Source organism: Hippocampus bargibanti, linkage group LG14 (assembly GCF_051943395.1).
Source record: "Hippocampus bargibanti isolate YZ-2025 linkage group LG14, ASM5194339v1, whole genome shotgun sequence".
In the NCBI taxonomy this organism is placed as follows: Eukaryota; Metazoa; Chordata; class Actinopteri; order Syngnathiformes; family Syngnathidae; genus Hippocampus; species Hippocampus bargibanti.
Window position 1 is genome coordinate 16,648,886 of NC_142747.1, and position 576,716 is coordinate 17,225,601.

The 576,716-nt window shown below is 39.8% G+C and overlaps 18 protein-coding genes and 3 long non-coding RNA genes across 33 annotated transcripts in view; 8 read left to right on the forward strand and 13 right to left on the reverse strand.

Moving 5' to 3' along the window:
- Window positions 1-7,916: 7,916 nt before the first annotated feature.
- sptssb (serine palmitoyltransferase, small subunit B) lies at window positions 7,917-11,488 on the reverse strand. 2 transcript variants are annotated; one of them, XM_089013618.1, is made up of 2 exons: window positions 9,193-11,116; window positions 7,917-9,087 (listed from the first exon to the last, which is right to left on the reverse strand). In XM_089013618.1, the coding sequence occupies exons 1-2, from the start codon at window positions 9,204-9,206 to the stop codon at window positions 8,844-8,846; spliced, it is 258 nt and encodes an 85-aa protein (XP_088869744.1). In that variant the 5' UTR covers window positions 9,207-11,116; the 3' UTR covers window positions 7,917-8,843. The 2 variants fall into 2 exon arrangements, with proteins under 2 accessions (XP_088869744.1, XP_088869745.1); XM_089013619.1 differs by lacking the exon at window positions 9,193-11,116 and adding an exon at window positions 11,201-11,488 and having other exon boundaries at window positions 7,919-9,087.
- Window positions 11,489-12,453: 965 nt separating this feature from the next.
- nmd3 (NMD3 ribosome export adaptor) lies at window positions 12,454-26,501 on the reverse strand. The gene is made up of 16 exons (XM_089013640.1): window positions 26,419-26,501; window positions 25,966-26,040; window positions 25,215-25,349; window positions 25,024-25,120; window positions 24,027-24,107; window positions 23,616-23,744; window positions 22,186-22,276; window positions 21,492-21,570; window positions 20,743-20,839; window positions 19,499-19,616; window positions 18,641-18,786; window positions 17,017-17,129; window positions 16,864-16,936; window positions 16,647-16,753; window positions 15,842-15,912; window positions 12,454-14,706 (listed from the first exon to the last, which is right to left on the reverse strand). The coding sequence occupies exons 2-16, from the start codon at window positions 26,007-26,009 to the stop codon at window positions 14,576-14,578; spliced, it is 1,512 nt and encodes a 503-aa protein (XP_088869766.1). The 5' UTR covers window positions 26,010-26,040; window positions 26,419-26,501; the 3' UTR covers window positions 12,454-14,575.
- Window positions 26,502-27,159: 658 nt separating this feature from the next.
- On the forward strand, window positions 27,160-65,694 carry ppm1lb (protein phosphatase, Mg2+/Mn2+ dependent, 1Lb). The gene is made up of 4 exons (XM_089014373.1): window positions 27,160-27,962; window positions 49,526-49,724; window positions 60,385-60,546; window positions 62,595-65,694. The coding sequence occupies exons 1-4, from the start codon at window positions 27,564-27,566 to the stop codon at window positions 62,933-62,935; spliced, it is 1,101 nt and encodes a 366-aa protein (XP_088870499.1). The 5' UTR covers window positions 27,160-27,563; the 3' UTR covers window positions 62,936-65,694.
- A 971-nt stretch (window positions 65,695-66,665) lies between these two features.
- On the forward strand, window positions 66,666-69,959 carry LOC148888596 (ADP-ribosylation factor 6-like). Its single transcript, XM_089013642.1, is given in 3 exon segments — window positions 66,666-67,382; window positions 69,560-69,791; window positions 69,794-69,959. Coding segments are annotated over 3 exon segments (609 nt in total). The 5' UTR covers window positions 66,666-67,067; the 3' UTR covers window positions 69,856-69,959.
- A 1,280-nt stretch (window positions 69,960-71,239) lies between these two features.
- On the forward strand, window positions 71,240-87,089 carry kpna4 (karyopherin alpha 4 (importin alpha 3)). The gene is made up of 17 exons (XM_089013566.1): window positions 71,240-71,394; window positions 76,096-76,140; window positions 76,241-76,330; window positions 77,601-77,630; window positions 77,718-77,770; window positions 78,116-78,211; window positions 78,451-78,536; window positions 79,752-79,838; window positions 79,916-80,085; window positions 81,058-81,102; window positions 81,191-81,322; window positions 81,787-81,915; window positions 82,548-82,652; window positions 82,726-82,797; window positions 83,418-83,580; window positions 83,662-83,753; window positions 84,953-87,089. The coding sequence occupies exons 1-17, from the start codon at window positions 71,326-71,328 to the stop codon at window positions 85,046-85,048; spliced, it is 1,560 nt and encodes a 519-aa protein (XP_088869692.1). The 5' UTR covers window positions 71,240-71,325; the 3' UTR covers window positions 85,049-87,089.
- A 645-nt stretch (window positions 87,090-87,734) lies between these two features.
- trim59 (tripartite motif containing 59) lies at window positions 87,735-93,846 on the forward strand. 2 transcript variants are annotated; one of them, XM_089013611.1, is made up of 5 exons: window positions 87,735-87,930; window positions 88,802-89,064; window positions 89,132-89,353; window positions 91,242-91,451; window positions 93,130-93,846. In XM_089013611.1, the coding sequence occupies exons 2-5, from the start codon at window positions 88,810-88,812 to the stop codon at window positions 93,676-93,678; spliced, it is 1,236 nt and encodes a 411-aa protein (XP_088869737.1). In that variant the 5' UTR covers window positions 87,735-87,930; window positions 88,802-88,809; the 3' UTR covers window positions 93,679-93,846. The 2 variants fall into 2 exon arrangements, with proteins under 2 accessions (XP_088869737.1, XP_088869736.1); XM_089013610.1 differs by having other exon boundaries at window positions 87,929-88,030.
- Window positions 93,847-95,916: 2,070 nt separating this feature from the next.
- Window positions 95,917-117,479, reverse strand: smc4 (structural maintenance of chromosomes 4). Its single transcript, XM_089014029.1, has 24 exons — window positions 117,312-117,479; window positions 116,092-116,317; window positions 115,261-115,451; window positions 114,632-114,823; window positions 113,358-113,534; window positions 111,518-111,682; window positions 110,559-110,686; window positions 110,280-110,420; window positions 109,830-109,980; window positions 107,452-107,616; window positions 106,270-106,503; window positions 106,001-106,186; window positions 103,551-103,712; window positions 103,266-103,491; window positions 103,099-103,175; window positions 101,870-102,022; window positions 101,665-101,791; window positions 100,280-100,469; window positions 100,038-100,182; window positions 98,792-98,965; window positions 98,535-98,717; window positions 97,209-97,441; window positions 96,288-96,471; window positions 95,917-96,188 (listed from the first exon to the last, which is right to left on the reverse strand). Exons 2-24 carry the CDS (start codon window positions 116,258-116,260, stop codon window positions 96,024-96,026), a joined length of 3,918 nt encoding a protein of 1,305 aa, XP_088870155.1. The 5' UTR covers window positions 116,261-116,317; window positions 117,312-117,479; the 3' UTR covers window positions 95,917-96,023.
- A 436-nt stretch (window positions 117,480-117,915) lies between these two features.
- Window positions 117,916-163,585, forward strand: ift80 (intraflagellar transport 80 homolog (Chlamydomonas)). Its single transcript, XM_089014455.1, has 20 exons — window positions 117,916-118,176; window positions 118,342-118,408; window positions 118,525-118,748; window positions 120,528-120,638; window positions 120,755-120,823; window positions 125,419-125,528; window positions 127,013-127,102; window positions 127,187-127,324; window positions 147,783-147,962; window positions 152,024-152,142; window positions 153,819-153,893; window positions 154,323-154,486; window positions 154,565-154,629; window positions 156,463-156,598; window positions 158,415-158,562; window positions 159,749-159,920; window positions 160,499-160,588; window positions 160,687-160,859; window positions 161,832-161,955; window positions 162,215-163,585. Exons 2-20 carry the CDS (start codon window positions 118,374-118,376, stop codon window positions 162,323-162,325), a joined length of 2,334 nt encoding a protein of 777 aa, XP_088870581.1. The 5' UTR covers window positions 117,916-118,176; window positions 118,342-118,373; the 3' UTR covers window positions 162,326-163,585.
- On the reverse strand, window positions 121,108-154,410 carry LOC148888601 (uncharacterized). The gene is made up of 3 exons (XR_016117233.1): window positions 154,290-154,410; window positions 135,319-135,373; window positions 121,108-121,628 (listed from the first exon to the last, which is right to left on the reverse strand). It is a non-coding gene; the product is annotated as an uncharacterized LOC148888601 (long non-coding RNA).
- A 137-nt stretch (window positions 163,586-163,722) lies between the features above and the next one.
- Window positions 163,723-167,872, reverse strand: c15h3orf80 (chromosome 15 C3orf80 homolog). Its single transcript, XM_089014461.1, has one exon. The coding sequence runs from the start codon at window positions 167,753-167,755 to the stop codon at window positions 167,069-167,071; it is 687 nt and encodes a 228-aa protein (XP_088870587.1). The 5' UTR covers window positions 167,756-167,872; the 3' UTR covers window positions 163,723-167,068.
- A 24,633-nt stretch (window positions 167,873-192,505) lies between these two features.
- On the reverse strand, window positions 192,506-196,991 carry il12a (interleukin 12a). The gene is made up of 8 exons (XM_089014323.1): window positions 196,976-196,991; window positions 195,661-195,750; window positions 195,378-195,529; window positions 195,183-195,275; window positions 194,031-194,072; window positions 193,753-193,893; window positions 193,612-193,653; window positions 192,506-192,741 (listed from the first exon to the last, which is right to left on the reverse strand). Exons 1-8 carry the CDS (start codon window positions 196,989-196,991, stop codon window positions 192,601-192,603), a joined length of 717 nt encoding a protein of 238 aa, XP_088870449.1. The 3' UTR covers window positions 192,506-192,600.
- Window positions 196,992-197,190: 199 nt separating this feature from the next.
- Window positions 197,191-412,071, reverse strand: schip1 (schwannomin interacting protein 1). Of its 4 annotated transcripts, XM_089014456.1 has the most exons (15): window positions 411,956-412,071; window positions 411,791-411,881; window positions 403,101-403,168; window positions 401,418-401,507; window positions 399,141-399,255; window positions 332,160-332,224; window positions 331,076-331,147; window positions 330,660-330,795; window positions 234,181-234,957; window positions 205,991-206,109; window positions 204,562-204,679; window positions 203,053-203,250; window positions 200,943-201,066; window positions 199,750-199,843; window positions 197,191-198,395 (listed from the first exon to the last, which is right to left on the reverse strand). In XM_089014456.1, the coding sequence occupies exons 1-15, from the start codon at window positions 411,976-411,978 to the stop codon at window positions 198,344-198,346; spliced, it is 2,142 nt and encodes a 713-aa protein (XP_088870582.1). In that variant the 5' UTR covers window positions 411,979-412,071; the 3' UTR covers window positions 197,191-198,343. The 4 variants fall into 4 exon arrangements, with proteins under 4 accessions (XP_088870582.1, XP_088870583.1, XP_088870585.1 ...); XM_089014457.1 differs by lacking the exons at window positions 330,660-330,795; window positions 331,076-331,147; window positions 332,160-332,224; ... (3 more) ...; window positions 411,791-411,881; window positions 411,956-412,071 and adding an exon at window positions 238,987-239,422; XM_089014459.1 differs by lacking the exons at window positions 234,181-234,957; window positions 330,660-330,795; window positions 331,076-331,147; ... (4 more) ...; window positions 411,791-411,881; window positions 411,956-412,071 and adding an exon at window positions 221,486-221,781.
- Window positions 412,072-412,941: 870 nt separating this feature from the next.
- mfsd1 (major facilitator superfamily domain containing 1) lies at window positions 412,942-425,479 on the reverse strand. Of its 2 annotated transcripts, none has more exons than XR_016117131.1 (17): window positions 425,265-425,477; window positions 425,080-425,132; window positions 423,555-423,667; window positions 423,440-423,482; window positions 423,282-423,349; window positions 422,341-422,449; window positions 422,170-422,272; window positions 421,083-421,181; window positions 420,757-420,868; window positions 419,398-419,454; window positions 418,110-418,266; window positions 417,472-417,569; window positions 417,277-417,389; window positions 417,130-417,177; window positions 416,182-416,248; window positions 414,811-415,773; window positions 412,942-414,002 (listed from the first exon to the last, which is right to left on the reverse strand). XR_016117131.1 is itself a non-coding variant. In XM_089013267.1 (17 exons), the coding sequence occupies exons 1-17, from the start codon at window positions 425,437-425,439 to the stop codon at window positions 413,943-413,945; spliced, it is 1,581 nt and encodes a 526-aa protein (XP_088869393.1). In that variant the 5' UTR covers window positions 425,440-425,479; the 3' UTR covers window positions 412,942-413,942. The 2 variants fall into 2 exon arrangements, 1 of the variants encoding a protein (XP_088869393.1); XM_089013267.1 differs by having other exon boundaries at window positions 414,811-414,916; window positions 425,265-425,479.
- LOC148888606 (uncharacterized) lies at window positions 425,437-436,597 on the forward strand. The gene is made up of 3 exons (XR_016117133.1): window positions 425,437-425,560; window positions 428,320-428,407; window positions 435,674-436,597. It is a non-coding gene; the product is annotated as an uncharacterized LOC148888606 (long non-coding RNA).
- On the reverse strand, window positions 425,596-434,689 carry p2ry13 (purinergic receptor P2Y13). Its single transcript, XM_089013272.1, has 4 exons — window positions 434,384-434,689; window positions 432,229-432,422; window positions 430,540-430,929; window positions 425,596-428,754 (listed from the first exon to the last, which is right to left on the reverse strand). Exons 1-4 carry the CDS (start codon window positions 434,415-434,417, stop codon window positions 428,293-428,295), a joined length of 1,080 nt encoding a protein of 359 aa, XP_088869398.1. The 5' UTR covers window positions 434,418-434,689; the 3' UTR covers window positions 425,596-428,292.
- Window positions 436,598-442,244: 5,647 nt separating the features above from the next.
- On the reverse strand, window positions 442,245-446,889 carry p2ry12 (purinergic receptor P2Y12). 3 transcript variants are annotated; one of them, XM_089014442.1, is made up of 3 exons: window positions 446,735-446,827; window positions 446,068-446,319; window positions 442,245-445,397 (listed from the first exon to the last, which is right to left on the reverse strand). In XM_089014442.1, exons 1-3 carry the CDS (start codon window positions 446,789-446,791, stop codon window positions 444,558-444,560), a joined length of 1,149 nt encoding a protein of 382 aa, XP_088870568.1. In that variant the 5' UTR covers window positions 446,792-446,827; the 3' UTR covers window positions 442,245-444,557. The 3 variants fall into 3 exon arrangements, with proteins under 3 accessions (XP_088870568.1, XP_088870569.1, XP_088870567.1); XM_089014443.1 differs by having other exon boundaries at window positions 446,068-446,315; window positions 446,732-446,794; XM_089014441.1 differs by having other exon boundaries at window positions 442,246-445,397; window positions 446,732-446,889.
- Window positions 446,890-455,058: 8,169 nt separating this feature from the next.
- Window positions 455,059-466,951, reverse strand: igsf10 (immunoglobulin superfamily, member 10). Of its 2 annotated transcripts, XM_089013265.1 has the most exons (10): window positions 466,848-466,951; window positions 465,136-465,382; window positions 463,801-463,930; window positions 463,340-463,730; window positions 462,282-463,043; window positions 460,502-462,199; window positions 459,197-460,405; window positions 458,080-458,986; window positions 457,472-457,838; window positions 455,059-457,266 (listed from the first exon to the last, which is right to left on the reverse strand). In XM_089013265.1, exons 2-10 carry the CDS (start codon window positions 465,366-465,368, stop codon window positions 455,722-455,724), a joined length of 7,242 nt encoding a protein of 2,413 aa, XP_088869391.1. In that variant the 5' UTR covers window positions 465,369-465,382; window positions 466,848-466,951; the 3' UTR covers window positions 455,059-455,721. The 2 variants fall into 2 exon arrangements, with proteins under 2 accessions (XP_088869391.1, XP_088869392.1); XM_089013266.1 differs by lacking the exon at window positions 466,848-466,951 and having other exon boundaries at window positions 465,136-465,462.
- Window positions 466,952-473,491: 6,540 nt separating this feature from the next.
- On the forward strand, window positions 473,492-482,792 carry aadac (arylacetamide deacetylase). Its single transcript, XM_089013268.1, has 5 exons — window positions 473,492-474,005; window positions 476,192-476,420; window positions 477,930-477,999; window positions 479,324-479,495; window positions 481,283-482,792. Exons 1-5 carry the CDS (start codon window positions 473,865-473,867, stop codon window positions 481,907-481,909), a joined length of 1,239 nt encoding a protein of 412 aa, XP_088869394.1. The 5' UTR covers window positions 473,492-473,864; the 3' UTR covers window positions 481,910-482,792.
- Window positions 482,793-487,090: 4,298 nt separating this feature from the next.
- On the reverse strand, window positions 487,091-491,528 carry LOC148888611 (succinate receptor 1-like). Of its 2 annotated transcripts, none has more exons than XM_089013764.1 (2): window positions 491,382-491,528; window positions 487,091-488,777 (listed from the first exon to the last, which is right to left on the reverse strand). In XM_089013764.1, the coding sequence occupies exons 1-2, from the start codon at window positions 491,463-491,465 to the stop codon at window positions 487,827-487,829; spliced, it is 1,035 nt and encodes a 344-aa protein (XP_088869890.1). In that variant the 5' UTR covers window positions 491,466-491,528; the 3' UTR covers window positions 487,091-487,826. The 2 variants fall into 2 exon arrangements, with proteins under 2 accessions (XP_088869890.1, XP_088869891.1); XM_089013765.1 differs by having other exon boundaries at window positions 491,250-491,509.
- Window positions 491,529-498,986: 7,458 nt separating this feature from the next.
- Window positions 498,987-568,606, forward strand: LOC148888612 (muscleblind-like protein 1). Of its 3 annotated transcripts, XR_016117132.1 has the most exons (15): window positions 498,987-499,888; window positions 499,962-500,045; window positions 500,190-500,344; window positions 500,732-500,914; window positions 502,486-502,671; window positions 531,776-532,550; window positions 549,022-549,183; window positions 553,629-553,835; window positions 559,158-559,397; window positions 560,899-561,049; window positions 561,953-561,988; window positions 562,955-563,046; window positions 563,545-563,618; window positions 564,099-567,347; window positions 568,515-568,606. XR_016117132.1 is itself a non-coding variant. In XM_089013269.1 (14 exons), exons 6-13 carry the CDS (start codon window positions 532,377-532,379, stop codon window positions 563,599-563,601), a joined length of 1,119 nt encoding a protein of 372 aa, XP_088869395.1. In that variant the 5' UTR covers window positions 498,987-499,888; window positions 499,962-500,045; window positions 500,190-500,344; window positions 500,732-500,914; window positions 502,486-502,671; window positions 531,776-532,376; the 3' UTR covers window positions 563,602-563,618; window positions 564,099-568,439. The 3 variants fall into 3 exon arrangements, 2 of the variants coding, with proteins under 2 accessions (XP_088869395.1, XP_088869396.1); XM_089013269.1 differs by lacking the exon at window positions 568,515-568,606 and having other exon boundaries at window positions 564,099-568,439; XM_089013270.1 differs by lacking the exons at window positions 498,987-499,888; window positions 499,962-500,045; window positions 500,190-500,344; ... (1 more) ...; window positions 502,486-502,671; window positions 568,515-568,606 and adding an exon at window positions 512,586-512,667 and having other exon boundaries at window positions 564,099-568,439.
- Window positions 568,488-576,716, reverse strand: part of LOC148888613 (uncharacterized) — a 34,026-nt gene continuing 25,797 nt past the window's right edge. Inside the window, exon 5 of the long non-coding RNA XR_016117134.1 lies at window positions 568,488-568,621. This is a non-coding gene — a long non-coding RNA (uncharacterized LOC148888613). The remainder of the gene's footprint in view (window positions 568,622-576,716) is intronic.

Sequence of the window (576,716 nt, forward strand, 5' to 3'; positions counted from 1 at the left end):
AACGCCTTACTATACATGGTCGTTTTTTTTTCGGTCAAAAACGCCTTACTGTACATGGTCGGTTTTTTTTCTGTCAAAAACGCCTTACAATACATGGTGGGTTTTTTTTGGGTTAAAAACGCCTTACTGTACATGGTCATTTTTTTCGGCTAAAAACGCCTTCCTACACATGGTCGTTTTTTCGGTCGCAAAATGCCTTACTATACATGGTCGGTTTTTTTTTCAACTAAAATGGCTTACTATACATGGTCGTTTTCTTCGGGCTAAAAACGCCGTACTATACATGGTCGTTTTTTTCGGTCAAAAACACCTTACTATACATGGTTGTTTTTTCGGCTAAAAACACCTTACTGTACATGGTTGTTTTTTTCGGCTAAAAATGCCTTACTATACATGGTCGTTTTTTTTTGGGTTAAAAACACCTTGGTTGTTTTTTTCGGGTCAAAAATGGCTTACTATACATGGTAGTTTTTGTTGGGCTAAAAATGCCTTGGACGTTTTTTTAGATGCCACATTGTTGACAGCAAATGACCTACCTCGTAGTCCTGTGGTAAGTGCGATTCCTTCCTGTCACAGATGTCCAGGGTTCGATCCTGATTTGGCCTTTCCTCTCTATTGTCGTAAATAAAAACGCCTTACTATACATCGTCGTTTTTTTTGGGCTAAAAATGCCTTACTCTCCATGGTTCTGTTTTTCGGGTCAAAAACGTCTTACTATACATGGTCGTTTTGTTCGGCTAAAAACGGCTTACTATACATGGTCGTTTTTTTCGGTCAAAAACGCCTTACTATACATGGTCGTTTTTTTCGGTTAGAAACACCTTACTATACATGGTCGTTTTTTCGGCTAAAAATGCCTTACCTACATGGTCGTTTTTTTCGGCTAAAAATGCCTACTATACATGGTCGTTTTTTTCGGCTAAAAATGCCTTACTATACATGGTCGTTTTTTTCGGCTAAAAATGCCTTACTATACATGCTCGTTTTTTTTCGGCTAAAAACGCCTTACTATACATGGTCGTTTTTTTCGGCTAAAAACGCCTTACTATACATGGTCGTTTTTTCGGCTAAAAATGCCTTACCTACATGGTCGTTTTTTTCGGCTAAAAATGCCTACTATACATGGTCGTTTTTTTCGGCTAAAAATGCCTTACTATACATGGTCGTTTTTTTCGGCTAAAAATGCCTTACTATACATGCTCGTTTTTTTTCGGCTAAAAACGCCTTACTATACATGGTCGTTTTTTTCGGCTAAAAACGCCTTACTATACATGGTCGTTTTTTTTCGGCTAAAAATGCCTTACTATACATGGTCGTTTTTTTCGGTGAAAAACACCTTACTATACATGGTCGCTTTTTCGGCTAAAAACGCCTTACTATACATGGTCGTTTTTTTCGGCTAAAAATGCCTTACTATACATGGTAGTTTTTTTCGGCTAAAAATGCCTTACTATACATGGTGTTTTTTTTCGGCTAAAAATGCCTTACTATACATGGTGTTTTTTTTTCGGCTAAAAATGCCTTACTATACATGGTCGTTTTTTTCGGCTAAAAACGCCTTACAATACATGGTCGTTTTTTTTCGTCAAAAACACCTTACTATACATGGTCGTTTTTTCGGCTAAAAATGCCTTACCGACATGGTCGTTTTTTTCGGCTAAAAATGCCTTTCTATACATGGTCGTTTTTTTTCGGCTAAAAACGCCTTACTATACATGGTAGTTTTTTTGGTCTAAAAACGCCATACTATACATAGTCGTTTTTTTTTTTTGGTTAAAAACGCCTTACTACATGGTCGTTTTTTTGGGCTAAAAACACCTTACTGTACATGGTTGTCACATTGTTGACAGAACACGACCTACCGCATAGTCGAGTGGTAAGTGCGTTTGCTTCCCATCTCAGATGTCCTAGGTTCGATCCTGATTTGGCCTTTCCTCTCTTGTCGTAAATAAAAACGCCTTACTATACATGGTCCTTTTTTTGGGCTAAAAATGCCTTACTATCCATGGTTGTTTTTTAGATGCCACATTGTTGACAGAACACGACCTACCTCGTAGTCCTGTGGTAAGTGCGATTCCTTCCTGTCACAGATGTCCAGGGTTCGATCCTGATTTGGCCTTTCCTCTCTATTGTCGTAAATAAAAACACCTTACTATACATCTTCGTTTTTTTTGGGCTAAAAATGCCTTACTCTCCATGGTTCTGTTTTTCGGTCAAAAACACCTTACTATACATGGTCGTTTTTTCGGCTAAAAATGCCTTACCTACATAGTCGTTTTTTTTCGGCTAAAAATGCCTTACTATACATGGTCCTTTTTTTCGGCTAAAAATGCCTTACTATACATGGTGTTTTTTTTCGGCTAAAAATGCCTTACTATACATGGTGTTTTTTTTCGGCTAAAAATGCCTTACTATACATGGTCGTTTTTTCGGCTAAAAATGCCTTACCTACATAGTCGTTTTTTTCGACTAAAAATGCCTTACTATACATGGTCTTTTTTTCGGCTAAAAATGCCTTACTATACATGGTCCTTTTTTTCGGCTAAAAATGCCTTACTATACATGGTGTGTTTTTTTCGGCTAAAAATGCCTTACTATACATGGTCGTTTTTTCGGCTAAAAACGCCTTACTATACATGGTCGTTTTTTCGGTCAAAAACACCTTACTATACGTGGTCATTTTTTCGGCTAAAAACGCCTTACTATACATGGTCGTTTTTTCGGTCAAAAACACCTTACTATACGTGGTCATTTTTTCGGCTAAAAACGCCTTACTATACATGGTTGTTTTTTTTCGGCTAAAAACGCCTTACTATACATGGTCGTTTTTTTCGTCTAAAAATGCCTTCCCATATATGGTCGTTTTTTCGGCTAAAAACGCCTTACTATACATGGTTGTTTTTTTCGGCTAAAAACGCCTTACTATACATGGTCGTTTTTTTTCGGCTAAAAATGCCTTACTATACATGGTCGTTTTTTCGGCTAAAAATGCCTTACTATACATGGTCTTTTTTTCGGCTAAAAATACCTTACTATACATGGTCGTTTTTTCGGTCAAAAACACCTTACTATACGTGGTCATTTTTTCGGCTAAAAACGCCTTACTATACATGGTTGTTTTTTTTCGGCTAAAAACGCCTTACTATACATGGTCGTTTTTTTCGTCTAAAAATGCCTTCCCATATATGGTCGTTTTTTCGGCTAAAAACGCCTTACTATACATGGTTGTTTTTTTCGGCTAAAAATGCCTTACTATACATGGTCGTTTTTTTCGGCTAAAAACGCCTTACTATACATGGTCGTTTTTTTGGCTAAAAACGCCTTACTATACATGGTCTTTTTTTTTCGGCTAAAAATGCCTTACTATACATGGTTGTTTTTTTCGTCTAAAAACGCCTTACTATACATGGTCGTTTTTTTCGGCTAAAAATGCCTTACCTACATAGTCGTTTTTTTCGGCTAAAAATGCCTTACTATACATGGTCTTTTTTTCGGCTAAAAATACCTTACTATACATGGTCGGTTTTTTCGGTCAAAAACACCTTACTATACATGGTCGCTTTTTCGGCTAAAAACGCCTTACTATACATGGTCGTTTTTTTCGGCTAAAAATGCCTTACTATACATGGTCGTTTTTTTCGGCTAAAAACGCCTTACTATACATGGTCGTTTTTTTTCGGCTAAAAACGCCTTACTATACATGGTCGTTTTTTTGGCTAAAAACGCCTTACTATACATGGTCTTTTTTTTCGGCTAAAAATGCCTTACTATACATGGTTGTTTTTTTCGGCTAAAAACGCCTTACTATACATGGTCGTTTTTTTTCGGCTAAAAATGCCTTACTATACATGGTCGTTTTTTTCGGCTAAAAACGCCTTACTATAATTGCTGTTTTTTTTTCGTCTAAAAACGCCTTACTATACATGGTCGTTTTTTCGGCTAAAAACACCTTACTATACATGGTCGTTTTTTTCGGCTAAAAATGCCTTACCTACATAGTCGTTTTTTTCGGCTAAAAATGCCTTACTATACATGGTCTTTTTTTCGGCTAAAAATACCTTACTATACATGGTCGTTTTTTTCGGTCAAAAACACCTTACTATACATGGTCGCTTTTTCGGCTAAAAACGCCTTACTATACATGGTCGTTTTTTTCGGCTAAAAATGCCTTACTATACATGGTCGTTTTTTTTCGGTCAAAAACACCTTACTATACATGGTCGCTTTTTCGGCTAAAAACGCCTTACTATACATGGTCGTTTTTTTCGGCTAAAAATGCCTTACTATACATGGTCGTTTTTTTCGGTCAAAAACACCTTACTATACATGGTCGCTTTTTCGGCTAAAAACGCCTTACTATACATGGTCGTTTTTTTTTCGGCTAAAAATGCCTTACTATACATGGTCGTTTTTTTCGGCTAAAAATGCCTTACTATACATGGTCGTTTTTTTCGGCTAAAAATGCCTTACTATACATGGTCGTTTTTTTCGGTCAAAAACACCTTACTATACATGGTCGCTTTTTCGGCTAAAAACGCCTTACTATACATGGTCGTTTTTTTTTCGGCTAAAAATGCCTTACTATACATGGTCGTTTTTTTCGGCTAAAAATGCCTTACTATACATGGTCGTTTTTTTTTCGGCTAAAAATGCCTAAAAACGCCTATACATGGTCGTTTTTTTCGGCTAAAAATGCCTTACTATACATGGTCGTTTTTTTTCGGTCAAAAACACCTTACTATACATGGTCGCTTTTTCGGCTAAAAACGCCTTACTATACATGGTCGTTTTTTTCGGCTAAAAATGCCTTACTATACATGGTCGTTTTTTTCGGTCAAAAACACCTTACTATACATGGTCGCTTTTTCGGCTAAAAACGCCTTACTATACATGGTCGTTTTTTTTTCGGCTAAAAATGCCTTACTATACATGGTCGTTTTTTTCGGCTAAAAATGCCTTACTATACATGGTCGTTTTTTTCGGCTAAAAATGCCTTACTATACATGGTCGTTTTTTCGGCTAAAAACGCCTTACTATACATGGTCGTTTTTTTCAGTCAAAAACACCTTACTATACGTGGTCGTTTTTTCGGTCAACAACACCTTACTATACGTGGTCGTTTTTTCGTCTAAAAATGCCTGACTATACATGGTCGTTTTTTTCGGCTAAAAATGCCTTACTATACATGGTTGTTTTTTTTCGTCTAAAAATGCCTTACTATACATGGTCTTTTTTTTCGGCTAAAAACGCCTTACTATACATGGTCGTTTTTTTGGGCTAAAAATGCCTTACCATACATGGTCATTTTTTTCGTCTAAAAATGCCTTCCTATACATGGTCGTTTTTTCGGCTAAAAACACCTTACTATACATGGTCTTTTTTTTCGGCTAAAAACGCCTTACTATACATGGTCGTTTTTTTGGGCTAAAAATGCCTTACTATACATGGTCATTTTTTTCGTCTAAAAATGCCTTCCTATACATGGTCGTTTTTTCGGCTAAAAACGCCTTACTATACATGGTCGTTTTTTTCAGTCAAAAACACCTTACTATACGTGGTCGTTTTTTCGGCTAAAACGCCTTACTATATATGGTCATTTTTTTCGGGCTGAAAAGGCCTCACGACACTGTCATTTTTTTCCAGCAAAAACAGATGCTTTTTTTCCAGATACAAACACCTTACAATACATAGTCGGATTTTATTTAGGGTTAAAATGCTTTCATATTTTTTTTTGGGAGAGTGTGCATGTGTCTCCATGCTCATGTGTGTCAAAGGTGTGACGAGCTATTCATATTTAAAGCTTTTTACAAGCTTTCCTGGTAAGGTGAGACTTGTAGCTATGAGTGTGGCCTATCCACATTGTTTTTGTTCTCGAATTTGGCAGAAGTTCCACTGGACACTCAGACACCCCCCCCCCCCTGGAACTCAACACCTTGCAACCTCCTACAGTTGTCGTTATTACAAACTGTCACTTCTAACAAGCGAACGCAACACAATGGTTTGTGCTGCTTTGTCAGCACAGCTAACCACTGACCCAAATGAGGTGTAAACACAGGAGGCTCCTTTCAAAAGTAAATGATGGTTCAAGACATGCTTGTGTACAGCAGGAACAATTGTGCAAGTCAAAAAAAATTAATAAAATAAAGCAAAAAAAGGGGTAAAGGAGAATAAAAAGCCTTTTTTTAACTCATTCACTGCCAGATGTGGAAAATGTGTCCACTCCAGTGCCAGGGTTTCTGTCATTGTCACTTGATATTCAGGACCCACAGAATATTGAGTTTTAGGACTACATAAACATTCAATACAGCGGTAGAAACCGTTCGTTCTCTTCTTTCATCAGAAAAAAAAGTTAATTCCTAAATGATATGGGGCTGGAGTTATATGAGCTTGAAATGCGGGTGGCTGTCGAAAATACAATGCAATACATACGTATTTGTTTATATAGCGCTTTAACAACAGCTGAAGCTGGAACAAAGCGCTAACATGGAAAAAGGGAAATGCTACCCCTTTATGGAAAAGAAAAAAAACATTGCCAGAGGCCACGGCTAGTGCTTTATCGGCGCCCAAGCATGGAAAAAAAAACAAACACTTTTAAGTCAATGGCAGTGAATGAGTTTGTAGTTATTTGTAGAGTTTTGAGATTAGCGTTGAAATTGGTTTTTGAATTCAGCGAACATAAAATCTGCTCGCTCTTTTCCCTTAAACAGATTTTCTTGAAATTGTCCTGTTGATCAAGAGAAGGCTGAATAAATGATTCAGCGCTAACATACGCTGCAGCATAGTGGAATAGAAAGTGGAGCCCTTGAGGCTTTTCTTTCGTCATCATCACCAGTTGAGAACAGGTTTGGTGACTTGCTCTGTTATTGTGCGAATCAACTCTATTGTGCCAGCAACGTGTTGGTTTTCTCAAGAAAGACCCATACAAGATCAATTTTGAATGTTTTTTTATTTATTTTTGATTTGGTAATTAAAATAAATGTATTCAAGATACATGAGTAACAAAGCCCCTGAAGTTGGAGCAAACTGTATGGTGTTGTTTAATGGCCACAAGAGAACATCATAAATATAATATAAAATTTAAAAAAAAACTGTGTGGTAATCGACATTGAAACCAGCCAAGCATTTACCAGTACAGTATATGTATACAAATATAGAATTTTGAATAAATAACATACACTCAACAAGCACACAAATCAAACAAGAGCGTGATTAAAAAACAGGGGAAAAAATGCCATGTTTGAAATATCATTTGGGTACAGCAAAGGTGCTCAAACTGACATCCACAAAATAATTGACGGTGTATTGATTTTTTTTCCGAAGTTCTCCATAATGACATTTTATTTTTTCACATAAAATACGTTTTTTTATCTTTTTCACCCCCCTCGCCACCACTTTCAATTTTGCTGCTGCAGATCGCAAATTTACCCATTTGTAATAATAATAATAATTATTATTATTATTATTACATAATAATTATTATTATTTTTAGTATTATTACATAATAATAAGAATTATTATTACATAATACTAATAAGAATTATCATTACATAATAATAATTGTTATTATTATTATTATTATTATTATTACATAATTATTATTATCATTATTATTATTACATAATAATAATAATTCGTCTTCTTCTTCTTATTATTATTATTATTATTATTTTATTATTGTTATTATGATTATATAAATAAAAAATAATTACATAATACTACTAATAATATACATTATTATTATTAATGATAATATTAATGCCAATTATATTTATTATAATTATTATTATATATATTCTACTAATAATATAAATACACAATAAAAATAATTTTATATGGTAATAATAATAATCATAATGATAATAATAATAATCATTATTATTATTTTTAGATTTTGTAATATTTATATAAATACATGATAAAAATAATTATCCATTATATATACTAATAATAAATATAATTACATATACTAATAAAATGAATAATAATTATAATTGTTTATATTTATAATTATTTTTTATTTATAATTATTTTTTTATTATTATTATTATTATTATTATTATTATGGGACTATGAACGGCTTTCTGATTCTCATAATTTTGGACAATCTTGGACAAGTGGCGATATATTGCTTGTATTTCTTTGCAGAGGATAAATAATATATTCAGATCTGTATTGTTATTTCATTCATTTGCATCTGTTGCGCTGCTGTTTGGTATTCATTTGCATGTCTGATATTTTGCGTTGTATTTATTTAACATTAATATAAAAAAAGCGTGTGAAGCAAATGCAAAACGTTTATTTTAAATGGATTTTTTTAAGATCAACAAATAACTTTATTTTAAAAGAAAAGTCGCATTGCTTTAATTCCAATGGCATTCAGCAAAACAAACGTAGTCATGCTTAATTTGCGTTGGGATTTTGCGAGGCAGGGCGAGGGGGCAACGGAACCAAATATTTTGAGAACCAACGATAAGGAAAGCGGCTCTTTACTTTTCATGCAGGCTTCTTAAAACTGTGACACGGGCCAACAAAATAGTTCTTTTTTTGGTAAAGCGCAGATTAAGTCAAGCCTTATCAAAGTGAAAGCCAAACCCAGCACCTACAGTACCAGGGGCGTGCTAAATCAATATTTGCCGGTGCTCAGTGGCAAGCATGCCTTCCTAGCATACCAGCAGTTAAATCACCAGAGGGTTACAGGTAGGGCTCACGCCACACGCCCGTATTTCCCACATTCAACTTTGAAAATGTATTTCAATCGATAATCATTTCCACACAATAAAAATCATTCTTAATCACTCGATGCTTGTCCTTAAAAAGTGCCCAAAGGTAATTGCGAGCCATCTTTAGTTCATGAGGGCCATGGTGCTCTCTGGCTGACGGCCACAGATGGCCGAGAAGAATTCCAACGCCAAGCGTACGTGGATAGGAACGAAGATGTAGGAGGTGTAGATTACCATTGCGACGACTGAAAACAGGACAGAGTTGAAGATGTACTTCTCCCAAGGTTCCAGGACGTAGATCCCGGTGACCAGAAGGTACTGGTAGTAAAGCCAACTAAGGTATTGCATCAGGTTCTTGAAGACCATTCTGCAAAATGGATTAAAGTAGATTACAGACAATCCATCCATCCAAACATTTTCGGATCCGCCAAAGCTAATGCCGACTTTCTTCGGGTACTCGCGGCAAACTCACTCTGATATCGTCATGCGGCAACCTGGAAGTTCGCCGTTTATTTACTCCTTCCAAACAGCAATTCCCTCCGACCTCACACTCCATTCCATCAAGCCATCAACGACCATCACAAAGGTAAATAAAATGACTTTATTATACAGTGCAGTGTATTTCTTTCATTAAAATCCAATATCACGTTTATTATTATAGAATAAGGTATATTGTGTGTAGTTTTAAGGCTTATTTAGTTGAAAATTATATTTTATGGAGACCTGGGAACGGATTATTCTCATTTTAATGGTTTCCTATGGTAAATTAATTTTTGGGATACACACCTTAAGCACTCTGTCTAGGAACCAATTAAGTGCGGAAGCCAAGGTTCCACTGTATGCATGTTTTGTGAAGATGGGAGGAAATTGGAATACTCGGAGAAAACCCACGCAAGCAGCTGCTTTGACTTTTAGTCACCATTTGCGCTACAAGTGCTAGCTAGTGGCCAATTTATCCACTAACCCGATTTGCTTGCACCACATGCAGTTTCATTATTTAGCTATTATCCCATAAAGTCTAAAACTTTAAGGGATCATCACAATCCATTTTACATAACCCAACCTTAAACGATAGCCACATTCACATTGGAGTGCATTATTCTTAGTTCACGTATAACATCATTGATGTGAAATGTCACGGCTTGGAATTGAAGCGGATTTACATGGGACAGGAGATGATTTACATGGGACAGGCTTCTGTGTTTTACATGGGACAGGCTTCTGTGTTTGCTTTCAAAACTTAGCTTGTAGCAGTCGTGCACATTTCACCATGACGTCCCTGATCCACTGGTTAAAAGGACGCTTTGATCCACTCCTCTTTTATCTAGAACTGCTTCATGCAACAAAGAGGGTGCAGAAAGTACTTAAGAATGAATGACTCTGTGTCTTTGTGGAAAGTAGAAAATATATTTTCATATCCAGTAATGTGAAAACGATTTCTGAACAAAATTGATTTAAAAAAATTGTGATTTCAGCCATAAAAGTTGAATCAACAAATCACGACTACTGCTAATGCGTCCTTTCAAAGCAAGGGCGAACGAGCTTTAGTGTGACGCTGTCAGGCATTTTCAGACTGCCAGGCAAATATAAAATAACAAATTATAATACAAAAATTACTGAACATGTATTACAAATTTATTAGCCACAAAGTTTGTTTTTCAGTCGTCTTAATGTCAAAATTCCCTGGATGATAGCTAGTGAACTGAATGTTTTGGTTACCTTACTATCTTATTATACAATACAAAACACATTGATTTATATAGCGCTTTAACAACACCTGAAACTGTAACAAAGCGCTTAACATGGATAGCTATCATATACAAGAAATAAACCAGTCACAAAGATAGTAAGAAGCACCAGTGAGTGAAACCAAAATCAAGTCGGAATCATGCTCAGTCGAATGCCAAAAAGTACACGTCAGTTTTGAGACGAGTTTTAAAGATGGGCATTATCTACGTGACAGCTAAAATATGTTATCTGCAACAACAAAATAAAAAACATTTCCATATCAGAAAAGGTGATCTTGGATAATCATTTTAAAGTGTCCTTGAGAGCTTTGAAAGGCGCTTATAAATAAAATATATTATGAATATTATCGTTGTTGTCGTATTGGTTGCTGCATGTTGAGTTGCGAGGGGGCGTGGCTATCCGGAGCGCGTATTCTAGAATCTACTACCAAACCAGCACACTTTTAAAAAAATGTTATAACTTGACCGTCATGTCAGATGTGTTTTCATGATTTTGAGCCGCAAAATGGGCAATATTTGTAACCTATATTAGCGGATACACTTAGCCGCATTTCAATGGGAATAATAATAACAATAATAATAATAGTAATACAAAAACATTTTTGTTCTTATCCTGTCAGACTATAGAGTGTTCTTGATAGGTTTGAAAGGCGCTTATATATTAAATGTATTATTATATTTTTAAAATAGATGTAACAACATCTCCCAAAATGTTGAAAATGACATATTCACCTTGAAAGCAGCAACGTGTCCTGTTTACGACGATATTCGCTGCCGGTTTGCTGCTCCGTTTTGCGCGGTGCACCAGTGAGGGGGAAAATATCTGCCGTACGAGTTAGTGTCAAATCTACATATGGTAAGAGTCTGTAGACGACACCACACCCACTGGCGATGTGGCTTTTATTCCACCACCACGGCAACACCTGCTCACCTAGCTGACAGATCCAGAATCATAAGCAAAACAAACGGTCATCGAATGATAGTAGGTGTGTTTTACAGAGGTATTTGAATGCACCTGGAAACTTTCGCCTGCAGCCTCATCGCCGTCAAGTTGTGGTGAAGCCCTTCGATGATGAAGTGGCGTGAGCTCTGCCGGTTGTTAGGAACTCTCAGTGGTGGGAAGTAATCAAGTACAAATACTTTGTTACTTAAGATCTTACAACGATCGGCAGTTCACCGAGACAGTGAGCGTCTTGAGATACGAGCATGGTTGCATTCAGTGGAAATCCGTTATTTTACAACTGAACTTTGTGTCAAAGCTTTATACAGTATATGGAAGTTGCGGGCCGTCAAGGACTGCAAGGCCTTCTCTGCTGGCCTAAAAATATCTATCACAGACTAATGTGAATTATACTTTGTCCACGAATTCTTTTTAAATGATTCCAATTTGTCTTTCAGTTTCCTTTTTATTGCTTTTCCGCTGTTGTGCTTCGAGATGTGTGTTGTCGTATTTAAGCATTTAACCAATCACATTTGAGTCATTATTTGTTACCAGAAATCTACCTGGACGCCTTCACCATCATTTCCGCAGGCCCTGAAGCATAAATAATCAAAGTCGATGAAACTGTTGCTTTAACCAATCAGAGTTCCAGTTGGTTTAACCACCACCACGGGTATTAGTGTTTATTTTTAGGATTTACGTGAAGATTTTTTTTGCCAACCATTCAGTTAAAAAAAAAAAAGAAAATAAAGAGGAAGAGACATAATCAATGATCCGATCATTAAATGGACCAATTTAATTAAATAATTGATTGATTGGGGTGGCTTCATGTCAACCTCATAGAGTGATTGGGACTAGCCTCACCCACGAAAAGCCAAAATATGTGGGTAATAAAAACCCACTGGAATACTTTAGGAAAAATAATAAATTTCAAAAACGACATTCAATGGGTGGAGAATGTGGTAGTCAAATAAGAGTGAACAAGAGTGCTCGGGCTCAGTTTACACACATGCAAAGTTAGCAGGGAGAAGGAGGTGAAGGAAAGTAAAAATAACAAAACACACACACACACACACACACACACACACACACACACACACACACACACACACACACACACACACACACACACACACACACACACACACACACACACACTGCACTTCAATTCTACATTGTTAGATGCCCACATCCCCTCTCAGACGCTCCTACGATTTGGTTCATTGACTTTCCCAAGATTAAATAACAGTTAAAGGACAACCGACACCATTTATGTTTCCTAACTGATATCAGAAAAATGTTTTATAGCATTTAAAATACCCAAAACATGCAGGTTGATATTTTTAGTCAAATGCAAAACACAAAAAAAGTTAAAGTGTCCCAAAACTACTTCAAAATGATCCCGGAAATGGCGACTCTCAGAAGGTCCCGCCCCCTTGTTCGTGACGTCACGGTAGGACGTCTTGCCTTGCTCGAGAATCAAAACAATGGCTTCATATTCAGAGCATAATAATAATAATAATACATGTGATTTATAAGCGCCTTTCAAAATTCTCAAGGACGCTTTCCAGTCACAGGATATTTTTTTCTGCGGGTGGGCAGCGGCAGCCACAAGATCTTTTCTTGTTCCTCATCCAGTTATGAATATGACTCAAAAAGTTCCGAAGAGGAAAGCATAAATATTTGCAATCGATTAAAGAAGTCCTTCCGTATCAATTCGATGGCGCCCAAGCTCCGTTGGAAATGGGCTGATTTGTCTGCCTGGAATTTGTGTCAACTAGTATCAAATAGTAGTCTTGGTGCAACACACAACCATTCACCATCGCGTTGTTTTTTCCTTCTAATTTCGCCATCAACACGGATCAACACGAAGTTTTCAGACCAAACAAAGTACCCAAAAATGCATCGTGTGTCGCTTTCTCGGTCAAGGGCGTTCCTTTAGTGACGTCACGTACGGACTCGTCACCAACTCAAAAACAAGACTTCCTGAATATTCAGCGCGAATCTTAAAACGTAAAATATAGCTATATGCGGTGGAATCTTTGTAAAATCCGCTCAGTAGAAGTCATTTGAAGTGATTTTACAAATTAAGGACACAACTTGTCCGCAGGCATTTCCTTCTTCCTCAATCCTAAAGGTAGAGCGTCAAACATATTTCACTAGTTCATTCCTCCAGCGTGAAATCACACAGTCACATTACCTCACCGCTAACATTCAACATGCGTCAGATATGAACTATTCTTTATCATGTCATTAATGCACCTCTGCCAACTCTCTGGCTTAATTAAACGTATTAAATTGAAACTTAACTCATTTTTTTGGAATGCCATCCATCCATGCCCAATGCAAGAAGCATACTAGCTTCAGCTTTTATTTTTTTTTAACCCCACAAATGTTGTCATTGACTTTCTTACCACATAGATACCATCAATGTTCTCAGATGACATACTACCAGGTGGAAAAAAAAAAGAAACAAAAAACATAAGAGCCGTTTAACTGTTACAAATCTTTAAGGTTGTTCCGGGTTCACCCTCAGGGTATACGCAAAGGTTTTGGCTGAGGGTCAGTTAGTGTGATCATGTTATTTGTAAGCAAGCTGCTTCTGGTCAAATAAAATACAGTGGTACTTAGGGAACTGATTTTGTCTTGTCTAAGAAGTCAGAATTCAACTGACAACTTCGGGGGGTGGCGGGGGGGGGCTGTAATTCACACGATATAATTGTACTTTATTATTGTATCTATGCTTGTCAGTGACTGTAAAGTGTCCTTGACAGCTTGTCCTGTAAAGTGACCTTGAGCGTTTTGAAAGGCGCTTATAAATGAAATATATTATTATTGTTCTAATACTGGGCCACTGACCACATGAAGACTTTTGCTCAATTGCAGTGAATATCGTTGCCTCTAACGCTACAGCACCCCCTGGCGGTTGTTTCAAACAAGGCATCCCAAAGCAGTTTGCATCTGGCTAAATATTTATTTTTGACACTTTGAATCGTGAAAGTCCCTACTTATTCCAAATATGACATGATTCTTGTTTAGTATTTCTTGATGGAAAGGCAGGAAACGTTCAGATTAGCCCTGCAACTGCATTACACAGAACTTGATGTGTTTGAAAGTGTGAATTTGCTGGTTCATAGAAATTAAAAGCTTGCATTTGTGGCTTTATCTTATGCTATCATATCAGCCCCCTCGCCTCCCGTGGCGTCCGAGAGGCTGAGCTCCTCCAGCATTTCTGTCAAGGAGATACGCGGTGCGCCATCGTCGTCGGTGTCGCTCTCCACTGGGATCTTGGAGGCGTCTGAAATGAATTTTAAAAAAATCAGTCGCAATAAAAATGTTGTCGCAATACATCATGAGCACAAATCACACAAAAGATACACAATAATAATAATAATAAAAATATTACATGTCATTTATAAGCGCCTTTCAAAACTCTCAAGGTCACTTTACAGCCACAGGATACATTTTACTGTGGGTGAGCAGCGGCAGACACACGCGCCAGCGTTCACACAACCCACTCATAGAAAGCTAACTAGCCAGCTAATAGATAGCCAGCTAGATAGCTAATAGGCAGCAAATAGATAGCTAGCTAGGTAGCCAGCGAGATAGCCATCTAGATAGCTAATAGACAGTAAATAGATAGCAAGCTAGGTAGCCAGCCAGATAGCTAATAGACAGCTAACAAACAGCAAATAGACAGTTAGATAGGTATCCTGCTAGATAGCGAGCCAGATAGAATAAATATGAATTACATCCAGGTTAATTTTGTTTAAATTAATACAACTATTAATTCATTGAAATGACTATGTTCCACTTTTCAGAATAAAACAGAAAAAAAACATGATTTCGAAAACGACTTTATGATACATTAGTTTATTTCTTTAATTGCAATACAATAGCATATTTATTATACTTAAAATATGGTATATTTTGTGTAGTTTTAAGGCTTATTTAGTCTAAAATTATTTTTAATGGGGACCTGGGAACGGATTATTCTCATTTTTAATGGTTTCTTATAGGAAATAAATGTTCAGCAGACCGACTTTTCGCCTTACACACACTTTCTGGGAACCAATTAAGATCGTATGCTGAGGTATCACTGTCAATACTTTTGCCCATTTTTGACCAAACACTCTAATTCCTATGTCAATTATTAAAGATCCTTTTGGAAACTTTTTTTAAAGTCGTACAAGGAGGAAAATTTGTAGAGGCACTGACAGGAAATGTCTTAAAAAGCTCCATGGAAATAGTCAGGTTGTTTTCCAATGTACCGTTAGCCAACCTGCTTTTATTGAATTAAAACACCACTGTATAAATAAACAAACTTAGTCACATACTGTAACTCTTTGCGGGTATATTTTCATTGAAATCCTCAGCCAACAGTACATGAGACAATTTTATCCAAAGTGGAAAGAAAGCTTGCGAATGCTCACCTCTATAGATGTTAACGTTCTTCCTCAGAGCCTCATCCTCCTCCAGGTCCTCCAGGAAGTCCTGGAATTGTCTGTGGACACAAATGCAGAGTTAAGATAGGGAATGCAGAAACCAAATACAGTGAGACCTCAACTTACGAACTTAATTGGTTCCAGACACAGTGTGTCAGGGGAAAAGTGTGTATCTCAAAAAAAGAATTCCCATAGGAAACCATTAAAATGGGAATAATCCGTTCCCGGGTTTCCATAAAATATACTTTTCAACTAGATAAGCCTTAAAACTACACACAACATACCTTATTCTATGTATAATAAATGTGCTATTGTATCATAAAGTCACTTTATTTTTTTGTGATAGTCATTTATGGCTTGATGGAATGGCGTTGGAGGTCGAAGGTCAAAGGGAATTGCTGTTTGGAAAGAGAGGCGCATTACATGAGGACTGTAATTAAAGAAATAAACTGTGCTGTAAAAGAAAGTTTTATTTACCTTTTTGATGGTCGTTGATGGCTTATGGAAGGAGAGTCACCTTCCATAAGGACTGTTGGTAACTTAACCTCTGGTGCTGTTCGGTCGTGTGCTTCTGCCGAAGATCACTCCGCCAGCCGTGGTGGGTGTGTATTATGAAAATAGTGCTTATTATAAGGTTTAATTTTCAGAAATTTGATGTTTGTAAGACGAAAAGTTTGTAAGTTAAGGTGTTTGTAAGTTGAGGTCTCACTGTATAATAGGGGTTCAATTTGAGATGACGCTAATCAGCAGCTATATTTTACTTTAAATAAGCTGAAAAAAGACAGTAAGGTACCTCTCATCATCTGTATTCATGCCCTCGCCATTTTTATCCATCTCCTGAAGTTTCCAGTTCCTGCGTCTCACTCTGCGGCTGCGGTCAAAGCTCTTTTTGATCAGCACCTTTTAAGAATCCAGTTGATATTTTATGACTGCGTTTCTCCAGAAGAGGGCAGTATCAAGTAAAAAAAGGAAAGTTTCAGTTGCACAGTTTTAATTAGGAGAAATCCTACCACGTCAGGTACATGATGAGGGTTCATCTTATTCAAGAACTCATCGTTGACATTGGAATTGGCAAAGTCGTACCTGTTGGAAACAAAATGGCAACTTGTAATCGTTCTTTTCCTCAGATGGAGAAAGAAACGACTTAAGTCATCAATACTCACCCCATGACCAGGTCTCCAATGTTGAGCAGGTGGCCCAGGAATGTGCGGCAGTGGTACTGCTGATTGGTGTCCATCTCTGAAGTTTTCTGGACCCACAGCTCAGCCAGGGTGTGCTGGAAAACATGCAGGGAGAAAAGAGTAAGAGTGTTTGACTCCCGTAACCAATTAGCGATGAGTTTTTTTTTCAAAACATACAAATAGTTTATCAAATATAAAATGGGACTTTTTCCCCCTTCAAAATAAGAGCATTAACTTTCTCCTTCGGTATGTCCTGTGCTTATTTTGTCATAGAACACAATGTTTTGTGAATTGTGAAAAATCTGACGATACACTTTGAGGCAGCTGGCAATACGCGAGAAACAATACAATACAATACAGGTAACATCCGACTTGCGACTGGCTCGACTTACGACCACGACCTCCAGACCCTATTTTAAAAATTGTAATTATACGCCTGGCACTGCAACGCGCTAGCAGGCCAGCAACGCGTACAGCAATTTTGGCCAGCCAGCATCTCACTCTCGTACAGCAATCGACTGTGTGATGGCACCAGAGGGGGGAGTTTGCGAGTCAGCCTCCGAGTCTCTATGCAACATTTTGAATGGATTTCGACTTAAGACCATTTTGACTTACGACCACTTGGTCGGAACGGAACTCGGTCGTAAGTCAGATGCTACCTGTACATCCTAATTTATATCGCGCTTTCACAACAGCTGCAGCTGTAACAAAGCGCTTCACATAATAGTCAACACAAAGCAAAATAATAAACAACAGTAACATTAAAAAAATGGACGGTTGTGCAATCCTAACGACTTTCGCCCATGTACTCGATGATGTTTGAGTACAAGACAAACACCTTATAACATGAAGCAGTTATAGCTGAAAGAGGAGAGGATGAAAGGGTCCTTTTCACCAGTGGATCTGGCACGTCATGGTGGAATGTGCCCAACCTCTACAAGCTAAGTTTTGAAAGCAAACACGAACATCCATTGACAAAGAGATTGTCTCACATCTCCTGTCCCAGATAAATCTGCAGCAATTCCAAGCCGCGATAGTTCCACATACGCATTTTTTTGTGCCGAGAGCGGCTCTGTTTGACAGAACTAATTACACAAAATAACAGGTGAGAGTCAAGAACAGGAACGCACTTGCACGTTGGGTAACTCAACATTATCCATATTGGGCCGATACGGCCTTATGTATAGGTAGTGGGTGCTCGAAAATGCTCTCAATACCAGTCATGATACTCAAAAAAAAAATAAAAAATAATGCGGCAGTATAATACATTGGCAAATCATCATTTGCATGGGAAAAACTGAAGCATAAACAGCCATTCAAATTCGTCTTTCTTTCACCAATTTACTGTGACAAAAACAATCAATAATGATAATGCATTCTGAGAACTGTGTCACAGTAAATATCTGTTCCCTGTGCAGTGAATACAAAAACACCTCTCTCGTGAATCCCACACGCAAATTCGGGAACAATGTAATTGCTCACTATTGATTTTGTTTCCAAGAGAATAGCGATGCGCCCTCTCCTCCACCCCGCCTCCCAGAACCCCTATTAATGCATTCCGTTGTGTAGCTATGCACAAACAACACCCCACCCCTGCTCCGCTCACCTTATTGGACCTCATGCCAGCTCCAACAGCAAGCTTCTGATCTCTGATGATGTCAATATCCATCACGATAAACTCCTCCAGTTGCCGTGGGTTACAGAGGCTGCTGAAGGGATGGCGCCAGTATGTGCCATTATCAACCTCGGCGACTGGGTGAAAAATGAATTATTATATAACAGGGATAATTGTGCGGCATGAGTGCAAATCTGACAAAGGAGCGAGGCTCCCAATTATGTGGTTTACGATGCTTTTGTTATAAAGATGACACAAATAATCGTGATGCTCTGGTTCATACCCTTTTCGCATAGCACTACTAGAAAAAAAATATCTAAGCAATTAGAACATGAATGAATGTCAGTATAACAAAACATAAACAGGGAAAATAAGGGAAAATATTGAGGTAGTTAATATTGAAAAGACATGAGCTACTACTGCTTTGTGTCACAAAAATGGCCTGGCCATTGTAAACGCGCATGTGGCTTTAAAGATGACAAAATTCCAAAAACAGTTTATTTCCCTTAATTACAATCCGATAGAACATTTATTATACATAAAATAAGTTATATTTTGTGTAGTTTTAATGCTCATTTGGGAGAACATTATGTTTTATGGGGACCTGGGAACAGATTATTCTCATTTTTAATGATTTCTTATGGGAAATTAATTTTTGGGATACACACTTTTCGCCTTACACACTGTGTCTGAGAACCAATAAAGTTCGTAAGCCAAGGTATCACTGTACTATCTTCACAAATTTTAAGTTGGTGAAGGGGGCAAACTACAATTTTACCCAGAAAATAACAGCGACGGGTGTCCAATACAAACAATGTCAGTTGGCCTAAGAGGGCCGCCTGGACTTACTCTGCAGGGTGTTTGGGTCGATGAGGTGGATGGTGCTGGTCACACGGATGCACACGCACACTTGACCCATGTTCCCCAGGCTCTGCGCCAGCCGCGGCGACAAACACACGACATTGTCCTGACAACACGAGACGAGTCAGCTTCCAAAGTGAGGACTGTCCCAATTGTTATACTGAAAAACGCTGCTTACTAAAATACTCCAAATATAAACGTGGTGACTATTTAGACGTCTAGCTAAAGCTATTGGAACAGTCGGACCGATGTTTATCCAATGGCTCTCATTCTTTTTTCACTTTCCTTCTCTCACTCTCTTTGCGATAGCTTACTTTTCCCGCGCGTAGTCCATTGTACTCTATTATGACCTATTCCGTGAAGAACTTTATGTTGTTCCCCTTTTCCCAAGTATGTAAGGCACAATGCAAATTAACTAATTCACTGCCAGACGTGCAAAAATGTGTCCACTCCAGTGCCAGGGTTTTTGTCATTGTTACTCGAATTCTAGGACCCACAGAATATTGAGTTTTAGGACTACATAAACATTCAATGCAGCGTTAGAAACCTTAGACTCTCTTCTTTCATCAGAAAAGAAAGAGTTAATTCCTAAATTATATGGGTCTGGAGTTATATGAGCTTGAAATGAGGGCGGCTGTCCAAAATACAATGCAATACATACATATTGGTTTATACAACGCTAGAAAAACTTATCCTGACTGTAAAGTGACCTTGACTTTTGAAAGGTGCTTAAAAATGAAATGTATTATTATTATTATTATTATTATTATTATTATTATTATTATTACTATTATTATTAACAACAGCTGAAGTTGGAAACAAGCACTAACATTGAAAAAAAAAAAAACACATTGCCCAAAGGTCTGGCCAGCGCTTAATCGGTCGGCACTGCAGCTAGAAAAACCAAAATCCAAAAAAATTTGGGAATGGCACTGTACGTCCAAATTTCAATTCCCGAATAAATTCAGGAATGGCAGTGAATGAGATAAGTGTTGATTTATAGGCTATTAATATCCTGATTTCGCGCCGTGAAACCCAAATTGTTTCAATTGACGGTTTCTACTGTTCCAATACTTTTATAGAAGAAGCGTGGTAGTTTTACATTATATGGTAAATTTCTACCTACTGGCTAAGATCATGTACTCCAAATAAATCAGTTTTAAAGTATGAAAGAATGTTTTTGTCCAAGTCCCTTATATTAAGAATAAGCTGGTGTGAGTGTAGGCGTATACCTTGCAAACAGGCACTATCTCCATGGAGTACGTGCTCTTGTAGTTGTAAGTGTTTGAGTGGATGTCATGAGAGATGAGGCGCTGGGACACTTTTGACCTTCAGATTGGAGCAAAGAACACATTTAGACACGCTCGGAAATGTTGCAAGGAAGATTGGACACAGTGAAAGAAAATGTATTGTTGACGTTTTGGTTACATAATAATAATACATCACATTTTAAGTGCCTTTTAAAGCTCTCAAGGACACTTTACAGTCACGGACAAGCATAGGTACTATAATAAATAAAATACAATCACAAATAGAATACAATAAATAAAATACAAATACACAGAAAATGCAATTTTAAATAGGTGGGTTTTGAGATGCATGCAAGTTTTGCATATAAATTCGGTATTCTTGACAAACTGATCAAAGTTTTCTCATGCTTTGTTGAACCAATGGGAGTTAGGTATTTTTCAAGACCCTTATTGATTTTACATGAGAATATGTGAGCCATGTGAGCCAGATTGACATCGTCTTTGTATTACTGTCCTATGTTAAATCAGTAGTCATGTTGCATTTTATGTGACAGCAAATCTTGCCCAGGTAAATCATCAACCACGAAGTTCCACCAGCTACTTCCACGTTTAAACGTCGAAACTCATTAAAAAGTCCTCATCACAGCTGCAAGCAATATCGAAGGTTCCCATGAATAAATGAAATGTTTACCCATCGCCGGGTTGGCTCTTTGTTTGTTTACTTGGCTCACCTGCAGGGCACCGTGCACTGGAGGAAGTCGACCATCTTCTGAGCATGCTGCTTGGAGCCATAGTAGAAATCAATGCCGTCTAAGAGAGGAAAAAAAACAACAACATGAACTGGTGCAAAGCCGATGAGCGACACAACAAAGTCGGAGGGGATAGATGAGGGAAAATATGGCGGCCATATGGCTGAACAAACGCTTTCAGATGTGGGGAACTTCTTTTCAAACATTCTTTTAATCTTGAATAGCACATTGGACTACTTTGTGTATGAAATGTGCTGTAAGAACAACACTGTCTTCCTTCATGCTACATTGTGCCCGAAATTTTACCCAAAATACAACCTTAAAAAAATGGTTCTCCATGTACCACCATTATGAGCAGCATTAACACTGTAAGCCACAATAACATTACACTGCACTTAGCTACACGGGGGGAAAAAAGTAGATAAATAACGATTCTATTTAAATGTATTGCACTTAAAAAGGAAAAATGATCAACAATAATGTTTGAAAAAAAAGAAAAAAAATGATCCAAAAGATTAAATGCAAATGTTTTGAAGCTAGAATTTAAATTAAAAAAAATGAAGCCACTGTAATATTAATTTTAATTCAGTGATTCTTTTACCAATGGAACAAACACAAGTACCACATTTGGAACCACCAAAAATGTAAAAAATCAATACAAATGTACAAAACATACCATGAATTTCTTTGATGTTGACTGTATTTTGGTGGAGCTTATGCTTGAGGATTAATTGCTCCAGATAGTAGAACGTCTTTTTGTGAAGAGTCTGTCGGAAATAAAAAAAGAATCCTTTTGACAAAAGCAGCACAGAGAAAATTGAATGGGCATCTGAAAGCATTTGAAGATGCTAAAAAGGCTATTTATTAAAATGCATTCCAGTGGAATTGTAAAACAAAAATTAACTTTGTTTTCCCCGGGGTCTGTCTCTCGTTTACAGCAACACATTAAAATTTGCCAAGTGTTAAGAAGGTTATTTTTCTTAACTGCCAATCTGGAGCAATTGCACATCCTGTTAAGCTACAGTAGATCCCTACAATAAATCACTTGATAAAAATATGACTTTCATATGACGATTGATAATTATGACTTAATACCACCCAATATTCGCTTCCAAGTGACTGAAAATAACCAGGAAAACCGTTTAGGCTGTACAGTGATACCTCGGTTTACGGACCCTTAGGCTTACGAACTTTTCGGTTTACGAACGTTACATTTATGAACATTTTACCTTGGCATACGACCTTTACCTTGGCATATGAACTTTTCGTACACGGAGCTGCCTCAATGAGTGATGTGTCGTTCGTGAACAAGCCCATTCTTCTAACAATAAAATGGCAGCAGACTGTTTTTGTCCTCTATTGCCCACCCCCAGTATTCGGTTAAAGCCATGTGATTGGTCAAGAACGCAGCAGTGAGGGGGGGGGGGCTGGTTTAAACATTAAAGAGACAGGCAGACAACAGTAAGAGTTTCAATTTTGATAGTCAAAGGCAGAGTGTAGACTGAGAGGTTGAAATATCCCATCAATCAGGCTCCAAACAAACAACCCGCACAAGCCATCTGTACACATGATGCAAAAAGCCATCAACCCAGCTAAACAGAACACAATTGATGAGGAACTAGATACAATTATCACAGAGAAAGCACCTACAAGCGATCATTCCTCAAGATGGTGAAAGAAGGTTAGGTTCCTCATCAAGTGTTTAATGCTGATGAAACGGGCCACTCCATTCCATCAAGCCATCAACGACCATCACAAAAGTAAATAAAACGACTCTATTATACAGTACAGTTTATTTCTTTAATTATAATACCTTAGCACATTTATTATTCATAAAATAAGGTATAGTGTAGTTTTAAGGCTTAGAAAATTAGAAAGTACAACATTGTTTTACGGGGACCTGGGAACGGATTATTCTCATTTTAATGGTTTTCTATGGGAAATTAATTTTTGGGAGACACACTTTTCACCTTATACACTCTGTCTGGGAACCAATAAAGTTCGTAAGCCAAGGTATCACTGTATATGAGTATTTTATTGTTTCAACATCGACAAAGTCAGCTTTTGACAGAGTAAAATTGACTTTAATGGCTCTCAATCACTTACCTTCTGTCTAACTTGAACCAATGCCTTCCAAAAGTCCTTGGCCTCTACGCGGTGGCAGTCGTCACACATTTGAAACTGGATTACAAACTCCACCACAAAGACTTGCTGTAGGATTGCACCATTCAACACCTGGGGAGGCCAAAGAGATAGGAGAAATGTTTGTGTCGAACCACGTGACATTTTGACGCTATGAATGGCACACAGTGAAATTGGTTGTGTCTACAGAGTAAGAACACTTTGTACAAGAAGACACACATAGTTAGCGCCATTAGCTGCCATTTTTCTGTAAAAATTGAACAGAGTTGCCTTGGTTGGTCAATCAGCACAAAGATCACATTTTGGGTATATTTCCACTTGCCCAAAGAATGACACCAGGCAATAATTGAGCCTCAAAATGCTATTTGTCATTACCTCCTTCTGTATGGTAAGTTTCAGCTTAATCCTTTTTGAATGAGGCTCTGTCCACAAGAAGCCAGCATCAATAAGCCGGACCTAAGAAGAGAATAGATGTTACGAATGCATGAAATAAGATGCTGTATTTTACTGCCAGCACTCTCAGTTAACGTGCATCTTTGGCATATTAAAAGGACAACCGACGTCTCCGGACAAGTTGTGTCCATAATTTGTAAAATGGCTTCAAACGACTTCTACTGAGCGTATTTTAATAAGATTCCACCGCAGAGAGCTATATTTTACGTTTTAAGACATGCGCTGAATTGGAAGTCTTGTTTTTGAGTTGGTGACGAGTCCGTACGTGATGTCACTAAAGGAACGCCCCTGACCGAAAAAAAGACACATTGTAGCAGTCCTTCCATCACGTCAATGTATTTTGCTGGACTTGTTTGGTCTGACAACCTCGTGTTGCACCCAAAAGCCGCCAGAAAAGGGTGTCCAAGCTCCATATAAGGAATTTATCAGCCTGTGGAAACGGAGGTGGCCACAGGAGGTCGCCATTTTGTGCATCTTTTTTTGGGTGAGACAGTTCCCCCCAATGTTGCCTCAAAATGGCACGAAATAAATTCTTTAATCGATTGCAAACATGTATGCTTTCCACTTCAGAACTATTTGAATCATATTCATAACTGGATGTGTAACAAGAAAGCATATTCTCCGAATCTGAAGCCATTGTTTTGATTCTCCAGGAATGCAAGACGTCTTGGTGTGACATCATGAAATGGGGACGGGATTTTCTGAAAATGCCCAATTCGCAGCTCAATTTTTTGCAGCTTTTGGACACTTTAAGTAATTTTTATTCGTGTTTAGCATCTGAATAAAAATATCATACTGCGTGTTTTGGGTATTTTTGATGCTATAAAACGTTTTTCTGATGTCAGTTAAAAAGCAAAAAAGTGACGTCGGTTGTCCTTTAAGAGTCAAGAGAAATGTCAGATGTAAGAGTAACATGTACTTTGGTCATTGAGCCTTTAATTTTTTTCAGACAAAGTGTGAGCAGCTCTCTGGACTCCAAAGCACACTGTAACCACGTGGCCGGGGGCTGCAAGTACCTGCGATGAGAAGGTCGATTCAGCAATGAATTGTCAGCAATGAATTGTTGATTCATTAGCTAAATTTAGGGTTTAAAAAAGGCACAGGACAAACCGTTCACATTGCTTGCAGAAATGCACTGTCACTTGTTTGGGAATTCCCTCAGAGATATCAACTTGAGTGCGCAGACAAGCCACACACATATTGGCCGGGTTAGGAGGAATTGGGACGCCACACGTGCAGCACAGGCTGGGATGAAGAGAAAATAAAATGCACTATACTTATTTTCAATGTCCACATTATTCAAAAAAGACAGATGGAAGGCAATTACAGAATGAGATGTTGGCCCTTTATATTGCAAGACCCAGCATTTATTGGCATGATGGAAACTTAACTCAGATATGAGTTTCTAATTTTAACCAAGTCACTTTGCCTCAACTGTGCAAATTTATGGGAGAAAAGACCTATAGAAAGATCAGGCAAATCCAAGCCATTTAATGTAAAAAAATATTTTAGGAATGAAAAATATACTCATAATTTATAGAAAGATTTAAAAATGCAATTTTCCCAACTGAAGAAAAACACATGACACTATTATTTCGGTTGTCATACACCAATTTTGATCGGAAATGAGACCCGATCACGTAGTTGTGAGTCAATCAGAAGCAAGCGGAAAATGATTGCGCAGGCTATTGTAGTTGACTGATTTCAAAAGTAATAATCCATTAATTTGTGGTACCTAAGTGATAACATGAGACGATTAAACATTTATTTGGTTTCACTGCAGCTACGGCTTTCCGAGGGAAGATGACGGTGACAAAAACAGGTTTAACACCTGGATTAAGAGGTTTACAGTACTACTTACATATTTCCCTGGGTGCTCGTGGCAGCTGACTGTATGTACTCCATTCTTGATAACTTGACAGTTTCAACAGGACTCCTACAGACACAATCAATAGATGATTTTGTTGGGAGTTCAGACTTGGCACATCGAGGGCCATAACAGCAAATCGTCAGGGTATAATTTAGTTGTCGCCGTTTTACGCCACATGCTACACAATCATGAATGTGTATTTACGGACGATTACAACTAATGACCAAATTATAAGACCAAGCATCGGCTCCTGCGTTAATGTCAAACACATAGCGTTAGCATTAGCAGCTTTACTACTATTTCAGGTTGGCAAAGCGAAAAGACACTGATGAAAAACTAACAAATAATGCCCACAAGACATTTAAAAAGTTGAAAATGTAGTACGCGCACAACTATCACGTTTACTAATGTTAGTAAATACTTAAAAAGAGATTCCGCACATACTTTCAGCTCCACGTTTTTTCCATCGAGGTCCGTGGAGAAAGCATGAGTGACGGCACTCCTGGCGTGAGGACCCAGAGCTGCCTTGCGTGCGCCTGTGTAAAATTAAGCAACATTGTTTTAATAAATAGAAGAATTGCCTGTATGGTTTTCCAGATAATAATAGTACCATCTTCTTCTTTTCCTTTCGGCGTTTCCCTTCAAGGTGTCGCCACCGCAAATCAGTGCCCTCCATCTTCAGAGGTTTGATTCGCATGTTTGTTTCGTCGGATGCACTTCCTGACACAGCTTTCTGTATTTATCCGGGCTTGGGACCGGCATAAGGAGACACTGGCTTGTGGCTACAGAACAAGCAACTCTATGAACTTAATAAAGATGCCATGACATCCCTGATCCACTGGTGAAAAGGAGGCTTTCGTCTTCTCTCCTTTCATCTAGACCCGCTTCATGTCATAAAGTCTTGTACTCAAAATATAGAGTACACGGGAAAGTCGTTATGATTGCACAACTGTCCATGTTTTTATGCTCCTGTTGTGTTAATTATTTTGCTTTGTATTTTTTTTTGCGTCCTATGATTACCCTGTATCATAGGAACAATTCGTGTTTCTTTAGTGTGCATTTGTCTTCATTTATTAGTTATTTTATTTTCTATATGACGGCAGCAGCCGGGGAGCACGTTGAGATAACTGAGTGTACGTGGAGGCATCACGGCACGCGAATTCACTCAGGAGCGTACAGTCTCAGCCAGCCAGTGTGGCAGCTGCGAATGCGAGGACGCACAACAAGCAGCTATTTTGAGGAACAGGAGGGGGACAGTCACTTGGCTTGCCCAAAAAAATCAGACGCCTACTTAGCCTGATCCTTGTCCGGTGCACAGTCTTCGTTGTAACCGCTGCGGTGGACTTACCGGACCCCCGAATGGTCAGCGGACTGCGCGTCTATCACTGCGGGGTTGAACGCTGAAGTGATCGGCTCGAACACATCGGTTGAACAAGTGTCGTTTCTTCACCAACTGTCCATTTTATAGATTAAATTCACTTGTTTTTCCACGACGGGTCCTTGCTGCACACGCCAGCAATGGAGTGAAACTGATCGGCGTAAACGCGCACAACCTGCTGCGATTCTCCCACGTTTGTAAACCATCATAAATGATAGAGGATACCATGACCCTGCTGTCCCTCTTAGGTCGCATCATGCGTTATTTTCTTCTCCGGCCGGAGACCCTGTTCCTCCTGTGCATCAGTTTGGCTTTATGGAGTTACTTCTTCCACACGGACGAAGTGAAGACCATCGTTAAATCGAGCCGCGATGCTGTCAAAATGGTCAAAGGGAAAGTCGCCGAGATGATGCAGAATGAGCGCTTCGGTGGCCTGGACGTCCTGGAAGCCGAGTTCGCCAAGACGTGGGAATTGAAGAGCCACAACGTCGCCGTGTACTCCATTCAAGGACGGCGAGATCACATGGAGGACCGCTACGATGTGCTCGCCGACATTGTCAACAAGAGCCATCCTTCCATTTTTGGGATTTTTGACGGCCACGGCGGGGAGGTGAGTTCCGTGGTTTTGCTCGAGGCAGCCAAAAATCACTCCAAACTACTTCCTTTCACACACCTCATTTGTTTGGGGTCTTACAATGACAAATAAGGTGCCAATGCATGGCAACATAATATTCTGCCAATGATAATGATCATTCATATAGCAACGATATACCTGCAGCAACACCTGTTATCATATTAACACCCGACCCACATATGAGGAATGTTGAGGAAGTTGATTGCTCTGAAAGGGAAAACTTTTAGTTCATAATTTGGATTATCATAATTTTGATTAGAAAATATATGAATAATATATATGTCACATCTTGCATTATTGTTAATCTCTGACAGTGGTTCATTGAACTACAAATACAAATTACAGTAGATTTACACTACATTCCAATAAAACATTAAGTGTGTTAATGATGTATACATTTGCCATCTTGTTTATTTTTGGTTAAAACAAAACATTCACCAATCATGTTCAAAATGATTTGTTTTGCAAGGATAAAAAAGTGCAAAAAAAGGCATGCAAAAATCCGATCGATACATTAAAATGAATTTAAATGATACAAAAAAAAAGAGTATTAAATAGAATGTCAACCCACAGGTAACATCTTTTAACCAAAGCATGACTTTAAACCAAGGTTGGTTTTGAACCGTGATTATTTTGGGTGTGAGGATAGCAAGTATAATTTCATCATTTTCCCCCCTTTGATCGATAACTGCTTCAAATGCGTGCAGAAAAGTGGTTACAATTGATGAGATTGACTGTCTGTGTCTGATGTGTTGTGTTGTATTATTTGTAATTTTATACTGACTGTTTTTGGATGGCACCCGCAGCGGATAATCCACAATAAACAAACTTTGAAAGAGCGAGAGAATGCTGCACACCCTATACAGTATATCTAAATTTATCAGTGACCCTCCATGGTCACTTTGGACTCGTATTTGGCTCGGTGAGGGGAGTTATCCATTAAACCGACAGTGGGTTTTCGCTGACACGGGATGACCTGCATGAAATATCAACATGAGCCATTTGTCATCTTCAGGGTCTTCTCTTTCTGCCAAATTGTTCCCTTAGGCCACAGGTGTCAAAGTCAAGGCCCGCGGGCCAAATCCGGCCGGCCACATCATTTTTTTTCGGCCCGCGAAAGCAAATCAAACTTGTTAAATTCCATGATGATTGCTAAAATCTGAGCCAAAATTTCATATTTTTGGATGTCAACCACAATAAAAGTCATTATTCTTGACTTCAGATTTGAAAACGAGTTATTCATTAATTTGCTGTGTGCTCTATATGTAATATTTAAAGGGATTTAAACATTCGAATGGGTTCCCCAAATTCATAACGGCCCTCGAGAGGAAACCATAACTACAATGTGGCCCGCGGCAAAAAATGACTTTGACACCCCTGCCTTAGGCACTGTGAGAGATGATGTACTGAGGACTTCTTAATCAAGTGAAATTTACTCCGTTTACTTTCAAAGTTCCCTATTGCTTATATGTACATGTACATAGCGTACTCATAGTTTGCCTCGGTGGCTTCACAATACAACACAAAATATTTGCTCTGAGCTCGATCGACTATGGAAAACTGAACCATACCACTTGGTGGAAACTTGACTTTAGAGGACTGGACACATTTGACGTGTATTGATTTTTTTTTTGCACACGGCCTCACATCAACTCATTTCCATATTTTTTATAGTAATTTTTTGGCATCTGTAAATTTATTTTTAGTGTATTTGTTTGTTCTTTACAGAAAAAAAAAATCTACACGGCTTTCAAGTACAGATAATATCTGACTTACGACCGAGTTCCGTTCCGACCAAACGGTCGTAAGTCGAAATTCATTCAAAATGTTGAATAGAAACTCTGAGGCTAAATGACATGCAAACTCACCCCATCGGGTGCCATCACACGGTCGATTGCTGTGCGAGTGTGAGATGCTCGCTGGCTGGCTGGCCAAAATTGTCCTACGCGTTGCCGGCCTGCTAGCATGTTGCGGCGCCAGGCGTAGGATTAAAATTTAACAAAAATAGGGCCTGGAGGTCATGGTCCTAAGTATGGGTGGTCGTAAATCGATCTAGTCGTAAGTCGGATGTTACCTGTATAACTAAGCAAGAATATGTCTTAATTTACGATTTACATACATTGGATTGGATTCTATGTACCTTTATTCGTCTCGCAGTGGAGACATTTACATTTAACAGCAGCAAAGTTATGAAAGGAAAAGGACAGGAAAGAAAGAAGTAGAAAAACAAAATACAGGAGCCATCTTTTTCCTCAACATTAACCCATTCACTGCCATTCACAAATTTATTCCGGAATTGAAAATATGACATAGAGCGGCATTCCCAAATTTGTTCGGGTTTTGTTTTTTCTTGTTTGGGTCCTGATAAAGCGCTGGCCATGGCCTCTGGCAATATTTTTTTCCCTTACACAAGGGGGCAGCATTTTCCTTTTTTCCATGTTCGCACTTTCTTCCAGCTTCAGCTGTTGTTAAAGCGCTATATAAAGCAATGTGATGTATTGCATTGCGTTTTGGACAGCCGCCTTCATTTCAAGCCCATATAACTCCATACTCATATAAATTAGGGATTAGTTCTTTATTTTCTGATGAAACAAGAGAATCTAAGGTTTCTTACGCCATATTGAATGTTTATGTAGTCCTAAACCTCAATATTTTGTGGGTCCTGGAATTCGAGTGACGATGACAAAAACCCTGGCACTGGATTGGACACATTTTTGGACATTGTTTGGCAGTGAATGAGTTAACCTGAATCTCGCTGGTGACTTGAACGTCAATTCAACCCAAAAAAATATGAAATAAGCAGGCATAAACAACCAACAAGTGCTGTCTGACTGCCCAGTTTGACTATCCTTAGTTTACCGTACTTTTACAGTCAGTCTGAAAGGTCATTTTATTTTCAACTGGATTATTCATTTATAAAATTGCCAAATGGGGCTTTGGGGAGCAATTGACGCAATCATCCGGTTCGCCTTCTTTGCAACTTCACCGTGGCCATTTTAACAAGTCAGTGAAGCCGGTGTTGTATATTAATACAGGTATCTGCATGCTTTTTACGTGCAGCTTCGAGCATTTTGGGGTTTTATAGTTCAAATGTTTGCATTCAACCAGCACTGGCCGGTATGTGGCCAAGTGCACTGTTGGTATTGCAGGATTAACTCGAGCAAACAAAGGGTGCTGTCTCAGGGGGACCAAAGATGACAATGTGTGTTTGAGTGTCTCTATGTGTGCATGCATGCGTGTTTGTGGCAAGCACAATGCTGAAAAAGTAATGCTTCTTTTGAAGGGCCATTAAAGGACAACCGACACCTCCGGACAAGTTGTGTCCATAATTTGCACAATCACTTCAAATGACTTCTACTGAGCGCATTTTATAAAGATTCCACCGCATATAGCTATATTTTATGTTTTAAAGGACAACCGACATCACTTTTTTGTTTCTTAACTGACATCAGAAAAACGTTTTATAGCATCTAAAAGAGCCAAAACACGCAGTATGATATTTTTATTCAAATGAAAAACACCAATAAAAATGATTTAAAGCGTCCAAAATCTGCAAAAAATTGAGCTGCGAATTGGGCATTTTCAGAAAGTCCCGCCCCCAGTTTGTGACGTCACGCCAAGACGTCTTGCATTGCTTGAGAAGCAAAACAATGGCTTCAGATTCAGAGAATATGCTTTCTTGTTACACCTCCAGTTATGAATATGATTCAAATAGTTCTGAAGAGGAAAGTATACATGTTTGCAATCGATTAAAACATTTATTCCATGCCATTTTGAGACAACATTGGGGAGAAACGATCACCAGAAAAGAGGCAGAAAATGGCAACCTCCTGTGGCCACCTCCGTTTCCACAGGCTGATAAATTCCTTATATGGAGCTTGGACACCCTCTTCTGGCGGCTTTTGGGTGCAACACAAGGTTTTCAGACCAAACAATACAGCAATATACATTGACGTGATTGAAGGACTGCCACAATGTGTCTTTTTTTTTCAGGCAGGGGGCGTTCCTTTAGTGACGTCACGTATAGACTCGTCACCAACTCAAAAACAAGACTTCCTGGATATTCAGCGCGAGTCTTAAAACGTACATTTTACAAATTATGGACACAACTTGTCCGGAGACGTCGGTTGTCCTTTAAGACTCGCGCGGAATATTCAGGAAGTCTTGTTTTCGAGTTGATGACGATGCCTGATGTGACGTCACATCAGGAACGCTTTAACAACAGCTAAAGCTGGAATAAAGCTCTGATTTGTGAGAGTCTTTCATTGACTAAATCATGCGCAGAGATTGGAGAGACAAGCATCAGTGAACATTGTCTTCAAGTTTGGACTTTATTCCTGGCAACTCCAGAGATAGGACGGAAATAAAGGATTCGTCTAATAAGAACAGGCACGTCGTCTTGTCACCGCTGTCATCCTCCTGTACTGACTTCACATCCCTCGTGGCAAAAGTTGACACTCGACAAGGTTTTTTTTATCTCTTCAGTGAGGTTAAATGAAGTGGAAAGTGGAACGCGCACAGGAGGTCATGCGCCGCTGGAAAATACTGCCAGAGATGACACCCGAGGGTGGGAAGACTTTTGGGGGGGGCTTCATGGCCGCCGTCAATTAATTTGTCCGTCATGTGGAACCGCAGCAGAAAAACGGCAAATAAAAGTGTGAATTGCTTGATATAATTTAGTTTCGCCGTAAACATTTTTAATATCTTGCTTTTCCGCCTGCTGCATTTTCCATAAAAAGTAGCCAATTGACATTCAGCAATCAAACGTCTCCTCAGAAGTTATCATGTGCACCGGAAGGTAAGAAAAGATTAACTATGCAAGACTACGGGTTTTGGGATTTTTTTCTTTGCAAAGCTTCCTTGGGTTCAATTTATTTTAGGATATGATTATGTGTAATCTCTCAGAATCAGAAAGCCTTTAATCGTCCCACAATGGGGAATTTTGACTAGTTTGGTTGACTGATTTGACTTTTCATCAAGAAGGGCATTTGATTGCAATTCTCATAGAACAGTGGTGGGCCGTCAGGGCCTGCAAAGCCTTCTCTACTGGCCTATAAATATCTGATTCACAGACTAATGTGAATTATATTTTGTCCATGAATTCTTATTCCAAATTGTCTTTTAGCTTCCTTTCATTGCTTTTCCTGTATTGGAGTGTGTGTTTTCGTATTTTAAGGACAACCGACGCCTCTGGACAAGTTGTGTCCATAATTTTAAAAATCACTTGTTTTCGAGTTGGTGACGATTCCTGACGTGACGTCATGTCAGGAACGCCCCTGACCGAGAAAGCGACACACAATGCATTTTGGGTACTTTGTTTGGTCTGAAAACATCGTGTTGATTCGTCTACCTGGACGCCATCACAATCAGTTCTTCAGGCCTTGGAGCATAAAAATCAATGTCGATGAAAGTGTTGCTTTAACCAATCAGAATTCGAGTTGGAAATACAAGGCCTGCTGGAAGGCGCTAGAAACAACAATTGATTGGCTCGTCACTAGCTTCCTAGAAAAAGACATCATGACTCATAATGCTTATTCTGCTGTGAATATGGTTCAAGAAATCTATTTATTGCAATGAGTCATTCCTGATTAACAGCCTCATATTTAATCAGGCTTGTAATCAACTGGAGTTCTAAGCCTAAGCGGTTTTAAAAGAGGATATTGACAGGAGCTCTGTCACTTTCTAAGTCAATGATTGCTTTCACGTTCAATCCGCGGGAGCCTAATTCTATGTGTGAGCGACCGCTTCCACAATTAGCTGCTTGTTTGGTGAGCGCCTTTGGGGAAACAGATGAGTCAGTTGTGCGCTCGCCATCTTGGCAGAGGTCGGCGTCAGGAGAAGAATGTTGACTGAAAAGAGCTAGCAAGTGGCAGCTGTTCAGTATTCGTCACATTGGTGCGATTGTGTAGTGAGAGAGAGTGAGAGAGAAGGACTTCCTGTTCTCTTAGCGGATGGCGGAATGGGTAGAGCAGGTGCATCTTGTGCAATAGCTTTTTGTGTGATTGTCTAACAAATAAACAAACAAACACATTTTTTAGCAATGTGATTTAAATTATGTCGGCAACATTTTCCATTTTCTCAACTGGTGAACTGGCATACCTGTCGACCTGCGAGACACTGTGACCTTACTAACGGCTCAATTTTTCCTTTCTTACTGAGAAAAAAAACATACGTGTGTGTAATATTTCGTTGCGCCAATTTATTCACACAATTTTACATGTAAACATTAATAATACTTTTAAGAAGTTACAACGCAGGTGTCAAAGTCAAGGCCCGCGGGCCAAATCCGGCCCGCCACATCATTTTTTTCGGCCCGCGAAAGCAAATCAAACTTGTTAAATTCCATGATGATTGCTATGATCTGAGCCAAAATTTCGTATTTTTGGATGTCAACCACAATAAAAGTCATTATTCTTGACTTCAGATTTGAAAATGAGTTATTCATGAATTTGCTGTGTGCTCTATATGTAATATTTGAAGGGATTTAAACATTCTAATGGGTTCCCCAAATTCATAACGGCCCTCGAGAGGAAACCATAACTGCAATGTGGCCCGCGGCAAAAAATGACTTTGACACCCCTGAGTTACAACATATTTCTAGCAATAATCAAGTACAGTCATACCTCAGCTTACAAACGCTTTAGTTCACGAACCTTTCGCCTTGCGAACATTAAATTCGCAAGAATATAATCTTGGCATACGAACTAGTTTTCGGCGGATGAACCAAATCACACGGCGCCACGGTGGCTGGCGGACTAGTTTTCCACACCCACTTTTTTTGAATGCAGATGTGGTTTGTTATCGAGTGGAGTACTTTTGCTATTATCGGACCGAAAAAAGACCCTACCACAGTCTAATGTTAAGCCGAGGGCGACACAAAAGAAAATTACGGTCAAGCAGAAGAAGCAGATAATCGAAAAACGTGAACGAGGTGTGCGTTTGTGTGACTTAGCTTCCCAGTACCAGTACGCTAAGTCGACCATTGCTGCGTGTGGCTAAGGGTGTTTCTGTGTTGTCTAAGCAACGGTCTCAGGCAATAAAAGAGGTTGAAAAACTTCAGTTGATTTGGATTAACGAAAAGCAGCTAGCAGGGGACCGTGTTAGTGAGGGTATTATCGCCGAGAAAGCACGGCAACCTCACTCAGATATCATCAAGAGGCAACTACATCAACGACCATCACAAAGGTAAATAAAACGATTTTATTATACAGTACAGTTTATTTCTTTAATTGCAACACAATAGCACGTTTATTATACATATAATTAGGTTTATTTTATGCAGTTTTAAGGCTTATTTAGTAGAAAATTATGTTTTATTGGGACCTGGGAACGAATTATTCTCATTTTTAATGGTTTCATATGGGAAACAAATGTTTGGCAGACAAACTTTTCGCCTTACACACAGTTTCTGGGAACCAATTAAGTTTGTAAGCTAAGGTATCACTGTATTTTATACTTTTTTTTAACAGTGGTCAATCGCAACACTTTTGATGAGGTGGTTTCAAAGGGGATTTATGTTTTTTTTATGATATATAATTTTTATAAAAATATGAATGATATTACAGCGGGGAAAAACACGGTAAAATGTTTGATTTAACTGATTTCAAAATAAAATTCCATTTGTCTATTTCTTCTACAGACTTTTCGCACAGACTTGTTTTCTCGGTGGTCGACTTTGCTTTTTTCGAGGAGCGATACTTATTTAACAATTTTGCCGTTTCCCGTACAAACTTTCTTGTACGCCGTACCCAAATAAAAACGTGCAAAAATCATACAGAATACGGCAAAATACAGCCGGTTGAAAGGTATGGGAACAGTCCACGGGCTACCGGTCAATCGCGATCAACTGGGTCGTGTTGTGCTATTGGCTGGCAACCGGTTCAGGGTGTGCCCTGAAATACAGCTGGGATATGCTCCAATACGCCCATAACCCTCGTGAGGATAAAACGGTTCGGGTAATGTATGTGGGTGTGGATAGATGGATAGTTTTCATGTATGGATAGATGGATGTATCTTTTGGATTAGTGCATTCTTCAATGCAAGATTTAAACACTTAATTCCGGTCTGGCGCCCACATGTGCCTCACTTGCTCACATGCATAGGCCAATCGAAATGGAAGGAATGTGGCCAATATGTGTTTGATATTTGCACATGGTTTCTATTCACTGTGTAACTTTTGAGTGTGAGGAGTAAAGCCTTTCAATAAAACCAGCAGCGAGCAGACTGCTCACGGGATAGAGGGAGAATAATGTTATTTTAACATGATTCATAATACCGTAATTCGCATTTGTAGAAGGGAAAATTTTATACATACCTATTACGGGACTTTTTCATCATGTCTTCAACTTTCAATATATACACGAATCAATTTCCTCATCCGCGTATCCTCACAAGGGCGTTTCCCATGTCGTAGGTTCGGTACTCCATTGGTCGCTAGCCAATCGCAGGGCACAGATCCAAACAACTGGACGAAGAATCACACCCAGGGATAATTTCAATAACCTAACCTGTTTTTGGACTTTGGAAGAAATCCAAAGTACAATATAATTACCGTATTTTCTGCACTATAAGGCGCACCTGAAAGATTTATTCAAAAGCTGATATTGCGCCTCATAATGCGGTGCACCTTTTGTATGGAAAACATTTAAAAATATGTCATTCATTGACGGTACCCCTTATCATGCGGTGCACCTTATGTATGGATCAGGTTTTTAAATGTCATTCGTTGAAGGCGCACCTTATACTGTATTCCAGAAAATACGGTAATTTGAGGCCTTTCACACATCTTAAAAAGGACTGCCATGTAATTACGGATGGCGCTCTAGGTGTATTTCTAATTCTGATTTCAATAACATTCATACGCTAATTGCAAATTCGTCACAGGAAAGTCATTATTTTGAAGAACGCAAATGCAACAACTATGCTATGGTCCAACATTGTTAATTTTGTTATGTCCTAATCTTGCGTGTTCTACATTTTCGTAAGTAGCTTTTGATGATTGCTTTCTTGGAAGTCTCTTTTGCAAGATTATTAGTACCTGTGGTGTAATTGAAGTGCATTATGATGTTTCACCTTGATTATGTACAGCTTCAAAAGCCTAAAAGGAAAAGCATTTGAATTGATGAGAGAATACTGTATGCCTCACCCTCGATTTGACAGCCATGTTTTAGGGTTGTTCCATCCAGAGTGCCTATTTGGAATGAAGGAGCATCAATGACAGTCTTAAGTGGATGAGAGACTGTGTGGCTACAAAAGCATACGGTTACAGTGAAACCTCAACTTACAAACTTAATTGGTTCCCAGACAGAGTGTGTAAGGCGAAAAGTGTGTATCTAAAAAAATTCCCATAGGAAACCATTAAAATGGGAATAATCCGTTCCCGGGTTTCCATAAAATATACTTTTCAACTAAATAAGCCTAAAATGTGCTATTGTATTGTAATGAAAGAAATACACTGCATTGTATCATAAAGTCACTTTATTTACATTTGTGATGGTCATTTATGGCTTGATGGAATGGCGTTGGAGGTCGAAGGTCAAACGGAATTGCGGTTTGGAAAGAGAGGCGCATTACATGAGGACTGTAATTAAAGAAATAAACTGTGTTGTTAAATAAAGTTTTATTTACCTTTTTGATGGTCATTGATGGCTTATGGCAGGAGAGTCACCTTCCATAAGGACTGTTGGTAACTTAACCTCTGGTGCTGTTCGGTCGTGTGCTTCCGCCGAAGATCACTCCGCCAGCCGTGGTGGGTGTGTATTATGAAAATAGTGCTTATTATAAGGTTTAATTTTCATAAATTTGACGTTTGTAAGATGAAAAGTTTGTAAGATAAGGTGTTTGTAAGTTGAGGTCTCACTGTAAATGGGTGAATACCGGCCCTCGGTGTGTTGTATCAATAAATAAAAATATTCTTACCAGATAGACTACCACAATTCCCACCAATTCCAGGACACAAACATTTTTCCATCCCATAAAAAAAGTCTTCAGGGCGTTCCACTGAAGCAATCTGTTGTTTACATGGAAAAAAAAACTGTTGTGAGCCTTTAAGCTGTAAAAAAATGAGGTGGAATGGAAAAAAAGGCAGATTTATAAAGAAGCAGACTGATGATTTACACGGTCATTATTAAAATACATAAACATCATATTCCAATGGGAATGTTTAGTCCAATCTGGGAAAATCCTGACCTTTTATTTTGTTAAGTTCGGAAAGCATGGCAACGGTGGCTCAAGACCATGACAAGCAAAGGGAGAGTTAGTTATAGAGAGACAGAGCAGCGTGTTTGGCCATTTTATTGTCCGAGGCCTGCACAAGGGTTATAGGCCTCACTCACGTAGGAAACACCGACACATTCCAACCCCGATGACATCGCTATTCCTTTCAATTCTTCTTGTGACCAGACACAATGATTCAACAATAGCTAAATTACAAAAGACATCAGAAATTTTGTGTGCGCAAAAAAATATATTTTGCTGAAGAGTCTCTTATTTTGTTCTTATATCTGTGAAGAAGCTTAGCCCCTCAGATCATAATAATAAACCTTTTTTTTTTTGTAATCAATTTTCAGTTTTTAAAATTAGGTATATCGTAGAGCCGATAACGGCTTTTCTCAAAGTGCCGATGAAAAAGCTCAACGTTATTTATTACCCAAGACAACTTCATATTTCGGTACAGATTTCAGCAAGGATCATGAAAGTTGACACCTGATTGGCCCATGGGCCACATCAAATGACATGGCGGGCCGAATCTGGCCCCTGGGCCTTGACTTTGAAACTGCACATCAATCAACCATGATTCAAATTTGACACCTTCAATTATGATGTGATGTACTTTCCACCCCTCGTACAGTACACTGTATTTTCTGGTGTATAAGGCGCACCTAAAAGCCTTGATTTTCTTCAAAAGATAGCCCTGTGACTTTTACGGCGGTGCGCCTTATATGTGAAGTCAAATTGACCCACAACAGGTCTCGCAACTAGTGTCAGCAGCCACCGATTCCTATAGAGGAAGTAGTGCGTAACCTCGTCCTCTACTATAGCGCCTTGTAATTGTCACGGTTTGCAGAGATGGTGATGGTTGTGGATCCCAAATAAGCAGGTAGGAGGGTCTCAAACATCAAAGTCATCCGAATAGAAAAGTACAAAGTATCAAAGAAAACCATGAGTAAAAATCTGCCAAGATGAAACAAACCTGACCAGGTGAAGCAAACACATACAATGACCCGACACTGAATGTTCGTGATGGGAGTTCTCATTTTAATAGTTTCCTATGGGAAATTAGTTTTTGGGATACACACTTTTCGCCTTACACACTCTGTCTGGGAACCGATTAAGTTTGTAAGCCAAGGTATCACTATATTATTGTCTATTTTAGTAAATGATGTCTTGCAGTTCATGGTAGCCATGAGCAGAGTTGCAAATTGATTAGTGTGGTGCAGAGGAAGCTTGTGCACTAATCCTAAGAGCTTCAGGCTCCAAGGAGCCCCGCTTCCTTCCTGAGCTCATCCTTAACACCAGGCTAAAAGGAGTTGAAGTGACAGCGGGATATATTAGATTTACGCTAATCCCACTTGGGAGGTTGGGACATAACATTAACTGCATCACTCCGGTTCTTTTTTTTCACTTTCCTGCCCATCTTGTTCATGTACAGTGAGACCTCAATTTACGAACTTAATTGGTTCCCAGACAGAGTGTGTAAGGCGAAAAGTATGTATCTCAAAAAAAGAATTCACATAGGAAACCATTAAAATTGGAATAATCCGTTCCCGGGTCCCCATAAAATATACTTTTCAACAAATAAGCCTTAAAACTACACACAACATACCTTATTCTATGTATAATAAATGTGCTATTGTATTGTAATGAAAGAAATACACTGCATTATATCATAAAGTCACTTTATTTACATTTGTGATGTCATTGATGGCTTGATGGAATGGCGTTGGAGGTCGAAGGTCAAAGGGAATTGCTGTTTGGAAAGAGAGGCATATTACATGAGGACTGTAATTAAAGAAATAAACTGCTGTAAAATAAAGTTTTATTTCCCTTTTTGATGGTCGTTGATGGCTTATGGAAGGAGTCACCTTCCATAAGGACTGTTGGTAACTTCTGGTGCTGTTCGGTCGTGTGCTTCCGCCTAAGATGGGTGTGTATTATGAAAATAGTGCTTATTATAAGGTTTAATTTCCAGAAATTTGACGTTTGTAAGACGAAAAGTTTGTAAGATAAGGTGTTTGTAAGTTGCGGTCTCACTGTACTGACTTTCCAAGACCATCTTTCTTTTCTCCACAATTCCACTTGACACTATTTTTAGTGTGTGTGTGAGAGAGAGAGAGAGAGAGAGAGAGAGAGAGAGAGAGAGAGAGAGAGAGAGAGAGAGAGAGAGAGAGAGAGAGAGAGAAATTATCCATGCAGAACCTATATGTGTTTGGAAACCAGAAAGGTACGCTGCCCTTTCCGGAGTTTATTTAATGAGTTTATCCGGTAGCGTAGCAAGACTGAGAGCTCAAGCTTTTTGCTACTAATCAGAAAAAAATGGCGAGGGAAGAAGAAAAAAGAGGAGGAGTAGACTTTCTTGATTCCATAGCGGAAAAATGCACTGTATATAGTAGCAAATGCGAACGTACAATTTTAGGAAAAAATGTAAATGCTCAAAATCGAAATCATTCCTTAGCAATTGTCAATTATCAAAATGAGATAACACAGACAAAAAGTTATTAACTCATTTACTGCCATTCACGTTTTTTCAGGAATTGAAAATATGACGTTGAGCGCCATTCCCGAATTTGTTCTGGTTTTGGTTTTTCATGCTTGGGTGCAGATAAAGCGCTCGTCATACTTCTGGCAATGTTTTTTTTTCTTTTCCATAAGGGGCAGGATTTCCCTTTTTTCCATGTTAACACTTTATTCCATTTTCAACTGTTGTTAAAGCGCTATATAAACCAATGTACAGTATTATTGCATTGTTTTGGACAGCCACCCTCGTTTCAAGCTCATATAACTCCAGATTCATATAATTTAGGAATTAACTTTTTTTGATGAAAGAAGATAGTCTAAGGTTTCTTATGCTGCATTGAATGTTTATGTAGTCCTAAAACTCAATATTCTGTGGGTCCTAGAATTCGAGTGAGAATGACAAAAAACCCTGGCACCGGAGTGGACCCATTTTTGCACGTCTGGCAGTGAATGAGTTAATCAATAGCACAACGTTTTAAAAAAAAGAAACATGGGGTATGACACATTGTGTTATTACATATAAAATATTGCACATATGAGACTTCAAGCTTTGCGTTTGTGCGTGTGTGTGTGTGTGTGTGTGTGTGTGTGTGTGTGTGTGTGTGTGTGTGTGTGTGTGTGTGTGTGTGTGTGTGTGTGTGTGTGTGTGTGTGTGTGTGTGTGTGTGCTTTGAAATGATTTCAGAGCAGTTGAAGACTTATTCCAGTTGGCATCAAAGGACAGTCTTTTTTTTCGTTTAATGACTCAATTCTTTTTTCTTCCTCTTTCTGTCTGTGATGCCTCATCCCTAGCACATGATGATATGAATGCAGAGCCCCCCCTGTACTAAATTCTTGGAATGGTATGATGTGCTGATGAAAATTTTATGTTCAAACTCTGAATTATGAGCAGGTTGAATGTTTTGGGGCTTTTCATAACAGTTGCATTGACGTTTTTTTTTGTAAGACTTGCATGATGAGTCATTTCCAACGACTTTGCAGGTTGTTGATGGCCTACGTGCTGTAGCTTCACCCACGCTTCTTTTAAGTAGAATGTTGCTATTTTCAACGCGTTGCAAAAGTATGCCCATTTTCTAAAGTGCAATGTCTCATCTTTCGCAATGGCGCCATTTTTTTTGTATATAGCTAAAAGATACAAAAATAAATCTCTTATTTAGTAGCACTGCCCACATAACGGAAATATCACATTGAATTGTCCATGAAGCCAGCTGACAGTGGCCTATGGAAGGATGGACAGACACAGGAAGGAGGGCAAAGAGTCCAGGAAGCTGAGTTAGAATAAGCAAGGCGCCACTTGGCAGCGTAGTGTGGCAGTGTGTCTTGTTGTGGCGAGTGGTTTTTCACAAGGTCGTGTCTGTTTGTATACACCAGATATTTTATTTCCCCCAAAATGGTTGTGTAGCAACTAATTATAGCGTGTAGGCAAGGTACCAGGAAAAAATACCACACACAAGCTTTTTCCAGTTTGTGTTTTGCAGGCACTCCTCATGTTATATTTTTAGCCGGCAGTTGCACAACACAATACAATACATCTTTATTTATGTCGTGCTTTGGCAACAGTTGCGTCTGTAACCGAGCCCTTTCCACACAACATTTACGATGAAAAAACACGAATACAACAGAACACATAACATAAAACGTTGTCGATTATACAATGAAGTCAATCAGTCAAGTAGTGTATCTTGTCGAGAATAAAATGTTCATCTTTAGTAGACAGAACAAGCACCACGGACATTTTGCTTTGTCTCATAGCAAAGTTATACATAATTTAAGATCGTCTACCTGACCCCTTCACTGCTGGCATCAACGGCAATAATAATAATAATACATTACATTTTAAGCGCCTTTCAAAGCTCTCAAGGACACTTTACAGTCACAGACAAGCATATGTACTATAATAAATAAAATACAATCACAAATAGAATGGAATAAATAAAATACAATTGTAAATAGAAACAAGAGAGAGAGCTACACAGAAAATGCAATTTTAATTAGGAGGGTTTTGAAGGTGCAATGCAAGCCTATGGGAGTTTGCCTACTGGAGCTCCCCCTCTGGCGGAAGCCGGCACTGCAGACCGTGGTAGCGCCTCCATTTTGTTATTTTGACGCTGCGAGAGTGGCTGTTTTTGCAGGAGCTCCTGCATTTTGTTTTTCTACTTCTTCCTTTCCTCTTCCTATCATCACTTTGCTGCTGTAAAATATCAATTTCTCCACTGTGAGACTAATAAAGGATAATCCAATACAATACAATATTTTCCTGGTACAAAAAAACATAGAAGGTCATCATGACATCAGACAAATTTGACATAGTACAAAGGCAAATATTTGCATTATTTTTAATATTTCATTCATTCATTTTCCAGATCGCTTTATCCTCACTAGGGTCACAGGGGTGCTGGAGCCTCTCCCAACCGTCTTCGGGCACTAGGCAGGGGACACCCTGAATTGGTTGCCAGCCAATCGCAAGGCACACAGAGAAAAACAACCATTCACACTCACACATCAGACACAATTTCAAGTGTTCAATCAGCCTGCCATCCATGTTTTTGGAATGTGGGATGAAACCGGAGAACCCAGAGAAAACCCAGTTATGTGACATATTTTGGCAAAGACTTGCAAGGCGGATTGTGTGAAATTCCTGACCAAGTAAATCTGTAAAACTGATGTTGAACTTTACAGATAAATGAAATGACCCATAAAAAAGGGATTGGTATCCACTCACAAGAACAAAATAGGTTCAAACTATTTCCTCCACCCTCTGCGATGGATGAAAATTGATTGATTAACCTCTTAAATTCTTATTCCACAAACACAATATTGCTCATGAATACAATGTCTAGATTACTGAGGCACTTGCACATGGCAGGAAAAGGTCATTGAGTTAAAATAAAACAAAACAAGTCTGTGTACATTTGCCTTCCTTCTCATCGTGCTTTTTTTCTCCCCCTCCACACCCACGCATGGCATTGTTGTGTCATAAAACATCGTGACAGTTAACACAGGAGCACGTATCCTTTTTCACACAATGCTAGTATTTTGTACTCCGTCTCAGTTTAACCAGTTCATCCTCTTGTCAAACCCACGTTTTGGTGTGAAGACTCGATTTATTTATCGAAATGAAAGTGATAAAAGAGCTTTGCTATTGTGACTTGCTATATGCGCAGTATTTGAGTGAAGCACCATCACAGCATGGGTGCGCATCATACTGGAGGACAAATGCAAATTGATATTTCACATCAAGGAACGTTACTCGTGTGAGCCAAGAGCACAAATGTGTGTACGTGGGAGCGAAAGCTGCAGCGTTGAGGCAAAGGGCCAGATTTATCACGCTGAAGATGTTTGAGAGCGCGTGCGAGGATGAACGCTCCACGATAGAGCCTTGATTTGTCTCATCAGCCGCACCTTGATAGCTTCCTGCCCACGCAACATACCGGCTGGTACTTACACTCTAATGTTGATAGCATATGTTTACTTATACTGAAGCCTATTGGCTCCTTCATGTTTTCATTGGATTGGATTGGATGTACCTTTATTCGTCTCGCAGTGGAGAAATTTACATTTCACAGCAGCAAAATAATGAAAAGAAGAGGATAGGGAAGAACGACGTAGAAAAACAAAATACAGGAGTTGCTGGAAAGGCAGCCACTCTCGCGGCGCCGTTTTGAAGTAAAAACAAAAAAATATCTATTTTTGCGGTGCAGTGGTTAGTGCATGGACCACACAGTGCAGAGGTACCGGGTTCAATTCTACCTCCGGCCTTCCTCTGTGGAGTTTGCATGATCGCCCCGGTATGGATTTTTTTTCGGGTACTGCGGTTTCAACCCACATTCCAAAAAGATGCATGACGGGTTGATTGAGCACTCCAAGTTGTCCCTTGGTGCGAGTGTGAGTGCAGATGGTTGTTTGTGTTTGTGTGCCCTGGAATTGGCGGGGAATCGGTTCAGGTTGCTTAGTGACCCTCCATCCATCCATTTTGCAGACCGCTTAATCTTAGGGTCGCGAGGGCTGCTGGAGCCTATCCCAGCCGTCTTTGTCCCCTGCACTAGGCAGGGGACACCCTGAATTGGTTGCCAGCCAATCACAGGGCACACAGACTAACAACCATCTGCGCTCACACTCACACTTAGGGACAATTTGGAGTGTTCAATCAGCCTGCCATTGATGTTTTTAGAATGGACACCAGAGGACCCCGAGAAAACCCACGTGGGCCTGGGTAAAACATGCAAACTCCACACAGGGAGGCCAGACCGGGTCTTGAACTCACCACCACTGCACTCTGAAGTCGGCGTGCTAACCACTCGACTATCGATACACTGCGACCCTTGTGAGGATAAAGGGGTTCAATAAATTGATCAATAGTGTTTTTTGGAAGGCACCAGAATTTGGTAGCATTTCTAGGCTAACATAATACTGATACACTAAACACTGGATCTGTGTCTGTGCAATTTTCCCCGATATTCTTGGGTTCATTTAGAGTTCCATTTGTCATGCAATCATTGGTCGCTGCTTGCAACTGCCGACTTTGTTCTGCCTGCGCAGCGCAATATGACAAAGTCAAAAGAGGCTACGCTATGTTTATATTACAGGCTTGTACAGGCTTGCATATCAGTGATTGTATGTTCAGTTATCATAATATTTCAATCTCATACAATCACAACTGTGGCTGAATGCTCTGTTAAGTGTTCCATTCTAAAGCGCATCTCACATTTGCTGTAGGTTTGTGTGAGCAAAATAAATTTCTGAATGCCAGGCGAAGATTTGTGCATGAGAACACATGGGGGTGTTTGCGAGGTTAAACAAACATTTCCAATTGAAGGTTTTATTTTTTTGGTTTGTTTTTCCAAGCCAAATTACTTTTCATTCCTGAGACAGGCAAAATGTTCCTATGTAGGTTTTTGTTGGCTGGCGTTGAAGGCTCTTGAAATGTGACCCGGTTCAAGAGGATTGGTCGGATTTATTCTTACACGCACGGTCATGTCTTTTTTTTTTCTGTCTGGGACCACGTTAGCTCAACACGCAGGATCTGCAAACATTGTAAAATAACAACATGCATACTTTCCACAACATCTACTGAGCCGAATACAAAGCTGCCAATCATCCATGTTGTATACCCTAACATCCATCCCTCCATCCATTTTCCAGACCGCTTAATCCTCATTAGGGTTGGGAGGAGTGCTGAAGCCTATCCCAGCCGTCTTCGGGCACTAGACAGGAGACACCCTGAATTGGGTGCCAGCCAATCGCAGGGCACCCAGAGACAAACAACCAGTCACTCTCACACTCACACCTAGGGACAATTTGGAGTGTTCAATCAGCCTGCCATGCATGTTTTTGGAATGTGGGAAGGCCCGGGAGGACATTCAAATTCTACACAGGGAGTTCGGATTGGGTCTTGAACTCACGACCTCTGTGTGAAGCCGGCGTGCTAACCACTCGACTACCAGGCCGCCTATACCCTAACAACATACTCATTTTTCCCAAAGTCAGCTGGGAGAGGCTGTGTTTTCCCCCACATAGGCTTTAACGCCTATTTCTACCTGAGTATGTCCATGAAAATAGCAAGAAAACTTCACCCATGCATACAGCGCAACCACACTACTCACGGAAATCATGTTCCTTCAGTCAGCAATGGTTCTTAAACTGGGTTCGGTGAGTCGATCTCAGGGGTTCGGTGGATCTTCCGCCGCAGAGGTCCACCCTTCAGTCAGGTCTGGAGTTAGTGGGCACAGTCATTGAAAGAAGGGTTTGGTGAATGAGCATATGAAACTGGTTCGGTGCCTTCAACAAGATTAAGAACCGTGGTGTTCAGTGTAAATCCAGCCAACGTCTCCATTTCTCATTTACCAGTCAGCCACTGCACTTTATGATTTGTCTGTGTGCTTTAATGGTTGCTTTCAAACCATCAGGCAAGTACCATCTCTTTCTTCTCTCTCATAACGATGCACTAGAGTTATACTAATGAGTGGTCCTCGCATTCCCTGTTGGTGTGTCCTCTTCTGTTCTGTCTTCTCTTCAGACTTTATCTGTCGAAGCACACTCAGGGGGAAAAAAAGATTCCTATGGTCCTTATATGAAAAATCCTTGAGGGAGATTCTGATTGAATATTTGTATGACTTTTAGATGTGCTAGATGAAAATGTTGAAGAGGTGCGGGTGTTTTTCTTGGACTGGCAATCTGGGGCAAGTGTCATGAGAGGATAGATGATAGTGTGGGGGAAGCAGTGTAGGTGACGTTTGTGTGCGGGTGGCTTGTTGGACGTTTATTAGGAAAACGTTATGACAGTATAATGATCATGAGCCTTGCATACTCACCCCAATCCAATTTTGGAGCTTTCACACCCAATATAAGTGTCATCTTCAGGCAAAATATAAAGTCAATTAGCCAGGAGGAATCTGCGTGCTATTCATGCAGATGCGTCACTATAATTGCTCACATAACAGAACAATTGTGGGACTGACTAGCATATTTGAGACTAAATAATGAGCAAACTGTCTTAGGGTTAACCATTCTCTCCACAGAAACCACAAACACTAAGCTCATTTTGAACTACAATGACTCTGGGTAAAACACAGACTGCTATCAAGATGAATTAATTCACAGAGAAAATATACATTATCTGAAATCTATCCCAAAGGGAAGCGCGGGGATGTTTGCTCGCTGTTATAACGAGGCGCACTGCATGAAGCTCGAGTCCACTAGCTGTCTGTCATGTAGAACCTTTTGGCCTCAATATTCATGACGAATTGTACTACTGTACCTAGTCTCAGATTGCAAGAAACCACCAATACTTAATCTGAGTCATGTGTCCAAATATTCATTTTCCGCTTTTTCAGAATCATCTTTACTGACCAAGTACAGTAAAGTCTCGTTATATCGATATCGGTTATATCGATAGTACTGCTTATTACGATACTATTTCTATGAACGCAAGGAGAAAATTTACATGCCGCAGGATCGGATATATCGATAGTCCGGTTATATATTTTTTCCGACTCCCGAGAATATCGATATAACGAGACTTTACTGTATGTAGAACACACAAGTAATTTGTCTCCGGTAGAACACGCTGCACTAGTATCTCCCTAAAAAAGGGATGACATGTTATATTCACAGTTATATTTAGGTTAATGTTTAGAGTAAATGGCTAGGGGGAAGAAGCCGTTTAAATGTCTGCTGGATTTGATGCGCATGAATCGGTAGCGCCTGCCTGAGGCGACTGGCTGGAAAAGGTGGTGAGCAGGATGTGAAAGGTCCAGTAGGATTTTCCATGCCCTTATCTTTGTTCTTGCAGTGTACAAATCCTGTGAGTGGGTAGGGCAGTGCCAATGAATTTTTACGCCGTCCTAACAGTCTGTTGAAGTCGGATTTTGTGCATTTTTGTGGCGGCCCCGAAACCGTGATGGAAGAACACAGGATCGATTCGTTGACTGCCGTGTAGAACAGTTGTAGCATCTCCTGTGGCAGGCTATGCTTCTTCAGCAGCCTCGGGAAGTACATCGTCTGTTGGGCCTTTCTTAGGATAGAGTTGGTGTTGACCTCCCACTTCTTGTCCTGGGAAATTTATTCGCTGTAATTTTAATTCAGTCAAGAACCAAGGGGGACTACCGTGGGACTATTAAAGGCTTTCTGATTCTGAATCTCACCTCTGGATCACGTCCAAAGGCTCACTTTGAGTATCTACTTTGGCAAAGGCTATCCATGTAGAACATACAGTGAAGTGTTATTTAGCCCTGGCTTGACGAACTTCGTGACCGGTACTTTATTCAAGTTGACAGGTCCGTCAATTCAACTGCTCAGTAATTTGGCTCTATATGGCGCACCATAACAATAGGCTTCCGGTTCTATTTAAGACCCCTGAACTCAGTTTATTTTCCTTGCTCTTTCTATGGTAACGCAGGACGAAGGCACTTGGCTTGGCTTTGGAGGGGGGGAATAACACACATGGGTTTTTGAGGTATGGAATGCTACGGCGGAGGCAGACAGGAAGGGAGGCTGAGAATTCAAATGGAGATACTGTACACTCAAAAGGGAGACTGCTTTCGACGAGAGTGCAGGAAAGATAGGCGGAGGGAGAGAGTCGACAAAGATAAGCTGCAGCAACTCTGACTTGAGATGCATCCAATGGAGATGGTTGAGTGAAGAAGAAAAAAAACAAGAATTATCCGAATCCTCCGAAGCAATTTCCTGCTTCATAATGAGATATAGATGGAGCAAGGGATGCAAGTTTTGGTTGAAATGAATGAGTAAGATACGAGCTCAGCATTTTGATCATGTCACGTGTGTGGGGGGGGGGGGGGGGGGGGGGGTATATTATGTCTCTGTAATATGACCTCAAATCATTCGAGAAGTTGAGATGCTGCTACGTGTCTTATTACAGACTCTCCTCACATTTTAAGAATAAATGAAATCTAATCTTATAGATGATGCATGTTTGCGGTGTATTATCTGATACATGTTCTCAGAATTACCTGAACCTCATGACCTTGGTTGGGTAGGCTTGTTTTCCAGATTCTGGGCTGAGTCGGCGGAAGAGAAAGACAGCATTTTTTCCCCCCTTCGAAACAAAGATTTATCTGCTTTGACTGCAGAATATGTTGAAATAGACCCGTCAGCTCTGTCAGACATTAACGCATTTTTTGACTAATTCTATTTCATTTTTAATCTGTGTTTATCGGGTTTATTTTGTGGACAACAAAAAAATACAATTGTATTTTTCAGCACTGAAAAAGAATATCATCATGTACAAATAATACCATTTATTTATCACGGACACAATTTTTTTCTCTCTCCACTGTCTGTTATCAGGCTGCTGCTGACTACGCAAAGGCTCACCTGCCAGAGGCGCTCCGCCAGCAGTTGCTGACCTATGAACGTGAACGAGAGCGGGATAGAGAAAAGGATAAGAAAAAAGACGGCATGTCCTACTCATCTATCCTGGAGCAGCAGATCCTGACGTTAGACCGCGAAATGCTGGAAAAGCTCTCCGCCACATACAATGAAGCAGGTGAGTTTGGTTGTACTTCAATGAAGTGTTTAACAATGGACTGTTATTATGTTTTTAATCAAACCTCATCCTCAAATCCTTTGAAGTTCTAATTTTCTGTTTTCGAAATACATAGCTTGGCAAGTTCGCAATGAAATACGCCAGGTTCCCTCGTGTCATTTTAAGAGTCAGTCACGTTTCTGTGCAGCGCCTCAGAAATAATGCTTTTGCGAAAGCTTGAACAACAATGCAAGCAGATACGTTAGCCCAAGCATCCACAATATATTCACAAATTGACTACAGACTTCTTTTTATCAACTGCATTTGAACAAATTAGCTTCTTGGCTAATTTCCTGTTAAATTTAGCACCTATTTTATTGGCTGCCAATAGGTTTTATCGCTGCAATACAGTGGTGGACCATCAGGGCCTGCAAGGCCTTCTCTGCTGGCCTAAAATATCTCAATCAGACAAATATTCAATATATTTTGTACATGAATTATTAAATAATTCTAAATTGTCTTTCAGCTTCATTTCATTGATTTTCCCATGATGCGCTGCTTCCAGGTGTGTCTTTTATATTTAATCATTTAACCAATCACATGTGTTAAAAATAAAGGTAGATGAAACTGTTGCATTAACCAATCAGATTTCGAGTTGGCAACCCAAGGCCTGCTCGAAGGAAGTGGGAAAATCAGGGTTTTCACTAACTGGTTGGCTAGTCACTAGCAAATCATTAGCCGCTAGTGATAAGAACATACTGGCCAGAGCTAGCAGACGAGCTGCATAGAAGAATATATTGTTTGTTGTGTCCATTTAATAGCGGTCTTGTCAACCCACAATGGCTGAAGGAGGTTAAAGCCATTTTCACGATGGACTTTTCAAGAATAGACGGACATCATTAAGAAAGGTTGGACAGCTCAGATGCTAGCAAAAATGGCAAATAATATTACAATCTTATGAGGTTATCGTGAATCCGAAAGAAGTTGGAATTAAGCGTTATACTGGACTAGTCCATGGTGATGTCTTCAAGCCTCTTCTGTAGTGCATTGTCTTCCTCTTGCAAAGTTCTATTGTTGAACAGTGACTGTCAGCAAACCCCTGGGCCTTGCTTATTCAGCTGTTTAAATACAAGTCAGTCTTCACAAGGTTTGTAGTAATTATCTACCGAGGCACCCGAGGGAGGAGTAAGAAAGAGTTGTGGGCGAGAGGTAAGAGAAAGGTCAGCGGAATGGACTTTATTTGGTGACGGCTGCGCGCTGAGGAATGTGTTGGAAAGGGAGGGTGTGTCTCGATGTTCATTTGGTGAGGAGACACAGACAGATAAAAAGAAAAGGAATTAACACATCATGTGTAAATGTAGGGAGAAGAATAATGGTAGTGGATAAGTGAAGGATGAAAGCGTACATTATGGTGTAAGGTGGTATTCATGAATGTGTCTGACAAACTTGTTTTGGTGTTAGTGAAAAATTGAGTTCTTTTACACTAACTGCTGTGTCTTTTATTAGCTCTGCTAAGGGCACAAGACGAGGGTATGTGGGATATGTTCTTCACTCAGTTTCCTATGGACAGTGATACCTCGGTTTACGAACCACTTGGCTTACGAACTTTTCGGTTTACGAACGTTACATTTATGAAAATTTTACCTTGGCATATGAACTTTATATGGCATACGAACATTTTTCATACACGGAGCTGTCTCAATGAGTGATGTGTCGTTCGCGAACGAGCCGTTCTAACAACTAAATGGCAGCCGACTGGTTTTGTCCTCTATTCCCTGCCCCCAGTCTTCGGTTAAAGCCACGTGATTGGTCAAGAACGCAGCAGTGAGGGGGGCGGGGGGGTTTAACATTAAAGAGACAGGCAGACAACAGTGAGAGTTTCAACGTTGATAGTTTAAAGGCAGAGTGTAGACTGCAAGGTTAAAATATCCCACAAACAACCCGCACAAGCCATCTGTACACTTGATGCAAAAAGCTATCAACTGAGCTAAACAGAACTCAATACAATTATCACAGAGAAAGCACCTACAATGGATCATTCCTCAAGATAGGGAAAGAAGGTTACGTTCCTCATCAAGTGTTTAATACTGATGAAACCGACCACTCCATTCCACCAAGCCATCAACGACCATCACAAAGGTAAATAAAATGACTTTATTATACAGTACAGTTTATTTATTTAATTATAATACCACAGCACATTTATTATACAGACAACAAGGTATATTTTGTGTAGTTTTAAGGCTTAGAAAATTAGAAAGTAGAAAATTATGTTTTATAGGGACCTGGGAACTGATTATTCTCATTTTAATGGTTTCCTATGGGAAATTAATTTTTGTGATACACACTTTTCGCCTTACGCACTTTCTGGGAGCCAAATACGCTCATAAGCCAAGGTATCACTGTATAATGTTGATGTACAAATACTTGGTCCAAATTGTGTGAAAAGGTTTTTGCTACTGCGTGAATCAGAATCAGAATTAGAAATAAGCCTTTAATAGTTCCAATGGGGAAATTTGCAAAAAAAAAAAAAGTAAATGCAAAGACCGGTCTAACCGGTCCTCTTAGATTCTTTTGTTGGTCCAAGAACTATCAGAAGATTCTCAAGCTCATCCAAAAAGTCTGTAAAAACGATTAGGTTAAGTTGAGCCAAATAGTCTAAAAAGAAACTACAGTTGATCCAAGATAGAAATAGTTCAGGTGTACTCAAAAATCAGAAAAACTCTGGAAGAATTCCAATAGGAAAAGTCTCTCACAACCGTTGATCCAAAGTCTTTAATTTTGTTTTGTAGTTCGTCCATGAAATCTATAACGTCTCTCCACTTGATAAGTTAGTGGCTAGTGTTGGTCTAAAAACACCCCACAAAGACTCAATGAAGACTTATAACATTCTTTGAATGGTCAATAAAGTTCATCATGATAAAGTTTATTTTTATTTGCTTGAAAACACAGTGCCATATCATGGACTAGAATACATATAAGGCCCCCCGTGTGCTGTGCAGGAATTTTCAGTATTGATTGCTCTATTGTTATTTGTTCTTCTCCTGCCGTGTTATTGTCTGTAGACTTGTAAAATCCAATTTTGTATTCAACGCCACAGCGGAGTATTTTGGTTGTCTTTTAAATGAATGATTCCTTGCATTTCAAGGAACATTTAATGAGATCCAATGTGAGAAAATGCAGTTTCTAAAAATGTGATGTTAACTATATGAGAGGGGAAAATAATGCAATATGTGATACATGTAGTATCAATGCATGCATGTTTTTGAATGAGATTTTGACACTAATAGTGTCACGAGCGAGTTGACAGCTGGGCGGGGCCACCGCTCCCGACGTCCGTTAGCTGCTGTCAATTCCCTCATCACAGACATTTGGACATTTAAACCAGACGCTGGCACTCACCCAGCGTCGGAAGATACTACGCCTCGCCCGTGGCTTGAACTGCTATCGGTACGCGAGTTGCTTCGCCCGAGGTAGTGGTCCATTGATGACCACTCCTGTACGACTGAGAGCTTACACAGACGTTCGCCCGAGGTATTTATTAGCCACGATCACGTCAGTTTGTACTCTCGAGATCGTATGCTGTTTTGCGCCCTCATGTGCCTTTTTATTTTTCCCCGAGCAAGTGAGGTTGGACGGATCGCCCCCGCTCACCCACTCGCTGTGCTCTGTTCTGTCACTTTTTGTTCAACCAATTTTTTCCGGGTCCGCGTTATCTCGGACCCGCGCCTTTTGTTAATAAATCATCTGCCAGCACCAACGTCTCTGTCACCTGCTTAGAGATCCTCCCCAACCATTAACGTTCCGACTCGTCAGCTGCCACTGTCGCCACCGGAACGTGGCAAATAGAACCACAATTCAGTTTCAGGGGCTTATGCTTCTTATTTGCAATTCATTCTATACTGGTGTCATGAAAAAATACCTCCCAAATGTTTTGATTAGATTTTTGAGGCACCTTTTTGAGAAAATGATAGTTGTGCACCTGCTTGTTCAACCGACTGGCATTTGACATTTCCGGTTCAGCTCGACGGGTTTGGTCTTATGGCAGTTTGGTAAGCAGTCATTTGAGAATTGCAATTTATTTCATAATTGACTTTTTTTTTAGCTTCCTCTACCCAAATATGCAATATATGACAGCAGTCATCCTAAAACTAATAAAAATCCAATGTTCGAGCAAAAGCAAAAAGGAAATTAACTCATTCACTGCCAGACGTGCAAAAATGTGACCACTCCAGTGCCAGGGTTTTTGTCAATGTCACTTGAATTCCAAGACCCACACAATATTGATTTTTAGGACTACATAATCATTCAATACTGCGTTAAAAAACCTTAGATTATCTTTTTTTTTCATCAGTTGTATGGGTCTGGAGTTATAAGGGCTTAAAATGAGGGCGGCTGTCCAAAATACAATGCAATACATACATATTGCTCTATCTAGCGCTGAAGTTGGAAGAAAGCACTAACATGGAAAAAAGACAAATGCTGCATCCTTGCGGAAGGGAAAAAAAAATACCAGAGGTCTGACCAGCGCTTTATCTGCACCCACGCATGAAAAAAAAAACACAAACCTGAACAAATTCGTGAATGGCGCTCATCGTCATATTTTCAATTCCTGAATAAATTTGTGAATACCAGTGAATGAGTTAAAAATACATTAGATGAAAAAGCAATAAGTATTACAACCCCTGTGTCAACTTTACAGGACATATTTTCACTTTCCAGGGACTTGAAGGTTTCAGGCATGAACACTCTATCTCAGCAAGACAAGACGAAAAAGAATTATACTAGGAGAGCTTAATTCACTTAAAGAAGGGCGAAAGGGTAAGGTTTAAAATTGGATTACAGGTCGAACAATGCATTGCGTGAATAATAACGACGTGACTCGCGTGTCAGCGGTTTATCCTCTAGCTCATTGAATCCAGAGAAACAGCTCCTATGACACACTCGTCGTAAAAGGAGAGAATTAAACTCTCTATAGGCGACAACCCCCTTTGCTCGCTCGTCGCCAACCTCTTTATCCCCTTCATCATTCTCTTCTTCTATTCTCGAGCCAGCATCCACTTACCGATCTCCCGCAAAGAAAAGCCATCTCCTGATCCCTCTGTCTTTTTGTGTTTTTGATGCTTTGTGACCTTTGAACTGCACAATGGGCTTCTATCCAGAGCTATTATTTTGCCCAGACGGTGGAACATACTGTCTGTGGCTCAACTAGGAGAAAGCTCCTGCTTGTTCAGGGTACCAATTTATGATAGACTTTGGAGGGGGTTGGAGCGCAACTGCTGATCAGGTAATTGTTGCTCATTCTTCCACTTGTGGCTGATTTTCAGCTCTCTCCTTTATTGCAATCAGGGCTTGAATTATAAGCAAGTGAGAGACATATGCTATCATCAAACACACCAAGCGGAAATAAGACTAATGTCGCTTGAATTGAATGCCCATAAGGACCAGGTCTCTTGCGGAAGCAGTCACCTTGGTGCAGTCTGTCTATTCTTAACCTTGATTTGACAGCGTGAACTCCTGTCACATAATGTAGGGTTTTGACACACAACATAAGTTGTTCAGTGATGCATGAATGCTGTCATGAGAAGTTAAAGGTGAAAGCAGCAATATTGAGAGCGGGTGGTTTGATTGGATTAACCTTTCTTAGTCTCGCAGTGGAGAAATTTACATTTCATAGAAGCAAAGTTATGTAAGGAGGAGGAAAGGAAAAGAAGTAGAAGAAAAACAAAATATAAATAGTACAGTAAAGTCTCGTTATATCGATATCGGATATATCGACAGTCCCGGTTATATCGATACTATTTCTATGCACGCACGGAGAAAATTACATGCAAACAGGGTTGGATATATCGATAGTCCCGGTTATATCGATATTTTTTCGGACTCCCTTGAATATCGATATAACGAGACTTTACTGTAGTATGTTGGAAAGGCAGACACTCTTGCCGCACCATTTTAAAGTCAAAAGAAAAAAAATGCATGTTGCAACATCTTTGGATAAAAAAAACAACACTGCTTTCAGTTGTACAAAATAGTGACATAAAGGTTGATTACTACAAAATTTAAGATTTGCTTTGATTTAAATAACAGGTCTGTAGAATGACTTTTGCAATAAAGTTCATTTTTATATACAGTAAAGTCTCGTTATATCGATATTCAAGGGAGTCCGAAAAAATATCGATATAACCGGGACTATCGATATATCCGACCCTGTTTGCATATAATTTTCTCCGTGCGTGCATAGAAATAGCATCGATATAACCGGGACTATCGATATATCCGATATCGATATAACGAGACTTTACTGTATTTAAGGATATATGTATGGTTTCATTGTTTTGGATTGGATTAGCGCAGTGGAGAAATTTACATTTTATATTTATAAGGATATACAGTAAAGTCTCGTTATATCGATATTCAAGGGAGTCCGAAAAAATATCGATATAACCGGGACTATCGATATATCCGACCCTGTTTGCATGTAATTTTCTCTGTGCGTGCATAGAAATAGTATCGATATAACCGGGACTATCGATATATCCGATATCGATATAACGAGACTTTACTGTATATGGTTTGATTGTTTTGGATTGGATTAGCGCAGTAGAAAAATGTACATTTCACAGCAACTAAGTTGTGGAAGGAAGAGGAAAGGAAGAAGTAGAAAAGCAAAATACAGGAGCTGCTGGAAAGGCAGCCCCTCTCGTGGCGCCATCTTGAAGTCAAAACAAAAAAATATATATATGACAACCCAAAGGCAGTCATTCAATCTTCAGCACTTTCTGCACCCTCTTTGTTGTATGAAGTAGTTCTAGATGAAACAGGAGAGGATCAAAGTGTCCTTTTCACCAGTGAATCAGGGACGTCATGGTGAAATGTGCATGTCTGCTACAAGCTAAATGTTGAAGGCAAACACGAAGCTGTAGCATCCATTGACGAATGCGTTAGGACATCTTACACTTTCTACTTTCATCAGAACAAAAGTTAATTCCTAAATTATATGGCTCTCGAGTTATATGAGCTTGAAATGAGGACGGCTGTCAAATACAATGCAATACATACGTATTGGTTGATATAGTGCTTTCACAACAGCTGAAGCTAGAACGAAGCACTCACATGGAAAATAAGGGAAATTCTGCTGCCTGGTGGAAGGGACAAAAATATTGCCAGAGGCCATGGCCAGCGCTTTATCGGCATCCAAACAAGAAAAAAAGAATTCGGTAATGCCGCTCGACGTCATATTTTAAATTCCTGAAGACATTCGGGAATGGCAGTGAATGAGTTAACCTGACAGTTTGGCACAGTGCAGTGGACACCATATGTGGGATGATGGTAGCATGCAATTATTTTTCCACTACTGTTAAAGAAAAAAATGTTTACTATTTATCTCACTCCTTGCTGTATTTCTCTATTTCCCTTTAAGACTTCACACCTATAGCCACAACAAGGGAAAGCTAAAATTGTGTTTTGCTGTTGAAAAGTAATCGCCCGTCTCCATCTTACGTCTCATCTTTCCTTTGAAATGAGATTTATGTCATTCCGTCTCACCCCGGAGCACCTCCGACATAAATTGCACGTCACTCAACATCATTCCAACATGTGGAACTTTTAGTAGAAGTCTCAAGGTCAGCAAGCAGCACATTGCTTTACTTGTAGAGATGTGGAGAAAGACTCGGTGGACTAAAATCAACAAGAAATCAATTGCTTGCCAGATTATCTCTCGGAATATTCCGAGCTACTGTTCGAACGCCTAGTGTTGTGATGCTGCAAAACTGAAGTGTGTCAATTGTCTGCACTTTGTTTCCTTTCAGAGACAAAATTTACAGTATATAAATAAACAGTACTACCTTGAACAGTGGCGAGCCGTGCGTGTCACCCTTAGGCCTTCATTAGTGCTATGTATAAATCAATCCACAGCTGTGAGTGTGGTGTGATTTATTACAAGTCCACCAGAGGCCGCTGTTGGCCAGGAAATAACTCGTGACTTGAAGAAAAATACTGTCATTAAACTCTTTTTTATTAAACCGATTTTTTTTACTATTCATGATAACGTCATAAAATTGCTATTTTTCCTAGCTTCGGAACCGTCCAACCTTTCTTAACGACGTCCATCTGTTCTTGAAAAGTCCGTCTTGAAAATGGCTTAAACAGTATATCTGCAACCAAATCTATTCGTTCCCCTCCTTCAGCCATTGTGGGTTGGCAATAACGCTCTTAAATCAACACAATATATTTGCTGTGCTAGCGCTGGCCAATATGTACTTGTCACTAGCGGCTAGTGATACTATGATTGGCTAGTGACTAGCCAATCACATGACTAGCCAATCATACTTTGGTTTGTCAAAACTGCCGTTTCCAGCCTGGTTTCCTGACCCTGGTAACAAATGATGGCTGAAATGTGATTGGCTAAATGCTTGAATACGAAAACACACATCTGGAAGCAGCACAACAGGGGATAAATAATGAAAGAAAGCTGATAGACAATTTGGAATTATTTAATAAGAATTCAGGAACAAAATATAATTCACATTAGTCTGTGATTCAGATATTTTTAGGCCAGCAGAGAAGGCCTTGCAGTTCCTGATGGCCGACCACTGACCTTGAACAGAATAAGTTTGTCGAACGCATGTAAATGAATTTGAATGCCATTCTATTAATTGATTTCATTTATGTTTAAAAAAATTATATTGACCCTACACAACTATATTTAAAAAAAAGCTTTTAGAAAGCCATATCATTAGTACATGGAAATTATTTTTTATAATCTAAATTCATTGAAACAGATATTTTTGTTCAGATTATCCATTTAGAACTATTGAATCCTGAATTTGACCCCGGGGCTATTATACCGTTACTGCCCGTTTTCACATTTATCTCCGCAATACATTGCATTGTAGTATTGGAAGGAGCTTGATGCCCACGAGCTCTCCAAAACAGAGCCCACCTCCCCCACCCTCCATTTTAGTCTATTGTGTGTGAGCAGATGGTCAAACAGGCAGTTTTGTGCACAACTTTGGATCGCGCACAAAAGGCTTCAGTCCACATTGTATCAGTCAAACTGAAGAGCCAACTCGCGAGGCGAGGCTTCTTCACTTTTATCTTTAAAGGTTACAGTAAGAGTTAGGGGTATTATATATGGCTGTTCACCAGCTGGTTGATTTCATCGGCCCATAATAGCTCCTTGACAGAAAAATAAGACACGCTTTTTACGCATTTACACTGTATAAGAAAAGAAACCCTTTATTTGTCTCACCGTGGATAAATTTACCATATTCTCCATATATAAGGCACACCTGATTATAGGGCGCACCTTCAATGAATGAAAAAAGTTTTCCGAATATAATACTTGTATGTATATAAGTTTTCCAAATATAAGGCACACCTCATTATAACAATAGAGGCTGTGGTTATGCACTGCTTCTTCTACAAGGGGGGGGAAATGGAGTCGTTGGCTGGTGACAGTAGTTGAGAGACCTATTGTGGCTCAATATTACTTCACATATATGACATAAGGCGCAAAATCAATCAGACAATCAGAACCACAAATGTCTGGCGAACATTCCGACTCGGGATACAAGAAGCTACTGTCCTATGCCGTGAGAAGTTGACCCGACCACGCTCGAAGCATCAAACCGCCTCAAAAAATGCTAGCTAGCTAGCTATCTATTAGTTAGCTAGCTAACTTGATCTATTTGAGTTATTCCCGGTTGAACGGGGTCACCGTTGCTGGCTATCTAGCTAGCTATTTATTTCCTATCTATTTGGTATCTATCAGCTGTCTAACTAGCTAGCTAGCTAGCTATTAGTTTTGTATTAGCTGGCTAGCTAACTTGATCTATTTAAGTTATTCCCGGTTGAACGGAGTCACCGTTGCTGGCTACCTAGCTAGCTATCTATTTGCTATCAATTAGCCAGTTAGCTAGCTAGCTATTAGGTATCTATTAGCTAGCTAGGTAACTTGAACTATTTGAGTTATTTCCGGTTGTTTAGTCATCTTTTGAAGAAAATCAAGGCTTTTGGGTGCGCCCTATACACCAGAAAATACGGTACAGCAGCAAGATGAAATTATGAAAGGGAGAAAAGAGAAGACAAAAAGTATAAAAATTAACATAAGTATAAATATAAGCATATTATATTAAAAAATGGGTAAGTCAATAGAATGACAGTAGATGGCTGGAAAGTGTTAGTTTTTTTATGTGTTGTAAAAAAAAAAATCAAATGTCAATTATGTACCGCGGCTCACTGGCCAAAGTAACACTATTGGTCCGACACTTGTCGTCATGGTAATGCAAAGCCATAGTTCCGTTGGCATGCCCCACAGTCGAATGGCGCGGGATCATTAGTAAGAACTAAGATTGCTCCCTGAGAATTGTCAAGACAGGGTAAAAAGTGTGTTGTTATTCTTATTTTGACTCATAGAAACGTTACAAAGACAAGTGGGGAATAAAATGCTCAATATGGCTGCTTTGATATTTTGTAAGTGATTCCCAAATTACCAAATTTTAGCTCAGGCATGAAGCGGGCGGGGATCTATGAATTTATATTCTTCATCTTGGGCCGGGGGTTCTTCTCTCTGCTGAGTACCGTTCTAGTTTATTTTCATTCTAGCTCGATAGACTGAATTTTATAGTCAATTATTTCCACATCACTCACACTCCTTCTTCTATTCCTCCTCCCTCAGGCACCACATGTCTGGTGGCCCTACTATCCGATAAGGAGCTGACGGTAGCCAACGTCGGCGACTCGCGCGGAGTCCTGTGCGATAAAGACGGCAAGGCCATTCCGCTATCTCATGACCACAAGCCGTACCAACTAAAAGAGCGCAAGAGGATCAAGAAAGCCGGTGAGAGTCGACTCATAGACTGTCTTGTGGGCTGCATACAAATGAATTTCTTTCGGTACTTTGGGAAACATTACCTCGACTGTCGTGACCGTTGCCCCTACTATTCCCTGTTATGTCTCGGCTGAACGAAGTGTGCTGGTTAATAAACACATCCAGCATTTCAGGTGCATTTGGAAGTCATAATTTTGCCTCCTATTTTTTTGGTGCGTGCACTATGGAGTGATGCTGGCAGGGGGCCAGAAGAGTGAGCCTGTGGGGCACACACTGCATAATAGTCCATCATCTCCATCTAATGGTCCATTTTGGGACTGGAGGAAAATATAAAATAAAGCATTGCTTAAAAACACATTTTACCCCAGAACTGAATGAATAAATAAATAAATAAATAAATGAATGAATAAATGACTGAATGAATGTATGAATGAATGAATGAATACATATACATAAATAAATACATAAATGCATAAATTCATAAATTCATCAATGCATAAATTCATAAATGCATAGATGCATAAATACAGTAAAGTCTCGTTATATCGATATCGGATATATCGATAGTCCCGGTTATATCGATACTATTTCTATGCACGCACAGAGAAAATTACATGCAAACAGGGTTGGATATATCAATAGTCCCGGTTATATCGATATTTTTTCGGACTCCCTTGAATATCGATATAACGAGACTTTACTGTACCTAAATACATAAATAAACAGTAATAAACAAATAAATACATACATAAATAAATACACACATAAATGGAGGATAAAATTACAATACGTAGTTTGATAAAAAGTGGAAATATCAGAACATTATCACAATACCGTATTACATGAGGAAAGTCATTGTTTTAAAAGTTTGGAATAATGTTATTTTTTTGTATTTTTTTTATTATTTATATTATTAGTTTTTATATAATATAGAATATATAATATTATAGCAATTATGTTATAGAATATTTTATGTGATATAGATGATATATTATACAGAGAGAGATACAGAGAGATACATACTGATAGTAAGACCTCAGATTTTTTTCAAATGCTTACTATGACCTTGTTTGCTCGGAGATGAGAAAACGGGAGACACACCATGGCCATGTAAGGAAGTCTGAAAGTAATCCAAGCATTTTCCGAGACAGTTCCCCAGTCGAGGATCTGTTGCAGCCACACAGGTCGTGTGGAAGGAAGCTATCACAGGAAATGATGTTATCTCACACTCAGTTGTTGGAAACTTTCCATTGGAATTGATGACATTTTCCTCTTCTTCTTCTTCCTCTTCATTATTATTATTATTATTATTATTATTATTATTATTATTATTATTATTATTATTATTATTATTATTATTATTATTATTATTATTATTATTACTATTATTGTTACTAGCTATCTCTTAGCTAGCTAGCTAGCTTTCTATCTATTTGAGTTATTTCCGGGTTGAGTGAACCTACAGAACTTATCCTGTGAGTATAAAGTGACCTTGAGAGTTTTGAAAGGCGCTTATAAATGAAATTTCTTCTTCTTCTCCTTCCTCTTCTTCCTATTATTATTATTACTATTATTGTTACTAGCTATCTCTTAGCTAGCTAGCTAGCTTTCTATCTATTTGAGTTATTTCCGGGTTGAGTGAACCCACAGAACTTATCCTGTGAGTATAAAGTGACCTTGAGAGTTTTGAAAGGCGCTTATAAATGAAATTTCTTCTTCTTCTTCTTCTTCTTCTTCTTCTTCTTCTTCTTCTTCTTCTTCTTCTTCTTCTTCTTCTTCTTCTTCTTCTCCTCCTTCCTCTCCTTCCTCTTCTTCCTATTATTATTATTACTATTATTGTTACTAGCTATCTCTTAGCTATCTAGCTAGCTTTCTATCTATTTGAGTTATTTCCGGGTTGAGTGAACCTACAGAACTTATCCTGTGAGTATAAAGTGACCTTGAGAGTTTTGAAAGGCGTTTATAAATGAAATGTATTCTTCTTCTTCTTCTTATTGTTATTGTTACTGTTACTGTTATTATCTGTCAGTCTCAATATGGATTTCTCTTGCTGTCAGGCGGCTTCATCAGTTTCAACGGCTCATGGCGCGTGCAGGGCATCCTGGCCATGTCCCGTTCGCTGGGCGACTACACCCTGAAGAACCTCAACGTGGTGATCCCCGACCCCGACATCCTTTCCTTCGACCTGAACAAGCTGCAGCCAGAGTTCATGATCCTGGCATCAGATGGCCTCTGGGACACCTTCAGCAACGAAGAGGCCGTACGCTTTGTCCGCGAACGCCTGGACGAACCGCACTTTGGCGCTAAGAGCATCGTCCTCCAGTCGTACTACCGCGGCTGCCAAGACAACATCACCGTCATGGTGGTCAAATTTAAAGGCAAAGCTGGACAGCGGTAGAAAAACCACATCTGTATTTTGTGTGAAACAATAAGAACCATCCCTGACTTGTGGAGAGAAAATCCATTTTAACTCATTCATTGCCATTCCCGAATTTATTCGGGAATTGAAAATATGACGTGAAGCGCCATTCTTCAATTTGTTCCTGTTTTGGTTTTTAAATGCAGGGGGTGCTGATAAAGCGCTGGTCAGACCTATGGCAATGTTTTTTCCCTTCCATGAGGGGGCAGCATTTGACTTTTGTACAGCTGCCCCCATTTCAAGCTCACATAACTCCAGACCGATATAATTTAGGGATTAATTCTTTTTTTTTGATGAAATAAGAGAATCTAAGGTATCTTACGCTGCATTGAATGTTTATGTCGTCCTAAAACCCAGTATTCTGTCAGTCCTGTAATTTGAGTGAAACTGACAAAAATCCTGGCACTGGACTGCACACATCTTTGCGCATGTCTGGCAGTGAATGAGTAAATGCAGATGTTTAAAAACTGCATCAAACCGTGCGCCCCCTTCATTTTAATACCATATTTTTGATTCATTTATCAACGATACTTCTTTGTGGGAATAATTGATTGTAGTAGAGCACTGGTGTTAAAGTCAAGGCCCGGGGGCCAAATCCGGCCCGCCACGTCATTTTTTTCGGCCCACGAAAGCAAATCAAACTTGTGAAATTCCATAATGCTTGCTAAAATCCTAACCAAAACTTCATCTTTTGGGATGTAAACCACAATAACAGTCATTATTCTTGACTTCAGATTTGAAAACGAGTTATTCATTAATTTGCTGTGTGCTCTATATGTAATATTTGAAGGGATTTAAACATTCTAATGGCTTCCCCAAATTCATAACGGCCCTCGAGAGGAAACCATAACGACAATGTGGCCCGCGGCAAAAAATGACTTTGACACCCCTGTAGTAGAGTAATGGAAGAAAAATGGAATGTACACCTACTTAACTGCAACCCCAAGACACCCTCACATTTGATTAGATTCTATCGGCAGTAAAATACTTTTAGAGTGCGGAGTGAGTTCCAGACCCACCTGTGGTCGGTAAAAATCCCTCAATATAGGGAACCGATTAAAAAAGAAAATGCTTCTACACCCAAATATATTAAAGCTGACTTTTTAAGGTACATTCTTGCTCTCTGTCTTAAACATTTCTTCTAATCGATAACTGTAAAACTGACAAATAAAACAAAGTCAAATTAAACATTGGATTAGCTGCATTTGATGAAAATCTATTTACTTATGCTAATGCTAAAAAATGATGTATAATCGGTATGTGTTACGGTACACTCATTCTAAATTTTCAAAGAACTACTTTTCCACTCGTGGAGCAGCCACATTTACAAACAGAATTGACAACACTGCACAAGGTAATACAAAATATTCACTCTACTATGTGAGAACCAGACCCGAATTATGAAGAGAGAATCCATGTTTACTCATTCACTGCCAATCACAAATTTATGACGTAGAGCGCCTTTCTCGAATTTGTTCGGGTTTTGTTTTTTTTCATGCTTGTGTGCCTATAAAGCGCTGGCCATGGCCTCTGGCAATATTTTTGTCCCTTCCACAAGGGGGAAGCATTTCCCTTTTTTTCCATGTTAGCGCTTTGTTCCAGCTTCAGCTGTTGTTAAAGCGCTATATAAACCAAAATTGATATATTGCATTACATTTTGGACACCCGCCCTCATTTCAAGCTCATATAACTCCAGACCCATATAATTTAGGAATTAACTTTTTTTTAGATTAAAGAAGAGAGTCTAAGATTTATAACACTGTATTAAACATTTATGTAGTCTTAAAACTCAATATTCTGTGGGTCCTGGAATTCAAGTGACAATGACAAAAATCCTGGTACTGGACTGTACACATTTTTGCACGTCTGGCAGTGAATAAGTAAAAATGACATATTTTACATAGGATTTCATCATCTGCAACATTTTTACTATGTGCTTGTCAGGTCAGATGTTTCAGCCTCTTGCGATTTGCCAATGTTAGTCAACGTTTGTACAGATATAGGAGCCACAGAAAGATGAGTGAGCCTGTAAGGCGTGGGACTGACGCACTTTATCCTTTTTGAACGTTTTAGTTCATAATATACAATTGGGGCATTTTTTTCTGTTTTCAATTTGTTTGATGGCTTTTTACTATTTGTTTTTGTAGTCTGACCTGATTTTTTTTTTCTTCAAATGTTTGCTCTGTTACTCGTGCAAACACAATAACACAAGATCACATTAAAAGGTTGTGCAAATGTAATAATGTTTCTTTTATAAAGCAACATGTCGCTAATGAAACTCAACTAATGGTTGCTGGATGACAGAAACACAGCTTCGTTGTGATCACCGCAGTTTTTCTGAACTGTAAATGAAAAAAAAAAACCTTTGAATGAAGCGCATTACTGTTGCTTTATTTTTAACCATTTCCTGTAATATCTGCTTCCTTTTTTTTCAAAATGCGCACCCCGCATGACTATCTCACTCTAAAAAGTAACCTGTAAAGTACAAATACTGAAGAAAAAAAATGTCTCAAGAAACATACAAAGTGAGATGAATGTACATAACAGTGAGATGCATCTGTTCGGATCTCCTGTTTGGGGTTTTCTCATTCAAGCCTTTGTCATTCATTACGAACATTGCGGGATGTTTGATTGGTATTCGTATATGTGCTTTCATAAAATATATGAATTTGAGGAAAAACATTATTCTAAGGTGTAATTCAGAAAAGGTTGACATTAAAAAAAGAAGGATTACATGATCTACTGTAGCTGTGTGTTCTGTATTCTATTCATTTCTGACATTGATGATTTTCACGATTGCTATGTCAAAAAAAAGGACAATTTTTGAATGAGCCTTAGATGCACAATAATCTTAAAAGGTGACCTTTATTTCACCTTTTATACACTTTGGAATACTGTACATACATTTAGATCGGAATGTCTTCAAGTTCACAACAGATGTTAGATGTATTTATGAACCAATGTATTTTCTAGTCCATTTTGTATTGGTATTAAAACAATCTGATTTCAATTTTTAACAGTACGGTACAAGATCAAGGCAACACTGAACAAGTGATAACTGCCTCACAACTGCAAGGTGTTAAAAATGATTTTTTTACTGAAATAGTTAAGCTTTCGAGCACTATCATAATGTTGCACAAAAAAAGACATAAAAGGCAGGAATGAGCAATGGAAAGGCATTGAAATGGACATCCTTAGATATTTTTGCAGATCACACACCTTTTGATTTGATGAATAGTCCAATTCGTCTCATTGTTAACTCATTCACCGCCACACGATGTGCAAAAATGTGTCCACTCCAGTGCCAAGGTTTTTGTCATTTTTCACTCAAATTGCAGGACCCAGAGAATATTGAGTTTTAGGACTACATAAACATTCAATGCAGTGTTAGAAAACTTAGACTCTCTTATTTCATCGGAAAAAAAAAGTTAATTCCTAAGTTATATGGATCTGGAGTTATCTGAGCTTGAAATGGGGGCAGCTGTACAAAAGGCAAATGCTGCTCTCTTGTGGAAGAGAAAAAAATATTACCAGAGTCAGCGCTTTATCAGCACCCCCGCGCAATAAAAAATAAAACCTGAACAAATTCGGGAATGCCGTCTCACGTCCTATTTTCATGTTAATGAGTTAAAGAGTAGCAAGTTGTGCAAAAAAAAAACCAACAATTATATTTAAATAATTTCAAATTAAATGAAGCGATAAAGCTTCTAATACACTTTAGCTTCATTCTGAAATGTTCCCTGAAAGCTAAATAGATGACCACTGCCAGCGTGGGAAACGATCTGGATGACCCAAATAAGCACTTCCGATTCTATTAGGGCTAGTTGAATAACAGCCAGGGACAGGTGTGATCCGACTCCAGTTACCAAAACACAAACTGCACGTCACACTTCCCAATTCCGCTGTCACTTTTGATATAAATAGATTTACTAAAAGCTGCGGAGGGCCGAGGAGAACCCCGTCACAACAGAGGGGTGGGATCACTTTAAACTGTGTGTACATAAAGCATAGTGGCTGCATACAGGGGGACCCACTGGACGCTCGAGAGCTTGGCTTACTCTCCGTTACGCAACAAGGCGAACCCATTCTACTTTTTGGATCCAACTCAAACATGGGGATGAACGGTTCAAAGTCTCAAGAGCAAGCGCACGTCCTGATGCTGGGCCTGGACCAATCGGGAAAGAGCACCTTGCTCTATAAACTCAAGTACAATAAGAACGTGATGACGGTGCCCACTGTGGGCTTTAACGTGGAGACACTGGAGACAGACAGGCGAAGCCCGGGTCTTACTATTTGGGACGTGGGTGGGCAGAGGAAGATGAGGCCTCAATGGAAGCATCATTATGCTGACACGGCTGGGCTGATGTTTGTGGTGGACAGCGCTGACCAAGGGAGACTGGATGAAGCCCGCAAGGAACTGCATCGGGTAATTATAGATGATGTTTTGATGAAGATCATTCATATACGACACCTGTCAGGACTGCATTGCAGTTTTTATTATGCACTTCCCTCAACAAGCATTGATTTCTCTTTAACCCTTTATGGCAGGGGTCGGGAACCTTTTTGAGTAAGAGAGCCATAAAAGTGAAATACGCACGCGGGCGCACACACACACACACGCAAACACGCGCGGCCACTTTTCAACAAAATATCAGAATGTATTATTTAAAATAACTTTGTGACAGTACTCACCGTTAACATGAATGGTTTTCCGTTCCTCGTGATTGGTAAAAATCCAGGCAAACGATCGGAATGAAATTCAACTTGCCGGTCCAGAGGCGAAGTTACTGCTAGCTAGCTTGCACACGGCTCATAGGCTTCCACGCTTGCTATCTGCAATATACTTAGTATATTGATGCTAACGTTAACATGGGGCTTCTTAAAATGTCACTGACATTCGACTGTTTCATCGATGGAATTGTTTCATTACTAATTATCAAAACATTTTCTCTCCTCAAAGGAGAGAAAATCTAGTTTGCACTCGTAGGGCTCATTTAAAGGGGCGTTTACCTGTTTCGACATGACGGCCAGTATCATCCAATCAAAATGGCCCTTTCGGCAAACTGCAGCCCCAACAGGAAATGAACGGCGAAAAAAAACCAGAATATGTATTTAGTTTTATCATCTTTTGATGATTGAGTTTTATGGCTATTTTGATGATTGCATATGGCTCGCGAGCCATAGGTTCCCGACCGCTGCTTTATGGTGACAAGATAAGATAATCTTTATTTGTCTCACAATGTAGAAATTCGTAATTTAGAGCAGGCTACACATAATTTAATATGGTTTTGTTCGATTACAAAAGTATTTAATTGATTACAATACAATACATATTGATTTATATAGCGCTTTAGTATTAGCTGAGGCTGTAACGAAGCGCTTAACTCAGTCAGTGTCATTCACAAAGTTATTCTGGAAATGAAAAAAAATGACATACAGCGCCATTTCTAAAATTGTTCGGGTTTTGTTTTTTCTTGTTTGGGTGCCGATAAACCGCTGGCCATTTCCTCTGGCAATGTTTTTTTTCCTTTCCACAAGGGGGAAGCATTTCCCTTTTTTCCATGTTGGCGCTTTGTTCCAGCTTCACCTGTTGTTAAAGCGCTATATAAACCAATATGTATGTATTGCATTGTATTTTGGACAGCCAACCTTATTTCAAGCTCATATAACTCCAGACCCAGATAATTTAGGAAATAACTCTTTTTTTCTGATTAAAGAAAAGAGTCTACGTCACAGTTGTCAAAGTAAAGGCCCGGGGGCCAAATCCGGCCCGCCACATAATTTTTTTCTGCCCGCGAGAGCAAATCAAACTTGTGAAATTCCATGATGCTTGCTATAATTCTTGGATGTAAACCACAATAACAGATTATTATTTTTATTAGATTATTTTTTATCAGATTATTATTCTTGACTTAATATTTGAAAATTAGTTATTAATTAATTTGTTCATCGTTCTATATGTAAAATGTGAAAATGATTAAACATTCTAATGGCTTCCCCAAATTCATAACGGCACTCGAGAGGAAACCATAACTACAATGTGGCCCGCGGCACAAAAATGACTTTGACACCCCTGGTCTACAGTTTCTTACACTGAATTGAATATTTATGTAGTCCTAAAACTCAATATTCTGTCGGTCCTGGAATTTGAGTGACAATCACAAAAACCCTGGCACTGGAGTGGACACATTTTTGCACATGTCTGGCAATGAATGAGTTAACAGGGACAACTATCATATACAGGAAATAAAGCAGTCACAAAAATGTATAGTAAAAAGCACCAGGGAGTATCATTAGTTGTCAAAAAAGTTGATCGCCTATATTTGGAACCAATATTCATTTACGGTTCATAGAAAAATATTGGAATTTAAAAAATAAATAAATGAGTGTAACACTTCATGTCATAGGTTTCATATCTTCTTTGTAAGCGATGACGCCTTCACTGGTTCACCTAAATTATAAATTTAAGGTTAACGTGAAATTAGACCAAACTCCTAATCCTAATTCTATCTCCGCAAATATTTACAAGCAGGCATTTTGTGTTCATTTATTGTGAATATAATGTGACAGAAGGTGACGCATCCCTCAATTGTGCTCTTACAGATGTTGAAGTTTGAGTGCCTAAGAGGAGTTCCTCTGGTCATTCTGTCCAACAAACAGGATTTGCGTGAGGCTCTGAGCCCCGAAGTGGTTTGCCAGATACTGGACCTCAACCGAGCATGCGACCGGAACAGACCATGGTTCATCCAGCCCTGCTCGGGCGTCACGGGCATGGGGCTGGAGGAAGGCTTCAGGAGAATGGTGTACCTAATAAAGACTCCGTTGGGACGGACACAAAAAACATGCAGGTCAAGATGAAGTTAAAAGGCTTCAGGATTACAGCCTTGTTGTGTAGCTAATGGATGATTTTATCTCACGATTAATCCAATCATATGTTGAGTTCACTCATATCTCCTTGCATCATCTATATGAGGAAATTAAAGTGGGTCATTTGATGATGGAATATCTGAACGAATCAGTTTGTTCTTGTTGTGACAGAAAAAAAACCTTTTGCCAGAAGCTCTTCTCAATTATTTATTTATTTGGGTTGTGACATTAGTGCACTAAGAGTCATGTCATTTGAGGGGTGCTGGGATACTTGAAAAAACAACCCGAACGTGTTTCATGAAAGCATTTGTGAATGTGTGCATTGTACTGTACAATAAGTCTATGCTTTACAATACTGTACAGACAACACCTGACTTACAACCGGCTCGACTTACGACCACCCGTACTTACGACCACGACCTCCAGACCCTATTTTTAAAATTTGAATTCTACGCCTGGCACCACAACGCGCTAGCAGGCCGGCAACGCGTACAACAGTTTTGGCCAGCCAGCCAGCATCTCACTCTCGCTCAGCAATCGACTGTGTGATGGCACCAGAGGGGGGAGTTTGCGAGTCATTTAGCCTCCAAGTCTCTATTCAACATTTTGAATGGATTTCGATTTACGACCATTTGGTCGGAACGGAACTCGGTCGTAAGTCGGATGTTACCTGTATATCTATTTGGAATGCTACTCTCAAAAAATGTCAGTGATTATACATAAAATATATGTTGATTAATTGAACAGGCTAGCAGTCAGTTCAGGGTGTCTCCGACCATAACATGTTAAATTTCAGAAATCTTAAATAGGTAGATTTTCACACTCGCGACTCTGTGGTGTGTGTTACAAAAGTAGAAGTAAATAAAACACAAACATACTTCTGTTGTTTATTTATATATTCAATTAGTGTAACATTTATTTTGTTTTTTATTTTTATTTTATTTCACCTAACAAATGAACTGCCTGTATTGTGTCAACAGTTGCTTGATAAAATGAGCATTGTGAGTATTGTGTTCAAAATCGGGAGTCTTCTGACCAAATCGTGAGATTTAACATTTATGCAGATTAGAAAATGTACGGATGGGGAATTTATTTTAACACTAACCTGACTGCTTTGTTGTAACACTTTCTGAAAGTAAAATTTGTATTTATTTATTGAAAAATAAAATGTACTGTATGTATATGAACACACACACACTGAATAAAATCAAGATAAATCAACAACGTTGTGTGAAAAATGATTATGTTGGACGTTGCACACAGCGTCAGTCCGAAATCCGTGATGGAGGGCAGGGAAAGACCAATGAGGAGCCGGGTGGAATCCCCCACCCACCCTTCCCGTCCACCACCGGCAATCCCATCATGCACCGCGGCCTTTCCAGCAGTAGCAAAAAATAGTCTGTTAACGAGCGAGCGAGAGAGGCCGAGAAAAGGAACACGGAGAAACGCTAGCTTAACCGGCTAATTCCACGAGTGAAATCAAGTGCGTCGTAACCGCAACCATGGCAGACAATGACAAAATAGACAACCAGCGACTGAAGAATTTCAAGAACAAGGGTCGGGATTTGGAGGTAATAACGTTTAAAAAAGACTTTAGTTGTGCTCTTTAAACAGAGGTCCCGCGGCTCCGTAGCTCGCCGCCAACTTCGCCCTCTTCCCTTCCCCTGTGACGTCGTTTCTAATTTTCATCATCGGGGAACTTTGTCCCCAGACTTCATCTAGGCCCTCCACCGAGGGCGGTTATTAAAACCCGATTTCTGCTCAATGATTTTACCGCTTGAGCTTTGTTTTTTTCACACTATATAGACCGTTTACTGAAAAAGTATCAGAGGATAAGCTAGCATGGTGCTAGCTAGAACTATTAGCTGGCTGCTAAACAGGCCCACGGGAGCTCTTGTGAAGCAAGTGAACCTTTTAACTCGATATGTTCTGCTGCCAAATTCTGTAGTATACAACCAAAAACGCAAATAGCTGAACGAAATGTTGAGGTGTATATATTTACTGCGGCGTGTTAGCTTCACGTCGAAGCTGCAGTTTAGCTAGCGCATTTTAAGCTTGGGAAGAGCCCCCCACCCCCTTGCACACACACACAGTCTTAGCATATAAACAATAGCGCGAGGTTTATAAATTATAGCTAAATATCTCGCCGATTGTTAACGTTTGCTATTGTAAAACGGGACTAAAAGCGTGGGTATTAGTAATCCATCGATCGGACATGCAAAGAGCGAAACCCAACGGGAGCTCCCGATTGACATGATGTATATGAATTTGCACTGCATTGATCATTGATTGCTTTGCACAGTCCTCGCCGACCATTGTTTTGTTTATATATGGTATTCTGTATTGAGTCTGCATATGCGTAGCATGGACGGATTCATTCTTGTTTGGTGTTTCCTTTCATGCTGCAGAGCAGTAGGTTGGTAGGCCGGTGGTGTATGACAGCTGTCCTGTCCATGGCACTTCATCATAGTCAGTGCTCCAGTCTAGGTACATAAATACAGTAAAGTCTCGTTATATCAATATACTCGGGAGTCAGAAAAAATATCGATATATCCGATCCTGCGGCATGTAAATTTTCTCCTTGCGTTCATAGAAATAGTATCGTAATAAGCAGTACTATCGATATAACCAATATCGCTATAACGAGACTTTACTGTATTTGCGTGTTGACACAAATATTTTTTTCTGTCTCAATTCCACTACAATGAAGGTGAAAATAAAAATACACATTTTGATTTAGCTGTACAATGTCAGCTTGTTTATGATTAAGTTGGCTTTTGTTGGGTATTAATTGACAGTGCCCCCGATGACAAAAGAAGCAGGATGATATCTTTCACTCTTGCCTTTTACTCTGCTTTTCATCAGCCAACGTTTCCGTAACTTATTTGACGGCACTTCACGGTGCAGATGGACAACGTTCCACCTGAAGCTTACCCGATCGAGCATGCGTTTCACTTGCTGAGACACACTGAAGCAAAAAAAAGTCCCCATAGAACAATCAGGAACTGCAGACAGGTGCATCCTGACTGAATATTAGCAGGCATGAAATGCAGCGTCTACTGATATGTTCTAGATGTCAAGCTTTAATTGACGGCAAAGATGTTGGTACCAAGTATTAAAAATTGAAGGTTTGATTCATTTTTTTCCATTTATGTCCTTTTACTTTTGGCTCTTTAAAACACGTGAGTCATATATACCAGCAGTTGTAATTCCTACATCATTCACCACATTTGGATGAAAACCTTTGTGAAGATAAGCAGATTGAATAATAGATGAAGAGATTCAGAAAATGAATGAGTAAAGCCTACAATGAAAGTATACCCTGTGCATTTCATTTAAAATCCATTTGTGGTGGTGTTTATAGCTGAATAGATGAGTGGTCTCACCGTGCTGATATACATACAGTTAACCGGCACACCACAAGTCATTATGAATGGTAATCATTTGGACTGGTGCACATTTCTCTTGTAATTGAGCATCCTGGAGATCTGAATGTATCTCAACAAAATTGCCCAGCACTACTCCTGTACTATGACTGTGATACCAACATGTATTACTCATTCCATATACTGTACGTACCGTCTTTTTTATCCTTTCGGCTTTTCCCTTCAGGGGTCGCCACAGCGTACTGTACAAGTGGAAAGTCAACTCTGGGTCTACTTTGTTTCACACCACAAAGAATGTATATGCCATGAGTTGGTGATAAGGACAAAATGCAATATCATCCATCCATTTTCTGATCTGATTATTCTCACAAGGGTTGTGTGGGTGCTGCAGCCTATCCTGGTTGTCTTTGGACACACACACACACACACACACACACACACACACACACACACACACACACACACACACACACACGGATGAACAACTATCCGCCCTCACACTTGCACCAAGGGAGAATTTAGAGTGTTCAATAAGCCTGCCATGAGTGTGTTTGTATTGTGGGAGGCAACCGTGGTACCTGGAGAAAAACCACTCATGCCCGGGGGCAACATGCAAACGCCGCATGGGGATGTGGACCTTATAGGTCCAAGAAGAAATAATGTCCGTGTAGGCTCTCAGTCGTACAAGAGTGGTCCATTGATGAAAAGGTTTCTTTAGCCGTCATCTGTACTTCTTTGAAGGTGTCGGGCGTTTCGCTCCTCATCCGAAGAGCTTCATCAGCGAACTTAAGTTGTGCTGGTAACTCTCGCCCTATATATCCCCTTAATGGACAGAGGTGGCGGTGCCAGGGCTCTGCTCTGATACCAGAGGTTATACCAGAGCTAATGGGGCAATCAGAGCCAGCAATAGACATTAGAGGTAATCAGACAGTGCAAAAGAAGTAATCAGATTAGCTTCAGGGAGTAGCCCACTGTTCCCCCCAACCTTAGAGCAGGGTGCTATCAAAGCAGAGGTCTGGCACCGCCGCCGCTGTCCATTAGGCATATATGTATTGGGCCAGAGTTACCAGCACAACTTTAGTTCACTGACGAAGCTCTTTGGATGAGGAGCGAAACATCCGACACCTTCAAAGAAGTACAGATGAGGACTGAAGAAACCTTTTCACCGAAAGAAGAAAAAAATAGTTTTTTTTTTTCTAATACATGCGAGCACATTACCACATAAGACAAAGATTCAATCAAACATGGGTTTATCGTTAAGTTCTGAAAAGAAGGGAAAAAAATGTGCTGCATTATGAATGTGCCGCGGGTCCTTTTTAGAGCATGTGGCCAGTAACACAAGCTGAGTCACTTCCTAGCTATTGGTAGTCTTGTGTTTGGGTGCTGTCACACTTCCATGTTTGGGTGACAAACTTGAGAGGGCTGACTAATGCTGTTGAAGAGGTCCATTTAGCTGTTCTAGCCTAAAGCTCCTTAGCTCGGTTGTCAAGGGTGATTGACATCACATATGCATTTAATTGTGAGTTGTTTAACATGCACTTGTGTTTAAAAAAAGTTAACTCTTCATAGTAGAGTACATGACAGCACGTCATATGTCTTTGTTAAAATACGTGTTTGAAAACAAGCCAAGCAAAGAGCAAACACACCCAGAATTTTTAACCTCAGGCTTCACACGAGGGCCCGATTGGTTAATCACCCGTCTGATTCAACCGTCACTAAAACAATGGCCTCTGTTGCATGACTGTTTTTACCGTTAACTACTTTTAACCATTTATGCAGTGGTTATGCATATATAACACTTTAAAAAAATATATTTACACATACATTTGGGACAGGAGATGTGAGACAATCTCGTTCGTCAATGGACGCTACAGCTTCATGTTTGCTTTCAACATTTAGCTTGTGCACATGTCACCATGACGTCCTTGGTCCACTGGTGAAAAGAACATTTTGATCTTCTCTTCATCTAGAACTGCTTCATACAATATATATACAATATATATATATATACAATATATATATATATATATATATATATATATATATATATATATATATATATATATATATATATATATATATATCCAATATCCAATATCCAATTATATATATATATATATATATATATATTTTTTTGTTTTGACTTCGAGATGGCACCGCGAGAGGGACTACCTTTCCAGCGGTTTCTCTATTTTGTTTTTCTACTTCTTCCTTTCCTCTTCCTTCCACAACTTGGTTGCTGTCAAATGTAAATTTCTCCACTCCGCTGATCCAATCCAAAACAATCAAACCATATATCCTTAAATATATAAAAATGAACTTTATTGCAAAAGTCATTCTATAGACCTGTTTTTTGAATCAAAGCAAGTCTTCAATTTTGTAATTAATTGACATTTATGTCACTATTTTGTACAGAACAGAAAGCAGTGGGTTTTTTTATCCAAAAATGTTGCAACATGAATCAAACAAATTTGGTGTGACACATTTAAATGCTGGTAACACATACACAGTTATGACTAGGATGAATATCATTGGAGCTTAATTAAATGCATTGGGTGACACTGTATTCTGGCGCCCAAAGAGTAGAGTTATTTTTTGAACATTTACACATGACCCTGACCATTCATGTGGAGGGAATGGGGCCAAATATTGAAAATCAGCATGTATTTGGCGGCCATTGAAATGCATTGGTCATGAAGAATTTTTTTTAATGAATCATATTATTGTGTAATTTTTTTCCCTGTCAAAAATCCATAACAGCCAGGCCTTACTTTCAATTGAGGTTGACCGCACATTCTTGAAAGTTTAAGCACTTCTTTGAAATCTTAGCTTGAGTGTTGGAGTTTTATCTCAGTGCTCATGCTGATAATACTTTTGTCTTCACAGTCTATGAGAAGACAGAGGACGGAGGTCGTAGTAGAACTGCGAAAGGTAATTGACATCTGCTGAATTGAATTGGATTGACTGCTGTACTAGCCATTGGAGTCAATTGACATGCACACGTTGGATATTTTCTTTTGCTTTTCAACAGAACAAAAGAGACGAGCACCTCCTGAAAAGAAGAAATGTGCCCCACGAGGACATTTGCGAGGATTCCGATGTGGATGGAGATTTCAGATCGGTAGGAATTTGAATGTATTACATTGATGATGCCATTAACTGTCAAAGAAATGCCACTAAAATTGTATAATTGTATTTTATTTATTATAGTACCTATGCTTGTCTGTGACTGTAAAGTGTCCTTGAGAGCTTTGAAAGACGCTTAAAATGTAAAGTATTATTATTATTATTATTATTATTAATAGAAGTCACCTTTATGTCGCGCTTTCATAACAGCTAAGGCTGGAACAAAACGTTTCGAGGCACAGTAAAGCAAATAACATTAACTCATTCACTGCCAGACGATGTACAAAAATGTGTCCACTCCAGTTCCAGGGTTTTTGTCGTTTTCACTCAAATTACAGGCCCCACAGAATATTGAGTTTTAGGACTACATAAACATTCAATGTAGCGTAAAAAAACCCATGACTCTCTTCTTTCATCAGGAAAAAAAGAGTTAGCTAAATTATGTAGGTCTGAAGTTATCTGAGCTTGAAATGGCGTACTTTATTTTGTGACACAATTCAAACATTTGACCCAAATAGCGGCTTGTAAAAACGCTAAAAAAAATATATGCTAGCATGTTTTGGTAATTGATAACCAGGCTTCTCCCGTTGAACAATAGTTCAAGATTTGGCGGGCAGGCATCAAAGAGGCCACTCAGCACTTCCGAGATTTAATCTGGCTAACTGCTCGGCGCTATCGAGTGGGCTGAATACAAATGGCCTACTTAATCGTATATCAACAATGACACGCCGCTCTGAGTCAACCGGCGCATAGCCGCGAGGGTCTTTTTGTGGGAAAAGGCAGCTCGCTGCTGTATTTAAAATACTTAACATACCGGCGACCGCTTGGCATTTCAATAAGTGTGCTGCTGTTGCTTTTGTGGCATACTCACGTCGAGTGTTTTATTTTATTTTATTTTTTTGATGCTTCTGATTTTTACTTTCAACTCCACCACGACACCATTTTAATTTCCCCGAGACTGTTTTAGCCCTTCAGCACTGTGGTTCTTTTTTTTCTGTAGCTGTTTATGTATTCGTCATTTGTACACATTAATTGTCTTTTGGACTTGGGTATCATCGTGTGGCCTTGTATTTTGGTATCAGAGAAAGCGAGTTAGTCTTATTTGGTGAATGATCATTTGTGGCGGAACGCTGGCTAGCGTCAGATGTCGTTCCTCATCCCAGCCTTCCCTCACCAAAACTTCCTTCCCACTTGTCATCGCAAGCAAAATCAATTTGAGGAACAATACTCTTGACTAATGGCTTTTCTAAAATGTCCCTTTTCAGCAAAACACCTCTCTCGAAGCAATAGTACAAGTAAGTTTTCAAGTTATTTTTTTTTGCTTCGATTCTATCCTTCTCAATTAATAATGAGTATTTAAACGTTCTTATTTTGCATCGTAGAATGCCACCAGTGATAACCAAGGCATCCAGCTGAGTGCCGTTCAGGCTGCCAGGTACGAACACACGCTCACATCTCTGCAGCTGAATGTTTTTTTGTTTTTCTGAGCAGTTGAAATCAATAGATTTTTTTTCTTTTCAATATATCAGTATCTGCAAAGAGTGTAAGAGTCCGAAATGCTCCTAATTGCATCAATAAATTTCTTAGAAGGGACCCTGCATTTGAAGTATGCACGTTTGCACCTTCCTGTTCTTCCGTGACATCTGCACGTGACGCATCTAGCGCTTCTGTGCTGACATTATTTAAATTCTCCAAATGCTTTGATTGCACAGTTCTTTCAGCACACACCACATTGAATGTGTACATAAATAATGGCATGATGTCTGCTTCTCTCCATTAGGAAATTGTTGTCCAGTGACCGCAACCCTCCCATAGACGACTTAATCAAGTCTGGGATTCTTCCTATTCTTGTCCACTGTCTGGACAGAGATGACAAGTAAGTCCTGCATTTGTTTGGCTATGTAGCGCGTTAGTGCTGTTCGTTTCAAATAATAAGCAAACGCCAGCGGCGCTCATCTCACCGGAGATATGGAGGGCGATGCAAGTATGCAAATGTGCTCCAGCTTTCACCTACCAGGAATGTCATCGCGCACAAATGAGTCATCAGCACACGCTTAATGTCTGATGTTATTAAAACGTTGCCTTTCACTATGCCCCCGCCGCCCCCTTCCGCAGCCCTTCTCTGCAGTTTGAGGCAGCCTGGGCTCTGACCAACATAGCGTCTGGAACCTCCGAGCAGACCCAAGCTGTGGTGGAGTCCCGTAAGTTGAATTTATTGTTGGGGTTCCTTGCTTTACGGTGTACGGTGAACGGCTCCCAACCTCAGAATATGACACCACATGACACAAAAAAAGGCACCCTTCGTTAGCGCCATACTTAATTTAGATGTGTTTATCTTACAAATGTTGACTATAATTATGGAATTGCGGAATTTCCCCATGGGGCTCCTGATAGAATCTCTTGTGTTAATTCAGGCTTTACTGATAACTGAAATAATTTACATAATGCAGCATATTGCTTGAATTATTCTGAGACAGTTTGTTTCTTTTTGCTGGGCAACAGTTTGAGAAATGTTGACTTCAACCTTTTTCAACATGGGTTTATTTTTAGAGCGTTTAAAAATGGCCACTGCTTGCATACAAAGTGCCCTATGTGGATTTAAAACCGCCAACAGTCGTGTCTCTTTTTCATATAAATATTTAGTGTGATTATGACTTTCCTACTGCATTGGCCAAGGTTAGTTATTAAATAACACATTGCTATGCATTATGTTGGCATATTAGCAACTCATTGTAAACTCAGGACCCCCCTGTACTTTTCCTGTTTTTAGTTGTCTCAAGTGTCCATTGAGAAATATTTTTATTCCTATAATGCATTTTCATCATCTTTTACTTTTGTTTCTGGAATAAACAATGCCACTTCCATACATGTTAAGTCTCACAATTTGTTTGGGAGACTCCCGATTTGGACCACAATACTTAGAATAATTTGTAAGGTGAAACAAAAGAAAATGTAAAAAAAACTAAATACATTTTTATACTGCCGGTAATAGAATGTATAAATAAACAATGAAAGCATTTTTGTGTTTTATTTACTTCTAATTTGAACCTGAGAGTAGGGACCTATCATAGCTGTGTCAGGCGCCACCATGTCTGGACATTAGGGATATATAAATGGGGCCGATACGACCAGTCAGACTTTAGTTCGCTGACGAAGCCTCCTGGAAACCTTCACTTTTGTACAGATGACGGCTGAAGAAACCTTCTCATCGATGGACCACTCCTGTACGACTGAGAGCTTACACAGACGCCTTACTTCTAATTTACACTTTTGTAACGCTCGCATTATTTTAACACACGCACCACAGAGTCGCAAGTACAAAAGTATTCCCATTTCTGAAACTTAACATGTATGCACTTCCAAACAACAATGTTATGTGGTGGTCAAAACTCTCACTAAGCTACTTGTGTATGCAGATGCTGTGCCACGCTTCCTGAGGCTGCTTCACTCCCTGCATCAAAACGTGTGCGAACAGGCGGTGTGGGCTTTGGGCAACATCATCGGTGCGCTGCCGCCGACGGGAGTAACTTTGCCTAGAAATATAAAGTCAATCTGACATGTGTACACATCTCCTCGTCAGGTGACGGCCCACAATGCAGAGACTATGTGATCGGCCTCGGCGTTGTCAAGCCGCTGCTGTCTTTCATCAGTCCTTCCATCCCGATCACTTTCCTCCGCAATGTCACCTGGGTGATGGTTAATCTCTGTCGGCATAAAGACCCTCCACCTCCCATGGAGACTATCCAAGAGGTATGCGGGATTTTTCAACAAATTTGATGTACCGCATTTTCCGGTGTATAAGGCGCGTCCAAAAGCCTTGATTTTCTTCAAAAGATGACCCTGCACCTTATACGCAGGTGTGCCATATATGTGAAGTAATATTGAGCCACAACAAGTCTCACAACTACTGTCAGCAGCAACCGACTCTCTTTCCCCCTGTGGAAGTAGTCTTGCGTAACCCCAGCCTCTACTGTAGCACCTTATAATGTGGTGTGCCATATATTTGGAAAACTTTGATCTATTTATATATTATATTTGGGAAACTTTTGTTATTCATTAATGGTGCGCCTTATACAGTAAAGTCTCGTTATATCGATATCGGATATATCGATAGTCCCGGTTATATCGATATTTTTTCGGACTCCCTTGAATATCGATATAACGAGACTTTACTGTATATGCAAAACGTTTGAAAATACACCATTCAAAGGGGGTGCAGTTTATACTCCGGTGCGCCTTATGCACTGGAAAATACGGTAATCTGCAATTATCTAATTAATTAATTTTGGAACTCTGCTGTTGCCTGTCCCTTTTGGTCATGGAAAACAAAATTCTCAATTCTACATAACTGTAAATATTTTGTTTTTCACAAACTTATCCTACTGAATTTTAATGACACTCCAAAACATTACATTTTTGTACCTCGCTAGTTCCAACTGTGTCATAGCAACGGGTAACGAAAATGGTTTGTCTGTATTTCGGTATTTGTGGATAATATGCGAGAAGTTTTGCTGAGCTCATAGTCCAGTTCCTATTTATTGAAAATGAGTTCTTAATCATTATTCACGTAGCTTTTAAAGTATTACATTAAGCATCCCTAGACTCAAAAATATAATGTCTGAAAATGCAGATGAGGAAGTTCTCGGCATTTGAGTTAGGGCAAATCTGGCAGAAATTTTTTCCCTTTTGAGCACCTCCATAATTTATCTCTTTAATCCATAGATCCTGCCGGCTCTGCGTGTGCTGATCCACCACACTGACGTTAGTGTGAGTAAACTCGTGTGTTTGGCCGTTCGTGGAAGTCTTGTGTCCTGGCAATGATGTTAAACTTTTGACACACACGATCTACTTCCAGATCTTGGTAGATACGGTGTGGGCACTGTCCTATCTGACGGACGCCGGGAACGAGCAGATACAAATGGTGATTGACTCTGGGATTGTCCCTCACCTGGTCCCGCTGCTCAGCCAGCAGGAGGTCAAAGTTCAGGTAAGGGAACTGTCAGAGATATTGTTTCGGACACTGTGAACAAAAGCTCGAACACAGGAAGATTGTCTTTTACTGCCGGTGATGATACAGTGTGACAACCAAAAGGGGATTGCACTTAAATCACTCAATTTACCATATAAACCGATCAATAAAACTTACCGGTATGAATGTAATGGCAATAAAGTATTAAACGTTTGAACCGCAGCCTCTGCGAAAACGCAAATATATCACAAATGCAATTACAGTAAAGTCTCGTTATATCGTTATTCAAGGGAGTCCGAAAAAATATCGATATAACCGGGACTATCGATATATCCGACCCTGTTTGCATGTAATTTTCGCCGAGCGTGCATAGAAATAGTATCGATATAACCGGGACTATCGATATATCCGATATCGATATAACGAGACTTTACTGTAATTGTTTATCCATAGTATGAATGACATTTTCCCCTTTGGTGCAGACGGCTGCCTTGAGGGCCGTGGGCAACATTGTGACTGGAACAGATGAGCAGACGCAGGTGGTGCTGAACTGCGAAGCCCTCAACCACTTTCCCGCCCTCCTGTCGCACCCAAAAGAGAAAATTAACAAGGTAACACACACACACACACACACACACACACACGTCTATATGTGTTCTACAGCATGATGTCGCTGGAAGTGATGACATCTGAGACATGTGCTAGCGTGAATGGTTTGTGTGGGTGAAATGAGATTATTATAGTCAGATTCTGCATCACACGGAAACCTGCAAGAACGACGACGAGGACCACAGCCTGCTGTAGTTATAATTGGTTAAAGTACGGGGAGAAGGGGGGTTCATAGTTGGTATGTGTGTGCACGCGTGTGTGTTGGTGAATGATTGTGTAACTCAGTGAAAAGGGTCGGTGGCAAGAGAGTGCTGAGAATCAGCCCCTGCTGATATCGGAGTGCATCTGAGACCAGTCACTTTGCAAACGAGAGGCCCCATCTTATGCGATTTGTGACACGGACGATGATTAGAGCCTCAACCACCACTCTCACCCCACCCACAGCACTCAAAGTCTCTGCCAGACATCCACTCTTTACGCGGATGTCTGGATTCTGATCCAGCTCAGACACACTGTTGATGCTATTGACGCTGCCACGTGAAAAGTCTGCGATAAACTGAGTTTTGAAGAAAAAAAAATACATATTTTTCTGTGGGCGGACATAACACCTGTTTTAATTCCTTTTGTCCTGTAGGAGGCAGTGTGGTTCCTTTCAAACATCACGGCAGGAAATCAGCAGCAGGTGCAGGCTGTCATTGATGCAAAGCTAGTCCCCATGATCATTCACCTTTTAGACAAGGTAAACAGCTCTCATTGTTTAAGGTATAAAATAATAAAAACGGCACAAATGATACCGTGGTTTGTCGTTTTAGGGTGACTTTGGAACCCAAAAAGAAGCAGCCTGGGCCATCAGCAACCTTACAATAAGTGGAAGGAAAGATCAGGTGCAAACCATTTTTGGCCTTAATACAAGCTTCTTCTTCTCTCCATGCTAAAGGACATTGCAAATTTCCCTATTGTGGGACTATTAACTTATCCACTACCAGACACATGCAAAAAAAAATTGTCCACTCCTGTGCCAGGGTTTTTGTCATTGTCAAATTCCAGGACCCACAAATATTGGGCTTTAGGACTACATAAACATTCAATACAGTGTTATAAACCTTCGACTCTCTTCTGTCATCAGGAAAAAAACGAATTAAATCCTAAATTATATGGATCTGGAGTTATATGAGCTTGAAATGAGCATAGCTGTCCAAAATACAATGCAATATGTACATATTGGTTTATATAGCACTTTAACAACAGCTGAAGTTGGAAAAAGGGAAATGATGCCCCTTGTGGAAAAGAAAAAAACATTTCCAGAGGCAATGGCCAGCGCGTAATCGGCACCCAAGCATGGAAAAAAAACTAAACCCGAACAAATTCGGGAATGGCGCTCGACGTCATATTTTTCAATTCCCGAATAAATTTGTGAATGGCAATGAATGAGTTAAAAGCTTTCTGATTGTGACAGTGACGCAAAACAATCGAGAGTGACTCTTTTGACTTGTGATGCATTTAGGTGGCACATCTGATCGATAAGCAGGTCATCCCTCCATTCTGCAACCTGCTGACAGTGAAGGATGCCCAAGTGGTGCAGGTTGTCCTGGACGGCCTCAGCAATATTCTGAAAATGGCTGACGACAAGGCTGAAACCATTGCTAATCTCATTGAAGAGTGTGGAGGTAGGCACCACTTGCATCGAGACATCAAGCAATCCTTATTTTATTTTATGACTCTGGTTCATATCCAACGTTTCTGGACAGGTTTGGAGAAAGTGGAACAGCTGCAGAACCATGAAAATGGCGATATCTACAAGCTAGCGTATCAAATTATTGATCAGTTCTTCTCATCTGATGTAAGTTGAACCTTCTGTGACCACACTTGTTTGGTTTTAAACATCATTGTGGAATATTCTTACACACAGGCTGCTCGTCAACTCTACTTCCTCTTATAAATGAAATGTATTATTTTTATTTTTTTCTTCTCATTATGGCGAATGGTGCCCGTCACGTTAGCATCACGCTAGTCCAGTTCTTCATGTTAGCTGTGCATTTGTGTGCTTTTGGCATCATCCACCGATGGGATAGGGGACTTCAACTTGATGTTTAGGTGGGGCTAGTCAAGCTAATGGCTAACGCTATTGTGATTGCTCCGATGTTAGCTGTTTCCTTGCCGCTAAAGCCCGCCTCATTCAGCTAAGAACATCTTGCGAGACCCCCTTCAAAGGAGAGATAAGACGTGTTTTTGCCTGTGTTCAAAACAGTTGGCCGGTGTCGCAAGATCGTGTCTGTCACGTTTTGCTCTCATCGTTTGCAAAAACGCTGACCTGCATTTATGCAGCGTCCAGGCGTGTTGCCCCATCAGTTGCCATATTTGGCAACCACATTGTTTTTTGGCACATATTTTGTCCATATTTAAACTTTTTTGGCACAATGTCAATCTGGTTCAGAAGTAGAATATCAATTTTTCTCGAACGAGCTACAGGCAAGTTTGAAAGTTGTGGCTACGAATGCGGGCTGCATAATGACCGTGTCTGAAATAACATACGTCCGGACGCCCGGGGCGTGCAACTTTTACGTTAGGCGTATAACTTACAGCACGTCTCCGCCCGGGTGGCCGACAACTTTTTCCTTTAGTGACGTCACGTACAGACTCGTCATCAACTCAAAAACAAGACTTCCGGAATATTCAGCGCCAGTCTTAAAACGTAAAATATAGCTATATGCGGTGGAATCTTTTTAAAATATGCTCAGTAGAAGTCATTTGAAGCCATTTTACAAATTAGGGACACAACTTGTCCGGAGACGTCGGTTGTCCTTCAATGCTTTGCAACAATTGTTTTTTTTTTTTTTTTTTGCGATTAGTCGTCTTATTGTGTTTCAAGTTGTGAAAAATGGGGCAGGCAACTTTTCAGAGTTGTCTTGCCCCGGTGTCCGCTAACTTTTTGTCATTAGTTTCAGACACTGGTAATGATGATTATAATATTGATCAGCTCGGGCTAATTGTTTCCAATTGTTGACCACTTGATGTTCAATCATTCTGTGTTTGACTCAGATTGACGAAGACAACAGCCTGGTCCCCGAAGCCATCCAGGGCGGAACTTACGGCTTCAACTCCGCCAACGTGCCAGCTGAAGGATTCCAGTTCTAGACGGCATCCGGGGTATTCTGGAGTTTTGTTTCACGATGCAGCACTCTGTTCAACATAAACAAAATTAGGGCGAGAGAGAGAGAGAGCGAGAGTGTGAGAAATTTTGATCCATTGTGCTTGGCTCGTGGGATCCATGGCTGTATCTGATCTGAGAGAAAAATGTGTGGATTTCATTTGGCATTCCCGAGGGGGAAAGCAGCTCAAATGAAGTTTGAGTTGGCGAGTGGGTGCAAGTGAGAATGAGTGGCTACATGTTGCAACGAAAAACAAATCGAAGAAAAAAAAAAAAAACATGACAAAACCAATCAAAACCACCTACATCGTAACGGGTTTCGACCTGGTGATATGACGACTTCGATGTCCACCCGCGGAAAAACCAACAATACAACGACAAACTCTTAATTAAGACTGGAGCAATCATCACAATTGGAGAGGTCGCCAGCGTCCCCCAGATCGGCCACGCTATCAGACATGTGTGTGAATGGAGCCATTGCGTATGAATGTCTGGACTCAGCGCTGAGGAGCCAGGTTCATCTTCCTCCCTAACAGGACATCGAGACGGGACACCCTCTTCCTCTCCTCCCACAGGGGGGGCGGGGGGGCGACGGGGCCAAGAGTCCGGCTGCGTGTCACGTGTGTGAGCGAGCGAGCGAATGTTCGGATGGGTTGTGTGTGCGCGTGACTGGAGGTGTGCGAGGACGCATGCGGGAGACGGCAGTGAGATTACAAATGCGACATCTTGAGCGAAAGAAACGCTGCGAGGTTTAGAAAAGGAGAAGAAGAAGAAAAACAAATCAGCCTTTTGGGGTTGATCCTGAAATTCCTAAAACGAAGAACTTTGGATACAGGAAGAAGAAACAAACAAAAAAAAAATCAGTGCAAGGATGTTTTTTTTTCCTTTCAATTACTATTAATTTGCTATTGATTGACACTGGACATTGCAAATGGCAGACGCACGAAGGCCATGCATTCTATTATGAAGGTGGCTTTTGCCCCCCTGAAACCCCCTCCCTGGCTTATGTAAAGATGATCACAAAGCACCCTTCCCATCACAACCCCAAAGCTAACAAGCTTGATGCTGTGAAAATGTTAATGTTGAAATAATTGGTTACATTTTAATTGAAATTCAGCCAAAAAAAAAAAACACCGCTTTGCAGGTTTGCCGCCATCGCTTTGATTTATCATGAAAAGTGAACACTGGCCATTTTCACATCGGATTGTGAATCTCATAACCCTTGCATGTATCCACTCTGATGGCACCGTTCTTTTTTTTTTAGGACATTTTAGTTTCCTTAGACTGTGGAAACTGTCTTTTTTTTTTTTTTTTTTTCAGTAAACTGCTTAAATGTTTTACGTTACCCACCCGATCACCTTCCACACCCTGCGCAGTTCACTTGTTAAATAATTTGTATGGTTTTGCACATGTACTGCAAAGTGAGACCTCTTTGTGACTATTAATTGGTCTGACCTGCCAGTAGCCTCGACAATATACATCACGTTGACCACAATCTTTGTATTTCAAGAGTCATCCTAGGATGTTTTTTTTTTTTTTTTGAAACGTGGTCATTGAAGAAAATAATTAATTTCTTTCTGGAGAATTACCCGCATTGCAGACTAAAGGAGTCTGACCTTTTTTTCCTCCCCCTTGCAGGTCCAAAGGGTGTCCGACTGTAATTCAGTGGAACCATTATTTAACAAATCCGGAATACTATTTGCAGTACTTTTAGTATATTTGGGAGTCATTTAGCCCCATCATATTTCCTTCTCGCTAAATGTACAAACTAATCCAATGTTTGTGTTCAAATCGAGCCACTGTAATAAGAAAAACTATTTTTTTTTTGGTGATCGTAAAATTCTGTTGGACATAGGGGATTCCCCCCCCCCCTTCAGCATTCCTCAATAGCTGAGGCTTGATTTCAAATTTAAACATTAAAAACTATGACACTGAAGGTAAGGTGGTTTAACAAATGTTTTGGGGAAGGGGGGATAGGCTACAGCTTAGGTTGTCTGGGGGAAAAAATAAAATAAATAGTGAACCCCATTGTTAGCCTATTTGTGTGTTCTTTCAAGCTTCTTGAATATACATGTATATGAATATGCATATATGCGTTTGTGTGACTTAGCGTCCCAGTACCAGTATGCTAAGTCGACCATTGCTAAGTGTGGCTAAGCGTGTTTGTGTGTTGTCTAAGCGACGGTCTCGTTATAGAAGAGGTTGGAAAACTAGCAGGGGACAGTGCGTGTGAGTATTTTCGTGGAGAAAGCGTTCACTCAGATATCAAGAGGCAACTACATCAACAACCATCACAAAGGTAAATAAAACGCCTTTTTTATACAGTACAGTTTGTTTCTTTAATTACAATACAATAGCACATTATAAATAAGGTATATTTTGTGTAGTTTTAAGGCTTATTTCGTAGAAAATGTTTTATGGGGACCTGGGAATTGATTACTCTATTTTTTAATGCTTTCTTATGGGAAATAGTAGATGAAGTTTTCGCCTTAAACACATTTTCTGGAAACCAATTAAGTTCGTAAACTGAGGTATCACCTTACAGTATATACCGACTCGCTCGAGCCGTTGATGTCTCAGCCGATTTTCGAATTTGGCCTGCCAAGACCTGATTGGTTGAAACCCGCGCGTGCGCACTGAGGAAATGGCGCTGCGTTTTCAGATGTAGCATTCACTTCATCAATGCGGTCTGCAGTTTCTGCTATGCAACTTATCAACACCTTACCGCACGTAAAAACACGTACGCCTCTTGAATTGTGCAAGAAGAAATTGTGATTTTCCTATAAACTTGAATGCAACGCAAAGAACCGGAAACGGTAAAAAAAAAAAAAAGTTTCTATCCAAACCTAACTTGGAGCAGGAGTCGAAGGTACGTTTGGTTTTTAATGCGAATTAAATTATCCGAGGCAAGTTGAGGGTGAATTTCACGCGTGAGAAACAAGTGATGGCTCCACACACAAAACAAGAAGGTACTTGCTAACATTTTGTGGACCATGCTAAAACAAACGTAAAACCAAACCTCACAGCTGTAAAACGACTGTCGCTAATGAAGCGCTTTTCTACGTTGTGTATTCAAAACCGCTACACGTTCTTTCGTTAAAAAATCATTAAAAAATATAACATACTGCTTTGCAGCTATTCGTCTATGCTAATGTTACACAGAGAAAATGCAACGTCGTATCAATATAACCTGAATTATTAAAAAAATGCAGCAAATTATGCTTTCGCCTATTCTTCGTTGGTCGTCTATTTTATTCATTGATTCAGAGAACCCATTGTTGGTACACAAACTATTAAAAACATATCATAAAATGTGAACTATTTCCACGACGAAAAAATGGCATGGAGTTTTGACAAGCTTCAGTAGTGGTATGAAACTTGCCTCCTTTTAAAGTATGAATTTTGCCGATTATCGTCATCGATATACAAGGCAATGAAAAAAATCCAAAGTAAGTAAAACCTGATATAAAAAGGTCACCATTGTCACTAGTGGTGACTATGCTGCGGCAACTTTCCTGGCAGTTATCAGTTTTTTTTAAAAAAAAAATCGAAATTGGTGTAACAGTGATACGGGTGAAATTTCCATTTATTGCCGTTGTACTACTGTAGCTCTAAAAAAAAAGCACAGTCCCTCGAATTTAATAAATGACAGATGGTGTCAAACATTTTGAGTCTGTGCACTTGAATTGAATGTGACTAAGAAGGCTTATCTGATGTCTTACCATCGCGTCCCCCTTCAGGTTCCACCATGGACAAACTAGAGGAGGACCTGACGTGCTCTGTATGCTACTCAATATTCTCCGACCCACGGGTTCTACCATGCTCCCACACATTTTGCCGGGACTGCCTGGATAACTTGCTCCACGCCTCGCACGACCACTCCATCTGGCGCCCGCTGCGCCAGCCGCTGAAGTGCCCCAACTGCCGCAACTTGGTGGAGCTTCCCATGTCGGGCGTGGACTCGCTGCCTACCAACGTGTGCCTGTGCGCCATCATCGAGAAGGTAACGTTTGAACCTCTGAATGTTTCTTCTTCTAATTTCTCATGTACATGTCGTGTGTTTGTTTTAGTACCAGCGGGACGGCCAGCCGAGACCGTCTTTGTGTCCGGAGCACCCGAGGCAACCCCTCAACATGTACTGTATACAAGACTGCAAGCTAATTTGCGGCCTGTGTCTGACTATGGGCCAGCACCAGGGCCATGCTATCGATGACCTGCAAGCGGCGTTTGATCGAGAGAAGCGGACCCCTTCGCTTTTGCTGGCACGACTTTCTGACCACAGATGGGCACAGGTGAAGCTCCTGTCACACTAGCCGGCTTCTTCCCGGTTCTCTAGCTAGTGTGTAAACTCGTGTGGAATGCGAACCTATGCAAGATTAATTGAAAATGGGAATAATAATAACGTGAAGGCTAAATCTATCCCATGGTGCATAGTTGATGTTTTGATGATTCGACAATGAAGATGGCGAAGACATACAGTGATACCTTGGGCTTATGAACTTAATTGGTTCCCAGATAGAGTGTGTAAGGCGAAAAGTGTGTATCCCCAAAAATAATTTCCCATAGGAAACCATTATAATGAGAATAATCCGTTCCCAGGTCCCCATAAAACAGAATTTTCTACTTTCTAATTCTCTAAGCCACAGGTGTCAAAGTCAAGGCCCGCGGGCCAAATCCGGCCCACCACATCATTTTTTTTCGGCCCGCGAAAGCAAATCAAACTTGTTAAATTCCATGAAAATCTGAGCCAAAATTTCATATTTTTGGATGTCAACCACAATAAAAGTCATTATTCTTGACTTCTGATTTGAAAACGGGTTATTCATTAATTTGCTGTGTGCTTTATATGTAATATTTGAAGGGATTTAAACATTCTAATGGGTTCCCCAAATTCATAACGGCCCTTGAGAGGAAACCATAACTACAATGTGGCCCGCGGCAAAAAATGACTTTGACACCCCTGCGCTAAGCCTTAAAACTACACACAATATACCTTATTTTATGTATAATAAATGTGCTATGGTATTATAATTAAAAAATAAACTGTACTGTATAATAGTCGTTTTATTTACCTTTGTGATGGTCGTTGATGGCTTGATGGAATGGAGTGACCAGTTTCATCAACATTAAACACTTTCGGAATGATCCCTTGGAGGTGCTTTCTCTGTGATAATTTTACCTAGTTCATCATCAATTGTGTTCTGTTTAGCTGGGTTGATAGCGTTTTGCATTCAGTGTCCAGATGGCTTGTGCAGGCTATTTGTGGAGCCTGATTGATGGGAATTTTAACCTTGCAGTCTACACTCTGCCTTTATCAAAGTTGAAACAAGTCCAAATTTCACTGTTTTGTATCCGTTTTCTCACTCTCTCTCTGTCGTCTGCCTGTCTTTTTAATGTTTAACCCCCTCTCACTTCTGTGTTCTTGACCAATCACATGGCTTTAACTGAAGACTGGGGGCGGGGAATAGAGGACCAAAACAGTCAGCCACCATTTTCTCGTTAGAAGAACAAGTGATGTGTTAGTGAACGACACATCACTCATTCTGGCAGCTCCGTTTGTATCCCGAAAAATAGTTCGTATGGGAAGGTAAAATTTTCATAAATTTAACGTTCGTAAACCGAAAAGCTCGTAAGTCAAGGGGTTCGTAAACCGAGGTATCACTGTAATGTGAAATTTTGTAAGAACTGCAAGAAAGGGCGTGTACCGTTTTACTGTGACAATTCACAACATTTGAGGCATGAAAGAAGAACTTCACCTCCATTTTGTGCAACTAAAGCTAGCTAGCTAGCATTTAGAAATGAACAAAAAAGGATGGCCATTTCATGGTAAGATCATCAAATGGTGAGTAGTTTTACTTTATTTGAATGTTATTGTGCCAATCACGATTTTATATTTGAGATAGTGGTGTACACTTCCGGGTTGAGTGAACGCTGGCGCGTCTGGCTGCCGCTGCTCACCTGCAGAAAAATGTTCTTATCCTATGCCTGTAAAGTGTCCTTGATATTTTTGAAAGGCGTTTATCAATGCAATTTATTATTATTACTATTATTAAAATATAGCACGGAAGCAACTTACAACCATATTCACCTTACAAACAACCGCTCGGAACGTATCTCGTTCGTAAGGTGGGGAACGTCTATCGCCCTCTCCCACCATTTTTTTGTGTGTGTTTGTGTTAGGTGTGTGAACTGAGCGAGCAGCTGGAACACGACAAGGCCCACTGCGAGGCTGCGGTGAGGCAGGACCGACAAGACGTAACTCAGTTTTTCCACATGCTGGAGATGTCGCTGGCCAAGAAGCGACAAGCCTCCCTGGAAGTTCTGGACAAGGCCTTCAATGAGGTGTCACGGGCCTATGACCCACTCATCAACAGAGTCAAGGAGTTGCAGGTATGTAAATGAAAGCCGTTTTCCAATGCGCCTTTTGCAGTCATGGGACGACAATGAATGGATTATCAATTAATCGATCATTAAAAATAAATTAACTCCTGTTTTGATATGGATTAATCACTTTGAGGCATAAACTCAGAATTGTCCAAATGATCCGAATTTCAGACTCTTGATAGTCTTGTCATATTTCTCAAGTCCCACATAAAAGCAGGCTGATATCTAGCTATCGAGTTCGCTAGCTCGCTAGATAGATAGCTAAATAGATAGCTATTTTATTTTAGCTAGCTAGCTAGCTATTTTTAATTTTTAATTAGATATCAATCCACTTTATTCTTAGCTAGATAGCTATGTATCTATCTAGCAAGATAGCTAGCTAGATAGCTATTTTATTTTCGCTAGCTAGATAGCTATCTACCTAGTTCGATTTCTAGCTAGATAGCTATATAACAATTTTATTTTAGCTAGGTAGCTAGCTATTATATTTTTTGCTATCTATTTATTTTGCGTTTAATCCTGATAGTCTTCTCAAATTTCTCAAATAAAAGCAGGCTGATATTAATTGTAGCTATTTTATTTTAGCTAGCTAGCTATCTTTTACTTTTAATTAGATATCGATCCATTTTATTTTTAGCTAGATAGCTATGTATCTATCTAGCAAGATAGCTAGCTAGATAGCTATTTTATTTTAGCTAGCTAGATAGCCATTTTATTTTTTTCTTGATAGCTATCTACCTGGTTAGATAGCTAGGTCGGTAGCTAGATAACAATTGTATTTTAGCTAGGTAGCTATCTATTTTATTTTTAGCTATCTATTCATTTTGTATTAATCCTGATAGTCTTCTCAAATTTCTCAAAGCATGCTGATATCTAGCTATTGAGCTAGCCAGCTCGATAGCTAGCTAGCTAGCTAGACAGCTATTTCATTTGAGCTATCTATTTTATTTTAGCTAGCTATCTCTTTTACTTTTAATTAGATATCTATCCATTTTATTTTTTAGCTAGATAGCTATCTTTTACTTTTAATTAGATATCGATCCATTTTATTTTTAGCTAGATAGCTATGTATCTATCTAGCAAGATAGCTAGCTAGATAGCTATTTTATTTTAGCTAGCTAGATAGCCATTTAGCCATAAGAGATAGCTAGATAGCAACATAGCTAGCCATAAAGCTATTTTATTTTACCTAGCTAGCTCGTTATTTTATTTTTCGCTCGATAGCTATCTATCCAGCTAAATAGCTAGGTAGCTAGATAATGATTTTATTTTAGCTAGGTAGCTCGCTATTTTATTTGAGTTATCTATTTATTATGCGTTTAATCCTGATAGTCTTCTCAAATTTCTGAAGTCCCACATAAAAGCCGGCTGATATCTAGCTATCGAGCTACCTAGCTAGCTCGATAAATAGTTAGCTAGCTAGATATTTTATTTTAGCTATCTATTTTATTTTAACTAGCTATCTATCTATTTTATTTTTAGCTAGAGATCTATCCATTGCATTTTTAGCTAGATAGCTATGTATCTATCTAGCAAGATGGCTAGCTAGATAGCTATTTTAGATAGCTATTTATCTAACTAGCTAGATAGCGATTTTTATTTTAGCTAGGTTTTAATTTGCCGAACGCCTAAAAGGACAAATAAAGGAGAAAAAAAAGGGACTGTGACTGTTGGTGTGGTTCAGGAGGAGCACTTGGACCTTCTGTCTTTGGCGTCATCCGTTGAAGAGGAGGATTCTCCGCTAGCTTTCCTGGAGAAGGTTCACGTTTTCAGACAGCGAGTGGACAACTTCACCGGCACCGCTCTGCCATCTGCCTTCCAACTCTCGGTCACCCCAAGAGCGGGCGACTTCCTGCGTCAACATTGGGCCGCCGTCACTCTCGGCGATCTGGATGAGGCACCGGTTCCCAAGGTCCACTGCTGCCGACGCCGGTGCGCAGAGAAACCTCACGAGGGAACCGCACGCAGCATCTGCTCCATCCGAGGACTACTTTTGCCATTGTTGTCCATTTTGCTGGTGGCGACGTTGTGTTGGCTCGGAGATTTCAACCCAGATCTGATAGATTTCTTCATGCCCATCTGGGACTGGGCACAACTGGCGTACGCTCTGACACAGGAAGTGCTACTAAAATGGTGCCGTCACATTTTGTCCATTGGAGAAATGTCCTTGCAACAAATGACTGCTTTCTTCACAAGTCTAATGGCGGCGCTCAATATCAATTTGTTTTTTTAAAAGCTTTATTTTATGTCACATTGGAACAATATTCGTTTTTTTTAACAACCGCTCATTACACTCTTTAATGCTATTTTTAATGTCATCCTTACACACAACTGTTTATAAAATCTGTTTATTTGGCAAAATGTTACCTTTTTAGTGTTTTACAATAAACATGTTATATTATGTCTGTGTAGGCTCTCAATCGTACAGGAATGGTCCATGCTGGTTACCAGCGTAACTTTAGTTCGCTGACGAAGCTCTTCGGATGAGGAGCGAAACGTCAGACACCAAAAAAGTACAGATGACGGCTGAAGAAACCTTTTTCTTGCTTTTTATGCTCTTCGTCACTTGGTTTGCATGTGATCTGGATCAGATCCAGGATTGCTATAAAACCAATCCGATTTGAGATTAACAGACTTCACAATGTTGCCAATGTTGCTGTGGGACATACGTGAGTGTTGTTCGTGAAGGAGCCGGTTCTTAGAGCCGGATCTTTGAAGTGAACGAAGAGAGCCGTTTCCTAACAAGGAGCCGGAAATGGGAGCCGACTTTTTTTTGTCCTCTATTGCCCGCCCCCGGTCTTCGGTTAAAGCCGCACGTGATTGGTTGATATCCGTGTAAGAGGAGCGAGGGGAGAATTACAAACACACGCAGCAGTGAAAAGGGGGGACGTTAGGGTAGACAGGTGGACAAATGTTATAACATGCTGTTATTATTCAATTATATGTTTTACTAGTTGGTATGATAGCATTATTAATATGAAAAGCAAATTAGTGACAGCTGATCATCAGACCAGAGTAACCACAGGGAAAGTGAAAGTTAGTGGGATGCTCTCTGTGAACATATAAATAAAAATATTTGATATAGTGTATTTTTTACATGAGTAATTCGTTTGTCACCTAATTTTACATGATTTTTGGTCGTTAATTTAAGCAACAAAAAAAAAAAAAAACTGAGGAGCCATAAGAGCCAAATCTTTTTAGTGAGCTGAGCCAAAAGAACCGGCTCTCTGAAAAGAAACTGAATTCCCATCAGTAGTGACAAGCATGGTACGAATTCCAACTGATACCAAATTACCGTTTTGGTGATATTATGATTTCAAAGTCATTTGTCAACTATTTAGCTCTCTTAAAACCTTAAAAATCTGGCATAAATTGTTCAAATGCAGTAGGTATTCATATTAATTTGGAATGAAAAAATAATCCGTTTCAAACACCGTTTTGCAACAATGTGCAAAAATATGTCCACTCCAGTGCCAGGGTTTTTGTCGTTTTCACTTTAATTGCAGGTCCCACAAATATTTACTTTTAGGACTACATAAACGTTTAAACAGTGTTAGAAATCTTAGACTCTTATTTAATCATGAAAAAAACAGGCAATTCCTAACTTATATGGGTCTGGAGTTATATGAGCTTGAAATGAGGGTGGTTGTACAATAATACAATACGTAAAAATTGATTCATATGGTACTTTAACAACAACTGAAGCTGTAACGGAGTGGTAACATGGACGAAAGCCAAATGCTGCCCCCTCGTGGAAGGGGACAGCAAACAAAAACCCGAACAAATTTGGAGATGATACATTTCATTTATAAGCGCCTTTCAAAACTCACAAGGTCACTTTAGTCACCGTTTTTCTGTGGGTGAGCAGCAGCAGCCACACGTGCCAGCGTTCACTAAACCCGGAAGTAACTCAAATGGATAGAAAGTTAGCTAGCTAATAGATAACTCATCGTTAGCTACATAGTTGAATAACTCAAATAGGTAGAACGTGAGCCAACTAATAGATAGCGAGCTAGCTAGATAGCTAGCTATAAATAGTTAGCTAGCCAGCTCGGTAGAAAGTTAGCTAGCTAATAGATAGCCAGCTAGATAATAGATAAATAGTTAGCTAGATAGTTGAATAACTCAAATAGGTAGAAAGTTAGCTAGCTAACATAACAAATAGATAGCTAGCTCGTTTGCTATCTCTAGTGAGCAACATGATGTCAACAAACCGGTAACCTAACTCCACACCAAATGTGATTCGTATGACCATCTTGAGCGTTTCCGGTAAATGTGTGGGTGTGTCTTACGGTAGAATGACTTATCAATTCCCGAATAAATTCGCAAATGGCAGTGAATGAGTTAACGTCAATTTTTTGGATGTATTTTGAAGGAAATGACAAGTGGTGCGTTAGCAAACAATCGGAGAGATTCAAACTCAGAACCTCAAAACGGAGGATGGCGCACCGCCAAGTTGCCCCACACAGTGTCATGTGAATTACAATTTCTTTATTGAATCTTGATAAATATAAAATACCAGCACATCATCAAACAGGACACATAATTTAGACGTGAGCAGGCAGGAAAGTGAGATTTTTAGGCGGTTGCGGCGTCGATCTCTTTCAACACGATAGTCTTGGGGTTGGTGGTGACACTTTTGGTGGTGTTGTATGTCTTGTAGATACCGATGAGCCGGTCTGCAATCTCAAACATGTTGTTCCTCAGCGAGATGACGATGAACTGAGCGTTCTTGGTTTGCTCCTGCGGGTGAACGCAAAAAAAAAAAAAACCCAGCTGTGAGCTGTAGTCAACGTGGTGCTTTCAAGGTCAGTTTAGAAAAATGTCTATCTTGGTACTCACGTAGATGTAACATGCCACGATGGAAACGTTTTTGAAATCCAAGGCGGCGTCAATCTCATCCATGAAGTAGAGCGGCGTGGGTTTATAGTGGTGCAGGGCGAACACCAATGCCAGAGAGCTGAGGGTCTTCTCTCCTCCTGACAGGTTGAAGATCTTTTTCCAGCTTTTCCTTGGAGGTCGCACACTATCACACACACACACATTTTATTTTGTTATGCTTAGAATATCTTGTTTTCTATCCTTTCACTCCCACCCCAATCCCTCTTCAATTGCTGCTGTGGACTGCAAATTTCCCCATTGCGGGACGAATAAAGGTATTCTGATTCTGATTCTGATTCCCGTTTCAATGGTTTTGTGAGGTCCGCATAACTCCAGCTAAGAAGTAAGGACCACCGTTGCTGATAAGTTAAGGGAAGAACTAGTGTTACATTTGAACACTAAACGCCACCCCATTTCCTACTTCAACTTCTTTCAAAACAAAGAAATAAAAAAGTGGACTTGAAACTGAAATTACAGCAGGAGTGAGGTTTCTGAATGGGTCCATTCAAAGTCCTCACCCCTGTTGTGAATTTGGTTGAAATATTGTTTTACTTTTTGTGGTATGAACCTTTTCCTCTCATTAACCACACACACACACAGTGAGTAAAAAGTGTGTGTATCCAAGTAAAATGAAAATACACGCCAAAAATCATTTTGGGTGAATTTGTGAGGACCTTTCTGAAACTTTAACAGATGCATATATAGACCTTCTAGAAGCCTATAGAATGAAAAACTTGTGAGGACCGTCCAAAAGGTCAAAAATGTCCTCACTACGTATGGTATAAAATATTCGTGGTCCTCACAAGGCTAGTCATACAAACACACACACACACAAAGTCAAACAAGGAAAAAAGGCGATTCAATACCACCAATGACACCCACCTGAACATGATGCCCTCAGAGAAAGGGTCCAGACTATCCACCAGCTCCAGCTCGGCATCGCCCCCAAGTGTTAGCATTTGGTAGTTCTCCTTTAGCTTGTTGGTAATCACGTTGAAGCCGCTCATGAACTCGCTGAGGCGTTGTTTGCACAGGTTCTCGTAGCCGAGTTTGAAATTGGCCCGCTGGTTGGTGATCTCATCCAATTGGGCCACGCGCTGGAGGTACTGCTCTTCCTGTGTGAAAAAAAAAAAAAACAAACAAAACCATCGGATCATGCTAACGTTCCGTTTTTCCGGACAGTTTTGCTTTACAGGGTCACGCGCAGCTGATTTTGGACGACCATTTGTATATCGAGTAACGTACTCCCTGCCTTGAAGTGACGGATTTCACAACAGGGGTTCCCCAGGTCATGAAGGCGTCGACATCAAGATTTAGAGGTAATGTACGGCTCATGATGAAATACAGTGATACCTCGGTTTACAAACCCCTTGGCTTACAAACTTTTCGGTTTACAAACGTTACATTTATGCAATTTTATTTCCTTAAGATACGAACTTTACCTTGGCATACGAACTTTTTTCGTACACGGAGCTGCCTCGATGAGTGATCAGAATCAGAATACCTTTATTCGAGTGATGAGTCGTTCTTCTAACAACAAAATGGCAGGTGACTGTTTTTGTCCACTATTCCCCGTCCCCAGTCTTCGGTTAAAGCCACGTGATTGGTCAAGAATCCAGAGTCAAGAGACAGGCAGACGACAGTGATCTATTAGCTGGCTATTAACTATCTACCTGACTAGCTATTAGCTAGCTTTCTACCTATTTGAGTTACTTTCCGTGTTGAGTGAACGCTGGCGCGTGCGGCTGCCGCTGCTCACCCACAGAAAAAAAAACGTATCATGTGACTGTAAAGTGACCTTGAGTTTTGAAAGGCGCTTAGAAATTAAATGTATTATTCTATTATTATAAACCAATAGCGATGTATTGCATTGTATTTTGGACAGCCACCCTCATTTCAAGCTCATATAACTCCAGGCCCATATAATTTAGGAATTACCATTTTTTTTCTGATGAAAGAACAGAGTCTAAGGTTTCTTATGCTGCATTGAATGTTTATATAGTGCCAAAACTCAATATTCTGTGGCTCCTGGAACTTGAGTGACAATGACAAAAACCCTGGCACTGGAGTGGACACATTTTTGTGCACGCCTGGCAGTGAATGAGTTAATTATTGATGAGATACACGCAAACATTTGAGAAATGAAGAAAATGGCAACAGATGCAATTGCGAGACAAATGACACCCGTAATCTTTCGCTCGTTCGTACCTTCTTCTGATACTCTGCGATGGCGCCCAAGTTGGGCTTCATTTGGGCACACTTTGTCTCCAAGGTGACCATCTTGCTGCTGATGATGTTGGGGTCTGCGATGTTGTCGAGCTCCTCGGGCGTGAGGACGGGTAACTCCTCATTGGGCGTACCCTCCACGGCGTGGAGTGAGAGCTTTGAGGCCTAATGGCACAATCGGCAGCCGATAGCGCGTTACCGCCAGCGTTGATTCCGGCGCGCTGAGGCGGGCGCCTAACCTCCTTCTGCCAATGTTTCATCTTGTTCTTGTGTTCGCTGACGGCCGCCTCGATCTGCTCCACGCGTAGCCGCACGCTCAGGGACTCTTCTTGTAAGGCGTGATCCTGCTTTTGTAAGACATTTATCTCCTGCATCACGGTCTGGTGCTGTTGCTTCACCTCAGGGAGCGCCGCCTGGAAAACAAGGAGGGTCATTTAGTCGTAAATGCCGCTAGTTCCATGTGATGGACCAACTAAATAGGCAGGGGGTTTCCCCAACGTACAAAAAATAAATAAATAGTGCAAGGCGGTAATGGCAATCGGGGGTGATTTCAGGGAAAAGATATCACATTCAAGATGAAGTATTGACTAATTCATTGCCAGACGTGTGAAAATGTGTCCACTCCAGTGCCAGGGTTTTTGTCATTTTCACTCAAATTCCAGGACCCACAGAATATTCCGTTTTAGGACTACATAAATATTCAATAAAGTGTAAGAAACCTTAGACTCTCTTCTTTCGTTTGAAAAAAAAAAAATAGTTCATTCCTAAATGATATGGGTCTGGAGTTATATGAGCTTGAAATGAGAGCGGCTGCCCAAAATACAATGCAATACATATACAGTAAAGTCTCGTTATATCGATAGTACTGCTTATTACGATACTATTTCGATGAACGCAAGGAGAAAATTTACATGCCGCAGGATCGGATATATCGATAGTCCGGTTATATCGATATTTTTTTCCGACTCCGAGAATATCGATATAACGAGACTTTACTGTATATTGATTTATATAGCAATTTAATAACAGCTAAAGATGGAAAAAAAAGCGCTAAAATGGAAAAAGGGGATGTTCTGCCCCCTTGTGGAAAAGAAAAAAACATTGCCAGAGACCATGGCCAGTGCTTTATCGGCACCCAAGCATGAAAAAAGAAAACCCAAATAAATTTGGGTATGGTGCTCGTCATATGTTTAATTCCCGAATAAATTTGTGAAAGGCAGTGAATGAGTTAAAGGCTTTTTGATTCTGACAGTGACGTAAAACAATCTAGTTGATTCCTAAATTATATGGATCTGGAGTTATCTGAGCTTGAAATGGGAGCCGCTGTACAAAAGGCAAATGCTGCCCCCTCGTGAAAGGGAAATAAGAGGTCTGACCAGTGGTTTGTCGACACCATCGTTCATTAGCGTTTCATTTAGCATAAACCTAATTTTTACATCTTAAAAATACATAAAGACTACATCAATAAATAGGACACGCTCTGACCTCAGCTTCTTGACAAGCTTTCATGACCTCTCCCGCCTCGTTCTCCAGTTTCTTCAGTTGCTCCGCGAATGCCGCCAAAGACTTGCCGTTGTCCTCCAGCTCGCTCTGCAAGCGAGTCACGCCGTCCTCACACTTCTTCAGGTTGCTGCACAGACACGACAAGTGCTCCAACATGAAGTCGAGAACGGACGGACGGGCGGGCGGGCGGTCCGCGGTCTTCGGCGCAGAGGAGCCTCGCTCACCGGTCTGCCGTCTTGATGGCGACTTTCGCTTTGGTGATGGTGGAGGAACATTCGTCGAGGGCTTTGTTGATCTTGTCCAGCTTGTCCTGCTGAGCCTTCAGCTTGTGACTGGTGATTTCCACAATCAGGTTATGAAGCCTCTTCACCTCGTTTTCAACCTTTCCGGCTTTACTGGATGCTGCGTCGAAAGCTGCGGAGGAACATCCAGGCTTACTCAACATCCAGGCTTTCTTGCCCAACAGGTGGCCAAGACTGGACAACATCATATCTGCAACCGGTATGTTGTCAAACATCTATCATAATTATCTGCCATCGATTTCTGTTCATTTTTCAAAACCCATTTGCACTTTCAATGCACGTTTTTTTTTTTTTAAAAATATGTACCGAATATATCTAATATATAATAAGACTTCCATGACATTTGCTTTCGACGTTACGGGGGGCCGACGCACGAGCGTAAAATGTCACACTAATCCGTGCTTAAGAGAATTCCCGCCTCTTTTGGCAAAATAATAAAGTTTGTTTTATTTACCTTTGTGTTGGTCGTTGATGGCTTTTTTGCATAACGTGTCTCAAGGAGCTCTGGGTTGTACTTCTTGGAAGTTGTGATATTGCAACAGCAACAGATGCAGGCAGACACACTAGAAACTTCATTAATAGCTGGTTCTCTTGCTTATATGTTCTTTTCAAATTGTGCGGATGGCTTGTGCGGGTTATTTGTGGAGCCTGATTGATGGGATATTTTAACCTTGCAGTGTACACTTTGGCTTTGAACTATCAAAGTTTAAACGAATCCAAATTTCACTGTTTTCTATCCATTTTGTCACTCTCTGTCGTCTGCCTGTTTCTTTAGTGTTTAAACCACCTCCCGTCACTGCTGCGTTCTTGACCAATCACGTGGCTTTAACCGAAGCCTGGGGGCGGGGAATAGAGGACAAAAAAAAATGTTGGCAGCCATTTTCTTTTTGGGAGAAGGGCTTCACTCTCTGTCTGTAACCCCCACCCCTCACTGCTGTGTTCTTGCCCAATCACGTGGCTTTAACCGACGACTGGGGGCAGGGAATAGAGGACCAAAACAAGCCGGCTGCCATTTTCTTTTAGGAGAACGGGCTCGTTCGTGAACGACACATCACTCATTGTGGCAGCTTATAAATTTAACGCTCGTAAACCGAAAAAGTTCATAAGGCAAGGGGTTCATAAACCGAGGTATCACCGTAGTTGAAAGGTGGCAGCTCGGCGCAGGAGTTGTTCGCAACAATGCCTCACTGTTCAAATCCCAGCCTTCTTGTAAGTCGTTGAGATCGGAGTCTAGATCATCCGTGATCGCCGTGAGTATTAGCGGCACGGTAGGCAAAAATGGAAGTTTGAAAGGAATTTGCACACACCTTTTTTGAAGTCCTCCAGAGACTTCTCCATCTGCTTCTGTTTGGTCTTGTCCGGGGCAGCAGCCAGCACATTGGCTTCCAGTTCCTTCATCTGCACCTTGAGGTGATTCTTCTGGTCAGCCAGACTCTGTCGGATATCAAGAGAGACTCTCGTTGGAGGAGACGGCGCCCGTTACGTTTGGGGCAAGAGTTTTGTGCTGCCCACGGTCATGCTGTTGACGTATTTTTCCAGAGTGTTTTTCATGTCACGGAGCTGAGAGTGGAAACGTTGGACTTTCTCTTCCAGCTGCAGCTTTCTCTCCTGGCAGCCCTGTAGCTTAGTCACGTTTTCATTCAGCTTGATCTCCATGCTGTCAAGCTGCGGACATGCGCATGTCGTTAGGTTCTACAACGGAACTTGGCCTGCAGATCACATTATATCATCCATTTTTTGAGGGGCGAAAATTTCTCAACAAAAACATACAGTAAATTGTTTTCCAAAGAAAAGCACTGCATAATATATTTTGACAGAGGTGTCAAAATACGGCTGAAGTACCTCAAAGGACAACCGACACAATTTTTTTGTTTCCTAACTGACATCAGGAGAACGTTTTATAGCATCTAAAATACCCAAAACACGCGGGCTGATATTTTTAGTCAAATGCAAAAAACCAATAAAAATGAGTTAGTGTCCCAAAACTACTGCTCTACAATCAAAACAATGGCTTCAGATTCGGAGAAGATGCTTTCTTGTTACTCATCCAGTTATGAATATGATTCAATTCTGAAGAGGAAAGCATAAATGTTTGCAATCGATTAAAGAAGTCGTTCCGTAGCATTTTGAGGCGTATGGACTCCAAAGTAGCGCCCAGAAAATGCGCAAGATGGCGCCCTAGCGCCGTTGGAAATGGGCTGATTTGTCTGTTGGGAATTTGTGTCAACTTACACCTTCATGCGTGTTACCGCAATTGGCTGTGACACACAACGATTCACCATCGCGTTATTTATGTAGTTTTCCTTCTAATTTCGCGATCGACACGGTGTCTTCAGATGAAAAAAAGTACCCAAAATGCATTGTGTGTCGCTTTCTCGGTCATGGGTGTTCCCTCCGTGACGTCACGTAGGGCATCATCATCATCAACTCGAAAACAAGACTTCCTGAATATTCATCTTTGTAAAATGCGCTCAGTAGAAGTCATTTGAAGTGATTGGATTGGATTGGATTTGCCTTTATTAGTCTCGCAGTGGAGAAATTTACATTTCACAGCAGCAAAGTGATAAAAGGAAGGAAAGTAGAAAAACAAAATACATGAGCTGCTGGAAAGGCAGCCACTCTCGCGCCGCGATTTTACAAATTATGGACGCAACTTGTCCGGAGGTGTCGGTTGTCCTTTCAGCATTTATTTAAATAGTATTGGATGATTTGATGAACACATTCAAATAATTTGTACACACCTCCTTCTGAGAGACCTCAGTGTTGAGAGAGGAGCCCATCCTGCCCTTCATTACTCTTCCTCCGCCAGTCATTGTTCCTGCGGGGAGGACACAGTTGTGCACACAGGAAGATTAGTGTCATCAGGAACATAAGTTGAGGTTTGGGAATGAAAGAGTAGGCCACACACCAGCCATCTCGATGATCTGGCCCTTGAGGGTGACCACCCTCCACCGTTTCTCCCTCTGGAAGGCAATCCTCGTAGCCTGCTCCATGTCCTGGGCTACCAGGGTGTCTCTCAAGGCAAAATAGAAGGCCGGGCGAACGCTGGCATCCTTCACTCTCACCATGTCAAAGAGACGGGGGCTGTCCTCAGGGGTGCGGATCGAGCCCATGTTTTTTTCCCAAATCTTCATCTGATGGGAGAAAAGGAGGTCAGTGCGAGAAGCAGTAGTTCCAGATAAAGCATATTTACCTTGTCAAGACCAATGAAGGTGGCCACGCCGATGTTCTGCTCTTTGAGAAATGTGACACATTTCTGAGCTGTGTCGATGGTGTCCACCAGAATGTGATCCAAAGCGCCACAACTGGAGGAAATTGCCACGTCGTATTTTTCATCAATGGCTCCCAGATCTCCCTACAAAACAATCAATATCAACATATGGACATCAGGGCCACTGCAAATATAAGTACAGCGATACCCTGGCTTACGAACGCTTTAGCTAACAAACTTTTCGCCTTACGAACATTAAATTTGCGAGAATATAATCTTGGCATATGAACTAGTTTTCGGGAAACACACGGAGCGCCACGATGGCTGGCGGACTACTTTACCACATCCCCTTTCTCTGAGTGCAGACGTAGTTTGTTATCGAGTGGATACTTTTGCTCTTTTGAGAAAGAAAAAGACCCCACCACAGGCTAGTGTTCAGCCAAAGAGGACAAAAAACTAAATTACGGTCGAGCAGAAGGAGATAATTGAGAAACACGAACGAGGTGTGCGTTTGTGTGACTTAGCGTCCCAGTACCAGTACGCTAAGTCGACCATTGCTACGTGTGGCTAAGGGTGTTTTTCTGTGTTGTCCAAGCAACGATCTCAGGCAATAGAAGAGGGTGGAAAACTTCTGTTGATTTGGATTAACGAAAAGCAGCTGGTGGGGGACAGTGTGAGTGAGAGTATTATTGCCGAGAAAGCACGGCAACTTCACTCTGATATCATCAAGAGGCAACTACATCAACGAACATCACAATGGTAAATAAAACGACTTTATTATACAGTACAGTTTATTTATTTAATTACAATACAATAGCACATTTATTATACGTAAAATAAGGTATATTGTGTGTAGTTTTAAGGCTTATTTAGTAGAAATTTGTGTTTTGTGGGTACCTGGAAACGGATTATTCTCATTTTTAATGGTTTCCTATGGGAAATTAATGTTTGGAAGACACACTTTTCACATTACACACACTTTCTGGGAACCAATTAAGTTCGTAAGCTGAGGTATCACTGTAAAATGTTTTGGGCTAAATCAGGGAATACACAAGTTGAAACCAACCAAATGTAAAACTTTTGGTACAGTTAATCAAATTTAAGAGCACAGCCAGTCCCAGTCATGTGGGTTCTTAAAACCTGCCCCGAAGAGGCGAGCAGTGATGAGAACAGCCACTTTTAAGAAAAACATGAGGTGGAGTATTTTTTTTTTTTGGAGGGGGTGAGCACAGAAGCACCCGGACTTGTCTTGAATGTACCAAGAAAATTGAGTTATTCATGAAATAAGATGCAGAGCTCAAAACTGCCACCAGTATGCTCGCAAATGCCCTCCCTCCCAATATGCACTCGTAAAAATTTAATGTGGTCGCACAGCGTGGGTGCATGTTTTAAGGCTCCTCCAGGTACACACAAGCCGATTTGCTCTAACTTTTGTGTCCGTTTGATAGACTGCACACAGAAAGCGGAATGTGCGTCGGGTTAAATCTTTCCTCTATACATTTAATGAATTTTCAAGTCGAGATGTGTTCTTTGCCACTTGAATGTCCATCTAAGTTAACTACCACTATTTGCTTATTGGCTTCCTACTTCAAACAAAAGTGTACATAAAATTCTCAACATTTCGTCAACGCAGACTGCGAGCTTTGACTATTTTCAGTTGTAGAATGAAAAACTATAATTGATGTTGGTCCTACTATTTAAAGGACAACCGACGTCTCCGGACAAGTTGTGTCCACAATTTGTAAAATGGCTTCAAATGACTTCTACTGAGCGTATTTTACAAAGATTCCACCGCATATAGCTATATTTTACGTTTTAAGACTCGCGCTGAATATGCCGGAAGTTGTGTTTTTGAAATGGCGACGAGTCCTCACCCTACGCCACTGAAGGAACGCCCCTGACCAAAAAAAGGACACATTGTAGCAGTCCTTCCATCACGTCAATGAATTTTGCTGTACTTGTTTGGTCTGAAAACTTCATGTTGCAACAAAAAGGGGCAGAAGAGGGCGACAAAGCTCCGTGTAAGGGGCTGATTAATTCCAGACACGGAGCTTTGTCGCTATTTTCTGCCTCTTTTTTAGTGCTACATCCCCCACTGCCTCAAAATGTCACGGAATAAATTCTTTAATCGATTGCAAAATGTATGCTTTCCTCTTCAGAACTATTTGAATCATATTCATAACTGGATGAGTAACAAGAAAGCATATTCTCCAAATCTGAAGCCATTGGTTTGATTCTCCAGCAAGGCAAGACGTCTTGGGGCGGGACCTTCTGAAACTGGCCACTTCCGGGTTCATTTTTTATTTGCAGGTTTTGGACACTTTAAGTCGTTTTTATTGGTGTTCCAATAAACCATCGTCTCCATGGAGGTCATCGCCAGTCAGACAAAAAACCCTTACAGGAATTAAAGTTGCACAACATTTTTTCCTTACTAGTCTTCCAAGAATACCAGGAATTCTGCCACTCTTCTTCTGCTGCATGAGAGCATCCAGGACCTTGCCCCGACTTCGGTTGGAGGACATGGAGGTCTTGGCCTCATCCACCTTCTGTCTCATTTCTCTCACGATGTGACGGGTTTCGTTATCCATCTTTGTCAGCTGCCCCAGCTCTGCCTCGTCCTGAAAAGAAAAAATGGACACTCTGGTATGTCTTTTTTTGCCCCTACATACCGTAAAGGAAAGCCTTACAACGGTTTATTCACCTTCCCGAGTTCTTTCTCGGTTTTCGGTATGTTGACTTCCAGTTCTTTAATAGCGGCATGGCGCTCCTGCAGCTTGTCCGACGTGGTCTGAAGGGCTTGTTTGGCAGAATTCAGCTGTGTTACGGCCGTGTTGTGGCGACTCAGGTAGATGTCAATCTCAGACTGCGCCAGGTCCATACGAGAGCGCGTCTCGTTTACGTCTTTACTCAACTCCATCAGATTTTTCTCTTTGGCCTGACAACAGGAAGCATAGAGACGAGGGGTAATTTTTTTGCTTTTTTTTCGTCTGTATCATAAAATCTAAACCATAAACCATAAAGGACAATCGACAAGCTGTGTCCATAATTTGTAAAATCACTTCAAATGACTGTTACTGAGCGTATTTTACAAAGATTCCACCGCATATAGCTTAGCTATATTTTACGTTTTAAGACTCTCGCTGAATATTCCGGAAGTCCTGTTTTCGAGTTGATGACGATGCCTGACGTGACGTCTGAACGCCGCTGACCGAGAAAGCGACACACAATTCATTTTGGGTACTTTGTTTGGTCTGAAAACTTTGTGTTAATGACGAAATTAGAAGGAAAACGCAATAATAACACAATGGTGAATCGTTGTGTGTTGCACCAAGACTACTATTTGATACGAGTTGACACAAATTCCTAGTAGACAAATCAGCCCATTTCCAACGGAGCTCGGGCGCTATCTTGTGCATTTTCTGGGACGCTACATTGTAGTCCTGACGGTTCGAATTGATACGAGAGGACTTCTGTAATCGATTGCAAACATTTATGCTTTCCTCTTCAGAACTATTTGAATCATATTCATAACTGGATGAGTAACAAGAAAGCCTCTTCTCCGAATCTGAAGCCACCGTTTTGATTCTAGAGCAAGGCAAGACGTCCTGGCGTGACGTCACGAACAAGGTTGCGCGACCTTCTGAAACCCGGCATCTCCAAAGTCATTTTGAAGTAGTTTTGGGACACTTTAACTCATTTTTATTGGTGTTTTGCATTTGACTAAAAATATCAACCTGCATATTTTGGGTATTTTAGATGCTATAAAACGTTTTTCTGATGTCAGTTAGGAAACAAAAAATGGTGTCGGTTGTCCTTTAAGTGTGTGAATCTGGAATGCATCTCCCGCAATAAACGGGTAAAAGGAAATGCTGCTTATCCATACCTCTTTGTCTTGTTGCAAGCCACTCGTCTCTTCTTTTAGGCTCTCCATCACCTCCTTGAGTTTCTCCTCTTCCTTCCCTTTCTGCTTCTCCAGTTCTCCCGTGCGAGCTGTGGCCTCTGAGATGGCCTTTTCACTGTTGGTCGGTACATTGCGCACCTCTTCCAGCTAAAAGGAGGCCAAACTAAAAGTCAGCTTTTAATGACAGGAGGACAGAACAAAATAACAGTAATAATGTATATTTTCATATTATTAAAAATTTTAAAAAAAAGAGCGAGAAAGAGGGAGAGATAGATGAAGTGCAAGGCACAAGCCCAGATCACAGGGATGCATCTGGGAAATTTAAAACGGGGTTCAGTTGGCCCCCTTGTGTCTGAAAAAGGGGGCAAATTCTAAAATGAATGGGCCCCATTTAACTAGATTGCCGAAGCATACAAAACTGATTGAAATAAACCAAAATACATTCACTCGAGCATAATATTTCTGCAAATAAACAATAATTTGACTCAAATGTATTTTTCTAATATAGTATATCAAACATTTTAATTGAAGTCAAATATTTTATTAATACATAAAATAAACATGTTCTATTTTCTTTAGTTACTACGCAATCAATACTGTGCTATTTTCATATTCTACGATATTAGACAAAGACAAGAACAGACTTTGCGCAATATTTCTTACTAGTGTGTATTTAAAAATTTTTTTTTGATTTGAAGATTTCAAAGGTGCCTCAACAGCTCTGAAGTAATTCCCATTAGCCACTAAATTAAAATCATTAACACCAATCTGCAGCAACAATTTGCCACTATGCTCCGCAGACATTAGATTGTTTCTTAAAAACCAGAATACGTTTGTTTGCTGCCTGTTTTAAATGTCTTTTAGAGTTTTACTCCTGTTCTCACGCTCCATATTGCACCCATAGATGATGTCGTTGAATGTAAATACTGCAATGCACCATCGGTAAATGACTATTCGATTATCTCTTTCGGCGGATCACGGAAAAACCCGAAATAATCCTCTATCACGCCTTTGGAACGCACTCAAACAAATGTAAGGTGATTATGGCTCGATATCGGTAAGGCAAGTTGGCAGATGACCAGTTAAAACCTCTGAAGGAAAACGAACAGTTTTCAATTGCTGTTTAACTAAATTTGTTTCTTCAGCTATTTTAACAGAAGTATGTCATATGTAGTGCGGATCATGTCGCAATATGCGCTATTCGTAATAGACTTGCCCGCCGGTGCTGGCGCAGTGGAGTACCAAAGTTGCATCAGCGGCTGTCAAAATGCGCAAATGGCGCAAGGGTGTGGCCCAGATGCATCCCTAAGATCATGCGTGGCACTTCGAGTGGGGTATTATGAGCATGGGGTTAGTTAACACAGGGTGAAAATGTGAACGTGGCTGTGGGGAGTGAAACGCAAGCCAGGACGTAGTTGACTTGTGTGCACCAAAACACCACTCAAGGAGTTTTCCAGCCCTTTGTCCCTCAAATCAACACATCTCCATAGCACCGCCACAGTACATGTGCATACAATGTGACACTTTTTTGTGTTCGAGTGTGTGTTTCTGTGCGTCTTTTCCATGACGTTGGGGACAGGAGTCCACTTGTCTGGCACTTCACAGCCCCCTAGTGGATACTTATGATGAGCTTTTTCTTACTGGCTTGACAATATGATTTACAGCATTGAACGGTTTTTACGTTGTTTTTACAAGAACTCTGCGGTTTTCCAACTCAGAAAAAAAATATGGCAATTTAAAGCACAGTCTCAGCATATAAATGTTGCATTTTTATGGACTGGAGCTTGAACAGGAGCCATGAAGCAATTAGTTTACACCAAGGAGCCTTATTTGTTTTTAAGTCACTGTAAAGTGGATAAACCATGACTCTGCATTTTTAGAGAATTAACCTTTTTTCTTTTTAATAACAGGGGAATATGTTCTGCTCTACTAAAGAAATTGTGCATTGATCAAATAATTAAATTGATGGGGAATAAAATGATTATTTCAACAGAAAATAGCAAAACATAAGATGATAGTTCCAGTGTGTATTTTTCTGAGTGATGTGTATTTAATTTAAAAACATTACAAAAATTAGAATGATTTGTGTTCCCACAAACAGGAAATTGTCTGAGTGCTTTTTGTGCCTGCTGGCCAGAGGGCAAAAAAATAAAAAATAAATAAATAAAAATGAACACAATACCACTGCTTGACTCATCGTGCAAATCTGCATCTTTTGTCGGTTTCTAGAATAAACACAAAAATTACTCACTTGCAGTGGACCTGAATACTCACAGTAAAATAAACCAATAATACACCAGCACCGGTGAATCAATCGAGAACCGAATTAAAACTATTTTTTAAAAAAAAGGTGTACGCACCTTTTCTTGATCTTTCTCCAGCTGCTTCTGCAACTTCTTGCTCTTGCTTCTCGAGTGTTTGATCTTCTCGCGCAATTCAACATCTTGCAAATCTAGCTGGGTGAACATCTCCTTCTGAGTCTCAATGTACTTGTTGATCTTGTTCTGTTCCCTGGTGGAGCAAACTTGGTTTTGAACTTGGCATTCACGCCAGTACCCCTCCTCTCAATACAATTTTAGAGGAAATGGTAAAAAAAAGCACTCTAATGGATAGTGGTAATGCCACAAATATTTACAGCTTTTATTACGTTTTACATTTTATGAAGTACCGTGAGATTTTACAGAAATGGAACTATGATTTTGAGTTTTCCTTCCTCAAGAACAAGCATGAACGACAAGCTTAAAATTAGAGACACAGATAGGCGGGGCGGGACACAAAAGTTCAACAAATATGCCAAAAAAAAGTCTTACTTCTCCACATTTTTGAGCTCCTGATTCTTTTTCTCCATCTCTTCTGATATCTTAGCGGTTTTCTCTGTGAGTTCTTTGGTGTCCTCTAATATCTTGTTCTTTTTCTGCTCTTTTTCCGCCACATGCTTTTGCAGATCATGACTAAGAAAATGGATCAGATATGAAAGGGAAAAAGTAGCATTGAGAAGTTACACCTGATGATTCAATATTTTTATTTTGCAATTACCGCCTTGCGCTGAATTGTTTGAAGCGGAAGACAAAAAGTGCTGGTGTACTTACACATAATATTGGCAGAGGCGACTCTTGTGTTTGAAGATGTCATTTTCTAAAGTGAGAAACTCCACAGCTTTGTTCTTTTCTTTCTCAAGAGCATTTTTTTCCTTCTCCACAAGCTTGACTCGGTTGAGCTAAGGGTGTGTGAACACGAACCACTTTAAGATCAAGCCCAAGATCATGTGCATTCGCTGCATATTTACAAAATAATACAGCGGAAAAAGACGGAGTTCCACACAATCTGTTATGTGTGTGAGACAGCGTTCTAGATCAAACATTTAATCCCACAGGATTTACTGTAACATGAACGAATTCGTACTTAAAGTGTCACCGTTTGATGGCATTTTGAAGGGTTTTTCTTTTAACTGGCACTGTTCTATAAAAAGCTAACCACTCTGAAATAAAGTAAGACTACCGTTACTCACTGTTTGAAGACACTTGACATATCCTGAATGTTTTTAGCAGGGTGATCATGTCACCTTGTAGCATTACTGGAATTAATGTTTTGTCTTTAATTAAATAAAAATATTTAATTTGTTTATGCTACTGAAATGTAAATAATTGTATTGCTTATGTACTGGCCAGTGAGACCCATTCTTGTCTAACAAAGTTTCTATAGTTATCATTACACTTGTAGTCTTTTCACTAGTACCTCATTAATGTGATTATTTTTGCTCAACTCCAAACTTAACATTTTGGGGCTGTTAACTTTGAAGGCTCTACTGTAGTTTACATCATGTCATAGAAAAGCAAGTGACAAAAATAAATAAAACATTAAAAAATACATGTAGTGTATTTAAAAAAAATAAAAATAAATCACAGCTTGTCCTATCTAAACACACACACACACACACACACACACACACACACACACACACACACACACACACACACACACACACACACACACACATCTCGATATTAAACAAGAAACACACTGAGAGAACAAATGTGGATAAAATCACCTTCTCCCCTCTCTGTTCATTCAGGAGTTCAATTCTGTGGGCCAAAGTTTGGATGGGCTCCTTGAGACGACATGAGCCGATAATGTCCTCCAGGTACTCCAGCATTCCCTCGCTATGCTCCGTCTGACCTTTGGGCTTCATCATGGCAATTTGCTCCACCTCACCCTGAGCCCCAGCAATGAAAACACATCTGAGAAGATGACTCCAGTTGCAATAATCATTAATACAATTTAGCAAAATAGAAATAGAATTATTCTCTGAACTAATTTGTTACTTAGTCACACACAAAATGCTGATGTATACACTTCCGCATCAGAGAAAAACAACCCCCCCCCCCTATTTAGTGACAATGAGAACAATTCATAATGATACACATTAATCATTGAATCACTATTATTATTAATCACAAGTAACAAACACAAATATTTTGACATGTTTGATGGGAAACAAAGGTCTTATCTAACCATGTGTAAATTAATTCTAGCCTCTTTTCAAGGTCCCAGAACTGTGTCATGGACATTTTTGCAGTATAAGACGATGTCTGATTACAAGTTAAATTGTATCCATTTGAAGAAGGACAGCCTTGGGTAAGATCATTTTCAAGCTAAACACACATTCAATCTTGATGTAAAAAAAAAAACACACAAAAAAAAAAACAATGGCTCTTTGTATGTAAAAGAAAAGGCAGCGGGGGGAGGGCGGTTCACATCTTACTTTTATGTGTAAAAATAAAAAGACGATCCAGCAAAAGACAAAAAAAAACAAAAAAAAAACATGTCACCCTGGTCTAACCAGTGCACTAAATAGAGAGCTGTTCCTGAGCAACAGGCCTGGAAAAGTGACCTTGGAGAACAATTCTAATCCTCTTCCCATAGACATGCAGCCATGTCAAAAAAAAAAGAGCTGAAAATCTAACACCCAAGTACAGCAGAAGGGATCTCACACACACACACACACACACACACACACACACACACACACACACACACACACACACACACACACACACACACACACGATCAAGACACTTGTGTAAGTAACCAGCAGCAAACCACAAAAAGCACAACCAAGGGCAAAAAAAAAAGTGAGTGTTCACCGTAAACTTATGCAGCAAGTAAAACAATTACAATTACAGTGACAAAATATTGAAATCAACCATTTGGTGTTACTCTTGACATTAGGCATCACCCCATGAGCCTCAGGTTAATCAGTAACAATGCTCGGGACACACGTGTAACACAATCACAGCAACAAGTGTGACAGCCAAACTGCTTCAAACTCAGTTTAACTATGCAAGAATCGTATTCTTATTATTTTAAATAAAATATCGAAAAATGACAAGGCCATAAATTACATTGACAAAAAATTCAAGTGATTTTTTTTTTTAAATAATGATCGAGTGTGTTTGATCCAGCCACACTGAAGCAGCACTGCTAATACTGGGGTTCATCTATCGCGCCAATATTTACGTGCTGCTAAAGCGTGACGGATACAGGATGAGAAAGCTGACCGCCACCTTGTAATTAATTCATTCAGATTCCTCCCACGGGGGAAAAAAAGGGGTTATAAAAATCCTCGTCTAGCTTAAAAAAAATGCATTTCCTCAAAATTCTAAAGCAGCAAATAATGGTTTGCACTTTATGGATATTGTATCAAACCATGATGCGCTGCTATAGCACTCTAAGGGCATCTTCTTTGTAATAGCAACAGGTCCATCCCAATGACAAAAACAGCAAGGAAAAAAAAAACGAATACGAGTAAGAAACAAAACAAAATGTCATGTCACAAGCCAGTTAGAAAAAAAAAGTCAGGGTTACTACAAGAAAATAAAATGTTTTACCTGGAGGATGAGAAATCTATTATGGTCCAAGTCGATACCGTGGCTTCGAAGCAAAATGCCCACTTCTTTGAATGTGGCTTTTTTGCCATTGATATAGTAAGCCGAAGTATTGTCTTTGTGGGCGCTCCTGGAAACATAGAACTTGCTGTTGGGGATGACTTCGTAGTCATCTCCTTCCTGACTCAGAGAGAGAAGGGGGGGGGGAGGGGCAGAAGACGCGCAGTAGTTTAGGGCACAACAGCTCAGGAGAAATCCAGACAGCTTCCACACGTCATAACTCTTGAAAGTGCTAAATTCAGAAAAATGTTTCAATCGATTCACTCACCCTGGGGACAATTGACAAATGGGGTTTGCATAATGCTGACGTCAGAGCTTAAAGCAGCTAAAGTGTAATTAATTTAAACCCTCAAATAAAAAAAATATATATATATATTTTACGTGCTGGAATTGTGATCATTTCTTTTATTTTACTTTAAACTTTCACTTTAGAGCCAAGGGAGTTGTTTCAAGAAAGAGCAACATCAAACAGGAAGTGATCAGATGAGAAGTTTAAAGCATTACAGTATAAAACACCATATTACATTGTAATTTAATGTTATTTTACTTTATGTTGAGAAAACAGAAATGTGTTCATAGACAAAAAACACTGCAGAAGACAAAATATTAACTAGAAGCTAATTTTAAAAATAACTTTCCATTTTCAAGTCTTTTGAAATATAATTATTTTTGAATTGAAACGGCTACCCTGGTGATATTTGGCAATGCTTACAATTAAACAGCCTAAATAAAACCAACGTGGGAAAATATTGCGTGGGATTATTTTTTTTAATAGGAAGGCTACAGCACCGTATGAATAGTGTGCTACTGTGTGTGGGTGTTAAATGTCACTTGCCTGATTGATATGTGTCCATGTTCAGTCATTTGTGTACAGAGACTTTGGCAATCTGAATTTAAAGAAACTGACTCTATGAAATTGCTTCGGGTGGAAAGTACAGTAAAGTCTCGTTATATCGATATTCAAGGGAGTCCGAAAAAATATCGATATAACCAGGACTATCGATATATCCGACCCTGTTTGCATGTAATTTTCTCCGTGCGTGCATAGAAATAGTATCGATATAACCGGGACTATCGATATATCCGATATCGATATAACGAGACTTTACTGTATTTAAAACTAATGTATCCCCCTGATGCTCCATATGATAGAATTTTGGAAATAATAGAGTATATGTGTGCACTGTGAAAGCAGCATTCTGTATATATTTATATACCTTATCAATAATTTTTTGAAAATGCACCTCCACGGTACAGCTTTGGATGTCTTTGTGCTTATCAGAACTGTGGATAAGCACCGACAGCTTTTTCGATCGGATTTTTTGAGCTCTGTATCCAAACACAAAGAGCATGGAGTCGATCACATTGGACTTGCCACTTCCATTTGGACCAATGATGCAGGAAAAACGCTGCGGGACAGGAAAGGGTTAAAAATAAACTTAGATGTATTAATCACATAAAACATAAAGCACAGTAATTGTAAATACAAATTATTGTTTGACATTTGCTTAAACATTATAGGGTGACCAGGAGAGTATATTTTGTGTGCATGTGTGTGTGTGAGTGGTCAAATTAGATGAAAACATGGAAAAAACAACATGCGAAAATTCAGACAAGTGAGAAGTACTTTAGAGATGCGCAAACCAAATTAAAAATGCACATTTTCGGTTTAAACGCATTTTAAGAAAATTGCAGAGTAAAATGATTCTCTAGTTTTCTCAGTCGAGCATTACAAATAAGAACATTTGCATTACAAAAGACACTAACCTTGACTCCAAATGTCAACACACACACACACACACACAAGGGGGCTCGGTTAGAGAAGTGTGCTTTTTCTGTGTCATACCTTGTGAAAAGGCCCCAGAATCTGCTCTCCTTCATATGATTTGAAGTTGCGATTGACTAAATGCGTTATCATGAGGCGGGGAGCGCCAGGCTCATTGGCCATGGCTGGGGGCGGGGGTGGAGGGATGCTACCGAGAATCTCCTCCAAAGAGCAGCTATCAACTGCCTCGGCAGCCTCCCTGACACGCGGATCTGTGGCACAGGCAAAAAAAAACTACGTTTATTCCCCCTACTCTGCAACTCTGAGCGCGAAGGAGCGCTTTCAGGTGGGGGAGGGGTAACGCAGTACCCCCCCCCCCCCAAAAAAAAAAAACAACAACATACAAATAAGTTATAGAAACTACAACACTCTTAGATCTGTTTATCTTTTAACGTGTTCGTGACATGAGTGGCTAAAATTGTTGGAGGCGTGGGGCGGTTTGGGAAGGGGGGCAAACTTGTTTTGTTTCCAACACTGAAGCCCCCCACCCCTACACAACGACCCCCCCCACAAAAAAAATCTACGAGTGTCGCATCGACATAAACTACAATCACACATTATTCATATAATAACAAATATACGCCTCTCACGTTATCGACTACCAAGTCAGAAGAACGTGAACAAACTTATCAGTCAACCTGGAACACTCGACGCCTCAAATTAACATTAATTGATTAACAACGCATAACAACGTACAAAAGCAGACATTCCAATAACGAACGACCAGGAATAGACAAAAAACAACATTGACGCCCCACAACTGGGCCACAAACGCCACCGGGTGAACACAACTTGTTTTGGGATTGAGACACGCATACACATAAGGAGAAAAAGCAAGCCTTTGTTACTTGCCAATTGTCGGCGGCGGTGCTGCCTCCTCTCCCTGGCCATTGGAGCGGCTTTCTCGGGGGGTTTCGTCCAGTTCGTCCTCGGAGGAGGTATCCCGAGGCTGCGACCCCTTTTCGCCTGCTGACTTGGAGGCGGCGGCTGCAGTCGAGCTCTTTGCACTTTTAGATGGCATGATTTGAAGTCTGAAGGACTGGGTGTAGTGGTGGAATGAGGAGGAGGAGGGGGGTCACTGGTTTAAAAAAAGCGACATATCGGTGAGTGGGGTCGGAGCCTGTCAATCTCCCTCATTTTTTTCATCCAAGTCCCTTGATGGCCAAGTATCACCTGAGATAAATTTCTTTAATTCCAACCTTTTCGTAAAAGTAGACGAACGAGATAAACTATTTAATATATTCGCCATGCACATACATTTAATTCCCTGCTCTTATGGTGGAACAGTAAAAACTCGAGCGAACACTCGACCCACATTTTCTGAAGAAAATAGCAGTATATGTCTTTGCTGACGATTACTTTAAGAAACGGTTCTTTTTTTCAACACATAAAAAGCGGCAAAACTCCCCAATCTTTATTCAAGTGGAGACGACTCACTCGCAGTCTGTACAGTCCAAACTTTAACAAACAACTTCACAGTTCTCTTAAATTACACACTACGTGTTAGATAAGCTACCCCAGTAACAGAGATTTGAGTCCCTCTGGAAAATACTAACTAGTGTGGAATCTGTGGATGCGTTTTTTTTGCCACGTAAGTACTTTATTTTAAGGTCGCTACAGTTACCGTTTAGTCACTCGGCGAATGTAAAGTTAGCTATGCGGCTATGTGAGCAAACAAACGACGTGGAAAGATCGGTGGTGAAGTAGTGTTATTTTAAAATTGTTTACTTTGTGCACATTACAATACGAATGAAAAGTTAAATTTCGACTACAATTTTTATTCTCACGAACCGAGGCAAAGTGGTTTGTTTTAAGAGAACACGGGCATTCGCTAAACTGGAAACCACCGTGTTGCTTTTAAGATGAGTTTGTACGCGTAAAATTACATTCGGCGTAGTCACGAAATCGTCTGGCACAAAAAATAGTCTAGGTCAATATTAAGCATTAGCGGTTCCGATTATAGTATGTAAACCTGTTGTCGGATAAACAAAAATCTGATCTTGAATTGACGCATTTCAGTAAATAGACATAACCCGGCCACCAAGTTATTTTTCGCGGGCTTCTTCGTATACCTTTCTCAAAATCTTGATTAAAAGTCGCTCCCCCAGTATAAAAGTCGCTTGGGAAAAATAGCGGCGAATGAAAAAAAGGTGACAAATAATCCAGAAAATTCAGATCGGTGACATGTCGAGCGTCTTCTCGATTTGGAGAAGTGCAAGTTGTAAATGGCGCCTAAACTGAGCTGTCGAACCACATTCGTTATATACTGACGCAAGGCACCACGGACCGTGGTGCCTTGCGCAAAGGGAAAAAAATTCAAAAAAGGGGACGAAGCCAACTCATCCTTGCGCTCCCTCCGCAAACCAAATTCATTGGTTCAGAAAACTCGAAACGCCGCCGCACTTTAAACCTACAAATTGAGATTGAAATTCATTTTTTACACGTCTTGTCTGATTAAAAACTTTGATCTTGCTTCGTTTACTGTGAAAGGTTCGCTTGGTTATGTGAGCTAAAATTTAACACCCGAGACCTTCTTACACCTCATATACTCATGTTTTATTGTTTTATGTGTGTTTTTATATTCAACTCTTATTTAGATACATATAGTTTAGATACAGTACATGTGTCACTTTTTCGAAATGTACGTTGTCAGGGAAGTACTTTTGAAGTCTCGCGAGATTTCAGACGGTGAGACTGAGCCAGATGAATGGCTGCCTCCCAAGATGTGTGGAAATTGAGTCAGGAAACTTGACCGCTGGACTGTACAACTTTTTTTTTCCTGGACTAGTTGTGACTCTGGGATCGGCTGCTATCTTCGGTTAAGTTATTTAATGATGGAACGATGGCCATTTTAAACGGAAGACCACGCCAACGTTAGCATCACGTCACACCCGAGGCTTCAATAACATAAGAGGATTTGGTATTCGCAACAGTCAGGTAACGTAGCAACTACGCCGGTGTCGTCCACTGTCAACACCGTAATTCCGCGGCAGCAACTTCACTCCTTTTCTTTCTAACATGTTCTTTTAAATGGATATCGTGTGATATGTGTGATCGTGCTGTGAAAGTTAGCATGCTGTCTTTACGTGTTTTCTTAACTAGTATCACTGGGAATAACGACACAGACGTCTACAATGCGATTGAAAACATCGCTACTGAAGGAGCCAAAACATATCCTTTCTCTGATTATAATTAAACAACGCTCAAATAGGTCCCAATGCAAGCGTGGTTAATGAATGTTATGCTCTACTAATGTGATTTTACCATTTTCCTTAATAGTACCTTACATAAAGAATTAGTAAGCTGCGTTGGCTGGACAACAGCCGATGAGTTGTACTCTTGCAGTGAAGACCACCAGATCCTCAGGTGGAACCTTCTGACCAACGAGACCAGTCTGGTGGTCAAATTACCAGAGGACTTCTACCCCATTGACCTGCACTGGTTTCCCAAGACAGTTGGGGGCAAAAAGCAGACGTCAGCTGATATTTTTGTGCTGACCAGCACTGATGGCAAGTCATTTTTTAAAAAACTTTCCAGTCATTCATCTTTTGTGACAGACTGCAGTATCCGGAGAACAGCCGTACAAACACTGTGAGAATTTGCAAATCTTGCAACTGAAATTTGGATCAGAGATTTGGACCCTGAACTTCAGAACTGGAAGGGAGAGGGAGACATGTTAAGCAAGAAGCTGCCTATTCATATTTTGCCTCATTTACACGGGTTAACTGGTAAACATTTTGAGAAAGTGTTTTCCGATTTGCCTTCAGTGTTTTTGCATTCTTTATTTTGAAATTGTTGCCATCGCTCATCAAAATTCAAAAATTTCCAGTGCATCCATCCATCCATCCATCCATCCATCCATCCATCCATCCATCCATCCATCCATCCATCCATCCATCCATCCATCCATCCATCCGGTTTCTGATCCGCTTCTCCTCACAAAGATCGTAGGAGCAAATAATGTAATGTTAACAATTCTCAACAGCACGGCAGGTATAAATTACACCCCAAAAGAGACAAAAAGTGTGCTTTCTTGATGATTAATAATGAGATGGCTCCTAATATTCAGTCCATTTAATAAAATGTACTCTGATGTAATTAGGCAAACATTTTGACCACCCATCCATTTTGTGTTGAGCCAATACTCATTTGTGAGCTTGAGCCCATTCCAGGACACTTTGGGACAAAGGGAACATTTCGAATCTTGAATTAACTCTGATGCATATGAAAAGAAGCCACACAAGGATGAGGAAATGTGCAACTCCATCAAGGGGTCTGAGTCAAAATTCAAATCCAAAACCCTTTGACTTTGAGGAAAGCATGCTAACATGGTCAATGTTTTTATTTCGCTTGCAGTGCTACTTCTGTGTTGAGCCGTCTTGTAAAATGACAGAACAAGCACTGCCTCTCGTCAGGCTGCATTAGAAACAAACAGAATGTGGATGTACTATTATGTCAGGCAACATGTGGTCACAATACTAATAACAGTGTCGGGTTGCATAAGCACACCCCCAAACTGAGGCAGCAATTTTCTCTGGCAGACCAGTGAGCCACGAAAACTCATCTCATACTTTGTATTTTACTGTTACAGTTTTCAGTTTTATTTCTGTCCTCGTTTCAGCATCACTTTAATTTATTTTTGAATTTGGATAAAATATCCAATAAGTTATCATTACACTTTGCAGTTATTCTCAACATTACACATTTATTATGATTTCTTTGGTAAATGTCCATTTTTGTCCACAAAGTCTTTGGGGCAATAATTGAAAAGCAAAGTGTTTGTGTTTTGTATAAAGCAGTGAAACTTTCAGAAAAGATGCATCATGAGATAAGTAGAATCAAAACTACGTGGACTGCTTTTCAATGCACATTTGTTATAAAAAAAAATAGTTGATTCCAAATTTAGAAATGAGTGTTGTGATATATTATTTTTAAATTAAGGCCATTGGAAATTATATAGAACTCCAAATTTATGAGCGTGCAATGCCACAAAGTACATTTTTGGTTCACGGGTTTCATCATGATTTCCATGCACCCACCCAAAAAAATCCCTTGTTCAACCAGCTCTAATTCCACTCATTTATGTTTTGAGTGTCACTTAGCCTTGAGAAAATTAAATCTTCCATGCTGCTGTTTTTGTTTGAAATATAAAAGCACTCTTACTTATGAAAGAGGAAAGAAAAACTGAAGTCATTCATTTGCTGGAGTCCCATTTAATTTCTTCATGCATCCCAATCTTGAGTCGGAATTGTGCACACCCAACTTTTAACATCCCGCTGTCTCTGCAGGGAAGTTCCACCTTGTGTCCAAGACTGGGCGCATTGAGAAAAGTGTTGAGGCTCACAAAGGAGCTGTTTTGGCAGGCAGGTGGAACCACGATGGGACTGCCCTCATCACAGGTAACAGATAAACAAGATTAACAACTGATTTTTATCCAATAATTCGTAGGTATAACCTTACATTGAGATGTTAAAATATGCCATTCCTTTTTTTCCAAATCTTAATATCAATTTAGCTGGAGAAGATGGGCAGATCAAGAACTGGTCCAAAAGTGGCATGCTGCGTTCTACACTAGCTACCCAAGGTAAAGATGGTGAATGCTGATTTCTTGAAAAAAAAAAAAAAAAAAAAATCTGCACTTTTCCGGGCACCTAAAATCATTCCAATTTTCTCAAAAGCTGAGAGTGCTTATATATGGATCAACAATTTGATTTCATGGATGCAGTACTTAATATTCCATTACACTTCCATAGAGCTTTCAAAAGAAGTGCAGTTCTTTGGAAAGCGCTACATAAATAAAGCTGTATTGTATTGTATTCTCTTTAGCATAGCTTCATCTATTGGATTAGCCTTTATTCGTCTCGCAGTGGAGATAGTTGCATTTCACAGCAGCAAATTTATGAAAGGGAAAGGAAAGGAAGAATTAGAAAAACAAAATACAGGACCTGCTGTAAAGGCAGCCGCACTCGCGGAGCCATCTTGAAGTTAAAACAACAACAAAAATCAAAATAACAAATAATGTGACAACACAAAAGACACACAGTCATTCAATCTTAAGAACTTTCTGCACCCTATTTGTATGAAGCAGTTGTAGATGAAAAAGGGGAGGATCTAAGCGTCCTTTTCACCAGTGGATCAGGGACGTCATGGTGGAATGTGCACGTCTGCTACAAGCTAAATGTTGAAAACGAACGCGAAGGTGTAGCATCCATTGACGAAAAGAGATTTTTTTTCACATCTCTCGTCCCACTTAAATCCGCTTCAATTCCAAGCCTCGACAGTTCCACATAGGCATCGGCGCACTGCGCGGACGCTCCTTTCTTCTCATCCCGGTCTCTTCAGGCCATCCATCCATCTGGATACAGACTGTCCAACAGCACCGACCTTTGCTGAACAAAGCGGGGTGGTGAAAAATGCCCAATCAAAAACAGTGCTGGCATAGTCGTGCTGCCGAAAAGGCTCAACCGCTCAGCACAGTCTCCTCTTTGATGAATGTTGTGGCAAAAAATGCCGAAAAACAATCCGTATCCGTTCCACATGACGTACAACAACACAAAGTGACAAAATAAAACCCAAAAACAACAAAAAAAAGCAAGGCTAGTGAGAGCACTTACTGATGGCCGCCATTTTCTCTGGATTGTATGCATAATGTAACCATGGCACCACCACCTCTATTATTTGTGCCTTATAATACTGTGTGCCCTCTGTATGAAGAGTTTTAAAATAGGCCATTCATTGAAGATGCACCTTATACTCCAAAGTGCATTATATTGCGGAAAATCTGGTAATAATTTATTTCAAATCATTGGATGAGTGATCATTTTAAACATAATAATTATGTAATAATGCTAGGCTGTTTTTTTGCACATTCTCGCATAGCTGCTTGCTGTTTGACTTGCCTCTCCATCGTTTCCAAATTTTTTTTTTTGCCATCCGGTTTTTAACACAAACATATTATTCTAAAAGGCAATCAGAAAAGAAATGATTAGCCATTGACTGACATTGCTTGACTCTGCTCACGGTAGGCACGTGCTCACGTACATTCGGCCTTTTGCCTTTTACTGTCAAACTTTAAAGGATGAACTTGATTTATTTTCGGTATGCTCGTCGACAGATTATTTTTCGACGCTGTATTTCAAAATAATTATTCCCTATAGGTATCTACGTGAATCAAAGTGATTTAAGTTCCAAAGTCAATCTTTTGGCATCATAAAACCTTGATTTATTATACAGGAAGCTTCTTAAGTATGGGCGCACCAATACGCTAGCAGTATTGGTGCTAATATGATGCGTCTTTATTTGTACTTGTGAATATCTTATGATACTAGAACAGCTGATATAATTTTTAGAGCTTTTTGAACCCCAAAGTTATATGTCCTCTGGGCTTTTTTTGTTTACTATTTGACAAATTGCAAACAATCCTTCAAAAAGGATCATCGGGCGCTTGCTTCGAGCCATTTATTGACACTTTTCAATTGACAGTAGAACATATACAAAATTGATTATTGTTCCACGTGTATTGAAGCGAATGCATAAGTCTGCTCGCGCTAGCTTAATGCTAACACATTTAGGCAAATGCATCCACTTTGCAGTAAAAACGGTTTAAATACTGACTACTTGAAAGCAAACAACACGTCACCATAATAAGTAAAATCATCTTAAGGTATAAAATGTGGGATGTCATTGTCTCACATAAATGGACAACTTTTGAGTCTAGCATTGCCGAAATGTTCTTTTTTTTTCATCAAATCTCCATGTGTTGTCCACGTGAGTGCACCACATTGCCAATGTACATTCCATTCTTCTTATTATTGATGTAACGTTAGCCATATTGTTCTGAGTGGCCAAGGTCGAGACAAGTGAACCCATTTCCTGTGTTAAGATAGCTTCTATTTCCTCTTTTGGAGTCACTCAAACACCTGTAGTTAATGCTCACTGATCTTAAGTCTCATAGGATTTCTTTTTGTGCGTCTTTTGAGACAAAAGTGAAAACGAAAAATCAACTCAAGGTCACATGTTTCATTCAACCCTCCACTCCTGTATTCAGCAATGCTTCAAAATGTTTCAAACCTTTGCTCAGATTTAATTAAAGGCCTCCACTAGAGAGTACAGTTGAGTGACATCCATCTATCTGGTTTTCATTACACTTGGCTCACTTGTGAACTGATCAGGCTTTTGGGCTTATTAACCCATTCACTGCCATTCAAAAATGTATTCGGGCATTGATAATATGATGTAGAGCGCCATTCCCGAATTAGTTCGGGTTTAGTTTTTGAGTGCCGATAAAGCGCTGGCCATGGCCTCTGACAATGTTTTTTTTTTCTTTCCACAAAGGGCAGTATTTCCCTTTCTTCCATGTTAGCGCTTTGTTCCAGCTTCAGCTATTGTTAAAGCGCTATATAAACCAATATGTATGTATTGCATTGTATTTTGGACAGCTGTCCTCATTTCACACTCGTATCACTCCAGACCCATATATTTAGGAATTAACTCTTTTTTTCTGATGAAAGAACAGTGTCTAAGGCAGGGGTCGGGAACCTTTTTGACTAAGAGAGCCATAAAAGTACGCACGCGTGCCCACTTTTCAACAAAATGTCAGAATGTATTATTTAAAATAACTTTGTGATCGTACTTACCATTAACATGAATGGTTTTCCGTTCCTCATGATTGATAAAAATCCAGCCAAACGATAGAAATGAAAGTCAACTTGCTGGGTCCATACGCGAAGGTACTGCTAGCTAGTCTGCACACGGCTCATTAGCCTCCACACTTGCTTTCTGCTGTCTCTCGCAGAAGTACATTGATGTTAACGTTAGCATGGGGCTTGTCAAAGTGCCACTGACATTCAACTGTTTCTTTGATGGTATTGTTTCATTGCAAATTAGAATGAGAACCTTTTCTCTACACAAAGGCGAATCCTTCGGTTTATTCAAACTGAAGTGTACGATATTACTCGTCATTTTTTTACTTTTAAAAGGGGCGTTTACCTGTTTCAACAACGGCCAGTATCATCCAATCAACAGTGCGCTTTCCGCCAACCTAGGTCAGTATCATCCAATCAAATGTGCACTTTCCACCCAAACAGGAAATGAACAGCGAAAAAAACGAGTATGTATTTAGTATTATCGCCGAGCCAGATGAAATCATCAAAAGAGCCATATATGGCTCGCAAGCCATAGGTTCCCGACCCCTGGTCTAGGGTTTCTTACGCTGCATTGAATGTTTATGTAGTCCTAAAACTCAATATTCTGTGGGTCCTGGAATTCAAGTGACAATGACAAAAAACCCTGGAAGTGGAGTGGACACATATTTGCACACGTCTGTCAGTGAATGAATTATGAAAAGTAGGGGGCATTTTTGGGGGGAAAATGGATGGCACACTCCTATTGAATTGGTGGCATCGTGGAACAACCTTGGCCAGGGGAAATGGCCAATTCAGATCTAGAATGTATATAGGAACACATCCCACCAATCCCCTTTTAAGGAGCTGTTTGAAGCATGAGCTGGTTCCTAGTAAGATGCTGAACAGAGCCACAGATGTGTTAAACACCTGGCTAGAGACGCACCGCTGCAAAGATGTGCCTTCGTCCACATGGCTCTTAGATCACTGCAGGTGTTGCTGCACTTCTGAGCCCCAAAAGTATGTGTGTGCGCACACGCACACAAACACACACCTACACTCGCGCCAGGAGCGTTTGTATTAACCTTTTTTTCCGCTCGCTGACACTATGTTTAAAACAAGCAGGAGTTAGTAGCTTGTTTCAACCCCCTCTTGTTCATTTTGTCAGGTTTAGATCATGTGATCAGTTTGCATTTGTGAGAAACCACATGCACCTGGAGCAAGGTTAAATGTCAGCCCGCACTGCACACGTGCGTATCCCACAAGCCCAACTCGTAAACGCACACGCACTCTTGTGCCTATGTTGCACAGTTTTTAGGCAGCTTTGCACAGCTGTTGTGCCTTCTATATGCTGAATGATGGAGAAAAGCCTGACGGGAAGTGATGAATGGCTTCGGAGAAGTGTGTTCATCATTGTTGTGGCCCTAAGAGAATTTTTCTTTTGTCAAATACAAGAGGAGAAATATATGCATGCATATTGTAAGTGCATGTCAATTGGCTCAATCACGTGTGTTTCCAGGGTTGCAAAAAAAAAGGTAATTTTCTGTGTTTCTTACAGGGTCTCCCGTGTATTCTGTTGTATGGGGCCCCGATTCTGAGAGGATCCTCTATACATCGGGTCGACACCTGGTCATAAAACCCCTGCAACCCAGCGCTAAAGTCATACAGGTACACAATCTTTCAATATCTATTTGATCAACAGTGAAAAGGACTACAGGAACTTTTTAGAGATGTTTTACTTTTGAAAATGAATGTTGGAATTCAATAAACGTATATACAAAAATGTGTCCACTCCAGTGCCAGGGTTTTTGTCATTGCCACTTGAATTCCATGACGCACAGAGTATTGAGTTTTAGGACTACATAAGCATTCAGTATAGTGTTCGAAATTTTAGACTTCTTTCATCAGGAAAAAAAGAGTTCATTCCTAAATTATATGGGCCTGGAGTTATATGAGCTTGAAATGAGGGCAGCTGTCCAAAATAAAATGCAATACATACATACTGGTTTATATAGCGCTTTAACAACAGCTGAAGCTGGAACAAAGCACTAACATGGAAAAAAGGGAAATGTTGCACCCTTGTGGAAAAGAAAAAAAAACATTGCCAGAGGCCATAGCCAGTGCTTTATCTGCACCCTAGCATGAAAAAACAACAGCCGAACAAATTCGGGAATGGCGCTCTTTTGTCATATTTTCAATTCCTGAATAAATTTGTGAATGGCAGTGAATGAGTTAACATCAGTCGGTGATTCAGATATTTTTAGGCCAGCAGAGAATGCTTTGCAGGCCTTGACGGTTCACCACTGAGTAATGGTACGGAGCGTTTTATGGTACAATGTAGTGTTGGCGCAATGGGAAATCAGCAAAGCATCCCGAATACAAAACACGAACACATTCGGGAATGATGCTCTATGTCATATTTGCAATTCCCAAATAAATTCGTGAATGGCGGTGAATGAGTTAAACATCTGGTTTGATTAGTGAAATCGACTTCTTCTTTTCATTTCGGTTTTCCCTTCAGGGGTCGCCACAGCAAATCAGTGTCCTCCATCTTCAGAGGTTTGATTTGCATGTTTGTTTTGGCCAAGCGTTTACGTCGGATGCCTCTCCTAAATAATGTTAATAAGATGAATCAAATAAACCTTTAAATAAATTGCCACATTTTAGGGCTAAATATTTATGCATCATTTAGCTCACCGTCATTTTAGTGCCGGGGCTCTGGTTTCACAGTTGTAGGAGTTCTAGAGTGAGTGTTGTAGTGAGGCGGGTAAAATTGGGGTAGATTTGAACCCAACAGCAGTAAAGCCTTTCATATAACTAATGAAAGGGTGTAACCCATAGTCCAGTGAAAAAGGACCACCATCACATTCAGTATGATTTCCACAACCTCATACAGTCACTAATAACATAGACAACCATGAATATTTATGTCGCTTCCTTCTTTAGGGCCGTTTAAACACATATGAAAGACGTAGAGTTTATAGCAAGAGAAAAAATAGAACATCAAAATACCAAAATCCTTTTAATACTCACTGTTGCACATTATAAAAAGAGAAAATCGTCATACATATGGTATATAAAACATCCTCGTTTACTCTTTACAAGCAGTGTGATGACAGTATTGCTGAGTAGTGATCTCTGTCTCTCTCTAGTGGAAGGCGCACGATGGGGTCATTCTGAAGGTGGACTGGAACTCAGTCAATGACCTCATACTGTCTGGAGGAGAGGACTGTAAATATAAGGTGTGTGGGGGTTTACTCTGTGTTTTTTTTTTTTTTTTGCTTTGCTTTTTTACATCATCCAAATTCCTCTCGTCTCTTCAACAGGTGTGGGACAGCTTTGGCCGTTTGCTTTACTTCTCGCTGTCGTATGACTACCCAGTCACCTCACTGTCCTGGGCTCCAGATGGAGAAGTGTTTGCTGTGGGCTCTTTCAATACTCTGCGACTCTGTGACAAAACTGGGGTAAGACCACTTATTTTATACTCTCTATCATTCAGAAAATAGTTTAATTACCACCCTTGGTGACCGTTAACCTCGCAGTGGTGCAGTCATAAACACACAAAGGCATTTTTTTTTCCCACTGGACAATTATGCTGAGGAAAGAAACGTGACATTTTTTCTAGAGTCTGTAAGAGTTTCTAAAGAATCATGACAGACTTCGATGTTGTGTCACAAATATCATGCAGCTATTAAAATTTAATTTAGCGATCACTTCTAAATATACTATAAATGTCTGCTTTAATTATTATGTATTATGTGACTGGAAGATAAAGCATCTTAAAGGACTTTGAAGTTCTGTTTGTAATGTAATGTAGGGAAAGAGATGATAATTTAGATATATATACTGTGACTGGAAGATAAAGCATCTTAAAGGACTTTGAAGTTCTGTTTAATAATGATACATTTAATTTCAAGCGCCTTTCGGAACACCCAAGGACACTTCACAATCAACAAAACAATACAGAAAATAATAAAAACATAAATAAATAAAAAGATAAATAAGAAAATAACAGATTGAACTCGAGCATGAATGCAATTTACACAGATGGGTTTTGAGGTGGGATTTGATAGTAGGGAGGGAGTCAATATTACGGATGTTGGGTGGAAGTGAATTCCAGAGTTTGGGAGCAGAGCGACTGAAAGCTCTGAACCCCATCGTGGTGAGATGGGCAGAAGGCACATAAAGGTGAAGGGAGGATGAGGATCTGAAGGATCGAGAGGGAACGGATATTTGAAGCAGGTCAGACAAATAGGGGGGGCAAGGTTATGGTTTGTATGCTTTGAATGTAAACAGAAGTAATTTGAATTCGATTCGATGTTTAACAGGGAGCCAGTGGAGCTGGAGGACAGGGGTGATGTGGTGAAAGGAGGGGGTTCGAGTGATGATCTGGGCTGAAGAATTTTGGACTAGTTGGAGTTTATGGAGAAAATTTTGATTGACACCGAAGAGAAGTGAGTTACAATAATCGATGCGGGAGGTGACGAGACTGTGGCTAAGGAAGGATAGCAGCGGTGTGAGGGGTGAGAGAGGGACGGAGACGATTGATATTACGGAGGTGGAAATATGCAGACCGAGTTATGTTATTTATATAGGATTGAAAAGATAGTGAGCTATCAAGGACGACGACACTGTTTGTGGTGTAATGTAGGGAAGGAGATGCCCATTTCACTGTAAGATCAGAGCATTGTCATCAAATGGTGAATATAGTTTTTGCTTTTTTGAATGTTGCTGTGTCGATGACCATTTTGTGTTTGGGAGTCTTTTACTGAACGAGTTGCTTGTTCTGTAGCCACAAAGGGACATAAGTCTTCTTGTGCCGGTCCCAAGCCCGGATAAATACAGAGGGTTGTGTCAGGAAGGGCATCCGACGTAAAAGCTTGGCCAAAAAAAAACATGCGGATCAAACCTCTAAAGATGGAGGACACTGATTTGCTGTGGCGACCCTTTGAAGGGAAAAGCCGAAAGGAAAAGATGTTTGAAAATAATTGCTGAAAACAGGTGCCAGAAGTGTGAACTACAAGTTATACGTTGGAGTAGTGGTCTTTGATTAAAAATTGACAGCTGAGTGGGGCATAGTTCTACAGATTCAGTCAGGAAAGCATTTCAAAGCAGAGACGTTTGGTTTTTTACCAAGTGTAAAACTTTTATTTTATACATCTGAATGTATTTTTTATTTATTTTACCCAACTTTAGCAGGGTTGCCAAAAATGCTCCAATTGATAGTGTGTGAAATTTAGAAGACATTTTCACTTGCAGGAGCTAACAAAAGCATCTAACGGGGATGAAAATCAAATCTATTTTCTTTCATATGGCATTTTCTCTCTTGAAATGACTTGTTTTTCCATTTAATCTATCGATCAATTCATCCATTTTCAAAACCCTCAGTTCAGCGTCACAGCCCAGACTGGAAGCTGATTCCACTGTGGAAGAGGCAGAGTGTCCATTCTGGACAATGGCTGTAAATGTTGAATAAAATTCCAAATTCTCATGAGAAAAAGGCTCATTCTTTTGGACTGGAGTCCATGCATAAACATTGACAATGTAATAGAGGTCTTTTTTGTATACCCCCCATCCCCCACCGCCCAATACATTCTCTTCTCATGTTCCAAAAAAAAGCATTCCTGTTTGTCGCCAGCATAAGTAATTTGCCCCAAAGTACGCACAATGTTTACCACATTGCCTGTCACTGCAGTGTGCTGTGGTTTGCATTGTGTTGCATTGAGGGCTTGTTTGCTCGCATGTGCAATGTTCCACTCGACAGAGGCTGTATGCCCTGTGCTCTCATTACCTGCCACTCATGTAACTGGAAATAAATGCGATCTGTGAAAAATGAAAAGCATAATGAATGATAATCGTTTTATTTTTGTTGAGCATTTTGGCCAGTAACTACATCGCACGTGCCGCCCTCGCAGCGCATGTTAATCTTCTTTGAGCGTACATGTACTAGTTTATCAAGACAGTGTGCTGCATTGGACGTTCTGTCATGAAAACAAACGGAACGGCCTGTGTTCTGGTGCGGAGGCCGCTTGGCATTTCATTCTCCTCTTCTTCTTTTCCTTTCGGCTTTTCCCTTGAAGGGGTCGCCACAGCAAATCAGTGTCCTCCATCTTTAGAGGTTTGATCTGCATGTTTGTTTTGGCCAAGCTTTTACGCCGGATGCCCTTCCTGACATAACCCTCTGTATTTATCAGGGCTTTGGACCGGCACAAGAAGACTTATGTCCCTTTGTGGCTACAGAACAAGCAACTTGCTCAGTAAAAGGCTCCCAAACACAAAATGGTCATCGGCACAGCAACATTAAAATAAAAAAAGAAAAAAACTATACTCACAATGTGTTGTATATTAGTGTAATATTTTTAATTTAATAAATTTTATTACTTTACATTCTGGTACAGGATGTTAGTCTACATGTTATTACTCTACATGAATTTAAGCTAAATTATGTGACGTAGCGGCATTTCATTCTCCATTTTGACTTAATAAGGATCAAATGGTAACTTTGCCTCCGGTGCAAAAAAATAAAAAAAGGCTGAAGAATTCTGAGCCAACAAATATTTATTCTCTCAAAAAAAATAAATATATATATATATATTTATTTTTGGAGAGATTCAAATCACACCACTCAAGAGAATGAAATTCTATTAACTCATTCACTGCCATTCCTGGGAATTGGAAACATGGCGAAGAGGGTCATTCCTGAATTTGTTGGGGTTTTAGTTTTTCTTGCTGGAGTGCTGATAAAGCGCTGGCAAGACCTCTGACAATGTTTTTTTCCCTTGCACAAGGAGGTAGTGTTTCCCTTTTTTCCATGTTAGCGCTTTGTTCTAACTTTATCTGTTTTTGAAACGCAATATATATTTATGTATATCATTGTATTTTGGACAGCTGCCCTCATTTCAAGCTCATATAACTCCAGACCCATATAATTTAGGAAATAAAACTGCTTTCTTATGAAAGAAAAGAGTCGAAGGTTTCTTACGCTGCATTGAATGTTTACGTACCCCTAAAACTCAATATTCTGTGCTTCCTGGAATATGAGTGACAATGACAAAAACCCTGGCACGGGAGTGGTCACATTTTTTCACATGTCTGGCAGTGAATGAGTTAAATGGTTTGGGGTGGGGAATGACTTATTCTTTTAATGTCACTTTTGGTCTTTTGAAAATAAATAAATATATCAATAAAGGGTTGATGGGTTTAATTACAGTCGTTTGTGGAAAAACCTCCAGATTATTGTAGTGATCTGATGAAATAATTCAGAGGAAGCCATCTTGTATGAATTGGTTTTGGTGTAGACCAAAATGTTGAAAAAGAAATCTACAGTTCAAAAGATTAACAGGTGACAGTGACTACAATTTATAGTTTTTTTTTTTTTGCAATGATCCAATCACCTAACACATCTGTTTCTGACTATTGATGTGACGGATCTGTCCCAATTTTCAAACCACAGCTCCACTTGCCTGACTATATTATGCTTTCCTTGAGGCAGTCTGAGGATGAAAATGAAGATGAGGACGAGGAGGTGGATTATGACTCTGCCCCGCTTAAACTGGAGGAAGGGCACGCTTGCCTTCACCTCCCTAAAGCTCCTGCGGGACATTGTGTACTGTAGCGTTGCGTGGGAGGCTTGCAGAAAAAGGAGTGGGAATTAAGAAAAAAAAAATAGGTCTCTACATCACGATCATGTATGATGTGAATATAGTCACAATAATTGTGGGTGCAACTTTAAACCCAAACACGGACAGTCAAGATGTGCTGTACCTCTCTGGGTGCCATTCCTTGATAGTGTAGTAACGATCTATGGGATAAGCAGATGCAACTGTTTTTTGAAACTTACTAGCATGACTAATGGGAAGGAATTTCATTCTGTATCTGATACAATGAAACCTCGCACTTTAACTACAACTGCTGGCTCAGCAGGATTGCCACAGCATATTTAACCCCTTCACCTCCTGTCCGGCTTCACTTTTCTCTTACCCTAAATACTCAGGCAAAGGGATCGACACACATCCACTGACCAAGTTTGTAGTGAGGTAAAAGCAAATTGTGGTAACCAGTAAATACACTATTGTTGTGATATATTCATTGGCTTCTGTTGAGATTTGGTTGAGGTTTTGGGCATGCAAAGTTTCTCTTCACGGGAGGTTTAACAAGACATGATACAAAAAGGTCCGCTGTACTTTTTTACTGTACAAGATTGGGATACAAACAATAAGTCAGTGTCTGTGTTTCTGCCATAGTATATGCATATGCCCGCATGCTTGGCTGCGTGCGTGCACAGCCGCCGCTGCCGTGCAAATGTGCTTGCGAGACAGCAGTCTATTTACGAGGCGCTGCAGCTGGTGTCTAGCGTCTGGACCCTGTCACGATCTCTGACACTGCCACTGGCTAACAAGTAGGAGTCATTGTGCCAGGCGATCTCCCACTTGCATCCCCACCCCCAACCCTTTCCCGATATCTCTCCGCCCCTTTTCCCCTTTCCCTCCATGTACTAGTAAACTCCCCTATTTCTGATTCGTTTATGTTGCACAGGTTTCGAAACATGAAATAGCAGAACATGTTCAAACATCCGTTCCAGTCATAAACAATAAGTTGAATAGTTACTGGTAATAGGATTAGAACATCGTCAAGGACATATATTGAAGGTGTAATTATTTTGATCAAGTGCTTTACTGAGAAATATTGAAATATGTTTACTGTAAAATGTCAAAATGAACAATACAGTGATATCTCAGCTTACGAACTTAATTGGTTCCCAGAAAGTGTGTGTAGGTCAAAAAGTTCATCTGCCAAACATTTATGTCCCATAAGAAACCATTAAAAATGAGAATAATCCGTTTCCAGGTCCCCATAAAACATAATTTTCTACTAAATAAGCCTTAAAACTACACAAAAGATACCTTATTTTATGTATAAGAAATGTGCTCTTGTATTGTAATTAAACCAATAAAATGTACTGTATAATAAATTCGTTTTATTTACATTTGTGATGGTCGTTGATTTAGTTGCCTCTTCATAACCGAGTGTAGTTGCCGTGCTTTCTCAGCGATAATACATTCACTCACAATGTTCCCTGTTTGCTGCTTTTCGTTAATCCAAATCAACAGAAGTTTTTCAGCCTCTTCTATTGCCTGAGGCCGTTGCTTAGACAACACAGAAACACCCTTAGCCACACGTAGCAATGATCGACTTAGCCTACTGGTACTGGGACGCTAAGTCACACAAACGCACACCTCGTTCGTATTTTTCGTTGATGTTCTTCTGCTCGACCGTAATTTTCTTTTGTGTCCCAAAAAAAGCAAAAGTACTCCACTCATAACAAACCACGTCTGCACTGAGTGCACTGAAAGAAAGTGGGTGTGGAAAACTAGTCCGCCAGCCACCGTGGCGCATTTCGACTATGTGGTTTGGTGTTTTTCCGCCAAAACCTAGTCCACCAGCCATTGTGGCGCTCCGTGTGTTTCCCGAAAACTAGTTTGTATGCCAAGATTATATTCTCGCCAATTTAATGTTCATAAGGCAAAACGTTTGTAAGGTAAAGCGTTCGTAAAATAGGTATCACTGTATTCTACATTCACTGAAATGACTATCACACTGCTTTCTGAACAAATTGAGGTATTATTAACTTGAAGAGCTGGCATTTTTTGCTCATAGAATTTGATAAGGCAAGACATTACACGTTCGCACAGCCATATCGATGACTAATGTGTATGGATGTATGTGTCATTGACACAGTTTCAGGACTTGACACATTGTGTCAAGTTCTAAAACTGCGAAAATGACATGCAACATGAATCCCACAGAATGTTGAGTTTTAGAACTACATAAACATTCAATACAGCATTAGAAACCAAAGACTCTTTTCTTTTGTCAGAAAAAAAGTTAATTTCTAGCTTGGTTCTGGAGTCATATCATTTTGAAATGGGGGGCGGTGTACAAAATACATTGCAACACATACATATTGGTTTATGTAGCGCTTTAACAACAACTGAAGCTGTAACAAAGCACTAACATGGAAAAAAAGGGAAATGCCGCCCTCTTGTGGGAAAGAAAAAAACACTGCCAGAGGCCATGGCCAGCGTTTTATCGGCAGCCAAGCATGAAAAAATAAACCTGAACTAATTCGGCAATGGGGTTCGATGTCATATTTTCAATTCCCGAATACATTTGTGAATGGCAGTGTGTGAGTTAATCTGATATTTTATGTAATCTTTCTTTAGATAAGAATGTTTGATTTTTACAGTGAATATCAACCAAAATCAATACTTTCACACAGTCACAAGTAACCCACATGCCTCAGAAGTCCTTTTTTTATCATACCATCCAGTCATGGCAACCAGACATGACTGACTCGCGTATCCAGAACCGTGTTAAAGTAAAACACATGTAAACATTCTTGTGTTATATTTTTTTGGTGATATGAATGAATTGCAGTATGCAAAATGGTTATACTATATATGCCGATTGACTTTCAGCTAGCTAAAGCAAATCAGTGCATGATATAGAAGTAAACTAAGAGATAATAGTACATCAAAGCAAATCAACGGCAACTAAAATGGCACTATCTAGTAAACTTTTTTGTGACTTTTTGTATGTTTTGTTTAAATTATATCATTTACAACCACTGTCTATGGACTCTGTGGAGAATGATTTACAACATTCTCCTCCCAAATTGCCCTCTTTGACTGCGACATACAAACCCAACCCTCCTTCCCCTGGAGGGTATTGCCTCTTTGAGGATGAATGAGAGTCCCTTCATGTTCCCCCACCCCGATTCGTGTCAGGCTGTGTTGGTCTACCTTACGCTTATCACCGCTCCCAACTGCTTTCGCTTTTGGCCTTGTTTACCTCCCTTTTTCTTGAGGAGTCCAAGGGTGCTCACCCTGAGGTCTTTGTGAGCTTTGTACTGTCCCTGAAGTATTAGTAACGGCTGAGCATCAAAATGTTCATACCCTATTCTCCTTGCCTTTTTTTAAAATTTAATTTCCACTACCAAGCAGTAGTTTGTTACTTTACTACATGCGGTTTGTCCTCCATTGTCAAGATTTCTAACTGAACTAAGATGTTTTTTTTTCAAACTATTTTTTATGCGGTCTGTCTGTCTCCCTGTCAAGATTTGTAACTGAACTGAGATGTTTTTTTTTTACTATTTTATATACTTGACATATTCGATTCATGGTCATAGTGCTGAATTGGCAGCAATTGAGTTCATGGCATTGCACTGTGCTGCTACATAAACAGCCATTCTCTCTGTGCAAACTGTTGTGAAAAACAAAAAACAGATTGTCCATCCTCAACACTAAAGTGGGAACTCCACTACTGTTCAAGGGCCGGCATTCACTCTTTTTTTTTTTTTTTTTTTAGCCGTGTAGCCTCTTATCCTGTGTGACATGCTTGCGTTCACCCCTGGCTTCCCTTCCAATAAGTCTTCCATTAAGGGGTGCTTATACCTGACCTGCTTTTTGGTGACTTGATGCCAGCCGCCAACCCACATCTGGAAATCGCCACTCCTGGAAGGGAATAAAACAACGCAGAGTCAGCCACCGTTGGTGGAGCATGAAACAGCAAAAGAAACCGCTACAGATTTATTAGTCAGGGCCCATTTATCTGTTTTCATCATATGAAATGGGCACTTTTATTGTGGGAGGTGAGGAAGAGAAAAGAAACACATAGTAAGAGCTTGGAAAACATGGGAGAATGATCCACGAGGGAGTACACAAATTGAAATAGTATGGTTTTGATGAAAAGGAACGTCACGTGAAAGAAAAGCAGTGTATGTTAGGGAGTGTGTGTGTGTGTGTGTAACCGAGAAGTAGAGCAAGAGTTGAGGGAGTGTGGTCAAACAAAGGGAATCCTGAGTCAGCAGCAGAGCAGTTCTCTCACTCCCTCCCCAATCCCCTCCACCCCCGGCCCCTCCCTCCGGCTACAGTACAGGGCCACCCCACCCCCAACCCCCTCTTTCCCCCACTTTTACTTTACAAAGTGCCCTCCCCTGACAAGTCTCTGCTCTCTCGCATGCTATTTCTTGCTTTCAGCACTCTCCCTTTCTTCTTTTTGGCGGAGTCGAGACTGCTCTCTGGCAGGAAAAAGCAGAGCGCCATACGTATTCTATGTTTTCTCCATGTCCGCTTTATAACACATTTAAATTGTTCAAATATTAGTGCTTATATGGAGACTTGACTATTACTAAGCCGAAATTCACGATAATACAGACACTCCCCAACTTACGAACATTCCAGTTACAAATAACGGTACATATGAACATTTTTGCGGGTATGTTTGGACAGATGTGCTGTAAGTTAGATTTTTTTTATTGCGTGCCTTATTCCGGCCGAGCTCGCTTGCGATTGGCTGGATACTGTACTTCACGCATACACACAGACACATTGGAGGTTTCAAGGGCTGGATGTTTACGCGCCGGATACCAAAGCTGACCAATCAGAAAAGCTGACGTGTTGCCAACGTGTTCAGGCCCCGATCCGCCGAGCTCAATTACGATTGGCTGTGTAGAGTATGTGGGCGGGGAGAAAATCCCTGTTCTCAGTTGACGCTCCAGGAGGACGCGATGCTTAACAAAAAGTAATGGCTGCTGGCACGTAATTCGGTATTTACGTGCCAGCAGCTTCAGTAAAGGCTCACTGAAGATCCAAGGATATTTGTTGACGTACTAAAGTAGGTGTGAATTTATTTGACCACTTGTTAGAGCATCTGTGTTTTATACTTCCCCATTCAGTGTTTGATTTAAACATACATTCCGTACAAAATATAGCACTGAAGCAACTTATGAACACATTCACCTTACGAACGACCGCTCGGAACGTATCTCGTTCGTTAGGTGGGGAGCGTCTGTAAATACATGTTACAATTCAAACAAAAATAATTAAAAGGATGGTCAGTTAACTGAAAAACTAAAAAAGCGGAAAAAAAAACATGACGACAACCTTCGATACATGAGGATTCGTAAAAGCCGCTGTATGACGCTGTATTGTATTTAGACCTCTCTAGGGTTGTGCTAATGGCGTGCCTTGTTGGGAACCAGTAGCTAATGAAAAAGACTGCCATTGGAAGAGTTTCGATAGGGCGGGGGAGTGGGCTGAGATCCTATAAAGTTGGCCTAGGCACCAAAGCTGGGTCTACATAAAAGATGTCAGTTTCTCCTTCCTTGCTTTGCTTTTTTTTCTTCTCCAGATCACCACTGTTTCAAACCCCCTTCTCTCAGCCCGCTTGGCAAATTTATCATTCTTTGCGAAACAACAAGCGCCACTTGTTAAACAAACATGTCACACTCGCAGAAAAAAAAGAAGGAATGAAAAGGTGGAACGAGGGTGTCACCGGGTAACCAATGCAGCCGGATAATAGGACTTTTGCAACCGCTATATCTTTTCAAACGTTGTTGCCAACACTGAGTTCATTAAGCGGCGTATTGAGGACTTGGGGCTTAGAAAAGGTTGTGTATCCCGCTGTGTTTGTCCCACTTTTTGGCACCCAAATAGACATGGACAATGTCTGGTTTCCACAGTTGGCAGCATTTGTCATAGAATGGACTTGTTAAAAGAGAAAACGAGAGCTGGATCAAAATATATTCCCTTACAAGGAAAGTAGCACTCAAAACCCCCATTAGGACTGAATATTTTTGTGGCTCTCAACTCCTACGCAAAGCTTTATTTTCACCCTTTTTAATCTTCATTGCCGGATTTCACTTAGCACCAGTGTATATCGATTTTTAACTCATTTACTGCCATTCACGAATTTATTCAGGAATTGAAAATCTGACAGAGGGTGCCATTCCCGAATTTTTTCAGTTTTTTTTTTCCATGCTTCAGTGCCGATAAAGTGCTGGTAAGACCTCTGGCAAAGGTGTTTTCCTTCCACGAGAGGGCAGCATTTCCCTTTTTTCAATGTTAATGCTTTGTTCCAGCTTCAGCTCTTGTTAAAGCGCTATATAAACCAATATGTATGTATTGCATTTTATTTTAGACACTCATACTCATTTCAAACGAATATAACTCCAGACCTATATAATTTAGAAATTGACTCTTGTTCTGCTGAAAGAAGAGAGTCTAAGGTTTCTAACGCTGTATTGAATGTTTATGTAGTCCTAAAACTCAATATTCTGTGGGTCCCGGAATTCGAGTGACAATGACAAAGACCCTGGCAATGGAGTGGACACATTACTTGCACACGTCTGGCAGTGAATGAATTAATGATGAAAAATTAAATGACTATTGAAACCCTATCGCAGATGAGGTCTTCAAAAGTCTTAAAAGCATTGAATTTGGAAATAATATGTAGAATATTATTAAAAAAAGTCTTGCATTTTGGTATCTGGGCCCACCCCCAAAATAACAATATCACTTTAGACAACAAATGACAACAAATGGACATAGTATTTTTGGGTGGGGGTCAATAAATGGAGCATTTTGGTCATTTACATGCATTTGTTTACTTTTGTCATGAACATCCCCTTTGTCTCCAAGAGCAAGATGTTACTCATTATTCCCAAATGTTAACAGTTTGATATAAAATAGTATTTATTTTTTTATGTACCCCTCCCTAACCCCCACTCCCAAAAAAGCAACGACATGAGTTACAAGTGCACTTCAGAGACTTCACTCTTCCATTTTCCTGACGTCCACACTGAGTGCTCCGTTGCACTTTCTCGACACAGAATGACCATAATTCATTGTGTGTTACTTATTTCAGCCAGCTATGTTTTTCCCCCTGTAAACCGGCCCTCGGTATGGCTCCCAAGAAAGTGAAAAGTTCAAATGATTGTGCTATTCAGAGCTAAACATTGTGCTATTACACACACACACACACACACACACACACACACACACACACACACACACACACACACACACACACACACACACACACACAGATAGCGAGAGAGCGAAACTCGCTTGGCCACGCTATTTAAAGGCACAGCGTATTACACAGTTGGTTTCCCATCTACCCGTATTGCTATTCTGCACTGGTTATTCTCACTAGGGTCAGGGGTTGGGCTGTCAATAACAATTCACTAGGCCAGGTTCACCCTCATCTGGTCAGCAGCCAATTGCATTCACGTTCAAACCTACAGACTGTTTCGTCAAATTCAATCGACTTCTCGTGCATAGTTGTGGAATGTGGAAGATTGTCCGAATTTCAATTTTTGCCCATTTCCTCACGTGGTTCAGATCAAACTAGGAACTGAATCTCAATTAATTTAATGTTTGTGTATTTTTTGCACTGTCAATTTTGAAATAATGCACTTGTTTGGAAGTGTTTTTAATCAAATCTGATCAATCAATCCCAGAAAATAATCGACAGATTTACTCATTCACTGTCAGACGTGCAAAAATGTGTCCACACCAGTGCCAGGGTTTTTGTCATTGTCACTCAAATCGCAGGACCCACAGAATATTGAGTTTTAGAACTACATAAACATTCAATGTAGTGTAAGAAAGCTTAGGCGCTCCTCTTTCATCAGAAAAAAATAGTTCATTCCTAAACTATATGGGTCAGGAGTTGTATGAGCTTTAAATTAGGGCGGCTGTCCAAAATACAATGCAATACATACCGCATTTATTCGAGTATAACGCGCAAAATTTTCTACCTGAAAAAGAACTCAGTTTGGGTGTGCGTTATAATGGGCACGAGGCCTGGGAAAAAAATGCTCATATACATTTAATGCTTTAAAAGACCCAGATCATGCGCATTCCTTTTTTTTTTATTGTTGATTACCATTTCTTTAGCTACGGTTCATTGCCTTTCCTCACCTCACTCACACTGAAACGTGAGTTAAGCATTGCTGTTTTGCACAATTACCAATATCCAGAGTTTCGATTCAGTGTTTACATTGTCAATAAATGATTTTTATCACGATGCTTGGTCTGAGCTGAGAAAAAGTGAAACAAAATTTTACACAGATTTTTAATTGAATATTAGGGGTGCACATGCGTGCGCATTATACTCGAATAAATACGGTCCACATTGGTTTATATAGCGCTTTAGTAACAGCTGAAGCTGGAACAAAGTGGTAACGTGGAAAAAAGAAAAATGCTGCCCCCTCATGGAAGGGAATGAACATTGCCAGAGGTCTGGCCGGAGCTTTATCGGCACCTCCAGCAAGAGAAAACAAAACTCAAACACATTTGGGAATGGCGCTGTACATCATATTTTCAATTCCCGAAAAAATTCGGGAACGGCAGTGAATGAGTTAATAATAGATGATTAAAACAATCAATACCTCAGGTCCTATTTATATTTTACAACAACGCAGTGCTATAGTTCTTTATTCCCCCAGCATCAATTTCAGTGAGCGGGGTTGATTTGCAATAAGAGCCTGGCAAAAGAAAACAAATTGAAGTTGGAAGTCAAGGCAACTTTTTAGTTCCTGCCATCATCCAGCAGCTCATGTATTTTGTTTTTCTACTTTCATACCTTTCATCACTTTGCTGCTGTGAAATGTAAATTTCTCCACTGCGAGACTAATAAAGGGAAATCCAATCCAATCGTCGACTTATAGGTATTTTCCTTGATCAAGTGATTTATTTTTGGTACTTCTTTTGAGACTCTCAACCTGATATGCATGGCGTTAAAGTTGGGTAAAGAGTCTAGTTGGTTTTTAACCCTTTGTAGCTTGCCAAACCATAACCAAATACTGGTACCTAAAATGTGTGTGTGTGTGTGTGTGTGTTAGTGTGTGTCAGAGAGATTGTAAGCACATGTCTGCATAGTTGGTGCTAATAGAATTCTGCTGTCCAGCTCACAGCTGTGTCTTGCTGATGAGTCCCATGAGGCCCCAGCATGTGTCTATGGTTACTATGTTGAGGCTCCAGCATGAAACCATGTGCAGATCATTACTCTTTCCTTCCCTCCCTCCCTTTCGCTCTGTCTCTCTTACTCCGTGTCTTGTCTCGTGTCTCTCGCTCACCCCACCTTCTCTCTCTTGCTTTATCTATTCTCGAGCTTGCCCCCCCCCCCCCTTCTTTCCATCGCGTCGACAAAGCTCCAAACTTGTGCCACTCTCCAGTCACAGAGGTCCAAACTATCTGCCGGATATTTGTAGAGCTCCTCATCGTACTCCCTCACTCCAAGATGGTTTGTTGTTGTTGTGTGCCTCTGAAAATGGCAAATTTACTTGGTGGACTGAATATTACTCAGATGAGGAGCTGTGCCGTCTGTACCGATTCTTATCTTTGTTGTCAACCCCGGTTTGATTAGAGGGGTCAGTGCAAGCTGACGTTTACAAGCCCCATAATTCCACAAAAGATTGATGAAACCCCATCAACGCATGCTCCCCCAAAACAAATGGCTTTTTTTTAATAGTCCAACTCCTGCTCGTGTTTGCACCTTACAGAATCGGTTTGCTCTTAAAAGAGAAGCTCTGTGTCAGCGTTTTCATACACACTATGTGTTTGTGGCTAGAAACTTGTATATATGTCTAGTGTCTATTACACTCGCACATGTGTGTTTTGTTTATTGTGTGCAAGGATTTACGTTCTGTACCTGCACTGCCAGGTCCTGTCCTGCGCGCACAACCCCACAGGCAAACTGAAGCCAGCTGGCTTTGCTGAGCGTCGTTCAACTGTTGTGATTTATCTAAGGCTGTTAACTCTTGGCTAGTTTGGCTCGCAATAGTCAGCTAGCAAGTAACGTAGCTCTTCGTTAGCTTCAGTGTACTGTACATGGACCCATTGGTATTAAAATTTGGTGAAGTGGTGATGTCCATAAAATTGAATTGGGTTGTTTTTTTACTCCTGCCACGGTAGTTATGTTTTCATTGACGCTCTTTGTTGTTATAGGGTCATGCAAAACCCATCTATTTAAACTGTGGCAAGAGTGTAGGAAATGTCACAGGTCAAACGAAAACGTATTAAATGTAAATGCAAATCTAGGTATTTTAGCTCAGCCTTGTCGTCGTGAGACAGAGGCCCTTGTCATCATTTACTTCACTTCCATTTGAATAATTCATGAATCTTTATTGATGGCAGTGATCTTTTTGGCTGAGTTTCATTCTCATTTTTATCCTTGGCGCTAGAAGGGAGGAACAAACAGTCGTTTTAATCAAATATGATTTATTGATGGTTGAAACACCCGATATTGCCATCCACCAATGACTCAGGTCTGATTAAATGGATCTAGTCTCGCACTACTGCAGGCTAGATTCACATCATTTTATCATTATGTTACCATACTTCAGAGTTTTCTTCAAACCAGAGTTGAGCTTGTTGAACATGTATTCAAAGCAGGGTTCGAAGGGCTGACTCATTAGCACTAATATTAACTCATTCACTGCCATTCTGGAATTTATTCGGGAATTGAAAATATGACATGGAGCGCCATTCCCAAATTTGTTGGAGTTTAGGTTTTTTTTGCTGGGTTCCGATAAAGCGCTGGTCAGACCTCATGCATGTTTTCCCCTGCACGAGGGGGCAGCATTTGCCTTTTGTACAGCCGCCCTCCCCCTTGCACCTCATTTTACTCCTGAATCATATAACTTAGGAATTAACTCTTTTTTTCTGGTGAAAGAAGACAGTCTAAGGTTTCTTATGCTGCATTGAATGTTTATGTAGTCCTAAAACTCAATATTCTGTGGGTCATGGAATTTGAGTGAAAATGACAAAAACCCTGGCACTGGAGTGGACACATTTTTGCACGTGTGGCGGTGAATGAGTTAATTGAAACTATTTTCTTCAGAGTGACAGGTATGTTGGAGATGTAGGGCAATGAAACAATCAAAGGTGGGGAGGTCCCATGACCCTTTGTCCAATTTGCATTTTGTTGTGTAGTCATTGTGTGATGACGTGGTGAGTAGTCACCGACAGACATATTTAATGCTTGAGACATAATAGGTCTGAATCAATGGATTGCTCCACTGGGAGCTATTAGTGAAGACGTGTCATTAACCCCTTCTTGGCTTGGGTTCCAGACCGGCCCATCCCCACCCACTTTTGCATGACCCATACAGACCACAATTGTGTTGCACAGTACATGGACTAGAAGAAAAGCAACTCATTTCAGTATTCTACTGATAATGCAACCAATTAATCAAGTATTGTATAAACAATGATTTTGCATTATTATAACACAGAAAAATAATTTTGACAGCGAATGAGAGTACTGTTGGGTAGTCTGTATGTTGAGTGATTTACCATTCGAGCTCGATTGTACTTATCACGTGCTTGTTTTATCATTATTGCGTCTACTTGGCAGTACAATACATTCTCTACATCAGTTCAAACGTTGATGTTACCTTTTGTTAGCGATAGCAAACGTACATTTGTGGGACATATTGCTCTTTATCTGTCTTGTTGAGTTTAAAATGATCCCAAACTTTGGGAATTGTGTCTTGTATGCAAACTCCAGGTTCTTCACAATGAACCTACCTAATATAACTACCTTCCTAAATAATTTGATTTACAAAAAATACTTCTCACGTAAATATCTCTAAACCGCACCGATGGCTAGAATTCGAACTGACATTCTGGCAAGGTGACTGATCCCTCAATCCAATATAGTGAATAAGGGAAAATACTGAAATAGCATCACCACATTTTCTCTGGAATACTACCACTACCCAGAGGTTCATTTCTGCAGTTCAGCACTGTAGACTTTTATCACCTACTTGCAACTAACGTATGTGGATCTGAGTCACATTAACACACATGTGTCAACACACAGGTTATAAGATCTATGCACGTGTTTTTTTTTTTTTTTTTTTTTTTTGTTAATTATTTTTTTTAATTGGTCTGTTCTCTAGATTATCTTCAGTGTCGTATAACCAAACAATGTCTAATGCCGTGCCACAAATAATGTGTGTGTGTATGTGTGTGTGTGTTTGTCTGTGTGTCAGCTTGTAATGCTTTATATATGTCGTCCACGTCTATGAGCTCATTGTGAGTTTGAGGGATCACCCACCCCCGCGTTCTCCCCCCGGCTGGGCAACACGTCATGTCTGTCACCTTCTCTCTGGCCACAAAGCTGCCCATTATAAGAAAGACGAGGGGTTCAGTGACCAGCGAGAGGACTCCCCCACTCAGCCCCACCCTACTAACTCTTTCTACACTTTTTACTGCATGTTTGCTTGTTCTCTTTTTTTCTATACATTTCCCACATTCACATTTCTCCCTTAATTCATTTTCTTTGTTTTATTAACTTTTTTTTCATACCAAAACAGTAGCTACTATGTTACATTTCAATAGCAAATTAACAATGCATTACCCCCCCCCCTGCCCCCCCCCCCCCCCCCCCCCCCAAAAAAAAAAAAAAAAAAAAAAAAACAAGATGGCTGAACACAAATAACAAACACTACTACTTTGGGAAAATAAATAACTACCATCAACAAACTACTGTAGTAATTATTACCCATGTACAAAAAGGGCCCCTCAAAACAGTGTATTTCAATTCGAACTACTTCAAACTAAACAGGTCTCGCAATGAACTCTTCCCATAGCATTTTACGAGTATAAAATAGCATTTTGTGCCCCATCAAATCACACTCAGTAGCAAAATGATGATCACAGATTACAATTTTTCCAATAAGTGTCCAGCAGAGATAATAAGAATAAAAACGCCTTTAATAGTCCCGCAATGGGGACATGTACAGCAGCAAAATTGAAAGGGGGGTTGAAGGGGTCAAAAAGAAAAACAAAGTATATTGCAAAAAAAGCTAGCTAGCTCGCTATCTCTCTATCTCAAAATTTTTCTCGTTTGTTATAGGTGTGATTATTCTCACTTCAAAATAAAGTGAGAAATGGTATGCAATTATTGAGAATCAGAAAACCTTTATTCGTCCCACAATGGGGAAATTTGCAGTCCACAGCAATTTGAAAGGGGATCGGGTTGAAAGGATAAAAAAAACAAGATATTCTAAGCATAGTAAAAATGTCAGCAGACTGAGATGTCTACTGTAAATGTAAACTGTGATGTATTCGGTGCGGTGCGGTCTTTTGCCCTCCACTGATGGGTGTACATTATTCCTGAAAATTTGAATTACAGTAAAGTCTCGTTATATCGATATTCAAGGGAGTCCGAAAAAATATCGATATAACTGGGACTATCGATATATCCGACCCTGTTTGCATGTAATTTTCTCCGTGCGTGCATAGAAATAGTATCGATATAACCGGGACTATCGATATATCCAGTATCGATATAACGAGACTTTACTGTATTTCTATTTACATTCCACAAAATACATTCCGTCCAAGCTTGCCTCTTTGTTACACAAATGCCTTAGTACCCTTAATAGGGACATTCACCAATCACTGGAATTATGAACTCGCATCTGCCACCTCATTGTGTGCGCATAGACGCCACATGTTTGCTCCACGTACGTGTAATTGTCTTCTTTTTCATGTGTGCTACATCTTAAAGCTTTTGCACACATCTATTCTTCACATATCGTGTCAAATGTGCACATGAATATTGTGCACACATAAAACAGCCCTTTTTCCCTCTTGGAGAAGTAAACCGGCTAAATGTGTTAAAAGCATTAGGTAAGCGTGAATCCAGCAGCCCTCCTTTTTGGCAGGTATCACATGTCCTGCTTCATTACAATCTGGTGTACGCATTCAGCTGCCTCCATCAAGACATCCCTTCCCCTTTCCCCCTTGGGTGCTTTAACACAGAGTGGGCCATCTCAAGATGTTAGCTGTAGAATAAATGACGTTCCTCATTGTTGTTGAAGGCGGCCTAAACTGCGCAGCCTCCCCGAGCACAACTGCACTCATGTTGCGAATGTCAGAAAATATTCAGAAGGAAAACAGTCCCTGCTGTGAAGAGCAAGCAGGGTAGGAGTCGTTGGCACTGGCTGTGAGAGGGGGGGGGGGGGGGGGGGGACGCACTTACTACACTATTTCATTCAAGTTCAATCAACAAACTATCTCCTGTCCACGTTGCAGTGCAGTTCTTGTTTTTGCAGCAGCTATTTTTGGTCCTAATATGACATGAAGAACTTGGGAGGGAAAGCAGCAGAGACGTATGTGTGTTTTGGAGGAGGGTGGGGCAGAGTAGATCAAAGCGGCTAACAGGTAGCCTGCCAACTGTTACCTTTTATCCTAGTCAAAAGGCAACATGCAGGAAATAAGGCCACACCTTACAGACCTCAGCTGCATGCGTATTATCAGGCGGCGAACTCACTGAGCTCTTTTCTCCACTCTCGCCTCAGCTCTTGACCTGCTGAGCTGCCCTTATCCACCCTCCTTTGGTTAAAAAATGACTATATTTACGCTACCAAAACGAAATACTTTACAGGTGATGACATACGATAGCGATATATATGACCAAAGTCCCTCCCATACACATACTTGCTACTGGTGCAGCAGAAATGCAGATGCTGGGATTTGATTTTGGAACATAGTGGCAATGTTTGAGCTTTGTTTTAATATGAAATTAATAAAAACTGTTTTAAAATGTAAAATGCAATCTTGACTGGGTTTTACTGGGGCTGCTCAGCCATCTGACGGAGCTATGGCACCCCCTAGCCTGATGTGGTGCCCTGCCGGATACTACTGATGTATCAGATACAGTGATACCTCAGCTCACGAACTTAATTGGTTCCCAGAAAGTGTGTGTAAGATAAAATGTTCGTCTGCCGCACATTTACTTCCCATAAGAAACAACAAAAAATGAAAATCTGTTCCCAGGTCCCCATAAAACATAATTTTCTACTAAATAAGCCTTAAAACTACACAAAAATATACATTATTTAATGAGTAATAAATGTGCTATTGTGTTGTAATTAAAGAAATAAACTGTACTGTATCATTAAGTCGTTTTATTTACCTTTGTGATGGTCGTTGATGTAGTTGCCTCTTGATGATATCCGAGTGAAGTTGCTGTGCTTTCTCGGCTATAATACCCTCACTCACACGGTCCCCTGCTACCTGCTTCGTTAATCCACATCAACAGAAGTTTTTCAACCTCTTCTATTGCCTGAAACCGTTGCTTAGACAACACAGAAACACCCTTAGCCAATGGTCGACTTAGCGTACTGGTACTGCAATGCTAAGTCACACAAATGCACACCTCGTTCGTGTTTTTCGATGATCTCCTTCTTCTGCTTGACCACAATTTTCTTTTGTGTCCTCTGCAGCTTAACACTAGCATGTGCTGGGGTCTATTTCGGTCCCATAATAGCAAAAGTACTCCACTCGATAACAAACCACGTCTGCACTCAAAGAAAGGTGGTGACGAGGTGGTGCATGTGGGAGGATAGCAGAGCGTTATGTTTACGAGCACAACTGCGGGACTTGGCAGCTCTGAGCACTCCGTCAATGACTCACAGTTCATCACAGCTCGCTGATTGACTGACTTGGGAGTGTTTTCCAGCAGAGTTTAATGCTGATGTGTGTATGGAACTATTGCGGCTTGGAATTGACGCGGATTTATGTGTTACAGGAGATGTGAAACAGTCTCTTTTCGTCAATGGATGCTACAACTTTGTGTTTGCTTTCAAAACTTAGCGTGTAGCAGACGTGCACAGTTCACCATGATATTTCTGATCCACTGGTGAAAAGGATTCTTTGATCCTCCCCTCTTTCATCTACAACTGCTTCATGCAACAAAGAGGGTGCAGAAAGTGCTTAGGATTTAATGACTGTATATGTCTTTGTGTTGTCATATTATTTGTTATTTTGTTTTTGTTTTTTACTTCAAGATGGCACCGCGAGAGTGGCTGCCTTTACAGCAACACCTGTATTTAGTTTTTCTACTTCTTCTTTTCCTTTCGTCACTTTGCTGCTGTGAAATGTACATTTCTCTATCCTGAGATTAATATAATAAAGGTTTATCTCATCTAAATTATGTCCACAAGCTCTCACCGGTATAGCGCTCATTTTCTCTATAAACTTCTATTTGCTTCAAAGAACAAGAAATGCAAATTTGTGGCCATCATTGTTTATGATGATATTCCACCTCTACTTGCAGTGGTCCTATGCTTTGGAGAAACCCAACACGGGCAGCGTGTTCAGCCTAGCTTGGTCTGCTGATGGCACGCAGGTGGCTGGAGCATGCGGCAATGGCCATGTCATCTTTGCTAATGTGGTGGAGCAACACTGGGAGTGGAACAACTTTATGATCACCCTTACCAAGAGGAAAACCATGCAGGTAGAGAATACTCTCAATGGACTTCAAACGTAAACGGCAAAAGGACAGCAAATTTCCGGGGTTGTCACATTTGTTTGTTTTGAATTAGTGTCGGTCATTTAAAACATGTTAAAAAGACAGATGTGCTATATAATATTACTTTATGTGGTGTGGTGTTACTCGAACATCCTCTCTCGTAGCAGTAATGTCTAAATTTGACGCAAAATCTGACTCCCCATTCACTCCAAAAACAGCAATCGAAACATCTCTTCCCTTTGAGCTGTAATTCTGTTGTGAGATTTATTCAGACAATTAGCGTTAGAGCTGGAACTCCGATTAAGCTATTGTTTATGTTCTTGATTAATCAATAAATTATTGATTAGATATGAAAACAAACGATCAGCCCATTGGTCCAAAACATAATATTTCAAACTAACGGTGCAGAAAACACACAAGCCAGGTAGACATGCTGATTGTTCTTTTCCCTAAGTATTAGCAGATGTTTGCAAATGTCTTATTTTGAAAAGTGACAAAGTTAATCAGTCCATTGCTTCCTGGAGAATGACAGTAATGTGAGAAAAGTGACTACTGCAGAGGCAGGAATTATGGGGATTCGGTAGTTGTTAATTTAATTGATGAATCATCAAACTAACATACGTATTTTCCGGTGTATAAGGCGCACCCAAATGCCTTCATTTTCTTCAAAAGACGACCTGGTGCCTTACACGCAGGTGCGCCTTATACAGGTAACATCCGACTTACGACCGAGTTCCGTTCCGACCAAATGGTTGTAAGTCGAATGGCCATAGGTCGAAACGGTCGTAAGTCGAAATCCATTCAAAATGTTGAATAGAGTCTTGGAGGCTAAATGACACGCAAACTCCACCCTCTGATGCCATCACACGGTCGATTGCTGTGCAAGAGTGAGATGCTGGCTGGCCAAAATTGTTGTACACATTGCCGGCCTGCTAGCGCGTTGTGGTGCCAGGCGTAGAATTAAGATTTTGAAAATGGGGTCTGGAGGTCTTGGTCGTAAGTATGGGTGGTCGTAAGTCGAGCTTGTCGTAAGTCGGATGTTACCTGTATGTGAAGTCATATTGAGCCACCACAGGTCTCACAACTACTGTCGGCATCAACCAAATCCATTTCGCCTTGTAGAAGAAGTTGTGCGTAACACCAGCCTCTACTGTAGCGCCTTATATTTGGAAAACGTTTATATACAGTAAAGTCTCGTTATATCGATATTCAAGGGAGTCCGAAAAAATATCGATATAACCGGGACTATCGTTATATCCGACCCTGTTTGCATGTAATTTTCTCCGTGCGTGCATAGAAATAGTATCGATATAACCGGGACTATCGATATATCCGATATCGATATAACGAGACGTTACTGTACTTATTCTAAATTTATTTTATTTATATAATATTATTTATTATACTTTTTCCATTGATTGAAGGTGCGTCTTACAGTCCAGTGCCCCATATATATGGAAAATGTTAGAAAATACACCATTCATTGGGGGTGCGCCTTATACACAGTACTTATAAATTAATACAGGGGCTTTTGACTGATATTTGCGGATGTAGTCTGAACACGCCATAGTGTAACATAGTAAAGTCTGACATAATTGCAGGAAATATTTGTACAGGAAAGACTTCAAAGCACAACACAGTGTCCTTTTCCTTTCAAGGCTATCTTTTCCATCCTCCTCTCTGAAATAAGTTTTCCTTCACTCCATCCCTCAACCATGTCTTTCATCTTCCTCCAGCAGCTCCATCAATTCTAATTTACTCACTGTCTGTCTAGATGGGCCTAAAGCATCAAAGTCTGGTGTCTCCAACTTTGTTTCCAAAACATTGAAGCTTAACGGTTGCTTTGACGTACTCATTTCTTATCCCGTCTAACTCCAAAAGAGAGCTTCCAAACATCATCATTTCAGTTTCTTACGCCACTTGAATTATTGTCCCCTTAATGTCGTACGTCATGACTGAGGAGCCCCTGCATCTTTTTTAACTCATTCACTGCCAGACGTTCAAAAATGTGTTCACTCCAGTGCTCATTGTCACTTGAATTCCAGGACCCACAGAATATTGAGTTCAAGGACTACATAAACATTCAATACAGCATTACAAACCTTAAACTCTTCTTTCATCAGAAAAAAAACTTCATTTCCTAAATTATATGGGTCTGGAGTTATATGAGCTTGAAATGAGGGTGCCCTTCCAAAATACAATGCAATACATACATTTTGGTTTTAGAGGTAAGATATTACGAATTTCGGGTTGAGCTAAAAATGGCAATCATTGCGTTATTGTTATTGTTTTTTAATTTTTCAAATGTATTCATGTAGATTTATTGTATTTCTGTGTTCTTGCCTCTCTCTCTTAAAGGACAACCAACACAAGTTTCCTAACTGACATCAGAAAAACGTTTTACAGCATCTAAAATACCCAAAACACACAGGCTGATATTTTTAGTCAAATGCAAAACACCAATAAAAATTCACAATGACCTCGGAGATGCAGAGTTTTAGAAGGTCCCGCCCCCTTGTTCGTGACGTAACGCCAGGATGTCTTGCCTTATTTATGCTTTTTCCTTTTAATTTCGCCATTAACATGGTTCAACATGAAGTTTTCAAACCAAACAAAGTACCCAAAATGAATTGTGTGTCGCTTTCTTGGTCAGGGGCGTTCCTGATGTGACGTCACGTCAGGAATCGTCATCAACTCGAAAACAAGACTTCCTGAATATTCGGCGCAAGTCTTAAAACATAAAATACTGTATAGCTGTATGCCATGGAATCTTTGTAAAATATGCTCAGTAGAAGTCATTTGAAGTCATTTTATAAATTATGGACACAACTTGTCCAGAGGTGTCGGTTGTCCTTTAAAAGGCTATGCTTCTTAAGGACGTAATGTTGCTGCTGAGGGTTATGGCACAACCTGTCAAAATGACGGACAACCTTAAATTTTCTCTCAACTCTTAAAAAAACTCCGTCAATGATAGAAAATAATTGGTTAATAATTGTAAATATTTATACATTCTTGTTTAACTTAGATTTCATTACAAAGGCTTTCATTTGTTACCATAAATCCTCCCGAGTCCTCATAAATGAAGTGAAATTTCAGGTTTTTGATTTGGGCTGGGGACTGCAAATCAAGTTAATTAGTCAGGCTCGGGTGGGGCTTTAATACCCGCGGGTCGGGTCGGGCTGGATTTTTTGGGCCCGATCTTGCCTCTAATTGGCACTTTTTTTTAACAACAGCTGAAGCTGGAACAAAGCGTAATGTTGAACACACGGACGCCACTTGCATACGTATGAAAAAAAAGGCACTTATAGCAATATATTATAGTTGGACCCTGCTTGTTTGGCAGGCAACCAAGTGATGACAATGGCTGCTTTCATTTGCTCGACTTTTTTGTACTGTTTAAAGTCAAGCTGACCACAAAGTAGCATTTACACACATTTAACTCGCCCAAAAGACCATAGAAAAAGGATACATACCTAGAAAAGAAAAAAAAAATGGGTCAGGCATCTTTACTGAATGCAGTTTGTGTAAACCAAACAAACGCGTGTCATCGGTCACTTATTTTCAGCATGGCAGCCGCTTTCTCTGTCTCCCTCCTCCTCCTTTCCTCCTGGACTGCTTTAAACGTGCACATCTGCCAGTGGTTTGTGAATCAGCCAGCTAAATTTACCACCTTGCACTCAAATCTTGTTGTTTTTTTAATTCTTGGTTGTGTTGCTTGTAAATTTGACTTACCGGAAAGAGCAGAAGAGGAAGATTTGTAAAGCTGTAAAAATAACCCCACCTTTCACCTTGCGCTGGAAAAAGGCCCTCTCATTCATTCACACAGGCAGCTGCTAGTGAAGTATTTATCTATGGCAGCACATCAGTAAATGCATACGCACATTCCAATCAGGTAAAAATGTCTTCCTCTGACCACAGTTACCTTATATATTCTTGGATATATGATATACTGCTTCCTGTGTATATAAATAAAACATATGTTCACTGCGCCAATCTTTCATGTGCCATCCTATACTTTATTTATTTATTTATTTATTCCCCCACAGGTGAGGAATGTGATGAACGATGCAGTGGATGTGTTAGAGTTCAGAGATCGAGTCATCAAAGCCTCGCTGGCTTTCGGGCACTTCGTAGTGGCCACATCCCTTCAATGCTACATCTACAAGTGAGCACTTTACTCAGTCCACGCATCCTCGATTCCCACTGCTACGATTTTTCACCCATTTCCTCTGGAAGGAGCTGGAATATTATGTTACTCCACTTTGAGAGTTAACATAAGGGGCCTTATATGGAGATCAATTCACATATGATGCAATTCCCAACCGAAACGTAGTTTCTCTTCCTCAAAGCTGTTTTGATGATAATGTATTGAAAAGTGCATAAAATCATTCAGAATCAGAATGCCTTTAAAAGTCTCACAATGGGGAAATGTGCAATTTAATTCAAGTGATGACCTCATACTTGTGTTGCATTGCTAATTCCAGTTTATATTCACTTACCCGCAATAGTAAATAATAACCATCGTCAACCTAGCCCAGCCTGATTAATGGATGAATAGTATTGGTGTAGTCAATCCCAATTGTAATTTAATGTAACTAATGACTAACAAAGACAAATATTTATCCAATTACAATTCTTGCTCAAGTCTTCATCTTCAGACTGTTAAAAAAAATCCAACTTCAAACACATGGGCATTTTGTTGCTTTATTTTACATGAAGTTGCAAAAAAAAACCTTTGTGATCCTACACTGTAAACTACAACCATAAATAATGAATACAATAAATATAATATGTGTCACCAGTCCTCAGAATTATTGTATCACACCAAATCACAGTTCAATTTAGACAGTTTTTTTTTTGTGAAATTAATTGATTACCCTGTTGCAAATGTTGCAACATTGTCCAAAGGGCTGCCTTGACTCAGGTTTTTTATTTTTTTGGGGGGTGTTAAAATTAAATACAATTCAATGCAATATATATTGATTTATATAGCGCTTTAACAACAGCTGAAGCCTTAACAAAGTGCTTTCAAATTTGAATGCTTGCAGCTTGAACATTTGGAATGACTACAAATGTGGCATTTATTTATAATTATTATTATCTAGCTCGCTATCTGTTTGCTAGCTATTAGCTAGATAGCTTTCTATATATTTGAGGTATTCCGGGTTGAGTGAACGCTGTGTGCACGTGTGGCTGCAGCTGCTCACCCACAGAAAAACTTATCCTGTGACTGTAAAATGACATTGAGAGTTTTTAAAGGTGCAAGAAAATATTATTATTATTATTATTATTATTATTATTATTATTATTATTATTATTATTATTATTATTATTATTATTAACATGGACAATACAATACAATACTCAATACTTTTTCACATATTCAGAGACTTTTCTTTAAACATTATTAGAAGGGGCTTAGTCTTTTTTTTCCCCGACGAATTTCCCCCCTATGTTTTTATATTTCATGTCATTGGCATCGTTTGAATAATTTATGGAGGCTTCTTTAAAAAAAAATCCCCTCCAAATTGTATCATGGGCCAGCCTGCCGCAGGGGTAACTATAATGGCTGGCATCATTGATATGGCTGGCATCATTGATATTTTTACAGCACAATATAATCACCTCCAACATTTTTGCGCCATGGATTGGACTTGCTGCCTCATGTTCTAGCCAGTGAGTTTGTAATCCATTAACGCAACATTTTTTTTATCATATTGTATATCTTGTCCATATCTTATTTCTATCCATGGCCTTGTCTGTGGTTATTTTCACTATGAATTCCTGTGTTTTCCCAAAAGAATGATAGGACCACATATTTCTGTATTTTGTTTGTGCCAGCACACGAAACTGGAACACTCCCCTCATATTTGACCTGAAGGAGGGAACAGTCAGCCTCATTCTGCAAGCAGAGAGGTAAGTCGCAAATGCTAAATCCCGGCAAGCAGAGGAACAGGAGAGCCGGGCACGGTCATAGCATCGCCTCACAGCCTCACCATGGCTTGATTCCACACACACAGGATCTGTGCTGTAGCTTAGCCAAAGTATGTCATATAATAAGTCTCCTAGTGTAACCGCACGGGAAAATCAGATTAATGTTGAGTAGCTCTTGTGCAGCACTCCAGTGCATTGTCGCTGACACTCATCCTACTGCTAAATAGATTACTTGTCATTCTCTAATCACTGCCGAGCCGCCAACGTCACGCTGAGTAACTCGCCGCTGTTTTGACTTTGCATAAAAGTCGTCTACCTAATGACCGTCTGCTTTATTAGATGAGCAGCCGCACGGCATCCGTATGAAAGTCGACTCACTGTATCGTCTTTCCTTCCCTCGCTGCCACTCAGGCATACTCTTCTGGTGGATGGCGCAGGGTTGTATATATTCTCCTATGAGGGTCGACTCATCTCCTCCCCTAAATTTCCCGGTATGAGGGCTGACATGCTCAACGCTCAGTGTGTCTCTCTCAGTAATGATACCGTCGCCATCCGTGACAAAAGTGATGAAAAAGGTGAGAGGTTTGCATTATTAAATATGGTTAGGAACATTGAATGGTCATTGCTATCTTTTTATTTATTATTTTAACTAGTCATCCTTCTCTTTGACGCCTCGACCGGCAAACCTCTCGGTGACGGGAAGTCTTTGACTCACAAGGTAAGCAAATCCATTTGTGGGTGGGACTTCTGGCTCTTGAGATTATTTTTGGGAATATAAACAGAACCAAAAAAAAACATCAATCTCCTTAGTGAGTACTCCTCAAATGGCCTCTTCAAGCATTTTTTAAGATGTTTTGTGTTTTCTTTGGCAAACGATACTTGAAAGTGGCCATAAAACACATGTCAATATATGCAGGAGTGGCTCAACAAAAATAGTCTGTCTGGCCAACTCATGGATTGTGCCTTTATGTTTTTGTCAATTATAGATTTCAGAGCTTCTTCAAGCCCTGCATTGTGAACACAAAATGCTGGCTACAGCAGTAAGTCATCCAAATGGGAAATCAAATCTTCTTTTCCTTTCGGCTTTTCCCTTCAGGGGTCGCTACAGCGAATCAATGTCCGACATCGAACCCGGTTTTGTTCATCCTTTTCTCTCACACCAGCTACCTTTATGTCCTCTTTGACCACATCCATAAACCTCCTCTTCGGTCTTCCTCTCGGTCTCCTGCCTGGCAGTTCAAGGCTCAGAATCCTTCTCCCGATATAGTCACTCTCTCTCCTCTAGACATGTCCAAACCATCTCAGTCTGGCCTCTCTGACTTTCTCTCCAAAGCCTCTAATATGAGTTGTCCCTCTAATGTACTCATTCCTGATCCTATCCAACCTGTTCACTCCCAAAGAAAACCTCAACATCTTCATCTCCGCTACCTCCAGCTCCGCTTCCTGTCTTTTCTTCAGTGGCATTGTCTCCAAACCCTTCTATCACACATCACACCTGACATTTTTCTCCAGCCGTTCCAGCCAGTCTGGAAACACTTCTTCACCTGTTTTCCACACTCTCCATTGCTCTGGACAGTTGACCCCAAGTACTTAAAATCCTCCACTTTCTTTATCTCTTCCAAATAGGAAATCAAATAAAGTAAAAAAATACAAATGTTTTTTTTTTTAAGTGTCGCTTTAAGTAATGTAACTCGAGGGGTCACTTTAAACTTCCGTCTTCCTCTGCGCATTATTCGCCCTGTCTCACTCTTACTTTTACTGCTCGAGCACCACTGGCGGCCATTAGAAAAAATGCAGAAATTTGCCACATTTTTGCATAACCCGCAGGGTTGAAATTGACAGCTTGTGACAAAAGTCACGGCTTAGGTTCCGGAAATTACGGTAAATGCTTGCTACAGTAAAGTCTCGTTATATCGATATCGGTTATATCGATAGTACTGCTTATTACGATACTATTTCAATGAACGCAAGGAGAAAATTTACATGCCGCGGGATCGGATATATCGATAGTCCGGTTATATCGATATTTTTTACGACTCCCGAGAATATCGATATAACGTGACTTTACTGTATTTAATTTTGCCACCATTTAACGTGAGTTTAATAAGTTATCCATTATAGTGCAGCAATGTTTATTTGCACATGTTTTTATCATTGCGCTCCTTTCATGTATCCAATACTAAAAATATCTCATAATATAATCCTAGTTACAACTGCAAATATCCACGATAAAAATGAGTAAAGCATTAAAAAAAATCAGGAGTAGCAACATTTGTTGTCTGCATTCTGCTGTCTTCCAGCACTCTAGCTTAAGCCAGCTGGCAAGGACCTCAAACAAATGTGCGTGCACACATTGGCTTCTATAGAAGTTCCACACATACACACACACTTCTTGGATGTCTGTGTGTATGTGACTCCTTCTTACACAGGCACACACTCTGCAACAAGATTGTGGAGGTCACAGTGCAAATGTATGTCTTGCTTCTGTCACTCACTTATTTTTCTGTGTGTGTTTTCTCTGTGTGTGTGTGTGTGTTTTCTCTGTGTGCAGCTGGAAGTGGTGGAGATAGCTCTTGATCAATGTGGTCCATCCACTGAAAGGAAGATCGCTTTGATCGACAAGAATCGTGACCTTTACCTCACTTCAGTGCGTTACCTCGGACGTGAACCCAAAATCTGCAAAATTGGTAAGAAGTTAACACGGTGAAACCAAGTGTGACAGTTTTAAAGGGCAACCGACGTCACTTTTTTGTTTTTTAACTGACATCAGAAAAACGTTTTATAGCATCTAAAACAGGGGTGTCAAAGTCATTTTTTGCCGCGGGCCACATTGTTGTTATGGTTTCCTCTCTAGGGCCGTTATGAATTTGGGGAACCCATTAGAATGTTTAAATCCCTTCAAATATTACATATAGAGCACACAGCAAATTAATGAATAACTCGTTTTCAAATCTGAAGTCAAGAATAATGACTTTTATTGTGGTTGAGATCCAAAAATATGAAATTTTGGCTCAGATTTTAGCAATCATCATGGAATTTAACAAGTTTGATTTGCTTTCGCGGGCCGAAAAAAAATATGTGGCGGGCCGGATTTGGCCCGCGGGCCTTGACTTTGACACCTGTGATCTAAAATATCCAAAACACGCAGTACGATATTTTTAGTCAAATGCAAAACACCAATAAAAATGACTTACAGTGTCCAAAATCTGCAAAAAATTGAGCTGCGAATTGGTCATTTTCAGAAAGTCCCGCCCCCAGTTCGTGACGTCATGCCAAGACGTCTTGCATTGCTGGAGAATAAAAACAATGGCTTCAGATTCGGATAATATGCTTTCTTGTTACACATCCAGTTATGAATATGATTCAAATAGTTCTGAAGAGCAAAGCATACATGTTTGCCATCGATTAAAGAAGTCCTTCCGTGTCATTTTGAGGCATCTGGACTGCAATGTAACGTCCCACAAAAGAGGCAGAAAAATGGCGACCAGCTCCTGTGAGGAATGAATCAGCCTGTTTCCACAGGCTGATACATTCCTTGCATAGAGCTTGGACTCCCTCTGCTGGCGGCTTTTGGATGTAACACAAGGGTTAAAAAAAAAAAAAAAACAGTACAGCAAAATACATTGACGTGATGGAAAGACGCTACAATGCGTCTTTTTTACGGCCAACTCAAAAACAAGACTTCCTGAATGTTCAGCGCGAGTCTTAAAACGTAAAATATAGCTATATGCGGTGGAATCTTATTAAAATACGCCCAGTAGAAGTCATTTGAAGCCATTTTACAAATTATGGACACAACTTGTCTGGAGACGTCGGTTGTCCTTTAAGTGTTTTTTTTTGTTTGTCTGTTTGTTTTTGTGCTGTCTATTAACTAATTCACTGCTAGACATGTGCAAAAATATGTCCACTCCTGTGCCAGGGATTTTGTCATTGTCCCTAGATACCAAAATGCAAGATTTTTTTCAATAATTTTCTATATATTATTTCCAAATACAATGTTTTAACTCATTCACTGCCAGACAATGTGTCCACTCCAGTGCCAGGGTTTTTGCCATTGTCATTAGAGTTCCAGGACCCACAGAATATTGAGTTTTAGTACTACATAAACATTTTATACAGCGTTAGAAACCTTAGACTCTCTTCTTTCATCAGGAAAAAAAGTTAATTCCTAAACTAAATGGGTCTGGAGTTATATGAGCTTGAAATGAGGGTGGTTGTCCAAAATCCAATGCAATACATGCATATTGGTTTATATAGGGCTTTAACAACAGCTGAAGCTGCAACAAAGCACTACCATGGAAAAAAAGGAAATGCTGCCCCCTTGTGGAAAAGAAAAAAAAATCATTGCCAGAGGCCATGGCCAACGCTTTATCGGCACCCAAACAAGAAAAAACAAAACCCAAACAAATTCAGGAATGGCGCTCTACGTCATATTTTCAATTCCCGAATAAATTTGTGAATGGCAGTGAATGAATTAACAACATTGTGATACGTGTGTTGTAGGTAGCATGATTCACAGCATGGCCTGGAACAATGCGGCAAACATCCTGTGTGGTATCCAAGACAATCAGTTTACAGTGTGGTACTACCCAAATGCTGTCTTCATCGATAAGGAGCTGCTTCCAAAAACTCTTTACATAAAGGATGGCAGGTAAGACTTATTTTTTATTGTTTTGATTGTTTTTAATGCTGAGTGAAAAGTGACTGCTTTATCACACTGACCGAGTAGAATCCGTCGCCGCAGGAATCCCCAATTGTGCAATTTCCCGCCAATTTCAAACTTTCCGTGGAAATATTACATGTGAATGTCTTTTTTTTTCAACCATAGAGCTTGATCTGGTGGTCAGACACTGCTGTTCTTTTGTTAAATACATCCTCTTTTTTTGTCTTTGTTGTTCATAGCCACGTTACAAAAGTAGCAACATATGTCCGTCATGTTCATTTTGGCATCCATTACTCCAAGGGGTTATTATTATTTCCTCCACAGATATACTATACGGTGATACCTTGGCTTACGAACGTAATTGGTTAATTGGAGTTTATAAGGCGAAAAGTATGTATCCCAAAAATTAATTTCCCATAGGAAACCATTAAAATGAGAATAATCCATTCCCAGTTCCCCATAAAACATAATGTTCTACTTTCTAATTTTCTAAGAATTAAAACTACACAAAATATACCTTATCTTATGTATAATAAATGTGCTATGGTATTGTAATTAAAGAAATAAACTGCACTTCATAATAAAGTTGTTTTATTTACCTTTGTGATGGTCGTTGATGGCTTGATGGAATGGAGTGGGAGGTGGGAGGGAGGGGGTTACTGTTTGGATGGAGAGTCACCTTCCATAAGGACTGTCCCCTGCTAGCTGCTTTTCATTAATCCAAATCAACATCAGTTTTTCAACCTCTTCTATTGCCTGAGATCGTTGCTTTATCAACACAGAAACACCCTTAGCCACATGTTGCAATGGTCGACTTAGCGTACTGGTCCTGTGCCGCTAAGTCACACAAACGCACACATCGTTTGTGTTTTTCGATGATCTCCTTCTTCTGCTCGACCGTAACTTTCTGTTGTGTCCTCTTCGGCTTAACACTAGCCTGTGGTGGGGTCTTTTTCGGTGCCATAAAAGCAAAAGTATCCACTTGATAACAAACCACGTCTGCACTCAGTGCACTGAAAGTGAGTGTGGGAAAAAAACATTTACTGGGGGTCCGGTCCGCCTTATAATCCGGTGTCCCTTATACACTGGAAAATACAGTATTGATTTTTTGACCCTGTGGCCATGCAAACTGTTATACTTTTGTGTTGACATTACTCCTCCTTCCACTTTCAAGCGAGTTCAGCCATGCACCCCACATTCTAAGCTACGTGGACACCAAGGTTCGATTACGGCAAAGGGACGGTTCCTTGCTTTACACCAGTGTGCCTCCATACGCCGTGCTCCTCCACGAAAACACCAGCTCGGCACGCTGGGAGGACGCACTTCGCCTCTGCCGCTTTGCCAAGGTAAAAGGGGGTCTGTTTTACGCCGAAACAGCACATTTGTTATTCTTATATGGAGTGTTTCTCTTGATGTGACATACCGCGAACGCTATCGTTTAGACACAGTTGGGCTTCCTGCGGTGTATGTCACGCTCGAGTGGGCATTCGCCTGTGAACCAGTCGGAAATGTAAAGGTAGCAGACAGGTTTATTGCTTCGACCAGCAGGCTTTAATTACCCTTCAATTAGCCTAGTGACACCATTTGCGCCATTTAGCCCCACTAGAGCTCACAAAGCAATAGACGGTGGTAACTCTACTTACAAAGTTAATTGGTTTTGGAAGTTTTTTTTTTTTTTGCTTGAACATTTTGTAAGTAGATTGTTGCAAAAACAATAAATAAAATATACTCACAAATACAATGCAATAAATAAAATACAATTATAAATAGAAACAAGAGAGAAAGCTACACAGAAATATGTAACGAATACATGTTACGCAAAAAAATAAATAAACTAATGGGTATTTAGCTTAAAAAAAAAGCGGAAAACATGACGACAACCTTCGATACAAAAACACAAAAAAAAAATTCCTTGCATTTGCAGGAACAGTCTTTGTGGGCATGTCTGGCTGCCATGGCGATCGCCAACAGAGAGCTGACCACGGCGGAGATGGCCTACGCTGCCATTAAAGAGGTAATGGATCCGTCAGAGTAGCGCCTTTTGAGTGACTCTGAAGTGAACACGCGGTGGGCGAGCTTTAATCTCACTTGTTTCCTCATCCGCTTCTTCAGTTACCGCGAGTGCATTACATCAACTTCATCAAGCAACAGCCGTCCAAGGAGTCGTCTTTGGCCCACCTGCTGCTTTTCAGCGGGCAGGTCCAAGAGGCGGAGGCCACTCTGTTACAAGCTGGACTTATCTATCAGGCAATCCGAGTCAACATTGATTTGTTCAATTGGGAGAGGTAGGCTAAATGTTTCTATGTGTGTCAGCATAGTCTCAAACTCATGACAAAGAGTTAGCGGACACCAGGGCAGACAACTCTGAAAAGTTGCCATAAAGTTGCCCCATTTTTCACAACTTGAAACACAATAAGATGACTAATCGCAAAAAAAAACATTGTTGCAAACTATAAAGGATTTTTGTTTAATTAAGGAAGTACCTACAACAAATGCTCCCTTGCTTAATTTATGGTAAATATCCCCTGCTGAAGATTTTGCTCCAGTTGTCATCATGGTGCACAATGCAATGTTTGCGTTACGTTGTCTGCTAAAAGCCACGTGGACTCCTCTTTCTAAGCGCGTTTCAAAACTCTCAATGGTGACTTTACAGTCACGGTATAGTCCAAAGCACAATACAGGCTTCTGATTGGCTGCTGTGCAGAGTATGCAAATTGCCAACGAACCTTCGTTTGGTAATGTGCAAATTGCCAAATTAATGTTTGTTTGGTAATTTGCATACTCGGCACGGCAGCCAATCAGAAGCTTGTTTCGTGCTTCGGACTATACCGTGACTGTAAAGTGTACTTGAGAGTTTTGAAACGCGCTTAGAAAGAGGAGTCCACGTGGCTTGTAGCGGTTTGCTCGTAGCTTTTGCTTGCTTAATTGATTAAAACAAACATTTGATTTGAAATAATATAACCGGGATATCGATATATCCGACCCTGTTTGCATAATGCGTGCATATATATCCGATATATATAACAAGACTTTACTGTATATATATATATATATTTTTATTATTTTTTATTTATTTTTTTTTTTCTTGATGAAGTTGTTGGCCACCCGGGCTGAGACATTTTGAAAGTGGTACGCCCAACGTAAAAGTTGTACGCCCCGGGCCTCCGGGCAGACGTTATTTCAAACACTGGTGTCAGTCAAAATTCAGCCTTGTTGGTCCATCTAAAATGTATAGATGCATATTGGTGTGTTTCCAGGGCACTTGAGCTGGCAGTCAAACACAAAACCCACGTCGACACTGTGCTGGCCTATCGGGAAAAGTTCCTGCTGACATTTGGCAGGAAAGAAACCAATAAGAGGTTCCTGCAATACGCGAAAGGGGTAAACTGAAACAGCTTTTTTATATTTTCCCCCTCAAATTAATTGATTCTGGCAGCAATCTCGTGCAGTTTAACAATGGGGTTTTTCTAACAGTCCCGCACCGTTTACAAGCCTTTCACTCACGGTTTACACATCCAAATCTTGATACAAACACTCCGCCGTTAATCAGTTCCATACCTGAAATATTACCCAGGAAATGAGCTTATTTGGTGGGGATGTTTCTGTCCCTTCTGTCCGTCTCTCTCTCTCTCTTTCTCAGGTTGAAGTGGATTGGGAAAAAATCCAAGCCAAAATCGAGATGGAGTTGTCTAACGAGAGAGTGAAAGCTGCTAACGCGTCTGTCAAAAGCAGCTTGGCCCAGCGACATTAATTGTCAAGAGGAAATTTCTCATTCCCTTCAAGATCAGTCACAAGGCTAATGAGTAAAAAAAAAGAGTTCACCATCTTTCTGAATGATATCTAAAAAAACAATGGGGAAAAAATTGCATATTTAGGAATTATTGGTGCAAAACTGGACATGAATGATTATTGCCCAATTTCAAAGGACAACCGACGTCTCCGGACAAGTTGTGTCCATAATTTGTAAAATGACTTCAAATGACTTCTACTGAGCATATTTTACAAAGATTCCACCGCATATAGCTATATTCTAGGTTTTAAGACTCGCGCTGAATATTCCGGATGTCTTGTTTTTGAGTTGGTGACGAGTCCTCACCCTACGTCACTGAAGGACGCCCCTGACCGAAAAAAGGACACATTGTAGCAGTCCTTCCATCACGTCAATGCATTTTGCTGTACCTGTTTGGTCTGAAAGCTTCGTGTTGCACCAAAAAGAGGCAGAAGAGGGCGACAAAGCTCCGTGTAAGGAATTAATCAGCCCGTTTCCACAGGCTGATTAATTCCTTACACGGAGCTTTGTCGCACTCTTCTGCCTCTTTTTGGTGCTACACCCCCCCCATTGCCTCAAAATGGCACGGAATAAATTCTTTAATCGATTGCAAACATGTATGCTTTCATCTTCAGAACTATTTGAATCATATTCATAACTGGATGAGTAACAAGAAAGCATATTCTCCCAATCTGAAGCCATTGTTTTGATTCTAGAGCAAGGCAAGACGTCTTGCGGTGACACCACGAACAAGGGGGCGGCACCTTCTGAAACTGACCACTTCCGGGTTCATTTTTATTGGTGTTTTGCATTTGACTAAAAATATCATACTGCGTGTTTTGGGTATTTTAGATGCTATAAAACGTTTTTTTTCTGATGTCAGTTAGGAAATATCATACTGCGTGTTTTGGGTATTTTAGATGCTATAAAACGTTTTTTTTCTGATGTCAGTTAGGAAACAAAAAAGTGATGTCGGTTGTCCTTTAAGTTTCTCTTTGAACTTCATAAGATGGGCACCCGCAGTCATTTGCACATATCCCTTTTCACATATTTGTGACATTACCACAGGAAAAACACCTCTGTAGCCTCTCGTATCATATCTACTATTTCACACTCATTATTAATCTTTGCAATCTGTGTCATTTAGTGATTTAGTCCGGTTTGGAATGTGTTTATAGAATATGATAGACATTTTTTTATGTTTTAAACAAGAAACAAAACATTAAAACACATGTTACTTTATTAGTTGTCCTTGTATTCTTACATATAATTTTTACATATATATTTTTTTATATTTGTAATCAAGAATAATCTTTAACAAATATTTTAACAGTAAAAGTGCCCAAGTTCTTGTTTTTCCATGTGAAAACTCCAAATGATTATCATGAACTTTAACTTAATATTCTCCTCACGTTAGATGACATTGACAAAAAAAGTGGCGCAATTTAGCGTTAGCTATTATGTCTAATAATGACAGCTAATGCTAAACAAATTCCCTCGTTGCAGTTTATTAAAAAAATACAAAATAAAATAAACAACTTGGCTATTTCAAACCAAAATAATGTTTTTTTGTGCAGTTTGTGCAAGTGTCCTAAATGCAGATTTTATTTTGTATCCTGTTAAGATATACATATTTCCATGGCCTGTAAAAAGTAGTGAAAAGTGAAATGGGGGGTCTACTTTTCTTTTTTTTCTTTTTAGACTTCTGATTCAGTACTGGTTATGTGTTTTTTTGTGAAGGGTCATGTTGTAGACCCCTAAATATATACATTTTCACCAGGATGCAAAAAGACTATTATAATAATGTGAATAAAAAATAGTGATGAAACTGAAAGAAAGATTGTAATAAAAACGTTGTCAGGAACAGAAAAAAACATTCAAGAAAATATATTAATTTTGTAATGTTGGTATTAATGTATGTCCATGCAGAAGGAAGGAAGGACAAAAGCTCATTTGAGAAAGGTCGATGTCCACAATTATGTTTTTTTTTTATTTGTTTTGGTGCATATCTGAACGTCATCTTTGCAATGCATCATACAAGCCCTGTTCCGCCTCCACCACTGAACTCCCTTCAACAACTATTTGGAGGCAGGTGACGGCCATTGTTAAGGCATAGTCCAAATTTAAAATTTAGTTTTAATAGTTAGTTAGTTAGCAGTGAATGAGCAGTGTCTGAAATTCATGACAAAACCCGGGCAGACAACTCTGAAAAGTTGCCTGCCCGGCCATAAAGTTGCCTGCCCCATTTTTCACAACTTGAAACACAATAAGACGACTAATCGCAAAATTAAAAAAAAACATTGTTGCGATGTATAAAGGATTTTTTTTTTTAATTAAGGAAATCCTCCCTTGCTTAATTTATGGTAAATATCCCTTGCTGAAGATTTTGCTCCAGTTGTCGTCATGGTGCACAATGCAATGTTTGTGTTGCGTTGTCTGCTTAAAGCCACGTGGACACCTCTTTCTAAACGGCTTTCAAAACTCTCAAGTCCACTTTTCAGTCACGGTATATTCCGAAGCACAAAACAGGCTCCTGATTGGTTGCCGTGCCGAGTATGCAAATTGCCGAACGAACGTTTGTTTGGTAACTTGCATTTGCTTAGAAAGAGGAGTCCATGTGGCTTGTAGCGGTTTGCTTTTAGCTTTTGCTTTATTGAATAAAACAAACGTTTGATTTGAAAAACGTATATATATATTTTTTTTTTCTGGAAGACATTGTCGGCCCGACGTAAAAGTTGTACGCCCTGGGCCCTACCCGGTAGATATTATTTCAAACACTGGAATGAATTAAGATGCCCGTAGTGTCCATTATTCCTGAAAGGGTTAATTTCATGCCTTTATCACAATACAAATGCAGATATGAAAACCTTGCCACTGAACTGATAGCTGTTAAGCAAAAAGTGCTCATTCACATTTAGTACTGAGCAACTGAAATCCTACTCCTCACATTTCTTTTTTTTACATTCTTGTGCATGTCTCCACAGTGCATATTTATTTGAGGAAAAGGAGACTGAACCGTTCTCCAAGGGCCGCCATGGGAAGACATCAGTTTTATATGACTGTGTTAAAATTTCATGTAAGCTACTGGAGAACGCTTATGCCGTCGCCCATGTGAGACCGTCACTCAGCATTCACACGTCTTAAGCCTCATAAAATGACCACCATTTTCTCGGGGGTCGCTCCCCTTCTCATCTGGCCCTTAAGTGGGTTCTAAACATGGATTTGTGCTCTAAGTGCTAACCCCCTTCCACCCACAGATTTCTCTCTGGAGGAGCAACGCCATCAGTCATGGTCAAGCCAGTGTTGGATTACATGATCCTGCGCAATCACGCTCCTCTTCGCGTCGCTTTGAAAAAGAAACCAGACTGGTCTGTAATTGTGAACTGTTCTTTTTTCATGACTTAGTCAAAGTAAGTCTTTCTGCCTATTTAAACCACGTAAGCAGGATGTAAATCCTGCCGCTTGTGATATATGTGGTGTCAAGAGTAGTTTTTGAATTGTTGCAAAAAGGTCACCTCATATTTCATTAGGCAGCAATGCCTGCAGAATGAATGATGGTTCCTGTGCATCCAACCCCAACCTCCTCCTTTCGAAGACACAAGAGACTTTTGAAAGTGTTCATGTTGGCCGATGTCAGTTTTAAGTGAAATTCAAGTGGATCCGTTCCCTGTGGAAGCAGGAGGGGGTCTTTTTAAATATACATTTGATATTTTTTTCCTTCAAGGTCTGGGGCGGAAAGCACCCTCAATTGACATGCATGAGTATTGCACAACTTAACTCATTCACCGCCATTCACAAATTTATTCGGGAATTGAAAATATGACGTAGACAGCCGTTCCTGAATTTGTTCTGGTTTTGTTTTGTTTTTTTCATGCTTGGGCGCCGATACAGCGCTAGCCATGGCCTCTGGCAATGTTTTTTTCTTTTTTTAATAATTAAAAATCCTGCTTTTTTTGCTCAAATCTTTGAATTAAATTGCTCAGATTTACTTCTTTTTTTTTTTTTAACCGGAACAGATCACCAGCATTACTCACCGGCGAGCTCAAGAATCCCTGTTCAAGTGTAATTCTGTTATGTTTTACTGTACTTTCAAAGTTACACAAAATCTTTAACTCATTCGCTGCCATTCACTCATTTATTCAGAAATTTAAAATGTGACGTAGAGCGCCATTCCCGGATTTGTTCGGGTTTAGTTTTTTCATACTTGGGTGCCAATAAAGCGCTTATTTTCCTTTACATAAAGGCAGCATTTCCCTTTTTTCCATGTTCGTGCTAAACCAATATGTATGTATTGCATTTCATTTTGGACAACCACCCTCATTTCAAGCTCATAAATCTAGACTCATAATTATGCAATTAACTCATTTTTTTCTGATGAAAAAAGAGAATCTAAGGTTTCTAACGCTGCATTGAATGTTTATGAAGTCCTAAAACTCAATATTCTGTGGGTCCTGGAATTCAAGTGACAATGACAAAAACCCTGGTACTGGAGTGGAAACATTTTTGGACGTCTGGCAGTGAATGATTTAATATGAGTTAATATCATTTCTACTAACTGTTTTCAAAAAGAAGAGCATCATTAAAAAATAATCCCAGACGTTCATTTGCATTCAAAAGGCGATCGTAGTCTCTCTTTTATTGTCAACAGTCAATGTTAAAATTGCACTTGAGAGTAAAAGTCAAAAGTATTTCAAGAGGATATTGTCTTAATGCACGTTGTTTTCATCAGACAGAGTTCCGAGATGTCCTTGGCCCGAGCTGCCGCACTTCCGACCCCTCCAGAACATCCATCCTGTGTTCTCCAGCCCCCGGCCCCACCGCCCTGCCTCTACCCGGACCGCTCGTCTCATTTTCGGCCAGCAAGTTATCGTCGGATCTGTCCCGGTGCATCTCCTGCATGCTCTCCTCGTACGTGGGCAAATATTTGACCTCGTCGTAGGCTGGCAGGTTGGGCGAGGCGAAGTCCACCGGGTTGCACTCGGGGTAGCGATCCAGCAGGGAGTCCTGGGAGGCGGACGCCGGGCCGTGGAAGAGCGAGGGCTCCTCCCCGCGGTCCTGGTGCGGGTGGCGGCGCGGTCTCGGGCACACTATCCTCTGGATAAAGTAGCCCATGGCGAAGAGGAGCAACAGGATGAGGATGCCAGACAACTTCCGCGTGAACCAGCCCACGTTGTCGAAGAAGATGTGGATCGGAAGCTTACAGCAACGAACGGTTGTGCCCCCTCCCACCCCTCCTCCACCACCACCGCCTCCGTCGCGGCTGCTACTCCCGTTCCCGGCGACGATGGGCGGGCAGCACTGTTGGCCGTCGGCGCACTGGACCTCCCCGCAGCTCCGTAGGGCTTGACACACAGAGAGGAGGCACACCGAGAAAAAGCCGCCCGTGCATCCGCCGACACCCAGATGGAACATCGCTGCCGGCTGTAACGTTCTTTGGAGGGACCCCCCCCCTCGTCGAGGTAACCGTGCGGCGTGCAAGGCAGCTGTGTGGTGATCCGACTCTCACTGCAGCGAGGCGCGGGATAGCAGGTGCACCCCCCTCTCCAACCTTTCCTTCCCATTCTCCTCCTCCTAGGCAGACCTCTGTGATTGGAGTGGATCATTGATGAGCATCATGAATTTCTGATGCTGTGATCTCACGTCCGTTTTCCAAGTGGAAATACACATCCGGTCCGAGCCATTGAACTTAGTAGTGACAGTAAAACAACAATATTTTGTCACTCTTAACCATCATATTATGTTGAAAAGAATCACGTTGATTATGTTGTGGGTCATTTTTTACCCAGTATGTAAAAATCCACACAAAACAGTCAAATAATAGGTCACATCAGCAACAACTGTTTCTACTTGAAAAGAGAAACAATATACGTATTTTATATCCCATTGGGATATTTTAGAACTGTTTTGAAGAAAGGAAAGGGAAAGGATAGACAGTGCTTTAGTCAACACAAAAATGGAAATGGATAAAATTGAACCCTCAACGCAGGTTTGTCAAAGTAATTTTTTTGCCACGGGCTACATTGTAGTTACGGTTTCCTCTCGAGGGCCGTTAGAATGTTTAATCCCCTCCACATATTACATATAAAGAGAAGAAGAAATTGAAAAATAACCAGTTTTAAAATCTAAAGTAAAAAATAATGACTGTTATTGTGGTTCACATGAGACAAATTGAAATTTGGGTGCAGACTAGCAAGCATCATGGAATTTCACAAGTTTGATTTGCCTTCGCGGGCCGAATAAAATAATGTGGCGGGCCAGATTTGGCCCCCGGGCCTTGACTTTGACACCTGTGCCTTAACGTAATATGAGGCTTAAGTGCATTTTTAGTTGTAACATAAATTGATGGATTATTTACATTTAAAAATCCCTCTTTTAAAATTATAAGCCCCAGGATGCTGAAATTTATGTTCATGAAACACATTGTCAGCCTCTCAACCCATTTACAGCAAGCGTGTTCATATGAACACAGATGAATGCTTTTTTAAAAACTACCAGATGTGCAAAAATGTGTCCACTCCAGTGCCAGGGTTTTTGTCATTGTCACTTGAATTCCAGGACCCACCGAATATTGAGTTTTAGAACTACATAAACATTCAATGCAGCGTTAGAAACCTTAGACTCTCTTCTTTCATCAGAAAAAAAGAGTTAATTCCTAAATTATGTGTATGGAGTTATATGAGCTTGAAATGAGGGTGGCTGTCCAAAATACAATGCAAATCATACATATTGGTTTATATAGCACTTGAACAACAGCTGAAGCTGGAACAAAGCGCTAACATGGAAGAAAAGGGGAAATGCTTCCCCCTTGTGGAAAAGAAAAAAACATTGCCAGAGGCCATGGCCAACGCTTTATCGGCACTCGAGCATGAAAAAACTAAAACGAATGGCGCTCTACGTCATATTTACAATTCCGGAATACATTTGTGAATGAGGTAGCTAGCTAGCTAGCTAGCTATTAGCTATCTATTTGTTAGTGAGCTAGCTTTCTATCTATTTGAGTTACTTTCGGGTTGAGTGAACGCTGGCGCGTGTGGCTGCCGCTACTCACCCACAGAAAAACTTAGCCTGTGACTGTAAAGTGACCTTGATATTTTTGAAAGGCGCTTAGAAATGAAATGTATTTTTATTATTATTAGAATATATAAATAACAAGAATTAATGCGGCAAGAAACAACATTAGTGCATTTGAAAATGAATGTACTTTATCTGTGTTCTTATGACCGCGCTCGGCCTTAATGGGTTAATATATGACCTGTCATATTTTGACCCAAAAAAATTACCTTTAAGGGGAATACACATTAAAAAATCATTGCACTATGAAAAAAAATACCTTTTCCAAGTTAATAAAACTAATTCCAGGGTGCGAATAAACCAAATAACTTTGTGCGAGTGACTGAGTGAGTGACACTGTAGTTCTACACCCTTAACTCAACTCAAACACTGCAGATCAAGTCCCCTGTGTCATTTTATGTGAACACCGTGGACTCTTGCCAGAACATTAATCTGGTTTAAAAATCATAACCACATGCTATCACGGAGTGGTGGTTCTAACACAGATCACAGTTAAGAAAGAAACAAAGACGCGTAACATTTCACATGCTTGTCTGTAAACAAACGCAGTAAAACTCAGCTTCTGGTTTGCAGATGTTGTGTATTTTCCTATTCGCCTTTGCTGTTTCCCCCCCCCCCCCCCAATCGCTATTGATTCTGTATTTCATATGGCGGCTTATGTCCTCCCTGATCATAAGATGTCCTTACATTGAACATGAAAACTCCATCCAGGAAGTGCTTGAGCTGAGATTTAAACCTGATCACACTCACCACTCAAACCATTCCCCTGCCGTGCATTTTGATCCTTCTTTTCTCTCCCATGACAAATTCAGACTGTGGTGTACAAAGTAGTCAGACCTCACATTCATACTTAATGTTAAGCACAGCACTTGAGACTATCGTCTCTTATTTGGCCCCAAAGAGCATGCTGTTACGCCTTAATACCCTCGCTGAATGCCTGGTGGCCGCAGTCAAGTCAATGTTCATGATTCAAGGCGCCAATGGATCTGCCCTTCTCATAAAAAAATGAATAGTCCTTACCTTGTGGGCTATAATACCCCCCCCCCCTCCTCAATTAGCTAACTGTCTCATCTCACATTGAAATGAAGCATCACCCATGAGGACCATGCGTTTTGTATACTCTTGAAGCTCCTAACCATAAAAGTAAACATGTAGTTTAAACGCTCACTCAATCTGTTAGTTTACGCTATAAAAGCAATAACTGACAGAACCGCTTTAAATCACAGCATATTATCTATGATATATGTTTTTGGGGTCTGTTTGCTTCCAACCACAAAAGCGTTAACAATGATGGCAAGAAGGAGACATATAATGAGGACCTTGAACGTGAAAATACACATGAGAGGGGGAAGCAGAGCTGGCTGGCCCTTGAGGCGCGTACTAGGGAGCGCTCCAGTATTGTCATGTTGAAACAAGTGAAGAAGTTTTACTCCTAAAATGAAAACGCTAGAAGATTTTAAACCAAAGTAATGGGCGATGAATTAAAAATAAGTGAACAAGTGGCTTCAAACAGCATGCTATGCTAATCGGGAAATAACAAAATAAAGTAAACGAGTGGCTTCAAAAAGCATGCTATGCTAATCGGTAAATAACCTCAAAAAAGCGAACAAGTGACTTCAAAAAGTATGCTATGCTAATCGGTAAATAATCCCCCAGAAAAGCGAACAAGTGGCTTCAAACAGCATGCTATGCTCATCGGTAAATGACAAAAAAAGTGAACAAGTGGCTTCAAAATGCATGCTATGCTAATCGGTAAATAATCCCCCAGAAAAGCGAACAAGTGGCTTCAAACAGCATGCTATGCTCATCGGTAAATGACAAAAAAAGTGAACAAGTGGCTTCAAAATGCATGCTATGCTAATCGGTAAATAATCCCCCCAAAAAGCGAACAAGTGGCTTCAAACAGCATGCTATGCTCATCGGTAAATGACAAAAAAAAAGTGAACAAGTGGCTTCAAAATGCATGCTATGCTAATCGGTAAATAATCCCCCCAAAAAGCGAACAAGTGGCTTCAAACAGCATGCTATGCTCATCGGTAAATGACAAAAAAAAGTGAACAAGTGGCTTCAAAATGCATGCTATGCTAATCGGTAAATAATCCCCCCAAAAAGCGAACAAGTGGCTTCAAACAGCATGCTATGCTCATCGGTAAATGACAAAAAAAGTGAACAAGTGGCTTCAAAATGCATGCTATGCTAATCGGTAAATAATCACCCAAAAAAGCGAACAAGTGGCTTCAAACAGCATGCTATGCTCATCGGTAAATGACAAAAAAAGTGAACAAGTGGCTTCAAAATGCATGCTATGCTAATCGGTAAATAATCCCCAAAAAAGCGAACAAGTGGCTTCAAACAGCATGCTATGCTCATCGGTAAATGACAAAAAAAAAGTGAACAAGTGGCTTCAAAAAGCATGCTATGCTAATCGTTAAATCACCAAAAAAAGTGAGGGGGGGTATACAGACAGACAGAGAGAGAGAGTGAAGCCATTCTCCAAAAAATAAAATGGCCACCGACATTTTTTGTCCTCTATTCCCCGCCCCCAGTCTTCGGTTAAAGCCACGTGATTGGTTAAGATCGCAGCAGTGAGGGGAGGTGGTTTAAACATTAAAGAGACAGATAGACGACAGAAAGAGCGTGACAAAATGGATAGAAAACAGTGAAATTTGGACTCGTTTCAACTTTGATAGTTCAAAGGCAGAGTATAGACTGAAAGGTTAAAATTCCCATCAATCAGGCTCTACAATTAAACCGCTCAAGCTATCTGTACACTTGCAAAAAGCAAAAAACTATCAACCCAGCTAAACAGAACACAATTGATGAGGAACTAGGTAAAATTATCGCAGAGAAAGCTCCTACAACGGACCATTCCTCAAGATGGTGAAAGAAGGCTACGTTCCTCATCAACCACTCCATTCCATCAAGCCATCAACGACCATCACAAAGGTAAATAAAACGACTTTATTATACAATACTGTTTATTTCTTTAATTATAATACCATAGCACATTTAATATACATAAAATAAGGTATATTTTTGTGTGGTTTTTAGGGTAAAAAAAGTAGAAAATTATGTTTTAGGGGGCCCTGGGAACGGATTATTCTCATTTTAATGGTTTCCTATTGGAAATTATTTTTTGGAATACATACTTTTCGCCTTACACACACTGTCTGGGAACCAATTAAGTTTGTAAGTCAAGGTAAAGTATAAATATTACCCGTAGGCCTGCTGTTCAGATTGGACGTCAACAGTCTCCAAGCGCTAATGCACTGTATAGCAAATCCCATTACTGCAGCTTTACAACAAAGTTTAGCATAAGGTTGGCATGATGCGCCCTAATTTATGCAGCATCGTATTTCTTGTCTGTACTCTGCCTCAATTACGGAAACACGAGCAGGGGTTTCTGTCTAACCAAATAAACAAATACACAATCGATAGCCACCGGCTCTGAGCGGCGACTTCACAGACCCTTTTTTTCCCCCTTTTTTTTTCCAGTCCATATACTGTAGCTGCATGGGTTTTTCCCGGCATGTCTGCCATTGTGCCTCTCAGCGCAGCTCTTATTGACATGCGCTGCTATTTTTAATCACAGCTGTCAGCGGGGTAAGTGATTCAAAACGTGTAGAAAAATGCTGCTTTCTTTCTGGAGGGAAAGATTGAGATCATTTTGGGCAGAGCACAATGCCTTCCAAGCAGCCGCCAGTCATTTCCTCACGGTGGCTTCTCCATCTTTGCCATCTTTGTTTTTTAATCGTATTGAGCTATAAACCATTTCCTCCAGCTTGTCACTAAATCGTCTCCGCAAGGCCTTGCTAACTAACCGCTTCCTGCCACCCCCCAGCCCCCGAGAAATACACCCAAAAAGTTAGTTCCAGTGAAATATTGTATGACTTTTTCTCTAAAGCAATGGAACATTCAATAAAGTGAGGAATATATTCATCTTACCTTTCATGTTCACATATTAAAATACCTAGCAAAAATGTTGTCTAAATGTGACAGCAAAAATAAGCAAATTTCACTACTGCTGGCTAACTAGCTAGCTATCTAGCTGGCTACCTGACTGGCTAGCTATTTGCTATCTATTAGCTATCTATTGGCTATCTAGGTGGCTGGCTGGCTATCTAGGTGGCTATCTATTAGCTAGCTCGTTGGCTAGTTATATAGCTATCTATCTATTAGCTACCTAGCTATCTAGCTTTCTATCTATTTGTGTTATTCCGAGTTGAGAACACTGGCGCGTGTGGCTGCCGCTGCTCACCCACAGAAAATCTTATCCTGTGACTGAAAAGTGACCTTAAGAGTTTTGAAAGGTGCTCAGAAATGATATTTATTATTATTACTGTAATTAAATAAATAGTTAAATAAATACAGCAATATAGATATCTAACTAGCTAGTGCTACAAAAGCTAGCTAAAAAGATCTTTAGCTAGCTATATTGTCTATCTGGCTGGCTATCTATTAGCTATCTGGCTAGCTATATAGCTATCTAGCTCACTGGCTAGCTATCTAGTTTGCTTGCTATTGGCTATCTATTAGCTAGCTGGCTAGCTTTCTCTCTATTTGAGTTGATGAAGTGACCTTAAGAGTTTTGAAAGGTGCTCAGAAATGATATTTATTATTATTATTACTGTAATTAAATAAATAGTTAAATAAATACAGCGATATAGATATCTAGCTAGCTAGTGCTACAAAAGCTAGCTAAAAAGATCTTTAGCTAGCTATATTGTCTATCTGGCTGGCTATCTATTAGCTATCTGGCTAGCTATATAGCTATCTAGCTCGCTGGCTAGCTATCTAGTATCTTGATCATTCACTTCCGGGACGAGCGGACGCTGGCGCGCTTTGGCTGCCGCTGCTTTCCCGCGTAATGTTTTTTACCTGTTTTTTACCTTCTTTTAGCCTTTTAAACCTCTTTTTAGCTTTTTTATGGTTCACGAACCTCTGGAATTACCAGACAGTCACCAAACGAACGTTGGCTATCGATCCATCGCATGATTCCGGTCGCTTATCCGGATCACTGACGAAGCCGCGTTATCATCTCCACCCACCTGTTCCCGCTGTCGAGGGCTACCTGGCCGCTGCCTCCCTCTGTGTGTTGCTGGTGAATATCATGGCGCTTCTCCATCGACCTGTTGGGCGGCTACAGTACTCGGCGGCGGAGCTGCTGAAGTTCCGCTCCCGATGGACGAGCGTGCCACCGGCGATTCTCCGGTTTCCGGAAATCGCTCGTCGCCCTTCACGGAGGTATATCCACCGCGGATCACGTCGAGGCTTTCACCTCGATGGCTCCAAGGATATCACCTCCCTGTGGTCATCCGTCCGCCAGCCGCGCAGAGGGAGTAGCCGCAAGATCGACCACCGTATGTTAGCCGGCCTGGCTAGGTCGGCTAATGCGCCTCGTCGTGGGGACGCCACCAGCGTCAACTTCGGCCTCCTCAACGTCCGCTCGCTTACGGGAAAGGGGTGTCTTATCCAAGACATCCTAATTGACCGTAAGCTTGACTTTTTTTGTATAACTGAGACTTGGCAAACGGCGGGAGACTTCTCCGAGCTCAATGGCGCAACTCCACCAGGCTTTGTTTACATTGCTAAGCCCCGCCTCTCAGGCCGCGGAGGTGGACTTGCGATACTTTACCGCAAGAACTGGAGAATCCTTCAAGTTTCTATCCAGGAAACCCAATCCTTTGAATGTCTTGCGTGTAAAATTTCTGGACCCTCACCCACCATCATAGCCACTGTATACCGTGCACCAAAACCACATTGTGACTTTCTAAAAGAATTCTCTGAGGTCCTCACACACCTCTCCACCCTGTCACCGAATATAATTATTCTCGGAGACTTCAACATCCACATGGACAATTCCACTCTTCCCCTCACTAAAGACTTCACCTCCTCACTCGACAGCCTTGGTCTGCACCAATTCTCGGATTTTCCCACCCACATAAAAGGCCACACCCTGGACCTCATCTGCATGTCTGGCCTTACCCCTAAGAATTGCACAGCTGATGAAATCCCTATAACAGACCATTTCCTGGTTTCATTCAATGTTTCCATCACTCTCTCTCTCCCCAAACCACCCCGTGTCATCACATATCGCAACATCAAGGACATCAACGTTGCCACCCTTGCTGAGATGATTGCCACCCTGACTCTGGACCACAACTCTTCTCCTGATGAACTTGTCTCCCGGTACAACGCGGACCTCACGAACACCCTCAACGCCCTTGCTCCTCTAAAGTCCCGGTCTGTTCAATTTACCCGACCTGCACCCTGGTTCACCCCCCATCTCCGCTCCATCAAGACAAAGACTCGCCAACTTGAAAGACTTTACAGAAAGTCCGGGCTCACTATCCACAAGGACATGTATGCAACTCACCTTACCCTTTATAAGGACTCTATCTCACGCGCAAAATCGCTTTATTACTCTGGACTCATTGATTCAAATTCTGGTAACTCTCGGGCCCTCTTTTCCCTCTATCACAAAATCACACAATCTCCTATCTCTCTCCCCTCACACTTTTATTCCTCTGAGACATGCAACACTCTGCTGATGTTTTTTAGCGAAAAGATCAACAAAATCCATCAGCACCTCGGGTCCTCTGTCCGTCCCCCTTCTCCCAGCCTTTCTACTCCTTCCAAACTTTTTTCCGCTTTTGCACTCCCACATCCCTCTATAATCTCAGACATTATCACTAAATCCAAGAACTCCTCCTGTCAACTCGATCCCCTCCCCACTATCCTTATCAAGTCCTGCCTACCCTCTCTTCTCCCATTTATTTCTACTATTATTCACTCCTCATTATCAACTGGAATTGTTCCTATCCCACTCAAAACCGCAGCTGTCACTCCAATCTTGAAAAAACCTGGCTCAGACCCAAACGATTTCAATAACCTACGTCCAATTTCCCACCTTCCATTCATCGCCAAAATTCTTGAAAAGACAGTTGTTTCCCAGCTTCACTCACACCTCACTCACAATAACCTCTACGAACAATTCCAGTCTGGTTTCCGCCCCCGCCACAGTACTGAATCGGCTCTCATAAAAATCACGAATGATCTTTTTATGGCAGCCGATGCCGGTTCACTCTCCATCCTCATTCTTCTCGACCTGACCTCAGCTTTTGACACCATTTCCCACCCTATCCTTCTCGACAGACTTTCCACCCTAGGCATCAGCCACACCCCACTCCGCTGGTTTCACTCCTATCTCTCTGATCGCGCACAATTCATCCAAATCAACTCGTTCACCTCACGGTCCTCTCCGGTGTCCTCTGGTGTGCCTCAAGGGTCTGTCCTGGGGCCACTTCTCTTTATTATCTACCTACTTCCTCTTGGCAATATTTTCCGTAAGTTTGGCATTCACTTTCACTGCTTCGCGGATGACACCCAACTCTACCTCTCCAGCAAACCCGACGCTTCTCTTCCACCTTCATCCCTCTCATGTTGCCTCTCAGAAATTAAATCCTGGCTTTCCCATAACTTTCTCAAGCTCAACAGTGAAAAAACTGAACTTCTTCTTGTCGGTACCAAATCCACCCTCCACAAAACTAACAGTTTCTCCCTCACCATTGACAGTTCTACCGTGTCCCCCTCCCCTCAGGTCAAGAGTCTGGGTGTCATCCTCGATAGCTCACTTTCCTTTCACTCCCATATTAATAACATTACTCGGTCTGCTTATTTCCACCTCCGTAATATTAACCGTCTCCGTCCCTCGCTCACCCCTCACTCCGCTGCTATCCTTATCCACAGTCTTGTCACCTCCCGCATCGATTATTGCAACGCACTCCTCTTCGGTGTCAATCAGAAATTTATCCATAAACTCCAACTCGTCCAAAATTCTTCAGCCCGGATCATCACCAAAACACCCTCCTTTCACCACATCACCCCTGTACTCCAGCAACTCCACTGGCTACCGGTTAAACATCGTATCGAATTCAAAATACTTCTGTTTACTTTCAAAGCCATCCATAACCTTGCTCCTCCCTATCTTTCTGACCTGCTTCAAATCTCTGTTCCCTCTCGGTCCCTCAGATCCTCATCCTCCCTTCACCTCTATGTGCCCTCTGCCCGTCTCACCACGATGGGATGCAGAGCTTTCAGCCGCTCTGCTCCCAAACTCTGGAATTCACTCCCACCCAACATCCGTAATATTGACTCCCTCCCTATTTTCAAGGCTCATCTCAAAACCCATTTGTTTAAAATTGCTTTCAATGTCTAATTCTCTCTATTTTATTATTTATCATTTTACTTATGGTTTTATTGTTATGTGCTGTGTTCTATTGTTTTTATTGTGAAGTGTCCTTGGGTGTTTTGAAAGGCGCTTGAAATAAAATGTATTATTATTAGTTTGCTTGCTATTGGCTATCTATTAGCTAGCTGGCTAGCTTTCTCTCTATTTGAGTTATTTCCATGTTGCGTGAACGCTGGCGCGTGTCGCTGCCGCTGCTCACCTACAGAACAACTTATCCCGTGACTGTAAAGTGACCTTAAGAGTTTTGAAAGGCGCTTATGAATCACATGTATTATTATTATTATTATTATTATTACTATTACAAAAGGCACTCACAAAAATCATCTTCTTGCTGCCTGTACTGAACTGCTCATTTCAAGCAGACGCCTTTTGTATGTGCAGTGATAACACGCTGACTGTAGTAATGCGACGTAATAAACATGTGTTTCCATTAATCCGGCACAAAGGTTTCTTGTTGTGCTTTTAATAATTCAGCCTTTCGTGCTGCGTTCGATTGCGCGCCATGATGAATGGTTGCGTTCATTTTCATCTGTCAGACTCTGATGCGCAGGCCACCCTCGCAGTCAATGTCACGCTTATCATGTTGCATTAATTATGAATCAAAGAAAGCCCTGTTGGGCCTCAAATACTATTAACGGACTCAGCTGAGGGTCTTTGAGTTTTGCTTGGAGACACAAATCATCAATGCGGCATTTGCCACCCTACAGGGTGGCTTCGGCATGGTCCATTCCAATTTACGCTCCCAAACTCCCACACCCTCCCTGAAATGAAAAGGAATAAAAACATGCGGTAACAATGACACAGTTAAAAAGGATGTCGACATTTTCTGGCTCGATGTGTGTGCAGTATAATACCGACAGCTGGAGAATACAGTCAAATGTCCGTTTTTGAACGTCTCGGTTCTCATCCAATTCGGTTTTCAACCAAACATTTTGGGGTTTTTAATGCCTCGGTATACGACCGAAATTCAGTCCTCAAACTAAGCGCACCTGAGTGCACCACTCGATTACCCTCCGCTTCCTTATACAGTGATACCTTGGCTTACGAACTTAATTTGTCCCCAGACAGAGTGTGTAAGGCGAAAAGTGTGTCTCCCAAATAAATATTTCCCATAGGAAACCATTAAAATGAGAATAATCCCTTGCTGAAGATTTTGCTCCAGTTGTCGTTTTTCGTCATGGTGCACAATGCAATGTTTGCGTTGCGTTGTGTGCTAAAAGCCACGTGGACTGCTCTTTCTAAGCGCCTTTCAAAACTCTCAAGTACACTTTACAGTCCGAAGCACGAAACAGGCTTCTGATTGGCTGCCGTGGCGAGTATGCAAATTGCAAAATGTTTGATTTGAAAAAAAATGTTTTTTTTTGTCGGCCACCCGGGTCGAGATGTTTTTAAAGTTGTACGCCCGACGTAAAGGTTGTACGGGCCTCTGGGCAGTCATATTTCAAAGGATTTTATTAACTTAAAACACATACTTATCTTACAGACAGTGTATTGTCGGTGTTCAAATACCTGACATGTTTCGGCGTCTACTTCCGCCTTCGTCAGAGTGTCACGGATGTTGTTGTGACGCGCCATTTTCAGCTGGTGTTGCTATGAGGGCGTGACCTACCTGTCAGATCTGACAGGCAAGTCACACCCCCCGCTGTCCGTTCGTCCCTCTTTTATTACTTATGTGTACAGTTTATGCTTCAAAATAGTTAAAAATTGCTTTTAAACAGTTGTTTTCTAGAGTTGGAACAAATAAAAATTTCTACATTGATTATAATTGGAAATGCTGATTCAGTTTTCGAACAAATCTGTTTTCAAACAGGTTTCTAGAATGGATTATGGTAAAAAACCGATGTATCACTGTATTCTTCTTTTTGACATTACTGAGCAACTTTTTGTCCCTACTTGGAACAAATTATTTTTTTGTACATTGATTAGAATGGAAAGTGCTAATTTGGTTTTCGAACAAATCTGTTTTTAAACAGGTTTCTGGAACGGATTATGGTCAAAAACCGATGTATCACTGTGTCCTTCTTTTTGATATTACTTAGCAGCAAAGGTTGACAAAGTTAGACCGCTTGCCTACATGGCAACAAGTGCTTTCCTCTGGGATGCCTATGCGTGGGTGTTATGGCCTATCTTGCGTATTCCCATCGCATTGAACACTTAATAGAAAGCAGGGCTTGTAGTGAATCGCCCATTGTGCAAACACAAAAAAAGTCCCGCACCGCAGCTATTTCACACCCACGTAGGGGCCTACTTCCTGTCGTCTTATCGCCCCGGTTCGCCTTTGAGTTCTTTAAACTGGACGAGGCCGCACCAAATGTGCGTGATTCCTCAAACGTAAAGAGACAATATACTTACTGTATGATTCAGCCAGTTTGTAAAGTATCTGTATTTTGTTTTATGGAGCCTGATGTGATAAATCTAAAATGAGATTGGATGACCATTTGAGCATATATTTGAAGCTATGTAGGCCACAAAAATACCATTGAAGCACATGATTAGTCCCCATTTATCTCCATGCAAACCAAACAAGTCATCATATGCACACAAAGTAAATTGATGAGTAAATGGAGACATGATTAGCTGGCTATCTAGCTAACTATCTAGCTGGGTGGCTGGCAAGCTATTAGCTCTCTATTAGCTGCCTAGGTAGCTATCCAGCTGGCTATCTGTTAGCTATGTAGCTATCTGGTTGACTATCTATTAGCTGTCTATTGGGCTATCTAGCTGGCTGGCTATCTATCTTGCTATCTATTAGCTATCAAGCTGCCTAGCTAGTTATCTATCACCTATCTATTGGCTGTCTAGCTGGCTAGCTATTAGCTCTCTATTAGCTGCCTAGCTAGCTATTCAGCTGGCTACCTGTTAGTTATCTAGCTATCTGGCTGGCTGGCTATCTATTAGCTATCTACTGGCTATCTAGCTGGCTGGCCAGCTAGCTATCTTGCTATCTAATGAATGACTCTCTGTGTCTTTGTGTTATGTTATTTGTTATTTAGTTTTTTTTGTTCTTTTGACTTCAAGACAGCGCCGCAAGAGTGGCTGCCTTTCCGGCAGCTCCTGTATTTTGTTTTTCTACTTTCATTCCTTTCATAACTTTGCTGCTGTGAAATGTAAATTTCTCCACTGCGAGAAAAATCCAATCCAATCTATTAGCTATCAAGCTGCCTAGCTAGCTAGCTATCTATCACCTATCTATTGGCTATCCAGCTGGCTGACATGCTATCTATTAGCTTTCTATTATCTATCTAGCGATCTAGATGGCTATCTATTGGCTATCTATTAGCTATCTAGCTAGCTATCTTTTAGCTATTAGCTGGCTAGCTGGCTATCTATTAGCTAAATGGCAAGCTTTCTGTCTATTCGAGTTACTTCTGAGTTGAGTGAACGCTGGCGCCTATGGCTGCCGCTGCTTACCCACAAAGAAAAACGTATCCCGTGACTGCAAAGTGACCTTGAGAGTTTTAAAAGGTGCTTGTAAATGACATGGATTATTATTATTATGACAGTGACCTCGGTCCCGAGGTCACTGGATGGACCCCGTGAACTTGGACGTAGTTTCCCTCAAATGTGTAGCTGTTGGCTTAACAGCTTTATTTGAGAAGAAAAACAGCTCTCTGAGGCCCAGGAAGAAGAAAAAAAACTTAAAGCTCAGCCGTCTCGAGAGAACGTCTCTGGGAAGCTTTGTGCTGAGCTTTGCGTTTTTGACAGAGCGGGGAATAACCCTACAAGAGCGCTCTTATAGTGTTCCCATACGGTGATATACGTCCTTCACCAACTGTCCCACTCATCCCCGCCATCCCCACCCTGAACCCTCTCCCATTCTATCAGACAGAATTGATGCGTGAGCGCATTAAATGGTGTGACTCAGCATCATCCGTGTTTGTCTTTGGAAATCTGATTGACCCAAAAGAATTTTTGGTTTGGGGCAGGATGCACTCAAATCATCTTTCCCCATTGAACCGAATGGCGACGAGGTCATGTCAATCATGAAAAACGTATTATCCTGGCATGCCATGAAACAGATGCAACACCATCACCACTTCCTTTGAAAAAAAAAATGGAGCGGTGTGAGCAGAATGCATAATACAGTGATACCTTGGCTTACGAACTTAATTGGTTCCCAGACACAGTGTGTAAGGCGAAAAGTGTGTCTCCCAAAAATTAATTTCCCATAGAAAACCATTAAAATGAGAATAATCTGTTCCCAGGTCCCCATAAAACATAATTTTCTACTTTCTAATTTTCTAAGCCTTAAAACTACAAAATATATTATTGTATGTATAATAAATGTGCTATGGTATTATAATTAAAGAAATAAACTGTACTGGATAATAGTCATTTTATTTACCTTTGATATGGTCGTTGATGGCTTGATGGAATGGAGTGGCCGGTTTCATCAGCATTAAAGACTTGATGAGGAACATAGCCTTCTTCTTTCTTTCTAATTTTACCTTATTCCTCATAAATTGTGTTCTGTTTTGCTGGGTTGATAGCTCTTTGCATCAAGTGTGCAGATGGTTTGCGCGGGTTATTTGTGGAGCCTGATTGATGGGATATTTTAACTTTACAGTTGAAACAAGTCTAAATTTCACTGTTCTCTATCCATTTTTTCACTCTCCACTCTCCCTATTTATGAACTATTAAGACTCCCTTGCAGGCTGCAACCTGATCACCTGATGAGATGTTTATTGTAGTAATCTATGTCACTCTTGCAAATTGCTCCTTTTTTTTTCTTTTCTTGTTAGGAGAACGGGCTCATTCGCGAATGACACATCACTCATTGTGGCAGCTCCGTGCGTATCCCGAAAAATGGTTCGTATGCCAAGGTAAAATTTTCAGAAATTTAACGCTTGTAAATCGAAATGTTCCTAAACCAAGGGGTTCTTAAAACGGGGTATCACTGTACTCAACTGTGATGTCAACTTGGCAAAATTCGTCAGAATGAAACCTATTTATGAACTATTAAGACTCCCTTGCAGGCTGCAACCTGATCACCTGATGAGATGTTTATTCTAGTAATCTGTGTCACTCTTGCAAATTGCTCCTTTTTTTAGACAGCATTCTATTGGATGTGATTACATAATGATAATCATAGGGGGAAAAGGGGGTCACGATAGTCATGGAAAAGCAAGTCATTTTTATAGAGAATACTTATCGTTAAAAATCATGCTTTTTTTTCCCCTCAAATTGTAGAATTAAATTGCTTACATTACATTACTTTTTTTTTTTAAATCAGAACAGATGACCAGAATTACTCAACAATTCCTGTTTCATGTGCAATTCGGTTATGTTCGCTGCCATTCACAAATTTATTCGAGAATTGAAAATAGAGCACCCGTACTTACCACCACGACCTCCAGACCATATTTTTAAAAATTTTAATTCTACGCCTCGCACCGCAACGCGTCTGACAATTTTGGCCAGCCAGCCAGCATCTCACTCTCGCACAGCAATCGACTGTGTGATGGCACCAGAGAGGGGAGGCTCTATTCAACATTTTGAATGGATTTTGACTTACGACCATTTTGACTTACGACCATGGACTTCTACCGTTCTATCTCTCTTTCTCTCACTCTTGCTCTCCCACTTTCTCTGTCTCTCTCTGTTGCGACTTAATTTTATACTTGGTCGGAACAGAACTCAGTCGTAAGTCGGATGTTACCTGTACATGTATTTACATATACTGTACTGTAGATACACAGTATATATAAGCCTGATAACAATGCTCAAAAATGCCCATCACCAAACCACAAAGACACCCCCCCCACCTCCACACCCACACACACACACGCACACACACTCGCCCCCACGTCTATAAGACAACCTGTCCACCACCAACCAGCTGGAGATGACTCACTTACTGAATAATGGACACAGCAGACAGACACCTGGAGGCTATGTAAAGGGTAAACTTTCCCGATGACCACATATTTTCAGGCCGGAGGCGAAGGGCAGGGGATTTTTGATCTCCTCACCCCATCATTGCTGCTGCTGCACAGCTGTGTTGAGTCACGAATGTGGAGGGACTGGTGAGGGGGTCTGAGTTTAGGCAAGGTGACTAATATTTCCCTCACCCCCTCATCCCTTCTCCAAGTGTTTTTGGAGTTCAGTGAGGCAGCAAAGAGAGAATGATAGAGGTCACAATGTGGAACGTAATGTGGTGAGCTCCTTTGCAGTTAAATGAAGCAATAATCCTGTGACTGTAAAGTGTCCTTGAGAGTTTTGAAAGGCGCTTATAAATGACATGTATAATAATAATACAGTAAAGTCTCGTTATATCGATATTCAAGGGAGTCCGAAAAAATATCGATATAACCGGGACTATCGATATATCCGACCCTGTTTGCATGTAATTTTCTCCGTGCGTGCATAGAAATAGTATCGATATAACCGGGACTATCGATATATCCGATATCGATATAACGAGACTTTACTGTAATAATAATAATAATAATAATGATAATAATAATAATAATAATAATAATAATAATAATAATAATAATAATTTTGATTATTGTATTGCATCGTATTATTGGGTTATTGTATTACATGTATTCTTGTATTACATTATTTTATTATTGTATTATTTTATTATTTTATTATTTTATTTTATTATTTATTTTATTAAATTATTATTTTATGATTATATTATGTATTTTTTTATTATTACAATAATAATAAGAAGAATACATTTTATTAATAAACACCTTTTAAATGGCACTTTACAGTCACAGGATAAGTTTTTTCGTCACTGAGTCTATTGGAAAGACGTCTCTCTTCCTCTTGTGCTTTTAGACACAATGACATCCCTCATAGTCGTGCACACGTCAAAATAGAAGTCGAGAAAAAAGAGAGAGAGGGAGAGAAAATAAAATCAATCCATGTCACGTAATCATAGCGCTTCTGCTATCAACACGTTTTATAACCCGTTTCTGTCAGCGCTCTACAAAGTCGGTTTTGATTAAACAGTCGTTGTGCATTTTACTGCCTACAGTGACATCTGCTGGCTATTTCATGTATCACAGGCTGACGTGAGAACACTTTCCCGCTCAAAATGACCTAGTTTCACGCCGGTAGTCTTCCAACCAGTAAGGGGGGTAAAAACCCTGAAGGCGAGCACAATTTATGCAATCATAATTCATGGCTTGTCATTTTTTTACGACATTTAAATACATAGTATATATACATCTTCAACACCTCACTGAGCCAGGCTGCTGTTCCGACATGCATCAAAGCCACCCACATCATCCTGGTTCCCGAAGAAGTCGATTTAGCACCGGATCGCACGCACCACCATATTTATGAAGCGCTTTGAATGGTTAGTCATGCAGTACATTAAAGGACAACCGACGCCTCCGGACAAGTCGTGTCCATAATTTGTAAAATCACTTAAAATTACTTCTACTGAGCGTATTTTACAAATATTCCTATATTTTACGTTTTTAGACTCGCGCTGAATATTATGGAAGTCTTGTTTTCGAGTTGAGACAGATGCCAGAAGTGACATCGCAGAGGGAACGTGTTTTTGGTTTGGCCATTGGGTGCTTGGTAAAACAGCACCACAGTGGTCGACTGGTTAGGATACCAGTGTAACAATGGGAGAGTCTAGGGTTCAAGTCCAGGTGTAGACCTTTCATAAAATGACAATTTTCGCCCAAAAAAACAACCACGAATAATAAGAAGTTTTTAGCCCCCCACAAAGGAACATGTATTGAAAGACACTTTTGGGTAGGTACTTTTCTCCTTGCTGAAGCAACACCACCGTGGTCCACTGGTTAGGATATCAGCGTGCCAATGGGATGGTGCAGGGTTTGAGTCCACGTCGAGTTTTCATGAAATGACAAATTTTACCCCCCCCCCCCCTAACTACCATAGTTAGGTGTTTTTAGCCAAAAAACAACCATGTATAGTAAGGCGTTTTTAGCCGAAAAAACGACCATGTATAGTAAGGCGTTTTTAGCCGAAAAAAAACGACCATGTATTGTAAGGCATTTTTAGCCGAAAAAAAAGACCATGTATAGTAAGGCATTTTTAGCCGAAAAAAAAGACCATGTATAGTAAGGCATTTTTAGCCGAAAAAAATGACCATGTATAGTAAGGCGTTTTTAGCAGAAAAAACGACCATGAATAGTAAGGCGTTTTTAGCCGAAAAAAACGACCATGTATAGTAAGGCGTTTTTAGCCGAAAAAAACGACCATGTATAGTAAGGCGTTTTTAGCCGAAAAAAAACACCATGTATAGTAAGGCATTTTAGCCGAAAAAACGACCATGTATAGTAAGGTGTTTTTAGCCGAAAAAACGACCATGTATAGTACGGTGTTTTTGACCGAAAAAAAAACGACCATGTATAGAAAGGTGTTTTTCACCGAAAAAAAGACCATGTATAGTAAGGCATTTTTAGACGAAAAAAAAACACCATGTATAGTAAGGCATTTTTAGCCGAAAAAAACAACCATGTATAGTAAGGCATTTTTAGCCGAAAAAAAAAGACCATGTATAGGAATGCGTTTTTTTGCTGAAAAAAACCACCATGTACAGTAAGGCGTTTTTAGCCGAAAAAAAAGACCATGTATAGTAAGGCATTTTTAGCCGAAAAAACGACCATGTATAGTAAGGCGTTTTTAGCCGAAAAAAACGACCATGTATAGTAAGGTTTTTTTAGGCGAAAAAACGACCATGTATAGTAAGGTGTTTTTCACAGAAAAAAAACGACCATTTATAGTAAGGTGTTTTTAGCCGAAAAAACAACCATGTAGTAAAGTGTTTTTCACCGAAAAAAAACCGACCATGTATAGTAAGGCCTTTTTAGCCGAAAAAAACGACCATGTATAGTAAGGCATTTTTAGCCGAAAAAACGACCATGTATAGTAAGGCCTTTTTAGCCGAAAAAAACGACCATGTATAGTAAGGCATTTTTAGCCGAAAAAACGACCATGTATAGTAAGGCATTTTTAGCCGAAAAAAACGACCATGTACAGTAAGGCGTTTTTAGCCGAAAAAAACGACCATGTATAGTAAGGCGTTTTTAGCCGAAAAAAACGACCATGTATAGTAAGGCATTTTTAGCCGAAAAAAACGACCATGTATAGTAAGGCGTTTATAGCCGAAAAAAACGACCATGTATAATAAGGTGTTTTTGACCGAAAAAAAAACGACCATGTATAGTAAGGCCTTTTTAGCCGAAAAAACGACCATGTATAGGAAGGCATTTTTAGCCGAAAAAAACGACACTGTATAGTAAGGCATTTTTAGCCGAAAAAACGACCATGTATAGTAAGGTGTTTTTCACAGAAAAAAAAACGACCATGTATAGTAAGGCATTTTTAGCCGAAAAAAACGACCATGTATAGTAAGGCATTTTTAGCCGAAAAAAACGACCATGTATAGTAAGGCGTTTATAGCCGAAAAAAACGACCATGTATAGTAAGGTGTTTTTAGCCGAAAAAAAAACGACCATGTATAGTAAGGCGTTTTTAGCCGAAAAAAAAGGCCATGTATAGTAAGGTGTTTTTGACCGAAAAAAAACGACCATGTATAGTAAGGCCTTTTTAGCAGAAAAAACGACCATGTATAGGAAGGCATTTTTAGCCGAAAAAAACGACCATGTATAGTAAGGTGTTTTTCACAGAAAAAAAACGACCATTTATAGTAAGGTGTTTTTAGCCGAAAAAACAACCATGTATAGTAAAGTGTTTTTCACCGAAAAAAAACCGACCATGTATAGTAAGGCATTTTTAGCCGAAAAAACGACCATGTATAGTAAGGCGTTTTTAGCCGAAAAAAACGACCATGTATAGTAAGGCATTTTTAGCCGAAAAAAACGACCATGTATACTAAGGCATTTTTAGCCGAAAAAAACTACCATGTATAGTAAGGCATTTTTAGCCGAAAAAAACGACCATGTATAGGAAGGCATTTTTAGCCGAAAAAAACGACACTGTATAGTAAGGCATTTTTAGCCGAAAAAACGACCATGTATAGTAAGGTGTTTTTCACAGAAAAAAAACGACCATTTATAGTAAGGTGTTTTTAGCCGAAAAAACAACCATGTATAGTAAAGTGTTTTTCACCGAAAAAAAACCGACCATGTATAGTAAGGCATTTTTAGCCGAAAAAACGACCATGTATAGTAAGGCGTTTTTAGCCGAAAAAAACGACCATGTATAGTAAGGCATTTTTAGCCGAAAAAAACGACCATGTATACTAAGGCATTTTTAGCCGAAAAAAACTACCATGTATAGTAAGGCATTTTTAGCCGAAAAAAACGACCATGTATAGGAAGGCATTTTTAGCCGAAGGCATTTTTAGCCGAAAAAAACGACACTGTATAGTAAGGCATTTTTAGCCGAAAAAACGACCATGTATAGTAAGGTGTTTTTCACAGAAAAAAAACGACCATTTATAGTAAGGTGTTTTTAGCCGAAAAAACAACCATGTATAGTAAAGTGTTTTTCACCGAAAAAAAACCGACCATGTATAGTAAGGCATTTTTAGCCGAAAAAAACGACCATGTATAGTAAGGCATTTTTAGCCGAAAAAAACGACCATGTATAGTAAGGCATTTTTAGCCGAAAAAAACGACACTGTATAGTAAGGCATTTTTAGCCGAAAAAACGACCATGTATAGTAGCCGAAAAAAACGACCATGTATAGTAAGGCGTTTATAGCCGAAAAAAACGACCATGTATAGTAAGGTGTTTTTAGCCGAAAAAAAACGACCATGTATAGTAAGGCGTTTTTAGCCGAAAAAAAAAGGCCATGTATAGTAAGGTGTTTTTGACCGAAAAAAAACGACCATGTATAGTAAGGCCTTTTTAGCCGAAAAAACGACCATGTATAGGAAGGCATTTTTAGCCGAAAAAAACGACACTGTATAGTAAGGCATTTTTAGCCGAAAAAACGACCATGTATAGTAAGGTGTTTTTCACAGAAAAAAAAGTAAGGCATTTTTAGCCGAAAAAAACACCATGTATAGTGAGGCGTTTTTAGCCGAAAAAAACGACCATGTATAGTAAGGCCTTTTTAGCCGAAAAAACGACCATGTATAGTAAGGCGTTTTTAGCCGAAAAAAACGACCATGTATAGTAAGGCATTTTTAGCCGAAAAAACGACCATGTATAGGAAGGCATTTTTAGCCGAAAAAAACGACACTGTATAGTAAGGCATTTTTAGCCGAAAAAACGACCATGTATAGTAAGGTGTTTTTCACAGAAAAAAAACGACCATTTATAGTAAGGCGTTTATAGCCGAAAAAACAACCATGTATAGTAAGGTGTTTTTAGCCGAAAAAAAACGACCATGTATAGTAAGGCGTTTTTAGCCGAAAAAAAAAGGCCATGTATAGTAAGGTGTTTTTGACCGAAAAAAAACGACCATGTATAGTAAGGCCTTTTTAGCCGAAAAAACGACCATGTATAGGAAGGCATTTTTAGCCGAAAAAAACGACACTGTATAGTAAGGCATTTTTAGCCGAAAAAACGACCATGTATAGTAAGGTGTTTTTCACAGAAAAAAAACGACCATTTATAGTAAGGTGTTTTTAGCCGAAAAAACAACCATGTATAGTAAAGTGTTTTTCACCGAAAAAAAACCGACCATGTATAGTAAGGCATTTTTAGCCGAAAAAACGACCATGTATAGTAAGGCGTTTTTAGCCGAAAAAAACGACCATGTATAGTAAGGCATTTTTAGCCGAAAAAAACGACCATGTATAGTAAGGCATTTTTAGCCGAAAAAAACACCATGTATAGTGAGGCGTTTTTAGCCGAAAAAAACGACCATGTATAGTAAGGCATTTTTAGCCGAAAAAAACGACCATGTATAGTAAGGCATTTTTAGCCGAAAAAAACGACCATGTATAGTAAGGCGTTTTTAGCCGAAAAAAACGACCATGTATAGTAAGGCATTTTTAGCCGAAAAAAACACCATGTATAGTGAGGCGTTTTTAGCAGAAAAAACGACCATGTATAGTAAGGTGTTTTTCACAGAAAAAAAAACGACCATGTATAGTAAGGCATTTTTAGCCGAAAAAAAAACGACCATGTATAGTAAGGCATTTTTAGCCGAAAAAAAACGACCATGTATAGTAAGGCGTTTATAGCCGAAAAAAACGACCATGTATAGTAAGGCGTTTTTAGCCGAAAAAAAACGACCATGTATAGTAAGCCGTTTTTAGCCGAAAAAAAACGACCATGTATAGTAAGGCCTTTTTAGCCGAAAAAACGACCATGTATAGGAAGGCATTTTTAGCCGAAAAAAACGACACTGTATAGTAAGGCATTTTTAGCCGAAAAAACGACCATGTATAGTAAGGTGTTTTTCACAGAAAAAAAACGACCATTTATAGTAAGGCCTTTTTAGCCGAAAAAAACGACCATGTATAGTAAGGCATTTTTAGCCGAAAAAACGACCATGTATAGTAAGGCGTTTTTAGCCGAAAAAAACGACCATGTATAGTAAGGCGTTTTTAGCCGAAAAAAACGACCATGTATAGTAAGGCGTTTTTAGCCGAAAAAAACGACCATGTATAGTAAGGCGTTTTTCGCCGAAAAAAACGACCATGTATAGTAAGGTGTTTTTCACCGAAAAAAAAACGACCATTTATAGTAAGGTGTTTTTAGCCGAAAAAACGACCATGTATAGTAAGGCATTTTTAGCCGAAAAAAACGACCATGTATAGTAAGGCATTTTTAGCCGAAAAAAACGACCATGTATAGTAAGGCATTTTTAGCCGAAAAAACGACCATGTATAGTAAGGTGTTTTTGACCGAAAAAACGACCATGTATAGTAAGGCATTTTTAGACGAAAAAAAACACCATGTATAGTAAGGCATTTTTTGACGAAAAAAACGACCTTGTATAGTAAGGCGTTTTTAGCCGAAAAAAACGACCATGTATAGTAAGGTGTTTTTAGCCGAAAAAAACGACCATGTATAGTAAGGCATTTTTAGCCGAAAAAACGACCATGTATAGTAAGGCATTTTTAGCCGAAAAAAACGACCATGTATAGTAAGGCGTTTTTAGCCGAAAAAAAACGACCATGTATAGTAAGGCGTTTTTAGCCGAAAAAAACGACCATGTATAGTAATGTGTTTTTGACCGAAAAAAACGACCATGTATAGTAAGGCCTTTTTAGCCGAAAAAACGACCATGTATAGAAAGGCATTTTTAGCCGAAAAAACGACCATGTATAGTAAGGTGTTTTTCACAGAAAAAAAACGACCATTTATAGTAAGGTGTTTTTAGCCGAAAAAACGACCATGTATAGGAAGGCATTTTTTGACGAAAAAAACGACCTTGTATAGTAAGGCGTTTTTAGCCGAAAAAAACGACCATGTATAGTCAGGTGTTTTTAGCCGAAAAAAACGACCATGTATAGTAAGGTATTTTTAGCCGAAAAAACGACCATGTATAGTAAGGCATTTTTAGCCGAAAAAAACGACCATGTATAGTAAGGCGTTTTTAGCCGAAAAAAACGACCATGTATAGTAAGGCGTTTTTAGCCGAAAAAAACGACCATGTATAGTAATGTGTTTTTGACCGAAAAAAACGACCATGTATAGTAGGCATTTTTAGCCGAAAAAAACGACCATGTATGGTAAGGCGTTTTTAGCCGAAAAAAAACGACCATGTATAGTAAGGCGTTTTTAGCCGAAAAAAACGACCATGTATAGTAATGTGTTTTTGACCGAAAAAAACGACCATGTACAGTAAGGCCTTTTTAGCTGAAAAAACGACCATGTATAGAAAGGCATTTTTAGCCGAAAAAAACGACACTGTATAGTAAGGCATTTTTAGCCGAAAAAACGACCATGTATAGTAAGGTGTTTTTCACAGAAAAAAAACGACCATTTATAGTAAGGTGTTTTTAGCAGAAAAAACGACCATGTATAGTAAAGTGTTTTTCACCGAAAAAAAAAAAAAGACCATGTATAGTAAGGTGTTTTTAGCCGAAAAAAACGACCATGTATAGTAAGGCATTTTTAGCCAAAAAAAAGACCATGTATAGTAAGGCGTTTTTAGCCGAAAAAACGACCATGTATAGTAAGGTGTTTTTCACCGAAAAAAAACCGACCATGTATAGTAAGGCCTTTTTAGCCGAAAAAACGACACTGTATAGTAAGGCATTTTTAGCCGAAAAAAATACCATGTATAGTAAGGCGTTTTTAGCCGAAAAAAAACGACCATGTATAGTAAGGCATTTTTAGCCTGAAAAACACATAATGTATAGTAAGGCCTTTTCACCGAAAAAAAAACGACCATGTATAGTAAGGCCTTATTAGCCGAAAAAACGACACTGTATAATAAGGCATTTTTAGACGAAAAAAATACCATGTATAGTAAGGCGTTTTTAGCCGAAAAAAACGACCATGTATAGTAAGGCATTTTTAGCCTGAAAAACACACAATGTATAGTAAGGCCTTTTCGCCCGAAAAAAAACCACCTTGTATAGTAAGGCGTTTTTTGGCCGAAAAAAACGACTATGTATAGAAAGACATTTTTACCCCAAAAAAAACACCATGTATAGTAAGGTGTCTTTAGCCCGAAAAAGAACGACCATGTATACTCAGGTGTTTTTGGCAATACAAATATCATTTTAGGGCTTTATATGAAATCTTAAATCTAGAACAATTGACTCATCTCATCCTTTTTGCATGCAAAAAGAATGTTTTATTACAAATGGTGAAAAATACATCCCAAAACAAACAGGGAAATAAATTAGTAATAAATAGAATAAATATATATCGTCTTGCTAAATGTTGGAATACATACACATCGAAAATGGCCAACATAACTGACTGTTTGATGACATATTTCCTCCTCAAGTTTGTGAATTAATTATTTTTTTTCTAAAAGGAAGTGCAAGATAAATATGAAATCACCAAAATGTGCGGTTTAATTTCATTCATGCTTATTTCGCATCTTATGGCATGAAGTTTACTTCTGGTGGTCTCCTGAGGAGAGGTAGCCCATCGCTCGGTTGATGGTGATGGCTCGAATGTGGAAGCCTCTCATCATCTTGCACATTTCACGTCGGTTGGTGAAACTGTTGTCATCCCACATAAAGGACTTGTCCTCCTGAAACATACACACACACACCTTTTTGGACTGTATAATCTGAATACACTTTCATATTATCGATGTTTATTTCTGTGTTGGCGCACAGGCGTTCTGCTGACCCAAATACACAGGGCTTTCCCACGCATGCGTGCTGTTGAAAAATGGCTCTCCCTGCTAACGCCTAGAAGCGGTCGCCCGACACGAACACAAAAGACTGTACAGTATTACAGGAGATTTTGCCGCGACGGTATCTGAACTGTATAACTACTGTATTGAGTGTAGTCACGCAGTAGATTGCTGTGCAAGAGTGAGATGCTGACTGGCCAAAATTGTAGTACGCGTTGTAAACTCAGCCTGCTAGCGCGTTGCGGTGCCAGGCATAAAAAAAGGGTCTGGCGGTCGTGGTCGTAAGTACGGGTGGTCGTAAGTCGCGCAAGTAACATCCGACTTGCGACTGGCGCAACTTACGACCACCCATACTTACAACCACGATCGCCAGACCCTTTTTTATTCTACGCCTGGCACCGCATATATGGGTTGAGTGGTGGGTGTATGTGTGTGTGTGTTAAAAAGTTTAAAAAACAGCATAGTATTTTTTACTTCCAACCTTTGTGAAGCTTATACAGTATTATGACATCTGAGACCTAAACATTTGCTGCTGTGTTACTTCCGGGTAGAGTGAATGCTGGCGCGAATGGCTGCCACTGCTCACCCGCACAAAAAAAAAATAAAAATGTGACTGTAAAGTGTCCTTAAGAGTTTTGAACAGTGCTTAGAAAGTAAATCTATTATTATAATAATAATAATAATAATTATTATTATTATTATTATAAAAAACTGTGATACAGCCAGATGGAATATTGAAACAAGTAATAAAACAAAAATTACCACTGCAGGGTTCATCCCTCCAATGACTCGCAACAAACAGTTCTGTCAAAAGAAATAAACGAACAAAAACATATTCTTTTTATAACATCCATGAAGAGATCCTACATATATCTTTCACTCCCCACCAAAACAATGGCATACCTTCAAGTTAGCGATAATTTCAAGCGTTGGGCTCAGAAGTGCCGTTTCTTCGTCAGCGCTCCGTAGTGTCAACTTGAGGTAGGACCGAATGAGAGCATCATAGTGGAGCATGTCCTTCATGATGCTCGACACACACTCACTCTGTGTAGATCAAATGTCACTTTTGCATTCTTCAACATCCATTCTCATATATTAACGAAAATTTAATTTCTGATATGACTCTTATTATGCAAAGCAACCATAAGGGTATACAGTCACATTAAAATACATGCAGCTACCTCGCTGAAAGGCGTACTTCTTTGTGGCATGCAGCTGACATTCTATGGTGGAAAAAGTGTCATTCAGGAGAAAGAAAAAGAAATGAAATGCATATTACCACAAGGCATAAACGGAAAAAGTCAGCCCGATCAATTTATTGGTTGGTCTGATTTAATCAACTAAATTTAGCTTTATCTACATTTAAAGAAGTTCTGATTTTTCTGAATTGTATTTATTTATTTATTATTGTTTTAATTATTCATTTATTTAATTATTAATTTATGTTTTTTGTTGTGTTTTTTTTGGTTATGTTGTTGTTAAGTGATTGCATGAAATAAAATTACCTAAATCCCATATATATTTTTAAATCGACCATTAGATCTAAATTCAAAAATTATAATGCACATTGAAACACACAATGGATATAAAATGTTTATGCCTTCAAAGTAAAAGTTATGAATAAGAATTCCCATTTCACAAGGCAAAAAAGTTCTGCTGAATATTCTCAATTGTATTATTTATTTATTTATGTATGTATTTATTTATTTATTTATTTATTTATTTATGTGTTTATTTATTTATCTATTTATTTAAATATTAATAATAATACATTTCATTTAAAAGTGCCTTTCAAAACTGTCATGTATTTATTTATTTATCTATCTATTTATTTAAATAATAATAATAATAATAATACATTTAATTTAAAAGCGCCTTTCAAAACTGTCATGTATTTATTTATTAATTAATTTATTTTTTATTTAAGTGATTGCATGAAATAAAATAATCTAAATCCACTCATGTATCTTTAAATCGACCATTAGATCTAATTTCAAAAATTATAATGCAATTGAAACAATGTATTTTGTGTGACCACTTAACAAAATAAAAATGAGTGAATTAATCATTTTTTCTTTGTAATATGTGCAAAAAAATGCCTAAAGTGCGCTACATTTTCTTAGCATAGCCTTAATCTTCAAATTACACTATGTCATGTTATGATTACAAATGGAGCTCTGAATTCAATCGAAATGTTAGCGTATGGATGACATTGATGCCTGCAACCATGTCACTTGAAATTGCAGTACACACAATGTATCTAAAAAAAGTTTGTGCCTTCAAAATAAAAGTTCGGAATAATAATTCCCATTTCACAAGGAAAAATATGTCACCTCTTGAACATTCGGCGCACAGGCTCGCACTGTTTCAGCCGAGCTGCTCACAATTATTTTGTCCTTTGGATTGAGGCCGTAACACAAAACGTCCTTTGAAAGACAAACAAAAACAAAATTCAGTCCATAAAAGAATATTTGAAGCATTGCTGCTGATTCTAATCATATTTGATGAAAAATATAATCAGTACTCACACCACTGAGGATTCCTGTGACATTCCTCAAGAGGTTGACAAAGAGTACGGAGCATTTTTTGAATTCTTCTAAGTTCAACTGCGCGTGGACCGGTAGTGGCGTGCACGCGCCCCACTTGAACGTGTACGAGACGAGCAAACAGCTGATCACATCTGGAGGAAACAAAAAAAAAAAAAATCAATAATTCTGATTGAACGTGCATTAAGCAGCATACAATGCGACTCACAGAAATGCACGTTTGTCATGTTTGCCTTGTGTGTTGAATGAAATGGCTTCGTTTTACCATTAGCATTTTTATGTTGTTCTTTGAATCGCTCTCGGGAAGGAGGCGGAGGGGGTGGAGGGCATTCCCGGTGTCGCCGTAGAAGAGAGTCTGCGGTAAGCAAAAGGAAACCCAGAAAGCTATGATGTCATTTCTTCATTTAAAATGTGTAAAAAAAAAGGAAGTCAGTATGTTGAAGACTGTAGGGGTGGGAAAAGGTTGCTTTAAGTCACGGTGACTAATTTTGCACAGACTCCCACCGCATAAGCTTTTTTTCCCCCGTAAAGGTTTCGTGCGTAAAATTGAGCAATGGCTGTTTTTTCTTTTAAACTCCAGGGGGCGCACAAGCAGAATTATATTATTTGTCTGAAAGAACATTTAGACCCCAAAAAAAGTTTGTCTAAAATTCAAAAAGTGACAGCGTGTGCGCCAAATGGTATACAATAAATAAATAAATACGTACATTAAAATACCCAAAACACGCAGTACGATATTTTTAGTCAAATGCAAAACACAAATAAAAATGACTTAAAAGTGTCTAAAAAGTACTTCAATTTGAAACAGAAGTGGCCAGTTTCAGAAGGTCCCGCCCCCATGTTCGTGGTGTCACAGCAAGACGTCTTGCCTTGCTGGAGAATCAAAACAATGGCTTCAGATTCAGAGAATATGCTTTCTTATTACTCATCCAGTTATGAATATGATTCAAATAGTTCTGAAGAAGAAAGCATACATGTTTTCAATTGATTAAAGATATTATTCAGTGTCATTTTAAGGCATAAGGGGTGGGAAATGTCGCACCCAAAAAAGGCAGAACATGGTGACAAAGCCGTGTAAGGAATTAATCAGGCTGATTAATTCCTTATATGGAGCTTTATCGCCCTCTTCTGCCTCTTTGTGGTCCTACGCGACGTTTTCATCCCAAAGTACAGCAAAATGAAGTGACGTGATGGAAGGACTGCTACAATGTGTCCTTTGTTCGGTCAAGGGCGTTCCTTCAGTGACGTCACGTACGGATTCGACTAGCTATATGCGGTGGAATGTTATTAAAATACGCTCAGTAGAAGTCATTTGAAGCCATTTTACAAATTATGGACACAACTTGTTCGGAGACGTCGGTTGTCCTTTAATGTAATTGCATTGAATAGATTAGAATTTAGCGAGCCTTTGCAAAGTGAATGCAAACATTTCATCCAGGTTTGAAACATGACATCACTAACAAGACCCAAAGAGACCGAGAGCCCACCGGCAGATCGACGTGATGAGCGAGTGTCAGATGACAGGAGTTTCCTGGCCTTCAACCAGCGAAACCAACTCAGCCATTAGTCAGTCATCGCACATGGAGGATGTCCCATGTCAACTTCTTTTCCTTTTGGGCTTTTCCCCTTCAGCGAATCAGTGTCTTCTATCTTCACAAGGTTTTGATTGACATGTTTGTTTTGATCAAGTTTCTACGTTCCTGACACAACACTCACTGTATTTATGGGATGTATCTTGGGACCGCTGGTGATAAACGCTTGAAAGAGGAAGTGTTGAGCAACAGGGACGAAAGCGTATAAGAAACAAAGTTTATTTTTAATTTACATATCTGTACATAAAACATGTTCTTCCCTCAAATAAAGTTTCTGAACACAGCAGGATGAAAACGATATGAACACACCGATTCTTTTTGGAAAATTATTCGTGTCCGAAAGCCCCTCCCTCCCCCAAAAAAATAAAAAATCAACATTCACAAAATGTTGAAGAGCAATTCGAGTGAATGTATTTACCGAAAGCTACGACTCCACTACAAGGCAGGCATGTTTTCCTTCACACTCTTAGCGCCTTCAAATAAACATTTATCAGTTGAAAACTACCATTTGTGCAGAATAAAAACAGGTTGAAATACTTTACAGTCCAACTTAAAAATGCGCCGAATATAATTAGCCGTCACTTTTTCTTGAAACAGTGTTATTTCTTTTTCTTTATTTAATATTATTTTTTTATTTTAATCATCAGACTGACTTTCTACTAAAGCAGGGGTGTCAAAGTCATTTTTTTTTGCCGCGGGCCACATTGTAGTTATGATTTCCTCTCGAGGGATGTTATGAATTTGGGGAAGCCATTAGTATGTTGAATCCCCTCAACATATTACATATAGAGCGCACAACAAATTAATGAATAACTAGTTTTCAAATCGGAAGTCAAGAATAATGACTGTTATTGTGGTTTACATCCAAAAATATGAACCGTTGGTTAGGATTTTAGCAAGCATCATGACAGTTAACAAGTTTGTTTTGCTTTCGCGGGCCGAAAAAAAATGATGTGGCGGGCCGGATTTGGCCCGCGGGCCTTGACTTTGACACCCGTGTACTAAAGTTTACATGATGACTCAACTTTTTTTCCCAGTAATAATTTAGTGGCGAATGTAGAAAGTCATAAGGAAACGAGAGCAAAAGCAAGGCCGATCACTGCACAGGAAGCTGGGATAGAATCCATGACAATACGCAATCCCTCCCTTGTTCTTCTCCTTTTTTTGGGGGGGGGTGGGGTCTTCTGTGCGGCCGATTGAGGCATCGGGAGTAGGCGGGGAATCAGCGAAAGGAGACGAGCGGGCAAATTTGGGATCAAAATGTAGGCGTCGTCGTGGTTTGGCGGGGTTGGGAAAGTTGGCAGGTGGTGGCGGTGCAGGTGGAACGGCGAGGGGGTGGGGGGTGGCGAGCGGATCTTATTTGGATAGGGTCTTCTCAGCCAAATGTTTCTGCTGGCTCTCTGCATGCCTGGAAGGAAGACAAAGACAAAAATGCATACTTGGTTTTGTAGTGTAGAAGGATTCCACATTTTAAATCCAGTTGTGGGTCATTTATTCCATGGAATTGTGTTGAAAATTGTGGCCTATATTCATTCCCGACGGGATAAAACTTGTACCCTAAACCATAAAGACTTGACCATTCATCTTAGTTTTACTCCTTGGAGCTTTCTACAATACTATAATAATCATCATAATCCTAATCCAATCCAAATCTAATTCTAATCTAATCTAATCTAAAATAATCTAATCCTAAACCTTATTATTATCATTATTCATAGTCATAATAATACTACAACTACTACTACTACTCCTAATAATAGTAATAAAAATGCATTTCATTTGTAAACGCCTTTCAAAACTCTCAAGGTCACTTTACAGTCACAGGATAAGTTTTTCTTTGGGTGAGCAGCGGCAGCCATACGCGCCGGCGTTCGCTCAACCCGGAATAACTCAAATAGATAGCTATCTAGATAGCTAGCCGGCCAGATAGCGAGCCAGATAGCAAATAGATAGCAAATAGCTAGCTAGCCAGCAGCCAACTGCTATAATAATAACAATAACACTAATAATAACACTACTACTACTACTAGTACTGTGACTAATAATAATAATAATAATAATAATAATAATAATAATTTAGTTTATAAGCTAATAATAAATTTAGTTTATAAGCGCCTTTCAAAACTTTCAAGGACACTCTACAATCACAGGATATTTTTTTTCTGCAGGTGAGCAGCGGCAGCCACATGCGCCATCTACTAATTACTTATTCAGTTGTTAATGCGCTATGTAAATAATAGTAATAATAATACATTTGATTTCTAAGCTCCTCTCAAAATTCTCAAGGATATGCGATGACAGTTTTTTTTTCTCTGTGGGTGAGCAGTGGCAACCATTCGCGCCAGCGTTCACTCAACCCGGAATTAACCCAAAGTTACACCACTAATGTGAGTGTGTATGTAGACAGACAATACATCACAATACAATACATCCTAATTTATATAGCGCTTTCACAACAGCTGCAGCTGTAACAAAGCACGTCACATAATAGTCAACACAAAGCAAAATAAACACAACAGGAACATAAAAACATGGATAGTTGTCAACGACTTTCCCCATATACTCTATGATGTTTGGGTACAAGATAAGCACTTTATTACATGAAGCAGTTGTAGATGAAAGAGAGAGGATGAAAGCCTCCTTTTCACCAGTGGATCAGAGACGTCATGGTGGAATGTGTATGTCTGCTACAAGTTAATCAATATATATTGTATTGTATTGTATTGTATTGTATTGTATTGGGATCAATAAAGGTCCCTCACCTGGTGAGATCCTCGATGTCGACTAGCATAGCATCTTGCTCCATGTGACGTTCATCTCTGACCACCAGCAGCTGGACTAACTCTTCGTTTAGACCTAGATTGCGCAGATAAGATGAGAAAGAGTCAACAACAGGCACATGATGCATGCAAATTTCCCCATTGTGGGACGAATAAAGTTTTGCTGATTCTGATTCTGATGTTTTTTCCAATCTTACTTAAAGGACAACCAACGCCTCCGGACAAGTTGTGTCCATAATTTGTAAAATCACTTCAAATGACTTCTACTGAGCGTATTTTACAAAGATTCCACCGCATACAGCTATATTTTACATTTTAAGACTTGCGCCGAATAGTCATGAAGTCTTGTTTTTGAGTTGTTGACGATTCCTGACGTGACGTCACGGAAGGAACGCCCCTGACCGAGAAAGCGACACACAATGCATTTTGGGTACTTTATTTGGTCTGAAAACTTTGTGTTGATCCATGCTGATGGCGAAATTAGAAGGAAAAAAAACAAATAACGCGATGGTGAATGGTTGTGTGTTGCACCAAGACGACTATTTGATACTAGTTGACACAAATTCCCAGCAGACAAATCAGCCCATTTCCAACTGAGGTTGGGCGCCATCTTGTGCATTTTCTGGGACGCTACATTGGAGTCCTAATGGCTCGAATTGATACGGGAGGACTTCTTCAATCGATTGCAAACATTTATGCTTTCCACTTCAGAACTATTTGAATCATTTTCATAACTGGATGAGTAACAAGAAAGCATCTTCTCCGAATCTGAAGCCATTGTTTTGATTCTAGAGAAAGGCAAGACGGCCTGGCGTGACGTCACAAACAAGGGGGTGGAACCTTCTGAAACTCGGCATCTCCGAGGTCATTTTGAAGTAGTTTTGGGACACTTTAACTCATTTTTATCGGATTTATCGGATCGCATTTGACTAAAAATATCAGCCTGCGTGTTTTGGGTATTTTAGATGCTATAAAACGTTTTTCTGATGACAGTTTGGAAAAAAAAAAAATGGTGTAAGGGTTGGATTGATTCAGACGTAGCACTACTGAAGGCCTCGTTGTGAAATACACGGCTCGCCACTGACAAATAAACATTTTAAAATGAGGCTTTTTGCAAATAAAAACAGAATTTCAAGAGACAGTAGCGTGCTTTACAACTTGAAGAGAATACTTACTCTCAATCTGGGAGTGCAGATCGTTGACGATAACCTGGAGCTGTCCCAGCGTCATGTCCCTCAGGTCGGCGGGTTTCAGGCTTCTTTTCATGAGACATTCACTGATGTGAGGCATGTGTGGGAGCTGTCAGATAAATTAAAGAATGGGTTGAATATAAAAGACAAGCTTCCAAAACATGATACATGTTTATTGTTTCTGACCAAATCTAAATTCAAATGACAAGGACAAAAACCCTGAGGCTGGAGTGGACACATTTTTAGCACATTTGGCAGTGAATAAGTTAATAAATATCAATATATCGTATTTGCCGATATCGCAGCTAAAAATGGCGGCAAAAAGGGGAAGAATGAAAAATGATGAGCAAAACTGTCTTGTTAGATAGGGACACTAGAGGGCGCCAAAGCCCATTTTAAAACGAGTATCAGCTGTTTAACCCGTTTCCATTTTTGTGTTGACTGAAGAACTGGGATATCTTTTCCTTTTCCTTTCTTCAAAACAGTTCTAAAATATCCCAATTGAATAGAAAATACGTTGTCTCTCTTTTCGAGTATGTTTATAACATCTCAGAAACAGTGATTACTCATGTACCCTATTATTTTAACTGTTTTGTGGGGATTTTTACATACAGGTAAAAATGACCCACCATATAAGCAACGTGATTTTTTTTTAAACATAATATGAACGTTAACCAAAATAGTTTACCGTTCTTTTAATGGACAAACTGATTTTTTAAGTGGTTGTTGCATGTTTTCAATCAACATACCTGTCAATCGGCCGCATTTTGCCATATTCTGTACAATTTTTGCACATTTTTACATGTACAAAGCATACAAGACAGTTTGTATGGGAAACGCAGAAATTGTTAAATATAATTTTGAGATATTTTTTCCAATCATTAAATATTCGCAGTAACATTAATTATCGTTACTCGTAAAAAGCGAAGTTGACAGTCGAGAAAACAAGTCTCGAGAAGAAACAAAAGTTCAGCGAAGACAAGTTCCGGTCAAGTGGAATTTTATTTTGTAATCAGCTCAATTAAAGGACAACTGACGTCACTTTTTTGTTTTCTTCCAAAACAGGATTTGAACAGCAGGTGTGTTGACTTTCATCGATCCTCTAGCATTTCATTTTGATGATTTTGTTGCAGGCTTCCGTGGCCTTGATTCACTTTAAGATTCTTTGTGTGTTCAGTGAAGATGTGACAACGATGCTCTCTGACTGTTGAGCACTGCTCCGTTCCTCACCACACCAGTCAATGCTTTCCGCTGAATGAATTATGGATGCAACGGGACCTCAAAACTCCCTCCACTTCCCTGAATAAATAAAGCCTGCAAATCCGTATGGAAATACGACCTGTGCACATATGACGCGTTTGCTGTGTATGTATGTGTGTTACTTTGGAAGGCAACGAAGCAGCAAATAAAAAATAAAAGAATGAATGAAATAATGATGAACATGGTCCTCTAAATGCTAAATGTTGACTTTCTGTGATGCGGTCATAACACGGAAAAGGCATGTTCCGATTGAACACTCACGGATCACAATATTAAAGGACAACCGACACCACTTTTTTGGTTTCCTAACTGACATCAGAAAAACGTTTTATAGTATCTAAAATACCCAAAACACGCAGGATGATATTTTTAGTCAAATGCAAAACACCAATAAAAATGACTTAAAGTGTCCCAAAACTACTTCAAATTGACCCGGAATTGGCCAATTTCAGAAGGTCCCGCCCCCTTGTTCGTGATGTCACGCCAAGACGTCTTGCCTTGCTGGAGAATCAAAACAATGGCTTCAGATTCTGAGAAGATAATTTCTTGTTACTCATTAGGTTATGAATATGATTCAAATAGTTCTGAAGCGGAAAGCATAAATGTTTGCAATCGATTAAAGAAGTCCTTCCGGATCAATTCGAGCCGTCAGGACTCCAATGTAGCGTCTCAAAAAATGCACAAGATGGCGCCCAAGCTCCGTTGGAAATATTTATGTGTTTTCCTTCTCATATAATTTTAGATTTATTAATTTAGATTAAATGAAAACTAATTTAAATGCACAATAGAATTCAATACAAATCAAGCAGAAAGGAGAATCAAGTCTGCCACTCACCAAATCAACCACGGGCGACTTTTTACGGTTCTGTTTCTCCACCTCCACCTGCATCTTCGCCATAGGTTTGGCCATGGCTAGCGCCAACTTGGCCTCCGCCTGGAGCTTCTTCTGTCGACTCAGAAAGTCCATGTCCTCCAGGGACTCCGAGTCCTCCTCAGTGGTGTCCCGGTCTGAGTAGCACGAACTCTGCTTGGACTGCGCCAGATGGAAACAAGAAGAGAGAAGAAGAAACGTGTGATGGAGTGATACAATTTAAAACAATCATTCTGGTTGTTGTCCTATAAGATGATCCATCCGTCTAAACCATGATAGCAAAGTATTTTTTAAATTTAATGTAATTTAACTCATTCACTGCCAGACGTGCAAAAAATGTGCCCACTCCAGTGCCAGGGTTTTTGTCATTGTCACTCAAATTGTTGACTTTTAGGACTACATAAACATTCAATACAGTGTTAGAAACTGTGCACTGTCTTCTTTCATCAGAAAAAAAGAGTTAATTCCTACTTAATTTGCTACCTATTTGCTATCTATTAGCTATCTAGCTGGCTCGTTGGCTATCGAGTTAGCTATCTATTAGCTATTAGCTGGCTCGCTAGCTATCTAGATATCTATCTATTTGCAACATAGCTGGCTATCCAGCTATTAGCTAGCTTATAACTGGCTAGCCAGCTATTAGCTATCTATTAGCTAGCTAGCTAGCTAGCATTCTATCTATTTGAATTACTCTGGGTTGAGTGAATGCTGGCGTGTGGCAGCTGCTGCTCACACACAAAATAACTTATCCTGTGACTGTAAAGTGACCTTGAGAGTTTTGAAAGGCGCTTAGAAATGAAATGTATTATTATTATTATGATGATGATGATGATGATTATTATTATTATTTAATTTGTTATTGTATTTATTATTATCTATTGTGTATTACTTATGTATTACTTATGTATTTGTTACTCTATAATAATTATTTAAATAATTATTATGCTTATAATAATAATAATAATAATAATAATAATAATAATAATAATAATAATGGTGGAAAAAAACATGGAAAAAAATAATTCAACGGCAGTGGGTGCTATAGTTGACATTTTATCAGGTTCTAAGATTACAGTTTGTCACTATTTGTACAAGAAATTGTTACATCACAATTGCAATAGTGAGGATAAAAATGACACTACAATGTTTTTTCTCAATTGTTCAATTCTAATACGTATTTGGTTATTTTTCTTTTCTGTTCCTTTCCATATAAACACCACTTTGCTGACTTCATATTGTTTGGAAACATCGATGTCCATCAATAGAACACTAAAGATGGGCATTTCCCTCTCTTTGTGTCAACTGTGTTTCAGGATGACACAAGCTTAATGTGTGCAGCCATCCGTGGGATGGCTGAGCCAAGTCCAATTCATTCCTCATTTGCAGGCTAACGGCTAGAAACCCTTATGGCCGCTAAACCCATGAGACTTACTGATCTCCGGTCAAATCTGGTGTCAAGGTGAGTGAGCCTACCATGGGGGACAGAGGCGTGTCCAAGCTGGTCTCCGTCTTGCTGTCATCCGCATCACTGTCCTTGTCGCTGCCGCTGTCGTTCACAAAGCAGATCTGGAGGTTCATGCCGCTCTGAAGCCTGCACAGGGAGAGATAATAAATAATACTCTCTCAAATAAATACCAATCTCCCAATACGCTCTTGGCATGATGCAGTAAACATGTGATGAGCGAGTCAATCAAAATGTAGCATTATCATCGTTAGGAATGCAATGCTTGATTCTCCTGAAATTGGAGATTATTAGGCAGCGCCAGCGGAGGCCTTTCCGTCTTAATAACACTGTCATTCGTTTTGTCCTTACAAACTAAATTCCTCTCATTTTGACCATAAAATTGTAATGAAAGCCTGTACTGTACCTCTGCACCGTGGGGTCGATGCGCTAACCACTGTTAAAGGACAACCAACGTCACTTTTTTGTTTCTTAACTGACATCAGAAAAACGTTTTATAGCATCTAAAATACCAAAAACACGCAGTATGATATTTTTATTCAAATGCAAAACACCAATAAAAATGACTTAAAGTGTCCAAAATCTGCAAAAAAATTTGTTGCGAATTGGGCATTTTCAGAAAGTCCCGCCCCCAGTTGGTGACGTCACGCCAAGACGTCTTGCATTGATGGAGAATCAAAACAATGGCTTCAGATTGGGAGAATATGCTTTCTTGTTACACATCCAGTTATGAATATGATTCAAATAGTTCTGAAGAGGAAAGCATACATGTTTGCAATCGATTAAATCATTTATTCGTGCAATTTTGAGGCAACATTGGGGGAAAATCTCTCACCCAAAAAAAGAAGCACAAAATGACGACCTCCTGTGGCCACCTCCGTTTCCACAGGCTGATAAATTCCTGATATGGCGTTTGGACGCCCTCTTCTGGCGGCTTTTGGGTGCAACACGAGGTCCCCAGACTAAACATGTACAGCAAAATACATTGACGTGATGGAAGGACCGCTACAATGCGTCTTTTTTTATGGTCAGGGGCGTTCCTTTAGTGACGTCACGTACGGACTCGTCATCAACTCAAAAACAAGACTTCCGGAATATTCAGCACGAGTCTTAAAACGTAAAATATAGCTATTTGCGGTGGAATCGTAAAATACGCTCAGTAGAAGTCATTTGAAGCCATTTTACAAATTATGGACACAACTTTATGGAGACGTCGGTTGTCCTTTAACAGTCATCAAAATAAAAATGGATGAACGTGTGAAAGAAACCTATCTGATCATAACAAAATAAAGAAGATATGAACTTCTAAAGGTACCGTGATTGTGAGATTCAGTCTTGTTGTCATACATCATCGATGAGGATGATTCATTTGAATCAAAGGACTGCTGTCGTTACCTCTATTGTGACAATCAATCAATAATAGAATGAAGGGAACGTTACCGTGACGAAAGGCTAGGCTTGCCGCTCTTGCTGCAGCTCGTGTAGATGCCCGGCCCATCGTCGAAGAAACTGCCCAGGGCCAACTTCTGCCGAATAGATTCCCTTTCATTCTTTTGGGCCTGAAACACAAGAAAGAGAACACAACTTTAAAAAAAAAAAAACTTGCGTTGTCATGGCAGCTAGAACTTTATTTTTAGACCGTGACACCATTTTCCGCTTTCTTACTTGGCCGGGGTATTTATAGCAGCGGCCTCTTAATTTGCACAGAGAGGCTGAGTGTCATTTTAACAAGATGTGAAATAAAGTGTGGACTCAGCCGAACAAGCGAAAAAAGTGTTAATTCAATTCAGAATGGCCTCTGAAATATTCGACAATACATTTTCACCTGTAGGTGGTGCTCTTGCATTAAAAAAAACAGCCATTCAGTTTACGTGAGGTATGCTTGAATCACAGTCTATGTGAGAGCGTGGATGGTTGTTTGCCTCTGTGTGCTCTGTGATTGAGTGGTAAAAGGTTCAGGGTGTGCTCCGACTATCGCCCAAAAACGGTCAACCCGCAACTTCTAAGCCAAAGGTGTCAAAGTCAAGACCCGCGGTCCAAATCTGGCCCAACAGTTCATTTTATTCGGCCCGCAAAGGCAAATCAAGCAAGTGCCATGATGCTTGCTAAATTGTCATATGTAAACGATAATAACAGTTGAAAAACAGTTATTCATTAACCTATTCATTGCCATTCCCAAATTTATTTGGGAATTGAACAGCATGACGTGGAGCGCCATTTCCGAATCTGTTCGGGTTTTTTTTTTTATTGCGGGGGGTGCCAATAAAGCGCTGGTCAGACCTCTAGCAATGTTTTACCCTTTCACGAGGGGGCGTCATTTGCCTTTTGTCCATGTTAGCACTTTGTTCTAGCTTCAGTTGTTGTTAAAGCGCTATATAAAGCAATATGTATGTATTGTATTGTATTTTGTACAGCCCCCCATTTCAAGCTCATATAACTCCAAACCCATATAACTTAGGAATTAACTTTTTTTCTGATGAAATAAGAGACTCTAAGGGTTTTTACGCTGAATTGAACGTTTATGAAGTCCTAAAACTCAAGCAAAAGTTGATTAAGATTAAGAGGAATATGTGTCAGTCAATCCACTTCATAGTACACTCCCCTACTTACAAACATTCGAGTTATGAACAACGGTACATACATTTTTGTAGTAACATATGTAGCATTCTCTCCAGTTGTACATGTACAAAATAAAAAATGAAATGCAGCATAATTCAAGTTTTCCTACATTTTCAATAAATCTGTTTGGAGAAAAATTAGTTTGTAGGTCCCATATAAATAGGAATGATGACAAAAGTGCAGAAATTACCATCTTTATAGAGCATATAATTGATTAAATGTTCTTTTTTTCATTACAAACCAATACAGGTTACTTCTACAAGCATTTCACATCTTTTTGTAAACCTTATACATACATTCCATACAAAAATAGCACTGAAACAACTTACGAACAAATTCACCTTACAAACAACTGTTTGGAATGCATTCTCGTTCGTAAGTTGGGGAGCGTCTGTACTTATATAAGCCTTAAACATATATTCCATACAAAATATAGCACTGAAGCAACTTACGAATGAATTCACCTTACAAACGACCATTCAGAACGTATGTCGTTTGTAAGTTGGGGAGTGTCTGTATCTCAAATAAATTTCAGATCCCGTCACAAAGTGAAGGCAGATGTGAAGAGGCTCATACTGAGTGTTATTATGCATCAATATGCAATTCATAGAAACAGTACCACAAAAGTCACTCCAGAATTTCAACTTTTCAGAGCAACACAAATCTACATGTCAATGAGTGAGCCTGAAAAAATTTTTAAGGGTTCAAAGGTCACGTTTACACCTCGCACCTGCTGGACAAAAGAACTTCCTGTCTTTGTTTAAACATCATCTGCTCTGTTTGTGCGCTTGGGTGGGCCTGGGTGAGGGGAAACAGATACCGTAAAGTATTTACGGAGGTGTGGAATACAACGCTGCGGGACCTCGGCGCCAATGGGATAAGCTGACACGCGACGCTGTTTGTTTTGCTGTCGCGCTCATCGGCGTGTCGAACTTTACATAAACCGCCGTGGAAGTACGCTGGAGTATGGAATTCCTGCCGTGAGTTTACAACACCTGTGCTCACTCAATCTCATCATGGCTGTTAAACTGCGAGTATAACCTTTCCTGTCATTTTTGTCCTGGTAGATTAGAAGCAATCGCATAAAATCCCCAAATTGTCTTGGAGTGGTTCCCTTTTTTTGCCAAAGAATGATGAGATGGAAAATGATGGGGGGGGGCATTGAATTAACATTTCAATGTGGCCAAGAGGCGAGAGAGGATAATGGTGACAGCCCTAACGACCTCCTTCATCCTCGAGCATCCCAAAGGGTCCAAATTAGATTGGGGAAGGAACACAATCAAGCTAATGTGTGTTTTCCGCAAATTGACAAAGTGAAGCCAAATCCTTATTGATGAAGGTAATTCCTCCTCCACAGCGCCGCAGTGGAACGTTTTATTTTGATGGGGAACAGCCCACTCGATTGAGCCACATTTGAACGAGGGGATTTATTACATCATCTGTGCTAAAACAGACCACTTTAGTACCGCTTGTGCATTAAAGTGGTCTCAAAAAGCAAGACGGTTCCCCACCCTACTTTTTAAAAGTCTGTAATTATTTCTCCAAACATACTCGGACAGGTGCATTGCAAAGTCAAGCCCACTTTGAAAAAATCTGGTACGCGCTTGTGTGTGTCCTCATGTGAACAGTAGCGCTTGTGTGTGACTTGGGAGCAAAGTCTCGGTGGGTAAAAAGCTTCCATTGTGCCGGTTGAAAAGCGAGAGTGTAAGCGAGGGCTGGTGGGAAGGGGGGGGGGGGGGGGAAAGAGAAGAAAGTGGTGAAAATATGACTACATGAAAGGAATGTTATATTTCCAGTGAGCTGTGCCTTGAAGGCCGTGCTTGCCCCCACAAGCGCGGCTATTTTTACATTTAGTTATTTTTCAATGCATTTTAAATTCAGGCTACACAGCTGTGCGGTTAGCATAGCTAGTTTGCACGTCCGCCTCATAACCGAGAGGTTCTGGAATCCTCTATAAGGTTTGCATGTTCTCCCTTTTACTTCGATGTTCCTGATACCACTACAGTGAGATCTCAACTTACAAACACCTTATCTTACAAACTTTTCGTCTTACAAACGTCAAATTTCTGAAAATTAAACCTTATAATAAGCACTATTTTCATAATACACACCCACCACGGCTGGCGGAGTGATCTTCGGTAGAAGCACACGACCGAACAGCACCAGAAGTTACCAACAGTCCTTATGGAAGGTGACTCTCCTTCCATAAGCCATCAACGACCATCAAAAAGGTAAATAAAACTTTCTTTTACAGCACAGTTTATTTCTTTAATTACAGTCCTCATGTAATGTGCCTCTCTTTCCAAACAGCAATTCCCTTTGACCTCCAACGCCATTCCATCAAGCCATCAATGACCATCACAAATGTAAATAAAGTGCCTTTATGATACAATGCAGTGTATTTCTTTCATTACAATATAATAGCACATTTATTATACATAGAATAAGGTATGTTGTGTGTAGTTCTAAGGCTTATTTAGATGAAAAGTATATTTTATGGAAACCCGGGAACGGATTATTCCCATTTTAATGGTTTCCTATGGGATTTTTTTTGTTGAGATACACACTTTTCGCCTTACACACTGTCTGGGAACCAATTAAGTTCGTAAGTTGAGGTCTCACTGTATGTAAGTGTAATGAGTGAAATTACTACCCCCCCCCCCCTCCCTGCCACTTTTGCGATAACACGAAACAGAAAATCCATGGATGGATTGACGGATATTTAAACATGTATTTATTTCAGAATTGCATGGCTAGCTGTCGTTTAACCACCTGTGAAAGGATCAAGACCTAAAATGTGCGTTTATTATTTTTGTTTCTTGACATCGAATCTTTACTATGAGGCCATTTTGGCTGGTCCACACAAGCACAATGAGAGAAATGTATGTGTGTGCGCACACGCGCATACTGTTGATATTCCAAACAAAATTTGACTCTGATATTCTTTCCAGAGCTGACAGTGATCTGCTGCTGAGCTCACAGCTTCACAAACACACACACACAAAAAAATCTGTGTTTTGACTATATATCAACCGTACTCGCACACGTTCTTGTACAATCACACCAGGCTGTTGCTTTATTCCCGTTTTTTTTCTTCCTGAACAGAACTCGAAATCTTTCCAGCGTACGGCATTCACACTGTCTCAGGCAACATTCCGTGCCAGATAAGAGTTGTGACCTTTGAACCTTTATGCAGTTCAGCTGCAGGTCAGCTGCGAGGCTGCTCCTGTCACTCAGCATGGAAGGAACTAGCCCAACTTGTTTTTCTACTTCTTTCTTTCCTTTCATCTTCCTTTCAAAACTTTGCTGCGGTGAAATATAAATGTCTCCACTGCGAGACTAATATCGGTAAATCCGATCCAATACAATCAAACGTCCGCCTGAATTAAAAAAAATAAAAATAAATAAAATAAACCTTGAAACTTGAACAACAAATAAAGTTATGCACTCACGACACATTTATGTCTAACTTGTTTTCATCACAAGCCACATTTATGGTTTCCCTCACTGGGCTAATCATAACAATAAAACCACATCAATGGATTGGCACGTACAGTATCGTGGTTTTTGGTTTGCGGTTCACAGCAAGCAAAATGTTTTTTTTTTTGTGAATTTCTTGGCATTTAAAACAAAACATTAACAGCTTCAAACTTTAGAAAAATCCAATTCGAACACCGTGAATGGTGTGAAATATGCAGTTTGATAAATGTTTTCTTTTTTTAACATTTGGATAGCCACATTGTCTGTTCGCCAGATGGTGCGCTGAAATGGATTTGCTGACGGACTATAATAATAATAATAATAATAATAATAATAATAATAATAATAATACAGTGAGACCTCAACTTACAAACACCTTATCTTACAAACTTTTCGTCTTACAAACTTCAAATTTCTGAAAATTAAACCTTATAATAAACACTATTTTCATAATACACACCCACCACGGCTGGTGAAGTGATCTTCGGCGGAAGCACACGACCGAACAGCACCAGAGGTTAAGTTATCAACAGTCCTTATGGAAGGTGACTCTCCTTCCATAAGCCATCGACCATCAAAAAGGTAAATAAAACTTTATTTTACAGCACAGTTTATTTCTTTAATTACAGTCCTCATGTAATGTGCCTCTCTTTCCCAACAGCAATTCCATTTGACCTTCGACCTCCAACGCCATTCCATCAAGCCGTCAATGACCATCACAAATGCAAATAAAGTGACTTTATGATACAATGCAGTGTATTTCTTCCATTACAATACAATAGCACATTTATTATACATAGAATAAGGTATGTTGTGTGTAGTTTTAAGGCTTATTTAGTTGAAAAGTATATTTTATGGAAACCCGGGAATGGATTATTCCCAGTTTAATGGTTTCCTATGTGAATTTTTTTTTTGAGATACACACTTTTCGCCTTACACACTCTGTCTGGGAACCAATTAAGTTCGTAAGTTGAGGTCTCACTGTATAGTGAAACCTGGGTTTGCAAACCCCTTGGCTTACAAACTTTTCAGGTTACGAACGTTATACGTATTTATGAAATTTTTACCTTGGCATACAAACTTTATCTTGGAATACAAACTTTTTTTCGTACACGGAGTTGCCTCAATGAGCGATGTGTCATTGAGTGGCCATTCAAGTCCCAAAATGAAAAGCAGCCTTATAAACTGAGCGTCTTCAACATCTTTTACCTCCTTGTAGTCGTCACCAAGACAGAGGCAGGACGCGTGTCTGATGACATCATCCACGTCCGAGTGATCCAGCGCCTGCCTCATCTGACTCCAACCCACCCTCCTCTGTTGTCGATACCCTTGGCCGGCGTCACTTTAGTCCAGGCTCATTGCCGAGCTTGAGTACCGCCCCGATTGAATCCCCTCGGCCATGCTCGGAACATCCAAAACTACTCCAATCGACTCTTAACGAATGATGTATCTTCCTACTCTGGCTGTCTTACAAGCTTCAGGGAGGGAGGGGTTTCTCACTGCCTGCGCTGTCTGTAAAAGCATAGTGGTCAGAAGTTAAAGACCTCCTTTTAGACCCTCCCTGCCTTGCACGTTCTGGTCAGGACGGCCTCTCACGGGAGAAAAAAAACCTCCCTGTGTGTGGTGTTTTTTTCTTTTTTTAACACATTGAAGTGTTGGCAGCAGCTGCTTGTAGCCACGTTGGAGAAAAAAAAGGGAATGGCCACATGGAAGGATCATCCCAAATAAGGAAGAGGATGCTTTTATATACGTATGTATGCAAAAGTGGCGGACCGTCAAGGCCTGCAAAGCCTACTCTGCTGGCTTAAAAATATCTGTATTACAGACTAATGTTAGTTATATTTTGTTCATGAATTCTGATTAAATAATTCCAAAGTGTCTTTCCAAATTGTCTTTCAGCTTCCTTTCCCCTGTTGCGCTGCTTCCAGACGTGTGTTTTCGAATTTAAGCATTTAACCAATCACAATTTAGCCTTCATTTGTTACCAGGATCAGAAATCTACCTGGACGCCTTCACGATCAGCTTTGCGGGCCCTGTCGCATCAAAAAACAAATGTCGATCAAACTCTTGTTCTAACCACTCATATCAATTTGGCAACCAAAAACGGCCTTCTTGCTTCTTGCTGATGTCAGAGTTTTAAAAAAACTATGATTGGGTAATCTCTAGTCAATCATAGTTTGGGAAAACTGCTCTGATCACAAGCTGCTACTAGTGACAAGAGCATACTGGCCAGAGCTAGCATATTGGATTGTTATCTAGCTGCGTAAGAAAATATATTGCGTTGAGTTAATAGCAGTTTTGTCAACACACAATGGTTGAAGGAGAAGAAAAAATGGATTTGGTTGGAAATTTACCGTTAAAGCCATTTTCAAGATGGACTTTTCAAGAAATAAATGGACATCTCTGTGTATTTGTGTTGTCATATTATTATTATTATATTTTTTTTTTACTTCAACATGGCGCCACGAGAGTGGCTGCCTTTCCAGCAGCTCCTGTATTTTGTTTTTCTACTTCTTTCTTTCCTTTCCTCTTACTTGCATAACTTCGCTGCTGTTACTTCCAGGTAGAGTGAACGCTGGCGCGAATGGCTGCCACTGCTCACCCGGACGGATGATGACGTCTTTGCATAAAGGTTTCCTAGTAGAACCCTCTTGCATTGCGCCGCACTAGCACAATAATCGGAGAAAGAGAACACAATGGACGCTCAGTCCGTCTCAGACAGTCGCGGGACAGACACAGTACAGGAGGATCTCGCCTACGATTTACACTTTCAGTCTCGGCTCGCGGTGTTATGATGTCATCATTGTGAGACATTATCGAGCCGTGACTCATGTTTTTCTTATGGCCGCTCACATGGAAAATGAGAAGCTCACATGACTCAGAAATCGTTTTGAATGTCACCAATTGCTGAGTATGATGAATACTAGTATTATTTCATAATAGGTATAAAGTCATCTCCGGAATGAATAACTGTAATAAGCAGTCAGCCATGGACTACTTTTAATGGGATTATTTTCTTGAAGCAAAGTTTTTGTGTCGAACAATGCGAGTACAAAATTAATATAAAAATATTAAATCAATGAAATAAACCACATAGCGCTATGTTGGAATTCCATACTAGTTTATGAAAATCAGCTGCGCCAACCACTACTATACTATACTATACTATACTATACTATACTATACTATACTATACTACTATACTAGACTACACTATACTAGACTATACTACACTATACTCCACTATGCTACGCTATACTATACTATACTATACTATACTATACTATACTATACTATACTATTATACTATTATTATTTGTTTGTTTGTTTATCTATGTAGTTTATGTTAGTCATTCATTTATTCTTTATTCATTATCATTTATTCTTTATTCTTTATGTTACTTCCGGGTTGAGTGAATGCTGGCGTGTGTGGCTGCCGCTGCTCACCCGCGGAAAAAATATCCGGTGACTGTAAAGTGTCCTTGAGAGTTTTGAAAGGTGCTTATAAATTAAATGTATTATTTTTATTATTATAAAGTATACTGGGTGAACAGATCTATTTTAAACATATGTACTAGTGTGGACAAAGACAATCGGCCACATATTAAAGGTGACATGAGTTCACATACACGTGCACACACGCAAGCCAATAAAAGAGCTTTTAGCTTTGAGCTCGGGGAGCCGTGCAGGGCGGGGCAACTTCATTAGTGAGGCTGACTTCACGGTGAAGGTGAAGTCACTGCTTTATCAGTGTGGCTTTTTTTTCAGTGGGTTGAACGGAAGTGCCTTTAAAAACACTCATGGTCATGATCGCCGCCTCAGATCCAATTTGAGGGTACTTCTCGAGCTTGTTCTTCTTGTTCTTTGGAGATGGTTAAATATGGGAAGGGACGGATGGGGTGACTGTCAGGTGAGACATGTGGAGGAGTTTGGAGAATGAGTGAGAGAGACAAACACACAGAAAAAAAGGCGTTTTGTTCCAAGTGAACAGAGGGTGACTGTGGGAGAGAGGGTTCCTGGCACCTCCTGTGGGCCTGGCATGCGCTGCCACTGCGCTCTGTGTGCGCGTTAGCGCATATGCTTGATGTTGATGCACCTCTTCCTCTAATTCCGTATGCAGTCATGTGTTACACAAACATGGCCACGTCTCAGAAACAGTATTATTATGTGTTGCCATTTAATGCTATTTATCCTGCATTCTCGTGAGGGATGGTAGGTCGCTCAAGCGGCATGCTTGAACGAACAAGTCAGTAAAAAAAGGGCACACTCAAGTCATTTACGAGTACAAATGACCAGGGTGTATTTAGATCACATACCCAAAAGTCAGAGTTAAAGGGGGGAAAATAATAATAAAATGTACAACAGAAATACAAGCTAACACGTATGTGCCCATTGTGTAAGTATGTGCCCATTAAACATTTTGGCTGCTGCTTTGTGTGTGAGAAAGGGGAATTTATGTCATACCTACCTGTTACGTTAGCTTAGCATGCTATGCTATACGCAAGGATACGGAGTGCTCCAATTGATTTATGTTCATTTACTGTTTTGATGGCTTCTGTTCAATTTTGAATGAACTGTTGATTTTTGTTGCGCAGTCGTTGAGGATCAAAAATAATGGTTGCAAATAAAAGGCTAATTTTCTTCTTCTTCTTTTCCTTTCGGCTTTTCCCTTCAGGGGTCGCCACAGTGTATAATTTTAATAGTTATAATTATTTAAACTCATTCACTGCCATTCACAAATGCATTCAGGAATTGAAAATATGACGTAGAGAGCCATTTCCGAATGTGTCCGTTTTTTTTTTTTCTTGTTTGGGTGCCGACAAAGTTCTGGCCATGGCCTCTGGCAATTTTTTTCCCTTCCACAAGGGGGCAGAATTGGCCTTTTATCAATGTTAGCGCTTTGTTGCAGCTTCAGCTGTTGTTAAAGCGCTATAGAAACCAATATGTCTGTATTGCATTGTATTTTGGACAGCTGCCCTCATTTCAAGCTCATATAACTCCAGACCCATATAATTTAGGAATTAAGTTTTTTTTCTGATGAAAGAAGAGAGTCTTGGGTTTCTTATGCTGCATTGAATTTTTATGTGGTCCTAAAACTCAATATTCTGTGGGTCCTGGAATTTGAGTGACAATGACAAAAACCCTGGCAATGGAGTGGACACATTTTTTGCACATCGTCTTGCAGTGAATGAGTTAAGTAAGGGTTGTATTGTGTCCACCTTTGTGTCAACACAACACAAATCCTGGTTTGTGAGCCTTTTTTTAACTGATAAAGTAACATGCAAGCTAACTTGGTTCCATTGAAAATCAAGTAATAAGTAAAGTAGCTTTTTTTTCTAGTAATCTGTCTCTTGCCAGACACGCTGTTTCAATGTAACTGAGGCAACTGTGCCATTCTCTGACTTGTTTGCAAGTATGCAAATGATTCTGTGACATTTAGTGCCACATTTGAAAGCTCCACACTCACACAATAGCATTTTTTTAAATCCATTTGTTGAGGGCCAAAAACAACAAAACAGAAACAGGAGCAAGTCTCGCTGCCATAACAACATAGCGACAAAATCCCCATGATGAAGCTCTTTGTTACAAACAAATTGGGCCCCGAGGGGGAGTGCAATACAACCCATCGGGTGGTCCTCAACCTTTTTTTGGTGGGGGTGACTAAAAATGTACAATAAGTGTAAATACTGCTGTTACATTTGTTTATAACTGCTATCCAATAGTTGACCAGCAGATGGCTGTGCATTATTTTTCTTGACATTACGTTAGGTTGTTGTCACTTCCGGTACAGGTTTTACTTTCTGCACTTCTTTAAAGGACAACCGACGTCACTTTTGTGTTTTTTAACTGACATTAGAAAAACGCTTGATAGCATCTAAAATACCCAAAACACGCAGTATGATATTTTTATTCAAATGCAAAACACCAATAAAAAGTGTCCAAAATCTGCAAAAAAATTGAGCTGCGAATTGGGCATTTTCAGAAAGTCCCGCCCCCAGTTCGTGACGTCATGCCAAGACGTCTTGCATTGCTGCAGAATCAAAACAATGGCTTCAGATTCGGAGAATATGCTTTCTTGTTACACATCCAGTTATGAATATGATTCAAATAGTTCTGAAGAGGAAAGCATACATGTTTGCAATCGATTTATTCCGTGCCATTATGAGGCAACATTGAGGGGAGATGTCTCAACGAAAAAGAGGCACAAAATGGCGACCTCTTGTGGCCACCTCCGTTCCCACAGGCTGATAAATTCCTTATATGGAGCTTGGACGCCCGCTTCTGGCGGCTTTTGGGTGCAACACGAGGTCCCCAGACCAAACAAGTACAGCAAAATACATTGATGTGATGGAAGGACCGCTACAATGCGTCTTTTTTTCGGTCAGGGGCGTTCCTTTAGTGCCGTCACGTAAGGACTCGTCACCAACTCAAAAACAAGACTCCTGACTATTCAGCGCGAGTCTTAAAACGTAAAATATAGCTATATGCGCTGGAATCTTATTAAAATCCACTCAGTAAAAGTCATTTGAAGCCATTTTACAAATTATGGACACAACTTGTCCGGAGACGTCAGTTGTCCTTTAAGTTTCATTTTCACTGAGAAGACAGCGAGAATGGACATGCTTTATCCCTGTACTATTTAGCAAGGAAAAGATAAAAAGGACGAACATCAAAACTTCCATTTTGGACGGAAAGCGGTTTGTACGATTTTATTGCATACGTTTAATTTCATTAATGTAAAGTCCAAATGTTTATGTGTAAATAATAGCTATATTTGTATACTTGTTTGTAGTTCTACGGTGGTGTGAAATCACATTAAGGAATTAACCATCAGTGCAAAGAACCGGAGTCCTCTGTTTCGAATGGGAGCACAATAAGGCTACCCAGCAAATTCAGCTTGCTAAATATTCCCCTTTATGTCCTAGATCATTTTTATTGGACTAATTTGATCCATTCACATTCCCTTTCCAGGCCCTGACGATGGTCCCGAGGTCCTTGAGATGCTGACATGACCCGTGCAACCTGATAAATCTCCTCATCTTGCCTTGGTCTGATTATACCGCTGGTGCTGACAGCAGAGACAGCTCTATCAAAGTTATAGATGATGATTGGAATCCGCCGCAAAAAAAAAAGAAAAAGAAAAAGGAGATTTAATGCCACGTCACTATCTCGCCATAAACAAACAACGTGTGTTTTCACTCATTTGAGCCCTTAAATAAATGAAAGACTGCAAGAAAAACGTGAGAATAAAATGGCTTTGCTCTGATTGCTTACAAATCACTTTTTTTAAATAGTCATTTCAAAGATGATGCTGATCTTTCTGCCCTTAAAAATTGATGGATCATTTGGTTTCACGTCAGACTTAATAAGCTGAAACCAAGATGCAGATATTAGCATTTTAATGTAGCGGTGAGCTAATTAGGGTTGTGATCCCGGTTGGTTTATACATATCTGTCCCCCCCCCCCCCCCCCCCCCAGTCAACCATTAACTCATTCACTGCCAGCCGTGCAAAATTGTGTCCACTCCAGTGCCAGGGTTTTTGAAATTGTCACTCGAATTCCAGAATTATATATTGATATGATGCAGACATAGCACTACTGAAGGCCTAGCAATGAAATATATATATTCAGTGCAGCGTAAGAAACTTTAGACCCTCTTCTTTCATCAGATTAAAAAATAGAGTTAATTCCTAAATTATATGGGACTGGAGTTATAAGAGCTTGAAATGAGGGCGGCTGTCGAAAATACAATGCAATACATACGTAGTGGATTCTACTGCAAAGTCAATTCTCTTTGTCTTTTCTGTAATAGCTATCTAGCTGGCTAGCTATCTAGCAGCCTAGCTAATAGCGATCTATTGGCTTGCTAGCTAGCTTTCTATCTATTTGTCTTACTATTCTATTTGACTTACTTCCGGGTTGAGTGAACGCTGGAGCGTGTGGCTGCCGCTGCTCACCCACAGACAAAAATAGTCTGTAACTGTAAAGTGACCTTGAGAGTTTTGGAAGGCGCTTCAAAATCTTCTTTTTCTTTCAGCTTCTCCCTTCAAGGGGTCGCCACAGCGAATCAGTGTCCTCCATCTTGAGAGGTTTGATCCGCATGTTTGTATTGGCCAAGCTTTTACGTCGGATGCCCTTCCTGACACAACCCTCTGTATTTATCCGGGCTTGGGACCGGCACAAGAAGTCTTATGTCCTCTATTTTGTGTGTGTATGAGTGCGTGTGTGTTAGGGGTGCTGCCCTGTGCTGGTTGCCAGGTTACCGCTCTAATTGAGGGGCCTCCAGGGAGCCGCTGCTATCAGAAGCTGAATCCTCAGTTCAGCTTGCCGTCCTCTCCCTTTCTTATTTTTTTTTCTTTCCATCCATGATCCACACGCCCCTTATATGCAACTCACATCCCATTCCTACTTCTGTCTTGATGAATCTTCATAAATTTCCAATCTCAGATGAATACTCTGCTGTCATTTTCTCCCCTCCTCCACATGCCGTCTTAGCGAGCGCTGTCGATACTTCTCGTTACGGCTTAATCTCTGCCTTTCAGCACACTTCCCTACTTGGCCCTCGGCATCCCTTCGCTGCCTGCTTATCACTGGCCTTGTCGTGCTATCTTTCTGTCGCTCTGTCTCCCTTTTTTTTTATTATCGAGCAACAAACATGGCAGGAAATCCTTATCCGGTTACACAAGCGGCCATCCCAAGCTTGCCCTGACGTAAATCCACACACCCCTCTTGAGTGACGCACACACAAATACTGGATGTAGAACATTGGAGCAAAATGGTCACAAATGGACAATGTGAGTCATCAAAAATGGGAATGTCTGATTTAAATGTTAAGACTTAGATACATAAATGACATCATTTTGGTGTGTGGTTGATGTGAACCACAAAAGGAAAATATTTGAAGCTGTGGGACTGAAGTTGGAGGTAACTATTCTAACATGGAAAAACAATCACAGTGCAACAAAAAGTTTCTGGAAAATATCTGCAGCAACGGCAAACAATACAAATTAACTCATTCACTGCCATTCCCGAATTTATTCGGTAATTGAAAATATGACCTAGAGCACCATTCCCAAATTTGTTTTTTTCTTGTTTGGGTGCCGATAAAGCGCTGGCCATGGCCTCTGGCAATGTTTTTTTCTTTCCACAAGGGGACAGCATTACTCTTTTTACCATGTTAGCGCTTTGTTCCAGCTTCAGCTGTTGTTAATGCGCTATAGAAACCACTATGTATGTATTGCATTGTATTTTGGAAAGCCGCCCTCATTTCAAGCTCATATAACTCCAGACCCATTTAATTTAGGAATTAACTCTTATTTTTAATCTGATGAAAGAAGAGGGTCTAAAGTTTCTTACGCGGCACTGAATGTATATTTCATTGCTAGGCCTTCAGTAGTGCTATGTCTGCATCATATCAAAAACATATAAATGTATATAAATGTATAACTGTAGAAATGTATCTAAATATTAATAATATAAATATAAATGTCTATAAATCTATTAGCTAGCTAGTTAGCTTTCTATCTATTTCAGTTTTCAATTATTCTAGGTTGAGTGAACGCTGGCGCGTATGGCTGCCGCTGCTCAAACACAAAATAAATATCCTGTGACTGTACAGTGACCTTGAGAGTTTTGAAAGGCACTTATAAATGAAATGCATTATTATTATTATTATTATTATTATTATTATTATTATATGTAGTCCTAAAACTCAATATTCTGTGGGTCCTGGAATTCGAGTGGCAATGACAAAAACCCTGGCCCGTTTCCACAGGCTGATTAATTCCTCATATGGAACTTTGTCGCCCTCTTCTGCCTCTTTGTGGTCCTACATGACGTTTTCAGACCAAAGTACAGCAAAATGCAGTGACGTGATGGAAGGACTGCTACAATGTGTCCTTTTTTCGGTCAGGGGCGTTCCTTCAGTGACGTAACGTACGGACTCGTCACAAACTCAATAACAAGACTTCTGGAATATTCAGCGCGAGTCCTAAAACGTAAAATATAGATATATGCGGGTGAATCTTTGTAAAATACGCTCAGTAAAAGTCATTTGAAGACATTTTACAAATTATGGACACAACTTGTCCGGAGACGTCGGTTGTCCTTTAAATAACTGAATAAGTACGCATATATCTAATTGGGGTATGGAAGCCCTAATAATATTTCTAAATGAATCCATGTTTGGCTGACAGAAATAATATCAAGGGAGCATCATTATCTATTTACATCTACATTTTGAGGCATCTATTAGATCATTTCTAATTTGACTGATCCCAAATATTCTTCTGATTTGCAGCTTTGCAAACCTATTTCTTATCTTTCATTCACCTATTTGCTCTGCATTGCCGTCTCATTTCCCTATTTTTTTTTTGTTGCTACAAACTCAACGTACAGCTGTCAAGTGCTTTTGCTGAAGTCACGACACAGCTCCCAGATGGGAGACTCTGCTGCCGTGAGTGGTAAATACCAAACATGTAGACATCATTTGTCTGGAAAGTACATCATATTTAACATGCTTTGTACGTAGAATTCCAGTTTTCCGTCATTGCAAACCCCCAACTTCGCACAATGAAGAGGCAAAGGAGGGAAGGAGGTTAATGGGAGGTTGGACATTATTCCATTCAGTCAAGTGCTTCCTAGGCAACGAACTAGCCATCACTTTTGCAAAACAATCACAAAACACTCCCACGCAAGTCTCGATAAGTGACGCACAAGAGTTCCATATTTATATAGCGTGACATTTGTAGGTTTTTGATGATCTGCCGAAAAAGTCAACAAGCAAATGGAACAACAATTCCCATTACAATGTGACACATCCTTAAGCAGGACTACCTTGTAAGAACAGTTTTCCTGGTGGACCATCCTTCACTGCATCCTAGAACCACGCCGGCCGAGCTAGGAGATCAGGACTGGTAGGAGATTCCCGGTATTCCAACTGGAATCACGCCCCAGTTTTTGATCTCGCTAACAAACTTAAATAAATAAGGCTAAATGCAGCCTTGTGCTATGTCCATGCCTTGTTAGTAATGCCTTACAGCCTATTTTTTCTTGTGCTTATCAAGAGAGAGGAAAAGACTGCAATTCCCGACTGCTTCCCCCTCTCCAAAAAAAAAAAGGCAAAAGCAGGAGGGGAACGAGTGGCAAAGAGGAGGGGTGTGGGAACGAGAATGAGAGGAAAAAAAAAAAGAAGGAGGGGAGCGATGAAAAGCAATGCATACTCACAGTGGCTGGTTTGGAAAGGGGAGGAGCCAATGGACTCAATGTGAACAGGGTTGAATGGAGAGAGAAGGCGTGGGCGAAGGGGGCAGTGAGGTCAAGGTTGGAGTGTCATTGTTTGGTATGCCAGGCAAGATAATAAGTGACCCTCACAGTTATTTAACCCATTCACTGCCAGACATGTGCAAAAATGTGTCCACTCCAGTTCCAGGGTTTTTGTCATTGTCACTTGAATTCTAGGACCCACAGAATATTGACTTGTAGGATTTAATAAACATTAAATTCAGCATTAGAAACCTTAGACTCTCTTCTTTCATCAGAAAAAAAAAGTTAATTCCTAAATTATATGAACTTGAAATGAGGGCGGCTGTCCAAAATACAATGCAATACATACACATTGTTTTATATAGCACTTTGACAATAGCTGAAGCTGGAACAAAGCGCTAACATCTTTGTTCCTCTCTTAACTTCTTTTTATCTATCTAGCTAGATAGCTAGCTATTTGCTATCTATTAGCTATCTGGATGGCTAGCTGGATATCTAGTTGGCTATATATTAGCTCTCTTGCTAGCTATCTGGCTATTAGCTATCTATTAGCTAGCTTTCTATCTATTTGAGTTACTTCCGGGTTGAGTGAATGCTGCCGCGTGTGGCTGCCGCAAGAAAAAACTTATCCTGTGACTGTAAAGTGACCTTGAGAGTTTTGAAAGGCGCTTATAAATCAAATGTATTATTATTATTATTATTATTATTATTATTATAAAAAGTAAAATGCTGCCCCTGGAAAAGAAAAACAACATTGCTGGAATCAATGGCCAGCGCTTTATCGGCACCCACAATTTGAGCCACTGAAGTAATTTTACCCCCAAAATCCATAATACATTTTTCATATGGAATTAAGCTATCCACTATGGCCCAAATATATAAATCAGTATCATTTTGTTATTCTACAATGACTTCCCTTTGTTAAAACGAACCGTTTCCCTGATTCATAATCCAAATGATCGACTTCAGACTGCCCATGCATCCTATGACTTTAAACATCATTCTCCATGAAATATAAAGTGCACTGCTAATATATCGACAGAGAAAGGAAAAGATAAATATACCTTACAAGATCAATTTCAACTTTATTTCCTTCCGTATATAAAATTTGAGCACCTTTATTCATGACAGTGGATATCAAGTGCAATATTACTCGGCCCTGTACTACAATTATAGTGCGCGGTTAGCTAGCTAGTTATGGAATGTTGAAATGTCTCTTCCAGGAATCTCCAGAACAGCTTGGGGTTCTGTTCAAAGTTTTAAAGGGAGTATTTGACAAAGACAAGACCGTTATTATTATTATTATTATTATTATTATTATTAGCCAAGGAAGTAACGGACGCATGTTAGCGTGTGAGCAAGCTAGTGGCTAGCCACACACGCGATGACCTGTTGGTAGATATTCCAGCCTCTGGAGGCTTGATGTGGATATATTTTTTTTCAGTTTAAACATATAGGAATTTGTAAGCAATAGAATATTGTCAAAAGTAGAAAAAATAAAATAAATATAATAGCATTATTTTGTTGTTGTTGTTGGGCGGGGTTTTGTATATTCTGCTTTTATATATTCATGTTTGGTAGTCAAACCTACTCACCAGAATAAAATCAGTTCTGTCCGATAATTCTTGTTGAGATTTATCTTCCATCTATTCTGTATAGTCGGTTTTGAATGACATGATTGGTGTAAAAACGACGACTTGCTTGAGCCTTCACAATAAAGCCCAATTGGTTCTTGACAGCGGGCAAGCTTGCGATAGCAGAAAGTGATGCTTACCCCGCCATGGTTGGACAAACAAATACGACAGTCTCTGTTCATTTTGTCTCTTCTGTTGAATTATAATCTCACTAGTGGCAGATGGCCTTCCCCTAATCCACACGCAGGCCAAGCAACTCACATAATCCTCTTTCCATGTCCATGACATCCACACATGACTGTTAACTCTATTTCGCATGTATATTGCCCGGGTGATTTTGTCTGATTAAAAAAAAAGGGGGGATAAAAACCGTCCTAAAATCAGTCCATTTTTATTTAATTAACACAGCACAAGAAAATTATGTCAAAAACGATTATGGAGAAGACTTTTAATTGAGACTTCTCTGCTTTGCTACAAACATGGAATCAAATAGAAATCATGTTGTAAATGAAATTAACTAATCCATCAATTCACTTGTCATTTTCTGTATTTCGGCTCAAAAGTAAGATCCATGGCCTCTTTATCTCTTTTGCACACACAGGAGAGATCTCTCCATCGCGATATTGATGTCTGGTGGGTGACGCCGCGCACCGGCTGAATTCAATTATTGTGCATGACTTTAACTTGCTATTGCATTCTTTTTCTGACTACTACAGTGATACCTCGGCTTACGAATTTAATTGGTTCCCAGACAGAGTGTGTAAGGCGAAAAGTGTGTATCCCAAAAATTAATTTCCCATAGGAACCCATTAAAATGAGAATAATCCGTTCCCAGCTAACCATAAAACATCATTTTCTACTTTATAATTTTCTAAGCCTTCAAACTACACAAAACATACCTTATTTTATGTATAATAAATGTGCTATGTTATGATGTGATGGTCGTTGATAGCTTGACAGTCCACGCAATACAAATTCACACACAAAAAACACATTCAGAATCTGAATCAGAAACATATTTCATCTATGCTTTTGTAAAAGAAACCCCGCCCACAACCATGGCAACATCTCATCCAAAATTACTCAAGGTCAAATCTGATCCATTATAGATATAGACTGCTATAATAATAGAAACAAATACAACACACATTTCATTATTCACACTGAAACCCGCGCTCAGTGGACACCGAGCGTCAAGCAAAATTTTCACACCACAATTCAAACTCCCACGCAGAACAAATCACGGGTGGGCAGAGTTAAACGGTGAAACTGACAGTCAAGCGAAGGTAGAGAGCGAAGGAGAGAGAATGTAGCTTCACGCCGCTTGAAACGTTGAATGTGAATTATGCATGCTTGGAGTCGGGTTCTCACTTTTAAGTGCCTCGCACTCGCTGCTAGGGAGTGTCGCAGCGTCGAGCGCTTCTGCACATCCCACACACCAACACACACAATCACACACACACGCCGTTCACAATGTGTACTTAGGGTAACTCTAACCGCGTGGGCGTATTTATAGATATAAACAAAAGTGATGAATAGTTAATCAAGAGGCAATTGATCTTGGAGCGACGATTAATGTGCTAGCGGATTGCAGAATGAGCAGCAACGTGACTGCTACTGTAATGGCAGGACTGCATAGTAGCAATCAGAGCCAATGTCATTTCGGTAATCGCCGAGCCATCTTCAAAGCAGCCTGATGAAGATTGATGAAGGTTTGAATGGGATTTATTTTTATTTGAATAATAAAATAAAATACCCAAAAACATAGCAATGAGTATAATATTGTTCTCGGCTTCTAATGGATTGATTGATTTATTTTTTTAATCTCCTTTTTTTAACCATTCGCTGCCAGATGATGTGCAAAAATGTGTCCACTCCATTGCCAAGGTTTTAGAAACCTTAGACTCTTTTCTTGTATCAGAAAAAAAGAGTTAAATCCTAAATTATATGGGTCTGGAGTTATATGAGCTTGAAATGATGGCGGCTGTCCAAACTGTATTTTATTTATTGTATTCTATTTATAATTGTATTTTATTTATTATTGTATCTATGCTTGTCTGTTAAGTGTATAGTGGCCTTGAGAGCTTTGAAAGGCACTTGAAATAAAATGTAATTTATTATTATTATTATTATTATTATTATTATTACATTTTGTTCCTATAGCGCTTTAACAACAGCTGCAGCTTGAACAAAGCACTAACATGTAAAAAAGGGAAAAGACAAAACATTGCCAGCGCTTTATCGGCACCCAAGCATGAAAAAACAAAACTCGTATGAATTCGGGAATATTTTAAAATCCCGAATAATAATAATAATAATAATAATAATAATAATAATAATAATAATAATAATAAAATAATAATAATAATAATAATAATAATAATAATAATAATACATTAAATTTACAAGCACTTTTCAAAACACCCAAAGACACTTTACAATTAAAATAACAATAAAAACCAGTACAATAAAACCATAAAAGAAATGATAAATAATAAAAGACAATGCAATTTTAAACAGATGGTTTGAATAAAGGGCAGTGAATGGCAGTGAATGAATTAAAAATATGTTTACACATCATGGGCGTGTCTATGAAAACAACATTGTTGCCTCCTTTGTCCAATCATTCCCTTCCTTCCTGCGGCTAGTAATCGCCTGTAACTACACTTGCTTCCTTTTCATTACTCCTCTCCATCGTTCTCATCCTTTCTCCCCCTTACGAGCTCGAGGCCTCGCCAACCCTCACAATGGGGAAGACGGCATCCCAGATGCTTTTAGCGCATTGACATTTTGCGGCAGTGCAAAAACACCGCATAGCAAAGCAGGTTGGCTCAGTGTGAGGGCGGGAGTAATGAGCTCGCCCTGACAGGGAGAGGAAGTAGCATCTATTTGTGTGTGTGTGTGTGTGTGTGTGTTCATTCAGCAGAGTTGCTCTAATGAGGCCTGTGGTTGGTTGTGAAAATACTGAGCCAGCTGTGACCACCAGACTGGAGTAATGCTTCACATTTTGAAATGTGTTCCACTATGTGACGACCAACTGGGTTAAGGACAGACAGGCCGACACTTATGACTTGCCAGGCAACACCGTTCTTTGTGATAGAAGGGCTACGAGTCAAAACAGCTGCTTTGTGTGTCATTGTCATGTCGCGATTAGGTGAGTTTTTTCACCAAATTCAAGTAGGATAGGTTGCAGTAAAAAGAAAAAAGTGAATTGGTGAAATTGCATAGAGCGAATTGTGAATGTGATGTGGCAGGTTTATCACAGTTTGAGAATATTTTATGACAGTTACTTTTTTTTCCGATTTGCCTTGTTCTTTTTATTTATTTATTTATTTATTTATTTATTTATTTATTTAATTACCTATTTTACATATATTTATATTTATATTTTTTTATTTCTTTATGTATTTATTTGGTTGGAGTGGGTTTGCTTATTTATTTATTTATTTGTTTGTTTCTTGATTTAATTATTTCTTTTTTTTCTGTATTTATTTGATCGGAGTGGATTTGCTCATTTATCTGTTGATCAATGTGTTTATTTTTTAAATTATTTATATTAATTATTTATATTAATTATTTATATTATTAATTATTATATTTTATTTATGTATTGATGTATTGATTTATGTATTTATTTATTTGGTCGGAGTGGGTTTGCTCATTTTTCTGTTCATCAATGCATTTTTGTTTATTTTTTGTAAGTATTTAATTTTGACTTTTGTCTATTTTATGTATTTATGTATGTATTTATGTATTTATGTCTGTATTTATGTATGTTTTATGTATTTATGTATGTGTTTATGTATTTATGTATGTATTAATGTATTTATGTATGTTTTTACGTATTTGTGTATTTATGTATGTAAAGATGTTTTTATGTATTGATGTATGTATTTGTGTATGTATTTATGGATGTATTTATGTATGTATTTATGTATGTATTTGTGTATTGACATAAATACACTCCGACAGTCTGAATGTTTTCATACAGGATTCCATCCATGTACACATTTTTATAAAAAAAATATATACAGTATATATATTTTCCACTCATTATGAAGGTTTCGGTGAATGTGCATATTAACAGGTCGGGTTTGGTACCCATAAAAAGGTTAAGAAATGGATGAAAACATATTTATGTATTCCAAGTTGGACTGCGTTGTGTGCATGCATTGAGATAAAAGCGTCCCTCTCTATGGCAACAGATGAAGCGCTCAGCATGTACACTGCACAAACATACAGAAACCAACGTTGAGACAAAAATATCTGCCTTTTGACATTTTGCACATCAACCCTGTGCATATGTCTGTGTTTTCAAACATGACTTTCCCGATATTCTTAGCCACGTTTAAACACGGCAAGTTTACAGGCTCATGGACTAAAACTATAATTACACAGAGAGAAGAACAGTTTCAAATTACAGCACCACCCAAATTAGCATTTATGCACACATGGAGTGAACACTGTGAGTCTTCAATTACGATTACAATCGCTTATTTTTAATTCGTAGCTGCATTAAACTCAGTTTGGCCGCTAACCAAGCTTAGCCTTTCTGTTTCAGGTATTCATCAGAACTCTATAGGGACCATATAGCATGTATAGAAATTGCCCAACCCCCCCTCATCGTTGCTTCAAATAAATCCCCATTTCCACCACAGTTCGTTCTGACACTCACAGAGTGTTTGAATGGGGGTGTACATTGCCTGAGCATCAGTTTTAAGGTTTCTGACGGGCAGAAAAGAACCACGAGCAAAATTAACAAGCGGGTATTTTGCAAAAGTACGTGTTTGGAGGAGAGCAAAAGGCTGTCTTTATCCAGTACTACAAAGTTTTATATACTATATATATATATATATATATATATATATATATATATACATGATATTAATTCTTTTTCGAAGGCATCGTGACTTTATGTTCTGACGTTATTGTAGTATATTTGTGTATTAAAAATGAAATATGTATAATTTCTACATTATATATGTATGTATGTATGTATGTATACATTATATATACATATATATATATATATATATATATATATATATATATATATATATACACGATATTAATTCTTTTTCGAAGGCATCGTGACTTTATGTTCTGACGTTATTGTAGTATATTTGTGTATTAAAAATGAAATATGTATAATTTCTCCATTATTTTTGTATGCAACAAGATTTTTTTTCCAGGCAAAATCTGACCTTTCTGTCCTAATTAAATAATAAATCAATAAATATACAAATATATATTTTATATAATAAACATAATCTATAATCTAAATATAAACCATTTCTGATTCCAATAGATCAACTACAAGTCAAGTTATTATTTGTTGAAAAAACATTGCCAGAGGTCTGGCCAGGGCTTTATGGGCATCTTCATAGCAGTGTGACATTTTCACCCATAAATGAGGTCAACCAAGTTGGCTTTTACGTTATCCTCCAGGAGGATCAAAGGTTGCTCACCAACGGCACATTACCATTATTATACTTTGTTTTGTCGTTCCATCTCCAAAATGAGTTAACTCATTCACTGCCAGACAATGTGCAAATGTGTCCATTCCAGTGCCGGGGTTTTTGTCATTTTCACTCAAATTGCAGGACCCACAGTATATAGATTTTTTTTTCTTTCATCAGAAAAAAAAGAGTTAATTCCTAAATTATATGGGTCTGGATTTATATGAGCTTGAAATGAAGGTGGAGTTCCAAAATACAATGCAATACTTGGTGCAGTATTGGTTTATATCGTGCCTTAACAACATTTGAAGCTGGAACAAAGCGCTAACATGGAAAAAAGGGCAATGCTGCCCCTTAGTGGAAGGGAAAAACATTGCCAGAGTGCATGGCCAGCGCTTTATCAACACCCAAGCAAGGAAAAAAAAACCCAACTAATTCTGGAATGGCGCTCTACTTAATATTTTCAATTCCTGAATTCATTTATGAATGACAGTGAACGAGTTAAAAGCTGAACTTCACAAATGAATGCAATGGATGAAAAGAAATAGTTGAAAATAGTTGCCACACTTGCAGCATTCAAATACACCCGTGTTGCATATTTGATGACTACTTTACGTCCACAAGTCCGCACACATGGATACCTTTGTACACACAACCTGAACAGACAATGCGTCATAACAGAGGAATGCATAGCCCTGAAGCTAAAATAATCTGAGGGAGTGTTTTTCCTTAACGACATGTCCTTAAATCATCTGAAAATCTTCACATTTTGCAACAAAAATGCCTTTCAATCGTTTTTTTCCCCCTTTTGATTCAATAATACAAAAAGTTATTTGGGGATTTACCTGAGTTATGTGCCCGACTAGCTGTGAGGAATCCAAGGTTAAAGTTAGATGAAAAATACTCCACTGACAAAAACAAACAAATAAGTGGAAAACCCTGCACCAACGTCAGCAGACTGTCAAACGACGATGAGAGGAAAAATATATCCTTTAATATGATAAGGTGTGTGAGTGTGTGACTGTGTGTGCTTGTGTATGAGAATGTGTGTTTGGAGACAGCTCAACTCTGAGGCAGAGGCGGCGCAAAATGTGTGCAAGCCGGAGGGCCGGGTGTGTTTCAGTCGGTGGCACGCACGCGCACACACACACACACACACACACACACACACACACACACACACACACACACACACACACACACACACACACACACACACACACACACACACACACACACACACACAACAATATATGGCCAAAAGGCTTGAACCAGACACCTGACCCGGAGGGGGGGTCACTCTGCACACCTGGCTGAAGTACACCACCCTCATTTCCCACTACCGACCTCACTGTTCTGAAGCAAACACTTGATTTCCTTCTTTATCCATCCTTGTCTGGGGATTCATTGTACTTTTTGGACCTTTCACCCTTTGACGTGGCGTCGCCTTGAAAACTGAGAGTAGCTGTTATGGTTGTTATCGTAAAAAGGCCAGCACAGTCATTTTGCTGAACTGGAATGTAATCATAGGGTTTCTAAAACAACAGCCGCACTTTGCTGCCTTTTGTTTATCGATTCTCCTCCTGCTTTCTCACGCGACAGTCCGCCAGAAAGCTTTGCTTTTTTTTTTTTTTAAACTCGTTCACTGGCATTCACGGATTTATTCGGGAATTGAAAATATGACAGAGTGCTATTCCCGAATTTGTACGGGTTTGGATTTTTCTTGCTGGGGGTGCCGATAAAGCACTGGCCAGACCTCTGGTCATGTTTTTTTCCCTTCCACAAGGGGCAGCATTTACCTTTTTTTCCATGTTAGCGCTTTGTTCCACTTTGAGGTGTTGTCAAAGCGCTATATAAACCAATGTGTATGTATTACATTGTATTTTGGACAGCCACCCTCATTTCAAGCTCATAAAACACCACATCCATATAATTTAGGAATTACAGTGATACCTCGGCTAACGAATGCTTTAGCTCACGAACTTTAAACCTTACGAACGTTAAATTCGTACGAAATCTTGGCATACGAACACACGGAGCGCCACAATGGCTGGCGGACTGATTTTCGGCAGAAGAACACCAAACCATACGGCCGAACAGCGCCACTGCCGCCCTACTTTTCAACACTCCCTTTCTCGGAGTGCATACGTCGTTTGTCTTCAATCACACACACACACACGCAAACACACAGACGCGCGCACACGCGCACACACACACACACACACACACACACACACACACACACACACACACACACACACACACACAAACACACACACATGCACATACATGAATCCACACACTCACACACACCCAGCCACAAATACACAGACACACATATATGCACAGAGTCACACATACACACAGACACACACTGGCACTCTAACCCAGACAGGAAGACACAAATTGTCAAGCCACGGGGTCCCACCAGGCCAGGTGTGTAAATATTTAATAACCTTTTAAAGCACCCCACCTCCCATCTCTTACGTACTCTATTCTCTTCCCTTTTGGGTCACTGGGAAATCCCACCAATTTAAGGATTAACATATTCCAAAGTCCCCTGTTATGAAAAGAAAATCACGTCTATCCCGTTACTGTATCAGCTATTTCTTTATAGTTTCACGTCTAAAAAAATATTGACATTATTTTGTACTCACGGTATCGCTACTTACTCAGGCGGGTGAAACTTCAGTACAGATGCTCCCCGATTTACAAACATCCGCGTTACGAACAACGGTACAGACGAACATTTTTGCGGGCATGTCGAAAAATGTTCATAGATGCTGCAAGTTAGATTTTGTATTACATGCCTTTTTTCTGGGCAAGCTCGCTTGCGATTGGCTACGTAGAGCATGTGGGTGGGGACGAAATCCCTTTTCCCAGTTGACGTTCCAGGAGGATGCAATGCATAACAAAAAGTCATGGCTGCTGGCAGGTCATTCAGTAATGACGTGCCAGTGTCAAGTCTACGACGTCACGTCACTGACGTCACGTCTATGTGAAATCACATTAAATAAGTAACCATCAGTACAAAGAACCGGTGCCCTCTGTTTTTAATGGGAGCACAGTAGTTGTGAATTTATTTTATGACTGTTAGAGCGTCTGTGTTTTATACTTTCTCATTTAGTGCTCGACTTAAACATACATTCCATACAAAATGTCGCACTAAAGCAACTTACGACCAAATTCACCTTACGAACGACCACTCGGAACGTATCTCGTTCGTAAGTTGGGGACCGTCTGTTGTCTCTTACAGGACCCGCAGAATCCATTTTTTTCACTTCGAAGTTTGGTTCTATCATTTTACTAGCATGAATGCATTGACAAGACATACTATCACCATCTAGAAAGCGTTCGGTGGAAGATTGAAAGATGTGAACACTGGGGATCCCTTTCAGAGGACAGTCATAGCTGTAGGGGCAACCCTAAATATAATTTGGGGAGAAATACTTTACAAAAATACTTGTTATGTCTACTTTTGGAAAAAAATGCATATGATATAACGGTACACCAATTTTGCAGCCACCTAGTATACAATTCATCATCAACAGCACTCATATGAAGCATATCCAGTATAACAGGTACACACGCACCCCATGGCCTCAAATTTACTCCAACCTAAAGATATTATTTTTCCCTTTCCGCTCTCTTATCGTCCCTCCTCACATCTCCCATTGCATTCCTGACATGCCTCACGGAGACAAGGGGTAGGGGCAGTAGTCTGGTGCGGGTGGGGGGCTAGGGAGGGGGACAGAAGGGGAGGTCTTCGGGATCACAATGGCACTGGCTGCAGCCATTGTCCGTGTGAACTGTAGGAAAATGTTTTAATGCCTACAAAGCAAAATAAGTCCCCGATATGCTTTAATAGCATTCAAACAATTCGACAGCACTGGGTAATTCTCCGGGCTGCATATGAGACGTCTGTATCCAATTTTCTCTTGCTCCTTTTTATTTGGACGTCCTTTTGGAGTCCCAGAGAAAGCAAATCTATTCAGGCTTGAGATTTGAACTGACTGATCTCATGAAAAAGCAAGTTAATCCTCAAAACCTTGTGGCAGGCACGCCAGGTCTGACGTCTTTGAGTTCATATACCTACGCAACACTACCATCTGCTGGTAGAAGCCTCACAACCCCCCCCAAAACTACAGAGTGAACTTCAATAATTCAATCTTTCCAACACTTTTCTTCAGGGCTCGTCTTCTTCAAGGACATGTGAGTGGGTGAGTTAGACTAAAGCCTGGACTGTCTTTACATCACTGAAGGGGTAATCGAATACAAACTGCCTACGCACGTCGGGCAAATTAACCAACATGAAAATCATTCCATTTTGTGTGTATTTTTAAACTCGATTTGGCTGTGTGTCACCTGTCCCGCGCCTTGTGTGAGATGTACTAACCGTGTCAGAAGAATACAAAGAAGCAGCAGAAGTAGGTCTGTCCATTCTAAAATAATGGTGATCAATTGTAATTTTGGAAAATCGGAAGCGTGGTTAAAATAAGGATGAAGTGACACACCAGTGATGACAGTGATGTATTTTGCCAGTCTCATGTCTACTTTCTAGATCAACTTTCCTCGGTCTATGTTTGCAGATGATCCTATTCTACTCTGAACTTTCCAAACACTCGACCACCATGTTCCTAAAAACCCCAAAGAACAGGTTGAGGATTAACACACTATTTCCATTCATTCATATAAAATATGATTTGTGTTTGCAAACTTTTTAGTTACAAACATATTCCGGAACTATTTCGACTTCCTGTTGGTTAAATGACCATATGACCCGTTAGTTTTGTGCATATACTCCTACACAAAGCAAAATCCATCAGTTTTCAGCTTGGCTGCGCCCTGTCCGGCCGAGTGTATTTCCTGTTACGGACACATTGAGTCACATCCTTCCCACCGTCTCTCACAGCCTTCATTTCCCTCGAGCTGTGCAGGCCCGACTTCCATGACGGCCAGGTTAATAGCTGGGTCAACATAGCTTAGTGCTACAATAGCTCACTAATCTCTGTTCTTCACTCCAGTTACCCTAACCTTGTGTATCTCCAGTTCATCTGACTCGGATAAATGCTGGATTAGAGTAGCCGACAGCGTTTGGAAAAACTGAGTGTGGAAAAGCCTGTGATGCAGACTGGAGAAGCAGGAAAACAGATGAAGAGAAATGCAGACTCACCGAGGTGTAGCTGGTCTTGCCTATGTTGTGGTTCTGGTTGTAATTGAGGTTCTGGTTCTCCTGCTCTCGACACTGCAACCCCGCCAGATGCCTCTCCAGGGCTGCCCAGTCCATGGTGGGCAGAGTCTCGTCTTCTTCTACAGTCTCTTCTTCTTTATAACCCCCCGCAGTCTCAACACCGCCTCCTCCTCTACCTCCACCACCCCCGCCTGCGCTACGGCTGCCCCGGCTTTGTCTGAAGGTTTGGTTCCTGGGCTTGGGAGTTCCCGTGAGTCCCCCCTGTGGTGTGCCGGGGGAGCTGAGCAAGTTGCTGCTAGGTGAAATCACATTCCCGTTTTGTTTGAGTTCCTCGGAAGTGGCGGCAATTGTGGTGGCGGCAGTTGTCTGCCTGCTGGGTGACGGGAGCGGTGGAACAGACTTCACATCCTGCAATTCTTTGCCAAGATTGTGGTGGTTCTTCCTGGAGCCCTCGCTGACCTCGTCGGGCCCTACGATGCCAGTTGTGCTTCCCTCCTGATCAGGCGCTTCTGGCGAGGGGTCATCATCTCTGTACTCACTCTCCCACTCCTCCATTACCTTCTTCTTGTACTCTTGATAGTCCTCATCCTCCTCGTAGTCATCAGGGGTGACAAGGTCCAGAGAAGGGGATGACTTGTAGTCATCCAATGTGGGCAGGTCAGGAGAAGGGGAGCAAGGAGTAACTTTGTTGGAATTGGACTCTGAGCTGGAACGACTGGACGCGTCGCTCCCCAGGTCCATGCCATCCTCCCGGTAGTCCTGTAACAATACAAGATAAGTCAAACAGACATCAGATGAATTGAGCAACGTTCAGATTGTCTTTGAGTATGTGACAGAAAAGGTCACAAATGCATCTCGTTTAGGTACAGTAATTATAGGTCTCTCTCTCTGAAATTAGGATGCAGCAGGTACATTGTCCTTTTTAGTATTAATTATGCCATCCCAAGGACACTCCTTGAATTTTTGGGAAGACCCAAAGAATGGCTGAATTTGAAAACTCATGCATCACAGCTTTAAAAGCAGGAACTTTGTACTTTTATGCTCGGTCGAGCGTAACGGTATGGACATGCAAAGGCCCAAAGATGTTCCAAATAGAACACGTGTTCAGAGTGTTTTATCATTAGATGACAAACAGCAATTTCAATACAATTAAAATCAAGAGTGTTGAAGGATTGTCGCAAAGTGTGAGGCATTACGGGAAATAAAAGTGATTCCTTGGAGAATTTTAAACCGAAAAACATTGAACTATGCAACAATTCACTCATTTTTCAAAGCTCTAATCCTTATTTGGGTCACAAGTGATCCTAAGTCTTTTCCAGGTGGCTCCGCCCTGGAGTGGCTGCTAGCAAATCACTTGGCAGACATTGTGCTACTACAGATGAAAAGTATAAGAAAGAGGGAGACAGTATGTAGTATTCGTTTACATCCTTTTTAAAGAAAACGTACACCAAATCGAGGACAAGGAGAACCGTCGCTCTCGAAGGACCTGATTTGGATTTGGACACCCCTGATCTAAAACGAATTTACCTCATGGAACCAATTATTGCAGTCCAATGTTTGATTCTATTTTTAAAAAGGTTGCAGGAATGTTCCTGAACCATTTAAGTTGCTGTACAAAAAGTTACTCTGTACCTAATAGCACAATTTACAGTTGAAAGAAATAGAAAGAACAGAAAATTACAATCATGTTGACCGTCCTTGGTCAAATCTGCTTCATTTCAGCTGCCTCATATCTCCCACTTCCTGTCCAGCAGGAACTGCAATTTTGCAAGCCAGCCTCTTTTCGGACACTGCTTCTTGAAAACATTATTTTTTGATGTCACTATTTGCAAGGTAGTGGTGGTGCCAAAAATGCAGGCAGGAGGGAGGAGCAGGGTGTACTTGACAAGTTGTATTAAATAGTCAACAGGATAAAAGTCTCAAACAACAAAGTCTTTAGAATTAAAAAGGTCCAAAGTAACAAACAAAAGCATGAGTAAAACAAGATTAAACAAACTTGACAGGGTGAAATAAACAATGACCTGACACTGAATGGTTGTGCCGGGAGTCCTTTTAACTAAGCGCCCAAACAAAACAGAAAACACACAAAATTGCATCACTCTTGCATGGTAACCCAAACACAACAGCACAAGGCCACTGGGACATAGCAGAGTGTCGCGGCGGCTTTGAATGAGTGACGCAGACGTGGCACCGCATATTCACAACACCCCGATATGGTCCGGCGGCTCTTGAGCTGTAACATGACCTTGACTCTTTAACTCCGCCCCTTCCTTCTACAATCACCAACTGACTGATTAGTTCACAGGTAATGAAAACGTCGTCACTGTTTACAACCCTACTCAGATCTCCACCTGACCTGGGGGCCCCCCTTGGCATCCATCAGGGAGGTGCCAAATTTCCGTGCACCGCGGCCACAAATTGATGACACCTTTCCCGAGAGCTGCATTAAGAGATGCCTTAAAAAACAAAAAGATGAAGATGGACTATGACCACCTCGCTTATGACTGCTTCTAGTAAGAGTGCCTGTCTCTCCGTCGCAGAGGTAAAGCATCATAAAAACATTATTTGTCATAATTTCCGGCATGTTTGCATCAAACTTTCTCAGCAGGAGAGGGACATTTACAATGACTAGGCATTTTATGAGGGATACTTTCACTTTAATAGAACATTATCCACCGCAGGGTTCAGAGTTATTTTTTCAAAATGTTCATTTTAGTCTTTTTCAGTTTGGTGGAACTATACAAAATCATAATGACAGCTCTTTGAAATATTTTGTCCACCCCTATCAGCACCACAATTGAAATATTATTGTCAAATCCAGGTTTTTGACCATAATCTGTTCCAGAAACCTGTTCGAAAACCGACTTGGTCGAAAACCGAAAATTTTGTCATTAAGATCTGATATAATAATTTCCCATTATAATCAATATCTGCTTTTTTAAAATTGTGATTGAACAATACAAATACGCCCGCTCACAATATAAAACAACGCGAGTATAATGCATCGGTCACAATGAGACGCGACACAAATAAATGACATCTAAGGAAGCCAAGGGGAGTCGAGTAGCACATGCAGGTGCGATCAGTTTGGTCAAGAACCGATTTTTGGGATAAACAAACCCAAAATTTTCTTTCAAAAACGGAATTGGTCGCGAACAGAGATGTTCAAAAACCAAGGTTAGACTGTTATATATCACAAAGAGCTCTCAGTATCAAGTATACATGAAGTGTGTCAGTACCACAATGAATATATTTCAAGTCTGCTGTTCTTCTCTGTCAGGAACTGACAGATGCTCAAAGAGTTGTGGGAAAGCGCATTGTCATAGTGAAGAAACCTCGAGTCGCTTTGCCTAATCTCGGCTACTGGACGAAACAAGTGACATTGATTGTCCAGTGCCCAGTAGCAACGATGTAACCTAACAACAATGAAAGGGAAACCTGTGCTATAACACCAGAGTTTCACTACTTCTATGATCAATTTAAGGGACGTTATATTACAAATACCTCTAAATATTCGGTAGTTCAGGTGTAAAACTCTTTCAACAAACTGTAAGAGACAATCCACAGCGTTAGAAACACCTTTTATTTACTTATTATAACCCGATTGACCTTGAGTACTTAATTTTACCGCTACAAAAATGCAATTGAAGTGGAATGTGAAAACCTGGCATATAGCGTTGACGCTAAATGCAGTCATTTTTTTAAAGCAGAGCAACTTTGCATGCAGTAAACGCCACACGCGGAATATTCCACCCCCCCCCCCCCCCCACAACTACCAAGGGTGGGTCCCTAACGTGTGTGCGGAACCGCTTGACAAGGGAGTCATTTTCACTGCCAACGTCCAGGAGTTGCCACATTGATCACAACGGCAAATTTTGGCCGTAAACTAGCAAATCGTGCAATATCGATCGACCAAAAATCGAGACGGTCTAGAAACGCACCACAATATTCACCAACGTTACGTGTGCTGTGTTTATCACCTTACGTACATTTTCGGGAAACTACAAATACACGCTGCTTTTTAGGTTCTAAAAAAGTGAAATGACCACTTTGCATTGCTTCAGACGCACTGGCCGGCTCTCCACCCAAAATAAATAAATAAAAATAATAAAAATCTTAATCCGATTTGTCCAGCCTCCGAGCAAAATAAGAGTATGAACCAATAGCAGGGGCGATTGTTCGCATGAAATCGAATGCAACATTGTCATCAGTTAAAGTGCTCGTTTACGTTTATGAATGTGACTGATAAATCGAAGTAAGAAAGGGAGGAAACGGCATTCTGGACATGTGAAAAATAATCCGCGGTGGGATTAACTAACACCGTGCACACAAGTAAACATTTACACAAACACAATATAACCCACCCCCCGCCCCCACATACACACGAACAACTGCACCGTCGTCACCCCTTCCACCCCTTCCCAATTTAGAAAAGGGGGTCTTATTTGCGACTCATTTGGTTGAGTGTTTGGCACAATTCAAAATGGGTTGAGGGGGGCAACCGTGGTATCCGCCCTGGTGACTTGTGTGCACGAGTGACATCATCACCCTATGCACCTTTCTGAAAGAAAAAAAGCGCATCTTGATTCTAACCCCACTTGCAGAGTCATTCACCGTACCGTTATGATGTAATGTTCCTCTACAAACTCCCAAGAGGAACCTGATACCACCTTCAACACACACACTGGCACATGTACACACCGGCAGTGACAGAAACGCCCAGTATGAGCTCCACAATCCTTTCACGTAGATGCATACAATTCAATGCAAATTGACGTTTCGACTCACTGTCATCATCTTGTAAGCTTTCACTCCCGCCTCGCGTTTCAAGACATTGTCAAAGTCTTAAAATCGAGGCTCTTCCGACTTCCCAGCAGTAGCAAGCAGCAATGGGTGGTGTATCCTAAAGGCGGCTGCTGGCGGTGCCGGCTCGGCCACCGAAATGACAGCCAGCCAGGCGAAGAAGAGGACATCTGGGTCCCGGCATCTCCGCGTTAGTGTTTACGCAAAGGAATGAATGAATAAATAAATAAGGATGTTGTGGTTTTCCGTCCAAAAGGTTTCGCTCCTTTCACGCGCGCCGAGCTCCGTGCGTCCTCGTACAGTGAAGTGGAAGGAAAACGGGAAGCGTCTTCAGAGCCCACGCACGGTCAACGCTCAAGTTATTCAACGCGATTTTACAGATCACCCTCCTCAAAAAGAAATACAAATTGTTTTTCAAAAGCCGTGTGCACGTCTGGACTCTGTGGGAAAGTGACGACAGAAGACGAGCACTGACCTTGCAAAAGGTAGGGGTGGGGGGTGGTGGTGAGTGAGAGATTGTGTGCGTGTGTGTGTGTGAGAGAGAGAGAGAGAGAGAGAGAGAGAGAGAGAGAGAGAGAGAGAGAGAGAGAGTGAGAAAGAGATAGAGAGAGGGGTGAGGGACGCTGAGGGAGAGGAAACTATTTGGGTGAATTATTGAACACTTCTGCTCTTCTGAATTTAAAGCCTCAGACTTATGTGTTATTGCATCAACTTTTTTGGAATCAAAGTGGCTTCAATAGTCGCGACAACAAAACGCAATGTCTTGTTTCTTAAACTATGGAAATGTCAGGTTTCGTCTTTGATTGTTTTCTGTTTCAGGACCACTTGAATGTGGGGCGTCACCTTTTTCAACGGCACACCTGGGCCTGATCAAGGCAATCAAATGGGCACTTAAAGGACAACCGACAACTTTTTTTGTTTCCTAACTGACATCAGAAAAAGGTTTCTCGCATCTAAAACACCCAAAACACGCAAGCTGATGTTTTTAGACAAATGCAAAACACCAATAAAAATGACTTAGTGTCCCAAAACTACTTCAAAATGACCTCAGAAAGTTTCAGTTTCAGAAGATCCAGCCCTCTTGTTCGTGACGTCACACCAGGACATCTTGCCTTGCTCGAGAATCAAAACAATGGCTTCAGATTCGGAGAAGATGCTTTCTTGTTACTCATCCAGTTATGAATATGAATCAAATAGTTCTGAAAAGTCCTCCGTGTCATTTTGAGGCGTATGGAGTCCAATAGTCCAATGTAGCGTCCAGAAAATGCACAAGATGGGACCCAAGCTCCGTTGGAAATGGGCTGATTTGTCTGCTTGGAATTTGTGTCAACTAGTATCAAATAGAAGTCTTGGTGCAACACAACGATTCACCATCGCGTTATTTATGTTTTTTTTTCCTTCTAATTTTGCCATCAACACGGATCAACACGAAGTTTTTAGACCAAACAAAGTACCCAATATGTGTTGTGTGTCACTCTCTCAGGGGTGTTCCAGACGTGACGTCACGTCAGACATCCTCATCAACTCGAAAACAAGACTTCCTGAATATTCAGTGTGAGTCTTAAAACGTAAAATATAGCTATATACCGTGGAATCTTTGTAAAATACGCTCAGTCATTTGAAGTGATTTTACAAATTATAGACACAACTTGTCCGAAGGTGTCGGTTGCCAGGGTTTTTGTCATTTTCACTTGAATTCCAGGACCCACAGAATATTGAATTTTAGGATTACACAAACATTCAATGCAGCGTAAGAGACATTGGACTCTCTTCTTTCATCAGAAAAAAAATATTTAATTCCTAAATTACATGGGTGTGGAGTTATATTAACTTGAAATGAGGCTGGCTGTCCAAAATACAATGCAACACATACATATGAGTTTATATAGTCCTTTAACAACAGATGAAGCTGGAACAAAGCGCTAACATGGAAAAGGGGAAATGCTGCCCTCTTGTGGAAACGAAAGACAATTCCAGAGGTCATGGCCAGCGCTTTATCGGCACCCAAAAAAATAAAAATAAAAAAAAAACAAACCCGAACAAATTCGGCAGTGGCGCACTGTGATATTTTCTTCTGTTTTTTATGAAGAAAAGAAGAAGTAAAGACACTGTAGTTCTGTTGATCATTTTGTAACCATACAATGCTTTGATTTAGAAGATAATTTGCTCAGATTTTTTAAAGCTTTGGTTCATTCATTTGTGAATCATTTTAATTCATTCATTAATATCCACAGAAAATCTACTTTCAACCCGTGGAATCAAGATTTGGTCTTCACATAATCTGGATTGTTTATTGCACAATCAACACTTTTTCTCATTAGATTTCCAGGTTACTATTTGTTTAGAAAATGTCAATAGTTTATTATTTGTTTTTAATTTTCGAATGTACATATGGAGCACCATCCATCCGTCTATCCATTTTCTGATCCGATTCTCTCCTCACAAGTGTAAAGGGGCGCACTGGAGCCTATCCCAGCTGTCTTTGGCAATAAGCGGGGGACACCCTGAACTGGTTGCCAGCCAATCGCAGGACAAACAGTGACGAACAACCATTGGCGCTCACACTCACAGCAAAGGAACATTTTCGGAGTGTTCAAACAACTTGTCTTTTACATTTTGGGAATGAGGGAGGAAATCGGAGTACCCAGAGAAAACCCACACATCGCAATCGAACCCTACACCTATGCACTGAGAGATCCAGCAGCACCACCCCTCCATGTTGTGAGGATAAAGCAGATTGGAAGATGTACAGATGTGTTCAGTAACTTTATTATTTCGGTCAGCTAGCCAAATGATTTCATAGACAGACGTCATTGCCTCGATGTACGACAATAAGGGGCCATCGGGGGGTCCTTCTCCCGAACATTTCACCAGGTTCGCCTCTCCATGAACCCACGCATGTACAAGATGATGATTAAAGAAAAGGATCAGCATCCCCTAAGTGCCGCCGTGCCGGAAATCTCCAGGCGAGTCACTTTGCTTATGCACTGCACTCTTTGTCTGTAAAGATTTGTACAGTGAGACCTCAACCTACAAACACCTTAACTTACAAACTTTTCGTCTTACAAACGTCAAATTTATGAAAATTAAACCTTATAATAAGAACTATTTTCATAATACACACCCACCACGGCTGGCGGAGTGATCTTCGGCGGAAACACACGACCGAACAGCACCAACAGTCCTTATGGAAGGTGACTCTCCTTCCATAAGCCATCAACGACCATCAAAAAGGTAAATAAAACTTTATTTTACAGCGCAGTTTATTTCTTTAATTACAGTCCTCATGCAATTCCCTTTGACCTTCGACCTCCAACGCCATTCCATCAAGCCATAAATGACCATCACAAATGTAAATAAAGTGACTTTATGATACAATGTAGTGTATTTCTTTCTTGCAATACAATAGCACATTTATTATACATAAAATAAGGTATCTTGTGTGTAGTCTCATCTCATCTCATTTTCCGTACTGCTTATTCCTCATTAGGGTCGCGGGGGGTGCTGGAGCCTATCTCAGCTGTCTTCGGGCACGAGGCGGGGGACACCCTGAATTGGTTGCCAGCCAATCGCAGTATCTTGTGTGTAGTTTTAAGGCTTATTTAGTTGAAAAGTATATTTTATGGAAACCCGGGAACGGATTATTCCCATTTTAATGGTTTCCTATGGGAATTTTTTTTTTGATACACACACTTTTCGCCTTACACACTCTGTCTGGGAAACAATTAAGTTCGTGAGTTGAGGTCTCACTGTATTTGTTTGAGGGACACGAGAAGCCCTCCGAGACAGCGTGCGGAATGTACAATAGCATAAACGTCATCCATGAAATAATGGGCCGGTACTTCAAAGACCACTGACTGGGCTTCTCCGTTACAGTGAGGACAGAACCAACTGCAATTTTCATCCTAAAGTAAAAACAGCAGGAGGCTGTACTAGTGCTGACACTCCGTTCCCCGTCTCGGATGCCTTCCACTCTCTTATCAGTCCGTCCACACCTCCTCTCCGGAATGTCTCCCCGATTCCCCAAACAGTTGTTGGCAAAAGGCTAGAAAAGTGAAGAGTTGTAAAGGCATCTGAGGGTACTTTCCTCTTTTTCATCTTGACAGAATGTGAGCAAGAAGGGTGTATATGCTCTCAAGACAATTCGATGGCACTTTGGTATCAAGATATTGTTCACTTGTGCTACACATTGTGTACATGCTCAAGATGGCTTACCTTTTTCTTTCTATTTTTGCTACATCGATGGGGGATTCCAAAAGTACAGTACAGTGATTCAACAGGGGATATCGATGAAAAGGTTTCTTCAGCCGTCATCTGTACAAATTTGAAGGTTTCCTACGTTTCGCCTCCTATCCAAGAGGCTTCGTCAGCAAACTAAAGTCTGACTGGTCGTATCGGCCCTGTTTATATATCCCTAATGTCCAGACATGGCGGCGCCGGACACAGCTATGATAGGTGCCTACTCTCAGTTTGGGGGGAGCAGAGGACTACTCCCTGTGGCCCCACTGATTGTTCCTACATTCCTGACTAACGACTGGCCCATTTCCCCCACTCCCACCGGTATCACCTTATCAGCATTACGAATGTTGCCTAACCTGTTTTGCCTAAGCAGGCCTAAAGAGGGGATAGGCTACTCATATTTTAAAGTGCAACTTTTACAGTTTCAGTTCGTTTGTTGGTTAATTGCGATTTTGCAAAACACCTAGAATCGATCGATGAAAAGGTTTCTTCTGCCGTCATCTGTACTTCTTTGAAGGTGTCGGACGTTTTGCTTCTTATTCAAGAAACTTCGTCAGCAAATTAAAGTCTTACTGGGAGTTTAGGCCCTATATATATCCCTACTGTCCAGACCCAGAATCGAGTTTCAAATTTCTGGAGATGTACGCTGGAGGATGGATGCATTGAATTTTAGTGTGTATCCAGGAAAAGGCTTGAAACTTTTAGGATATTAAATTTTCATTAATATTATTTTGACCGCAGCCAAGTTAACTCATTCGCTGCCATTCACAAATTTATTCTGGAATTGAAAAGTGTGATGTGGAGCTCCATTCTTGAATTGGTTCTGGTTTTTGTTTTTCTTTTTTTTTTGGGGGGGGGGGGGGGGGGGGGGGGGGGGGGGGGGGGCAATAAAGCAATGGTCAGACCTCTGGCGTTTTTTTCCATTTCATAAGGGGTGCTTTTTGTCCATAATAGCACTTTGTTACAGTTTCAGCTGTTGTTCAAGCGCTACATTAAATCAATGTGTATACATGTATATAGCATTGTATTTTGGACAGTCACCCTCATTTCAAGATCATATAACTCCAGACCCATATAATTTAGGAATTAACTATTTTTCTCTGATGGAAGAAGAGAGTCTAAGGTTTCTTATGCTGTATTTAATGTTTATGTAGTCATAAAACTCAATATTCTGTCGTTTCTGGAATTCATGTGACAATGACAAAAACCCTGGCACTGGAATGGACACATTTTTGCACAGCTGGCAGTGAATGATTAAAAAAAAATCAACATTTTAGTATCATATCAAAACCTTTTTGTCGAAAAAGATACTGTTAAATATTTTTGAGCCAGTGACACACCAAACGCGCTAGGTTTAGGTGCGGTGCAAAATAAAGTAAAGTCTCATTATATCGATATTCAAGGGAGTCCGAAAAAATATCGATATAACCGGGACTATCGATATATCCGACCCTGTTTGCATGTAATTTTCTCCGCGCGTCCATAGAAATAGTATCGATATAACCGGGACTATCGATATATCCGATATCGATGTAACGAGACTTTACTGTACTTAAACACAACAGGTGCTTTGACTATACTTTACTGCCACCTATGGGACTGGAGTGGAACAAGTTTGACGGAAATTATGTATGCTTGACTTCAGGTGTACATTTTATTTTGCATTTTAAGCTACTTTAAGTGTGATGAAAAGCACTTTCAAATTAAAAGTAGCATTATTATTATTATTTTATTATTTTTATTATTACTGTGCTCTATGACGAGCCATGCTTTTTCTGCAAGGCAAGTCATACAAAATATTCACTCACTTTTCAATGAATAATGCATGAATCATAATGACTGATTATGTCAGGTCACTGCTCAAGGTGTGTGAATGATTTCACAACATCACAAAATGAGGAAAATGTATAGCTTTTATATACTTTAGGTCGTACCGTTGCATCAATGGCTATGCAATATTCACCATCAGAACAACCCATAGGCATCATATCTGTCGAATTGGACTGAACTCCTCATCAATGGTAAAAAAACCCCAACATATCTGCCATCTCCGACATCTACCGAAAAGCTTTTCCCAGCTCTAAAGCAGCAGTCCATCCACTGAGGCTATCTTCTAGCAGGAATCACTGAAGGCCCATTACTGACAGACAGATAAGAGCAGAGAAATGAATACCGCTTAGATAACGCAGAAAAGTCGAAGTAACATCTTCCTGGGCTTATATCCGTCTCACCAGCTCACTCCTGACAGACTGTGAGAATGCCTTGTCAGAAATTCACCGACTCGAACGTCGAGACACGAAAAGTGACCTTGGAGGCTTCTCTCTCTCTCTGTCTGTCTGTCTATCACTCTGTCTCTCTCCTCTCAAGCACACACTCCCACTCTCTCACTGTCACGCTCACGCTCTCTGTTGCTCTCACACTCTCTCTTTCACTCTCTCTCACCCTCTTTCACTCTCTCATACTCTCTCACTATGTCTCTCTCACTCTCCCTCACCCTCTCACCGTCTCACCCCTCTCTTTCTCTATCTCTCTCTAAATCTCACTCTCTCTCACACTCTCTCTCTGTCTCTCACTCTCTCAACCTTTCTCACCCTCTCTCATCCTCCCTTCTCACTTTCACTACCTCTCTCCCTCACCCTCTCACACCTTAACCCCCACTCTCTCTCTCTCTCTCTCTCTCTCTCTCTCTCTCTCTCTCTCTCTCTCTCTCTCTCTCTCTCTCTCTCTCTCTCACTCGTTCACCCTTTCTCATACAATTGTATGAGAGAAGTCGAGAGAGGGTAATCTCTCTCTCTCACTCCCTCTCACTCTCCCCCACCCTCTCACCCGCTAACCTTCACTTTCTCTCTCTCTCTCTCTCTCTCTCTCTCTCTCTCTCTCTCTCTCTCTCTCTCTCTCTCTCTCTCTCTCTCTCTCTCTCTCTCTCTCACACTCGTTCACCCTTTCTCATACAATTGTATGAGAGAAGTCGAGAGAGGGTGATCTCTCGCTCTCTCACTCCCTCTCTCTCTCTCTCTCTCTCTCTCTCTCTCTCTCTCTCTCTCTCTCTCTCTCTCTCTCTCTCTCTCTCTCTCTCTCTCTCTCTCTCTCTCTCTCTCTCTCTCTCTCTCTCTCTCTCTCTCTCTCTCTCTCTCTCTCTCTCTCTCTCTCTCCCTCACCCTGTTCAAGTAAACCACAACCAAAGGCCATATAATAAGATGTGAGGAACTAGGGTTTGGTACCAGACCAATCCGACAGAAGGGAATAACCCCGCCTTTATCAAAGAAACACACCTTCCATCATGGCGCCATTCTTTATATTAAGATTAATTTGAAGAAATGTAATTTATTACAGTGATGAGGTCAGTGTTGAATAAGAACTGCCTGAAAAAAGGATGGTTTGGGAACACACATCTCATCATTTCCACGGCAAAGTTCCAAGTTAACTTTTTGAGGAGCTGAACATTAACCTGAGTGCCTGCAAACAGCTTTCAAATGAGATGAGGAAATTGGAGCCAATGCAACTCCGGCTATAAGTGCATGAAAGAAGATTACTCACTATGCGGTGTATATTTAGTTCTTTTAATGCTGTGACATTGGCTTCAACTCTTCAAAAACAACCTGACCTCTAAAATCAACAGGCTGAGACAGTTTTACAGACAAACAGACAGACAGACGGAGACAGCTAGAAAGGAATTTTTCATTCAGCAACAATCTCTCCCGGCGAATTGGACATTTTCGTGTTTATTATGTTTGTTAAGATCATTATAAGTGTCTTGCATTCTGGGTCCGAGAGGACAGTAATTTCATCTGTTCTGTATGTCATGCATATTAGCATATTTGACAATAAAGCTGACTTTAACTTTGATCTACTGTCTTTTCTACGTTGGATTTTGTCAGATTCCTCGATAAAGTGACCGTATGCACTCACATTAAATATTATATCCTACGGAAACCTGAAAAAGTGATCATTTTCGAAAGGGACAAAACAAGCCTTGTGCATCTGGACCAGTTCATTTCCACATCGCCTTTTGATGATGAATAGAAATGTCAGATGGGCACAATAAAGGTTGGCCCTTTAAACTCGCTGACTGAACTGCCTTTTTAAATAGAATATATGTATATATGTCCTTTTGTGGGGATTTATTAAATATATAAAATACACGGATTTACCTATGTTGAAGTCCCAATGGTTGTAATGGATTGTGCTTCTAAAACCTGGCAGTAATATTCCGATCTGCCTTTCTCTATACTTTACGTCCATACAGCAATTTCATTTGCTAACCAAGTGTGAAATGAATTGAGAGAATAACATCTTGCACAGTATTGGACAAATACACTGAGCCATTAAATGTGTTTGAGTGGGAGGCTTTTTTAGATTCAAAAACGTTGGCAGGGTTGGTGTAATCGAGCCTGGATTATAAAGGAAAGTATAAAATAACTTTTATATCCAGTGATATCTCTACTTATGAACGTCTCTCCGCATTTTCACATTTTCAAGTTACAAACGTCTCAATCGGAATTTATTGCCTCTTGTTATGAAATACATTTCAAGATATGAATGGTAATTATAATAGCAATAATTAACAATTTTGAACCACCTTGAGTGGATTCGGGTTAATAGGTTAACTTAAATATCTTCCCATAATCTCCAAAATTTCTCTCGCTCGCCTCGGACAATGAATATAAGCTTTTCTATTTCATAAATTTCACAGACCACCTTAATCCAGCCTTTGACTGTGGAGGTTCTTTTCTTTTGTTAGCCATCTCCCTGTGATTGCTTTCTTGCTTGCACGATGTTGTATATGTATTTCTGGGCAGAATTAATAATTAATAATTAATAATTGTATTTACTATTATTTATTTGTTTTTTTTCTCATTATTTTTATTTGATTTCTTATTCATTTATTTATTTATTTTTTTATTTATGTATTTATTGATTTACTTCTGTATTTATGTATTTATTTATGTATGCATTTATTCATTTATTTATTTACTTTCTCATATGGCACAGCGAACAGGACATTCTATATGCAGAGGTGCAAGAAATGTCTAATGTTTTATTGAGATGGTTATTTGCTCTGTTTTGTTTTTATGTCCGAAACAGATGATGCTCAATGTGACCATGTTTTCCCTTTTCTAACTACAGTAAAGTCTTGTTATATCGATATTCAAGGGAGTCCGAAAAAATATCTATATAACCGGGACTATCGATATATCCGACCCTGTTTGCATGTAATTTTCTCAGTGCGTGCATAGAAATAGTATCGATATAACCGGGACTATCGATATATCCGATATCGATATAACGAGACTTTACTGTATTCATAAAAAAAAAAAAAAAAAGGTATGAATAGTAAAAATATAGTATGGGTGGCTACTCGCATCTCAGTTTCCTGAACGCAACATACATGTAGCTACGTTGCTATTGGCTAATACAAAGCAAAAAAAAAACATGACGCGATTGTCCAGAAAGAAGTGATTTGAGACAAAGAAAGACTACAGGCAACCATACAGGAGAGAATGTGACTATGACCATCCTATTGGTAGTGATCGATTGATTGCCACACTCTCCTCAATTTACTTTAAAGCCTTAGGTACATACCGTGTGAAATTACCAGAATAAATATAGCTCGCACATAATACCCAAAATTTATCTAGCATGAGTCAGATAGAAAAAAACAAAGCCCCCCCCCCAACCGCATCGCAGCATTGCAAATCATAACATAATATTAGTTTAGATATGATGATTAAAATTTCATAACAAGCATGATTTGGGATTTCAGGAGGATATCTCTAGAGAAAACCCTCACAAGCACCAGGGGTACACGCAACCTCAATATAAAAAGGGCAAACCCGCATTCCCTGCTGGTAATGAAGTACAAATATACAGTGAGACCTCAATTTACGAACTTAATTGGTTCCCAGATAGAGTGTGTAAGGCGAAAAGTGTGTATCTCAAAAGAACATTTCTCATAGGAAACCAATAAAATGGGAATAATCCGTTCCCGGGTTTCCATAAAATATACTTTTCAACTAAATAAGTCTTAAAATTACACACAACATACCTTATTCTATGTATAATAAATGTGCTGTTGTATTGCAATGAAAGAAATACACTGCATTGTATCATTAAGTCACTTTATTTACATTTGTGATGGTCATTTATGGCTTGATGGAATGGCGTTGGAGGCCGAAGGTCAAAGGGAATTGCTGTTTGGAAAGAGAGGCGCATTACATGAGGACTGTAATTAAAGAAATAAACTGTGCTGTAAAATAAAGTTTTATTTACCTTTTTGATGGTCGTTGATGGCTTATGGAAGGAGAGTCACCTTCCATAAGGACTGTTGGTGCTGTTCGGTCGTGTGCTTCCGCCGAAGATCACTCCGCCAGCCGTGGTGGGTGTGTATTATGAAAATAGTGCTTATTATAAGGTTTAATTTTCATAAATTTGACGTTTATAAGATGAAAAGTTTGTAAGTTAAGGCGTTTGTAAGTTGAGGTCTCACTGTATAAATAAGAGAAAAAAACCACGCTCTGTAACAGTTGTGAGAGCAGAAATAATTGAAATAACTTAATTTAACTGGTCTTAATGCAACGGGGAGGTGAAATTTAAAGCCCGCCTTCCTCGTGGACTGCATCCAGCAGAGTTGGGAAAAGTCAGCCAAGTCGTTAATGAAGTTATGACCGCCATCGTTTGCTGTGATCGAGGATATCACCACCTGCGAGATATGATAGAGATCTACCTTAAACCCATTTGGACTGCGGCACACAAATTCTAATTAGGACAAAAGAAGTAGACCAGCCGGGAGAAGCTTCCCGCCGGAGACTGCGTGCTGTTATCGAGGACTTTCGGAAAGAGACGTGTGAGTTTTTATGTCATGTTGGGACTGAAAGAAATGTGCCTATGTCTCTTTCCTTTAACAAATTCACCACCATCGCACACTTCAGCATATAAGCACTTTGCTGCTGTGAAATGTAAATTTCTCCACTGCGAGACTAATAAAGGCAAATCCAATCCAATCCAATCCAATAAGACATTCACTGGCCAGGTATCCCTGAATACAATTGAATGTCTCATTTATAATACACTTATATTACCTTGTAGGCCAACAATTCAAATTGCCCTGTCATTCATTGGAAAAAGACAATTGACTAATTTACTGCCAGACGTGCAAAAATGTGTCCACTCCAGTGCCAGGGTTTTTGTCATTGTCACTTGAATTCCAAGACCCACAGAATATTGAGTTTTAAGACTACATAAACATTCTATGCATTAGAAACCTCAGACTCCCTTCTTTCATCAGAAAAAAAGGTTAATTCCTAAATGAATGGCTAACCAAAATACAATGCAACACATATTGGTTAATAATAATAATAATAATAATAATAATAATAATAATAATAATAATAATAATAATTTCTAAGCGCCTTTCACAGGATCAGTTTTTCTGGAGGTGAGCAGCAGCAGCCACATGCGCCAGCGTTCACTCAACCATGAATAACTCAAACAGATAGAAAGTTAGCTAGCTAGCTAAGAGATAATTAATAGATAGTCAGCTTGTTAGCTAGCTTATAGATAGCAAATATATAGCCAGCTAGACAGCCAGCTAACTAGCTAATAGATAGCAAATAGCTAGCTAGCTAGGTAGCCAGCTACATAGCCATATAGCCAGCGTTCACTACGCCCCAAATAACTAAATAGATAGAAAGTTAGCTAGCTAGCTATCTTATTCTTCTTTTCCTTTGGGCTTTTCCCTTCAAGGGGTCGCCACAGCGAATCAGTGTCATCCATCTTCAGTGGGTTGTTTTGACCAAGCTTTTACATCGGATGCCCTTCCTGACACAACCCTTTGGATTTATCCGGGCTTGGGACCGGCACAAGAAGCCAGTTTCTAACTTGAGCTATCTAGCTGGCCATCTGGCCATCCAGCCAGCTAGCTTTTAGATATTTGCATGTATAGCGCTTAAGGTGGAAAAAAGTGCTAACATGAAAAAAAAAAAACATTGCCACAGGGCATGGCCAGCGCTTTACCAGCAGCCAAGCATGAAAAAGAAAAAAAAAACCCGCTCTACATCATATTTTCAATATTTTCCGGAATGGCAGTGAATGAGTTAACTATGGTATTCATTGTCAAACAAAGTGATTGAAATCGGTACAGTTTGGTGCTTTTTGGTGGTTTACTGTACGCAGTCAACCCAAAAGCAGAGTCCACATAGCAGTCATATAGACACGACTGCAGTCCAGCGAAGGCCCCCCCCCCCACGCCATCTTCTTGTTGCTTTGCCCCGAGTTCAGCTTTGCAGTGTGCAGACGTCCACGTGATTTACAGTCCACACCTAATTGGATCATTTGTCTTGTGTTTTTTTTTTATTGTGTAGAACTTGCACCTGCTGTTTGCCAATTCTTCTCATAAACGACTAAATTTCCCGAAAGTAGTGAAGAAGAGTGACGGCGGTGAAGGATAGGAGGAAATGAAATCATGTGGGATTAAATGAGATGGGAGAAATGAGTTGCTGGTAAAATGACAGACATATCTATACCGTTCGCAGCATCGATATCTGATCTGTTCCCATTTAGTGAAAGTCCTTGAGGAAAACAGGCTCACTGCAGATTTGAGAAGAATATAAAAAATAACAGGACTTGTGCTATGATTGATGACGTTCTTACATTAGATGGATGAAAGAAGCAAAAAAAGGCCCATTTTTGTTGGGCCATCCATTGGGCTAGCACAGGAATGTCGGAAATCGACACAAATGATGACACACTGAAAAATACAACATGAACTTAAAGGACAAGCGACGCCACCGGTCAAGTTGTGTCCATAATTTGTAAAATGGCTTCAAATGACTTCTACTGAGCGTATTTTAATAAGATTCCACCGCATATAGCTATATTTTGCGTTTTAACACTCACTCTGAATATTCAGGAAGCCTTGTTTTTGAGTTGGTGACGAGTCCGTACGTGACGTCACGAAAGCACCGCCCCCTGACTGAAAAAAGACACATTGTAGCAGTCCTTCCATCACGTCAATGTATTTTGCTGTACATGTTTGGTCTGAAAACCGTGTTGCACCCAAAAGCCGCCAGAAGAGGGCGTTCAAGCTCCATATAAGGAATTTATCAGCCTGTGGAAGCGGAGCTGGCCACTGGAGGTCGCCATTTTGTGCCTCTTTTTTTTTGGGTGAGAGATTTTCCCCCAATGTTGCCTCAAAATTGCACAAATTTAATCGATTGCAAACATGTATGCTTTCCTCTTCAGAACTATTTGAATCATATTCATAACTGGATGAGTAACAAGGAAGCATATTCTCCGAATCTGAAGCCATTGTTTTGATTCTAGAGCAAGGCAAATCATCCTGCCGTGACGTCCCGAACAAGGGGGCGGGACTTTCTGAATCTCGTCATTTCTGAGCTCATTTTGTGGCAGTTTTGGGACACTTAAATCATTTTTATTGGTGTTTTGCATTTGACTAAAAATATCAGCCTGCGTGTTTTGGGTATTTTAGATGCTATAAAACGTTTTTCTGATGTCAGTTAGGAAACAAAAAATGCTGTCGGTTGTCCTTTAAGGGGAGCAAGTGTTTTGTTCCACAAAATGTATCAAAGGCTTTTTTGTTAGCTCATTGGCTTGAGCGCAGAAATTGATTTGGAAATTTGATTTGGATAGCTAGCCATTAAAAAAAGCCTGATAAATGTATTTTTTGAGCTTCCTAAAAAAGCAACCTGACACAAATTTTCTGCCGTCAAATGACAATAAGACCATTGAACCAACTGGAAGAATCCATACAGAGCATAGAATTGTAAATGTTTAAAATATTTATGCATAAACTGACATGCTCCCATTGCTTATCATTCCAATTCATGCGCGATTGCACCGAGGACTGTACATAGCAAAGGTCAACCTTTCGACTTGTTTATTATATTTGGTTCAATCACTGTAAATGGCAGCCGAGCCAGCCTCATACTCGTCGTGATGCCGCAATAAAAAAAAAAAAAAATCAAATAAAAATCAAGCTCCCGGTAGTGTTGGAGGGAACACCACTGTAATTACACTTTTAGTTTCCATTTACTGTTCGTTCCTTTAGCTGTCACGCTATCTAAATGAAATGCCACCCAAGTCCTCATAAAGTAATGGTCGACTCCCTTTTAGCAATTTTCCATGGCAAGATAATCAATTTCATCTCTTTCTTCTGAATATCACTTAATGCTATTACTTATATTTATTTCATAATATTCTTTCATCCATTTACATTGTCAGAATTAATAAATGTATTCTGATAAGGCCAACCTGGAATACTCCTTTTTACTGGATGTTCTCTTACATGAAATCGGTACAGACTCGGGTTCTTGTTCCACTGTTAATATACCGTAGATCCCCACGACAAATTATTTCCCCAAAGGCAGAAAGCGTTGAATTGAGGAATAAGGTGGGGTCATATTTAAGGCTAGAGGGGGTGTCTTTATTTAGGCCAAATCCGAAGGTCAAACAATGGCAATAGCAAAGAAAATGTGTCATAATTTACCCACAAATAAGTAATGAGATGTAAAAAGATATCACGTGTTGTGTGTTATGAATATGATCAAAGTAGCATTCTTAATTTATTCTTATAGTGACTGTACCATAAACGCCAGCTTTAAACAAGACAACCGTCTTGTGGAAGACATACCCATGACCGTCCCCTAGCAGACCCGTGTATTTTATATTTGACCTGGAGGAATATTACAACTCAAGTGGATGATGATTCCATTCGGTATTTACTCTAGAGTGTTTTTTTTTTACAAGTTTTTGGACATGACAACTAAAACTCAACATTACAGTTTGATATATATTCTAATAAATAAAGTAATTCCCCTGTTGTGATGCTTCCAGATGTGTGTTTTCATATTTAAAGGAAAACCGACGTCTCCGGACAAGTTTGTCCATAATTTGTAAAATGGCTTCAAATGACTTCTACTGAACGTATTTTACAAAGATTCCACCGCATACAGCGATATTTTACGTTTTAAGACTCGTCCAACCCCTAGTTCGTGACGTCACGCCAAGACGTCTTTCATTGCTGTAGAACCAAAACAATGGCTTCAGATTCGGAGAATATGCTTTCTTGTTACACATCCAGTTATGAATATGATTCAAATAGTTCTGAAGAGGAAAGCATACATGTTTGCAATCGATTAAATAATTTATTCCGTGCCATCAGAATCAGAATCAGAATCATCTTTATTGCCAAGTATGTAGAACACACAAGGAATTTGTTTCCGGTAGAACACGCCTCACTAGTATCGTCGTCATAAAAACTGCTAAGTGGCACTATACAATTCCATTTTGGCTACTGTTGAAAGAGTTCAAAGAGTTCAAAGAGTTAATGGCTTGGGGGAAGAAGCTGTTCAAATGTCTGCTGGATAAGATTTTGAGGCAACATGGGGGGGGGGGGGGGTGGAATGTCTCACCCAAAAAGAGGCAGAAAATGGCTGCTGAGCTCCTGTCCTAGCTAAGTTATCTCTTAGCTAGCTAAATAAATTCCTTACATGGAGCTTGGACACCCTCTTCTGGCTCTTGCTGGTGCAACACGAGGTTTTCAGATCAACAAGCATTGATGTGATGGAAGGACTGCTACAATGTGTCCTTTTTTTCGGTCAGGGGCATTCCTTCAGTGAAGGTCACGTACAGACTCGTCACCAACTCAAAAACAAGACTTCCGGAATATTCAGCACGAGTCTTAAAACGTAAAATATAGCTATATGCGGTGGAATCTTTGTAAAATACACTCAGTAGAAGTCATTTGAAGCCATTTTACAAATTATGGACACAACTTGTCCGGAGACGTCGGTTGTCCTTTATGTTATTTCCTGGCCAATGGCATCCTCTAGTAGCCTTGTAGTAAATCACACCACACTCAGCGCTGTGGAGTGATTCGGAGGTAGCACTACTGAAGGCCTCAGAGTGACATGCACGGCCCACCACTGCAACATACCTATATGTTCTAACTTTTAAGAGCTCATAAAGCTTTTAAACGATCCAAAAGTTTACATTTCTAAATCATATTCATTCACCCCATCGGCCCCAAGTAACCATTTAGCGATGATCTAAAAATGAAATAAATGGGGGTGGAGTGAAGGAATTGAGATCAGATTATGGTAGTCAGAGGCATAAAAGACACCTTTTATCAACGGATAATAATGTATAATAACACAGTGCTGATTAGCTCTAATCCATGACCAAGGAGCATGGATAATGGAGAACCAGTCAATATAATGTCAGCGTTTATATAAAATGCTTGGTTGCTTTCTGTATTTACATCTGCTGCGTATTAACCAAGGCTTCCAAGAGAGATAAATGTGCGGCCCTGTGGCGATCGCTCGGCGCCGCGCGGTGGCGAGTGAGTCATACTGTGATATTTGCGATTAAAAGATAACAACTGACTGTAAAAAAAAAAAAAAAGCGGATAATAAATACAACGGAACGGAGCCTCAGTAGAAGTCATTTGAAGCCATTTTACAAATTACGGACACAACTTGTCCGGAGAGCTTAAAGGCTTAAAAATGTATATGAAGCTTTCCTTGTTAAGCGCTTTGTAGCAACTTCAGCTGTTGATAAAGCACTATATAAATCAATATGTATTGTATTTCTATTGTATTGTATTTTATTGTATTGTATTGTATTGTAAAAAAAACAAATGTGTATCTGCAAGTCATCTGAGTAAGTACATTTGGTGATATATAACTACTGTACTGTGCATTTAGAGCAAATCCCTGTTGGCAGGCGTTGATTGACATTCAATGTTGTTTCACGCCGAAATGTGCAGGGCTGTGGTCTGTTCAATCTTATAGTAGTGCGAGATGAGGCAGAGGGGAAGGACTGCATAAGGCTTGCTTTCATTAGATGTAAACATGCTGCAATTTTAATGCACATGAACATTCTTGGCAACCCCCGCCATATGAGGAAAGGAGGCAATGTAGGATGTGGAAGTCTTTCAGTCTCACGTTTGAGTCTACTGTATTAATTCTGCATTGCTGTTCTTCTTCAGGCTTACGGTTTGCTCACGCATGTTTCATCATTAACCCACTCACCGCCAAATATATGCAAAAATGTGTCCACTCCAGTGCCAGGGTTTTTGTCATTGTCACTCAAATTCCAGGACCCACAGAAAATGGAGTTTTAGGACTACATAAACATTTAATTCAGCGTAAGAAATCTTACACTCTCTTCTTGCAACAGAAAAAAACGAGTTAATTCCTAAACTATATTCGTCTGGAATTATATGAGCTTGAAATGAGGGCGGATTTCCAAAATGCAATGCATTATATACAGATCGGTTTATATAGCGCTTTAACAACAGCTGAACCTGGAACAAAGCGCTATCATGGAAAAAAGGGAAATGCTGCCACCCGGTGGAAAAGAAACAAAAAATGCCAGAGGCGACGGCCAGCGCTTTATCAGCACCCAAGCATGAAAAATGAAAACCCGAACAAATTTGGGAATGGCGCTCTATGTCAGATATTCAATTCCCGAATACATCAGTGAATGAGTTAAGGTGGCGGCGTTCGACTCGACAGAGGAATTATTTTGCGAGGAAATACTCCCCTACTGCCGCTTGACTCCCCACAACAGCATTTTTACTGCTATTGCTCCACAAGCTTTCTCCTCACACACGACGTAATATCACCAATTCCCAGCACCCATTCCTTCATTTCTTTCCTCTCTGCTTCTCTCCGAGCAAGCGCGAGGCTTCAAACAGGTGTGACGTGTTTCCATTTCTCACACAATCAAGTCACCGCTTCCCCTCCAGCATATCCGGAATAGTAAAGCAACAAACTCCATAAATCTGACCACGGAGGGCTACGCTCCAAGTTTCTTGGGTGACAACCTCGCACTTCTCGGTAACAGCTTTTGCCCGACAGCCTTGTATTCTGGACTCTGTTTGAATGGTTATAAAAGATGGAGTGGGCGTCATTAAAATAGCATGCACAAATAAACACTCACTCCTCAGCCTGGAAGCTCACAGGACTCCCAGAATGACCGTTTATTTAAATATCCCTTCAATACAACCCGTCTGCCAGAATCAACAAAAATATCATCCTTTTTTGTTTTGCATAAATGCGTTTATATGAACAACACGCATAATTACAGCCTAAATGGTCTGGAATCAACCTCGGCGTGCTTTATTGCTGAGGGCTGTCACACACAATAAACGATGGGGTGAATAGAAGAGAGAAAGAAAACTAGGCAAGAGGCTGCACTTTCTCTTCGCGAGTGGTCCCATTTAAGAGTTTCAGTCTAAAAATCTATCAACCAATCTCTCTATCCCTCCAACTAGCTAGCTATCCATCCAGCTAGCTATCAAGCCATCGAGCTAGCTATCCATCCATCCAGCTAGCTATTCATTCAGTTAGCTAGATATCATCCAGCTATCTAGCTAACTATCCATCCAGCCGTGAATCAGAATCAGAATCAGAATCAGAATCATCTTTATTTCCAAGTATGTAGAACACACAAGGAATTTGTTTCCGGTAGAACACGCTGCACTAGTATCGTTGTCAAAAAAAAACTGCTAAGTGGCACTATACAGTTCCATTTTGGCTACTGTTGAAAGAGTTCAAAGAGTTAATGGCTTGGGGGAAGAAGCTGTTTAAATGTCTGCTGGATTTGGTGCGCATGGATCGGTAGCGCCTGCCTGAGGGGAGTAGCTGGAAAAGGTGGTGGGCAGGGTGCGGAGGGTCCAGTAGGATTTTCCGCGCCCTAGTTTGGATTCTTGCAGTGTGCAAGTCCTCGAGAGTGGGAAAAGTACATTTCTCCACTGTGAGACGAATAAAGGCTAATCCAAATCATGGTCTTACACCGTTGATCGTAAATTAAGCTTTGATGCACAAAGTATTCAACCAATAAGAAGCTACATGACACTGAATTGATTCGAGGAAGGATACATTCATTCATTACAAGTAAAGAAGGCGCACAGGAAGCGAAGTTGCAATCTGATTTCTGAAAAAAATATGTTGCCTTGAAATTTTGACTTCACTCAACTATTAAAAAAATATTTATGTATTTATTTATTTATTTTGTATTGTTGTTTTGAAGCTCTTTACGAATAGTTTGTTGACAGGGGCACTGTCGTGCTGTGGATGCCCCTCCTCCCTTGAGGTGAAGGCCAGCTGTCCCCCACGGTTATCCACACCACTGCTTTTAAGTGCGGGGAGTGCTTCTCCCCCCCCCCCCCCCCCTTTGTTCTTTCCTTTTTAATTATTTTCCTCTCGCACAACCCATCGGCTCATTTGGGACAAACATGGAAAAACAAACACAAATCACTGAGGCAGAATACTTGAATCCTTTGCGCGTCTTGAGATTACACGACAAGATCTCAGCACAGAAAGGAGAAAAGGGAGTACATTGTCTCACACACAGTTATAAAAAGATGTTTGTCACGGATATGTCGGCACTCTTGCTCGCTTTCCCAAATCAAGAGAAAGGATTGAAAATTTAGTTCTGTTTCATGTCAAAAGGAATGCAAGACTGCTGTAAAAAGTCCAAAGATGCTGGAGGCTAAAATTGAGAAGTATTGATACTCTGCATCGCTGTGTACGAGCTGACTTAAAAACACAATTTTCATCATATTTGTAAGACCTAAACAGCAAAATCCAGAGCAAATAGGGCAATCAGGCCAGTCGTCAATCAGGACAATAGAAGTGATCAGTGGAGCTGCAGGGAGCAGTCCTCTGCTCCCCCCAACCTGAGAGCAGGGACCAATCATAGCAGAGTCCGGCACCGCCACGTCTGGACAGTAGGGTTATATATCGGGCCGAAACTACCAGCAAGACTTTAGTTCGCTGAAGAAGCATCTTGGATAAGAAGCGAAACGTCGGAAACCTTCAAAGCAGTACAGATGACGGCTTAAGAAACCTTTTCATCGATACTCAAAATACAGTATCGGTTTCCAACAGAGCCATTATAATCAGGCTTTCCAAGAGGCTCTTTTATAACCGCTTATGTTAACTCATTCACTGTCATCCATGAATTTATTCAGGAATTGGAAATATGATGTCGAACGCCATTCTCGAATTGGTTTGGGTTTTGTTTTTTCTTGTTTGGGTGCCGATAAAGCGCTGGCACTGGCCTTTGGCAATGTTTTTCCTTTCCACAAGCATTTCCCTTTTTTACAAGTTATCGCTTTGTTCCAGCTTCAGCTGGTGTTGATGTGTTGCATTGTATTTAGGACAGCCACCCTAATTTCCAACTCATATAACTCCATACCCATATAATTTAGGAATTAACTTGTTTTTTTTTCTGATGAAAGAAGAGAGTCTATGGATTCTAAGGCTCTATTGAATGTTATATGTAGTCCCAAAACTCAATTTTCGGTGGGTCTTGGAATTCCACTGACAATGACAAGAACCCTGGCACTGGATTGGACACATTTTTGCACATCTGGCAGTGAATGAGTTAAATGGTCCGAAATACAAAAAGCACTGTACTTTGCAGGTGTTGAGCTTTGATTACCGGCAGTTCGGTTTGAGCAAGGTGAGAAAGCATCAAAAGTGATTTGTAAGAAAATCGATAAGGTCAAATGAGTAATCTCCGTCCACTCAAATGTCACTGTCCCCCTGCTCACCATTAAAATCCCGTGATCGATCATGCACTAATTAAGAATGGATGTTATCCTATGGGATGCAAGGATGGTCTTTAATCACATACCGTCACGCAGGAATACAGCCGCCTATTTTGAAAACTAGGTTATTCACGGCCATTAAACGATGAGCGATCGCAACCTCAATTGACCTGACACACAAACAGATGAAAATAAGGAAGAAGTGCAGTCACCAAATGGTGCATCCGCCGTGCTGGGAAAAGATTAGCAAGTGACTTACTCACGGCAGACACGAGCGCGGCTTACCCATGCCTTGCCCACGTCTGAAGCTCTGGGTGGCATCAGACTGACAATGAGAATGGGCGACCTTGGGTAGACAAACTAAATGCAGCCTGTTGCTATTATAAGGCAGAAGTGGGATTATTTCAAGTAATTGGATGGAAAGTGGGCCTCGAGAGGAATAAGCATGTTTTAACCATAGTGGGAAAAAGCAGTGGAATGAATGACATAAAGTGGCCCACTATTGGTAACACTACAACACTTTTATGTGTGTATGTCACATTTACACATCTCGGTCTCTCGGTCTCTCGGCCTCTCGGCCTCTCTGTCTCTTTGTCTCTTTGTCTCTTTGTCTCTTGGTCTCTTGGTCTCTTGGTCTCTTGGTCTCTTGGTCTCTTGGTCTCTTGGTCTCTTGGTCTCTTGGTCTCTTGGTCTCTCGGTCTCTCGGTCTCTCGGTCTCTTGGTCTCTTGGTCTCTTGGTCTCTCGGTCTCTCGGTCTCTCGGTCTCTCTGTCTCTGTGTCTCTCGGTCTCTCGGCCTCTCTGTGTCTCTCTCTCTGTCTTTCTGTCTCTCTGTCTTTCGCTCTCTCGATCTGTCGGTATGTCGGTCTGTCGGTCTGTCCATCTCTCTCTCTCTCTCTCTCTCTCTCTCTCTCTCTCTCTCTCTCTCTCTCTCTCTCTCTCTCTCTCTCTCTCTCTCTCTCTCTCTCTCTCTCTCTCTCTCTCTCTCTCTCTCTCTCTCTCTCTCTCTCTCTCTCTCTATGTCTATGTCACTTTGTCACTCTGTCACTCTGTTCCTCTGTCCCTCTATCATTCTGTCACTATCTGTCTGTCTGTCTATCTATAATATCTAGTAGAGATAGACGTCGATCTTAGGGAATGGGACGCCAGGAAGATGTCATGTAATAGCCAATGGCAGAGCAGCTATGAGTATGTTGTGTTCAAGACATTCTAAGCTGTGTTCCCATCCTGTATTTTTACCGTTCTTACTTATCATGAAATTTCTTTTGTAACTAGATGCAGTAATATCATGTGGAGGCGTGTTGTAAATTTTGTATGTCGAAACACATATCAAACCATGTAAATACCAAAGGGTTTGTAAAGGAAAGAATCAAAAGAGAATACCTGGAGAAAAAGGTGCCATGTAAGAAGAGGTTGTATATAACGTGTAAACAAAGTCAGTTTGATAAGATGTGGAGAACAATCTCTAAGATATACAGTCAGCACGAGAGATGTAATACAGCTCAATTTGCATTCATATCTACATTATGGGATTCCATATAAAAGCTTGATTGATGAGGATTGCCTTGCTGACATTATTAAAGTGATCAAACTCATTCACATTTTAACAAGCTGCATGCTTTGGAGAGACGGTTGATGAGATGAAGAATCCTGCTTGTGTATGTGAAGTAGTTATCACTTTGATGCATTCAAACATTTTTCTTAGAAAGTATAGTGGAGTTAAACTTTGACCCCCCTCCCCCCACACACACACATACACAATGTGGTATATTTTGATTGATATTCGTTCCACTGCGGCCGTTTTGCCTCATTCAAGCCAATTCCCCTAAACCCACTTTTCTAAACTACAAGCCAAGCGTCGTGCTGACTAAGACGCAGATTACGTACACGTCCGCAGAGGATCACAAACAAAATCTCGTTTCAGCAGGCTTCAAGCAAAACATGGGCAGAAATACGGTTATCCACAGCAAAAATCGACCATGGTATTTAAATCGGGCCTGTGAAATAATGAAGCAGCAGAAAGAAAATGCAGGCGCATTACAGAATGCATACGATGCGGCGTAATTATACCACCTCGAATGAAGAATGCCGCACTCTGAGAAATGGATTAGGAAGATTAGATTTGCACTTGACTGATTTTGTCCTGGTCCCCTGCTGGTGATGAGAGTGCATCTTCTTCACGTCTGCTCATCGAGACAGACTCTGTATATTATAAGCCTTCGCCAAGGGTGACAAAATCCGAACTATATCCATCCTGACAATCAGCGTTTGGAATGGGGCAGTGGAGAAATTTACCTTTGACAGCAGCAAAGTGATGGAAGGAAGAGGAAAGGAAAGGAAGAAGTAGAAAAATAAAATACAGGAGCAGCTAGAAAGGCAGCCACTCTCCTAGGCTATGTTGAAGTCAAAAGAACAAAAAAAAAACGAAATAACAAAATAATATGACAACACAAAGACAGTCATTCGATCTGAAGCACTTTCATCCATGCAGCAAGCAGTTCTAGATGAAAGAGGAGAGAGAGGCTCAAAGCATCCTTTTCACCAGTGGATCAGGGACGTCATGGTGAAATGTGCACGTCTGCTACAAGCTAAATATTGAAAGCAAACACAAAGCTGTAGCATCCATTGATGAAAAGAAATTGTCTCACATCTCCTGTCCCATGTAAATCCGCATCAATTCCAAGCAGCGACAGTTTCACATACGCATCGATGCTGACATTCCCCTTTTGAGTGCTCCATTGTTGTTGCCTGGAAAAGCTACGTGAGGATTGTAATTAATGTATAGGTCATCAAATGCTACCAATCACAGAAATCCTTCAGTAGTTATTGAAAAACCTTAGTTCAAGAAGGCTGAAGTAGCATCTATGAGGACCATTTGGACAATACAATACAATACAATGCAATGCAATACAATACAATACAATACAATGCAATGCAATGCAATACAATACAATACAATACAATACAATGCAATGCAATGCAATACATATTGATTTATATAGCTTTAACAACAACTGAAGCACCCAATGTATACTGTATGTTGTCTCGCTATCATTACCTGTTCCCAAAATTCACAGGAGACATTGAAGACAGCAGCTCGTGTTTCATAGTCATCTGTCCTGATCTAAGAATAGTCACTATGCACAAGAACCAGAAGACCGCTGCACCCTCAGTGCATCAGCGCCAACATGTCAACATCATTCTTGAATGTCTTTCACAGGGGTCACGTGTACGCACCAAGGCAACAAGCTCTATTTTGGCCACACACTGACGTAAGTCTCGTCCTAGCTTCCGTCTCACTTCAGCAACTAGAATGGATCACTTCTCTCAATCGCCCCTCAGGGGACGGCTGGGTTGTCAGGCTGCAGGCTGTCTCCTCCCAGATGGGAGGGAAGGTGCTGCCTTGGTAAAGACGTTGAGGAAGTAGATACGGAGGTTGGAGATTATGGTATGATTCAAGCCAAATGAAGGAAAGAAAAAGAAAAATCCAACACTACCTTTTCATTGACATAATTTGAATAAATATCCTCAAATGTCCAGTGAATGCAACACATTCACTCATATTCAATTTCGTCCCATTTCCCGCGCAATTCCCTGATAGGAAAACCGACAATCAAACTTTATAGGATGAAGACAGTGTTTTTTTTTTGCTGCCGGTCTTAAAGGATTGTGGGACAGTGTGCAAAGTAAAAAAAAAAAAGCAGCATAGAATAGGGATGTTACCTGATGATGTGAAGTGATGACGCAACATTCACGAGTAGTTGATCATTGCCAAATACAGTAAAGTCTCGTTATATCGATATCGGATATAACGATAGTCCCGGTTATATCGATACTATTTCTATGCACGCACGGAGAAAATTACATGAAAACAGGGTCGGATATATCGATAGTCCCGGTTATATCGATATTTTTTCGGATTCCCTTGAATATCGATATAACGAGACTTTACTGTATATGCACTTATTTCCATTCATTCACATGTGTGGCAGATGTTGTCAACAGGTGAACATATGTTGATTTGCATGCAGTATTATTAACTATTATTAATTAATTCACTGCCAGACGTGAAAAAAATGTGTCCACTCCAGTGCCAGGGTTTTTGTCATTGTCACTTGAATTCCAGAACCCACAGAAGATTGAGTTTTAGGACTACATAAACATTCAATGCCGCGTAAGAAACCTCAGACTCTCTTATTACATCAGAAAAAAAGAGTTAATTCCTAAATTATATGGCTCTGGAGTTATATGGGCTTGAAATGGGGGCGGCTGTACAAAATATAGTACAATACACACATATTGATTTATACAGGGCTTTGACAACATCTGAAGCTGTAACAAAGCTCTAACATGGAAAAAAGGGAAAGGGTGCCCTCTTGTGGTCAATAAAACACATTTCCAGAGGCCATTATAAGCATCCAAACAAGAAAAAAACCCCGAACACATTCAGGACCGGTGTTCTACGTCATATTTCGAATTCTCGTCTAAATTCGTGAATGGCAGTAAATGAGTTAATATGATTATTGTATTTTGTTTTTCGACTTCTTTCATAACTTTGCTGCTGTGAAATGTACATTTCTCCACTGCGAAACTAATAAAGATAAATCCAATCCAATCCAATCCAATTATTACTCTTCAAGGTGATTACATATTTGATTATAAAGTCATTCACCGCTATTCGCCCTATCAAATAGCCCAGAAAGTAATCAATGCACCATCCTCCAAATACGTGTCGATATATTGTGTGTTAGTTGTTCTGTGTGTTTTTACGCGTCTGTCGCCTCGAGCATCAGTAGCGGCCAGACTATCCTTCGGACCCATCTGTGTAACCATAGTGATTGAACAGTCTCCATCTCTGTCTGTTAAGATCGCTGTCCCTGTGGGCAGCATCGCATGCGGACATTGTGTGTGTGCGTGTGGTTTTTTTTTCCCATAAAAAACAGGTTGGCGGTGATCAATTCATTATCTCTTAAATTCAAGAGCTCATTAATTTCCATTTAACTGCTACTGGCGACATCCCATTGTCCTTATGATAGTTTCCCCCCCTGCCCCCTTTTTCTAAAATATATTTTAAATGTATTTCTTTCAGTGCATGTGTATGATTGGATTGGATTGGATTGGATATGCCTTTATTAGTCTCACAGTGGACAAGATTGTGACATGCAGCCAGTCTAAACTGAGCCTTTGCACATAAGGACGTTATTGCAGAATTGCTTTGACGCACATTGAGCGTAAATGAAGTCGGATGTAAGATTCAGTTGTGCAATTAGCATTTATTTGGAAGCAAGGGGAAAAACTGTTTCACAGTTCAATGTTTGTTAAAAAAAAACCCACAAGTGACACTAATGAGACAGATTTAGTGCCTGATCTGTAAATTAAGTCCCCACCTCTGCAGTTTTTACTGGCATGTTAAACATATTCATCTTATTTTAGTGGACTTGAGTGTGAACAAATATTGTATGAAAAGGATCAGAGTCATTATACTTTCATAGAACTTTCACTCCTACTTGGTCAGCACAATAGTTGATATGCCGATGGGAGATGTTATGAAGGAGAACTTCTTTTCTCAATGCTGACAAGCCACCACTTTTATATTTATTTCTTTTATTTTATTATTATTTTTTTTATCACCTCACTCTTATTGTAGACTGCAGCGTCACTATCTGATCGGCAAAGTATTCCCTCCACGCTACCGATGATGGCGATGATGATGTCAGCCTTTTTGGCGGTGCATTCGAGGACAAAATGAAGGGTGGATAAGAGGGAGGACAACAGAAAAAAGGAGTGCATGTGGATATTTGAGAGGATCTCAGCAATCATGTCCTCATTCATTTCATCCATGTATTTTAATAATATAATATAATATAATATAATATAATATAATATAATATAATATAATATAATATAATATAATATAATAATAATAACACATTTAATTTCTAAGCGCCTTTCAAAACTCTCAAGGACACTTTACAGTCACTGGATTTTTTTTGTGCGGGTGAGCAGCGGCAGCCATTCGCGCCAGTGTTCACTCTACCCGGAAGTAACACAGCAGCAAAGTTATGAAAGGAAGAGGAACGGAAACAGAGGAAACAAAAAAAACAACTACATTTTGGTGACATAGAATCTTTACGCTAACTGATATCTTGTGAATGCAATATTCTTTGGAATATACAATGGTAAAATGGCAATATATTTTTTGCATAGAATACTTTGTTCCAATTTTTGACTCCCCCTTTGAACTTTGCTGCTGTGGATTGGAAATTTTCCCATTGTGGGACTATTAAAGGCTTTCTGATTCTGATAAATTATCATGCAAATTGAAGGATGCATGGTAATGGCCAATCAGGTGATTTTTTTTTGGAGAAACCATACACTGCACATACAAAAAGAAACCCCTTCCAAACATGTTCGTTCAGTAATTAACTCATTCACATAAGTGATGTAAAACATTATATAACCAAATAACTCATTCACTGTCAGGAATGTGCAAAAACGTGTCCACTCCAGTGCCAGGGTTTTTGTCATTGTCACTCGAATTCCAGGACCCACAGAATAAACATTTTAAGAGAACATAAACATTTAATGCAGCGTAGGAAACCTCAGACTCTCTTCTTTCATCAGGAAAAATGAGTTAATTCCTAAATTATATGGGTCTGGAGTTATATGACTGAGGGCGGCTGGCCAAAATACAATGCAATACATACATATTGGTTTAAAAACAGCTGAAGCTGGAACAAAGCGCTAACATAGAAAAAAAAAAGAAATGCTGCTCCCTTGTGGAAGGGAAAAATTTTCACCAGAGGCCATGGCCAGTGCTTTATCTGCACCCAAACAAGAAAAAACAAATTTGGGCATGGCGCTCTAGATCATATTTTCAATTCCCGAATGAATTCGTGAATGGCAGTGAATGAGTTAACACAAGTATACAATAGTTACTGAATACAATGTGATATGATTTGTCTTCATACTCTCTGAACCGAATCAATCATTGAGGTGGGAACTTGCTTAAAACTTTAAATTGGCGACCCATTCTCACATCCGCCAAGTGGTCCTCATCAACAAGCAATTAAACAGACGTTTTTCTCATGTTAACTACTCGTGTTTGTATGCACATCACTGAGGCGCAACCTGGCGTACAAGCAATAACAAGACGTTTACATATAGAAACACACCAATTTGACAAAGTACATGTGAATATTAAGGCACCTGAACAAGTTTCTTTGACAGCCTGCAGTCTGGATCCCGACAATGTACAACGTGAATCTGTCTGGGGAGCGGGGAGGGATTATTTGAGAAGAAATCATCATCCCCAGAGGAGGTGGCCTCGCAAGTGCTAGACAAATCAATCATTCCAACCCCCCCAGAGGAATATGAATTGCACTGACAGGTTCTGTGCACACGGAGAAGCCAAGCCACTAAAAAAAATAAAAAAAATCAGACCGACCAAATCTGTCAGAGAGGGATTTTAGAGTGGAACATAAATATGACAAGAAAAACTACCTTCCTATTTTGGACCCATCAAGTTAAATGTTTCTGTAGTCAATCAACATTCAGCGAGGGAATAAGCAGTCTAACACGCCAGTCGCTCACTTACAAACACCTTCGAGTTTCATCAGCCCACTTGAAAAATCATATGCTGCTGTTTGACATAGCTATTAAGCTACCTATATTAACTAGACACAGTACTTAAAGGACAACCCACGGCTCCGGACAAGTTGTGTCCATAATTTGCAAAATCACTTCAAATGACTTCTACTGAGCGTATTTTACAAAGATTCCACCGCATAGCTATATTTTACGTTTTAAGACTCGCGCTGAATATTCAGGAAGTCTGACGTGACGTGACGTCTGGAACGCCCCTGACCGAGAAAGCGACACAAAATGGCTGAAGGAGGAGGAGAAATGGGTTTAGTTGGAGATTTACTGTGAAAGCCTATTTCAAGACAAACTTTTCAAGAAAAAACGGACATCATTAAGAAAGGTCGGGCAGTTATTTCTTGGCTAAAGTTACCCTTTAGCGGACCTGTAGTAAATCACACCACATCTTGTTTTCTGTCTGATTCAGACGTAGCCTAGCGATGACATCCACGACCCGACACTGGTTGCCAATGAGGCTGAACATTTAAAACTATCGAAATGATGCAAGTGAAGATGGTTCGTGGTTATATGAACAATAGTTGGGGTACTTCTTCGCGGATACTGAAGGTGCTAATGCTACATTTAAAGGCCAATTAGAGCTGGTTAATAACCTGCATAGGCCAGGTAATGTAACCGTGAGATGGAAACACATACACACACACGCAAACACACACACACACATGCACACACACACACGCACACACACACACGCACGCACACACACACACACACACAAACACACACACGCACACACACACACAGACTCATTATGTATGGATGTTGGTCAAGTAGGTGCCCATAAAAAGCAACAGGCTGACAGCCATATGCCTCTTTGCTCTTCCAAGACAGCAAACCCGGGGGAAATTAAACGACGTCTATAATCCCTCTCTGCTGTTCCAAATCAAAATCCCATGACTGAATTTAAGAGCTTTAATATCGCTGTGCATTCATGGGCGTGAAAGAGAGAAGGACATACAGTACAGTCGAGGAAGTAACAATGTGAAGCGGTGTGCGTTAGAGATGAATATGTATCGCGCCGCAGCAGATGGGCTGGCTGCGGTGTCGTGGGGCGGACAACATGATTTGACAATGTGAGGCTCACATTGGAAGGCATTGGAATTTGCATAGCATTGACACTTCCAGACCACGTATTAATGTGTCGGTCCCAAGTCGACAAGCAGAGCATCTGCTGGAAAAAAACGAAAGCGATGCACTGTTGAATACTTCAGTTTACGAACTTACTTGGTTCCCAGAAAGTGTGTGTAAAGCAAAAAGATCGTCTGCCAAACATTTAGTTGCCATAAGAAACCATTAAAATGAGAATAATCCGTTCCCAGGTCCCCATAAAACAGGTGAGTGAACGCCGCTGCTCACCCACAGAAAAATCTGATCCCGTGACTGTAAAGTGACCTTGAGAGTTTTGAAAGGCGCTTATAAATGAAATGTATTATTATTATTGTAAAATGTAATTTTCTACTAAATAAGCCCAAAAACTACACAAAAAAAACACATTATTTTATGTATAAAGCTATCTATCTATTAGCTATCTAGCTAGCTATTTGGCTTGCTATCTAATCGATGAAAAGGTTTATTCAGCCGTCATCTGTACTTCTTTGAATGTGTCGGACGTTATTATTATATATATATCGTGACTGGAAAGAAATTTGGCTTTCGGCACACCTGGATTCATCTCATCCACAAATAACTTAATTGATTTTCCTTATTGTGAACAGTGGAGGGATTACAACTAAATACCACGCTGGATTTAATGGCTGTTTATTAGTCAGCCTTTGTCAAGGATTAGGAAGGCGGGGGAAAGCGCCATCCAACGCATTATAGTTTAATAAAAGAGGTTTCATATAGAGAGGCTTTCAGGTGCAATGAATATCAATGAGTGACTACGGTACAAGTTGAGTAAATGAAAACCATGCATCACGTTGACAGAGGATTCTCCATTTCTGGATTGTGTGCTGCTCGGCAACATGCGTGCTCAATTGACTCTAACATGGCCTGAAGTCTTCATCAGAATAGTTCTTACCCTGCCAAATTTAAGCAGGCAGGTTAACTCATTCACTGCCATTCATGAATTTATTCAGGAATTGAAAATACGACGTAGAGCGCCATTCCCTAATTTGTTAAGGTTTTGGTTTTTCTTTCTTGGGTGCTGATAAAAGCGCTGGCCAGACCTCTGGCAATGTTTTTTTTTTTTTTCCACAAGGGGGCGGCATTTCCTTTTTTTTTCATGCAAGGGTTTTTTTCAGCTTCAGCTGTTGTCCCGTACTGTAAAGTGTCCGTTAAACAGTAAAGTCTCGTTATATCGATATCGGATATATCGAAGTTATATCGATACCTTGAGAGTTACATTGATATATCGATATATATCGATATTTTTTGTTTGAATTCGATATATTATTATTATTATTATTATTATTATTATTATTATTATTATTATATAAACAAATATGAATGTATTTGTTTTTTGGACAGCTGCCCTCATTTCAAGCTTATATAACTACAGACCCATATAATTTAGGAGTTACCTCTTTTTTTTGGGGGTGATGTAAGAAGAGAGTTTAAGGTTTCTTACACTGGATTGATTGTTTATGTATTCCTAAAACTCAATATTCAGTGTGTCCTGGAATTCAAGTGACAATCACCAAAACCCTGGCACTGGAGTGGACACATTTTTGCAGATCGTCTGGAAGCGAATGAGTTAATAGGTGGAGGTTTTCATGGAACATGTCTGTAAATCATAATGTTTAGCCTGCTTGCCCATTCTCCAGTTTGGGTGAACCAAGTCACAACTGTGTATTGACTCGAATTAATAATCTACGGAAGTATAAAGTGAAAAACACGATGGCAAATTACATCCATTCAACTACAAGTAGAATTTGGTTTGAACAAGGGAGGTTGAACAAGTCCAAAAGTAGAAGGGCAGAATATCAAAATAAAATAATAATAATAATAATAATCCATTTTATTTATAAGCACCTTTCAAGACTCTCAAGGTCACTTTACCCAGAATAACTCAAATAGATAGAAAGCTAGCTAGCTAGCTAATACATAGCTAATAGATAGCCAGCCAGATAGCTAGCTAGAGATCTAGCCAGCTAATAGAGAGCTAGATCGCTCTGAAAGTCGTTCGTTGTTAGCGAATGAAAAATGAATCCTGTGATGTCACTCAAAGTCGGACATTTTTATTGTTTCAAACCCACAAGTCAAAATATGGATTCCTTTATTATTATTGTAAATGTCCCCCCCTTTCCCAACATTTATTGTGAAGTATGAGTCATGAGACAACGATGGTTGTGGTTCGATTCTTTTAATAGTCAGGCTCTGGCTGACCAACTCGAAGATTTATGGCCTATCGGGAGGTACCCGGACCACTGAAAGGCTCCATCTCACACATAGCAGGACCTGTTTGAGGCATGGACCATACCTCAAACAACTCAAGATGGAGTCTGGGAGGACTCAAGCGTGACACATTCAGGGTATTGAAAAATGTCAGGGCATGGGGGACAAAAAAAAAATGGCAGAGGGGTGAGTGGGAGGAAACGTGATGAAAGCACAAGGGGCGGACACATGCAGGAAAAGAGTGATGAGGAAGGAGGAGATTGATGACATGAAGTGCGTGAAGAGGCGGCCCTGTACAGAGTTGGTATTCCCCTTCAGTGCTACCCCTTCAGTTGTCTTTCAGGCTCTACAATCTTCAAAAACTCATCTCTTACTTACAACCATGCTCCAACTTTCTATATCTATGGGAGATTTTTTTATAAAGGGTGCAGCTGTGTGGATTTAGTCTTCAAAAAAAAAACAACAACAAACAGATGGTTCAGACACCTGGATACTTTACAGGACAACTGACACCATTTTTTTGTTTCCTAACTGACATCAGAAAAACGTTTTATAGCATCTAAAATAACCAAAACACGCAGGCTGATATTTTTAGTCAAATGCAAAACACCCATAAAAATGACTTAAAGTGTCACAAAACTACTACCAGCCCCCTTGTTCGTGACGTCATGCCAAGACATCTTGCCTTGCTCGAGAATCAAAACAATGGCTTCAGATTCGGAGAAGATGCTTTTTTGTTACTCATCAAGTTATGAATACGATTCAAATAGTTCTGAAGAGGAAAGCATAAATGTTTGCAATCGATTAAAGAAGTCCTTCCGTCTCATTTTGAGGCGTCTGAACTCCTATGGAGCGCCCAGAAATTGCACAAGATGGCGCACAAGCTCCGTTGGAAATGGGCTGATTTGTCAGCTGGGAATTTGTATCAACTCGAATCAAATAGTAGTCTTGGTGCAACACACAACAATTCACCATGGCGTTATTTATGTTTTTTTCCTTCTAATTTCGCCATCAACACGGATCAACATGAAGTTTTCAGACCAAACAAAGTACCCAAAATGCATTGTGTGTCACTTTCTCCGTCAGGGGTGTTCCAGACGTGACGGAAAACAAGACTTCCTGAATATTCAGCGTGAGTGTTAAAGCGTAAAATATAGAAGTCATTTGAAGCAAAGTGTTTAGGTGTCATATTGCAAGCTCAAAATTCCCTGTGTGAAGTTTGCTCGGATCACGTGACAGGATGACATAATTAGTCAAGCGCCAGTGACTGGTGATTTAGCTTTGACGGCTGTTCTCAGCCTAAGACATCGCGTTTGATGAATGGATTGTTTTTACTGTTGTGGCGAGGAGCTTGATGGGACATCAGATGTCGGTGCTATGAGGGCACCTTGACAGAGGCGCTTAGTCGACTGTGAAAAAACTGCGATAAGCAAACATAAAAAGCCCATTTGAACTCTCATTGTTCCCCCCCAAAAAAAATCATTGAAGCTCATTTTGTATCATCTAGATTAAAAAAAGGAGGTTTGTGGGTGGAGCATCAATGAAAAGGTTTCTTCAGCCGTCATCTGTATTTCTTTGAAGGTGTCGGATGTTTTGCTCCTCATCCCTAAAGCTTCGTCAGCAAACTAAAGTTGTGCTGGCAACTCTGGCCCTCGTAGACAAAGGTGGTGGTGCCAGATCTCTGCTCAGATAGGTTGGGGGGAGCCTGTGGATTACTCATCGAAGCTAATCTGATTACTTATTTTGTCTGTTCTTGTAATCAGACAGAACAAAATAAGTAATCCGTTTAGTTTCAGGAAGTCGTCCACTGCTCCCCCCAACCTTAGGGCATAGACCTATCAGAGGTGGCGGTGCCAGATCTCTGCTCCGATAGGTTGCGAGGAGCAGTGGACTACTCCCCAAAGCTAATCTGATTACTTATTTCGTCTGTTTTTAGAACTTTAGGGGGTAATGAGACAGAGCAAAATAAGTAATCAGATTAGCTTCAGGGAGAAGTCCACTGCCCCCTCCAACCTTAGGGCAGGGACCTATCAGAGATGGCAGTGCCAGATCTCTGCTCTGATAGGTTGCGGGGAGCAGCTAAGCTGATTACTTATTTTGTTTGTTCTTAGAACATTAGGGGGTAATGAGACAGAACAAAAGAAGTGATCAGGTTAGTTTCAGGGAGTAGTCCACTGCTCCCCCCAACCTTAGGGCAGGGACCTATCAGAGCAGAGGTCTGGCACCGCCACCTCTGTATTCATGGGTGGAGGTTGCACAGTTAAACTTTGAATGTCAGTCCATGTTTACTCCAGCAATTACATGAGCCATTTAATGTTGTCCTGTGTTTTGACTTTCATCCTACATTTCCCTTTTCAAGCTGGCACTCTCGCTTAAGATGGTCTAGGACTAGGTCACCCAGACACTTGCAGTTCCTGTCTTTTCTTCAGACAACGGCACTTATCTGATGCAACCATCTTCTCTTGGCTTCTAGTGACTGCAACTCCTTATCAAGTTGTCTCAAGAAATCTTTGGTTCTCTGTATTCTGACTATTTTTCTTATCATTTTTGTGGTGAGTGTAAAGCTGAAAAAATACATTCGGTTTCACAATGCTGCCCAAAATGTACCATTTTAGTAACTTTCACATCATTTCAATACTGAGTTACATCCTCCCACTTGGTTTTCATCCTTCTGCCCAGATGTTGCCATCTCAGTCAGTCCATCAAATACACTCAGTGTTCTCCTGCCAGGAGTCACAAAAAAAAAAAAAACACCAACATAGCACGCTGGGCGCTACAAAGGGTAACAAGGAGAGCAGTCGCTACACATACACAATCCTACAACTCAGCTGCGTTTCATTTTGAGGCTCCCCTGGCTGACTTGACCGCTTCTTAACTGTCTGGCTTTTTTTCCGCCGCGAGCTCTTCACCGCCAGATTCCTGGTGAGGGAGCCAAACAGCAAATGGCACATAACGAGAGAGCTGCTAACCCTGTTCTAGCGCAAAAAAACATGGAGGAGCGCCAAGCGTGGGACAACTGTCATTTTGGTGCATGTATACTGGAAATGGTAACAAACGGATGTGGATATTTAACGTCACCGTGGTTAATTTATGAGCGTACGCATGTAGCGGCTACCGCATTAGCTTCACCCGCAACGTCCAATGTAATTAATCAGTGTCAGAAAACAGATTGTGTTCCAGATTACTCTATTAGTTTACCCACCAATGTATTAAAACCGCATACTTTGTGCCCTCATACTGGCGACTCAATGCAAATGACCTGACCAAAGAAAACACTTCCCGATGACATGCAGATTTTTCTTTTTTGTTTTCTTTTAAGACAGTTTGACATTGGATTCTTGACAGGGCTTTTTCTTTCAACTCTGCAGAAAACCCACCATGTTGGCTGTGGTCATGTGGTCAAGTTTACTAATCCATCCATCCGTCCATCCATCCATCCATCCATCCATCCATCCATCCCTCCCTCCCTCCCTCCATTCAACTCTCACTCTCTCCCTTCTTCCCTCCCTCCATCAATCCATCCATCTCTCCCTCTCTCTCTCCATTTCTCCTCCCTCCATTATCCCTCCCTCCATCATCCCTTCCTCCCTCCCTCTCTCAATCCCTCCATCTGTCCCTACCCCCTACTTTTCTCCTCCCTCATTCCATCTCTCCCTCCCTCTCCCCCTACGCTCCATTAATCAATCCATCCATTGAACTCTCACTCCCTTCATCTTTATCTCCCTCCCTCCATACTTTTCTGCTCCCTCCATCCATCTCTCCCTCCCTTCCCCCTCCATCCATTAATTATCCATGCATCCATTTACCCATTGAACTCCTCCTCCCTCCCCCTTTACTTCTCCCTCCATCCAACCACCTCATCCATCCATCCATCCATCCATCCATCCATCCATCCATCCATCCATCCATCCAACCTACCGACCTACCAACCCAGCCACCCATACATTCATCTACCAATTTTCTCCTACCGCCTGACCATCTTAATACTTACCAATAAACCAACCAAACAAACAACCGATTGAGTTGCAAATCAACAGCTGCCGGAGCGTAGGTGTCCTGATATTACATAATATATACAACAAAATCCTCTGATACGCGTTAGATTCAACACTGCATCATAACGACAAACAAGAACAATACAGTACTGTACATCATATCCTACCCTTGAGCTTTGTTCATGCTTATGTTTCACGTTAGCCACTTTGACGGAGGTGAAGGCCACTGGGCTAGAGTGCAGCCATGTGAGCGGGGAGCCAGCAGCTTGCTGTCAGAGTATCAACAAGTCAGCAGTGCCAGCAGCTGTTTGTGCATGTGTGTATATGTGTGTATCACCGTCTGAAAGCTGTGCATCTGAGAGAGAGACAGACAGAAAGACAGACAGATATGTGGGTAGCTGGGTTCATTGCCAGTTACTCGCTGGGAGCCAGGTTTCCTCTCGATATGACACCTTCTGGCCATAGGCAAGAACAGGACCCACTGGAGACAGGTCGAATGCAGTTTGCCGCCACCTGTGTCCGAAAATATGTGTGTGGGTGTTGAGACAAATCTATCACACGTGCACATGTTCTCACAGTGCATGTGTGTATGCTGGCGCAAAGGGACAAAAGGTCCAAAAGAATTCACTGGACCCTTTGAGGTGAGGTTGATAAGGGAGAGGCCAGCCACTGGGTTGACCGGCACCTTACAGATAAGGTGCTAAAGGAAGCTAAATCTGGAGCTTTCAACTATAACTGTAAAAAAACACACAGACACACACCCACGTTACACAAGGGGCTCAGTTAGTTACTCATAAATATTTACTTGCGATTCAATTGTTAAACATCATCCATCCACCATATACAGGAATGCAACTGGCCGCCTTCCGATTATAAGTCCCTCACGATCATAATTACCGTTTTGTAATTTCCCCAATACCGCCATTAATGTCCATTTCCCACTCCGCCTTCTCTCATTCTTTTGCCCTCTCCTCAATTTTCAGAGGCTGCCCATTGTTTTTATTCTTTTCGCTAATCGACTAGCGGCAGACATGTCTGCGCACAAGGGGTGCAAGGGGAGCACATGAACACAGGAGACATGCCATGCAGAAACACTTGAGTGCAAACAAATACTTAAGCACACATAAACACACACAAAAAGCAAAAAAAAAAAAAAAAAAACACCATATTCTCAGATACGAGCGCTTTAATATCGCTTAATGCTCCAGGACCGTTTTTCTCTATTTAACTGGGCAATATCGGGCCTGCTGACATCCATCGAGATTTCACACGGACACACACACAACCACGAATGTGAAATGTCGACAGGTCATCAAAAGGTAATCCCAAATGGCAAAACATCCCGTGTGAAATGGGATGATTTAATAATGCATTGCAACACACGACATGGCAAAAATAAGCTTTGACTTGAGGTCAGTTGATGTTATTTTTGTGAGACCCCAGCATATGGTGCATGAAAGAATAAACGCAGTGGTATTTATACATATATGAAAGAAGTCCAAGATGGCGCCTAAGTAGGGAGATGTCAGCAAGTACTCTCACAAGCCTTGCTTTTTGTTGTTGTTTTTGCGTTGTTCTTTTGTGCCTTTTCGGCAACACGAATATGCCAGCACTGTTTTTGATTAGGGAAGAATGTCAGTGCCATTTGACTGTCATCGCTGGACAGCTCTGGGTCTGTAATTCGATTGGATGTACCTTTATTTGTCTCACAGTGGAAAAATTTACATGTCACAGCAGCAAAGTTATGACAGGAAGAGGAAATGAAAGAAAGAAGTAGAAAAATAAAATACAGCAGCTGCTGGAAAGGCAGCCACTCTCGCCGCGCCATCTTGAAGTAAAAAAAAAAACAAAAACTAAATAACAATTAATATGAGAACACAAAGACAGAGAGTCATTCATTCTTCAGCACTTGCTGTACCTTCTTTGTGACATGAAGCGGTTCTAGATGAAATAATAGGCATCATTTTCACAGCCCCGCTTTGTTCAGCGGAAAGGTTGATGCTGTTAGACAGTCTGTGACTGGATGGATGACTGTGTGGCTTGACTAGCCCGCGATGAGAAGAAAGGAGCGTCAGTGCAGGGCCGATGCGTATGTAGAACTGTCGCGGCTTGGAATTGAAGCGGATTTACGTGGGACAGGAGATGTGAGACAATCTCTATTTGTCAATGGATTCTACAGCTTTGTGTTTGCTTTCAACATTTAGCTTGTAGCAGACGTGCATATTTTACCATGACGTCTCTGATCCACTGATGAAAAGGATGCTTTGATCCTCTGTTCTTTCATTTACAACTGCTTCATACAACAAATAGGGTGCAGAAAGTGCTTAAAATTGAATGACTGTCTGTGCCTTGTGTGTATTGTCACATTATTGATTATTTAGTATTTTTGTTGTTGTTTTGACTTCAAGATGGCGCCGCGAGAGTGGCTGCTTTTACGGCAGGTCCTCTATTTTTTTCTACTTCTTCCTTTCCTCATCCTTTCATCACTTTGCTGCTGTGAAATGTAGGTTGCTCCACTGTGCGACTACTAAAGGCTAATCCAATCCAATTCAAATACTGTACTTACACAGTAAATACAGTCTTAATATTTGTAATACAGGTACAGTCAATGAATCTATGATGGTGAGCATTTCAGTCCCGAATAGGTTGTTTCGAATTCCATTTATCTGCTATGGAAAAAATATCAAACGTCAAGCAACATTCTGGATTCATTGCTTTCAATAGAGGGACCATGTGACGATGCCATGTGCCCGATGCAACTGCTGGTGGTGCACAGTCGGGAGTTCAAGTGTCTCTTGATGAATCTCAAGGAGAATAAGAGGGAGGGAGGCAAAATGAGGAAAAACAAAGGCAGTAAATATGAGCCTTTTGGGCCGTGGCCACCCAGATGGATTGGCCTCACATCAAAAAGACACCAAATGAAAAGAGAAAAGAAGCAGGGTGATTACTCCATTCATCCGTTTTGACCTCGTGATCTGCTCCGTCCTTCAATCTGTCCTTCTTACGAGTATTTTAGATCTCACTATGACCATTATCTGACAGTTCTTGTACTTGCACCTCTCGACCCAATTCGTGAGACAATGAGGCTCTCTCATTACAATTCTCACATACACCCTGACATCCATGTTTTGAAATGTTGGGAGAAAAGCTGGAGTAGTTATCAGCGTTCTAGAAAGATGCCACAAAAAGAAAATTGATTCATTTTAAGTGTGAAAATCCCACACACATTTTTGATTAGCCAATCAACATGAGGCCTATCTGGGCTAATTTGATGTCACGTGCTAATTTGATGTCATTGTTAAGATCACCCTTTGATGAGGGAAGCACGGGAAGAAAGACCGACATGAAATAAAAGCAAGCTAAGTAATATGACTGCGTCAGCCACGGGTGCATGGAGCATGAAGGATGTTACAGTCCACCATATTTCTTGGTTGTCTTTTGCGTTTCACTTTTTTTTTCTTTACGAGTGACCCGATTAGCAAGTTGTTTAAGGGGTGCCACTGCCTGAGACGTTAACCACCACTTTTTAACTCATTCACTGCCGGACATGTGCAAAAATGTGTCCATTCCAGTGTCAACATTTTTGCCAGCAATACGTCTGTGTAAGCTCTCAGTCGTACAGGAGTGATCCATCGATGAGAAGGTTTCTTCAGCCGTCGTCTGTACTTCTTTGAAGGTGTCGGACGTTTCGCTTCTTATCCAAGCGAACTAAAATCTTTCGCTGGTAGTTTTGGCCCTATATATATATATATATATATATATATATATATATATATATATATATATATATATATATATATCCCTACTGTCCAGACGTGGCGGTGCCAGACTCTGCTATGATTGGTCCCTGCTCTCAGGGTGGGGGGGAGCAGAGGACTACTCCCTGCGGCTACATTGATTACTTCTATTGTCCTGACTGATTACTTCTATTGCCCTGCCTGAGTATGGGGTCTACGACTTGTCTGATTGGCCCATTTTATCTGGTATCACCTCATCAGTATAGCTAAGCTTATGTTGCATAAGAAGTCGGTTGTAGGAACAATCCAAATTGAATCTCGCCCCACCATGGCGATTTAGTGAAGGGTTTTGCTGTTTTATGAAACTAGCTTCTTTTACTCCCCTTTCAAACCATCTATTTTCTTTCGCTTAGCAAAAACTGGAGTAAAAGAACCTATTTTCAAGCATGAAAAGACAAAACTCGAACAAATTTGGCAATGGCGCTCTACGTCGTGAATGGCAGTGAATGAGTTAAAAAGTAAGCAAAAAAAAAAAAACTAAAGCATTTTATATCATGCGTCACATTTTCAAACTTTTACATCTGTATTGAGTACCTGGAGTTGGATCTGTTGTCACTTCTGCGTTCCAGGATCAACTAAGTTTGATTGACATACAGTAAATGTTTGGATTTGTCAAAACATGCTTATTCCCTTGACTGTGTCATTTGACATTAACTCATGATGTTCTTTAAATTGCATTTAAACAAAAGGAACCTCAAAAGCAAGAGTGTGCATCTGATAACATTTGGATGTTAGTGAATGTAATTGACTTAGTGTATTAAAGAGAACAAAGCAAAACCTTGCCATGGATGAACTCTATATATCCTCAATTAGAGTGCAATTCTGCCAATAAAATGATGATGTAAACAAAGTGGAGCAGAAAACAACGACGCGCTGTACAAACATAAACCAATTCGGCATCTGACAGAATAAATTAGTTCACTTATGAAAGTCACGATTTGCAAGGTGATTGTGATCGTGGACCCCAAAAATGCAGACAGGAGCGAGGAGCAGTGTTTATTTGACAGATTGCATTCAACAAGTCATCAGGAACAAAATCCCAAACAACAAAGTCATCAGAACAGAAAGGTCCAAAGTAGCAAACAAAACCAAGGGCTTGTTTCATGACAAGATGAAACAAACCTGACAGGGTGAAACAAACAATGACTCCACACTAAATGGACATGCCGGGAGTCCTTTTAACTGCCACTGATTAAAACGACCAACATTTATGCAGCTGCAGGCGGGACCCTAGTGCCACCCGTTGGTCCCAAACCAAAACGTTACAGTGACGTGGAAATTCACCGTAACTTTTTTATGAATCTTTTATCCATCCTCTTGATAACTTGACATCAGAAGAAGTCCGAATAAACAATAAACATCTATGTGTGATGCAGGATGATGAAACTTGAGCGGTAACATCTAAAAGCTTATGTGAGAAAGAGAGAAAGAGAGAAAGAGAGATCAATCACAAAGATGAGATGAATGGGGGCGGTATTAAAAGAGAGCAAGTCAGCAGGAGGCGAGAGATGTTTTGATGAGTTCATACGAGTCAAGTCGTCAATGGCTCCAAGTCAGGGCTTAAAAGGCTTAAAGGTCAATAATGACTGACACCTTCGCTCCACCGATGGAAGATTGCACTTTTGCATGTCCATGAGGAAACAATCATGAACCAAAACCTTGACATATTTAAAATAAAATCTTAAGTAAATTATTCCACACAAAGTCATGACTCTAGAAAGCTCAAACTCACTGCACGCAAGCACACGCAGAGAAAAGAATGAATACATTGATGGCATGATCTGAGACGGTGGTCCATGGGGATATAAGATCTGTTTGTTCTGAAGAGTTTTTGCCAGTTTTCTTCTTGTTTTTTTGTGCTTCAATTCAATACACATGCTGCTGCTTCTTCTGGTATATGGACCTTCATCACGTGGGGGTAGTATTATACATATATATTGACATATATGACGGAGATAATAATAATAATAATAATGCATTTAATTTATAAGCGCCTTTCAAAACTCTCAAGGTCACAGGATACATTTTTCGGTGGGTGAACAGTAGCAGCCAAAAGCGCCAGCGTTCACGCAACCCGGAAGTAACTCAAATAAACCAGAATAAAGGCTAATCCAATCCAAATATCGATAGATAGTGAAACACATAGAGCCACTGCAGTAGTCTATTGTTGTCTATCAAGGTTAGGGTGGCTTCACGATAATTTCATCACCAATGTGCTTTATAGAGTCGAGTGCAATTAAAGTGTTGTGTTATTTGCCCCATTAAAAAAAAAAATCCAAGATATTTATTTTACAGCAAAGTCCAAAGTAATGGAGATGTCAATCCTCTTTGGTTCTACTTGGGCCTTTTTTTCCTCCCTCACCTCTCTTCTAAGAACCATGTGAATGTGATACGATGCAAATCATACCTGTACTCATAAAAAATCATGACATGATTATGGTGAGTATAGTTTTTGCTTTTTTGAATGTTGCTGTGCCGATTACCTTTTTGTGTTTGGGAGCCTTTTACTGAGCGAGTTGCTTGTTCTGTAGCCACAAAGGGACATATGTCTTCTTGTACCGGTCCCAAGCCCAGATAAATACAGAGGGTTGTGTCAGGGAGGGCATCCGACCTAAAAGCTTGGCCAAAACAAACATGTGCATCAAACCTCTAAAGATGGAGGACACTGATTTGCTGTGGCGACCCCTTAAAGGGAAAAGCTGAAAGGAAAAGAAGAAGAAGAAAGCATGCTAGCTAGCTAATAGATCGCTAATAATGTTGTTAGCTAGGTATCTAGCTAGATAGCTAGCTGGATGGAAAGGTAGATAGCTAGCCACATAGCCAGCTAGATAGCTAGCTAGCTGGCTAGCTATATAACTAATAGATAGATAGCTAGATAGCCAGATCGATGGTCATAGTTGTTCAGGAAACGATAGTAATTTTAGTCTTTCATGCCTCCACCACATTTTCTGCTTTCCTCAAAGCCACAATCTCTTTCACACTCCCTCTCTTAGGCACCACGTGAGCAAAGCTCTTTATTTTGCTTCTAAATCTCAGCCACCAATCTACAAATTCAAGCAGCCTAGAGGAGTGCAAGGCACAGCCTATCAGGATACTCGTAGAACGGAGAAAGAACGAAGATAACCTCCGCTTCACGCATTGGGATTCTAAAAGTGTCCTCTGTCTCTTTCTTGTGGAGACAAAAGACAATGGGGAGAATATCAATTCTACCATTGAGCCGTGTGGCCACCTCGCTGATTCACTGCGTTTTCTTCCGATCCGATGGGGAATCGACTGCATGTGTGAGACAAAATAGTCCCGTTGCTATCACAAGTCTTAAGAAAGACATGGCTTGTCCAAATAAGACTGCAGCAATTGCATCATTTTTTCCTTTCGCAGTTAATGAGCACATGGTGTGAACTTTTTAGCCAAAAAAATGTAAATACATAGTGAATTTCATTGAATCATACCAGTCAATCATGGCTGATAGCTGCCCTTACAAATGATTACAATTCCAGTATAAAACTTGTAGTATGCCGTACATGATTAGAAATGATTAAAAATACATATAAAATACGGCAAAAATGTATAAGTACACAGGTATGTTGAATACATTTTACTCTAAAAATATTTTAGTTAGCCCAACAAAATAAACATTTGAGAGTAAAATATAGTAAAAATTTTACAATGCAAAATCTATTTTAATATATTTAATATATATGATATTTACTAGAAAAATTATTTTATTTTTTTACATATTTTTTTTTCACTGAGACATTTTCAGCAAGTTTTATGAAGATTTTCTTAAAAAGTTAAATACATAAAAAACAACATACAATCCTTGAGATTTGGAGGTATTTTAATTTATTTTAATTAACTAATGTTTACACAAAAAAATACTCAGAAAATATACAAATCTTACTTTTTTTCATGTATCTATCCCTTCATTTTTTTTCCTCTGTAAAATGTACTATTTAATATTTCACTCAGTTTATTTTAAAGCACATATACTCTTGTTGTATCAATTAAAGACAGCCAAGGGAACACGATGGAAATAGATTGTGAAAGGACAGAAATAATGAATCAAGAAAGCATTCAGGGAGTGTGATTTTTATTACAAAATTCTCTTGGGCTGATAGAGAGTTTGATGGTCTTCAAAAAGTTAACACAGCATATGATGTATTGCCCAATATCTGAGACAGCGGTCAATAACTGATCTGTGAAGGAGGATTGATATTGATATAAATTGGATATATACAGACCAGAAACTAAATATCTGGTCTAAAAGTGATTGCCCTTGGGAAATAATTTGGAGTGCATAAGAGGCAACATTTTACTAGCAGTTTTAATGAATGAAGAACAGAGCGAAGTTTGCATTTCTCCATTTTATAGACCACATCTTAGGAAATGCTTAGAAGTCAATTCCTCATTGATTGCCAGTCATTAAATATTAAACAAGGAGATAAAAGTCTTGCAAAGCTGAATGTTCAAATAACAATTTTGCTTACCTTCTGGAAAAAAAAAATGAACACAAGCAAGACAAATAGTCACTACCTTCAACAGCCAACAATCTTAACTTTTATCTTTTTGTGATTTAAAGGACAACGACACCATTTTTTTGTTTCCTAACTGACATCAGAAAAATGTTTTATAGCATCTAAAATACCCAAAACACGCAGGCTGATATTTTTAGTCAAATGAAAAAAAAACCACCAATAAAAATGACTTAAGTGTCCAAAAACGACTTCAAAATGAAACCGGAAATGGCCAGTTTCAGAAGGTCCCGCCCCCTTGTTCGTGACGTCACGCCAAGACGTCTTGCCTTGCTCGAGAATCAAAACAATGGCTTCAGATTCGGAGAAGATGCTTTCTTGTTACTCATCCAGTTATGAATACGATTCAAATAGTTCTGAAGAGGAAAGCATACATGTTTGCAATCGATTTTTTTTATTTTTTATTTTTGCTGATGATACTAGTGCAGCGTGTTCGACCGGAAACAAATTCCTTGTGTGTTCTACATACTTGGCAATAAAGATGATTCTGATTCTGATTAAAGGAGACTTTCCATATTAATTCGAGCCGTCAATGGCATCTGGACTGAAATGTAGTGTCCCAGAAAATGCAAAAGATGGCGTCCAAGCTCTGTTGGAAATGGGCTGAATATGAAATAGTAGTCTTGTTGCAACACACAACGATTCACCATCGCGCCATTTATGTGTTTTCCTTCTAATTTCGCCATCAACACAGATCAACATGAAATTTTCAGACCAAACAAAGTACCGCAAAATACATTGTGTGTCGCTTTCTCGGTCAGGGGCGTTCCAGACGTGACGTCACGTCAGGCATCGTCATCAACTGGAAAACAAGACGTCCTGAATATTCAACGCGTCTTAAAACGTAAAATATAGCTATATACGGTGGAATCTTTGTAAAATATGCTCAGTAGAAGTCATTTGAAGTGATTTTACATATTATGGACACAACTTGTCCGTAGACGTCGGTTGTCCTTTAAGGACAGCAATCCCCTCCATCAAACCCGCATCCCTTCCAGAGCGATGAGTCAAAGGTAATATAAACAGCAGTCAAGATTGAAAATGTTTTCATAATCTAACTTCATCCCACGTTTGCAATGGCATTCTTGCCTCGGCGAGCTATCTGTGGAAGTGACATCAGCTATCGATCTGACCCTGAAACGTCAGCCATGAGTCAAGCAACTCGAAGGGGAAGGCTATGTGTGAGGCTGCGTGGGACTAAGACCAAAATAAAAGACTTGTTATACAATACCGAAAGAGTTGAATCTGCAAATATTTCGAGTGGTTGCACAGAACTTTGAACCACGAAGCAAAGTCAGTGCAACTTTAGAGTAGACAAATAATAATCTGACAATATCAAAATATGAGTCAAGATAAAAAAAAAATGGATTACGTCAGATAAAGAACATAGCCGATGTACTAACGCCAATGGGTCAACAATATTCTAGCAACTGGCTACTATCTCCCCTGTATTTGAAAGTCGCGGCTTGGAATTGAAGCGGATTTACGTGGGACAGGAGATGTGAGACAATCTCTTTTCATCAATGGATGCTACAACTAGGGCGCTTTGATCCTCTCCTCTTTCATCTAGAACTGCTTCATGTCACAAAGACGGTATAGCAAGTGCTGAAGAATGAATGACTCTCTGTGTCTTTGTGTTGTCATATTATTTGTTATTTAGTTTTTTTTGTGTTTTACTTCAAGATGGCGCCGCGAGAGTGGGTACCTTTCCAGTAGCTCCTGTATTTTTTTCTACTTCTTTCTTTCCTTTCCTCTTCTTTTCATACATTTGCTGCTGTGAAATGTAAAATTCTCCACTGCGAGACTAATCAAGGTACATCCAATCCAATCCAAAGTCTTTCTGATGCTAATAACAAGCAGGTGTGAACAAAGTCACCATACCAAGAAACAATCGAAACAATCGAACAGAAGAGCACACTTAGAGAATACAGACTTATACGTACCACTCATATGATCACACAATGGCAAAACACAAGTTTATCTACCATTTTCATCTATTATGGCGCAACTGCATATGGAGGGTGGAGGCACCTTGCAAAGCTTGACTGTGGGTCGTATATTCGTGTTTACCCATTTACTGGTATTTTTTTTTCCTTCAAAATGCAATTTAATGGAATCATACCAACAGTCCTCTGACAGATAACACTGAGGCTTTAGGTTGTTTTGGGGCACTATTATATTTGGAAATTCGTATTAGTCCGACTCAGTGAATAGCTATTTGGCAGCTTCTGATAAAGCTTTACTTCATTACTTCCCTGTCTGCCTTGCAAGCATTTGCAAATAAATTAAATGTGAGCGTCAATAAAACATGGCTTGATTCTTATTGTATTATTTCTCGAATGAATTTGCTCCTTGGAATAAGTTTGTGCCTCATTTTGCAAAAACAAATAATTAAAATGATTACAATGTGTAGGAATCAAGCTATTGTCTTTCATTCCTTTTTACTGTATATGGCGTCATATCTATCTAGCTATCTGTCTAGCTAACTATTTAGCTAGCTCGCTACAGTACTAAGCGACCATGTCCATGCAAAAAGACAAAGATTCTTTATCGATGAGCGAAATGTAGCATCAGCAACTTGGAATGATTGAAAACAGAAGCATCACAGGAAATGGTTTCGTCCCTTTCCGACATATTCAGCTACAATCAAACATACCATGAACGTATTTCCAGAAAAAGAAAAGTGGTTGAGACCTAATCTATCAAGCCTCAATCTTCATTCACATGGCTCTATGGATAAGTGGACAAATATTAGCACATGTCTTCATTGTGTTTTTCACTGCGCTTGACTCGTTTCGTATGCTCGGTAACGACAACCGTGTCCATTGAGCTCAGTTAACCTTGACTGGCTGTTAAAAGAGGAAATCTAAAAGCTATAAAGGTTTTACAAGAACCATAACCCCGATTGTCCAAGTGTGAGATCGAGCAAGTCATAATTTGTGGCCTTTGTGTGTAATTATTGGTATCAGGATATCCAGAATATTGGAAATAACACAATCTTTTTATTTATTTTTTTGCTTAATTGACAACTGTTTAAATTTTACAGTGTAAGCGTATTAACAGCATGCTTTTTGGTGTCATTGAACTAGATTAGTTTTAAAATAACATTTTTAAAATAAGAGTTTTAAAATAAGATTTAAAATAACCACCTTCAAAAATGGTGACAATTTATTTTTATTGCAAAGTAAAATTGATATTTAATTGGATTTAATAGTGTATTGTTTTTGAAAATGAGCTTGCTTGCTTGCTTATTGGGTAATTTTGTTACAGTTTGCATCATGTTCCCATTGGGAAAAATAACTCCCTATATATAAAAGTACAGTAAAGTCTCGTTATATCGATATCGGATATATCGATAGTCCTGGTTACATCGATACTATTTCTATGCACGCACGGAGAAAATTACATGCAAACAGGGTCGGATATATCGATAGTCCCGGTTATATCGATATTTTTTCGGACTCCCTTGAATATCGATATAACGAGACTTTACTGTATTTAAAAAAAAAGACACCAAATGTGAAATATTGACAATTATTGTGTCGAACCAAGTGGAAATATTAGTTTAACTTATTCACTGCCAGTGCCAGGGTTTTTGTCATTGTCACTTGAACTCCAGGACCCACAGAATATTGAGTTTTAGTACTACATCAACATTCAATGCAGGCTAAGAAACCTTAAGAGACTCTCTTCTTTCATCAGAAATAATAGTTATTTCTTAAATTTTGTGGGTCTGGAGATATGTATATGAGCTTAAAATGAGGGTGATTGTCCAATATACCATGCAATACACACATATTTGTTCATATTGCGCTTTAACGACGAAGAAAGCGATAACATGGAAAAAAAATGGAACATTACGCCCCCTTGTGGAAGTGAAAAAAACATTGCCAGAGGTCTGGCCAGCGCTTTATCGGCACCCTGGTAAGAAAAAACAAAAATCGAACTAATTCGGGAATGGCGTTCTATGTCATATTTTCAAATCCCGAATAAATTCGAATAGAATGAATGTTAAAATCATGGATGATACATCTGCAATGCGTGTGTGTTTTTTGAAACGTCTGCCACTATCAGGCGAGACAGTCAAATAAAAGTAGAATAAAAGGAAATAAAATGATGAGCGCTCCCCTATGCTAGTCCAGTGGGAGTATAAAGAAGCAAACTGGCACACAAGTAAAATAAAAATAACCTGTATTATTTGTCATAGAAATTGTAAAACAATCTCTCTTTCTCAATAGAATTTAGTAGAGCTTCCTACTAAAAGACTGTTGGGTAGGTTCAGCGAGTTGTTTCTCAATGCATCAAATAAAAAAGATATTCGCTGAAACTGTGTAGAGAAAAATAACTGCTTGACAACATGTCCTGTTGAAATCTTTGACGACAGTGACGTTAAAACCTTAGCGAAAGAAAATAGATGGTTTGAAAGAGGAGTAAAAGAAACAATTTTTATAAAACAGCAAAACCCTTCACTAAATTGGTTTAATAATAATACAGTAAAGTCTCGTTATATCGATATCGGATATATCGATAGTCCCGGTTATATCGATACTATTTCTATGCACGCACGGAGAAAATTACATGCAAACAGGGTCGGATATATCGATAGTCCCGGTTATATCGATATTTTTTCGGACTCCCTTGAATATCGATATAACGAGACTTTACTGTAATATGTAATAATAATAATAATAGTAGTAATAATAATCATAATAATAGTAATAATAATCATAGTAACAGTAATAGTAATAGTAATAATAATAATAGTAATAATAGTAATAATAATAATAATAATAATAATAGCAATAATAATCATAGTAATAGTAATAGTAATAGTAACAATAATAAAATAATAATAATAATACATTACATTTATAAGCGCCTTTCAAAACTCTAAAGGACACTTTACAATCACAGGATATTTTGTGTAATTTCTCACTAAATTCCTTGTGAGAGCATACTGAACACAAACACGTATGATAAAGCAGATGATCCAGACGTCATATATGTATATTGGATTGGATTGGATATGCCTTTATATATATATATATATATAGGGCCAAAACTACCAGAGTCGTGTATGTGTGTATATGTATGTGTGTGTTTGTGTGTGTGAGCGCATGTGTGTGTATGTATATGAAGGGAAGTGAACAGTCGGGCTTCTGTGGGATGTATAATTTGGCATTTGAAAGATACAAGGCTATAATGCTTTGCGGGCTATGCTTTATAGGCTGCAGAGGGTGTTGCAAATAAAGACAGCGAAAGACAAATGGGTTTACTCTGCGGCCGACGGCTCTGCGCCATCTCGCCTAGCATCCCTTCCATCTCGTGCTCTCTCCTACCCCGCTACACTTGTTGTCGGGCTTGTGAGGCCCTGTGGTGCAATATTGAATATGTTGTAAAAAGACCCACGCGCCACACATTAGAGTTGGCCGCTCACGCGTGCGTGCACATGCGCACAAACACACAAAAATGGTATACATGTCAGATATATTCGAATGACTTCGGGGATGACTGGGCCAGCGGTGCAGAGAGGACAAAGAAGAGGACGAGCGAAATACATAAAATAGCGTTTCCATCCTGCTTTCGTTTTCCTGTGGGATGTCAAACGATGGAATATATTCAGAGAATCAATAGGGAAGTTTGTCTCTGTCAATGGAGAGTGCGAACCAGCAGAGTGAATGCTATTATTCATCAGCTATTATTTATAGTACCTGCACTTCTATAGAATGATGAAGACTGTTATGCATGATGAGGGCAGGATATGCTTTCGAGATGCGTATATATATATATATATATATATATATATGTATATATATATATACATAACCATACATATGTATACATGTACATACATATCCATACACACACACACATACATGTACATACATATCCATACACACACACATACATGTACACGCATATCCACACACATATACACACACACACGCACACACACATATATATATATATATACATATATATATATATATATACATATATACAGTAAAGTCTCGTTATATCGATATCGGATATATCGATAGTCCCGGTTATATCGATACTATTTCTATGCACGCACGGAGAAAATTACATGCAAACAGGGTCGGATATATCGATAGTCCCGGTTATATCGATATTTTTTCGGACTCCCTTGAATATCGATATAACGAGACTTTATTGTATATATATATATATAATTTTTTAGGTGTGTTTCAACGTGACGGGTTCATAATAAAACAGCAACATACTATTTATAAAAATCTGCGATCATTTCGAATATTTACTTTGACTTACTCTTTCAAGAAGAAAAAGTACAAGCAGTTTATTATTATTTTATGATTTATATGAGCAACAATACCTAGTCTTAAAACTTATTATATCCACTGCATAATCTCCAATTTTTTCGGTTACTTTTACTTCAAGCAGTTTCCTTTACTTAGCATCATCATTGTTGTTCAACGTAAGGCCCAAACAAGGCCCAAAAGAGTTTTGGGGGTTTTGTCCTTTTTCATTCATTTATCTTGTTCTTTGAGCTCACCCCCTTTTTGGCCATTCAAAGTGAGAATCCAGAGAGCAACATTTTAACATTCCATCATACCAGCGCATCAATGGAGTAAATCGTTAAAGCAGAGCGGAGTGCTTGCTGCAGTGTGATTAGTAAAGGGCCCGGGCATCGATTTAGATATCACAGAGAGGAAATAGCATTCATGTTGATCACAGATTTTGCATCCTGCCACAAACGTTACGAAAACAGTTGACATGATTGTAACTTTATTGTAAATACCTTAAAAAATGTGGCATAAAAATAATCCTCATGACTGTAGATCACCGCAATGTGTCTTACTAAAGTCTCACATGACTGTGACTATATGGACAAAAATTCAACTATGCGTTTAGTGTTTTGGATTAATATCTAGTTGGTTAATTCAGCATTCGATGTCCTGAATTTATCAAAACTGACAAGATTTTTTTTTTTTTTTTTCTGCCTGTGCTACATACGTAGTGTATGTCATTCTATCGTACCAGAATGTGCTTTAACACTCATCCACTGGTGAAAAGGAGGCGCTCATCCTCTCTTCTTTCATCTCGTCAAAGTCAGCTTTATTGTCAAATATGCAAATATGCATGACATACAGCACAGATAAAATTAATGTACTCTCGGACCCAGCGTGCAAGGCACTTATAATGTGGTGAAAAAAGACATACAATTGACAACAGACAATACATGTAATTTCTGAATGTAAAGTGAGGTAGTGTCGTATGTAAAGTTAGGTAGTGTCGTATGTAAAGTGACGTAGTGTAGCGTATTAGTAGTAGTAATGCAAAAACAAACACTGCTTTATGTATTCAACTGTTTGTCTTGTACTCAAACATTATAGCGTGTTTATTATTTTGCTTTGTGTTGACTCTTATGTCAGAATCAGAATCAGAATCAGAATACCTTTATTCGTCCCGCAATGGGGAAATTTGCAGTCCACAGCAGCAATTGAAGAGGGATGGGGTTGGGGTGGGAGTGAAAGGATAGAAAACAAGATATTCAAGCATAACAAAATAAAAATGTCAACTGTATACTGTGCAAATGTAGATGTGCAAAAACCGTTCTATAAACAAGACTGTACATAGTGCAGAATCAAGAGATGCATTAAGATATATTGCAACAACCCAATTTACAAGTGTCCAGTTTTTTTTTTTTTTTTTTTTTTCACATGTGATCATTGGGAATTGTGAAGCCTGACAGCAGTCGGTAGGAACGAGCGGCGGTACCTCTCCTTCTTGCAGCGCGGGTGTAATAGTCTCTGGCTAAAGGAGCTACCCAGAGCTGTCAGGATGGGCAGGAGGGGGTGGGAGGGGCTGTCCGTCATAGCTTTTAGTTTAGCTAGCGTCCGTCTGTTGCCCACCTCCTCAAGAGAGTCCAGCGAGCAGCCCACGACAGAACTGGCCCGCTTGACAAAGCGCTCCAGTCTTTTTCTGTCCCGGGTGGTGATGCTGCCTGACCAGCAGACAATGCCATAGTGGATGGCTGATGCCACCACAGAGTCATAGAAAGTCTTTAGGAGTGTGAAGCGCTTTGTTACAACTGCAGCTGTTGGGAAAGGGCTATATAAATTAGGATGTATTGTATTGTATTTAAACTGTTTTAATAACACCCATATAGAAGTTTACTGTAAAACTAAACACAACAAAAATAATGGCCGTATTTTCCAGTGTATAAAGTGCACCCAAAAGCCTTGATTTTCTTCAAAAGATGATCCTGCGCCTTATACGCAGCTGCGCCTTATATGTGAATATTGAGCCACAACAGGTCAAGTAGTGCATAATAACCTCTACTATAATGTGGTGTGCCTTGTGATTGGAAAACGTATATACAGTAAAGTCTCGTTATATCGATACTCAAGGGAGTCCGAAAAAATATCGATATAACCGGGACTATCGATATATCCGACCCTGTTTGCATGTAATTTTCTCCGTGCGTGCTTAGAAATAGTATCGATATAACCGGGACTATCGATATATCCGATATCGATATAACGAGACTTTACTGTATATTTATATATTATATTTGGAAAATGTTTTTCATTCATTGAAACTGTGCCTCATACTCTGGTGCGCCTTATCTATGGAACATATTTAAAAATACACCATTAATTGGGGGTGTGCCTTATACTCCGGTGCGCTTTATACACCAGAAAATACGGTAAACACATCCAGTATTTAAATTGTACAGTAATTACAAATATTACAGTTTGTAAATCTTTAACAGTGATGTTATTGGTCAATGAAAACGAACAAACAAAAACACTAACTCAAAGCTCTGAACAGATATGACCCTCCATTATGCACAAAAGCAGATACCGGGTTGGCAAGTCACCTGATATTTTCCTAAAAGCCTCTCTGTTACACATTCCTTCACTCCAAGCACCATGAGAGATGAATTTTGGGGCGCACTCAAGGGCAAGTCCAATTTGTTAAAAGGGCTGCAAAAGGATTCGACAACCATGCGACTACCATCCAGCACTTGACCCAAATCTGCAGCAGCGTGAAAATGACTGCTACTTAGCACTGGAGGCCCATTTTGGTCTCTGAGGACTACTTTTTTTTTTTTACGTATGTTAAAGGAACCTCTGATGATATCCGTTTAGGAAACCGAAAAGACCAATATGCAAGCTTCATTCTTATCACTCTGTGTACCTTAAATAACACGTCTTCAACTTTTCAAGTCATTGCAATAGGTTTACAAGAGTCAAAGACCGGGCCGATATCAGCCCAGCTTGGCCTGAATATTCAGGCTTTGCCACAACATCCACAAATCCATGCACATGCAAACATTTAAAAACCATGAAAATGAAAATTCAAACCTGGTTATCTCCAACTGTGTTTGGGCACCATTACCTTCAAGGCAAATACCGTACAAATGCAGATGGGCTGAATCATGAACGAATGGCGATTAGTGCATTTTTAAACCTCCTGGAGGAAGAAATATTGTGAAAACTTAAACGAGAGAGGGGAAGTGATGACTGGTAAGCGCTGAGGAAACCTGTCACTTTTAATTGGACGATTGACCTTTTAAATCCTTTGCTATTGTAGCTTTCGAGACACTTTGAGTTGTATCGGTTTGTTGTTGTGTATATCGAAGACCTTTTGAAACGGGATCTTGCTTTTTTTATGGTTTGATTTATTGTCTCAATATTGGAGATTCTTCAGTTCAGGTAGACACTTTTTGAAATTTCCTGATTGGCAAAAAATGACCTTTGTGATAAGCGGTTATAACCAATCGCAGGTTATGCTCAGCACAACTGAAAATACTGTGACTTTGTGTAAATTACTTTTTTCGGGCTTCAGGCTATCATCGCAACATGATTAGGAGTCAGAGCACCACTTATTGGTGTGTGCGTGCGTTTGTGTGTGTGTGTGTGAGTGTTTGTGTGTCTGAGTGTGTCAGCCTGCATATCATTATCGGGAGTTACCCGGACCTCACAAAAACGTTGAAACAGGAACTTGTGTGTGCGTATATCGTGTGTGTGTGTGTGTGTGTGTGTGTGTGTGTGTGTGTGTGTGTGTGTGTGTGTGTGTGTGTGTGTGTGTGTGTGTGTGTGTGTGTGAGTCTGTCAGCCTGCATATCATTATCTGGAGTTACCCGGACCTCACAAAAACATTGCAACAGGAACTTGTGTGTGCGTATATCTGTGTGTGTGTGTGTGTGTGTGTGTGTGTGTGTGTGTGTGTGTGTGTGTGTGTGCGTGTGTGTGTGTGTGTGTGTGTGTCTGAACCTGCATATAATTTTTCATGTGGACAGAAAGTCGTTTTTGTTTTAGGAATACTATTGTTCTGTCTTGTTTACGATCAGGTTCCGGCATTACATACTGGAGAACCTGCATCTGTCACACTTAACTCCATGCGGTCCTTTTAATGAGAAGATACAGTCAAATAGTACAATAAAAACTCACAAGCCCTTGAAAGATTTTCACAGAGGAGAAAAAACTAGAAAACAAAATGGTCAAATAAGAAATGAGAAAGTCATAAATGCAGCCATACAAAGGAATAGCTGTCTTTCTGGAACAGATGTGATTTTTTCCTTTTAAATTATGAGATGTTTCAGTAGCCTGCTTCAAAGAGTTTATCTGACTGTTAGTCAGTCTTTGAACCACATACAAAACAGCTGACTTGCTCTCTCAGTACCACCATTTAGACATTCACGTTGTAAAGACCAAGTGAGCTATATGAAATGCATGTGGTCATCTTGAGTACAGCAATCGGTTTGGATATTCAAAAAAAGAACTCAGTGTGTGTGTGTGTGTGTGTGTGTGTGTGTGTGTGTGTGTGTGTGTGTGTGTGTGTGTGTGTGTGTGTGTGTGTGTGTGTGTGTGTGTGTGTGTGTGTGTGTGTGTGTGTGTGTGTGTGTGTGTGTGTGTGTGTGTGTGTGTGTGTGTGTGTGTGTGTGTGCACCCTGCTACTTTCAAGGCAAAGCAAAAAGAAAGTTGTAACATAGAAGGCAGATACTATATTCAAATTCAGCCCCGGAACCCTAAATAAATACATTAATAAACAAATAAATACATAAATAAATAAATAAAAAATCTGACAAAAATATGGGAGCAATTTAAAATGAGTATTACCCCCTATAATATACAATTACAAGTGCGCCTTATACTCCAGTGCGCCTTATACACCGGAATATGCTGTACTACTGCTACTTATTTTTAGATAAACTGTGTTTAGTGGAAATAAAAATAGAGCTGAAGACGCATTAAGGCCTTTGCATTTTACCATAGTTATCTAAAATGGGCTTTCAGCATTATATTGAACGAGATCAACAATCAAAAACACAAATACGAAAATGGGGATGCTATCAAGCAGCTGCTGTAAGCCACAACTCACACTTAACACACAGACAAAGTGGGAAAAACCAACTTCATCTTTAGACATCACTTATGAGGCAGTGCCCCATGCGTTCATGAAGCACAAGAATATTCAATCCGTTCAGTAATTGCGCTTTGAGTACAGACTGTGAGACCTAAGGCCATGGGGTTGTTGGCAAGGGACCTTCAGCAGGGATATTCCCTGAAACGGAACTAAAGTATGCTGGAATTACATCACAGAGACCTCTCACAGCCATTAGTAACGGGAGGTAGGAGCAGAGAGAAGGGTGGCAGGGGGGAGTCCAGCAGCTAAGAGCAGTGTGAAATATTCAAAGAGGGAGCAAGACTGGAGAGGCCTGCAATGCAATGACGTAACACAGGTGCAATATCTTAAGAACAAGTTGGAGGAGGATAAGCAAATGAATTCAAAAATCGTACTCTTGCTCAATGTTTTTTTTTTTTTTAGATTATTTGCTTCTTTGAAGGTGGAAACTCCAACACGAATTCTATTCTGCAAGCAACTATGATGAATGCACATTCAATTTGATGACTCAGACATGTGCAAAAATGTGTCCACTCCAGTGCCAGGTTTGTAGTCATTTTCACTTTTCCAAGACTCACAGAATATTGAGTTTTTGGACTACATAAACATTTAATACAGCGTTAGAAACATTAGAAAAGAGTTAATTCCTAAATTATCAGGATCTGGAGTTATATGAGCTTGAAATGGGGACAGCTGTCCAAAATGCAATAGTATTACTACTACTAATAATAATACATTTCATTTACAAGCGCCTTTCAAAACTGTCAAGGTCACTTTACAGTCACAGGATAAGTTTTTTTCTGTGGGTGAGCAGCGGCAGCCACACGCGCCAGTGTTCACTCAACCTGGAATAACTCAAATACCTAGAAAGTTAGCTCGCTAGCTAAAAGCAGTACTTTTAAGGGATAAGGTAATGCACATCGAAAAGGACAATGATGTTAATGGATGCGGTAAATGGCTCCTATAGAAGAAAGGAGTGTAAGAGCATAGTGCCAATGCATATCTGGAACTGTTGCGGCTTGGAATTAAAGTGGATTTACGTGGGAGAGGAGATTTAAGACAGTCTCTTTTCGTCATTGGATGCCACAGCTTCGAAGGTGTTTGATTTCAACATTTAGCTTGTAGCAGACGTGCACATTCCACAATGATATCCCTGATCCACTGGTGAAAAGGATGCTTTGATCCTCTCCTCTTTTATCTAGAACTTTTATCTAGAAGTGTTTAAGATTGAATGACTGTCTGTGTCTTCTGTGTTGTGTCACATTATTTGTTATTTAGTTTTTGTTGTTGTTGTTTTGACTTCAAGATGGCGCCGCAAGTTGCTGCCCTTACAGCTAGTCCTGTATTATTTTTTCTACTTCTTCATTTCTTCTTACTTTCATTACTTTGCTGTTGTGAAATGTAAATGTGTCCACTGCGTGACTAATAAAGGCTAATCCAATACAATAATGGAAGACGTACTTGTAGCACCTCATGTGTATAAAAAAAATGAATGTGTCACATTATCAACATGGTAAAATAACATTCATTAAAATTTCCCTTCACCCACCCTCCTTCAGCACATGCACATCTGTCAAACCTTTATTCAAATGTAACCTCTCCCAGTTCCAAGGTCACACATGAAAATGATTTTCTCTCATAGCTGTCAAATTTGCCTTTCTACAATCACACCTAAGGGATGGAATTTTCAATATGAACAGAAGAAAGCCTGCAAGGGAAGGAGGGAACATTATGGATGACTTTATTTAAGGAGGGAGGGTGGGATGGGGGCTATTAAGAGAGCATGTCCCAGCGCTGTGGACCTTTCATCCAATTCATCCCCCGGAAATGCTTTTGACAAAGAAAATAGAGTGGAAGGCATTTGAGGGCACGCAGAGGAAAAGAGATGTCACAGTATGTGTGATGTATACAATTTAAAAGTCAGATTCGATAAGTGCAAAGCAGAACGCAAGGAAAAATGTGCCGAGAAATTCCCTGAAATACGGGATGGAGAGAGCAGCTCGACACTGAATACATCATCAGGTCTAAGTGCTAATATATGTTAGGACTTTCACCACATAACCTTGGAGATGCCAACACGCACGCGGAAAAGTCAGATATATTACTAATATCTCTGTGTTCTTCCAAGCAGACACAAGCCTCGGAATTTCCATTTTTCATGTCGGATTTGCAGCATGACGGATGTGGCTCATAATCTTTCAGTGGTTGTCGTGCGCTCATCAATCATTTGATCAGGACGGAGGAATGAAAAGTGAAGGGAGTGAATCACCAACCTTATGACTTCTATATGACTGCGGTTCTTCAAGTTATATATTTTTTTACTCTCATTGCATTGTCTTTACTTCACATGCAGCTTCCTGAATGGATGATTTCCCACCACAAGTTCACACAGCAACTTTAAGTACAATCGGCAAAGTCATCTTTTACCAAGATGGATGGATGGATGGATGGATGGATGGACGGGCGGACGGATGGATGGATAGAAGGTTAGGTAGATAGATAGGTAAATAGATAGAGCGGTAAATAGATAGGTAGATAGAGTAAATATCTAGACAGCTAGATATATATAGGTATATAGAAAGCTAGCTAGCTATCTAGCTCGATTGATCTTTTACCAACATCTTTTCCCATCGATTATTAGATAGATAGCTAGATAGACACCTAGATAGCTATATACATATCTAGATAGCTAGATAGGAAAAAAAGTCACAACTAAACTGTGACTCGTGGATAGCTAGCTTGTGACAAAGATGGATGGACTAGATCGACCGGCAGATGATATTGATTACATTCACTTGATGAAGGCATGTAATGCAAACACTGTTGATGTTTCCGTTCTGTCAACAGTCAACATGTTTATACAGCGCCTATCGAATGTCAAGTGTGCAGCGTCTCTTAAACAAGTCAGCATGTGTTCTCTATTGAAATCCCTATGCATAGTTTTGCATTGCAATGCCAACCTCACATAGAATGATGCTCGTATGATTGTCAAGTTGTTTCCAGTGGTCATAATTTCCCCTGGGATGCTGTTTGTGTTGTCAACAAAAACAGCTGTGCTCCACCAGCAAAGGGAAGTATCAGTGGTTTGCAAACCAAGGGTTTACGCAAATATTCACATCATCTCTGCACACTCTTCTCTGTGATGAAACTCTCGTTGGTTAAATTTTCCCGTTTGTCCAATGGGGAGTGGGGAAAGTGAGACCCTGTTAGAAGTATCCGTGCCAGTTTTGGAAATAGCGAGCTGTTTACTTGCCGCAGCTCCCGAACACATGCTAATACCAAGTGTGAAGTCACTTCAACACACACCGAAACATAGCCACGGATGAATTGACGACATACTGTAAACATACCTGTCAACGTATACGTTTTCTCCGTATTTTATACGTTTTTTCGTCATTTTGAATTGTGTATGCCGTATAACAATTTTTACATGATAAAAAAAAATGCGGTTATCAAGCAAGTCTTTGTCGACGAAGCATGATATGCGCATGCGCGTCACATTGTTGTTGTTTGATTTTGTATTTCTGTTTATGTATTTGAAGTCTGGCATTTGTGTTGCAATGGAGGAATCAACTAGTTATAATGTAGAAGTAAATATGGGAGAACCACCAAGTAAGAAGAGAAAAACTCTAGGATCGGGTCACCACCAAAAAGAATGGGAGAGTCTCCAAGGTGAACACGCCGGATGGATAAGATTGTTGACAAAAGGTCCTCAGTTTTCGTTCCGTGTAAAAAGGACGTAAAAGTTGCTGCAAGTGGATTTTCCGATCTTAAGGGCCACTTTAAAACTGCTGGACACATGGAAAATGTAGCCAAAAGCAAGCCTCATGTTCCATTGACCAAACACTTCGTATCTAGTGCTGATCCAGGGGCATCCCACAAAGTGCTGTAATTCTCTTCTGCCATTTTCTTGCGGAGCACAACATCCCGTTTATCGCTGCGGACCACTTCTCTGATTTAGTAAAATCAATGTTCCCGGATTCAGAGACAGCTAAGGTATTTTTTTTGTTATATTTATATTAATTATTTACCGACGTTCATAAAGAAAATTACCTTTGTTTTTATTATATCTCTGTTTTTATTCTTGCTATGAGTAAATAATTAAGTGTCGGGTTGTGTTTCTAAGGTTTATTATCACTTAAGGGGAATTGCAATGATTAATAAGGGGAGCAAAAGTAATACTCGATCATATGTATATATTTTTTATCGCTGCGTACGGTCGATTATGAAAGCATAATGTGCGCATGCGCGGGAAACTGCATTTCCGCTTGTGTTAGCGTTTTTTTATCATTTCAAATAATGTACGGCATACTACAACTTTTATACGGGAATTGTAATCGTTTATAAGGTCAGCTATTAGCCAAGGTTGACAGGTATGTGTAAATAAAGTATTGGAATCATTTCCGCAAGTTTGGTACAGCTGGGAAGACTTTTCGCTCTACCCCCCCTAAATCAAATTCAGCCCCTTTGTTGTCTCTGCAGCATAATGTGATCTGATTATCCTGCGGTAGGTAGTGTGTTAGGAGTGATTTGTCCTCCCTCGTCTCCTCAGGAATCATCATCATAAATGGTCAACCTGTTCAGTATTTCAAATGCTTGAACGTACGCTAAAAGACCAAATTGAGCCGAGACACAAGTTGACAGTGCGTCCTCCCTCGCTGTATGCGGTCTTTAGTATGATGAATAGATTGTCAGATGTGTTTGTGTCTGAGGGATCGTGATGCGTCCCGCCGCTGAGTGATTTATGGGGGCAAACTGTGGATGAGGCACACCCTCTCATGGGTGATAGCCGTGCCATCGGCGAGTGATGCGCAGTGGAAAGACAAGACGTCATGGAGCGTGTGACTGTACATTTATTCAGTATGCCAAGGTAACTCTTTCACAAGCCGAAATTCAATCTCAAGTTTATCATCAATTCAAAACAGTTATTTGTTGCTTTGAATTGGGTAGAGGATTCTTTGATACAAATAGAGATCAGTGCTGTGAGAGAAAATAGTTTCAAAGCTGCTAAATTAGAACAGCGACTGTGACAAGACAAAGACTATTAAGGGAGTAAATGGGCCAAATCTGATACTGCTTTCAAATTGAGCTCCGTTCACCAATCGGTTGGATAAACTACACACCATTAGCAATTTCCTTTCCCTGTGGTGTTTGCTATGTCACTCTTTACTTCCTGCGCGCAGTATTATTCCACATCATTTTGTTTAACCAGGACTATATTTAAGCACGGGCGGGCCGTGCATGTCTACACTAGGCCTTCAGTATTGCTACGTGTCAATCAATCCACGGATGCGAGTGTGGTGTGATTTACTACATGTCCACTAGAGGACCGTGTTGGCCAGGAAATAACTTGTGACTTGAAGAAAGTTAATACTGTACTCTCATTAAACTGTTGGAATTTTTACGATGAACGTATGGATTCATGATAACCTCAAAAAAATTGCACAATTATTTGCTATTTTTGCTAGCTTCGGAGCTATCCACCCTTTCTCAATGATGTCCATCTATTCTTGAAAAGTCCATCTTGAAAATGGCTTTAACAGTATATCTGCAACCAAATCCATTTATTTTCCTCCTTCAGCCATTGTGGGTTGACAAAACCGCTATTTAATAGACAAAACAGGATACTTGCTCATGCGGCTCGCTACCAATACAGTATGCTAGCTCTGCGAAGTATGTTCTTATCACTAACGGCTAGCGATACGATGATTGGCTAGTGACTAGCCAATCATGTGACTAGCCAATCATAGTTTGCGAAAACCTTGACGTTTCCAGCGCCTTCCAGCAGGCCTTGGGTTCCCAACTCGAACTATGATTGCTTAAAGCAAATGTTTCATTGACACTTATTTGACACTCCAGTAATCCAATAATTGATTGTGAAGGCATCCAGGTCGATTTCTGACTCTGGTAACAAATGATGGCTGAAATGTGATTAAATGCTTAAATACGAAAAACACACATTTGGAAGGAGCACAACAGGTTGAAAAGCAATGACAGGAAGCTGAAAGACAAGTTGGAATTATTTAATAATAATTCGTGGACAAAATATAAATCACATTAGTCTGTGATTCAGATAATTTTAGGCCAGCAGAGAAGGTCTTGCAGGCCCTGATGGCCCACTACTGAGTATTGCCCAAACTGTGATGTTGATTGCTTTACATGCATCAGCTGTCAGTTTCATGTTGTTTTTTTCCCAATCGGTCGCCCTTATCATAAAGATGCAGTGCGTTCTGTTATCATGCATGTCTTATTGCTGCCATGCGTTCAAAGATTTCATACTTGGCGAACGTCAGATAGAGATTGTGATTAAGTCAGTCAACTCGACATGCGATGTCGGTAAAGCAGAACGAAGCTCTTGCCTTCTAAACCGATCTCTCCAGCCATCTTGGGATCACAATAATCTACAGACTGTTTTACCATCAATGGCTTCATGGAACATATAAGATTTGTCGATTAGAAAACTGATACTGTTCCACTGATTTCGCTCATGTAAGCGTCACACTCCATTTTTATTTAAAGTTATTCCTTACACATAAACGATTTTGTTTCTACACTTTGGACTTTTGAACAATCACAGTGTTGACATAACATGGATTGAAAATTGTCATTGTTTTAAGCAGATTCTTTACTTACAGACAGTGTAGGTGTTCAAAAATTAGAAATTAGAAAATTAGATATCAAGAAGGATGAACTTAGTACAACGAATTGTCATTGTTATTTTTCTAAATTTAAACTGAATGAAATATTACTGGAGGATTAGTGAGGCAAGGAATTCATATCAATATTCAATCTATTCTTTTGTCTATATTTTATCAGACATTTGCAGTGGCCTACTTTCTATGTAGCTGGTCTTTAAACATTCATCTATCTTCAGTGGGAGTGTAACCTCAAATGCATGGCTGGCTAAAAAATACTCAGCTTCCACTTCTCAGTGTTTTATTTGCTTAATTTTATAGTAATTCTCAATCAAAAGTTCAATTGAAGAATCTCAATAGATGTGTGTGTAAATTGTTGTTTGACTATATCATGTCCAGGGTGTTGTAATGGTTCCTATCGTGAGCTGTCTAAGCTACAGCTTTGCCGAAACACTAATGAGGACAAGCATTATCGGAAATAGATGTGTGTAATTGAGCGAAATGAAAATAGAGTGAAACGTTGGGGACATAACATCAATGTCATAAGACAGGTGTGTTTTAATAAAGTAGCAAGCTATAAACAAAAGTTGCCCATTGAGGTCAATGATCCTCAAAGGGTGTTGCGTATGACAATCATTAGCCAGTAATCAAGCTCTAATTTTAACATTTTGCACATATGGAGTTTACGATGATGATCACATATCCTAGCATACATTGCTAACGTGAAGTGTGATTAAGTGAGCAATGGAATCATGGGCATGCTCAACCACAGCAAACATTGGTCACAGTTGGATCTCCTGCTTTCCCTTCCAATGTTTCCACTTCCTCCAAGGCCTTCTCTGCTGGCCTGGAAATGTCTGAATCACAGACTAATATTAATTATATTTCGCCCATGAATTATTCTTAAATAATTCTGAATTGTCTTTCAGTCTTTGTTGTGCTGCTTCCGTGGACATGGAGTAATATTGCAACCACACTCGCAGCTCATTGATTCAGACGTAGCACTACTGAAGGCCTAAGAATGACATCCACGGCCCGCCACTGGCAATACTATTAGCGGACCTTACATTACACCAGCAGGAAGTGAACACGGAAGAAGAAAAAAAACGTAGTTGCTCACTGTTGCAAGAATATACGCTTTCTCAATACTTTGAGCATGGAGTCTGGTTTACGACACAGTCCTGTTTCGACTGTTACAAATCGAAATGTCCCCAAGTCAGAATCACTAACCTACACTAGTTTTGGTTACAGGAAACATTTGTATGAAAAACGCTTTGAGGTCTTAAAAAGAAAAACAACTGATCAAATGAAAAAAGATGAAGTGAGACAGAATGAGTGTGAGTGTGCTGCAGTAGTGTAAGAATGAAACATTTATTGCAGTAATGTTCCAATGGTTACCGCCGCGGTAGATACCCCGTAACTGAACTGTGACGGCACACGGCACAGCTAATAGGAGACGGAATAGATGAAATTGTTTACTTTATGATGTCAATATATTTTATAGCTCCGTAGCGTAGACTGGAATACCAAATACTATTGATGCAGGTGCAGGCGTTATTTTTGCCACCCTTAGGTTCTGTATACAGCAGTATTTGTGACACTTTAACCGTTAAATCTGGTCTTTTGAGTGATGCACATTTCAGCAAATACGAATTGGCTGGCAAGGAAATTGCAACTTTACATCCAAGCAAGCAGAAAAAAGATCAAAGTGGGTAGTAACTTGGCAACCTAGGCCGATTATAGACACTGTTGCACTGCCAATAGCCCCGTCCCCGAAAAGTTGAGATCACAGTATCCATCAAGCGTTCAATCTCCTCTTGTGTTAGGTTCTTCAATTCTTATAAAACGGCTGCTTTAGTAATGTGTCTGCTGAATGGGTGATCTACACATGAAGTTACTGCAGATAAGACTGTGTGAAAGAGACACAGATAAAGGAAAACGAAAGGCAGAGTGGACTTTAATTTTTGTGCATTTAGAGCACTTGCACAATGAAATAATTATAATAATATTCAAATAAACCTGATTGTTGCTCATTAGTAATATCTTTACAGAACCTTGAATACAGGCTGACATGATTTTAACTCATTCACTGCCATTCACGAATGTATTCGTGAATTGAAAATATGATGTAGAGCCCCAGATTTGTTCGGGTTTTGTTTTTTTTTTCTTGTTTGGTTGCCAAAAAAAGAGCACGTCAGACCTCACAGGGGGGAACATTTGCCTTCTGACCGTGTTAGCGCTTTGTTACAGCTTCAGTTTTTGTTAAAGGTCTATATAAACCAATATCTATGTAATGTATTGTATTTTGGACATCAGCCCCCATTTCAAGCTCATATAACTCCAGACCCATATTATTTAGGAATTAACTCTTTTTCTGATGGAAGAAGAGAGTCTAAGGTTTCTAACGCCGTATTAAATGCTGATGTAGTCCTAAAACTCTAAATTCTGTGGCTTCTGGAATTTGAAGCACAATGACAAAATCCCTGGCACTGGAGTGGACACATTTTTGCACATGTCTGGCAGTGAATGAGTTAATAGCCAGTAAATGTGAAGCGGCTTCTTGGGGCAATAACAAGGAGGATCTCGCAATAATTAATGGATTGATGACATAACCAATTAGTCACATCTGCGGGCAAGTTTAATTAAAGCTTGCTACACTCAGACCTAATCCCTCAATGACATGGTGTACCACCACGGTATGCAGATGCCATTTGTTACCAAAGACAAATGATTGTGTGTGTGTGTTCATTTGTCTAATCACATTCGCCAACTGCAATATTAACCGTATTCACATTTGAGGAAAGGTGAGTCGTTGAAATTGCGGTCGGATCCTCTCGCAGAGTCGAGCACAAAAGCTGGCTTAGAGGTCAGGGTGTTGCTTCCCCTGTGTGCACCTCTCCAGGAAATAACTCCAGACCACATTTCAAGGCAAATAGAGAGACAGGAGGCAGATAGACGGTCACCGAAGGGGATCAGAGAGAGAGTGCTTGATATACTGCTCCTGATCTCTGAGTCACTACCACACAGCCGGATAAAAGAGCCAAACCAAGCTCACAGAGAGAAAACTGACAGACGCCTGAATAAAAATGCCCGCCATGTATCTCCTCGGCTCATCAGGCGTGTTTTGTGACATGCATTTTTGGATCCCTTTTGGTTTACATTCAGTGAATGTAAGACATCATTCAACCCAGCGTACATTTCCAGTCTGTGCGCAAAGCTGTGGAGAGCATGTGAACTCCGGGGAGCCTCAGTGAGGAAGAGCTTCGAGGCTGTATTGATCAATATGTAGCCTGCAGAGGCTTAGGGGCTGCGATAGACCACTGCAGTGAGGCCATTGACTCGACAGGGGATTTTAAGACAGGGTCTCGCACTGTAAAGAATTGGGGTTTGGCAATCAACTAGAAAATCTCCAACAGGGAAAGCTCTCTCAAGACCAGAAATGCATGCAGTGTAAAAAGCCCAGCTTATATTTTGGGGGTCTAGAACAGAACAAATTTAATAATGCTCAACTGTCTCAGAGGGATTATAAAACTGCAGTATTCAGTCAGCTCAAGATTGAAAGTATGTCTTGCTGTCATGCTTTGATGCCGAAGGAACTAGTGAGGCACAAAGGTAACTGCTCGCATATTGAACTGCTTAGATAGCTTAGAATTGAAACGTTTTGCAAAAATCGTCGCTCTAAGATAAAGGACAAAAACAATAAAGTAAGCGGTGCAAATGTGGATTGCATTGCCCCATTGCGGCCCAATAAAAATAAAATATATACTGCTTAATCATCACCTTTACCCATTTCTACATGAAAACATAGAACACTCTGTGGGAATTCAGTTTTGCAGTTTAAATCCAGCCAAATAATAAATCAACAAACGGATATCACAAGATGTTCTCATAGCAAGATGATAGAATCAAGAAAATAAGTTCATAACTTTTTATTGCTCCTTCAAGGCATCAATGAAATCTCACACAGTAGGTGGCATACCGACGCCCTCTGATGAATCTGTGGATGAGTGGGCCGTTATCTGCACTAATAAGCCTCATGCTCGAAATGGGAAGAGCGCCCGTTTACGGCCTCGTACAGAATGCATGTGAGGAAATCCTCTTAGGACTGAAACGTGCTAATTCAATCATGGATCTGATATGGCAGATGAAGTCGTGTTATGTGATTGGCCATTTGGCATATGTGTGTGTATGGAGTCAAAGCATTACTTATTGGTTTTGTGTGTGAGTGTGCGTAGCCTGCATATCATTATCTGGAGTTTCCGGGACGTCACAAGAACGTTAAAACAGGAGTGTGTGTGTGGGTGTCAGCCTGCATATCATTATCTGGCGTTACCGGGACCTCAGAAAAACGTTAAAACAAGAATGTGTGTGCGTGTGTGAGATTGACACATTTACACACTCACATTGTCATGACGACAAGCTTAACATCATCGTGCACCAGCCTTCCAGTATCCCCAGAGACAGGAAAATAATTCAAGCCATTTCAAACCCATTTATCCCATTCCTTATTCTTTGATCCGATCACTCAGCTTCGAGTGATCGTCAAAGTGTGCATTGAGAAGAGTGGAATGTCTCATTTACAAAGGTCTCTGTCTCTTCTCTCGCGTTGTGTTTATCTGTTGTAGCTTGCAAAAAGCTTTGGAACATCTGACAAACAGTCAAGACATCACAGACGCGCAATCACAAAGACGAAGGGCGTCCAAGTCGATGCGTGAACATGCGAAAGAGGCGGTGTGATAATGGGCTTGCTTTCTCGTGATGCTTCCACTGTCACCGCTGAACTATTATTTGCAACAAAGTGAATAACGCCTGATGTGGTGTAGGAATCACACCATGCCTGATCAGATACATTGTGTGTGTGTGTGCGCGCGTGCGTGCGTGTGTGTGTGTGTATGTGTGTATGCTGGAAGCTTTGAATTGAGCTTGGGTGTGCATCTAGGGTATGCTTGGTTAAATCCTTCTGATCTAGGTGAGGTTAAAATTGACTTGGTAAAACTGAAATAAAACCACTTTTCATATGTTTGTCCGATTGTCAGACACACACAGACATAAAAAAACAGGAGAGCAGGAAGTAAGACTAAAACTGTCAATGGAAGAATAGGTGGAATAGACAATGTGACTGACTACACCTCAGAAGACACTACGTTCAAGTCTTGGCGACTTCCTTTGAAAAAAACATCTTATGTCTTGATTGAAGCTAGTCAACAAAGTCACATATGATGTAAATACAAAAGCAGAATAAGGTTGTAGAATACATTTCAATGATCAATACGGGTATCCCTAATGAAGTATCTAATGGGTGCACATTAATGATGCCCAGCTTGATAAAAGCCCGATGACAACTATTGACATAGAAGACAGACGAGACAAATCTGCGCATTTTATTTGCTTCTGAAGCTCGTGGGAGAGTCATACACATGGTCATCCATCACCGCATAGCGTTTATCTATTAGAGACGACCTCGCAGGAAAGCCGACCGATTGACCATTAGCGATGTGATTAGCCAGCCGCCATCTCACTACTATGAGCGACACATGGATCTCATCCACAATTCGTTTATAAATTACTAATCTACGTTGTGATTAAAGAAACGGAGGCAGGAGATTCCTTTGGCAAATTTGTCAACCTCCCACTCCCGACAAAGTCTGACAGGAGATGTCCAATTTCAGCTGCGTGTGCATTTTTCAAAACAAATACACGCACTGGACAGAGGTCTGTACGGACTTAGAGTAGCACGACTCAGCAGGAAGCGCATGTGAAAAGGCCTGTGGTGTAAAACCGAAGCACACAAAACAAATATCACAGCACGAACCGGAGGAGCTTCTTCTTATAATTGGTGCAATGGATTGAGACATTAATATTTAAGTGATATAAAACATCATATAACCAATTAACTCATTCATACAGCGTACAGAGACGTACTCCAAAAGAGAAAATGGCAGCCATTTTTCTTCCTCTATTCCCCGCCCCCAGTCTTCGGTTAAAGCTATGTGATTGGTCAAGAACGCAGCAGTGAAGGGGTGGGGTGTTAAACATTAAAGAGACAGGCAGACGACAGAGAGAGTGAGAAAACAAACACACACGCACACGAAAGGGAGACGACAGAACTTGAAACAAAAAAAAAAAACAAAACTGAAAATAAGTGAAATGGTGAGAAAATGTATAGAAAACATTGAAACTTGGACTCGTTTCAACTTCGATACTTCAAAAGCAGAGTGTAGGCCACTCCTGAACGACTGAGAGCTTACACAGATGTGTAGACTGCAAGGTTAAAATATCCCATCAATCAAGCTCCACAAATAACCCACACAAGGCACCTGTACACTTGATGCAAAAACCTATCAACCCAGCTAAACAGAACACAACTGATGAGGAACTAGGTAAAATTACTGCAGAGAAAGCCCCTCCAAGGGATCATTCCTCAAGATGGTGAAAGAAGATAGTTACGTTCTAGTCCATAGGACATTTATGATACATAAAATAAGTATATTTTGTGTAGTTTTAAGGCTTAGAAAATTAGAAAGTAGAACAATATGTTTTATGGGGACCTGGGAACGGATTATTCTCATTTTAATGGTTTCCTATGGGAAATTAATTTAGGGATAGACACGTTTCGCCTTACACACTCTGTCTGCGAACCAATTAAGTTCGTAAGCCAAGGTATCACTGTACTTCACGCCAGAACTGGTCCAAATCTTGTTTGCCAGAGTCAAGCCAGTGTCTCATTTGCCATTTCTAGGCCATGTTTGTCCCACATGCATTATGCCAGGCCACCTGTGCCAGTTTCATGCCAAATGTGGGCCAGATGTCTTTGCTGTATGCGCACCGTTTTATGAAGTACAAATGCATGCCTGTGGCATCCTTCTTGAGATTTTCATTTTGAGTCACAGACTAGGAACATCACTATTAAAAGTAGCTGCGCCAAAAAGGAAGAAAACTATATCATTATTATGAGAATGGGAGAACTTTATATTGAGCCGAGCAGTGGCAAGCCAAGGAGGTGATCCTTGCTCATTCAGTCCACATCTCCATCATCCAACAGCCGGCAGCATCCACTTTAACAAGCTGAATATTTTTGGACAGAGAAACTGTGTAAAACTTTTCATGCGGGGAAAAAAAAGAAAGCATGGCTTCAAGTGACACAGCCTTGTGTTTCTGTCTGCAACGCTCGTGCAGGTGCAATGATTCATGGGAGAATCCACGCGGGAATGAACTCGGAACAATTAATCAAAAAGTGCTTCGAGACATGCACACAAGTCACAGTCCACTTGACTCTGAATACCGAAACTAGATGTCTGCATGCATTTAAAAATCTTGTTTGCACGACATTTCTTAAATTGCCAAATAAGCCGCCCTTGTCTGTTAGCCTCTAAGCAAAATACATGAAACAGCCCAAAGTATACATTAGTTGATGTACACCATTAGTAGATATAAGCAAAAAAAAACAACATAAAATTGGAATACCATTTTATGCATACACACTCGAAACAATAAAGGACAATTGAGGCATCCAATCAATATATCGCCCGTGGGCCGAGGACATGATGTACAATGTTTGGAACGAGGTGACTATTATTTATGGATTACCAATAAACAACAAGTCAATACATGGTGTGCATGGCCAAAATACAAAGAGATAAAAGTAAGTGACTCAAATGAGTGAATGTTGAGCAACGGCGGTCAGATTCACTATTCATAGAAAAGATATGAAAGGAGCAAAAATATTTGGACAATTACAAGGAAAAGGGTGGCGAAAAGACATAAGATTTTGGAGAAATTAAATACAGTAAAGTCTCGTTATATTGGTTATATCGATAGTACTGCTTATTACGATACTATTTCTATGAACTCAAAGAGAAAATTACATGCCCGCAGGATCGGATATATCGATAGTCCGGTTATATCGATATTTTTTCCGACTCCCGAGAATATCGATATAACGAGACTTTACTGTAGTCGGTTAACTGCTGCATATCTGCGTGTGTCTTTATGATCATATGGGATGTCGAGATGTCAAATTGTTCTTCATCCGAGTGGATCATTACGTTTGCATACTTGTCAACCTGCGAGACACTGTGACCTTCTAACGGCTCAATTTTTTATTACTTACTGAGAAAAAAAAACATACGTGTGTGTAATATTTCATTGCGCAATTTTATTAACAAAATGTCACATGCAAATACTTTTAACAAGTTACAATACATTTCTAAGTACAGATGACAGCTGAAGAAACATTTTCATTGATTACTGCTAATATTTAATGAAGAAAATGGAATCGAAAATATCTCAAAATTATATTTAACATTTTTTGCGTTTTTCGTACAAACTTCCTTGTATACCGTACAAATCTAAAAATGTGCAAAAATCGTACAGAATACAGCTAAATACGGCCGGTCGACAGGTATCGGTTTGACATCCTCAACCAGCCAATCACTGAACAAATTCGTAATGTCTCAACTCGGCTGAAGAAATAATAAATAAACAAAAGATTTACCGATACTTTTGTCACTTCTTAAACACCATTTCGTGTGTGAATGTCCAGACTTTGCAGAGGATTAATTGATTGCTGCTGTTCTGCCATTCAGATTTTATTTCCTCTGGAGAGAGAAAGCGCTACCTAGCAACAATATAACTGTCTCCACGTACTTATCACACTGTTGCTTACCAACACCTTCCTGTCACGTATGCGCACACAGAGACACCCAAAGTCGATCTGAGCACAACGACGAGTCTGCAAGTGCCGCTGTGACAACATCACACACTCATCAGAATTCATTGTGAGATTTTGGTGCATTGAATAAAAGTTTCACATCTTCCCCAGTGGGAGTCATCACTTAAACCCAGATGTAATCATTTTTTGGGACTGGTAGGAAGATACAGGGAGTGTGGGGGTATTTTATGGCTATATATTAGCTATCTAGCTGGCTAGTAACTATCTATCTGGCTAGCTATCTGGCTAGCTACCTAGCTGGCTATCTATTTGCTATCGAGCTAGCTATCTATTTGCTGTCTTGTTGGCTATCTAGCTGGGTATGTATTAGCTATCTAGCTGGCTAGTATCTGGCTGGCTGGCTATCTAGCTAGCTACCTAGCTGGCTATCAAGCTAGGAACCTAGCTGGTGATCTCTTTGCTATCTAGATAGCTGTTTGCTATTTATTAGCTGTCTTGCTGGCTATCTATCTGGCTATTAGCTATCTATCTGGCTAGCTATCTAGCTGGCTGGCTGGCTATCTAGCCAGCTACCTAGCTCGCTATCTATCTGCTATCTAGTTAGCTATCTATTTGCTATCTATTAGATGTTTTGTTGGCTATCTAGCTGGCAATATATTAGCTATCTAGCTGGCTATTAACTATCTATCTGGCTAGCTATTTAGCTAGCTACCTAGCTGGCTATCTGGCTAGCTACCTAGCTGGCTATCTATTTGCTATCTAGCTAGCTAGCTATTTGTTGTCTTGTTGGCTATCTAGCTGGCTATGTATTAGCTATCTAGCTGGCTATTAACAATCGATCTGGCTAGCTATCTGGCTGGCTGGCTGTCTGGCTATCAAGCTAGGAACCTAGCTGGTGATCTCTTTGCTATCTAGATAGCTGTTTGCTATTTATTAGCTGTCTTGCTGGCTATCTATCTGGCTATTAGCTATCTATCTGTCTAGCTATTAGCTATATATTAGCTAGCTTTCTATCTATTTGAGTTCCTTTCGGGTTGAGTGAACGCTGGTGCGTGTGGCTTCCGCTGCTCACCCACAGCAAAACTTCTTCTGTGACTATAAAGTGACCTTGAGAGTTTTGAAATCCGCTTCGAAATCAAATGTATTATTATTATTATTATTATTATTTTTATTTTTATTTATTTATTTATTTATTTGGGGGGAAGGTGAGTTCAAGGCGACATGGAGTTTTACGTCTTGGTCGAGTTTTCACCACGCTTTAAATCTCAAGCAAGATTATTGCTCTGCCTGACCAAAGCATGTTATTATTGTCGAGTGTATATTTTTACTTATCTGAGGCAGACATTGTGTACATAACAGGAGGCTAATGCTCCAGGAATGAGAACAAATGGGAGGCATTGCTATTATTACAACGTTTATACTGTACAGTGTAGGGTGAATATGTCTATAAGGATTAGCATGAACATGGCGAAATGGAGCAATGGCCTGATTGCACCATTTGGCTGCTGCATAAAACTACTTTGCTATAAATTCATTCCCTCCCTGCGAGCTCATTTGAAGGTGGTGAAGGATGCAGCAACCGTTGGTCTTTTGTCATTCTATTTCTTTTCAGACATAACAACAGCCAGCCGCGCCATAGCGCCGATGTGGCAAAGTGGACTTGTGGGAGACATTTGGAGTGTGGTCTTAGCTGAGTGCTTCTCTCTCATCTGCAGAGGTCCTCTTCCGGGCCACTTAATTGGAAGAAGGAGAATGAATGTTCGCAAAAGCGACGGAAAGTGGAATTATAACGATCTTGTTCACCTCTTCTGCACAGACCTCTTCTCAATTTATTGTCTTGGTGCTGCTTTAATTTTCTCAATTTCGTCCTGGCCTGTCACCAACCGAGCTTTTTGCATCTTTCTGCTGAGTTCCTATCATGTATGCACACCTACAGAAGAAATGGATAAATACCATTTCATCCACATTAGTGACTTGCAGACCTCATTTTAAAAGTGGTTCTCAAATTATGGTTCATGTTCCTCTTCAATTGCTGCTGTGGACTGCAAATTTCCCCATTGCGGGACGAATAAAGGTATTCTGATTCTGATTCTGATTCTGATGTGCAACTGGTTGCCTGATTTACGAAAAGTGAAAAATGGGCACCAGCAGAAATTGATATACTTGTCAGGTGCACATTTGATTCAACACATTGTAGGAGGAGTAAATGCAGGTCGATTAATTGAATAATTATAATAATAAATTTCATTTTAAGCGCCTTTCAAATCTCTGAACTGTAATGAATACATTTGAGTCAGTTAGTGGCGTGGTCAAGACGTTATCAACCGAGACCAAGACATTATTGGGACTGGAAAGTATTCAGACAAGAAAAAGAAGACAAGACCAGGGTTGTCTTTCATAAATAAATAAATAAATAAATAAATAAATAAATAGACAAGTAGATAAATAGATAAATAGATACATAGATAAATAAACAAACAAACAAATAAAAAGAAATAAATACATACATTTAGAAAATTACAGTTGCAGTTGCAGTTAGTTAAAATTAGAATTAAAATGTAATTTTAATTGTAAATTACAATTGCAATTAAAAATTAAAAATTAAAAATTAAAAATTAAAAATTAAAAATTAAAAATTAAAAATTAAAAATTAAAAATTAGACATTGACATTGACATTAAAATTCAAATTAAAATTAAAATTAAAATTAAAATTAAAATTTAAATTTAAATTTAAATTTAAATTTAAATTTAAATTCAAATTCAAATTCAAATTCAAATTAAAATAAAAATAAATCTAAATTATCCTTTCTCTCTTTATCTTTGCATCAGTGAAGGGAAAATAAAAGGAAACATAAAACTAAAACTAAACTAAATAAATTTATTTTTCGCTTGAACCAGTTCTATTTTTGGACTCCTGAATAGTAGTACACTTGCAACTTTCTTAAATTCAGTTATTTAAACCAACAATGAGTTTTGAAATCCTAAAAACAGCAAGAAATTGGCCATGGCAGCAAAATGAGATACTCAGACTGAAATAAAGCTTTTAAAATAAAAGAAAAAAAAAACTTTGTTGTGGACAGTGGATTATTTGACACAATTAAAATGCAATACTGCTATTCTGGGAGAACTTCGAATATGCTGATGTCAGAACACTTGGTGCCATTTTCCATCTTGGCTGCATGCAAGATAATATAGTCTGCATTCTGTTCAGATACATACCTTCCGTCAAAGTTCTATCCCACATTTTGTTTACAGATTACGTTATAGCATATTGTTGTCAGCGAAGAATGTTTGGATAACTCTCACATCTCTGTATGTCTGTGAGAGGAGCCCACATGCATGAAAACTCCATACACAGTAGGTTCAATGGACACCGAGAAGTAGTTGTATGTGTATAGGAATACTTGGCTGACTAATGAACCATAAACTCAACAGTTAAGCAGTCAATCAATAAAACCCAGCTAGGTTGTGTATCAACGCTTTGCTGTTGGTTTTGGATGTGGTAATGAAAAAAAGAGAGTTTGCAATTTTCGACGGTGGACATAAGAAATGGACTCGTATAATGTAAGTAATTTCAAAATAAAAACTATTTACCCATTCCTCTATTCATTTTCTAATCCGCTTACCCTCACTGGGGTAGCAGGTGTGCTGCAGCCAATCTCAGCTGTCTTTGGGCAGCAGGCAGAGGGGAAGGGACACCATGAACTGGTTTCTAGTCAATTGCAGGGCACATAGAGCCGAACAACCATTTGCACTAATAGTAACAACTTGGGGTACTTTAAAGTGTTCCGTTAACCTGCCACGTAAAGTTTTTGAAATGTGGTAGGAAACCAGATTACCTGGAGAAAACCCACGCAAGCACAGGGAGAACATGCAAACTCCGCACAGGCAGGCTGGAGCTGGAATTGAACATTGGACCTCTGCACTGTGAGGTGTACATGCTGCCATTGGATATTTTGATTATTACAAAAACAATAAAAAACATTAAAATGCGATTTTTCAGAAATGCTCAAGATGTGAATCAATTTAAATGAAGGTTTTGGTTCAGAGTACAAGCTTTACTAGATGCACCCCAGAACTATATGTCAGTATAATAATAATAATAATAATAATAATAATAATAATAATAATAATAATAATAATAATAATAATAATAATAATAATAATACATTTAATTTACAAGCGCCTTCCAAGGACACTTTTCAATTAAAAGAACATTACACACAACCATAAAACCTTGAATAAAATGATAAATAATACAAGTGCTGGTTTGAAATATGAAATATCTCCGAGATCAATGCAATGGAAACTCCAACTGCAATAATAACCCCTTTGTTGAATTAATAACTCTTGAAATATCAATGAAAACTCTATATCCAAGTTTTATTGAAGTAGAATTCATTTATATAAATCTCATTGGTGTGCACAGATGTGCCTCCAGTGTTTGAAATGTATAAAAAGGGGAAGATAAAAGAGCACAAATCTCTGCCGAACCGTCTCGTATTGCTTTAAATAACCTTCTGCTTTCAGGCTGACTTTTATGATTACAGCTATTTTGTGAAGGGGGGGGGGGGGCAGAAATCGAAGTATGAAAAATGATTCCTATTCAAAAATAAAACCAAGATGAGGTTATGAATAAAAAAGGCCTGGTTGATATGTGATGTATAAGGCTTAAAAATGAGTGCAGTCTAATAATAATTTCATGCTTTTGCTGATTTATCGCTGCGGTTGTCTTTCTATAGAATATTAACCTGCATCATACATCCTTGAATCGACTTTTCTAATTGCACCTGACATCACTCGATGCGCATGGAATATAAGATGATTTGTGTAGACTGTAGACAAAGCAAGGCAGTTAGAATGTTGGAGAGGATCAAAAACATCTAAAGAAAAGTCCTAGAGAGTGTCTTTGAGCTTTGTGTTCCAATAGTAGATCTCTGATCCATTAATTGAAAAATTATTCATGAAAATGTTAATATTTTAAGGCCATGTTGTTTGAAATTACATATGGATTTTGTCTATTTTATGAAACATTTTCATCATATATCCGTTTTGGATCAAAATCACCACTAGTGGAACTGATGAAAAATTGGATTGGATTGTATTAGCCTTTATGAGTCTAGCAGTGGAGAAATTTACACTTCATAGCAGCAAAGTTATAAAGGGAAGAGGAAAGAAAGAAGTAGAAAACAAAATACAGGAGCTGCTGAACAGGCAGCCACTCTTGCGGCGTCATCTTAAGGTCAAAAGACAACAAAAACAAAATAACAAATAATATGACAACACCAAAGACACAGACAGTCATGCAATCTTAAGCACTTTCTGCACCCTCTTTGTTGCATGAAGCAGTTCAACATGAAAGAGTAGACGATCAAAGCATCTTTTTCACCAGTGGATCAGGGACATCATGGTGGAATGTGCACATCTACTACAAGCTAAATGTTGAAAGCAAACACGAAACTGTAGCATCCATTGACGAAAAGAGATCGTCTCACATCTCCTGTCCCACGTAAATCCGCTTCAATTCCAAGCCGCGACAGTTCCATATGAACAGAAATTGTCTCACATCTCCTGTCCAACGTAAATCCACTTCAATTCCGAGCTGCGACCGTTCCACACAAAATGAGATTGTCTGACATCTCCTGTCCCACGGAAATCCGCTTCAATTCTTAGTCGCGACAGTACCACATACTCATCGGCAGTGTGCGCTGACGCTCCTTTCTTCTCATCGCGGGTTTCTCAAGCCATGTAGCCATCCAGACGAAGATTAGATAGATAGATAGATAGATAGATAGATAGATAGATAGATAGATAGATAGATAGATAGATAGATAGATAGATAGATAGATAGATAGATAGATAGATAGATAGATAGATAGATAGATAGATAGATAGATAGATAGATAGATAGATAGAACAGTGCTGGCATATTCGTGCTGCCGAAAAGCCGCAACAGCTCAACACAGACTCTTCCTTGATGAATGTCATGGTCAAAAATGCTAAAAACAATCCGTATCCGTGTTGTGGCCCTTTAAATTAAGTTGCCGAGAGATTTGGACCTGTTTGTGTCTTGCTCAAAGACACAGCAGCATAACTCAAAAGCCATGATGTCGCGAGCCACGTAGCCATTTTCACTATCCCTTTGGTAGATATTGAATGATGCTTTTTTTTTTTTACACCCTCCCACGAAAAGAAAGTAATTATCTCCACTGCGTGCCCTTGAGTGTTGGAGGGACAGGCACGTCGAGTCATGCACGCTTTGGCAAACAGAGAAGCTGACAAGGACAGACAGGGAGGAAAGTGTCTCCTCGCCGTGGTTTCCCCCCCCCCATGCGGGTGTCCATCAGACCAAATGACACATGAGTGGTTGAGCCCGGTGTGACTTGGATGCAATCCTAATGACTGAAACTGGGTTGGCGGGGTATGGAGGGGGTGGGGCTTCATCGTCAAAAATAGGCACACCTCAGTGCCTACATACATGTTGATTGATATTCCTCTATTGTTACATTTCTTGATTTAGTCATTTTCCTTTTTTTTTTTGAAATCATAAAAAATACATCATAAATGCTTCAATTCATTCATTTCATTTTGCATTTTACATCTAGTGTACTCAATGATGAATGGCTCCTTTAGCCAATAGGAGCGGCAAATCGTGACCGTGTTGGAGTTGCATCACGCACACAAGCGCCCACCATGTCACAAAGACATAAATATAGTCCTGCTCAACAAGTACGTGTAGCAATATAGCATTGCTATGCTAACGGTGTCCTGATATTTTACATGATTATGAACTATGTGGTGATCTATGCACCTGCAGTGTGTTTTTCAAGCTATACGTCAACACAAGGCCACGTGCGAGGCCAAATGAGCCGCCCATTTCCGGGGGGGGCGGGGGGGTTTACCAAAGAGGATAATAAAAAGCAAAACGTTGTGTCTGCCTGCAGAAATATGAGACCTCTAATAAAGACTTGCCCAGATTTCATAACAAATGACTGAAGCAGTGATACTACCCATTAATGGGATGTACTTTCGAAACTGTTGTCACAGTGTGACTGGCAGGGAATGAAATACAGTAAAGTCTCGTTATATCGATATCGGATATATCGATAGTCCCGGTTATATCGATACTATTTCTATGCACGCGCGGAGAAAATTACATGCAAACAGGGTCGGATATATCGATAGTCCCTGTTATATCGATATTTTTTCAGACTCCCTTGAATATCGATATAACGAGACTTTACTGTAGAACAAAAAAATCTTCATTATCTCTGATATTGAAAAATGAAGTTTTATTCATTTACAAATACTGTCAAATCCTGATAATAACTCATTAAGGACCCACAGAATATTGAGTTTCAGGACTGCATAGACGTTCAATGCAGCGTAAGAAACCTATATGGGTCTGAAATTACCTTATTTATGTGAGTATAACGTGCACATTTTTCTACCAAAAAAAAACTCAAAGTTTGGGTGCACGTTATAAACGAGGCCTGGGAAAAAAAATCATATACAGTAAATATCCAGTGACTGTAAAATGTCCTTGATAGTTTTTAACGGTGCTTATAAATGAAATGTATTACAGTAAAGTCTCGTTATATCGATATTCAATATCGATATAACCGGGACTATCGATATATCCGACCCTGTTTGCATGTAATTTTCTCCGTGCGTGCATAGAAATAGTATCGATATAACCGGGACTATCGATATATCCGATATCGATATAACGAGACTTTACTGTATTATTATATTTAACGGACAACTGACACCATCTTTTGTTTCCTAACTGACATCAGAAAAATGTTTCATAGCATCTAAAATACCCATATTGATATTTTTAGTCAATTGAAAAACACCAATAAAAATGACTTAAATGTCTAAAAACGACTTCAAAATTCAAACTCATATAACCGCAGACCCATATAATTTAGGAATTAACTGTTTTTTTTAATGATGAAAGAAGAGAGTCAGATTTCTTACGCTGTTTTGAACATGTATGTTGTGCAAAAACGTCATCTTCAGTGGATCTTGGATTTTGAGTGACAATGTCAAAAACACTGGAGTGGACACACATCGTCTGGGAGTGAATGAGTTCAACACACACACACACACACACACAAAAACGAAAAAATTGCAACAATAGGTCCATTGTTTTTATCTTTTTTTGCAATGATTTATATTTTATGCCTATGGACAAATTTGACGAGCAGCAAGGTCAACAATCAATTTACAACAAACCGCATCAACTCGTAACTCATACGCAAGCCTCTGATGAGGCCTTTCCAGATGTGCCATTATTTGGTCAATATGTCATTATACAATAAACAACATGGCAGTCATTTTTATCCTCTTTTACACTCAAGTCACAAGACGATTGAGGGACTGCAGTTGTGACGGTGGGTAATCAGTGAACATGAGATGTTGTGTCCCAAAAAAAAAGCCCAAAAAGAGAATGAGACGAGCCAGATATAAAACATCTGAGCAGAAATAACAGCATACCGCATCCCAACGGGAATCACTTCTTTGCATCTTTCACCGCACTTAAAAGCAGATTACCTTGGAGGGAGGAACACCTCATAAATCTTTCTTCCTTTTCCTCCCATGGCTTGTCCACAGGGACTATTAAATCAATGTGGTTCATTGAGGTCAAGGACAATGCAGTTGTCCTCTTGACCTGTTTGTCCACACGTGGAGCAGCGATTTCAGTTCAGTATGCGGAAGATGAAACCTTTGCTTTACACTTTACAAGTAAAAAAAAAGTTGCCATTTACAAAAGAAGCTTGTGTTAGCTTGAGCTAGATAGTGTTAGCTTGAGCTAGCTAGCCAAAGTCAGATAAACTTCAGCTTACCTAGCAGACCTAATAAGGAAATGAATTATGGAAACTGGATGAATGGATGGACACAATAAAAGGCTTCCGAATTTTATGAATCTTGATGAGAATAAGCTTGTAAGGTGCCGCCAATGACTACATTAAAAATAAAAAAAACATGGTGATACGTGTTATCTTTGCTTCATGGGGATTGTCTCACTGGTTTAATAACCACGTCTCCATTTGGCGCATGTCAGACTGGTGGTCACTTTCATTTCCATCAGACTGCTATTGTGCCTTCGCATCGAAGTGAATGATAAACTCCCCGACAGACAAATGAAGGCACGATTGGACCCCCTGCATATTGTTCACAGTGCTACTCTAATCTCAGCGTTGCTCTTTAATAAAAAATAGAAGAAGAAATTAAAAAAGAGCTCATCGTACTTATATATCCAATAGAAAGGTGTCCGTGGCCTTGGACGACGGGACAGATAGCTTATGAGATAGCATGTAATTAACAATGCCTATTGAACTGACAAGCCTCAGCATTATGAACTCACCTAGTTGCTATATTCATATTCGAAAAGCAGGAAGGGGAAAATGTTCCTTTCATGATAAATGGAGTTAGAATATAGAGACCGGCCTGCGACTTCTCAGATGTAATTAAGAGACATAAATACTGAGAGATCTACATGCCCCAGATCTATTGCTGCCTACAAATAGAAAATTCACGTGATGACCAACCTTCGGGGAATCCGCACTTTGTTCCGTCACATGACAGCATACAAGAAACATGACTAGGATTTCCATTGGTCTATGTAGAAATAAATTACAGCCAAGTATATATATGAAGATTTTCTGTTTTAAAAAAAATGGACGGTTCTGATCAACGGGGTGGAGGCAGCAGAGAAAAATGAGCACAGTGTGCATTTTTTTGTATGTATGCGAAGTGTATACAGTATGCATGGATGGATAGATGACAAGATAGATGGATGGATGGATAGATGGATAGAAAGCTAGCTAGATAGGTAGAAAGCTAGATAGCGAGATAGAAAGCTAGATAGATAGAAAGCTATCTAAAGAGAAAGCTAGCAAGCTATTTAGATAGAAAGCTAGCTAGATAGATAGATAGATAGATAGATAGATAGATAGATAGATAGATAGATAGATAGATAGATAGATAGATAGATAGATAGATAGATAGATAGATAGATAGATAGATAGATAGATAGATAGATAGATAGATAGATAGATAGAAAGCTAGCTAAAGAGAAAGCTTCGTCGACGAAGGCGGAAGTAGTCGCCGAAACATGTCAGGTATTTGAACACCTACAATACACTGTCTGTAAGTAAGGAATCTGCTTAACATTACTAATACACATATTAGAAATGTCATTATTATTCTTGTTAAAACAGGACAATAAAAAAAACATTTTAAAACAGTGATGAAAAAAAAAACATTTACAGTAAAGTCTCGTTATATCGATATCGGATATATCGATAGTCCCGGTTATATCGATACTATTTCTATGCACGCACGGAGAAAATTACATGCAAACAGGGTCGGATATATCGATAGTCCCGGTTATATCGATATTTTTTTGGACTCCCTTGAATATCGATATAACGAGACTTTACTGTATATGTTTTTGTCATTTTTATTTATTGGTGTTTTTTTCTTTTGTGGACCTGTTTACATTTCTTGCTAAAAAAAATGGCAGCATTTACAAAAATGGATCTCACTATTTGATTTATTATTCGTGAGGAAAGCCCATTACCACATTCCGTGAAATATATGCTAACACATGCCTCGTATATGATTTGAAATTATGTAAATATCCGAATTAATAATGTATAAAGGCTGAATTTAGAGTAAAATAGAGAAACTCATTCACGTACAAGAAATTCATAACTCACCATGAAATACACATTGGAGTGTAATATAAACATGGATCAATATACAGTAAAGTCTTGTTATATCGATATTCAAGGGAGTCCGAAAAAATATCGATATAACCGGGACTATCGATATATCCGACCCTGTTTGCATGTAATTTTCGCCGTGCGTGCATAGAAATAGTATCGATATAACCGGGACTATCGATATATCCGATATCGATATAACGAGACTTTACTGTATTGTGATGTATGTGTAAAGTGAATAAATCGTGTCTCCTACACTTGAGTGATTTACTCAAGGCAGCTCAACAAGCATCTTGACAGCTGTCGCCTGCAGAGAGGACGAAATCAGCCATGGAAATATTTAACCATGATAAGGGGGAAAACAGAAAAAAGCTTGGAAACAGGCAATACAACGCCCCAATACTTACTTCAGCTAAGAAACTACAAATCAAGTAAGAATGAAAGAAATGTTAATAATCCTTTTGTCATGGAAAAAAAACAAAAAACAAATAAATCCATAAATATGAATCATATATAAAAATTGAGAATTAATGGTCTGAGCATGTCATATTTTTTTTTTGTTTTGGTTTGTGTTGCAAAACTCTCAAGGACACTTTACAGTTATGGGATAAGAACATTTTTTTGTGCGGGTGAGCAGCGGCAGCCATTCGCGCCAGCGTTCACTCTACCCTGAGGTAACACAGCAGAAAAGTTATGAAGGGAAGATGAAAGAAAAGAAAGAAGTAGAAAAACAAAATATAGGAGCTGCTGGAAAGGCAGCCACTATCGTGGCGCCATGTTTAAGTAAAAAAAAAAAAAACAACTAAATAACAAGACAACACAAAGACACACAGTCATTCATTCTTCAGCACTTGCTGTACCGTCTTTGTGACATGAAGCAGTTCTAGATGAAAGAGGAGAGGATCAGGGAATTAATAATAATAATAATAATAATAATAATAATAATAATAATAATAATAATAATACAGTAAAGTCTCGTTATATCGATATTTAAGGGAGTCCGAAAAAATATCGATATAACCGGGACTATCGATATATCCGACCCTGTTTGCATGTAATTTTCTCCGCGCGTGCATAGAAATAGTATCGATATAACCGGGACTATCGATATATCCGATATCGATATAACGAGACTTTACTGTAATAATAATAATAATAATAATAATAATAATAAGTCAAAAAAGAATCAGTGGCAAACAAGCCGCCACAAAAAAACTCTGTTCAGACACTTTGCATAATGCGGCCAGTATTGCCTTGATTAACCGTGTGAGACCCCAATCAATAGATCTGAGGCCTGGGATGCATTTTTACGGAATCAATCTGCTTCTTTTTATGCTCACAGTCTCCCAAATTAGACATAATGCTCAATTACGGCCTTGTTGGCGAGTGATGGCAGGATGAGCGGTATAATGGGCTGCCACTGTGAAACGTGTACTCCACATCCAAGCGAAGGGTTCTCATTCGGCAGTCTGACGTCATCCAGAAAATCCTTTCATATTTAATTGGAGAAGCACAGAATTGAAAAAAAAAGCCTCAAGGAAAAAGCGATGCACGAGAAACATGTGGCGTTTTTATACTCAGATGAAATGATTAAAAAGCGTATTCTCTTTGAACGGGCTACCCAGTTGTGATGCTGATGAGAAGAAAGCTTTGACACAAGCCCCCTTGAGCAATAAAAAGAACCAAAGTGAATGCATCTGAGTAAGAGCGATTTTGCTCTGATAGTGTCCTGTAAATAAAAATAGAAGATGACAATCCTTTTAATTTTTTTTGGTGCAGGTTTACTGGACTTAGAACTCCTCCCTGTGGTCGACTGCCATCTACTCCACAAAAGCAGAACAGTGCCCCCTGGTGTATGCTACCGGATATTACAACCTGAGTAAAACTGCCATCCATCCAGTTTCAAAAGTGCTTGTGCTAAAATATTTTCTAAGAAACCGTCACAGCAGACTTTGGGAAGAAGTGTACTGATTCCCAAACAAATTCTAAGGCGAATAATAGGAAAATGAATATTCATATTCATAACTAAGGGCAAATCAGAATTTCCACTGAACCTCATGCATGTTTTTGGAATAATAATAATAATACAGTGAGACCTCAACTTACAAACACCTTATCTTACAAACTTTCGTCTTACAAACGTCAAATTTATGAAAATTAAACCTTATAATAAGCACTATTTTCATAATACACACCCACCACGGCTGGCGGAGTGATCTTCGGCGGAAGCACACGACCGAACAGCATCAGAGGTTAAGTTATCAACAGTCCTTATGGAAGGTGACTCTCCTTCCATAAGCCATCGACCATCAAAAAGGTAAATAAAACTTTATTTTACAGCAGTTTATTTCTTTAATTACAGTCCTCATGTAATGTGCCTCTCGTTCCAAACAGCAATTCCCTTTGACCTTCGACCTCCAACTCCATTCCATCAAGCCATAAATGACCATCACAAATGTAAATAAAGTGACTTTATAATACAATGCAGTGTATTTCTTTCATTACAATACAATAGCACATTTATTATACATAGAATAAGGTATGTTGTGTGTAGTTTTAAGGCTTATTTAGTTGAAAAGTATATTTTATGGAAACCTGGGAATGGATTATTCTCATTTTAATGGTTTCCTATGGGATTTTTTTTTTTGAGATACACAGTTTTCGCCTTACACACTCTGTCTGGGAACCAATTAAGTTCGCAAGGTGAGGTCTCACTGTAATAATAATAATAATAATAATAATAATTATAATAATTATTATTATTATTATTATTATTATTATTTTGATAAACCATGAATGAGATCAGCCGATATTGACTCTGATACCAATGACACAAATTACTTCTTTTAGAGCTGCTCACAAATGATTCTTTTTTTTTCTTTAAAGTCTGTAGAACAAAAAAGGAATTTATCTTCAGTAGAACACAAGAAAAGCCAACGAGAACATCAGAACTTTCTATGCAATCCATCAACATTGTTTTAATTTCTAAATCTCTACATTTGTACAGAGAACAGACTGCGTTAAACCTACTGTGTCACCACGCTTATAAGTGTCCATATGGTATTTGACATTTGGATGACAGGTAAGCGGATGTGCATATTTGATATTTTATATCACATGACGGCGGGTGTGTAGGCGTGGTGTGTTGTTGTTGGAGCTCAAATCGAATCCAAGAAGTCACAAGAATGCTACCCTGCGAGCGAATTCAAGCGTCCACCAAATGCGTTGGCTTGTGTTCACAAGAGGGTTAAAATCGACGCAGCGCATGTTTGGCCAGCGAAGGGAAAGGTCGCAAATGATTTTGTCCGTCAATAACTCTCACGCTGGTGTGTCTCTGCAGTCTCCAGCTTTTTCAGTATACATGAGCCTTGCGTGCATCTGGTAGAAATTCATATCTAGGAAAAAGGACAGGAGGGATTACGTCCATTACATTAAAACCGCCCGGGCGGCCTTCTCCTGGGGAAGATGAAGAAGCGGCGGAAAAGCGTGTGTCGGCTGTCTCGTCAATCAATTTGCAGCACAAAAAAAAAAGATTAAACTCCTGAGCCTGTGCCTCTGCGAGGCTTTGCTTAAGTAATTTAACAGAATCCCTAAATCGGCCGCCCATTGTGTGCGGTATTACTGTAAAAGGCTTGTAAAAAGCGATGCATCTTCCTTTCCCTGACGACGGGTAAGTGTGAGGTGAGCATTGTTTTCAGGAGGCGTGCCGTGTATGGAACATTTCCATAATTACAAAAATATCATCCAAGTGGAAATGAGGCGGGCTGCAGAGTATGCTGATTAGGATGTCTATTCATTGGGCACCGCTTTTTAATCAAATGAGAACCTCCTGATGGAAATAATAATGCTATGTTGTATGTCTCTGTGATACCAGGAAAAGCCAACTAGAACATCAGAACTTTATGTGGGATCCATAAGAGGCATTTTAAATAGTAGCAGGCGTGTTGACTGTCATTTAGCATGCTCAATTCTGAACACAGGCATATCCCCAGTAAGTAATTAAGTAATTAACAAAGTAACTAAGTAAGTAACGAGGCAAGTAATAAAGTCAGTAGCTAACTCAGTAGCTAAGTAACTATGTAACCAAGTAACTATGTAATCAAGTAACAATGTAACTAACTAAGCAACGAAGGAATGAACTAATTAATGAAGTAATTAACTTACTAAGTGAGTAAGTGATTAAGTAACTGAGTAACTAGGGAACTAAGTGAGTAAGTGATTAAGTAACTGAGTAACTAGGGAACTAAGTGAGTAACTAAGTCAGTAAATAAGTGAGTAACTAAGTAAGTAACTAGGTCACTAAGTCACTCAGTCACTCTGCGACTCGGCAACTCAGCAACTGGGCAACTCAGCTACTCGGCAACTGGGTAACTCGGCAACTCAGCAACTTGGTAACTCGGCAAGTGGACAACTAAGCAACAAAGTAAGTTTGTTCATTCCTTTGTTCTTAAGTTCGTTTGTAAGTTTGTTTGAAAGTTCGTTTGTAAGTTCGTTTGTAAGTTTGTTTGTATGTTCGTTTGTAAGTTCATTCGTAAGTTCATTCGTAAGTTCGTTCGTAAGTTCGTTCGGAAATTCGTTCGTAAGTTCGATCGTAAGTTCGTTCGTAAGTTCGTTCGTAAGTTCGTTCGTAAGTTCGTTCGGAAATTCGTTCGGAAATTCGTTCGTAAGTTCGTTCGTAAGTTCGTTCGTAAGTTCGTTCGGAAATTCGATCGTAAGTTCGTTCGTAAGTTCGTTCGGAAATTCGTTCGTAAGTTCGTTCGTAAGTTCGTTCGTAAGTTCGTTCCTAAGTTCGTTCGGAAATTCGTTCGGAATTTTGATCGTAAGTTCATTCGTAAGTTAGTTCGTAAGTTTGTTCGTAAGTTTGTTCGGAAATTCGTTTGTAAGTTCGTTTGTAAGTTCGTTCGTATGTTCGTTTGTAAGTTCGTTCGGAAATTCGTTCATAGGTTCGTTCGTAAGTTCGTTCGTAAGTTCGTTCGTAAGTTCGTTCGGAAATTCGTTCGGAATTTTGATGGTCAGTTCATTCGTAAGTTAGTTCGTAAGTTTGTTCGTAAGTTCGTTGGGAAATTCGTTTGTAAGTTCATTCGTAAGTTCATTCGTAAGTTCGTTCGGAAATTCGTTCGTAAGTTCGATCGTAAGTTCGATCGTAAGTTCGTTCGTAAGTTCGTTCGGAAATTCGTTCGTAAGTTCGTTCGGAAATTCGTTCGTAAGTTCGTTCGTGAGTTCGTTCGGAATTTTGATCCTAAGTTCGTTCGTAAGTTAGTTTGTAAGTTCGTTCGGGAATTCGTTCGTAAGTAAGTTCGTTCGTAAGTTCGTTCGTAAGTTCGATCGTAAGTTCGTTCGTTCATCTATGTATCTTCCGGACCACTTTATCCTCATGAGCGTCAAGGGGAAAAACCAAGTTGAATCATAAAATTGGTTTTAATTTTGAGATGCTTATGCATCAACTTGGACTTAATACTTCCACTGTCCTTCATGTGTGTGTGTGTGCGTGTGCGCGTGTGTGTGTGTGTGTGTGTGTGTGTGTGTGTGTGTGTGTGTGTGTGTGTGTGTGTGTGTGTGTGTGTGTGTGTGTAAGATTAGTGTGAAAAATCTGCAATTTCAAATATCCGTCTTGTCATTCTAAAAAGCAGGGCATTCCAATGAGCAGTACACTAGGCCATCAATATCACCACCTCACTGCCACATATGTATTTATCAAGTCTTCAAATGAGCCCATAAATAAAGAAGGGGGCATAAAGCTGCACCATAAAAGCGCTGCCACGGCAGCGGCAAGTTAATTGCAATATGGCGAGCAGCCTGCTGTCCAACTGTCAGCCAAGGCGACACGGCAGGCTTAATGTACAGTAAATACAAGAGAGGTGAGCCCGGGGATCTGAAGTCATTCATACCGTGATAATGCTAATCCTTTACTGTAATAACCATTCTGCAGCGCTGACACAATGCGTGACCTTTACTGCAGGCTTCCATCCATCCATAGCGATGGCGTCTTACGCAGAGAACACAAAAAGGGAGGCTTTAGAGAAAGTCCAGTTTGTCCCATGGGTTGAATACAACTATTCAGTATCCAAGGGGTTAAATTCTTTGCATGTTGACTGGTGGGGCTCAGTAATCTCTTGAGTATCTAAAAGCTTTGTGTACGGATGCGCTAAGAAAAAAAATGGTGGCGGGTTATTCCGGGACAGCTCTGAAGCTAACCTTTAGAAGCAAAAGACGGCAATACAACAATGACTGCGCAACCTCGGAGGAGGAAGCCGTCGCCTTGTGCACGTGTGGCTTATTTGAAGATTTAAAAAAAAAACATCTTCCTGCCCAGCTTGTAGCCTTTTTGAAACTCACTAAATTTTGCTAAATGTAGCTTATCTCTGCTGCCAGATTTCGGCTGCGCGGCTGAATAAATGTTGAGCAAATGAAGGTTGAAGAGAGAGAAATGGACAGACTTGAACAATTGGATAAGAATAAGAAAGTCAAAATCAACAAAAGAGGCAATGGTGGCATATTGATGTGGAGAAATAAGACATCCAAAATAAGACCAAAAATAAAATAAAAGGCTTAGACATACAATAATACATGTTAATAAAAATCACAGCACAATGGGAAGCAGTTTAGCAGGTTCCTTTTTCAAGTTATTCTTGAATCAGAAAGCCATTAATAGTCCCACGATTGGGGACATTTGTAATCTATTAGCTATCTGTTAGCTGGCTGGCTATCTAGCTAGCTATCTATTAGCTGTCTGGCTGGCTGGCTAGCTATTGCATAATAATAATAATAATAATACATTTCATTTATAAGTGCCTTTCGAAACTCTCAAGGTCACTTTTCAGTCACAGGATTAGTTTTTCTGTGGGTGAGCAGCGGCAGCCACACGCGCCAGTCTTCACTCAACCCAGAAGTAACTCAAATAGATAGAAAGCTAGTTAGCCAGCTCATCGATAGCTAATAGATAGCAATTAGATAGCTACCTAGATAGCTCATAGATAGCTTGATAGCTAGTAGCCTATTAGCTATATGCCGCATCTGGCTATCTACCTAGCTAGCTAGCTATTAGCTATATATTGGCTATCTATTAGCTAGCTGACTAGCTTTTCATCTATTTGAGTTACTTCCGGGTTGAGTGAACGCTGGCGCATGTGGCTGCCGCTGCTCACCAACAGAAAAACTTATCTTGTGACTGTAAAGTGACCTTGAAAGTTTTGAAAGGCACTTATAAATAAAATGTATGATTATTATTAAAATTGAAAGGGGTGGGGGAGGGTCAAAAGATAATAAAAGCCGAGTATTCTATGCATGAAAGAAATGTCTGAAGACTGACTGATGTATAATTGTGCAAAATGTTTCATAAAATAGAACTGTTCATAGTGCAATAATAAAAATACAGTATAAAAAAATGAAATCAATATTCAGTGGCATATTTTCTTAATTCTAAATAAGAGCTCAAGAGTGATCAAAATAAATAAACCGACGAATGCACTCAGCAGAAAAGTTTAAATGGCAAACAATACCCTCTAGCGGCCACACACCAGTACTACCACAAAGATCAGCGTCACGCAAGAGCACAGCTCCCTTCCCCAAAATGCCAATCGAAGCAGTTCAACTCCATTTTGTGCAACAATCAACGACGCATTGTTTTTTCTTCTTGTTCTTCTACATCCTTCTGAAGGAAATGGGAGGGAGGCGGCTAAAAATAATAAAATAATAATAATAAAACGTCAAGTAATCCCCAGCAAATGACAGAGATTGACGGGTGGTTATAGATGCGCATCCACCAAAGCCAAAGATTATAATTGAAAAAACAATCATCCTTAAGTTGACATGTCTGTGTTCACAGCAGCTTCCATGTGTCTGTGTGTAAAGGTGCATGCCCTGCGCGTGGGTTGATACACCGATCCAATGTTATGAAACAATAAAATCCCGACAGTTGATTCATAACAGAGCATAAAATCGCCAGTTTTTGTTATCTTCCTGCTTAATGAAAACTATAATTCCTACCTGCTTCGCCACATTGCTGTAGAGCGCCGGGATCGAAAATAAAGGCAGACATTGACTGTACAGTATTGTCATGGTGATGAGACAGCTTCAAAGGCACGTGTGTTTTATCTCTCTTAAAAATCACACGTGGATCACAACGTGAGCTCAAATTGTTTTTCTATATACGGTGCGCCAAACACCAACACGTGTTCATCTGCTCCCGTGCTGCGGCGTCATGCGGACGGCCGCCTTTTTCAAGACTGATCCTGGCGGATCAAAGGTTACACATGCAATCACGTTAGAGATGGAGGCCGTATTGCTGCTGTATCTGGAGAAAATATGAATGTGTGTGTGTGTGTGTGTGTCACTGATATAGTCTATAGAAGCAGCAGGCGCGCATGTGCAATGGAACATAGCATATTGCTGGGTCAACACAATCTAAGGTGTTCGAAATTCAAGCAGAAGGAGCTGTCAAAGTCACCAAAAGCGCAATAAAATAAGTGGGCAGGCCCGAGGAGAACATGCAAAGTTCACACAAGGAGGCAGGACCAGGTCTTCAACTCACAACATCTGCACTGTGTACTAACCACTCAACTCCCAGGCCGCCCGTTATACTTGAACATGTTCAGGAAAAAAAGTTTGTGTGCAATTTGTGGTAATATTTCATTTCCCCCCCCCCAAAAAAAAGGAATTTGTGGACTAAAACGCGCACCTTCAACAAATGCCGTATTTAAAAATATTTCCATACATAAGGTGCACCGCATTATATCTTCAATGAATGACATATTAAAACGTTTTCGATACATAAGGTGCATGGTCAGCTTTTGAAATAATCTTTTCCTTTAGATGTGCCATATAAGGCAGAAAATATGGTAGTTATTATTTTAAGGTAATATAGATCATACCAAATAAAATATTTTCCAAAAGTACATCTGACAACATGATACAGGTAACATCCGACTTACAACCAGGTAACATCCGACTTACGAGCAGCTGACCATCCGTACTTATGACCACGACCTCCAGACCTGATTTTAATTTTTTTATTCTACACCTGGCACCGCAACGCGCTACCAGGCGGGCAACGCGTACGACAATTTTGGCCAGCCAGCCAGCCAGCATCTCACTCTCGCACAGCAATCGACCGTGGCGAGTCATTTCGCCCCAGAGTCTCTATTCAACATTTGTAATGGATTTCGACTTACGACCATTTTGACTTACGACCGTTTGGTCGTAACGGAACTCGGTCGTCAGTTGAATATTACCTGTATTTTACTCTATGTTTCATTATTATTACTATTATTTTATGTTTCATTTTAATATAAAACACATACAACCACAGAAAAAATATGGAAAATATTGTTCCATTCAATAAATGATTGCCTGAAATTATTCTCTCAGCACATTAACCAGATTTGTCATAATTTAATAAAATATTCATTATTACCGTAATTTCTGGCCTAAAAGCAACAACTTTTAACACAAGCTTTGAACCCTTCCGCTTATGCAACAAACAGCTAATTCAGACTTTTTTTTCTTCTTACGGCCGCTAACGTGTTTCTACCGTGTCTCAGCAACTTGGTATGCTTTTGTACCCTGACCTGTTAGCGAGTGCTAACGTATTGTTGCTGTGTTACTGCTGTGTCTCAGTGACTTTAACCGGCATGTTTTTTTTAACCAGACCTGTTTGGGCTGGAATGCTTGTTGTGTTGCTGTTATGAAAGAAAAGTTAAGGTACCGTCTTTCTTTATAAACACGCGGCTTATAGATAGGTGCAGTTTATAAATGTACAAAATGGTTTTTCCTTTAAAAATGTACTGAGTGAGGCTTATAATCAGGTGTGCTCTTTCATCCAGAAATTACGGTATATTTGAGGTGGTAGTAGTAAGAGTGTAAAATGCTGAGAATCATGTTTGTTATTTGTTGTTCTTCATTTAAAAAAAAGTTTACCAGTGAGATAAGTACAAAGTAGGATAAGAAATGAACCAGTAAAGATTATCAGCACTTCACCCAAAATGCCAGATGAAAACAAACATCATCAAAAATTCCACTAGCAGCACGAGGGGGAATTTCCGCTACATATGCAAAAAAAAAAAAAAAAAAAAACGCATGACTTACCGGGGTGCTGCCATCGGAGAGGGTAGCCATACTGATGGACATGCTCATCTTGTCCGAGGAAGACAGCGAAGACGGAGAGGGGCTCCTCTTGTCCGCTTCCTGTCTCTGGAGGAAGTCACGCCAGGCTCGCTGGATGCTAGACAAACAATCACGGAGGAAGAGTTTTTTTTTCTTCTGAAAAGTGCAATTTTCCTTCCAGTAAATCCACATCTCCACGTATTCGTGTCACATTACTACCTCGGCCTATAAAATGTTTCTTTTCTTTCTTTTTTTTTCTTTATCTCTCTTGAAATCATCCATCAGTTTGTCAGTTTTATGTCGTCCGGCCTTGAGTAAATCACAGCAAGAACGTTTTAAGCGCGGGGGGGCATAAAAGTTTTTTGTAGTGTTGTTGGAGAAATTTAAGACGGACTCACATCAAAACTTTGGTCTCATAGGGTGGGACATTCATGTTGACATTGTCATCCTGAGCCACCGTCAGGTCCTCACTGCGGAAAAGGTAGACACACACACACAAAGTATATCAGCTAAAATATTAGTCTTTGCAGTACTCTACATTTTGCAGAACTTACCTTAAAGGACAACCGACGTCTCCGGATAAGTTGTGTCCATAACTTGTAAAATGACTTCTACTGAGCGTATTTTAATAAGATTCCTCCACATGTAGCTATATTTTACGTGTTAAGACTCGCGCTGAATATTCAGGAAGTCTTGTTTTTGAGTTGGTGACGAGTCCGTACGTGACGTCACTAAAGGAACGCCCCTGACTAAAAAAAGACACTTTGTAGCAGTCCTTCCATCACGTCAATGGATTTTGCTGTACTTGTTTGGTCTGAAATCCTCGTGTTGCATCCAAAAGCCGCCAGAAGAGGGCGTCCAAGCTCCGTATAAGGAATTTATCAGCCTGTGGAAGCGGAGGTGGCCACTGGAGGTCGCCATTTTGTGCCTGTTTTTTGGGTGGGACATTGCCCCCCAATGTTGCCTCACAATGGCACGAAATAAATTCTTTAATCGATTGCAAACATGTATGCTTTCCTCTTCAGAACTATTTGAATCATATTCATAACTGGGTGTGTAACAAGAAAGCATATTCTCTGAATCTGAAGCCATTGTTTTGATTCTCCAGCAATGCAAGGCGTCTTGGCACTCCACGTCATACTTTCAATTCCTGAATAAATTCAGGGGTAGCAGTAAATGAGTTAAGCTAATTGACCTTAGTGTTGACACAAGGTGCCTTCTTCTATTTATATATATTTTTCTTCTAACAAAACTGTTCCACTGTTTGTTTTCCTTCTTTCTCACATGACACAAGTACCTTTTTTTCTTGAAAACAAAACACCCCGCCTCAAAAAAAGATCCAATTTTCAAAAATGTTGATGCCTTAATTGTATGAACAATAATTAACAAGAGACCCTTTCCACCCATCTGCTCAAAATGGGCTTTTAATGGACGCTGTGTGCGAGGATGGCTGTGTTACAATGTGCCTGTTTGTCCACTTACGTCTGCAGCTGGAAGCCTCCACTGTTAGTGTGCTCGAAGCTGCTCTGGATGCTCTTCAGCTGCTCCTGTGTGACATGCAGAGAGGGACAGGCATCGCTAATTAGCTGACAGCAGCCAGCTGAGTTAAGTGCACATTCAACATTTCAAGTGTTTTGGATCAGTGTGCTTATGTTAAGCATGCCCGAATTGTTCTGTGACTTGGCAAGAATATTTGTGGGAAAATGTATCATGTTTACTGATTTTGACATGTCTACCACATTTTAAACCGTCATGGACTTTACATGATGAAAGGGGGAAAAAACTGCCATGTGTTTCCTTAGTACACTTAAAGGAAAACCGACACCATTTTTTTGTATCCTAACTGACATCAGAAAAACGTTTTATAGCATCTAAAATACCCAAAACACGCAGGCTGATATTTTTAGTCAAATGAAAAACAGCAATAAAAATGACCGAAAGTGTCCCTAAAACTACTTCAAAACGACCTCGGAGATGCAGTTTCAGAAGGTTCCGCCCCCTTGTTCGTGACATCACGCCAGGACGTCTTACCTTGCTCTAGAATCAAAACAATGGCTCCACATTCGGAGAAGATGCTTTCTTGTTACTCATCCAGTTATGAATATGATTCAAATAGTTCTGAAGAGGAAAGCATAAATGTTTTCAATCGATTAAAGAAGTCCTCCCATATCAATTCGAGCCGTCAGGACTCCAATGTAACTGCTTCGCAAAGTTTTTCAAAAAAAATTGATCTGAACTGAGAAATGAAGAAAAAAAGCTACTCTTCGCTTTCAAAAAGTAAACAAACCCTAAATAGACAGAAAATAGATGGATGGCTGAATGAACGGATAGATAGATAGAAAGCTAGCTATCTAGCTAGATAGAAATCTAGCTAGCTAGCTAGCTAGATAGATGCAAAACTGGCTAGATTGATAGATACAAAGCTAGCTAGCTATATACAAGGCTAGCTAACTAGCTACCTAGCTAGTTAGATACAAAGCTGGCTAGCTATATACAAAGCTAGCTAACTAGCTAGCTAGCTAAATCTATCAATTTATCGATCTATAGCTATGTAGCTACCTAGCTAGCTATCTCCCTAGCTAGCTAGCTTTCTTTGTATCTAGCTAGCTAGCTTTCTATATAGCTAGCTAGCTTGCTTTGTATCTATTAACTAGCTAGCTTCGTATCTATCTAGCTACATAGATCGATAGGTCGAATAAGGAACCCAGGCAAGCCTATGGAGGACAAAGATGAACGGTACCGAGACCACAATTGGAGGAAATGTTGAGACACACAATTAGAAAGAAAAAAAAAATCACCAAGTCCTCCCACTTCCTAGTTGTTGCCGCCTCCGATCAACTCTCACGCCCCATCTCTTCCCCATTCAGCTCCATCCTAATGAGGACAAGGATGCCTCTACATAATTGAGCAGACTAATTCAATTACGAGGGAGCAACAAAGTTTAAGTGGAGCAGTACTTCCTTGACGAGCCAAAGGGGGCTCAGGCGAGGCCGCGAGTCGAGTGGTTCGAGTGCAACGTTGGCCCCTGCGAGCTGCAACATTAGCGGGTTGATGTGCCATTATTGTACAGACTGGTGGATGCTATGTGGCTGTTACAAAGCAGACAACTTGAGAAGACATGGCTGGAAAATTCGAATTGCCGAATGCGATTGGATTGTTTACTTTATATTTAACTCATTCACTGCCAGATGTGCAAAAATATGTCTACTCTAGTTTTCACTCAAATTGCAAGACCCACAGAATATTGAGTTTTAAGGACTACATAAACATTCAATGAAGCGAAAGAAACATTAGACTCTCTTTTTTAATCAGAAAAAAAATAGTTAATGTATAAGTTATATGGGTTTGGAGTCATCTGAGCTTGAAATGGGGCCAGATGTACAAAATTCAATACATATTGATTTATATAGCGTTTTCACACCAGCTGAAGCTGTAACAAAGCGCTAACATGGACAGAAGTCAAACGATTCCCCCTCGTGGAAGGGAAAAAACATTGGCAGCGATCTGACCAACGCTTTATCGGCACGCCCCGCATGAAAAACCAAAACCCGAATAAATTCGGGAATGGCGCTCCATGTCACGCTTTCCAATTCCCGAATACATTCGGAAATGGCAGCGAATAAGGTAATGATGCTTACTGTTGACGGATTTGAGACACATTTTTCGCATGTTTATTCTTGGTGATGTGGTGTACTTTATTGGGTTTAAAGGACAACTGACATGACTTTTTTGTTTCCTAACTGACATCAGAAAAACGTTTTATAGCATCTAAAATACCCAAAACACGCTGTATGATATTTTTAGTCAAATGCAAAACACCAATAAAAATGAGTTAAAGTGTCTAAAAAAATACTTCAATTTGAAACCGGACGTGGCCAGTTTCAGAAGGTCACGCCCTCTTGTTCGTGGTGTCACGCCAAGACGTCTTGTTACTCGTCCAGTTATGAATATGATTCAAATAGTTCTGAAAAGGAAAGCATACATGTTTGCAATTGATTAAATAATTTATTCCGTGTCACTTTGAGGTATCTGGTGGGTGGGGGGTGGGGGGGATGAAGCACCCAAAAGAGGCAGAAGATGGCGAGAAAGTCCGTGGAAACGGGCTGATTATTTCCTTAGAATTTTTGTCAGCGAATATCAAATACTAGATGCTTGATGCAACACACAAAGATTCACCATGGCGTTATTTATGTGTTTTCCTTCTAATTCCGCCATCAACACGGATCAACACAAAGTTTTCAGACCAAACAAAGTACCGCAAAATGCATTGACGTGATGAAAGGACTGCTGCAATGTGTTCTTTCTCAGTCAGGGGCGTTCCTTCAGTGACGTGACTTGAGGACTCGTCACCAACTCAAAAACAAGACTTCCGGGATATTCAGCGCGAGTCCTAACACGTGAAATATAGCTATATGCGGTGGAATCTTTGTAAAATACGCTCAGTAGAAGTCAATTGAAGCCATTTTACAAATTATGGACACAACTTGTCCGAAGGCGTCGGTTGTCTGAATCAACGCCTCATAAGAAAACATGCTTTGTCTAATGTTTTTTCATTCAAGTCAAGTAAGTTAAAGTTATTGTCAAGTCGGGTTAAAACATATGTGTGGGAATACGGACTTATTTAAAATAACTTTTTACGTCATATTTATCGGGTTTGTATGAAGTTAGAATGTAATGTCAAATGCATTTTGTAATAGCATATTTCAATGTTAAAATTCATATGGATTGTTATGCCGATTATACATTTCGTGATAAAATGGATTTTTTTTTCGGTCAGGTGTACTCATTCAAATGATAATTAAAACGTTTTTGTCACTGTATTTTTTCCTTTTTCTTTTGTTTAAAGTGAATTTAAACATGACCCTTTCCACGTGTTTTGTATATATTGAGGATGCTCTCTAAATTGCAGTGCAAACGACAACCACACCAAAAAATATATATTGTTGCTTCGAAAGAAAAAACAATCAGCATTCCCTATTTCAGGGGTGTCAAAGTCATTTTTTGACGCGGGCCACATTGTAGTTATGGTTTCCTCTCGAGGGCCGTTATGAATTTGGGGAACCCATTAGAATGTTCAAATCCCTTCAAATATTACATATAGAGCACACAGCAAATTAATGAATAACTCGTTTTCAAATCTGAAGTCAACAATAATGACTTTTATTGTGGTTGACATCCAAAAATAGGAAATTTTGGCTCAGATTTTAGCAATCATCATGGAATTTAACAAGTTTGATTTGCTGTCACGGGCCGAAAAAAATGATGTGGCGGGCCGGATTTGGCCCGCGGGCCTTGACTTTGACACCTGTGCCCTATTTAGTCGCTCCACATGCACAGAGAGTTCAAATTGAACACAAATAATTATTCCACGAACTCAAACGCCTAATGTCCCTCATTTCCTCACATTGAAAATAGGGGGGATTATTTTGGCTGTTGAGTGCAGCCAGTGCCGTTTTTCTCATTACGTGGCCTCCCAGAAGGAACAAGTAGCTCATTAGATTGAATCAAGGACTGTGATTAGTGATCAATGATTGCTTCAACATGCTGTTTTCCTCTTTCGGATGCATTTGGCTCGGTGGCAGTCTGATGAAAAGAAGAATCTGGAAGGATGAACACGTAGGCCCAGCTGGAGATAACAAAACCTTTGTGTGATCTGATCTTTGTGGAGAGTCGGTGTCACTAATGCTTTGTTTTCCTTGAATAAAGAATTCTATGTCTATCTTCCCATCTCGCCTCCGAAAAGACAGCTGCCGCTCTCATTTCAAGTGCATCACTCACCCTCCATCGTACGTATTCAATCAGATGCATGGCATTTTGAAATGTGTGCCATGTGGGAATTTTCAGCCGAGAGGTTTAGAAATGGACAAGGAGGAAATGGGAGCAATAAACTACTCTATCTAAAAATAGATAAAGAGATGCATAAGTTGCGTCAGAGACAACACACAAAAATGTCAAGAGAGAGAGAGAGAGAGAGAGAGAGAGAGAGAGAGAGAGAGACAGAAATTTGAGGTTTAAAGGACAACCGACACCATTTTTTGTTTCCTAAATGATATCTGGAAATGGGAGCAATAAACTACTCTATCTAAAAAAATAGTTAAGAGATGCAGAAATTGCGTCAGAGACAACACACAAAAATGTCAAGAGAGAGATAGAAAGAGAGAGAGAAATTTGAGGTTTAAAGGACAACCGACACCATTTTTTTGTTTCCTAACTGACATCATAAAAACGTTTTATAGTATCTAAATTACCCACAACATGCAGGCTGATATTTTTAGTCAAATGCAAAACACCAATAAAAATGAGTTAAAGTGTCCCAAAACTACTTCAAAATGACCTCGGAGATGCAGAGTTTCAGAAGTCCCGCCCCCTTGTTCGTGACATCACGCCAGGATACTCCTTCACAAACTGCCTTGCTCCAGAATCAAAACAATGGCTTCAGAGAGTTCAGATTCGGAGAAGATTCTTTCTTGTTACTCATCCAGTTACGAATATGATTCAAATAGTTCTGAAGAGGAAAGCATACATGTTTCGAATCGATTAAAGAAGTCCTCCGGTATCAATTCGAGTCGTCAGGACTCCAATGTAGCGTCCCAGAAAATGCACAAGATGGCGCCCAAAAAATCATGGCCGCCATCTTAGTCGCTTTGGGACACTTTAAGTCATTTTTATTGGTGTTTTGCATTTCACTAAAAATATCAGCCTGCGTATTTTGGGTATTTTAGATGCTATAAAACGTTTTCTATGTCAGTTAGGAAACAAAAAAATGGTGTCGGTTGTCCTTTAAAGAAAACATAGACAGAAAATCGAGTCATTTTGGGGATTCGGCAGTGCCAAGTAGGCTTGTATCGATTGTCATGTGGAAATGTGCACAGGTCTCGATCTACGTATGTGTTGGCACGCGTCTTGTTGGATTTACGGTAGATTCCAGCCGCTACTGGGGAAAGAGGGAAGGGACGGCTGGAGGAAAGCGATTCTGACAGAAACAAGACCTTTAACCCCGACAAACATAAACGAGCAGCAAGGAGATGTCGCGGACCCAGATAGATGGGATGTCAGCGTGATGGAAGAGGTGGCGAAATTACTCATGATATCTCTTTCAGGGTGCAAAATTATCGTGGACACTATCGTGAAAATGAAGTGAAAAAAAAACAATTTTATAACAGTTAAAAGCTGCCACTCTGTATATTTTACGTTTTTATTTGCGACTTGCCGGCTAACCTGATATGATCTCTTCACTTTTTATACTGCTTATTGTTTTTATATTGACTTTGCAGTGCAGACTTGGGTTTTTTTACGACCACCTGCTATTGTTCATGTCATTCTTTACTATCGTTCACCGTTTGGCCCTTTGGTCTTTCCATAATAGAATTTTTTGAAGCGATGTCTGCTTCTCCCATTTTCAATGACAGGATCGTAAAAAAATATTGTTTCTATTTGATAGCTCTTTTCTTCTCTTCAAATTAAGCGATGGTACAGCTCCTAGCTTGATCCAAACAGATGCATTACGATGGTCCTTGCCATTTAACTCAAGTCACTCCCAGTGCCAAGGTTTTAGTCATTTCTACTCTTTGTGACTGTTTTATTTCCTGAATATGATAACTGTCCATTTTAAGCACTTTGTTCCAGCTTCAGCTTATGTTACAACCTCTGTGTGCCCCCTCCCTGCCCGTCTCAGGACGGTGGGGGACAGAGCTTTCAGCTCCTCTGACCCCAAACTCTGGAACTCACTTCCTCCCAACATTTGTAACATCGATTCTATTCCCACCTTCAAATCCCATCTCAAAACCCACCTATTTAAAATTGCATTTTCTATGTAGCTCTATCTCTTGTTTTTATTTATAATTGTATTTTATTTATTGTATTCTATTTATAATTCTATTCTATTTATTGTTGATGAAAAGGTTTCTTCAGCCGTCATCTGTACTTCTTAGGTGTCGGGCGGTTCGCTTCTTGTCCAAGACACTTTGTCAGCGAATTAACAACTATTTATTATTTTATCTATGCTTGTCTGTGACTGTAAAGTGTCCTTCAGAGCTTTGAAAGGCGCTTGAAATAAAATTTCTTATTATTATTATTATATAAATCAATATGTATCATATTGCATTGTATTGTATTTTCACCCAAAATGCTGGACCTGGCACTGCAATCGTTGCCCTCTACAGAAGAGGAGAATTAGGACCAAAGAGGAAGAAAAAAAACAAGTTGGCCATATAATCATTTTTATCTGAAAATTATGACTTTATTCTCAGAATTCTGACTTAAAAAATTGAAAATTCTGACTTTAACTCATTCACTGCAAGATGTGCAAAATGTGTCCACTCTAGTGCCAGGGTTTTTGTCACTGTCACTCAAATTCCAGGACCCACAGACTATTGAATTACAGGAGTACATCAACATTCAAGACAGTGTTAGAAACCTTAGACTCTTTTCTTTCATCGGAAAGAAAGAGTTAATTCCTAAATTATATGAATCTGGAGTTATATGAGCTTGAAATGAGGGTGTTTGTCCAAAATGCAATGCAATACATACATATTGGTTTATATAGCGCTGTAACATGGAAAAAAGAGACATTTTGCTCCCTTGTAGAAGGGAAAATGCATTGCCAGAAATCTGGCCAGTACTTTATCGCCACCCAAGAAAAAAAAAACACTTGAAGTAATTTGGGAATGGCGCTCCACATCATATTTTCAATTCGGGGATTGCAGTGAATGAGTTAAAATGGAGAAACTAACATATACCATACGTAGTGAGGATATTTTTGACCAGTGACGAAAAAAACAAAAACTCCTTAAAAATGGCGCTTGTTTCTTTCTAACATGTCATTTTTCACAACTGACATTTTACCGACAGCTCCTATAAGACCTGCCTGGAAGTTTTTTGCCCCGCCGTAAAATTGCTATCAGTATGTTTATATCAGAGCACATTTCAATTCGGGCGTACATAATTACAATTGAATCAAAAACCCATGACAATGGACCTTGCAGTTATTGGTGAGAATGAAGTATTAGAAGTATTCGAACAAGTGTTTAGGCCTGGAAGAAATTAAATTGGACCAAAGCCAGCCGTCCACCCCAAGAAACAGAGAAATAAGAGAAATGACCCGCCTGGCAAATGGCCTTCATCTCGGAGTGTAAATCTGTCCCTCGCACTTCTGGCCCATCCACGCACACACGCTGGCGTTTTAAAAAGCTCTGCCACTCCTTTAAATGTCCCTTAACTCAGTCGAGGAAGTGGAGTGACAGATGTAGAGAGAAGATGAATGCACAAGCAGACAAATAACTTGGCGGCCTATAAAAACACAAAGTCATGTTCAAGTTTTCTCTGATTTGCCGCTCTTTATTCAACTCTTTGGGCCTTTTACGCTCGTCCTTGAAATCGCACCACATGCGACAAACAGAATAGTTTTCCACATATCCTGGCATGCATAGTTTCATGCTACTTTTGGCTGTGTTTGTTGGTGCTTGATGAGCAGCTCGACGGGAAGCGCTGGCAACAACATCCAAGCCAGCACGCGCTTGGGTCGCCATCCAGCACCGCAGCGCATTGGCCAGCTGTGTTTGTTTGCCTGATAAATGCAATTGGTTTTGTATTATATATACACACACACACATAAACACAAAAACATGCACACACATACATTCCTGTTTCATGGTTTTTGTGAGGACCGGATAACTCCATGCGCACGTACACAAACACACACACACACACAACATGCACACACACACACATTCCTGTTTCATGGATTTTTTTTGTGAGGACCGGGTAACTCCATGTGCACACACACACATTCCTGTTTCAAAGTTTTTGTGAGGTCCGGGTAACCATGCACACAAACGAATTCCTCTTTCAATGGTTTTGTGAGGTCCGGATAACTCCTGATAAGGAGTGAGGAGCACTGTTGCTGATAAGTTTCGAGAACTAGTGTTACATTTGAACACTAAATGTCACCCCATTACACCGGAAAATATGGTAATTAATAATACTAATACAGTAAAGTCTCGTTATATCGATATCGGATATATCGATAGTCCCGGTTATATCGATACTATTTCTATGCACGCACGGAGAAAATTACATGCAAACGGGGTCGGATATATCGATAGTCCCGGTTATATCGATATTTTTTCGGACTCCCTTGAATATCGATATAACGAGACTTTACTGTAATAAAAAAATCTACATCAATTAACGCAGTGCCAAATGGATCCTATTTTGACCTCCCTCGAAGACAAAACTGCCAAAGAGCAATGAAGCAACTTTTGAAAGGACTTCAAAAACGCCATGCAAAAGGGCCATTACGGTGGACGAGGCTTTTCAGACGTTTAAAGCAATGACCGTGTAATTGCAAAGTGGTCCTCCCGCGTTGAAGTGAAGCCAGGAAACTTGCTCATCCAAAAACTTTATCCCTCCACTTCTTGCAAAAGAATTGTTGAAAATCACTGTAAAAATACATACAAAGGCAGCTTTGGCATTAAGCTTATGCAATGCTTCATGCGTCAATGTCATAAATTCCCATTCCAAAAAAAAAAACAACAACAAAAAAACATACCCTTTAAAATATTCATTATTTTACAAGCAAACCAGCCCATTTTCAAACACATGCAGTGGAGTAATAACACAATTATTGGATGCCAGATGTTCCTAGAAGCCACTATGAGGCTCGTCTATTATATTTGATGAGCAAAAAAAAATTAATGAATGTTTAGTTTGTAGGAAAAGTCAGAAGAGCATTGCAGAAAAAGTTGCACTATTTATTTTGGCAGTGAGACTTTGATACATTTAAAATCTCCCCCAAAACGGTTGTTCGTTAGCCGGCCTAATTAACTCCTTCATTGCCAGATGTGCAAAAATGTGTCCAATCCAGTGCCAGGGTTTTTGTCATTGTCACTCAAAACAGAATATTGCGTTTTTATTTAGTTTACATAAACATTGAATGCAGCGTAAGAAACCCTCAACTCTCTTCTTTCATCAGAAAATATTAATAATATTAATAATAATATTAATAATATTATTATTAATAATAATAATAAATAATAATAATAATAATAATAATAATAATAATAATAATAATAATAATAATAATAATAATAATAATAATAATAATAATAATACATTCAATTTATAAGTGCCTTTCAAAACTCTCAATGACACTTTACAGTCATAGGATAAGAACAAAACTATTTTTCTGCGGGTGAGCAGCGGCAGCCAGATGCACCGGCGTTCTCTCTACCCTGATGTAACGCACACACATTTAAGTCAGAATTCCGACTTTTAACTCAGAATTCTGACTTTTAACTTTGAATTCCTATTTTTAACTCTGAATTCCGAAATTTAACTCAGAATTCCGATATTTAACTCAGAAATCAAACTGTTAACTCAAAATTCCGACTTTTAACTCAGAAGTCTGACTTTTAACTCAGAATTCCAAATTTTACCTCAGAATTGTAGTGAAAGAAAGAAAATAAAGTTAATTCCTAAATTCTATGGGCCTGGAGTTATATGAGCTTGAAAGGGCGGCTGTCCAAAATACAATGCAATACATACATATTGGTTTATATCGCGCTCTAACAACAGCTGAACCTGGAACAAAGCACTAACATGGAAAAAAAGGGAAATGCTGCCCCCTCGTGGAAGAGAAAAAAAAACATTGCTAGAGGTCTGACCAACGCTTTATCGGCACCCCCGTGCAAGAAAACACAAAACCCGAACTAATTCGGGAATGGCGCTCCACAGCACGCTTTTCAATTCCCAAATAAATTCGGGAATGGCAGTGAATGAGTTAGAATGAAGTTAAGTTAGAAACAATAGACCGTATGAAGGACGCGGCGTTCTTTGAAACCCCTGCCGGAAATCTAAAAGGTGAAAAAAAAAAATACATCACAGCACAAAGAGAGACAGTTCGGAACAACAACAATGCTGACCTCTTCTAATTGCATCAACTACTCTGGGCCATTTGGCCTAACACCAGGTAAGCCAGTATAATTATGAATCGACCTTGAAGCTAGCGGTGGGTCCATTCACCTCACAGCCAAGAATCTGTCACAAACCTCCTTCTGCACTGATGCTAGTCACCAAACAAAGCTCCACAAAGCATCGCACCATCTGCCGTGGAAAAAGACCATTTTCTCTTTCTTACTCATGCCTGTGCATCCACAGTCATGTTGAAAAGAGGTTCTAGGTGGCTTCTAGCAGAATCGCAAGGGGGCCCAAATCCAGCCGACGCCATAGGGACTCAAAATCTGTAGAAGTTGTAGTGCATAAACCCAGCCTCTAGGCCTGCTAGAAGGTGTAGGAAATGTCAGAGTTTTCGCAAACTATGATTGGCGAGTCACACGATTGGCTAGTCACTAGCTAATCGTAGTCATAAGAGCATACTGGCCACAGCTAGCACGGTAGCGAGCTGCATAAACTAATATATTTCGGTGTTGATTTTATAGAGGATTTGTCAACCCACAATGGTTGAAGGGGGAGAAGAAATGGATTTGGTTGCAGATATACTGTTAAAGCCATTTTCAAGACGGACTTTTCAAGAAAGAAATGGACATCATGAAGAAAGGTCGGTCAGTTATTTCCTAGCTAATGGTACCCTCGAGTGGACTTGTAGTAAATCAAACCACACATTTTTCAGTCTGGATTGATTCAGACATAGCACTACTGAAGGCCTAGCTATGAAATCCACCGCCCGCCATTGCTTTGTGTACTATATATAGTTAAGAGAGTATTTAGTCTTGAGGAATTATGAAACTAATATGCTCAGATGTTTTTGGAGTGAATTATAATCACTGAAGTTGAAGAAAATGTAAACATTGATTTAAAAAGACTACACTTTACTCAGACTGCACACTGACTAGAATATATTTCCTTTTTTCCTTGTATCTTTTAATTTGAATCATTTTATACAAATTAGAACATTGAAATCATATTGATAGCACTATTGTATTCTATTCAAAATGTAAAAGAACATCTTGTGAGTTGAAAACGCAGCGTAAGTGTTCCCGATCAGAATATTTTTTCCCTCCACTGTCATGGTACCTGAGGATCACTTTTCTCACCCCCCCCCCCACGTATATAGTTAGCACTTTCAGCTTCCCCGTTGGGTAGTAATCAGAGAGCTGTAAAGGCGGCCATTAATATGCCAGGACAAACACACAATAAAGCAGCCCCTTTTACAACAGCGTTCAATAGTAGTCCTCTACAAGGGCTCAGCAAAACTACTCACAACAACTATTGACTGGTGGGTGGTTTGGTTGAGGGAAAAGATGGATTGGGTGAGGAAGGGGGGGGGGGTCAATATATAGATAGAAACATGGTCAAGAGCTGAAAGTAAATGCATGCTACAAAATATGTTTTATTAGGCATTATGGTCAAATGTAGACATCTACATTGATACAATGCATATCTAGTAATGATTACAAATTCCCCCGGGGGTCTGCTAGTTTGGCTGATATGATCCAATTCGGGGTTTTATTTTGCAAGCAAACATTTTGTTGATGTTACTTAGAGGACAACCGATGTATCTGGACAAGTTGTGTCCATAATTTGTAAAATGGCTTCAAATGACTCCTACTGAGCGTATTTTTCAAAGATGCCACCGCATATAGCTATATTTTACGTTTTGAGACTCGTGCTGAATATTCCGAAAGTCTTGTTTTTGAGTTGGTGACGAGTCCGTACGTGACGTCACGAAAGAAAAAAAGACGCATTGTAGCGGTCCTTCCATCACGTGAATGTATTTTGCTGTACTTGTTTGGTCTGGGGACCTCGTGTTGCACCCAAAATCCGCCAGAAGAGGGCGTCCAAGCTCCATATAAGGAATTTATCAGATTGTGGACACGGAGGTGGTCACAGGAGGTCACCATTTTGTGCCTCCTTTCCGTTGAGACATCTCCCCTCAATGTTGCCTCATACTGGCATGGAATACGTTCTTTAATCGATTGCAAACATGTATGCTTTCCTCTTCAGAACTATTTGAATCATATTCATAACTGGATGTGTAACAAGAAAGCATATTCTCGGAATCTGAGAATATTCAGAGCGAGTCTAAAAAATGTTAAATATAGCGACATGCGGTGGAATCTTATTAAAATACGCTCAGTAGAAGTCATTTGAAGCCATTTTACAAATTATGGACACAACTTGTCCGGAGACGTCGGTTGTCCTTTAAAACACATGCTTCTAAATAAACAGTGCTTATCTTTTACTTACAATGAAGGAAGTCCAATACAAAACAACGGAATTCAGCATCCCTGTGATGACAGAACCCAAAATCGGAACCGGGTAGCATATCCCTTTAAAAGGTACACACAGTATAAGCACAATGTGATTTGACGGTTGGGTCGCGTAATGGCTGTCACGCAAGTGACAAATAAAAGGTTGTTTACAAGGTTGCAGATGAACGTGGACACACACTTGTAGAAAGAATCATGGCCCCATGCTTGAACTCGGAGTTAAAGAGACTGTCCATTAGCACTGGACCGAACTCTGATTCGGGTTTAATGAAGTATATCAGCAAAGAGAGAAAAGAGCAGGGCTGATTAATGGCAGATAAAGAACCAAAGAATAAGCGCGGCAAAGAAGTCATAAGAAAATGAGGGAAGAAATGGTGAGGTAAAAGTAAAACAAGGGATTTGGCATTGGGAGTATACCACCCGACAATGACGATATAAAAGTATTGTTAATCAGAATCAGAATCATCTTTATTGCCAAGTATGTAGACCACACAAAGAGTATGTCTCTGGTAGAACAAGCTGCACTAGTATCATCATTAAAAAATGCAAAAAGGCACTATACAGTTACAGTAAAGTCTGGTTATATCGATATCGGATATATCGATAGTCCCGGTTATATCGATGCTATTTCTATGCACGCACGGAGAAAATTACATGCAAACAGGGTCGGATATATCGATAGTCCCGGTTATATCGATATTTTTTCGGACTCCCTTGAATATCGATACAACGAGACTTTACTGTATATTTGGCTTACTGTTTACAGAGTTAATGACTTGCTCTTTAAACGTCTGCTGGATTTGGTGCATATGGATCGGTAGCTGGAAAAGGTGGTGTGCAGTGTGCGGAGGGTCCAGTTTGACTAAAATTTGGTTTACGTTCTTTAGAATTTGCAAATCAATCATTTTTATTGCAATGCCTGATGCAAATAACTACATAGAAACAATAGATTAAATCATTCACTGTCAGGCGTGAAAAAAAAATGCGTACACTCCAGTGCCAGGGTTTTTGTCATTGTTCCTCGAATATTCCGGGACCAACAGAATACTGAGTTCTAAGATTAAATAAGCATTAAATGCAGCGTAAGAAACCTTAGAATCTCTTCTTTGAGCAGGAAAAGGAGTTAATTCCTAAATGATATGGGTCTGGAGTTATATGAGCTTGAAATGAGGGTGGCCGTTCATAATACAATACAATACATATATATTGGTTTATATCGCGCTTTAACAACAGCTGAAGCTATAACAAAATGCTAACATGGCAAAAAAGGGAAACGCTGCCCCCTTGTGGAAAAGAAACACATGGCCACAGGCCATGGCCAGCACTTTATCAGCACACAAGCATGAAAAAACAAAAACCCGAACCAATTCGGGAATGGGGCTCTATGTCATATTTTAAATTCCCGAATAAATCTGTGAATGGCAGTGAATGACTTAAAACGCTTAAAATGATTAGGTCATGAACACCAACCTGAATTAAATAATTTTATTTTCAAAGATGCGAGCACGTCAAATCAAAACGAACCGTACCACGATCCAGACACGTTTTGAATCGTCTCTTCTTGAAGAAAAGCACATCCTGAATATTTCATATTTCATATTTGCTCTTCTCCTATAACCAAACACTCTCCTTTCTTTGCAACGACTTTGGATGGCTCTCATGTCCCACGTCTGTGCCTGCCCACTGCTTCATGCTGACCAAAGCCCGGCGTGACTCTCCTCGGCTCAGCGGGAAATGATTAAAGTCACAGTTTGGTCTGCCGGTAGGCACTCGTGCGGAACCAACTCGGCAGTAGTCACTGGCCTTTTTAAAAGACGAAGCGCATGCACGCATGAATGTCGTCAGTCACCTGTGTGAGGTCATGCGACGAACGTTAAGCAGCGGATACGCTTTCAAAGGTGGCAAGGAAGGCGATGGAGGCACATGGGCGTGTTCATTAAAAGAAGCGGTGCCATTCATAGGGAGAAACAATGCCGTAAAGGCAATTAATCTGGCGATAAACAAGCCTTCACGCCTGTCGGAGACATTTGCAAATGCGCGGGCATGACAACGGCCTCCGAAGGGTGGGGGAGGGGCGATATGAGCCTCTTGTTCCTCCTGACCCGACTCCTCATTAACTTTTGGCATGGCTCTCGTAGATAAATCCAAAGATATAAACTGTTTTTTTTTCTCTCCTTTTGACTCATTCGTGCTGGGAATGCCGCTGGTCAGGTCTCTGGCAATGTTTTTTTTTCCCCTTCCACGAGCATTTCCATTTTTTCCATGTTAGCGCTTTGTTCCAGCTTCAGCTGTTGTTAAAGCGTTATATGAACCAATATTTATAATAATATTAATTAATTGATTAATAAATACTACTACTACCAATAACAATAACAACTTATTATTATTATTATTATTAATAATAATAATAATATTCTTAATAATACTATGTACTATGTATGAATGTAATGCATGACTTAAATGTATTAAAAAATGATATTTTATCATTCCCTAATGAATGGTTTAGTGAATGTGCATTTCAACTGGTTGGTACCTGTAACAAGCTTAAGTGCTATATCAGAATCAGAATCAGAATCAGAATCATCTTTATTGCCAAGTATGTAGAACACACAAGGAATTTGTTTCCGGTAGAACACGCTGCACTAGTATCGTTGTAAAAAAACTGCTAAGTGGCACTATACTATACTATACTATATGACTGTCTAGCTGGCTAACTATATAGCTAGCTATCTAATTCCCATCTATTTGCTATGTATTGGCTATCTGGCTGGCGATATCGCTAGCTATATATCAGCTATATGGCTATCTAGCTGGCTATCTATTAGGTATCTCGCTAGCTCTCTATTAGCTATATAACTGTTTAGCTGGCTAGCTATCTAGCTAGCTATCTACTTGCTATCTGGCTGGCTATCTCGCTAGCTATCTATTAGCTATATAACTGTTTAGCTGGCTAGCTATCTAGATGGCTGTTTATTAGCTAGATAGCTCGTTTTCTATCTTTTTGAGTTACTTACGGGTTGAGTGAACATTGGCTGCTCACCCACAGAAAAACTACAAAGTGACCTTGAGAGTTTTGAAAGGCGTTTATAAATGAAATTGATTATTATTATTATTATTATTATTATTATTATTATTACTGGTTTAGTCTATATCGTCCTTCGTCAGAGGACAAACCATTTTACAGAAACTTTTACAAAGTGAATCATACGGAGTCAAAATGTTAAGCGATCACTTCCCTGCAGTTCGCAAAACACCACATTTATATTTCTTTCAAACCTAAATGTTCCTTTTTTGAAAACTGTGGCGCACGGATGATTGCTGATGATGGGTGCAGGCTTCCGCCATATTGAGCCATAATGACAGCATTGTGATTACCTGAGCTAAGAATAGTCAGATTTCTAGTAGCCGAGTTGTGTGTGCGCTATATAGCCCGCGGCTATTCTCTAACTACATGCATCGGTTGCGAAGGAGGAGGAAGCGTAACAATGATGAAGGTGCAAACAGGCACAAAGGCACACATCCAATCTCATTCCTTAGGTATTGACGACATGCATGGAAACATATCACAAACATTCGAGGACAGGTAGGACAAAAAACAAAGAAAAAAAAAGAAAGAAAGAAACATTTTAAAGCTTTTGTCAGACTGCACAAAAACAACCAACTCCACCAAAGGTCAAGAATCGAATGTGAGGATGAGACCAAGGCGATTGCAGCACCTTTTTTCCATTCCATACAATTATCTTTGGGGGGAAAAAATGGTCATTATTTTGGCAATGCTTGACATTATTGAGCGTTAGTGCACTCTGAAAATATTCACGTTGTCTCAATACACATTTTTTTTAAAGCAATAACTCTGCCCTTCAGGGGAAAAGCAATGCATGTTAATAAAAATATGATCATTTCCCGCATAGCATGAACAGGCAAATGTGTTGAAGGTTAGATAAAACTTTACAAGATGGAACGGGTTGGCTATTTTCTCAACCGAGATTTCAATCTAGGATTTAGCATTTTAGGTGTGCGTACTTTGGCCATTAGGGGTCAGTATAATGCAGATTTATATGCCATGAACAATTCTTTCGCAACTGAGTAAGTAAAGCTAAGTCTTTTTTTGCATGGAGGATAAAGAATATATGCAAACGGGTATCACTATATTGTCTGCCTTCATTTGTTTCTGATATGGCTGAATGATATTTTTTTATTCATGTTTTTACATGTTTTTCCACTTTGACTTGAAGTTTATGAAACAACTTAAAAAAATCTTCCAAACAAAGTTGGCCCCATTAACTCATTCACTGCCACTTATGAATGTATTGAAAATATGACGTGGAACACCATTCCTGAATTTGTTCGGGTTTTGGTTTTTCATGCTTGGGTGCTGATAAAGCACTGGCTATGGCCGATGGCGATGTTTTTTCTTTTCCACAATGGGGCAGCATTTCCTTTTTTTTCCATGTTAGCGCTTTGTTCTAGCTTCAGCTGTTGTTAAAGCGCTACATAAACCAGTATGTATGGCATCGCATTGTATTTGGGAAAGCCGCCCTCAATTCAAGCTCACATAACTCCAGATCCATGTAATTAAGGAATTAACTCTTTTTTTTCTGATGAAAGAAGAGAGTCTAAGGTTTTTTTAAGCTGCATTGAATGTTTTTGTAGTCCTAAAACTGTGGGTCCTGCAATTTGAGTGAACATGACAAAAACCCTAGCACTGGAATGGACACATTTTTGCACACTGTCTGGCAGCGAATGAGTTACGTAACTCAGTAAATCATAAATTAGATAATATCAATGCAAATAAATCCTGCAATGGGTTTACCTAGCATTATATGCATACGTAACTAAAATACATATACAGTGATACCTCGGTTTAGGAACCCCTTAGCTTACAAACTTTTCGGTTTACGAACGTTACATTTATGAAAATTTTACATTGGCATATGAATTTTACCATGGCATACAAATGATGTGTCGTTCGCGAACGAGTCCGGTCTTCTAACAACAAAAATGGCAGCCGACTGTTTTTGTCCTCTATTCCCCGCCCCCAGTCTTCGGTTAAAGCCACGTGATTGGTCAAGAACGCAGCAGTGAGTTGGGGTGGTTTAAACATTAAAGAGACAGGCAGACGACAGTGGGAGGGTTTCAACTTTGATAGTTCAAAGGCAAAATGTAGACTGCAAGGTTAAAATATCACATCGATCAGGCTCCACAAACAACCTGCACAAACCATCTGTACACTTGCGAAAAGCTATCAACCCAGCTAAACAGAACATAATTGATGAGGAACTAGATACAATTGTCACAGAGAAAGCACCTACAAGGGATCATTCCTCAAGATGGTGAAAGAAGAAGGTTAGGTTCCTCATGTGTTTAATGCTGATGAAACTTCATTCCATCAAGCCATCAACGACCATCACAAAGGTAAATAAAATGACTTTGTTATACAGTACAGTTTATTTCTTTAATTATAATACCATAGCACATTTATTAGACATAAAATGAGGTATACTTTGGGTAGTTTTAAGGCTTAGAAAATTAGAAAGTAGAAAATTATGTTTTATGGGGACCTGAGAACGGATTATTGTCATTTTAATTGTTTCCTATGGGAAATTAATTTTTGGGATACACACTTTTCGCCTTACACACTGTCTGGGTCCCAATTAAGTTTGTAAGCCAAGGTATCACTGTACTATTGAAAAATATCGAACAATGGACCCCTCTTGTCCACTATTGACGTACCGCTGTATAGTGTCGTCTGTCAAACTTGCAACAGTGCAACACTTTGCAAAGGACAAAATTTTACAAAAGTAATTAGTTGTCTCCAGCAAGCGCGTATACGAATGCGTACGTGTTTGCATAACAAGCCGTCCTAAACACTCCACACAGGAGCAATTAATCTCCAGTGGTATCGCACTGAGGTGAAGGATAATTCACTTTGCAGTAACACATCTGTCTCTCGAGCAGGACAACCCGCTTCAATTAAAGCAGAAACACTTGGAGAACCGAGCCTCCGGAGGATTAAGTGCATGTCATAAAGACACAAGTGACCGGCGGACGTACGCCCCCCGTTCCTGTCCTGACGGATGACAGGAATAAATCAGTATGGGCGCCAAATCCGAGCGAGTCGTCCGCATGGATATATTGACAATTAAGACACACTTTTGAATACATTAGCATGTATCTGACCACAGGCTACAACATCAGGTGTACCTGTCGTTAAGACTTTTATGATACATTTTCTCTCGCGCTTGTCCTCAAACTGGAGAGCAAAGACTTTCTTTGAGTTAGCCGGGAGAAACAACATCACCTAATAAAAAGCTGGGATCTTTCTATAGATGTTCCATACAGCAGCAGTACGGTGATTCACGGGAAAGTACACCAGAGGGTCATTAAAAAATGGGCAGAGCTCGTGCTTCCCTGTAAGAACTGTATGAATCCTGCTGTTCACAAAAAAACGAAGACCATCCTAAAGGATGCTTTGTGTCATGGTCATTCCTCCTGTGAACTTCTGGAGAAACAGAATAAAAGATAAAAAAGTTTTAAAGAAAGGACAGGAAGTTTTAAAGAGGAAAGGACAGGAAGAAGTAGAAAAACAAAGCTGTTGGAAAGGCAGCCACTCTCGCGGAGCCATCTTGAAGTCAAAAGCACAAAAAAAAACTACATAATATGACAACACGTAGACATAGACAGTCAGTCATTCAACTTTCAACACTTTCTGCACCCTCTCCTGTTTCTTCTAGATGAAAGAGGAGAGGATCAAAGCTTCCTTTACACCACTGGATCAGGGACGTCATGGTGAATTGTGCACGTCTGCTACAAGCTAAAGGTTGAAAGCAAACACGAAGCTGTAGCCTCCATTGACGAAAACAGATTGTCTCACATCTCCTGTCACACGTAAATCCACTTCAATTCCAAGCTGCGGCAGTTCCACATACGCATCGGTGACTACTCGGGTGCCATCTTGGACTTCATCCTCCTTCACTAAATCGCCATGGTGATTTGAGGTTCAATTTTGATCGTGCTTAGACTTCTTAGTTTGGTACCACATAGGCTTTGTCATGCTGATAAGGTGATACCAGAGCTCATGGGGCAATCAGGGCCAGTTAGAGAACATAATCAGACAGATTAGCTTCAGGGAGCAGTCCACTGCTCCCCCAACCTTAGAACAGGGACCTATCCAAGTCGAGGTCAGGCATCACCACTTCTGTCCATTAGGCATATATATATATAGAGAGAGAGACAGAGCTACCAGCACAACTTTAGTTTGCTGATGAAGCTTTTCGGATGAGGAACAAAATGTCCGACACCTTCAAAGAAATACAAATGAGGGCTGAAGAATCCTTTTCCTCAACCTACTATTTTAAGTGTATTTTTAAACCCACCCATATTGTTTAATTCTCAAGAAAAAAAGTGCTATTATGAAATTATGAAAACATAAATAGACCCAGCCTGAAAACACTATTTCTCTATAAGAACACCAGGGATGCAGTTGCTCGGTGTGTAAGGATCATACATCAAATTTGTGAGTATGAGTTGCCGTCTATAATTGTGTTTCTTTTTAAGATTCTCCAATACACTCACTTTTGGCATTGCCATTCGGAGTGCGACGAGCTAACAAAATCAACTAACAGAACTAGATTGTGTTCATATGGAGTTGCTATTAAAAGAATGACTGTAAAATGAGATGGAAAAATGCATTTTATCAGGGTAGGAGTGTGTGTGTGTGTGTGTGTGTGTGTGTGTGTGTGTGTGTGTGTGTGTGTGTGTGTGTGTGCGTGTGTGTGTGTGTGTGTGTGTGTGTGTGTGTGTGTGTGTGTGTGTGTGTGTGTGTGTGTGTACGACTAGTCTTTTGAGGACCACTAACATTTTATACCATACGTAATGAGGACATTTTTGACAAGTGTGGACCTTTTGGCCGGTCCTTACAAGTTTTTCATTCTTAAGGCTTCTAGAGGGTCTATATCTGTATCTGTTAAAGTTTCAGAAAGGTCCTCACAAATTCACCCAAAATGATTTGTTGACGTGTATTTTCATTTCACTTACACACACTTTACTCACTGTGTGTGTTTGTGTGTGTGCGTGGTTAATGAGAGGAAAAAGTTCATACCACAAAAAGTAAAACAATATTTTAACCAAATTCACACAGGGGTGAGGACCTTGAATTTTGCCCATTCAGAAACCTCACTCCTGCTGTTATTTCAGTTTCAAGTCCACTTTTTATTTTTGTTTTTAAAGTTGAAGTGGGAAATGGGGTGACATTTAGTGTTCAAATGTAACAAGAGTCCTTCACCAAACATTCCTCACTCCTTATCTGGAGTTATCCGGACCTCACAAAACCATTGAAACAGGAATGTGTGTGTGTGTGTGTGTGTGTGTGTGTGTGTGTGTGTGTGTGTGTGTGTGTGTGTGTGTGTGTGTGTGTGTGTCTGTGTGTGTCCACGTGGGTGTGTGGGTGTGTGTGTGTGTGTGTGTGCGTTATTCATCAAACAGAGCCCAACCGACGCTCTGAGTGGTAGGTACATAGGTAGATGTCAATGACTCACAACTGATGAATATTCACAGTAATCTTGCTGTATTATTTACTGTGCACACACATGCGCAAACACACACACAAACACGCACACTCAATTTGATAAGCATCAGCCCAGAGAGGTGACCTTGACTTTAAAACACACTTTTGCCACAATTCGACAATTCTTTCTGTCAATTTGCGATATATTACTTGTGCGTTTCAAAAATAGCTCGTGTGTGTATGAATGCATGCGCGTTCTAGGTAAGGCCCCGGAGAGCAGTCCAAGTGGCTGCAACTTCGTTCCAACTTCTGAATAAAACATTCCATTTGTAGCCGACAGAAGCGCACCATAAATCACCTTCCCCGCTACCTGCCGAGTGTGGGGATGAGATGCGGCGTGTTTGGAGGAAGCAGAAAGAGATGCAAGCAGGGCTTGTAATGGTGAAAGATGTTTGAAGAGGGAGTGAAATGAAGAAGATGAAAAGCGGGAATCAAATGTGGGGAGACATATGAATTTTTGGGGGCTTGAACAAACAGACAAAGGTTTTTGATACAAAGACTCTGGCATGAAAGTGTCTTTGCTCCATAATGGCGTAGGTCACGCGAGTCGAAGGGAATAACAAAAAAATATATATAGCAATGTGTCAAGATGAGCTTATTTAAACTGTCAAATTATCATATGAAACATTTCAGTCTTCAACTTTCAACATGTTCCAGAGAACAACAACAGCAGTCACAGCGGATCTAAAATAAAAGGTGTAGTTAGCTAGCAAAAGAGACAAACGTAGCAGACCACAGTAACCCCCTCTTGTCAAAAAGCACATACAAACCAGCTCAATTTAGTCCAAATCAAACTTTAGCCCTACCAAACTCATGGTTAGCATTGTAGGACACATCAGAGATTATCCAAATCAAAGCAGAGGTTAGCTAGCTTACGGCAAGCTAACCGCTGCTAACACAAAGAGCTAACACGCATTCAACATCTTGACTACTTTTGTATTGCGTTTTGTCCAACAGGGCAAATACATTGGACTGAACTGTACAACACCAGTCACAGAATATTGAAAAAGGAAACATAAGCTAGCTGCTAGCTTATGGTTGGCCCAAAAAGCTAGCAGAAGAGTACATCATCCCTCAGTACCGCTTGTTTCAAATCACCAGTTATCAACTTTATGTAAGAGATGCTACCACTTTGAACTGCTTAATAATAATAATAATAATAATAATAATAATAATAATAATAATACATTTCATTTATAATCGCCTTTCAAAACGTAAAACCAGCGTTCACTCAACCCAGAAGTAACTCAAATAGATAGAAAGGTAACTAGCTAGCTAACAGATAGCTAATAGATAGCCAGCTGGACAGTTAGTTAACTAGCTAGATAGCCATATGGCTAATAAATAGCCAGCTACATAGCTGGCTAGCCACATAAAGTGACAAAATAATATAGTTGTACATTTTATCTGATGGCACTAGTAGGATAAGGATGAAACTGTATGGCTACATATTAAATCAGCAGTTTTTACTATGAATCGGAGCTCCGTCCATGCTAAATTTGTTTGGTAGATGTGTTGAAACCTCACTGAAATGTGTTACAAAGCAACATTGGTGGGCAGCTGGCTCAGGGCATCCAGCCCGGTCCAACTTTCACCTCAATCGTGATTGCCAAAAGGGCAAAAAAGGGCAAATGCTACTTTTCAGAAGTTCTTTTTTAATAAACAAATGGTGGTTTCCAGCATTTGAAAGGTCAATGGAAGTGAATTATTATCGTTTGCCCACTTCTGGCATGTGTGTGTTGTTTGACCGACAATTCCAGGTAGGACCGCAACTGATGAATTGCCCACTGAGTACACGTACGTGTGTTTTTTTACGGCAGCAGGCCTGATTTGGAGTCAATGAGACAGTTAAAAAGCTCTCTTGCCGCGCTGAGGCGGAGAGAAGTCGACATATTTATCTATGTTTGACGTTATGCCGGGGATGTGCAATGACCACGGCGGGAGTAAGCAGGACATAAGTCATAAAATGTTGTTTAAAATAGAAAAGGGGACTGAGAATCACAGGAGGGGTTCACGCGACGGCACCGCAGCCTGTTAGGGAGAGAATTTAGTGCAAAGAGTTGAGATTTAGACTATTTGGGGATTTTCCGTGGTGTGGCGGACTTTTTCTATGGAGTGGTAGACACAAAAATAGTGAAAGAGGGCAGGGCTGCTTTGATATTGTTCAACAACAAGTAATGTTATTGATGTTTTTGAACCATAGAGGGCAGAATTTCAATGTTGACATGTTCTCAGAATTTGCTTTAAAAATGCAGTGATACCTCAGTTTACGAACTTTTTAGCTCACAAACTTTTCACCTTACAAACATTACATTTGCGAGAATATAATCTTGCCATACGAACTAGTTTTCGGCTGCATGTCGGCTGCCATTTTGTTTTTGAAAAATGGCTTCACTCTCTCTCTGTCTGTAACCCCCACACCCCTCACTGCTGCGTTCTTGACCAATCACGTGGCTTTGACCGACGACTGGGGGCGGGGACTAGAGGACCAAAACAAGCCGGCTGCCATTTTCTTGTCTGGAGAACGGGCTCGTTCACCAACGACGCATCACTCATTGTGGCAGCTCCGTTTGTATCCCGAAAAATAGTTCGTATGCCAAGGCAAAATTCTCATAAATGTAACGTTGGTAAACCGAAAAGTTTGTAAGCAAAGGGGTTTGTAAACCGATGTATCACTATACAATGATCAGTGGGCAAAATTTGATTCATGTGTCAGGTGGACTGTTGACTCCACGCAGAAATCAAACAATATGTGTGTTCCCCTTAGCTGAATGAGCAAGGAGCGTTTCACATCTTGCTTGTGTTCATCTCACCATCTGTCCATGGATCCGTGAGTGTAACTGTGCGGAAGTGAGGTGATTATTTTGTTTATTTATCATTGTTTTTTTTTGTTCCCACCACCCGCAACTTTCCGTCAAGGGCTCCCATCCGCATGTGTCTCTACTAATAGCTCACCTGCAAATTTACAGCCAGCACGTGTGCTTGCATTTAAGCCAGCGTGTCATATATTGACCTGCTCCCGAGAAGCAACGACGGATGCAGATGCGAAACACTTGTACAGGACAGTAAATTGCGGTTTTGGGGTTGGATCCTGTCACACAAATGAATAAAAAAAGATGTTTTGTTTCAATGGAACCCATATTTACAACTCCTGCGGTCACAGTAGGCCTTTTTTTTAACCCAATGTGGGATTAAAAAGCTATTGGTAAACACGAGGAAAATTAGGAATGAGTAGATTTATATATCGGGCCGGAGCTACCAGCACAACGATAGTTCGCTGATGAAGCATTTCGGATGAGGAGCGTGATGTCCGACACCGTCAAAGAAGTACAGATGACGGCTGAAAAAAACTTTTGCATCAGCGAAAAAGACATCACAATTCCCTGAATTATGAAAACAAATAGGATAGATTTCTCATTTTACTTGTTCAGAAGCCAAGTGAAGCATCTTGAACCCGTTGATCTATTCTACTTTTGTCTTATTTACCAGACACTAGACAAATAAGCACGAATTTTAAAGGGAGCGTCCGACAGCAGATCACTTTTCACAGTGCAGTACAAACAAAAACACACACAATAGAAGCATGTACACGGTTAGTACTCGTAAGAAGGACCACATTGAAACACAGAAGGGGGAAAAAACACACTTTACGGGCATGTAGCAGGGGTAATGGACTCGGTAATTGCTTAGCAACAGGCAACCTGTCTTGCGAGGTGCCCACTGCAAGTGTGCTTGTGTGTGTCTGACACACACAGACACACACCAAACAACATTTATGTTTTCATTTTGCCCATCTCACCCAGCCTCCTGCTGCTTGGGCCGTCCTGCTGATCACGTTTGTGTCAGATAGATCAAAACACTACTAAGCTTCAGCAACAGCTTGTGTGTGGCAACAGAGTCTGGATAAAGGTGAGGATGTTGTGTTGCGAAAAAGCGATACTGTATGTCTGTGTAAGCTCTCAATTGTACAGGAGTAGTCTATCGATGAAAAGGTTTCTTCAGCAATCATCTGTACTTCTTTGAAGGTGTCGGACGTTTCGCTCCTCATCCGAAAAGTTTCGTCAGCGAACTAAAGTTGTGCTGGTAGTTCTGGCCCAATATATATAAATCTGTTCATTCCTAATTTTCCTCATGTTTACCAATAGCTGTTTTTAGAAAAACAATCACATGATATGTCTGTGTGAGCTCTCAGTCATACAGGAGTGGTCCATCGATGAAAAGGTTTCTTCAGCAATCATCTGTACTTCTTTGAAGGTGTCGGACGTTTCGCTTTTTATCCAAGAGGCTTTGTCAGCGAACCAAAAAAAATTGCTGGTAGTTTGGTCCTATATATATATATATATATATATATATATATATATATATATATATATATATATGTATATATATATATATATATATATATCCCTACTGTCCAGACGTGGTGTGTCGGATTCTGCTACGATATGTCCCTGCTCTCAGGTTGGGGGGAGCAGAAGACTATTCCCTGAGGCTACACTGATTACTTCTATTGTCCTGACTGATTACTTCTATTGTACTCCCTGATTGCCCCATTTGCCTGGTCTCACCTCATCAGCATAACTAAGCATATGTTGCCTAAGAAGTCTGTTGTACGAACGATCCAAATTAAACTTCACCCCGCCATGCCGATTTAGTGAAGGGTTTTGCTGTTTTATGAAAATAGCTTCTTTTACTCCCCTTTCAAACCATCTATTTTCTTTCGCTAAGATTTTAACCTCACTGTCGTCAGATGTATGGTTTCTAGCTTTTAGGTGCATATGTACCGCAGATTGAGGCCCACTCGTGATATCCCGGCGATGTTGATGAATTAGTTTTTTAAAGAGCAATACATTGGGGAGACTAAACAAATTCTCAAAAAAAATCACATGATATGTGTATATAGGGTCAGAGCTACCAGCATAACTAGAGTTCGCTGACAAAGCTTTTGGGATTAGAAGCGAAACGTCTGACACTGTCAAAGAAGTACAGATTGTCACGGTTTGCGAGGTGGTGATGGCGGGTGCGGATCCCAAAAAGCAGGCAGGAGGGAGCAGGAGGTTGTTTGACAAATTGTAAATAAAGGTCAGAAGGAGCAAAATGTAAAACATCAAAATCATCTGAATGGAAAAAATACAAAGTAGCAAAAGAAGACCAAAAGTAAAAGTCTGCCAAGGTTAAACAAACACATACACAATGCATGCAGCAAACAAGCAGGAAACAATGAACCGACACCGGTTGGTCGTGCCGGGTGTCCTTTTAAGTGTCAGTGATTAAACGACCAGCACCTGCGAGGCTGCAGGCAGGGCTGACGTCGCTACCCGTTGGTCACCAATCTGATCGAGACGACCAGCACCTGTGCAGGTGCAGGCGGGGCCGACAGCGCCCCCCGTTGGTCGCCAACCAGATCATGACACAGATAATGGCTGAAGAAACTTTTTATCTACGAAAAAGAGATGTCACAATTCCCTGAATTCTGAAAAAAATCAGATGTAATTCTGATTTCTCTTGTGTTGTTCTAATAAAAGAGATGTATTATCCTAGTCCGGCTCTTTATAGCCATCATAGAAGGTCACAATTCAAACAAGGTCTTTGGAAATTCTTCGGCACATTTGCATAATAACGACCATATTGATAGGTTTCAGTCACTCCAACCGTGGTAGGAGTGAGGCTCCTCTGTGCTCCCTACGCTGGACCTCCTAATTGACAAAAGTGATTGGGAGACTTGGTCTTGTCTGGCTTTACATGTAATTCACCAATTACAGCTGTGTACTTGCCTTTGGCTCAGTGATATGTTGCGCAAGATAGAGTCTGGTTCACTGTTATGGCTATCTTTTTCGCAAGGTCAAACGTTGACATCTTTAACCTGCAGCTTCTACAGATATTTTGGCTGGCTGTCGTTTGACAACCTAAATTAAAACGTGTTGAATTGTATTGGATTGCATTAAGGAAATATAATGTTAATTGATAGAACAACAAAGAATAATAACTATTTTTCCTCCATGGACAGCAGTTTGTATACAGCAGTAGTTGCTATAAAAGGCTAAAAAAAAAATACAGTTAAATTGATTTGAGTTGAGATTCCATAAAGAGAGATTCGTTACTACCTATGGAGTTTTTTCAAAAGCATGTCACAGGCATAGTAAGGCAATAAATAAATACACAAATATACATATATTTATGTATTTATATATATTATACATAAATAAATGGAAACGACTTAAAAATATGTGTCAAGTGATCTCAAGAGACCTTCTTCAAGGAGATACAACAGTGCACATCATTACAAGATGTAATATAGTATCCTTGCTTCCATTTTCTACATCACAAATGACGGTCAAGAGCAAACTTGTGTCAATCCCATCTGATTTAAAGTCAAGAGGCAGCAAAAGCCATGAAAAGATCATGTGTCAATCACAAGGCTGACATATAGAGACGGACAACAACTGAAAGTCACATTCATACCTTTGGGAAATTCAGAATCGTCAAAGAAATGACCGTCTACATATTAATAATACATTTCATTTATAAGCGGGGGGGGGGGGGGGGGGGGGGGGGGGGGGGGCAGGAAAGGTTAAAATTACAAGAGAAAAAAATGTGAGGGTTATGAGAAAATGTTTAAAAAAGCCATAGTAAGAGACGATTAAATTTAAACTTTGACAAATATGAATTTCTCATATCAGCTGTAATCATGGTTTACAACTTGATTCAACTGTAGGGAAAAAAAGGAGAAAAAAAAGCATGTCAAAATAATACATTTTCTTCTCAAGCGAAGTCATTGAAAACAAAACTTCTGGTTGAAGAAAAAAAAAAAAAAATTCAGGGCTTTTAAGTGGATTCTAATCAATGAATTCATTAGACTTGCATTCCTACCATTGTCTTTTCACAGCACCTTATCAATGCAACGGAGCAAAAGGGCTGTGAGCAAAGAATGAGCTTTGAAGAGCGCATGTAGGCGTGATGTGGGGGGTTGAAAGCAAAACCATAGTGGGAAGGTTGTGCTTCCCGTGTATGATCTCAAAAAATCGATCCCGGATGTCCATTTTGGTCGATTTTCAATTTGAGCTTTAAATTGTGACGCCACGTAGCGAGGGAAGATTGTCCTCCCAGGTGGACGTAACTTCCAAGCATCTCCCAAGAAGATGAAGTGACTTTTCGGACCCCTGGGAGAGTCACAATCAGGCTTGGCTATTATGAGCTGCGTTTTCACGCTGCGCTCTCTTTATCTGACCGTCTCCAGCTCACCGGTTTTGCTCCACCCTGAGTAATGTGTGCGGCTTGATACAATAAAACAGAAAGTAGAAAGGCACTCAGTAGAGCGCGGACCCTTGCCAAGGTTGTACTGTTACTTTCGACTTTATGGAGGATGATGTATAAAATGACTGTCCTGTCATTTTTTGATTCTGGAACAAGGGATGTGTTTCATTCACGTTGAAAAGTCAAATGATATTTTGTCTAAGAAAAGTCAATTGCTGGTAGATTTCATTTTTTTTGTCATTTTGTCGTGGTAGCGGCGGTACAGAACTGCCCAATATGTACTTTGTGAATAGTACACTGCCAATCCCATGCAACCTAAATATCACTATTTATGCTAAATGAAGAACACATGTCTAATTTTATCTTCATGAAAGACAATGCTCCAGCTCATCGAGGTACTAAGCCTTTCACCCTAAGCCCACTGCTCGACTGCGACACGAATGACAACAAGCGCTCAAGAAAATTAACTAATTCACTGCCAGACGATGTGCAAAAATATGCCCACTCCAGTGGCAGGGTTTTTTGTTGTTGTCACTCAAATTGCAGGAACCATAAAAAATTGAGTTTTAGGATTTCATAAACACCCAATTCAGCGTAAAAAAAAAAAAAAACTTAGACTCTCTTATTTCATCAGAAAAAGAGAGTTAATTCCTAAATTATATGGGTCTGGAGTTATATGAACTTGAAATGAGGGCAGCTGTCCAAAATACAACATGCACTAATAATAATAATAATAATAATAATAATAATAATAATAATAATAATAATAATACAACAACTACAATAATATTATTATTAATAATAATATTATTATTAATAATAATAATAATAATAATAACGATAATAAAACAATAATAAAACAACGACAAAAACAACAACAAAACAACAATAATAATAATAATAATAATAATAATAATAATAATCTTATTTTCCTTTTGGCTTTTCCCTTCAAGGTTCGCCACAGCGAATCAGTGTCCTCCATCTAACCCGGTTTTGTGCATCCTTGTGTACTCACAAGGAGGCACAAGCAAGTGTCTTATTGTGCCGGTCCCAAGCCCGGATAAATACAGAGGGTTGTGTCAGGAGGGGCATCCAACGTATTTTTTTTTTTTTTTGCCAAAACAAATATGCGAATCAAACCTCTGAATATGCGAATAATAATAATAATAATAATAATAATAATAATAATAATAATCATCATCATAATCATCATACTACTACTACTACTACTACTAATAATAATAATAATAATAATACATCTAAATTGAAAGCGCTTTTCATCACACTCAAAGATGCACGTATTGGTTTATATAGCACTTGAACAACAGCTGCAGCTTGAACAAAGCGCTACCATTTAGTTTGTAGTCGACTGAGTCGAATGAGTTAATTTGAACCACCCGCCTTGCTGACATGTAGAGGAACAGTCAGAGCTTCTACAGATATTTTGGCTGGCTGTTGTTTGCCAACCAGTGAGATGACACTTGACACAGTGGAATGGAGCCTTCCCGCCGGAATACTAATTGACAAGAGGCAAGAGTTTTCCAGTCGGCGAGGTGGATCGAGGAGATAGACATTGAAAAGAAGTTAGCATGAAAAATGTGAAATTCAACCTTTCATGGAGAGCTTTGAGTACAGTGGACAGCTTATTATGTATTCGGGTTATAGGTTATCATTCGTAGTGCATGAAAGGGTGAAAGAAAGAAAGAAAAAAGGAAGACAGTGTGCAGTTGTGTGAAGGGAAGGAGGATGAAAGCGTTTTTGAAAATGAATAATTCAAGCAAAAAAAACAGGGGAATCAGCAGAAAAAAATAACCCCCCCCCCGCACCCCCGCACCTGCACACGGTCGGTCACACCTGTGTGGAGATGGATGCCGATCAGCATTTGTGTCTTTCCAGCCCCAAAAAGCTTTCATTTGCAATGGAGCGTCGGTTCACACCCTTGACACTGTGACCCCTTTTTCAACACTTCGGGGGAGGGAGGGTGTACTTTTGAATGTCTTCTCTTTCAAACGTGGATGACAAACAAGACGGACTAGTTACATAATAATAATACTAATACTACTACTACTACTACTACTACTACTAATAATAATAATAATAATAATAATAATAATAATAATAATCGTCAAGTCGTGGCTGGACTGCACCCAATAACACTTAAATATGTAGTCCCACCACTGGGTACGTCAAAGCCGGTAAAGCCTTCTCTGCTGGCCTAAAAATATCTGAATCACGGACTGATGTGAATTATATTTTGTCCATGAATTCTTATTACATAATTCTAAATTGTGTTTCAGCTTCCTTTCATTATTATTCCCGTTACGCTGCTTCCAGACGTGGCGTTTTCGTATTTAAGCGTTTAATCACATTTCAGCGATCATTTGTTACCAGGGTCAGAAATCTACCTGGACGCCTTCACAATCAGTTCTGATGGCCCTGTAGCATAAAATAAGTGTCAATGAAACAGTTACTTTAACCAATCAGATTACGAGTTGGCAACCTAAAGCCTGCTGGAAGGCGCTGGAAACGTAAGAGTATTCATAAACTATGATTGGCTAGTCACATGATTGGCTAGTCACTAGCCAATAATAATAATAAATAATAATACATTTAATTCACAAGCGCCTTTCAAATCACCCAAAGAATCATAGTATCACTCGCCGTTCGTCCTAAGAGCATAATGGCCTGGGCTAGCATACCGTACCAGTAGCGACATATGTAAGCAAATAAATTGTTGTGTTGATCTAATAGCAGTTTTGTCAACCAATATTGACTGAAAGAGGAGAAGAAACTGATTTGGTTAGAAATTTACTGTTAAAGCCATTTTCAAGACGGACTTTTCAAGAAAAAAATGGGCATCACTAAGAAAGGTCGATCAGTTATTTCCTGGATAATAGTACCCTCTAGTGGACTTGCAGTAAATCGTAACACACTTTTTTCAGTCTGGATTGATTCACATAGCACTACTGAAGGCCTAGTGATGAAATCCATGGCTCGCCACTGTGTAGCGCGCTGATCCGGCGTCACCAAATCACGGTCGCGCAACACTAATCGCTATCAAAAGGAACGGTCGGGCAAATTGGATTTGTCTGATGCTATATATTCGTTTTACTGCGCGTAAGAGTCGTGAAATCTGGCAAGGTATAAAAATCTACATTTATTTCGACTTAGCTGTACTGCTGTCAGTGAAGCGAGTACACAGTAAATATTGAGTTTTGGAAATGTTTGCAAGTGCACCGGTGGTAGTGATTACTGACCCTCACCATCTACTGCTTCATCTCTCCATCCATCTGGGCGCCACACAACTTAACCACGCTCCTGCTGGCTCTCCATTTATCCCTCGGAATAAATTTTCTGTTATGGTGTCATAAAACAGACAAGTTTCACACGCGCAGGACTCCAGTATCTACTTCCACCCTTGCACATATGTTGTGATTGATGCCAAAACGATCAGATAAACCCAAACGGTGTAAAAAGGGAAAAAAGTCATTCTCACTTGGATTTAGTGGTAAGTCTTTGAAGGTTTTTTTTTTTTTTTTTTTATCACTAAACTGTTTTTCACGCTGCAGAAAGCACTTGAAAGCTTCAACGGCAGTGGTCGGCCATCAGGGGCTGCAAGGCCTTCTATGCTGGCCTAAAAATATCTGAATCACAGACTAATGTGAATTATATTTTGTCAATGAATTCTTATTAAATAATTCCAAATTGACTTTCAGCTTCCTTTCATCAAGACTCGCGCTGAATATTCAGGAAGTCTTGTTTTCCAGTTGATGACGATGCCTGACGTGACGTCACGTCTGGAACGCCCCTGACCGAGAAAGTGACACACAATGCATTTTGGGTACTTTGTTTGGTCTGAAAACTTCATGTTGATCCGTGTTGATGGCGAAATTAGAAGAAAAACACATATATAACGCGATGGTGAGTCATTGTGTGTTGCACCAAGACAACTATTTGATACTAGTTGACACAAATTCCCAGCAGACAAATCAGCCCATTTCCAACGGAGCTTGGGCGCCATCTTGTGCATTTTCTGGGACGCTACATATCTGCCATTGATGGCTCGAACTGATATGGGAGGTCTCCTTTAATCGATTGCAAACATTTATGTTTTCCTCTTCAGAACTATTTGAATTATATTCATAACTGGATGAGTGACAAGAAAGCATCTTGTCATTTTTATTGTTGTTTTGCATTTGACCAATAATATCAGCCTTCGTGTTTTGGGTATTTTAGATGCTATAAAACATTATTCTGATGTCAGTGAGGAAAGTAAAAAAAATGGTGTCGGTTGTCCTTTAAATCTAACAAAATAGCGCATAACCCTGACTACCTGATGTACACGGTCGAAGAAACACGACCGCCATTATGAGAATTGTCTTGTAATGATCTATTTTTGTGACTCTCAAGTCTATGCTTAAAAGGCAAAGCCATTCAATCATACTGGACTGCAGCAATCAATGTTGGCATTGATGGTCGCTTCCGACAAACATTTACTCTCTTCCTTTGCCATAAAGTGGCGATTTCCTCCTCCCCCTCTGTCTGTTCTTTGTCTGACAGGTTTTATCTGAAAGTTAATCTCCTTAAAATAACAATTTAGCTCATGTCCCTCCTTACCCCTCGCCAGCTTTGTCTTTATGGCCTCTTTCTTTCGTCCACGCAGACATTTGTCTCGGTAGTACCAGACCTCTCCATCTTTCCTCTAGTCTTATCTTGCCAGCTTTCACTCATTCCTCGCCCCTCATATGTCCAGCCATCACTCTTGCAGCTGCAACAACTCCACTTTTGCCCCCCACCTCCCCTCACCCACACCCACTACCGCCCTTTGGGTGGACTTGATGGATGACTGTCTTTGCAGGCCGTCCTCATGATTTTCAAGGTCACGCTAGATAATGGCTGTATTCATGCAACAGAGCTTCATTCATTCAACTAGTTGGAAGAGACATCCATTTCCTTCATGGCAGTTACAGAAAAGGATGGGAAATAACAATGGACAAAGACTAATAAATGACTTAAACCACCCCCCCACCCAAAAAAAAAGCAAACAAAAAAACTGTCTCACTTCAAATGAGTGTTTGTCTTCATTTGACACTTGAAATCAATATGGGGAGGAAATGAAAAAAATGTATATAAGTGGAAGGCTTCTGGGCGCAGAGATGAAGGCAAAGAGTTGCACGGCGAGACGGCAAAGTTACGTTAGTGCTCATTTAAAGACGTTCGGAGCCAGAGGGAGATTAAAGGGTCCACCTTGGGCTACAAGGTGAAATGGGGACAACATATGCAACAGAAGAACTGAGTGACAGAAAGTGTTCTTGTTGCTGGCTACCCGGCAGTTACCCGCAAAGTTCCTCAGAAGTGTTAATGGGCCTACCAAAAGAAGAGTCATTGCGTAGGAAAGTTTATGACAAACACGATAGAACATAGATAGCCTTTGTTAGTTTGTCGGATATTGCGAACAACCGTGTCACAAACGATAATGGGATATTTCATTGGAACAATCCTATTGCCCAAACAGATTTAGGCTGCCAATGACTCAGACTTTTATTGATGGACAAGCAACTGTTGACTATTTTCGGAAAGAGTCGTGCCACAAAAACTCCAGGACTGACGTCACCAACGATAAATATCAAACCCAAACTGCTAACTCATAGTTTCACATCATGACGATCAGACAGAACATCTCTCGAGATATTCTGTGACGTTTTTCAGGGTTGCGGAGGGACAACTCGTTTCCAAAGGAGTGGAAATTTTCAGCACTTGATCAATTTAGTCACAATAATTTGCCTTGAAGTGAAGCTGTAAGCCATTAAGTCGTTCAAGCTCCACCTACCCCAAATAAAATGCGTTTAATAGAAAAATCCTACTTTATAATAGAGTATTAAATAAATAAATAAATATATATATATATATAAATATATAAATAAATGCATACACAAATAAATACATAAATAAAGACATACATACATACATAAATGGACAAACCCACAATAAATAAATTAATTAATAAATAAATAAATAAATGTACATACAAATAGACATACAAACAATAAATAAATAGTCAAAAAACAAATATATAAATAAATACATATATAAATACATAAATAGACAAATAAAAATAAATAAATAAATGAATGTACATACAAATAGAGATACAAACAATAAATAAATAGTCAAAAAATAAATATATAAATACATAAATAAATGGACAAATAAAAATAAATAAATAAATAAATAACAACTAAATACACAAATAAATACATAAATAAATCAACATATAAATAGACAAACAATGAATACATAAATAGTCAACAAAATAAATAAATAAATAGGTAGACAATAAATAAATACATAACTACATAAATAGACACAAATAAATAAATAAATAAATAAATAAATAAATAAATAAAGTAAATAAATAAATAAATAAATAAATAAATAAATAAATAATTATAATAATAATAATACATTTCATTTCTAAGCGCCTTTCAAAACTCTCAAGGACACTTTACAAACACTGATGTCCACATCAGTGGCTTCAATTCAGTAAACAAAACAATCATTGTTCCTTACCTAGTAACAGGATACTAAATAAAAGCATGGGAAGTCAGGTAGGAATGGCTCCTATTTCCATTAAACGGGATAAGCAGTCAACAAAAATGAAAAGACGGGTGGTCATATCTACCAACAACACAATGGATGACAATTTCCACTTCAAAGTAGGCTCAAAATAGTCACTTGGATGATGTGCCGTCTATGAGCGGATGAGGCGGCCAGCAGAGTAAAACACCAACAATGGCCATTTAATTGTGAACATAGCAACCCGCCGCGGCCCTCGGCCTCACCTCATTACAATGGCGGGCTCTCCGCCAACACCATCTGCAGCGGTGTTCGCACTCATCTGCGTCTTACTCAAGCATATTATCCCCGGGCATAATTGCCGCATTACTAAATGTCAATACAACAATAATCGCTTTCAAGGGGCCAAAGGCAAGGAGGGCAAATCTTGGAATCACATTCGCTGTCTATGAATTTGCATCACGAAATACGAGCTTGGATGCCATTTTTATCCTAGACCCGTCTCAGTCAATGAGTCCTTATGGGAAAAAAAAAATCAACTTTGTTGTCGTCACTGTTGAGGAATCAGGACGGGTGCTAATCAACAAGACTCGATAAGATGCACTTATCTCACCGAAAGGGCTGTTTGTGTGTGTGTGTGTGTGAGATAAGACGGAGATCTCTCTTGGGACCTATTTTTTCCCCCCAAGAGAGAGAAAACATGATTGGATTTTGATATTTACCATCCAAATACAATTGGATAAACTTGTCGGCAGACACAACAGCTCATGCTTTTTATCTAACACAAGTGGACCGTGTGGGAAAACATTGTCCATCCTAATTTCAAGCCCTGTTGGGTGTCGTTTGCAATTTACTGGGGGAAACAATATGCAATTAACAAGTCTACACACTTAAAATAGCCCATGTAAAGTTGAGAAAGGGGATCTTTATTTTACAAATGGTGCTTGTGTGCTCAGCCCTTTCAAAGGGGGCAATAAGTGATCAATACGTCACTTCCATATCATCCTTATTTCTGAATTGGTGGGGGGAGTGGAGTTCATTTTCCCTCTACTTTACTCTATTAACTCATTCACTGTCATTCCCGAATGTATTCGGAATTTGAAAATATGATGTGGAATGCCATTTCCGAATTTGTTTGGATTTTGGTTTTGCGAGGGGTGCCGATAAAGCGCTGGTCAGACTTCTGGCAACGTTTATTTCCCTTCCACAAAGCAATATTTCCTTTTTTTCCATGTTAGCGCTTTGTTCCAGCTTCAGCCTTTGTTAAAGCGCTATATGACTCAAAATGTATTGTATTTTGTACATCTGCCCCCATTTCAAGCTCAGATAACTCCAAACCCATATACAGTCACTTAGAAATTAACTCTTTTTCCTTGCTTTTTCCCCTTCATACAGCCGCCACTTGCACCTCATATTTCTCCAGACCCATATAACTTGAGAAATAACTTTTTTTCTGATGAAAGATTGTATTGTATTTTATTTGTATAGTCCTAAAACTCAATATTCTGTGGGTCCTGGAATTTGAGTGAAAATGACAAAAACCCTGGCACTGGAGAGGACATAGTTTGCATGTCTGGCAGTGAATGACTTAATATGCATATAGTTAAAGGACAACCGACGTCTCCGGACAAGTTGTGTCCATAATTTGTAAAATGGCTTCAAATGACTTATAATAAACATATTTTACAAAGATTCCACGGCATATAGCTATATTTTACGTTTTAACACTCGCGCTGAATATTCAGGAAGTCTTGTTTTTGAGTTGGTGACGAGTATGTACGTGACGTCACTAAAGGAACGCCCCTGATCGGAAAAAAAGACGCATTGTAGCAGTCCTTCCTTCACGTCAATGTATTTTGCTGTGCTTGTTTGGTCTGAAAACCTCGTGTAGCACCAAAAAGTCACCAGAAGAGGGCGACCAAGCGCCATGGAAGGAATTTATCAGCCTGTGGAAACGGGCTGATTAATTCATCACTTGGAGCTTGGATGCCTTTTTCTGCCTCTTTTTGGGTGATACATTTTCCCCCAATGTTGCCTCAAAATGGCACGGAATAAATTCTTTAATCGATTGCAAACATTTATGCTTTCCTCTTCAGAACGATTTGAATCATACTCATAACTGGATGTGTAACAAGAAAGCATATTCGCCGAATCTGAAGCCATTGTTTTGATTCTCCAGCAATGCAAGACATCTTGGCGTGATGTCACGAACTGGGGGCGGGGCTTTCTGAAAATGTCCAAATCACAGCTCAATTTTTTTGCAGATTTTGGACACTTTAAGTAATTTTTATTGGTGTTTTGCATTTGAATAAAAATATCATACTGCTTGTTTTGGGTATTTTAGATGCTATAAAACGTTTTTCTGATGTCAGTTAGGAAACAAAAAAGTGATGTCGGTTGTACTTTAAATCACATTTTTGGCATCCGTCATACTGTCTGTCAAACAACGTTTCTTAAATAGCGCCGTTTGAGTCGCGTTTCAGTCACTGAGACAAACTAATGGTATGAAGAGTCGGCTAGCCAAAGCGCTGCGGGCCAGTCAGCCGAAAAGGAAAGCGACTGTCGGGTGTTTTAAAAGATGCTGCGGAGGGCAGTACAAACAGACACAGATCTTCTCCTCTCGCCTCGACAATTTACAGTTGATGCGTCTTTTATGGTTGCGGGGAGAAAAGAGAAGTAGAGCGCGCAACCTTGAAGTGAAGAGAAGGTTGAGGCGCTGATAAATCTGAAACGGTGATGCGTTGGTGGGACAGGAAATAACTAACAAAAGCTGCAATGGAGGCGTGGCTGAAAAGAAGAGCTTTGACCTTGACACCAGAGGACTTTTTAAAAGGAATAAAACCTCACCCGTGTTTGAAAGCACAAAAAAGTAGTTTTGCATTGGGTACTACAACCCACATAATACAGTGATACCTTAGTTTACGAACCCCTTGCTTACGAACATTTCGGTTTGCGAACGTTAAATTCAGGAAAATTTTACCTTGGCATACGAACTATTTTTCGGGACAGACACAGAGGTGCCACAATGAGTGACGGGAAGGAGCCTGTTGCACAAAATGGCAGCCGACTGTTTTTGTCCTCTATTCCCCGTGATTGGTCAAGAACCCCAGTCGTGGTTTTAAAGAGAGGCAGACGACAGAGTTTCAACTTTGATAATTCAAAGCATAGTGTAGACTGCAAGGTAAAATATAAACATTAAAGAGAGGCAAAATGGACGACAGTGCCACAGAGTTTTTTTTGACAACGATTAGTGCATAATTCGGAAAGGCATTAGTTGTGTGTTCTGCAACTTGGTTAAATATATTCACATCAATCAGGCTCCACAAACAACCCGCACAAGCCATTTGTACACTTCATGCAAACAGCTATCAACCCAGCTAAACATAACACAATTGATAAGAAATTAGATACAATTATCACAGAGAAAGCACCTCCAAGGGATCATTCCTCAAGATGGTGAAAGAAGAAGGTTACGTTCCTCATCAAGTGTTTAATGCTGAGGAAACCGGCCACTCCATTCCATCAAGCCATCAACAACCATCGCAAAGGTAAATAAAACGACTTCATTATACATTACAGTTTATTCCTTTAATTATAATACAGTAGCAAATTTATTATACATAAAATAAAGTATATTTTGTGTAGTTTTAACGCTTAGAAAATTAGAACGTAGAAAATTATGTTTTATGGGGACCTGGGAACGAATTATTTTACTTTTAATGGTTTCCTATGGGAAATTAATTTTTGGGATACACACTTTGCCTTACACACTCTGTCTGGGACCAATTAAGTTCGTAAGCCAAGGTATCACTGTACCAGTTTTGGAAAAATGAACAAAGATGAGAAAAAGCCGACTGAATATGTAAGGAAAGATTTGATTGCATATCAATTAGAGGCCATATAGGAAAGAGAATACTGTTGCTATGACAACATCTATAGCAATGCCCAATAAGCATCTCTCAGTATACACACACACGTATGGGAAATATACAACCTCTTTATCAAATTAATATTAACTTCAGCTGGTTTGAACCCTGTTTTAGGTATTTTATGACCACCCGGCTTCAAATAGGGACCAGAGTATGGACTCATCTTTCCTTTTTAAGCGCTTTGTTACAGCTTCAGGTGTTGAAGTACTATATAAATCAATATGTATTGTATTGTATAAGACAGCTTTCTCTACACACAGGAACATTGCTGCTCAATAGGTCCAGAAGAGTACTAAAATGCAGCACCAATAACATAAACGTTTAATAAAATGGAGCCAATGAAAATTGTAGCTTTTCATAACAGCGCGTAAAATCCTACTGGACCCTCTGTATCCTACCCACCACCTTTTCCAGCTACTCCGATCCATGCACACTAAATCCAGCAGATATTTAAACAGCTTCTTCTCCCATCACCATTAACCCCCTAAAACACAGTTGTCAAAGTCAAGGCCCGCGGGCCAAATCTGGCCCGCCACATCATTTTTTTCGGCCGACGAAAGCAAATAAAACTTGTTAAATTCCATGATGATTGCTAAAATCTGAGCCAAAATTTCATATTTTTGGATGTCAACCACAATAAAAGTCATTATTCTTGTCTTCAGATTTGAAAACGAGTTATTCATTAATTTTCTGTGTGCTCAATATGTAATATTTGAAGGGATTTAAACATTCTCATGGGTTCCCCAAATTCATAACGGCCCTCGAGAGGAAACCATAACTACAATGTGGCCCGCGGCAAAAAAATGACTTTGACACCCCTGCTCTACAATATTTGCAAAGAAAAGGAGAGTGTTTAGTTAAAGGAGAAAAGCAAATATGAAATACCAAATATTCAGGATGTGCTTCTCTCCAAGAAGTGACAACTGAAAACGTGTCTATATCGTGGTATGGTTCGATTTCATTTGACGCGCTCGCATTTTTGAAAACAAAATGATTTAATCCAGATAGTTTTAACGCTTAGAAAATTAGAAAGTACAAAATTATGTTTTATGGGGACCTGGGAACGGGTTATTCTCATTTTAATGGTTTCCTATGGGAAATTAATTTTTGGGATACACAATTTTCGCCTTACACACTCTGTCTGAGAACCAATTTAGTTCGTAAGCCAAGGTATCCCTGTATAGCATTTTCGCCTTCCATTTTAACTCTAACCATGATTTTTTTTTGATAGCATTCTGGAAATGATTCCTTCCAATTTTCTCCAGAAATGTCATTCCAACGCCCATTTGGATTTGAGGCCCGAATTATCATCTTCTGATTCATATTTGAGAAACTTATCACGCTCCATATCCGCAGTCTATGTTGACACATTTTACATTTGGGAATCGTGAATAATAACCTATGAAATACCAGTACGGTTAATAAAGATTTCACAGTTGCTAAATTTTGTCATCCGGAACTCCTATTTCCATTTCCATTAAATCTAAATCCAAATACTGCGCTTGCACCCAGATTGTATTCAATTTCAGATATTCAAATTCCTACACCGTTCTCAAGTTGTTGCTGGCAGCTGACAGATATGTAGCTTCTGGGTAAATTTCCAATAAGAGTGACAGGCTTCTATTTGTTAACGTAACTACTCATTCGAGTCTGTCAACAAGAATATTTTCCAGTTTATCAGGACGGGGAGAAGGCTGCGTATCGATGGAAATTGCCTCATGTGAATAACATCTCAAAAGCTGATTGTTATCGGCGCAATGTTAAGTCTATCAGGCACGCTGCAGCTCGTTACAGCTAATGAGTCATATGAGGGGCGGTGGAGATTTGCATTTTGCAAATTGGCATCTGCGGAGATCAGCCGCAAGCTTGCGATTGCCATTCACATTGTGGAGTCATAGTTTCAAGAATTTAACATTGGATTTTGTAAACCTGGTTGTCCAGTATTTTTTGGGAGGTTGGGTTTTAACTCATTTGGGAATTGAAAATATGACGTAAAGCAGGGGTGTCAAAGTCATTTTTTTTTTTTGCTGCGGGCCACATTGTAGTTATGGTTTCCTCTCAAGGGCCGTTATGAATTTGGGGAAGCCGTTACAATGTTTAATCCCCTCCATATATTACGTATAGAGCGCACAACAAATTAATTAATAACTAGTTTTCAAATCTGAAGTCAAGAATAATGACTGTTATTGTGATGTACATCAAAAATATGAAATTTTGGTTAGGATTTTTGCAAGCACCATGGAATTTCACAAGTTTGATTTGCTTTCGCAGGCCGGAAAAAATGATGTGGCGGGCCGGATTTGGCCCCCGGGCCTTGAATTTGACACCTGTGACGTAGAGCGTAATTCCCAAATTAGGTCGTTTTTTTTTTTTTTTTTTTTGCTTGGATGCCGAAAAATCGCTGGTCAGACCTCCAACAATGTTTTCCCTTACACATTTCCCTTTTTTCCCATGTCGCTTTGTTCCAGATTCAGGTGTTGTTAAAGTGCTATATAAACCAATATGTATGTATTGCATTGTATTTTGGATAGCCACCCTCATTTCAAGCTCAAATAAATACAGATCCATAAAATGTAGGAATTAACTATCTTTTTCTGATGAAAGAAGAGAGTCGAAGGTTTCTTACGCTGTATTTAATGTTTTTGCAGTCCTAAAACTCAATATTCTGTGGGTCCTGGAATTCGAGTAACAATGACGAAAAACCCTGGCACTGGAGTGGACACATTTTTTGCACGTCTGGCAGTGAATGAGTTAAATCCTGTGACTGTAAAGTGTCCTTGAGAGTTTAGAAAGGCGCTCAGAAATTAAATGTGTTATTATTGTTATTATTAAATAGTGAATCACATTTTTTTTTATGTTTTAACAAGCTAGCCGAGCCGTGGCTGTAGTCCATTCAAAATCAATAGCGGAAAATGGAAATTGACACATTTTCATTTCCAAGCATGGAACGTCTTAAAATCTTCTCAATTTCTTCTCATCCTCTTTTTCACTCCCGCAATGAAATTAAATCAAAGTGCCTGAATGTGGATAAAATATTTATATTTTAATATTTTGAGGGAGGGAGAGTAAATGTTAAAGATAGTCATGGTAGTAGTAAAAGAGTCAACAAAACATTACTACTGTCCTGCCAAAGTCAATTATAAATATATTATTACCGTGATGGCCGCATCAGATGAATAAGCTTCTGAATATGGAAGTTTTTAAAATAACAAAAAGCAATTTCAAAGTTTTTTTCAACTTCCTTCAACACATTTCAGTCGCCATTTTTATGGGTGCTGACAAGTGTCTTAATAGTCCCACGGTACCAAGTAAAAGCTTTGCAAAGCCAGATGTCTGTAATCTTGCTAAACGCAGCAGCAGGAGGGAAAGTAGTGGATTTGGCAATAGAAAAATCCTACTCACACACACACACACACACACACACACACACACACACATTCAAAGCTCATCCATTTATTTGTGTATGTATACACTCACAGACACACACACATTCCTGTTTCAAAGTTTTTGTGAGGTCCGAGTAACTCCAGATAAGGAGTGAGGACCACCCTTTCTGACAAGTTTAAAGAAAAACTAGTGTTACATTTGAACAGTCTTCACTACGTATGGTATAAAAATCATAGTGGTCCTCACAAAAATAGTCACACACACACACACATTCAAATACGAACCAATCAGTTACAAGCACGCACGCACACACACACACACACACACACACACACACACACACACACACACACACACACACACACACATATATATACACACATTCAAAGTTCATCCATTTAGTTCTACACACACACACACAAACATTCAAAGCTCATCCATTTAGTTCTACACACACACGCGCACACACACACACACATTCCTGTTTCAAAGTTTTTGTGAGGTCCGAGTAACTCCAGATAAGGAGTGAGGACCACCCTTTCTGATAAGTTTAAAGAAAAACTAGTGTTACATTTGAACAGTCCTCACTACGTAAGGTATACAATCATAGTGGTCCTCACAAATATAGCCATACAAACACACACACCCATTCAAATCCCATCCATTTAGTTACACACACACCTGCGGCGTGATGCATGGAGCAGGAAGACGGTGAAAAGCGGTGATAAAAAATGGGCGGGTGTCACACTTTCACACACTCTCACATCAAGAGTAACGTCATAAAAGACGCAGTTAGCCGAACAAGGCCATCTTGACGTTGAAGCAGGAATGAATTTGTCCTTCGTGAGGATTCTATTTATGTACGACTTTTTAATCGGTTTGTGATTGATAGGAGACTTGGGTGGAGTTTGACGTATTTACGCTCAGCAATCAGATCGTCAGACATTTTATTAGGTACATCTGCACAATCTAATGAGATATCTCAAAAAAAGCAGTTTGTGTCATTGTCATAATGTTTCTCTGGCAGCATCAATCAAAATGGAGTCTTATTTAGTAATTCAGTTGTGTATGTCAATTTCAGATTTCTTTTTTTGTATTGATTATACATTTAATTTATTACAGGACATCGAAGGAAGAGGAATGACAGTGTTGTAATCAAACATTGTAACTTTTAAAATGAAGTACAGTAATCAGTTTTCTAGGCAACTGTGGCGACACTGGAACGTATACAAAAAGAATGTAAAGAATAACATACAGTAAAGTCTCGTTATATCGATATTCAAGGGAGTCCGAAAAAATATCGATATAACCGGGACTATCGATATATCCGACCCTGTTTGCATGTAATTTTCTCCGTGCGTGCATAGAAATAGTATCGATATAACCGGGACTATCGATATATCCGATATTGATATAACGAGACTTTACTGTATTTTGAACATCATGATTATGTCATTGCGCAAGGCAGTGTGCCTTATACAGGTAACATCCGACTTACGACCAGCTCGACTTACGACCACCCGTACTTATGACCATGACCTACAGACCCTATTTTTAAAACTTTAATTCTGCGCATGGCATCACAACACGCTAGCAGGCTAGGAACGCATACACCAATTTTGGCCAGTCAGCATCTCACTCTCGCACAGCAATCGACCATGTGATAGCACCAGAAGGGGAAGTTTGTGAGTCATTTAGCCTCCGAGTCTCTATTCAACATTTTGAATGTATTTCGACTTACGACCATTTTGACTGTTTGGTCGGAACGGAACATGGTCGTAAGTCGGATGGTACCTGTATATGGAAAAACTTTGAAAACACCATTTATTGGGGGTGTGCCTTATACTGTGCTGCGTCATATACACCGGAAAATACGTTACGTATATTTAGGTCAAAATAAACAATGCATTTATAGGACCTCATCCATCTCAGGCATGTTTGATTTTGATACGACACAAAATTAAAACCGTTGTAGCACAATCTTTTTTTTTATTAAGCCACTGTCAAAAAGACGCAAAGCGTGGCCCATTTTCCCCTCAATGAAACGAAGTTAGCCAGGAAGAGATTCCCTGATAATCAGGAAGAAGAAACGAAGACGAACAGCAACCGGAATGAGGAGTTACGTGACGAAAACACAGCTTATTAGAAAGAAAAAAAAGAATCCAAAAACATATCAAACACATAAAAAAGGTCTCAATGAATTCATCAAGACAACTTGGGAAGTCATTTTAACCTTACGCGTGCTCTACTAAAATGGAAAATGTCTAATTTTAGTCTGCAGACACAAAAACGTGATAGAAAAAAAACATGTCCTTCATCTGAAGCTCAGATGATGTGTAGGCTTTTAGCCTGGAAGTCTTTTCACGCTCTTGCTAATGTTCCCTTTCAGCTCCAGAGCAGATTGAATAGCAAATAGGGAGGGCGTCTTGAAAAGAGATCCTTCCTTTGTGCCAGTCCAAACCATTTTTTTCTCCCCTTCATTCCACAACTTCTCAAATGGATCCTTCTCAAGACGGAGAACCCTTGTATACCGCATGCCTCTACCTGTACGTGTTTGGTGTACAAATCTATGCAAGTTTAATATAGGCTGAGTCCAAAATGGACTGTGGATAGTGAGACAGATCAAAAGTTTTACAACAGTCGTTAAAAAAAAAGTTTACTCCCCTTGCATTGAGTGCATCGGTTTATCAGCAAGATGTCCCAGCAGCTGTGACAGTTTCTTTCCTTAAAAGTGGGACATTTTGTCTCCACATTAGCATTTTGCAAAAGTCGTCAGACAAAGGCCTCAAACGATCGTCATGACGGACAAATAAGAAGCACAAAACACTGAGGGAGTCATTGACGACAAGCGATAAAGAGTGTGCGCGCATAATGGCGGCGGCATTCTAAGACTTTTTTTGTGGGTGTCTGTTAACTCATTCACTGCCATTCCTGAATTTATTTGGGAATGGAAAAATGAGACGTGGAGCGCCATTCCCGAATTTGTTCGGGTTTTATTGTTTCATGCTTGGGTGTCGATAAAGCGCTGGCCATGGTCTCTGGCAATGTTTTTTCTTTTCCACAGGTGGGCATCATTTCCCTTTTTTTCATGTTATAATATATATATTTAATCTCTGGTCCAAATCGATTGTGAGTGTATTTCAATAGTGCAAATGGGGAAAAAAAAGGGGGTGAACATTTGCCCTCTGGCTGTTATGGGGGCACATATAATTAAAAGGCCACTGTAATGCCATTTTAATGAGCAGTCAAATGGGGAATAAAGTGTGTGTGTGCGTGTGTGCGTGTGCGTGTGCGTGTGCGTGTGTGTGTGTGTGCGTGTGTGTGCGTGTGTGTGTGTGTGTGTGTGTTCACGTTTGTGTGAAGAGTAAAGGATAAAATCAAGATATCTAATGAACATTCCGGGCCATATTTAGTGCTTTAATAAGAGTTTCTTCAGCAAAGAGGAGCTATAGGGGGCACAGAGCGCATGTCAGCACATATGCAAACACACACCTATCCAAGCGCATGTGCATACTGACACCATCTCGTCCTTGTCAACGTGACCTGTTTTCCATATCACTCTCCTCAAAAAAAGTGGCAAATCTACCTGCCACGTTTACGCAGCGGCCATATTTACAGCCTTTGGGAGTGTGTGTTTGTATGACTAGTCTTGTGAGGACCGCTAACATTTTATACCATACGTAGTGAGGACATTTTTGACAAGTGAGGACCTTTTGGCCGTTTTTTTTTTTTCATTCTAAAGGCTTTTAGAGGGTTTATATATGGATCTGTTAAAGTTTCAATGAGGTCCTCACAAATGCATCCCACCTGATTATTGGGTGTATATTTTAATTTCACTTGGATACACACACTTTTTACTCACTGTGTGTGTTTATGTGTGTGTGTGTGTGTGTGTGTGTGTGTGTGTGTGTGTGTGTGTGTGTGTGTGTGTGTGTGTGTGTGTGTGTGTGTGTGTGTGTGTGTGGCTGATGAGAGGAAAAAGGTCATACCACAAAAAGTAAAACGATATTTTAACCGAATTCACGACAGGGGTGAGGACTTTGAATGTACCCATTCAGAAACTTCACTCCACTTTTTATTGCTTTGTTTTTAAAGAAGTTGAAGTGGGAAATGGGGTGACATTTAGTGTTCAAATGTAACATTAGTTCTTCTCTAAACTTATCAGCAACGGTGGTCCTCACTCCTTATCTGGAGTTATCCGGACCTCACAAAACCATTGAAACAGGAATGTATGTGTGTGTGTGTGTGTGTGTGTGTGTGTGTGTGTGTGTGTGTGTGTGTGTGTGTGTGTGTGTGTGTGTGTGTGTGTGTGTGTGTGTGGCTGATGAGAGGAAAAAGGTCATACCACAAAAAGTAAAACGATATTTTAACCGAATTCACGACAGGGGTGAGGACTTTGAATGTACCCATTCAGAAACTTCACTCCACTTTTTATTGCTTTGTTTTTAAAGAAGTTGAAGTGGGAAATGGGGTGACATTTAGTGTTCAAATGTAACATTAGTTCTTCTCTAAACTTATCAGCAACGGTGGTCCTCACTCCTTATCTGGAGTTATCCGGACCTCACAAAACCATTGAAACAGGAATGTATGTGTGTGTGTGTGTGTGTGTGTGTGTGTGTGTGCGCGTCTGCGTGTACATGTATGTGTGTGTGTGTATATAACCGCTAACAAGCTGCAAGGGTCATCTTGGAAAGACAAGTGCAAAGTGTGTGTGTGCATTTAATTGTGAATAAGGTAGATAAGAGATCAGGAGATAGCAGCGGCTAGGAAAGCTGTAGTGTGAGCATGTGTGTTGGTGGGCTCGATCTAATTAAAAGCCCCCTCAGACAAGGTCTACCTGCACATAAAGACACTATGGCGAACAACATTCTCCGATTCCTTCAGGTATAACTTCCACATCTGCCCTAGCTAACATTACACTTCAGAGAGCATCCACAAATGTTGGAATCGCACCATGGGCCACCTGATGACGGGCACAGGCGGCAAAAATGGGGTAGAGGGGGGCGAGGTTGCGTTATCTGACTGCTGGGTCGCCACGTGGAGGAGGGTTGCGGTTAGTGTGGTGGATGACGAGAGATAAAAGTCAGGCAATAAATGCGCTGAGCGCCGTGCTAGCTATAGAATCACAATCAGGCCGTAACACAAAGGCTGGGGATTTGTTAGCGCAGTTAAACGTGATATACGTCGACTGGCCACTCCATTTGCTATGTCGGGACGAGTTAGTGAGATTCAATGCAAGAGCCGAGTCAAAAGTCAACCTACCAAGACTTTGTTGAAATAGAGAAGTAGAACAACAGGAGCGGCGGCCATTGTAAATGTATAACATCCACACTAGTGGCGGCCATTGTAAATGTATAATGCTGTTTGTCTGATTACCTCTAATTTTCTATCCCTGGCTCGGATTGCCTCTTTAGTAATTTCATCTGTACTGTATGTCATGCATATTAGCATATTTGACAATAAATCTGACTTTGACTTGACTTTAGCCCTGGTATGACCTCATTAGCATGACGAAGCCTACGTGGTAACGACCTAAGAAGTCTGTTGTAAGCACGGTCGAAATTAAACCTTAAACCCTACATGGCGATTTAGTGAAGGGTTTTGCTATTTTACAAAAAAATGCTTATTTTACTCCTCTTGTTTGCTAACTTTTAGGTGCATATATACTGCAGATTGAGGCCCACTAGCATTGTCCCTGCGATGTTGATCAATGCTCAAACAAAAGACTTTAAAAGATTGTACGGTATAGCTAATTCACCAAACTATACTATTGCTTCATGTCATGTCACCATTTTGCAAATTACAAAAGCGACACACCATCTCCTGAAGTGCTTTCTGGGTCTTCAATATTGTAGCGGCTAGTTTGAATAGCGTAATATCCCATCAAAATGGATAAAAACACTGTCAAGAGAAGAGGACATTGGACCATGCTAATTAAAATCAAAACAATCACAAAATTAATTGTTAACATTTAAAACGATTTAATTAGCTCATGAAAGTTTATCGGGGCAAGATCGATTGGGGATGGGGTGGCTGCTTATAATGAGCATAGCCACATCTGCAATATTGATATTTACTTCATCATCCCGCTGCTGCATATCGCATTGCGCTTTTCTTCATTCGTGGCCAGGCTGCAAAAATCATTGCAATCGCCGTTCTCTTCTGTAGACACAAACGCAGACGTTTTTGTGTATACAGACCATCTCATTTACCAGTCCGAGAGCCTCCGTCATCCATGTGGAGATAAATGTCAGTCGGCGACCCTCCGTCCCGCCGGACCACGGTGGCAGGAAGGAGCGTCTGACCTCCGACTGGTTGCCCCGCAGGGGGGCTGGCGGTGACAGACGGCATGAACGAGTAGGATGAGAGAGTGAGGGAGCTACACAAAAAGATGGAGAAGTCATTTCTCCTTGACATTAAGCGCGACGGGGCAGGAGCTGTCTTGTTTCCAAAGGGAAACATCATAGAAGAGGTAATAAGCCCCTGTGAATAGAGCCTCGCCATGTGCACATGAGTGTGGTCAAGGTGAAAGTTCAGCTGGAGACCAACCGAGACATCTTGATTGAATCATCGGTCTCCTGCAAAAATTTGCTCATTCAAGGTAAGTTTTTTGCGGGCATGCTCTGAGCGCCTGAAAATCCGAGAGTTGAATAATGAACAAGATGTAATCGCGTAGAACATGTCGCGAAAGAGCAGTCGTGTCATGATCTTGTTGGAGACCAACGGGGGGCGCTGTCGGCCCCACCTGCACCTGCACAGGTGCTGGTCGTTTCCAATCAGTGACATTCAAAAGCACTCCCGGCACGACCATTCGGGGTCGGGTAATTGTTGAATGTCATTGTTGTTTGATGCACTGTTGTATGATGTTCAACGCATTGTATGCTGTTGTATGCAATTGTATGCATTGTGTGCGATGCATGTGTTTGTTTAACCTTGGCGGACTTTTAATCTTGGTTTTCTTTAGATACTTTGTATTTTTTCTGTTCAGATGATTTTGATGTTTTAGATTTTGTTCCTGCTGACTTTATTTTAATACAATTTATCAAACACAACCTCCCGCTCCCTCCTGCCTGTTTTTGGGATCCGCACCCGCCATCACCACCTTGCAATCCGTGACAAGTCGGGCCTTGATTTGACGTATTGTAGCAACGGAGATGTCTTTGTCACTTGTTGTGGAATGAGTTTTGTAAATTCTTATTCAGAGACAAAAGACATTGTCTCAGACAATATGCTGCACTGATTTGCATTCGATGTTGGAAGCTTGTGAAGCCTGTGTGAAGAGCCTGTGTGGTAAAAATTAAAAAAAAAAAAGCTGATTAAAAATGTCAAACGTCGAAAAATAAATCTATTACAAACAAGACAAAATGTCTGCCTCAAAGCTACAATATGCAGTGATAAGTTTACTGCATGGATTAACTTTACTGCACTCACATCCAGCACTTCCTGTAGATACAAGTTGGTGAAAGGAAGGAAGCCAGAAGTATAAAATAATAATACATTTAATTTACAAGCGCCTTTCTGAACACCCAAGGACATTTTACAATAAAAAAATACATAAAACAATAAAACCATGACTAAAACAATGAATAATAAAACAGCAGATTAAACTAGACCATGAAAGCAAGTTTAAACAGGTTTAAACAGATTTGAAAGTAGGAAGGGAGTCAATATCACGGATGTTGGGTGGAAGTGACTTCCTGAGTTTTGGGAGCGGAGCGGCTGAAATCTCTGCACCCCATTATGGTGAGACAGGCAGAGGGCACACAGAGGTGGAGGGAGGATGAGGATCTGAGAGCCCGAGAGGGAACGGAGATTTGAAATAGGTCAGACAGATAGAAGACAGATATCAGACAGATAAAAGAATGAGAATGCCCAAAGTGTGTGATAATTTCATATATAATCCTAAATAAATTAAGTGCCCCAAATTACCCTAAAATATGTTTACTAACACAATCTAACTTTTGTGTTGTGTCACATTAATTGTTATATTTTTGTTGTTGTTTTAGTTTTAAGATGGCACCGCGAGAGTGGCTGCCTTTACAGCATGTCCTATATTTTGTTTTTCTACTTCTTCCTTTCCTTTCCTCTTACTTTCATCACTTTGCTGCTGTGAAATGTAAATTTCTCCACTGCGAAACTAATAAAGGCTAATCCAACCCAATCCAAAATCAGTTTTGATTATAAGGTGCAACCGTGTGGAATATCATGAAATTGTTCCGTGTCAAAAAATATAAAATATAAAACACAAATATTGAGAGATATATCAAATATTTATTTTCTTTTTTTAAAGAGACAAATGCCACATTTACTGTATTGCAAATTTAATTCACATTGTAAAATTTAAAATGTAAAAATATTTTTTTATATATCTAAAGCTATCCATAACCTTGCCGCCTGACCTTCTTCAAATTTCTATTCCCTCTCGTTCCCTCAGATCCTCTTCCTCCCTCCACCTCTATATGCCCCCCCCCCCATCTCAGCACGATGGGGGATAGAGCTTTCAGCTGCTCTGCTCCCAAACTCTGGAACTAATTCCTCCCAATATTTGTAACATCGATTCTCTTCCCACCTTCAAATCCTATCTCAAAACCCACCTGTTTAAAATCGCATTTTATGTGTAGCTCTTTCTCTTGTTACTATTTATAATTGTTTTTCATTTATTGCATTCTATTTTATGATTGTATTTTATTTATTATAGTACCTATGCTTGTCGGTGACTGTAAAGTGTCCTTGAGAGCTTTGAAAGGCGCTTAAAATATAATGTATTATTATTATTATTATTATTATTATTATTATTATTATTATTATAAAATGCCAACAAGAAAATCATTGCATCACTCGAACTGAATCATAACCAAACACCGTAAGGTATTTGACACCGTAAGGCCTATTCCCCCCCCCCCCCCCCAAAACTCCATACTTTACAACATAATGTCTATACAGGACTAGTACGTAAAGAGAAGAGTTTTTATGTCGGTAGCTGTTGATTCGCCAATAGATTACACAGGTACAGCATGCATTAAAGATGACATCTATTCGTTCCAGCAGGCTCCTTCGCACTTGTGGACACAAATGCGTATGTTTGAGCAAACATGAAGAAGGACACACAAACGGGTTGTTAGACGCTTGCTCTTTGGCTCAATCGCAGGTGTAAAAAGCTGACATGCTAAATGTCTCGAAGAGGTTCCAGGGCACCGATAAAATATGTAATTTACAGCTCACTCATTCATAATGCAGAGGTGATAAAAAGGCTCTGTGTTTTAGTGACTGCAAGCAGATACATACAAATACAGTCTGTGTAAATACATGTAGGTGGAGAGCAACTATGCAGGCATCGCCCCACCAATTGAAACACTATCACAAAAAAGTGATGTGTTGGAGGAAAATTCCATAAAACATCGATTCTATTCAACATTAACTCATTCACTGCCGGATGACATGCAAAAATGTGTCCACTCCAGTGCCAGGGTTTTTGTCATTGTCACTTGAATTCGAGGAACCACAAAATATTGAGTTTTAGGATTACATAAACATCCAATGCAGCGTAAGAAACCTTACACTCTCCTCTTTCTTCAGAAAAAATTCCTAAATTATATGGATCTGGAGTTATATGAGTTTGAAATGAGGGCGGCTGTCCAAATTACAATGCAATACATACATCTTGGTTTATATAGCGCTTTAACAACAGCTGAAGCTGGAATAAAGTGCTAACATGGAAAGAAGAGATATGCTGCCCCTTTGTGGTAGGGAAAAAATATTGCCAGAGGTCTGGCCAGTGGTTTATCAGCACCCAAACATGAAAAAAACAAAACCCGAACAAATTCGTGAATGGCGCTCTGTCATATTTTCAATTCAAGAATAAATCAATGGCAGCAAATGAGTTAATAAAAAAACTATTTACCCGTAAATAAATTAAATGACATGAATAGCATGTATTCATTAAATAATGTTTATATTAAATAATTATTTAATTATTTATTTAATTCATTTTAAGTCCTATTTCCATCTACGATCCAGCTTGTACACGCCATTTTGACATCATGTCACTGAGGTAAACAACTACATTAGAGACAATTCCTTCAAATGGCGGTGAACAAACAACTCCAGGAGCATAAAAGGAAAGAGGAACGTCTGCAATTGGGAGAAATGATAATATAATAATACATTTCACTTATAAGTGCCTTTCAAAACTCTCAAGGTCACTTTATAGTCACAGGATATGTTTTTTTCTGTGGGTGAGCATTGGCAGCCACATGCGCCAGCGTTCACTCAACCTGGAATAACTCAAATTGATAGACTGTTACCTAGCTGGATAATGGATAACTAATAGATAGCTAGATAGATAGCTAATATAAAGCTAGTCAGGTAGCCAGCTAGATAGCTAGTTAGCAAATATATATCAAAGAGATATGTAGCAAGGTAGCCAGCTAGATAGCTAGCTAGATAGCGAAATTAGGTAGCCAAAAAATAACTAATACATAGCCAGCTAAAGAGCTAGCCATCTAGCTAATAGATAGCAAATAAATCGCCAGCTAGACAAAGCTAGTTTCTTGTTAGCATGTCAACGGGATTTTTAAATTGGCTGTATAGTTTCGGAAGTCCAAGATGGCGCCGTCTGCAAGTGATCTCACGAGCCTTGCATTTTTTTTTCTTCAGCATTTTTGGCCACAAAATTTATCAAGGAGCAGGCTGCTGAGCGCTTGCGCCTTTTCGGCAGCACGAATATGCCAGCACTGTTTTTGATTGGGAACAATGTTGCAGTGGGAGTCTCAAGCGCACTTGTAGAATATATTTTCGTGCAATGGCTCAGATCTTCACAAACTTGTGAGTCAAGCCACTTGTACCTCAAGGCACCGCTGTATTGCGTAATATCACTCAACCATCCAATATTGATACTTTGTCGCACTTCTACTGCATACATGGCTGAATGCCTCCACAGTTCCCAACGGATGCTGACACACCAAAATGAAGCTGCTTGTCAACTTGAATTTATTTAACCGCCCGGCTTTGCTACACACTCGCTAACTCCAAGCATACGGTTGTGTTCATACGTTATGCACTACACATCCATGCGGAAATTGACTCCTTCCTCCTCCTTACTGAAAAACGACAGAAGGGATTTGGGAGCAGGCTGATGTAATGCGGCTTCAAACACAACACCCCGTCCCCCAAAAAAAAGATCACCCGCTGTTTCAGGAAAAAAAAAAAAAACACAAAAAACACTTTCCAACTCTCATTCAAAGTGACAGCTTACTGAGAAGCGAGCTCATGGGGGGGAATGAGACAGAGCAAAGAGACAGCGCAGGTGAGAAGAAAACACAAACGGATTGAAGGAAAACCATGTCGAGTATATCCCAATGCTAAAACTCCAAGTGACGCCCATTCTCCGGTGTGTTTGCCCTCCAAACAAGATATAATGATGGAGGCTTTAGCTTTGCCAGCATCAAGTGTAGTATGTTTGCACAGCTCTCAACACCAGAATAGGCTCTTGTGTTCAGACCGCCGTCTGCGATGGAGAGAGCTAAAAACAACACAGGCGCATTTCAATACAGGTTAGCACAGAACTATACTCACACAAATGTCACTACCTCACTTTACATACGTCACTACCTCACTTTCCATACGACACTACCTCACTTTACATACAGAAATTACATGTATTGTCTGTTGTCAATTGTATGTCTTTTTTAGCCACGTTATAAGTGCCTTGCATGTCTTGCACGCTGGGTCTGAGAGGACATTAATTTCATCTGTGCTGTATGTCATGCATATTAGCATATTTGACAATAAAGCTGACTTTGACTTTGACTTTGACTTTGACTTGACACCTCCCAAAGTCTTAAATTACCGTATTTTCTGCTGTTCAGGGCTCACACAAATGCCTTTATTTTCTTCAAAACATGACCCTGCGCCTTATACGTGAAGTAATATTGAGCCACTCGCAACTACTGTCAGCAGTCACCGACTTCATTTTCCCCCTGTAGAAGAAGTATTGCGTAACCCCACCATCTCCTGTAGCGCCTTATAATGCGGTTCACCACATATAGTGTGTTGCCATTTCAAACAGAGGACTCCGGTTCTTTGTACTGATGGTTAATTCTTTAATGTGATTTTACACCACCGTAGAACACTTTGCCCACTTTCCATCCGAAATGGAAGTTTTGATCTTCGTCCTTTTTATCTTTTCCTTGCTACACAGTACAGCGATAAAGCATGTCCATTATCGCCGTCTTCTCAGTGAAAATGAAACTTAAAGTAGTGTGGAAAGTAAAACCCGTACCGGAAGTGACAACAACCCAACATAATGTCAAGAAAAACATAGAGATCTAAACAAGAAGGACCATCTCGACTCCTTATTCGACGAAATGCATCGCAAACACGCTGCAGAGTTCCACAGCGTTGCCGGCTGTAGCGGTGGCAGCCGTAGAATGAAAAAAAAAAAAAAAAGGTCTGGCGGTCGTGGTCGCAAGTACGCGTGGTCGTATGTTACCTGTATTTACTTATCTAGCTGTCTATATAGCTGCCTATATAGCTGGCTACCTGGCTGGCTACCTAGATAGCTAGTTATTTGCTATTTATTATATATTAGCTATCTGTTAGCTGTCTGGCTGGCTATCTAGCTAGCTATTAGCTGATAGGTATCTATTCGCTATATGGCTATCTATCTAGATCAGTGGTGTCAAAGTAATTTTTTGCCGCGGGCCACGTTGTAGTTATGGTTTCCTCTCGAGGGCTGTTATGAATTTGGGGAACCCATTAGAATGTTTAAATGCCTTCAAATATTACATATAGAGCACACAGCAAATTAATGAATAACATGTTTTCAAATTTGATGTCAAGAATAATGACTTTTATTGTGGTTGACATCCAAAAATATGAAATATTGGCTCAGATTTTAGCAATCATCATGGAATTTAACAAGTTTAATTTGCTTTCGCGGGCCGAAAAAAATTATGTGGCGGGCCGGATTTGGCCCGCGGGCCTTGACTTTGACACCTGTGATCTAGATAGCTAGCTATCTAAAAGCTATATATTAGGTAGCTGGCTAGCTTTCTACAGTCGCGGCTAGGGTTACGCGCAACTTCTTTTACAGGTGGAAATGGAGTCGGTGGCTGCTAACAGTATTTTGGAGACCAGTTGTGGCTCAACATTACTTCACATATAAGGCACACCGGCGTATAAGGCGCAGGGTCATCTTTTGAAGAAAATCAAGGCTTTTGGGTGTGCCTTATACGCCGGAATATATGGTAATCTGGCACAATAATGATTACACACTTTCATTGTCCAAGTTTGTGTGACACGATGGTATTTGTGTGCGGATAACAGCAACGTTATCTCGCATCACAATAATTAATATCTTTCAAACACATGCATACGCAAACACACACGCAGCCATTTTATCAAGCGCTAACAAGATAATTACTTGTTTTGTTGGCGCAGACATGACAGCATTGTAATTTGCAAGCTGTAAACCAACAGTATCAGTGTACATGCACATGGCACAATGCAATGCGGTGTCAACGTTAACAAGTTAACACATTAAAAAAAGGGAAGCATTAATAAAAACATTCAATCCTGAATATCGAGAATGACGTCTACATTGAGTCACAATCTAAGAACAGAATTTTCCAGAAAAGCGAAGACCCAAAAAGAGAAAGTCAATTAAGAGTCTCGGACAAGAGGAAGCAGAGTTGTCAAATCATTAAAATAAGGCGCTAAGCTCATAATCTTGCCTTCTCTCATTATTTGATGGGTTTCATCAAACAAATCCGAAGAGACACATTAGCGCTCCAATAATACAAGGAACAATGTAAAACCTTTGCATGTCAACAAATAGATTACGGTCTCCCAGAGGAGGCTAGAAAAATATCCCAGGAAGTCATTTAAGATCTGCCATTAGATGCTACATTTCACTGTTTACGTTCAGTGATACCTCGGTTTACGAACCCCTTGGCTGACGAACTTTTCAGTTTACGAACGTTACATTTATGAAAATTTTACCTTGGCATAGAAACTATTTTTCGGGATACACACGGAGAGCCACAATGTGTGGTTGGCAAAGGAGCCCGTTCTCCAAAAATGAAAATGGCAGCCGACTGTTTTTGTCCTCTATTCCCCACCCCCAGTCTTCGGTTAAAGCCACGTGATTGGTCAAGAACGCAGCAGTAAGGAGTGGGGGGTTACAGACAGAGAGAGAGTGAAGCTGTTGTTTTACATTCGACAGCCTATCTATTGAATGCACTAATTTTTGTCTTAAGGCATTTATAGGTTTAAAATAGGTAGGAATTTTGTTCAGTTTTGTTTTTTTTCCTTGAGGGGCAAAAGCAGGGGGTTATTTGAGAGGGGGTGTATTTAATCTATCCGTCCATCAGCATTTCACTAGCAAAAAAAAAAAAATGAAGCCAGAGCCTTCATATTGGATGTCATGAAATTGTGCAAGTGTACCTGAAGTGGCTGTTTCACAGTAATACATCTCTCAGAATCAGCTATTCGAACATCATATCATTAAGGATTCAGAGCACAGTCATCCTGAAACAAAACAGCAATAATGTGCTGACTGGCAGCAGGAAGGGGGTGGGGGCAAAAAAAAAATCACGGCACAATTTAATAATCACTTAATAATGTGTGCGCCTGTCATATTTATTTCCGTGTTCTCTGCAATTCAGGTATTTTAGATTCAGGAAATGGCGGCTGGCAGGAGAGAACATTGTGAGTTAATGCTTGATGACATTTTTCAAAATAGATGTTCTGTAAACACGCACACACACGCACACACACACACACACACACACACACACACACACACACACACACACACACACACACACACACACACACACACACACACACACACACACACACACACACACACACACACACACACACACACAATTATGCACTGTGCGGATATGGCAGTAAGTCATCAGTATAAATGAGCTGCATACACAATGTTTCCTGCATGCTGTTACCGACCATTCGAATTGAAAATGCGTCACGAGGAGGATGCATGCGTGTTTTGGACATGACTGGACATGATTAGATTTTTCTTTTACGTACTTGAACTGCTTGGTGATATCTGTATACAGTAAAGTCTCGTTATATCGATATTCAAGGGAGTCCGAAAAAATATCGATAAAACCGGGACTATCGATATATCCGACCCTGTTTGCATGTAATTTTCTCCGTGCGTGCATAGAAATAGTATCGATATAACCGGGACTATCGATATATCCGATATCGATATAACGAGACTTTACTGTATTTAACTCATTCACTGCCACTCCTGAATACCGCAATTGAAAATATGGTGTAGAGCGCCATTCCTGAATTTCTTCGGGTATTGGTGGGGTGCCGATAAAGCGCTGGTCAGACCTCTGGCTATTTTTTTTCCCTTGGACAAGGGGAAGAATTTCTCTTTTTTCCTTTTTAGCGCTTTGTCCTCGCTTCAGCTGATAAAAGCGCTTTATAAAACAATGTATTGTATTATATTGTATTGCATTGTGGACAATATAATCATCATATAACTCCAGACGCATATAATTTAGCAATTAGCTTTTTTTCTGATGAAAGATTAACTAACTTACCTCTTTTTATCTGATAAAAGAAGAGAATCTAAGGTTCTTACACTGCATTGAATGTTTATGTCGTCCTAAAACTCAATATTATGTGGGTCCTGGAATTTGAGTGACAATGACAAAAACCCTGGCACTGGAGTGGAAACGTCTGGCAGTGAATGAGTTAATCATCGACATTTATTTAATCGTGTCATTGTGGTTGCCTTTTATAGCGTACAATATCATCAAGTACAATGTTGGTGTTGTTTCTCGGGGAGGTTGGAACAGATTGTTGGTGTTTTCATTCATTTCAATAGGGAAAGATGATTCATGGTGGGAGTGTTTAGGGACATGGTGGCGGAAGAAATTAAACTTGTATCTCAAAGGATAACTATACCAAGGTTTTAAGTGCTTTTTCTTCAAAAAAAAATTTCCGACTAAAAACAAAACTCCACATGGGTCGAAGAATTTTATTTTGAAGGTTTCAATCTAAATGATATAGCAGTGCCGCAAATTCTTGTGTGGAAAAATAAAACTCTTTCCACATCCATCAAGCGCTTCTGAAGTGAAAGATGTAGGTCAAAGATGTAAGGTAAAAGACGGCGATAAGTACAGAAAAGCGGCTGGAGCAAATCCACATGCCAACACGGTAACCTTTACATTGATGCCAATGCATTATGCAAATAGAAGCTTCTACACTGGCTTCAAAGATTCAATAATCTACTACAGACAAAGCTTCAAAGCCAAGGCCCTTGGCGGAGAACATCCCTATACACGAACAGCGTTTTGGTGCGCTGGCTTATTTATATGCACAAACACATCACTATCAGTATCCATTCAGATATTTTCTCAGCCCCTTTATGTCCTCACCGATGTGAGGACCGGAAACTCATAATGAGTCTCACACTACAATAGGACACCACCTCCACCTTTGGTGCTGGCTTCAGATCAAAAAGACACGAAAAAGGGCACAAGGAGATCAAATGTGACTTTGACAAATCCGAAGCCTACTGCCGCATACTCAACACACTTCGCACAACGAGGTGGACATGCCCTCGCATCTTGAAGAATTTTAATTTGGACTAGGGTGTTTGTGACTTGAATTTGATTTGGACTGAAAGGACAACCGACGTCTCCGGACAAGTTGTGTCCATAATTTGTAAAAATGGCTTCAAATGATTTCTACTGAGCGTATTTTACAAAGAATCCACCGCATATAGCTATATTTTACATTTTAAGACTTGCGCTGAATATTCAGGAAGTCTTGTTTTCGAGTTGATGCCTGACGTGACGTCACAGAAGGAACGCCCCTGACCAAGAAAGTACCCAAAACACATTGTTTTGGGTACTTTGTTTGGTCTGAAAACTTCATGTTGATCTGCGTTGATGGCGAAATTAGAAGGAAAAACGGCGCTTATAAACTTATTATTATTATTATTTCTGTTTAGCTGGTTTCTGGTTTCTGTATAGCAAATGTATTACTGAAAATGATCCAAAATCCGATCATAGCATTTGTCAAACTGTGCAGCATTTCTTACCTTGTTTTTCAAACGACGTCTAAACTTAAAATCTTACAATTGGCTGAATATAGCTTGTACGGTCAAGGCTTTTATTTGCAACCTTGACATCCTCTCCAAGGACTAACTGGCAATTTGCGTCTCCTTGCATCCAAATGTCCATATTGCAAGAACACTGTCAGAGGAGGATTTCAATGGCTGTGATCTTGTTAATGGATATTAATAATAGATGACTGGAGAAATGAGGAAGGAGGATGGGAAGGAGGGTGGTGGTGATGGTGTCGTATCGTGATAGGAAGACATCAAGTTCGAGGTTGGGGGTTTCTATCAGTTGAGGTCAGGGTAGCGCTCACTTCTGCTACTTATACTAGTACTCTTATCACCCCATGGGATCTCATTATGGCCTGCAACAAAAAAAAAAAACGACGCCCATCTGTCTATGAGCTAAAGAGGGATACAAAATGGACGCCTGAATGTGTTTATTTGTGCGGAAGAAGGAGCCAGGAGAAGCATAGCAAACGTAAGAAAAGGAGCCGAGCGTGTCACAGATTGTCATTACTACGACAGAAGGTCAGGAAACGGCTGTGGTGGATTTACTTGATGTATGCTCTGCGCACATGTGTGTGCCACTAGCACATGCGTGTTTGAGTGCGCATCCGTGTCGGACATCACGGGATTTCTTTTTCTTGGATCGAGAACGCAAGTCGGTGGTCCTCTGTGTTCAAGTAATACTGGTAAACTTTTTAGCGATGAGGTAGCTATTGTGAACACTGAAATGATTCATGAAGCTGGAAATGAACATTATTTCATATTATTTTGGGGTTCTTTTGCTTTTATTTTAACTCAGTCACTACCATTTATTTTGTACAGCCGCCCTCCATTTTAAGCTCAGTTAACTCGAGACCAATATAATTTAGGAATTAACTCTTTTTATTCTGATGAAAGAAGAGACTTTATTGTTTCTTATGATGCATTGAATGTTTATGTAGTCCTAAAACTCAATTATATTGTATTATTCTCGAATTAGTTCGGTTTTTGTTCTGTCATGCTTGAGTGCCAATAAAGCGCTGGCCGGACAATGCTTTTTTTCCCTTCCAAAAAGGGATATCATTTCCTGATTTTCCATATTAGCACTTTGTTCCAGCTTCAGCTGTTGTTAAAGTGCGATATAAATGTATTGCATTGTATTTTGGACAGTCGCCCCCATTCCAGGCTCAGATAACTCCATATAACCCATATAATTTAGGAATTAACTATTTTCTGATGAAAGAAGAGAGTCTAAGGTTTCTTACACTGCATTGAATGTTTTTGTAGTCCTAAAACTCAATATTCTGTGGATCCTGCAATTTCAATCACAATGACAAAAACACTGGCACTGGAATGGACACATTTTGCACATGGCTGGCAAAGAATAAGTTAAAGAGGACAAGTGGTATACAAAACAAATGGATGATGATGGACGAAATTTGCGTCCACATCCACACACATTCGTCAATATTAGGCGCAGGTCTGATAGGGGACAAAGATGAAGAAGGAGTCCCTCACAAATAACAAAGAATATTCGCAAATGTAATCTCACTGAGGTTTTTAATGCAGAGTGATCATCACTCAGAAAGTCACTCTGTGCTCTCTCCTTCCTCCTCCTCGTTTCAGCTCATCAGCCATCCATCGTTCCCGCCACACGTCCCGGAGTCATCGGCACACTCTCATCTTTCCTCGGCCATCCTGTCCGGCCGTGATGAATCCCCTCGAAATCTTCCCAATGGGCTTTTACAAAATCAATGGCTGTTTCTTGTGCGTTGCGGTATAGTTTTTATGTCTGCGTGGACTCCAGCTGTCAACTCCCTCGTGGAGATGTGTGGGATTGTAAAATATGAGGTTTTATTTAAAAATAATAATGGAGCCAGGGGCGTGGCAAACACAAATACGTTATGGATTAGATATTAAACATATCTGCAACCTAATGGACTTCTATTTTTTTCTGTCCAATCGATAGTTCAAATGCTTTGTGTCCATCAGTGTTGCCCCACTTACCCTTGGAAAACCATTTTAATCATGATCATGCCTAATTAGAAGTGCATTTTTAATAGTGACGTTTAATTCATTCAATGCCAGATGTGCAAAAATATGTCCAGGGTTTTTGTCATTGTCATATAATACAGTATATAAATATAAAAATGTTTTCCAAATACAAGGGATACCAATTTATAATGTGCTGCAGTCAAGACTTGGGTTACGCACTACTTATTCTACGGGGGAAAAGGGAGTCGGTGACTCAATATTATTTCACACATAAGGCAATCCTGCGTATAAGGCTCAGGATCATCTTTTGAAGAAAATGAAGGCTTTTGGGTGTGCCTTATATACCGGAAAATACAGTACAGTTAATATATTTAATTATGGCTCATACAGAACCGTGTGGATCTTTCGCTTGAAGCCTGAATGTGCTTGCTAATATCCACATGTTGTTTATTTTCCTGAGGAACATTGCAAAGATACGGTCGGAGAGTTTCATAATTAGTCACATCCTAAACGAGCCAAGTTATTGAAAGATAAAAATCAACGGCAAGAATCACCTCTTCACATTATGCTGATTGAGTGCCCAGATTCCATTATGTGCAACCAGCTAAAAACCTAATAAACACGGATTAAATATCCTCATCTTCAACATAAGTGTGTCTCAAATGAAACATGAAATAAAAAATAAGAAGCCGCGCAGTACAGTTCCGTGTCCGTGACGACATCAAGTCCACATTATGCACGAGCAATTACATTTTCTGCCATAACCGATACAAATGTGAGGTGTCACCACCGCACAGGAAGCCAGCCGGGCCGCGTTCTGACAGTAAATAAACTAATAGGCAAATGGCCGCGGCTATTAAATGAGTTAAACCCGATCGATGTCAACCCCGGAGCAGAGACATATAAATTTATTTCAAATGAGTCATTGAGTGACACCAATAAAGCGAGTCATCCGTTAGCATCTGTCTGCTGAAACGCATGGTGTGTGTGTGTTGCGAGGGATGACTTTCCAACGAGCGAGTAGGGAATTCGGGGGGAGGAGGGGTGGATTATGGGAGGGCAGGTAAAGGTATGGATGAAGCCGTCACTTCCCTTTGTGAGAGTGTGGTGCTGGGAGAGATGAGAGAATGATCTCCCACATAAGGCTGCAGGGATGCTTACACGAACACTTTCTCTGCAACAGCATTGGGGGTGGAGGGACGGAGTGTGGGGGGGGGGGGGGGGGCGGTCACATGGCTGGGAGCAGATCAATGTCCATAAACGTCCATGGATGTACAGAGTCGCCTGAGCCCTGATGATATTATACTTTCTCATCTTTGCCATCTACCAATAAATTGACGAGGGAGATAGAAGTGTGTTATTATTTCGGAGGCAATGGTGCGCCAGCGCTTCATCTGCTAGAAAGCAGCGATCATTTCAACGAATGAAAGCAATGGACCGCGACTGACTGGCGAACTGTTCTACGAGTACCTCGCCTCTCGGCTAGAGTCGGCTGAGATAGGCTGCAGTTCACCTGCAATCGTAATGAGGACAGGGAAAATGGATGGAGGGAGGGGTGGGAGGGAAGGAAGGATGGAGGGAGGGAGAGAAGGATGTATGGAGGGACGGATGGATGGATGGATGGATGGGTGGATGCATGAATGGATGCAAGGTTTGGATTCTGAATGGACGAATGGGATTGGATGATTGGATCGGTGGGCCGGATGCATGGATGGCTAGATGGGTGAATGGGTGGATGGATGGAAGGATGAATGGATGGATGGGCTGGTTTTGGACAGATGGATGGATGGATGGATGGATGGATGGGATTGGATGGATGGATAGATGGGGGTTCGATGGATGGATGGGGTTGGATGGATGGATGGATAGATGGGGTTCGATGGATGGATGGATGTGTTGGTTTTGGACAGATGGATGATAGATGGTGTTGGGTGGATGGGTGGATCATGGATTATGGGCTTGGACAGATGCATGGATGGGTTGGTTTTGGACAGTTGGATGGATGGGGTTGTATGGATGGGGTTGGATGGATGGATGGCTGATGGGGTTGGATGGATCAATGGATGAGTTGGGTCAGGTTGATGGGGAATGATGGGTTAGTTTTGGACAGATGGATGGATGGGGTTAGATGGTGGATAGATGGATGGATGGGTAGAACATAAGAGAATCATTGAGACAGTAATTGCTTCAAGTCTTTCCAGTGCATGTTAGTCTTTCTGAAAAAAAATCTTGTTTTTAATAAGGTACAAAATAACAATGTCATTGCAAACCAAAGTGCTTTGAATGTGTATAAAACCATGCAAGTCACTGACTATAAGTAGAATGGCTTTGGTGCTCTTTTGCTTCAAATTGTGTTGATTTACAAAAGGTAAGATTAGCTGAAGACCAATTTATTTAATGTCAGCATAAAACTAAACTTTCAGCCTCATTGAAGACAATTCCAAAAACATAGACATATATTACTTTGCTTGAAGACAGAATTACGTTAAATGTTTATCAAACAAGTGTATTAATTTCATTGAAGAATACCTTATTTTTTTACAGAACCAGGTTCACTGAGGACTGAATTGCCTCTGTTTACCAGAACTCTGAGTCACACGCTCGCATAATTGAGGACTAAAATATTATGGAGTACCATTCAGTACCACTATTAAAAGGCTTAGGTTGTTAAGTGCAAAAACAAGCTGCTTCATCGTCACCGACGTTAATGCGAGATATAAATGAAGACATTTATACAATCACAATCACCTCTAATGTGCGTTCGCTCTATCCGTCCTCTGCAATGCAGACTTTGCCATTTCGCCACCACCATCTCATGCTCATAAAATGTCCAAATGTCACAAAGTTGATTTGCCAGGAGCTGACACACTGTGTCTATTCAACCCTGCCCCAGTACACACCCCTGCAGGATACTACTACCTAGGATGGAGCAACTCTGCCTTAGACACTCTGCATACCCAACCCCCGCAGGTGGGCAAAGAGGAGGTGAAGCGCTGTGTTCAAAATGTCAGATATATCGATTTACTATCAGAATGCCAGGGAAGGCGAGAGCGGGGCATTAAGGGCTCGGCGCCTTCTCGTATAGGTAATAGTTTACAGCAGCCCCTTGTCCGTTGAGGCTTTGCATACTAATACACAGGAGAAGACTCCCAGAGAGATGCGCAGTAGTAAGTTGACACGGAGACACAGGGAGTGGAATTGTCGGTGTTATCGCTGGAGAGGGTTTGAAGACAGAAAGCAATGGGGGGTCGGGGGTGTTGCAGTCTAGCACAGTATAAGCGCAAGCGTGTTGGTGTGGTATGTTGTGTTCAACTGTGGAGTTTCATGAAATATGCATGAAGCATGTTTGAACCCAAACCCTTCCCTACTAACAACCAGCGTCTTCACAAGATCCTTGGAATCAACAACACTTCAATTTCGGTGGGGGCCATTCTGTACATACGAGGGAAGTTCATTACCACCTGTTGTCAGAAAAATACGAGTACAAGTGTTGGGTCTTTGAGTACTCACTCAAACAAAGAACTGGTACCTCAACTGAGCATTTCGTGAAACAGAATGACAGCATATCGTGGGCAAAACTACTTTCTGACAAGGAGCAACAAGGAGTTCTTACTTGAAGTCAGATGCCTTAAGTATCGTGACCAGGATGAACAACCTCCACAATATCCGACACATAAAAATGAGGCCATGTAACAATGGCTGATATCGATAGTCGCCCATTCCTAGGGTACAAGACAAGAGGCCAAACTGCTTCAAGAATTCTCAACGTTGGTTTGAAAAACCTCCGTTTTTATTGCTCACTTTCTGTAAATCTTATCTCAAGTATCACTGTGGTTTTCGCCTGTACTATATGATTGACTGGAATTGCTGATCCAAGTAACAAATGATTTATAAAAGAAAATCGTGAAAAATCGGTCAGGGTAAGAAATATACCTGGACACCTTCACAATCAGTTCTATGGGCTAATTTGCATCAAATGTCTCAATCAAACTGTTGCTCTAACCAATCAGATTTCGAGTTGGCAACCCAAAAGGGGTACGAACGGCTTCTTGAAGGCACTGGTCAACGTCAGAGTTTTCGCCAACTATGATTGGCTAGTCACTTAGCCAATCATAGTTGGAGAAAACTGGTCTGATCACAAGCCGCTCGTGACAAGAGCATACTGGCCAGAGCTAGCACTCTGTATCGGTCGCGAGCTGCATCAGCCAATATATTTTGTCAATTTAATAGCTGTTTTGTCCACCCACAATGGCTGAAGGAAGAGAATAAATGGATTTGTTGCAGATTTACTGTTAGCCATTTTCAAGACAGACTTTTCAAGAAAAGTTGGACATCATTAAGAATGGTTGGTCATTTATTTCCTGGCTCATGGTACCCTCTAGTGGACTTGTAGTAAATCACACCACACTTTTTTTCAGTCTGGATTGATTCAGCAGTAGCACTACTGAAGGCCTAGCGATTAAATCCATGGGCCGCCACTGTGTAGAGTATAACTGGTACACCCATCTGCCTCCTACTGCAAAGGTGCAGGCCTCAAATTCGGCTTTGGTCATCTTGTATAGAATTTACATGTTTCCCACATGCCTGCATGGGTTTTCTCCGGGTACTGCGGTTTTCTCTACATTCCAAAAACATGCATGGAACACTTTAAATTGTCCATGTGATTGTGAGTGTGAATGATAGTTCGTCTATGTATGTCTTGCGTGTCAATTTGGCTTTTAAGTTAGTGCAACTTTGCAATTAAGAAGCCATTTGCAGTTGCGCTAATGAACAGCAAACTCCTTTCAAGCAGAACAAACAAGCTTAAAACAAACTTGCTTAACAAACACAGACTCACCAGGAGACCACTCCATCTGTTTGGTTGGGGAGTCTACAGACACACACATCGAAACCGCAGACACGATATCATTTTTTTTTGTCTCTGCAAAAGGCTTTGTGCAAAATTCATGACCAGTGCTGGTCTATCATTTCAAAGTAAAAGCAGATTTTATTTGCTCAGCCTTCTGTTGTGACTGTTTATCTTCAACAGTTCTGTCTTTTGTTTGGCTGCCATTGCCCTGTAAGCACTGTTTCATTTCCAAGCCGTCTCCATCGGGAAACGCAAAGAGTGAAGAAGGATGGAGGAATAGGGAGACAGATGCAGACAACGGGGAGGACACGGAAAACGACACTTCATTAATCAATCAACCAGCTTTGAAAATTTACCTAATTAAGGGCTAATTAAGGATCTGGGCGGCAAGCCAGCTGGTGCCCCGATGCGCCCGTGTCAACGCGACCCTCGTGCCGCTGCAGATGACACCGAATATAAACACCCCTCCCTTCCTGCTTCCCTCATTCCCTCCCTCGATCGCCCCTCCTGCGTTATTAATCCATTCGGCACAGCGGATAAGCCTCACGAGGGTCCTGTCACGCCATTTGTCTTTTTCTTACCGGGAAAATGTCGGTCGTCCTGACGGTGTCATCGGGACTCTGGCTCTTTCCGTTCTTGTCATGTTGCTGCCAACTACCTCGGCGTGACACGCTGGCACGCCAGGCACGCTGGATACTGGAAAGCGAAGGAAGGTTGAGTGATGGCGAAACAAATAAATGAAAAAGTTGAACTCACACAAATGGGAAGGGGTGGAAAATCTACCTCGAATGTGAACCATTACAAGATCTGTTTAAAATGAGAAAAACTGCGAAAAAAACGATAATTGCAAATCAAATAATCCAAAGTTAATTTTTGACAGTGAGGCTGAATGTGGAAATGCAGAGTTCTGATTTGTAATTGGGTGACAAATATAAGGGCCAGCACAAAAACCCATTGAACTAGATCTTATTGCTTGATACCCGCTTGGATCGAGCTCTTCAAATTTTATACACAATGTATTACCTGATATTTGTTTAGCCCTCCAATGTTAGGTGGAGACAGTTGTGCTGTGCTCATCAAAAATGAGACAGATGTTTTATTCCAGACAGATGTATCTTGTATACCTTTCAGAGCCACTGTAATGTGATGCCTTAACACTACGCTTAAAGGACAACCGACATCACTTTTTTTGTTTCCTAACTGACAACAGAAAAACGTTTTATAGCATCTAAAATACCCAAAACACGCAGTATGATATTTTTAGTCAAATGCAAAACACCAATAAAAATGACGTAAAGGACAACCGACGTCTCCGGACAAGTTGTGTCCATAATTTGTAAAATGGCTTCAAATGACTTCTACTGGGCGTATTTTAATAAGATTCCACCGCATATAGCTATATTTTACGTTTTAAGACTCGCGCTGAACATTCAGGGAGTCTTGTTTTTGAGTTGGTGACGAGTCCGTACGTGACGTCAGAAAAGGACCGCCTCCTCACCGTAAAAAAGACGCATTGTAGCGTCTTTCCATCACGTCAATGTATTTTGCTGTACTGTTTTTTTTTTTAAACCATGTCTTACACCCAACAGCCGCCAGCAGAGGGAGGAAAACTCCATGAAAAGCATTTATCAGCCTGTGGAAACGGGCTGATTCATTCCTTACCGGAGCTGGTCGCCATTTTTCTGCCTCTTTTTGGGTGAGACATTCCCCCCCGCCCGTTTGCCTCAAAATGGCCCAAATAAAATCTTTAATCGATTGCCAACATGTATGCTTTGCTCATCAGGACTATTTGAATCATATTCATAACTGGATGTGTAACAAGAAATCATATTCTCCGAATCTGAAGCCATTGTTTTGATTCACAAGCAATGCAAGACGTCTTGGCGTGACGTCACAAAATGGGGGAGGGACTTTCTGAAAATGCCCAATTCGCAGCTCAATTTTTTGCAGATTTTGGACACTTTAAGTCATTTTTATTGGTGTTTTGCATTTGACTAAAAATATCATACTGCATGTTTTGGGTATTTCAGATGCTATAAAACGTTTTTCTGGTGTCAGTTAAAAAACAAAAAAGTGACGTCGGTTGTCCTTTAAAGTGTCCAAAATCTGCAAAAAAAATGGAGCTGCGAATTGGGCATTTTCAGAAAGTCCCGCCCCCAGTTCGTGACGTCACGCCAAGACGTCTTCTCATGGATGAGGTTGCAGCGCCGTGTCTCTTTTCCTTATGTGTGGATTTCTTCATTTTCTTTCTGAACTTAACCTATTTTGCGCCTGTCGAACATTTTCAGCCTACCCTAACCTCTTCCTACTCTTCCAGGGCACACACCTCCGAAAAGACTTCCTCTCACTCTCTATTCATCCACCAAGTGGCCCCGACACCGAGGTCCACTGCGGGGTGTCGCATCAATAACCCGGCGGGGAAACACAATTCACCTCCGCCGGAGCAGAGAGACAGCTGAAGCAAAATGGAACAAATTGAATCAAGAAGCAGAAAGCTCACAAACGCACAACCTTTGCCCTTTTCTCGCCTCCAACCCCATTTTTTGCCACGTTTCCTCTTGTTTCCATTCCCCCTTTGAGCCACCGCTTTCCCTGGAAGTCAGTCTCGGCCCTTTGCGTGGAAATCATATTAACGCTCCACAGAAACAATGGCTTTCGTTCTCTAATCTCCACTTTCATGGAAGGAAAAGCCGCAGGCGAGAGCTATTTTCCCCCTGTTCCACTTGGGGAAGCGGCAACGTGTTTACGACTCTCAACGAAGGGGGGGGGGAGCCTTGACTAAAATCTGGGTGAACGTGAAGAAACAATGAGAAGAACGGACTTTTGGGAAGTCAAGCAATCATACAGGTGAGACTCACACAATAGCTTTGATTTCCAAGTGTGGCTGCTGTTGCCCGCGGCGATGAAGCCTGTTGTTGTCTGCCTCCACCTCGCCCCTCTGGAGGTGCCTGAGGATCAGCAAGGATGAAAAAGAGATGGGGGCAAAGATGAGCCAAGGATGGGATTTCAAGACACTGTTCGGGTTTCTAATTGGGGTTATAAACTAGTGTTTTGGATTTAAAGTTGAGTTGTAAGTATTTGAGTTTTTCTTCACGATAATCACTCGTTCCAGGACAAGGTTATGGTTTCAAAGAACCTAGGTTTGGATTTTCAATGGGATCTGAAGACAGGGTTTGGGTTTTAAATTAGCCCATGCTGCGGAACCTACATATACAGACACTCCCCTACTTATGAACATTCAAGTTATGAACAATGGTACATAGGAACATTTTTGTAGTAACATATGTAGTATTCTCTCCAGTTGTATATGTACATATCTTTAAATAGCATATATTTTATTAAATGTTATTTTTTTTGTACAAACCAATACTGGTTACTCATACAAGCCTGAAATATACTTCTATAAACCTGAAACATACTTATATAAGCCTTCAACATACATTCCATACAAAATATAGCACTGAAGCAATTTACGAACAAATTCACCTTATGAATGACCGTTTGGAAGATATCCAAAACCTTGATTTGGTACAGATGCTCCCCAATTAAGAACGAGATACTAATTAGGATTCCAAGTTATGATTTTGGTATTGAAGAAATTCGGGTTTTACAAATTATGGTGAGAGTTAAAAATGACACATTCAAATCAGGACTAACTTTTAAAATCAAGGTTTCAAGATAGTGTTTGAGGTTCAAATTAAGAGTCCAGGCCTGGGTAGGGATTCAGAAAAGGGGGTGAGGTTTTAAATGAGACTTTCAAGCCTAGGTTAAAATTTCAAATGTGTATTTTCAAGTCAGGGTTACTAACAGGGTTTAAAGACGGCACATTTCCAGCCAGGGCTGGACTTTCAAAGTATTACTTAAGCCTTTCACTGCTAGATTATGTGCCTAATATGTGTACACTGTAGCTCTAGGATTTTTGTCATTGTCACTCAAATTCCAGGATCACTTGTCCTCTTTCACTTATTTATTGCCAGCCATGTGCAAAAATGTGTCCATTCCAGTGCCAAAATACAATTCAATATATACAGATTAGTTTATACAGCGCTTTTACAATAGCTGAAGTTTAACAATACGCTAAAATGGACAAAGGGCCCATGCTGCCCCCTCGTGGGAAGGAAAAACATTGCCAGAGGTCTGATCAGTGCTTTTTCGACATACCCCTACCCCGCAAGAAGAAACAAAACCCGAACACATTTGGGAATGGCGCTCCATGTCATATTTTCAATTCCTGAATCAATTTGGGTATGGCATTGAATGAGTTAAATTAGCGTTTCAAAAAAGGGTCTAGGTTACAAATTAGGGTTTCCGAGAAGGCTCATTGTTTCCGATGCGGGTGTTAAGACTGAGTTATGTTTCAAATTAAGGTAATTACAGTTCCGAGTTCCAACCTTGGGTTAGGGTTTAAAGCACCGATTGTGTGTGACATTACAAGTAAGTAAAAATAATAAATAAATAAAAACAGGGAGATGTTTGACCTTTGAGGTATGTTATCGGGTGTATGGAAACTTTTGTCAATAATGTGCTATGTACCGTCTTACCTTTCCACCTTGGGAACCGTTTGACCTCCACTGTGATTGCAATAGCGATGATATCGCCTTCCTTCTTCCTGTAGGGAGTCAGACAAAAAACATATCGGTCAAAAACAAGTGCAAACATGGCAAAACAGCAGAATATTTCTTTCTATGAAGGAGTTTGGTGCTGATCCAAATGGGCCTTTTCAATCCTGGCAGAGGTTCGCGGTCTAATGAAAGTCATTCTGGTTTTCCAGATCCCTCTCTGAGGTGTTTATTGGTCACATGACTGCATTTCTCGATCTGTTCATATGAATGTAAGTAACAGAATCCAGTTAGAGGCTGATTATGCATTACTGTGTGTGTGTGTGTGTGTGTGTGTGTGTGTGTGTGTGTGTGTGTGTGTGTGTGTGTGTGTGTGTGTGTGTGTGTGTGTGTGTGTGTGTGTGTGTGTGTGTGTGTGTGTGAAACAGTCAGAGGCTGCAGTCCAAGGTGCTGTGCTGCCACAGAGCTCATCTCAGCTATGCAGATGGAAACAAATAAGCAATGCGACTTCATCTACCATTTCCTGCTTGCCATCAAGCGGTATCTAGAGATGTGTGTTAAATTTATTCTTTGACTGTGCTTGAAAGCATAACAAAATAAATCAAGAGTCTTTTCAAATTACATGAATCGAAACATTTCTACTCGAGCTGGGAGAGTTATAAATATAGTCTAATTGGGATTTTTTTTCCCCGTCCCTGAATATCGCCATTGCAATTTAACTCCTTCACTGCCAGACAATGTGCAAAATGTGTTCACTCCAGTGCCAGGGTTTTTTTATCATTTTCACTCAAATTGCAGGACGCGCAGAATATTGAGTTTCAGGACTACATAAACGTTCAATGCAGCGTAAGAAAACTTCGACTATCTTCTTTCATCCGAATAAAATAGTTAATTGCAAAATTATATGGGTCTGAAGTTATATGAGCTTGAAATGAGGGTGACTGTACAAAAAGCAAATGATGTGCCCTCATGGGGAGGGAAAAACATTGCTAGAGGTCTGAACAGCCCTTGATCGGCACCCCCCACAAGAAAAAACAAAACCCGGACAAATTCGAAAATGGCGCTCCACGTCATGCTTATCGATTCTCAAATAAATTTGGGAATGGCAGTGAATGAGTTAATTTGCAATTATTTTTTTCAAGGCCACCCCCCCTTCATTAATTTCTGTTAAACTGTGCTTCAATAAACATCAGATGAACTACACAAACATACTAGCTTTATTGTTTTGGGAAAATGTACCATGGATTAGTCAGAAATTAAATTATCCTTCAATTCAGTTATTAACACACTGAACATTAATTTGCAGTCATTTTTGCATTAACTTAAAATAATTATGCCTAAAGTGTGTGGCATAAACAGGTTTTCTCATTTCAATCGCTTGTGCTTCATGATATATATGAATGAAAAAACATTCAATGTGCCTTTATAATCTGATGTGCCTTATAGCTCTATCAATATTGTGATTTTATTAGATTATTTGAATCATTTTGTTCCAACTGCAGTGGCTGTAAAGCTCTAACTATATAAGGCTGCATTGTATTGTATTGCATTCCGTTTAGATCAGCGGTCTAGTGCGTGCATAACACAAACACAGCTTATAATATGGTGCACCCGCTATGTGAAAACATTGTTTTTAATCGGCCATTCATTTAAGGTGGACTTTATACTCTGAAGTGCTTTATGGTGTGAAAAATACAGTGAGGAAAAGGAAATTAACTTGAAGTACACAATATCAAACCTCTGCTTGTTCAGTATGCTGCGAAAGGCTCCAACACACCGCAGATGTTATTGAGAATAAGCTGTGCAGAAATATTATTCCGAATATTGTAACCTGGTGAGTTCATATACAGTAAAGTCTCGTTATATCGATATTCAAGGGAGTCCGAAAAAATATCGATATAACCGGGACTATCGATATATCCGACCCTGTTTGCATGTAATTTTCTCCGTGCGTGCATAGAAATAGTATCGATATAACCGGGACTATCGATATATCCGATATCGATATAACGAGACTTTACTGTATATGGAATTGAACATCTGCAGTGGGAATGAGCAATTATTTATGAACAACAGCAACAAAAAAATAAAAAAAAATAAACTACATGAACAAAATAAAAGTTATCTCGAGCCATATGTTCAATTAAACATCGGTGTACATGATAAATTGTCTAAAGTTGGCTTTTATTTTCATCAGAATAAAGATTTATCTCATGTAACATCATCCATTATAAATTCACCGTGCCACTGCTACATCTTCATGACAAGATAATGGAATTTTTAATTCAGACGGCAATATTTCAAAAGTGAACTATCACATATTATAAAAGTTACATCGGGGGCAGAATCGCTCGTCTTATTTTGCAGATGCCTTCGTGATTGTCCTGCGGCATCCGAGTGTTTACAACCGGCCATAAAGCGCGGGTCACCGCAGAGGATGAAAAACACTTGAAAGTTGAACGTGAGAAAAAAAAAGGGAAGCAATGCGGTTGGGACTGATGCGAGGAGAACCGCAATAGTTCAAATCGATAGAATGATTGCATGAAACATCGATCTGTGCGCCACATTACCCTTCTGGGCATACGCGTGGCAACAACAAAATTATAATATTTTCCAATTCGAAAAAGAAATCAATATGCTTTGCGTCTCGGGTAGTACTTTGCAGATGAAAAATTAGTGTTTAGTGCATTTCTAAAATTACTAGTGCTAGTTTTCGTGTTATTCACGTTCGTGACTACAAATCGATGCACATATTCGACAACAATGATGCTCCTGACTTCTTGGTAACACACTCACATGACACGCGTGCACACACACACACACACACACAAACACACACACACACACACACACACAATAATATATATATTGTAAAAATATATTGTAAAAAAAACACTTTTCAACTCACTCACTGCTGAATTGAAAATATGACGTAAAGTGCCATTCACGAATTTGTTCAGGTTTTGTTCAGAGAGAGAGAGAGAGAGAGAGAGAGAGAGAGAGAGAGAGAGAGAGACAGAGACAGAGGAAGAGACAGAGGAAGAGAGAGAGAGAGAGAGAGAGAGAGAGACAGAGGAAGAGAGAGAGAGAGAGAGAGAGAGAGACAGAGGAAGAGAGAGAGAGAGACAGAGGAAGAGAGAGAGAGAGAGAGAGAGAGAGAGAGAGAGAGAGAGAGAGAGAGAGAGAGAGAGAGAGAGAGAGAGAGACAGGGAAGGGAGAGAGAGAGAGAGAGAGAGAGAGAGAGAGAGAGAGAGACAGACACAGAGGAAGAGACAGAGGAAGAGAGAGAGAGAGAGAGAGAGAGACAGACAGAGACAGAGGAAGAGACAGAGGAAGAGAGAGAGAGAGAGAGAGAGACAGAGGAAGAGAGAGAGAGAGAGAGAGAGAGAGAGAGAGACAGAGGAAGAGAGAGAGAGAGAGAGAGAGAGAGAGAGAGAGAGAGAGAGAGAGAGAGAGAGAGAGAGAGAGAGAGAGAGAGAGAGAGAGAGAGAGAGAGAGAGAGAGAGAGAGAGAGAGAGAGAGAGAGAGAGAGAGAGAGAGAGAGAGAGACAGAGGAAGAGAGAGAGAGAGAGAGAGGGAAGGGAGAGAGAGAGAGACAGAGGAAGAGAGAGAGAGAGAGACAGAGGAGAGAGAGAGAGAGAGAGAGAGAGAGAGAGAGAGAGAGAGAGAGAGAGAGGAAGAGAGAGAGAGAGAGAGAGAGACAGAGGAAGAGAGAGAGAGAGAGAGACAGAGGAGAGAGAGAGAGAGAGAGAGAGAGAGAGAGAGAGAGGGAAGAGAGAGAGAGAGAGACAGAGAGAGAGAGAGAGAGAGAGAGAGAGAGAGAGAGAGAGAGAGAGAGAGAGAGAGAGAGAGAGAGAGAGAGAGAGAGAGAGAGAGAGAGAGAGAGAGAGAGAGAGAGAGAGAGAGAGAGAGAGAGAGAGAGAGAGAGAGAGAGAGAGAGAGAGAGAGAGAGAGAGAGAGAGAGAGGAAGAGAGAGACAGAGAGAGAGACAGAGGAAGAGAGAGAGAGAGAGACAGAGGAAGAGAGAGAGAGAGACAGAGGAAGAGAGAGAGAGAGACAGAGAGAGAGAGAGACAGAGAGAGAGAGAGAGAGAGAGAGAGAGAGAGAGAGAGAGAGAGAGAGACAGGGAGAGAGAGAGAGAGAGAGAGAGAGAGAGAGAGAGAGAGAGAGAGAGAGAGAGAGAGAGAGAGAGAGAGAGAGAGAGAGAGAGAGAGAGAGAGAGAGAGAGAGAGAGAGAGAGAGAGAGAGAGAGAGAGAGAGAGAGAGAGAGAGAGAGAGAGAGAGAGAGAGAGAGAGAGAGAGAGAGAGAGAGAGAGAGAGAGAGAGAGAGAGAGAGAGAGGAAGAGAGAGAGAGAGAGAGAGAGAGAGGAGAGAGAGAGAGAGAGAGAGAGAGAGAGAGAGAGAGAGAGAGAGAGAGAGAGAGAGAGAGAGAGAGAGAGAGAGAGAGAGAGAGAGAGAGAGAGAGAGAGAGAGAGAGAGAGAGAGAGAGAGAGAGAGAGAGAGAGAGAGAGAGAGAGAGAGAGAGAGAGAGAGAGAGAGAGAGAGAGAGAGAGAGAGAGAGAGAGAGAGAGAGAGAGAGAGAGAGGAAGAGAGAGAGAGAGAGAGAGAGAGAGAGAGAGAGAGAGAGAGAGAGAGAGAGAGAGAGAGAGAGAGAGAGAGAGAGAGAGAGAGAGAGAGAGAGAGAGAAGAGAGAGAGAGAGAGAGAGAGAGGAAGAGAGAGACAGAGAGAGAGACAGAGGAAGAGAGAGAGAGAGAGAGAGACAGAGAAAGAGGCAAAGAGGCAGAGCGAGGTCATTTCCATCACAGTGAGATTTTTTTCTCTTCACTGATCAAATCGCAAGCCCACTCATTGAGTCGATACGCTCACTCTGCAAGTCAGCTACAAACATGGCAAGAGATACCGTATTCAATAGACACAACTCATTCCATCTAATAAAAGACTTAAATCAAAAGAGACAGGGTTTGGTTAAAACTGGATAATAACTTTTATTTCATTAAATAAGAGCCCGGGAATGTAAAAAAAAAAAATGGCTTTGGGTATGACATAATGCAGCGCTCCAGCAAATTACGCAGTCGTCAGATGCATTAACGTGAGAAATTACTTTGAAAGTGAACGTGACCTTTGTAAAGGAACCAAGCTTGAAGATCCGCAAGACAAAAGTTTGCCTTTCATGATTCACGAGCATCTAAAAAAGAAGCAGCTTGCGGTTGATTCCATTTGTAACGAAGAACGCCATCTATGTGAGCTATTTGGCTAGTTAGCTGCTAACATTAGCATGCTACGTTACACCCATAAATGTATTCTTTCCAGTTGGAAGTTCCACTTTGTTATTAAGCGAATGACATGTACGCTTGGGTAAGCCAATCTCCTGACTCAAAACGGTTGCTCCTTTTCGTCAGCATGAATATGTCAGCACTGTTTTTGATTTGGGAGGAATGTCAGTGCCATTTGACTGTCATCGCTGGACAGCTTTGGGGCGATTATGCTTTTTTTTGTGTCTGTAATGGGCAGCATTTTCACAGATCCGCTTTGTTCAGCGGAAAGGTCGGTTGCGGAAAGGCGGTTGGACCGTCTGCGGTTTGGTATTGAAGCGGATTTACGTGTGACAGGAGATGTGAGACAATCATTTTGTCAATGGATTCTACAGCTTTGTGTTTGCTTTCAACATTTAGCATGTAGCAGATTTGCATATTCCACCATGACGTCTCTAATCCACTGGTGAAAAGGATGTTTTGATCCTCTCACTTCATTCTAGAACTCCTTCATACAACAAATATGGCGCAAAATGTGCTTAAGATTGAATGATTATCTTTGTGTTGTCATATTATTTATTTAGTTTTTTTGTCGTTGTTTTGACTTCAACATGGCGCCACGAGAGTGGCTGCCTTTACAGCATGTCCTATATTTTGTTTTTCTACTTCTTCCTTTCCTTTACTTTCATCACTCTTCTGTGAAATGGAAAATTCTCCATTGCGAGACAAATAAAGGCCAATCCAATCCAATATTGTCGATGACAAGAAGCAGATTTCCATATGGCTAGTTAGCTGCTAACATTAGCATGCTACATTACACCCACAAATTTATTCTTTTCATTTGGAAGTTCGACTTTGTTATTAAGTGAATGACATGTACCCACCAGATTTCCATATGGTGGCCACACACACTAAACAAAAGCTATCGCACTATGATGTGAAAATATCGCCAGCGAGACGGACATATCAACCACTTGAGAAAAATGATACCCTCCCCGTCGTAAACATCCTCCTACTTTGATCACAGCATCTGCGATACCAGGTTGTGGCACGAGCAGATGTTCTGATTAACAGAGTTGCATGCTGGGACACTCCGATCGGGAGCGACCTCATGCCGGATGGTGATGGATTACTTCATCATTTCGGCTACAAGTGCTGCGTCAACAATGCCACCTGCACTGTGTATTTCATGCCTAACCCGATTACGGAAAGGGGCAAAAGCAAAAAAAAAAAAATGGGCGACCCCCCACTCGGTGTGGCGTGGTGCTTAAATAAGCTCGGTGTAAAATGCTTAACAACACCAGCCCGTTAGCTGTAAAAACGGCGCTGTCCCATTGATTATGGGGTAATAGTGGGATAGATGAACGTGCCTCTCAGCTGTAAGGTGGAGCTGCGATGAAGAAGGATGAACCTGAATCACTCTCACAGACCCCAGCAAGTGAAATGGCCTCCGTATCCGCTAAACTGCATTTTTTTTTGGTATCCTCACTCATATTTCACACGCCGATTACTGCTTTCTTCAGGGGGGAGGGGACAGAAAGTGTCCCCCATGGAGGTGAACTCCTTTGCGTCAATTTGGGGAAATGTCATTTCCGGGGACAATGAAACTGTGTCAGGGGGAGTAGTGGAAATGAATTGAGGCAAGTATTAAAAGCGGGAAGCGGGGGTTGTTAAGCAGCGGTGTCCATGCGTGCGCACGTATATGTGTCTCTGCACATGTGCGTACGCGACGTCCATTTTTATTAATATTGGCGAGCGAGTGGTTAAAAGCCTTGAAGGAAGCGCATTCGCACTGTTCGCAGTGCTTGCAAAGCTCAATGTGCTCAGACGCTAATAATGCGCAACACTACATGGCGGGCATCAAATATTCAGAAGCTAGCTGGTGAACTTCTGCACATCCGCACTTGCTGGAAGCAGATTCTATGTGTTTGGGCTAAAACAATAGATAGATTGTAGACCTGTAAAATAGTCGTTTTTCACCCCCAGAAAGTAAGAAAAGGGTGAATTAATTCATTCACTGCACAGCTCCAAAATGGCTTCAAATGACTTCTACTGAGCGTATTTTATAAAGATTCCACCGCATATAGCTATATTTTACGTTTTAAGACTCGCGCTGAATATTCCGGAAGTCTTGTTTTTGAGTTGGTGACGAGTCCGTACCTTACGTCACTGAAGGAACGCCCTTAACCGAAAAAAGGACACATTGTAGCAGTCCTTCCATCACGTCAATGCATTTTGCTGTACTTTGGTCTGAAAATGCCGCGTAGGAACAAAAAGAGGCAGAAGAGGACGACAAAGCTCCATGTAAGGAATTAATCAGCCTGTGGAAACGGGCTGATTAATTCCTTACACGGCTTTGTCGCCATTTTCGGCACTTTTTTGGGTGCGACATTTCCCACCCCTGATGCCTCGAAATGACACGGAATAAATTCTTTAATCGATTGCAAACATGCTTTCTTCTTCAGAACTACAGTAAAGTCTCGTTATATCGATATTCAAGGGAGTCCGAAAAAATATCGATATAACCGGGACTATCGATATATCCAACCCTGTTTGCATGTAATTTTCTCCGTGCGTGCATAGAAATAGTATCGATATAACTGGGACTATCGATATATCCGATATCGATATAACGAGACTTTACTGTATTTGAATCATATTGATAACTGGATTAGTAACAAGAAAGCATATTCTCCGAATCTGAAGCCATTGTTTTGATTCTCGAGCAAGGCAAGACATCTTGCCGTGACACCACGAACATGGGGGCGGGAACTTCTGAAACCGGCCACTTCCGGTTTCAAATTGAAGTACTTTTTAGACAGGAGAAGTTAAGGTTTTTTTATTGGTGTTTTGCATTTGACTAAAAATATCATACTGCGTGTTTTGAGTATTTTAGATGCTATAAAACGTTTTTCTAATGTCAGTTAGGAAACAAAAAAGTGATGTTGATTGTCCTTTAAGAACAGTGTGGGGTAAAAAATATATAAATAGTCTGGCAGAAGCAGTACTTTTATTAAAGGCAAAGAAAAAAAACGTCTTTGCAAACCTATACACAGCAAGGCAAACGGAATCCATCCATTTGAGCAACAGGGAGGCAAAATCCTCCCCAATTAAAGTTGCATGTTGGCTTTGAGACAACCTGATAATGCGGTGCGCAAATGGCTCCACTCAACTTGGTCTTATCCCTTGCAGCTTTTTATTCTAATCAATGAGCATCTACGTCGTCTGATCAACTTCCTGCTCCCATTAAAAGCCCAGAAAGTGGATTACATCATCACTTGTGCCACTCTCGGAACCTCGGAGAGTATGTGAGGAGGAAGGAGATCCACCCACACCAATATTTTTCCGTTGCATGAATCCACAACCCAGCTGAGATTGCTGCTCCAATCGAAAGGGGGGAGGAAAAAAAAATCTCTCACCTGGTTGTTGATGCGAAGAGCAAGGTGTCTCCTCTCCCGCGCCACGTTACTCCCGCCGCGCATCCTCGCCTCCTCCCCCGGATGCGTGCCTCTGCAAGGACAGCGCTCAAGTTAGCGTTTTCACACCCGCAGATGCGCGATCGGAACTGATGGAGTGACACCAACCTGTGCTTGGAGTTTCTCAGCATGGCGCTTTTTTCCCTCTTTTTTTTCTCCGTTTTCTCTCGCTCGCGGTTTTCCACTCCTTCTTTTCTGCAAGCCACTCGTGGATCAAGTGGACACTTGGAGAGCGGAGCAGCCGGAGAGATGACCTGACTTGGTTTGGAGGGGATGGGGTTGAGGGAAGGGGGGGTTATGTCAGTGGTGGAAGGAGGCGGGGGTGGGGGGTGTGATCGCAGCCAATGGGATGCTGAGTGTGCGTGCGCGTTTTTTTTTTTATAGTGTGTCACTGCATGTGTGATTGTGCGCATTGGACGTGCATGCTTTGGAAAATGCGCCAAAAAAAGTAGGGGGTGTCATGAATGAAACACCTGACGTTCAGAATCAGATGAGAAGCGCAGTAATTGACGAATGTATGCAAAAAATGATAATAGGAAAACATCTATTGGAGATGACACTCTGCAACAAGTATCCACTATAGTTGAGGGGGGGGTAAAAAAAACATAATCCATGAATCTCCATCAATTTGAATGTTTCAGGATGGGGAAAACTACATTTTAGAATTTTGCAAACCCGAACATTAAATTTACGTACTGTTTTCCGTTGTATAAGGTGCACCCAAAAGCCTTGACATCAGAAAAACGTTTTATAGCATTTAAAATACCCAAAATATTATTATATAAATAATATTATATTTTTAGTCAAATGCAAAACACCAATAAAATGACTTAAAGTGTCCAAAAACTACTTCAAATTGAACCCGGAAGTGGCGAGTTTCAGAAGGTCGTGCCCCCTTGTTCGTGGTGTCACCCCAAGACGTCTTGCCTTGCTGGAGAATCAAAACAATGGATTCAGATTCGGAAAAGATGCTTTCTTGTTACTCATCCAGTTATGAATATGATTGAAATAGTTCTGAAGAGGAAAGCATACATGTTTGCAATCGATTAAAGAATTTATTCCTGTCATTTTGATGCATCTGGAGAGAAATCTGGAGAGAAATGTAGTGACAAACTCTTTAGTACACACAGTACCCATAAAAAGACAGAAGAGGGCGACAAAGCTCCGTGTAAATTGTCTCCTGGGATGTTTTGTAAGCGAACATCAAATACACTGTAGAAGTCTTGGCTTTCCAAGTGTTTTCCTTCTAATTTCACCATCAACACGAAGTTTTCAGACCAAACAAAGTACCGCAAAATGGATTGAGGTGATGCAAGGTATGTCCTTTCTCGGTGAGGGGCGTTCCTTCAGTGACGTAGGGTGAGGACGCACCCAAAAAAGGCAGAAAATGGCGACAAAGCCGTGTAAGGAATTAATCAGCCCGTTTCCACAGGCTGATTAATTCCTTACATGGAGCTTTGTCGTCCTCTTCTGCCTCTTTTTGTTCCTACACGGCGTTTTCAGACCAAAGTACAGCAAAATGCATTGACGTGATGGAAGGACTGCTACAATGTGTCCTTTTTTCGGTTAAGGGCGTTCCTTCAGTGACGTAAGGTACGAACTCGTCACCAACTTAAAAACAAGACTTCCGGAATATTCAGCGCGAGTGTTAAAACGTAAAATATAGCTATATGCGGTGGAATCTTTGTAAAATACGCTCAGTAGAAGTCATTTGAAGCCATTTTACAAATTATGGACACAACTTGTCCGCAGACGTCGGTTGTCCTTTAAGACCTTCTGTCCTTGACTCTTGATGGTCCATATTTTTATCTCAAGACCGTGTTCTGTGAGGTTGCGCTGGTAAAAAAAAAAAATCACCACAACAGAACCTGTGGTTTGTGTCCCAATTTAAGTACCTGTGTAGCTGTCCACTCAGAATGAAAACAATCACCCGTGTGAAGCTTAAAAGTGGCTTGGTGCTCCAAAGGTAATGTCTACAAGTTCACAAAGTGGTAAACACGCTCTCTCGTCATTCTCTTTTTTTCTTATTGTCATTGCATACTTGTCTGGAGTCACATGGCTATAGTGCCAGGGGATTGCAGCCGAATGAAGGGCATCACTTCAGAACGCTCCTGTGGGCAAGCGGTGACAGATGGCTGGAGCAGTGGTTTGGCAGCTGAGAGAGTGGAGAGGATAGAACAATGAGAAGATCTCATTTAGAGCCAAAGAGCTTGGTGATGGCTATACAAATACATCAGCGAGAGCATCAAAATCAATCCTTCTGGATCACAATCAAGACCTGAAGTCGCACGTTATAGATTTAATGAATTATCGTCAAATCCCTCAACGTGATTGAGCAATTTCTTGAATAAATATGCCTCTTAAGTCGTAAACATACTTTATATTAATGAGATGTGAAACGATTAATTGATATCAGATCAAATAAATCAATGATTATTATGACAATTGATTAATCGCTTTGAGGCCTCAATTAATAAGTTGAATATTAAATATTGCCATCGACTTAAAGCCTTCAATTGTAATCAACAGCATCGAGTGACGGACAAAACTCATTTAATGCCATTCCCGATTTTATTCGGAAATTGAAAATATGACGTGGAGAGCGCCCATTACCAAATTTGTTAGGTTTTTTTCTTGCTGGGACTGCCGATAAAGTGCTGGTCAGCCCTCTGGCAATGTTTTTGTCCCTCCACAAGAGAGCAGCATTTCTCTTTATTTTCATGTGAGCCCTTTGTTCCAGCTTCAGCTCAATGTTATGTATTGCATTGCATTTAGGACAGCAGCCCTCATTTCAAACTCATATAACTCCAGACCCATATAATTTAGGAATTAGCTCTTTCTTTCTCGTTAACGCATTATTTTTTTTTCTGTAATGATCGGTGATCGGGAACTTAAGTCAGTGTTATCCTGTGTTTTGTGCCTCAAGTGAATGAGTTAATGTTTATCAAGTGATTGTGTGCTACCTGTGCTCCAAGTTGGGAGAGATAGCGGTTGCGCAAGCCAAATGTAGACATAGGTAACAATCTCGCCACGTCAAACTCTGTCAGCTTACTGGGCCGCCGTGTGTTCCTACACCAACAACACAGTTAAGCCTTCCACAAACACTTCCCACACTCCCTGTGGAGAATAAAATACAAATCAACTGTGTTGTTCAAAAAGATGTTTATTCAATTTGTATCTTTTTTTATTTTTTTAAACTTAGTTTCACAAAACCAGCCCATGATTGTTCGAGTGGTTTATCGAGCATTTCACACAACTACTCGGCTGTAGTGCATCAATCATTTTCACAAAGATGAGTCACAATTTTTCATTCAACTCACTACTTAAAATTTGTGAATAAACGGTCCTCAAAAGGACACATTAACAAAATGTCTTTAAAAAAATGCTAAATACAATTGAACGGTTATAAATGCAAAAATAAAAATTATCATAATCAATCCCCAAATCCAGTGAGGACAAGATAAATATTAATTACATGATGACTAAGAAAAAGAGCAATGCCCCTTTAAAACAGCCACGATGACCATATTGTAGTGCGGATGATTAAAATATCAAGTCCTTCTGAACCCTAGGAGAGCCAATATGCACTATATTTACATATAAAATGATATGTACCAAAAACTGGATAATCTTTAAACGCAATTAAAAAAAAATACTCTCTATAGGATAAGGTCATTTGATATTGTAGCTCTTCTCCATCCCGAGACTGAAAAAGCTTTCAAATGTTCAGTTCCTTCTTAAACAGAAGTACGACCCCCCCCCCCCCAAAAAAAAAAAAAACCCTAGATACTCAGTTGATGGCAGTACTGAATCACGAGTCCCGCAGTCATGACCCCACGGTCCATTGACTGACAGCTGAGGGGTGGACCATAAGGCCTTGTGCCTTTGTATGCTCAGGACTGTGTGCGATCCCTCATCATCATCATCTGGAAAAGAGCAATTAAAACATGAGGGAGAAATTACTCAAATGGTGAGAAACTTATTTCCTTATTCCACTGGGTGACAGAGCCTTCAGCCTTCAGTTTGGCTTCAAAAATCATGTCAAACCAACCATTCCAACATATACAGAAATGTGTTTTCCGGATTTAGTCGCGTGATCTCCCACTTATAGCGGATTACATCTCATTGCATGGGTGAACCTAATAAAGAGGCTGGTGAGGCTAGACATGCCGGGAAAGTAAACAGTCGAATCAGCTCAGGGTAAGCAATTCTCCGAAGAGCCAAAAATATGCGTCCCGCTTGCTTCGATGAGTGGGTTGTTCATTACGTTTCGAAGACGCCTGTGAGTGGGCGGGAAAGCAACGCCGAATGGGTGAAGAGTGGCTGCTACTCACTCAGCTTCTGAAGTAGCTTCTTTCAGGAATTTGGCTCTGGCTCCAGCTGACCGGTTTAAATCTCCTCCTGGAGAAAAAGAAACAGGAGCGATGTGATTAACTCATCCACTGCCAGACATGTGTAAAAATATCTGGGGGTTTTTGTCATTGTCACTTGAATTCCAGGACGTACACAGAATGTTCCTAAATTATATGAGTCTGGAGTTATATGAGCTTGAAATGAGGGAGGCTGTCCAAAATACAAGGCAATAGACGTGCACATTCACACCCTGATCAACTGCCGAACAGGATGCTTTGATCCTCTCCTTTTTCATCTAGAACTGCTTCATGTCACAAAGAGGGTACAGCAAGTGCTGAAGAATGAATGACTCTCTGTGTCTTTGTGTTGTCATATTATTTGTTATTTAGTTTTTTTTTCCTTTCCTCTTCCTTTCATAACTTTGCTGCCGTATTACTTCCGGGTAGAGTGAACGCTGGTGCGAATGGTTGCCGCTGCTCACCCGCACAAAAACATCCAATGACTGTAAAGTGTCCTTGAGAGTTTTGAAAGGCGCTTAGAAACTAAATGTATTCTTATTCTTATATAGCGCTATAAAAACAGCTGGAACAAAAGCGTGAACATGGAAAAAAAAGGAAACACTGCCTTTTGTGGAAGGCAAAAAAAAAAAAAACATTGCCCGAGGTCTGGCCAGCGCTTTATTGGCACCCAAGCAAGAAAAAAAAACTAAATCCGAACTAATTCGGGAATGGCGCTCTACGTCATATTTTCAATTCCCAATTTATTTATTATTAATTTATTTGGGTATTGAAAATATGACGTAGAGCGCCAGTCCTGAATTAGTTCAGTTTTTGCTTTTTCTCATTCACTGCCATTCCTGAATAAATTCTATAATGGCAGTGAATGAGTAAAGGCTGTGCTTCACTCCCACCGTTAAAATATTCTCTTACCTCTTAGATAATCCACGAAGTAAAGCAACACCACTGCCATTAATGCAACTGCAAGACAACAATGTGGAGAAAAAAATACCCTTGAGACTCTCAATCAGGGAAAAAAATAGATTTTCAATGCTGAAAAATATAGAAAAAAAGACTTACTGCAGATGCAGGAACAGAAAAAGAGTTGGAGAAATAGGTATCCTTTGGTATCGAGGATGGCTCCTGCTGCCATGGAGATGAGAGCTAATCCGAGGTTTTGGACAGACTGCATGCTTTAGGAGGAACATAACCATTAATGAAACACAACCAATGATAGTTTACAAAAAGAGGGAAATGATGTAGAAGGGTTCATACAAGCCATAAGCTGTTCCCAGCTGGTGCTCGGGTACCACGAAGGCTACCATGGGCCAAAGTGCGCATGCCAACAGGGAGTAGGACAAGCCTAGAAGTGACTGAAAGACACATGATGTAAATGATTGATGAGATAAATCATTGTATTTTCAGGTGTATAAGGCGCACCAAAAAGCCTTGATTATCTTTTAAAAAATGCCTCTGCGCCATGTACGCCAGTCGGCGCACCTTAAATGTGAAGTCATATTGAGCCACAACAGGTCCCGCTTCGACTCTCAGCAGCCACTGACCCTACTGTGGCGCCTTATAATATGGTGTGCCTAATATTTGGAAAACTTTAATGTATTTATATATTTGGAAAACTTGTTTTTCATCACTGAAGATGCGCCTTATATATGGAAAAAGTTTGAACATACACCATTCCTTGGGGGTGCTCCCTATACTATTATAGCCTTGTACACTGGAAACGGTCTGTTTCAGATTGTTGAATAAAACCGCATTTGCTATGTCAGAGAAAAGAGTCAATATTTTTACTAAATTATACAATTTAAAAAATAAATAAATAAAACATCAAATGTAGTTTTGGTTGGTCTATTATCATGTGAAAAAAAAGCATGTGTCTAAAACATTTCACAGTTTACCATGCCAATCCAGGGGGTCCAGAAAGTAAAGGCCAGCATCATGTGTGAGGCCAACGTAGTGCACACAGCGCACATCACCCAAATCACATTCCTCCCTGTTTTGTCCACCATAAAGCCCAAAACAGGAGACGCTGGCGCCGAGATGATGTAAACGATGCTGGGAGATTCAGAAGGGTACATGGAGAGGAGATGGAAAAAAAAAATAACAATTGAGGTAATGCAAGAGCCAAAGTGTGCACACCCTTTTATGAAAGGGGATCACAAAACTCGGTAGATGTACAAGGTTATGTCGACTGCTTAAAGACATATTTTAAGAGAAAGAAACATATATTTGAGGGGAAGAAAAAAATGTACAATAAGAAAAAAATGTACAGTGGAGGATTAGAGCCATTGAAGGAAAATAAATAAAGTTGGCAAAATTCTGACTTTAATCTCAGACTTCTGATTTTAATATCAGAATTCTGACTTTAAAATTTGGATTTTAAAGTGAAAATTTTGAATTTAATATCGAAAGTCCCACTTTCTGCTTAAAGACATATTAGAAATTAAATGTATTCTTATTCTTATATAGCGCTATACATTTCTGACATTAAAATCAGAATTCTGATTTTTTTTTCCGCTCATTTTTTACTTTAATCTCATAATTCTGACTTTAATCACAGAATTCTGATTTTAAAATTCAGATTTTAAAGTGAAATGTTTGAATATCGAAATTCCCACTTTATATTATGAATTCTGACATTAAAATCAGAATTCAGATTTTTTTTCCTCAGAATTGTGATTTTTCCCCTCAGAATTCTGACTTTAATTTCAGAATTCTGACTTTAATCTGAGAATTCTGAATTTATTCTCAGAATTCTGACTTTAGTCTCAGAATTCTGACTTTAGTTTCAGAATTTGGATTTTAATCTCAGAATTCACACTTTAAAATCATAATTCTGAGATTAAAGTGATAATTCAGATTTTATTCTCAAAATTCTCACTTTAAAGTAAACCTTTTGAGATTAAAGTCAGAATTCACAGATTAAAGTCAGAATTCTCAGATTAAAGTCAGAATACCGAAATTAAAGTGAATTAAAGAGAAATAAACTGAGAATTCTGAGATTAAAATCCGATTTCTCACTTTAAAGACTTTAAATAAAATTAAAGTCAGAATTATGTGAATAAAATTAGAATTCTGTGAATAAAGTGAGAATCTTGCCAACCTTCATTTTTTCTTCATTAGCCCAAATCCTCTTCTGTCCAAATAAAATCCGGTTTAGTGTAAACATTGTCTGATGTAAAGTACCTGTTGACAGCTCTTGCTTCAGCGGGTGAAAAGTCAAACTTCTCGATGAAAAAGACCCTGGAGAATAAAGAGGCAAAATGAGATGACGCTGTTGCTCAGCACTTACACTTACGCAGCTTTCCCTCAGCCATCCATCATTTAGGCTCCCACTTCGACGACAAGTAAACAGTAACTTCCTTTGAGATCGCAGTACAGTAGAGTGGAGAAGCGACATCAGTCCCTAAATGATTTGAGAGCATCTTCCGAGTTGCGATGACATCAATTGAATTATCCCGTCGGCGAGCCGTTTTCAAAAACACTTTCCATTTCTGACGCTCAACGCCACCCCTATGTGGCTTGATTGTCATGCAGCATTGTGCCGCAAAATCTTACCGCATACGTGGTCATTGTGCATATATAACAAGGACCTCTATTATACTTCCAGCGTGGCCTTCAAATATATCTTTAGGACTTGAATTCTCTTTCTTATTCACTCAAGGACAATACATATGTTTTCAGCAGATGCCTACAATGCTCAGTGTTCCCCGTAAGAAACTATGATTGTAAATTATCTGCAGTGTTATAGCATTGTTAAATTTGCCGTATTTTCCGGTGTGTAAGGGGCACCAGAGTGTAAGGTGCAGGGTCATCTTTTGAAGAAAATAAAGGCCTACTCGAATCAGACATAAAAAGGACTCATTCAAAATTCAGCTGCACAGTTCTACAGACAAGGTCACAGGTCTTCTATTAGCAAATGAAGAGTGGAAATTATAAGAACAATTTTGTGGCTGACACTACACTACACTCCAATAAATATTTTTTTTTAGAATGCAATACTCCCAAAATTTGGATAATTGTTGCGGATCATTTCCTCGGACCATGTCAACACTGCTCTAACATGCTTTTTTTTTTAACGGGGATTTCTGTTAACTAAGTAACTGCCAGATAATGTGTAAAAATGTGTCGACTCCAGTGCCAGGGTTTTTGTCATTTTCACTCAAATTGCCGGATGCACAGAATATTGAGTTTTAGGTCTTCATAAAAATTTAAATACAGCATTACAAACCTTAGACTCTCTTCTTTCATCAGAATAAAAAGTGAATTCCTGAATTATATGGTTCTAGATTAGGCCGACCTTGAAATGGGGGCAGCTGTACAAAATACAGCACAAAGCGTACATATTGAACAGGTGTGTGTTGATTTGCTGGCAACCATAGTTAGTTTTCTATTCCTAAATACAGAGACCATTAATTTGTATCCCTGTTGACTTTAGACCAATGAACATAAATCCTGGAAAGGACAAACATTGTAAAAATAAATAAATAATCAAATTAGAAGCGATTTCTAGTTTAGTGAGGGGAGCGCTTGTGTAATACTCACTGCCCCAGTCCAATAAAAGGGAAGATGGCCACGTAGTAGCTGACACAAATGATGAAGATGATCCACAGGGGCAAGGGGAAGTCTTTCACATCAGTCAGTTGAATTACCTCACCTGCCAGACAAGAAACATACATACATTGAAGTGGTTTAAAAAAATCTAATTACATGACAGTGGTGTTTATGTTTTTTTTATATAGAGCACACATTCATTGAAGTTGGAAATATTGTAGCTGTAACGGGAAACATTAAATATTTATGTGTAGTCTGAAGCTTATGACACTGGGGGTCAAGATAGGCATGTACAAGCCATAGTCAGAATGCTTTACCAGTTTTCCCTTGTTCCTTCTCGAGTATTTTCTCTGCTCTTTTGTCAAGGTATGCCAAGACCAGTGCACAGATTAGCGAGAAAATGCAGGTTACAGCAGCTGAGGAGAGGAAAAAGAATGAAATTTAATATGGTCATGGCTGCAAATATTGATGGCAAACATTTGAGGCTGAAGTTGATTTAGGTCTGGTTAAGAGTTTGGATATTTCTTTGCAAGGACTAAATGTACAAAAAAATAAATAAACTCATGAAAGCAGCAGTTCATCACCCACTGAAGCATGGTTGTCAAATAGGGTGCAGATCTTTAAAGGTGGTGCATGCAACAGTCATCAGAAAACACAATGTCCTTCTCTGGGCGGATAGAACACCCCAGAAGGCGCTGCCTTTATGGAGGTATAAGTGTCTTCACTAAAGACATTTTGTCGACGCCAACGGTCACTTGGTCTGTTTTCTCTTCCATTGCGAGCAAAAATTCCATACTTTGTTGTGCTTCATAACCCCACCGCTAGATGGCGGCAGCAAACATGACAATATTTCGATGCGATTATCATATATCAAAGCAATGTATGAGGCGGATATTTTAAAATTTCCAAGCACTTTGTGATTTATCAATTTGTGACTTTAATACATGTACTAGTACAAAGAGCAGTGTCTCACACACACATACGTATTTTGAACAAAGGCTTCTATTTCATTTTCTTTGTTTGCATAGTCATAAAACACAATATTCTGCAGATGTAAAATCTCAGAAAGCTCTAAATTTGCTGACACTCATTTCGTAAATGGCAGAGAATGAGTCTGAAAAAGATTTCATAACAATAGAAATCACATTTTCACCCTAACTTCTCAACATAACGTCACTAAACTCAAAGAACAAACCAACAAGTTTAACAAATATGCTGAAAGTGCCGGAGTAGTTTAAAAATAAGAAGTCATGCTTCCGCTCACTGCTGTCATTTACATGAGCGGTTGCACTTTCAGTTCTCTTTCTGATCTCTTGGCTGATATTTCTAAAAAGACCAATTGGATGCTTTCACTATATGAAACCGAATACTGAATGTTGTTACATGTCATTTCCATTACTTTACCTATCATGAACGAGCAGCCTAACGTGATGTGACCCGGAGCACCAATCAGGAGAGTCACTTTGTTGTATACCCAGCCCATGATGTTCATGTTCACCGTGCTGCCCTGCAGACCACAGGAGTCATTGAGCTGCTTCCGGACAGAACTTGTATTATTTTATTTATTTTATTTACCAAGCGAGCCATGCTTAGCTGAAGACCAAACACCAGGTTGAGTTCCTTCCCTTTAAACCAGTTGACTGCATACGTGTTCTGGGCCACAGCCAGCGACTCTCCTCCAATTCTATCCACAAGAGCATTAAAAAGAGATAAATAAATACATGTCTCATCCATTTGGACAGCATCTAAACTGCAAATCATAACTCACTTTAAAACTATGCCACTCTATAAAAATGTATACATGAGATATGAAGTACATTTTTTGCTGGGAGTATTGCAATACATTTTATAGAGAACTGCATCGGTGTAAAAAAAATCATTATCTCCCCACAAGATTAATAATCATCATTTCTATTATAGGCTGAACAAAGTACAGTATAATAAAAATACATCTATAATAATAATAATAATAATAATAATAATAATAATAATAATAATAATAATAATCTGTGTGGGTACAATGCACATTTTCACAGTATAGGATTGATATATTCAAGAATAGTTGCCCTTTAAGGAAAATAAATGTATTCATCTCTCACTTTGTACTAATTAAAATCTACCAATGTAAATATGCAGTGTATACACATGTAAAAAAAAATCCAGCAAAGTACCACCTGAAAAAAATAATTTGCTCTTCAAAGTACTACCATTATGACTAACAGCAATGTCACTGTGACATTTTGCATAGTTTGAACCTGACATGTAGATTAACAAACATAAAAATAATGTGCCGGTACTTAAATTATTCAAGTAAAATGTTCACATACAGTAATTTGTTTCCAAAAAAAAGCCATGTATGTCATTTTTCAATTTTTTCCATCTTTTCATTTCGGCATATCTCATTAGAGATCGTAACAATATGTTCGGTGTAAATTATTTTCGATTAAATTGTGTTATATTTCCCATCTTGCAAATCCTTATTTCAGTAAAGTACACATAAGTAATAATTTCCTCACCCGAATATAAACCGTCCAATTTCCATCAACCAAAAACGATTTACCAAAGCTCCAGTAGCAAATATGAGCTGCATGGATAAAAACAACAACACAACATATTAAAATCTCCTCCCCAACAACTGCCTGAGAATACCAAATGGAAAATAATACAAACATACCTGTCCTACACAAACAAACAGGGAAAAGATGATGGTTCCCAGTCTAAAAAGGAAAAAAATAAACATTTAGTCGTCATGTTACTGAAAAGTCCAACTTATTAAATACTGAAATTACCTGATGCCAAAGACTCTGTCAATAAGGAATCCCCCAAAGAAGCAGAGGATGACATTGGGCCACGAGTACCAGGCGTATAGTTGCATGAACTTGGCCGTGTTCAGGTTCAAATCCTTCACAAAAGACACAAGTTGATTGCCTTTAAGTATTTTTACATTAAATCCAAGTCAATTGTAGTGCTATGATACTAAGATGTCTAATCCATTTATTAATTGTTTTTTTTTTTTTTTTTTTTTTACTTAAAGATGGCGCCGCAAGAGTGGCTGCCTTTCCAATAAAGGTAAATCCAATCCTATCAATCAGTTTGACTTTATTGCTCCTGACATTTAAGTTATATTTTACTTTTTAATATACAACTGCTCAAGTGGCTTGTGTAGTCTCATAACAACCTTCACTGACCGACAACATGGCTGCAAACAGAAAGGCACTAGCAGTAACTTCAAAAAAAGCAGTCAGTGTCAGCATGTTTTGGTCCAAAATTGATCTTTTGGATCATAAATTGAAAACGTATGACTGGCCCGAAACACAACACATTATCTCAACTGTTTATTTTTACTACACCATCCTATCTAGACCAGGGGTCTCCGAACTCAGTCCCTCTCGGGTCCCTGTCCTAGTTGTTTTCCAGCTCTCCGAGGAGCAAACACCTAATTCGAATAATCAGGATCATTCAGCTGCTTTGGAGCTGATTGACGAGCCGATCACCTGAACCAGGTGTGATGCAATCGGGCTGGCTGGAAAATAAGCAGAATTAGAATCAGAAAGCCTTTAATTACCCCACAATGGGGAAATTAAGCAGAACAAAGTAGCCCAGAGTTGGACATGCCTGATCTAAATAGTATATTGTATAGTTGTCCAAGTTACAGGTCATTCTATGTGATTGAGAAATTAAAAATCATTTGTCTTGCACTTTTTATTTTTATGGGCGGGGTGTATACCTTTTTTTAATTCAGTTGAATCTTCACAAAAAAAAGTTTGTGAGTTGGTCCAGTCTTTAGTCTTGACAGTAATACTAATACCAATATTAATAAATTGTATTTATAAGCACCTTTTAAAACTCTCAGGAACACTTTACAGTCACAAAATAGTACAGTACCAGCATATATAGTTTCATGACTCACTTTATGCCAATAAGGTAAATATTTAATTCCGTTCGTATTTGTTAAAATTTTAAAGTTAACCGTTAATGCTTATATTAGCTTGTAATATTCTAAGTTAACAATGCTAACATCTAAGACGACTTATGTAGGTGTCACTTCGATTCTAAAATATGATTTATTACAAATCATGGGACCATACTGTACGTGTTTCACATAATAAATGGAGAGCGGTGGGTATTTTGAGACCCGAACCAGTCTTAATGAAACATTTTATTAAAATAGGACTGTGAATTTGTTACTAGATAGGCACAATTCTGTGGTTGTATTTTCACCGTGGTTTACTGAAGGCGTGTGTGTTGTTTTATGCAATGTAGGAAATTTGCTCCGTTGTTTTTCATTTCTTAACATCGAATAGGATCATTTACCTGAAGGACTTCAGTCTGAAGAGAAGCCGGGTTATCATAACAGAAGTAGCTCCCTGGGGGAAAAAAACACGACAAGTACACAATTGGAACATTTTACGAGACACGAGTCTTGGGTGAATCTCAAGGTTCTATTTTGTAAACAAGACTTGTTTTAAATAAACCCTACAACGCCTTTTCGTGCTTACCGAATCCTAGGAAGCACATAAAAACCAAAACAACAATACGGTGTAAAACGTGCGACGGATCGCAGATGGCAGGTAGGTGGGTGCTGCCACGGTCAACCCCCTCTCGGCCGGACGAGGAGTCATCATCGCCGGGTTCCTCCGTCAAAATGCCCCGGTCCTCATCGAAATCCGCCATGCTTGTGATTCCACCGTGGAAAGTTGACGGAAGTGAAGGAAAGACTCGTGACACGTCACGTGACAGGGCGCGCGTAAGTCACCGAAATGCACGAGATCGCCAGGAACTTTGAAAAAGCAAGGCAGGACAATTTATTTTGATTGAAATACAAAGCGTTGTTCATTGTCATATCCAATGCAATTTTAAATGTACATGTATGCATGTATAAATGTAAAAATGTCACACACAAACACGCACACAATCTCGTAAGGGGTGGCACGGTAATTGAATGGCTAGCACGTTGTTAGGTTGACTGTGTATGCCGAAGTGTAGTTTGATTCCAGCGTTACCTTGTGGAGTTTGCATGTACTGTCGTCTGCTCTCCCACCCCATCCAATTCAGAGAGGAACAGTTGGTTTTAAATTCCAATGCCCATACATAGGTTAAAAGTTGTTTTTTTAATATTATGCAACATCGCTAATCATTGGTTCTAATAATGACAAATAATAAGGTCACATGTTATGGCTCCTGAGAGAAAGACTTTGGGCACCCTAATTTAAGAACCATTGAACCATTGATTACAGACATTGTTCCATTTCGCTACAGCCATGCAGGGACACGCAAGCGCAATAAACAAGCAGCCCTCCTGCCACTTCCTTCTACCTGGTTTGACTCTTCCCTGACCCCGACTTGTGTCCGTGCATGCGGTGCCAATCAACACTATCACAGAGTTGATTTAATTTCCATGAATGTCATTTTGAATTTGTCATTACTTGCAGTCGCGGTTGACAGAGAATTTAATCGGCGGGTGACAAACTGCCTTTCTTCTGCGTCAGCCACCGCCCAGAGAGAATAGCTCATTAATTTCGAGACCAAATATCAGTTTCTGCAGTCAAGTCAATACGGGGTGGGATGAAGGAAGATTATAATTCATAATTACATTAATCAAAACTACATGCAGTTGCTTGATTATATATCAGATGAACGCTCACGTTAATCCTTCCATAAGTAGTTTATAAATTAATTTTATAATAAAACATCTAATAAAAATGGTTCAGGGTGGAAGTGAGGCTGGAAAGAAAAACATATTCTTTCTTTATTGACAATTAAGAGGTTGTACACAAGATATTGTGGTTGTAAATATTGAACAGGTTTAAGTTTTATGATTGTTGGACTCTATCCAACTGTGGCAGAAAAATTACTTTATAATGCATCTCACACCAGATAATGTTTATTTCAAAGACATTTACCAATCTTGATTTTAAAGACTTTTATCTCCAAGGTGAAAATATTATACACAATTGTCTGTGTATGTTTCCACCACTCTGTGTGTAAGAAAAATCATTGAAAAAAAGGTGCTTTTGTTTCCTCAGCGTTAAGCAGTGAGTGTTTGCTTAGCACGAGCGGTTTGCAGTAAATGCTGACTAAATGTTTTTTTTTTGAGTTGACAGAGGGAGAAGTGTCAGTTCAAGGAGATTAGAGATCGGGAAGTTGACAAGGACATTGAGTGTGCTTGACATCATACATCCAATGACTTTGCAAACATTGTGTTGTGTGGCAGGAACAGTGTGGTCAGTGTTGCAATGTCATGATCTCCCGCAGTGATGTTTGGAGCATCTATTTGTCCATGAATATTGTGTTGATTTGCTGAGACTTATTTCATTGTTTTCCACATATTAACTCATTCACTGCCAGACGTGCAAAAATGTGGCCACTCCAGTGCCAGTGTTTTTGTCATTGTCACTTGAATTACAGGACCCACAGAATATTGAGTTTTAGGACTACATAAACATTCAATACAGCGTTAGAAACCATAGACACCTCTTCTTTCATCAGAAAAAAATAGTTAATTCCTAAATTAAATGGGTCTGGAGTTATATGAGCTTGACCAGGGTGGCTGTCCAAAATACAATGATATACATACATATTGGTTTATGTAGCGCTTTAACAACATCTGACGCTGGTACAAAGCGCTAACATGGAAAAAAAAGGGAAATGTTGCCCTCTTGTGGAAAAGAAAAAAATATCGACAGAAGCCATGGCCAGCGCTTTATCGGAACCAAAGCATGAAAAAACAAATCCCGAACAAATTCGGTAATGGCGCTTTACGTCATATTTTCAATTCCCGAATAAATTAATGATATGGTAGTGAATGAGTAAAATAACTGTATTAGATGCATTTCATAAAAAGTGACATACCTAGGTCAAAATACTTGAAAGTTCAAGAATTATAGTACACTTTTCACTCACTTTACTTCCTTGTTAAAATCAGTCCATTTTGTGTTGCATGCACATGGTATGTGGCACACAAGAGACCAATTTATGTCTATGCAAGCAATGAAAAAGTCAGTTTTCTATCATATGTACTCCATTACATCAATACTGTTAAATAAATGAACAAACCAATAATCATCCTTTGTAAATGTGGCAAGAGGAATGGTTTAGATATCACATAAATTAAACTCTTTGCTCAGTAACAATAGTGACACTGAGTAGTTTAGCATCATAGAGTACACGGGGAAAGTCGTTAAGATTGTACAACCGTCTATTTTTTTAATGTTCCTGTTGTGTTTACTATTTTGCTTGACTATTATGTGAAGCGCTTTGTTGCAGCTACAGCGGTTGTGAAAGTGCAATATGAATTAGGATGTGTTGTATTGTATTGTATTGTATTGTATTGTATTGTATTGTATTGTATTGTATTTATGTTGCTACAGTGGTTGTTTTTTTTTCAGAAATTGCCAACATACGATGGCTTGCCGCCTTTTTGTTAAATTCCCCATCATTTTCAAAGCAGTTTGTTTTTTTTAATTAACTATAAAATATTAGACATATGTACATATTGGACATGTTAGATACTTTAAGTCCATTGTGCTAATTTGATGTACCATTTTTTACCAGTCTGTTTCCCATTTGCGACATCTCCAGCTGTGTGGACGTGGCAGTGGGGGAGTCTCCTTGTTGGAGAGGCTTTCTTCTAAGCGTGGCGGTGAGTCTCTTTCGAAACACACTGCACAGGAACACGTAAATCAGCGGGTCAAGACACACATTGGTGGCCGACAGCCACAACGTGGTCTCTTTTGCAATGAAGAGACCGTTCTTCGCCCGGCATTCAGTGATAGCATTTCGGGTTTGCGTCAGAGTGTAGGGAATGCGGGCAAAGTGGAAGGGAGCAAAGCAGACAAAAAAGACAGCAACCACCACAAAGACTTTGGCTTTGGTTTTGCGGGTGGCTGCCTCAGAGCTGCTCTTTGAGGCTTTGTATGACTCATACACCTTCTTGCTAATGAATGTGTAGCAGAACACCATCATGGCAAATGTTCCCCAGAAGATCACCTGCAGGCAAACACAAAGAAATAGAAAACATGATACTCCTGTTGATCTTTGTTTCTACAGTCTGTCATGTTCAGGATCACATCAGACATTTTCCCAAAATGACTACGGGCAAGAGTTGGAATCCAACATAGATTGGTCACCTTTTAATAACAAAGCAATTATTAATACGGATTTAAGTGTGTGAATCAATCAGCCATGTGAACCACTGCACTATGAATGAACAAATGAAAAAGTAAAATTCTGCTAGCAGCCAAATCTATATGACACTCAGGATACAATCTTAACCAAATTTCAGTCAAAAGTGTGGAAAATTAACTATCACCCTAGTAAAGACGACAAAATATCACGTTTTGTTCTGCTATACCCTACCCATTTACCAAATGGTTCGGGAAAGTTACTACTTTAGCTACATAGCTTCTGTGTATTACTGCCCTGCATTCTAGCAAACTAGATAGCTAACTGAAGAACCTCCTGTGACTCTGTTCTTTGGACCACAACTAAAACAATCCTTCAAGTTTTGGTGGAAAGTGATTAGCTAATTTGCTTGCTAACTAGCTAGCGTTGCATGCTAATGTACTGGTTTCTGTAGGTTTAAAGCTAAATAAGAGCAATAGTGACCTGTAACTAACTGTCCAACTAACAAACTGACTTAAGTAGATTGTTGTAAGTCTGTAAACTGTGGTTACCTTCAGTGGTCTTTTAACAAATGTTAGAAAGAAAGAATAGGGAATGAAACCAAAAATTCTGAAGATACAAAAAGGAGAGGAGTGGCAGTACCTTACATTGCAGGAGTTTCTGAAAAATTACGGAGTACTTTGGCAACACAAAATTCCTACTTATTTCAAACCGATAAACACTTTCAGGCAAAAATTAGTGCATCCAAAAGATAGGCTGCCAAATGAAAAACAAAGTAATGTAGTATATTTGATACATTGTAAAAATGAAAATTGTAAATAGCAATACATTGGGGAGACTAAACAAATTCTCAAAAAAGACATTATCAACATCGCAGGGATAATACTAGTGGGCCTCAATCGGCAGTACATATGCACATAAAAGCTATCAACCACTCATTTGACGACAATGAGGTTAAAATCTTAGCGAAAGAAAATACATGGTTTGAAAGGAGAGTAAAAGAAGCTATTTTCATAAAAAATCCAAAATCCGTCACTAAATCGCCATGGTGGGTTGAGGTTCAATTTGGATCGTTCGTACAATAGACTTCTTAGGCAACGTAGGCTTAGTTATGCTGATGAGGTGATACCAGAGCAAATGGGGCAATCAGGCCAGTCATAGACATCATACTCGGGCAGGACAACAGAAGTAATCAGTCAGGACAATGGAAGTAATCAGTGTAGCCACAGGGAGTAGTCCTCTGCTCCCCCCAACCTGACAGCAGGGAGCAATCATAGAAGAATCTGGTACCGCCACGTCTGGACAGTAAGGATATATAGAAGGACGAAACTACCAGCAAAAGATTTTAGTTCGCTGACGAAGCCTCTTGGATAAGAAGCGAAACGTCCGACACCTTCAAAGAAATACAGATGACGGCTGAAGAAACCTTCATCGACCCCTGTTGTAAGGTTAATATTATCATGATATTGATTTAGACCCATCTTATTGAAGGCACAGAAAGACCTAATTTTGAGTTTGTGTCTTACTTAACGACTTTAAACATTGAGCAGAAAATCGCTTTATCTTTGCAAAGGCAGCTTCTTCAAGTTAGCACAATATGATGGTGTGCCTAATGAAGTAACACTTGAGGTAATGATGAATCATGGGTACCTGACAGAAGTAGTTGAATCCTTCATGCCAATTCAAGCCGGCCTGGCTCTTCATCGAAGTACACTTGACGCGTCCGTTCGAGTACTTTGGCGGTTGGTCACTTAGAATCACATTGGGCAGCGCTAAAGACAACATGACCACCCACACAGTGACACTCAGCGCCTGGCCGACCCACACTCGCTGGAGGGCGCCCTTGCCAAAGGGCCTGACTATTTTCAGATAGCGGTCCAGACTGATGAGGCCAAGCAAGATGATGCTGATGTACATGGTGATGTAGAAGAGAACGGCTGAGTAACGGCAGTGGATGGCTCGCAGAGGACCTCCACCTACGCCGGCGTCGCTTAAGACTTTCAGGGGGATGGTCAACGTCATTAACAAATCAGCCACCACCTGTTTAAAAAAATCACATGATTTGATTAGTCATGCTGTACATACTTATATCGCTACATATATCCATACATGAATCCAACCATCCACTCATCCATCAAATATCACAAATCACTCATCCTACTACTACTACTACTGCTACTACTACTACTACTACTACTACTAATAATAATAATAATAATAATAATAAGAAGAAGAAGATGTGGGTGAGCAGCGGCAGCCACACGCGCCAGCGTTCACTCAACCCTGAAGTATCTCAAATAGATAGAAATGAAGTAACTCAAATAGATACAAATCTAGCTAGCTGGCTAATAGGTAGATAATAATAATAATAATAATAATAATAATAATAATAATAATAATAATAATAATAATAATAATAATAATACGTAACTTAAACAGATAGAAAGCTAGCTAGCTAAGAGATAGCTAGATGGCTAACTAGATAGCTAGCTAATAGCTATAACCAATGAACACATTTAAGAAATACATAAAAATAAATAGATAAGCGATTAACTAAATCGATAAAGCACTACATAACTAATTAACTATTGCCCATATCTTTATCCAAACATCCCTACACGCACTAATATGCTCAAACATCCACACATCTCATTCACTGCCAGACATGTGCAAAAATGTGTCCCCTCCAGTGCCAGGGTTTTTGTCATTGTCACTTGAATTCCAGGATGCACAGAATATATAGTTTAAGGACTACATAAACTATCAATTTGGGATTTATTAGCTGTCTAACTAGCTAGCTAGCTATCTATTTGTTATCTATTAGCTAGCGAACTTGATCTATTTGAGTTATTCCCGGTTGAGTGAACGCTGGCGCATGTGGCTGCCGCTGCTCACCTACAGTAAAATTGATCCTCTGACTGTAAAGTAACCTTGAGAGTTTTTTAAGTTAATTCCTAAATTACATGGGTCTGTATTTATATGAGCTTGAAATGAGGGTGGCTGTCCAAAATACAATGCAATACATACATATTGGTTTATATAGTGCTTTAACAACCGCTAGAGCTGGAACAAAGCACGAACATGGGAAAAGGGGAAATGTTGCCCCCTTGTGGTCCATGGCCAGCGCTTTATCAGCACCCAAGCATGAAAAAACAAAACCCAAACAAATTCGTGAATGGCGCTCTACCTCATATTTTATATATAATTTGTGAATGGCAGTTAATGAGTTTATCTATCCAATAATGCCATTATTAATGTTTTTTTTTAAATCACAAAGTTTATTATAGACAATTCCTTTGGGGGGATGATGATCTCGTGACATGTGTACACGCCACTTACCACATTTTTCAAAAAGACCATGAATGTAGACTTGCTGGGGATGCTGAAGAAGACCCATGCTGCCATTAAATTGAGCAGCAAGCCAAATATAAAGAGGATGCTATACAGGCTGGGGAAGACTACTGAGGTCACGCTAAAATCCCGGACACACTTGATGGAGGCATTGGCTAGCGAGGCATTCATTTTCTTTTTTTCTAGAGATGAAAAGTTGGGATGACAAAAGACAAATGCGGTGTTTACAGTGCGAAGATTGAAAGAGATCTTTCATGATGTTGAATGGTGAAATAAACAAAGGCAGACAGAATGTATAGAAGTGGATGGAATCCACTTTACAAGGTTTTCAGATAGTCGTCGTAAACATCTAATTGTATAGAAGTCCTTGGTGTACACATACAGACATGGGTCATGAACTATATGCTGGTTCATCATTCCACGAGACAAAGATATGTTTGTTCCATTACAGACGCTCCCTTACTATAATATTCGAGTTACAAACAATGGTACATAAGGACATTTTTGCGGGTATGTCGAAAAATATTCGGACAGAGATTCTATCAGTGTGATTTTGCATTGCGCGCCTTTTTCTGAATAGTGCTTCATTTTTACTGTTAAATATCTAATTGCACCCATTATTAAAATTTATTTTTTCAGCGCAAACCAATAAAGGTTACTTATACAAGCCTTAAAGGACAACCGACACCGTTTTTTTTGTTTCCGAACTGACATCAGAAAAACGTTTTATAGCATCTAAAATACCCAAAACACGCAGGCGGATATTTTTCGTGAAATGCAAAGCTCCAATAAAAACACTTAAGTGTCCAAGAACTACCACAAAATGACCTCAGACTCGGGATTTTCAGAAAGTCCCACCCACAGTTCGTTACGTCACGCCAGGACGTCTTGCCTTGCTTCAGAATCAGAACAATGTCCTCACGGAGTTCAGATTCAAAGAAGAGGCTTACTTGTTACTCATCCAGTTATGAATATGATTCATATAGTTCTGAAGAGGAAAACATAAATGTTTGCAATCGATAAAAGAAGTTCTTCCGTATCAATTCGAGCCGTCTGGACTCCAATGTAGCATCCCAGAAAATGCACAAGATGGCGCCCAAGCTCCGTTGGAAATGGGCGGATTTGTCTGATGGGAATTTGTGTCAACTCGTATCAAATAGTAGTCTTGGTGCGACGCACAACGATTCACTATTGCTTTTTTTATGTGTCTTCTAATTTCGCCATCAACACAATGTTTTCAGACCAAACAAAGTACCCAAAATGCATTTTTGTCTCGCCTTCTCGGTCAGGGGCGTTCCAGACGTGACCCCATGTCAGGCATCGTCATCAACTCGAAAACAAGACTTCCTGAATATTCAGTGCGAGTCTTAAAACGTAAAATATAGCTATATGCGGTGGAATCTTTGTAAAATGCGCTCAGTAGAAGTCATTTGAAGTGATTTTACAAATTATGGACACAACTTGTCCAGAGGTGCCGGTTGTCTTTTAAACATACAGTAAAGTCTCGTTATATCGATATCGGTTATATCGATAGTACTGCTTATTACGATACTATTTCTATGAACGCAAGGAGAAAATTTACATGCCGCAGGATCGGATATATCGATAGTCCGGTTATATCGATATTTTTTTCCGACTCCCGAGAATATCGATACTTTACTGTACTTATATAAGCCTTAAACATGTACATTCCATACCAAATCTATCACTGAAGCAATTTACGAACAAATTCACCTTATGAACGACTGTTTGTAAGTTGGGGAGTGTCTGTATATCCATGATTGTTTGTGGATTTTAGTGCTCTCAAAAATAGTTGGGCTTTAAAGCAACACTTAGTGTTTAGAACCAGGATTACAGTGTCGAATTAAGATTTCACATGAGGGTTATAGTCTGTACGCATAATAAAAAATGCCAAAATAAATAATGAATCAATTATCTTTCGAAAGAATGTAGAATATGTTCTCCCATATTGTCAGTAGCTATTGCGTATTCTTTGGGAAAAAAACTTGACGGCGAACTGTCAAGCACCGGCTGTCATGGCAATTAGCATATACCGTACAGTTACAGTCATTACTTTTATGAATTTACATTAATGTATCTGATATCATTTAGAACGACAGTTACTGAAATCATTCATTCTTACCTGCGTCCTTCTGGGTTATGTGACTGTGCGGCATGGGAAGAAAAAGAAGAAGATAAGAAGACTATTAGGCAGTGATGTAAGAACAACAACAAAAAAAAACACAATATTTCAAAAGAAGGAAGTAGTGAAACATCCGATTCTGCTGCCTCTGCTCTCATGTGCAGGAAATTAGCCAAACTAAGGAAACCCAATTGGGCATATTGGTGTTACTTCATTTCTTCAGTTAAAAAAAAACTCCAGTCTTGAAGAGTGTGCGTATCTGTTGAGTGTGTTTGTCACTGGAGCTACTGTCGACTTTGTCAGGCTTCCTGTGAGTGAAAGAAACTTTCCTTGCTCACTTCCTGTTCCGATTGTTCTCTGAGAGGTTGGGGCTTTCGCGTGCCAGTCAATGGACAAACACCATGTGCTTATTTCATGGGGACCGCCATCCATGTTCACCCACTAGCTTGGCCCACTTTTCTCAGGACACTATGCAGTCAAAAAGGGGGATAACTATGCTCACATCGCAGGGACAATGCTAATGGCCCTCAATCTGGAGTACATCTGCACTTAAAAGCTACCATCTGTCAACCTACTGAGAAAAAAAACATATGTGTGTTTAATATTTCAATGTGCAATTTTATTAACAAAATTTCACATGTAAACATAAATACTTTTAATAAGTTACGACATATTTGGATGGATGGATTTGCCTTTATTAGTCTCGCAGTGGAGAAATTTACATTTCACAGCATCATCATTATTATTATTATTATTATTATTATTATTATTATTATTACTATTTGTGTTAATTTAGCAGTTTTTAGCTTTTATGTGCTTAAAGGACTGTTTATGATGTAATTTAGGGAAAGAGATGATCATTTAAAGGACAACCGACGTCGAGCGTATTTGAATAAGATTCCACCGCATATAGCTATATTTTACGTTTTAAGACTCGCTCTGAATATTTAGGAAGTCTTGTTTTTGAGTTGGTGACGAGTCCGTACGTGACGTCACTAAAGGACCGCCCTTGACCGTAAAAAAAACGCTTTGTAGCGGTCCTCCCATCACGTCAATGTATTTTTCTGTACTTGTTTGGTCTGGGGACCTCGTGTTGCACCAAAAAGCCGCCAGAAGAGGGCGTCCAAGCGCCATATAAGGAATTTATCAGCCTGTGGAAACGGAGGTGGCCACAGGAGGTCGCCATGTTGTGCCTCTTTTTTTGGGTGAGAGATTTTCCCCCAATGTTGCCTCAAAATGGCACAAATAAAATCTTTAATTGATTGCAAACGTGTATGCTTTCCTCTTCAGAACTATTTGAATCATATTCATAACTGGACATGAGGAGCGAAACGACCAACACCTTTAAAGAAGTACAGATGACGTCTGAAGAAAGAAACCTTTTCCTCAATGGACCACCCCTGTCCGACTGAGAGCCTGCATAGACGTAATGCTGACCAAATTCATAATAATAATACATTTCATTCATAAGCAAGCGCCTTTCAAAACTCTCAAGGACACTTTACCGTCACAGGATTTTTTTTTTCTGTGGGTTAGCAGCGGCAGCCACGCGTACCATTTGTCAATGATACACTTTGTGTCTTGTTGTTTCCAAATGCATCGTACTGTAGTGATGCTTTTAGAGCGTCTGACTCCCATTTTCAAGTTTCTATTTAAAAAAAAAGGAAGTGTTTTGTGAGAACATGTCAAGCTTAATTTCCTGTGTGACTTTGCTTGTTGGATCAGGACCACAAATGTCAACAGATGGGAAAAGAAGGACTCGTAAAAATTCTAGCCATGAAAAGCAGCCGCTGGGCGATCGTTTAATTAACTTTGTTATTTAAGACAGTGGTAAAGCGTGAGGTGCAGCAGCTTGAGAAAAGTGATAAAAAACATATTTTGCAAAATTAAAAAAAAGTATGTGTCATAAAAGACGGTGTTTCTATACGATCTGATGTATTTTACTATTTGGAAACCTTTATCATGCTCAAAATGTCAACAAACACGTTCGCCATAGCTAATAAAAATTGGCACAACATATGGTTTGAAGGTGGTGTTAGACGTTTCAGGTTAAGAGGGAAAATGGTTAGGGGTTCAATCAGTCATATGATTCACCATTTTCTGCAGTTCATCCAACATTTGTATAACAATAATAATACATTTCATTTATAAGCGCCTTTCAAAACTCTCAAGGTCACTTTACAGTCACAGGATAAGGTTTTTATTGTGAGTGAGCAGCGGCAGCCACACTCGCCAGCATTCAATCAACCCGGAAGTAACTCAAATAGAACAGTAAGATAAGCAATTATTATTTATTATTTTTGTGTGTGTTTTTTTTTCTTGATGTTACTTCCGGGTTGAGTGAACGCTAGCACGTGTGGCTGCCGCTGCTCACCCGCAGAAAAAATATCCTGTGACTGTAAAGAGTCCTTGAGAGTTTTGAAAGGCGCTTATAAATGAAATATATTATTATTATAATAGCTTTATAAATGAAATGTACAATAATAATAATAATAATTATTATTATTATTATTATTAATATTATTATTATTATATAGATGAAATGTATAATAATAATACATTTAATTTATAAGTGCCTTTCAAAACTCTCAAGGACACTTTACAGTCACAAGATATTTTTTCTGCGGGTGAGCAGCGGCAGCCACACACGCCAGCGTTCAATCAACCGGGAAGTAACATAAAGTAAAAAATAAATACATAAATAAATAACAAATAATATGACAACACAAAGACAGAGAGATTCATTCATTCTTCAGCACTTTCTGTACCCTCTTGGTGACATGAAGCAGTTCTAGATGAAAGAGGTAGAAAGCCAGCTAGCAAGCCAATAAATAGCTAATAGCTAGCCAGCTAGATAGCTAGCTAGCCAGCCAGCCAGATAGCTATTATAAGGTATTACAGAAAAGGCAAAGAGAACAAATGTGGCGAAAGGAAAAGAAGAACATCAGTTTATCTAGCTTAAACGACAACCGACATCACTTTTTTGTTTCCTAACTGACATCAGAAAAACGTTTTATAGCATCTAAAATACCCAAAACACGCAGTATGATATTTTTAGTCAAATGCATAACACCAATAAAAATGACTTCAAGTGTGCCGAAGATGCAAAAAAATGAAACCGGAAGTGGCGAGTTTCAGAAGGTTCGCCCCCTTGTTCGTGGTGTCACGCCACAACGTCTTGCCTTGCTCGACAATTGAAACAATGGCTTCAGATTCGGAGAATATGCTTTCTTGTTAGTCATCCAGTTATGAATATGATTCAAATAGTTCTGAAGAAGAAAGCATACATGTTTGCAATCGATGAAAGCATTTTTTTCCCTGTCATTTTGCGGTATCTGGGGGGGGGGGGACATGTAGCACCTAAAAGAGGCAGAAGATGGCGACAAAGTTCGTGGAAACGGGCTGATTAATTCCTTACAATCTTTGTCAGCGAATATCAAATAGATGCTCGGTGCAACACACAACGATTGACCAATGCGTTATTTATGTGTTTTCCTTCTAATTTCGCCATCGACGCGGATCAACACGAAGTTTTCCGACCAAACGAAGTACCGCAAAATACATTGACGTGAATGAAAGTACTATTACAATGTGTCCTTTCTCGGTCAGGGGGCGTTCCTTTAATGACATGATGTGAGGACTCATGTTTGTCACCAACTCGAAAACAAAACTTCCGGAATATTCATCGCGAGTCTTAAAAGGTAAAATATAGCTATATGCGGTGGAATCTTTGTAAAATACGCTCAGTAGAAGTCATTTGAAGCGATATTACAAATTATGGACACAACTTTTCCGGAGGCGTCGGTTGTCATTTAAGGTGTGTTGAAATATTGCATCTCATTAGGTTACCTTACTTGCTGACACCGCATTGCATTATGGGTCGATGCTACCACAACATCAACTCAGTGATATGTTGAAGAATATGTCTGACTAGAAATATATGTTGAACTGTAAGTTTTGCTTGCAGAGTTTGGAAAGTGTCTATTACAGGAAATGTGGTTTCAACCACATTTCCTGTAATACAACCCAAAATTAACATCTTTGTCATTAGTGTTTTGTTTACCGCAAAGTCTACAGTACCCAGTCCACAAATGCAGCAACTTGTCAGGATATAGCCCCCCAGTGCTTCTTTCATTGTTGAATGGAGGATTTTTATTTTATGTTTTTTTATTTGCACACCACAAACTAATGACTGTCACAATTACAAAGCCCATTAAAAACGTTGTTTTTACCTATAAATTATTTTATTCGTTGCTTTCTTTTTTTATTTTTTATTTTTTATGTAATAGTTACCATGGGAGACCTAAAATCAATGAAATATTGACATTTTTATGCTTTAGCACCATTCATTGAATAAACCTGAGTGCATTTATACGGCTCCTTTGGATATCATAAGTGCTTAACAATGTGCACGGCCTCATTCACACGCTCAAAGGCTAACGAGAGGATTCGGCCAGGGGGACATGTGAGGTGCCAACGGCTTCATTATCGCACTCAAGGACACCGTGATCTGTGGTATAGCTTATTATTTAATTTTTTTAACGATTCACACAACCCTCAAAAGCCTGAAAGCAAGGTTGGTTTTGAACAAAAATTACTTAATTTTGGTTTCCAGACATCCTTAGAGTTTCAAAGTCGGATTTCAAGACAGAATTGGGGTTTGAAAATGATGTGATGGTTTTAAAGGACAACCGACACCATTTAATAACATCTAAAACACCCAAAACACATAGGCTGATATTGTTAGTCAAATGCAAAACACCAATAAAAATGACATAAAGTGTCCAAAATCTGCAAAAGAATGAGCTGCGAATTGGGCATTTTCAGAAAGGCCCGCCCCCTTCTTCGTGACGTCACGCCAAGACGTCACGGAATAAATTATTTAATCGCAAACATGTATGCTTTCCTCTTCAGAACTATTTGAATGATATTCATAACTGGATGAGTAACAAGAAAGCATATTCTCCGAATCTGAAGCCATTGTTTTGATTCTCGAGCAAAGTCTTGCCGTGACACCACGAACATGGGGGTGGGACCTTCTGAAACTGGCCACTTCCGGTTTCAAATTGAAGTACTTTTTAGACACTTTAAGTCATTTTTATTGGTGTTTTGCATTTGACTAAAAATATCGTACTGCTTGATTCGGTATTTGAGAAGCTATAAAACGTTGTTCTGATGTCAGTTAGGAGACAAAAAAGTTACGTTTGTTGTCCTTTAAGTGGTTATATCTTTCCAGAGTTCCGTGGAAAAACAAAAAGCCTAATTTCCTCAGCCTGAAAACACATGTTAGCGCAATTCTCAAACGTCACACTTAGCTCCAGTGCGTATCCGTTTGACAGTTGCACTTAAATGAGACTCTCTTACAACATATACACAGAGGTGACTGCCCTCGCATAGCCTCCCTCATTCCAAACATGACATTTTAATGACCCGTTGAGCTGTGTGAGCAATCTCGGGGTCTCACTTGTTTGAGGAACACCATTTACAGAACAAAAAATCCACACAATGTGGTAAAAATGAGAAGTGAAGCTATTTATGATCATCTTTCAATCTGTTGACCTTGAACTTTGCCATCAATTTGGTGCCATTACCAGTGTTTGAAATAACGTCTGCCCAGTGGCCCGGGGCGTACAACTTTTACGTCGGGCGTACAACCGTGTGACCGACAACTTCTTCAAGAAAAAAAAAAGAATTTTTCCAAATCAAAAGTTTGTTTTATTCAATAAAGCAAAAGCTACAAACAAACCGCTACAAGTCACATGGACTCCTCTATCTAAGCGACTTTCAAATCGCTCAAGTACACTTTAGACTAGAGTCACAGTTTCGTCCGAAGCACGAAACAGCCTTCTGATTGGCTGCTGGTGCCGAGTATGTAAATTGACAAATTTGCATACTCGGCACCGGCAGCCAATCACAAGCCTGTTTCGTGCTTCGGACTACTATACCGTGACTAAAAAGTGTAGTCGAGAGTTTTGAAAGGCACTTAGGAAGAGGAGTCCACGTGACTTTGAGCAACCCAACCCAATGCAAACATTGCATTGTGCACCATGACGACAAACGACAACTGGGCAAAGTCTTCAGCAAGGGATATTTATCATAAATTAAGCAAGGGAGCATTTGTGGTAGGTACTTCCTTAATTTAAAAAAAACATTTATACTTCGCAACAATGTTTTTTTTATTTATTTTGCTATTAGTCGTCTTATTGTGTTTCAAGTTGTGAAAAATGAGGCAGGCAACTTTATGGCCAGGCAGGCAACTCTTCAGAGTTGTCTGCCGGGGTGTCCACTAACTTTTTGTCATGAGTTTCAGACAATGCCAGTACTGATGGTTGTCGAAATTGTCGAGTTTGCAAATTCGTCAACTCGGCTGATCTGAGTCCCTTTTAAAAGCGAGAGACAATTTCGACCTTCACAAACAGCAACATTAGCTTAATTCTACCAATCACGTTTTCACATCATATGCTGAGTAGAACAAAAAATTTGTTGGACAGGATTGATGTCTCCAAATGTATTGCAGTTTTTCTGTCTATGTCGTCCATTATTTTGTACTTGCCATTTAGCCTAGAAAAGTGACATTGAGCGTCTTGTTTATGCAATTAAAAGTGGAATCGGTATTGAAAGGAATAACAGAAGTCAAATAAAACAGCATGCATTTTTCTATCCCCCTCCCCAATGTAAATATGAAATAAAAAAAAGTACAACAAAAGATCAAAATGAAAACTATATAGCGCAATACGCTTTTACATGGCATCATAAAATTTCTGCTGTCAGAGTAGAAATTTTATAACGTGGTTTTATGTCCAATTTGTGTCGCTCCCACACAAAAAAAGTAAGACAATGCACACCAACCAGCGTTTTTATTATACTGAATCGAGACGATAACACTCCACACAACTTTTTTTCATTTCAATCCAATTCAATTCATTTAGTGCACCTACACGGTCTAATGATATCAAACACAAGAAACAATTTTGCTTATATAGCAATTACTCTTCTTACATTTTACTCATTTTTCAATGTCTTGACTAATTTTGTTTGAGTTTATTTGCCTTATATAACGACCTAGCAATAATTTATATATAATATAACTTTGTGTATGAGTGAATGCTATATTTTTGGGTCATTTAATAAAATACACTGATATATTATTAATGCCAACCTGGGAAAGAGATGATCATTTAGATATATATATATATATATATATATATATACTGTGACTGGAAGAGAAAGCATCTTAAAGGACTTTGAAGTTCTGTTTGTGATGTAATGTAAGGAAAGAGATGCCCATTTCACGGTAAGATCAGCGCATTGTCATCATTGTCATGGTGAGTATAGTTCTTGCTTTTTTGTTGCTGTGCCGATTACCATTTTGTGTTTGGGAGCCTTTTACGGAGCGAGTTGATTGTTCTGTAGCCACAAAGCCACTTGTGCCGGTCCCAAGCCCGGATAAATACAGAGGGTTGTGTCAGGAAGGGCATCCGACGTAAAAGCTTGGCCAAAACAAACATGCTGATCAAACCTCTAAAGATGGAGGACACTGATTTGCTGTGGCGACCCCTTGAAGGGAAACGCCCAAAGGAAAAGAAGAAGATATTGTTAATAATAAAACAATTGTATCTATGAAATAATAATTACTACCTTGAAAAAAATTAATCTGTAATCCAATACTTAGCCACTGGAGGGCAGCTTCTACATATCCTGTATTAACAACACAGTACCTGTATCAAAGAAGCCAAAGTGACAAAGGTGAACCCTCAGCAGAACCGGCATAACATGAAAGGACAGAAGTAATTTGTAATTAAAATAGCTGTCAAAGTAACATTATTTTTTTTTTGGTCTATTGTGCTTTTGTACTTGCATCTAATACGATGCTCTAATTCATTTTAATGAAATTCACTTGCATCTGTATTGATTCATACCACATGTTCCCTTTAAAATCTCCAGTCACCTGCATATACTGTGCAATGCCAAGAGACTCCGAGCCTGTTTAATACATTTTTCATACAAATCAATTAGTGAAACAATCAACATTTATTGACACTGCTTTTCACGCCAGAAGGTCAATCAAAAGACTTCATAAAAGAACAGTCATACAGAAAACAATTCTTTAGGATCGACATATGGCCTTTAAAAAGGATTCAACAACTTTTTGTAAACAACATCACAAAACAGGTTGTAAAAAAATACATTCAGTCAGTTTTTAATGTTGTAGACTCTGTTTGTCACGATTTGCAAGGTGGTGGTGGACCCCTCCCCCCTATAAAAAAACAAGCAAGAGGGAGGAGCAGGATGTATTTGACACATTGTATTAAATAAAGTCAGCAGGAACAACATGTCAAACAACAAAGTTGCTGGGGTACGATCAAGATAAACCCATTAAAGTCACCAGAACAAAAAGGTCCAAAGTAGCAAATAAAACCACGAGAAAAATATGACATGATAAATCAAACCTGACAGGGGGAAATCATGACCCGACACTGAATGGCCGTGCCTGGAGTCATTTTAACTGCCACTGATTAAAAGGACCAATACCTGTGGATCTGCAGGCGTGACCCTACAGTGCAACCTGAAACGTGACACAGCCAAGTGCAAAAAAAAAAAAAGACAATATACTGTACAAAGTAAAATAAACAATCCATAAAAGATAAAAAATGCTGAATCAAATGGTTCTTGCTCAGAAAAAAATGACACTATTCAGGGCCAACAGTTAAAAATCTGATTGGTGAAAGAAACAGTTCCGTTACTATTTTGTAATGATTATTTTTTTAGGGTACGTTTGCCAGCATTACATTCTGAAGATCATCAATTTCCGTCTTAATTGTACAAAATTTAATTTGGTTAAACCACACTGAGTATGCAATTGTGTAGTTGCCTCATCCCACGACATCTGAATTACGATCTGTTCTACTGCAACTTCCCCACTTAGAGAGCAGGTTTGGTGATGAATATCGTAGTATGGATTCAACATCGATCAACCAGGACGAGATCTAACGAGGGCCACTTCTGAGGTTCACCAGTATCTCAAATAGAAAAGCCTGCGGGTCTTCATTCCATCAACTGTATAAGATCATGCTATGGGATAAATGTTGCCCAAGGATGCATCCGCTGCAGCCTGGTCACCCTACAATGGCAATCACTCTATGCACAGCTGGGAGTCGCCACCAGAGATATTGTTGTCGTTTTATGTACTGTGGGCCTCTGAGGCTCTTTGTGGACTCATTTAAAAGCCATATAAATCCAAAGCCATATAAATCCAATGACAGATTATATTGGCATGGCAGCAACAAGAAGATGAAATATGCTTTTCAATGGAACATCCACATATATATACTGGAATGCATCCCAAGAGAAAACTCTAATAGATTAATGATAAAGATTTACCGTATTTTTTGGTGTACAGTATAAGGCGCACCGGAGTATTAGGCGCAACCCCAGTGAATGGTGTATTTTCAAACCTTTTCCATATATAAGGCGAACCGGACTATAAGGAGCACCTTCAATGAATGAAAAAGTTTTCCAAATATAATATCTAAATATGTAAAAGTTTTACAAATATAAGGCACGCCACATTATAAGGCGCTACAGTAGAGGCTGGGTCAATGAATAGATTTCTTCAGCCATCATCTGTACTTCTTTGAAGGTGTCGGACATTTCGTTCCTCATCCGAAGAGCTTCGTCAGCGAACTAAAGTTGTGCTGGTAACTCTGGCCCTATATATATCCCTAATGGACCTCTTTAAATTCGGGATATATACTGTAACTTCTGTCCATTAGGGATATACAGTATATAGGGCCAGAGTTACCAGCACAACTTTAGTTCGCTGGCGAAGCTCTTCGGATGAAGAGCTCAACGTCGAACAGCTTCAAAGAAGTACAGATGACGGCTGAAGAAACCTTTTAATCGATGGACCACTCTTGTACGATTGAGAGCCGATACAGAAGCAGAGGCTGGGGTTACACACTGCTTTTTCTACAAGGGGAAATTGTGTCGGTGGCTGCTGACAGTCGTTTTGAGACACCTTGTGGCTCAACATGATTTCACATATAAGGCACACCTGCATATAAGGCGCAGGGTCATCTTTTCAAGAAAATCAAGGCTTTTGGGTGCACCTTATGCACCGGGAAATACGGTAATACAATTGAGAGGAACAAATATTGTTGCAACGGAGACATGGTCACCTTGATGGTCCAACATTGCCACACACGCTTTTCAGAGTGGTGCTGCTAGAATCAGTGTTTGAGCCCCTCTCTAGCAGCCAGCTACAGGTGCCGGGTTGCAGCCTAAGGGACTTGAACAGCGTCGTCCTAAAGGACTTGCAGAGGAAAAAGTAGATGAGGGGGTCTAGGAGTGAATTTAGGGATGATAGGAAGAGTGTGCTTTCTTTGAGCTGGAAGAAGAAGAGCTTGAGTTGGCAGTTGAATAGAAGACCCCGTGTCTGGCTCATTGTGTACGGCACACGGGCGAAATGGAACGGCACAAAGCACACGAGAAACACGGCCAGAACCAGGAAGACGTTGGTGTTCATTTTTTTCTTAGTTTGGCCTTTCTGCTTAGCCGAAGCTCTGACCCCCTGGGGTTGTCGAGCTGTGGTGCGCAAATAGGATTTGTACAGCTCTTTCGTGATTAGCGTGTAGCACACGACCACAATCAAAAGATTCCCCCAGAAGATCACCTGACACACGTGGTTGACCACCTCGTGCCAATAAAGCCCACCCTGGTCCTTGAGGTCGCTGCACTTGAAATATGGCGACCGTGGCGTCTTACCGGACAGGATCATGTTGGGGAGGCAGAATCCAAGAAGGACCATCCACACTACGGTGGATAGGAGCTTCCTGCGGGCAAGCCGGTTGGCATTGGTGCCTTTAAATGGCGCCAGGGTCTTCCTGCAGCGGTCGATGCTGATGAGCCCAAAGAAGAGGATGCTGATGTACATGGTCAGGTAGAAGAGCACCGAGGAGACCCGGCATACGAATATTCGTAGGCCGGTGGAGGCCATGTTGGAGTCTGATAACACCTGCGGTAACACAGAATTCATTGAGGTAATGTTCAGCTCTCATTTGTTATGCCAAAACCATATAACGTGGATCGTCCATCCATCCATTAAATAATCAATGTTAGGCAGTCTTATTTACAGAGTGTATTTCATGTACAAAGCATGAAAAAACACACATTTATTCAGGAATTGAAATATATGACGTAGAGCACCATTCCAGAATTTTTTCAGGTTTTGTTTTATCTTGTTTGGGTGCCGATAAAGCGCTGGTCATGGCCTCTGGCAATGTTTTTCCCCTTCCACAATGGGCTGCATTTCCATTTTTTTCCATGTTAGCCCTTTGTTCCAGCTTCAGTTGTTGTTCAAGCGCTATCTAAAGCAATACGTATGTATTGCAAGGGCAGCCTGGTAGTCGGGTGGTTAGCACTCCGACTTCCGGAAAATATGGTAATTGCTTAAACAAAGTCATCGAAATCACAAGGAGCCAAACTAAACCTGAGACTAAAAAATGACAAGGGTAGAGAAGAAGACAGTCTAAGGTTTCCTTCGCTGCATTGAAATTTTATGTAAGTCCAAAACTCAATATTCTGTGGGTCCTAGAGTGGACACATTTTTGCACATCGTCTGGCAGTGAATGAGTTAAGAAAAACAACTCCCAATCCCACATGAAACAATCGCCCACGGTCTTAACCTTGAAAGGGAATGTGAGGGTCATGACGACATCGGCGACCACGACGTTCTTAAGGTAGATGACGAAATGTGAGCGGGAGGGGATGCGCAGGAACACCCACACCGCCAGGCCGTTGAGAGACAGCCCGACAAGGAACAGGACGGAGTAGAGAACAGGGAAAACGATCGTCTTGACGACATTGTCGCGCGAGCAGGTCAAGTTGCTGATGTTGCCTCGGAAGACAGTCTCGTTTGTGTCCATGAGGAGAGCTGGCTGAAAAAGTCAGTTTGGTTTGAAATTATGTAACAGAAATCACAATAGAAGTTGTCCCTGACCCTGCACATTTTACACATAGTGCACGTCTAGAAACACTCTTTAGTCAGTGGAAAGAAACATTTACGACAGACATATACAGTATTTTGGTCTTATATTGGTAGTTGTTAAACATGGATCTGTCAGCTGTAAATTTAGGTTTTGCAAACTAATACTGGTCAACTGAATTTTTCATCTTAAATTTTACCCATGTTTTACAGAGTACCTGTACAATCACTACGATATAGAGGTACATATAATAGTGATGACTAACATGAAGCGATCCTTGAAAAAAAATATCTGTGTCCCCAATCCTAACAATTTTGACAACTCCTGGAGTACTGAGACAATATCATTGAGGTTATTTACGAACCACCTGGCTTTGTCCCGTGAAGATCTCTCCAAGCATACTCTGTGGTTTGTTCGTCTGCATCCAAGTTTGGATCCTGCTAACCGAATGTGACAGTGGCTGTCTGAGTGCAGACTTCTGCTTTCTCTTTCCTGTCTTGCGGAAACCCTGCTGACCATTGAAAAGTCAAATCAAGTGGCACCAAAAGTGAATCTCAACAGGAGGAAACAGTCGAGAATCATCACGGCACATTATGTTGCTTCCGTTCGTCGTCGGTCGGCCTCTGTTAATGACCACGATGAGCGTACGTGGTCATTTATTGATTGACTGGTTGTCTTGGTAAGTCACTTGGGAGAGGCCAGTTTCTTTGTGCACCTGGATTGGTTACCTACCATACATATACTGAAAAAGAAGTTTGTTGAATTCACTGCAGGGCGGACCGGTAGTCGAGTGCTGGCACGTCGACTTCACAGTGCAGAGGTCGTGATTTCAAGACCTGGTTCGACCTCCCTGTGTGGAGTTTGCATGCTCTTCACGGACCCGTGTGGGTTTTCTCCAGGTCCTTCGGGGAAAACATGCAAGGAAGGCTGATTGAACAAATTGTTCCTAGGTGTGAGTGTGAGCGTAAATGGTTGTTTGTCTCTGTGTGCCCTGTGATTGGCTGGCAACCAATTCAGAGTGTCCCCCGCCTTGAGCCTGAAGACGGCTGGGACAAGCTCCAGCACACCCTACGTCCCTAATGAGGATTAAGCGGTCAGGAAAAATGATCTAATTCACTCCATGTATATCAGGATTAAGATACACATTTTAATTCCCTTCAAAAATATCTGGATCCAGGTCATTTTATTTTGGTGCGAATACTTGAAGAAAAAGAAATGAATCCATTCCCCACACTCTGGGTACTTACGGAGAAACAAAACCATTCACTCTCTCATTCACACCATTGGACCATTTTGAGGCTTCAATGAACCAATGAATGCGGGTCTTTGGAAAGGCCATGAACACCAGAATGGTGACGCAGCCATGCTACACTAAGCACAATGACACCACAATGCCTTTTGAAATTATTTGGTTAAAACTGGACTAATTTTCTGAGGAAGTGAAAACACGCTCCTGTATGGTTTGCTTTCCATTTTGCATCACATGTCCTTCACATTTATTTTCTCATTTATGTACAAACTGAAAGGACTGTCATGCCGAAGCTTCCCGTCTGGGCCCAAATAGATACGTCAGCATCATTCACTTCCTTAATTTGTCTTTGTGCACACATACCTACAGTACCTTATAAACATTTTGTAGGTCGTGTACATGCATGTACTGTAAGGTTGAATTTTCTTCTTTGCTGATGGTAGATGCATTTAGCACTACAAAGCTCTTATATGCAAAATCTGCAAGAGAACCATTCCACTGTGATATGCAAAATGCTATTCAGCTTTCTCTGTGTTCTGATTGTGTAAAACGTTGTGAAAGTCGATAGAGCAAAGGGTGGAAGAAAATATTTTTCTTTTAGCAAAACAAATGGCTCACCGTATTCATTTTTCAACTTTAAACAGATAAAACGGCTGTTTGACGTCAAAACTAAGTATAGCCAGTTTTAAAGTCCAAAACCGAGTCACCCCAAATAATGTCTAACATTATTGTGATCTTCCACAATACACATTTTGCCACGTATTATGTGTGTAAAGAGTGTCTGAGCATTTCCCTTCTTTTGGAAAGTCAAATTGCACCAGTACTTTGATTGACCTTCTCTCAGCAGTCTTGTCATAGTTTTTGATGAACACGAATTACATTGCAAAAGCATGTCTCCTCTCAACCAATCATCCTTGCATTTGCAAAGCTTTCTCATTAGTGTTTCCAGCTCTGGATCCAATCCCATCTGATTTTCGCGCAACAGGCAATGAACACCCTTGATTGATGGCCAACCAATCATAGGCCTTTCTAAGAGCACTCATAAAATGGAATGTGAAGAGACGGCCACACACACAAACCTGTACACGTGGAAATCTTCATCTGCTAGTTCTCAGACAGACAGGAAGAAAGAAATGAGGTGAGGAACACATCAGCCAGCCGAATATCCACTTAGAGTCGGCCCCCGTACAGTGTTAGAATGCTCGGTAAGAGATCATAGAAATGGTGATGGCAAAAGTGGTCTGGTAAAACAAATTGACATCTGGATTCTGCCGCAGCTGTGCAGTGACAAACTGAAACTTCTGTACTGTGAGAAAAACAGTCTGCAGTCAATCATGTCGTCATGATGGCAGGGCGATGTAACCTTTGAGTGCACAGACGGTGGTCCATGTTTGTTTGCAACAGTCTTCTGCATTCATGCATCTCCTTGGTCAGGTCAAAAACACACCAGAGTTGAAATGTGTGTCACCCTTTGTTGGGACAGTGTCGGGTTACTTTGAGCTACTGCTGCTGGCCAGCGATGGAGGCTTAGTGCCAGAGTCTGTCCTTTACAAACATTTTATCATCTCTACCGTTACACTCAATTTGAGAGATATAGACCATGACTTTTCTGTGTTGCAGCAGACACATTTATTCCCATGCAGTGCACATGTGGTGACCTACTCCTGCCCTCCCTAATACGCAAACATAAAACCAGAAAAAGACAGAACACTCAATTTGGCACGATTTGGAGCTCAATAGTCTAATCAAAGAAGATGTATGATATACAGGCTCAGTCCATAATTGTTGCCATTGTACTGAATCTGGATTATTGACATCATCTACCAGATTAGTAATGCATTGGCTGAGGGCTTTCAGGGTCGCCTAACAATGTACTGTTTGCTCGTGCAGTTGTGCAATATTGGCAACCTCAAAATGCCACATGCCTGGACCGTGGATCAGCTATAAAACCAATGTTTCTACTTTTTCTTTAATTGAACCCCAAGTGTCTACTTTGATCCAGGTTGTAGAGTTGACTGTCTGGATCGATCTGGCACATGGGGTTTCATGTCTACCAGCAGCTGAGTTGCTGGTTCTAATTCCAAATACACATGAGCACTCTGTTTATCCCCCTGATGATGACTCACGGAACTGCTCTGGAGTTTGCATTATTCCGCAACCAATTTATGCGGAAGAAAAAGAGCAATAGTGCAAGTCATGTGACCTACTATTATATCTCCTAAAGAGATTGTTTTTAATGACCGTGCTTCTTCTTAGTGGGGTTTCAGGCACTTTAACCGCCATTCCCACCAACCTTAAAAACAAAGCCATATTTTTAAAATATTTGGCATGAAAACACACGTACAGAACAAAACTTCTTAGCCAAGCCTTTGTGACGCTTTTGAATGACCCACAAATAATCAGTGTTGTGGCTTACAATTAATCACAACAGAGTACTGTAATTTTCATGCAACATCGTCTTTCCCATGAGGTTGTAAAAACACTCTTTGTGTCTACCAAGCAGCAGTGAGAAATGTCATTGCTCTTTGACTATTTGTCAGATCATCCCTCTGCCCGTGACAGCAGGATGTGGATATGACAAAAAGGACAACAGCTCCCTTTGAGAGGTTGGCCTGGCTGGGATACCTCACATATTTGACACCGTGTCTCTGTGTGCTCAGTAGAATGCTTGTGTGAATGCGCACACAAGACATCAGATGTTAACTTACGCACGCAGTCGTTCACACTCACAGGTTATTTCATATGTTACACCTGAACAATCTAATGAGGTCCAAACCAGGAGCTATATCATCCCACTATTCAGTGGTGGTATGTATAAAAGACTACAAAACAAATTTGCCTGCAACTTTCCTTACATATTCAGTCGGCTTTTTCTCATATTTGTTCATTTTTCTAAAACTGGTACAGTGATGCCTTGACTTACAAACTTAATTGGTTCTCAGACAGAGTGTGTAAGGTGAAAATTGTGTATCCCAAAAATTAATTTCCCGTAGGAAACCCTTAGAATGAGAATAATCCGTTCCCATGTCCCCATAAAACATAATTTTCTACTTTCTAATTTTCTAAGCCTTAAAACTACACAAAATCTACCTTATTTCAACTCGCAATGCTATTGCGTTTTCGCCTTGCAGCTGACGACCCCATACGTATGTAAAACTATTGGATGCGTGGACTCGAGTCTTTTACTGGCGCAGGTGAATCATTCCATGTTGAGATTGTGATTGATCTCTTCCTCTTCACGCTGTCTTCAGAAGATTCCTTACTGTTTTGTGTTCAAATTCCTTGACACGCAGGTGCACAAGTGATACCTTAGTAGTAGTCATGTTCTCCATCTAATGACTACCAGTCAAGAGGCGAGTGGCAGAATTCTGGACCAACTGGAGATGTTTAATGGAGGATTAGCTAACTTCCAAATGAATTGCTCTCTGTTCACTTTATAGGATCCTGAAGTAAAGGTGGTTTAATTAGTACTTTTACTTACCACAGTCTATTTACAACATTTTGCCAAGCATTAGTAGCATCTGTACTAAATGTAACTATTCTGCTGTTTTCTTGCCTGACTTTAGTAAGACAGAGTTATTCACGGTGTATGTTTCTCCAATGATATCACTCACATATGTGCTCAACGCTGATAAAACAAATGCACCGCAGCAGGTGGTCTGCAGATAATTTCATGTCATTCATCTCAACCTCTTCAAACTGAACAAGCCAAATGCTTCACCGGTTTTATAGGGTGACACAATGTTCATTTTCTCGATTTGGTTTCCTCAGTTTCGTTTGCATTTACATGCCCAGCCTATAACACGCAAGCATAAGCTTCTGTTGTAAAAGAGCAGTTTGACATTCTTAATTAGGTGCACTGGCCTATCTAAAAGATTGAGGTCTGTGGTGTGTCATAATCTGGGGAAGCATTAATGTCCTCAGAATAATGAGTGGAGCAGAAGGTTTATAGTAGTGCACCCTCCCAATTCACAGAGTGATTCTCTGAGGGGCGCAAAGAAAACATCTGTAGACAATCAGACAAGAAACACCCCCAGTGAAGTACTTCCACTGTCCTCAGGCCAGATGAAGAATACGGGTAAATTAAAATCTATAAAGCATTCCTTTATTGAGCAGCTAAATATGAGAACCCAAAGATTAGAAACAGCTGTTTATACAATTTAATACCAATGTGGCTACAATAACATGCATTAAACTAAAACAACTTTTTAAAGGCAGCATTTCGGATCACATTGGATGCCAAGTGTGCTGTTCAATCATGACTCACCTTTTTTTGTATAGAAAACCCATGACAAGACCGACCGCCAACAACAATTGGCAAACAACATAGGGTACTTATACTCTTATATGGTCTATCACACCGGTGTCAAAGTCAAGGCCCGGGGCCAAATCCGGCCCACATTTTTTTCGGCCCGCGAAAGCAAATCAAACTTGTAAAATTCCAATCAGTGGCAGTCAAAAGGACTCCCGGCACGACCATTCGCGTCAGGTCATTGTATGCTGTATGCATTATGCAGTGCATTCATTGCATTGTATGCTATGCACGTGTTTGTTTCATCTTGGCAGACTTTTACTCTTGGTTTATCTTTGAGACTTTGTATTCTTCTGTTCAGATGATTTTGATGTTTTAGATTTTGTTCCTGCTGACTTTATTTTAATACAATTGGTCATACAACCTGCTGATCACTCCTGCCTGCTTATTTGGGGATCCACAATCGCCATCACCACCTTGCAAACCGTGACAATTATGTGGTTAGCAAAAGAATATCAGATACATAACAGGGTGAAACACTTGTTTTGCCATGGATGGATGTTTACTCTATATTAATATTTTGTTTGATTACTGAAATATGCGACCAGATTGAATTGACATTTCAACTTAAAGGCCCACCACTGTGTAAACAAATGTAACAAAACAAAACATCCATTTTATATTATAAAATTCTTATTTTAAAATAATTTGAATTTAAATCTGTGCCCCTCCGTGTAAAACAGATAGTATAAGAAGCAATTGACATAAAAAAAAGAAAAAGGCTTGCAGAGTAAACAGCCTTTGGATATTTGAGATGACCAAAGCATGACAGCTTCCCCTGAAGACGGCATGGAAAGAACTTAGTTGTGGCTAAAGGGCGAAGTGAGAATTGTACAACAGAGGTGTGAAATTACATCGCCGGCGCAAGAACACTCGCTATTCCACAGTGTGTTTGTCGGCGCATCGGCAAGAGCGATCTGCGTGTATTAAATATTTTGAAAAGGTTTTTCCACTTACACGCTCGGCTTACAGAAACATGAAGCAAATGATCCTTAGTGGCCTCTTATGGAATTTATTGCCAAGTTGAGCATCAAAACAAAAGAACGGAAAAGTCCTGTCTTGAGACTTCCAGGTTCAGGCTTCAAGCAAAGCGGTTTAACCATGTAATTCTTGACCATAACCATCTGTCACAATTTTCCTCTTTTTGCAATGACCTTTTTTCCCTCACGTCATTCCAGGTTATCAGTATGTTATGTTACACAGCCCTGGAGATGGTGAAACATTTTCGAATGACAATGTGCGCAACGAGTCACCGTAGAGCTGTTTTTCCACTTTCTTCGAGGTGGCCAAGGAAACCCTCCTACCCACCTTGTGCTGAGCAAAAACACTGTGACCGGAAGCTAGTCTAACTCTCTCTGCACCGCCAGACAAAACACACACTTCCTTTCAGTAGCCACATATTAAAGGACGACCGACGCCTCCGGACATGTTGTGTCCATAATTTGTAAAATCACTTCAAATGACTTCTACTGAGTGTATTTTACAAAGATTCCACCGCAGAAAGCTATATTTTACGTTTTAAGACTACCCACACAGGGCCCGTGGTGTGAATGATGAGCTGTTTCTGGAGTGTGACATGATGATGATTTGGATTTTTTTTTTAATGAAATGCCATACGGAAGCATTTAGCATGTAATCTACATTCCAACAGTTGTGGAATCCACTCAATATTCTTAGCAGTTCTTGACGACACTGTCCTTCCACTCCATTGTTGAGTGTACTGAACATAACCTTCATTGCACAAAATAACATTAAATGTGGGGTTGTGCAAGAGGTAAGGCTATTTGCCTTTGTTAAAATGTAATGAATTTCATTTCTAAGCTCCTTTCAAAACTCTCACGGTCACTTTACAATCACAGGATAAGTTTTTCTGTGGGTGAGCAGCGGCAGCCACACGCGTTAGCGTTCACTCAACCCAGAATAACTCCAATAGATAGAAAGCTAGCTAGCTAGCTAATATATACCCAGCCACATAGCTAACTAGATAGCTAGTCAGCTAATAGATAGATAGCTTGATAGGCTAGATAGGCAGCCAGCTAGCTAGACAGCGAATAGATAGCAAATAGCCAGCTAGCTAGGTAGCCAGCTAGAAAGCCATATAGATAGCCAGCCAAACAGCTAGCTAGAATGTTTATGTCACGGGTGTCAAAGTCAAGGCCCGAGGGCCAAATCCGGCCCGCCACATCATTTTTTTTCGGCCCGCGAAAGCAAATCAAACTTGTTAAATTCCATGATGATTGCTAAAATCTGAGCCAAAATTTCATATTTTTGGATGTCAACCACAATAAAAGTCATTATTCTTGACTTCAGATTTGAAAACGAGTTATTCATTAATTTGCTGTGTGCTCTATATGTAATATTTGAAGGGATTTAAACATTCTAATGGGTTCCCCAAATTCATAACGGCCCTCGAGAGGAAACCATAACTACAATGTGGCCCGCGGCAAAAAACGAATTTGACACCCCTGGTTTATGTAGTCCTAAAACTCGATATTCTGTGGGTCCTGGAATTTGAGTGACAATGACAAAAACACATTTTTGCACGTCTGGCAGTGAATGAGTTAAGATAGCGGAAATTTAAATTAAAAAGCTAATGTGGCACACAGAATGGCTCGATGAAATATATTTCAATAAATTGCTGTTATATGTCAAGAACGTCTGCCAAGGTTGCCCCCTCTTATATTTTTGCCATACCAAATCTGGCCCTCTTTGCAAAAAAGTAATTCGTTCAAGCCACAATTAGGGTCTTTTAAAGGGAAAATTGGTTCCAGTAAAGCAATCAAGCATCAGGAAAAACAACCAAATGAGTGTCAGGGTTAGAATTGTACTTTTTTTAGAACAATCCTAATTTACCACATTAGAAAACTAATTATGCGATAATAATCCCTAGTGGTTGTTAAAGATTAAAATGTTTTATTTATGTATTTATTTTTGCACGTATCTTTCTTTCTTTTTGGGTCACAGAATAAAGAGAGCAACATTCCTAATGATAAACAACAGCATTAATCACACCAACCAGTCTCATGGACCCAAAATCACGTTAGTAGAGATTTCGTTTGCTACTAAAACTAATTAAACTGTGGTTGTCACTTCAAAAACACATTAATCAAAGGCAAAATTCCAAACGAAATAAAATGTATACGATTTATTTTTCTCCCATACATTAGTAGGTAGTAAACAAATATAGACTGTATCATTACAGATAAGCATAATGTATAACATTACTGTAAATTCTTGTGTACAACACAATCAATCACAAGTCTTTAAAATTGCTTTACGTGTGCGGTGAAAACAAATACATGCACATACTTCACTACATTATTATAAAATTGTGTATTGCGGCAAAAAAAAAAAAATGATTCATCCAGTGTTGAACAATCTTTGTATGGTAACTACATTTTCTTAAAACAAAGAAATAACGCAACATTGTATGGCCTTTTCTCGCAAGATTTGTACAACAAAGTTATCTACGGTATCTTCTTAACTAGCTTTTAAAGGACAAGCTGCTGACAAGACTGGATGTGCTATAATTGAATCCACGTATGGCCAGCCTGAGACCCTCTGTGTATTCACTTTGGATTAGAATGTATGAACAATTTCTGCTCCAAGAGAACCGCCCCCCCACATGAATGAGTCTCAAATATGGTTTTCCAGAATTTCATTTCTCAGAAACAAAGCATAATGTGAGAGATTTTTCATTATGTCCAGGATGACATTCTCTTGACTATGCATGCAGATGGGTCGTTACAGATCAACATTTCTTTTAAAACCTGTTTCCTTGCTTCCATGATCTTTAGAGTACACGCACATGAACAGCCTTGAGGTCTGAACCTAGTTGGTTCTTGGCTACACACTTGTATGTCCCCGAGTCAAAGGCTGAAAGCTTCTGGACCACAAGCGTTCCCTGCGGGTGAAGCATTTCACTTCCCAACCGCCTCCCTTGTTGTGCCACTGACAGAGCGGAATGATCAGGCAGCTCCCAGGAAATTTCAGGTTTGGGTACACCAATGGCGGCGCAATTGAGCTTAATAGGAGTTCCTGCCATTAAACTCAAGGTTGGAGGTGGCATTGTAGTGATGCGTGGAGGATAAGCAATGATAAGAACAGGGACTGTTAGCATAGCCTCGCCAGCGTCATTCCGAGCTCTGCAGACATAGTTGCCTTGGTCATATAGAGTAGTCTCCTGAATAGCTAGAGTACCATTCTCTAAGAAATTGTAGCGGCCCAGTTCTTGAGGCTGGCTAAGTGTGTGGCCTCCAGGAAGGGTCCAGTAGATCCTGGGTTTTGGACTTCCATCAGATAGACAGTGAAGGAACAGAGGATCGCCGAACATACTGCGTATTATGCCCCTCGGTCTCGTGAGGATGTAAGGCTTTTGCCCTACATCCAAAACAATGAGCTTTTCAATATAGCCCATGATGTTTTTGGCACCACAGCGATATTTCCCAGCATCCTCAAAACCAGTGTTAACGATGACTAAAGACCCATGGTTATCTACCCGTCTGTGGGTGTTATGTCCACTGCTAAGCCGTGTTCCATCAGGTAGAATCCATAATATATCTGGTTTTGGGTGTCCATCAGAAGAGCAGTTCAGAACATTGGTTTTCCCCAAAGGAGAGACAATACGTTCATTGAAAGGGTTTTTAAAAATGGGTCTTCGGAGCGTATTGGTAACCTCAAGTTCTACCACTAATACGGATTCTCCGCCATCATTTGTTGCCATGCAAATGAACTCTCCAGTATCAGTAGGACGTACGTTACGAATTTCTAAAGTCCCATTATGATGGACATTAATCCTACCACCGAAGTATGGTGCCCTCAAAAAGATGTTATCTGGCATGATCCAGGTAATTGTTGGAGTTGGATTGCCTTCAGCTTTACAGTCTATGAGTTTCTTCGAATATTTTGTTGAGAAATCTTTTAATACAGTCCTGTTCTGATGGTAGCCATTGATCACAGGTGGGTTACCGCCAATTTCAAGTTTGTAGACTCTTCTGTTTTCGCCTCCTGGATTGCGAGCTATACAAACATAGTCCCCTCCATCGATTGGTTTTGCATTCCTTATATCCAAAGAGCCATTTACGTGCAACAAGTAGCGTTCATTTGATGCTGCTATGACATCATTGGTAGGTAACATCCAGAGGATCCTCGGCTTAGGTTCACCAACTGCTTCACAGTCAAAGCGAATGTTACCTCCGGGTTTCAGTCTGGCATAAGTCTCACTGCTTTGGCGTATCTTGGGAGCAGCACTGACGACAGTGATATGTACGTGCATTTCATCTTTTCCCACTTGGTTTTCTGCAATACAAGTGTAATCTCCTTCCTCTGACATACCAACCTGGACAAAAACATACAGAGATGTTAGCTGTTACGACGGATTTTTTATATATATATATATATATATATATATATATATATATATATATATATATATATATATATATATATATATATATATATATATATATATATATATATATATATTTTTTTTTTTTCAATAAATCATGCACTTTGACCATAATGGTATTTTGTAGTTCACTCACTTGATTGACATAAAGCGTTCCATTATCAAATAGAGTATAGCGACGTGTTCTCCTTCCTCCATTAAATGAATCACCCTGCAGAGCACTATTAACAACGGTTCCATCTGGAAGGCCCCAGGAGATCTCTGGCTTTGGAGCCCCCGAGGCTTTACAATCCACCTTGAAGTCATTACCATACAGAACCTTCTTCTTGCCATGGGGCTTTTGCTCTATCTTTGCTGGTTTCATTGATACCGTGACCTTCATGAGTTGAACATCATCACCAGATATGCTTTGAGCCATACAGAGATAGTCTCCTGCATCTTTATCAATTGCAGAATTGATGACCAGAGTACCATTTTCTAAAACTTGGAATCTGCTGCCCATCCTGAGAAAAGAAAGAATTAGAGAGGAATGAAAAGCAGCTCGAAAAAGTCCCCTCATTTATTTGCGCTTTATACTTCTCTGTTTGCATATCATAAACATATTTGCATGTATTAGTTTTACTACACTACAAGCAGAGAGAAAGTTGACAAAACTGCTACAACTGAGACTAAATTAAGTACAAGCAGTTGAATATGCGGTCAATAATAGTTTGTATATTATTGAGATTGGTGGTGAAATCTTACCTATGTGATTGGTCTACCACGGCATTGGATGGCAACCTCCACATAATCCTAGGTTCAGGCTCTCCACTTGCTGAGCAGTTTAGATTGATCTGATCCCCAAAATATAACTCTGTTTCATGCTGTGATGTCACAACTATTTTGGGTGCGGATTCTTTTCTCTCAACGGTCAAAGTTACCACCCTTCTCTCTGAGCCCGTGGAGCTGGTTGCAATACATTCATATTTGCCATTGTCAATTGGAGCCAGATCTTTGATAAGGAGGGTGCCGTTGTCATAAACAGATATCCTTTTGTCCCAGGCAAATCTTTGTGAATTGACCAACACACCATCATGCAACACCCAGTGAATCTTGGGCTGAGGGTTACCTTGGCCTGTGCAGGGCAGCCATAGGTTTTCTTTTGAAAAAGTCTTCACCTGCTGCCTTTTTTCCTCCAATATACCTGGTGGAGCAGCAACCACGTGCAGTCGGACCGTAGCGGTATCAGCTCCAGCTTGGTTATTAGCGATACATTTGTAATAACCTCTGTCAAAAACAGACACTTGTGTAATGACCAGAGTCCCACCAGGAGTCACTGACACCCTTCCATTTGGTGTATTGTGCTCCCTGACTTGAGTTCGATTTGCCAGAATCCAAGATATTGTTGGTGTGGGCCGACCATCTGCCTTACATTGAATCTCCACTGTATTATTGCCTGCATGAGACTTTATCTCTCTCATTTTTGGCTCTAATATACGTGAAGGGTAAGCTACCACTGAGAGAGTGACAATGAGTTTATCTGATCCATGATTATTCTCAGCGATACAGATATACTGGCCTCTGTCCTTTGTAGTAGCATTCTGTATTGACAATGTGCCATTGCGCAACAACTCAAACTTGCCCATTTTCCCCTTGATGGTAACTGTGTTTCCTAGATGGGAGAGAGGAAAAACTTAAGAAAAATTACTCTTTTAAACAACAGTTCAACCACCAACACAGTAACTGTGACAATTGATGTTCCTTGCAAATACTCTAAATCGACAAGTTACTTGTGACTTCTGCCAAGATGCTAAAAATGCCACAGTGACAATTAATTATAAACACCTTACAACATCCAATACCCAGATTACCCGTTTAGTACCTGTGCTTGAGGAGAGGAGTTTCCAGGATATGACTGGTGATGGGTCTCCAACAGCTTCACATGGTAAAAATGCATCTGAGTCTGTCAAAACCGTAAAACTAGCTGCATTTCCACCAAGTATTTTAGGTTTTCTAGTCATGAGCATCGTAGTTGGTTGAGTGCTGTAAACATGAGGGATGTTTGTGGCAATTGGGGCCATTGTGGGATTTTTTACATTGTTTCTGTTGTATGTATAGATGTAGTCCTGTTCTCCTGAATATATGGTCGCTGTCCCAAAAGAAACGGCTTGCCTTGTGTCCTCTTTAGCACCCATTTCCACCGTAGGTCTTGGTCTTCTTGTAGTTGTTGTGTGACCATTCAGGGTCAATGTCGGCAATCTGACATGATTGTGGATTCTGTTTTGAGTTGCCGTGTAGGCAAATGTAGGTAATGTGTTTGAGTGGATAAAAGGTATTCTTGTGGTATAGGAAATGTCCCAGTTGGCATCTTTGGAAGCATAATTCGGCTGCTCTGATCCTCCTGTGCTTCTGATGATTTCCCTCAATGGTGTATACATTGGAAGTTTGGAGGCACTCTTATGGGGCAATAAAGTTGTCTGGATAGTGTTGTCCGTGGTTGCTTTGTTGTTGTCAAATTTATTAGTTGTGCTTATAGCATACAATTTTGTATTTGTCAGTTTTGATGATCTGTGTCCTTTAAATGGTCTCCTTCTCTGTCCATGACCTCGTCTCTTTCCACCTGATCTTGGCCTGGTTGTAGGAAAATCTTCTGGAAGTCCACCAGACCCATATGAAAATTCTCTCTCAGGATTTTCTGCTGGGGATGGTTTGGTTGGAGGAGGAGAGGATATAGTTTGTCTATGTAGTGGTGCTTTAGCAGTGGTTAAGGTCTTTGAGTAAGAAGTTGGGCTCACTGTTGTGAGTGGCTGACCACTGGCCTTCAAAGTTGACAGATCAAAATCTGCAGAGAACAAATCTTCATAGTCCCCATTAAACAAACTGGCTTTTATTTCTGTTGTTGTGGTTGGAAATGGAGCCTCAAGTTCTGTCGGTGATTGTGGGGTGATGGTGGCCAAAGTAGTCCGGGTTACAGCTGAAGTCTGAGGTACAGTCAATGTTTTGGTGGGTATTGGCTTTCTTCCGCGTATCTTGCTTTTGCCACCTTTGACTTTTGCCCCAAATTGTGTATTGGGGGTGGATAGTTCCATATCTGTGGTGTGGTGGAAATGACAAAAAATCAAAAATAGATCACTTGTCTTGTAAATGTGACAACACAGTACTTCTGAAGTTTAAAAAAAATGCTTACCTGTTCTCACTTCAATACTATATGGGACTGTAGTATTCCGCTCAGAGGGCTGTATGAGTTTATTGATAATGGATTGTATTTCACTAATTCTTTTGGGTTTAATGATTCTTCTGCGACCTTTGAATATTCTTCTGCGTCCACCTCCTCGACTCTTCTTGTGTGGGATGATATGGATCTGTTGCTTGGAGATGATGGTGGATCCTAAAGGTGGGGATTTTATTGTTTGGGTGGTATGAAAGGTTATTTCATCTTCCCGCCTCTGTGTGGTGGTGACAGCTGTGATTGTGGATTGGCTTTTTGGATCTGAGTGGACAAAAAGCTCCATAGGGTCTGTGCCATCCCTCATTGGAGTAACATTAGGATCAATGGTGAATGAGAACACCTCAGTGGACGTTTCTGGTTCTGAAGGTTGTTCTCCAGAGGACTGAAGCTGTGTTTCGTGTGAATAATCTGTAAAAGTTTCGAGTTTGGTAATCTCTACAGTTTTATCAGAACCAAACACGCTTGAATTGGGTGAAATTGGGTAATATACTGTGGCACCTCTGTCATTCTTAACTGGGGTGTTTGTGTATATTTTTTCTTGTCTTGTCATATAATCTGTTGTCAGTTTTGGTCTTTCTTGACTGAAAGTGACACCTTTGCAGTTTTTCGTGACTGCTATTGTGTCCATGTTTTCCATCTCAAATACACTAACTTTTTGAAAGTGATATGTAGTGGGCAAAACTGTAGAGAGTAAAATTAGATTATCAGTTACATCACCAGAGCCAATATCGTTATCGTTTGACAAAACAATCTTTGTGTCTATTATTACATTTCTTTCTTGGGTGGTTTCTTTCGCTCCATCTTGAGCTTTCTTTACAAATTCAACAAATTTCTTAGGATCAACTTTCCGAATTGATTTATCAAAGCCCCGATTGTCAAATCCACGTCTTTTGCTGGCGGAAAGCCTTCTTTGTCCAATTTGACCCTCTGAAATATATTTTCCCTGTGACCTCAGTCTGGGGTGACGTCGATCAGAAACAAAGGTTTTGGCTTTTTGAGTAGCTCTCTCAGATTGTTGGTAAGAAGGGATGTCACTGACTGTGCTTGTGTTGTCAGTTAAAATTGGGTCGACTTGGCTCTCCATCTCCATGCCTGATCCGGTCTGATCAAATTCGTTCAATACATTGGGGCTTTCACTTGCTGTCACCTGAGAAACCAGGAGGTCAACTCCCAAGTGATTACTGGCCAAACATCTGTAAAATCCGTGGTCCTTTCTTGTTAAACCCTCAATAAATAGGGTGCCATTCTCATACACTCTTTTCCCCCCTTGGGACACATCCAATATTGAGTGGTCTGGGAGTATCCATTGTATAGAGGGCTTTGGACTTCCTAAACTACTGCAATCAAAAATAACATGTTCCCCTAGTTTCTGGGATACATGGACACCATTGACGTCTGCCTTCTCCACATCAGGAGATAAGACTGTCACTCGAAAAATCAGAATGTCAGCATCCAAGTAGTTGGTGGCAATGCAGCGGAAGAGGCCGCTGTCCGAGGCGTCTGCACCCCGAAGAGTGAGCTTTCCTTCAGCTGTGATTATGATCCTATTGTCCTCGCTGACATAAGGGGCTTGAAACTTTATACCACCTGGTAAAATCCATTCCAACAAAGGCTTTGGTTCTCCCCGGACTTGACAGCTCAACTGAACCACCCCACCTGTATTTAAAAAAAATAAATAAATAAGCATTGGAATCAATTTTAAAAATGTGTTCTGTAATGAAAGCAACCCAATACTCACCTGTTATTATAGTGTGCTCAGTTTTGGTTTGATTATCTTTCTTTATCATGGTCCAGGAATAGTGGTCTTTCTTAGGTATGGTGTTCTCCACTCGTAGCTTGACGACAGACTGATACTTGATATGCAGAGTCGAGAAAGTAGTTGTCGTACGGTCGAGCTGCAATTTAAGCTCATCTTGCATCAGCCAAGCAGGAACAGCTTTGATTTCAGCATCAATGTTCGTGTGTAGTTCATCCTCACCCGTTTTCTTTTGATTATAGCGGTAGACCATTTTGGGACTTTTAGTCAACAACAAACCCCTCTCAAGGGTCATGGGAAACTCACTGTAGGCTGCTAGGATTTGCCACAAATGTTGAATATGTTCGTTGTCAACGTTACATACCAAATATGTAGTTATGGTAGAAATGAGTGTCGTGATATTGTCAACCCCCTCATCTTCCATGGTAAGTGAGAGGTTTGCAAAATTAGATGGCCTCTGGACAGTGCATGTCAGTCTGGCAGCATTGTGAAACTGATCAGTCAAGTTCATTTGAATGGAGCCTAGTGGGGCAATAAAGTCACTTGGGGAAACTGGAATGAAGTCCCCTTCATCCAAGCTGATGTTTTTCTGCTTTAGATGGGGCTCTATCCAAGGTTTGGTACAAGTGAGGGCATCACTGGGAAGAAGGGACAGGTGTCTCCTCTGGTAATGGATTGGATTTTCGCAAACGGGACACAGTTGGCCTCGAGGATATCTTCTGTCCCGCTTACATTTTAGCACCCCTGGAATCATTCAAATACATGTGTTTCATTGTTGTAGAGAATGACAAATGCATACTTTTACCGTTCTTTGACCCTTACAGTCTCTCTGTATCTCGGTTACAAATTGCTGACGACTGTTTGTCACACGCTTTTTGGCCTCTTTGTAAGAACATAGAATACTGAAGAATAGTGTTGATCAATTGATAGTTGCCATCTTGCCCTCATAATTCAACATTGTTTAAATACTAAACATATTTAGAATGGGGAAAACGTATTGGGACTAGACAATATGCACCACACAGGTTATTTCTACTCACCAGTATTCTTATGCGTCCATCGTGGAAACCAATTCATTCGACAATCACATGACCATCGGTTGCCATGGAGAAAGAGGTTCTCCAGTTGGCTGCACCCTGAGAAAACCTCAGCGGGCAAGCTAGTGAAGAGGTTGTCGGACAGGTGGATGGTCCTCAATGAGGAGAACTTAAACACTTGGCTGTGTCTCAGGGTAATAAAGGTGTCTGGGTGGAGCTGTTGCAAGTGGTTTCCCTCCAGATGGACCAACTGTAGATTAGTTAGGCCGTAGAAAGCCTGTGGGTTGATGAACTCAATGTAGTTGTGGTCCATGTGGAGTCGCTGTAGACTTTCCACCCCTTTGAATGTCTGCTTGTTGAGCTCTTTGACTTTGTTATAGGACATCTTGAGGACCTTAGGAAATAAAATGAACAGATTATTGTTATTGATCTATACATTTTCTATTCTGAGCAATGATTTTCACCTGTAATGATCGTAGATCCCGAAATGCTCCATCCTCGATACTGTGAATAAGATTGCTGTGCAGCATCAGTATTTCCAATTTCTTCAGTCCCAAGAGAGCAGTCTTTCGTAAGATTGTTATACTGTTGTACCTGCAAGTGGAATATGATGATCAATGGCAGCAATGGGGTGTGCCGGGGAGAGCATGCATGGTTGTCTGCCCGACAGTACAAAGATACAGGGTTTTATTCCAGTTCCTGTGTGGCGTTTCTATGTTCTCCCCAAGCATATGTGGGTATTCTCCAGGTTCTCTGGTTACATCCCACATTCCAAAATAACCCATGGCAGGTTTATTGGGCACTCCAAATTGTCATTAGGTGTAACTGTGAGAATGAATGGTTGTTCGTCTAGGTGTGATTGTCTGGTAACCTGTTCAGGGTAGCTGGAATCGGCTCCAGCACACCTGCGACACTTGTGAGGGTGGGAGTAATAGGAGTAACATTGTACGTATTTCTCGAAAGTCAAATCACTTTCAGGACAAAGGAACATCTTTTAATCAACACATCCATTGAATCACGTCTTCTATTATTTGTATGAATGAAACGAGAATATGCGCAATGGCCCTTTTGGTTTAGACTGAAAATTTAACCATGCTAAAGGTGAGGCAGGTGTATAATTTCCTTAAAATGGCTTTTACACAGGAAGCTGACATGGGTGATTTCACTTGGTTGAAGAGATGCCTGCTCGGGTTTATTCTAGCCTTACTTAGATTGATCTCATTTGGTTGAGGATCTTTAAATGCAAATGGGGGAGATTAATTGTAACAGGACGGAGGTTGATGATTTGTTTAGTTGTGTTTGCTTTTTGATTTGCTTGTTGTTTTTTGTAAAGCAGTTTAGTTTTCCTGGTTGGTTCATACTTTGTACCAGTAGGTGGTGGTCAAGCACATTTGTTTTCTGACCACCATAAAATTCTACCAGAAGAAGAAGGGTAAGCAGGAAGCTCATTAGTTAAGGAGATGAGACATAGGTGAGTAAGTACACCTATTACGCGTTCCACAAAGGAGACGATGACAAAGCAGAGGCCAATTGTTGCATGACACTTCACGAAATAAGTTTAGTTAAAGGGTACCCACAGGTTTAAAGGGCAGTTTGAGTTTTCAAAGCTAACTTGTTGTGATGTCAGCAAATTGGGATGCCCAGCCAAAGCTACTTTGTACCTCCAAGTGCATTGTTTAGGTGAACTCAAGCACAGGCATGTCCCTCAAAAACCAAACATGTTTTGAAACATTTTATTGATCTAATTACACCCCCACAATTCCGTCTGCTAAAGATTGCAGAGAAGAGTGGAATCTCACCCAAGGTTAATCCTTTCCACAGCTGGCTGGATGTGGGAAGGTACCTCATTCAGGTAACGAAAGGTGCAGTGCACTTCCACGGGCACAGAACACACGCACGATGTGGGACAGTCGCCCGAAACAGGGGGCACAGCAGCCAAGAGCAGTAATAGAGACCGCAGGAAGAGCAAACACCTCCGCAGGTAAGCGCCTCTGCAAGTGGTCATTGTGCACGGAGAACTCATTTGGCTCATAAATTACAACCCACCTAGAGACGGGAAAGCACACTGTTGTCAGGAAAACAAAGTTGACTAATTCTTTCCAAAGATCATCGACATTGATGTCAACGTTTTGAGCTGTGAATTGCAAAGCTGTGAAGCTGCAATTAAATAGCAAAAGTTGAATGGTGACTTTCAATTGCCAAATTAAAACTAAGACGTATGACTTTATAGTGGAATTACAGTGATACCTTGGTTTACGAACTTCATTGGTTCCCAGACAGAGTGTGTAAGGCGAAAAGTGTGTATCCCAAAAATTAATTTCCCATAGGAAACCATACCAATGAGAATAATCCCTTCCCAGGTCCCCATAAACCATAATTTTCTACTTTGTAATTTTCTAAGCCTTAAAACTACACAAAATATACCTTGTTTTATGTATGATAAATGTGCTATGGTATTATAATTAAAGAAATAAACTGTACTTAATAATAAAGTCGTTTTATTTACCTTTGTGATGTTCGTTGATGGCTTGATGGAATGGAGTGGCCGGTTTCATCAGCATTAAACACCTTCTTCTTTCACCATCTTGAGGAATGATCCCTTGTAGGTGCTTTCTCTGTGATAATTTTATCTAGTTCCTCATCAATTGTGTTCTGTTTCGCTGGGTTGATAGATTTTTGCATCAAGTGTACAGACGGCTTGTGCGGGTTTTTTGTGAAGCCTGATTGATGGGATGTTTTAACCTTGCAGTCTACACTCTGACTTTGAACTATCAAAGTTGAAACTCTCGCTGTCATCTGCCTGTCTCTTTAATGTTTAACCCCCCACCCCCACTGCTGCGTTCTTGAACAATCACATGGTTTAAACCGAAGACTGTGGGCGGGGAATAGAGGACAAAAACAGTCGGCTGCCATTTTGTTGTGAGAAGAACGGGCTCGTTCGCGAACGACACATCACTCAGTTTGTATGCCAAGGTAAAGTTTGTATGCCAAGGTAAAATTTTCATAAATGTAACATTCGTAAACCGAAAAGTTCGAAAGCTAAGGGGTTCGTAAACCGAGGTATCACTGTCGATGTGATCAAATAAAAGCTACGGTTGGACAAATCTACCTTTGGGGTTCCCTACTTTAAATTAGCAAATTTGTAAAATATTAAATTCAAAATGGCACTTCCTAATTCATGTACACTTATTTTCATATCAACCTGTATAAATGTGTTGACTCGGTGAAAACAAAGTTTAACTCTGCAACTCTCTGTCGTGTTTGAATGAAGGAATGCATGCATGCACTGCAAGTGTTCAATGTAAACATGATGCAAACCTTCAAATGACGAAAAATGCACTGGTTTCGCTCCAAGCAATCTTTGTTCTCTCATAAATACCGTCAATATTTAGACTAAGGATCCTATGGTGTGTTCTTCCCTGAAATCTTCATTTCATGAGTATGCCCTTATACATGAAAACATTAATACTATAATGGAAATGCAAACAAAATAATGTTATTTCACCCTCACCTGTAAAAATATATATGTTGCCACGGTTCAAACCAAATTACAGACCCAGTAGAAGAAAATGGTCCACTCTAAGCCTCCAGATAGAATCCACAGATCGGCCCGCTGTATATGGAGAGCATGTCTGAGCGGTTCAGGCGGAAACTTCTTTTTGGTCTTCTTCGCCCTCCCCCTGTGCACCCCCCTTGCCTTCCCTCCACTTTGCAACCTGCCCGAATGTAATCCTGAAGTAGCTGTGAAATATAAATCCTGGTGGAAAAAGCACACATCTGTTGGGTGTGCTAAACCTAGCCAAAATAGTGGATCTGCTCCTCACTTCCAACACCATACATAGTATTTCACTTTTCTGTTTATATTCCAGAGGTCATTGAGAAGAAAAGCAAAAGTTTAAAAGTTATTTGTTTAAAAATGAGATTTTGTGTATTTAAATTGTTTTTCAGATTTTTTTTAATGACAAAATAGTACCAGCTGGCACCTCCATTCTTCCACCTAATAAAATATCACATACAGTAAAGTCTCGTTATATCGATATCGGATATATCGATAGTCCCGGTTATATCGATACTATTTCTATGCACGCACGGAGAAAGTTACATGCAAACAGGGTCGGATATATCGATAGTCCCGGTTATATCGATATTTTTTCGGACTCCCTTGAATATCGATATAACGAGACTTTACTGTAATTGGATTGGATAGGATTTACCTTTATTAGTATCACAGTGGATATATGTACATTTCACAGCAGCAAAGTTGTGAAAGGAATGAAAGAAGTAGAAAAACTAAATACGGGAGGTGCTAGAAAGGCAGCTACAAAGAAAGAAAGAAAATGCATTAATAATAAATAAAATGAAATTATTGATAAAAAATTAAAAATAATGAGATACTTTTCTTTGGTTGAAAGGCACACAAGAGTTCTATTTATGCACAGGATGACCTTTCAGTCAGACTGGAACAACAGAGGAAGAAGCAAGAAGATCACATAGCCTTCTCAAAAAAAACGGGTGGATGGATGATTCATGTGCATGGAATGATAGGATAATGGGGATCTTTCTTCTGTTGCTTCGGATCACTGCGAAGATTGGATAGCTAATACGTTTGTGTCTCCGCTGTTGTTTATTCCAACATCTGGATGCAGCGCAAGTTGGATGACAGTCTCCACTTCTCCGCACCTCCTTTCTTTTTGATCCAAGACAGTACAGAACCCCATTAAGTGCTTAAGGTCAAACGTTTTCCAGTCTTCTTACTTTGACTTGAGCTCTCACCTGCTAATGCTAACACACTCATCCCCCTCGTTCTCATCCCCTTGCAGTCGGTTGTGATACAAGTATGAATAAATTCAATTATACAGGACTCAGGGTTTATCCCCTCGAGCCAACGTGAATTTAATCTGCTAAAAGAGCTGATTTTCTTCCTTGCCAATGTTAATTATGTTCTGGCCTCAGTGGCGTCTATAAATGAAAAGTTAAGCCTATTCTTCGGTAGCAATAAGAAGCTTGAAAGGCTGAGGAGAGAGGAAGAATTGGGAATTGCGTAGATTTGCGGGGAGGGTTTTTTTGGATTAGTGTGTGTTAGACAGATAGAGTACCATGAATCACAGATGTGAAGTTTATTTGATCGTCTCCTGATCATGTTGCTGATTCTGGTTCTACTAGCTATGTTGCTCTTTGAACAACAATACAGTGGGACCTCGGTTTACGAACACCTTGCCTTACGAACTTTTCGGTTTACGAATGTTAAATTTATTTCTTTAAATACACTCCTCACATGACAAAAATTCTTGCACCGGTCAAATAAAACCCTATGATTCATAGAAACCTTTTTCATTGTCCTAATTCTACCTGGAGACAGCCCGATTTGGCTTTGTCGTCTTTATTCCATTACCCGTTTTGGAGCCGTGAACATGTCTATTTCCTGGCTTTAAGCAAGTGAGACATGACTGCCTTGAAGTCATAAAAACAAAATTTATGCAATACCTCTACACAGTTTTACAACCATACTTACCGGCCGGAATTTCAGTCACTATTCTATTCATATTTTCCAATTGTTCACTTCCGAATATTTTCCAAGGGCCTCCGTCAACCACGGGTACATATGTTCATATGTACCTATGGTTGAAACATTTTTAGTTAAAGGACAACTGACGTCTCCGGACAAGTTGTGTCCATAAATTTTAAAATGGCTTCAAATCACTTCCACTGAGCGTATTTTACAAAGATCCCACCGCATATAGCTATATTTTACGTTTTAAGACTCACCCTGAATATTCAGGAAGTCTTGTTTTTGAATTGGTGACGAGTCCATACGTGACGTCACTAAAGGACCACCCCTGACCGTAAAAAAAGACGCCTTGTAGCGGTCGTTCCATCACGTCAATGTATTTTGTTGTACTTGTTTGGTCTGGGGACCTCGTGTTGCACCCAAAAGCCGCCAGAAGGCCAGAAGAGGGCGCCCAAGCGCCATATAAGGAATTTATCAGCCTGTGGAAACGGAGGTGGCCACAGGAGGTCGCCATTTTGTGCCTCTTTTTTTTGGGTGAGAGATTTCCCCCCAATGTTGCCTCAAAATGGCACAAATAAATTCTTTAATTGATTGCAAACATATATGTTTTCCTCTTCAGAACTATTTGAATCATATTCATAACTGGATGTGTAACAAGAAATCATATTATCCGAATCTGAAGCAATTGTTTTGATTCACTAGCAATGCTAGACGTCTTGGCGTGACGTCACGAACTGGGGGCGGAACTGCGAGTACAGAGTGCGCTCTGTTCACTGGACAGAAACAATCGCAGTGGAATATAGGTCAATATAGCGTACTATCTGGCTGGCTAGCTAGCTATCTAGTTAGCTATCGATTAGCTAGCAAGCTGGCTGGCTATCTAGCTAGGCATCTGTTGGCTATCGATTGGCTAGCTAGCTAGCTTTCTATCTATTTCAGTTACTTCCGGGTTGAGTGAAAGCTGCCGCGTGTGGCTGCGGCTGCTCACCCGCAGAAAAACTTGACTGCAAAATGACCTTGAGAGTTTTGAAAGGTGCTTATAAATGAAATGTATTATGATATTATTATTCTTTAACAATTTGACGACATTTGTTTCATAATTTTACCATTAATGGTGGAGCGCACTCCCTTGAAGCTTCTGAAAACGTCAGAATTAAAGTTAAAAAAATCGAATGTTCATTTATTTAGTTCCCAATGGTGATTGATGCTGTTTATACAGAAGGAAAGACCCGCAGCCAAATGTTAAATCCGTTTGATCATGGCACCATCTGCTGGTTACAAAACCACACAGTAATTCTTAGCGACATCATGAAGATTTTAACATCAAATATCAAGTTAGAATGTTGACACATTTTCTGACGGGCTTTTTGAAGGTTGGATTTAAAAAAAATAAGCAGTAGTTGTAGTATCAAGATAAACAATGTCGTTTTATGAAAGTTATGCTTAATTTCAATTTATTCGTCCATTATTTATGGTTTTGCGAATTTATAATAATAATCACAGATTACTAGACGAAAAGAGGCCATGTTGGACATGATCCAGGATAAACATTAAAATAGTGAGTTAATCAGTGTGGATATTGATTTTAATAGGTAGATGAGAGCACTGTTAAAGGACAACAGACATCACTTTTTTGTTTCTTAACTGACATCAGAAAAACGTTTTATAGCATCTAAAATACCCAAAACACGCAGTATAATATTTTTATTCAAATGCAAAAAAACACCAATAAAAATGACTTAAGGTGTCCAAAATCTGCAAAAAAATGAGCTGCGAATTGGGCATTCTCAGAAATTCCCGCCCCCAGTTCATGACGTCACGCCAAGACGTCTTGCATTGCTGGAGAATCAAAACAATGGCTTCAGACTCGGAGGATATTCTTTCTTGTTACACATCCAGTTATGAATATGAATCAAATAGTTCTGAAGAGGAAAGCATACATATTTGCAATCAATTAAAGAATTTATTCCATTTTATGAGGCAACATTGAGGGGAAATGTCTCACCGAAAAAGAGGCACAAAATGGCGACCTCCTGTGGCCACCTCTGTTTCCACAAGCTGATAAAGTCCTTATATGGAGCTTGGACGCCCTCTTCTGGCGGCTCTTGGGTGCAACACGAGGTCCCCAGATCAAACAAGTACAGCACAATACATTGACGCTACAGTGCGTCTTTTTTTTCGGTCAGGGGCGTTTCTTTAGTGACGTCACGTACGGACTCGTCACCAACTCAAAAACAAGACTTCCTGAATATTCAGCGCCAGTCTTAAAACGTAAAATATAGCTATATGTGGTAGAATCTTTGTAAAATACGCTCAATAGAAGTTCATTTGAAGCCATTTTACAAATTATGGACACAACTTGTCCGGAAACGTCGGTTGTCCTTTAAAGGTAACTGTTAATGCTAATATTAGCTTGTGATATTTAACCGAACACTATTGACCTCTTAAACAATCCCATTCAGAAGAAAATACTCACTTTTGATTAATTCTATAGAAATCAAAATGTATTGTATTATTGTATAGATGCAATTTTATGTTGAAGAAAACCAATGCATTTTCCCTGCGTGCATGGATACACGTCTTCATTTTGGTGGAAACAATAACTGCCCATAGCAGAGTTTATGTGGATTAAGGTGAATGACTCCAGCATTCCTTATCACTCAAGTGCTGCACAGCCGTCAACTGATAGAGGGCTAATCCCTCTTCTGTTTCTTAGTAGCAATCCCGTGATCACGAGGCATCTTGTTGAAACGAAAAAATCTTTCTTAAAGTCCATGCTGCATTATGAGTCATTTTTTTTTATTTTAGTTTTTTTTTCTCTTCTGTTTTCTTTCTTTGTTTTCATTTTATTATATTATAAAAATGGTTACACAGTTGTATTATTGAGTACATTACTAGGCCTTACATGTTGTGTATGACTCACCTAGTTTTGGTTATTTTAAGATGCAACTACTCCAGAGTATGAATGGATGTAGAAGTGAGTTTTTTTTTCTTTTCATTGACTGTATGGACCTATGAAATCATAATAAACTTTAAATTGGAAAAAAGGTCCATGCTGGCCTTGATACATCATAATAATAATGAAACAATTTAGTTTGCATTCTTCAAGAAAGAACATCTGATATCTGTGCGATATTATAAAGTCACTGTGCTCTTTTTTTGTGATGATAACAGTGCAGCATGTTCTATCACAGACAAATTCCTTGTGTGTTCCACATACTTGGCGAATGATGAATATGATAAAGATGATTCTGATTCAGATTTAAAGCGTGTTAAGATGGGTACTCTGATGACAGAAGAAATACCCAATTCAGTGTATGAAACGCAAATATCATCTTCTCATCATACTATTATAGTTACACAACAGATGAATTATTTTTTAATGTGAATTCAAGCAACAGAGTATTTTTTATTTTATTTTTTGCATGCATTGTCCAGATATTGGCTGTGTGGCGTTTTGAGTTTTTGGCTTAGATTTTAGCAAGAATTATGGAAGTTGATGCAAATTATTTGCTATTATCGGCTATAAAATAAAAATAAAAAAATGTGGCTGGCCAGATATGGTCCCCCAGCATTGTAATTTCTCATTACAAAACAATACATTGTGATTTATACAGAAATTTTACAACAACTGCAGCTGTAACAAAACACTTAACACAACAGTTAACTTTAAAGAAAATAATAAAAAACAATGTAACATCAAAAAACACGGGCAGTGGTGCAATCTTATGAACTCTATCCTCCTAGGCTTTGTTGTTTGAAGCGGTTCTCGATGAATGAGGAGAAAATCAATATGACATGTTTCAGTTTCAAGCGTTCAAATCAAATCCAGTTGCTTGGCCAGCGTTTTGAATTGTCAGTCAGTAATAAGTCCATTTTTTTGTTTTGTTTTTGGTGGGGTCAAAAGAAATTCCTCAATGTTTCCATGAACTTAATGCATCATTTTTTTTTTATGTTCAGTGACTTTTTTGAGCTGTAGAACAGTTTATTCTCAATATTGCGGTTTGAAAAGCTTCAAATCCAGCCTGCAAATTTTCACTTTCGTCGGGATTTCCATTGAACGCACTTTGCCAGTCTTCACTGCTATGCCTTCATGCACTACTCAAAATATTCTTCCCTGAATCTCTATCATTGCCATCTGGCGGGTCGCTTGGTCTTAAATCCCCTTGAATAGCAAATGTTCATTGTGTAAGATTTTGTCAGGGTTATTTTCCACTTTGTGATGGTTTTGGCATGTTTGTGTGATTGGTTGGAGGAAGGCAGGGTGTGTTGACGCGTCACCGGAAGTGGGCCTATCCGGACGAGTTCAGAGTTCACGAGCGAGACAAGGAAAACATTTTAAAAAGCATTGAAACGAAGTTCATCTCTTCTTCCTCGGCAATCCTTAAAATAGAGCCATACACACAAATACGAACACCTCGATTTACAACTGCGTTAACAAAAATGTATTGTACAGTATACGTATAAATAACCCATTAATGTATAACTGTCATGCACCACATGAGGTTGTTTACAAGAGTCTCGAGAGACTTCTGTCACGATAAGACTTTTTTAACAACCCGATTGTTTTGTTTTGTTTTCCCCCTCACAGCGCATGCACTTGACAGGACCTGTTGGACCACCAATTTAAAGACTTTGGCCTCATTTGCACCTAGACACGCTCTGTGAATCAACCACCCGTGAAAACTGTATGTAATCCAAAGGCACCTGAAGAATTCGCGAATGCGGTCAATGTAGGACGGTTCCTACCTCGTGATCGCGCTCGTCTTTATTTATTTATTTTTAATTTAATGGCCCTCCCTCAGCTGCCACTTGACTACTGAAATCACGACTCCACGTTCATGCAGAATATTCTCTGGACCGTGTTGTGAAAACCACGAAATGATGGCAAACACGGGCAGCTAAAACGGAGAGAAGGACGTATCTTTTTTTTATGTGCGCGTGAGTCGAGACGCGCCTTGCAGTGTTTGGGTCAACACTCTTGAGTGGTTGTCGTTTCCCTCACACGCATGTTACACGATGAGGCTGGGAAGCATCATTTTATTCGTGGCTCTCTGCTCCTTTAGTGCTTATTATGTTTATGAGCCCATTCCAGAGAATATTGACGAGAGATGGAAACTCATGCTGGCTAATACTTTCTTCCGAAGTCTCAGCCACCTGGTAAGCACTCAAGTTTTGTTTCTACGTTTTGATTTTCAAGTGTTTTTTTTTTTGTCATGAGATTAAAATGTATTCAATTTTAAAAGTATTTTCCATTTCAAATGAATGCCGGTGGGTAGAAACCAGACGATAGCTGTTAATGTCTGCAATTTGAATACCCAAGGATCCCTAAATAATGATTAGCAACTTGTATTTAGCTGTAATTTGGGTTTGTGGGAAAATAACAACAACCTTTATCATCAAAACTATACACTACAGATTTTTGCCACCAATATTCATGTCAAATGCATTCACGCTTTATTTTAGCTCCTATCGTAATTCAGCCTTTCAAAAACACCAGTACATAACATTTTGTGCATTGTTTATCAGTTCTTACTTACGAGCAAAGCATTGCGTTGTGTTTTGCTGATGTAGTTACATAGCGGGTGCACCAGATTATATCAAATGCTAATCCATGTGTAGTACAGTATAGTCCTGCTCACACTTTCTATTAATAGAGCCTATTAAGGAAACTGCATGTGGTATACTGTTTCCTATCCATGCTTGGAGTTATTAATATGACTGTTTTTGAGTTCACGTGCCAATGTATTCGTGAGAAAATGAATCTGAAGTGTATTGATGTGCTTGTAATGTTTTGGTTGATGATTATTGTATTTTTTTACTTCAATTTATTGTCCATCTTCAAAATGGTGCTTGCGAAAGCAAATTTATTATGGAAAAGTATTTCCACTAAAGTTCATAGCTACCGATTCGTCATCGTGAAGTCGTCGACCTTTGAGTAGCATGCCATCTGATAAGCCTCATAAAAACCTAAACTTCCTCCTCATAAATTATTGTTGCATTTTGAGGCTTACCCATAATAATTGATGTTCCAAACACGTGACCATAGGAGCAGGCGGTTTTTAGGAGCAAGATTTGCAATCTGTAGTGTGAACAGATTCTATTTTAACTCATTCACTGCCAGACGTGCAAAAATGTGTCCCCTCCAGCGCTGAGGTTTTTGTCATTTTCACTCAAATTCCCGGACCCACACAATATTGAGTTTTAGGACTACACAAACATTCAATACAGCGTAAGAAACTTTAGGCTTAGACTTTCTTCTTTCATCAGAATCAGAATCATCTTTATTGCCATGTAGAACACACAAGGAATTTGTTTCCGGTAGAACACGCTGCACTAGTATCGTCGTCAAAAAACTACTAAGTGGCACTATACAGTTCCATTTTGGTTACTGTTCATCAGAAAAAAGAGTTAATTTCTTAATATAACTTAAGAATTAACTCTTTTTTTCTGATTATTTGTTAGCTGATCTGATTATTAGTTAGCTGAGCTTGAAATGGAGGCGGCTGTACAAAAGGCAAAAGCTGCCCCCTCGTGGAAGAGAAAAACATTGCCAGAGGTCTGATTAGCGCTTTATGTGCCCCCCCCCCCACGCACACACACATAAGAACAAAACAAAACCTGAATAAATTCAAAAATGACGCTCCACGTCATATTTTCAACTCCAGAATAAATTCAGGAATGGCAGTGAATGAGTTGAGGGTAATTATAAAATAAATTTTGGGTTCTTTTAACTCATTAACTGCCAGAGATGTGCGAAAACGTGTCCACTCCAATGCCGGTGTTTTTGTCATTGTCACTTAAATTGCAGGACCCACCGAATATTGAGTTTTAGGACTACATAAACATTCAATGCAGTTTTAGAAACCTTAGACTCTCTTCTTTCATCAGAAAAAAAAGTTAATTCCTAAATTTGATGGGTCTGGAGTTATATGAGCTTGAAATGAGGGCAGCTGTCCAAAATACAATGTGATACCCGCATATGGGGTTATACGGGGCTTTAACAACAGCTGAAGCTGGAACGAAGCACTAACATGGAAAAAAGGGAAATGCTACCTCATTGTGGAAAAGAAAAAAAAAAACATTGCCAGAGGCCATGGCCAGCGCTTTAACAAAACCCAAACAAATTCCGGACAGGAGCTCTTAGTCATATTTTTAATTCCCGAATACATTTGTGAATGGCAGTGAATGAGTTAAAAGTGTTTTGCCGCATTGTAGCGGTCCTTCCAGTTAACAGTTAAAACAATTTAGCATAATCATTGCTCCTAGGTTGGCTAAAATGTTAGCTTCAACAGTACCTTTTGGTAATTTCACACCAATGATATACTTGCTTCATTTCCTTGCAGGCGGACTTCAGTGAATATTTAGGACTGAAGGACTACATGGGAGTCATGTACTTCATCACTCTGATCGAAACAATTGTTCCTGTTTCCGATGAATATGTTAATGTGACAGTGGAGAATTTCAACGGGGTGGAGGTGGTACTTTACCAACCCACGCAGCAAAGTGGCAACACAGAGCTCAGGAGGGCGGTCATATATCTACACGGGGGAGGATGGTGTCTGGGGAGCGCTTGTAAGTACATAAACATACGCTTAAAAAAAACAGCCATTATTATCGTGACATTTTATAACGGATAATTACAAAGCTATCAATCACAGTATTGGAATTTCTGAGGAAATAACATACCGTCTGTTGAAGCTGTAGGTACCTCAAAGGGGTGCCCGCCCTCGCTAATCCAGAACACTGAAGACACATCGTTCAGTTTGACACATATCCTGCTGTTCTTGCAATCTGTTTGTCCTGGGTGTCTGATAACATGTTTTTATTCTATCGTATGATTACGAGCTAATTTTAATGTTTTGAATAGTTCAACAGGATTTTAAAAAAATCCTCACGCTTTCCTTTGGATATACGTAACAGTTGCTAAAAAATATATATAAAAGACTTGATGTAGCCTAGCATGCCATTCTTGACTTCATCTTCTTTTTATGATAAATTAGTACAGACTAAAATAACAGCGCCCCTGCTGGTTGCAGCTAAGTATTGCACGACCATTTTTACCTTTCATCATTTCACAAATCAAAGCCTTAAAGGACAACCGACATCACTTTTTTGTTTTTTAACTAACATCAGAAAAACGTTTTATAGCATCTAAAATACCCAAAACACGCAGTACGATATTTTTCGTCAAATGCAAAACACCAATAAAAAATGACTCCAAAAGTGTCCAAAATCTGCAAAAAAATGAGCTGCGAATTGGGCATTTTCAGAAAGTCCCGCCCCCAGTTCGTGACGTCACGCCAAGACGTCTTGCATTGCTAGTGAATCAAAACAATGGCTTCAGATTCGGAGAATATGCTTTCTTGTTACTCATCCAGTTATGAATATGATTCAAATAGTTCTGAAGAGAAAAGCATACATGTTTGCAATCGATTAAAGAATTTATTTGCGCCATTTTGAGGCAACATTGGGGGGAAATCTCTCACCCAAAAAAAGAGGCACAAAATGGCGACCTCATGTGGCCACCTCCGTTTCCTCAGGCTGATAAATTCCTTATATGGCGCTTGGACGCCCTCTTCTGGCCTTCTGGTGGCTTTTGGGTGCAACAAGTACAGCAAATTACATTGACGTGATGGAAGGACAATGCGCTAAAATGCGTCTTTTTTACGGTCAGGGGCGGTCCTTTAGTGACGTCACGTACGGACTCGTCACCAACTCAAAAACAAGACTTCCTGAATATTCAGCGCGAGTCTTAAAACGTAAAATATAGCTATATGCGGTGGAATCTTTGTAAAATACGCTCAGTAGAAGTCATTTGAAGCCATTTTACAAATTATGGACACAACTTGTCCGGAGACGTCGATTGTCCTTTAATAAGTTGAATGGAACATACGGTATTATTTCAAATGCCTTTCACATCACATATGTCACGAAAGCTATCGACATCAAACATCAAAACAACTACTTGTGTACTTAAGTGCACTACTTGACAGGTTTATCTCTGTGCAGCGAGCAGGGATGAGCAAATGTCAGTTGTGGCGGCGGTTTATGTTGCCTTTTGTGTTCTGTCTCTCTTCACAGACATGAGCCCTTATGATCTCCTCGCCAGAAAAGTTGCCACTGAGCTGAATGCAGTGGTTCTCTCTGTAGAGTAAGTGTCGTTGTACCTTGACTTAAAACTGCCATAATACAATTTGTCTTGGTTGAGTTTTGAAAGGCACTAATCAATGAAATGCATTGGTATAGACACAAGGGATCAGCATAAGTCCAGCCAACGAATAGTGAAAATTTGTGTAATTAATGGCCATTGGAATGCAGTGGCGGAAGAAAAAAAAAAACTCCCAAAACGCGGACAAAGATATTATATACAAGAAACATAAAAAAAAAAATTCCAAAATATAGGGGAGAGGATTGTGTCTGGGAAGCGATTGCCAGTAGATGAACATGCTCTTTAAATTAACTCAATAACTAATTAAGTAATTAAATAACTAATTATATACATAACTAAACACAAACAAATAATACTACTAATAATACATTTTATTTCTAAGCGCCTTTCAAAACTCTCAGGGATAAATATATGGTCCTTGAGAGTTTTGAAAGGTGTTTAAAAATGAAATGTATTTTTGTGTATAGATAAATAAATATCTAAATAGGTAGACACATAAATAAATACAGTAATAAATAACTAATTTCATAAATAACTACAGAAACAAATAAATACATGATTAAATACACACATAAATAAATTAATCCATACATACATAGTCCTTGAGAGTTTTGAAAGGCGCTTATACATTAAATGTATAGATACATCCATAAATAAAGACATAAATACATACATAATACACAAAAAAAACATTACATAAACTAAATGAACATAAAATATCAATACATAAATAAATAACTACATACATGAATACACACATAAAGAAATAAATAAATCGTCCTTGAGAGTTGAAAGGTGCTTATAAATGAAATTTATTGTGATAGATAGATAGATAGATAGATAGATAGATAGATAGATAGATAGATAGATAGATAGATAGATAGATAGATAGATAGATAGATAGATAGATAGATAGATAGATAGATAGATAGATTGATAGATAGATAGATGCTAACTGCTATTATGAAAGGGTCAACTCAAAACTCAAAGAATAATCATTCCTTTGCATGTGGGCAAGGAGATTCCCAGTCTCAATGCACTTTCACATTTACGCCTGTTTTCTCTCATTAAGTCAAAAGCTGGATGAAAGTGTGGATGCAGTGGAGTGAAATGAAATGGATTTAATTTGGGTTTTTTTCCCATATAAGCTTTATTCGTATATGGGGAAAGTCGTCAGTGGACGAATACCCAATTTGACTTGTAATATGACAAAAATGACATTTCACTGAATTAAAAGCTGAAAAATTCAGTCCGATGAGAACTTGAGTCAGTTTTTCCACTGAAAAGTTACTTTCTCTCCTTCCAGATACCGCCTTGCAATCACTCACCACTTCCCTCTTCCATATGAGGATGTCTATCGTGTCGTCAAGTATTTTCTACAGATGGACGTTCTTGACCAGTATTCAGTGGACCCAGGACGAATCGCGGTGTCAGGTGACAGCGCCGGGGGGAACTTAGCAGCGGCTGTTTCCCAACAGGTACTTGATGTTATGACAGCTTGGTTCATATAAAGGCAAAATGACGTGAGAGATCACGGTCAGTATATATCGTAGTTAAACAGGTGCAAACAACGCAAAATCTTAGACTGTGCTCCACGATTAAATTTGTAAGTCGATGCATCACTGTGTACTTTTATGCTCTTGGGTCACTTTTATACTGGAGGGGTCATGAATGTTCATGTGGTGCTTTCTCTAAAGTCAACTTTTCAGTTCTCTAAAATGCAGTTCGATAGTGGATTTCATCGCTAGGCCTTCAGTAATGCTATGTCTGAATCAATCCAGAAAAAAAACTGAAAGTGTGGTGTGATTCACTGACACTTTGCTAAATCAGTAGGAAACCTTGACCAATGTTGTTGAATAAAAAGCTGACACACTCTGTTCAAGCCATGACACACTGTCGCTCAAGATTAAATGTGTATAAATTGTACGATATCTAAAAGAATCAGTGGTTGGTGAGTTTTGGACATGGGCCAACTTCGACTTCAACTATCTTTTTACATTGGTAAATGTACTAAAATGCACAGGTGAGCCTTGTATCTCATTGCTAGGCCTTCAATAGTGCTATGTCTGAATCAATCCAGACTGAAAAAAAGTGTTGTGTGATTTACTACAAGTCCACTACAAGGTATTATTAGCCAGGAAATAACTGACCTACCATAATCATTTTCTCTTGTAAAGACTGTCTTGAAAATGGCTTTAACACTAAATCTCAAACCAAATCAATTTATTCCCTTCCTTCAACCATTTTGACTTGACAACTGCATTTAAATCAACAAAATATATTAGCTTATACAGCTCGCTACCGATACAGTGTGCTAGCTCTGGCCAGTATGCTCTTGTCACTAGCGGCTTGTGATCAGAACAGTTTTTGCAAACTATGATTGGTTAAATGTTGAAAGAACCAGATACACGTCTGGAAGCAAAGCAATAGGTGAAAAGTAATACAGGAAGTTGAAACACAATTTGGAATTATTTAATAAAAATTAATGGACAAAATATAATTAACTCATTCACTGCCTGACGTGCAAAAATGTGTCCACTCCAGTGCCAGGATTTTTTTCATCATCACTCGAATTCTAGGACCAGCAGATTGAGTTTTAGGACTACATAAACATTCAATGCAGCGTAAGAAACCTTAGACTCAGAAAAAAAGAGTTAATTTCTAAATTATTTGGGTCTGGAGTTATATGAGCTTGAAATGAGGGCGGCTGTACAAAATACAATGCAATACATATTGATTTATATAGCACTTTAGTGGACGCTGTAAGAAAGCGATAACATGGAAAAAAGGGAAATGCTTCCTCCTTGTGGAAAGGAAAAACATTGCCAGAAGGCCATGATCAGCACTTTATCGGCACCCAAACAAGAAAAAAAAAACATAAATTCAGGAATGACGCTCTACGTCATATTTTCAATTCCCGAATAAATTCGTGAATGGCAGTGAATGAGCTAACATCAATCCGTGATTCAGATATTTTTAGGCCAGCAGAGAAGACTTTGCAGGCCTTGATGATCCGCCACTGCTAAAAATGCCTCTGGAGTCCATTTGTGACCATGCGTGAATAGCATAGCGACAAGCGTGTTACTTTTGGCTCAGGGTTTCATGTATCATGTTAGCTTTTAATAAGCGCTTATGTAAAAACACGGTACTGCATATACACAGGGGTAAAGTGATGTAATCAGTTGAGATCATCAGCTATTGTTGGTCGCTTCAATAAGATATCAACTTTTTTTTGTCCTTCCCTACACCCCCTAAATCTTTCCAGCTACTGAAGGACCCATCACAAAAAGTTCATTTGAAAGCCCAAGCGCTTATCTACCCTGTACTTCAGGCACTGGACCTCAACACGCCATCTTATCAAGAGAATCAAGACATGCCCATTTTGCCACGTACTCTTATGGTCCGATTTTGGAGTGAGTATTTCACCAGCGACAAAGCGTTTTTCAAAGCCATGATGGCCAACGCCCACAACAACCTCGAGTCTTCCACTCTGCTGAAATACGTCAACTGGAGCGCCTTCCTGCCTGAAAGGTATCATAAAAAATACAATTACAGCCTCCCCGCCGTGGCGCAAGGGAAGGCGGAGCAGTCATTCGGAACCGATGGACCTTCACGATTTTTAGCTGACCCCAGGGCGTCCCCTCTCCTGGTTCCGGATGCAGCCTTGCAGTCTCTACCCAAAGCTTACATCTTGACATGCGAATACGACGTTCTCCGAGATGACGGGCTCATGTACGTGACCCGTCTCCGCGCCGCCGGCGTGGACGTGACGCACGAACACTACGACTCGGGCTTTCACGGAAGCTTGATGTTCACTGTGTGGCCGATGGACTTCCTCATTGGTCAGCGCGTGATGGACAACTATTTGAATTGGCTCAAGGAAAACTTGTAAAAAGAACATTGGGGAAATATCGCTCTTATATTTGTCAGGAGTTTATAAATGCATATTGTAGTTGTTTTTCTTTCTATGTTTTCATTCCAGAAAATGGACTCTTGGCTTCAGGATTTGACGTTACATCTTGTAGGACGTTTTGTGTTCCCAGAACACTCTCATTCGATTTCCCCAGCACATGCAAAATCAGTAACCTGATGAGGCCGTCCGTCTCTTTGCATCGGAATCATTATGTAATCAAAACAACCTGGATAACGGCTAGTTTTTGTGAACGGGAAAAACAGGCTGCAGCTTCTGGTATTCAAGTCACAGCTACCAGATGCGAGAATTTGTGTCCATTGATCCAGAAGTTTCACATCATACACCACAGATGTTGGACCCTAGCCAAGCAGGCGGTCTTGGAATCGAATTTAACATGATTGCGTTTGATGGGGTTTTGGATGACCAAACTCATCCGAGAATTACTTGATGGACTTTTCTTGGCACGCTGGGTGAAACATAAGGGCTTAGCATTCTTGAGAGGCATGGCCAGATGTAGACTTAAGATTCCCGAAGAGCAGGGATCAAGTCCAAGAAATTGGTCCATTAATTAGAACTTGGAGTATATTTATCGCGAATCATTGTCAATAAATATACTTTATGGAGTATTTTCTTTTGTGTGTGAAACTTATGCAATAGTTGATTCATTCATTAATTCATTGTCAAGACCGCTAACAAGAGTTGCAAAGGGTGCTTTGCGAGGGACACCCTGAACCGGTTGCCAGCCAAGCGCAGCTATGCAACAGTTGCTCATATGAAATATAATTCACTGTGAAGTTGTTATGGGTACAAATGGGAAGTCATTGGCATTTTCTTGAATAAATCAGTGCTATTTTTACAGGAACTGAATTTTCCATTTGTTCTGTATCTACTAGCAAAATGTTGTATTTTGTTATTGCAAATTTTGAAGAATATGGGATATGAAGTATTTGAATGTGGATTATTTCATTGAACTCTCTGTAATGTACAATACAATACATATTGATTTATATAGCGCTTTAACAACAGCTGAAGCTGTAACGAACCATTTAACATGTACAGCTATCATATACAGGAAATAAAGCAGTCACAAAGATAGAAGAAAGCACCAGGGAGTGAAACCAAGATCAAGTCGGAATCATGTTGTGTCGAATGCCAAAGATGGACAAATACTGTATATCAAATCCAGGAAATCCGCTCTATGTTCTAACTGTTAATCAATTCATGGTGGATACAAAGTGACCATTGGTAATTCAGTTTCAGGGAAGAACAGAGCATTGCGGTCATATGACTCAGATATTTCTCCAGTGGCCCAAAATCATGAATTGATTTGCTGCACTCAAAACATTGTTTTGTTTTGTTGATCATTTTGATTTTGGGTACTAATAACTTTCCATGCTTTTGCGATCATTTTTTCCCAATTTTCCAGAGATAGAATCTTCCCACCACAGTTCCAGTTGAAATTCCTGAAGGGAGTGAAAATATCATTTTTTTTGTCATACAGCACACATTAAATTTGATTTTTCAGAAATTACTGATGCTACATTATGTTATAATGTTTAACTTGTTTTGGGTTTACCTCCCTTAGGTTCCATCTTTCAGCAAATGATGCATTCAAATGCTTTGCCTGGGATGAGTGGACAAGCCTCCAGCCACACAGCAAACCGTTTGTGGCCAAAAATCTGACAGAGGTAATACCGGTCCTGGGTTCTCGTCTTGAAAACATTGCAGAAACATGTCATACAATACAATTAGTATTATGATTATTATTATTATTATTATTATTATTATTTGCTATCTATTAGCTATCTGACTGACTGGTTAGCTAACTGACTGGCTATCTAGCTAGGTATCTGTTGGCTATTGATTGGCTAGCTATTATTATTATTATTATTATTATTATTATTATTTGCTATATATTAGCTATCTATTAGCTAGCTGGCTGGCTATCTAGCTAGGTATGTGTAGACTATTGATTGGATAGCTATTATTATTATTATTTGCTAGCTATTTGCTATCTAAGTAGCTATCTATTAGCTAGCTAGCTGGTTGACTAGCTAGGTATCTGTTGGCTATCGATTGGCTGGCTAGCTAGATTTCTATCTATTAGAGTTACTTCCAGGTTGAATGAACGCTGGCGTGTGTGACTGCCGCTGCTCACCCGCAGAAAAACTTATCCTGTGACTGTAAAGTGACCTTGACAGTTTTGAAAGGCACTTATAAGTGAAATTTATTATGATCATTATTATTATTAGTCGTAGTATTAATACATATTGATTTATGTGGCACTTGAACAGCTTTATAAACAATCTGACAGAGATTTAATCGATGGCAGAATGGTGTGGTGAGTTCAATGTCTCCAAATGTTTGTTGGATTTAGCTGAGATTGTCCGTGAATCCACAGCAAATAGACTTTACTAAAATTATGTTTCTTTCATTTGCAATTTAGAAATATCAAGCTCCAAATGACACCTCATATAGTAGTTGCACCTTCTGTCTGTGACCTATGTGTGTGTGTGTGTGTGTGTGTGCTATCCAATCTCCTTTGTAGATCCACTAAATTCCATTTCCACTCCAAAGAGTAAATGTGAATAACGTGAAATGGATTATAAGCATTGACTACAGAGGGGAGAAAACATATAGTGCCATTTAAATGGATTATACTTGCCTCATGTCTGGCATGTGCGCAACACATCATTTTGTGGTTATATATCGCATTATAAACTTGTATATGCCTTTTTATCTTTGGCAGATGTTTGCCAGCAAATATGATCACCTCCACATGTTAAACGTCACAGCCAAAAACTTTGAAGATTGATGATGTTTCCATACTTTGATAATTGGAATCTGACAAATGGTCATAAAAAACATATGCTTGACCGTCGTTCAAATTTCTTTTTTCATTTTGACGCCAAAAATTGTGTTCAACTGAGTTAAGGTTATTTTGACTTATATAATTTTCCAAAACAGGGGAAAAAGTTAATTTGGACTTTATACGATAAGGCCAAAGATGAAAGCAGAAATTAACTCATTCACTGACCTACATGTGCTAAAATGTGTCCAATCCAGTGCCGGGGTTTTTGTCATTTTCACTTGAATTCCAGGACCCACAAAATATTGAATTTTGGGACTACATAAACATTCAAAACAGTGTTAGAAACTTTAGATTCTCTTCTTTCATCAGAAAAAAAAGTTAATTCCTAAATTATATGGGTCTGGATTTATATGATCTTGAAATGAGGGTGGCTGTCCAAAATACAATGCAATACATATTTATTTATATAGCACTTTAGTGGACGCTGTAAAAAGCGATAACATGGAAAAAAGGGAAATGCTTCCTCCTTGTGGAAGGGAAAAACATTGCCAGAAGGCCATGATCAGCGCTTTATCGGCACCCAAACTGGCTACCTAGCTATCTATCTACTTGCTATCTATTAGTTATCTAACTAGCTAGCTAGTTATCTATGAGCTATCTATTAGCTAGCTAACTAACTTTCTATCTGAGTTACTCCAGGTTGAGTGAACGCTGGCGCATGTGGCTGCCGCTGCTCACCCACAGAAAAACTGATCCCGTGACTGTAAAGTGACCTTGAGAGTTTTGAAAGGCGCTGAGAAATGAAATGTATTAATATTATTAGAACATGGAAAAGGGGAAATACTGCCCCCTTGTGAAAAAAGAAAATACATCGCCAGAGGCCAGCGCTTTATCGGCACCCAAGCATGACAAACAAAATCCGAACAAATTTGGGAATGACGCTCAACGTCATATTTTCAATTCCTGAATAAATTTGTGAATGGCGGTGAATGAGTTAATGTAAACCAGGATTTTTTTATTTTTTTAGGATTGGCATGTTATTCTGATCTTATTCAAATAATAGAAGATAATCCGCTGCAATTCCAAGCACCGGTGCTCAGTTCCAAATACACATCAAATAAATTCTGTATGCCGCACACGATGCTAAAATATATCAAACAGCCTAAAAACCCTTTGCCTCATACATATGGAGCTGCATTATAATTCATGAAAAAAAACAGAATATTTTCTACATATGAAGATAGTAAAAGTTGACATCAACTCCTTGAGAGCTTTTCATGTTCTGCTGGGAATCCTTCTGTTTTTGATTTGAGTCCATTTTCTTCCCATCATTGCCTCCGAAATCTCCTGCCAACTGCTTCGTAATAATTTTGGATAATTTTGGCTACACTTGGCCTTCCCCTTCATTTTGTATCTGCTAGTATCTGCTTCGTATATGCTAGTGACAATAGCATGCTGGCCACAGCTAGCACAATGTAGTAGTGAGCTGCATAAGCAAATATATTTTGTTGATTTACTAGCTGTTTTGTCAACCCACAATATGCTGAAGGAGGAGAAGAAATTGATTTAGTTAGAGATTTACAGTTTAAACCATTTTTAAGATAGACTTTTCAAAATAAAATGGACATCATTGAGAAAGGTCGGTCAGTTATTTCTGAGCTACTGATACCCTCTAGTGGACTTCTAGTAAATCACACCACACTTTTTTCAGTCTGCATTGATTCAGACATAGCACTATTGAAGGCCTAGCGATGAAATCCACGGCTCATCTCTGCATTTTAGTATATTTGGCAATGTAAAAAGGGAAATGAAATCGAAGTTGGCCCATGTCCAAAACTCACTAACCACCGCTTCTTTTAGATATACAGTAAAGTCTCGTTATATCGATATCGGATATATCAATAGTCCCGGTTATATCGATACTATTTCTATGCACGCACGGAGAAAATTACATGCAAACAGGGTCGGATATATCGATAGTCCCGGTTATATCGATATTTTTTCGGACTCCCTTGAATATCGATATAACGAGACTTTACTGTAATACAATTTATAAACATTTAATGTTTAAGAACAGTTTGTCATGGCTTTTTCTGAGTGTCAACTTTTTATTCGATGAAATTGGCCGAGGTTTCCAGCTGATTTAGGATAAATCAAGTGACATCTCACCGTTGTGTGATAATCATACTTTTTGGGACATGTTCCAATGGGTAAAATATGTCTCTTGGTAAATATGTTGGACACCTGTCTACAAATTAGACAGATTTCCCATGATTCACAAACAACTTCCTTCCCACCAGGTTTACACTATATTTTCCCCAAATGAAGGAAAAATGTAATTCATCCTCTCCATTTTAAAAACTTTATTAACCCCACAACATATTCAACCAAAACAGCGAATTGTAAATGTCTCAGACTCAGATTTTTAGTTTTTACTATGTATGTCCTTTCTACAATTGTCATGACTATGATGTTATTTGTTGTTGGATGAATTATTTTTACTCCATGTACAGCACTTTGTATACAGTGGTGGTTGTGTTAAAGCGCTCTTATGAATACAGCGGAGTTGAGGTGCACATTAACGGAGGTCATCATGAAGTCAAGCATTGTAAAATGTCAAAACAGCACAATGCTACTTTCGTGCGTTATGTGATGGATGGTGTCCCACAGCTTTTCATCGGCGGCTTCATACTTCACATACAATAACTTGAGTGTATCTTTTTTTTCTTTGCTTAGAATTGTCTCTTAACATTCCTTTCCTGGCTATGAAAGAAAAGCCAAGCCCTCAAGCAGATGTGAATCACTTCTGAATTGAGCTCACATAATTAAAATCTGAGGTCTTGTGAGATGTCAGGCATGTTGAAAATCAATCATCCGGAATGATTTGGAAACTTAAACAGCAAATAAACAAGTAATTACCCGTAAGTTGCTGCGGTAACAACTTGCGTGATTTCCTTTTGTCTCATCTTGCCTGACAGACGCCATGCGATGTGGGAGTTTAAACTGTTTAGTGCCACTTCAGAGGTGTATGTACCAAATAAAGCGAACAGTAAAGGAACAGATCTTATCAAATGTACAGAGTTTTCATATTGGTTCTCTTGGCTGCGTTGTTTTTCTGGCCAGCTTTCGAACTTTAGCGAGGAGAAACTTTCGGAACTTGTCTCCCATGAGAAAGTAGAAGACTGGGTTGATCACACTGTGCAAGAAGGCCAACGGTCTGGTCAAGATGTAGAGGCCCTCTATGTACATCCTCGTACACAACCGCACCCCTGCCCAGGCCTGCCGGGATGCTATCCTGACATTTCTCATCACATGGTATGGTGTGTACAGAACCAGGAACATAGCTGATGCCGAAGCCACAAGCCTGAGAGTGTGCTTGTACTGTGCCGTCCTTCGATGAAAAGCCGTTTCCTGGGTCCGTAGTAGCTGCGCAATACGCTTGGAGAATCCGCAGAGTCCGAGCAGAGGTAGAATGTAGCCGGTTAAAGTGAGCCCCATGCTGTAGCCCAAAGCGCTGACATCACCCTGGAGGCTGGCAAAGTCATTGCAGCGACTCCAGTTTCCACTCTGCAGATCCTGGAGCATCAACACGATCATCGGGATCACTTGCACGTTGACGGCGAGCCAGCTTAAGCCAGTCACCACCAACGCCGCCCGCGGCCTCAGTAGGAAATGGTTCCGCGCCGGGTGGCGGATGAGCAAAAAGCGATCCATGCTCAGCCAGACCATAAACAGAATGGATGAGTAGAGGTTGACATGCAGGACGTAGCGGTTGATGACGCAAGCGTAGTAGCTGGTCTCTTTCTGGTGGTTGGCGTAGAGGTAGGAGAGGCGTGGTAACGTGCAGAGGAAGGTGAGGTCAGAAATCGCCAGGTTGAAGAGATAAACGTTACAGCTATGCCATTTGGGCAGACAAAATAGGTAGCCAAGTATGACCAGAAGATTCCCCGGGAAACCGATGCAGAACTCGAGTCCGTAAGATGGTGATAGGTAGAATCTCTCCAGCACATCGTCTATCTCTGTACAATTCAACTCCTGGAAAGTAAATGAAGAGACACGGCAAGAGCATTATGACCCTGACACAATGTAGTACTTTGTGCAGAGGCATAAGAACGCAGTCGCGCTTTATTGCCATACTTATTGTTATTCATTTGTTTTGTATTCATGGACTGGAAATGCTTTTCATCCAAATATTTACTGTAAGCAGGACTATAGCCAAAAACAGCAACAGTCTACTGTGGTGATCATGATTGATGTCAATCATAACTTGTGTCAAAATACAGTGAAGTCTCGTTATATCGATATCGGTTATATCGATAGTACTGCTTATTACGATACTATTTCTATGAACGCAAGGAGAAAATTTACATGCCGCAGGATCGGATATATCGATAGTCCGGTTATATCGATATTTTTTCCGACTCCCGACAATATCGATATAACGAGACTTTACTGTAACTTATTGGAAACAATAATGGGGGAGTTTTTCTACAATGACTATATTATATATTATATTATATTATATTATATTATATTATATTATATTATATTATATTATATTATATTATATTATATTATACAGTAAAGTCTCGTTATATCGATATTCAAGGGAGTCCGAAAAAATATCGATATAACCGGCACTATCGATATATCCGACCCTGTTTGCATGTAACTTTCTCCGTGCGTGCATAGAAATAGTATCGATATAACCGGGACTATCGATATATCCGATATCGATATAACGAGACTACTGTATTATATTATATTATATTATATTATATTATATTATATTATATTATATTATATTATATTATATTATATTTCAACAGTAGCCAAAATGGAACTGTATAGTGCCACTTAGCAGTTTTTTTGACAACGATACTCGTGTGTTCTACATACTTGGCAATAAAGATGATTCTGATTCTGATTCTGATTCTGATATAAATGTCTGTCTTTCTGGGTGGCTATCTAGCTAGCTATCTATTAGCTGTCTGTATCGCCGGATAGCTATCTAGCTGACAAGCCACTAGCTAGATGGCTATCTAGCTGGATAGCTATCTATTAGCTAGCTGGCTCAATTTATATCTGAGTTATTACGGGTTGAATAAACGCTGAACGCCTAGCTAGCTAGCTATTTGCTATTTATTATCATTGTCTGTCTCTCTGTATGGCTATCTAGCTAGCTATCTATTAGCTGTCTGGACTTGTTGGATAGATATCTAGCTGACTAGCTATAAGCTATATGGCTATCTATGTAACTAGCTAGGTATTAGCTAGCTGGCTCGCTTTCTATCTATTTGAGTTACTTGCGGGTTGAGTGAACGCTGGTGCGTGTGGCTGCCGCTGCTCACCCACAGAAAAACCTATCCTGTGACTGCAAAGTGACCTTGAGAGTTTTGAAAGTCGCTTATAAATGAAATATATTATTATAATGTACTAGTTATTGGGACTTAATGCTGACCCATGCATCCAACAATGCTGAATAAAAAAATTGACGTGACACTGATTCTGTTGCTCGGGAATCAATTGTTGAATGGAATCTACTGACCAGACATTATGAGATGTGCCAAAAACTAGACGGAGGCTCAGAGGGGATTGTGCCTTTTCCGTTGCTGTTCCCGCTCTCTGGAATGACCTTCCACTGAACATTCGGCAAGCCCCCTCGCTGCCCATCTTTGGCATTGACTCAGCATGATTCAGACGTGTTCTTAGTTTTACTCCCTGGTGCTTTCTACTATCATTGTGACTGCTTTATTTCCTGTATATGATAGTTGTCCTTGTTAAACGCTATGTTACAGCTTCAGCTGTTGTTAAAGTGCTATATAAATCAATATGTATTGTGTGTATTGTATTGTACATTACAGAGAGCTCAATGAAATAATCCACATTCAAATACTTCATAACCCAACCTCTTCGTAATTTGCAATAACAAAATCCAAAATGTCGCTAGTATATACAGAACAAATGGAAAATTCAGTTTCAGTAAAAATGCCACTGATTTATTCAAGAAAATGCCAATGACTTCCCATTTGAACCCGAACAACTTCACCGTGAATTTCATATGGCAACCATTGCATCGCTGCGCTTGGCTAGCAACCTGTTCAGGGTGTCCTTTGCAAAATGCCTGAAGACAGCCGGGATAGGCTTTCATCACCTCTTGCAACTCTTGTGAGGATAATGTCAACACTTTTGTGGCACAACAGTATGAGCCCTGAAATTAGACTGGTTTTGACTTAAGAATGATGAACATTGCTAACTCCCAGTCGGATTTTGGGATGTACATAGAAAACGTGGACTTGGTTGTATAATTTCACCCTTGATAAGTGGGCAACCGCTCCATAGACTCTACTTTCTTTGCATAAAAGCATGACGAAGAAAATTTTTTCGTAACCTGCCTAACATACCAATGCCCCCTTTAAATTCTAGAAACAAACCTCTTATAGATTTTTTTTCAAACACAAATTGTTGACTAGAATTTCAAATTCAGATCTCTTACAATGGACTCACCATTCCACAGTTCAGCCAGTATTAGTGAAAGAACAAATGTCGGTTGTGCCCAAGGAAGTCCAGAGTGCAGCCTTCAAACTGCTAAGTAAAACAGTAAACACAAAGAGCTGCAGGTGCTACTGACTTTTATACCTTTGACTCTGTTGAAGAAAAAATAAATAAAACTATCCCCAACACTGGCCTCACAATGATGAAGCCACACAGAAACTGTGACATATTTCCAAGTACCAAACACAAACCCTGTGTTTCGTGTAGATACAGAGAATAATGGCAAGGTGTTAAATTTGCAAAGGGCTGCCCTCAAGTGCTTTGGAAACAGCGATTGCACAACTCGTGAGGTAGATTCGGACGTGTGGTCCACTGAATATTTTGGCAACAATGTCTACGTTGTTGGTCAGCCTTCAAAGACCATGTGACTATTGTTGCTGATTTAAAAAAAACATCTGAAAGGGATTCATTCGAATTTGACAGAACTTGCATATCCAACTGACTTATTTGGTTATACAGTGATACCTTGGCTTACGAACTTAATTGGTTCCCAGACAGAGTGTGTAAGGCGAAAAGTGTGTATCCCAAAAAATAATTTCCCATAAGAAACCATTAAAATGAGAATAATCTGTTCTCAGGTCCCCATAAAACATAATTTTCTACTTTCTAATACACAAAATATATCTTATACAGTAAAGTCTCGTTATATCGATATCGGATATATCGATAGTCCCGGTTATATCGATACTATTTCTATGCACGCACGGAGAAAATTACATGCAAACAGGGTCGGATATATCGATAGTCCCGGTTATATCGATATTTTTTCGGACTCCCTTGAATATCGATATAACGAGACTTTACTGTATATGTATAATTAAAGAATACAGTATAATTAAAGAAATAAACTGTACTGTATAATAAAGTCGTTTTTTTTTTTTACCTTTGTGATGGTCGTTGATGGCTTGATGGAATGGCGTGGCCGGCTTCATCAGCATTAAACACTTGATGAGGAATGTAACCTTCTTCTTTCACCATCTTGAGGAATGATCTTTTGTAGGTGCTTTCTCTGTGATAATTTTATCTAGTTCCTCATCAATTGTGTTCTGTTTAGCTGGGTTGATTGCTTTTTGCATCAAGCGTACAGATGACTTGTGCGGGTTGTTTGTGGAGCCTGATTGATTGGCTATTTTAACCTTGCAGTCTACACTCTGCCTTTGAACTTTCAAAGTTGAAACTGTCACTATCGTCTGCCTGTCTCTTTAATGTTTAAACCACCCCTCCTCACTGCTGCGTTCTTGACCAATCACGTGGCTTTAACCAAAGACTGGGGGCGGGGAATAGAGGACAAAACAGTCGGCTGCCATTTTGTTGTTAGAAGAACGGGCTCGTTCGCGAATGACACATCACTAATTGAGGCAGCTCCGTGTACGAAAAAAAGTCTGTATGCCAAGGTAAAGTTTGTATGCCAAGGTAAAATTTTTATAAATGTCACGTTCGTAAACGGAAAAGTTCGTAAGCCAAGGGGTTCGTAAACCGAGGTATCACTGTATTATCAGAAATATTGCAGCATTCCACTGCGGTTCACTACGCACATGAATTAATTGAGCAACATTGAATAGCTGTGCTCCATATAACGATGAACAAATATTTGTGGACCATTGGAGAATTTCTCACATTGTCGCATTGCACTCTTGCAGAGCAATGAAAGAATGGTTGAGCTCTGGAAATGTCACAATCGGTTGGCTCACTCTGCCTAACCTTTGCTGGTGATTGTGTTTTGCAATATATATACCGTATATATAGTGACCAGAATGGGAATTATTGTTTTGAGCCAAGTATGAGATGTTTCATAAATCTGACAAATAACACAGAAAAAAACTGTGTAAATAATGAAGCAATTCCTTGAGAAGTGATCAACAACAGTTGCGCAAATATTAATACAGAGTGCGCCAAAACCCCAATAACTTGTCACAACGGGGATGTGCATAACATAATCGGTCCTGTCCGTTGTTATTGCTTGAAGATTGAGAGTGTGATGTTCTTATCCCATGACTTTAAAGTGTCTTTGAAAGTTTTGAATGGCGCTTAGAAATATTTTTTATTATTATTTCGATAGTAGTGTGAATGGTGTGATAGTATACGGCATGAAAGTCTCCGTTTCCAAATCTACAGTAGGCTACGTCTGCCACTCCTTTATTGTTGTCCATTGGGTGTGATGGTTTCGTGTTATTGGTTTGAAATATTTCCACACTGACGAAACCGGTTTTGTAGCTTACCAGCAAATATTGTTTTTACCAATGTGAATTTCCCTTGCCAGCCAGTTTCGGGCATGTTTATACAATGCTGAAGTATAAGTACTGATACTCGTATTAGAAACGACAATAACAATAGACTCTTCAAACTGTGAGTGTGAATTCAAAGTTAAAAAATAAATAATCACGATCCCAACCATGGTTAATTAGTCATGTATGTTATGTGCAGATTGTGTTTTTCAAATGTCGGGTAACATTCGGATAATCACAAAAAAATACCCGAACTTTTCCTGAAAGGAATTTGCAATAATTTTCAGTTTTGTGGAGAAAAAAAAATCCTTCAACATACGTAGATGTTAAGTTTGACGATTTGGTCGGGAGACTCCCGATTTTGACCACAATACGTACTTGCAATACGGACATTTGTTTGTATACATTATTATACTAATGAAATGTATACTGTAAATAAGCAATGAAAGCATTTTTGTGTTTTATTTACTTCTAATTTCCATTTTTGTAACGCTCACATTATTCTAACACTCACCACAGAGTCGCGAGTACCAAAATTTCCCGATTTATGATTTGTGAAATTTAACATGCTTCAACTCAATTGACTCAAACACAACACAAAGTGTGCTACCAAAGAAATCCAACAGAGGGGAGCAAAGACCCAAAATCTCCCATACTCGGCCACCAATCCACAAGTGTACAATCACGTGATGATCACGTTTAAACTAAATTACTTGATGGTGAGACGATTTTTAACTTAAATCAGAAAAGAATACAAAGTGCTGGATTTTCATGCATGAAATGGGATTTTAAAACAGCAAGCGCGTTGTGGCACGATGTGATAAAAATAAAATATACAAAAAAATCTATACATAAAAATAAGAATAACAATAATAATAGTCATAATAATAATAATAATTAATACATTTCATTTCATCATTACTGTGTGTGCTCGCCTTTTGTGTTACGCGTGTGCGTGATCGTCTGGGTGGGGAGAGCTGCGGAAATGGAAAAATAGCAACATAAAATTCCTCCTTGTGCAATGGACTATTTGTACTCTATCTGACAAGGGAAATGAGGTAATTTGTTCTGTTGAGAAAACTAAAAGGCTACAAGTGGATTTGTTCTTTTGAGAAAACTAAGACAAACAATGTTAGTTTGTTCGATGAACATGGAGTCTATTAAACACGAGTGTGACATACTGGCCCATTTACGAAAAAACGGTCTCTTATTTGCCCTCAGTGTCCCACATCTGGAAGGTGACACGGTTAAAAAGCTTTTACCTCCACAATTCATACAGTGGCTTAATTGGATGAATAGTGTCAGTGTAATGAAATAAGGGTGCGATAATCTATTTATATATAAAAAAAAAGGATGTTACAGCTTAACTTGATCGTTTTTTTTTTTTACGAAAACGTAACTCAAGGCAACATTGGTTTATTCCGCTCTTTATTCTTAATGCAACAGGCAGCTGTCTGATTTGATCCTCATGCCTTCCAAAGGAAAAAAAACAGTAGCTTGACTGTGCACTCTGATTTTTCCACAATGTTTTGTAGCTTGTTTTTTTCCTGCGCATTAAAACTGGCAGCTGTGTGAGCACGACACGGAGGCACTCCAAACACAGTCATTCGCCTGACGTTTTCTCCTAACACTCGCCATTCATTTCAGCAGGTGGCACTTTTACGTTCACTGTACTGTTGTTTCCCTCCAAAGCACACACACATACACACACGGATGCAGTCGACATAGAGGCTTTTTGGTGAGCAGGTTTTAAAGAACTGCACTAGAAAATAACAACCCTCTTGTTCAGTGTTTCGACTTGATGACATCATCGTGTTGGGGGGAGTACAGTAAAGTGACTTCTACGACGTAAACTAAAGGATGCTTTCGCCTAAGTACCCCGTAGTTTTTTAACGGTACTCTTGTTCATTTGTACACACCAAACAAAGTTTGTATTTCAAACAAACACTTAACTTTGCTTTATAGTCATATAGTTTAATGCAAACACATAATGGGGGATAAAATACCATAGATGCCGAACAAGCATTCATAGCATTACGGTGCCATCCACAGAAGTAAACCACAACATCACTGACTAAAGTATCAAATAAACACAATATGCTGCAAAAGTAGCATTTCTAGCACTTTAACTTAAATAATTATGACTATGACACACCGCAAAAAACAACATTCAAAATCAGCTTTATTGTCAAATATGATAATTTTTTAAATAAAAAAAATCATATCGCCAAGTCCATTTTGAAAAGCAAGTCAAGCATACTAGCTTTGTCTATGAACATGCTAATTGCTAACATGCTTAGCCTAAAACGTTCTGTTAAAGGTTTACGGTATAATTTGTTGTATTATCATAATCACTTGTTTTAAGGAGATGGGAACATTGGTATACCCTGTGAGCCGCTATTGCTATTGCTAATGTTGTTACGCTACTGCGCGCACCTTCACTCCAGTGCCATTTTATATCTAACCCATAACAAACAGGTTAAAATGGATCCCATCGCAACTGTCTTATATTTTATATAACTGTTGAAGTTAAAAGAAATGTGTTGATTATTCAACGGCTATTGTTTCATACGTTGTTTGCTACAAACATGTCAACGTCAAATGAGATAATTGCTTCTGTTTTATTATGTCTTACACAGACCCAAGAGCGGTACATATTTTAGAACAAGTTTATATGGATAAACAGAATCTCAATACACAGGCACTGTCGTGTTTTTCATAATTGTGTAGTACATACCAGAAACAGGTTTCAAGATTAATACCACGGCTTATAGAAACAATCTATATTATACCACAGCGGGATGCTGCCAACAGGTGGAAAACTAGTGGAAATATGTGACTCAGTGTGTAACCTGCAACCATTTCATCAAAGTGTGTGCGGGTAAAACTCGATTAAATATTACAGAATAAATTTGAGGCTATGGTTTATGTATTCACATTAAAGAGCTGTGACAAGTGAATGAAATTTTTGGGAAGGTCAAATCGGCCTCCATGTCACATTGTGAGCATTACTTTCTTTGTAGAATGGTAGAAAGACATAATTTCTTTGCGTGAAATTGTACGTGCTTTCCTTCTGTATGAGCTTGTCAAGGTTAGAAGTACAGACAATGAATTGTGTGGTCTTAAACTCCCTCATTTTGTGTGTGAGTTGGCAGCATAGGATAAAGTCTTTTTTTCGCTCGCCATAGTGGAATTGCTTGACTGTTCTCCTAAAATACTCTCCCGCAGAAATGCGTTTCTGTCTGCCGGCTTGTAACAAAAGAAGGGGCGCTTGGGGAGCTCCATTTTTTATGTCTCCCGAAACGGTTACTTGAATTAAGGCATGGGTGCGTATTTTCATCCGTTGGCTTTACCCTCATCTCATTACGATACCAATGTCTTTCTTTTTTTATAATAATAATAATATATTTTATTTCTAAGCACCTTTCAAAACTCAATGTCACTTTACAGTCACATATTTTTTTCTGTGGGTGAGCAGCGGCAGCCACACGCACCAGCGTTCACTCAACCCGGAATAACTCAAATAGATAGAAAGCTATCTCGCTAATAGATAGCTAATAGCTATCTAGCTATATAGATAGATAGCCAGCTAGATAGTTATGTGTATTTTTGTGAGCACCTGGCACGGAGAAGAGAAGTAGGTGACCTGTTTATATCTTTAAAGGTGCAATGTCTGACTTAAAATCTTGATACCGTTAACTTTTTTGTTCATTGAAAAGACACATACAACTATTTGGCCTGGAGTCAAATACAGACACTCCCCTTCTTACGAACATTCGAGTTACGAACAACGGTACATACGAACATGTTTGTCGTAACATATGTTGTATCCTCTCCAGTTGTACACGAGCATATATTTTATTAAATGTTTATTTTATTAGTACAAACCAATACATATACTCATACAAGCCTTAAACATACTTATATGAACCTTAAACATACTTATATAAGCCTCAAAGGACAACCGACGTCTCCGGACAAGTTGTGTCCATAATTTGTAAAATGGCTTCAAATGACTTCTACTGAGCATATTTTACAAAGATTCCACCGCATATAGCTATATTTTATGTTTTAAGACTGCCGCTGAATATTCCGGAAGTCTTGTTTTTGAGTTGATGACGAGTCCGTATGTGAATTCACTGAAGGAACGCCCCTGACCAAAAAAAGGACACAGTCCTTCCATCACGTCAATGCATTTTGCTGTACTTGTTTGGACTGAGAACTTCGTGTTGCACCAAAAAGAGGCAGAAGATGGCGACAAAGCTCCGTGTAAGGAATTAATCAGCCTGTGGAAACGGGCTGATTAATTCCTTACACGGAGCTTCGTCGCCATTTTCTGCCTCTTTTTTAGTGCTACATTCCCCCCTCCCCTATTGCCTCAAAATGGCACGGAATAAATTATTTAATTGATTGCAAACATGTATGCTTTCCTCTTCAGAACTATTTGACTCATATTCATAACTGAATGAGTAACAAGAAAGCATATTCTCCGAATCTGAAGCCATTGTTTTGATTCTCCAGCAAGGCAAGACGTCTTGGGGTGACGACACGAACAACGGGGCGGGACCTTCTTAAACTGCCCACTCAGATTTTGGACACTTTAAGTCATTTTTATTGGTGTTTTGCATGTGACTAAAAATATCATACTGCGTGTTTTGGGTATTTTAGATGCTATAAAACGTTTTTCTGATGTCAGTTAGGAAACAAAAAAGTGATGTCGGTTGTTAGGAACAAATTCACCTTACGAACGACTTTTCGCAACGTATCTCGTTCGTCAATTGGGGAGCGTCTTTAATTAACCCAAATGACACAATGGCACCCCTCCTATTCTCCTATCGGAGGCATTGCACCTTCTCGCATCTTTCATTTCCTCTCTCTGCAGGGGTGGTGGTCTCAGCCTCTGACATCACTACACTTTGCTTGTCTCGCCGTGGCGACCATTTCACCTCCACGGATTGGATTAGAAGAAGCTCATATTGACCGACTGGTTCACCGTCCTTGACTTACAATATGCCTTGTGAACATTGGCATGCTGGTCAAGGCGGAATGGCCCTAAATTGGATTTTCACACATATTGGGGGCACATTTACAATGAACCGAAGTAGATTTTCATAATGTTCTTTTCCGTACTTTCTTTTATTTGTATTTTTGACTTCAGGCGTAACATTTTATTGGTATTCCATTTATACTATATCGGTGTGACTACGCATGACAATGTTTGGTCATATATTTATCTCCACAGGATGTATTGCCATAAATGTTTGTACAGACATTAACAGTGTGAAGGAGATGAAGCACACCCACTTCAGTGATGCCTGTGGTGCCATTACATCATTTGCTGAATCCATTTCAGAAATGATACCATTGCCACTTGTTAGTCTTTTATCGGAGTCTACAGCCACCCTTCACAATTGGACCGTCTTTGTGGCTGAGCATCAGTACCGCAGACGTGTCAGAAATATGTCCATACCTATCAACCGGCCGTATTATGTACGATTTTTTGCACATTTTTAGATGTATACGGCATACACGAAAGTTTGTACAGGAAACGCAAAAATGTTGAAATAATTTTGAGATATTTTCAATTCTATTTTTGTCTTTAAATATTTGCAGTAATGTTAGTTATCACAAATATCGCTACTCAAAAAAAAGCGATGTTGACCACCGAGAAAACAAGTCCGTCTCGAAGAAACAAAAGTTCAAAGAAGGCAAGTTCCGGTCAAGTGGAATTTTATTTTGAAATCAGTTAATTTAAACATTTGACCGTGTTTTTTTTTTCACCGTAATATCATTCATATTTTTTATAAACATTATACATCGTATATAAATTCAATTTGTCCACAGCAAAAAAAGCCACAATGCTCTACAACAAAGAACCTACTTGATTATTGCTAGAACTATGTTGTAACTTGTTAAAAGTATTAATGTTTACATGTGAAATTTTTTTCTTAAAATTGCGCAATGAAATATTACACACGCATATTTTTTTTTTTCTCAGCAAGGAAAAATTGAGCTGTTAGTAAGGTCACAGTGTCTTGCAGGTTGACAGGAATGCATGTGCAATTTATATATTTTTATAGAAGAGACTTGAGTTGGATTTGAAAAAAAAAAGAATTATATTGTTACATAAGAAAAACTAATTATTGACATGCAGTGTTAGCCAAAGAGCGCTTTGTTGAACTTCTCTATTGATCTTCCTGCAGTCCTGGAAAAATTCTTCCTTGGATCTTACGCTGTCTCGTTATCATTGCCACTTTGATGTCAACAATGTTTTTGAAATAGATCCACATGAGCTTGAGAAACAGGTCACCCAAGTGAAGAAGTTGCTCCAGCACCGCGATGTTCTACTCAACCAGGAACTTATGGGTGAGCATGGTAAAAAAAAGTCATGAGTTTCCTCACCTAAGTTGTACGGATGTTCAGCTGATCTTCTCTGCAGTCGAAACAAACATGGCAGAAGTGGTACAAGAAGACTTTAATCCAGTCCAAGACGGAAGCTGTCCCAACTACAGCCTTTGACACGGTGTGTAAACCCCCCCTACCTGAGATTTCTCTTCATGTGGATCCCTTTACTTTTATTCACGAATCCCCTGTAGCTTTCATTGCTGCTGGCTTAAGCTTTTTTTCCCCCCCAATGACCTGCTGCCTCTTGCAAACAACTTTATAGTATCCCCGAGCTGGAGTCATGCATCTTGCTCTTCCCCGGTGTGCACACACTTCACCTCTTCACCATCCAATCCTTATCAGCCTCCCCCAGTGGAAGAAACATATTCTGTGGTATTGCACAGGAGCCCTTGTCTTCTGTGTCAACAGTGCACACAGGTAAGAGTATGCACTTGCCTTTCTGGGTTTACACGAGCGCGGATGGAGTCTCACGCGTAATGCATAAGCACTCTTAAATGAAACGTCTGGGTGATGTCACTCCGGGTGCAATGCAGGCCAAGTTTAACATTCTGAGCATGTATGCTCGGCAAACAAAAGACAAAAGCCGTATTACCAGAACACGACAACGGCCGTTAGCATTAGTCATCCGGGGCCAAATGATTTCACCGAGAAGCAAAACTAGCGGAACAAAGAATTGACTTATCTTCAACAGTCAGCTTTCATCTAGAATCATTAGACTCTGCCTGACAACTGCTTCTGTGCAGTACCGCCCCTCCACACTCCACCCTCTCACTCATTATTCATATCTCTCACTCTCTCTGTCAGATACAAACAGCAAAATACAAATATTGACTCTGGATGTTAGAAACTGTTTCCTCAAGCCGTGACTCACACGCTGCAACGGGTCAAGAGCTGAGAAAAGACGTTGGGCAGCTGGCGGGCCAGCAAACTGAGCCTGCGAGGAAGTCAACCGAGGCTTGGCTCGGTTGACTTTGGACGCTTTGGAAGGTAACATAAATTTGACACATTCGTCTCCCAAATTCATTGACTGGAAATGGATACAGAAGTGTCATTATGATTCACAAGACCCTGTCGGTCCACCCGTGCAATCTAATGAGATCCATTCCATCCTCAGTTAGGATTGAAACTGTCACAGAGGAATTATTTCAATAATCGGTTTATGATTGTGGTAAAAATCTTGACTGCAATATTATCGTCCAACAGTGTCAGTAATAGCTGAGCGTTCTGATCTGTATAAAGACTTCAGACTGTTCTTGAATATGATCTCATGAGATGGTTCAATGTTGTGACCATTGAGCGTAGCTTTATCTTTCTGACCTGAGGCATGACAGAACTTCATGAATTATGGACATCAACATGTAACACGGTCTCCAGTGAAGAATTCTTCTTCTTCAGGAAAGGAAATCACTTCAATTTCAGTCAGATTGTAATTTGGCAGGGTTTTTTTTAACACTGTGCAGTGTTGTGTCAATTTTACAAGATGGGAAATTGAAATTTCAATATACCTGCCCCTGTGACTTTCCTCAAATTCCCCTCCATAGCCATGAAAGCTCTACTCTACAGAGTGTACGGGGTGAACAGTAGCTCTTTTTGCCTAAGTAAGGATGGTCACCTCAGGTCAGGCTGATTTCAAGCCTATTTTTCAAAAAATAGGCTGAAATGTTGTAATTTGTTCACATATGTTTTATAGAAGGATATCATAGACACTAAAAAGTCTTGAGAATAGTTTTCAAATTTAATTGATGTCGAATTAGTTGGATGAAAAGATATTGTAGGCATAGTGCATCATGGGTAATGTAGTGTTATCAGGCAAAGTGGGACCTGAACTGTACTGTTAGTCGGAGTTACACATAAAGTGATTGGATAGGCTATGCCAATGCTATTAGTACTACATTTTAGGATTACATCCTAAAACCAGAAAAGGAAAAGTGTGTGACAAAACTGGAAACTTGGACGCATTTGAATTAAGATATATACATGTCAACTAGCAGAACGGCACTAATAATAATAATAATAATAATAATAATAATAATAATAATACATTTATATTTATAAGCACCTTTCACAACTCTCAAGGTCACTTTACAGTCACAGGATAAGTTAAGGCAAACGCCAGCGTTCACTCAACCAGGAATAACTCAAACTGATAGAAAGCTAACTAGCTAGCTAACACATTGCTAATGGATAGGTAATATAGAACAAGCTAGATAGCCAGCTAAGGTCAATACCCCTATTATAAAGTGGTGTATGAGCCGTTTTGAATTTCCATTTGCCTGTTGTGACACACCTGGGATGTGAGTTAATTAAAATGGCCAGCAACTGTTGGAAGCAGTCTTATTTTTAGCCAAAAGTGCAAAAAATGTCACGCTTACTTATATGGGAGACACAAGGTGATAACTAGGAGTCCTAGTACGGTCCTAGTTTAGGACCATTCATGTCCGAGGATGCACTGTGCTGCTTCTTAACACAGTAAATGAGAAAATGGCAATGGTCCTAAAAAGAGTTGCAGAATATCCATAATTTCTGTTTTCAATTCTTCTTTCTGTCATCCCTTACAGCTGAGCTAAAAAACTGCATGGGTGCGGATTTATTCTTCGACACAACAATGGAAAATATTTCCATATTCCAAAGGGATCACATGTCTGTGGGAAACAAGAGGAAGAATATGGATTCAAGATAGCTCAAGCTCGCTTCACCGGATCCTGCTGTCCCTAAAGGCACCCTTGTTCTAGCACATTGTTGAGGTACAAATCTTGCATTTCATAAATAAACACCAAAGTATATAATAGACGTCAGAAGATTTTGAAGTGGGGCTTTAAAGGTCAGACCTCATCCATTAATGTCTGTTGTTTATAATCAATGAGACAAGTTAGAAATATGTGTTGATCTCAAATTGAAAGTTACAATCGACAGGGATTGATTCGTCATGACAGTTGATCACCCGTTTGATATTCACACACAAGCTAGGTGACGCCCCCTTTCACGCCTATCCACTGAAACAAGCTCAGATTGATAGCTGCCAATGACCCATGAGGACAAGCGAGACACAAAATTGATAGATGGATGGACAACAAATCTGTATCTTCTTCTTTTACTTTCGGCTTTTCCCTTCAGGGGTCGCCACAGCGAATCAGTGTCCTCTATCTTCAGAAGTTTGATTCGCATGTTTGTTTTGGCCAAGCTTTTACGTCGGATGCCCTTCCTCACACAACCCGGTGTATTTATCCTTAATAACGATGAATATGCTCCATAAAAGGCCCCAATACACAAAACGGTCATTGGCACAGCATCATTCAAATAAAGTAAAACTACTCACCATTTGATGACAATAATAATAACGATAATAATAATAATAATAATCCACAGACAAAAGTGCTATAATAATAATACATTTCATTTATAAGCGCCTTTCAAAACTCTCAAGGTCACTTTACAGTCACAGGATACACTTTCCTGTGGGTGAACAGCGGCAGCCACATGCGCCACCGTTCACTCAACCCAGAATAACTCGAATAGATAGAAAGTTAGCTAGCCAGCTAGCTAATAGATAACTAATAGATAGCCGGCCATATAGCTAGCTAGCCAGATAACTAGTAGATAGTCAGCTAGGTAACTAGCTAGCCACAAAGCTAATAGATAGCAAATATATAGCAAGCTAGGTAGCCAGCTAGGCAGGCAGAAAGGTAACAGATAGCATATAGATAGCTAGCTAGGTAGCCACTCGCAGTGGAGAAATTTACATTTCACAGCAGCAAAGTTATGAAAGGAATGAAAGAAGTAGAAAAACAAAATACATGAGCTGCTGGAAAGGCAACCACTCTGGCGATGAGGTATAAAAGTGTCGAGTAGAGATGGCAGTTATGTTTCTTACTTGGTTGTTCAACAAGATCTTATATGGTGACATGATGCCTGAGGAATGGTGACGAAGTATACTGGTGCCCTTTTTTTTAAAAAAAGGTAGATGTCTACAATCTTTGTGAGTATTTTATTGCTTATATAGTGATACTTGTCCATAGCACTTTGTAGGCAGTTTTGTCTGTGCGCTATAAATACAGTTGAGTTGAATTGGAGTAACTACAGAGGAATAAAGTTGATGCATCGTTATTAATGTACAAAAACATACAATTGAAGTATAGTATAGTCTTGATGTTACAGGCGAGGATTTCTTTTTGGTTAATCTCTATGTGTGGCGCTGTATTCGTGATGAGCATTATTAAACATGACTTCACTCTCCCGGGGAGGTCAGTGATGAGAGAAGGAATGCCAAATGTTTTTGTCCAGTAAAGTAATGTGGCCTTGAATACTTGACAACTGAAAATCTAGCCTTGCTTAGGCCTATAGGCTGCTGCCGGGATGATTTTTGTTGTTGTTGTTGTTGTTGTTTTTTACTACTACACAAAAATTCATCATTTGTGTCGTTTATCTCAGTAACCCACATGACTCTAACACCATGAAAATATGGATGTGTTAACATTTCCAGAGTCAAACAAACAAGGTTTCTGCTTTGTCAACCGATTCTAATATTAATTCATTCACAAATTTATTCTGGAATTGAAAATATGACATAGAGCGCCAATCCCAAATTAGTTCGGGTTTTGTTTTTTTGTGCTTGTGTGCCGATAAAGCGCTGGCCAGATCTTTTTTCCCTTCCACAAGGGGCCAGCATTTCTCCCCTTTTTTCCATGTTAGCGCTTTATTCCAGCTTTAGCTCTTGTTAAAGCGCTATATAAACCAATATGTATGTACAGTGAGACCTCAATTTACGAACTTAATTGGTTCCCAGACAGAGTGTGTAAGGCGAAAAGTGTGTATCTCAAAAAAACATTTCCCATAGGAAACCATTAAAATGGGAATAATCCGTTCCCGGGTTTCCATAAAATATACTTTTCAAATAAATAAGCCTAAAAAACTAGACACATCATACCTTATTCTATGTATAATAAATGTGCTATTATATTGTAATGAAAGAAACACACTGCATTGTATCATAAAGTCACTTTATTTACATTTGTGATGGTCATTTATGGCTTGATGGAATGGCATTGGAGGTCAAAGGTCAAAGGGAATTGCTGTTTGGAAAGAGAGGCGCATTACATGAGGACTGTAATTAAAGAAATAAACTGTGCTGTAAAATAAAGTTTCATTTACCTTTTGATGGTCGTTGATGGCTTATGGAAGGAGAGTCATCTTCCATATGGACTGTTGGTAACTTAACCTCTGGTGCTGTTCGGTCGTGTGCTTCCGCCTAAGATCAAACCGCCAGCCGTGGTGGGTGTGTATTATGAAAATAGTGCTTATTATAAGGTTTAATTTTCATAAATTTGACGTTTGTAAGACGAAAAGTTTGTAAGATAAGGTGTTTGTAAGTTGAGGTCTCACTGTATTGTATTTTGGACAGCCATCCTCATTTCAAGCTCATATAACTCCAGACTCATAATTTAGAAATTAACTTTTTTTCTGATGAAAGAAGAGAGTCAGAGGTTTCGTACGCTGCATTGAATGTTTATGTGGTCCTCAAACTCAATATTCAGTGGGTCCTGGAACAATGACAAAAAAAAAAAACTGGCACTGGAGTGGACTAATTTTTGCACGTCTGGCAGTGAATGAGTTAATAACCATCCGCACTAACGAGCTGTGAGGGTTTCCAATGACTTTCAAAAATCTGAATCTTTGAGCATCAATCACTTTTTCACTCAACGCCCCAAACAATTGATACAATCAGTCTTCCCGGCTCTGTTTTCCACAGCCCGTCTGTGTCTCTTTGTCTGAGCACCTGTTGTTTTCGTCGAAAGTGCGATTCATTGTCATCCCCTCATCGTTCATCCTCATGTAGATGTCTTCCAACTCCATGCTTTGAGTCTTGAGATGCTCCTCATGAATAAATCAAATCCTTCTTCAGTTTATGTACTCGCTGATGAGACTTATTGCATCATATCTAGACTGTTTTCTTTCCCTCTAAAGTAGAATGAGATTTACTCTGGTTAGTTTTGATAAAAGATTTGTGAGCCTGTGGCTTATCACAGCAAAAACGGTTAATTATAAAGTTATTATATCAACTTTGCATTTTATAGTGGAACTCTTAAATCCGAGCGTAATCTTTATTAGCTCTTATCCTGTGACTGACAAATGTCCTTGATAGTTTTTAAAGTTGAAAAATGTATTATTATTATTATTATTATTATTATTATTATTATTATTATTATTACATTGTAAGAATGAAAATTGTAAAGAGCAGTACATTGGGGAGACATCGCAGGGATAATACTAGTGGGCCTGAATCGGCAGTACATATGCATCTAAAATCTAGCAACCACTCATTTAACGACAATGAGGTTAAAATCTTAGTGAAAGAACATAGATGGTTTGAAAGGGGAGTAAAAGAAACGATTTTCATAAAACAACTAAATCCTTCATTAAACCGATATGGTGGGGTGAGGTTCAATTTGGATTGTTCATACAATAGCCTGCTTAGGCAACATAGGATTAGTAATACTGATGAGGTGATACCAGTGGAAGTGGGGCAATCAGGCCAGTCGTTAGTCAGAACAATAGGAACAATCAGTGGAGCTGCAGGGAGTAGTCCTCTGCTCCCCTCAACCTGAGAGCAGGGACCTATCATTGCAGAGTCCGGCGCCGCCATGTCTGGACAGTAGGGATATATATACAGGGCCTAAACTACCAGTAAGACTTTAGTTTGCTGACGAGGTTTCTTGAATAAGAAGCGAAACATCCGACACCTTCAAATAAGTACAGATGACGGCTGAAAAAACCTTTTCATCGATGGACCACTCCTGTACAACTGAGAGCTTACACAGACGTGCAGTAATTTATACTGTATATGCCCCTCAAAATGCTCCTATAAGGCTACAGTAGTGTGTCTTATCAAAATGCAGACAGCCTCCATGGCATTAGCAACAAGGACAAGCGGTCATAAACAGCAACGATCGCCTCCTTCCAGGGACAAAACCGCACTGCATCTTGCCGTGTCCTTCTCACTGGAAGCAACAGTTGGTGACCGCAAACCGTCAGGGCATTTCTGTCTGTGCAAATGAGCGCCGTTGTTTTTGTTTTTAATCCACTACTTAAACTATGTAAACATAAATCAGAGGGCGGGAGAAAGTGGAGAGTGGAGGGGGGGGGGGTTGGAGAGGATGTTGCCACAGCAACCGTAGCTGTGGCAGGCGTCATCATAGGGCTTCTTCCGCTTCTTCGCTTATATTCTGCGTGAGTGCATGTGTGAGTGCATCCTCCTCTGCGCACAGGTGGAGAGGACATACCCCCACCCCCACTCCCATTGCTTCAGATACGTGAGAGAGAAAGTGAAACAGTGTCACGCAGCTAACATCAGTGCCTCTCACAGTTGGGATTCACTCTCTCAAGACTGCAAAAAGTTGGCAACAAGCCCCCCCATTCCCCTCACAAAATGACCTCGCCTGTTTCCGCCTCTTGCTCTGGAGCCATTAACGATATTGTCATCCGATTTTCAGTGTATTAACCCAATTATTTTCCCACAACTTAACCACCTACCATGTTAGTTTCCGAAACAGCTGGAGAAGGACCCACAGAATATTGAGTTTTAGGACTACATAATCATTCCGTGCAGCGTAAGAAACCTTAGACTATATTCTTTCATCAGAAAAAAGTGTTAATTCCTAAAATATACGGATCTGGAGTTATAAGAGCTTGAAATGAAGGCGGCTGTCAAAAATACAATGCAATACGTACATACTGTATTGGTTTATAGAGCGCTTTAACAACAGCTGAAGCTGGAACAAAGTGCTTAATATAGACAATCAAACATCATAAACAGGAAATAAAGCAGTCACAATGATAGTAGAAAGCACCAGAGAGTGAACCACAACTTCAACTCTACTGAGCATGCATTATACCTAATAAAGCAGAGTGCAGACCGCATCTGCTGGTAAATTGTTTATGCAATCTAGACACGCGCACAATCGTATATGTCCCCCCTCACACGCACACACACATGCACACACACACATGCACACACACACACACACACACACACACCTGGAAATGAGATCTGTAATTTGGATCTTCTGTCTCATATTCCTAAAATGAATAATCTGTTTATGTCAACATCTACGAAGTATTGTTGTCTTTTAAAGGTCATTGTTGGGTTTAAAGGCCAGAGAGGCATTCACAGCGTCACATAGGAGACAGACACTGGCTGCAGGGCTGCAGCAGCTCCTGAAACGTAATTACTTTATTAAGAGACTGAAATGGGAACGTTTTGTTTCTGGAATCATATGATTCTACAGACCCGTGTGAAGAGGTTGCGCAGAGGCCAAATTGTGCCAGAGTTTAAAAAAATAGCTTCTAAATTGAAGATAAATGAATCTGTGCCCATGTCGGGTTGCACTGTGATCCCGAGAGTACAGCGGCTACATATCAGGCCAATATAAGTATTGGCCTTGATGGTACACCCGAGCTTCAGCGGAATTATAAATATAGTGGTCCGCGTATCGATTGGCAGTTAGCAAATGTTTTTGGGTGCGTTACCGTCACCTTCTGAAATGAAGTGCAGGGGCTGCGGAACACTATTTCATCACCTTCCAACCCAACTCTTTTTAAACATAAACATTGAGATTTAAAACGTAATTTTGCAAGGATTTATCTGGAATAATGTCTGTTTTTCAGACCTCTTACCTCATTAACTCATTCACTGCCATTCACGAATTTATTCTGGAATTGAATAATATTCTGAATTGGCGAATACGCCATTCGTAAATCAGTTCGGTTTTTGTTTTGTCATGCCTGGGTGCTGATAAAGCGCTGGCCATGGCCGTTGGCGATGTTTTTTCTGTTCCACAATGGGGCAGCATTTCCCTTTTTTTCCATGTGAGCACTTTATTCCAGCTTCAGCTGTTGTCAAAGCCCTATATTAACTAATATGTATGTATTGCATTGCATTTTGGATAGCCGCCCTCATTTCATGCTCATATAACTCCAGACCCACGAATGTATTCAGGAATTGAAAATATGACATTGAGTGGAATTGCCAAATTACTTTGGGTTTTGTTTTTGTCTTGCTTGATATTGTTGTTTTTTTTCTTGCTTGAAATAGATACCAAATTGTGTTTTTTTCATGCTCATATAACTCCAGACCCATATAATTTAGGAATTAACTCTTTTTTTTCTCATGAAAGAAGGGAGTCTACGGTTTCTAACTCTGCATTGGATGCTTATGTAGTCCTAAATTTCAATATTCTGTGGGTCCTGGAATTTGAGTGATAATGACAAAAACCCTGGCACTGAAGTAGACACATTTTTGCACGTCTGAAAGTGAATGACTTAATTAGTCATTGTCTTGCCAGTCTGACTGCACTGAACACATTATTCTAATACATGCTCTGTTGTTGTTTTGGTGCATACATTATACATTTATAATTAATGTGGTCTACTCAAGATTGCTGGATTAACCTATGAAAAAAAATAGACACCACTCATGTGGCACTTGTTCCTGCCAGTCATCAGCGGGTGTCCACCAGTGACAAATTGTAGACTCTCTTTTTTCATCAGAAAAGAGTTGATTCCTGAATTATATAGGTCTGGAGTTATATGCGCTTGAAATGAGGGTGGCTGTCCAAAATGCAATGAAAGGGGAGTACACATGCGGGCCACATAGGCTTTTTAATCCGGCCCGCAGAACTTGTCCAAATTATAGTAAAAACAGTGTCTGAAACTCATGACAAAAAGTTAGCGGACACCGGGGCACACAACTCTGAAAGGTTGCCTTCCCGGCCATAAAGTTGCCTACCCCATATTCCAGGTATCCGCAAAACAGTATGTAAATGCCATATCTTGCATATTCCTTGAGACAGATTTATTAACTGATAAGGGCTATTTTTCCCACGTTTGAAAGACAGTTAATAAATTGGGTTGTAGTGTTCTTACTGTGCCATGAGGTTTGCACACACTACATTTAATGCTGTAGTATATCCGGCCCAAACACTCCCTCCAAATGCTCCTGGACCTCTGTCAAATTTTAGAACTCATTGTGGCCCGTGAGTCCAAAAGTTTGCCCACCCCTGGTTTATATACTGTTGCGAATTAACAACAGCTGAAGCAGGAACAAAGCGCTAACATGGAAAAAAAAATGGATATGTTGCCCAATACACTGTGGCTCCTGGTATTCGAGTGACAATGACAAAAACACTTAAGTGCACCATAATTTTGACAAGAAATATTATTTCCAGCCAATGGTCTGCCGAGCTGGAGAAGTCAACCCAGCTTCCCTTTGCGGAAAAGTGTTTATCCCCTTCCAAGTGATGACACTCCTTATTTTTAGAGTCTATCTGTAAACAATCAAAATCTTGTGATTTCTGCGCAATGACTTGAAGCCAGCGCGAGTCGCACAGGGAGCAAGTGGGAGGGGCGGACTGTTAAAATTGTCATTTCGCTGATTACTGGACTCTGTGGACATGATGTAAATATGTCCACAGAGGACACTCTGGGGAGTTTAAACACACACATGCTCTCAAAGACACAAGGTGATAAATTCCAAACACATGACTTGTAACGGTCACACGTTAGTGAGTGTGAGTCACTCGGTAGCATCCACCTGACACACACACACACACATCTGTGCACCTGAGGGATAGAGGGAGTGGTGGATGTTATGGGTTGGCCGCCATGGCAACCGTTGGGACTCTTGCTGTCCTGGAGCGGAGTGATGCTGTGAAAATGATGGGCTGTAACCATGTGATGTGTGGCAATGTGTTTGGTTCTTAGTCACACTGAGAGGCCTTTCTAACACTGGATGGGTGGATGGGGGGAAGGATGGATGGAAGGATAAATGGCATGGATGGATGCAGTGATGGATGGATGAATAATAATAACACATTTAATTTTCAAGCACCTGAATTGATGGATGGAAGGATTTCATTTGCCTTTATTAGTCTCGCAGTGGAGATATGTACATTTCACAGCAGCAAAGTTATGAAAGGATGAGATGGATAGATGGGATGGAGTGATGGATGAAGTGATGGTGTGATGGATGGTTGGGTGGTTGGATGGATAGATGGATGGATTAATTGGTTGATGGAAAATGGATGGAGTGATAGATGGTTTGGGTGAATGGATGGTTTGGGTGGTTTTGGTGGAAGGATGGATGGATGGTTTGGGAGGATTTGATGGATCGATGGGGATTGTAGGGATGGGTGGGTAGATAGATGGGATGGGTGGATGGGTTGGATGGAAAGATAGGTGGGTGGATAGATGGATGGAGTGATGGATGGATGGAGTGATGGATGGGTTGGATGGATTGCATGGATAGGTGGGTGAATGGATGGATTGGTGGTTGGCTGGATGGATATGGGTGGATGTAGGGATGGCAGGATGGAGGGATGGATATATATACTTAACCATCCATCTGGTGAGAAGGCTCACAGACAAGTTAGCCCAAGCTCTTGTACCCTTTGAGAAACGTACTTTACGAATACATCACGCTTGCAATAAACAGTTGGACTTGGTTTCATGAATATAAACACCCACATCAGAGAAAGCATTAATCGTGATAAAACTAAAGTTGCTGAAGATTGAATGACGGTGACACTTTATGATGATAATAATACATTTCATTTATTAAGCGCCTTTCAAAACTCTCAAGGTCACTCTACAGTCACAGGATCATTTCTTCTGTGGGTGAGCAGCGCCAGCCACATCCGCCAGCGTTCACTCACCCCGAATGTAATTCAAATAGATAGAAAGCTAGTTAGCGAGCTAATATATAGCTAATCGATCGCTAATAGATAGATAGATAGCCAGCTAGATAGCAAATTCATATCAAATATATAGATAGCTAGCCAGCTAGATAGCAAATAGCTAGCTAACTAGATAGCTAGATAAATTAAAACCAATTCTAGAACATTTTTCCTCTAGTATAGTATTTCCCAAACTTTATTGAGCCATTTGAACACTTTTACAACATGGCTGTCACATCGCACTTTCTAATTTTTTACATCACGTCACGTTTTCTAACCATTCGGAGTAAAATTCTAAGTCCAAATCTCGACTCCTCAACAGGTAACGCAAGTCTTTAATCCTGAAATCGACCACTTCGCCGCCCATTATTTCCAATAGTAAAACATTGATTCCAAAGTCAAACTCCGTTCCTTCCCGTATTGTACTCGACCTTGGTTACCTTTAGCGTGCCTTATTCACTCTGCTCTTGCGGGTGGGAAGGTGTGTGGGTGCAGGTGGTGCCTTGTAAAATAACTGCATCTGTCTGAGACTTAGCGCAGATGGCGTAGAGACAAGCACGAGGGAGGGGCCAGCACGCCTTGAATCCCACTTCTCCATAGCATTTTCACAGTATGTCAATTGAGCTTTGACAGTAGAAGATTGTTCCAAGCCCCCATGACCTCCCACCTCCTCCATGACCGCCCTCACTATGATACCACACCTCCTCCTTTTTGCCTACCGTGAGATTCCAGCTGCGGATAAATTGCGTGTGACACGTTTTGGCCAACGCTGCCTTAGATGGAGACGGGATGCTGAATGTGGCGCTGAATGCGGCGAGCTTCTGCCAAGGCGGAAGAGGGAGTGAAGGGCGAGAGAGGGAGGGAGGGAAGAAGAAGAAAGAGGAGGAGGAAGGAATAGGAGGAGGATTAGAAGGGGGCAGTGACAGAGGAGAGAGAAAGTGCCGCCAAGCAAGCATGAGCTTTTCACTTTCCATTCTCCTCTCAGCAGCAGTCAGATGAGAGTCCTCGCGCACAGTAAGTCTGTTTACTCTGCGTGTGTGTACGCGTTTAAACACGGGGCATGACTTGTCGGTCATTACTTAGTCCCGCCGTATCACTTTTGGAATTTTTTTCCAACCATCTGGATGATGAGTGGGATGGATATGTGTGTGTGTGTGTGTTCGCGGATGTGGGCGTGGATGTGTATTTGCGCACATGTAAGTACAGCTCGCATGCAGAGAGGCACCGTGCTTGTTTCCTAATGTGCCGTTAGTGTGAGGCGGGACACTTTTAATGTGGAAAAGAGCTGCGCAGACAAACAAATGGGCAGACAGCAGTGTTTAATGTTGCGCAAAGTGGTTGGCAAATACACACTTAAACACACACACACGCATACACACGAATTCTGGCAGACTCTTTCTCACACTCTTCCAGTTGGATAGCGCCATAGTGTGAATCCTACTGTTAATGCTGTGCAACGATATTTGTGGATTAATGACAAAACACGCACACATATATGCAGACATACAAGCTGCCATTATTGAATTTTTCATTGGGTTGGAATGCAAATTGGCTAATTTGATAGCACTTTGTTTGAATTAGTATCAGTGCTTTGTAAAGTGGTTGAGTGGATCCGCTGATTAAGTTGTTCATGTCGGTGGTTTCCCCTAAAAGGTTTATAAAAAGTGATGTTTTGATACGCAGGTACAGTAAAGTCTCGTTATATCGATATCGGATATATCGATAGTCCCGGTTATATCGATACTATTTCTATGCACGCATGGAGAAAATTACATGCAAACAGGGTCGGATATATCGATAGTCCCGGTTATATCGATATTTTTTCGGACTCCCTTGAATATCGATATAACGAGACTTTACTGTACTTCCAAACTGTACTGCGTTAAATAGGAAAACAACAATTGCCATTAATTGTGATTCATTTTAAATACATCTCAAAAAAAAGAGAAAAAAATGTATGCCCTTCAATATGCTTGTTTTTAGGCTTTACTTACTTTCAATTGGCTGATATTTTCTATTTCATGCAAAATCGCAGCTCATTGACTCAAGGACGCTTTGTGCATTCAAAAAATTGCTCAACATGTACAGTATTTTTTTTTATTATTTCCCCTATTTTTAAATTACTGTATTTTCCAGTGTATGAGACGCACCCAAAAGCCTTGTTTTTCTTCAAAAGATAACCCCGCGGCTTATTTGCAGGTGCGCCTCATATGTGAAGTAATATTGAAGTCTCTGTAGCACCTTATAATGTAATGGAAAACTTTTATATATTTATATATAGTATTTAGAAAACTCATTTTCATTTCTTGAAGTTGCACCTTATAGTCCGGTGCACCTTATATATGGAAAAAATGTAATGTGCCTTATACTCCAGTGCGCCTTATATACCAGAGAATACGATATGGCTTATTTTCAATGTCTTGAAAGTTAATCAGCGTTTTGAGGAAAATTACGGATTATTATTTGTTCCCGATTACATTTCACAGGGTATAATACATGCAAATTTTGACTACCTAATCTACTGATGAACAATTTCTCACATTCAGTTCAACAATGCAATGTTGGTAAGATGCAAAATTGATATTTCGAAGGCTGCGGTGCACCTATGTGAATGTGTAGATTTTATATCATTATTTCTAGGGTGCACATTCTCTCAGAAGTGACATACATTTATTGGCCAGATCACCCTGTTGTTAATAAGATGTGATGAGTGGCAGCAGCAGAAGCTGGTCTGCAGCTTCGGCTCTGCAACACTGAAACAATAGGATATGCAATGGACACAAGCTGACGGGTTTGAATCTGGCTTTGTTTGATTTTATTTTTAGAACGGTGCTTAAGGCTAAAAAAAAAAAGAAGCTGTGGGCAGCAAATGGCCACTGGGTCAGATTTTGGGCACCTGGTGTATCATCCATTCACTGTACTGCTTACAATGTTCAGATTGGTGGGTGAGCGGGAGCCTCTCTCTCAGCTGATGATGTCTAAGAGGTACAGGGTACAAGCTGGACTGCTCATCAGTCAATTTTCAGGGGACAATCATAGCGAATAGATACCAAATAGCTAGCTGGCTAGGTAGCCAGCTAGGTTTTTTTTGCACATTGTCTGGCAGTGAATGAGTTAATAATAATAATATAAATAATATTAATGACAAAAGCATGTCTGAAAACAAATAGGCAAAAATCACAACATATTTTCAGCCCAGTCAATGTTCTGTCGTGACTGTGAAAAAGATATTGGAATGGAGAAGGGCTGAACAATGAATTGAATTCAAATTGGCATCCTCCCTTTGCGGTAAGATGAAATACACTTCAGCTGCCAGCAACTTCAAAACAGGATGAGGGGTAGAGGAAATCAATGGTTATTGGAACACAAAAAAAGGATTCATTGTGATGAGACCGTGCAGTTGCCCTAATGTTGATCGCCAGTGGGGATCAGCTCCCATCAACTTCCCTGATTTGGTAGCTTCAGCTCCCCCGCCCGATTGTCACCACAAGTGTTAAAGGAGAACCGACACCATTTTTTTGTTTCCTAACTGACATCAGAAGAACGTTTTATAGCATCTAAAATACCCAAAACACGCACGCAGACTGATATTTTTAGTCAAATGCAAAACACCAATAAAAATGACTTAAAGTGTCCAAAATCTGCCACAAATCAGCTCGAAACTGGGGATTTTCAGAAAGTCCCGCCCCCAGTTCGTGACGTCACGCAAGTCATCTTGCCTTGCTAAAGAAACAAAACAATGGGCTCACGGAGTTCAGATTCGGAGAAGATGCTTTCTTGTTACTCATCCAGTTCTGAATATGATTCAATTAGTTCTGAAGAGGAAAGCATAAATGTTTGCATTCGATTAAAGGAGTCCTCCCATATCAATTTGAGCCGTCAATGACAGCAATGTAGCGTCCCAAAAAATGCACACGATGGCGCCCAAGCTCCGTTGGAAATGGGCTGATTTTTCTGCTGGGAATTTGAGTCAGCGATTATCAAATAGTAGTCTTGGTGCAACACACAACGATTCACCATCGCGTTATTTATGTGTTTTCCTTCTAATTTCGCCATCAACGCGGATCTCATTCTTCCACCTTCACTTCCTCGCCCCTCTTTGTTCCCGTGGACCGTCTGTGTTTCTCTTTTAATGTCTGGGTGGAAAAAAAGTCATTGCTGCAGATCAGAGCAAACAGAGCTGCAAGGTCATACCAGGAAAGAAAAGTGTGTGAAATCTATGAGGACGTCTTACAGTAGGGAGAAAATCTAGATTGGAATTTGCAGAGTTACAAGGAGAAAAAAAAGTTCACATTAAATCACAAATTAAGCCAAAAAAAAGACTGCATGTCTCTTAAAGGACAACCGACGTCTCCGGACAAGTTGCGTTCATAATTTATAAAATGTCTTCAAAAGACTTCTACTGAGCATATTTTACAAAGATTCCATCGCATATAGCTATATTTTACGTTTTAAGACTCGCGTTGAATATTCCGGAAGTCTTGTTTTTGAGTTGGTGACGAGTCCGTACGTGACGTCACTGAAGGAATGCCCCTAACCAAAGAAAGGACACATTGCTACAGTCCTGCCGTCACGTCAATGCATTTGGCTGTACTTGGCTGGTCTGAAAACTTCGTGTAGCGCCAAAAAAGAGGCAGAAGAGGGTGACAAAGCTCCGTGTAAGGAATTTATCAACCTGTGGAAACGGGCTGATTAATTCCTCACACGGAGTTTGGTCGCCATTTTCTGCCTCTTTTTTGGTGATACATTTCCCCACAATGTTGCCTCAAAATGGCACGGAATAAATTATTTAATCGATTGCAAACATGTATGCTTTCCTCTTCAGAACTATTTGAATCATATTCATAACTGGATGAGTAACAAGAAAGCATATTCTCCGAATCTGAAGCCATTGTTTTGATTATCCAGCCAGGCAAGACGTCTTGGGGTGACGCCACGAAGAAGGGGGCGGGACCTTCTGAAACTGGCCACTACCGGGTTATTTTTTTTTTTTTGCAGATTTTGTACACTTTAAGTCATTTTTATTGGTGTTTTGCTTTTGACTAAAAATATCATACTGCGTGTTTTGGGTATTTTAGATGCTATAAAACGTTTTTCTGATGTCAGTTAAGAAACACAAAAAAGACGTTGATTGTCCTTTAATATTGACTGAGGCTCTGTGGGTGAAAAAGCTTAGAAACTCACCCAATGACTCACCCAAAAATTTCCCAGATTTTTTTTTTTTTCTTAACCAACCTTTCACCCATTACGACTGCATCTCCTGAACGTTTTATTCCCTTTATGTCTTCGTCTGTCTCGGACACTTGCTCTCTTCTTCCAATCCTTTCTTTCTCTCGCACTCTTTTACGCAGAGATGTATACCCTTCCTCCTTTGCTATTCCTGCGAGGGGCAGACCAGTCTGGCGGCGGCTTGTTTTATGTCCATGAACTCAGTGACACACTCTCTGCTGCTGCTGTTGCCGTTGTTGCTGCATTACCCCGCACTAGCGTTTCCACACGTTTGTAGTAAAAGGCATAAAATGCTTTTCTGCACAATACGTGCACACTAAATCGTCCATACATCTGTTTTCTTTATGTGGTTTAGCAGAGAATCTGTATTCTATTCCAGCCGGCGGGAAGTGCAACTCATCACCTGTCAATCATAGAACTTTTCCCCTTTTGAGCCGATTGGTCATCACCCCTGTAACTAGAAATGAAAAAAAAAAATAACATGGATGCTTTTCTTAAATTGTTGTTTGCTTGATTTATTTATTTATTTATTTATTTATTTATTTATTCTTTATTTATTTTTTCTTTCTTTCTCTTTTCTTTCTTTGTTTCTTTCTTTCCTTCTTTCTTTCCTTCTTTCCTTCTTTCGTTCTTTCTTTCTTTATTTATTCATGTATCAATTTATGTATCAATGTATTTATTTGTTTATGTGTGTATTTGTGTGTTTGTTTATTTACTTAGTTATTTAGTTATTTCATATATAAGCGTCTTTCAAAACCCTCAAGGTCACTTTACACTCAGAGGATAAGTGTGCTAGCTAGCTAGCGAGATAGCTATATAGCTAATATATAGCTAGCCAGCTAGATAGCTGATAGCTGATAGATAATAATAATAATAATAATAATAACAATAATAATAATAATAATAATAATAATAATAATAATAATATTTCCTTTCGGCTTTTCCCTACAAAGGGTTGCCACAGCAAATCATTGCCCTCCATCTTTAGAGGTTTGATCCGCATGTTTGTTTTGGCCAAGATTTTACGTCGGATGCCCTTCCTGACACAACCCACTGTATTTATCCGGGCTTGGGACCGACACAAGAAGACTTATGTCCCTTTGTGGCTACAGAACAAGCAACTCGCTCAGTAAATTGCTCCCAAACACAAAATGGTCATTGGCACAGCAACATTCAAAAAAGCAAAAACTACACTCACCATTTGATGACAATGCTCTGATCATAATAATAATAATAATAATAATAATACTTATACTGATTTTTAATTGAAAATTAGGGGTGCGCGTTATACACGTGTGCACATTATACTCTAATAAATATGGTAAGTAACAGTGATTTCAACAGGCTCTTAATAATAATAATAATAATAATAATAATAATAATAATAATACAGTAAAGTCTCGTTATATCGATATCGGATATATCGGTAGTCCCGGTTATATCGATACTATTTCTATGCACGCACGGAGAAAATTACATGCAAACAGGGTCGGATATATCGATAGTCCCGGTTATATCGATATTTTTTCGGACTCCCTTGAATATCGATATAACGAGACTTTACTGTAATAATAATAACAATAAAACATTTCATTTATATGTGCAAAATGGTACAAGGCAGGCAGACTGCTGGACTGATCAACTGTCAGTCATAAAGCTGACACGCAGAGCCCCATTACTATTCTCTAAATTTGAATATGCATCGAGACAACAGATGGCCCTGTTTTCTATTCTTTACAATACATCTAATATTGTCAGTCCACAGCAATGGAATTAAGTGAGTATCTGTCTGTCTGACATCCTGTTACTGCTGGCACTCATTTGAACATTCCAGTAGGCGAGGCAAGCACATGACACATTTTTGTTCCATTGTCCAATGAGAAACAATCACATATTCTACCTAGTAATATAACATTTTTTTGTAGCTTTCAAATTCACAACCTAACAACAACCTGTTTTCTTTGTTTTTTATTTTTTATTTGAGCTTTACTATCAAGCAGGGATTTTTTATGTGCTTTTTTTTCGGGATGAATTTATTCTGTGAGCATCTGTTGGACTTTCTGTTGCTGTTGGGAGTCTATTGAACAGCTTCATGAGCGTGGCTGGCACCGTGGCATTTTTTTTCCTCCAGTTGGTCTATGTGGTGCAATCACAAATTCTGCCTAGCAACAAGTGGCCAGAGAAGCATGTGCATAGTTTTCCTGGCACACAGCTTATCAACCGGGTGCGTTCCCTTCATTTTTTAACTCATTCACTGCCATCCACCAATTTATTCAGGAATTTAAAATATGATAAGATGCTCTGCTTCCTGTCTTTTCTTCTGTGGCACTGTCTCCAGTCCAAACATCATGGCTGGTCTCACCACCGTTTTATACACTTTTTTTTTTCATTCAAGCTGAAACCCTTCTATCACACATCACACCTGACATTTTTCTCCAGACGTTCCAGCCTGCCTGGACACGTTTCTTCACCTCTCTTTTCGTCTATATATACCATCAGTGATAAAATGTATTTGATATAGTTTGTTATAGATGCGTTATTGATGAGTTAAGTAAACAATATCAGACAGTTTGGGAAACACACATACATACGGGGTTTGTTTTTTTTTTCTAATGAAGGGTGGGGTCTTCATTCTCCAGAGAGAGAACAAGCGATAGAGTCAATGTTAATCATATGCACACATATTACTCATGCGCCCTCGTCTTGAATATCAATGCCGCGGTTGACCTTCCATTCATCTCCTCACGAGTGTCCTCTCTTCACAATGCAGATCTTGCTGCCTCATGCTTAGCAGTCCGCACTTGTGTGTGTGTGTGTGTGTGTCGAATTGAAACGAAGTCCAACATTTTCCCGATGGCGCCATGAGGGCAAATGACTTCATCCCAGGCGAAAAAAAATGAGCGATCAAAGGCAACAACGGACAAGTCCAATCACAAGCTCTCAGGGGCGTGGCCGAGCCGTTGCCCGACATGAGTTCTCGCGCCCGCCATCATTAATTCATTAATACTGTCGACCCCTTTGGCGAAGTGGAGGGTCTCATTAATGTTGCAGGGGTGTCCATCACTTTTTTTTTTTCTTTTTTCACCGCCAGCATTTATTTCCTTTATTGTTCATTAAAAAAAAAAAGGCAGTAGGCTTATTGACTCCAGGAGCAATCTCTTATTTTTTTTGTTACGAGCCTAGCAAACATTATTCTCTGTCTTCAGATTTAATGTATTCCAAATGAGTTATTTCTATGTAATTAATTACGTACTTGCTTGCACCAGAGAGTGTGAAACTGGAAAGCTTGACGCTTAAAATGGGAGCAAGATTTTTTTTTTCTTGCCCAGCTTTGACATTTACCTTTTTACATTAAACCCCACTGATGCAGCTGTTTAACTATGCGGCTGGAAACTGCAAAGTGGGTATTTTACAATATTTGATACGGCGTGAGTACAAAAAAAGGTGGGACAGCTGGAGAGGCGATGGGCTCTCATTAAAAATGCTGACAACGTCGCCACATATCCGTTGAGGGACACATACATGTAAATTGATCATTTTTTTTGGGGGGGGGAGTAAGCATTCAGTGCTCAATAGAAAGTTTGGGCTAATGGGAATATATTTGGCCTGAAGGCATGACTGTCAATTAAAAAATGTGGGCCTGATTGTGAAGTTAGACAGAGGTTTTTATAAGTTAAATCTACAGAATGGTAGATTTATCTTGGAACACATTGTTCCATTTAGAAATAATTTAGGAGAATAAAATATGTGGACTCAGGGCTGGGCTGAGGTATCACTGTATTTTAAACTTTTTACATATATAAGGCGCACCTTCAGTGAATGACATATTTTTAAACTGGATTTTGCCATAATGTAACTTTTTTGATGTAAAACACAAAATAATAAATTGCAGAATAGTATAATGGTATGGTCTTTTCTGCATTTTATGAGATCTAAATATTGCAGGGTTTTATCAAAGTTTATCACAATATAATAATAAATATAAATTACCAATCTTCCTTTGTTAAAACGTTTATGTTTGTTATGGGTTTTCACTGAATGTTTTGGCCTTAAAATTTTCAGAAATAAACTGATTTTGTTTTTGGTTGAGACACTAAATACAAACCAAGCACAAAAACTATTTCTAATCATTGTGGCAAAAATGAAAAATTATGGCAAAATCGAGAACAAAATTTGCTTGGCAAAGTAATTTTAACATATTACCAAAATAAAATGACATTTTATTTGTTCTATGGAGAGAAATAGAGTCTGCGGCTGTTGACATTATTTTCTAGACCTGTTTCGGCTCAATATTACTTCACACATAAGGCACACCTGCATATAAGGTCCACGGTCATCTTTTGAAGAAAATAAAAGCTTTTGGTTGCACCTTATACATCGGAAAATAATGTGTAAAATAAGTACCAGGAGAAAAATTGATGAGTTTGTTTAATCTTTATTTATGCAATCACTGTTTTGAAATGCAATTCTTTTCATTTCAATGTTGTGGCGTATTTTCCATATACAGTAAAGTCTCGTTATATCGATATTCAAGGGAGTCCGAAAAAATATCGATATAACCGGGACTATCGATATATCCGACCCCGTTTGCATGTAATTTTCCCCGTGCGTGCATAGAAATAGTATCGATATAACAGGGACTATCGATATATCCGATATCGATATAACGAGACTTTACTGTATAAAGCGCACCAGACTATAAGGCTCACATTTAGTGAATGAACGTTTTCTAAATAGAATGTATAAATATATAAAAGTTTTCCAAAATAAAGTACACCACATTATAAGGCACTACAGTAGAGGCTGGGGTTACACACTACTTCTTCTACAGGGTAAATGGAGTTTGTGGCTTCTGACCGTAGGTGTGGCTCTAGATTACTTCACATATAAGGCGTAGGGTCATCTTTGGAAGAAAATTAAGCGTTTGGGTGCGCCTTATTCATGAAAAAATACAGTAAAGTCTCGTTATATCGATATCGGATATATCGATAGTCCCGGTTATATCGATACTATTTCTATGAACGCACTGAGAAAATTACATGCAAACAGGGTCTGATATATCGATAATCCCGGTTATATCGATATTTTTCGGACTCCCTTGAATATCGATATAACGAGACTTTACTGTACTGTGATTGAAAATCGTTGTATTCATTACCCTGTCATGCTTCTTTGCTTATTGTTTTCTTGTTTCTCATTGACAAAATGATTGCTAGTCGTGGCTGTAATGAGGTTTTCACAAATGTTACATCACATTGAGCTGAGTGCATTGCTACCACAGAGAAGCTGACACTATTAGCCAATTTGCCCTTGCCACCGATGCTCTTTCTTTTGTTGTTACGACGCACATGACCTTGCAGCACATTTCTGCACCGCTGCGGCGCCAAGGGTGTTGTGCGGAAGGATCTGGCTCGGGAGGGAGGTGTTTGTTGCCGTGGGTGGTGACTATTAAAATCAAGACATGATGCTCAGGGTGCAACCGAGCAGAAGGGTGAGCACATTTGTGTTAAGGAGGACATATGCATGACTTGAAATAGGGGGGGGGGGGGAGACATGGTGATGCAAAACACAGGTTTATAATCTGAAGGTGCTATCAGAGTCGACATTGTCCAGAAAGTACACTTTTGTGTGGTGTTCATTTATTAGCCTTATTAGTGTCATGTTACTGTATTATCCGGTGTATCAGGCACACTGGAGTACAGTAAAGTCTCGTTATATCGATATTCAAGGGAGTCTGCACCGGGATTATCCCAATGTAATGGTGCAGAAATAGTATCGATATAAACTATCGATATATTCTTCGATATCTTCTTTCTTATTCACCTTCAATGAATCTTGCAGTTTCAAACTTCTTCTTCTTCTTCTTCTTCTTCTTCTTCTTCTTCTTCTTCTTCTTCTTCTTCTTCTTCTTATTGTTATTATTATTATTATTATTATTATTATTATTATTATTACAGTAATACATTGGCTTACAAACTTCATTGGCTCCCAGACAGAGTGAGTAAGGCGAAAAGTGTGTATCCCAAAAAAAAAACATTAAAATGAGAATAATCCATTCCCAGGTCCCCATAAAACATACTTTTCAACTAAATAAGCCTTAAAACGACACACAATATACCTTATTTAATGTATAATAAATGTGCTATTGTATTGTAATGAAAGAAATAAACTGTACCGTATAATAAAGTCATTGTCATTAGCCTTTTTATCTGGGCATGCTAGCAACTCTTCAGCCATTTGCAACTGGACGGGTCTGGATACATGTTAGCTATCTAGCTAACAAACTATCTATTAGCTATCTAGTTAGCTAGAGAGCTAGCTATTAGCAATATAGCTAGATAGCTATTTGAGTCAGGAAAAAACATATTAGCTATCTAGTTAGCTAGCTAGCTATCTAGCATTCTATTGGCTAGCTGGCTAGCTTTCTATCTTTTTGAGGGATTATTTGCCGATAGTTTCCAGATTGGGATCCCCTAAATTCACATGACAATGTTTGCCTAAACGGTGCCTCGCGGGACTGAAAGACTCCCGGTATGTTTGTTCCAACCTTCCATCCTTCCCCAACTTGTAATAATGACCATTTTTAGCCTTCCATCACCCTTCGTCTGGCTTCCTCGCTTATCTTGTGGCACCGGTGCTGAGCTCCCACCTCTCCTCCCCCTTCCCTTCTCGCTGGTCCTATCAGTGTAAAGGTCAACTCAGGTCCAACATCCACAGCGTCGCCGTTTTGTAATACGACGCGTCCGACGTCTGTTTTTTTTTTTGTGTGTGTTTGTTTTGCAGCGTCAGTCAGTCAGCGACCCTTTAACTGCTCATATTACCCAGTGGCCACACTGCTTTTCGTTTTAGCTGATGTATGAATTGGATTTTCAGACTTTAACCGATTGGTCTTGGTGTCAGATTAACTCACATGTCACAACCAGCTGTCTTTTTTGTTTCTATCTCTCTCTTCCGTTTTTTTCTATTCAACTCCTCATTGTTTCTCCCTCCACACCCAGAAAGAATATTGCTTTCGGTAGTAATTTCAAACGAAAAAATTGCAGTGAAGGCAGCTTTTGGTTGACCTTGGTCGACACCACGTAAATCACGCACTTTATTTCCTCTCGACTTGGTTTTTAAATCATCATTGCTGAGGCGTAGGTTTATTATCATGACTCAAAAAGTAATCACCCTTTTCGACATTGAGGCTTGTTATGACAAGGCTCCAAATAATCCAATGGAGCCAAATGAGCAGCATCATTTCTGCAATCATACGAATAACGGATCCAATGGCTTTCCGGAAACAAGGTGCTGCGTTACTGTGCCTGTTGTTGATTTGATTGAGAATTCAAGTTAGTAAAACTAATAATATGATATTATCATGATATTTTGTCATGAATAAAATATATTTTGGAAGAAAAAGTGTCTGTAATACTCGACCATGTATTTAACTATGGGAGGGAAAACCTCTTGAAGCAGTCTTGCCACTGCAAAAGTCAAATTAAATCAAGGCAAAACAATCTGTTAGCCAAGATTTTTTTCTTCACATTCACGTTTGGTGAAAAAGCTTTTTAATTCCCTCAAGCATTTTCCCCCTTATAAATTACAACCTCTTATAGACATTTTATTACTTATTTTGACTACGTCTAGTTTCCTTTTATTCATTTTCGGAAGTACGTTATGCTTACGAGGGTTGCAGGTAATTCTATAGTTAAAAAACAACAACAACAAAAATTAAATACCAAGATTTTATTCTAAACATCAAAATGACAGTGTAGCATTTTTCTCACAGACTGAGTAATTGTAGGAGTAGACAAAATATCTGTTTAGTTATTGGAGCTTTAGATTTTAACAATATTACTACTCTTAACTCATTCACTGCCAGACGTGTGCAAAAATATGTCCACTCCAGTGCCAGGGTTTTTGTCATTGTCACTCGAAAACCAGGACCCACAGAATATTTAGTTTTAGGACTAACTACATCAACATTCAATCCAGCGTAAGAAACCTTAGACTCTCTTATTTCACCAGAAAAAAAGTTAGAGTTAATTCCTAATTTATATGGGTCCAGAGTTATATAACTTTGAAATGAGGATAGCTGTCCAAAATACAATACAATACATGTAAAAATTGTTTTGTATAGCGCTGTAACAACAGGTGACGCTGGAACAAAGCGCCAACATGGGAAAAAAAAGAAATGCTGCCCCCTTGTGGAATGGTATTTTTTTTCCAGATGTCTGGCCAGCGCTTTATCAGCACCCAAACAGTAAAAAACAAAATCCAAACAAATTCGTCAATGGCGCTCTACGTCATATTTTCAATTCCCGAATAAATTCGTGAATGACAGTGAATGAGTTAATGTTATTGCTTATTGATTTTGAAATATGAATTCTTATTGGTGATTTTTTTTAATATTTTGTTTTTTTTCGTGCTTTTTATCATTTGTTTGGAAAAACACACAAACCCACTTATTTGAATTTGAAAAAAAAATGTAATTTTTTGCTACTACAATGACTTCAATGTGATACAAATAATAATATTGAATTTTTATAAAAACTAAAATGATTTGAACAAATTACCGTCATACTTTGTATAAAAGGACTCTTGAGTAGAGCAATAAAGATGGCGCACGCTGGCAGTGGGTCTGCAAAAAGCACTTTTGTGACGTCTATAATTGTGTTTCCTCTTGACATTTTCATGCAATTGTGACAAGGTTGCCATGTCATCGCCACGTGCCTCCCCTGTTATTGCCACTCAAACTCAAACACTCAAAAGAGCAACCAAACGGTTAAGCTAGTGTCACAATTGCAATGAGACCATTTTGGTGGTGCCAAGTGTTATGCGGCGAGACAGCAAGCCAGGTAGAAAAAGAATTCCAAGTGAATTCAGTCAGATCCAGGAAGGAGATTTCTAGTTTGTACCTTCTGCCCCGCCGTGACTTCCTCATTCTGCTTTTAAAGGTGGTTCACTTGAGCTTCAGGCCAATCAGGTCCAAGTGGCAATTGGTCATTCCCAAGTGGTTGCAATTACCTTTTTCTGAAACATTTTGTGGTCACCCAACACAACTGTTTTGGATGGAGAGAATTTTGCACCTTTTTCCCCAATCACCAACCAATCACCTTTTACCTTTTTCTCTGAAGCCATTGTTTTGATTCTGGAGTATCCTGGTGTGACGTCACGAACAAGGGGGCGGGACCTTCTGAAACTCGCCATTTCCTATGTCATTTTGTAGCAGTTTTGGGACACTTTAAATCATTTTGATTGGTGTTTTCCATTTGACTAAAAATATCAGCCTGCGTGTTTTGGGTATTGTAGATGCTAAAAAAAATGTTTTTCTGATGTCAGTTAGGGAACAAAAAAAAATGGTGTCGGTTGTCCTTTAATGGGATTGTGAAGTGGAACATCACCATATTCATATCAATCCACTAATTGACATATGATATACAGTAAAGTCTCGTTATATCGATATTCAAGGGAGTCCGAAAAAAATATCGATATAACCGGGACTATCGATATATCCGACCCTGTTTGCATGTAATTTTCTCCGTGCGTGCATAGAAATAGTATCGATATAACCGGGACTATCGATATATCCGATATCGATATAACGAGACTTTACTGTATTGCAATATTTCGATCCACCCCAATCCATAAATCCAATATTTCTATTGGTGACCTGTGAACGACGAGTAAAAAGGTGTTGAGTGATCAGGTGCATTACTTGTACGTCTCTCTCCCTTCGTCAACATACGCTGGAGTTGATCTAATGGTATAATCATACAGTATCTGTTGCCTCTGGCTATGGGAAATGGCCGTATCAATTATTCAAATGCAACCGAGATGCTTATTGATGATGCCCTTATTTATTTATTTCCCCTCAACATCGTTCCTCACGGTTTTAGCCTTCTTCCGTCACTGTCTCATTTATTCATGCTACGGACCACAGCCATGGCTCATTTTTTTTACATGGCCTCGCCGTGCTTGGCTTTGTTTTTGTGTGTAATTGCAATTTGAACGCTTTCCTAGTCTGCAACTCTATTCATGTGGTCATTGCACTACTTCCACCTAGGCAATATCAATCGTGTTCGCCCGTCTCTCACTCCTCACACCACTGCTATCCTCATTCATAGTCTTGTCACCTTCCGGGTTGACTTTTGCAATTAACTTCTCTTTGGTGTCCCTCAGAAACTTCTCCACAAACTTCAACTCGTTCAGAATTCTTCAGCTCGGATCATCACCAGAACCTCATCCTTTCACCACATCACCCCTGTTCTCCAAAAGCGCCACTGGCTCCCGGTCAAATATAGAATCAACTTTAAAATTATTCTTTATACATTTAAAGCGATCCATAACCTTGCCCCCCCCCCATACCTATCTGACCTTCTTCAAATTTCTATTCCCTCTTGTTCCCTCAGATCTTCTTGCTCCCTCCGCCTCTGTGTGCAAACTATGATTGGCTAGTCACCAGTCAATCATCGTATCACTTTCTGCAAGAGCCTACTGGCCCGAACTAGCATACAGTATCGATAGCAAGCTGAAGCCATTTTCAAGACGGACTTTTCAAGAAAAATTGGACATCATTAAAAATGGTCGGTCAGTTAATTGTAGGCTAAGGGTACCCTCTAGTGGACTTGTAGTAAATAACACCACACATTTTTTTCAGTCTGGATTCTGACATAGCACTACTGAAGGCCTCACAATGAAATCCACGGCCCGCCACTGATAACTCGGCACAAGTTTAAATTGCTGACAAAAATACCGTGTGACTTCGAAAGATCCAATACACTCAAGAGTAAAGGGCAAAGCATTATTGTTATTATCTTTAGACTACCGGTAAATTGTGTGTCGGGCGCCAGTGTGTGTAGAATATGGCGTGACATCACAAGGCCTGTACAACAGTGGCTCCTTTTGTGCCTGCCCGGACTCGGCCGGTCAGAAGAGCAATTTGGATAAGAGATGGTCCTCCGTCCTTCGCTGACATTCTGCCCCTTTTAGTGAAGCAGCCATCCCTTTGCTGTGCACTCTGTGTGCACTTTTTGTAGCATTCGAACAGTCCACTTTAATCATTTAACGCTGGCAGGTAAGAGAAGAAGGCAGTGTCCCAATACCTTTGATCAATGTCTCCGGCGATTGTTTCAGTGTAATGATGATTGGAGATGATCACCAGTTGTCTTGTGGACGACTGTCAGAGATGTTCGATCGGACACTGTGGACAGAGGCTCGAACCCAGAAAGATTTTCTTTTACTGCCGGAAGGAGACGTAGCCATTCATGACAGACGCCTGAATTCTGCAGCCCTCTACCAAGCTATTTATTATATATAGTATATGCAAATTAAAGTGATACATTAGTAAATCATAGTTTTCTTGATTATAATACCACGCCCCTGGACGTTCTGAGCACCAGCAGCTGTTGTCTTTTCCCTGAACTGATAAATTTGTAACCTGGCTAATGAGCTCTTCCTGTCAGGAAGTTTCCAGTCCTCCTGTGACGAAGGAGTTTCCCAAGTCCTAAATTCTGTCCAAGGCCAGATCTCCTAGATGAAGATGAGAGTTTAACTGGGCTGTGTCTGTTTCACTCAGATTGACCGTGGCCATCTGCGCCTTGACTGCGGGCCTATTGTTTGGTTGTCCTGCTAAGCATGTGACTTTTAAAAATTATAACTTCTCATTCTCCATCAACGACCGAGCAGAAATTTGGATTCACGTTTGGTGCTGTCACTGGTTGTTGTGCTGGAGGTTAGTACCTCACTGAGCGGTGAAGGGGTGTGAATTTTGATTTTCAAGTTCGCAAAAGATGTTTGCCGGATGTTCGCCATCAGTTTTACATACAAGTTAAGTGTCACAATTTGGTCGGGAGAGTCCCGATTTTGACCGATTTCCCAAAAAAGTGATTATTTTTATTTTTTTTTGCCACTCTCATTTTTCACCATTTTGTAACAATACCATTCGCACCGATTCGGAAAGTGACCGAATTACGAATAGCCTCAATCGGCGTCATTTTCTGCCGGTGGTCGGAAAATGAGACGTTTGAGAACAGCAGACGAATAAACATGGCGGAGAGTAGCAGCGAGAGGCCAAAGCATCGTGCAAAAAATGAAGATATGAATGTATATTTCAGTCAAGTCATTTTATAAAGCAACTATTACAATACAGACAGTTCATTTGTAAGAACAGATTGAATGTATATATAAACAATAAAAGCATTTTTGTTTTGATTTCCTTCTAATTTACACTTTTGTAACACTCACATCCTTTTTAACTTGCGCAACAGAGTCGCAAGTACATAAATCTCCCTATTTATGATTTTTGAAAATTAACATGTATGGTTTTAATAGTCGTAAAAAGTTGTTTTTTCCCCTTGGAAATGGAGAGTTTGTTATGGATGCCATCCATAGAAAATATTTCACATTTCATTCATTCGTTACACTCATAAATATACCGCGAATACCAAACTATGAGATTACTTTAAAAAAATTAATCTCTTACAGATGATTTGATATCGGGGGGAAGAAAATATGCCAGACTTCCATATGTACATTCTTACGCAACCAAGATTTTCCCTAACTTCTACACACAACATGGGTGAAAAGTTGCGTGCCCTTCTGTCAAGATGAATCACTTTCTTTGACTTTCTCGAAACCAAATGCTATTTAGACATAACTTGGCTTAAATTTGATTGTGATTTATGGTGTTTTGCAAGTATGAGTGAGTTATTTCTGGGTCTGATTTTCACAGAGAAAAAAAAATCTGCAGTTTTTTTCTCTATTCGTGATTTTGTGAGTAAGTCAAGAATGACCTTGGAAATTGTAATGCTAGGCTAACATTATTTGAATTTTTGAGTCATATAATTACTGTAGTATTATTTAGTTTTTTTTTCCTCCTTTGTGACACATGTCTATGCCCGTTAATCAGTGTAAACCAACACAAATCTATTTAATAAAAGAACTGCTGGGAATCTCGACAATAGGAAAATCATACACAATTACATAGGGGCTAAATATGCTATAGATATGGACAACATTAAAGAATTATGCTTCTTTTAATTTGTTGGGGAGTTTTGGCAGGTAATCCAGGCCAACTATGCTATGTCAAAGTCAGCTTTATTGTCAAACTAGGTCACTAGCTACCTATCTAGCTATATATTAGCTAGCTAACTGGGTAGGTAGTTTTCTATCTGAGTTATTCCGGGTTGTGTGAATGCTGCTCACCCACAAAAAAAACTTATCCTGTGACTGTAAAGTGACCTTGAGAGTTTTGAAAGGCGCTTATAAATGAAATGTATTATTATTATTATTATTATTATTATTATTATTATTATTATTATTATTATTATTATTAATTTCATGTTCCTTCTCCTCAGTTGGAGGTTGGAAAAGAACCCTTTGTGGATTGAACTGAAATTTCTTGTGTGACTTTTAAATTAGCAGTTCGTGTGCGTGTGTGTGTGTGTGTGTGTGTTTGTAACTAGCTTTAAATAAAGTGCAACGAACAAGAGTGTATTCACAAACACATCTGCTGTACAGAGCGAGGGATGAAGAAATGATGTAACACCATGTGGGCTGTGGGGCATGAGGGCTCTTACTGTGTAGAGTATTTTTCTTCTTCTCTCTCGTGTTAGCGGAGAGGTCAAAATGTGTTTGTCCAAGCTGATCTAATGAGAACATAGAAGATAGCGTCATCGCTTTACTGTTTACCAGCTACCCTGTGAATCAAATACTTTCGTCACACTCGTCTCTTTTCTCAGTGGCCAACTGCCAACTCCGATATTACGTTGATTTCATTGCGGCATTGGGAAGATGGGAAGATTGACAGACCAACTCGTGTTCATTTCTGGAGATTTTTTTAGGGAGGAGGAGGGGGTACACAAATCAATTAACTCATTCATTGACATGTGCAAAAATGTGTTCAGTCCAGTGCCAGGGTTTTTGTCATTGTCACTCAAATTCCAGGAGTCACAGAATATTGAGTTTTAAGACTACATAAACATTCATTACAGCGTTAGCAACCTTTGAAAATAATGGTTAATTCTTAAAGTATATGGATCTGGAGTGATCTGAGCTTGAAATGGGGGCGGCTGTACAAAAGGCAAATGCTGCTGCCCCCTCGTGGGATGGAAAGAAATTGGCAGAGGTCTGACCAGTGCTTTATCGGCACCCTCCCGCAAGAAAAAAGAAAACCCTAACAAATTCAGGAATTGGCGCCCCACGTTACGCTTTTCAATTACAGAATATATTTGGGGATGGCAGTGAATGAGTTAATATCAAATGCAATCAGTTTTCGTTACAAGTGCTAAGCTAAGGGCATAAGAGTGTCGAAAAATGTAGCCATTTTGTTACTTGGAGGAGTTATTTGTCCATTTACATTAGTTCATCTCTACTTTTTTTCGTTCCCTTTTATATTTGTGTAGGTCACAGGTGTCAAAGTCAAGGCGCAAGGCCCGCCACATCCTTTTATTCGGCCCGCGAAAGTAATTCAAACTTGTGAAATTCCACGATGCTTGCTAAAGTCCGAACCAAAATTTCAAATTGTCGTATGTAAACCACAATAACGGGCATTATTCTTGACGTCAGATTTGAAAACTAGTTATTCATTAATTTGTTGAGCGTTCTATGTGTAACATGTGGAGGAAATGAAACATTCGAATGGTTTCCCCATATTCATAACGGCCCTCGAGAGGAAACCGGAACAACGTGGCCCGCGACAAAAACTGACTTTGAAACCACCCTTTGTGTAGGTTATTGATAGACACTGACGCGTATGTCAAGATAATCTCTGTTATGGGAACGGAAATCCATTTATAAACCAAAGAGAATTGGTAAAAATGATGACAGAAGATCGACTGACTGACAGTTGTAAATATCCAGCATCTGTCTGTGTGTTACCCCACTGACATGATTGCCTCTTTCTCCACAGAGAGTGCCTTCTTCCCCTGCCGCCTGTGGTTCTTGGACTCCGCTGAACCCCGCCACAGTCGTCAGCGCTGCCTCGCAAGGCAGCCGACGCCATCCACTGCTCCACTGATTCGCTAAAACCAGGCCCCTCCCCTCCCGTGCTTGCTTCCGTCCTGTGCAGATAAAGCCTGATGCTGAGAAGGAACAGATCCAATCAGCAAGAAGAAGATCGTCGTTGTCGTCGTTGTCTCCACCACACCCTTTTCCTCCTCCCTCTGCTTCTTCCCATCATGGGCCGACGCGATCAATGTTTTACCATTCTCTCGTCTGACGGTCGAGCTGAGCAGTGAGCCGTTATCTGACCGCTAAAAGGCATCTTATTTCATACAAGCGGGCCCTGAGGATGGGCTACAGGTGGTAGCGACTCAAGAGGCCTCCATTGACGCAGATCCCAACAAAGACCTTTCGAGCCCACCTTTTCCCCATGCGTCCATGTCATTGACTCGTTCCTCCTCATTGGCAACACACAAGTGTGCTTATATAATTTCATTCGCTGGATATCCATCATTGATTATCAGCCCCCCCTCGGCTGCTTCTGCAACTGCTGTCGCTCTTACTCCAAAATGGCGGTGAACGTGACACCGATCCGGGACACAAAATGGTTGACTTTGGAGGTGTGTCGGGAGTTTCAAAGGGGCATGTGCTCGAGGCCGGACAACGAATGCAAGTTTGCACACCCCGCCAAGAGTTGCCAAGTGGAAAACGGCCGAGTCATCGCCTGTTTTGACTCGCTCAAGGTGAGAGTGACAAACAAATCATCACAGGGCCATTCATCATTGCCCTTTTCACTGTTTGCTTTTTCTAGTTACTGTATTTTCCACACTACAAGGCACACCCAAATGTCTTCAATTTTGTTTTCAAAATCTGACCGAGCGCTAATGATCCACTACACCTTATCAAAGTCAAGTAAAAGTCTGCTTTATTGTCAAATATGGTAATATGCATGACATACAGCACAGAGGAAATTACTGTCCTCTCAGACTCAGCGTGCAAGGCACTTGTAATTACTTTAACAAACATAATAAACACGAAAATGCCAATTTGCTGGGAGAGAGTGGGGAGCCGCTGCGTGTTCACACGCCGCCATCTTGGGGAAAAAATACTAATATATGGAAAAAAAAAACATTTGAAATGTTTCTATTGCATTATATTTTGGACAGACGCCCTCATTTCAAGCTTATATAACTCCAGACCCATATAATTTAGGAATGAACTCTTTTTTTCCGATGAAAGAAGAGAGTCTAAGGTTTTTTACATTGCATTGAATGTTTATGTAGTCCTAACACTCAATAGTCAAAGTTAAAGTCGGCTTTATTGTCAAATATGCTAATATGCATGACATAGCACAGATGAAATTAATGTCCTCTCGGATAATGTAACTAAAAAAGACAGACAATTGACAACAGACAATACATGCAATTTCTGAATGTAAAGTGTGGTAGTGTCATATGTAAAGTGTGGTAGTGTTGTATGTAAAGTGACCTAGTGTAGCAATGCAAAACAAAGACACACAAAAAGGTCAAAGTGAGGTCTTGCAGAAAAAAAGAGAAAAAAATAGAGTTCACGATGATAGTGTAGCGTGTACTCAGAATTCGGTGAGTGTGGCAATGGGAAGGGGTAGGGCTGGGAGGGAGTTGAGTCCTGCAATTTGAGTGAAAATGACAAAAAAACTGGCACTGGAGTGGACAACTTGTTTTTCACATTGTCTTGCAGTCAATGAGTTAACATGCATAAATTGTGCATACCAGTATTTTTTTTTTTGTTATTGTGCGTGAATGCTATAATTCCCAATAGTGTGGCAACTGGTATAAATTGGTGAGTGCGTTTGTTTGTGTGTTCCCATGCAAGTGGATATGAAGGCGGTCATTGCATTAACATCTGTGGATGCGATTGAGAGATTCCTTCATTAGCAGACAAGTTAAAGAGTGAAATCTCTGGCCGGGACTTTGCTGCAGCGTCCGATCACAGCAGCTGGGAGACTGTGAGAGGGGGGACGGAGTGAGGGGAGGGCAGCGCACACTGTCTCGTTTATGTTCAGTACTAGATGTAAGAGTATGTGTTTCATTTTGAGGTCACGCAGCATAGTGGGGTGTTCTCGGAAAGCTAAGCAATTGACTCTATTTTTTGCCCTGGCACTGGGACAACACACTCCCACTGTGCAGCTCCACTTTCTCGCTTAAACCTAAGATGAGAGAAAGAAAAATACAGCAGGAGGGATAGACATGAACACTCCATGAATGAAATGGACAGGTTGTGTAAATGTGCTTTCATGTCACGTATACGGGGTGTGGGACCTCGTTCCTATTGGCGGTTATTGCAGTTTGAATTAAGTTCTCAAGGGGCCGTACTCAATTTCTGAAAGAGGATTAGACTGCTAACTGTTGATAATTATTCATAGTGTCCTATTATATGACTGTTTGTGCGTTATTTGTTTGGAGACATACAATTTTGTAATGCTTTGAACATTTCTCCCCCAAGGATCTGAGGTTAGGGCAATGGTGTCAGTCATTTTTTTGCCGCGGGCCACATTGTAGTTACAGTTTCCTCTTGGGGGTCGTTATGAATTTGGGGAAGCCATTTGAATGTTCAATATTACATCTAGAGTACACAACAAATTAATGAATGACTAGTTTTCAATTTTGAAGTCGAAAATAATGACTGCCATTGTGATTTATATGGTTATATGGGACAATTAGAAAAATTGGTTCGGACTTTAGCAACCATCATGGAATTTCACAAGTTTGATTTGCCTTTGTTGGCCAAATAAAACGATATGATAGGCCAGATTTGGCCCCTGGACCTTGACTTTGACACCTTTGGGTTGGGGGATTGAAATTTGAACTGAAACCAAGGACTCAGAGTTGTATTTAGGAATATCTGAGAAGACACCATAAGGACTGGGACAAATTTAGCATGTTAAACTTCCTTCACTGCATCATTGGAGACAAAGTAAAGGGTTAAGTGTGGAGGTGGCGCAACGCCCAATGACATCACCGCTTGATCCCGGTTCACACACAAGTCCTTCACTGCTGCAAGTCTCCAGTGGGCACTGAGTAACGTAATTCCAGTGTTCTATTTGGCAGTGAGTACCGTGTAATTTTGCCGCTATCTGATTGGCAAGCCACGTAACCGGAGAGGAGTGCTGGAAGTCCGTCAAACTGACTCTTGCTTAACTTGGCTTAAAGCTGAGCCTGTTTCAGCTTCAGCTGGACTCTCTATTACTGTCGTTATTATTGCAAATGGGGCCTGCCTGGTTTCTGGGATGCCTGTGCAGGGTTCGGTAGGTACAGGTAAGACAGGATTGGACAAATGGAAGCTGCCGAGGCTTGCTTAGATCATGAAAACAGACCTTGCACTGAGTGCCAGGGCATTCCACAGTATGCCTTCATGACACTTTGATATATCTGCTTTATCTGCACGTGCATTCTTTGCCCACATGCAGGCATGATGGGGCTGTATGGAAGATGTGCAGTTTTAGACGAAATGTCGTTTTATTTCGAAAGATCAGTGGGCAAATGGTGAGCTAGAGCCTAACCTAGTGGACGAGACATCAGCCAGTTCCTCAGTTATTCACACCGATGGGTAAAAATTTAAACTAGGGAGTCTTTGCCCATGTTTGCGCGATGTGGGAGGTATACAGAGTACCTACAACAAAAACCCACGTACGCACAAGGAGAAACTATATGACCATAAGTTCACCAGTTCAATAGGAATCCACCGGTGCTCAATTTATAAGACTTTAGTGCAGTGGTTCTTAATCTTGTTGGAGGCACCGAACTCCACCAGTTTCATATGCTCATTCACCGAACCCTTTTTTCAGTGTGCCCACTAACTGCAGACAAGAGTGACGGTGGACCTCTGCAGCGAAGGATCCACTGAACCCCTGACACTGACTCACCGAACCACTTAGGTTCGATCGAACCCAGTTTAAGAACCACTGCTTTAGTGAATTTCATGGCTGCCCTTTGATTGATTGGCAAGCAGTCCTCGTTGACACTTGGGATATGCTCCAGTTTTGAATTACACTGATCAGGACAGGCTCCGCCGGGTGTCCGGGCTCTCCCTTAGAGATAAGGTGAGAAGCTCGGTCATCCGGGAGGGGCTCAAAGTCGAGCCGCTTCTCCTCCACATCGAGAGGAGCCAGATGAGGTGGCTCGGGCATCTGATTAGGATGCCCCCGGGACGTCTCCCTCGCGAGGTGTTCCGGGCATGCCCCACTGGCAGGAGACCCCGGGGACGACCCAGAACACGCTGGAGAGACTATGTCTCCCAGCTGGCATGGGAACGCCTCGGGATCCGCCAGGACGAGCTGGAAGAAGTGGCTGGGGAGAGGGAAGTCTGGGCTTCCCTACTGAAGCTGCTGCCCCCGCGACCCGACCCCGGATAAGCGGCAGAAGATGGATGGATGGATGGATGGGTAAGAAAACACCAACCGCTGGGCTGAAATGCCCAACAACAGTCTACAACGATAAAAAATCAAAACGTTTTGCTCACAAAAAGATGCTTGATATTGGATCTGAGTGACAGTGTTTTTAAGTCAACGGTAATGGAACTAAAACAAGAATGCGGCACTCAATCGTACATGGTCACCCCCAAGAATCTTAGAATGTTATCCTACCTTTCAGGAATATACTGGGTATATTTTATATTTGCCTGTTTTACTCTCCTCCTATTACCATATGTAATTTCTTTTGTGGCATTAACTAACGTTTAGGTGACATATTGCAGTATAAGGGTCAGACATCCTTTGCATGGTCTTCACACAGTATCAGCGTGTTGTGTAATACTGCCGATGCTTGAAAATGTGTACGGAATCCGACATTGGCACGTTCAGAACTCCAGAAATCAGTCGTTTGTGTCTGCGAGCACTTCATAAGATGCTGCACATGGGATTTAGACCTTTTTGAAATGGATAGGTACTGATGCTCGTCTGCTTCCGTTAATCCGTCGACTACGTCCGTCACATGACTTTACAGGATTGTATTTATTTATTTATTTATTTATTTATTTATTTATTTATTTTACCCTAGCCAAACATTGGAGAGAGATGAGGGATGTATGATGGGCTGTTTGCCCTGGTGGAGTACTTTCGTGTCAGTGCAAGAACTCATTGTTTTTTAAAATGATGGCTATGGTGACTTAGGTCAAATGGCTGCACACTTTTCTTCAGCTAACCAGCTAACAACCTTTCAAGGCTTATTTGTCTATGTCAAAGAGAGGAGAACCCTATTAAATGTTAATGAGATTGAGATGGACGCCGAAGCTAAAGTAATTCTCCCACGGTCAATGGCTTTGGATACGCATTATGCAGTTGCTTTGGCGTTTCCATTTTGTGTTACATAGTTGTCCCTTTATTGAGTTACACTTTATTTTTCGTCTTCGACAATTGATTGTGAGGCAATTTGTGTGGCTAGGGGAGTGTTGGTTTGCACCTTATTGAAGACAAAAAGTCTTTACTTTGAGGCATTTTTAGCACCCTTTGACAGAGCCATTCTTCTTGCCAAAATCTCTCCCTGGACGTTGATTTAACACAGTGTTTTTCAATCTTTTTCGAGCCAAGGCACATTTATTTTATTTAGAAAAAATCCCACGGCACACCACTCCCTGAAATCACAATAAGAGAAAAACATTGTAAACTCATTCACTGCCATTACAAATTAATTCAGGAATTGAAAATATGACATAGAGCACAATTTCTGAATTTGTTTGGATTACGATTTTTCTTGCTTTGGGGTAACGATAAAGCGCTGGTCAGATCTCTGGCAACGTTTTTCCCTTTCCACAAGGGGACAGCATTCCCCTTTTTTTCATGTTAGCGCTTTCTTCCAGCTTCAGCTGTTGTTAAAGTGCTATATTTTTTTCATCGACTTTATCAACATCGCAGGGATAATACTAGTGGGCCTCAATCGGCAGTACATATGCACCTAAAATCTAGCAACCACTCGTTTGACGACAATGAGGTTAAAATCTTAGCGAAAGAACATAGATGGTTTGAAAGGGCAGTAAAAGAAGTGATTTTCGTTAGTCTCGTTAGTCTGTCTGGTTCCCATCGAAATCCTCCTTGACATCCTTTACCACACTGTACCATTCTTTGCAATTCAAAAACAAACAAAACCTTGCAATGAGACTGCAGACAAATAAACCCGAATGGGGCATAGGAGGGAAGGCAGATGGAGAGGGAACAACGGAACATGAACACGCCCGAGGACGCCCATTTATCTGCTAACTAGCTGGTTCTTTTTTTTGTCCTGTAGCAGCTTTGTGGGTCTGTCTGCTGGCTTTGGCGACGTCTTGTCTTCCATTTAAATGTCACTGACCCTCTGCTCTTTATTTGATCCTGCGGAATCTAGCGGTTTTGCTTTTACTCACGCAACACGTATTGACTTGAAATACAGATAGTGAAAATCTGAGATGGGTGAAGCGTACAGCTTCCACTTTATCCAAAGGACGTTTGATGGTTTTATTCCACACAAAGTTCATTGAGCGGGGTTCAAACACCCTGATTTCGAAGTAGTTTGACCAATAACCATCCATGCTCACACTCAATGCCAGGGTTTTTGTCATTGTCACTCAAATTCCAGGACCCACAGAATATTGAGTTTTGACACGACATAAATATTCAATGCAGCGTAAGAAACCTTAAACTCTCTTCTTCCGTCAGGAAAAAAAAGTTAATTCCTAAATGATATGGGTATGGAGTTATATGACCTTGAAATGGGGGCGGCTGTACAAAATACAATACAATACATATATTGGTTTATTTAGCGCTTTAACAACAGCTGCAGCTGAAACAAAGCGCTAACATGAAAAAAGGGAAATGCTGCCCCCTGGTGGAAAGGAGAAAACATTGCCAGAAGTCTGGCCAGCGCTTTATCGGCACCCAAGCAAGAAAAAAACAAAACCCAAACTAATTTGGAAATTGCGCTCAATGTCATATTTTCAATTCCTGAATACATTCGTGGGTCTGGAGTTATATGAGCTTGAAATGGGGGCGGCTGTTCAAAATACAATGCAATACATATATATTGGTTTCTATAGTGCTTTAACAACAGCTGAAGCTGGAACTGAGCGCTAACATGAAAAAAAGGGAAATGCTGGCCCCTTGTGGAAAGAAATAAACATTGCCAGTGCCAGGGTTTTTGTCATTTTCATTCATAAACATTCAATGTTTGGCCAGTGCTTTATTCTCACCCAAGCAAGAAAAAACAAAACTTATATTCAACTCATATTTTCAGTTCCGGAATAAATTAGTGAATTGCAGTGAATGAGTTAATCTAATTTTGACTACAATTTCTACTTTCGTATTCACCGTGACATTGGCGGTATCTTTAGCATTTTAACAAATGAAATATGCAAATCAGTGAGTTTTCTTGATGAGTGAATATAGACACAATTGAGTCATGTGACTTTAGCACTCTTGCTGCCTCTAATGAAATGCGCGCTCGCCATATTTGTTTATTTGCTCAATCTTTCCTTCCGGACAAACAACCTGAGATGATTGCTTGGATGAATTAGGGTTGTGTTTGCGCGACTGTCACTTGCTGTTTTTAAACACGCTGTTATTAAGCAGTGGTCGTCAACCCTCTGGTGTCGCCATCACTCATCCCCTTTTTATTTAGAGAACAATCAGAGTTAGATCATTAAATCTCATCTGTGGAGCCGATGAGACAAACAACACAGGAGTGAGAGATTTTTTTGCTTTATGAAAGGAACATTTGTGCCCTCCTCTTCAGAACTATTTGAATCATATTCATAACTGGATGAGTAACAAGAAAGCATCTTCTCCGAATCTGAACTCTCTGAAGCCAATGTTTTTGATTCTAAAGCAAGGCAAGACGATGTGGCGTGACGTCACGGACTGGGGGGCGGGACTTTCTGAAAATCCCCAGCTCCGAGCTCATTTTGTGGCAGTTTTGGGACACTTTAAGTCATTTTTATTGGTGTTTTGCATTTGACTAAAAATATCAGCCTGCGTGTTTTGGGTATTTTAGATGCTATCAAGCGTTTTTCTGATGTCAGTTAGGAAACAAAAAAAAGCCTCATTGTGAATGAAACTGTAACAGTTCATGTCCAATATAGAACCGCATGTTCAGGTTGCTATGACGTCACGCTGCTGTGATGTCAGTCAGGCAACAACTCCTGAATGCCGCTCCTATCACCACCTTTTACCCCATTGGGCATTTTATTTGAGGAGAGGTGTTCACTTGTTGATCCTGGCGAATAATTGAGTGCTTTCTAACTGAGCTTCGACTTGAATAAGTTCTGTAGTTGCCGTCCAGAAGCCAATTTGCTGATTGGCCGATTGATTGAATCATGATGACATGAAGTCTGAAAGAGGGTGGCTGGTGTCAATGCACAGATTATCGACAAAGCGGAAAGAGTGGAAGTGAAGGACTGATGGACGACTCCACACACATTTAATGGTGTAACAGGAACGCTGACGGACAGACATGAGAGGGCGAAAAAAAAAGATGGATGACGGGCAAGTAATAACACGGTGCGTGTGCCGCCTGTTGAACGCGCGAGTGCAATTGAAGAATGTGTGTAATATCCTCTTTATTGTAAGAGAGCTGGTGTCTTGGTTGGACGCTGTGATTCGTCAACAGACTTTAAGTGGATTAGGGCCCCCGTTAGAGCAGCCGTCGTGACAGATCCAGCAGCTGAGCTGGGCTGCGTTGCCGTGACGACCCGAATCACTGTTGTCTCGCTGTGTTAACACACAAAAGTACATTTTTTGACTGCTTGCTCTTTCTTTCTTTTGTGGAATCCTGACAACAGAGCACCCTGCTTTGAATAGTACCCATACCCATAAGTCAGCTCTGAACCCCTTCTGATTCGCTATGGTGATGGACCGGCTGACAAACGATGTGAGACAAGAATCTCCTTGGAGCATGATGTTTTCAGATGACATTGTGATCAGTAGCAAGAACAGGGAACAGGTGGGGGAGAAACTAGAGATGTGGAGGTATGCCCTGGAAAGGAAAGGGATGAAGATCAGTCGCAGCAATACGGAATATATCTGTGCGAATGAGAGGGATCCAAGTGCAAGAGTGATGCTACAGGGAGAATAGATAAAGAAGGTGGAGGATTTTAAGTACTTGGTGTCAACTGTCCAGAGCAATGGAGAGTGTGGAAAAGATACCCATAAGTGATAACCCTAAACTTTGATCAACGTACATTCATGTGGATGAGTGTGCAACCTTGTTGTGTGTGTATGGATAAAGATATCTCTATCGATAAGTGATTTTTCAGTCAATTGGCCACCGATGACAATTGGGCGATTTTCGGGTAAAAGTACGTCATCGGATTACGTCGATCAAATCTTTTAATGGCCGATCACATTCAGCTTGTATTATCTGTCAGGCTGCCAACCAGAGACCAGTCTGTGTGCAGTGCCCTCGTCCTTTCTGTTGACATCATCCATGGGTGTTCTGGATAAGAATCAGTAGCATGAGAACCTGATGAGAACACCCCTACTTAGAATCCGCTTTCCCATGATTCCAATTCAGTTTTGTGTCACTTAGAAGAATACAACCACAATAATAAACTATGGGACTTTTCACATTAGCTGTAATTATCCGTTTAGGAAGTCATGGAAGTGGAACTAACCTATTCCAGTATAATAATTGAATTGGTGAAAGAAAAAAAATGAAGCACATCGAAAGTGTCGCATATTTCCTGATTTTAAATGCAGATAAACTAGATCAAGGGTGTCCAAGTCATTTTTTTTCCCCCGGGCCACATTGTTTTTACGGTTTTTGTTACGAATTTGGGGAAGCAATTAAAATGTTTCATCCCCTCCACACATTACATACAGAACGCACAACAAATTAACAAATAACTAATTTGCAAGTCTGAAGTCAAGAATAATGACTGTTATTTTGGTTTACATAAGACAATTTCAATTTTTGGTTCGGACTTTAGCAAGCATTTAAAGTGTGAATTCTGACTTTAAAGTCAGAATTCTGACTTTAAAGTGAGTATTCTCACTTTAAAGTCAGAATTCTGAGAATAACGTCAAAATTCTGACTTTAAAGTCAGAATTCTGAGAATAAAGTCAGAATCTTGCCCTAATCATCTTCAAACATTTCGCCTTACAGACACTTTCTGGGAACCAATTAAGTTCGTAAACTGAGGTATCACTGTATATGGGAAAAGTAAAAAAAAATACACCATTCATTGGGGGTGCACCTTATACTCCGGTGCGCTTATACACCGGAAAATACGGTAATTAAAAAAAAAATGCCATTTTAAGAATGGCTTATTCAGTAAATGAATCAAATTATTACAAAGTCATAAATGGAGCAAACATTTGTCATTACTGGCCATGAATATGAAATCATGTAATTTAAAAATGAATAAATACATACAAATATGGCAGTAAACCAAGATAATAATATATTGTATAGATAGTATAGATATAGATAGTATAGTATAGATATAGTATAGTAATCCAAGATACCCCAGCATGTCAAACCACCATCCACTGAGGTGCCCCTTGGACTGCATTTTGAAAGTGTACTTAGTCTTGTGGCTAATTTGAGTGAATTCCCTGCAATGTCACCAAATTTCACGAGTTGATTTTTCTGCTGTTTATTATTTCCAGTGTCTCGTCACTGCTTCAGTGTGAAGATATAGCAGAACTATGATTTTTTTTAAATAAAAGGATTACAAGCTATATTACTGCTACCGCTTTTGTACTTAATACGCCGAGCATTGTATTACAATAATGCGTTTGTGCGCGCGTCGGGTATCAATGCATTGTGCAATAATGAATGCTAATCCTCTCTTATCTGCTTTAACCTCGCGGCGACCGTACAAGCTGCTACAGTGACAAGCGCGTGTGAATAAGCTGTGCGTGTGTGGTCATTATTAGCATGCTTGCCCACTCAGAGCCGCCATCTAGCTTACACCTTTTTTTTTGCTGTTTTTTTGGGAGGATGGATGTGGAATACAATGCTTCTTGAATTTTTATTTATTTTATCATACAGACTGAATCATCTATTTTGTTCTCCTATAACCTTCTACGTTTACAAACACACCCCTACTTACGAACATTCGAGTTACGAACGACGGTACATACGAACATTTTTGTATTCTCTCCAGTTGTACATGTACATATTATTATAGAGCATTTTATTAAATGTTTATTTTTCAGGACAAACCAATACAGGTGACTTATACAAGACTTAAAGGACAACCGACGTCACTTTTTTGTTTCTTAACTGACATCAGAATTTTATAGCATCTAAAATACCCAAAACACGCAGTATGATATTTTTATTCAAATGCAAAACACCAATAAAAATGACTTAAAGTGTTCAAAATCTGCAAAAAAATTGAGCTGCGAATTGGGCATTTTCAGAAAGTCCCGCCCCCAGTTCGTGACGTCACGCCAAGACATCTTGCATTGCTGGAGAATCAAAACAATGGCTTCAGATTGAAAGAATGTGCTTTCTTGTTACACATCCAGTTATGAATAGTTCTGAAGAGGAAAGCATACATGTTTGCAATCGATTAAATCATTTATTCCGTTCAAGTACTTGCATGGGCCACCACTCTTCTATTTAGCTGACTCTAATACTCTTTGTGATCCCTCCTCAGCTCACCGAGTGAGAAATATAATTCACTGGAGCTCAGCTTTATCGGTGTTGAATTCAGAACACATTAAGGTGTGATGCCAAGTAAGACGAAGGCTAAAAGATGCATGAATAGCTTCAGGATAAAGGCTAACTGTCAGGCTTTGGTTCAAGTTTCATATCAATTAGGACTCCGGGAATATATGCAGCATTAAAGTGCATTAAGAGAACAAGAACAAACAGCAATACTCCTTGCATAAAAAAAAGACTCCCTATGTTACAGTTAATCAAACCGATCAGCGTGTCGTACCACAGCCAATGATTTTGCACCATCATTAGTTACCCATGATAACGATTTTGCCCCCTACCCTTTCTCTTACTTCCTGTCACCATCGTGAACACAGTCACAGCATAGCAACACATCCTCAGGGATGCATCTGGGCAGCGCCCTTGCGCCATTTATGCATTGAATGTTTATATAGTCCTAAAAGTCAATATTCTTTGGGTCCTGGAATTCAAGTGGCATTGAGAAAAACCCTGGCACTCGAGTGGACACATTTTTGTACATCGTCTGGCAGTGAATGAGTTAAAAAAGTCATTCATTGTTGTGTAATAAATAATAATAATATAATGTAATAATAATAACAATAATAATTTAATTTAATAATTTAATATTTTAATTATTTTTAATAATTTAATATTAATAATAATACATTGTATTTATAAGCGCCTTTCAAAACTTTCTTGGATGGGCATGTTGTGTGGAAAAAATTGTTCTTGCCTTTTCTAATCACAGCTCAGAGAAAGGGAAGGTGTTTTGTTGTTGTTTTGTCAGTCCAAGCGAGCCTATGCCGCACGTCTCATCAACCAAAAACACTCAACAAAAAAAAAATCACAATAGTGGCTGTTGGATTATGTGAGCTTTCATTGAAACTAGTCATTGTTGATAGGATTCAAAGGAATCAATATGTGATCATTGGAGCGAGAGTACAGAAGGGCCTGCAATGCACAAGACATCCCTTGGAAGATGTATTGAGTATGCAGACAGACGCCTTTGATTAATATTAATAAGAGAGCAGCTCTCTGCGTCTGTCTCGCTCTGTGTTTCCCTTGCTATCCATCTCTGTTGGTCTCTCTCTCTGACTCACTTCGCTTTTCTCGGCTCCTGCAAGTCTGAGTGGAATTCTTTCGAGGCGAGGTTCCACAAGTACAAAAATCAGCAGCGACAAAGCAATAAGAAATGACGAAATGGCTATTGTGCAGTACTTTCTCGACGCGCTTCTTGATGATGTCGAAGCGTCATTCAAAAGAGGATTATGGGTTTCATAATAAGCCCAACGTCACATCGCAACCCAACGTAATACGTTGATACTGCAGAATTGCGGATGCAAGTGATGTAGTGTAAATAGAAAATAATAGAATAGAATAGAAATTACTCCAGCATGACTAGTAGGTCTAGAAGAATCAAACAAACGTTGTTTACATCTCAAAACCCACCTATTTAAAATTGTATTTACTGTGTAGTTCTCTATCATTTCGATTTATAATTGTATTTTATTCATTGCATTCTATTTGTGATTGTATTTTGTTTATTAGAGTACCTATGCTTGTTTGTGACTGTAAAGTGTCCTTGAGAGCTTTGAAAGGCGCTTAAAATGTAATTTATTATTATTATTATTATTATTATTATTATTATTATTATTATTATTATTATTTACTTTGGTTTAGAATTTGCAATTTGCATTGTGACATTAGCATATCGCTCTCTGGTTACTATGTAAATATGTCCACATATTGGTTGTGCGCTGTTGAGACAAAGATCTTTAAATGCTTACTTTTTGGGGGATTGTAATTATTTAGTCCCAAAATGGTGTGATCAATATGAGCATAATGTTCCTTAAGTGTTCCTTAAAAATGTAATTGACATTGACATACAGTGCCTATTGCCAGCATTAGCATCTGTAAGTTAGCAGCTAGCCACTAATAACAATAATAATAATAATAATACATCTCATTTATCAGCGTCTTTCAAAACTTTCAAGGTCACTTTACAGTCACTGGATAAGTTTTTCTGTGGATGAGCAGCGGCAGCCTCACGCGCCAGTGTTCACTCAACTTAAATAGATCAAGTTAGCTGGCGAGCTAATAGATGACTAATAGATAGCTAGTTAGCTAGCTAGTTAGACAGTTAATAGATAGCAACTAGATAGCTGGGTAGCCAGCAATGGTGACCCTGTTCAACCGGGAATAACTTTAATAGATCAAGTTAGCTAGCTAGCTAATAGATATCTAATAAATGGCTAATAGCTTTATCTCTATCTAATAGCTCTATCTAGCTTTCTATCGATTTGAGCCATTCAGCTAGCTAATATTTGAGCTATCCAGCTAGCTAATGGCTAGCTAACAGCTAGATAGCGAATAGCTTCTAGATATCACCAAAATATAGTGTCATTCCATGGAGATGATATGAAAATAGTGGCTGAAGACTGCTGGGGTGATCTCCAGCATCCCCCAGAGACCCTAATGAGGTTAAAGCGGTCAGAAAGATGAATGAATGAATGAATGAATGAATGAATGAATGAATGAATGAATGGAATGGATGAAAGTAAAGGGTACACACTAAGAAAGTAGCCAGTGATAAGAGTCGTCTACTACTCGACTAGTCGACTACTTTTTAAAGGCAGTTTAATCGTCAAAATTAGGAGGGAAGCAAAAATAAACAGTGAAAGAGTTTTTTAGAAGCATCATTTAATATGACAGTCAGAAATAGGGGCCTATTAAAACAAAAGAAACTCCTTGTGACACGTCTGCATGACTGACCTTTTAAGAATGTACCAGATAAAATGCATTGAGCTAACAAGCATGCCATTATTGATTCTCCTTTTGCGCTAATGGAAATACATCACCCAGATAATGCCTAGACAGTGCAATCTTTCTTCAGTAAGATTTGTTCAGCTGAACAGCTTCCTTTAACCATACTCTTTTATTTATTGATTATATCCAGAGAAGACAGAAATCAGTGTATGTGTGCATTAATGGACGGCTATATGGTGTCATATATATATATATATATATATATATATATATATATATATATATATATATATATATATATATATATATATATATATATATATATATATATATATATATATATATATATATATATGGGTCGGTGGGTGGGTAGGTAGGCGGGTAGACAGGCAGGCAGGTAGACAGGCAGGCAAGTAGACAGACAGGCAGGTAGGTAGACAGATAGGTAGGTAGAAAGCTAGATATTTAGCTCGACATTTAGCTAGAAAGCTAGCTAGACATTTCGCTAGATATTTAGCTAGATATTGAGCTAGATATTAAGCTAGATATTTAGCTACATATTTAACTAAATATTTAGCTAGTTAGCTAGATGGACGGATGGGTGGATGGATGGATGGATAGATAGATATGGATGGACAGAGAGACACACACACACACACACTCATCCATTTGTGGGCAAAAACAGACATTTCACATGCTATCAATCCACCCAAGGGGGAAATGAACCTTGAAAATCAAATTAACCTCAACGAATTAGCTACAATCAATAACTGCAGCCAGCACGCTTGAAGCGAACTGAACCAGAGGCGTTGGTAACATGTGCCTCCAGACTCCAAACTCTTGCCATTCTCCTCAGCGAAGTCTCTCCTCACCTTGTCGCTAGGCAGATTAGCCAGGCTGGGAGTGAGGAAATACAAACGACGAACGTGGTTCGAGGCGTTTGCTCGCAGGTGTCACACTGAGGTGCAGTGGACATAATCTGAGTGAGATGAGCAGTAGCGTGACAGAGAACCTTTAATTCCCCACCGCAGTTGGGCCTCTGCTCTTTCCAAGACTAATGGGGGAACCGGATGAATGTGTGAACATGCTGGATAGGATCACAACACTGGATAGGATCACTCTGTATTCAGCACCATCCGTAACAGCATGAATTTGAAAAAGAACAGGAATGAAGAGCAGTAGTAAAATATTCCATCTTTTTTTTTTTTTGGGGGGGGGGAGAGTTCAGATGGCAGAATGAGAGCGTAAATTGCTTTTGCCACCTCCCTGCCTCTAACCTCAGGGCAGCCGGGTGGATGTAATGACCCTCGGCGTGGAGAAGCCAGTCGCAAATTGCTCCCTGCTGTCTGTCTCTCTCTCACACTAGAGTACGATGGCGGGATGAGGTGTGCGTTTATTCCTGCCAATCAGGAATACATCCTATTTCGTCCTCTTATGCTGAGATATGATGGCAAATATTGACAGTTGTCTCGATTGGAGGGGTGGGGGGTCGATAATGATTCAGCAGGTCTTTTTTAAGGATCTATCATCGAGTCTGTGTTTTCCACTGAAATACTAACAACTGAGAGATGGTGAGGACTGTTTGCGTGCTTTTTTTTAACCATGTTTTTTTGTTCGTTAACTAATCAATTTCTCGCAACAGCAAGTGCATTTTAGATTGAAATTGTAGGTTTTGGCCCCTTAGAGAAAATGTGTGTGTGTGTGTGTGTGTGTGTGTGTGTGTGTGTGTGTGTGTGTGTGTGTGTGTGTGTGTGTGTGTGTGTGTGTGTGTGTGTGTGTGTGTGTGTGTGTGTGTTTTTCTGTCTGTCTGTCTATCCGTCTGTCTGTCTGTTTCTCTCTTCCTATCTCTCTCTCTCTTGTTCTGAAATGTTCCTTTTATTAACACATTTCAAAAGATAATTTACAAAAAAATCTCTTTTCGTAGCCGCATTAGTCTGTCTGTCTGCCTGTCTGTCTGTCTGTCTGTCTCTCTCTCTCTCTCTTCCTGTCTCGCTCTCTTGTTCTGAAATGTTCCTTTTTTAACACATATTTCAAAAGAAAATTTACAAGAATTCTCTTTTCGTAGCCGCATTAGTCTGCCTGTCTGTCTCTCTCTTTCTGTCTCTCTCTCTCGTTCCCAAATATTCTTTTTTAACTCATATTTCATAAGAGAATTGACAAAAATGAAATTTGTTTTCAATTCCGACTTGACTGCGCATTTCCCGCTGTATCGCGTCACAGTATGTGAGACAGATACCGGAACTAATGTGCCGTGTTATCTGCTTTTGGAGCTACTTTTTCATCTTGAGGACTAAAAGGCATGAGGGAAAAACACCAAGTCCAGAACTTAACTCATTCACTGTCAGACGATGTGCACCAATATGTCCACTCCAGTGCCAGGGTTTTTTGTCATTTTCACTCAAATTGCAGAACCCACAGAATATTGAGTTTTACGACGATATAAACATTCAATGCATCGTAAGAAACCTTAGTTAGACTCTCTTCTTTCATCAGAAGAAAAGAGTTAATTCCTCAGTTATATGGATCTGGCTTAATATAAGGTGCAAGTGGGGGCGGTTGTACTAAAGGCAAAAGCTGCCCACTCGTGGAAGGAAAAAACATTGCCAGAGGTCTGACCAGTGCTTTATCAGCATCCCCCAAAAGAAAAAACAAAACCCTAAAAATGTTGGGAATGGCAGTGAATGAGTTATGTCGTAAAGCGGTTTAAAAAAATTCTGTCTCTAAAACAAATCAAATAATGACGCCAAGTCAATCCCTATTATAACACACGCCCCCTTTTTGAAACATCTTTCATGGCCTATCTATTCGGCAACAGGGCCGCTGCTCCCGGGAGAATTGCAAGTACCTTCACCCCCCGCCCCACCTGAAGACCCAACTGGAGATCAACGGGAGGAACAACCTCATCCAACAGAAGAATATGGCCATGCAGATGCAGATCGCAAATGCCATGATGCCTGCTACACAGCTTCAGCCCGTGGTAACACACAAGCACTCACCTGCTATTATACTTCTCAACATCTGGAGAAATGTCTGAGATTTATTTTCATTTTCATTTCTATCTTTTTTACACATTTATCGGGTATCCTTCAAAAAGTTAATTTGAACGATTATCAAACAGCTTTTTCAATGACCCAGAGCTCAAATTGTGAGGCTTAGTAAAAGCAAGCAAATAAAAGTGTTTATGACACTATCAATTCTTGGCCTGGAGTTGCTCAACTGCTTGCGAGTCATTCACATAACACATAGAGACAAATAATATACAGTGGGGCCTCAGTTTACGAACACCTTGCCTTAAGAACTTTTCGGTTTCCGAAAGTTAAATTTATGAAAACTAAACCTTGAATTAAGCACTACTTTTCGCGATACACCCCCCCCCCCACCACCACGGCTGGCGGAAGAACACCAAAGCACACGACCAAACAGCGCCCCAGCCGTCCTACCTTTCCACACCCCCTTTCTATGAGTGCACACGTCGATCGTCTTCAACTATACTTTTGCTTTTATGGGACCGAAAAAGACCCCACCACAGGCTCGTGTTCAGCCGAAAAAGACACAAAACAAAATTACAGTCGAGGAGAAAAACTAGATCATTGAGAAACACGAATGTGTTAGTGGCGTCACAGGTGCGAACCGCGGCTTTCATGTGAATCTCAGACAGACACATTTCCCACGCTGTGTATCACTTCCCTGAGAGTAACTTTCTACGACCATTCTACAAATAAAGAGCCCGGTACCGTTATGCGAAGTCCACCATTGCTACACAAAGGTGTTATTTACTCGATGCTTTCACGTGACTAATGACACCGAATTTGTCACGTGCGAGTTGACAGTTGGGGCGGGGTCCCAACCAGCTTATTTAGTTGAAATTTTATGGAGACCTGGGAATGGATTATTCTCATTTTAATGGTTTCCTATGGGGAATTAATTTGTCTTAATTAATCTTTGTTAATCTGTCTGGGAACCAATTAAGTTCGTAAGCCAAGGCCCCACTGTACTGTATACACTCACACAATGACACAATGGGTATTGAACCAACCAAGACAGGCGAGTGCACCATTAGGCCAGAAGTAACTGGCCGTAAATCAAAACATAATGGCATTCACATGATACTCCTTTGTAAGACTTTTCAAGCTGTTTCCACACAAACACACACACGCTTATCCAATAGCTTATCACCGGCATCAAGTGGAAAGCCCCTTTGGAGAGGAACAGAGGAAACCATGAAAGGGTTTAAAGAGGCGTTAGATGTCTGTGGGGATGCCAAGCTTTCCCTTCTCTGTTTGTGTCACGGCAAGAGAAAAGAGAAGGCGGAAGCAGAAAAGGACAGATCACACCAATGAGACAAAGAGAAATAAATGGCCGGCGAAAGAATAAAGACAAGTGGGTCAAGTGAAGGCGATAGGGTGACAGAGTGAAGAGTGAATGATACAAATTTAAGCAAACACACCTTTGTTGTGTGTGTAAAGGCTACAAAAGGTGGGACAACGCTGTTACTTCGAGGAATCGTCTGCTTCTAGTCTGTCTCTTGTGGATTTCCTTGCATCATCCACTGCATCATCTGGGAACCGCGATGTGCAAGCCATAGCTTGGAGTGGTTGAGAAATAATGAGCTATAAAGTATATGTTTAAATGTCTGATCATATAAGGAGGCCAATAAAATATATTGTAAGTCCATTATTCCTTTCTACCACTGTTTAGGCTAATTGAAATCTTAGTTATCATTACGATTCCAAGTGTTTATGATCGTGAACAGTTCGGAAACATGTTCCCTACTGTGCTATAATTTGTTATTTTGCTTTCTGTGTGGTTACCAACATAATCTGAAATATTGAAGCTATAAAAGAGATAAAAAGACATAAAAAATACAAGTGTGTCATTACACTTTAAAATAACAAGTGGATTGTAAACCTATATGAAAAATTGGTAGATAATGAGATATGATAAAAGGTCTATTTTTGATTACATGGATTGTTAAGGGAATTTGCAACACGAACATATTTTAAACATAATTTTATTTTCTCAGACTTCTGTTTTTATGACGTCACATCCTGCCACTCTTTGCAAAAGCTCTCCCAAACAGCTCTCTCTCTCTCTTTCTCTGTCTGTCTGTGTCTCTGTGTGTCTCTCTGTCTGTGTCTCTGTCTGTGTCTGTCTCTCTCTCTGTCTGTGTCTCTCTCTCTCAACCTATTTCTCTCTCCCTATCTCTCTCTCTCTCTCTCTCTCTGTCTCTCTCTGTCTCTGTTTGTTTCTCTGTCTCTGTCTCTCTCGACCTCTCTCTCTCAAATATTTTGAGAATCCAGCATTTTTTTAATTCAGCAGGTAAAATGTTGAATTCCATTCCTTATTTATTTATTTTATTTTTTTACTTTCCAGGCCGTGCACCGTGCACTTCGAGATCTGTTTCTAAAATTGAGAACACAATGGATTTACTGCATTGTACAGCTTATTTATTCATATCAGTGGATATCTGGTGCTAATACAGTAAAGTCTCGTTATATCGATATCGGATATATCGATAGTCCCGGTTATATCGATACTATTTCTATGCACGCACGGAGAAAATTACATGCAAACAGGGTCGGATATATCGATAGTCCCGGTTATATCGATATTTTTTCGGACTCCCTTGAATATCGATATAACGAGACTTTACTGTAATTACGTGGTCCTTTTCTACCAGTGCGGAGCGCCGTTAACTTGCTAGCTATGCTTACTGGTAAAGTTATTTTTGCTCAATATCTTCAAAGATTCTCCACAGATTTTTAGTTTTTCAAGGCATAACCTCAAAGTAGTTGCATTTAAAATTATGTTGTTGTTTTTTATCTTAAGAAAATAATAGGTATAAATGCTACACGATTGCGGATTGCTGTGTCACACATCGCCGCATTGGCGTCAAAAGCCACGTGCGCCTGATGTCGATGAATCTCATCTAACTGTTTGAAACCACTGTCTGAATGTAAAATTATATTCCAAAAATGGCAATGAGTAGAAGTTTAAAAATATTTAGCGTATGACATCATCGCACTGGTGAAGCCGCATGACTTGGATTCATTTCAATGACATCATGTCTGCTCCGGCCAAACCTTGAGCTACGGCTTGATATCTATGCACCTTGAGGGGCGCAAATCCACTTTTCAAATGCAAATTGTGATAAAATTCAATTCTCCAAATGCTCCTGAAGGCAGTGCTCGTAATACGACGGATTTCTTGCTGTTTTTTTCTCGATTTAAGGAAGAGAAGTAAGGGGTTTTTGTAGATGCCCAGACCCTGGCTGCTACCGATGCTCTATTACTCATTGTGTCCTGTTGGCATGATCTCAAGAGGCAACTTGTAGACTGGGGTCAGGGTTAAGAACGTGCAGGGAAAACTTGCACTGCGTTCTTGTTGCCTTAGAGAGAAAACAATGGAAGGAAAATACTTTTTCTCATTCATATTCCAGCACATTTCCCTGTTGATCTGACTTACTCAGGCTGCTCAAACACAACGTGAATGGAATTTGAAAACTGAAGAAAAAAATAATAGAGTAAAATGGTTGTGTGTTTTTTTAGTAAGATATTGGATAGGATTGGATTAGCCTTTATTAGTCTCGCAGTGGAGAAATTTGCATTTCACAGCAGCAAATTTATGAAAGTGAAGGGAAAGGACAAAGTACAGGACCTGGTGTCAAGGGAGTCACTCTCACTGCGCTATCTTGGAGTCAAAACACACAAAAAAACAGTCATTCAATCTTAAGCACTTTCCGCAACCTATATATTTGTTGTATGAAGCAGTTCTAGCCGAAAGAGGAGAGGATCAAAGCGTCCATTTCACCAATGGATCAAGGACGTCATGGTTAAATGTGCACGTCTGCTACAAGCTAAATGTTGAAGGAAAACAAGAAGCTGTCGCACCCATTGATGAAAAAAGATTGTCTCACATCTCCTGTCCCATGTAAATCCGCTTCAATTCCAAGCTGCGACAGTTCCACATACGCCTTGGCGCTCTGCGCTGATGCTCATTTCTTCTCATAAAGAGCTCCTCAAGCCCGAAGCCATATGGTACTAGCATGTTAGCCTGGAACTCTGCCACTGTGTAGCATGATGACAGTGTGTGGTATATAACATATTGTGTATCAAATACTTAGGAGTACTTAGCATCTCAGCTATGCTATCCTAATGGGCATCTGATGTAAATTCAACCTTAATGTGAAATTAAAATCCAACCTTGAACATCAAATCGATGTCATGTGCATGCTGGGACAGTATGAGTACCATAGTATGGTATGTTGTGATTCCGTACAAACGCCAGTGGTTCATTACACCAATGGTTATATTTGAGGTACAGTACAATTATGACCTATTATTGCTTGAACCAAAATGTCTAGATTTTGCAGATGACCCAAATGAATCAAATCTTTAACCAGGACCCCCGTTTTTATTCCAGCCCATGTTTTCAGTCACGCCCGGCCTGGCGACCAACGGCAATGGTGGCGCGGCGGCCATGTTCAACCCCTACCTTGGCCCCGTGTCGCCCGGCCTGATGCCCGCCGAAATCCTACCCAGCGCTCCCGTACTGCTCACCACCAACGCCAGCGTCCCCGTCCCGGTTGCCACCGCAGCACAGAAACTGATGAGGACAGACAGACTGGAGGTGAGATGCACAGAGACATGTATAATCTGAATTATACATACATTATATTAGAATCTGAAATTATTAGATCACATCGATCCAAACATGAGTAAGCACAGCAGCCGCTGAACATTATTTCATAGCAAAGCAGAGCAATTAGCCTTTGAAATGTGGGATGTGTTTGAACATTAAAGACACATCCCTCAAACAGCATCTGTGTGTAGACTTGAATTATGTATCCAGTACACAGTTTGTGTACTCTACAGAACAGCCATTACCATAATATGGTCATTACCCAGACTTAAAGGACAACCGACGTCACTTTTTTGTTTCCTAACTGACATCAGAAAAGCGTTTTATAGCATCTAAAATACCCAAAACATGTAGTATGATATTTTTATTCAAATGCAAAACACCAATAAAAATTACTTAAAGTGTCCAAAATCTGCAAAAAAAATTAACTGCGAATTGGGCATTTTCAGAAAGTCCCGCCCCCAGTTCGTGACGTCACCCCAAGACGTCTTGCATTGCTGGAGAATCAAAACAATGGCTTCAGATTCGGTGAATATACTTTCTTGTTACACATCCAGTTATGAATATGATTCAAATAGTTCTAAAGAGGAAAGCATACATTTTGCAATCGATTAAAGAATTCCTTCCGTGCCATTTTGAGGCAACATTGGTCACCGAGCTCCTGTGAGGAATGAATCAGCCCGTTTCCACAGCCTGATAAATTCCTTACATGGAGCTTGAACGCCCTCTTCTGGCTCTTTCTGGTGCAACACGAGGTTTTCAGACCAAACAAGCATTGACGTGATGGAAGGACAGCTACAATGTGTCCTTTTTTTTCGGTCAGGGGCGTTCCTTCAGTGACGTCACGTACGGACTCGTCACCAACTCAAAAACAAGACTTCCGGAATATTCAGCACGAGTCTTAAAACGTAAAATATAGCTATCTGCGGTGGAATCTTTGTAAAATACGCTCAGTAGAAGTCATTTGAAGCCATTTTGCAAATTATGGACACAACTTGTCCGGAGACGTCGGTTGTCCTTTAAGCAAAGAGGAAGTGACATTTAAAAGAACAGCTCTGTGCACACATTATCCCAGTTCAACTTTCCCAGAATCACCGCGAAACTAGTGAAAAAAAATGTTCCTTTTCCCATGAAACCAATCAGTCACATGATGAGCGACGCTCGCCTTGCTCTTCGCAGCTAATCATGAATTGGACTATGGCTCAATATCATCCATTATGCAACCCCACCCAGGAAACAGCGACGGCAGAATAACAAGCTGATCGTTAGGTCGCAGGCGGAGGGTGGGCGACAAAGTTAGGAGGGTTGCATTTAACATGAAACAGTGGGCGGCCAGGTAATTGATGGTGGCGGGGGTGGTGATGAGGAAGTCGCCAGGCAGACGACATGCTGAGTGCGACCGATTGGATCAGGACAAAAGAGATGGCGGGGCCAGACAGGGCGGAGCTAACAGGAAAATAAATTCAGAGAACCGTTGTGGTCATCGAGGGGAGAAGCCAAAGGACGCTATCTGTTGCAGAAGATGGCGTGGGCTTTCGGTTTCATGTTAAATGTCATGCTGGAGACAAGAGCAAGCTGCCAGCCTGTTGGCTTTTCACACCAATTATCTACATTTTCACTCAAACCCAGATGAACACAAAACAGTGTATGGAATTCATCTCTTTATATTTCAAGACACTTGTTCAAAAATAATAATAATAATTATTATTATTATTATTATTTATTATTATTATTATTATTATATAATTAGTAGAAGTAATAGTATTGTACAATAGTAGTACTACTACTAGTTCTACTACCAATAATAATAATAATAATAATAATAATAATAATAATTGTTATTATTATGATTATTATTATTATTATTATTATTATTATTATTATTATTATTATTGGTACTAGAACTAGTAGTAGTACTAGTAGTAGTAGTACTACTATTGTACAATATTACTACTTCTACTAATTATATAAATAATAATAATAATAATAATAATATAATAATAATAATAATAATAATAATTGTATAATAAAAATAATAATAATATAAATAATATTAATATGAATAGTTGTATACTACTCCTACTAATACTATTACTACTACAAATAATAATAATAATAGTAATAATAACAATATGATAATAATTATTGAATAATAATATAATTGTATAATAAAAATAATAATGATAATAATAGTAGTTGTATACTACTATGACTACTACTACTACTACTACTACTACTAATAATAATAATAATAATAATAATAATAATAATAATAATAATAATAATTATTATTATTATTATATAATACGGCTACTACTGGTACCACCAATAATAGTAATAATAATAATAATTATTATTATTATTATTATTATATAATTATTTTTGTATAATAATAATAATGATGATGATGATGATGATAATAAAAATAAGAATAATACAAAATAAATAATAATAATAATAAGAATAATAATAATAATAATAATAATAATAATAATAATAATAATAATAATAATAATAATAATAATAATAATACTTTCTCGGTAACTCTTCCCCACCCTCTTTCCACACAACTATCCCATTTTCATTTTCATTGAAGTCATCTCCTGTTCCTGAGGCTTTTCCAGTCATGACTTTGTTTAGGCTTCTGATTAGCCAAAACCATAATCATCTGGTTACATCATCGGTAGAAGAAGATGATTTTTTTTTTTTCTAAATAGAACACATGTGGACAAAACCCAAATGTGCTTGTGGTTTACCCCCCTTTGGCCATCATTTACTCAGTAAATTCATCAGGCACTAAAATGCTAAAATTATCTAAGGAGCCAGACATATTTAACTTGCTGCTGTGCCATTGAAAATAAACAAAGCAGGAATTTTGTGAACTATCATGCGCTGCAGTCGCCAGATACGTTACACACAATTTCCCTCAGCTGGGCCGAAATCTCCGATTTTGGAAGACAAGCAGCTTTGTCAAAATATTTCCCAGAACTTTCCATCTTATTATCTATCTATCTTCGCTTCAGTGTTGCCCAAACGTGGTGTTTCCCGACTTACAAAAACACCACATGTTGCTTTTTTACCTGCGAGCTTGCACTGATGCAAATGGTTAGAAGGACGGTTGCCATGGGAATGCAAACATGATTAACGGGGCCCTTCATTTGCTTCCCAACCAAAGCACTCTGTGCCGGTTACAGCTCACGCTAATGCATGATTAAGCACTGTTAAGGGAGACAGGCCGGTCCACGTTGGCTGCAGGGAACATCAAATTGCTTCAATTTGGCCTCACTCTCTTTTTTTTTGACTGACTCTTCTTTCTTTATTTCTTTTTTTTTTCCGAACCAGCCATATGCTGTCTGACTCGCACGCACGCTTGAATCCGAGATCCCGATCCCTCCGTCCTTTGCTCTAAATTCATCATCGCCTACCATGTTTCCCCTCCCTCCCTCCGTCGATCGCCCTCCTCGCCAACATCTGCCTGACAACAAGGCAGCCTCTTTTTTTTTTCCAATAAGGCCAGCTGTGGTAATGGTGGAGCTGAATGTGTGTTACGTCTGTATATTTAGAGAGCGACGTGGAGGTCTTCACTCATCTTCACTCGCTCCGATTGGTGTTTGTAGATTATTAGCCAACATGGTGACGGACAGTTTGTACACAAATCGCTTTATGCAGGCGTACTGATAAACAGAAAAGGGCAGTCGTAAATCTGTTTTAGTGCGATTGAGACTCAGCAGAAGAAGACTGAGCTCAAACAGAGACGCTAACTTATCGCGCGACTCTTAAGTGTCAAAATGTAATTCGAAAGGAAATGTCATTTTATAAATGCGCTAACTTTGTGTGTTTGTGTGTGGGTAAATATGTCAATGTCAGGTTCCCTCTCTTTCAGCCCTCATATTTCCCATGGGCCTCACTGAGCAAACAGACCTTCGCTTTTCACAACTATTTGCTGCTCTCTATCGTTCCATCGCAGAAGAGCAAGGTGGTTTTGATTGATGGGCACGTATAACGAGTGGTAGTCACGTTCTGTCCTGCTTGTCAATCGACAGTTCAGCTTCCACCCGTCAATTAGATTGATTGTCGCAGCGTGCCCCAAGTGATCATCAGCTTGTGAACAGGAGAAGCGAATTAATTAATTTGTCAAATGCTGAATTAAATGAAGCTGCGGATTACTTGCGGCTTGTGTCTTTGCATTTTTAATGTGTTTATCGAAATTGTTGTACTCAAAATAGCATTTGGGACATTCTGTCAGTGTCGGGCGGTGCATGTCACCCCTGGGCCTTCAGTAGTGCTACTCTGAATCACGAGAGGATGTCGTTGGCCAGGAAATAACTCGTGACTTGAAGAAACTTAACATGAATACTGTCATGAAACTGTTCTAATTTGTACTAACTTCTACTGAGCGTATTTTACAAAGATTCCACGGCATATAGCTATATTTTACGTTTTAAGACTCGCGCTGAATATTCAGGAAGTCTTGTTTTCGAGTTGATGACGATGCCTGACGTGACGTCACGTCTGGAACGCCCCTGACCGAGAAAGCGACACACAATGCATTTTGGGTACTTTGTTTGGTCTGAAAACTTGATGTTGATCCGTGTTGATGGTGAAATTAGAAGGAAAACACATAAATAACACGATGGTGACTCGTTGTGTGTTGCACCAAGACTACAATTCGATACTAGTTGACACAAATTCCAGGCAGACAAATCAGCCCATTTCCAACGGAGCTTGGGCGCCATCTTTTGCATTTTCTGGGACGCTACATTTCAGTCCAGATGCCATTAACGGCTCGAATTAACATGGGAGGACTTCTTTAATCGATTGCAAACATTGATGCTTTCCTCTTCAGAACTATTTGAATCATATTCATAACAGGATGAGTAGCAAGAAAGCATCTTCTCCGAATGTGATACCATTGTTTTGATTCTCCAGCAAGGCAAGACGTCTCGGTGTGACGTCAGGAACAAGGGGGCGGGATCTTCTGAAACTGGCCACTTCCGGTTTTATTTTGAAGTCATTTATTGGTGTTTTTCATTTGACTAAAAATATCCGCCTGCGTGTTTTGGGTATTTTAGATGCTATAAAACGTTTTTCTGATGTCAGTTAGGAAACAAAAAAATTGTGTCGGTTGTCCTTTAAGTGGTTAAAATTAGGACATCACATTCACAAGCCATAACGTTAGCGATTTCTTTTATGTGACTGATTGTTTATGACAGAAAAGATTGAATTTGAATGTACAAATCCTGCAAATTTAAGATTATTAAATCCGTTGTCCGCTAAATGTGTTTTATAACTTACGTGTTTGTGGCGCAGGTATGCCGGGAATACCAGAGAGGCAACTGCATGCGTGGCGAGAACGATTGCCGCTTCGCGCATCCGTCTGACAGCACCATGATAGACACCAATGACAACACGGTGACGGTGTGTATGGACTACATCAAGGGCCGCTGCTCCCGGGAGAAGTGCAAGTACTTCCACCCGCCTGCCCACCTACAGGCTAAAATCAAAGCGGCGCAGCATCAAGTCAACCAGGCGGCAGCCGCTGCAGCCATGGTAGGCGACTGACTGTGATTACTCGAAATAAATGGCATGCTGAGTGCATATGATGATTATTTTGACAGACCAATAATTGTGAGGTTCGAATTGGAACACTGGTCTATATTTCGCTTTATCTCTCAGCGAGATTTTACCTTGCATTCCATATCGTGACATTTAACTTTTTAATCAATATAGTTTAGTGGTGTGAGCATGAACATGGAATCTGCCCTTTCCAAATCCTACAAGTCAAGCATTGTGAACTGATTGTGAACTTGTATTTTTTTTAATCAAAAAAAAAAGTTGAAAACAATCTATTCCAGTGATTGACTTCCAGATTGTTTTATGTCAATGTTTCCCCATAGGAGGCAATATAAAGGGAACCGTTCTTTCCAGTCTCAATCAATTCGTTTTCCTATATGAGCGTTGGAGATCATTTTCAACAATGTCATCTGGTATTGTATAAATGTGTAGAAATCTGTGTCAAATGGTGAAAATATTTTGTAAAATACAGACCACCGCCACAGCGTTCACAGCAGAGTAACTTAAAATATCTTATCTATAAATAAATAAATACATACATACCTACATAAATAAATAAATAAACATTTCCCCTCACAAATGAATGCCTTAACCCCAATTGACCTCGGTTATTAATGACATTTGATATTTATTGGCTAGCTAATCTCGCTATCTAGCTGGCTATCTAGCTAGCTATCTAGCTGGCTACCTAACTTGCTATCTATTTGCTATGTACCTAGCTAGCTATCTATTCGTTATCCATTAGCCATCTAGCTAACTTTCTATCTAATTGAGTTATTTCAGGTTGAGTGAACACTGGCGCATGTGGCTGCAGCTACTCACCCGCAGATAAAGTTATCCTGTGTCTGTAAAGTGACCTTGAGAGTTTTGAAAGGCACTTAGAAATTAAATGTATTATTATTATTATTATTATTATTATTATTATTATTATTATTATTATTATTATTATTATTATTATTATTATTATTATTATTATTATTGTTGTCTATTAGCTAGGTAGCTTTCTATCTGAGTTACTTCCGGGTTGAGTGAAGGCCTAGCTAGCTATCCATTAGCTATCTATTAGCTAGCTATCTTTCTATCCGGGTTACTTAGCTATCTATTAGCTGTCTATTAACTAGCTAGCTTTATATCTGAGTTACTTCTGGGTTCAGTGAACGCTGGCGCGTGTGGATCCCACTGCTCACCCACAGAAAAACTTATCCTTTGACTGTAAAGTGACCTTGAGAGTTTTGAAAGGCGCTTAGAAATTAAATGTATTATTGGTATAGCACTGTTGTCTCAGTAACTTTCCTTATTAGCAATTTAGTGGCCGGGTTTTGCGTTGAGACAGCAGAATGGGTATTTTTATTTACATCATGAGTTACACAATCTAAATGATGTGTTATTTGCAGATATATAGTGCTGACTGCATCACTGCGCCCCCTTTCGCCTTGAATATTTTATCCATAAAGCTCACTTTCATTCTCCTCATCAGGGACTCCCTCCCGTCCTGTCCCCTTTACCAAAGAGACCCGCACTTGAAAAAGCCAACGGTGCCACCACCATGTTCAACACCGGTGTTTTCCAGTACCAACAGGCCCTGTCCAACATTCAGTTCCAGCAGCAGGCTGCCTTCATCCCGTCGGGTGAGTTCTGGAAGCAGAAACGTTACACAGTGCATGCTCAATGACTTGCGAATTAGTGGAACGTAATTCAAACTGCTCTAGTCTACATTTCTACATACCATTTAAAGGTATGTCTACATACCTTTTAATGGTACTACAATGGGTAGTCTACATAACATTTAAAGGACAACCGACGTCTCCGGACAAGTTGTGTCCATAATTTGTAAAATGGCTTCAAATGACTTCTACTGAGCGTATTTTACAAAGATTCCACCGCATATAGCTATATTTTATGTTTTAAGACTCGCGCTGAATATTTCAGAAGTCTTGTTTTTGAGTTGGTGATGAGTCCGTACGTGACGTCACTGAAGGAACGCCCCTGACCGAAAAATGGACACATTGTGGCAGTCCTTCCATCACGTCAATGTATTTTGCTGTACTTGTTTGGTCTGAAAACCTCGTGTTGCGCTAAAAAGCCGATTGCAAACATGCATGCTTTCTTCTTCAGAACTATTTGAATCATATTCATAACTGGATGAGTAACAAGAAAGCATATTCTTCGAATCTGAAGCCATTGTTTTGATTCTCGAGCAAGGCAAGACGTCTTGCCGTGACACCACGAGCACGGCACCTTCTGAAACTAGCCACTTCCGGTTTCAAATTGAAGTACTTTTTAGACACTTTAAGTCATTTTTATTGGTGTTTTGCATTTGACTAAAAATATCACACTGCGTGTTTTGGGTATTTTAAATGCTATAAAACGTTTTTCTGATGTCAGTTAGGAAACAAAAAAATGGTGTCGGTTGTCCTTTAAGTATATGCCGATGGTGTCATGACTGTTTTTTATGAATGACTTTTCTTTGTTTTTTTTTTGTTGTTTGTTTGTTTCCCACCCCACTTCCTCTTGCAATGCATTATGGGCAGGTTCGATATTGTGCATGACGCCTGCAACAAGTGTTGGTAAGTGCCAGCTTTCCTTACTCATTTTACTGTTGGATATTTCATGTAAAGCCGATACACTGTGTGAGATGAAATGCGTACTCGCAATATCCGGCCGAACCATTTTTTATTTGTATTTTTCATTTTTTATCTTGAAATCACGCGGGTACGCTCTGTTGCAGGTCTGCCTGCCACCTAATGCTTGTTGCAGTCTTTATATTTCCCCCCCAAGCTCGCTAACACCACATTATGCTGCCTGGCCATAAATATGACGGATTTACGACATTAATAATCTCGTAATATTATTCGCAGTGTAACTTAATATGCAGGGCATTGGGAATCTACATTGATTCTCCCTTCAATGTGTCATGCTGAAGGAAAATATCACATGTAAGGATGGGTATTCTTTTTCTCGGTGGAGTGTTATTTTTGGTTTCGTGTGTTTCTTTTTAAATTACAGTATTTTCCTGTGTGTAAGGCGCACCCAAAAACCTTCATTTTCTTCAAAAGATGACCCTGTGCTTTATATGTGAAGTAATATTGAACCACAACAGGTCTGGCAACTTATTTCAGCAGATACCGACTCAATTTCCCCTTGTTGAAGTAATAATAATAATAATAATAATAATAATAATACATTTCATTTATCAGAGCCTTTCAGCCATGTTGTCAACCTGTTGTGGCGTGCATGAATAAAAGCATTTTTATTTCATTAGGATGACATAAATTCAATAAAAGTAAGATAACCAGAAATGGGATTGGACATTGAGCACCCATATTTTACCGCTGCTTCCACATGACGGTAGGTGAAATGACACACTGCTCATATTTTCGGCCTTTCCCATCTGCTGGCATACAAAAGATGCTAGTCATGAGCTATGGGTCAAACGCTTTCATCTGTGTGTGTCTGCGTGTGTGTTTGTGTGCGTGTGTGTGTGTGTGTGTGTGCGCGTGTATGTGTGTTTATGTGATCTTTTCCTCCTCAAGTACCGATGATGCATGGTGCTACTCCGGCCACTGTGTCTGCAGCCACCACATCTGCCACAAGTGTTCCCTTTGCAACCGCCACAGCCAATCAGGTTTGTTCCTCTGCCCTCTACTGGTTGTCGGTCACCCACAATGCAGTTTATGGATACGCCGCTTGATTTATTATGAATGAAAGCACGAGGCTAAACCTAGTCAGTGCAATTTATTCGCCCTTCCCAATCTCGAGGACTTGCACGCTGTAAGAATCTAGACAAGGGAATGGAAAATCCTACTGGACCCTTTGCACCCTGCTCACCACCTTTTCCCCCCTCAGGCAGGTGCTACTGATCCATGCGCACCAATTCCAGCAGATATTTAAACAAATAAATGCTCCATACTTGTTTGTTATGTCTTTTTCATGATGATACTAGTGCAGCGTGTTCTACCGGACACAATTTCTGTGTGTGTTCTTCACATTTAGCCAATAAAGATTTTTATTTTGATGATCGGTGTGGTCCAAATGGGACTTGTGAGCTTTTGATAACATGTTTTTTTTTCTGCATCGATTTTTAATGTTGTGTTGTTTTCACTATTTTATTTTATTTTTTTAGATTCCGGTGATAACTGCAGAGCATCTGACGAGTCACAAATATATGACCCAGATGTAGGAGCCTCATTCATAATGGTATGTACTTACAACCCAAACAAAAATGACTCCCATCATATTACCTCATTCACTGCCAATCAATCAATCAATCAATCAATCAATTATTATTATTATTATTAAGGTTTCTTACACTGCATTGAATGTTTATGTAGTCCTAAAACTCAATATTCTGTGGGTCCTGGTATTTGAGCGACAATGACAAAAACCCTGGCACTGGAGTGGACACTTTTTTGCACATGTCGGGCAGTGAAAGAGCTACGCAACATGGCACTTTCTATTTGTTTGTAATAATAATAATAATAATAATAATAATAATAATATATTTCATTTCAAGCGCCTTTCAAAGCTCTCAAGGACACTTTACAGTCACAGACGAGCATAGGTATAATAATGAATAAAATACACTTATAAATAGAATACAGTAAATAAAATACAATTATAAATAGAGTGTGTCTTTATTTTTATTCATTTTATTTATTTTTGTGAATTACTCGCCAGGTGTATAAGAAGCTAAGACCAGCGATTCATCAGGCAAGCGATTTATAACCTGCTGAAACGTCAACAACGAGAGTTTGTGGAGTTTTCTCTAATCCTTTCACCCACACCACATACAGTACATTTGAAGAGCGCCTTCTTCCTCCTCTCTGCAAAGTGAGGGCGTGTTTACCTTTGTTCACCGGGCACACTTTGAATGTGAAACAAACAAATAAGACGATGCGCCGCGTCCGTTGAGGCAGAGGAGGAATGGCGGCATTTTTTTTTTCCTGTTCATATGTCTCATGTATTTTACTCAAAGGTGCACCTTATATTGCAGTTGAAAGAAATGATGAACACTTAAGACTGCGTTATGAAGGTTTTTGTGTTATTTTAAATCATCCCAAAAAAAGGGCCATGCATGTGCTAATATGCCAATGGCACTGCGGTCACGCAAAGCAATGGCTTTCCCTTTAAAGGTGTCACTACTCGTTTTTGGTCCCGTCATGACCCAACACTGCTGATATGAAATCATTTATTCGTCTGCGATGACGTCTATCAAGATGCGGGATTAGTTTTCAGTCACCATGACAATGCAAGTGGGAGTTTGATTGATTAGCCTTTTTTTTCAAGGGGGGGTCCGATGTTTTTTTTAGTGTGTGTCAATGTGATGCTGTGGTCAGACGTGTCTGAGTAGTTGTCCAAATTAAAAAAAAATTAGCATCTTTTTTCACAGATATACAAGTAAACTACATACAGTGATACCTCGGTTTATGAACCCCTTGACTTACGAACTTTTCGGTTTACGAACGTTAAATTTATGACAAAATTGATAGAAAACTGTGAAATTTGGACTCTTTACAACTTTGATAGTTCTAAAGCAGAGTATAGACTGCAAGGTTGAAATTCCCATCAATTAGGCTCCACAAATAAACCGCACAAGCCATCTATACACTTGATGCAAAAAGCTATCAACCCAGCTAAACACAACACAATTGATGAGGAACTAGGTAAAATTATCTCAAAGAAAGCACCTACAAGGGATCATTCCTCAAGATGGTGAAAGAAGAAGGCTACGTTCCTCATCAAGTTTTTAATTCTGATGAAACTGGCCACTCCATTCCATGAAGCCATCAACGACCATCCCAATGGTAAATAAAACGACTATTGTACTATACAGTTTATTCCTTTAATTATAATACACACATTTATTATACATAAAATAAGGTATATTTTGTGTAGTTTTAAGGCTTAGAAAATTAGAAAGTAGAAAATTATGTTTTATGGGCACCTGGGAACGGATTATTCTCATTTTAATGGTTTCGTATGGGAAATTATTTTTTGGGATACACACTTTTCGCCTGACACACTCTGTGTGGGAACCAATTAAGTTCGTAAGCTAAGGTATCACTGTACTTTTTTTGTCTTGCACATCAGACTATACAACGACTATTGTAAATATTGGAAGGGGGAAAAATACTCAACTCACTGTGAAGTAATCTTTCAGAGACATCTAAAAACACTGCAAACACAGCAAAATTTAATTTGAATTGTCTTGATATGTCCCTGTCTTTATGGTACTTTTTTGCATCACATCTCAACAGGCATTTTGGATATTTTCAATTCATGTTTTGAAATTTGACCTTTGATTTTACCATGCATTGGAATTTAACGGACAACCGACGTCACTTTTTTGTTTCCTAACTGACATCAAAAAAAACGTTTTATAGCATCTAAAATACTCAAAACACGCAGTATGATATTTTTATTTAAATGCAATACACCAATAAAAATGACTTAAAGTGTCCAAAATCTGCAAAAAAATTGAGCTGTGAATTGGACATTTTCAGAAAGTCCCGCCCCCAGTTCGTGACGTCACGTCAAGACATCTTGCATTGCTAGTGAATCAAAACAATGACTTCAGATTCGGAGAATATGCTTTCTTGTTACACATCCAGTTATGATTAAAATAGTTCTGAAGAGGAAAGCATACATATTTGCAATTGATTAAAGAATTTATTCCGTGCCATTTTGAGGCAACATTGGGGGGAAATGTGTCACCCAAAAAGAGGCAGAAAATGGCCACCGAGCTCCTGTGATGAATTTATCAGCCCGTTTCCACGGGCTGATAAATTCCCTACATAGAGCTTGGACGCCCTCTTCTGGCTCTTTCTGGTGCAACGCGAGGTTTTCAGACCAAACAAGCATTAACGTGATGGAAGGACAGCTACAATGTGTCCTTTTTTTCGGTCAGGAGCGTTCCTTCAGTGACGTCACGTACGGACTCGTCACCAACTCAAAAACAAGACTTCCAGAATATTCAGCACAAGTAAAATATAGCTATACGCGGTGGAATCTTTGTAAAATACGCTCAGTAGAAGTCATTTGAAGCCATTTTACAAATTATGGAGACAACTTGTCCGGATGTCGGTTGTCCTTTAATGATGTGATCAGGTTACAGGGTGCATGAAAGGGTTGAAAAGATGCTTTTGGGATTCATTGTATAGTTTGTCATGTGTTTAAAGGATGGGTAGCGCATTGAAAATAACACAAAAACAAAACGAAAAAAAAAACAAAACACAAAGGTGACGATTGTATCCCTTATGTCAGGCCTTAGAATGTACCATCGGGTCTGCACAATGCAATGTGCCATTGGGAAGCCATACAGCACGAACTTGTTAGATTTTTTTTTCTTCGTTTTATTTATCTTTATAATACGGCGTCGTGAAGTGTCTCTTTGCGTGTTCCTTCATCTTTAACTAAAACCGTGTATGTACGTTTTGTTTTGAATACGACTTGACTGTAATGTTAGTATTTTGTATGTTATGCGTGCTGAGCGGATGCAGATCGGTGTTCACTTCTCTTCTCTTTTTGTGTTCTGGAAAGCAAAAATGTTTTCTACGAGTACCTAACAGTCTTGTTAGAATGATTGGTTAGTATTTTAATGATTGTGAGGATTGTAAATGGCCATTTCACACTCTCTCTTTCACACATACACACACACACATGCATGCATTCACACACACATTGTTCTTGGATGGTTCAGAAATTGATGAGCTGATCTTATGTATATACTGTATTTCAAATAATATCTATTCTTTGGATATTTTTACTCTCCTTGGAAATTTGACCGTGTTGGAAAAACAAACTGCATATTTTGTACTTTTTTGTGTGTTTTTTTTTGTTGTTGGTAAGGTCCCATAACGGAACGTCTATGCTCATTCAGCCAATTGCAGACAAAATGGAGGACGGCGGGGAGAGTAAGCTCCCAAGGTGATTTTTGCACTTTTGTATATAGTCAAAAATAATAATAATAAAAGAGTAAAAAATCATGTATATTGAGATCTTATTTTGAGTAAAAACAAATGTCTATCATGACAGAGCGTTTTGTTAGGATAACCACAATAAAAAAAAGTAAACCAAAAAATAGCTTGCACCCACAAGGTGCGGAGATGTCATTCTCTAACCACGTCCCCTTTTGTGAAACGGCCAATGTCGCTTTACATTTTTTTTCTCCTTCTTTTCTTTTCATTTTTGTAGTCAGCAGCTTGTAGTTTGCCCGGTAACCGTCTGGAGGAGACATTTGGGGGAGAAGGATTCACTCCTTTCACTGCATTGTCAAGCCTATAATAAGGCCTAACCAACATACCACATAATGTCTCTTTAACTTTGCATGTTAAACATATAAACATGTTTTAAGACACACAAAGACACACTTTACAAAGACAAAAGAAAATATCTTACGGATAAATGTGTATTTACAATAGTCATACACTATCCATATGTAATGGTTTATTTATGAACAAAAACAAATATATATATAATAGTGTTTTATTTGACAAAAAAAAATCTGAAACTACAGTTTATTTACTACTTGGCGTGACAACACTTTGAATATGTTGTGTTCACTGCAACATTTTTGAAGGTTTTTGGTCACCAGACCAGATAACTTCTCACCTGCGACTTGCCCGCATGCTTTGATATAGAAAATAAAATAATTTTATTTTGTTTTTTGTTTCATTTTTTTTCTGCTCGTAGTGCTAATGTGATGTATTCTCACCTTTGCTCTCTGTTTGTTTATGCTTGTTTATCTGCTGTGTGACACCCCCCCCCCCCCCCCCCCCCCCACCCCTCTACTGTGTGTTAGTCAAGAGATGAAATGCTAGTTTAAAGCCATAAAATGTTGAATGATGGGGCTGAGATGAAGCTCAACCGTTGTTTGTGTCCCCAGGGGGGGCCGCTTTGCTCCATTTGGTTCTTTCTGTTATGGATTTTTTTCTCAGTAATAAAAAAGACACACAGACAAACTGCATACGTGACTTAAATGGTGTATTTGTACAAGGATTAAAATGGGTGAGATCATGATACATTTGTTGTTATTCATCTGAACATGATTGTGTTTGGTCCTCCTGTGTGGACAGCAGTTCTTGTCCCTTTCAGGAACCCCGAACCTCCACCCCAAGAACCGAAAGACTGTGACACACCGTCCAGCCACAAGATGGAGTTGCCACTCTGTCAGGTTTGGTTTGCAGCGCATCAGCCAATGCCTGCAAATACATTCACGGTGGATGTAATCAAATATATTGTATTGTATTAAATTATAATAAATGATCAAGATCGGAGAGGTAGTAATTTTTGTTTGTTTGATTTTTATTAGGGTGGTTAAAAGTGTGCTGAGAGTTTGTGATTATTTCTGTACACGAAAAGTCACAAATATATTAAAATACTGCTATATATATGTTAAGTCTCACGATTTGATTGGGAGACTCCCGATTTTGACACAATACAAAAATTGACACAATACAAACAGTTCAATTGCAAGGTGAAACAAAAGAAAATGTAAAAAACAAAATACATTTTCATAGTAATTGAATGTATGAATAAACAATGAAAGCATTTTTGTGTTTTATATACTGCCAATTTACACTTTTTGTAACACTCATCTTATTTTAACACACACCACAGACACGCCAGTACGAAAATCTCCCGATTTATGATTTCTGAAACTTGCATGATGCTTTTGTTTCTAATGTTTACTTTTCAAGCGATAGTGAAACAAAAGTGACCACCTGACTCCTGACTGACAAACTGGACGATGTGATGTCAGGTTGGTGGATTACCGTAATGTACATCGATTCACGCAAGTTAAATTATTAAACAATTGATTTTAAATGTAGCACGGTGGGCTCCATGCTAACACATTACGTGGTCGATTTTCCATGGGGATTGCATCTGATTATATTGAGTGTGTTTGTAGCAGATGTGAACGTCGAGCAAGAGCAGCAGAATTTCAATTCGCGTTTGCCGAGAATGGAGCGTTATTGATCCTGGAGGTAATACAACACCTTGGACGAACAACAACAACACGAGACATGTTGTGTTGAATTCCAATCCATCAAATGAAGAGCTGACGTACAGTTTGCATTGTTTTTAGCGAAAATGCAAAGTGTTAATTACAACATTAGCCAAAACTTAGACTTGGGGTGAAATACAACGTCTGATTAACCGAATACATGTTGATTGTTTAACTATGCCTTTCATTTATGTGTTCATTCGTTCGTTCGTTGGTTCATGTTATTTATTCATGTATTGGTTTCTGTATGTATGTACAGAGTGAATGTGTTTTTGTGTTTATGTATGTGTGTATGTATGTTTGTATGTGTGTTTGTTTTTATGTGGTTGTAAATATGTGTCTGTGTTTATGTATGTGTGTGTATGTATGTATGTATGTATGTATGTATGTATGTATGTATGTATGTATGTATGTATGTGTGTGTTTATGTGTGTGTGCGTGTTTTTGTATGTGTGTTTGTGTGTGCATTTGTGTTTATTTGTATGTGTTTGTAAATGTGTGTGTGTGTGTGTGTGTGTGTGTGTGTGTGTGTGTGTGTGTGTGTGTGTGTGTGTGTGTGTAGGTAGGTAGGTAGGTAGGTAAGTGTGTGCGTGCGTGCGTGCGTGCGTGCGTGCATTTATTTATTTATTCGTATATTTGTTGTTTGTTTTATTTTATTTGCTTTTTTCAGAGAAGCCTGGCAATTTTATGCTGATACAAACACCTACTTTTCAGGATAACTTCAAACCTGTGAAGAAATAGAACTCCAAAGTACTGGTATGATCCTGCGACCACCAATGCTTCACTGTAGGTAAGGTGTGATTTTTTTGGTGAGTAGCGTTGTTTGCATCCAAGCTGCACGTTTTGGCCAATCAAGAAGGATTGGAAACCCTGGAACTACAACATATGGTGTGTGAAGCACTCTACAAATCCTCTCGTTCACACACTAACCAGAGGCTGCTGCCCTGCCCATTGGGTCAGAGATTGATGGTTGAACCACCAAACGAAGGTATAAAATTCATCACGAATGTTAATGCGGTGATTGAACTGCAGTCTATACCACAATAGATCACATCGAAAATTGCGTGAACAGTCATTGAAGTCATCTGTCATACATAATGTCTTCCAATTTAGCATTGTCCATCTGTCAGGTTTGGTAGCAATAGTGGACTTAGCATATTGGTACTGGGCTGTTAAATCAGACAAACGCACACCTCATTCGTGTTTCTCAATGATCTACTTCTTCTCCTCGACTGTCATTTTGTTTTGTGTCGTCTTCGGCTGAACACGAGCCTATGGTGGGCTCTTTTTCGGTCCAGCAAAGGTCCAGTATTTTTTGGGACGCTACATTGGAGTCCTGATGGCTCGAATTGATACGGAAGTACTTCTTTAATCGAATGCAAACATTTATGCTTTGCTCTTCAGAACTATTTCAATCATATTCATAACTGGATGAGTAACAAGAGAGCTTCTTCTCCGAATCTGAAGCCATTGTTTTGATTCTCAAGCAAGGCAAGACGTCTTGGGGTGACGTCACGAACCAAAATCAAGGTTCAAGTGTGAACAAATGCAGCAATGTACACTGACTTTCTGAAAATCCCCAATTTGCAGCTCAATTTTTTTGCAGTTTTAGCACATTTTTAGTAATTTTTATTGGTGTTTTGCATTTGACCAAAAATATCAACTGCGTGTTTTGGGTACATTAGATGCTATTAAACGTTTTTCTGATGTTAGTTAGGAAATAAAACAATGGTGTCGGTTGTCCTTTAATGTTCATTGTCAATATTTTCATCAGTCCATTCATAATTGCTTCCATACAAATCAAAATATTACGAATGACAGGAAATTAGTGCATTGTATCTAATTGTATTTGAGGTTCTCTGAATTTTTATCTGAACACCTCAGAGAGATAAAGCTCTGGACAATTCAATCAAAAGCTCAATTGTCATTTGTTTCACTGCCAAGTGGTGAAAGGACTTTTCTGCAGGCTTATCATGTCCAAGCATTCATACTCAACATGCATTTCTTGTTTTGGCTGCTATTCAGTACCAAGTCTTCATTTGTGAGCGCTTGCGTTTCTCCCATAATGCACTACTGCCTCCTCTGCTCTTTTCCAACAACAAGAAAGAGGAGATTGTTTTATTCTCCGCACTCCCCTTCCACCGACCCCCTCCAGATGTAACGCGCTGGCGCTTCCCTTATGCTTTTTTTTTCATCTCTTCCGTCAAGCTTTGCCTTTCTTCTCCTTGTTCCTCTTTTAGCCATTCGACCTTTGCCTCCCCCTTAAAAGCTCCCTTTTTTCTCTCTGTGTGGGAACCCCCCACCCCCAACCCCTCTTTCAAATCCTCGCCCCTCCTGAGCTTTTATATCCATCTCACTCCAGCCCGTCACGCTGCACCATATTGATAAGCGGTCATGTGACGGCAGGTGGTTGGACCAGGGTGGGTCTGTGAGCTCCCCTTGATGACATACTTTGGATGTTTTATGTTCACAGGCATCCACATAATAATAATAATAATAATAATAATAATAATAATAATAATAATAATAATAATAATAATAATAAATATGTCTGTGTATGCTCTCAGTCGTACAGTAGTGGTCCATCGATGAAAAGGTTTCTTCAGCTGTCATTTGTACTTCTTTGAAGGTGTCCGACGTTTCGCTTCTTATCCAAGATGCTTCGTCAGCGAACTGTCGATAAATTCGCTGACGAAGCATCTTGGAGAAGAAGCGATAAAACTAATAATAATAATAATAATAATAATAATAATAATAATAATAATAATAAAATATAACGCGAATAATAATAATAAAATTATATATTATATTATAATAAGTATATTTATGTATATATAATAAATTATATAATAATAATAATAAAATATACTACTACTACTAATAATAATAATGATAATGACACTGATAATAATAACAACAATAATAATAATAATATAACAATATTAACTTAATAATAATAATAATCATCATCATCACCATAATGATAATAATAATACATCACATTCCGTTACAAAGGTTATGCTTCGCAAATGGAACAAAATATTTGAAAGAGGCATGCATTTGCACACCAGACCAACCACAAAATTGTTGTAAAATAAAAACTTCCTGTGAAATTTTCTGGAGGTAAAGGAGCAACCATTGCATTCAAAGCAAATCGTGCGTACATGAAGACCTGCTGGGAAAGGATCCTGTACATCCTGTTTGTACTCACGAGTCAGCACAAAGTCAACCAAAAGGCACCAACTAAAGCGCTAATGTGTACCATTAGCTGGGCGACTCTCGCCGCCGAGTTGCACTCAGCGTCTCCTACAAACGCATCCTCAGAGGCCGAAACAAATGATGGAGTGGAATGCACCGTTAGGCTGGCTTGTGCAATCCCCTACATTTGACCGGTTGCACACTTGGCCGCATTCGACGCTTAAAAAACTTCCACTCTGACGAGGGTCGCCATTGTTAAATGGGATACCCTCACACGTCAGATATATAACTTCCTTACACATTCCCACTCTTATTTTTTGGACTCTCAGTCTGCAGTTCTTCAATTTATCGACTAGGAACAAAAACGTTGACTCTTGGCTTTTAACGACAGAAATCTCAGTCAAGATTTTGCAGTTTTGGACATCTGACATTTGGAAGAAGCTCTCTTGTTACTCATCCAGTATAATTATTGATATATTTTATAGCAAGGCGTTTTATCCCAATAAAACATCTATGTATAGTAAGGTGTTCTGATCCCAAAAAAACACCAATTTATAATAAGGCGTTTTTTGCCCGAAAGAAAAAACGCCCATGTATAATAAGGCGTTTTGATCCTAAAAAAACGTCTATGTATAGTAAGCCAATTCTAGCCAAAAAAACGACGATGAATAGTAAGATGTTTTTGTGCAGAAAAAAACGACAATGTATAGTAAGGCCTTTTCAACCCATGTGTAATAAGGCATTTTTAGCCCAAAAAAGACAATGGATAGTAAGGCTTTGTATGCCGAAGAAAAAAACGACCATGTCGAGTAATGCGTTTTGGACCCCCCCCCCCCCCCCAAAAAAAAAACACCATGTATAGTAGAACGTTTTTCGCCTAAAAAACGACCAGTTATAGTAAGGCGTTTTTAGACCGAAAAACGACCATGTATAGTCAGGTTTTTTTTTATCGCGAAAAAAACAACCATGTATCGTAAGACGTTTTTTGCCCCCAAAAAAACGAGCATGTATAAGGCATTTTTATGGCGAAAATTTTTACCATGTATAGTAAGGCTTTTTTATGCAGAACAATAAACGTCTGTGTAAGGCGTTTTGAAACCCCCCAAAAAACCACCATGTGTATAGTAAGGCATTTTTAGCCCGAAAAAATGACCATGAGGAGTAAGGTGTTTTGAACCCCCCCCAAAAAAACACCATGTATAGTAAGGTGTTTTTTTTCCCCCAAAAAAACACGACGATGTATAGTAAGGCATTTTTAGCATTAAAAAAAAGACCATGTATAGTAAGGCGTTTTTAGCCCGAAAAAAACGACCATGTGCAATAAGGCGGTTTTAGACAACAACAAAAAGTAATGCATTTTTAGCCTAAAGAAACGACTATGTATAGTAAGGTTTTTTGAACCCACCAAAAAACGACCATGTATAGTAAGGCGTTTTTAGCCCGAAAAAAAAAAACACCATAGTAAGCCGTTTTAAGCCGAAAAAAAATGACCATGTATAGTAAGCCGTTTTTAGCACACAAAACGACAATATTGTGTAAGCCAAGTTCAGCCCCCCCACAAAAAAATGATGGAAAGTAAGGTGTTTTTATCCCGAAAAAAACGACCATGTGACCAAAAAAAGCACAGTGAAAGTAACAGTCACTGCTAGTCTGGTGGCACACTTGCTTACTATGGTTACTGGCAACTTTGGATTAAACTGATAGAACTCTCATTGGTTGTCGTTACGTATGACTAAATTGCCCTTGTTGTCACTGTCACTGGTGGTGTAGTGGTACACTCACTTGCTGTGCGTGCAGGCAATGTGGGATCAAATCTCGCTTGTGGTTGAGTGAATAGATACATTTGAACAAATTCAATTTGTTTTTCTGAGGACTCCCAGTAGAGTTTGTTGAATGTGACAAAAGTGTTGAGAACATGCCGGTTATTGCTAGTGTAGTGGTAGACTCGCCGGATTTGGGTGCAAGTGGTGAAGGATCAAACGCAGCTCAGAAACGTGTTAAATACTTCTTCCCCGTTGGGCTAAAAATGCCTTGCTATACATGGTCGTTTTTTTGGGCTAAAAACGCCTTACTATACATGGTCGTTTTTTTGGGGCTAAAAATGCCTTACTACACATCGTCGTTTTTTCGTGCTAAAAACGCCTTACTATACATGATGTTTTTTTTCGGCTAAAAACGCCTTACTATACATGGGCGTTTTTTTGGGCTAAAAACGCCTTACTATACATGGTCGTTTTTTTTCGGCTAAAAACGCCTCACTATACATGGTCGTTTTTTTGTCAGCTAAAAACGCCTTGCTATACATGGTCGTTTTTTTCAGCTAAAAACACCATCCTATACATGGTCGTTCTTTTCGGACAAAAAAATGCCTTACTATACATGGTCGTTTTTTTCGGCTAAAAACGGCTTCTTATACATCGTTGTTTTTTTGTGCTGAAAACGCCTTATATACATGGTCGTTTTTTTCGGCTAAAAACGCCTAACTATACATGGTCGTTTTTTTGGGGCTAAAAATGCCTTACTACACATCGTCGTTTTTTCGTGCTAAAAACGCCTTACTATACATGATGTTTTTTTGGGCTAAAAACGCCTCACCATGGTCGTTTTTTTCATGCTAAAAATGCCTGACTATACATGGTCGTTTTTTCCGGCTAAAAACGCCTTACTATACATGGTCGTTTTTTTGGGCTAAAAACACCTTACTATACATGCTCGTTATTTTTGGGCTAAAAACGCATTCTTATACATGGTAGTTTTTCAGGGCTAAAAACGCCTTACTATACATGGTTGTTTTTTTCATGCTAAAAATGCCCGACTATACATGGTCGTTTTTTTCGGCTAAAAACGCCTTACTATACATGGTCGTTTTTTGGGCTAAAAACGCCTTACTATACATGGTTATATTTTTGGGCTAAAAACGCCTTACTATACATGGTTATATTTTTGGGCTAAAAACGCCTGATGATACGTGGTCGTTTTTTTTCAGCCAAAAACACCATCCTATACATGGTCGTTCTTTTCGGGCAAAAACATGCCTTACTATATATGGTTGTTTTTTGGGCTAAAAACGCCTTACTATACATGGTCGTTTTTTTCGGCTAAAAACGGCTTCTTATACATCGTTGTTTTTTTGTGCTGAAAACGCCTTATATACATGGTCGGTTTTTTTCGGCTAAAAACGCCTAACTATACATGGTCGTTTTTTTGGGGCTAAAAATGCCTTACTACATATCGTCGTTTTTTCATGCTAAAAACGCCTTACTATACATGATGTTTTTTTTCGGCTAAAAACGCCTTACTATACATGGTCGTTTTTTTGGGCTAAAAACGCCTTACTATACATGGTCGTTTTTTTTCAGCTAAGAACGCCTTACTATACATGGTCGTTTTTTTTCGGCTAAAAACGCCTTACTATACATGGTCGTTTTTTTTCAGCTAAAAACGCCTTGCTATACATGGTCGTTTTTTTCAGCTAAAAACACCATCCTATACATGGTCGTTCTTTTCGGGAAAAAAAATGCCTTACTATACTTGGTTGTTTTTTGGGCTAAAAACGCCTTACTATACATGGTTATATTTTTGGGCTAAAAACGCCTGATGATACGTGGTCGTTTTTTTTCAGCCAAAAACACCATCCTATACATGGTCGTTCTTTTCGGGCAAAAAAATGCCTTACTATATATGGTTGTTTTTTGGGCTAAAAACGCCTTACTATACATGGTCGTTTTTTTCGGCTAAAAACGGCTTCTTATACATCGTTGTTTTTTTGTGCTGAAAACGCCTTATATACATGGTCGGTTTTTTTCGGCTAAAAACGCCTAACTATACATGGTCGTTTTTTTGGGGCTAAAAATGCCTTACTACATATCGTCGTTTTTTCATGCTAAGAACGCCTTACTATACATGGTCGTTTTTTTTCGGCTAAAAACGCCTTACTATACATGGTCGTTTTTTTTCAGCTAAAAACGCCTTGCTATACATGGTCGTTTTTTTCAGCTAAAAACACCATCCTATACATGGTCGTTCTTTTCGGGCAAAAAAATGCCTTACTATACTTGGTCGTTTTTTTCGGCTAAAAACGGCTTCTTATA

Bases quoted from the DNA above. Each gene is read 5' to 3' on its own strand.
- nmd3 (XM_089013640.1), bottom strand. From the start codon at position 26,009: ATGGAGTACATACAGTCAGCTGCCACGAGCACCCAGGGAAATAT. The intron at 22,277-23,615 runs GTAAGTGATTGA...TATTTCCGACAG, and splicing joins TGGTTCAAGTTAGACAGAAG to ACTCTTCACAAAAAGACGTT. The intron at 14,707-15,841 runs GTGAGCATTCGC...AATTCATTTCAG, and splicing joins GAACGTTAACATCTATAGAG to ACGCCTCCAAGATCCCAGTG.
- ppm1lb (XM_089014373.1), top strand. From the start codon at position 27,564: ATGATAGAGGATACCATGACCCTGCTGTCCCTCTTAGGTCGCATCATG. The intron at 27,963-49,525 runs GTGAGTTCCGTG...GTCTGTTATCAG, and splicing joins TTGACGGCCACGGCGGGGAG to GCTGCTGCTGACTACGCAAA. The intron at 49,725-60,384 runs GTGAGTTTGGTT...CTCCTCCCTCAG, and splicing joins CGCCACATACAATGAAGCAG to GCACCACATGTCTGGTGGCC.
- kpna4 (XM_089013566.1), top strand. From the start codon at position 71,326: ATGGCAGACAATGACAAAATAGACAACCAGCGACTGAAGAATTTCAAG. The intron at 76,141-76,240 runs GTAATTGACATC...GCTTTTCAACAG, and splicing joins TCGTAGTAGAACTGCGAAAG to AACAAAAGAGACGAGCACCT. The intron at 77,631-77,717 runs GTAAGTTTTCAA...TTTGCATCGTAG, and splicing joins CTCTCGAAGCAATAGTACAA to AATGCCACCAGTGATAACCA.
- trim59 (XM_089013610.1), top strand. From the start codon at position 88,006: ATGGCTCCACACACAAAACAAGAAG. The intron at 89,354-91,241 runs GTGAAGCTCCTG...TGTTTGTGTTAG, and splicing joins CTGACCACAGATGGGCACAG to GTGTGTGAACTGAGCGAGCA. The intron at 91,452-93,129 runs GTATGTAAATGA...GGTGTGGTTCAG, and splicing joins ACAGAGTCAAGGAGTTGCAG to GAGGAGCACTTGGACCTTCT.
- smc4 (XM_089014029.1), bottom strand. From the start codon at position 116,260: ATGCCATCTAAAAGTGCAAAGAGCTCGACTGCAGCCGCCGCCTCCAAG. The intron at 109,981-110,279 runs GTAAGACTTTTT...TTGCTCCACCAG, and splicing joins GAGCTCAAAAATGTGGAGAA to GGAACAGAACAAGATCAACA. The intron at 103,176-103,265 runs GTGTGTGGCCTA...TCCTCCCCGCAG, and splicing joins CCAGATCATCGAGATGGCTG to GAACAATGACTGGCGGAGGA.
- ift80 (XM_089014455.1), top strand. From the start codon at position 118,374: ATGCGATTGAAAACATCGCTACTGAAGGAGCCAAA. The intron at 158,563-159,748 runs GTAAGACTTATT...TCCACTTTCAAG, and splicing joins CTTTACATAAAGGATGGCAG to CGAGTTCAGCCATGCACCCC. The intron at 160,860-161,831 runs GTAGGCTAAATG...GTGTGTTTCCAG, and splicing joins GATTTGTTCAATTGGGAGAG to GGCACTTGAGCTGGCAGTCA.
- c15h3orf80 (XM_089014461.1), bottom strand. From the start codon at position 167,755: ATGTTCCATCTGGGTGTCGGCGGATGCACGGGCGGCTTTTTCTCGGTG.
- il12a (XM_089014323.1), bottom strand. The intron at 195,530-195,660 runs GTAAAACGAAGC...TGTTTCCTCCAG, and splicing joins ACAACATAAAAATGCTAATG to ATGTGATCAGCTGTTTGCTC. The intron at 193,894-194,030 runs GTAGCTGCATGT...TGATCTACACAG, and splicing joins GAAGTACGCCTTTCAGCGAG to AGTGAGTGTGTGTCGAGCAT.
- schip1 (XM_089014456.1), bottom strand. From the start codon at position 411,978: ATGCTGAGAAACTCCAAGCACAG. The intron at 403,169-411,790 runs GTGAGAGATTTT...GACTCCCTACAG, and splicing joins CTCTTCGCATCAACAACCAG to GAAGAAGGAAGGCGATATCA. The intron at 234,958-330,659 runs GTAAGTCATGCG...GTATTGTTACAG, and splicing joins TCTCCGATGGCAGCACCCCG to GACTACCGGGAGGATGGCAT.
- mfsd1 (XM_089013267.1), bottom strand. From the start codon at position 425,439: ATGGCGGATTTCGATGAGGACCGGGGCATTTTGACGGAGGAACCCGGC. The intron at 425,133-425,264 runs GTAAGCACGAAA...TTTTTCCCCCAG, and splicing joins TATGTGCTTCCTAGGATTCG to GGAGCTACTTCTGTTATGAT. The intron at 417,178-417,276 runs GTAAGTCTTTTT...GTTGTCTTGCAG, and splicing joins TTTCTGTTCCTGCATCTGCA to TTGCATTAATGGCAGTGGTG.
- p2ry13 (XM_089013272.1), bottom strand. From the start codon at position 434,417: ATGCCGCACAGTCACATAACCCAGAAGGACGCAG. The intron at 432,423-434,383 runs GTAAGAATGAAT...TTTCATCTCTAG, and splicing joins CATAACCCAGAAGGACGCAG to AAAAAAAGAAAATGAATGCC. The intron at 430,930-432,228 runs GTAAGTGGCGTG...TTTTTTAAACAG, and splicing joins TGGTCTTTTTGAAAAATGTG to GTGGTGGCTGATTTGTTAAT.
- p2ry12 (XM_089014441.1), bottom strand. From the start codon at position 446,791: ATGCAGACGAACAAACCACAGAGTATGCTTGGAGAGATCTTCACGGGA. The intron at 446,320-446,731 runs GTTCGTAAATAA...TGACTTTTTCAG, and splicing joins TCACGGGACAAAGCCAGGTG to CCAGCTCTCCTCATGGACAC. The intron at 445,398-446,067 runs GTTAAGACCGTG...GTGTTACCGCAG, and splicing joins CCCTCACATTCCCTTTCAAG to GTGTTATCAGACTCCAACAT.
- igsf10 (XM_089013265.1), bottom strand. From the start codon at position 465,368: ATGAGCCAAATGAGTTCTCCGTGCACAATGACCACTTGCAGAGGCGCT. The intron at 463,931-465,135 runs GTGAGATTCCAC...TTCCACTTGCAG, and splicing joins GTGGAAAGGATTAACCTTGG to GTACAACAGTATAACAATCT. The intron at 457,267-457,471 runs GTGAGTGAACTA...GTTTTTGTCCAG, and splicing joins GAACGCTTTATGTCAATCAA to GTTGGTATGTCAGAGGAAGG.
- aadac (XM_089013268.1), top strand. From the start codon at position 473,865: ATGAGGCTGGGAAGCATCATTTTATTCGTGGCTCTCTGCTCCTTTAGT. The intron at 474,006-476,191 runs GTAAGCACTCAA...ATTTCCTTGCAG, and splicing joins TCCGAAGTCTCAGCCACCTG to GCGGACTTCAGTGAATATTT. The intron at 479,496-481,282 runs GTACTTGATGTT...AAATCTTTCCAG, and splicing joins CAGCGGCTGTTTCCCAACAG to CTACTGAAGGACCCATCACA.
- LOC148888611 (XM_089013764.1), bottom strand. From the start codon at position 491,465: ATGTCACAGTTTCTGTGTGGCTTCATCATTGTGAGGCCAGTGTTGGGG. The intron at 488,778-491,381 runs GTATAAAAGTCA...TTTACTTTCCAG, and splicing joins TTTCTTCAACAGAGTCAAAG to GAGTTGAATTGTACAGAGAT.
- LOC148888612 (XM_089013269.1), top strand. From the start codon at position 532,377: ATGGCGGTGAACGTGACACCGATCCGGGACACAAAATGGTTGACTTTG. The intron at 561,989-562,954 runs GTAAGTGCCAGC...TTCCTCCTCAAG, and splicing joins GACGCCTGCAACAAGTGTTG to TACCGATGATGCATGGTGCT. The intron at 563,047-563,544 runs GTTTGTTCCTCT...TTATTTTTTTAG, and splicing joins CAACCGCCACAGCCAATCAG to ATTCCGGTGATAACTGCAGA.